This window comes from Acomys russatus, chromosome X, assembly GCF_903995435.1.
Source record: "Acomys russatus chromosome X, mAcoRus1.1, whole genome shotgun sequence".
Classification (NCBI taxonomy): Eukaryota; Metazoa; Chordata; class Mammalia; order Rodentia; family Muridae; genus Acomys; species Acomys russatus.
In genome coordinates, this window is record NC_067169.1 from 105097940 (window position 1) to 105674655 (window position 576716).

Here is a 576716-nt window from a genome sequence, read left to right on the forward strand (position 1 = left end):
AATGCTCTAAATGTTCTTACCATAAATTTTTGTACATTCAAGTCTAGTATATTTTCCATCTGCTCCTCAAATACATTTTGGGGTCTTCTTGGAGTCAATATTCTGACACATCTTCCAAGGTTGGTGTTCACATGTAAATTGTCATTCCTGGCCCTTTGTCCCAGTAACTAGTCAAATGGAGGCATATGAGTAAACATTTAAACATACCTTGGGAGCATTCTTTCTAAGCTCTTCTTGCATCTTAACGCTGAAATGGACAATTACACATAAAAGTGGAGCAGCCTCAAGTAGCATTTTCTTCCAGTAAAACATATTTAACTTTGACTGGTGTACTAGGAAAAATTCTGAAACTTGTATAATGACTTAGTATCAGAAGAATTACTATAATCCATAAACAAATATAAGCACACTTTTTAAAGATGCTGGATTGGTGAACAGTACAATCTCTAATATGTTGATGTACCATAGTTTTAAGAAATTTTTTAAGTTCTTATTACATTGTATTCAATTTTTCTGTTTTTTTTTTTTTTTTTTTTTTTTTAGCAAAGCAACGTAATTCATTTATTATTTTCTTTAAAAAAGACAATTAACCGATAGAATTGGACATAGAAGCAAGGCCATACTATGAAGAAAAAAAGCATCTGTGGCACTATTCTCACCAGCGACAGTGGTGTTTTAATTATAGCTGTGATCTAGAAACGCTCTACAGGCAGCAGCTTCACAGGGACACTTGTCATTTCACTGAAGGGTAGATGGAGAGCTATTGGCATTATTTGTTATTCATTCATCTGTTCCTAAAAAGCCTTTTTCATTCAAAGGTGAGAATTTGAGGTTTGTGGTTCACACAAAGCTCACAAATAAAGAAACAAGGGGAAAAAAAGGAGAATCTAGCTGTTAAAAAGTTTAGACAGTCAATGAATGTTGGTGTCCAAGGTAACGCTTTTATAAAACAATGCGCAATATATTTCTTAGACAAATAATAAAGTGATCCAATAAGTAGCAAAATGCTAAAATAATCGTTAGCACAGATAACAAATTGATCGGTAATTCTCAGGTTGCAAAGAAACTTTTTTAAAATCTTGGACCCTTTTTCGGTTGCATGAAATTGTCAGAATCACCCGGACACACTCTGATAAATACAGAAGTCAAGAAAAATATGGAAGAATTACATCTTCTAAAGTACACTAAGACCTGAAGGCTATACAGGGCAATTTTTCTCCAGGCCTTTGAAGGATATATGATGTGAATTATCCTTGATTGCTGAATAGTATATTATATTTTAAAAAGCATCTTGAAAATATGCTAAGAATAACACAAATAAAATGGTACAAAAAGACAAAAAAAGTAGGAATGTTATTGAAAAGAAAAACAAGGCCTGTTCTTCTTTACATATAAATAATTATAATGGTATCCATTTAATGTGAAACTACTTCATATCAGGCCTGTCTTAGCTCATCTGTCTATCTATGTCTGTCTGTCTGTCTGTCTATCTATCTATCTATCTATCTATCTGTCTATCTATCTATCTATCTATCTATCTGTCTGTCTATCTATCTATTGGGGTTTGTGGTTCACACAAAGCTTGCAAATAAAGAAACAAGATAAAAAGGGAGAATCTAGCTGTTAAAAAATATGATTATAGCTTCAGAACAGAATTTTGATTATGGAAATGATCCTGAAACAAAAATCTAAAAGAAGAAAACAATCAATTTTAGTTTTACTATTCAAAGACTACTTTAAAATAATGTATACACACACCAGTGAAGGAAATATTCAAAGTATTTATTATATATAAATAAAATGGAATTACTTTAACAATGTAATTAAAATAGTATGGGACTAGTATCAATGAAATAAGGTTAATAAAGGGTTAAAATGAAAATTATGCCATTAGAATAACAATCAGGAGAGATTGTTCCTCTTTAAAAAGTTAACTTGGAGATTTACTATTCATTTTTAGTAGCTTTATAATTTGTGTAACAAGACACTCTGAAATTAGACACATAAATGGTTTACCATGAGATTTTATTAACTCTTCCTTTACACTCTTGCCACTTCCTCTTTACTTTCCTTGCATTACTACGGTCAATTTTCTTCTGGTAATATTTTTCTGGCTTTTTTGTGTCTTTTTTTCCCTTTTTCCAACTCCAACCATCTATATTGTCCTTTATCATCTCTTTTACACAGCTGCTTTCCTTTTATTCCTTTTAGTTCTTTTTGTTCCTCTTTTCTTTGAATGCTTAAAATATGGGCCAGGAATGTATTTTATTTATTTTTCCTCTTGAATAAAACATCACTTTAAAAAATGAATGCATTGAATTCATTATTTTAAAATTCCTTTCTAAGGAACACCCCAATTGAACTGCGTTTTAATTATTTATGGATGGCTACAACTAAATCCAAATCGTCTTGAAAACATAAACTATGTTGTGTAGACAGCCCTCCATATCATAACTGCACTAGATGCATAACCACAGGAGGAACAATGGACACATATGTGAGAGGTTTGTATTTACAGTCAAAGAAAATCTTACTTTCCCAACTTCAGACTTGTCCACTGTCTACCTTTAATCATGCTGAAGCATGCTCTAGACGTCATGTAACATTTTGATGCACAAATGATCTCGTTGTGTTTGCATTCATGCTGTCACGCATGTAGTATCAATATGCATGGGTGCCCTTGCTGGGAAGCTGGGATAAAATGGAATGGTAATGCACAAATGCAGCGGTAAAGCAAGAAGCCAGTAAACATTCATTGGTATTTTAGCGACTTTGGGCAAATCACTTCACTTTTTCTGTTTCATTAGAAATAAAATTAAGTTATATACTATGAGATTAAATATGACAGAAGTGGAGGTTTGTTAGAGGACTGTCATTGATAATGGCAGTGGTTTTTACTTAATGCTGCATTCAACACACAGTATATACTCCACTGGTGAGAGAAGGAAGACGCATTGCAGAGTCAGAGGCATAACATGCAAATTGCCTTGTAAGAAACCTGATTTGACTACATCACACTGAAGGGTTAACTTATCAAAACTTCCTTTTACTTTTTTTCATTTTAAAATGTATTATAATATATTCATATTACATTCTGATTGTTATCCCCTTTGTATCTTCCCAATCCCATCCTCCCTCCTCTTCTGCCCTAGTCTCCTTCCCTAGACCTCTGACAAAAGTTTTATTTATTGTATTTTATCTGTATAAATGTTTTGCCTACATGCATGTATGTGCACTGTGTGTGCCTGGATCCCATAAAACTAAAATTAGAGCCAGTTGTGAGTCACCATGTGGGTGCTGGGAACTGAAGGCAGGTAGGTCCTCTGCAAGAACAGCAAGTATTCTTACCTGCTGAGCCCTGTCACTCCCACCACACACCCCACTTGACCTTAATTGCATTAGTCACACTTTGTATATCCCTTAGCAAACTTAAAGCAATGACCAGATATACCTCCCCCTTTTTATTTGAAATAGTGCCTCAATTTCCATAATCAATGTAACCCCTGCTGGCCTGAAAGTCACTCTGTAGAGCAAATTGGGCTCAATCACAAGGAGATCTGTCTGCCTCTGTCTCCTGAGTGCTGGTACTAAAGGCATACACTATGACAGCCAACTGCCTTTTCCCCTGTGCCATGGAGGGGCATGAGAAAAGAAGAGTGCTAGAAGAGGTCTTTGGGAAAACCTATTGTAATACAAAAAGGAAGAAGGTGGCACCAGTTCCAGACTGTTGTTATGAGCAGAGTCTAGTGACCTGCTTCTGTGCTGCCTATCACAAAGCAGCACTCTACTCTAGCTATAAAATAAAGAGGTGCCTTACTGAGGAGGGGGATCTCTATGAGCCTATGGCTTTTCTGCTTCTACCTGATGATGCTACACAAGGGAAGGAGGCTTGACTCAAAAATGCTGTTGCATGTGATTAAAAGCCATGCTTACTAGCAGTGTGACCTTGTACAAGTTACTTCTTTTCTCTCTATCTTGCTCTTTGCTTGAAAAGTGGGCTAATTACAGTGTCTACTTCCAGAGGCTGCTGGTGAGAATGAAATGAGTTGCCTTGCATATAAAAGGTGTTTGGAATGTTGCCTACCAGATACTGAGCTCTGTCAGATTTTATCCAGGTGCAAACAGCATCTGTGATCAAGAGAACTTTTTTCCTGCCTCCAAAGAAAACACATTCCAAATACAAGACAGGAGTATAGAACTTTTTTTTTTTTTTCATTTAATTGAACTCGAGTGTGGCATACTAAAAGCCACAAGGCAAAGAGGCACCTTGGTCCCCCAGGAAAACTTCCCAAAAGGCTATCATCAAAAATAGGCAGATGCTAATTCTGAAAGCGCAGGTCCTGTCGAGGTGGTCTCTTCTGCTCTAGTCTGCAATGACACCTGAAATTTCCTGCCATCATGCCTTAATGCCTTCCAAAACCCCCCTTTGAAATAAACACATTACTCTGATAAACACATTAATCTGATAGCTGGATAGACACTTTAGCTAAGAGTACTTTCATCAGATCACTTAGGTTCGGGGAATTGGACCCTGCAGCCAGCTGATGAAGGACAGCTAAATGATGCTACGAGGTAAGGGAAAGAGAAAGAGCATCTGGGGACAGTGTTTGGTTTGTGGGGATGAAAGCTAGGCAAAGCGAAGCTCTGCACTGTCTCCAGGATAGAATGCAGAGTTCTTACAGCCTGACTGCCATTTAGCATTCTATTGTTGTGAAGACACACAATGACCATGGAAACTCTTATAGGTGAAAGCATTTAAGTTAGGGCTTGCTTAGGGTTTTAGAGGCATAGTCCATTATGATTAATCATGGTAGAGAGCTTAGCAACATTCATGGCAGGCTTGGTGTTGGAAAAGGCCTGGGCTTGGCATGGGCTTTTGAAATCTCAAATTCCCCAATTCCCTAATGACACATTTTCTTCAACAAGGCCACACTTACTCCAAGAGGGACATACCTCCTAATTGGTCTAATTCAACTCAACTATTACCACTCCCTGATGATTAAACATTCAAATACAAGAGCCTGTGGGGGCTATTGTTATTCAAACCACAGCTACTGTCTTTTCCACTCCTTTTTCTTTTGCATGCATACATATGTATGAACGTATGTACCACATGTTACCTAGCACACAGCTAGGCACACAAAGAATACTTATGAGGTATCTGAAGAGTGAATTTATGCCTGTAGCAAATTAATCAGGAATGCTCTCTTTTGAACATGAGTAGGGCTAGCTTGCTAAACTTCTAATAGGAGTTTGAACTACAATCTAGATGTTGATCTGTTCTGTAGGGTGGAGGAGGTGCTGGGAGCCTGAATGTTACATGCACTAAGATAGTAATGACAAAAAACCCTGGGTGTAAAAAGAGAAAGTGCCAGGCAGAAGCAAGTGCAGAAGATCCAAGAGATGAGGCAGCAGCATATATTTAAGAACATACCCAGACAGTACTGAGTCCAAAGACCCAGAAGAAGCTGGGCTTTCCAGGAAGGAATAATTTATTTATTTTTTTAAAATAATGCTTTATATTGAGTGCTTCTTTGTGTCAGGTATTTTTACTGACCCCTTTTTTATTCCTCACAACAGGACCAAAAGGATCTGTTTTACAAATATGATAGGCAGATTTGGGCCCAGGGGTCCTGCTCAAACTAAGGCACCAGCCAAGGACAATACAGGCAGTAAACTTTAAACCCCTACCCAGATCTAGCCAATGGTCAGAACATTCTCCACAGTTGAGTGGAGAGTGGGATATGACTTTCTCACGTACTCTGGTGCCTCACATTTGACCATGTCCCCTGGAGGGGGAGACCTGGTGGCACTCAGAGGAAGGACAGCAGGCTACCAAGAAGAGACTTGATACCCTATGAGCATATACAGGGGGAGGTAATCCCCCTCAGTCACAGTCATAGGGGAGGGGAATAAGGGGAAAATGGGAGGGAGGGAAGAATGGGAGGATACAAGGTATGGGATAACCATTGAGATGTAACAAGAATAAATTAATAAAAAAAAAAGAAAGAAAATTTGATCATCAGAAAAGCTGAACTGTAGCCCCTAAGTGCATAGACAAGAAACTGAACAGCGCCTGAACTGAGTTTCCAGCCCTGCCACTTATTAACCGTGTAGGTTTTGACAAGTTATTCCACGTCAGGCCTCTGGTCCTCAGTTTCTTCTTTGATACAATTGAGGATGACAGCTAGAGGTACTAGTACACCATCAAATCCTTGTGTTCCATCTCCAACACCATAGAAAGAAAAAGAAAATGAAAATGAAGCTTATAGTAGTACCTGCTTTCTAAGATTATTATAAACTTTACATAAGTTACTACTCGCGAAGCACTTAGAGTGGTGCGCAACCATTGCCTACAACAATAAATATGTAAACAAAGCAAAATAAGCAAACAAATTCTCCCAAGGTTAGGCAGTTAGTATGACAAAAGAAGCAGGTGTGAACCCAGGTCCAAGTCCTTCAGTCCCAGCACAATTCCTGTTTCTTCTACAGAGCCCAAATCTTTGTGTATTTTTAAGAACTCTTCAATGACTTGGCTCCCTTATGAAATTCGCCCTGGCCATGCGCTCTTTCAGCTTTTCTCAGTCACCGACCGCTTGTCTCATTTGACTTCTGCCTCAAAGTTTTCCTATTTACCAAACTAGTTTGTTCATTTCTTGAGTTCACTTGCTTCTTTTCATCTCCCAAAGTACCCAGCTTTCTCTCTGATTTTGTAATGCAAGTGCTTCCACAAGTCATCAAGGGAATGGGTGGTCTTATAAAGTTCTGAGTGGCATAAGAATATGGCAGGACATAGTGGCCCATAAGTCTTTGCTGTTTTCTAGCCCTTGTTTTTATGCATGTGTCCCTCCATTCTCACATTTAGGTTTTCTTTTTTTCCTTTTTTTTATTATTATAATTCTTTAAAAATATATACATTTATATTATTACATATAAATAAATAAAATAAACTACATACCACAGGAGGAACCATGAAACAATCAGGAAGTATATAAATGTTACCTTTATAGTGATTTGGCTATTTGTATTTGGCAAATGTGAAGTAAAAAATCTTTCCTATCTTGTTGAGTCCAAAATTCTGAATGAAAATCAATATCTATCGTATCTCATTTCTATTCACTTAAAATATCTATGTAGATCTAAAAACATCTTAACCCCTAAACACCTAAGCTTAATTGTAAGACTAAAGTATCTGGTCTTCAACCCCAACAGAGACTTGAGAAGGGATAAAATTCATTACCTAAGTGTACCGGAAGCGCAGGTTAGCAGCTTCCAAAATGAAAAAAAAAAAAAAAAAAAAAAAAAAAAATGACAGAGACAGTTTGCTGCCTGAACAGTCACTGAAAACTCTCTATAACATTGGAGCATCATCTTCAGCCTTCTGGCCCATTATATCTGGTAGAAATATTTGTGAGGCAGGAACTATTAAGGACTTGCTTACTCTATCTATAGAGATGGCTTCAAATGTGGTAAACAAGCCACAGGGAAAAAAATCCTTGTTTCTGCCACAGACAGAATTCTGCCTAAAAATGGGCAAGCTTGGATGCAGGCAGTCAACAGCCAAACAGTTTGGATTTTCAACTAAGTAACAGCCCAAGGACATAGCACTCTGTCTTGTAAGTTGATCTATATAAGGTTTTGGCTTGATTTTTCCCCTTAGATTTTTATAGGCAATTATTTCAACTCTCAGCATTTAAAGATTTTGCTGAAGCATAAAAAAGACAGAGAATGAGAGACAAAGAAATGACATGATAGCATCAAAGTTTCCATAAAAGCATGATTTTTCACTATCCCTTCCTAGGCTTATGGCATTGAGTTGTAAGAAATACTAGTAACAGAAAATGGCCAAACCCACTCTGTTGTACTTGAGGGAAATAGGAACTTATGTTAAGATACTATCTCCTTCTAAAGTGCCTTCTGAGCCCTGAAGATACTGTACAATCACATCTCCAAAGAGAAAGGGTTGTTCATGAGTTCTAAGCCACTTGCTGAGACAGTAAATGAGTGCACTCCATTTCCCCATCACAGCCCTTCATTCCAATTTGATGCAAGCTGTAAATGAAATGACTTGGCTGATTCTCAGTCGGTCCCCCATGGACATTTGTTTACATCTCAAAACCACTATGCATAATTGCTGTCTTTGCTCAGGGGAGGCCCAGCTGGGATTACAAAATGTGTTGCAAGGTTCTAGTGAGGTGTGATCACCAGTTACAGTAGGAGCCTGGCTCTGCATGGCCACACTCTGTCTACCTTGGCAACTGGATTCATCGGTCTTCCTCTTTCATGCAACTGATAATTATTGGCCCAAAAGTCAGCAGACTGGAAAAGAGAACACGGAGTGTTAAGGAATGCTCAAGTACAGGATGATCTAAGCCCCAAGGCCATTTCTGAGATGCATTCTGTGATTACACAGTGCTTACTGTGTTCTTCCAGCATGTTGATGACAGTGCATTTTCACTGAAGGAGAAAAGGGTTATTGGAGGATAAGTCAAGATCTGGGGCCAGTCATCAATTTATTTGAAAATGAATTTGTCTTCATCACTTCTGTTGCAAGAGGAAAATGAGCCTATTCGGTGGGGATAATGATGGGGATAATGTGTCTACCTTCTTTCCATTTTAAACAAAGTTGAATTTAAAGTAAATCTGCTGAATCTTTTAACAGGATATTAATAGCACTCATGTGTTTGCTATAAAGGGAAATGGCCCCCCATTGGCTCACTAGTTAAACATAGTCCCTAGGTGGAGGTACTGTTTGGGAAAGTTGGAGAATGTTTGGCAAGTAGAGCCTTGCTAGAGGAAGTACATCACTGGAGGCAGGCTTTGAGAGTGGATAGCTTCATCCTGCTTCTCTCTGCTTCCTGTTAGTAGTGGAAAATGTGATCTCTCAGCTTACTGCTCCAGCCACCTCTACCACCATTATAGGCTGCCCATCTGGAACCATAAGCCAAAATAAACTTTCTTCCATAAATTACTTTGGTCATGATGTTTATCACAACAGCACAAAAATAATGAATAAACTATCTCAAAGGATGCCTATGGAGATCATAAATTTCAGAATACTGTGAAGATATATGCATGCCTATTACATTGTCTGGTGAATAAATAAATACCATATTTTTTGAACCATAAGATGCACCTGACCATAAGACGAACCCAGTTTTTAGAGTAGTAAAACCCTGCACGTGTTCCTTGACTGGCACACTGAAGACATCAGTAAGTGACCTCTTTGTTGATGCCTGATGGACAACAATGAGACCATAAGGTGCACCCTAATTTTCCTCCCACTTTTGGGGGGAAAAGTGTGCCTTATAATCCAAAAAATACAGTAAACACAAGTTGGGATTAATATTATAAGCTTCCATTTGGTGCAGCTAACATTAGTGAAACAAAGTAAGTAAGTAAGTAAAATAGATTTTGTGGTTTGATATACTTTTGCACATTTTACACACACGTATTTTCCCTATCTATAACTGTGCTATTGAAAAAACAGTATGCAAAAGTGACTTTTATTATTCAATATATTGTTGCATATTTGACACACATCTATTCATTTACTTCACAATTAGACTGTGACCCAAAAGAATTTTAATATTAGTTGGAGAGTCAATATTGTTCTCTCCAATTCCACTGATTTATTGCATGCTCTTAGATAAATCATCTCTCATAACTCTTTGATCTTATCTATAAAGGGATATAAGCCTATCCCACAAATGTGATCAAAACAATTAAGGAAAGAGGTCACATGGGCCCTTATGCCTATCTTTACTCCTGACAAATTGTAATAAAGCAGAGGACTAGATTGAGTCAGATATTGCTGTTATTTTCCTTTGTGTTCATGCTTTGTCAAGTAAAACCCTCTGATAAATAGAAACAAGGCCTTGTAATTAGTCTTGTAAGGAACTACAGTAAGTTTTGAGGAGGTGGAATGGTGAGGATGAGATTCGGATTTCTGGGAAAAAGGGAAGATTCTACAGTTAAGCAATAGACCTGCTTCCTAGAAGGCTGGGCCAGCCAAGCCTGAACACCTGAGTGAGGACAGTATGGGTATTAACTGATCTAAGCTCTCCATCATGGGAGTTTCATAATACAGCGTTTTCCCAAGCACAAGACCACACTGTCAGAACCAAGTTATCAGCTATGGTGAGAGCCACATTCAAAGAATCTTCTGGAAACCCAAAGCACTGGCTGTTTTGTGTGATTCTCATTTGGCAGATTAAGCTCAGGACAAGAGCATTGGCGAGAGAGCATTGACTCTTTCTCTCTAATCATTCTGATCAGTAGCCAGCACCACATGAGAATATAGTTGTCTTTGCATGGGATATTTTTTATGTGGTCCTGGAGCAAGAACCCAGTGTCTCGTGCATGCCAGGCAAGTGCATTGCTCCTAGGTTATTTCTATGGAATTCCTTAAATAAGTGGATCAAGTTTCTTTAGTTATTTGTGGGGAAAAAAACGTCCTTTATTCCTGCACTGAGGTGTCTACCAAATGGCTCCAAATGGCTTTGGCAGTAATGTGACAAAAATGGCATCCAATTCAGTTTTCAAATTCTCCTTTGTGCCCCCACTTTGTGATGTAATTCAATCCTTTTACCTTTCATTTTGTCTTATCAGGTCTTGAGAACTGAAATTATATCTGAGTTACATTTCTACTATTAGCACTGTCAAGGCAGCTAGGACTCAAACCTGTTCTATGAATAAGCAGATGGGGGAAAACACAAATAAGCGCATGAGTGAAAAGTCCTCCCTGCACAGGGGATAAAATTATCGCCCCCAAGAGTTCTCAAAGATGCTCAATTAATACACTCCTGCCTCAATTAAAACCAAATCTGGAGATCTAGGAGTAGGGTTCCATGGCAGAACATATTCTGAATATGGATGAGCTCTGGATTCCATCCCCAGCACTTTAAAAGAGTGACAAAGAAGAGGAAAGCAGTCTACATAGATTTGAGATGGGATGATCCAATGTAAAAATTATAGGCAAATGCCTTAGATTTTTGAAGTTTTTGTACTGTTTAAGACTTTAGCCATCATTGCCTTCCTCACTCTATGGCCTGGAACACTTTATGTTTTTAAAATTTTTAGTTATTTATTTGTGTGTGTGTGTGTGTGTGGTCTATTGGTGACCAAGGCTCCCAGAGTGTGTGTCTAGACTCCAGTGGATAGTTCATGGAGTGAGTCCTTTCCTTACACCTCTCTGTGGCTTTGGGGCATTGAGTTTAGGTCCTTAGACTTGTACAGCAAGGACCTTTATCAACTGAGACACCTCAGTAGGCTCCTTTTCTTGTTTTTTTTTTAAGCAAACAGAAAAAATTTGATATGTGTGTCTCTCTGCTTATTCTGAAAACTGCTTTCTACTTTATTAAATGCAGCTCAGGTAGGACACAGTATTTTCTTGATAAGTGCAGCCAATTTTAGACTAAACTAAACTATATCCTTAGATACACAAAACTGTGTGCCACAGGTAGCATAGGCAAGCCACAGATTTCTTCCTTTTCCCCAACACTGATGTCCATAAGTGTCCTATGTAAATCAGCTATTAGTCACTTCAGCTTCTGTCTTCTTGAGTATAAATGTATAAGCAGTAGGCTTGGGAAACCAAAGCATTGTGCACTGGACATTGTGAATGGTTTAATAACTTTTTGTTGCTGTGACAAGGTACCAGAGGTAACCAAATTAAAGAAGGAATTATTTGTTTGGGCTCAGAGTTAGAAGTTTCTATCTGTGAGTACAAAGTTCCATTTCTGTGGTCCAAAGATGAGGTGATTCTATAGTAGCAGGAATGTGTGATAGACCAAAGCTGCTCGTTTCATATAGCCAGGAGACAGAGGAAGCAACAGGAAAAGGCCAAAAATAGAAATATCTGGCTAAAATGTGCCATCAGTGACCTCCAAGTACACTTCCACCTCCTAATTGACCACTCAGCTATAAACTCATTAATAAGACAAAATTATATCCAATTGATGTGAGATTAATTAGGATATTTTAAAATCTTTTTTTTATAGCTAGCCTGTTTTATTTTTCTCGATGGTGTCTTCATAGCTAGATTAAAATACAAAAATAATATTAAGAAAATATGGTATTTAACATAGCATTATATTTTTGACACAATCACTGTGGAATATACATTGTCAGATTCTCACAGTTAAACATGTGCTAATAAATCTTATATAGACTACTTTCATTAATGTTTTTGTTCAAACAATAGTAATTACAGACAGTTTATAGTGGCTTTCTTTCTTCTTTCTTAAACTTTCAAAAACCTTCTAAGAGAACAAAGAATCAGTACTTAATTACCAATGGTTCACAGTGTTCTTGCATGCATTAACACACCACACAAACAACTTAAAAGTAGCAAAGATTTAATCTCCTTGACAGTTTCAGAAGATTCACTCTGTACTTAAGTCTTTAAATTATGGACAAGCGATGAGAGAAAGCATCTTAATGGCAGAGTGTGTCTATCCTACATCTCATCTAGGAACCAAAACTCTAAGGATGAGAAACGGAGGTGGATCAGGCTAACCTAACCTTCAAAGCACATTTTCAAGTGCATGTTTTCTCCTTGGACCCCATTCCTAAAGTTTCCATGGCTTCCTAAAAGATCTGTAAATGCTCTTAAGAGAGCAAACTCTCAACATGTAGGCCTCTAAGAGACATTTGAAAGCAAATGCATAGTACTAACCAACTAATTAAATTTTTCTTCAACATTGAAAAAGAACTACTAATGCCACAACAAGGGTGAATCTCAAATGCAGTGGGACGAATGTGAAACGCAGGTCAACCTAGACTTACTTCAAGAATCCAGTGATACTCTGTTCTTTAGGAGGATAAGATAGGAACCAATCAAAACTGATCAGTGACTAAAGGATTAGTGGTGACTATATGTTGTGATGTGTTGGAAGCTATATCTTTCATTAAATCCAGAATTTTAAGTTTTGATCTCCAGCAGGTGGATCTGTTTGGGGAGGATTAGGAGGTATAACACTGCTGCAGGACTCACAACCCTTGTGAATTGTAATTATTGCCTAAACTCTTATATAAGTTTACTTGGCCATAGTGCTTTATCAAAGCAAACACACACACACACACACACACACACACACACACACACACACACACGCACCAAAAAGAGACTCGATACCCTATGAGCACATACGGGGGAGGAAATCCCCCTCAGGAACAGTCTAGGAGAGGGGAATAAGGGGAAAATGGGAGGGAGGGAAGAATGGGAGGATACAAGGGATGGGATAACCATTGAGATGTAACAAGAATAAATTAATAATAAAAAATTAAAAAAAATAAATTACTAAAGGGATATTTTCAATGAAATGGGATGATTAGAGAAAACTTTTGTCTTACTGAAATATGCTAGTTTTGAGTGATAGAGCGCCAACTTTTGGAAAAAAATGCGTTCTGGTTTGTAGTTACTAATACGAATATATAACTACCCTGTTAAAATCTTATTTATGTATGTGTTCTATGTGTATGGGTATTCTGCACGGATGTTTGCACACCAGAGGATGGCATCAGATAGTTGTGAGCTGCCATATAGGTGCTGGGGATTGAACTCATGACCTTTGGAAGAACAGTGAGTGCTGTGCTCTTAACCACTGAGCCATCTCAGCAGCCCATAAACTAGGGTCTTATTCTGTAAGGATCATTGTCTGCTTAACATGCTTAACTATACTTTGCTTCAACACAAACGAAAGCACCTGAACCACTCAAGTCAACTTACATTTTCAAAAGTAGCTTCTTTACTGCCAGTTAAACATTTTTTCCACTCCCCTTATGGAAATGTATTTAGAGACAATATCTGAGACGCATGAGAGAAACATTTTTATTCCTCGAGATTCACACCTACTTTATAAAAAACAAACAAACAAAAACATCATTTGTCCAATTTGTTTCCTGACCTGCCACCCCCCATGCTTGTCGGACTATCTAACCTTCCTACAATTCAAATTCACACTCAGAAGACCAAATATTTTCACCCTGATTCATCAGAATGAGTTCAGAAGGTAATTTGTAACAAGGAAGGTCTCCTCTGAAATAACTATATCACCCCAAAAGGGATGGTATTTAGTTTTAGTAAAGTATGTAAGTTATTTAAATAATGTGGAGCAGAGAGTTAGTTTAAAATAAATGTTTGAAAGCCTAGCTACCTTTTTTTCCTAAAAGTAACAGCAAAGATAAAACATCTTGAGCCTATTATAAATAAGTGTTATGGGATGTAGCTCAGCAGTAACTTGGGTAACATGCACAAGGCCCTGAGTTCTGTCCCCAGAACTACACAAAAAGGCAATTGTAATAGGTAAATGACCCGTGTGGCTACATTTTATGGATCCCCAAATGAATGTTCAACAATAAAGGCATAGATCCCAGTGTGGCACACATGCCTAAAATCTCAGCCATCAGAAGGAAAAGGTGGAAATGTGAGTTTGAAGCCAGTCGGGAATACATAGAAAAGTCCTATCACAAAGGGGGAAAGGGGGTAAGCTGTTGTTTATGTAAATAAATATAGGTATTTATGTATATCTACTAGTTGAAAGTGGTGTTTTTTTATTTCTTTTAGTGTGTTATATATTGGAAATGGAGAGGAGATATAAAGAGCATAGCAATAAAAGAAGCGAGCTGTTTTGTTTAGAATGGAAGAATGTAACGTGAGCATGGATTTACAAATGAAGCAGAGGCCTTTACTACAGATTTCACTGTCTTGATGTTAAATGGGGTTATTATGAACACATTAAAACCCACAATAATAAGACTACATTTAAACTCAATGAAAAGAGAATTCAGTATCTGATAATTATTCTAACATACATAAGATTTTCTTTCTATTTTCTATTCTTTGGTATTTGAGCATCAAAAACATCGATTCAAAGAAAGCTAAATTATAGAACTGAAAATTTTAATTTTAGTTCACTTGAACATTTCCTGTTTGAATTGCTTTTTCATAAATATAATACCTGATACCACTAATGATTCTTAAAGTGTCATATACAGTATTCCACACAGACCCTTACTTAAGTGATTAACCAGAATATCTTTCTGTTCCATTTATAATTACATACTCAGAGGATCATGATGCCGTTAGCTTGGTTGGGGACAAGTTTCAGTCTTTGGTAGAAGAAAAACCTCAATCAGAACACAGCAACTGGTACCCTGCAGCTGCTGCCCTTTCTTTTATTTAGAAAGAAGCAATAATAATAATCAAATGAATGTCAGTGAATATAATTAATGAATATTGTCAGATCTTCTGGAAGGGAAGGGGAACTTAACCGCCCCTTTCAGTACAGTTTCTGTAAGTTCCTTTGGATAATTATATATGTGAACAGAGAAAGGAGAAACAGCATATGAAGTACCTCTCATATGCCCATCCCTTTGGGCTTTGGCCTAGGCTAACCTGTAATACAAGTTTCCAATCTTTTCTGTCCTAACTATTCTAGACCATTTCTATGTTGTTTAATAATGTTGACAACCAGATAAGGGTTTCAAAATGTTTTAACTTTGCATACAAGAAAATTGCAAATACCTTGACCTAAAACATGAAATTAATTCGCTTATCCAAGGTTGCATAGCCATGGTATGACTGGTATTTCACACCAACACTCACATTCAACATTATGAACACTGCAGGCCAATGTGTGCAAATGTTCAATTTCATTCAGTAGTGTGTAAATCTTGATTGGCCGTGAAAGTTGCTTTTGGTTATTTTGTTTGTTTGTTTGCTTTTTGTTTGTTTGTTTGTTTTGATTTTGTTTTTTCTAGACAAGGTATCTCTGTGTAGCCTTAGTTGTCCTGGCCTCACTTTCTAGACCAGACTGGCCTCGAACTCACAGCAATCCTCCTGCCTCTGCCTCCTGAGTGCTCAGATTAAAGGTGTGCGCCACCACCGCCTGGCTTGATTTTTCTTTTGTATAAGATATATGCCACACAATGAATAAAATTAAAATAGAATTTTATTTAAAGTCCAGTTAGCTGTGCTTTCTTCTCATTCTAAAATTCCAAGCTAAAAGAAAAACTTTCACTAATTTACAAAGGAAAGTTATTTATACAACATATGCTCTTGTGTCATAATGAGATCATGCCAAAAATCAATCACAAACATATTTCAATAGTTGGTACTTAGAAAAATTCTAAAATGTCCTTAAAAAAATCAATCAAGGAAAATATCATGAAAAAATGACAAAGAGACCACTGAAATTTTCTTCTACAAGTTTTAAGACAACTATATATTTACAGTATAATATTTGTGTTAATTCTTTTGGAATATCAGAGCATTTATTTTAATTGTATTTGCCACTACTCTCCCTAATGTCTCCAAAATACACATATCATCCTCTACCACCTTCCAACGTCATGTGCTTTTTAATATATTTTTTTTTATTTTTTAGATAATACACCATTTTACATTAGTGTTGACCATATAATCATGGGTGCTGAGCCATTCACCTAATGTTGATTGGCCTGCGCTAGGCCACACTCTTAAAGGAAATTGACTCTTCTTCCTCCAGCGCTCATCAATTGTCATGATCTCCTCTTTTAAGGGTTGGAGCTCATCATCCCCTCCCCACTCCATGCTTGGATGTGATTTGGTCTTGGGCAGGCAACCAAAAGTGCAGTAAGTTCATGGGGGCAGAGCTTTCATCTTGTCTAGAGGACCTGGATTTGCAGCAAGTCTTTGCTCAACTATGGCCCTTACAATCATTCTGTTCCTTCTCCTGTGATGTTCCCTAAGCCTTGGTCAGAGATAAATATTTTTTATAACCAACTTTTACAGAACTCTAAGTTGCTATAAGCCCTTGGTTATTTTTCATAGTTCTGAAAGATGATACACAATGTGAACGATAACACAAAACGCTCAAAGTTTACTGAATGAGTAAGAGGCACATTCCAAGGTTACATGTAATCATGGCACATGAGTTAATTCTTTAAGAAAATAGGACAATTATATGCAAACAGCCACCTAATAACAGAGTTTCATATGTGTAAAACTGACATGATGGGCAGTACAAATACTTTGGACATAATAGTTTGCGTCTTCAATATATGTACCTCACATGAAATAGTGCAGATAACTAGATAGATCAAGGAAACAAAAAGTAATAGATTCAAAGTGAAATAGATGATTTGATCACACCAGTGGCCAGCCGCAACAGACTCCTGTAGAACATGTCACTCACCAAAGAACACATTCTTTTCAAGAGCACTTCAAGTCTAAGGGATAAACTATGAACTAGATTTTAAAACGAGTCCCGATAAAGCATGAAGAGCTAAAAAATCTTCAAAGTATGTCTGCTCACTCTAATCAGGTGCTAGTGAAGAGGTATAGAAAATAAATAAATTAAAAATTACAAATAAATTAAGAGCATAATCCTAAATTTAAAAAAACCAAAGGAGGCTAAGGGAGAAGGCATGAGACTGTTCTAAGAAGAAAGTCCAACAGAGAAAAACAACTGAATGTCACAAAAACAGTGCTTAGAGGAAAATATAGAAATACATACAGTTTTTAGCTAAAAACTAAGAGAAGTGGGCTGCAGTGATGGCTCAGTGGCTAAGATTCAGTTCCTAGCACTCATGTGGCAGCTCACAGCTGCCTTACTCCAAGTTCAAATGAGCTAATTTCCTCTTCTGACCTTAGTGGACATCAACCATGAATAGATTCATATTCGTTCATGCATACAATTAGAAATGAACCTTGCAAGGATAAAAATGTAGCCAAGCGGTGATGGTGCACACCTTTAATCCGAGTATTTAGGAGGCAGAGGCAGGCCAACCTCTTGAGTTTGAGGCTGGCATGGTCTACAAAGCGAGTTCCAGGACAGCCAGGACTATACAGAGAAACTCTGTCTTGGAACAAACATACAAAAACTGAGAACGGTCCAGGAGAAGCAACCTAACTTTAGCCTAAGAACAATAAACTAAACTTAACCTATGCAGAAAGAATGAAATAATATTAGAAAAGATATTAATGAACTAAAGAACAGAAAATTAATTAATAAATCTAATGAAACTAAAGATTAGTTCCTTACAACAACAATACTTGGCAAACCTTCAGATAGAGTGGCCAAGAGTAGGAGAAGGCTTATATTAGTAAGACTAACATTAAAGGAGAGATATATGGGGTGGAATTTAGCTGTTGTAGACTAATTCTCTAAGATATGGGCATGTGATGAACAACAGTAAAGTAAATAATCAAATGGATAGATTCTTATAGAACACACCCACAGAAACACTCAAGAAGAACCACAGAATTGGAATATACATACAACAAATACAAATATTGAAACAACAATTTAGAAACAACAAAAGAATACTTAACTTCAGGAGTCTTATAAATAGCTTCAGTAACGGAATTTCCCAAGAAAAATCAGCATTAATCTAACAAAACTTTTCCAAAGACTCAAATGAATACCTCTCAGGTAATCCTATAAAGTACTATTATCCTCATAATGAAGTGCACAAAAACATAAAAACATAAACTGCAGTTCAATATATATCATCAATAGAGTTGCAGTAGTTCACACCAAAATACCATCAAAGATAATCTAACAGCACATGAAAAATGTTAGCCACAATAACTCAGTAGGGCTTTATCAGTAGCATAAAGTTAAACCAACATATATCCAAAGTAACATTTCTGGTTGATAAAGGAGAAATGACATAGTCACCTCAAAATATGTAGACAGTATAATTGGCAAAGTCCAATCAATGTCCTTTACAAAGAAACAAACAAAACAAAACAAAAAACCCAAAACACTCAGCAAGAATGGAAAGGAAGCTTGTCGATAAAGAATATCTTTTTTAAATCATCACTAATTCCCAGGCATGGTGGCACATGCCTTTAATCCCAGCACTTGGGAGGCAGAGGCAGGAGGATCACTGTGAGCTTGAGGCCAGCCTGGTCTACAAAGCAAATCTAGGGCATCTAAGGCTCCACAGAGAAACCCTGTCTTGGAAAACAAACACAAAAACAAAAACCCACCACCATCAACAACAACAAAAAACCCCATCACTAACATCATATTTGATGTTGAGGTAATTAGAATTCATCATAAAATTAGAAATAAAACTTTATCTCCTCTCATTAGTTCAGTTCAGCATTGTATTGGAAGTTTCAGCCAGAGTAGTCAGATGACAAGTTGCACAAAATGCATCCAGACTGGAAAGGAATAAAGGAAATAATTTTGACTTATAGATAACCATGATCTTGAACAAAGAAATATTAAGAGATTCGCAAGAAAACTGACAACTACTAAGTGAACTCAGCCAATTTGTAGAGACATGATTAAAAGATGCATTAATGCCCCTATATATGTACAGTGAAGCAAAATTGTTAGTATCTTAGCTTTGTGTGTGTGTGTGTCTCTGAGTGTTTTACCTGTGTGTATGTATATTCATCATGAGTAAGTGTAGTCTTAGAATGGAGGTTAGAAGAGGGGGTTGGCTCTCCTGAGACTGAAACTACAGGTATCTGTGAGCCTTAGGACCGTAGCTACAGATAGTTGTGAGCTGGTATATGGGTGTTCAGAACTGAACCTAAGTCCTCTGCTAGAGCAGCAATAAGTGCTGAACCACTTCTCCAGTCCCACTGAAAACTTTGGGAAAAAAACCAGTGAAAATGACTCAGACATCTTAAACTAAAGGAAAGACATCTTACCTCATAGGGCAGAATATTAATATTCTTAAATGGAAAACCTTTTCAAATGCATCTATGGATTTGATGCAACATTTATGTGACATCCAGCTTCCTCTTGCACAGAAACTGGTAAATTTATCATAATATCCATATATGGCCAAAATAGTGCCAGACAATGTAAATCATTTATTAAAAATAAGAACAAAATCAAAGATTTCATGCCCCTGTAATTCCCCAGTTAGTCCCCAGAGACAGTGATGAAGGTTGTGTGAACTTGACATAGCAACAGGTATGTAGATGAATAGAGCAGTCAGAAATAAACTTGTATATTTCCAGCAAAAAGATATTTGACAAGAAAGCTAAGACAATCCAATAAGAAATTAATAATATTTAGAGAAATCTTGTTGGAACAGTTAGATACCTACACATAATTGCCCAAGGTCAAAACCTTACCTCCCACCATATACAAGTTAACTCAGAATTCGAAATTGATAGAACACATTAATTTAAGAGGGAGATATAAAACAGGTAGAAGAAAATGAGATCTCTGCTAAGTTGGGTTAAGCAGTGGATTTTTAATTATGATGTATGAAGCATAAGTAACTCCCAAAAATCCACAAAAAAAGCCCCACAAAAAGGAAGTTGACCAATATTAAAAGCATTTTGCATTATCATTACACATACCAAATTCTAGGGAAGGTAAATGGAAGGTTAAAAACTCTAACTGGTTTTGAAAGAGAGCAAGGAGGAATGTGTGGGAGGATTTGGAGGAAGAAAAGGGAAGGAAGAAATAATGTAATAATGACCTCAAAAATAAAAGAAAAAATCAAAATTATAATTTTTTTTCAAGGTAGGGTTTCTCTGTGTAACAGTCCTGGCTGTCCTGGAACTCAGTAGACCGGCTAGCCTTGAACTCAGAGAGATCCACCTGCTTCTGCCTCCTGAGTGCTGGAATTAAAAGCATGCACTACCAACTGATAACTGTATTTTTTAGCACTGCTTAAAAAAAAAAAGAAACAAAAAGGGAAGGAAATATGAGAAAATAATAAACTCCTGATAAGCCACATAACAGATGATATTATATTTTATATTTTCTGTTTAAATTATATAAAATTTTCATATTCCATAAATCCAATAAAACTGAAAATCCAATTAATCACAATGAACTATGTTCAAATCTCAGATAAGTTGCTACTTTAATCCAAAAAGTTAAGACTTACTCCTTTGCTTATTAAGCTGTACAGTTAATATGAAATGTTATTGACTTCAACATGGATTAAACTTCTATTGCTATTGTAACACATTACCACAGGTATAGTAGCTTAAAATGACAAATTTGTTGCTGCACAGTTCTAGATGTCAGAAGCCTGAGATGAAATGAGAGTGCCTGAAGGAAAGGTCCTTTCTGCAAGCTCCACGTCTCAAAATCGATCTCCCCATTTTCTTTTTTATTAATTTATTCTTGTTACATCTCAATGGTTATCCCATCCTTTGTATCCTCCCATTCTTCCCTCCCTCCCATTTTCCCCTTATTCCCCTCCCCTATGACTGTTCCTGAGGGGGATTATCTCCCCCTGTATATGCTCATGGGGTATCAAGTCTCTTCTTGGCAACCCACTGTCCTTCCTCTGAGTGCCACCAGCTCTCCCCATCCAGGGGACATGGTCAAATATGAGGCACCAGAGTTCGTGTGAAATTCATACCCCACTCTCCACTCAACTGTGGAGAATGTCCTGTCCATTGGCTAGATCTGGGTAGGGGTTTAAAGTTTACTGCCTGTATTGTCCTTGGCTGGTGCCTTAGTTTGAGCGGGACCCCTGGGCCCAAATCTGCCTATCATAATGTCTTTTTTTAATTTATTTTTATTCTTTACATACAAATTTACATTATTGCACATATATACAATAAACTACATAGAGCAAGAAGAACCATGAAACAATCAGGAATTACATAAATGTTACATTCATAGTGTTTGGACGATTTGTATTTGACAACCTTGAAAAAAAAAAAAAACTCTTTCCTATCTTGTTAAGTCTAAAATTCTGAATATAAATGAATATCTATCTTATCTCATCTCTATCAACTTAAAACATCTATCTAGACCTAAGAAACATCTTAACCCCTAAACAACTAAACTTAATGGTAAAACTAAACTATGTGTAACAGATATGATTCTATAGGTACATAAGTTAAATAGTTAGATTAAATTCTTCAAAAACCTCAGAGACCTACAGAATACGCCATTTAAAGATGTTTTTTATTGTTTTAAGGATTCTTTGACAAGACAGGTTAACTCCTGGAAACACCCAGCCTACCTCAAAGAAGATGATGAACATTGATCTCTCTAATTTTCATGTACTATCAGTTCATTCTTCAGACAGCTGCCAGCATTGACCATTCAAATATATAAATTATATATGACTATTAACTATTGGGACTTTAAACATCTCCCAGAAATCTCTCGTGATGCTTATGGTAAAACCAAAGTCCTCACCATGAAGATGTGTGATGTGCTTCTTGCCTATTTACTCTACCTGTTACCACCCCATTCCAGAATGCTATGTCTCACTTTGCTTTGGCCTTGGGATCTTGGCTCTTGCTTTTTCCCTGCCTGGGATGATCCTTTGGCTTCAGTATTCCCTATATACATCTAATGGTATCCTTCTCATCTTCTAAGCTTTAGTTTGAATGTCACTTCCTCAAAGATGACCAACTTTTACTCCATTCATAAGCTAGATAACTTATTCTCCACACTTCAGAACATTCATCAATATACTGGAGGCCAAAGAGTTCTTAGTAAGCAAATGGAAATTTCAGCAAATGATTCTGAGTAAGCTAGGTAGGCTTTTGGAATAAAGAAAAGTGGAATTCATTTTACACATTGTGTATAATGATAAATTCTATATGGATCAGGAATAAAAATGTAAACCAAAAAAGTTCTAGAGGAAAACATAAATGAATTCCTATTTGATGGAGATACAGGGTGACACTTTCTAGATATAGTGCAAAACAATATAAAAGAACAATAAATTTGACTATATTCAAATATATATGCATTACAAATTACATCAAAAATAGTAAAATGGCAGACAATGCTTATAATCTATATCATAAAGATTGCTACTCTTACCATAAAGAATTCTATAATGTTAAGGAAAAATTAAAGCCCTTGTTATAAACATGTTAATAACACAAACTTCCAATTCATCAAAAGATGTGAAGAGAAATAGAAATATACTAAGTAAAATTGCACTGAGTCTCAGCTTAGCAGAGGCTAAAACATCAAGCAAAAGAGTCTGATTGGTGAACCTATATGTAAAATGACATTTATTGGTGTTGCTGATCATAAAGAAAGTTAGTACCACTTTTGTGGAGAATTTCTCAGGATTCAATGAACCTAAATATAGATGTGAGCAAGAAACCCTACTATATCTTGAAGATTTGTTTAAATCAGTGCAAAAAGAAGCACAATGGTATCATCACAGTGTTTTCTGTAGCTGCAAAACAGTGAAGCAGTTGTGTAAACAGTCGTACCCACACACTGAGGTACTGTTAAGTTCAGGAAAATAATTTTGTGCTTCTTGTTTTTGCCTAATGCTTTGTTAATTTTTGACTTTCTGACAATTTTATCAGGTAGCCCAGGTTGGCCTTGAACTTGTGATGGAGTCCAGGCTGGTTTCAGCCTCACTATCCTCCTGGTCTTATCTTGGCCTCAGCTTTCCCAGTGCTGGGATTGTAGCCATACACTACTCTATTCATATATGTAGTAATTTTTCAAAACCACAGTACTATTTCATTACATACTGTAAACATCAAAATTTACAAGTATTTGGGAATAAGTCTAACATGGAATATTAACAGAATCAAATGATATGAATTTTATCTGAAAATGAATAGTATAATCATTCTGAAGGCAGAAAAGAAAAAAGTAGAGGAAATCTTTGTTTCATGTTTGAGTAGTACAGATACTATAAACTATTTCTTCTACTCTGAAGAGCTACATAGTTACAAATTCTTTTCTCAATAGTTATTTTGATGATTTTGTAGCTTAAACTTTGGATGCTAATTTCCATTGACTTTAAAGTTACAAATATATGCTAGTTTGCTACCAGGTAGGCATAAGTTTAAGGAGGGGTTTATTTAAGAGACAATTCTACTAAAAAAGCAATATAACCAAGCCATGATAACTCAAATTTAGCTCTAGAATAGACTATCTTTTCTTCCCTTACAACAAAATACTACTGGACTAAAAAGGGGGATCAATAAAATGACTCCTAATGATATTTTGGTATACTCATGGATCAACCACCATTAGGGAACCTTCCTCCTGCAGCATATGGGAACAGTTGAAGAGACCCACTGCCAGACCTCAGAGAGAGTGAGAGAGAGAGAGACAGAGAGAGACAGAGAGAGACACAGAGACACAGAGGCATACAGAGAGAGACAGAGAGAGACATAGAGAGAGAGAGACAGAGAGAAAGAGGCAGAGACAGACATAAACATGGAGAGACACAGAGACAGAGAGCAACTTTGGAACACATAGCTCTAAATGGGATGTTTCCATCAAATACCTCCCCTCAGGCCTCATCAAGCCCAGCTGAAGAGGAGATGCAAAGAGTGTAAGAGCCAGAGGGGATGGAGGACCAAGAAAACAAGGCCCTCTGAATCAACTGAGCAAGACTCATGTGAATTCACAGACACTGAAGCAGCAAGTACAGGGTCTGCACAAGTCTGCACCAGGTGCTCTGCATATATGTTATAACTTTCACTTCAGTGTTTTTATGGGACTCCTGGGTGTACTAATGAATAGATTTCTGATTCTTGTGTCTTCTCTTGGGATCTTTTCCTCCTATTGGTTGGCCTTGTGCAACTTTACTGTGATGGGTTTTGCTTTCCTTACTATGTCTTTTGTTTGTTATACTTTGTTGTTATCTCTTAGAGGCCTGGTCTTTTCCAATGAGAGACAGAAAGGGAGTGGATCCTGATGAGAGTGGAGGTGGGGGAAGACTTGGAGGAATAGAGGAAGGCAAAATTGTAATCAAGCTATATTGCATGAGAGAAGAATCTATTTTCAGTGAAAGGGAGGGAGAAGAAACATATAAATAAAAACCACTATGATTGTGACTCCAAATTGCCATTTGGTATGCATTAAATCAGACATAAAAGTTGTTTTCCCCAATCTATGAAATGTCTACTTAACGTCCAAGATGTTGATTCCAATTCTATGTATTTTCTCTTCTTTTGAAAACACACACACACACACACACCAAATTACTTTGCCTATTTGTTTATTTACATCTTAATGGCAGGGTTACTCAATGGTATTTGCAGGATAATTTTTGTGTTGTTTCCTTCTTTCTACCATGTTAATCTTGGAAATTGGATTTGGACTTAGGGATCAACAATTTTTACCCACGCCATGTGGTGGTGGCACATGCCTGTGAGTTCAAGGCCAGCCTGGTCTACAGAGCTAGTTCCAGGACAGCCAGGGCGACACAGAGAAACTTTCCCTTGAAAAACAAAACAAAACAAAAAGGTGGTATCATTTAACAAAGGAGACAAGGGAACTTTCTTTTCCTCCAAAAGCTTGTGTTTGGAAAACAATGATGTGTATCCTATTAGTCAGACTTATCTTCTTTCTCTCCTGCTTCCAAGAGAGGTCAGAACCTCTACTTTAGCCCTCTGTTTTTTGAAGTTCAGTGGTTAATGATAGTTCGTCTCTTTGGCCTATTTGCCCTTTGTTCCTCTTCCCCCTTGGTTTGTACATTTTTCCTCCTGAAGGTTTCTTTCTTTCCTACTGCTATTTTGGCTTTACACATTTGGAAGCATAAGTTTGGCTGCAAATGTCCCAGGCCATTTCTTGGGCTCTTCCATCACAGAAAGACTTTGCAAAGCTGGGCTTCTAGGCCACTGCTTGTCCCCACAACATTAAATAACCTTTGGAGATACTATTTGGACAATATGTCCCTGAGGTACAGATAAAAGAACTCTAAAATAATATTGAATTCTAGTTGGTAGACTTCTTTTTCTCAAAGGAGTGGGATAATAATACTAAAATTATTTTCTGTGTATTCTAGGACTGAACAAATAAGTAAATATACTGTGGATCAAGAAAGTTAGATTTCTTATTGTCAGAGAACACATATACAAATATGAGAAGTAGGAAAAGTAGGATGAACCAGTCGGGGAGTAAAGACAGGAGGATCAAGAGTTAAGGTCATTCTTAGCTACATAACCTAGCCAACATGCGGTACAAGACCTGTTCTCAATAAATCAATACACCTAGAGATAGATGAACACACACACACACACACACACACACACACACACACAGATAGAGAGAGAGAGAGAGAGAGAGAGAGAGAGAGAGAGAGAGAGAGAGAGAGAGAGAGAGAGAGAGAGAGCTTTTTGAGCTCTTTTGATGACTAAGAAGACCTAGAAGCAATGGATATTCCTAAGGTCCCATCTTGATTTCTAAATACTGAGAGGAACCATGGCTCTTTGAAGAAATGTCTGAATGTCTGATTTTTAAGAGTGGGACCAAAAAATAAAAAACAAGAAAAGACGAGATGAATCTGGAATACCCTGGTGTGACAGAAAGTAAGATACTGCTCATACCTGATAAAGACATAGCAAAAGAAAATAGGAGTTATCTTTCCAGTGTTCCTATTTGTCCAAATTAAAAACAGTTTGAGATTCTAAATAGATTACAGTTAAAATTATAATTCATTAAATAAGAATCCAAACATTCACACTAATGTAATTAAAAACCAACAAAAGATATTCTCATTATCATTCTTACCTCCACACTGGTTCATTTTGTTTTTCCCACCTCTCATATTTCTAGCTGCTTTCTCTGACAATAAGAAATCTAACTTTTGCCAGGCCTGTAATCCCAGCACTCAGGAGACAGAGGCAGGCAGATATATCTCCATGAGTTCAAGGCTAGCCTGGTCTACAAAGCAAGCCCAGGACAGCCAAGGTTACAAGGAGAAACCCTGTCTTGAAAAAAGAAAGTAAAAAAGAAATCTAACTTTCTTGATCCATATTATACTTACTTATTCATTTAGTCTTAGAATACATATAAAGTAATTTCAGTACCAACAAAGAAATGTACAGCAATGATGAAATTAGAAATGTCACTATGTACCAGCTATTAAAGTAATAATTACTGTAGATAAGATTCATATAAATATATTTGTGCTGGTTGGATTTTGCCAACTTGATACAAGCCTGGACATATCTGGGAAAAGAGAATCTCACTTGAGAAAATGTCTCCATAAGGTTGGGCTGTAAGCAAGGATGTGGGGGTATTTCGTTGATTAATGATTGATATGGGAGGCCTCAGCTAGGTGGGTAGTGCCACCCCTGGTCCTTGATGGAAAAGCATGTTGAGCAAGCCATGAGGACAAGCCAGTAAGCAGTTCCCCTTCATGACCTCTACATCAGTTACTGCCTCCAGGTTCCTGCCGTCACTTCCTGCTCTGACTTCCCTGAATGATTGATTTACAAGCTGTGTGATGAAATAGAACCTTTCCTCCCCAAGTTGCTTTTGGTCATATTGTTTCATCACAGCACTAGAAACCCTAACTAGGAAAGTATTGTATAACATTTTGTGGAGTAGCAGAATATTCAACAGTTTCATAATATTTTCCCACAAAACTATATTCATTATGAAGAGAAAAAAAAGCTATTTTTCATTAATTTATTTATTCACTATATATCCTGATTGCAGACCCCCTCCCTCCTCCCCTTCCAGTCCTACTCTCAAATCCTATTTCCCTCTCCTCTTCTTCTCAGAGAAGAAGAGGCTCCCCATGTGTACCAATCCACCCTGGCACCTCAAGTCCCAGCAGGACTAAGAGCATCCTCTCCCACTGAGGCTAGACAAGGGAGCCCAGCCAGGGAAAAGGGATCCAGAAGCAGACAACAGAGTCCATGTTAGAGACAGACTCCACACCAATTGCTAAGCAAATAACAGATCAGAGGCAGCCCCCTTAAGATAGTTATTTTATAATGAGAATAATCTGGTGGTTATCACTTTAACTAAAGGGTATGAAGGAGGGTTATATTATGCTAATAAAAGTAATAGATGAGGTCTAATTATCACTAAAAAGTCATGTCATCATTATTTAAATTATTTTAATTAAAAATATTACATTTATTTGTGTGCATATGTGTGTATGTATGTGTATGGAGGTCAGAGGACAACTTGCTAGAGTCAGTTCTTTCTTTCTACCGCATGGATCCTAGGAATTGAACTCAGGCCATCAGGCTTGGCAGTAAGTGCCTTTATTCTCTACGCCATCTCCTTGCTAACTCCCATTGTTTGAGATAAGGTTTCACTGTATAGTCCTGGCTAGCTGGTCTGGAGCCCTATTTGTACATCAGGCTGGCATTGAACTCACAGACATCCAACGGTCTCCACATTATACGTGCTGGGAATAAAGGAGTGCACCACCATACTCAGATACAGTTTTTTAAATTTTTATAAATATTTTCATAGTTCTAATTGTGTAGAAACATCTTTAACTCATTTAATCCCTTTTAATTAACATTTTGAGAATTTTATGCATGCATACATTGTATTTTGACCATATGTTGCCTGACTCTTGCCTCTAACTCCTCCCAGGCATATTTCCTTTTCTTCCAAACTTCATACCCTCTATTTTTTAATAACGCATAGAATAAAATCTGTGATGCCCATGTAGTCATGGATGTAGAGGGCCACGCCCTTAAAGCAAACTGACTTTCCCTTCCCCCAGAAGCTATCATGTATTAATAGTTCTCCTCAGCTAGGGGTAGATAGCTTTTGAGTCACTTAGGTCACACTGGCATGCTGACTGCCTAGATCTTGTGCAACTCATCTAACCTTCACAGAGGCATTACTGAGATAAGTATCTATGCCAGTTACTTTTCTTATCATTGGGTCAAAATGTCTGACACAAAAATCTAAGGGATGAAGCAATTGTTTGGGGGTCCTGGTTTCAGAGGGTTCCATCATATTTGGTCATCCCCAATGCATTTGTTTGGAAGATCATGACTGTCTATCCTTCACTTCCTGCTTTATAAGAAATAAAGAGAGGAGGAATAAAGGAAGATACTAAGACACGGAATCAAACCTATGAATATACTACCTCTGGCCTGCTTCCTCCATGTAGGCCCCATCTTCCACCATTCACCATCTCCTGACATTGACATCCAAGTAGACCCCATCAAGGGACTAATCTGTTTACTTAGTCAGAGCCATCCGGACTAAATGGTATAGGAAATGCCCTCACAGTTACGTGCAGAAGTATGCCTTGTTAAACTTCTGGACAATACTTTTTGTTTTATTTTATTTTTCAGAAGGAAGCTCAGAGACGATTTTATTGGAGTTTTAAAAGGAGGGTCCCAGGGCAAGCAAGCTGTAAATCTTAGCAGCTGCCCAGAAGAGGACAATGCAAAAGAGAAAGACAGGAAACCTTGCTGTTCTAAGAAGCCACATGGCAGAAAGGAGGAAGGGTATAGTTTCAGCGTCAAAGAAAAAAACAAAATGAAACAAAACAGTGTCCTGGAAAGCGTTCCGAGGCAATGGCCACTACGTGAAATGAAAAAAGGGAAGACGAAAAGGGGAAAGTTACATGATTCTGAGTCACAAAGGCAGTGGTTCCCTGAGTGCCTCCTGCTCAGGTCTTCCCCAATTGACTTGATAACCAGGTTTGACCATTGTAATCATAGCACTCCAAAAGCTAAATGAGGAAGATTCCATTTGAAGCCACACAGGGCTGCAACAGTGTGATCTTGGCTCAACGCCCCTCCTCTTACCTACACAAAAGTATTGCAGTACTGTTGTTGCCTGTTTCATAGGAAAGGAAACTGAAATTGTCTCAAGTCACACAGCCAATAAGTAAGTAGTAAGTTCAGGCCACATAGGCTGTCTATATTTGTGTGTGTGTGTGTGTGTGTGTGTGTGTGTGTGTGTGTGTGTTTTAAATAGGCTGATTGTCATTTCTTCTGCTACTTCTAACATTTCCGTCTCCAGATTTCAAGACTTATTAGATCACTAGGCCCCTCTATCCTACTTAACCATTCTTGATCTTTTATCATTTTCCTGAAAAGTCATTGTTGCCTTTGTTTTATTCGCATCTTTCATATAATACATTTTAATCATACTTTCTTCTCCTCTAACTTCTCTGAGCTCTTTCCCAGTTCTCTACCTATTTAACAATGCTTCCTTTCTCTCTCTCTTAAACACACACACACACACACACACACACACACACACACACACAATATCAAACAAATAAAAAACCCTTTAGGACAAAAAAATGCCCCACAAAAACCAGAGTTTGTTTTGTGTTGGCTAACTATTTCGGAGCATGGGGCCTACTCTAGAATGTAGCTGAGACAACCAATGTGACTCCTCCATTGGAGAAAATGGATTTTCCCTCTCCCAGGAGATTTCAATTGCAAATAGCTTGGTGGATAAGAGTGTGGCTTCATATCCATTTCCCCTTCTCAAGGCTAGGATCTGACCTGGCTTGAAGCTATGCAGGTCTTTTGCATGCTGTCAAAGTCTCTGGGCTTCATAGGAGAGTCAGTCTTGTTGTATCTCGTAGTGTTTCCCTGGAGTCATCCACTACCTCTGGATCCTAAACTCAGCAGGACCAAAGCATACCTCAGGCCTACAGCTCTTGACCATGTGTAGCCTCCAGCCCAGTTGCAGTACAGTTTTTGCAAAATCCAGTTTCCTGTAAAAAAAATCAGGAAGTATTTTACATTGAAACTTGGGCACATAAAATATTCTCACAGTTACGTATGAACAATGGTCTTCTAATTTGGACTTTTAAACTTACCTCTCTTTATAAAAACATTTACCACAGCAAACAGCATAGAAGAAAAATACTTGCCATTTATAAGCACACATAGTGCCTACATTGTTAACTAGGGCTAACCACATGGAGAAAAGTAAAAAAACAAAAACAAAAACAAAAACAAAAAACAGAATCTACCTTATATTATCTACCAAAATGAATTCTGGAAGGATAATAGACTCAAATATGCAAAGTCAAATTTGGATTTCAAAAGAAACCGCCTTTTATCTTTATGAGTCCAGAATAAGAAAACAGTGAAAACACATGCTAAAGAGGCTGGTTCTGAAGGCAACTGAAGCTCCCAACTCTAACTGCCTTTTGAAAGTTCTGTTTTGGCTGGAGAGACAGCTTGATGGGTAAAGTACGTGCATGTGAGCATGAGAACCAGAGTTTGGATCTCTAGATCTCACAGAGATGCTGGGAAGGCTGGCAAACCAAGCACTGAAGAGGCTGGGACACAAGAGCCCCCGGCCAGTTGACTAGCCAGAGCTAGTATTGGTGAGCTCTGGGCTCAGGAAGAGTGCAAGGAAGGTACCCAACACCAAGTTCAGGCTTCCACAATACCCACACACATGCATGTACACACACACACATACACACACACACACACACACACACACACACACACACACACATTCCATTTATCACCAAAAGAAACCTGAGTTCACAGCTTGGGAGAGGGCCTTAGCGCTATTGAAGGTTGCTACAAGCAACTTAAATAAACCCTAACAACAGTCACTAAAAAGAGAGCAGGTGCAGAGAAGATCTGGGCTACCAAGGCACTGTGTACTATCCGCTGCTGGGAAGGTTAATGAAGGCAGCCATTCAGGAAGAGAAATCTATGGCGCACTCTCCTGAAACAAAGCAGAGAATAGAGTTCTGATCCATCACCCCTGTGAAGACAGAGCAAGAGGACAAACACAAGCAATGCCCTTAAGTGGCCACAATGCCATCGGTACTGACTGGTAGCTAATCTGGGTGAAGTTCAATTTCTGTCTTAGACCTGAGATATTTTTCTTGCTTTATCACAGATTATGTATTTTCTGTTTTTTCCTTCAGTTTGTCAACCTTGTTATGAGCACTGATTTATTTATGGACTGTTGATTACAATGTAATAAATTTAATTCTCAAAAAGAAAAAACAAAAAACAAAAAAACCACCTTTCCAATTCTTCTTCTACATAGTTTCCTTAGCCATGATGAGAGAGGTTGAAAAAGACATCTATTTAGGGATGAAAGGAAGTTTTTCATCCTCTGCACATTGCCCAGTTGTGGGCTTCTGTGTTATTATCTTCTGCAAGAAGCATCTCTCACAAGGATTGACCGATGCTATGATCTATTGCTATAGCAATGTGTCATTAGGAATCATTAAAATATATATTTTTTTGAACAGGGTCTCACCGGGTTATCTTGGCTGGCCTAGAACACACTATGTAGACCAGGCTAGCCTTGAGTTCACAAAATTCCAACCTCTTTTGCCTCTCATGCTCTAGGTTTACAAGCATACCCCATTATGCTCAGCTCTTTTAAGACACGTTATTTATTTATTCACCCACTCACTCATTCATTTTTATTCACAATGTGTATAGTGGGGGCACACATATGCCATGACTCCAGTGTGAAGGTCATAGGACCATTTGATAACTTTCAGGAGTCTGTTGTCTTCTTCTATCATGTGGGTCACAGGAATTGAACTCATGTCACCAGACTTGGTGGTACGTGCCTTTACTGATGAGGCATCTCACTGGTCCAAGTTTACATCATTTTTAGTCTCTATTTTTCAGTTTACATGGAGGGAAAATTTTCTCTTTTATTTATCAGTTCATCATTCTCTTCATGTATCATTTTTGTCAGAACTCTTGTATTTTACTCTTTCTCTGAATATTCCCCAGAACTGGCCCTAGTGGTCTATATGGGACACTGAAGAATGCTTTATATGTAAGATCTGGAGGGTGATGTTTTCCATTGTGTCTTCAGTCTTATTTGCAAAACTGACAAGCTTTTCAATAGTAATTTGTTAGCATCAATCCTGTCTCTAGGCAGACTAGGAAAATGGGATTCTGACGTGATTTTGCAAGTACCTAAATACAACTTGCTTCTCTTATGCTTTCCCTGTGCTTGATTTTTAAATTAAGGTTAGATTATCATTCTAACCTTTATTTCATGATTATATATTTAAACATACTAAGTAATTTCTGGGAAAGTGCTAAGAGATATGTGATAGTTTCTGGAGTTTTTACAGAATGACTGTGAAAGTGAAATTGGTAGTTTTTTTTTTTTAAGTTTGAAAATATGTGTCAATTTTGACAAAATTTGTCTCCAAATGGTAACTTTCAAAAGTCTCCAGTTTAATTCTTCTCCTAATGGAATGCTCCTTTGACTGAAAAATTGAGAGTCATAGAATACAATCCTGGCTATATACAATAAACAAAATAACTCTTGTTCTTTAAGCCAGAATTCTGGCCAGAAATACTATTCAGTGGTATGAAAGTCTGAAGAGCTGAGTTCAATTCCTGGAACCCTTGGAAAGTGTCCAGAAAAGTTGTCCTCTGACCTTCACATGTGCATTCCTACTCAGAGACATAATAATAAATTAATATTAATCAATACACCATACACACACACACACACACACACACACACACACACACACACACACACACACGACTACCTGAGCTCTTCCAATTGTTTGGCTCACACACATACAGTTTTAAGTTTTTGTGAAGCATTTGTGTTTCACCTGCCTCTTTTTAAGGTAGCTCGGAAGTGATACTACCTATATTGTCATCTGAAGTGATAAATAAAAATAAAAAAACCAGTAATCTATAACTGAACAACACCTCTAGCTGTTCTTTTTCTTTTTCTTCTATTTTTTCATTTTGAGGCAAAGTCTACCTAAGTTGTGCTTGTAGTCCTCCTGCCTCAGCCTCAACAGGAGCTAGGATTACAGAGCTGTATTTAAATAGACACTTCTCTGTTTTATATCTTGAGGACAATCACCAGATGCTTTCAAGTGCTTTATAAAATTTTCAGTAGTTCTGCTAGGGAGTGGTGTGCACACCTTTGATTCCAGCATTCAGGAGGCAGAGGCAGGTGGATCTTTGTGAGTTTGAGCCTAGCCTGGTCTACAAAGCAAGTCCAAGACAGCCACGGCTACACAGAGAAGCCTTGTCTCTAAAAGAAGAAAAAAAGAAAGCAAACAAACAGGTCTCAAAAAACAGAACAAAACAAAACAAAAAAGAAAGAAAGAAAGGAAGGAAGGAAGGAAGAAAGAAAAAGGGGGTACTACCGAGTAAAAAATTTCAGTAGTTCAATTATTGTTTTGCTGGAGAGATGATTTGCTAGCTCCTCTGTCTTCCATGTCAGAAGTCTGGTGTTCACTCATTTTTTTTAATAGAGAAAGAAAATAGCTGGGCAGTGGTGGCAAACACCTTTAAATCCCAGCACCCAGGAGTCAAAGGCAGGCAGAACTCTGTGAGTTGGATGACTGCCTGGTCTACAAAGTGAGTTTTAGGCTAGCCAGAGATACACAGAGAAATCCTGTCTCAAAAAACCAAACCAAACAGAGAAAGTGAAATCCAGACAAATTGGGAATTACCTAGAGCTGAGACTGGCCTAGGATTGGAACTGAAATCTATAACACCCTCCATTCCTTCATTGTATTAAGTAGTTTAAGTAAAATAGTCAGTGGCTCATGCTTCTTCTTTTTCCCATAAGTGAGTAGATGTGATGCAGACAAATGGTTAAGATGTGGAAAATGTCAACACCCCAAGCTCACTAAAGCAGTGCTGCCAAGTAAAGCCTACTATGTCCCTGAAGTCTTTTCTTCTGTGTTTCACTGTTCCTCCTCATCTTACTTATCTCCCCCCACCCCTTTACATCCACCTTGAGCAGGACAGTTATTCCTCTGAGAGTGCATGCCAAGCTTTCCATTTTCCTAGTGAGTATTGGCATGCCAATTTTGTTTCCCGAGGAGCTGATACTTGCAGCCTACTTAAAACCACAGCTTTGGATACTTATAGGCCACTTCGGATAATAATTTTGAACCTCAGCTTTTGAATCTGCACAACAGGAATAACAACTGCAGCCTATTGTAAGGAAAGTATCGTTAGGTGTATGTGGAAAGTGGCCCAGAATGAGGATTGGCTTGTAGGCATTTCTTGCTATCTCAGTATCCTCTTATTAAAGAGAAGGTGGTTACCGGGGCTCTGCTCATGGCTTCCATCTGCAGACTGTTGCTTAGTTTCTTGTTCTTTGATGATATCGCTTAGATGTTATGTTGTGCAACTGACGCACATCCTTAATGCTTTACATAATACTGTGCTTCAACTAATATTAAATTTAGTACTTTATATAATAACGCAGGGGCTGAACTGCCTTGGAGATCGACCGAGTCCAGATTATCTGGCCATTTTGTTCTCGTTTGTGAATTTGGGGTTCCTACTTCTATCATTTCTTGCCTGTTTATGTGACTGTCCCATTAACCTCGGTTATCAGGGCATCTAGAAATAGTGAAGTAATTCACTAAATTAGTACCCTGAAGTTCAGAGGGCAATTGTTTTATGTAAGTGTTTTAAAAGATTCATATCCTCCCCAACGTAAGCAGTCCTGTAAATCTGTCCAGTTTAAGTGTGTTATGATTGGGCTAGATTAACCTTCTTCCATTAAAAGCGAAATAGAGAACTCTGTGCTGCAACCAAGGTGAACTGCTTTGTGTCTATGAGAGGTCTACAAAGAAGCTGTGTGGTTGTAAGCTGACATTTCATTTCTCAGGCTCAGAGTATGTTCATGAAACTGGTACAAACATTGAGTTTGCTCAAAATGAAATGTGTGTATGTGTGTGTGCGTATGCACATATGCACATGTGAATGTGCACATATGCACATGTGCTCAAGGAGGAATCTATCAAACATAGTCTTGAATGTTCTTGGAGATATGGTGACACGTCACCAAAGATCACTTTAATAAGGAATTGCATCTCACTTAGGCAACAATCTATTCTAAGTGCTTTGTGTGTTAATTTATTTGATGCTCATGATTATTGCTCCAATTTTATAGATGAGGATACTGAAGCGTAGAAAAGTTAAGTGACTTGCCCATGGTCAAATAATTGGCCCACAAAAGAAGATGCTGCCAGTTGCTGTGTTGCTTGGTATGGTTGGAATTAGCAGTATCTCCCACAGACTCATATGGAGTCCTTGGGTTTTAAAAGTCATTGAACCTTTAAGGGGGAGTGAAATGATATGACAAAAGGATGACACTCAGGGAAGACCTTTTAGGCTGCTATCTGCTCCTTCTTCTGGCCATTGGCCCTGTTTCCTAGTTTATGATCGCGGTGTGACTACATGCTTTTGCCATGAAGGATAGAGCCATTCTCACCACCATGACCTGACAACTGGGACAAAGTGAACTCTCCGAAAAACAAACCTTTCCTCCTTTAGGTTTTGGGTTTTTTCTTTGTGTGTTGGTTAGTTGGTTCTTTGTTGTTTTCGTTTGTTCTGTTTTTTGGGTTTTTTGTTTTTGTTGTTGGTTGGTTGGCTGGTTTTTGTCAAGTCTTTTGATCACAGGGTCTCAAAAGAACTCAAACTCTGCTGATGGCATATGATGCTCAAATGGTTTTTCACTATTCTTGAACCTGTATTCTTCACCCCAGAATCTTGAACAAAGCATCCTTCATCTGCAAAGAATAACGATTGCTGCTCTTCTGGTGCCATGCCACCGACAGCAGCAGTGTGACACAATGTAGACACCTCTGTCCACCCTGACAAGAGGTCTGCTGCTCAGCCATTCGATTACGTGTGTGATTCCAGAGTTTCATGCCATCAGCCCCAGAGAACAGGGCTGAAGCTGTTGGCCAACTACATACATTGCTTGACTCCTGGGGTCTGGGGAACTTCCACATTGATTTCTTTTTTTAAAACTGTATCCAGCTTTATTAAAGATACCTTTCATAAACAATCATAGTATTTCAGACAGGATGTGGGCAGATAATCATTAACTGTATATAAGAACTTCCAAATTCCCTGCTTGTATAGACTAACAAAATCAGAAAGCCATTATAAAACCCAATGAAATCTTCATTCAATGCTTTGAAAAGGGGGGAGTAGCTTAGAGTGAGGGTTGACATTATGCATCAAGGATGTTGTTTAACAACTTTTCACAAACCGACCCTGACTTTCAGGAAATGAAATGGAAATGGCAGAATTATCAATCTGAAGATCCACAGTCTTTTATAAAAGGAACCACTGCTCTTTTGAGGACAATGGACTGCAAAGTCCAGATCATCCAATAGACTGGAAAAACATTTTTGGGGTCAGCTTCCAACTGGTCTCTGGTTTTAAGGGAGTTAAGTCTATGTTGATGGTACAGGGGAGGAGGATACAAAAATGAATTTAGAGTTTTCCCACATCACAAAGTGTTTTGTGCCATGGTGGCCACATATGTCAACACCAGCATTGTCTCTCCTGGGAGCCAGCCAAAGTTTTTCAAAATTATCAGGGAAAGCTATTTTCCATCATCAATCTATCTTGGGAGACATTTTGTTATCGACACACGGTCAGTCCCCCCCCCCCACTCGTCAAACAATGAAATGTTCTGTGTGCTAACATCATAGGTTAAAAAAGTAAAACAAAACTGCTTTTATAAAAATTGATGGCTGGGCATGGTGGCGTAGGTCTTTAATTCCAGCACTTGGGAGGCAGAGGCAGGTGGATCACTGTGAGTTCGAAGCCAGCCTGGGCTACAAAGAGAGTCCAGGACAGCCAAGGCTACACTGAGAGACCTTGTCTTGAAAAAAATAAAAAATAAAAAACAAAATAAAAATTGATAAAAAAAATAGTATTTCAAACTGCACAGTCACGAGAAGCACACAGTTATCAAAAATGCACACACGTCACTTGGCATCTCCAGCACCTTCCGCTTTCTGTGCCTGGTCTGTCTTGGCGTTTCCATTTTCTGCAGGATTATTCGCATCGTTACTGGCATCAGCTTTCCCCTTCTTCCCCTTGGGCACCTTTCTTTCCCTTCTTTGCAGGGGCCTTCTTAGGCTTGGGCTCTGGCTCTGGAGGATCAGGTTTAGCAGGCATCCTTGCAGATCTTCTCTGTGGCTCCTCCTTTGCCTTGGCTTTATTTCCTTTAGCATCCCTTTCGGCTTTTCTTTTGGGCCTGGTGGCTGTTGTGGACTTTGGCGCTGGACTTGGGGAATACAGAGGCGCACAGTTTGGTCCATCCAGGGGTCGCTTTTGCTGCTTCTTCACACTCTTGTGTTGATTTCTTTCTTTCTTTCTTTCTTTCTTTCTTTCTTTCTTTCTTTCTTTCTTTCTTACAATTTTTTAAACACATGAATACAATACATTACATACAAGAGGAACCATGAAACAATCAGGAATTGTATAAATGTTACATTCATACTGTTCTGGTTATTTGTATTTGGCAACCTTGAAGAAAATATCTTTGCTATTTTGGTGACTCTAAAATTCTGAATGTAAATCAGTATCTATCCTATCTCATCTCTATCAAGTTAAAACATCTACCTAGACCTAAAAACATCTTAACCCCTAAACAACTAAGCTTAACTGTAAAACTAAACTATCTGGTCTTCAACCCCATCAGAGACTTGAGAAGGAATAAAATTAATTAGCTGAGTATACAGGAAGTACAGGTGATCAGCTTCCAAAGTGAAAAAATGACAGAGACAGTTTGTTGCCTGATCAGTGACCTAAAATTCTCTATAACATTGGAGCATGGTCTTCAGCCTTCTGGCCCAATATATCTGATATATATATATATATTTGTGGGGCAGGAACTATTGAGGACTTGCTTACCCTGTCTTGGCAGAGTCTAGCTGTCTACGCTGCCTGAATTCAAGCCTGCCCAATTTTAGACAGAATTCTGCCTGTGGCAGAAATGAGGACATTTTGCCCTGTGGCTGGTTTGCCACATTTGAAGCTATCTCCTTAAGGAGGTTCTTTGATGCTCATCATCCTCTTTGAGGCAGGCTGGGTGTTGCCAGAAGTTAATCTGTTGTACTGTCAAAGAATCTTTAAAATATACAAGGATGATAGGACAAAAAGTAGATTATTGAATCTACTCCTCAACTTAAGGCCTGCACTGTTACATACAAATAAGGTTATTTTTAATTTGCTGGTATAGATTTTTGTATATTGATGTAAAATCAGTTTAATTTTGATACATTGGTATAGAATTCAAAATTAAAACTAGTTTTCTCACACATTACAGATATTTCTACTCTATTGTGAGGTAGTGTACCCATACAACTCAATTATAATACAAGGTTTACTTCCAATACCTTGAAATTGCTATTGCTGGCTATTTAGGATAGTTAACTAATACAAATTAATTGTTAGTTGATCAACTCATGGTCATGTCAATTACTAGTCTATTTTTATCACAAGAATATACATCCTAGGTGTAACAGATAGATATGATTCTATAGCTAGATAAGCTCTTCAAAAACCTCAGAGACCTACAGAATCTGGTATTTAAAGATGTTTCTATTGTTTTAAAGATTCTTTTACAATAAGACATGTTAACTGTGTTGATTTCTTAACCAGAAGGGAAAAATACAGGCTGCTGGATTTAGAAGCTTCCCAGAGCAATGCTGAAGTTAGCATGCATGAGAAAGAGCTCCTAGAAAAGTATGGTCACCAGGGATCAGGGACCAGGATTCTCTAAGGCCAGGCTCACTCCGTGTCCTTAAACAGGGGTGCTAGCCCATTAGGTTGTTTGCCTTTTTACATGATTCTGTGAGCACTGAACACATTCTGTTATGGTCCACTTTTGAGTCACACTGCCAATGACTCACTTGGATTGTAGATTCAATAGTACAGCACTTGCTTGGCATTTATGAAGCCCTAGGTTAAATATTCAGCACTGGAAAAAATTATTTGATGTAATATGGCTTCTAGAGAGACTAGCCAAAATATCATCAGCAATAAAACTCAGCTTCAGCTCAAGCACATTGTGTTAGTTTGCCAAGCATCAGTGAGAGGTGTTTGTTGACATTTGCCTTTATTGTAGGAGGGCTGCAAAGTGAAAAACGAAACCTCTGAGAAGCCACTGCAATTCAACAATCAACAATTCTGCTAAAATTCAACCTTTCTTTCTTTCTTTCCTTCCTTCCTTCTTTCTGTACCTATCTTCATTCATCCTATCTTAGTTAGGGTTATTATTGCTGTGATGAAACACCATGACCAAAAACAACTTGGGGAGGAAAGGGTTTATTTCACTCACAGTTCCATATAATAGTTCATCATCAAAACCGGTGAGGACAGGAACTCAAGCAGGGCAGGATCCTGGAGACGGGAACTTATGCAGAGGCCATGAAGGGATGCTGCTTACTGGCTTGCTCCTCATGGCTTGTTCCGTCTGCTTTCTTATAGAACCCAAGACCACCAGTCCAGGGGTAGCACCAACAACAATGGGCTGGGCCTTCCCCAATCCATCACAAATGAAGAAAATGCTCCACAGGCTTGCATGTAGACTGGCCATGTGGTGGTGTTTTCTTAATTGGGGTTCTCTCCTCTCAAATGACTAGAATTTGTGTCTAGTAGACATAAAGTAGCCAGCACATAGTGCACTGGAGATCTTCACTCCTTTGTATTCTCATTTAGAAATTTCTTGCTGTTGGGATGTGGTGGTGCTCACCTTTGATCTCAACACATGGGAGGCAGAAACTAACCTCTGAGAGTTCAAGGCCAGTCTAGTCTAGAAAGTGAGTTCCAGGACAGCCAAGGTTACACAGCAAACTCCTTTCTCGACACCCCATCCAAAAGAAAAAGAAAAGTAGGTAGGTAGGTGGATAGATAGATAGATAGGTAGGTAGGTAGATAGATAGATACATAGATACATAGATACATAGATAGATAGATCTTACCTTAAGATTCTATGCCTTTAAGGAATAGGGAGAAAAGTTTCAATAAACAAGAGTTACATACATCTAAGAAGTCATTCTTTATTGTTAATTCAAGCAGGGGGCTTAGCTAGCCCTTTGTCTAATCAAATGAAGGCATTTGATACTTTGCCTATTCAAATTGATTTCCTCTTACAAACAAGCACAAATGACTGCTCAACAGAGCATTCATTGATATTATTGTTTTGTTTTGAGTCAGGATCTCCAAGTACAGGCCAAAGGAGTCTGGAACTAACTCTATAGCCAACAATGGTCTCCAACTCATAACAGTCTTCTGCCCCCAAACTCCTAAATGCTGAGATGATACATATGAGCCACCACACCCATCTGAGGCTGCCAGTTCTTGAGTTCCCAGGTGCTGAGAACATGGACAAAGATTTTGGCCTCTAGTCTTGCTTTGGAATCCTAGCAGAAGCCTAGGAGGGCAAGGAGCTAGTGCAGGAACACAGACGCAAAGTAATCCAGGTCGTTTTCTCCTTGTCTCCCCTGTTTCTTAGGTTTTTCTGTTATTTCGACTTCTTTCTTTCCCTCTCTTCCACTATCAATGTTTATTCTTTTGATTTTTTTCTTCATCTTTTCATTTTAAATTTTCCCTTATGGTTGTGGCAGAATTTAATTAGCATTTTCTTAGTGGGTAAACATGTTGCACATGTTTTTGTGACTGACTTGTCATTTGTACATTGGGTTTGCCTGTGTTTCCAATGGGGTGTTTCTTTCCTTTAGTATGGTGTGATATATATAAATAGAGATACAGATAGAGACAGACAGACAGACACAGGTAGCCCATAAGTAAGCTGTCAGTACATTTTAATTCACAAGTATTTCCTTCTGTTCTGTTTAGTGGTTTCCCACCCCTCTCATTCTTTTAACAGTTTCTTTTGAGGCACACAAAATTTCCTTTTTTAAATGAGGGCTGTTTTATTGCTGTTCTTTTGTGATTTTGTGCCCCTTTGCTGTTATTAAGGATTTGTTTGACACCGGGTCTCAACAAGCTTCACAAGCTAGCTTCAAATGTGATTCTTCACTGTGCAGGTAAGATGTAATCTCAAAGTAATTTTAATATGCATTGACCTTATGCTAAAGACAGGAAACACCTTTCAAAATTCTTAGTAGCCATTTGTTTTTCTTCTTTTGAGAGCTGTGTGATCTGTGGGTAATGCTGGTCTTGTTGAAAAAGTTGAAAAGTGCTTTCAATTTCAAGGTTATGGAAGAGTTTATATAAATTTAGTATATTCCTTGCTAAAATCTTTGGTAAAATTCACTAATGACATTGTCTAGGCCTAGAGTTCTCTTCCTAGAGAGGTTTTAAATTACGAGCTCAATTTATTTAATAGACAGAGGACTATTAAGGTTATGATTTACTTTTGAGTGGGATTTTGAAGGTTTGTGGCTTTTTAAGTAATTGGTTGATTTCATCAAGAGCTCCAAGTCTATTAAATAAATTAATAGTTGGTATATTCTAAAATTGCTCATATTGCCCTTATTTCTCCTTACAATATGTGTTGTATCTATGATAATGTCATTTTTATCTTCCTTATATTAATATTCTTTAGGTGCCTCCCATATGCCAGACAAACAGACCACCTGTGGGTTACATGTCAGCCTCTGATACTAATTAGTTTTGCCTTCTTTATTGTCCATATAGGTCTGGCTAAAGATCTTCCAGTCAGCCCCAGCCCCAGAGAACCAGGTTTAATTGCATTCTTTTTTTCATTTTTCTTTTTCTTTTTTTAAAAATTTTTCCCTAAATGATACTTGGTTCTCTATTACATCTTTTCTCTACATTGTTTTTCTCTTTGTAGTTTCCTAGTACAGAACCCTTAAGGTAGACACTACTTTGAAACTCTTTCCTCTTTCTCCCCATCCCTTCCTACCTCCCTTTCTCCTTCTCTTCTTAGCTTTGTCTCTTTCCTCTAACAGGGTCATGATATCTAGCCCAGACAAGCTTCAAACTTGTCATCACCAAGATTGCAGGTGTGTGTTACCATCCTTAGAGCCCACCCTTATTATTTATTTATTTATTTATTTTTACTTTTTTAATGTTTTTTTAATTGAAAAATAAAATCATTCATATTACATCTTAATTGTTATCCCATCCTGTGCAACCTCCCATTCTTCCCTCCCTCCCTCTTTCACTCCATCCCCCTTCCCTATGACTGTGACTGAAGGGGACCTCCTCCTCCTCCTGAACATGATGCTAAGGTATCAAGTCTCTTCTTGGTAGTCATTTGTTGCCATAGATATTCTGCTTTATATGTGTTTAGTGACATTCTGAAATTTTTAAACATGCTGTATCTTTATTTATATTCAGTTAAAATATTTCCCAAATCTTAGTTTTAATCCAAGAAAGAATTTATTCCAAAAACCCCCTTCATTTTAGCCTATAGACTTGGCAGCTAATCCAAAACAGAAGCTAGGAAGTTAAAGATCAAGGCACTAATAGAATGAATGGTCTGCTGAGGGCCTCATTGTTAGTTTTAGATGTCATCTTCTTTGCTGTGTATCCTGACAGAAGGGGGTCAGGAGAGTCCTTTACAGTCTCTTTTTGAGGGGCACTGTCACATTCACCAAGACTCTGACTTTATGATGTAATCACCTACCCAGCAAAGGCTCCTCCCAAATAAACAGCCTCCCGATGGAGACTGGATTTCAATACACACATTCTGGCAAGGCACAAATGTTCAACCTATATAAGGTCACATATGTAAGAAAAACGCTCAATAATAAAATGGGTAATGCTTTGCCAATATACAGACAGAGCCATCAGAATGATGTCAGGTCAAGAGTCTAACTGTAGATTTAATGACTTCATCTTTTTGTTCAGAAAGCTTCCATGAAACTGAAATGCCTTTGGAACAAAGCTCATATACTTTACTGCATGAATTTGAAGCCCTTGTGGTCTGGTACTAGTTTATATTTTTGGCCTTACTTTCTACAGCTAATGGTCACTTGAACATTTGCCAACAACTTCTTTCCACATGTCCTGTGATGTTTCACTTTCCTTTCATAGCTTTTTTTCCCGTCTAAATGGACTAGTCTCTCACTTCTGCAACTTTCAGTTCTAAAGTTTATCTGAAGAACCAGTTCTTCCAGGAAGTTTTCCTGGGTTTCATTTATCTGAGCTCATCCCATTTGTTGCTGGCTTTTTATCTGGGGAACCTCTTATCTATCTATGCCTTTTTCCTGTATGGCATATGTAATTCTACTCTTGCTTGCAATCTCTCTTACTTTCCTTGCTACTAAATGTCCTTTCTGCCAATTAGAGAATAGTCTCTGTCTATAAAGACTTGGATAATTAGACTGAGTCCAGTTAGGGAATTCAGGACTGCTTCCTATTTTAATGTCCTTGGTATTATTTACACCATCTTTTCCCCCATGTAAAGTGGTAACATCATGCAATTAAGGGTTACAACCCACAGTCTGTAGACCCAGAGAGGTTAAATATAGAGGAAGGGCCTAGGGGTGGGATGGACACATGGATCTCCCTAGGAGGGAGAAGTAGAATTGATTGTATGGGTGGATTGGGGGCAGTGGGGGTGGGGGACCAGAACAGGAATATCAGGTGGAGAGAGCAAGAGGAGATATGGTAGAGGGAAGGAATGTGGGAAGAGACGGCTGGAATTGGGAGGCATTAGAAGGATGCTATGAAAACTTAGTGCAGTGGAAACTTCCTAAAATACATGAAGGTGATCCTAATAAGGTCTCCTAATCATGGGGGAAACAGAACCACTACTACTAGCCATCTCTTTGCCTCCAAATAAGGCTTCCTGTACTTGGACTGGGTTGCATTCAATTGAGGTGTTGGCCAAGGGAGGGGTCCTATGGGAATCCCCAAATTGGATTACTGGGATTGTTGCTAATACAAAGTGTTGCTCTCCACAAACTGACAGTGGGGTTCCATTGCTGAGAACAACACTATATATCTCGTTGAACATGGAGAAGTTGAGCTGGTTCCTGCAGGGAGCTTTCACATATATGTTCTAGTGTCTTTGGTGCAGGAAGGAATTCTGTAGGCTACTAAAAGAAGAAACAAACACCAACCCAGACACAAAACTCTTGACCTACAATCTGTCCTGTCTGCAAGATATGTGAGGGCTATGGTGGCACAGGACTTGTGGTAGTAACCAAGCAATGTCTGACTTGACATAAAGCCCATTTCATGAGTGGGGATCCATACCTGACACTGCTTGGGTGACCAAACACCAGAGACATTATATCACAAGGACCTAGAGTAGAAGCAAACAGTACTGGTCTTTAAAAAATGTAACAATAAAATGACTCCTAATGATATTCTCCTATACTCATAGATCAATGTCTTACTCAGCCATAATCAGACAAGCTTCCTCCTATAGTAGATGAGAACAAATTCAGACATGACCCAGAGAGATAAGTCCTTGGAACACACAACTCTAAATGGGATGTCTCCATCAGATCCTTCTCAGAGCTCAGGGCACTCCACACGAGAGGGAGCAGAAAGAGCCAAAGAAGATGGAGGGTACCAGGAAAACAACAACTACAACAAAGAATAAAAAGAAGAATTAGGATGAGGAACCATTCTGCCTTCCATAAAATTCCACCTGAACCTCATCTTCCATGTGACATTCCAGCTATTTATTTATTCAGGCCTTTACTTCTTTTCTATACCATAAACTCTTAGTGTTCATCTTACTCACCATTGCACTATGCAAAATGCCTAGGATTGACTTAAGCTAAGAGACATTAGACTCTAATTGAAGATATGCAACAAAATGATGCTCCATAAAGGTATATATATATTTAATTTTGAACTTGTTGCAGATATTTCTGGGTGTTCACAAATCTGAGTGCATGCATCCTAGGATGCTGTATTGACAAAGTAGGAACAGAAATCGATGACTTGGTTTTATATGAGCTCCCATTTTATTGTTGCTGATGGTATTTTAGTTAATTTTCCTGAATTTCTCAAGGATGCAAGTGTGTGTGTGTGTGTGTGTGTGTGTGTGTGTGTGTGTGTATGAATCCAATTGCTTCATTCTGAAATCTATTCCATTTGATTACATCTCTTATAAAACTGTATTAACAAATACTTCTAAATCATGTTAAAATGATTAAACAAATATTGGAAATGTATTTTGTGATCATGACTCTAACACGTAAGTCCCTATTAGTTTACACAGTTTAAACTTTCACATAAGAGATGGAATTTTTATTCTTTTAAGATCTTTAAATCTGTAATTTGAATATGAAAATAGAAGTGGAAGAAAATGGATGGTTCAGGAGAGAAAGTGACAGGAAGTTATATAAAATTGTCACTGCTGTTTCTGAGGACACTGGTAAAATAAAACCATGCTACATTCATATACATTTTAGACCTTCACAGGAATAAAGTAAATATCTATGAATTAGAATGAAAAAAATATAAAATTATATATTAAAAACTAAGATACGAAAAAATTATTGAACTCTGAACAGCAAGATCCTCAACACAACCTTATTCGTTAACTTAACAGACACAAGCTTGTGTTCTAGGAAGTATGGTTTTGTTTGACTCCAGTGATTTTATCAGTCTATTTTTAAAGAGACTCGTAATGACATTCTGCTATAGTAATAATAGACCAGTGCCTTACTCAGCATCAGAGAAGCTTCCTCCTGAAGCAGATTGGAACAAATACAGACCCACAGCCAGACATTATGCAGGAAATCACAGAGTTTGGTACACTCAGCCTTAAATGGGATGTCTCCATCAAATTCTTCTGGATTTTGCTTTATATAAATTATTCTTCAGTAGAGTGGGATTTTTAGTATATACAAAGCTCCCTTATCAAAGAAACCTCTCTTTTCAGGAAATGGAGACTATCCACAGCCAGACAGATGCAGTTATCAATAGATCATGGAGAGCCCAGCCCCAATGGAGACAGCTACAACACAACTCCTGCACCTAAGAATCATGGAACATTACAGGAGAGAGGTTAGGAAGACTAAAAAAGCCAAAGGGCAAGGAAATGCACTATGAGGCACATTTGTCTTAGGGTTATCATTGCTGTGAGGAAACACCATGACCAAAAGCAACTTGGAGAAGAAAGATTTTATTTGCCTTAAAATTCCATATTGTAGTCCATCACTGAAGGAAGTCAAGACAGGAACTCCATCAGGGCAGCCATAGATGAGTGCTCCTTATTGGCTTGCTCCCATGGTTTGTTCAGCTTGCTCCCTTATAGAACCCAGGACAACCAGCCCAGGCATGGCATCACCCACAATACACTGGGCCCCTCCCATCAATCACTAATTAAGAAAATGCTCTACAGTCATATCTTTTTAAAAGTACTGATTATTCATTTTCTTTACATCCAGATTGCAGCTTTCCCTCCCTCCTATCCCTCCTCTCCCAGTTCCTCCCTCTCTCCTTCCCTCCATCTCATCCCCCCTCCTCCCCTTCTCCTCAGAAAAGGGGAGCCTTCCCATGGATATCAACCAGTCTTGGAATACCATGTTGCTGTAAGAGTAGGCACATTTTCTGGGCTGGAGAGATGGTTCAGTGGTTAAGAGCAGCATCTGCTCTTCCAGAGGTCCTGAGTTCAATTCCCAGCTACCAAATGGTGGCTCACAATTATCTATAATGTAATCTGACACCCTCTTCTGCAGATAAAGCACTCATATGCAATAAATAAAATAAATAAATCTTTTTTAAAAAAGAGTAGGCTCATTTTCTACTGAGGCTAGATAAGGCACCCCAGTTAGGGAAAAGGGATCTAGAGGCAGGCCAAAGAGTAAGAGATAGGTCCTGCTCCTCCTGTTAAGGACCCACATGAAGACCCAGCTGCAGAGGGCCTAGGTCTGTCCGCTCTCTGGTTGGTGAAAGGACTAGACAAACTCCATTTTGAAAAAGAAACTCCATTTTGTGTTAAACCTAGCCAATGGCTGAACCCAGATTCCAGAAAAGCCACAAACCTGTCTAAACAGAAAAATAATCCCCAGCAGCACAATCAGCTCACCTTGGGAAAGTCCAAATACACTCTCTGATGGTCAAACTGACCAGCAAGCAGGTGGTCTGGCACATAGCAACAAGCAATTATGAGAAGCCAGGCAAAAGTTTGTAACGCCCCCAGGACTGCTTCAACGAATCTTTTCTAGAGGCCAACTCGCCCCTACACCTATTACCCAACCATGAAATGCCAAGGCTTATAACTCCCTGGCTGCAGCTTTTCTGCCCAAATGTCATCCAATCATATACTGTAAAACCCATTTCTTTGTCTAAAACTTATAAAAACCCCTCTTAATTGATACTAAAGGCCACTTCCCTTATATCTGCTGTGCCAGTGCATGGGAGATGTGGCTCGGGTTCGAACCTGCAATAAAGACTTTATTGCCATTGCATTTGGACTTGGCTTTTGGGTGATCTGTTCAGGGAGTCTCTCAAAATTCAGGCATAACAGTTGGCAGTTCAGTCTCTATGAGTCCCTATGGGCCTTGGTTAGTTGATTATGTCAATCTTTTTGTGGTATCTTTGACTCCTCTGGCTTCTTCAATCCTTCCTTTCTTCCACAAGATTCCCTAAGTGCCAGTTAATGTTTGGCTCTGGGTCCTGCATCAGTTTCCACCAGTTCCTAGGTGAAACTTCTCTGGTGAGAATTATGCTAGGCGCCTGCTTGCAAAGTAAACCAGAATATCATTAATAGTGTCAGAGTGGGAGGAGGTGCAGCTTCCTCTCAAGTCATGGTTCTCAAGCTGGGACAGTCATTGGTTGGCTCTTCCCTCAAATTCTTCTCTGTCTTTTACCCCTGCACATTTTGTATGCAGGACAAATCATGGGTCAGAGGTTTTGTGGCTGGCCTGGTATCCAATCCTTCCATTGGATGTCTCGCCTGGTTATAGGAGATGGCCAGTTCATGCTCCGCATCTCCTATTACTAGGAGTCTTATCTAGGGTCACCTTCATAGATTCCTGGGAGTTTCCATTGTCCTACCTGTTCCAGAGATGCCTCCCAATCTAATTGTCTCTCTAAGGACTCTCTTCTTCCATCCTCCCCCACCTCATCCTTCCTGTTCCTATCCCCACCCCTCCCCCACCCGGTTCCTTCATTCCATCTTTCCCCCCATGTCTAAACTATTTTCCCTTCTCAGTGAGATTTATATACACTCATACGCATGTATCTACATGTAATAATAATAATAATCAAAGAAAAAGAGGCCAGGAATATGAGAAGAAAATGGGTAAGTTGCATCATGGGGTGCATTGGAAGGAGAGGATATGAGAGGAGTTAGAAGGAGGAAGGGAAATGGAGTTAATGATGTAATTATATTTAAATTAGAAATATAGTAAATAAATTCCTTGGGGATTGAGAGTTGGTGCAGAGTTGATTTGCTAAGAATCATTTTGCTGTGAGGGAAAACCATTACAGTGGCTTATGGGGTTAAGGTAAGGCAATGTCTATAATGAACACAGACTTTTCAACATATGTAACCATAAGACAATGCTACCTGGTCTACAATTAGCAGAGATCATAGTGTTCAATACTGAAGAGTTCTGAAGGGTGGGGATAGTGTTTATCTTATAACACCAGGACCTATACCAATTCTAGTAAATGTTTATTGAATAAAATGTCTCCAATTACATGTTTACATATTTTTTCCTCTTTATGATACCTGATTTGAATAACTCTCAAATATCTTTAATAACAAAGTCTGATTAAGTAAATGGTCAACTATCCTGAACTGCTTAGATTTGCTAGTGTTCGGACAGAAATAGGGGTATTTCATTTTTAAGCTGGTGGAGATGTGCTACAGACTGAATAGTATTGTCACAAAAATTCATATACCAGAGGCTTAGCCAATCCCCAACAAGATTTGGCAGCAGGACCTCTAGGAAATAATTAATGTTAGATGAGATCATGGGAATGGGAGGTTGACCCCAAAGGTATTAGTGTTTTTATAAGTGATACCAGAGATGTAGATAGAGTCCTACTTTTCTACCCTCTCCTGATTTCACTTCCATGTGAGAGCATAGTGAGTAGGTAGTGATCTTCAATCCAGGATGATGGCAATCACTGGGGACCCAAATGGCTTGGAGCCTTTATCTTGGAATTTCTACTGTCCAAAATTGTAAGAAACAAATTCCTTTTATATATGTTAACTAATCTGTGGTATGTATAACTACAAAAGGTTCTCACTGCTTTCTGTTAAATCAATAACTGAGCCAGAAGGAATGTGAAATAGAGAAAGAAGAAATAAATATATAAATGTGGATGGAGCTAGACCATAAAGGGCATTGACTTCCAAGTAAGAAATTGGTTTTGCCATACACTTAAAGAATTCTTTACATATGACAAAATATGACATTACTTTCAATGGATGTCAAATTTAGCTGCCTTATAACACACCTGTTGAATATAAAATGTACCTTTTATTAATCCACTTTTTTGTTACGGTAACAAAACACCTGCAGCAAAATGTTTTGAGAAGAATAGAGATTTATTTTGTCTCCTGGTTTTGTTGCTACAAAATCTAGAGCTTTTAGTCTTCCTTTTGTCAGAGTCTCGAGGCATCTAAGAACATCTCTACAAGAGGAAGAGGGATCATGTGCATATATGTGTGGCCTGTCTACTTTTTCTTGTAAATACCAGTACCTAATTATTGGGACTCCACTCTAATGATCTTCTTTAATACCAGTGACTTTAAAAAGAATGCACATCTATAAACATGGTAAGATAAGCTTATTCTCTGTTCATACCATTAATATGTGACTTTGGAGATTTTACCCAATAATAAGTTGGAGGGTAAACCATATTCAAACTATAGAGTATAGGTTCTCAAGCTGTAGGTTGTGACTCCTTTAGGGGGTTGAACAGCCCTGTCATGGTGGTTGCCTAAGACCATCAGAAAACACAAATATGTACATTATGATTCATAACAGGAGCAAAATCACAGTGGTGAAGTAGCAATGAAAGTAATTTTATGGTTGGGGGGTCATCGCAACATGATGGACTGTATTAAAGGGTCACAGAATTAGGAAGGTTGAGAACCACTGTTATAGAAAGCATCATTGTCTTTCTGCTCACAGTATATAAAGCTAGTTGCTGATAGACACCAGAACGGGCAAGCAGCCTGGCTATGGAGTCAGAAACACTTGCTTTTACTTCTGGCACTGACACTTACAATGTGTGTCGTTCATTTCTTGGTTTCTTTATTCATAAAGATAGGTTTCAAGGTTACAAAAAAGAGAATGCATGCCAAGTGTTTGGTGTGGATTAAAGACAGAATATGTGCTGGCTAGTACCATGCAGAGTTATAAAGAAGCCCTGGTGGTGTTCTGAATCTCTCTCCAGAGAGAGAGAGAGAGAGAGAGAGAGAGAGAGAGAGAGAGAGAGAGAGAGAGAGAGAGAGAGAGAGAGAGAGAGAGAGAGAGAGAGAGAGAGAGAGAGAGAGAGAGAGAAATAGTCACCCAAAACTCTATAATATTGGAGCATTATCTTCAGCCTTCTGGCTCAATATATCTGACAAACATATTTCTGAGGCAGGCATTATTGAGGACTTGCTTACCCTGTCTTGGCAGAGTTTGGCCGTTCACTCTGCCTGCATCCAAGGTTGCTCATTTTAAGCAGAATTCTGTGGTAGAAATGAGGACATTTGCCCAGTGGCTCGTTTGCCACATTTCAAGTCATCTCCATAAGGAGGTTCATTGATGCTCATCATCCTCTTTGATGTAGTCTGGGTGTTGCCAGAAGTTAACCTGTCTCACTGTCAATGAATCTTTAAAATAATAAAAACATCTTTAAATGTATATTCTGTATGTCTCTGAGGTTTTGAAGACCTTATCTAACTATTTACCTTATCTTTCTATTGATTCATATCTGTTACATCTAAGATGTATATTCTTGTGATAAAAATAGACTAGCAATTGATATGCCCATGATTTGATCAATTAACAATTAGCTTGTGTTACTTAATTATCCTAAACAGCCTGCTGTCTCTGTCATCTTCTCATTTGGGAAGCTGCTAACCTGCACTCCCTGTATACTCAGGTAATTAGTTTTATTCCTTCTCAAGTCTCTGATGGGGTTGAAGACCAGATAGTTTAGTTTTACAATGAAACTTAGATGTTTAGGGGTTCAGATGTTTTTAGATCTAGGTGGATGTTTTAAGTTGATAGAGATGAGATATGATAGACACTGAGTTTCATTCAGAATTTTAGACTCACCAAGATAGGAAAGATGTTCTTCAAGGCTGTCAAATACAAATAGCCAAAGCACTATGAATGTAACACACACACACACACACACACTTATACATGTATATATATATATTCATTCCTGATTGTTTCATGGTTCTTCTTGCTGTAGGTAGTTTATTGTATATATGTGTAATAATAAAAAAAATTAATGATAAAAAAGAAGAAAAAGAATGAAAGGAAAGAAGGAATGATGATTTTCATTAACAGAACTTTGCTAGTTTAGTGAGGATAATATAATGCAGAACCCAAATGCATCTTAAGCAACTCTCACATGGTAACCAACATGAACATTTATATGGTTTTATTATACTGTAACCTTCTTAGTTTAACCATATTTGTGCTGGCTGATATATGTACAGCAATGCCAGTCAACATTGCATATTTGTCTCACAATCTTTTGGAAACAAACATGTATAAAAGGCTTAGAGGGGAGGTGTCACAGCTCCGTTTTGTGTGGCAAGACAATAAGAATGAGTTTTCAGCAACAGTTCCACTGTGTCTCAGCAATTAAGAGTTCTTGCAAGTTTTCCAGGGGACCTGGGTATGGTTCTCAAGACCCACAAGGTAACTCACAACCACCTATTAAATTAAATTTCACTGGATCTGATGCTTTCTTCTGGCCTCTAAGGGCACTGCATGCATGGGGTACACATATATACATGAATATAAAATAAAATAAATCTAAATCATTAAGATTGTTAATTATTCATTACCTTTCCACAAATTTTATGCAACTTTTCAATGGATTGGGCTATAAAATTCCCATCACTTGTGCTTGGCCTCTTGTTAAATTGCTTGATTTGGGTAAATGATTACTTTAGCTAAGATGAAATTACCTATCAGGCTCTGTTTCAAGCACTTGGATATCAAGTGGGAATTTTGAAGCAATTAGAATAGCAGCACCTCTTGCTTTTGAGATCCCTGAAGCAATAAACCAATGCTTAAACTACTTATAATTCAACAGTGGTGAAAGGACAATTTGCTGTGTATTTCTTGTAACAAACACATCAGGTATTTCCTTTGTCCTACAATGACTTCAATCATTTCCATTCCCAGGGTAGACTCTAAATCCCCAAATACCTATGTAAGGAAAGAAATGATAGGGGGTTTTTGTTGTTTTGTTTGTTTGTTTGTTTGTGGTTGTGAACCTATTTTCAGCTCCCTAAATACTAGAAACTGGATTTTGAAATGTATTTCATGAAAAACAATCTTCATTCAAAACAAAACAAATATAAAAACCTCCTGATGCTGAGGGAATAAGGAATTTCCTCCCTAGGAGTCCCACACTTTTTCTTTCATGGCATGTATATTGAAATATAAATCACACACATTGGAGAAAAGATGAAATAGTTACTTCTCAGACTTTTAGCCCAGGAACTTCCCTCTTGTGGCAACCTTGTCTCATAACACAATTTAATTTTTATCTCTTTCTTACAGCTCAAAGCTTCAGGTTGATCTTCATTAGCCACTAAATCGTTACAGTAAGAATCTGCAAAAGGTTTTATATAACAGACGAGGTTGGGTTTCTTTCTCTCATTAGGATTCTTGTATTTCAAATGTTTGTTAGCACTGGTGAATTCATTTGGAAAAGACTGATTGCAATGTTTATAGAGAAGAGAGAAATGTTCTTGATTTCCCTGTTAATATGTTTTCTTCATTGATCTTTCCATTTATACAGTTGTTTGTCTAGGATTCTATTGTATTTATTACTTTTTCTATCTTTCCTCTGTGCACAAAAATATTGACTCATCATGTATCTTAAGTAGACGAGGGACTTTAATACTTGGCTTTCTTTAGCAAAGTGTCTACTACAAACTTATATGTGTAGAAGGTTATCCTGAGAGCTTTGCTTTAAGCTATCTTATGTTATTCAGTGGTGTTTCCCAGGAAGGCCTTCCATAGGATCACTATGAGAAAACAGAGGCAGGGGGAGTCTGTGGTGTTAATGTTATCGATTTGGCAGTCTAGAATCGCATAGGAAACAAACCTCTGTCTATGTGTATGAGATTGTGGGAAGACCCACCCTAACTGTGAATGCCACCATTTTAGGAACTGAAGTCAAGGACTTAAAAAGCATAAAATAAGCTGAGCACCAGCACTTATCTGTGTTTTCTGAATGCACATGCAATGTCACCAGTTCGCTCACATTCTTTTACCATCACGACAGACTGTACCCTTGAACTGTGGGTCAAAATAAGCTCTTCCTCCCTTACATTGCTTTTGTCACAGCAGGAGAACAACTGTGCTTAGAGAAGAGTTTAGGTGGCTCAAAGCATGGCAGAAGTGGTAGGCCTACAAAGTAGACAACACGAGTCTGGGACTTCTTGTCCTTAGGATGGAAGCAGAGCTTCTAAACATACAGGACACACATAAAGTCTTTGCTGCTTTGTAGCTTGGCAGGTAACCTCAGATCCTTGTTCTTTTGGAAAGCAAGTGATTCACAGGTAAGGAATTTATAAATGCTCAATATATATTCTCAGAAGTTGTATATGTGTCATATATATATATATATATATATATATATATATATATATATATATATATATATATATCCACATGCTTGTGTGTGCACATGCACACAGCAAAGAGTTGTCAGCTGCCTTATAGTTTTCTGCACCTGTTAGCCTCATTGCTTGGGGGTGAATTGCCGGGGAAAGGCCCATTACAAATGAACTCCATTCATCTACTTGGTCAAGAAATTTCAAACAGGTAAAAGAGCATGTGGGGACTGTTGAGTACTTTGCTTTCAAGGAAAGCTTCTGGATTGAGAGATGTCTTATGACACTAAGTGAGATGTGGCATTTATGGTTTACCTAATATAATTTGTGCAATAAACACTCTGAAAGGGCTCCCATGTTTGGCTCAACAGCTGTTACTGATCATGCAGTGAAGCAGAGATGTATCCATGGTGATCTTCCTATTTCAGCCAGAATAGGGATTCCCATTAGGCTTAGTGGCTTCGCATAATCCTGGCATCCTTAATATGTAAAAACTATTGCATAAGAAAAAAATGAAACTTCCTTTCAGATAAAGGGTGATGGTAGCAAAAGTCACTAGTTATGTCAGTAGGGGGTAGATACTGAAAAGAGATTCAAATTGGAATTTATTAAAACACCTCTATTCCTTGAAGTATCTCATTTCTTCCGTTCTTTAATCATGTAAATGACCAATGAACAACCTTCCCGGGGGTATGTGATTGATTGCACATTACACATGATGAGAAGGATGCTATGTGGAAGCAGACAAATAGTAAAATAAGCAAATTTTATGGAGAGGCATCTTCTCATTTAATGTCCTGTTAGTTTGGGAACATTGAGGGTGGGGAAAGATATGGCAAACACATGACAATTTAGAAAACATCTGTAGCTGGATATCAATGAGAGTTGGCCAGGGATTTGATTATTTAAAGTATAATGAGAGAGATATTAAATTCTCCCTTTTTGTCTGTGCTAGGATGAATTTCCCAGATGAGGCAACAGAAATGGCATTTGTATTATATGTGTGTGTGTGAGTGAGAGAGAGAGAGACACACACACACACACACACACACACACACACACACACACACACACAGAGAGAGAGAGAGAGAGACAGAGACAGAGACAGAGACAGAGAGACAGAAAGACAGACAGAGACAGAGACAGAGAGACAGAGACAGAGATATTTTAGGGACAAAGATATGGCCAGTGGTAGTATCTGACAAAAGGAACATGTCGTTTGGGAGCAGAGTGGTGACTTATTGGCATGTCCCATGGAATCATTTAGGGCTTTGACTAATTTCCCAATACAAGGTGTTCCAAATACAGAGAACAGAGAACATTAGACACTCTACTGGAAACAATAAATTGGCGAGTCAAGGGTAACTTTAAAGAACAGTGCATAGTGGATTAAGAAGGTGAAGCCTGGGACATATAGTACTGACCAGGAAGGAGCCCCAGGGCGATCTTGGGGTATGGTGAGATAGAATTATGATTCCAAGGATCTGGAAGAAAACAGGGGAGTCCAGACAATACTCAGTGCAGCAGGAGAGCCAAAGATGCCTTGATGACTTGTGTAATCTATTCTGCTCAGAGCCTGAGGATCAGGCCGAGGTGGAGCTTCCTAACCTGGAAGTTTCCAATCTAGCACCTGGACATGCAAATCAGGAGCACATGTGCATGCGTCTTTATGCTGTCCACAGGACTCTGAGTGGCTAAGCTGACAACTACTGTTTTAGGAGGAAATAAGTGGCAAATGACCTTTGTTCTATCTAGGCTTTCTCCTGCTGCTGCTCTATAATAAAGACTTTCCAGAAACCTTACAATTTAAAACTGTAATGTGTGAGCTTCTTTATAAGGAAGGACCTAGTCTTAAGGCACCAGTTTAACAAGTAACCAGATGACTCACTAAACTGAGATAGAATACTAAAATATTCACAGTTCTTTTATGCTTATGTGTTTCATTTAGTTGTTGGTGATGAGATATCTGTATGTTAATTTGAGAAAGCCAAGAGTCAAGTTTGGTATCCTTGAACTTCTATGCTCTGGGTTTGGAAGAAACAATTAATAAATAAATATTATACATGCTTATATAAATGTATCATATTTGAGATTTAAAATCCAGATAAAAACTTTTGACAAACACTATTCACAATAGCCAAGGGATGGAAGTAACTTGACATTTACCCAGCAAAACAAAATGTGGCAAATACAAACAATGGAATACTATTTGACCCTAAAAAGGAAGGAAATCCTGCTATATACTACTATAAAGACAAACTTTGAGGACATTAAGTTAAATAAGTCAGCTATGAAAAAATGAAAACTGTATGATTTACTCGTAAGAACTGTCTAAAGCAGCCAGATTCATAGAAACACAATAGAAATTAGTTGTAACCTCTGTGCAAAGGGGATGCAAAAGTTCAGATATTTTTTCAGGATAAGAATACCTATGGTCAAATATGTCTGTCAGATGTACTGGTCCAGAAGGCTGAAGATGATCAAACTGTCTCTGTCATTTTTTGTTTCTCATTTTGGAAGCTGTTAACCTACACTCATTGTATACTCAGATAATTAATTTCATTCCTTCTCAAGTCTCTGATGGGGCTGAAGACCAGATAGTTTAGTCTTACAATTAAGCTTAGTTGTTTAGGGGTTAAAATATTTTTAGGTCTAGGTATATGTTTTAACTTGATATAGATGAGATAGGATAGATACTGATTTACATTCAGCATTTTAGACTCACAAAGATAGGAAAGATGTTTTCTCCAAGGTTGCCAAATATAAATAGTCAAATCACCATGAATGTAACATTTATATAATTCCTGATTGTTTCGTGGTTCTTCCTGTGGTATGTAGTTTATTTTATTTATGTGTAATAATATAAGTGTATATGTTAAAAATATAATAAAATATTCTGATTAAAAAATATCTAATCTTTCCCCCCCAACAATGCAACACTAATGAACTATTACTTTAAACTATTTTAAATGAAGCCATTTGTGGTGCTTCCTGTAATCCTAGCACTTAGGAGGTGGAGGCAGGGAGAATTCCCTGTATTCAAAACCAGCCAGTGTTCTATAGTTCTAAGACAGCTTGAACTACAAAATAAGACACCATTTCAAAAAAACAAAAAATCCCGAAGATGGTAACTCTTATGCTTTCTGCGTTTTATACCGAGAAGTCACACAGAACCGTCTTTAAGCTACATCGTGCATGTGCGTTGAGGTTGCTGAAGTTGTTCTACAATATTCTTCACACAGCCTGCAAAAGTGCTGGATTGACTTCACCTGTAAGGGTACCTTTCTACCGTGTCAACAGTTTTTCCAAGGCATCCATTCCAATATTCAATGCATAATGAATGTGTTTCTTGCTTTTTCTCTTCTATACGTCACTGTGCTGTGATCATTATGCAGTAAGAAGTACCTGTGGTAAATGCAGACTTCATGCTCTTTTTGTTTTGCTTAATCCTAGCTAGCCTACGTAAAGCCTGTAGGCCACAAATGAATAGTTCTGTGTCCTAGCATTGATCTCGCCTAGGTAATCATTATGCTATCTATCATCCCTTCTTTGTTTATCCCCTGCCAATGCTTATTCAAGCTCATGTCCCCTTCAATTTTCTTTATAGAAAGTCTCTGTAATCCATTTCTTGTTTAATTATGCCATTGCACTTTTCAGAGCTCTAATTTATTCTGTTTTCCTGATCCTGAGGAGCCCTGAACAATCTATTTCGTATTTCAGAGGTGGAAGAGGATTGTGTGAAATTATCCAGAATGCATTTCTGAATTGGAGAATTTTCTTTCGGGAAAAAATAAGTTGATCCTGAGTTTCTTAGAAAATGAATGTGAGAAAAGTTGTGGATCTTCCATGAAGGCATCTTGTATTTGTACTACATGCTGAATAAGAAAATGCACAAATGACAGAAGCTACAATGAATATAGTAACAACCATGCTTTCAATGACAATATGTAGATACCTTTACAAATAGAAATAGAAATGTGTGAGAGCTTATTTTATCCATTCAGTGGCCAGAATAATATTTATGTAGCATATACTATATATACACACACACTCTATGTAGCATACTACTTTGGGCAATCTGAGAACCCCCATGTCACCACCTTCCCGTCCTCCAAGATTCACAACTTGGGAGAAATGCTGGTGTAGACCAACCTCAGACTCCAGGTAAATTTCACTGAAGCTAGTCAGAGAGATGATTAAATGACTTATGCTAAACCCTTCCAGCATAGGAACTTCAACAGGCTTACATTTCTCGTGCCACAAGCGAACACTGCAACCCATTATGACTCTGGCCTGGTAGGCTCCCTGCCAGTTGCAGACATCTGCTTCAGCCAAATGCAGTAACTCTGTTTCTCATTTCTCCAAGCCTGCTGCTTCGCTCTCAGCCAATACAAGCATCATTTCAAGGAGGCCTGTGAGACTAACCCTCATGTTGCAGAGGTGAACAGCAGGAAGCCAGTTATGAGGCTAGGAATGCAGACCGAGGCCTCATATCAAATGCTAATCATTATCACTTCACATGTTGATGTTGGCCAAGTTTGCTCAGGCTCACTGAATTTCTTCAACCTTGTTTGACACATGAAAGCTAAAATCGTTGACAAATTGTTGTAGAGCTTAGCTAATTAGAATTCTGGCTCTGGACTTAAAGCTGCAAAGCTGGTGGGTGCTTGTCCTCTTTTAAAGCATCAATAAAATCACTAAAGTAGATTTGCTTAGTGCTTGCCTTGGCGAATAGCTGCTCAAGCTAGAACAAAGAGTGTGGAAGCTAATTTGTGCATTTAGCTTTCAATTTACTTTATTGAGATTCTTCCTATTTATGTACCTTTATGGAAAAAATACTCTATTAAGATTCCCAATTACCTTAACCATGCTCCTAGACCTAGCTCAGGACAAGTAGCACCAGCCCAGATGGTAAGTGACCCATACCCATCTCACTGCCTATGTCCCCCCACCCCAAGAAGGCCTACTTTGGATTCAATAGTCTGTGTATCAGGAGAGAGTCCCAATGTCCTACCAACCCACATTGTCTCCAAACTCCCAGACTGTCTTAGTCAGTGTTCTATTTCTGTGAAGAGACTCCATGACCACAGCAACTCTTTATTTTTTTAAGCATTTAAATTGGAACATGCTTAAGGTTTCAGGGAAGCATGGCAACAGGCAGGCAGACATAGCGTTGGAGAAGTAGCTAAACGTTCTATCTGGATCCACAAGCAGCAGAGAGAGGGAAACATCGGGCCTAGCTTGGGCTTTTGCAATCCCAAAGCACACTCCAAGGCTGTGGCCTCCTACTCCTGTCAAATGGCATCCCTTCCTAAACATTCAAGTCTATGAACCGATGTGGAGGGCATTGCTGTTCAAACCACCACACAGACTTAACTCAGAGGTACCACAAATCAGACTGGCAAGCACCGCAGATCCTTACCTGCTCATGCCATACTCCAACTCCCGTGCTTAACTTAGATAGTGCAGCTGCCAATCAACAGACCAACACAAGCAGGACTGACTTACCAAATCTCCATACCTGATTGGGAATCAACACCTTGGGCAACAACAAACCTGGAATGAAAGGACCACTCAGCAGAGGGGTTCCAAAATATCATACCGGACACACAACCAGCGAAAGTAGAAACAGACAGAGAGACAGAGAGAGGCAGGCACAATAATCCAACTAGAAAACCCAGAATAAACCCTTACTGTACACTGGATCAGGTAAAAGATAGACTACTGGGATTGGAACATCAGCTGGAAGAACTAGACCACTCAAGCAAGGAGTATGAAAAAAAATCCACCAAAAGGTATGTGCTAGAATTATGGACACAATGAAAACACCAAATACTAATGAATTGAAGGCAGATAAGGAGAAGACTCCCTGTTCAATGAGATAGAACTTCAATAATATAGGAAAAAACTCCCCAAATTAAGGAAAACCACACTCATACTGATACAAGAAGAATGCAGAGCACCAAATGAAGAGGACCAGAAAAAAGCTTCCAACAGCATATTAACTGCTTTAACATTATATGGGTATATATACATAAAAATGTATATGTATGTATGTACACTACATGTAAATATAAGTATCTATGTATATTCACACACAAAGAGAAAGAGAGGATTTTGAAACCTTTGAGAGAAGAAAAATAAGTCACATATAAAGGGAAACCCACCATAGTAACAGCTGATTTCTCAGTTGAAACTTTAAAAGTCTGAAGAGACCAAATTAATGTACTTCAGGTTCTAAAAAGTGACAGATTCCAACCCAGACTACTTTGCCCACCAAAATTATCTGCTAGCATTGAAGGAGAAAGACAAACTTTCCATGATAAAAAAAAAAAAGCCAAAACAATTCATACCAACCAAACCAGCCCAACATAAAGTGCTTAGTGCAATACTTCAAGATATGATGAGGAAGCTAAGATTTCACAGGAAATATCAACAATGTGGCTGCCTAAACAGGACCTGCAGAAATGACAGCACTACTTGACATGTCAACCTGTTTGGGAAAATGTCTCAAGGTTCTGCCCTCAGATGAAGAGTTACAGATGACCAATGGCTTCTCAGAGACGGAGAATCTGTTATCTCCAGGGACAATTTTCCTGAAAGTTTATCCAACCCCAGATGATCAGTCCTAAATACATGTACATTCAAGCAACATTAAACTGACTCAGTCGGTGCTTGTGTGCACATGTGTAACAATAATGATCGAAAAAGAAGGGGTCATGAATTTTAGAGGGAGTGGGGAAGTTGGAGGAAATAGAAGGAAGCATAGAAATTATGTAAATACAGTACTCTATATGAAAATTCTAATAAAGTTTAAGTTAAAAATACTGTATTAATATGAATATTTCAAAATATCATAATAAAGTTTATTACAACGTGTAACTGATTAATGCTTAAAAACTTCAATACTGTATTGTTATGATTTTTGGCACAGCTACATTTGTAGCTGGCAGGAAGTGCCAAGGAAATACCAATTGGTCCTTGGTTGAGTATATGATCTTAGGTAACATTCTCTCCCTCTTTCTGAACCTGATTTTCATAATCTGGAATGGGAGATGATAAAGCAGATCATCACAAAGGGCTTAAAGGGCTTTCGCAGCCCCTATGTTCTCTGTAGCTCAAGTTAATTGCATTATTTTTGAAAACTCACAGCAAATAGAAAACATACCTTAGGCTTAAAAGAATTTTACAATCTGCTCATCAAGTAACTATCAAATCAAGTTTTTAAACTTTCAAGAGAATAAATATTGAGCTTAAAAAATAAAATAAAGCCTAAATCTATGCCCAAGTCTCTAACACCATTCACCATCTGAGTAAACTAGGGAAGCACATAAAACTGGCTGAATTCTAAGGGCAATAAAAGTATCAGTTGACATCCCTCCTGTAAACTTGCAATCATTTCCTTAACAGTTTTCTTCCCTGAGACAATAGCAGCATTACAAAAATCTTTTAATTTTAACAGTTCGACTCAAAACTGGAGAGTAAAGGATGGCGAAGGGGCAAAAGAAAGTGGAGTAAGAAGAGAGAGAGGAGGAAGGCGTATTTGCTTTGACCACTGGCTATGGTCTGCCTATGCCTAGCTCATCATGGGAAGGTGAAAGGGTGCCTGGTGTCTTAGTGTTACTGTTGTGAAGAGATACCAGGGCAACTCTTATAAAAAGAAGCATTTAATTAGGGGTTTGTTTACAGCTTGCAGTTAATCCATTATCACTATGAAGGAGACTGTGGCAATAGGCAGGCAGGCATGTTGCTGGAGCAGTAGCTGAGAGCTCTGTTCTGACCCAGTGCAAAAGGGGAAGGGGAAACAGACCACACCTACTCTAACAAGGCCATGCCTCCTAATCCTTCTCAAATAGTGCTACTCCCTAATGACTACGCATTCAAGTATATAAACCTATTGGGTCATTTTTATTTAAACTACCACACCTGGGAAGACATATTGCCTCTCAAAAAGAAAGTATGATGTACGGATCAAAATATTCTGCTTATCCACATTTTTTTGTACTAAACAAAAGCTTTAATTGCCTGCCAGAAGGGGGATCCAAAACATTAAACCATTCTTCTGAGTGTTTACGTCTTCATAGATTTGTTGCATTTTGTTGTTTGTTTGTTTGTTTAAGAAAACCTTTTTTATTTCTTGTATAAAAATAAGTTAATATGGGTGACAAAAACCGGAAAGTATCAGTCGAGCCTGGAAGAGCTAGTCATACCACAAAGCAATGAAGTGCAGGAGTTGGCTTAAAGACCTTCCCACTTATCAAATCTATAGAATCTTGGAATCAAAATAAATAATAATTACAAAACATTGTGAGGAAAGTGGACAATCTTGAGCTCATAGCAATAACAAAAATGAGAAGGAAAAAGTATTGGGTTATAAAATGAAATCCTAAATGCTGACTTACAATGTAAGAGAAGTGATGGAGTTGAAAAAACAATTTTAAGCTGACAACAGGGCTTCATGTATAAAGGTACTTGCTGCCAAGCTTGACATTGTGAGCTACGTGCTAAGGACAGATATAGTAGAAGTACAGACTGATTTCCATGAGTTGTCCTCTGAGTTGCACTATAGCATACACACAGATTACACACACACACACACACACACACACACACACACACACACACACACACACTGTACCATTGCATGCACATGAGTAAGTGTGCATGGACATACATAATTACTAAATAAATAAATCATTAGTCTAAAAATGTAAAAGAGAAAAGACAACATTATGCAGACATTATAATAAAGAGTGCATAAAACAAATGAATCAAAAAAATAACTAAGTAACAAATGAATCAATGTGAAATCTAGCTAGAAATTTCAATGAGGAAGATACTTACAAAGTAATAAAATATCTTTTCATAGACTGCTTATTATCAGTTGCCAAGGAAATATAACAATTAAATGATACAGAAATTGGATAAATATTTTTGCAAATGATCAAAATGAACCTTACTAATGAGGAGCACGTACCTGGCATCTGCCTTTGACTCTAATACTCCAGGACACCATCTCCCAGCCTGGAGTGCACTGTCCAGATCTAATCAAGGCCGTTTATGGAACTTATCCATGTTGTACCATTTTCTGTTGTTCTAAAAATTTCCTTTGTAATACTTCCACACCCAGTACAGGCTCAAGTACTGCCCTTGACTATCATCTATCTTTAACACCCTTTTATCTGGAACATTCCACAAATCTTCATTTTTTTTTTTATGATGTTGACACTCTTAAACTTGCTTTTAGAGGCTTCGTTGAGGTTTCTTCATGATTAAATAAGGGCACTGAATTCCACTACCACTTTGTTGTTTTGCCTGCTTAATTATTTTGGTTTGCGCTCTTTATATATTGAGGACATGTGGGTTTTATGTGGATGCGAGTACTTCATATGGTTTTAAAGTATGTTCTCCTGTTTATGGCTTCCCTTTAAATACTCTTCAAACAGAAGCTCTTCTGTTTCATGAAATGTAATATATCCATACTTTAAAAATTGTGCTTTTGGGCCAGCATATAAGAAATCTGTGAGCGCCTAGGCTTTTCTTTTTACCTTTTTTTCCCCTCGAAATTATTTAGAGGAGGCAAAAATGCTGCAAAAATAAGAATAGTGAAAGTTACATAACATTTATGTACTTTACTCCTTATCACTTTATACCGTTTTTTATTTACTCCTCTTTCATCATACATGCCTAAGTTTACTCTTAGATGTTGCAGTATATTGATGTAAATTTATTAAACTGATTATTTCAACTTAGAAACTTAGAAGCAGCACTGAGAATATTTTCATACCATATAATTCTCTTTCACCCACATAAAATACATGTATGTATCCACAACATATAAAGGACTCTCAAAATTAAATAATAACCAAAAACAAACAGGAAATGATTTATAAAATAGTGAACTAAGTACTTGATTAAAGAATATATATAGAAAACCAGTACATGAGAAGATGACCAACTTTACTGATAATTAAAGAAGTGTGTTTTTCATTATAACTGATATTTAAAAGCATAAACCTAGCCAGGTGTGGTGGTGCACGCCTTTAATCCCAACACTCGGGAGGCAGAGGCAGGTGGATCACTGTGAGTTTGAGGCCAACCTGGTCTACAAAGTGAGTCCATGACAGCCAGGACTACACAGAGAAACCCTGTCTCAAAAAACAAAAACAAAACAAAACAAAACAAGCATAAACCTGTACATAATAATGTGTGTCGTGTAATGCTTCAATATATGCATCCATTGGATGATATTTAAATTTATCATCTATCTTCTCAGTCATCTATTATTTCTTCAGAAAAAATATCAATATCTTTTCTTTCATCTTTTTGAAATAAACAGTTCATATTGCTATGTATTGTTACCTTACTAGTGCACTGACCATGAAAACTCAATCTTCCTAATCCATTTAGCTGTATTTTTGTACCTGTAGACTGTCAGTCTCTCCCCATGTATTCTTTTCCTGTACTTTCCAAAGCCTCTAGTATGTACCATTCTACCCTAACCTTCCATAAGAGTGATTGTTATTTGTTGTTGTCTGTTTGTTTGTTTGTTTTGCAGTGTTGGAGATTGAATCAGGACATTGTACAAGCTAGACAAGTGCTTTACCCCTGAGCTGCATTCTAAGAGCCTGGTATCAATTGTTTTTGTTTGTTTTGTTTTTTTGTTTGTTTGTTTTACTCTACTGGTTTCAAATCACATCATATGTGCCTTCTTGTGCCTGACTTTACTCCAAACCCATTCGTGCTGTGGAAAATTGAAATGACAAAAAGCTATTACTTTGCAACCACAAGAATATAATTTGAAAGAATGACTATATTAATTGTTTGCAAGAATGTAGAAGAAGGATAGAGCTAGAAAGGATCATAATGAGTGAGTTAACCCAGAAGCAGAAAGACTCAAATGGTATATAATTACTTATATTTGCATACTAGCCCAAGGGGCATGTCCCACGAAAGCCTTCACTTACCAGGAAACTGGAACAGAGGGGAGGACATCCTATTGGGACTCTAAATGAGAGAAGCATGGGAGAATAGCAAAGTAGAAGGATCCAGAGGGTCCTAGAAACCTACAAGTAGAACATTATGATAGGCAGATTTGGGCCCAGGGGTCCTGCTCAAACTAAGGCACCAGCCAAGGACGATACAGGTGGTAAACTTTAAACCCCTACCCAGATCTAGCCAATGGTCAGAACATTCTCTACAGTCGAGTGGAGAGTGGGATATGACTTTCTCACGTACTCTGGTGCCTCACATTTGACCATGTCCCCTGGAAGGGGAGACCTGGTGGCACTCAGAGGAAGGACAGCAGGTTATGGAGAAGAGACTTGATACCCTATGAGCATACACAGCGGGAGGTAATCCCCCTCAGGAACAGTCATAGGGGAGGGGAATAATGGGAAAATGGGAGGGAGGGAAGAATGGGAGGATACAAGGGATGAGATAACCATTGAGATGTAACAAGAATAAATTAATTAAAAAAAAAAGAATGTAGAAGAACAGGAACTGATGCATATGTCTGGTCGTATACAATTGTATACATACTTTGGGAAATGGCCTGATACTAGCACAAGAGAAATCAGTGTGTATTTCCACACATATATCTGTATAAGAATGTTCAAAGTAGCTTTATTTGCATAATGAAAAGGTGGAAACAACCCAAAAGTCTACAGCCAGATGAATAGCTAAACAAATTTTGTTCTAAAACTACCGAGGCCCTAAAGCATTAGCTATTAATACAAGCCAAACTTTGATAATTTCATTTATTTCAAATTCTACTAAGTGGGAATGATAGAACTCAGAAGAGTGATTGCCTTGGGTGGAACAAGAGGGACAGAGGGAGGAGGTTTAAAAGCACAGGAAGTGACTATGGAGAATGAAGAAGAATTAATATTATCTTAATGATAGGGGTGAATGTGTATCTATTCTCAAACTTGCCAGATTGCAAGTTCGCTATATCAAATGCTGTTCAGTATATTGATTAGGTCTAGAACAATTTATAGCTAGTAAATCTCATCTGAGTTAGCTTAAAGGTGGTTAGCGTAGTGCCTGACACACAGCAGGCACTCAGTGCTGTGGATATGGTTTTCCTCTACTGCCTCCACCTCCACTATCCAGTACATGATACTGCAAAAGAGCACCATTTTCAGTATAGCCATTTTCCTTCCAAAGTTTGAGGACAAAAATAAAAAATATATAAAATACACATACACACATACACACACACACACACATACACACACACACACACGACAGGATGGCAAATGCTTATAGTTCAGCTACTCTTTGTGGTGAGGCAAAAAAATCATTTGAGTTCTTGTGTTCAAGACCACTCTGGATAAGATAGTCTAATAACAAATATTGTCAAACATTTTCCTGTTTTTCCAGATAGAAATGGATAGATAATATAGATAGGTGCCGGGCAGGTGATAGACTTCTTCCCCTGCTTCTTTACCCCTTTCCTCTCCTCCTTCTCTTGCTCCTCTTTCTGTTTCCTTCTATTTCTTTTGACAAACAGGTTTGTAGAATTTTAGTGGAGAAAAAACAGGCAGTACTTACCACCACATCCTGTCCTGAAGCACATACAACTCAGAAAGCTCTAGCTGTACAAGCAGGTGTATGTCTATTAACAAAGTGAAAAGAGATCAATTGCTCCTATTCCTCTCAAAGATGGAGATTGAAGGAAGCACTAATCACTTGGTGGGGGATTGGGAAGGGGTTGCCAAGAATGAGTTTGAGGCAGGAGACCAGACAAAGTTTCCCTTTGTATTTTGGATTGATATGGAAATTATGTCTTTAAAGTGAGCATAGAAATGGTTTTTAAGTCGTGGATATTTATGATCCTCACAATAAGTTTTAGGCTAAATACAAATAGTTGGCTTCTGAGGATCCATGGCTGTGGAACTCAAGAGCCCAGAGATAAACCTACTACTACCACTTATCTAGATAGATATAGTATCAAACAGCCCTCTTAAATTCTTGTCTCTATCCCCATAGGCTAGTGAGCTCTCAGAACTCATTAGAGAAGATTCTTTGCTGCAGTCACAACTGGTCAAAAGTGTAAAGGAGGGGAGTCTGTGGAGTGTTCAGCCACACTCCCTGTCCCTAAGGCTCAGAGACCAGTCCAGAACAAGGACCTGAAGGACCTTAAGAGCCAGAGGCTGGGAAGAATTGGGGTGAAACAATGTCTTCTGGACTTGATAGGAACACTGCACTCATGAACTTATAGCAGTCCCATTGTTCAGGACCAAAGCAAGTCAACAGTCTGGCATGAATATGGGAGGGGTACATGAGCCACTCCTCTAACTGAGGAGCTATTTATGGTTGATGATTTCTAGGGAAAGGAGAGTCAGTTATCTTTAAAGGCGTGGCTACTGGTATGTCAAAGATGCTCTGGTAGGTGGCCCTACACTTAAAGAGTGCGTGGGCAGCACAAATTGAACTCGGTGGGTTTTTTTTAAAGGAGGACACAAAATTGAAATGGATAAGATGAATCTGGGAGGAATTCACCAGAACTGTAAGGGGTGAATATGGTGAAAATGCATCCTATGGTTCTCAAAGAGTTAATACACATATTAAATATTTTGTTTTACTATTTTATTTTGGCTATGCATTTATTTTTATTTAAAATTGATTTCATGCAATATTTTTTATTATATTCTTTCTATCCCTCTATTCTTCCCAGGTCTTTCTCATCTCCCTAGTCACCCAACTTAATATCTCTCTTTCTTTCAAAACAAAACAAAAAAATCCTGAAAATCTGAACAAGCAAAGTCAAAAAAGGAAAGAAAGCACACAAGAAAGTGGAGTCTTTTTGTTTTGGCCAACTACTATGTTTTTTAAAAAAGTATTGGCCTCAATACACATATTTTCTCTTCTGAGTAGAAACAGAACTACGTACCATGGAAGAGTACCATCTGCTAAGTTCAATAACTACCATTGATGATTAGATTATTGTACATATTTATTCATGTTTCATAGCTGGTCACCAATGCTGTTATAGCACTGGCATGTCATTAGGAGCAGCAGAATGAAGACAAATTACTGAAGGTCAGTATGGGTGAGCAAAAATCTCAGTACACACATTTAATTCAAGTTTTCACTTAATTACATCCAATGAGTGGGCCAAATAAGCAAAGGGATATACAATGGAACCAAGAAATCTGGGGGAGAGAGGAAGAGACTGATGCATCAAAAAAGGACCATGCATGGTGAAGACCTAGACCTTCTGCTCAGATGTAGTAGACAGGCATCACAGTCTTATTGTGGGTCTCATAGTGTGTTAAGTAGGGGCTATCTCTGCCATGGACTCTGGTGCCCACTCATTGATCATTTCTGCCTGGTAGGGTGGCCTTGTAAGGGCAGAGGAAGAGGATACAGGCAGTTCAAATGAGACTTGGTAGGCTGAGGTCAGATGTTAGGTGAGGAGGACTCTCCTTTTCTGAGGACTATGAGAAGTGGAGAGGAGGAAAGGGAGGGAGGGTGGGACGGGGAGACAATGAGGGAGGGAGCTACAATCAGGATTTAAAGTGAATAAATTTTTAAAAAGACCAAGTGGATGCTGGGATTGCTGGTTTATCTCAACACTCAGGATTTTGAGGAAGGAGAATTGCCATGAGTTTTAAGACAGCATAGGTGGTGGAGCAAGACCTTGTCTCAACTAAATAAGATAAACTAACAAAAAGCACACCAAGGGGAGTGCAAGCAGCAAAGAGGATCAGTGGGTGATTACTGAAACCTTAGAGACAATGAAAAGTTACCAGTTTTTGTGTTCAGTTCTTAAAATTAATCTTCTTTATTACTTGTTTATGTTTAAGTGACTTCTAAAGATAACAGGCATATTGACGTTTGTAGATGATTTTAAAAGACAACAAGGGAAAGACATGGTGATGACACAGCACATGGACGAGTGAAGAATAAGTATGTCAAATTCCATGGCAGCCTAGACTGCACAGTGAGAGCCTGTCCCCAAAACAAACAAAATGACAAATATGATTGCAATCAGACATGCAACATGATGCTTGCCTTGTCATATTTTATGTGGCAATAAATCATGATGATGAAAACAATAATGCAAAAGTAAATAAATATGAAAAGAAAAATAGAAAGAATGAAAAGAACAGACATTTAATTAGAGCACACCCTCCAAGTTTGCTTTTGCTTTTTCACTCAGACCCCCTGGGTGAGCTGATTTACAGAGATATATGTTATACTGGCAGGTGCCACTGACAGGGCAGTGACCTAAATGATGGATGTAGGACCAAGGAGACACGAATCTGTCTCCAAACTGTAACAGGGTCCATAAATGTCACTTTTTCTAATGTACTCTTATCAGGATAAAGAGTTTTCAGTTCATGGAATCTGGCCATGAAAAATGTCTACTTGGTTTAAAATGCAATTATTCTGAGTTTAGTTTAATTGCCTGTCACACTATTTCTCCATGAGATTACAGCCAAGTTGAAAAAAAAAAACTCAACCAACCAAACAAATAAAAAAAGAAAGAAAAAGAAAGAAAGACATGCAAACAAAGAAAAAGAGAAATAACATAACCAGATAATTTATTTTTATGGTAACAAGACTTTGGAGGTCTCAGTAGTACATTCAAAACACTTCTAAGATTCCAAAAGAAACAGCAATGGATTCCTTCTTACAGACACAAAACCTTCGTTGTGAAGAGAATGTAACCTTGCCTTAGTCAGGGTCCAAGGTCAAACAGTCTTCGGATGCTTGATCCCACTGAACTTTGTCTCTACACACTGATAAAGATCTTAGATATACTCAGAGAAAGAAGACATATCAGCCCAAGACAAAAGACAGGGGCCAAGGATTCCAGGAGTATTGCCAAAAAGGTCATTGATTAGGAGGAGGGAGGGGCGATGGAGGGAGGGAGGGAGAAAGAGGGGGGGCAGGAAACCAGAAGAGAGAAATCAGAGGTTCCTGGCCATGGCTGGGGGAGTTGGAGGGTTTGGCTGGGGTGGTTGGTGGAGACCTCCAGGTTTGGTCCACAGACAGTGCAGCTTCTTCTGTCGGACAGATGATCTGCTAGACTCCTGAGAATTACACCAGGGAAATCGCTCCACAGAACTGATACCCAGAAGGTTTCATTCTTCCTTTAATCTCCTTTCCCTCCTATTCAGGGTAGTTGAGTTGTAAGGGAGGTACACGCCTTTAATAAATTCCTAAAAGTAGAATCATTAAGGAATTGGAGTCAACACTTTGTGATCCTTTGAGAAAATAAATACTTAAAAAAAAAAGTTTGTTGTGCCGTTTGAAAATAAAGGCAGAAACGTGATTTATAGCGAAAATAATTTGCCTTTGAAGTTTTTTTTACATTGATTAGGGGAGTATGCACAAGATGTGTGTGTGTGTGTGTGTGTGTGTGTGTGTGTGTGTGTGTGTGTGTAGATCAAAGAGCCATATACCTTATATTATTAGAGTCTCTCTGATTGAACTCGTTATCAGGTTTGGTAGTGAGTGCTTTTCCCAGCCTAGCTACCTCCCCAGCTCCTTTCTAGATTTATTTAAAAATATCAAAATGCTCATTGACTTTTTTCTTTTATTTTTTGGAAGACAGGGTCTAACTGTACATAATTGACTGACTGTAACTCACTATGTAGACCAGACTGGCCTGAAACTCACAGATACCCTTCTACTTCTGCCCCTTACTGTTGAGATTAAAGGCATATACCACCATCATGCCTGGTACCACTCATCAACTTTTGAAAGGTCAGTGAGCACTTCAAGACACTGAAAATGGGGAATCCTTAAATATATAGAGATGATAGGACAAAAAGTAGATTAGTGAATCGAATCCCCAACTTAAAAACAAAGTTGTTTCTAATTCACTGGTATACAGTTTTGTATATAGATGCAAAATAAGTCTAATTTTTAAATACATTGGTATAGAATTCAAATTATATATATTTCTACTCTCTCTATATATATAGTCTACATATTTGTACCCATACAACTCAATTATAATACAAGGATTACTCCCAATACTTTGAAAGTGCTATTGCAGGCTGTTGAGGATAAGTAAGTTATACAAGTTAATTGTTCGTTGATCAGATCTTGGTCATATCAATTACTAGTCTATTTTTATCATAAGAATATACATTTTAGGTGCATACATTTTAGGTAGATATGTTTCTATAGAAAGGTAAGGTAGAATAGTTAGCTAAAGTCTTCAAAAACCTCAGAGACATACAGAATATGGCATTTAAAGATTTTTTTTTTTTTTATTTTAAAGATTCATTGACAATGAGACAGGTTAACTCCTGGCAACACTCAGCCTACCTCGAAGAGGATGATGAGCATCAAAAATCTTCCTTATGGAGATGGCTTCAAACATGGCAAACAAGCCACTGGGCAAAATGTCCTCTTTTCTACCGCAGACAGAATTCTGCCTAAAAATGGACAACCTTGGATGCAGGCAGAGTCGAGGGCCAAACTCTTCCAAGACAGGGTAAGCAAGTCCTCAATAGTTCCTGCCTCACAAATATGTCTGTCATATATACTGGGTCAGAAGGCTGAAGATGATGCTCAACGTTACAGAGAGTTTTGGGTGACTGTTCAGATAGCAAACTGTCTCTGTCATCTTCTCATTTGAGAAGCTGCTAACCTGCACTCCTTGTATACTCAGGTAATTAATTTTATTCCTTCTCAAGTCTCTGATGGGGTTGAAGACCAGATAATTTAGTTTTACAATGAAGCTTATTTGTTTAGGACTTAAGATGTTTTTTTGGATCTAGATAGATGTTTTAAGTTGATAGAGATGAGATATGATAGATATTGATTTACGTTCAGAATTTTAGACTCACCAAGATAAGAAAAATGTTTTCTTCAAGGCTGCCAAATACAAATAGCCAAATCACCATGAATGTAACATTTATATAATTCCTGGTTGTTTCATGGTTCTTCTTGCTGTAGGTAGTTTATTGTATATGTGTGTAATAATGTAAATGTACATGTAAAAATTTAATAATAACAATAAAAAGAAGAAGAAGAAGTAGTAGTAGTAAAAAGGTCTTTGCTCAGCAGTTTCCTTCTGTTTCTTCCTGAGTATTACTGTATGACTATGCATCTACTTTCTTTCTCAGTCTTTATTATAGAATCATCTTCTCCTCCCCCTCCTTTCTTCCTGGCTTACCATCTGTGCGTTAACTATAACAGAAGGCAGGGACTCCTTTTAAAGATAGTAAAATATAAGCGTTTAAAGGATTTTAGATGTAGCTAAGTCAGAGAGATGATTTGGCATGCCCAAAGGCCTGGCTTCCATCCCTAGTACCACATAAACTGGACATGATGTCATATGCTTGTAATCCCAGCAACGAGAAGAGAGATGGATGCAGGCAGGTCAGACATTCAGGAGGGACAGAAGTTCAAAACTATCATCAGCTACAAATTGAGTTTGACGCCAGCATGGGATTCATGAGATTCTATTTTAAAAAAATAGCAGCAGCAACAGAATCAAAAGAAAAATTAAGAAAGAATATTTGAGTGTAACTGAAATTTTATTTTGGTTTTTGGAGACAGGGTTTCTCTGTGTAGCCTTTGCTGTCTTGGAATGCACACTGAAGAACATGCTGGCCTCGAACTCTCAGAGATCTGCCTGCTTCTGCCTCCCAGAATGCTGAGATTACAGGCGTGTGCCACCACACTTGGCATAACTAATTTTTTAATACATAAAATTTCATGTAAAGTTGCAATAACATAGTGTAAAGTTTTGTTATCTCCCTTTTCCCTCTTAATAAATCACAAATACTTAAAAACACAAAAAACACATTTGTTCCTTTTGAGGGAGAGAAAGAATGCTTTAAAAAACATACATAACCTTGATTTTTCTCTCTCTTATGGGTTGATGATCAAAAGTAATCCATTTTCTAGCCTTGATTTATAGAGCCAGGTCAGGGCAGTGACAATGCTAGCAAGATGAAGAACCAGCAGGAAGTCAGAAAAACTTCTGTTCCATCCCCTGTTGTAAGCATTGTTTCTTTATTAAACTCCTGCCTTTAACATACTTCCTGCTCAATGGAAGAAAAATGCCCTCATTGCCCCTGTCAGGGAACAGTGTCATTGTCTCTCTTGATGAGGGCGGGGGATTTGGCTCCTGCTTGAACCTATAAAGCTTTGGAGCCATAGGAAGATGAAGCTTTTCCTCATTTTCCTGGTCTTCTCTCCAGCTAATCCTCTGCCTCCCCCACATCCTGTTTCTGTCTCGCCAGCCATTCCATAGACCCAGGAACAGTCACATTGACTGCATTTCCACCTGCGATGTGCTTGTTTAGGCTGGGAAGGAAATGTCACACAGGGCTTTGTGAGCTGGAGATAGCCAGTTGAAACGGAACATGTTCACAAACAACATTTTATAAGTGATGGATGTCTCCCATGCACCCCAGCTTCCTTCCTTTATTAAGGTTATGTTGTACATGTTGACTTATTGTTTTAACACAGCCAGTGTTCTTACATTTGACAGATAGTCATGAAGCTTAGAACCGTCGTCCATGTCCCCAAAATGCAGTTAACATCATTGGAAGCCTAGGAGTTCAGTCATCAATGAATTTTGAGGTTATGTGAGACATTATTTCGGTTACTGGGCAATGTTGCCAAAAGGTCATGGAGCAGTCAGAGCAGGCAGTGGAATGTCTCAAATGATCAGGATGAAAGATGTCTTGGCTGTTGGTCCTACCTCCTGCTCTCAACCCTTCCATTGGTCAGTTTTCTTGGCATCTCGATTGGTTCTTTGTCCTGCTATCCTTACTAGTGCCCAGGCCTGGCTATAAAGATCAATGCTAGAAAGTGCTTGTTTCTGAATGTCAACCTGTAGGGAGAGAAAAAAATCAAAGGCATGTCTTTCTCTCCATCAAAATGAATAAACTTTGAGTTGGGTTTTCATCAGTTTGCATCTTGGCCTCTTCTTGTGACCTCTTGCATTGGTCCTTGGTTCCCTCTCCAACCTAGCCTCTGAGAGCATGGCTTATCTCTCTGAGCTGTTCACCCCTTTCCGGCATCTTTTACTCCTGAATTGGAGGCTGCTTGAGGAGTTCAGACCACTGGCTCCCAAACCAGAATCAATGTTTGAAAGACATGTATGCCTCCCGCCTAGAGAGGGTGTGATTCAGTGTGTCTGAGGGGAGCCTTGAGGAGCTCAAGTTAAATGTACCATTCAGGTGCTCCTGATCAGATGAGACCACACTCTGAGAAACAAAAGTCTTTTAAAACCTGCCATCCAAAATCTCTCAATATTCTCAGTTGTAGTGGATGAAACCATGTTTCTGTTTTGATCCCAAGTGTGGGATGGGGAACAGACTTGTGAAAGAACAGGTGATGTTTATCCACTTAGAAGTCAAACCACCTCATGGGGGAACTTGATAGTTGCCAGCTGAAACACATCCTAGTACAGACTCTGAGAGTCTTGGTATTGTTTGGCTGTTCATTGCTCCACTTCGAGATGCTCCTAGAGAAAACCACTCCAGCGAAGGCTTCTAGGCTCTGGACTTCAGCTGCTAATTTGGGTTCCAGCTGCTTCTCTGGGTTCTGGCTGCTGTATCAGATTCCAGCAGCAACTTTGGTGAAATTGCTAGTCTGATGAAATCCTGCTAACTAACTACACCAGAGGAATTGCTCCAAGGAACTGAATTCAACAAGGTCTACTTCTCTGGTTCCCATTAACCTCTTTCTCTTCCATCTAGGGTAGGTGGGTTGGAAGGGAGGTATAACCGTTAAATAAACCTATATAAAGTAGGTTTGGAAAGGTGAAGCCTACACACAGTAATGTAAGTCTACTTGTTTGAAACGTGTCAGGAATCCTGCAAGTTTAAATAGTGCCTCCAGGGGCTTCTGAATCACTTTTGCCACAGGTTACGCCTTCATGAGTGGGGAACATGGAAAGCATATTAGGAGGGCAACAATATGGCCACCTGTATATTTGAAACAAGCCACTATAGCTGCAGTGCAGAGGACAATGTATGACCAAAGTGTGGCCTTTCTTGTCTCCTCTTCTTGAATAGTTGGTCCCCAGCTGACAGTGTTGATTTGAAAATTTATGGAATACTGAGGAGATGGGCCTTTAATAGAGGAAATCCGTCCTGGCTCCAGGCTGTGAGGGTTTATAGGCTGACCTTATTTACTGTTCTCTCTCTGTCTCTGCTTCCTGAGTATGGAGGCAATACAATTGGCAGCTTCCTGCTCCTGCTCCCAAGACTTCCTCGCTTGTTGCCATGTCTTCTCTGCCACTGTGCTCTCCATCCTCGCTTGTTGCCATGTCTTCTCTGCCACTGTGCTCTCCATCCCTCTGGAATGATACACTTAAATCTTTTCTTCCTTGATTTTTGTCTGCTTTTCTTTTCATGACAGCAGCCAGAAAATAAACTCACACACCAACTCTAGATGGTTCAAATAGTAAGTGAAATAGGATGAAGTAAAAATGGTTCACAGTATGAATAAAGAGCCATGCTTAGAATGAACCAGCAGCATCAAGGATAACAATTAAGAACTTTTCAACATTATTGTCAAGATATACAACCGAACAATGTCACCTTAAGGGTTTTTTACTCTTACATTTAACATTCTAGTGTAAGTTGAATTTGTTATTATTGTTACTACACTTCAAGCAACAATACATCAAGATACCATCATATGGACAAAAGATAATTTTTTCATGAGAAAAACAAAACGCTGAATACTCAAAACCCAATAACAACTCACTGATAAGGCTTACAAATGTACTATAGGAAACTAACTATATAGGTGACCCCAGGGACTAGAATGACTTAATTGATGGTAAAGAACATGGAGAAATAAAAGAAACTCTCAAAAAGATTTTGATGAATATATACTGTTGAGTATATCCCTCAAAGAGTGATTGTTCTCATAACAAGCAGTATGACTCATGTTACATACCATCTTAAGAGAATGTGGAGAATGATATTTTGCTGTGGGCAGTTTTCCTAACAGAATTTGACAATGGAGATGACATTTTTACCTTACAAGAGCATTCACATATGTGGGTCCCCCACATTAGATAACTCACCTCATCAACGTAAATGGTGAGGTAGTGATGATAGTGCTGGAAGTGTTGGTCCCTATCTTAAGGGGGGCCCAGGGGGCCAATATGAAGTTTCTGTCGATTTTCAGCTCTGCAAATTTGTATGATTGATGGCAATCAGGAGCAATTTTGTAAACAACTGTCTACACCCATGGAAATTCTCTTAAGTGCCTCGAATTATATATTGGCCACAGACTTTCTATGTTGGTTATAGAATTAAAATAAATTGGTAGGGATCTGGCATAGCTGGCAAGATTTGGATATCAATGATGCCAATGCAATCTATTTTATTTACCAGAGCAAGTGGAAGCCACTGTGAGATAAGATTAATAGTGGTCTATTTCAACATTATTGTCTATGAACCTTCAACCCTATAGACAAATCTTTCAACGAGAAGAATTTAGTAATTGGGTATAGATTCTACTACCATTAGGGCAAAGTACTCCAAAAGAAAATCATTAGTTCTATTCTTTTTCTACAGTGATAGGACAAAACAGATAATATGTAGGTTTTATCATTTTTCTCCCCTAGCCTGAGTAAGAGTATGGCAATTTTGATTAAATTTACACAGTTCTTATCTAACAGTTTCCTTGTTGAATTAATTTGATCTGTTGAATCTCTTCGCCCATGAAAAAAGAAATATCCACAGAGCACAAGTTTTTGTCACTTTTACTCACTGCTATATCCTTGATCCCAAAGATAGTACCTACCATATAATAAGCATTCAAATGAAATTTGTTCAATGAATTAATGAATAGGTCAGATATGATAGCACAGGACAGCAATGCCATCTACTTGAGAGGCTATGGCTGATGAATTTTAAGCACAGGGGCTGCCTACATTATGGAAAGGAACTAATAAATGAATACAGTAGGTGTTGTGAAACACTGGATGTTATTCAACAAAAATGAATCAAATATTTTATAGGTGACCAAGGCCCAGCTCTCAAATTCAAAATGTATGGTTTTGAGGATTGGGATACAGTGACTTATACAAGAACCACTTTCCACACATCTGATATTGGTGTGGGACTTGTTTCATAAGAGTATCACATAATTTGGACTTCAAGAACTAAGTACTCTGACCAATGAATTACCTTAACCCTGACAAACTTTAATTAAATTTATGTCTCTTTTTTTTATTAATTTATTCTTGTTACATCTCAATGTTTATCCCATCCCTTGTATCCTCCCATTCTTCCCCCCCCATTTTCCCCTTATTCCCTTCCCCTATGACTGTTCCTGAAAGGGATTACCTCCCCCTGTATATGCTCATAGGGTATCAAGTCTCTTCTTGGTAACCTGCTATCCTTCCTCTGAGTGCCACCAGGTCTCCCCATCCAGGGGACATGGTCAAATGTGAGGCACCAGAGTACGTGAGAAAGTCATATCCCACTTTCCACTCAAGTGTGGAAACTGTTCTGACCATTGGCTAGATCTGGGTAGGGATTTAAAGTTTACCTCCTGTATTGTCCTTGGCTGGTGCCTTAGTTTGAGCGGGACCCCTGGGCCCAAATCTGCCTATCATAATGTTCTACTTGTAGGTTTCTAGGACCCTCTGGATCCTTCTACTTTGCTATTCTCCCATGCTTCTCTCATTTAGAGTCCCAATATTTACACAAGAGTATTAACGATTTCAGAACACTAAGAGGAATTAGGCCCACATTAAATTTCCTTGTATTCTCTTTAACAGCTTACATAGTGTTCTGCAAAGAGACTTGAATCAGTAAATAGAGGTAGAAGGAAGGAAGGAGTTAAGTCTATCTGGGAACCAGGTGAATTTGGATTACTGTCCTAAGATTGTCTAAATAGAGAGCTGGAGATATGATCTGTCAGTGGCACTCAACTGTTCTGGCAATTAAAACAGATGGTTTGAAGAGTCATGGCAATGTGAGTTTTCAGTCTTCTCTCTTCATTACTTCCAACTACTCCCTCCCTTCTTTTCTTTTTTTCTTTTCTTTTTAAATGATGTATTAATTTATGTATACAGTGTTTTGCCTGCATATAAATGTGCATGCCACTGTGTGGTTGCTGGGAACTGAACTCAGGACCTTTGGAAGAGCAGCCAATACTTTTCACCCCTGAACCATCTCTCCGGGCCCTCTTTTCTTTTTTCCTGTTAAGTGAAGTCAAGGATATTGTGAGGCATGTACTAGTTTCGAGGGCACAGAGCATTTGTTGTTTCATTTAGAGTAAATTGAAATAAATAAATTCATAACAATTATCTCGGGATTCTCAATGATTTTATTAAGTTGTTGGAACAGATACCTTAAGAGAAATGAAGATGATACAGTATCTGTGACTTAGCTTCATACTTCTTTACATCTAGAATATTACTCCCAGTAAAGAGGAAGTCCCATAAAAATACATATAAAATATATAAGAAATAATAGTATTGGGATAGTAAAGGCAGAGAGAGAGAGAGAGAGAGAGAGAGAGAGAGAGAGAGAGAGAGAGAGAGAGAGAGAGAGAGAGAGAAGGGACACAGAATTGGTTAAGTATATCATGTAAACAAAGGAAGTGGCAAAATAAATATTTCAACATCAATGTCATCGTAGACATGACCCTGTAAGTAGATTTAAAAGTATATAGCCTCAGAAGCCAGGTACTTTGAAGATGAACAACTCTGAGTTGAACACAGCTACAGATTCAAAGAAATGAGAATAACGGTTGAAAACAGATTCTGGGACTTATATCAGGAATGGCCATCTCCACCATCTAAGTGTATTCATTTGGTGATAGCTATTCATATTTTCATATATAAAAGGGAATCCTTGGGACTAGCACTTGTTCACACGAGTAAATCCTTGTGTTCCACTCCTACCACAGCAAAAGAGAGGGGCAGGAAGAATATGAAATACTGGTTCAATTGACATGCAACTTGAACTCACTGAACAAATATACACTGGGAATCTACTGCAATGGACTGTGTGGTAGACACTGGAAGTAAAGTAGCAAATAAATTGAACATATTCCCTATTCTCATGGAGTGTCTCTTATTGTTGGGGATACAGATTTTCCTTGAACAGGTACATCAGTGTGTAATTCCTGATGGCAGTAAGTGCTCTTTTTAGTTACACAAAAGGTTATATTGCATTTTTGAAAAGATGCCACAGTACTTTAGCTTTATCAAGATATCCTTGCTTGCTTTTCACTTAATCTTGGAAATTTTAGGTTTATATTATGAGGGGAGACATTTAGAGAACACGTTCTCTTCTGTATCATTATGCTATCATCTCCTAGAATATTAATTTTGCTGGCATGCTCAACAAAGGTCACTAGTGTGGTTGCCATCTGAGAAGAAAGAGAAGAGAAGAGAAGAGAAGAGAAGAGAAGAGAAGAGAAGAGAGGAGAAGAGAAGAGAGGAGAGGAGAGGAATTCCATCTATATGAGCATATAAGCAACATTTTTGTACACCTCATTTTTCTCTATGGACATCTGAAAGGAGCTTGTTCACATAATCATGCACAGTGGTGAGGGAAGGTGGATGAGTAGCAAGACTTGACTGTCCCCAGGAGAAAGGGAAGGAAAGACTTGAGGATCGCACCCGTATACTGTCACACACAAAGCATAAGCAGATGGGAAAGGATGGGCGCTCAGCCAGGAAGAGCAGATAGAAAAACTTCTGGAGTTTGGGATAACAATTGTACCCCCAACTATGCTCCTGTTGCAAGAACCTGCAACTACATCACAGTATGTGGGAAGGGGGCCTTTGCAGGTGCAGTAAACATTACAGATCTTCACCGAGGTGCCTAATCCTTGATTATCCAGGTGACTCCAAATTAATGAATCATGTGAGTCCTTAAAATCCGAGAGCCTTTTCTGGCTGCAAAAGAGATCTTACAGTAGAAGTTAGAGATCTGAAGCAGAGGAGGGGTTTGCCGTACTTGCTGTCATGAAGTTGGAAAAGATCACATGGACAAGAATTAGGAGGGTGCATAAGCTGAGAATGGCTCTTAGCTAAGAACCAGAAATGAAATGAAACTCCCACTATCACACCCGCATAGAAATGAGTTCTGACAACAACCTGAATGAACCTGAATGAATCTCCCCCAACCCTCCAGAAAAGAGCACAGCCCTGTGAATATCTGCCTCCATTCTTGTAAAAATTTTCAGAAGCAAAATCAGTTCAGCGCCCTTGGACTTCCAATTCAGATATACATAAGATCATAAATGTATACCATGTGTAAATAAGTTAGCATCTGCAAAGGCTGTACACAGGTGGAAATAGAGAAGTGTAAGGGAAATGGGCAGAGGGCGGGAGGGTGGGTCTGGAAGGACAGGAGAGAGGAGGCAGAGATTGAGATGTAAAGTGAACAAATAAATGTTAAAATTGTACTGCTGTCAAAAAAGTGTAAGGGCTGAATGGAGAGCATTTTTACTAGATCGTGAAGAGAGGCAGGGACACAGCTTCAGCCTGGGAGAACAGCTGAAGCATCCTGCTAAAATCTGATCTTTTTTCCCCCCTTTAAATTTGACTCTCAAATTATTGATTATCTAAGCTGTCTCTTTCACTTTGTTTTTGTGGGTGATCTCTGTCAGCATTTACTGTATTTGAATTTATGCAGGAAAGCCATGTACTCTTTTTGTTTGTTTGTTTTATTTAAAAATATTTATATAGTATATATTTGATCATGCTTTCCTCCTCCCCCAACTCCTCTCAGATCCTCCCTATCCCTGTATTCACTCAAGTTTATGTTTCCTCTACCCCCTCTCAAACGTAAACTACTTTGATATTTTATCTTATTCTCATCAGAATGGCCAAAATCAATAAAACAAATGACATCACATACTGGCAAGGATGTAGGAAAAGGAAAACACTCCTCCATTGCTGGTGGGAGTGCAAACTTGTACAGCTGCTATGGAAGTCCATGTGACAGTTCTTCAGAAAGATGGGAATAGATCTATCTCAAGATCCAGCTATACTACTCTTGGGCATATATCCAAAGGACTCTACATCTTACTACAAAGTTACTTGTCTATACATGTTCATTGCTGCTCTATTCATAATTGCCAGAAGTTGGAAACAGCCTAGATATACATCCATGTGTGAATAGATAAATGAAAATGTGGTACAGTTCTACAATGAGATATTATTCATCTAGTAAGAAAAAATAAGTTATGAAAATTGCAGATAAATGGATAGAACTAGAAAAAAATCACCCTGGGTGCAATAATGCATGGACAAAATGACAAATATTGTATGTTTTTTCTTATATTGGATGTTATTTTTTAAGCTTTTGGCAGTAAATGTGCTACAAACTGATTAATCACAAATGTTAGGTACCTACTAGGGTACCAGGAGCAGGAAGAAGAGTATATACCAAAGAAGGGTTTATAGAATACAGTGTTATGGAGAGATGAGGGGAAAAATAAAACAGGACGATTAAATAGGGAGGGGTGGGAGAGAACGAAAGATAAAGGAAGGAATATGAATGTAGAAACTTCCTAAAATATACACATATATGAAAAGACTCTAAATGGAGTCACCAAATAATGGGGAGACAATGCCCCAACTAGATATTTCATGCCACCAAGTATAACCTCCAGTGCCAGGAACAGGTTACAGCTTATTGAATTATTGGCCGTAGTGGTCTCCTGGACTGCCTCCCAGCAATACAAGCTATTGCCAAGTCTATTACTACTTCAAAACCTGATGGTAAGGCCCCATTGTTAAGAAAACCCTTACTTATGTCATCAAACATAACTAACTGGTAACAACTAAATTTTTCATTCCTACTGACTAGCATTCACAGTGCTAGAATGTACTTTGCATGCTACCAAAGAAGAAAGGTAATATCAACATCACCCAGCTACAAGCTCGTGACCTACAATAGTGAGTGACCTGCCTGCAAGATATACTGATGCAATGGTGGAACAAAGGCTATGAGAGTAACCAGCTATCTGCATTTAAAGCCTACTCTATGAGATGGAACTCATACCTGATATTTTTAATGCAACCAATAACATGAAACTGGATAGCTCACAGGCCCTATGAGAAAACCTACTGCTATTATCGGCTAAAAAGACAGCAATACAATGACTCCTAATGACATTGCTACACCCATAGATCAGTGCCTTGTTCAACCCTCATTGGGAAACCTTCTTGCAATACATGACAATTATCACAGAGACCCACAACTGGACCAACATGTAGAGAATGAGGAAGTTTGTAGCACACTTTCCTAAACTGGATGTCTTCATTAAATCCCTCCCCTCAAGGATAAGAGAACTATGCCAAAGAGGAGGTGGAAAGATTGTAAAAGCCAAAGATTATGAATAACTCTAAAGAAACAGTGCTTTCCAGACACAACTGGACTGATGCACAAATGAATTCAGAGAGACTGTGGTAGCATAAACAAGACCTGTACAGGTTCAAGTCAGATAGGGTCCCAGCACTGAGAGGTGGGAGTGAACACAGGGCCCCATCTCTAGCCAAGAAACTATTTGCAATTGATACCTACTATCAAAGAGAAAATCACTTCTCCAATGAAGTGTCACTGGGTATATCAATTACACTCCAGGGCAGACCCCATGCCCCAGCAATGTTGGCCAACACAAAAAATTCCATGTTTTGTGGGCTTGTTCTTTTATTTTGACATTTTGTCTTTTTGCATTTTTGTTTGTTTTAATTTACTAGCTTATAAGAAAAAGAGTTGAGTATGACTGTGTACTTGCAATGCCAGTATAATGGAGACATAGACAGGAACATCGCTCTGGCTCACTGGCCATCCAGCCTAGGCAACTTGAAAAGTCCTAAGCCTGCAAGAGACTGTATCACAAAATAAATGTGGACATCACATGAGAAACTACACAAAGATTTTCCTCTTGCCTCTATACACACCTATGCACACAAAGGTGCAGACAATCAACAGGCACACAGAAATAGAAAAATTATATGCTAACATTTTAAATGAAAAGTACTTATGTTTTCCAAACCACAGCAAACATAAACCTTTGTTTATATTTCTGCATATCTTTCTTCAATGTATGGTTAAATCTTTTAATACTCTCTTCTTATCTCTCTGCATCCAGACAATTGTAATATATTATTTCTGTTAAAACATATAAAAAATTCAGCAGCTGAAAAATATATTAATTGGAAAAGGTAGACGTCATATAAAAGATGTCTCAGGTACTTAGAAATGTTCTTCTATCAGGTATTTTTTTCTGGAAATGACAGATTACTTAATTCATTTTTAGTAAAATGTCTGTAGAATACCCAAGCCTAGTTCTTCCATGTAAAATGTTGTTCCATGCAGCTCACAGCATACTCACACAGGTATGTTTCCTCAAGCCACTGTTGGATTTCAGTAAGCAACAAACTGCACTGTTACAATTTGATAAAACAGAATGATAAGTGTGTGTTTAGGGGTCAAGATTTAATAAATCTGAAATTTACCACTTTGTTAGGGACAATATTATGCACAAATGAACTTAAACTCTATAAGCATGGTGAAAATAAGCACAATGACAAACTAGAATGGCTGGTGCCATCACCTTAAATTCTGCCAAAGTAGGGGCAGTAAAAATATCAGTATGTGCAAAAGACTAAAAATGTCTTTTGATTGTGATTACATTAGTGTTTTCATCTTTGAAAGGGTCCAGGAAATGCACTGGGATCTGCCAGTCACATACCGAGGATTGTTATTTGCAGCAAGACACTCTAACATGGATATTCAGCAAGACAGAGACATGGGCAGAATTGATTTTATATAGAATTGCAAGGTTAGTCCACTCGTCCATTTTATGTAATAGTAGTTCATCAGAGATACAGTAACATCTGGTGCTCAGAGTTCTCACTTTCAGTTCATTGTGCACTTACCAAATTCCTCCTATTATTTTTCCATTATTTTTAGTTGGAAAAACAAAGAGACAATTAAAATTTAAAGTGTAATGAGAGTTGACACCTTATAAAAAATAACTTGAGCATTTATCTGAATGTGGTTGTCCATCTCTGAAATCCTAGCACTGGGGAGACAGAGACAAGAAAATAAGTACTCAAAGGCCAGTTCTGGATACACAATGTGACCTTTTCTCAACCAACCAAACAACCAATCCACCAACCAAATAACCAACCGAAAACCAAAACAGGGTCTTAGGCAATGATTGAGCAGCTCAAGTCATTACAGTGCAATCAAGAGAGCCCCAAACTCCTGCAGAATTCAATCCCCAGAATCCATGAATATTCCAAAATAGTCATAGAATCCTGCCTGTAATTTGAACCTTGGAAGGAGGAAACAGGTAACATGCTGGCTAGTAAGAATATCTCTATGGGCAAACGTTGGGTATAGATTTTTTTTTAATGAAGTGGAAGAGTGGTTGACGATAAGTCTGGAGATGAATATATCTCTCTGTGTATCTTTCTCTGCCTTTGTCTTTCTTTCTGTTTATATCTCTGTCTATCTCTACTCTCTCTTTCACACACACACACACACACACACACACACACACACACACACGCACGCACGCACACATAAAACAAAACAAAAACAAGACAAAGTGATCATGATGCAAGGTGAAACGAGAATGCATACTAAGGAACAAACAGTAATATAAGTGTTCTGAAGAAGGATAGAGTGGTTGGCTAGAGACAGAACTGTCTTGTTCCTTAAGGCTTGAAATCCATAGAATTGAAACAGGTAGAGAAAAGAGTGTAGAGAGTTATTAACCTACAGACAATACTAAAGGTGGCAGGGCTGTGTATTAGAGTTGTGTATAAATGGAACTACACATAAACACACACAAAGACATAAAAAAATTTGGCTCATACACTGACAAATACTAAGCATTCTATGATACATCATCTTCAAGAAGTCTGATGATCTGGAGAGTCAATACCATAGACTGTAGCATAAGTATATTGACCTGCAACACAAGACCACAAAGGTCAAAAGACCTATGTCTCCATTTAAGCAGTCAGTTAATTTACTCTGCCTCTACCTCGTCATTCTATTCAGTCCTTAACGTAATTGAAGGTTGTGTTCCTGATGCAGATTGTTGAGAGCTGTGGGACCTGGTCCAGATATGCTTGACACAGGAACTAAGGTGGCAGACAATCATCACCAGCAGTCAACCTGATATGGTGGCTCTAAAGTTCACTGTTTCACATTGATGATGTTTAAGGATGCAGATCCATGTGGAAGTAAGCAAAGTGAAAGAAAGCATCAATTATGAAAAAACAGAGAAATAAAGATTCCCATAGTGGAAAGAGATCTGAGGTGTTGGTGCTAAGCAGCCAATCTAAGAGAATTTTCTAATACTTATAGCAGAAATGAGGCAAAGACAGTTAACTTTTATTAAGTTTGGCTACTATACTGGACATATTGTTGGCCAAGCCATTGGGATGTCCTATGCAAGGTGTGTGTTCTCTTGTTATAACCAGGGAGATGAACTCTTGCTGGTCACATGCTGCTTATTCCGCTGAGGGGAGAAGTCACATATCATATTCACCCTTGTTCATTCTTTCATTATCATGGCTTGGTTTGCTAGTCTTTGGACCTGGCTAAGTCTGCTAGTCTCCAACCTCAGGGAGCCCTACTAGCTATTAATTAGACCATGCTTGCTTTGTTCACACATTTATGTGACCTGTTTGTAATTTATCATGGACCCTGTGTGTGCCTATAGGAAGCTAACTCCCAGCACAACTACCAAGATAGAGCTGCAGTTTCTATTTCTAATTTTATATTGAGCTCCTTGAATATGGGGACAATCCTTCCTGGAATAGGTGAAATTAAAAAACTTTCATTGTGCATAATTAATTCTGTTGTAATTGGCTGCACTGGATGTGAGAATATGAGAAAGGGCAACAGGGCCTTGCTTATGTTCTGGATGGGAAGGGCTGAAAGCTAGTCAGAGCCTGTTGAGACTGACTTAATTATTTCCTCAGAGCCTTGTCCTCCTTCTAATCTGTTCAGCTTGGCTATCTCATATCCAGCTCCAAGCCCTCTTATTGACCTTCCTTAATGTTCCCAGCCTTATCTTGACCTTAACATTTATCTTAACCAATTTGGTTGTATCTTGGTTTCTCCAGATCCCTTGGAAAGTAACAACACTGAGAGTTCAAGCCCTTGAAATAAGACCTAGATTGGCCCAGCACTAAGATTTGATGACCACTAAGTGTTTGACAAACTATTTAAAATGTTTGAAACTCAGTTGTCTTGCCATGGACCATCTCAGTCAGGTATAGGTCCTTGGGGTCATGAGTTCTTGAAGTGTTAGTGGGCAAAATATAGGCAAGTAACAGAGACAAACCAGAGGTAGTGTTTGCATCTGAGTGTATTTTGCAAACTAGCAAGCCAGGTTTTTATACATTTTTGAAACGAGGTGTATTTTTTTATGGTTACATATTTTTCATACAATTCAAAATACAGTATGCAGAGTAATAATGTTGTCATCAATCTTGAATAATCATTCATAAGTCATTAGATTGGTGTCAGTGCATGTGCCTTTTTTATCAAAGGCCAATGTTCTCTCATTATGCCAAACATCTGTGAGTCAAGACAATTTTTTTTCTTAGCTCTTCTGCCACTATCTGGAGCTTTCTTAAACACTTTATTTGTAAGTCATAATATGAACTATGATTAATTCTTAGCCGTGTTTTTTATTAACAAGTGGAACAGAACTTAGTGGTAAACTTGTCTGAATGACCCTTGGCTGCAGTTTCAAGTTAAGGGTCTCCTAGCAACACAGTTATGCCTGAAAAGTTCTTTATAAGAAAGTAAAAACAAAGAAATAGAAAACAGTCAGGATGTTCCAAAACAATGAGAAAAAAGAAGAGCTTAAATCAGTTATTCCTGCCAGGAACATCAAATCAATTCCAGGAGGCTCTCCTTTGGGTTGGGGATGTTGCCTCAGGTTCTGTGGTAACGTTTGTCACACAGACTCCACTGGAGTGGTCCTGACATTGTCTCATCTATGTAATGAGTATAATAACTACACTGATTACAAATGGAGACTGAAAATTGTGATAAATGAGGAGCTCATAGAATGCTTTAAGTGTCCATAATTATTATCATCTCTGGCTGAATGTTGTAAGTTTGACTAAGTTAAATATGATGAAAGGCAGTTCACACTCAGCCATATGTATTTGCTGTGTTGCTAGTCACAATAGTCAAGTCATAGAAACAGTCTATGTGTGCATTGATGGGTGAATGGGCAAAGAAAATGTGAAATATGTACACAATGGAGTTCTGTTCACTCAGAACAATAAAATTATGAAGTTGCAAAAAAGTTGATGGAACTGAAGATTATCATTAAGAAAAACTAGCCAAACTCAGAAAAGCTAATATCATGCCTTTTCTTAGAGGCAGAATTCAGACTAATTTAAAAACATGAAAGCAGAAGGGGCAGTATTTAGTTAGAAATGGTAGCAGTGGGAGGGAGAGTTTAACAATGAGGGCAGAGGAGTAAATATGATCAAAGGACATGGTATACATGTATGGAACTGTCATAATGAACCCCATTTTTTTACTTTAAAGCCCTTTGAAGTAAGTACATTGCGTTTGTTGGTGAAATATTAAGTTGCATCTATTCTAGGTGAAATTATATACAGATGCCTCCTCAAAGTGATAACATTTTATTCCTTCTTGGGCCTTTAAAACAACAATGTTTCCACGTGTTTTAGTTGTACCTATCCCTCTTGTCAGTTTAAATGTATCATAATCACACTGATATACATATTATCTTCATACCCAAGACAACATTTAAATGTCTCTGTAAAAGGAGTATTTAAAAATTTCTACCATAGCTAAATACCAAGTCCTGCAGCAGAATTTTGACTGATCTGGTGTATTAATTCTGGTCATCTTACACCCTTGGAAAAACCAAGTTACGTGACAGAGCCTTGGTTTACTTTTCTCATCTTTGCATATGGTCATCCTACCATGCACATGAAGGATCCAAGTCCAGAAGATTGGATGCACTTGTCTGGATTCCATGGACACTAGGCATGCAACCAGTACACAGGCCAAACACTTATATACATAAAACACAAATTTATAAAAATATCATGCACTGTATAAAGATTATCCTTGTATTATTCAAATTCTGATTTATGTTCCAGTGCAGATCTGATTACAGGCTGGACATTGACATTATCATTTTTTTCAGTGATTTAGTGCATTTTGTTCTTTTTTCATTAATAAATTAATTTACTTATTTACTTTACAATCCCTCTATCCTCTCCTTCCAGAGGACCCTCATGGGTACCAACTCACCCTGGCACACCAAGTAATAGTGTCCTCTTCTATTATGGCCAGACAAGATGCCCACCTAGGGGAAAGGAACTCAAAGGCAGGCAACAGTCAGAGACAGCTCCTGCCCTGATTGTTAGGCTACCCACATGATGGCCAAGTTGCACATCTTCTATATATGTGTAGGGGGCTTACATCCTGCTCATGTATGCTCTTTGGTTGGTGGTGTTTAATTTCTTGAGTTCTTTATATATTTTTGATATTAGCCCTTTGGCAGATGTAGGGTTGGTGAAGATCTTTTCCCAATCTGTAGGCTATTGCTTTGTTCTGGTGACAGTATCTTTTGCCTTACAGAAGCTTTTTAATTTCAGTAGGTCCCATTTATTAAATGTTGATCTTAGAGCCTGAGCTATTGGTGTTCTGTTCGGGAAATTGTCACCTGTGTCAATGAATTCTAGGCTCTTTCCTACTTTTTCCTCTAACAGTTCTAGTGTGTCTGGTTTTATGTTGAGGTCTTTATTCCACTTGGACTTTAGTTTTGTACAGGGTTATAAATTTTTCTATATGTAGACATCCAATTAGACGAGAAGCATTTGTTGAAGATACTGTCTTTTTTTTCATTGTATGATTTTTCTATAGACATGTGGATTTATTTTTGGGTCTTCAATTAGATTCCATTGATCAACCAGCCCACTTCTATTCTATGCCAGTACCATGCTGTTTTTATTACTGTTGCTCTACAGTATAACTTGGAATAAGGGATGGAGATTCCTCAAGAAATTCTTTTATTGTACAGGATTATTTTAGCTATTCTAGTTTTTTTTTTTTTTCATATGATGTTGAGAATTGATCTTTCAAGGTCTGTAAATAATTGTGTTGGAATTTTGATAGGAATTTTATTGAATCTGTAGAATATTTTTGGTAAGATGGCCATTTTTACTATATTAATCCTGCTGATCCATGGGCATGGCAGATCTTTCCATCTTCTGATATCTTCTTTAATTTCTTTCTTCAGATATTTGAAATTTGTGTAGTACAGGTCTTTTTCTTGCTTGGTTAGAGTCACATCAAGATACTGTATATTATTTGTGGCTATTATGAAGACTGTTTTTCCATAATTTCTTTTTCAGCCCACTTATCATTTTTATAAAGAAGGCTTATTGATTTTTAAAGTTAGTTTTATATCCAGCCACTTTGTTGAAGGTGTTTATCCGCTATAGGAGTTCTCTGGTAGAATTTTTGGGGTAACTTATGTGTACTCCCATATAATCTGTGAATAATGATAATTTGACTTCTTCCTTTCCAATTTGTATCCCCTTGATCTCCTTTAGTTGTCTTATTGTTCTAGCTGGGATTTCAAGTACTATGTTGAATAGATATATGGAGAGAGTCGGCAGCCTTGTTTTGTCCCTGATTTTAGTGGAATTGATTTAAGTTTCTCACTGGGCATTGTCATTTTTATTAAGCAAAAAATGGCTTAAGAAAGAAAAATACTGTTAAAAAAGAAATATCAAGAAACCAAGTGAGACAACTCCTGGTTTTCATGAACTATCTGATCCAAATCCAGTTAACTTTGCATTTACATGTAATTTGTGATAGGTACATTTTAGGCTAAATTTAATGGCAAGACCTACCCCCTTCACCACCACCCCCATCTTTGCCCTCAGATTAAGTAATCAAAGCATCACTAGACATCCTCACTGCCCCATGCATCACATAAAGGGCAATGTTTTCCATGTACTAGACAAGAGCAGAGGAGAAATACATCTGACTCTAATTTTGAGGCTCAGAAATTCTTTTAGAGTGATTGTTTTGCTGAATGCATCATATTTTGTTGTAGTAAAAACAGCTCTTTTGATTTATAATGAAGTGTTTAGTTAGAGTTTTAATATGGGATTCTTCCGTTTATTACATTAGTAGACTAATATTGTTTAAAATTAGAAGGGGTTTTTGCTTTATATATTTGCTACAGACATTTTATTATGATATTATAGAAGCATGATGTATAATCTATAAGAATTAGAAAAGCAATGGAGACTTTGACAGTCTTATTTAGTCCCTGGGAAATCCTCAGGCCAGCTACCCACACTCTTTCCCATATAACTCATAGTTTTTCTCATCTTAGAAAATTACTTAACAGTTACTGTAGATTTACAGACTCTTAGACTAATGCATAGTTCATTTGTAAAATATATTTCTACATGAAATTAGGTGTGAAAATATATAAGGACTTTTGTAAGTTCTGAGTTTATCTAACTTTTATCCTCTTTTCAAGATGTTATCTACAAGTCATGTTATAGAGACTTCTAAGTCAGTTAGACATGCACCTGGTGGCACACGGTACAGCCTGTATTTCACACATGTTTGAAGTGAAAAGAGCCACATGCTTTAGAATTTTTTTGGCTCACTTTGTGCCAGGCTGTCAAACTCTCAAACAATCAACTAATCATTTACTTCAAAGTACATAATCCTTGTCTGTGCATGACAAAACCTGCCTGAATCTCCCTTATGTGGTGCCTATGAATAACATTTACTATTGTGTCAGCAAACATAAAATCTAGATTACCAAAAAAGAGAGAAACCCCCTTCTCCTCCTCATCATTTTTACTTTGTTTAGATACTGAATCTTTCCATGTGGCTCAGACTAGACAAAAACCTCAAAATCCTCTTGCCTTTGCCTCTTGAGGGTCAGAATTATAAGTGCATGCCACTCAGCCTGGACAAAGAGCACTCTTAAACTCACAGAAACCTAGAGTTTCCAAGAATACAGAATAAGCTACACTGCTCTAGCTATGAGCTCCAGAGCTCAGCTGCCCTCTCAGGTCAGTACTCAGTTTTGAATGAAGCTCTATAATTGTATAACTGGGATAAGTCCTGATAGAGTAATAAAAACTAGCAAGAGCCTAAGAACACTTTTTAAAAAATTTTCCCATGCAAATAAAAATAGAATAATTTTATAACATAGTTACTAAGAAACAAGCACCTAAGTGTCACTGATGACTTAGAGATACGTCAGAAAAATTTTCTGATTGTTTGTTTAAAAAGGACTGACTAGTTTGGTCATTCTCTGCAGGCTCCATGGTTTTCTGAATCAAATAGCACACTAAACATTTTCTTAGTTGGCCATTGGCTTTGTGTTATCAGTTTAATTTTCTTCATGACTAGGTAAAGAGGAAACATAAAAGTTGAAAGATGGTTCAGTGCCATACCTAATTATTTGCGGTTTGTTGGTAACTTTATCATTAATGAAAAATATGATAGAGCCACATTGCTGGCTATTTTCCCAAGATGAGCTTTAATAAGGTCCAGAGATGTTCAAAACTCAAATATTGATTTACATATTTAGTTATGGAATACTAGCCTTTTGTGAACTCTCCAGGTAAGGGGCTGAGGAAGTAGCTTTGTGGGTAAGAATGTTTGCTGTGAATACAAGAGAACAGGAGTCCAATCCCCTACCACCCACATGCGGGCATTGCTGCATGTGCTTATAACTTAAGTATTGGCTCAGAGACAAGTAGATCCTGGTAACTAAAATAGTAAGCCTTTTTTCTTTTCTTTTCTTTCTTTCTTTCTTTCTTTTTTTTTTTTTTTTTTTTTTTTTTTTTTTTTTGTTTGTTTGTTTTTTTTGTTTTTTGAGATCGTGTTTCTCTGTGTAGCCTTGGCTGGGCTGGACAAATAGTAAGCTTTTGGACAAGTGAGACACACTGTCTCAAAAAACAATGTGAGAAATAATAGAGGAAAGTCTCTGGCTTCCGTATGCACATGAACCTGCACAGACATGCACGGCTCTCTCTCTCTCTCGCCCTCCCTCTGCCCTGCCCTCTCTCTCTCTGAGACACACACACACACATACTCTCTCTCTCTCTCTCTGAGACACATATACACATATACACACAAAGTCTTCAAGTAGTATAAAAATCCATTGCACATACATTCTGAGCATTCTATGATATTTTGCACAATAATTGAAATTTTCATTTGCATGTATACGAAAGTTAAAATAGAATCAAATAATAGACAGGAAAATAACAGGTTATTTTTGTCTGGACATATATAGACATGCTGGTTTGTATTTTATATTTTTCAGAATGGTGGTTTACTTTTTAAAATTTTCAAAATAAATAAGCGTTCCCCTTTTCATTGACATACAGCAAGCAAAAGCATAACATAAAGGTAGAGAAAATGTATAAAGAATTATTCAATAAATGCGACTGGAACACATGGCAAATGAAAGATTTTCTAGAAAAATTAACTTAGGTATATCTGATGCCTTACATTGAAATGACGTTAAGATTTAAACATTAAAAGTATTAGAACACAGAGATATTTAATTTTCATAATCTTAGAGTGAGAAATGACTTCCTAAAGATAACATAAAAGTGAGAAGCTATAAATGATTGACAGATGGGAATATATAAGAGTATCTTAAGTATTTGTGTGTACTGAAAACACTATAATTGAACTAAAATTCAATGTGAAGTGGGAGAAATTGTTACATATATTTCATAAAATAATGTGTTTCATATAATACAACACTAGTATATATGACGCACAGAACATTATAACATGAACAAATGAATATCTTCATAGAAAAGTAATGAAACAGCATAAATAATAATTCACTAAAGAAGTTATAAAGTGAGATCCACTAGAATAAAGACAAATCAACAAAGCTTGTCAATCTACGCAGCAGCCTAGTGGTTTTAGTGTACTTTAAAAAAAAAAAAAACATTATCTTTTGGTAGTGGTAGTGGTGGTGGTGATGATAGTGATGGTGGTGGTAGTGGTGTGTGTGCACATGTACCAAAGTGCAATGCAGTTGCCTGGTGCCCCTAGAGGCCAGAAGAAAGAATCAGATCAGACCCCTTGTAACTAGAGTTAGAGGTTATGTGAGCTGCTCAATAAGGATTCTGGAAACTGAATATCTGATGTTCTGCAAGAGCGGTATATACTCTTAATCACTCAGCCATCTCCTCAGCCTCCTTTTCAACTTTATACTTTAGAACTTTCAAATACACAGATAGTGAAAGAAGTGTAACATAAAGGCATGACTACAGTATACTTACCACTTTTTAAAGAATTTAAATATTCATACTTCAAGCTCATTTGAATTCTTCCTCTAAACATTTCCTAGATATGAATATATAAATATATGTGCTTACCAAGATGACAAGCCATACACAGATACAATGGAATATAATTCATTTTTAATTTATAAATAACTCTCATAAATTAGAACATCTAAAAGAAATGAATAGATGTCTTGGCACATGGGGTCTAACAAAATTAAACCAAGAGATGTAAACAATTTAAATAGATCTATTTTGAACAAAGAAATTACTTCAGTAATAAACAATCCTCCAACTGAAAGCAAAAAATGCCCAGGCACAGATGGAATCCATGTTTAATTACATCAGACATTAAAGAAGAAAAATATCAATGCCCATCAAAATATTCCATGAAAGAGAGAGGGAAAGGATGCTACTAAACTCTGTAGGATTAGGTTTTTCAAACCTCCCTTCTAACTCATCGAACAGAAGTAGGGGAGAAAGAACGTTAGTAGGAAAAGAGAGCTGTGGACCTGTTTAGAAGCAGTTCCTTGGGGCAATTCCACTCTCTTTTTTTTCAAGATACCAGAAGTCCAGTCCCATAGCAAACACCGAAAAGCAACACAAATCAGTAGTGGCTGCACGATCCAGCAGAAACAGCAAGGCTCCACCAAATCGGCATGAGTCATTGGAAGCAGTAAGAATCAGCCAGAATACCAAGGAATACCAGTGGAGCCTTGCATGGAATAGCAATGGCAAAAGTGTCATCTCACTGTCTGAGGGGTTCTATTGATATTCTTTCTAAACATCATGCACCCTCTCATGTGTCTGTTTTCAGTAAAACATCACATGCTCTCTCACAAGACAGCTTCCAGAAAAATATCAGGTGCCCTCTCAAAAGACAGCTTCCAGAAAAACATCACATGCCATAACAGAATTTTTAAAGAAATCAAAAACTTCCACTTCAAAACTCATTTATAGAGATAATAATATTACCTTGATATCAAAATCAGATAAAAGGACACGCACAAATACACACACACAGAGGGGGAGAGGAAGAGAGAAAAGGGGAGAGAGAGGAAGAGAGAGAGAGAGAGAGAGAGAGAGAGAGAGAGAGAGAGAGAGAGAGAGAGAGAGAGGGGGAGGAGAGAGGGAGAGGAGAGAGAGGGGAGAGAGAGAGGAGAGAGAGGAGAGAGGAGAGGAGGAGGGGGGAGGAGAGAGAGAGAGAGAGAGAGAGAGAGAGAGAGAGAGAGAGAGAGAGGCTGAGATTATAGGCCAATATCCCTGAAGAACATGAAAACATTTACAGTGAGGGGCTGCAGAGATGACTCAGTGATTTAGAACACTTGCTCATGCTGAGGACCAGGGCTCAGTTCCCCACACTCACATGGCAGCTCACAACCTTCTGTAATTTCAGATCCAGAGGATCTAGGTCCTTTTCTGTCTTCTGTGGATATTGCATGCTCATGATACACAGACATGCATGACGGTAAAACACCAATATGCATAATAAAAACCTAAAAAATTTTGTTTTAGAAAATGTACACTAAAATGCTTGCAAAACAAATTCAGCCTCTCATCATCAAGATCATTAAGGATGACCAAAATGACTTCTTTGAGGGATGAAAGAATACTTCCACATACACAGATAATGTGATACAAAATCAGTATTAAAAAAATTGGTAGCTTTTCTTTATACCAAAATGTGAACATGCTGAAAAGGAAATTAGGAAAATAATCCCACTTATAGAAATAAAATACTTAGAAAATAAGCTTAACCCAAGAAAGTAGAAGTCTTCTGCATTGAAGAATTTTAAAACACTGAAGAAAGAAATTGAAGAAACTAAAATTTGAAAAGATCTCTCAGGTTCTTGGATTGACAGAATTAAAGTAGTGAAAATTACTATATTACCAAAATTGATCTACAGATTCAGTGCTATTTCCATAACAATCGAAATGACATTGTTATCAAAAAGAAAAAGAAAAACTACCTTAACATTCATATAGAGGCAAAAAAAAAAAAAAAAAAAAAAAAGCCTTCAGATAGTCAAAGAAACCCCTAGCAAAATTACAAAATACAATGCTAGAGGTAGTACAACATCTGATTTCAAGTTGCACTCCAGGGCAATAGTAACAAAAGCAGCATTGTGCTAACACAAAAACACACTCAGAGAGCAATGGAATAGTATACAAGACCCCCAAATAAACCCATACTTTTACAGCTACCTGGCTTTTTACAGTGATGCTAAAAACAACATATACTGGAGAAAAGACAACATCTTCAACAAATGGTTCTGAGAATGAAGATGTCCACATATGTATAAAGATAAAAATATATTACTATCACTAATTGTGCAAAAATCAGCTCAAAACGGATTAAAGATTGTAATGCAAGAATTAAAACTCCAACACTGTTGGAGAAAAGCACAGTAAAAGCATGGCAAAATAAAGGCACAGGAAAGAACTTTCTGAAAAGCGCTCCATTAGTTTAGGAAATGCTGTCCAGAGTTGATAAATGGGATTGCAGGAACATTTAAAGCTTCTATATGGCAAAAGGATCCATTAACTAAGTGAAGAAACAACCTACAAAATGGAAGAAAACACTTATCTAACAGAGGATTAATATGATAACTATCTAGAACATATAAAGAATTAAAAAAGAAACATCCTCAAGCCAAATAAGTCAATAAGTAGTCTAAATAAATGAACAGTTCTTAAAAGATGAAATACCAATGACTAATTAACATGTAAAATTATTCAACATCATTAGCCACCAATTTGATGAAAATTAAAATTGTATTGTGATTTCATCTCACCCCAGTCAGAATGGCTGTCAAAGAAATAAACAGCAAATGCTGGTAAAGATGTGGTGGAGAGGAAATTCTTATGCATTGTCATTGGTAACAAATTGTGGCATCTACTGAGGAATCAGGATGGTTGTTCCTCAAAAAACTAATCAGAGAACTATAGTATAACCCAGTCATGCTACTCTATATTCCAAGGACTTTAAACCAGCATACTACACAGATGCTGTCTCATCCATGTTTATGGCAGCATGATTAACAATAATTCAAATTATGAAATCAACTTAGGTGTCCATCAACAAATGGATTCACAAAAATGTGACATATAAACAATTTTTATTCAGTCATGAAAAATGAAAGTATAACTTCTCCAACCGGAGACCATTATACTAAATGAAGAGCCAGATTCAGCAAGACAAGTATTACATGTCTTTTCTCATCCAGGGCTCCTACATTAAATATAGATACACAAAACCACACAGACACACAGATACACACATACACACATGTAACACATATGACATCAAAGGAGGGAGCCACTGGAAACAGAAAGGAAGAAAAGGAGGGGTTAATTGAGAATGCTTGCAACTGGATGGCTTTGCTCTTTGCGCCTTGCGTTTTTTATTTTCTGTTAATGCACATGTTAAGTTGAAAAAAAAAACATGGGTTATTTTAGTAAATCCCTACTGGTCTGAAAAGAAGAAAAAAAAACATAATGATAAAATGAGTCTTAATGACATCCTGCTATACTCACAGATCAGTGCCTTGCTCAGCAATCATCAGAGAAGCTTTCTCCTGCAGCAGATGGGCGCAAATACAGAGATACACAGCCAGACGTTATGCAGAAAATCAGAGACCTTGGAACACTCGACCCGAAATGGAATATCTCCATCAAATCCCTACCCTCAGAGCCCAGGGAACCCCAGTGGAAGAGGAGGCAGAAAGAGTGTAAGAGCCAGAGAGAATGGAGGACACTAAGAAAACCAGTCCCTCTAAATCAGTGGTTCTCAAGCTTCCTAATGCTGGGACCCTTAAAGACAGTTCCTCATGTTGTGGTGACTCCCAACCAAAAAAAGAAATCCTTTTGTTACTACTTCATAACTGGAATTTGCTACTGTTATGAATTGTAATGTAAATTTCTGTGTTTTATGATGGTCTTAGAAGACCCCCGTGAAAGGGTTCTTTGACCACCACAAATCGGTCTCAACACACAGGTTCAGAGACACTGCTCTAAATCAACATAAGGAAAGCTCATATGAACTCACAGAAACTGATGCAGTATGCACAGGGTCTGCACCAGGTCCTCTGTAATTATAGTGTTTAGTGTTTATATGAGAATGCTGTGTACAAATGAATCTTGTGCTTTCTTGGGCTTTTCTCTATCTGTTTGCTTTGCCCAATTCCAATGTGTTAGTTTTTGTTTTGTCTTATTATGTTTTATTTGTTATATATTTTTTGAATGAAAACTTAACCACTAAGGTAAAGGTTAAAAAGAAAAGAGCTGTCGAAGATAGTGGCATCAATCACACACTGCATCTGATTAGCAGGAAAACCAGGATTGTACAGCGACCTAAAGACCAAACGGAGAGCTACAAAACACCAGTGCTGCTGATTACCAGGTGATCGGGATCCACATTGTGTGGGGGCATGGGTGGGTCCAAGCCCTGGCCACCTAGCTAACCCATAGAAAAATCCCAGGCCACATTAGCAGCCATCTTGGGAAGGACTGTGGGATATCTGTGCAGCTTTGGGCTCTCACCATCTGTCTATTGCTTACCAGATCTGGGACAGTGAGAGGACAGGCACAGCTGAGTCCTGGCATTGGACACAATCCACATTAGCTGCCTCCTGAGAAAGAGTAGGGGGCACCCAAGCACCATTGAGCTCTGATCTTTCTCAGCTCCCCCAGCAGCTTGGTGGCCTAACCTCTTGTGTCAAAGAGCAGATAGGAATACCCCCCCCCCCCGCCGCCATCTCAAGAGGGCCTGTGAAACTTCTGAGCAGCGTGGAGTTCCAATTTCTCTCATCTCAACCCCTGTTGCTTACCAGCTGGGAGCATACCTTGTGGCCAGCAGAGAGCAGAGCTGAATCCAGGCACTGGCCGCAATCCGCATTAGTCGCCATTCTATGAGCGACTTTAGGCCTTGGTCTGTCTCTGCCCACCCGCCTGAAGCATACTGCTCAGACACAGATAAGACACAAAGCAAAGAGGCTGAGCAGAGACCTTCTTGGGCCATAGTCCTCATTAGCTGCTACCCTGCTAGCAGCTTCTGGCTCTGATCTCACCCTGCTCACCTACAGCCTACTGGCCTGATCCACCTAGGTCACAAAGCAGAGACCTGCGTGAGCCACAACCCACAGTAGCTGCTGTTTTGTGAGCAGCTTTGAGCTCTAATCTCTCTCAACCACCTAGTGGCTTACCTGCCTAATCCAACCAGGCAACAGAGAAGATAAGCAGAGCCCTGTCATATCAAGAAGGCTTGGAGATCATACTAGCAGCTTTGGGCTCTGGTTCCTCTCAGCTCCCCCAGCTGCTTACCCTCCTGACCCATCTGGGATACAGAGCAGATAAACAAAGCCGAGTCTGGCACAGACCAGGACTCACATTAGCTGCCATTTCAAAAAGGTCTGTGGAACACCTGAGCAGCTTGGGTCTCTCATAGCCCCCCAGCTGATTACTGATCTAGCCCATCGGGAACACAGCAGATAGGCAGAGCCCTGCCATCTCGAAACGGACTGTAGGGCACCTCAGCAACTTTGGGCTTGGAAATCTATCAGCCCACACCTCTCCTGCCTGACCCAACTGGAATACAGTCAGGGAACCCAGCTGAGCTGAGCTGGGTACAGGCTCTAACACTCACTGTCCAACACCCTGGGATCAGACCTCACAGGATGCATTCCTCTCAACATGCTGGACACTGACATCTTGTATCCTTCATGTTCCAGCACCAAGTGCTTCAATTGCTGTTCCTCATCAGAATAAAACAGCTCCCAGGACACTTTAAAAGAAAGCTTCCAATCTTAATTGGTCCATCATTTCAGACTGTCTCACACAGGACTCTAATTAATCCTGGAATTCTCAACATTTAGAAACTGGACCACAAATGCTATTCTTAGCTTTTTTAACCATTTCTGCAATTGTATTTGGGCCCCTATAGAGGCATTATTGTCCGAAATCAGCGGGAAGAAACATTAAGAAAATGACTCCCCACTTCCTTTAAAGGGGTCAGGTAGGTTTTTTGTTGCTTTCTTCGGCTATAGAGGGTTATTATCAATGGGAGCTGGTTATAAGTTATTATTGGTCTTGTTCAGAGAGAAAACAAAGTTATACTCAGCGATGTCTCTCTTTTTCTTTATCTTACATTCTTAGGTTTGGAGATAGGGGTTGAAAAGAAAGAAGGGGGAATACAGAAATACATAGGGAAGATAGAACCAAAAAGTAGATTAGTGAATCTACTCCTCAACTTAATGCCTCAATTGTCATTCACAAGGTTATTTTTAATTTTTAATTCACTGGTATAGAATTTTGTATATAGATGAAAAATAAGTTTAATTCTAGATACAGTGGTCTAGAATTCAAATGTAAGATTATTCTTCACACATATACTATATGTATTTCTACTCTAATATGAGGTATTGTACCCATATAACTCAATTATAATGTGAAGTTTACTTCCAATGCCTTGAAAGTGCTATTGCAAGCTGTTTAGTATAAATAAGTTATACAAGTTAATTGAGTTCATTGTTAGTTGATCAAATCATGGTCATGTCAATTGCTAGTCTACTTTTATCACAAGAATATGCATCTTAGTTACAACAGATAGATATGATTCTGTAGAAAGGTAAGGTAGGATAGTTAGGTAAGGTCTTCAAAAACATCAGAAACATGCAGAATATGGCATTTAAAATGTTTTTATTATTTTAAAGATTCACTGACAATGAGACAGGTTAACTCCTGGCAACACTCAGCTTACCTCAAACAGGATGATGAGCATCAAAGAACCTCCTTATGGAAATGGTTTCAAATATGGCGAACAAGCCACTGGCCAAAATGTCCTTGTTTCTACTACTGACAGAATTCTGCCTAAAAATGGGCAAGCTTGGATGCAGGCATAGCCAACAGCCAAACTCTGCCAAGACAGGGTAACTATGTCTTCAATAATTCCTGCCTCAAAAATATATGTCAGATATATTCAGCCAGAAGGCTGAAAAAGATGCTCCAACATTATAGAGCGTTTTGGGTGACTGTTCACAGCAAACTGTCTCTGTCATCTTCTCATTTGGGAAGCTGCTAACCTGCACTCCCTGTATACTCAGGTAATCAAGTTTATTCCTTCTCAAGTCTCTGATGGATAGTTTTGTTTTACAATGAAGCTTAGTTGTTTAGGGTCTAAGATGTTTTTAGGTCTAAATAGATGTTTTAAGTTGATAGAGATGAGATATGATAGATCTTTACTTACATTCAGAATTTTAGACTCACCAAGATTGGAAAGATATTTTCTTCAAGGCTATCAAATACAAATAGCTAAAAACACTATGAATGTAATATTTATATAATTCCTGATTATTTCATGGTCCTTCTTGCTATAGGTAGTCTATTGTATCCCTGTGTAATAGTATAAATGTATATGTAAAAATAAAAAATGTTTAATTAATAAAAATATCTCATGCTAGCATATCACATTAACTCAGTATTTAAGAAGAGGATCAACAGGACACCCCAAGACATATAGGTCTAATTCAGAGGACAGAGAAGTTTTGACTTTCAGATACCAGGATTGATTGCCAGTTACCCAAAGTTTATAGATTGTCAGCCATATCTCGGGGAAGAATGGGATTCAGTTTTCTTAAGGACAGGGAGAGGGCTGAAGCCTGTGAACCAACATCAACAGACGTACAGCTTTCTGGGCTTATCAGTGAAACCATATCTCATTCTGTTCTAACCTGGGTCTCTAGGACCAGAGGTTCAGGTACACATCCGTGTCTTCTTTCAATTACCAAACTCAAATAATGAAAAGGTGTGCACTTAGTCTAGAAAGCAGAGGATAACATCAAAGCTTAGCTTGTAGAGGCATAAAGAGGCAGTGCCTATCCATAGACTTTATGGTCACTCTGGTACCTTTAATCAAGACTTAACCATACCCAGAGAAGGTCCAGAACAGGATTCATGAAGATCAGCTCATCTCTTCAGAGACCCATGGAAGCAGAAGTTCAGTGCAAATGAAAAGCTTATTGTGTGAAGAGAATCACCATTCAGACTAATTGGAAGGCGAAATCACCCCTTAGCATCTTCCCCATTTTTTCCTGGAGCACTGCAAGGTGCAATAGGTGTAAACAGAGGGCAGTGAGCCCAGTAATGGAGAGAGTAAAAAAAAAGGGAGGGGGAATGTGGTTTCTGTAGCCTTGGAGTCCTTTCCTTAATAAACAATCTCCATGGACATTTCTAAAAAAAAAAAAAAAAAGTCATGTATACTTGCCAGGAGAGGGAAATAAGTTTTCTGTAATAAAGTGACACTGAGTACATCAACCACTCCAGGGCAGGCCTCATGTTCAGGAGTAGTTAACCAACATATAATGGATTCCACAGTTTTGTGTGTGTGATTTCATTTGATTATAGTTTGGTAGTTTTTTTTTTTTTTTCTCTTTTTGGGTGCGGTTTATTTAGTTTTCTTGGTTTGGGGGGTTTAGTTGTTGTATTGGGTTTTTGTTTTGTGAGAAAGTTGGGTAGGAGGGACAGGATGTGGAAGGATCATCAGGAAGGTGAATTGGGGGTGAACACTTGTTAAGTACAAAAGTTTAGTTATAAAAATTAATAAGAAAAAGGATGAATAAATGGTGGTGCATGCCTTTAATCCCAGCACTCAAGAGGCAGAGGCAGGCTGATCTCTATGAGTTCAAGGCCAGTCTGGTCTACAAAGAGAGTCCAGGACAGTCAAGGCTATGCAGAGAAACCCTGTCTTGAAAAAACAAACAAACAAACAAAACAAAATGATGAGTAAGTTTTGGAAGTCTAATGCATAGCATAGTGATTATAGATAACATATACCATTCTGTATACTTAAAATACTGTAGAATCTAACTATTCTCACCATTACAGGTAGCTATATAAATTCAAGGCTATACTAATCATGTTCATTGTTATGGTTGTCCACAATGTATACATATACTGAGTCATTTCATACATACATACATATGTAACCACATTTTATATTATTGTTTTGCAATTTAAAATTTTTTCAATTTAAATAAACACGTCTTTTCAAGAAACATTAAATATTCTTCCCCAAAATAAATATTTATGCCTTAATATATGTTTTATCCAGAGGTCACAATTTTCATAATGTATACCCTGTAATACATTGGTTATTTTCCTATTTTTTCATGGTGAAGAAAAGCAAGAGATGTCAGTGAACATCTACGTATCTTTTGGCTCTATACAATAATATCTTGGGTAAACTTAACACTGGGAATTAAGAGGTTAAAAGGCATGTACATTTTACCTTTTGCTTAATCCTACCTTTGAGATAAGATTAATGGCAGGCTCTCTGTAGTTTACTTTAGAGCATTACCTTCAGAGAATGAGTAGTTATTTCCTCCGTGTAAATAAAGCTATTAGATACCTGAAAGATGCTTACTTTGACACCAAAATTCTTAACTACTTAAGCTACAGAGTGTTTTTAAAGTAGAACATGTCCTCACCTGATTTATCAATGACCTGATAGTCAACACTGCTTAATAAGTTTCTGAGTAAGGATTCAAGTCGTAGTGTATGCCTGTCTGGGATATTTGCTTCCAACATTGAATGACGCCAACATCTTTGCACATAGGCCCTTGGGTGTAAAGAAACCCAGCATCCTCCAATTTTTCCTTTTGTGTGTGCCTCTTTCCACTTGAATAACGTCAGTTATGTTACAAGGTGGACTCAGGGAAAGATGATTAACAAAACTTCTTAAGTCATGGTATATATCCAATTCAAAGTCAATAGAATCTGACCTGCAGTCATTCAGTTCCAAAGTTGCATATTGTTTTCCAGAATCCACCTCCATGAACTTTTCAGTTGACACTTTTTCATAGGCACTTTTCTCACACTGCCATATGTTATTAATCATATTGAATAATTTAGGTTTTGGTTATGCCTTATGAAGATCCCTTTTATTATTTGCCTTGAGTCAGTTTTTCCCCCAAGACTAAAGACTCCAACCAAAACAAGGAAGTATTGGAGGGAACAATGCTCAGTCCTGAACAGTTTCGCTAGAGCATTCTTTCCAGTAATTGTCTCCCATCATGTATTAGCTTGAAAGCTCTGTGCATTTGTTCTGTAAATTGGAGTGTATGTCCCTGAAATTGACTTATAAACATAGTCTGCAGACCACATTTTATGGGGGAGAAGGAAAAGATGACCATAGAGCAGGGAATTATCTGAACTGGTAGCATGACAGATACTTAAATTCACTCAAACTCAAGCATCAACTGGGTCTACCTAATCAAAGTGAAGTGGAGAATTACAGTAATTTGAGATAATTCAGACTAGCAAAATCTACCCCCAAAAACCTTTCATGTAATTATATCAATTATCTAATTGAAGCAAATCTTCGGGGATTAGGGCTTGAATTATTCTTATAATTGATTTAATTTTCGTTTAGCTTGTGTATTAAAATACACCCACACACAATCTACCTTAAAGCTTCATATTTAGTGGCTAGCTAATGCAACTCCCATCTGCCATAATTTGTCACTTGTGGTTTCCTCCTGTTGGCATATCCTACCTGTAATGTTTTATTGACATAGTCACCAAGCAGCTATGAAGGGAAACTTGTATCTTTCTACAACTTAACTTATATACTTAAGTACTGCTTTTTGAAACAAGAAATCAAATATTCCTACATTTCTAACACGACTTTGTTCACTGATTTCATTTCTTGTGTGTTTAGCATTTTTTAGGAGAAGCTAGGAATACTTAGTTAGAGAACTTATGGTGACAGAAATTTATTTTCTTTTCAAGAAATTGTTACAGAATCGAAAAGACTCTACACTGAACCAAACTTAAAATTCTCTACTTAACTGAATTCTCCAAATTAACAAGCAGTAAGATCCCAAACTTAGAAACTTATTTCTCTTAAAAGAAATAACAACTGAAAAAAAAGTATTTTTTTCTACTTTTTCCCTAGTACTGGCAACTTTAAAAGTTCAGGATCATTGACAACTTTTCTCTTCAGACCTTGCTGCTAATGGGCACATGCAGATTACTCAATCCAAATTAACAAAAACAGAAGACTAATAATAAATTATTAAATGCTAGGATGATGGTGAGGGGAGGAAGGAAAGAGAAATCTGAATAATATGCAACAAAATATGGCTATAAATGTCTCCCAGCACAGGGAGGGAACTATAGTTTATAAGGACTATTGTATGACTCCATGAAGACCAATCATAAAGGAGTTCAAAGACTAAACAAAAAAGATATGCTAAAGAGAGAAGAAGTAATGACATTGATTTGGTCAATTCTGACCAAATACTAGACAGTATACACAAAAGTCTTGGAAAATCCCAGAGTGCCTCATAAATAAAATAATAATAATAATAAAATAAAAATACCACAGAAGGATATCCACAATTTAAAACAGTCATAGTTTAAAGTGGTGAAAGAGGAGGGTGAGGTATGGGGATATATGCTCAGTATACAATATGAACTTGTATGAAAATATTCTTATAGAAAATAATACCATGTGAAATGAATATATACAATGAAAATTATTTAATACATTATAGAAAATTGATAAAGTAGATTGCAATTTTCATTAAGAAAAGAAAAATACATAACTATAATTTCTCAAATGGATTTTTAAAGTCTGTAGTCAGGCATTAACCTAATTAATCTCTAAAATATGAGATTCTAAATAATTTTAATTATACTTTTTGCATCTCATTTTTATTGGTTGTGATAATGAACTTTTAAAATTCTACAATAAAATCCACTTTGTCTATGAACACAAGCGCACATGTACAGATAACTGTTGTAGTTAAGTCATTTAATAAGTACTTCGTGAGATTGAGCTGGGCACTGGAGTAGAAAATAGACATAGCTTTTGTCCTTAAAAGATGCCAGATTGAGAAGAGACGTGAGTAAGCTGGTAAATTTCAACTGAGTCTGAGAGTATTCTGAAGATGTAATTGGTTATAGGGTACTGGGGGTGCACATAGGAGGACCCCCAATCCATGCTTTAGTTATAAAATTATAGGATACTACCGAAAGGTTATAAACAAGAATGTAAGCACTATAAGATCGTGAAGCTTGAAAGAAATATTAGGGAAAGGGACAGATGACAAAAGCAAACTAAGGAAGACCAATTTCCAGGTGCTGTGGTGGTCCAGGCACAAGAAAATACAATGCACTATGGAGATAATTGGTGAATTGAGAAAGTTATTAGACCGAGAAAGACTAAACACAATTTATATAGGAAGGGAATGAAGACACAGAGAGATGTATCCAAGTGGACTTACTGAATCTTGCATGAGATAACTGTATCCATTGTGGTGTCATTCACCACACAAGACATATGGAAGGAGGAGCTAGTTTGGTACAGGTAAAGAGATTAAGTTCAGTTGGGATTGAAAGAGTGTGAGATAAGGCAACAGTAATGCAAGTGGAGGTCTAGTTGAAGACATTTGACCATATGAGACCTAGACTTAAGCGTAAACTGAACCAGAGACATGGAGGGATGAATCCTCAGTATATAGCTTGCTAAAGCCATGGGTGGGGGCAGATAACACATTCCCAAGGGAAGGCATATAGAAGAGTACAGACATGGGAGTCCCCAATGGAGGGAACATTAGATGAGAGAGGAAGAGAGATGAGAGAGAGAGCGAGCGAGAGGAGTGAGGATGAGAGAGAGTGAGAGAGAGAGAGAGGAGAGAGAGGAGAGAGAAGAGAGAGAGAGGAGAGAGAGGAGGAGAGAGAGAGAGAGAGAGAGAGAGAGAGAGAGAGAGAGAGAGAGAGTCAGAAATAGAAACCCACAAAAAGGCAGGTGAAACCAAGGAAATGAAATGGAAAAAAAGTCATCTGATAGTCAGAGACTTGAGACTTGATTTGCTGGCAATTACCTGTCTCCATATATAAACAACTTTTTCTTGCTTTCTTTCCTTTCTTTCTTACATACTTACTTACTTTTTTGTTTTTGTTTTTCTAGACAAGGTTTCTCTGTGTCGTCTTGGATGTCCTGGACTCACTCTGTACACCAGGCTGGTTTCGAACTCACAGAGATCCACCTGCCTCTGCCTCCCAAGTGCTGTGATTACAGGCGTGTGACACCAGGGCCCATTTCTATTTACTTTTTCTATATTCATTTTCTTAACCTTTAGTATAATAAAACATGGGAAGCTACTTTTATGTTGTTAGGGTTAAGTGGATAAATGCAAATTTTTCAAAAGCTCATGGCATAACACATTACAATGTTAATCATAAAGAGACAACTTCTGATTTCACTTACACCTTTGATGTGGGAGAGACAGAAGCGAATGTGTTTTCTGCTTTCTCAGATCACTTAATAAAACATTACTTATTAATAGCAAATTGCCACTATGTAAAATAGGTCTCTTGAAGTTATTCCTCTTCTCTACCTGAAATTTTGTGTTAACATCTTCCAAATCTATCCTTGATCTGGCCTCTGTTAAAAAAAAATCTTGATCTCTTTTACTATTAGTCTGGGCATTTCATGCTTCATAGATAAATAAAATCAATCAGTGCTTATCTTTCTATTCCTGTTTTTTTTTTTATTTAGCATCATGCACAGTCTCATTGATATTGTCACAGAAGATGGAATTTCCTTCCTTTTAAAGGCTGATTATATTCTATGTGTGTATGTACCACATGACCATTTATTTAATTATTGATGGACATAATGGCTGATTTTATATCGTGGCTAATATGGATAGTGCTGAAATTAACATATTGATTTTATATCTTTGTATGTATACCTGGCAGTGGGATTGATGGAATATATGCTTGCTTTTGATTTGTCTGATAAAATTTCAAATATTTTTTCCAAAATGAATTATTCATTTTGTACCAAAAGGCTGGGTACCTTTGTGCCTACATCCTCCAAATCTTTATAGCCGCATTCTGATGGGTGTGAAGTGATATTACATTGTTTTATGATTTCTTTTTATGAGACATGATCTCACTATGTAGCCCACACTGCTGGCCTCCAACTCACACACTTCTTTCTTCTCTCTCTCTCTCTCTCTCTCTCTCTCTCTCTCTCTCTCTCTCTCTCTCTCTCTCTCTCTCTCCAGTGTTTCTCTGTGTAACCTTGGCTGTCCTGGACTCTATTTGTAGACCAGGTTGGCCTTGAAATCCCAGAGATCCACCTGCCTCTGCCTCACTGAGTGCTGGGATTAATGGCATAAGCCACCACACCCAACTCATACACCTCTTGTCAGCTGACCCAGTTGGGACAGTACCAGTGTGTGGCAGATATGTGCCTCACTGTTGTTAAGATTTGCATTTCTATGATGATTAGTGATGCTGAGCATTTTCCACAAGTTTTTTGGTCATTTGTATGTGTTCTTTGAGAAATGTCTTAGGAAAGGTCTTTGCCTCTGTCAAAAATTGGTTTATTTACTATCTTATATGAATTGTCAAGTACCTTATGCATTCTGGGCATTATCTCCTTGTTATATGTATGGTTTGAAAATATATCCTCCCATCCCATAGGTTGTTTTCTCATTCTGTTGATTTTTGTCCTTAGCTATGCTTGCGTCTACTGTTTGTATACTTTTTTGTTGTCTAAGCTTTGGAGGTCAAATTAAATAATCATTGTAGGGGCTAAAGGGATGACTCAGTAGTTAAGATTGTGTAGTGCTCTCACAAGATTCCTATTTGGTTCTGGTACCCATATCTAGCAGCTTACAATCATCTGTAACTCTAGATCCAGGAGCTATGTCATTCTCTTCTGTTTTACTAGGACACAGCACACATATGCACACATACATGCACCTGTACATGTGTACTGATTACTCCACTCATCCAACAGACTTGCCAATTCAAAGATTCAAATTCACAATAAGTTACTGAGGTAAATGTTCATGTTGATCGTCTAACACAAGTTAAACTTACAGTTAAGAACAAATAAAGGTGCATAGCTATTAATTTATAAGAACTGATGGCTTAGTGTGAATGGCTGGCACACGAATGGCTACTCACAGAACAATGCAATCAGGCATTCAGTAAATGTGTAAACTATTCCTATTGTTGAGTCCAAAACATATAATGGTTAACTCCATCTCCGATAGTATACACTTAGTCTATTAGAGACTCCTTGATGCTTTGTGAGCAAGACAATGACTTGGTTTTAAAAAGAAAAAAACAAGATAGGAAAACAGGGGTAGGGGCCATTTTATTTCATCACATCAACCATGTCACCAACCCTCCTTCAGGACTTGCCGAACTCATATTCTAGTGCATCAAACATTTGACAGTGATATAAAATATAGTATTGGCATTCTTGAAAGATAGGCATAAGCGGAGAGAGGATAGATACTCTAGGTTGGTATAGTAGTGCACGCCCACAATCTCAAGATTTAGAATGCAGCAGTCAAAGGATTGCCTCAGGTTCGAAACCAGCCTACTTAACAGAGTGAGTCCCAGGCTAACCAGGGCTACATAGTAAAATCTTATATAAAAAAGAAAGAAAAAAAAAAACGAAAAAACACTTATACCATCCTATTCATATTTCTATTATTTTTTAGATACGCATATTCTGAGCACTCAAAGTATATGCCCTGTAACGTAGTAATGATTTAGGTACGTGGCAGCAATGAATTTTAAGTAAATTGTATTGCTCATATTTGATAATTATTATTATAATTAAATTCATAAGATTCCTATAGGTCATTAAGTAGTTATGTATAGCAGATTATTATGGCTACCATGTTACACAAAAGTAGCTAAAATCCAAATTCCTAAACTAGGATAATTTTAATGTGTGAGGGGCAAGTAAAAAGAAATATGTCAGAGAATACCAAATAGCAGCACATGCACAGGATGGACAAGTTGAGAATAATCAAAACTATCCTAAATATATGAAGTCGGAAAACTCCTACCTACATATTTCAAAACTTGTAGCAAGTAAAAAATCAAGGGCATATAGGGGGTGAAGCTACAGCAATCCCTGCCTAGAATGCCACAAAGCCCTGGATTAATTCCCCAATACTGCATAAACTGGGTGTGGTGCTACACACCTGTAATTCCAGAATTTGGCAAGTATAAGCAAGAGGCTCAGAAACTTCTCATTGTAAAGTAAAGGTACTATTCAGTCTCACAAGGAATTCAAGACCTACCTGGGATCCAGGAGACTGTCTCAAAAGAAAAATAAAGTGACACTTTAATACAGCTAGACATACAGATCAATAGACTCGAATTCAGTGTTCGGAAGTAATATCTCTCACTCTCAGTGACTATTTGTTTACATAGGTACCAAGATGATTCAAAAATAAAAGAAAGATCCTTTCAACAAACAGTACTGGAGTGGACTTGTTTGGATGGTCAACAACAAAGCTGGACCTCTGTACCCAGTCATATTAAAAAATTAACTCAAAAATGTGACAGCTTTCCAAAAAGGAATCTATATCTTAGAAGAGACTATGAGAAATAAATTTTTGTGACCTTAAGTTAACAGTTGTTTGTTACATACGACACCAAAAATCTAAGTAGGAAAATAAAAGTAGAGAAATTAAATGTTACCAAAAGAAACACTTTCACGCTTCAGAAAAACACCATTAGTGCAGTTGCGGGAAGCTGAGTGTAGTGATAAGTGCCTGTAATCACAGAATTCAGCAAGCTAGTAGAGTAGAATCATGAGTTAAGAGGTCAACCTGGGTTACACTTTGAGAGTCTATGGGAGAGTGCACAAGGCAGTGACAGAACGTCTTAAATAATGACAGAAAACACATGTAAAACACTTGGTGAATGAAGGGAAGAGAGTTGGGAAGATTGCACACTACGGAGTCACAATCCCACAATGCAATTGACAGGCTTCTACATAGTAAGTAGGACTCCAGGCTTTAAGTAGTAGTCTACAGTAGGTGGGAAGACTCTGCTCATTGGAAGCAGAGGTAAGGCACTGATCCAAGCACATGATTGGGCTAGGAGAATGGCAGTGCAAGGAAGACTCCCAATAGTGTAAAAAATCCAGTATAAACCAGTTTGCTTATTAGCACCAATAACAGTTTGAGGAGTTAACATCCTTGAACATGAGTACTTTAGCTTAAAATACACATTTATTGAAGGGTGTTCGTAGTATATGCCTATGTCCTAGCATTTGGGAGAGATGAAGGCAGGAGGACCAGAAGACCAAAGTCATCCTTAGCTAGCCTTAGTTCAAGGCCAGCTCTGATATATGAGACTGTTTTAATGAGTGTCTTATTGCTGTGAAGAGACACCATGACCATAGCAACTCTTCTAAAAGAAAGCATTTAATTGGGGCTGGCTTATAGCTTCAGAAATTCAGCCCATTATTCTCATTTTGGGAAACATGGCAGAGTGCAGGCAGGCACAGTGCTTCATAAAGAACTGAGAGTTCAACATTTTGATTGGTAGGCAGCAAAAGCAAAAGGAGACTGTGAGCCACACTGTGTGGAGCTTGAACATAGGAGACCACAAAGCCCACCTCCATAGTGACACACCTCCTCCTACAAGGCCACATCTCCTAATATTGCCACTCCCTATGAGCCAAACATTCAAATACGTCAGTCTATGGGCTCCATGCCTATTCAATCCATCACAAAACAAAAACTATTTCTTTCATATCAGATACCTTTTAAAGGTAATATAACACAGTCCATAAGAAAGAAAGTACCGAACAGGATATTCTCCACCGTTGAGTGGAGAGTGAGATCTGACTCTCACACGAACTCTGGTGCCCCTTTTCTGACCACGTCCCCTGGATGGGGAGACCTGGCGGCACTCAGAGGAAGGATAGCAAGTTACCAAGAAGAGACTTGATATTCTAAGAGCATATATAGGGGGAGGAGGTCTCCCTCAGTCACAGACACAGGGGAGGGGAGAAGTGGAGAAATGGGAGGGAGGGAAGAATGGGAGGAAACAGGGGAAGGGCTAACAATCGAGATGTAATATGAATAAATTAATAAAATTTTAAAAAATTTTTAAAAAAAGAAAATTTAAATCATAGCTCGATAAAGCATGTAAAAAAAAAAAGAAAGAAAGAAAGAAAGAAAGAAAGTACCTTGTAGCACAATGTCAGGAAATATCTATATTTTTGTAATCACTAATAGATAAGGCAACTAATTGTGTGTGGTGGGGATATATGGAAAGAGTACTTTGATGTCATGGTAGAAGTAGGCTGTGAGTTTTTCATATTGACTAAAATGATATATTTTGCACTGGTTCTAGGGTTTCCTTCTGCATGTCATCCTTTTACACTGGCTATTTGGATGGTTAGCTCTTCTTTTGATTTTTGTCTTATTTATCAAATGACACGCTTTAATTTTTTTCAAGAGGCCTTTATTTTCTTCTATGTATATGAGTGTTTTGTATGAATGCTGTATATGTATCACCTGTATGCTTGGTGCCCACAGAATTCACATGAGGCTTTTGGATATCTCCTGAAACTGGAATTATGGGTGCTTGTGTGCCATCATGTGGGTGCTGGCAACTGAAGCCTGGTCCTCTGCAAGAGCAACAAGGTCTCTTAATAGCTGAGCCATCTCTCTAGACCCAAATGTCACTTTCTTCATAAAGTCTATTGTAACCATTCTATTCTACAGAGCAATATACCCAACCCATGCTGCATTACCAATCCCCTTAACCCTGCTTCAGCTCTGTTGAAAACACCATAACACTTCTGTTTATCGAGCATAATAGATTTTGGTTCTTCTCAGTCTTTATCTTCTGGAATATAACCTCCTCGGGATTAACAATATCTTCTTTTTGTTCAGTGATGGTGTCACAATGTTTGTAGTAGAATGGAGCATGACAAATAGCAGAGCCTGACACTTATCTGTCCACATATAATACAACAGAACCTGACACAGGAATCTCTTGCTTTTGATAACTGGCGTTACTTTCAGTATCTATGACAGAATAGGGCCTGACACAGAAGAGTGTAGCAAATATTTGCTGTACATAGTTCATTCTTATCCCACATTCTATAGCTAGTTTCATGTCCTTCTGAGAGTTCTGTGTCACTTGTCATCATTGCAGTATTGTCCCAGTCATTTGGAAGATTGCAATGTTAAAAGTCCATCCTGCTTTTCCTCCACAGCCATTACCCTCAACAACTGCGGTGTGCCATGCACTGTATTTGAAAACAAACATGCCTTCTCTTAGTAATGCATAGAAGACTATGTACAGATCTTTAAAAATGAATATTAGAAGTAGGAAATCAGTACTGGCATGCCTTAGATAAAAAGCCATTGACTACTGGGTGGAAAGACTTCTGTACAATAAAGGGCAAAGAATATGAGGTATTCTATGCTATCTTAGGAGAGTTCTCAAAAAAGCTGAGGTTAGCAGAATGAACCTTGTTCAGGATGACTTAAATTCTTCTGAAGAAAAAAAATAGAGGGTATTTCCTGATGCTTCTATGAATGAAGAACTCACATACACACACACACACACACACTCACACAGAGAGACATATATCAAAAAGAGCCTTGACACACTGAAATGTTCAATTTAGGGGTTATTTTCATGGTTTGAAGGAATATGGATTTGCACTGGGGAGGAGCTTATTGTAATGGTAAGAACAGGAGCATTGGGGCTGAATGAAACATTTAGTTTTGACTCTGCCAATGGGATCTTACCTTGAACACATTCTGAACTGAAAAATGAAAGTGCCTCTTAGATGTTTAGGGAATCACAGTTTATGGTCTACAGTTATGAAGGTGGTCTGAGATAAGTAGTCCTTATTTAGATAGAAAAAGAACAATGTCTTCACTGGCTGAGCACAGTGATCTACATCAAAACCAATACAACATGCACAGGGGACAAGCCCCTTACCAATCTTTCTTTTTTTTTTTAATTTATTCATTTTACATCCCAATTGTAGCTCTCTCCCTCATTGCCTCCCAGTCCTTCCCTCCCTCAGCCCTCTCCCTCTATCCCCTGGTCCTCAGAAAAGGGAAACCCTCCTCCCCTAACATATGACCTCAGCCTATGAAGTCTCATCTGGACTGCCAGTACCCTCTTCCTCTGTGGCCTCTCAAGGCCACCCTGCCAGGAGGAAGTGATTGACTTGTGGGGGCCAGAGTCCATGTCAGAAGTATCCCCTACCCCCCATATTATGAGACCCTCGAGGAGTCTGTGTTGCCTATCTACTGCATCTGAGCAGAGTGTCCAGCTCCTCACCATGCATGGTCCTTGGTTGGTGCATCAGCCTCTGCAGCCCTGCCATCCCCACCCCACACCCAAATTGTTTTGGCTCTATTTGTCTTCTTGTGGCGCTTCTGTCCCCTTCAGGTCCTTCTATTCCCCAACTCTTCCATAGGACTCACTACGTTTTACCGTAAAGTTTGGCTGTGAGTCTCAGGATCTTCTTTGATCCCCCACTGGGTGGAGTCTTTCAGAGAACGTCTAGGGTATGTTCCCATCCCATTCCTTCTCTTCAACCACTTCTGGTGTCTATTCTATTTGCCCTTCTGAATGAGAATTAAGCATTCTCCCTAGCATCCTCCTTGTTATTTAGCTTCTTTCGGTCCGTGTATTGTAGTGTGGTTATCCTGTATTATGTGGCTAATATCTGTTTATATGTGAGTATAAACCCCACATATCCTTCTGGTTCTGGGTTACCTCATTCAGGATGATTATTTCTAGTTCCATCCATTTGTCTGCAAATGTCAAGATTTTCCTTGTTTTTAATGGCTAAGTAGTATTCCAAGGTATAAATGTAGCACAGGGTTTTTTTTTTTTTTTTTAATTCATTCTCTGGTTGAAGGACATCTAGCTTGTTTCCAGATTCTGGCTATTACAAATAAAGCTGTTTTTAATAGCTGAGTAGTATTCCATAGTGTATATGTACCACAGTTTCTTTATCCATTCTTCTACTGAGGGACACTTAGGCTGTTTCCGTGTTCTGGCTATTATGAATAAGGCTGTTATGAACATGGTTGAGCAAATTTTCTTGTTGTGTGCTGGAGCATCTTCCGGGTATATTCCAAGGAGTGGAATAGCTGGGTCTTGAGGAAGCCCTATTCCCATTTTTCTGAGATAGCACCAGATAGATTTCCAAAGTGGCTGTACTAGTTTGCATTCCCACCAGCAATCAAGGAGTGTTCCTCTCTCCCCACATCCTCGCCAGCATGTGGTGTCGCTTGAATTTTTTATCTTAGCCATTCTGATGGGTGTAAGATGGAATTTCAGAGTTGTTTTGATTTGCATTTCCCTGATGACTAAGGAGGTTGAGCATTTCTTTAAGTGTTTCTCAGCCATTTGATACTCCTCTGTTGAGAATTCTCTGTTTAGTTCCAACGCCTACCCAGATCTAGCCAATGGGCAGAACATTCTCCACAGTTGAGTGGAGAGTGGGGTAAGACTTTCACACATACTCTGGTTCCTCATATTTGACCATGTCTCCTGGAGGGGGACACCTGGTGGCACTCAGAGGAAGGATAGCAGGTTACCAAGAAGAGACTTGATACCCTATGAGCATATACAGGGGGAGGAAATTCCCCTCAGGAACAGTCACAGGGGAGGGGAAGAGGGGAAAATGGGAGGGAGGGAAGAATGGGAGGATACAAGGGATGGGATAACCATTGAGATGTAACAAGAATAAATTAATAAAAAATTAAAAAAAAAAACAAATAAAGCTGCTAAGAACATAGTTGAGCAAATGATGCACTGGTGGTTCAATGGTAGAATTTTCACCTCTCTTATCAGTATTTCTAAAACATAGAGTATGTAGGAGGGCACTTCTGGGACATAAAACCAAGGGAAAACATTGAAAGGCCCCTTTTCCTCTCTATCTCCTTCTCTTAGAAATTTCCCAACATAGAGTTGTCATAATTATAAACAGAAGAGCAGAGTACCATTCCTTTCTATAAATTTATACTGTAAATGCAGTAAATGGGATTATCCTGAGACTCTTTGTCTCCTAGGCCATCTGATACTTAGAAATATGAAAATGTATGTAAGTAAAACTGATGAGAGAGAGAGAGAGAGAGAGAGAGAGAGAAATTGTCTTTAGCTAGTTAATTTTCTCTAGTTGTGAAAGCATGTAGCCCAAGGACTCTCTGCCCAGCTCACACCTTTGCCTGCTTCTGTTGCCACAACCTGGCATTATTTTTGCAACCATGTCTTTATGTCACTTCTCTCTTGAAGAGTTGAGGTATTTCCAGTTTCTATAAATTAAAAATTGTGAACATGTCCTAAATGTGTACCAACCAGAGAACTCTAATATTAAATGAGTAACTGGATGCCCAGATTATTTCAAATTGGAAATTGGGCCTTGTGAAATTTTTCCTTACACAGGTAGGTTTCAACAAAGTGTATAAAATCAATGCTGTATCAATAAGGCATGAATATAGTCAATGAAAATAAAAAGTTTCTTCTGTTATTCTTAATATCAAATTAACCAAGGTCATTGTCACTGAAAATTCTTTTTCTTTTTCTGAAATAATATTTTGTGAAACACAATTTAACCATCCAAAGATAATTTATCCACAGAAAGTTTATCAGATAAAATATTTTTTTTTGTTTGTTTCTTTTTTCAGGACAGGGTTTCTATGTGTGTAGCTCTGGCTATCTTGGAACTCTCTTTGTAGACCAGGCTGGCCTCAAGCTCACAGAGGTGCTTCTGCCTCTGCCTCCCAAGTGCTGTGAGTAAAGGTGTGGGCTACCATGCCTAACTCCAGATAAACTCTTTTATCAGAAGATAAATTATATAAGCTATAACTGGATTATTTTTAATGCTCTGCCAGTGCAAATATGTCAAATTTGGCATTTTGAACTCTTTAATGGCCATGGTTCTCATTCTCCCTCAGGTGTTTAAACAGCAAAACTCTACCCTCAATTAAGACCCTTCATGGGAGCAAGGTGGAAGAAATATTACTCCACATATTGACTCAAACTAGAATTGCTATTTAATGCCTGTTTTATTCATACATAAAATCCAATACAATTTTGTCAAAGAAAGTGGCTTCCCCAAGGCACTGAATTCAAAAATACATTCATGTTTTGGATATGGAGAAGAGGGCACTTCATTTTAATCCTATGAACCTGAATTCTATCATTATGTTGTTTTGAACATATCCATGTGCCTGAGGGGTGAGACCTAATATTTGAGGTAATCTTTGGGGATTGAAAAGAAACTCAGAAAGGTCCATACTGTCTTAAAGACGTTTATCTTTTATAGACTCTCATCAGTGGGGCTTTTAAAGGATGCCATGAATAAGAAGATATAATAGAGGGCTTCCCTTTTCTGAGAAATAGGGGAGGGGAAATGGGCAAAGGGGGATGGGACTGGGAAGAGAGAAGAAAGGGAGCAATGACTGGCATGTAAAGTGAATGAATAATTAATGAAAAAGAAGATAGAATGGAGTTACAGTATGGGGTCCTGAAAATAAGTAGTACTTTGGGGTGTGGAATAACAAGATATTTATTTCAGTGGACTCAGAGGGTCAGCAGTGGGAAACTAGAACAAATGTAATACATCTTTTATTCAATTTTGGTCACTGGATCTATCACTCCCTGATGATTGTAGACCATTTGAGATCAATCAGTTTCTGTTTGGTTCATTGCTGATTCCCCAAGATATAACACATAATGAGGACTCTCTGTGTTCTATAGATGCATAAGCTATCAAGCAAAATAAACTTCACACTAGCTAGGACACAGGGACTCTATGTTTTGCATACCCTACAGTAGTTCCTTTGCTACCCATGGAGAATGGGCTAGCCATTGTCAGCAGAAGGGTTCTACTACTAGAAAGTCTATGTATCCCACCTTGAGGCTTCGTTGCTCTGGAGTGGAATCATCAATAGGTGTCATCTACTCATCTTTTATGGGAATTTGCTATGTGGCTACAATTGAGAACCAGTGTCCTAGAGCAATACCTGAAGACGTCAATCTACTGGTGATAGTGGGGCGTATACGTTACTATGCCAGAGAGTTCAAATTTTATTTCTTTTAATTTTTGATTTTCAAAATTTCAAAGACATATTCAAGTTTTATTTAAACCTTTCTTGTTAAGGTGTCCAAGAATCTGAATTTGTAACAAAGTGTATTATTCTAATGCAATAGACTGGAAAGCCATACCTTAAGAAAAAAGATATAAGGCCATTATTTGTGTCATATAAAGACACTAAGTTTTGAGAAAAGAAAACAAGTAAATGGCTTTTTAAAATACTACTCAGCTATTAAAAACAAGGAATTCCCGAAAATTGTGGATAAATGGATTGAGCTAGAAATGATCATAATGAGTGAGTTAACCCAGAAGCAGAAAGAATCAAATGGTATATACTCACTTATATCTGCATACTAGCCCAAGGGGCATGTCCCACGAAAGCCTTCACTTACCAGGAAACCGGGACAGAGGGGAAGGCATCCTATTGGGACTCTAAATGAGAGACGCATGGGAGAATAGCAAAATAAAAGAATACAGAGGGTCCTAGAAATCTACAAGTAGAACAATATGATAGGCAGATTTGGGCCCAGGGGTCCTGCTCAAACTAAGGCACCAGCCAAGGACAATATAGGAGGTAAACTTTAAACCCCTTCCCAGATCTAGCCAATGGTCAGAATATTCTCCACAGTTGAGTGGAGAGTGTGATATGACTTTCTCACGTACTCTGGTGCCTCACATTTGACCATGTCCCCTGGAGGGGGAGACCTGGTGGCACTCAGAGGAAGGACAGCAGGTAGCCAAGAAGAGACTTGATACCCTATGAGAATATATAGGGGGAGGTGATCCCCCTCAGGAATAGTCATAGGGGAGGGGAACAATGGGAAAATGGGGGGGGGGAGGAATGGGAGGATACAAGGGATGGGATAAACATTGAGATGTAACAAAAATAAATTAATAAAAAAAAGAAAGTAAAAAAAAGAATAAATTAAGAAAAAAAATAATAAAATAAAAAAAAACTAACATCATAAAAAAAATACAATAAAAAAAAATACAATAGAACTGTTCTCTTCCTTAAGCCATTAAACAGTCCCATTTCTCTGATGAATGATTGCAAAGTGGCAAATTTTTACCTACCTAAGCATTGCTTAGCACCAGACCAATTGAAATGTGGGCTGCATACAAGCACTTGTTACTTCTGCCATGCCATTGTTCTCATTAAAGCCTCACACACTCACAATCCACTGGCATACAATGGATACATTTGTTCCCTTTGTACATAACAGCTTTGCAAATAAGTTCAAGAGTACAACATCCTCATTTTAAAAGATGGAGAGATTGAGGAAGAAACTGAGCTGAAGGCAATAGATACATTAGATTGGGGAAAATCAAAGCTTTGATTTGATTTGCGTCAAAAGCACTTTAAGGTCTCTGACCTAATTTTATCCTTACTAATTCTTTTATGAAGCAGGTGGGGGCAGGTGACGTGCTCCTCGGAGCTGACCTTCTCCATGGAAGAAACAGACAAGCAACTATTGATGGGCTCTGAAGGGCATCTAAAAGCCCCTCTGCCAATAGAACTTTACATCTGACACGTCTTAAATTCTGTCTTGGGCAATCATTTCTTTTGACTAAACTTAGTCCTCTCCTTTCATATGTAGATGGTCTAGCAATGTCCTGTGTAACATTGGAATTTTTTTCAGATGATCTCTTCTTCTGCGGTAGGAGATAGAACAGACAAGAAGAGAGCAGTGAGAATTAAAGAGATAGGAAGTACAAGTCATAAGCGGAAGAACTCTCAAATAAGTTGGACAGGTTTATGTGCTCGTGACACATTCCTCATTAATAACAAAACATCAAGATTTCACAGGAAATAAATTATCATAGAATTCAGATACCATCTGTTCATACCATTGTTCTTATTTTGTTTAACAAGATTTTTATTTTTAATTAGTGTATACTCATTGTACATGTACTGGGCCCTGAGTTTCCTAAGTGTATTTTCATACAAATACATAAGACATTTTCTGTGGTAGAAGATGCCAGTAGGCAAGTGTTGAAGAGGATGAGGCAAGAAGACATCGAGTTTAAGATCAAGTTCTCATAGTAAGTTGTTAATGTTGGACAATCTAAAGTCTTTTCAGGGCTAGCGTAATGGCCCAAAGAGTAAAAGCACTTGCCACATAAGAATGAGGACCTGAGTTCAAATTCACAAATCTCATGTGAACATCAGAGAGGTAACATGAGTGAGCACCTGTAACCCAAAGCTTCCTTGAGGAGACAGGAGGCATAAACAGAATAATCGACAAAAGTTCATTAGCCATTAAGCCTGGTGTATACGGTAACAAGGAGACCCTGTCCCAAACAAGGTAGAAGACAAGGATCAATATTCAAAGTTGTTCTCAGACCCCCACACATGCAAATTCAGATACAAACTGCATGTATACAAATATACACATAGCATGCATGCACATACACACAAACATTTCAGAACTAAATCTGTCTGGGTGTTTTATTCTCTTTTCTGTTGTTATAAAAAAATCTGCAGGAGTAGTAGGTAACTTATAAAGAAATGTGTTTAGCTCATAATTTTGGAGGTAAGGAAAATCCATACCAGGTGATTGGATGTATCAAGGTCACCTCATGCTACATCATAACATGGAAAAGTTGAGAGACATGGTGGGAGCATGTGCAAGAATGATGAATAGGTATGAATGGAAAAGAGAGTGAGGTCAAAAAGACAAGCCACTTTAGAAGAGACCGTACTTGCAACAATTAATCCATTCCCACGAGAACTAAACTCAGTCTCAAAAGAAAGACATTAATCCCTCTTAAGAATATAAAGACCTCCTAAAGACCTAAGCACCTCTTAAAAGGCCCACTTTCCAACACTGCTACATTGGAATTCAGAATTCTTCATGATGGCTGGAAGGGAGAAAGCACATTCAAAGTGAAGCACTGCGTGATACAGAATTACGCTTGCAATGTGAGGAAGATACACTATGATTTTCTTCCTTGAAAAAGGAAAGCTTTCCTTTAAAAAGTTTCCTCATTAGTGTTAAAGAGTCTACAACTTTGCTTCCCATATTTTCTTTTCCATGGCATTATGGTCTTCATCCCATCAAATAAAAGGTGACCAGATTATGGCCTCAGAGGTGATAATGAAAGTTTTCTAGGACCTAACAGAGACATCTGGACTTAAGATCCAGAGTTCTGGGAGAGTCTAGAACAGCTGTTCGCAACCTGTGAGTTGCAACCCCTTTGGGGGTTAAATGACCCCTTCACAGGGGTTGCATATCAGATATCCTGCCTATAAGATTTTTACATTACAATTCACAACAGTAGTGACTACAGTTATGAAGTAGTAACAAAATCATTTTATGGTTGGGGTCACCACAACATGAGAGACTGTATTATAAAGATTGCAACATTAGAAAAGTTGCGAGCCATTCGTCTAGAGTCTGGAAAAATTTAAATACGTGGACCTCACTATACATTTTTCATTATAGGAGATGTTAATGAGAAGATTGGAGTCCTTGTGGCTGGCTCCATGCAATCTCCTGGGGAGAGCATGCTTTTCACTGAGATAAGTAGAAAGGACAGGCACCAAGTTAAACTTGGAGTATGAGGGAGGTCAAGGTCAAAAAAGAATAGTCTTCTAAAGATGAAAGAATGTTGTTGGCAGGAAAATTCTCTCCTATAACCAGCAGATTGAGTGATAAGATTACCAAGCTGTTCAATGGTGGGAGGGTAAACATCCCTATTCATCACCTGCAGATAATAGCAGCCGGCACCTTGAGCCTGAGATACAAATGACAGGACAGGCTTCTGAAGAACTAAGTTATTGGGGGAGAAGAGCAAGTCACACACTCAAGGATGATCTCCAGGGACGCTGGACATGGTACTGGCATAAAATCATAAACACCATTCCATGGAATGAAATACAGGACCTGGGTAATCCCACACATTTACAGCCCACTGGTTCTTGAGAAAGGTGCCAAAATCACACAAGAAAAGACAGCTTCTTGAGGAAGTGGTGCTGGGAAACAGGATGTTTCCTTGCTGTAAGCATGGCCCTATCACTCCATATAAACAACCAACTCAGAATGGATCCATGACCTTAACACAAGACCAAAAACTAGAAAAAAAAAACCATGAGGGAAATATTTCAAGACACTGGTATAGGTAGTGCTAAAACCAAATCAAACCAAAACAAGAATTTAAAAGCACAGGAAATAAAAGCAAAAGAGGACACACTGATTTATAACAAATTAAAAAGCGTCTACATAGCCAAAGAAACAGGGTGAGGAGACAATCTATGGAATGGGAGAAAAATTGAACCTATTCATCTATCAGAGAATTAATATTTGGAATATCTGGAGTATATGATGAACTTACATAAGTCTGGATACTCAGATCTGGGTAAGTTTGTAATCTCAACACTCAGGAGCCCACTAAGTCAAAAGAATATCAAGTTTGAAGCCAATCTGGATACCTAATAAGATCCTGTATCAAAAAACAAACAATAAACCTAATACAGAAAAAATTCAGATGGTCCAGTTTAAAATATGTAGAGGATATGAATAGCCATTTCTTAAAAGATGAAATTTGATATATCTAACAAATTCATAAACATTGCAAAATACTATTTAAAAAAAAAAAAACATAGTGAAGTATCATCTCACTCTAGTGAGAATGGTTATTACCCAAAAGACAGAGAGTGACAGTGCTGGCAAGGATGCTCATAAAGGAGATTTTCATGCACTGTTGTCAGCCACTGCAGAGAACAATATGGAGGTTACTCAGGAAACTAAACAGAATTACCATAAGTTCCATCTATAGTGCTCTTGTGCATATACCTCAGGACTCTGAGTCAACATATTATACAGATTTTGCACATGTTTATTGCCACCCAAGTCACAATAACCTAGCTATTGGATCAGCCTACATGCCCATCAATAGACGAATGAATATAGTCCTGCATTATACATAATCAATGAAGCTTTATTCAACCATAAAGAAGAATGAAATCGTGTCATTCTCAGGGAAATTGATGGAACTGGAGATCGTTGTGTTAAGAAAAAAAAAAGTTAGACTCAGGAAGACAAGTTCACTCTCACTTTTCTGTGGATGATTTTTAAAACATCAGTTGACACCAGGCAAGGTGATACATGCCTGTAATCCCAGCACTGAAACAAGACAATGTTAAGATTCAGACAACTCTTGGATACATAATGAGACCTTGTCTTGACCAACCTCCCTATTCAACCAGAATGTGAAAAAGTGGTAACAAGAGGGTAGAAATGCAAATAAGGGAGGATAGTGAGAAATTGTATAATGGATATACAAACACTGATAGGAATAGTAAACTCTAGGGTTGTACTCTGCAAGGGAGATACTATATAATTCACAGCAACATATTACAGTGGTTCTCAACCTTTCTAACATGGTGACCCTTTAATGCAGTTCCTTGTTTTGTGGTGACCCTCAACCATAAAATCATTTTCATTGCTGCCTCATAACTATAATTCTGCTACTGTTATAAATTGCAATGTAAATATCTGATATGTAGGACGTCTGATATGCAACCCCCAAAGGAGTCATGGCCCACAGGTTGAAAACTGCTGGTCTCTTATATAATTGATGAATAACTAGAAAACAGGAACTCGCAGGCTTCACAAACAAAGTAATGCTAAGGAGATGGCAAGGTTAACACGCCCAATTTGATTGTTACTTTTTGACATAGTCATAGGACATCATTATGCTTTGGGTGGTTTTTTTCTACCATCCCCTTAGCTTCTGGAATAGTGACCCATAAGACTCATTACATAGTATACTAATACCTAGGCAATATAGATAAGGCTCTTCTCTGACTAGCTCGCAATTTAAAATAACCCATTGTACTAATTTACATTCTGCCATGTGGGTAGTTAACTGAGCTCAGGTGCCATGCCTCCATCTTCTTCACATCTTGCCAGCCGAATCCATGCCCCAATCAGCACCTGGCTCTATCCCTTCTGCCTGCCAGAAGTCCCCACCTATTTTCTGCCTCAGCCAAAGGCCATAGTTTTTTTTAATTGACAGGTGTTGCATCCATACTATACACAAGAGATTCCTTTTACATATTGAAATATCACACAGTACCTCATAAATATATACTATTACTATATGCAAATAAAGCCTTTGGAAGGCAAAGGGCCACTGAAGACTTGGATTCTTGGCACCAGATTTGCTTTGAGCTTGATAAAGGCTATAGGCAATCCAACTATATCTAGGAAAGGGGGGTTGAATAAGTCAGTTATGCTAAACCATAGTGTTACACAGCTGGGTCATAGTGCTTTCTTATTTTCTCTCATAGAATAGAAGTTTTTGTGACCTTGCCATATAGAGGGACATGTGTTCTGTACAGAACCAATTGTTAAATTATGAAAGTTAAGTAAAATGCTTGTAAGTTGCCTATCAAGCATACAATTTCTCACACTCTAATGTTCTGTGCATACAAATAACTAAGGAATTTGGTTCAAATGAAGATCAAGATTCAAAGGATCCGAACAGAGTATTCAAGGCAATATCAGCCCTGCTGGTCCAGTGCCATATGATGGATATCTAGGTGGTAGACCTTACAAGCTATTCTATTGCTATAATAAAATACCATGGCCAAAAGCAACTTGGCAAAGAGTTTATTTCATCTTACAGTTTGTAGTCCTTCCCATGATACTGGCATCTCCAAAATGCTGGGGTCTACAATATAACTGAACTGCATCTTTAATACCTTTTGCTAGGCTCTCTTCAGGGACACTGACCCTGCCACCTGGTACCAAGCGTCAATCCACTACTCCTTCAATCCTGGGGCTTTTACTTCAACTGAGGTTGTAACTTCACCAATGGCATCTCATGGTGCCAGGCTTTGGCTGCTCTCTGGGGCCCATTCAGACCACCAAAATCAGAGCTACTGGGGAAAATCTTGCCACATTTCCAAGTTTGATTGTCAGCTCAAGGTTCATCCTGGCCCCCACTAGACTACAGCTCCTGTGTGCTGACCCTGAGGAAACAGATTTTTGCCTCAGTGATGCTGGTCTCAGCCCCAGCTAACCAGTATCAATTGTCCCAGCAAAACAAAGGTTTCATTTCAGTTGTGCTGGTCTCCTGCTAATCACACATGCCGATTCTTCAGCTCCAGCTGATCAAACACCACTGATTCTTAACACAAAACTTCTCGACCTCTGCAATCCTGTGATCCATGTAATCACTCACTCTCTTCCCATCTTCTCCTCACTTTAGGTCAAGAATAGCCCCAGGGGTGCAGGCTATCCTGATGAGACCAAATAGGTTGTTGCCAGACAGTTGGGGTAGGATGCCACCCCTTACCAGAGGTCTGGGGGAAGGGAAGAGGCAGAAGAGGGGGGAGGGTGGGAATGGGAAGATAAGAGGGAAGGGATAACAACTGGTATGTAATGTGAATAAATTACAATAAATAAAATATACATCAAAAGAATAGCCCCAGATACAAGACCTGGGCGGGGGAGTCGGCTGGTGGAGGCCTTTAGCAAAGTGAGGAATTAGGGATACCAGTTCCCCAGGGTGTTACAATTGTCATAAAAGGCTCATCATTTATGAGCTGAACTAAACATCATACCAAATGCCATGGCTGGGACTTCACTATGGTATCTGCTCTTAATTTCCATGGCACTCCTTATGACATCATAAGGACAGAGTTGGCAGCGACGTTATGCCTGAAATTCCAGAGCATTTAACCAGAGCCACCTATTTTCATTGTAGAAGCATGCTCATAAAGGCAGTAAGAGACATCCCTGGGAGGAAAAGTGAAATCGTGTGTGAAATCTTCCTAGGTCTTCTCAGATTAATACAATCACCGTAATGTACTTTAATGTTTCCACAAATGACTGCCTTCCACTTTAGTTAGTTGGCTTACCTTGCTGGTTGACAGGGCCTAAAAGAGGACCCAAGTATAAAGCAGTATTTGTCAAAAGAATGGATCAATCAAACCAGTGGAGCTGGGGTTTGCCTGAAGGACCGTTCTTTGGAAAATAGAACAGCAAGAGACAGAGACCAGGGAGGCTGGAGTCCTTAGGTCATTGTTGTCTGAAGTGTTTCTGCCCTCGCACTCCCCTTTGTTGTTCTACAATCACAACAGGATGCACCTGTGCAGATTTGCGACCTAATGGGTAGACAGGAAAGCTGATACCAAACCCCTGTTAATTAAAAAGCATTTGCCAATGGACTGGTCTTCTATTCAACACAAGGTACCCTGCATCCTGACGGCTTTAACATTCATAAGCTTTGAGAACATATACTGAACAGTCCCAGGATTACCCACTAATCCTTCACCTAGCAAAGGAAACAAGATCTGTCCAAAGCTGTCTACTTGACTGGTATTTATCATGTCAAGAGCAAAAATTAAACTGATGTACAGCCAGATGGCCAAGGAGCCAAAGTACATTTTGTACAGATTTGTTAGTGAAAATGAAATGTAATGCTTTTTTGGCTCAAATTTCCTCTGGTTGTGTACTCCTTAGTCCTACTTATCTCTGAATCTACAGACAAGTAACTGCACTGATGATCATGCTAGAACTTTCAATGTGACCAGCTCAATAAATCAGCAAAGTTTTCAAAAATCAAAGCTTAGTTACAGTTGTAAAGACCTTTCTAATTTACCCAATGCAAGACTGAAGAGAAAACAAATGCGGGAAATAGGGAGGTGGGGTGTATGGGGGGGGGGTGAATTTCCATAAATCTTACTTTGAAGTCATCTAGGGAGTTCACCTTGCCTCTCATGCCTATTAGTTTGTAGCCAACTTCTGACCCTCATTAAACAGATTTACCATGAGGATAAAAACAGCTTGCCTGTAGCCAACCCAAACACATTCCTGATTAGGGGAGGTGAGCCTACAAAAGTCTCTTGAAATATTAGAACAGATCAGAGTTGGTCCCTGGCTTAAGAGAGGTCTCTTTGGCTGCCTCTTGGCCCTACTAAATGATTTGGGCATCTAATTGAACAGCATGAACGTCAAAGGACCAGAGAAATCAGCAAAGCTGCCTGATTGGTGTGAGCTTTCAATTGAGAGGTGAGTGTGCTCCCCTGTGACCAAAGCCTGAACTGCAGTCCAGGGGAGGGGGACCCCAAAAATTCTTCCTGTGGAAGAACACCTGTCACTGTGTGAGATCTTTGTTTCCCAGGGTACAGGGGCAAAGGGGAGATATATAAAGGCACTTTAGAGAAAGGATGTAAATTCTGCATCCAGTCTTACCTATTTTTCTGCTGAAAATTAGAAACCCTTTAGCAAAAGCATTGCTAGAGCTCCATTAGGGTCCGTGTATGCCATAGAGTAGCTAGCTACTAATGGCCCTTAATGATGAGAAAGTGGATTGCTCAGAATATTACTCATTTAATAAAAAATAATGGCTGTGTCACTGCAGCCAGGAGAATGATGCTAAATGGCCTCTTCACATGTGTGCTCCTTTTAATGCTAGCCTTTGTCAGAGCATACACACTTGAGAGATTCAGCAAAAAGGATTCATCCCCACCTGGTAGCAACCACTACAAAATGCACCCTGAAATTGCTTGCAATCCAGCTCCTGTTAGGAAGCTTCCATGGTGCTTCCAAGTGATTCTCTTGGTGTTCAACTTAGAGCCCACTGATATAATGGAAAGAGACCAAAAAGTAATGAAGTCTAATTTCTTTTCTCCTGTACCAAAGCTCCACTAAGCAGAGTGCTATCAATGATGCCAACTTTCATCATTTGGAACATGAGAGGCTTGAAATCAAGAGTGTAAGGGCCAGTCCTTTCAATTCTGGGTTTCAGCATTCTTAAGCATCTGTTTGGCCAAATGGAAAGGTGATAACACTCCTGAAACATGGCATCAACTGGCTGATTAAAGGCAAAAGCCCATTGCCAGTTTGTTGGCATCTGGAATTCTTCAGCTTGCCAGCAAGCATTGCACCCTCTCATTCTCTTTGCCTAGAAAGCACTTGACAGCTGCTACCTTTTTGTTCTTGTTTATTAGATTATTCATGTATTCATCATATACCAATCCCTATGGTGTGGTATGAACAGTTGCTTTGCCAGAGTTCTTTACTTCATTCATGGTACAATTAACAAGGTGTGCCTGAATTAGTCCTGCCGAAAATCGTGTCCTATCTTTCTACCACAATCACCATGACTATTACAAATAGTCCTTCTTTCCTTCCTTCCTTCCTTCCTTCCTTCCTTCCTTCCTTCCTTCCTTCTGTCTGTCCCTCCCTTCCTTCTTTCTTTCTTTCCTCTTTTTACTTTCACATTTTTAAGGAGATAGGCAATTATGCTTTTCTGAAAACACCTTCATGTCCCCACTTAAAGTCATGATATCCTTCATATCGTTTAGCAAAAGACTGCTATGACATTCTTGTCCTTGTTAACTTTGTTTTGTTGTGGTACTGTTGCTCCAAATAATACCATTAATACTATTTTTAAACTCTGTGCAATGAATAATCCTACAATTCAGACAAAAGTGATTACAAGTTAAGAAGTACAGTTGGAATGAAAACAACAAGGAAATGCACATCTAACAAAAAAACTAATATAAGGTATCCTGATTGGTTTGGAGAATTTCTTAAGCATTACATAGGGACTAACTTTCTTTTTTTGTTTGTTTGTTTTGTTTTGTTTTGTTTTTTGTTTTTTAAATTTATTCATATTACATCTCAATGGTTATCCCCTCCCTCGTATCCTTCCATTCCTCCCTCCTTCCCATTTTCCACTTACTCTCCTCCCCTATGACTTTCATAATAGGTCAGCCTGTATTGTCAAAAAAAAGAGAAATAATCTCAGATATTAGTTAAATCTTCATTTGTATTTACATCGAAGTGTGTAAGGCCCATGTTATAATGCTGACCACGCTCTCTTCCTCTATGTAATATGAACAAGATGACTGTGATTCCTCCAACAAACTATCCATATTTTACTCATCTCAGTGTTTAAAGTTCCTAGCATAATGCCCTATTCACTAGTTCAATAATCACATATTGAATAAACACATCATTTACGCACATTATTCTATAGAAAATTGAAATAATGTTTTCATGGTTATCAAGGGAGATGAATATACCCATTAGCCAATGGTGTCATTACATATTGATACCTTTTTCCAGGGCTCAATCTGTGTCAAAAGCTATTAAACGTTACCAACCTCACATACAGTAAATTTGCTGCTATCAATTTCTCCTAAGACACTAGTTCAAAAGAAGAAAATGCACACACACACTTAAAACAGTATAATGAGTAGAATATTGAAATCAGCTTTAAAAATCCAGCAACAGGGTATTTATTAAGGACATAGTATCAAATTGGCAGAAAAGTATCCAGACACTGCAAATTATAGATAGGATATTGTGCAATAATAAAGAATATCTGTAAAACATTGCAAAGTTTCAAAAGGAGAATTCAGCATTGTACTTCCTATGACTCCAACTAAGAAAATTCTCTGAGCATAGAAATAAAAGTTAGGAAAGGTTGAGAAGAAAAGAAGAGTTATATTTACCTCGTAGAAGTTGAAAATCTTTCAGAGCATTTCTTTTAGTGTAGTTATGACATTATATCTGTAAGTATTAATTTGCTTTGATTTTTGCTTTGCTGGGGATGATCTTACTGCTACTTGCAAATGTTCTATCATGGAGCTAAATACTGCCAACCCCTAATATATATATTTAAACCATGTTACAAGTGAACCATATTTCAAAAACAGATTTCATTCCTGAGATTCATCAATAAGCTAGGTATCTGTCACATAGAAATATAGAGGAGAGGAGGGAGGGGAAGTCCTTATTGTGATGCAAAGTAAATTAATTTATGGGAAAAGCAAAACAAACAGAAAATATCAATATTGAGTATTGAAGTAAAATAAGCCAGTCATGGAACAATAAACATTGTGTAATTAAAAGAGTATTCTGAGGTCACCACATCCATAGAAACATAAAACAGCATCATGATTGACAGGGACTAAAAGAGGGGGGAATAAATAAATATATATTAAAATTCTCCAAGTCCTAAATCCATTATTTGCGAAAAGGAGCTTGTTTGGAAATAGTGCCTGTGTAGATGTACTTTCTCATTTTCCTATGTTTGCTTTGTTTGAGACAAGATCCCATGTAGCCAAAGTCATAGCAATCCTCCTCCCTCAGCATTTCCAGAACTAGAATTACAGGCACGAGCTACCACAGCTGAATTACAAATTCTGAGATAAGATGCTGTGCGGTGCAAGCGGTTCTCAGTGGCAATCTCCGTTACTGTTTTTGTCGTGTAAACACCTCCACTACAAAGTTGACTGAAGTACCCAAAACCTGATGAAAAGAACTGCCTGTAAGGAGTATCAGAAGCAACAGCCTCATGAAACGTTCCAGTTTGAGAAGGACCAGGACCCTCTCTCTGTACACCCAAGGAAAATGGGGCTACAGTCACAAGCAAAGTGCCTATTTTTTTTAAGCCAAAACCCACAGAGAAGATCATGTCTAGCCCAACTGCTGATACTGGCCTTCAGAGACATGACATTTTGAGCTGTGACAAACAAGAGGGAAAAGGACCAAGTGATCTGATTCTAAAACTGCCGTGTTGTCTGAGAGGAAAATGTTGAAGCTGCAGAAAAGCCTGGCATGGTGTCGCATGCCTGTAATCCCAGAAGCAGGTGGATCTCTGTGAGTTCAAGGCTCTGGTGCTTCACAGTTGACCATGTCCCCTGGAGGGGTGGACCTGGTGGCACTCAGAGGAAGGACAGCAGGTTACCAAGAAGAGACTTGATACCCTATGAGTATATACAGGGGGAGGTAATCCCCCTCAGGAACAGTCATAGGGGAGGGGAATAAGGGGAAAATGGGAGGGAGGGAAGAATGGGGGGATACAAGGGATGGGATAACCATTGAGATGTAACAAGAATAAATTAATTTAAAAAAAGAAAGAAAGAAAAGAAATGAGATGGTAAGAAAAAGGGAGAAAGGTTAACAGGTACTTAAGGAGTGTCCCTACCTGAGTGGTTAGAGTTGGAAACACAGGACATCGAGCCTTCTTCAGAGCCTTGAGAGTAAATCAACCCCGATTTGGGGTTTCTGGCCTCTAGAACTGTAAGAGAATAATTTTCTTGTTTTGCTTAATATTGAAAATTTACTAATAAATATACAGGCCATGTATGCACATAAACATGCAAACAAACAAGGAAAGAAGGAAACATTGTAGACTGTTTATAGATAGCCTAAAGTATTTCAAGCAGTCTTATTGTATACAGATAACAAAAATATAGCCAAATACCAAGTTGTCAGTAGGATACTAGAAAACACTACATTGTAGCAATAAAATGGAAAGCAGTTATACTTTTCTATAGTTTTTTTTTAATGTTTGTGGCCTTTTAAAATTAGGCAATTGAAATTGTGAAGATTAAAAAGGTAGAAAGGAATTTTTGTTGAGATGCTGAAAGGGTTTTTGTTTCAAAGTCTTTATCAGATTAAGGTGTTGTTGGTTTTTTGTGGAATCATGAATCATAATTTATGAGTTTCTCAGTGGTTTGTTGCAGCCCTTTTATTACTCTTACACATTTTTGACATGTTTTTCCCATTTGGTGAACAAATGAGGTGACGATGGAGGAACCCAGAAAAGAAACTCTCCTGAGATAAATTAAAAAAAAAAAAACTAAGGAAGAAACATGTAAAAGTAAATTGAAGCAGATTCATCCAAGAGTACAGGAAAAATAAAACAAAATATCACAAAAAAGAAGGACAAACTAATTTTGGTGGTTTCTTCACTGACTCTTAATTTAAAAAAATCATTAAACTAAATTCAAAATATTGAATGAAAATAATCAGAACATCTTCAGGATAATATCAGAATGGACAAAAAGTTAGTAGTTATTGGGCCAAAATGTGCCTAAAGGGTAGAGTTCAGGTCTAGCTGAGTGCTACTGTTCCACTCAACCATCAGGATGCTTACTGAGCCTGGGAGATTGCCATCCTTGTTTTCATGAACTTCTGAGGTGTGTGTGACACACGATCAAGCACAAATTCATCTTTGTCTGGTTAAAAGAAGAGAAAATTAATTGATATTGTACTCTGTCTACCTGTATAGCTAACTAGCTGTCTTAAGAAAAGAATAGATGCAGCTATTGTCTAGTCATTGGCCAAGAAAGTAAGAATGCAGTTGAATATTTTCATAGCTTAGCACGAGCGCTGCCATTTCAAAAATAACTATGAAAAGAACAGTGTGTCGCTCAATAGAGAGGAAAGTGGAATAATAAATCCAATCCATCTAAAGTCATTCTGAAAAAAACCACAGAACAAGTAGCACAAATGGAAACAGCACAGATTGGGCAAGAGAAAGTACAAAATAATACAGGACATCGAACTCCAAATAGAGGTGAATTACATGACATATAAGTGGACTAAAAGCTTTGCCTAACAAGAAAGATGTTGAGAGGAGATTAGTTAAAAAAAAAAAAAGTCTGACTCAATGTTGTTTACAGCAAAACCACCAAAAAAGTAAAGGTTAAAGCAAAAATTCAACCATAATATATACCATGAACATGTTAAAGAAATAAAATGTAACTTAGTCAAGTTAATAACAATTAAAATATTGTTAAAGATAATAACTTCATAATAACTATAATCTTAGGGTGCTTTAAATTGATATTTACTGATGCTATAGTCTTTTAAAATATATTTTATTAATTTATTCATATTACATCTCAATTGTTATCCCATCCCTTGTGTCCTCCCATTCCTCCCTCCCTCCCATTTTCCCCTTACTCCCCTCCCCTATGACTGTGATTGAGGGGGACCTCCTCCCCCTGTATATGCTCATAAGGTATCAAATCTCTTCTTGGTAGCCTGCTATCCTTCCTCTGAGCTATAGTCTTAAAATGTGTAAGTAGATAGTCTATAAAAGGAAATAGAAAAGCCAAATAGCAGTAGGAATTTAAAAAAAAGACAACCCCCCTCAATAATTCAAAGAACAGGCAAAAATAAGAATATGAAATTTTCAAATGATGTATCTCAAAAAATTCTAAATATAAAAAGATAAAGACCCTGATTCCCAACAACCACAAAATACACATTTTCCCAAAGATAAACGATAGAACTTTTTATAAGGTTCAACCTTCAACAATTTTCAGTCTTCAAAACCACATAGTTCACTTTCCTCTACAAAAATGTGACCAAGCTAAAAATAGAAAACAAAATAATACAAAAACATGTGGAATCAGCAGCTTATATTTAGGAATATATGTGTGCATAAATACATATATGCACTCAATGACAATTGATGAAAAAGGCCATGAATTTGAATTAGGGAAATAAGGAGTATACAGAGCATTTGGAGGGAAGAGAAGGGAGAAACATTGTAATTAAATTACAATTTCAAAAATAAACGAAAAATTCACATATATTAAGTAAAGTATTTTCAAACTTTAATGAACTCCATCTTCCTCAGGAATCATCCATAGGATCCCTACTTTTTTTTTTTTGAGATAGAGTTTCTCTGTGTAGCCTTGGTTGATCTGGACTCTTTGTAGACCAGGAAGGCCTTGAACTCACTGAGATCTGCCTGCCTCTGCCTCCTGGTGTGCTGGGCAATCTCTACTCGTTGTTTTCTCTTCTCTTCTCAGACAGCCCCCAGTCTGTAGAGGGCACTTCCTGCAGTGTGCATTTTAGTTTGAGTTGTAATGCGTCTGACAATTTGATATACACTCTTCTAGAAAACATACAAAGCTTTTAATAATTACTATTTATATTTATCTGTATTTTAGTACCAAACAGAACATAGTTTACCTGGGGCTAGGCCTACATATTTAGTAGCTATATATGAACTTCAGCAAATGACTAAACCACTCTAAGAGTCAAACTTCACAGTCTATAATATGGGCCTACTTCCTCTCATAGAGTACTTCTTTTCATATTGGGACAATTTATTCCATTTCTTGGCATGAGGCCAATATGTAATAAATAAAAGTGATGATGATGTGAATATGAATTTCCTACTGTCTCCATCTTCTTTCTTATTTACTTAGAAGTCTATGAGTGCTTGTGAGTATACAGTATTCCAGGTGTAGTGACTTGAGCCTGTTATCCCAGCATTCTGGGTAGTAAAAGCAGGATGCTTGCTCATGAGTTCCAGTTCAGGTTACATGGTAAGTCTATCTCTCAAGGAAGGAAAGAATGCGGGAAGGAAAAGGATGAAAGGAAAGAAGGGTAAAGGGAAAAAAGAAATAAGTATGGAAGTACCTGAGACCAGGAGAATTACCCAGATATTTCCATTTCTTAGAAATTCACCAGAGGAGCTCAAAGAGATGGCTCAGCACTTAAGACCACTCTTCCAGATAGATTTCCAAAGTGGTTGTGCTAGTATGTATTCTCACCAGCGATGAAGGAGTGTTTCTCTCTCTCTCTACATCCTTGCCAGCATGTAGTGTCACTTGAGTTTTTTGTCTTAGCCATTCTGATCGGTGTAAGATGGAATCTCAGAGTTGTTTTGATTTGCATTTCCCTGATGACTAAGGACATTGAACATGGTTTCTCAGCCATTCGATATTCCTCTGTGGGGAATTCTGTTTAGTTCTGAGCCCCATTTCTCAATTGGGTTATTTGGTTTGGTGATGTTTAATTATTTGACCATGTCCCCTGGATGAGGAGTCCTGGTGGCACTCAGAAGAAGGATAGCAGACTACCAAGAAGAGACTTGATAGCCCATGAGCATATACAGGGGGAGGAAGTCCCCCTTAGTCACAGTCACAGGGGAGGGGAGTAAGGGGAAAATGGGAGAGAGGGAGGAATGGGAGGATACACGGGATGGGATAATCATTGAGATGTGATATGAATAAATTAATAAAATATTTTTTTAAAAAGACCACTCTTCCAGAGGACCCAGGTTCAATTCCCAGCACTCACATGGCAGCTCACAATTGTCTGTAACTCCAGTTCTATGGGATCCTACACTCTTAGAAAGACAGACACTCAGGCAAACATACCAATGCACAATTTAAGAAGAAAAAGAAATTCATCAAAGCCCAGTCCTGTTATTGGTCTCAGTGTGTAGAAGCTCTTGAACACCGGTGCCAGGATATATCACTTTGAATGCTCCAAACTTACCTTTCTGGTTTGTTGGCATTAATGAGGCTAGCCAGCTATTAGCCTACTTTGTCCTTACGGTCAACAGGAGAGACCTCATTGAAGTTCACTGACTTAGTTTCCACACTGCTGAGACAGAGAGATGAAGATAGAGGAGTACAGTAGAGCAGCAGCAGCAGCAGCAGCAGGAGGAGGAGGAGGAGGAGGAGGAGGAGGAGGAGGAGGAGGAGGAGGGAAAGGCAGCGACAGTTTGACAAAGGGGGGGGTGAGTTAGGACAGAAATCTCTAGCTCCGTAATAGTCTTGGTGCTAAGACTGCATGCAGCAAATGCCCATCATTGGGTAGGCTGCATGGCTAAACAGGTAGTCAGCAGTTTTTTAGCTGACTCAAATGGTACTCAATGTGTGCCTGGGTGCAGGCTAAGCTGATGTCACAAGCAGAGCTTGTGGCCTTCTACTAATTTGTCCCATGAGTCATAAAAGAACAGCTCCTTCATCTGTAATAGAGGAATGACATCAGTTAAGGCAATCACAAGGACATGTCTGATATTAACAGAACAGAAAAGAACTGTTTCTGGACAAAGCTATTGACTTTTTCTTTGGAACAAGAGTGTGGAAAGTCCAATAGATACCATTTCTGTTTCCTTGTGTTTATTGCAAATGATTGTTCCATTGGATTCTTTAGGAGCATGGCATCTTCAAATGTAAAGAGGAAACTGGAGAAACACCTTTTTTTTTCTAATCCCAGTCTCTCTGTCAGTGAAATAAAAAAGATGGCACCACCCCTGCTGCCTTGTTGGCTACAAATTTCCTGGCAGGAGAATTCATACCAGATTACTTGCCTAACTCTATCCCAGCCACCACCATGGTCCACCTTGCAGCAAGTGCCTGAACCACGTAGGAAAATCACTTGCAAGCAAGCAAATGGAGTGATAGAAGCCTGAGACCCTGACCTAGACACACACACACCTAGGCAAAAGTACAGCTGGCTTGAAGGCATTTCAGGTGTGCCGGTCCTTATGGCTGAGGACACAGGTTATAAAGTTAGATTAATTCGAGTTTGAATATTACTCTTAATTAGTTATTTGACCTTTTACATATGCAACTGCCTTGGGGAAAAGAAGCATAACGCATTCTACAAAGTAGTTGTGATATCATGACCCATGTATGGGGCTTGGCATAGTCCCTAGAGCAAATTAAGTGTTTGATAAATTAAGTGTTTGATAAATACTAGCGTATTGTATAGGGCCAGTGTTGCTACTGAGGGCAGTAGCTTTGGCCCAAAGCTGGCTGACTGATGGTATATACCATCAGGGTCATCAATGTAGCTGCAAATGAAAGTTGGCCTCGGAGTTTCATAAACTGTAAGAGAGCTAGAATATTTACAACTTTAAGTATTTGTTTTCCCCCAAAGCCTTAGTCATCAGTTTCTAAGAGGCAGGTTTGATTAAGCTAGACCTAATAGCTCCTGACAAGTATAGGGGGACCAGGATCCAGAGTGTTTCAGGGTTGCTGTGGGGGTGAGCTCCTGCTATGATGGTACCATGTAGCTAACAGACAGACATATACAGAAGGCTCTGACCTTCCTGTTATTGTGGGTCCTGCAAGAACCCTAACATACGATTACACATGAAAGGGTTTCACTGAAAGGAACAAATGTGAAAGAAAATAGGACTAGAGCCAGACGTTGGGAATGGTCTCAGGGTGCCGTGGAAGCCTGACCAAATTAGTCAAGGAGGGAATTCAAACTTGGCAGAGCACCTCCAAACACAGCAGCTGGGGCATGTGGTCCATGTTTGTCACAGTTGGAGATCTGCCATGTACACTACCATGGTCATGTCACCACAGATACAGCCATAGAAAGAGGTAGAAAAGAACAGGGAGTGAAAGTTAGAAATAGCATTTGGATTAGTTACTTTCAGTTGCTGTGATAAAATATTATGACCATAAGCAACTTAAGGAAGTTTGTTCTCATGTGTGCCTCCAGAGGGACAGTGGGCAATGGCAGAGGAGGCAGGACAGCAGGAGGCTGGAGCCTGAAGCTGAGAGAACAAACACAAGGTGGGGCCAGGCCACACTGGTTTATAGCCTGCTCCTTCTTCCAGCAAGGGTGTCTATCCTAAAGGTTCCACTAAGCTCTCCAAACAACACCAACAACTGGGAACCAAGTATTCAGATACATGAGCCTATGGGGAATGTTTCTCAGTTAAGCCACTGCAACACTGTGCAATTTTCAGTGATTTATTCTTCTGGGTGTTTATGTGGTTTACTTTTATTTTATTTTGTGGTGCTGGTGATTGAACCTAGGATCTCACATGTACTAAGCAAGTGCTCTACCACTGAGCTACATCCCCAGCCCTCTTTATACATTTTGTTTGGAGACAGGGTCTAACAAATTTGCAAATGTCAGCCTTGAACTCACTCTGTAGTACAGCCAAACCTTGGACCTGTAATTCTCCCATCTTAGACTCCTGCATAGCTGAGATGGCAGGCATGAGTCACATCAATTGAGCTCCAGCCAAGTTTTGACAGCATCCTTTTTCAACAGTGTCTATATGCAGTATGTACGAGGTTCTAGCACAAACACATCAACTTCCTGGGGCATTTCACTCTATTCTTTCTCATCAAAATCTGTGGTTATACAATCGTAAAGTTTTGACAGCTATGAAAATTAGATTATGTTACTACTTAATGGCATGAAAAAGTATTCAAGCTGTGTTTTTAATTGAAAAAAAAAACACATTTTAAGCCCTGTACTTATAGCATAATTTCCATTCTGTAAAAAAAATTACATATGCATAGGAAAAATGTAGAAGGATAAATGTGGAAATATTAACAATGGACACATTTAATGTTTTAAACAATCAATGCTTTTCTATTTTCAAATGTATTGCTTTTGAGATATTATTCCCAATGCCTTAGAGATATTTTCCACTTCAAAATCCCAAGCAAAATGTTGAAGTATGACTATCACTGGCTTGGCCTCTCTGAGAAAGAATGAAGTGATGGAGTGGCTTCTCAAGACTGGTTACCATTTAAGGTTTGGGGCTTGGCAGTTGAGCACTTGCCTCACATCTGCAAGGCCCTGGATTATTTCTCAACACTGTTCTCCCCAAATCAATAAGACCACGGCCACTATTTCAACTACCTTCACTACTGGCTTTTTTGTGCTTTCTATCTCTCTGTGTGTCTCTGTCGCTCTCTGTGTCTCTGTCTCCCCCTATCTCTCTTGATATATATAGATATAGATATAGATTAGATATAGATATAGATACAGATATATTTTTTAGGAGCTGGGGTTAAACTCAGGGCCTTGTGTGCTATAGGCAAGCCTTGTCCCATAGAACTATACTCCAAGCCCAATATTTTAATCTTTTGACTTTCTTCTAACTATTGAGAATTAATTTACAACCTCCCTGGCAAGGTCTGCATATCTCTCCGGTGCTTGGATCCCTTACGTGACTTAACTGGGAGTGACCACTGGGTTGTTACTTTTGGGATTCAATGGTAGCAATAAGGCTATTAATGGACTTTATCTACTTTCCCTGCTTCCCAAAGACAGTAATAATACCTAAGATTTAATCACACGTTTAATACATTGCAGGCCCTGTCCTCTATACCCTAACTGTGTTGATTCATTTCATTCTCTCAGTAACTGTAGGGTTGAGAGTGTGGTTATCCATATATGTATCAGTTAAGGCACCTATGGCAACAGAGAGATGAATGAAATAGGCAGAGTTCATACACAGCCAAAGAATAAGAGCACAAGGATGCTTACCTATCTTCGTCTGGAATGTTGATTTTTTTGTTGTTGTTGTTGATTCTTGGTTACCTCCAAATGATTATCTCTCTCAACCACCAGTGGCCTATATTCAACTGTGAAGGATCTGTATGTATCTCTTATCCAAGTAAATCACCACAGGAAGTATACACCTATGACTTTGGGCAAGTTGTTTCAGTTCTCTAAGCCTCAGTATACCTATCTGAGAAAAAGGCTGGTATTCCTTGGCAGAGTTCTTACGGATTGAACATATTATGTTACGAGACCCACCTAATGCCAATTCTGTGCATAGGAAAAGCAATGATTTAAGAAGAACTAGACATTTCCTGCACGTAATATAAAAGACGGACTTGGTATCTGAGCACACCAAAACATTCCTTTGCAGAAATGGAAAAAGATTGTGCTCAGACTAGATGTTTAGATGGGCAGCTTCCAAGATTTAGACATTTGAAATCATAGACAGTGAAGGAATTACATGACTATGGACTCTAAGGAGCTATTGCAGGGCAAAGGAGATTTCAAACAAGGAGGGAAATAGGAAAATAGTTCTGGAAAAAGAAGCATGGAGAAGTCTAAAGAACAAATGGTGTTAACCAAAGAATATGGTTAAGGCTTTACCAGTGGAGCAAATTATGTGCACAAAGACCCACAAACAACACTGGCATCCTCTCCCTACTCTTTGAATAATTTCTGTGAAGCTAAATGCTTTCTACGTATTATTTCAAATCTCTGTAAGATAAACATCACTATGATCATTTTATAGATAAGAAAGCTGAGATTAAGAAGTTCCATGCATTCCTACCCCCAAACACAAATGCATGGTACTACATGCAAACCCTTCCTGCAGATGTAAAAAGCTATAGTATGGAGAATTGAAGACTATTTAGTGGCGCTGGTGGGTATCTGGTATGGAGAGTTGAAAATGGGGCTAGAGCAAGGTACAAGTCACACAAGCCTTAGAAGGGCATGCTTGGGAATTTAGACTTTCTAAAGGAGCTGGAAACAATAGAAGGATTTGTGGTAATGAAAAGGAAGGATTGATTCTCTACTGTTAAATGGTCCATTTGATAGCAGCATAGGTATTGAATTAGATCAAAATTGGTGGTGGGATGGGGCTGGAGGTATTGCTCAGTGGTTAGGAGTATTAACTGCGCTTCCAGAGGAATTGAGTTCAATTCCTAGCACCAATATGGTAGCTCAAAACCACTTGTCATACAGTTCCAGAGAATCTGACACCCTCCATCAGCTTCTGAGGAGACCAGTTCACACATGCATGCAGGAACACATAAAATAAAAATAAAGAAATAATTTAAAATAAATAAAAATCAATTCGGTGTGGGGGATCAGTTCAAAGTCTTCAAAACCACTTGCTGATAAAAACCTGAGGAAAAAATGGGCCCAACTCATTCAAGTGTCTGGGTTGATGAATAAATCAGATAGAGACATTCCGTAAAGTTTGAATCATTTCTTTACAGAATCTTCTCAATGCTTTTCTTCCTTTTATTTATTTGCTCCTTTCCTCAGGATCAACGTCCAAAACAGAGAGTAGGCTTGTAGGACTTGAAGCTTGCTAATTCCTCTAGCCTCATTTTCCCTTCACTATCCCGAAACAAGTTGTATATTTAAAATTCTGTGCTTAACAAAATCTAGATTACCATAGTTCTTAAGACACACAAGTTTATACTATGATAATGCCATGTACCCTACTCACACAAATTATCTCTGACACTTGACCTACCCAGTTCAATTTCTATAAAGAGTGGCCGGACTTTCAGCGAGCCACCGAACTTTTCTGAACTTCCACTTATTCCAAGTATGAAATAGGTATTAATTCCATGAAACAACTTAGAGAAATTCTGGTCCTTAGCAAGTGCTCAAAAAAAAAATCAACAATTATCACTTATCATAGTATTATTATGCTTCCATCTACTTCTGCTAGAAAGAAAAGATTAATAGAGTAGATTTCCAATCAGAAATAAAAAAATTTTTGTTTTGGTTTTGGTCTTTGTATGCCAAACTCTGAGGATGAGTTTGATATGTTTGCATCCACTAAGTAAAGACTCCATCTTCTGCATTTAAAAAAATTTTTCCAAGACAAGGTCTCTCTGTGTAGCACTGGCTGTTCTGGACTCTCTTTGTACACTAGGCTGGCCTTGAACTCACAGAGATCTGCCTGCCTCTGCCTCCCCAAGTGCTGAATTAAAGGTGTGTGCCATTGCACCTGGCTCATCTTCTGCATTTTAACAAAATTATATAGCAATGGGAGAAAGCTCAAGAGGAAAAGCCACAACATTGGCTTGGTGTGTATTCACTTTAAAAGACTCATTGCACTGTATGGAGAAATGCATGTGGTTGGTACAACTGGCATTACTAGTTTAAAAGTCTGTATGGCAAGCCTCACTTTGGGCTATGAAGGGAGCTCTTTCGGTATTCATCCTCCACCCTGGCACAAATCTCTGGAAAAAACAATCTCCTGTTTTCAATTGGAATGACAAATTAACCATGTGAACATTAGGAGGAGGATTTATTTATTTAGTTACTCCTCGGTTTTCACAAAATTCATACAGAGTGTTGATGCTGAACATTCTGAATGATGTCATAGAACTTTATCCCCAGTTGTACAGAAAATCATGTCTAGATTCTGTGAAGGGATAAGAGCGTATGAACCTCTTTTCAAAGAATGCAAAGAGATAAAAAGGTTAAGACAATTCACTCACAAGATGACTTCTTCCCCTTAAATTAGCCAATCACAATTGTGGGGAATGGTACGGGCAGCACATGCTGACCCAATCTACTTTCTGCTGGTAATAGATGGTGAACTTAATGGATTTAGGGGTCCGCACAAAATAATGTATATTGACTTTAGAAAGGCTTTTGATTCTGCTCTTGGCCATGACCTACTCATTAACTAGCTTGAAAAATGTGGTTCAGATCCGACACAATTGGTGCTAGAGGATGATATTGACAAAGTCGTTTCTGATCGCTCAATAAGAACCAGAGGCAGAGATGCACACTGGGTTGTGTGACCTAAGGCTGACACCAGTTAATATTTTCATCAGTGCTTCAGTGAGTGAAAGATAAAATACACCTGTTAATTACAGGAAAACAAACGAATGGAGTTTTTACCATGGAGATATGAGATTGCACTATAGATGTCCTTTAGCCCTAAGAGCCAAAGGAAATGGACTTAGACGTGCATAGGGAAAAAGGGCTAAGGAAGACTAATCCTTGATATACACTACCTTCTAGGGTCAGATTAAATGTTGTTGAGGGGAGGAATTAAGGACAGAGAGCAAATAAATGATGCAGGAGTGAGGAGTCTCTGGGAAGGAGTTCTTTATAGATGAACAAATCATGGGAGCTATTGGAGAAGGCTGCAGTGCCATTTACAAATACCACTGCAGGTCAGAATCTGAGTGTGATGTGTGACTAGCAATCTCTAGGCTTGTTGTAAAACAGCACATTGGGCCACAAATCGCCAAATATGCCCTTGAAATGTGTTTTAGGTACCTGCTCAACAAAGAAGGTGAAGCAATCAGCTGAAATGAACAGCATTCATCATGACTTGTATCTTGTTCTCATTCCTGGGAAGGTCAATAGTTAAGGGTTGGATGTGGGTGGGACCCTAATGGAAAGCTGCCATGCTATGGGGATGCACAGCAGACTCTAAAATCAAGAGCATGTCACTTAGGGAGGGAAAATGTTTTCAGCAAGCCAAAAACCAGGAGAGAAAGCCCCCAGGTAGTCAACAGGGAAATGGTTCTGAAATAGATTTTGTCAGTAGTAGTTCTTAGGAAGAAAGAAGCAGAAAAGATAGCAAAAGATGGAGTTGGCTCTGGTGCAATTTCCCTAGAGTCCTGGAAAGCAACTTGAAAGGTTTCCCCAAATGTCCAGATCAAGACAGAGCACAGAGCTCTAATGACAAACACTAAAAAGTGCATGCTGGTAAATATGTGTGATCTGGAAAGTCCTAAAATGAGCAAGGATGTGAGAAGCCAAGCACAAAACAGTCTTCAATCTGTGAAAGCAACGAAAGAGACGGACGGAAAGAAAACCACAATTTTTTAGTTACTTCTCTTGCTCTATACCCCAGCCTTTGACATGATTCCTTGGAGAGTGGCTGCCAGCTGCCAGGCAAGAAAATCTTCTAATGAAAGTGAATTCACTGTCTGAAAAGAACAAACTTAAGGGGCATCAGGAGCACACAGCTGAAAATGTCTACCTCATGTCAGTCTTGGCTTTGTGCATTTGTCATTAAGGATTATTTGGGCCCATTTGAAGCTTTGAGACAAGAAATTATAACTTTTATAAACCTAATAATATCTTTCAAGTGAATTTGGTTTTTAAGTTTTGTAGTACATTAACACCTGATCATTATTAAAATGTAGAAACGAGAATATAAAGCAAAGCATTACTGTCTAGGGAACAAAGGGACTAACAAGAGGGAGGGGAGGGGAAGGAGGTGTTGGGGAAGGTGCTCACCATACATTGTATACTTGTATGAAAATGTCTTTATATAACAGAACCACATTCAATGAATATGCACAATGAAAACTTTAAAAATAAAAGAATTAACTCTAAACAGGTGACGTAAAGACAAATGCAGTTACGGTCCTGCACATTGACAAGCCCTACACCCATTACCAGATTTAGAGTGAATCAGTATTTTTAGTTTATGATTTTTTTCCTTTCAGATGTATTTCTGTACATTCACACACACACACACACACACACACACACACACACACACACACTTCTTTAATTACATATTCTCAATATCAGCTAATGCCAGCATACACACTTCAGCTTTATTTCTTTTAACAGTGGCATGTTGCGTGGAATTAACAGACCATGTTTATTTATGAGTGATTTAGTTCATAGCTAATTATATTGCCTCTTTTTCTCATATAAACAACATTATGATGAATATATTTGTATGCACAAATGTGGGCATGCATCAGGCATTTATAAAGAAGAGGAGATATTCCTGAAAGTCGAATTCTTGGCAAGCACATTAGAATGCATATTAGAAGCTGCAAATTTTCAATTCAGAATTGCTATTCTAATTTAGTATCAAAGGTTTTACATCATCAAAATCCCTAGTATTATGCTTTAATTTTCTTTTCTTTGTTTCTTTCTTTCTGATCTAAGAGGGGGAAATGCTGCTTTTATTTGGCTCTGCCTTTCTCTGTCATCACTAGCTAGGGTGACTGAGCACGTTTTCAAGTGTTAATTGGCTATTTATATTTTCCTGTGAATTGGTCTTTAATTACTTTTATTTGGGCTGTTGTCTTGTCTTTCTTTCTTTCAATTGGTGTATATGAGTTATTTGTATCTATGGATATTAGCCATTTGTTGTATGGTAACTATTCTCTTGTACACTATCATCTGTATTTTATATATTATAAAGCAAGAGCTATCTTCATCAGAGGCATTTCATGAAAAAAAGAAATCAACAATTTAAAAAGCCACATCACTGTCTTATTCCTAAGTAGAATAAAATGTACCTTGTTTTGTTTGCTCTGTTGAATCCAACTAATTTTCCTAACCAGTGAATATGTTGACGGTAAGCCAGAACTGACCATTTTCCCTGCAGTTAATTAAGTTGGCTTGCCGTTACTTTGAGGTCCTATCTTTTCTAAAATTTGAGCCAGGCCCTACACTCACATGCCTACTTCAACAATCATATCGTTAAGATGAGCTATAAACCTATCTCTGTCTACCCTGTGAAGCTCCTAGTAGACATAACATCCAAATCTATTTGAAAATAGACACTTAATCCATTTTGTGATGCAGTATTATATATATGCATTTTAAACCATTTTGCATAGGATTTAAGTGGCCCAGCATAAAGGAACTTCATAATCTAGGCTTCAAGAGATTTGTTCATGGTTAGAGGAGGAAAAATCTATGTCCCATTCCAGCCCACAGCTCACCGAGCACGTCAAACTGGAACAGAATCTTTTGTATAAAAACCGCCAATATGGCCCACAGTTGACTAGCTTGCTGTATAAGTGAAGAAGCAAAGAGCTCATAATTAGCTGGCGTTTACAGATTGCATACCCAGTAGTCTTCACCAGGGTCCCAGAGCCAAGTATGAGTGTAAATAGATTTTCTTCATTCTCAAACACCATAGACAATATTTGGCACAATACTCCAATTCCCTGGCTCTCTTCCACATTTGCTGTCTTCTCAATGCTTAGGCTCCATATGGAAAAGCAAGTATGTTGAATATTTAGAAGGTTTTGATTACTTCCCTGGAGTGCACACCATATGCACGGTCACTACACCACCCTGTGGCCATATTCATGAACTGCCAACTTCTCTGCTATGGGACAGTAAGCCAAGATTCTCTCTGCTGAAACTGCAAAGTTTCTTGTCCTTTTGTCTCCTTCCAGCTGCCAAATCAGAAAAGAAAGGGCAAGTTGTTAAATGCTGTTTCCACACTGTATTTTCTCCCTGACCCTCTCTCTCTCTCTCTCTCTCTCTCTCTCTCTCTCTCTCTCTCTCTCTCTCTCTCTCTCTCTCTCTCACACACACACACACACACACACACACACACACACGTGTGTATGTGTATGTGTGGTGCCCAGTACTTGCATATGTATATTCAGTCACAACTGCTCCAGTGCCTCAGCTAAAAGGGCACATTGAACAAATAGTTCACAAACGTGCTAAATAGCACTGAGAAGTTTTGTCACTAAGAATCGTCTAAGTAAAAGTGCTCATTTAAAAAGCAGCGTTAGAGACTGAGATGTTCTAGTTTGCTGTGAAGCCCCAGCCTTGGTCCCCAGCAACACACACACACACACACACACACACACACACACACACACCAATAAACAAAGTTGAGCCTAACTGTTTCAGATTTTAAAAAATAACCTTATTAAGGAAATATACTCAGGAACAGTCATAGGGGAGGGGAATAATGGGAGGGAGGGAAGAATGGGAGAATACAAGAGATGGGATAAACATTGAGATGTAACAAGAATAAATTAATAAAAAAAGGAAGTATAAAGCATGCCTGAGGAATATCACTTTGAGGAAGTGACAAAGTCAAAGTAACATGTTTTAAAAGAGTTTTGCTCAAAGTACCCTGAGGCTGGCTCAGTCAAACATTCAACTCACACGTAGGAAAAGCTGACAAGAACTGGTCATCATCTCAGACCCTGAGCAGGTAAAGAACTTTTAAGAGCATAGTGGCTCACAAGAGTGAGGCCTAAATCATGTCCCTCGTGCTAGCTTTGTGATACATTCTAATGGCTAGGCTGAATTGTGTATATTTCCCAGAACTCCCCTTTCCTGTATGTTTTCATTAGCATGATTTTGTTTGTTTGTTTGTTTGTAGTTTTGATATACTGGAGATGGAACTTGAGGCCTTACACATGCTAGGCAAGGAATCTACCAATGAGCTGCATCCCTAACCCTGATTAGAGTGTTTCCTAAAACATCCACTGAGCTGGGAGATTTAGAAGGCAGAAGAAATGCCATAGCAAGTTTGCAGCACACGGACCTCAGCACCTGCAGCACACTTAATTGCTGGCTCACCTTGCTGGTCTGAGCCTGTGACTGATTGACCTCTCTGTGTATCATACAGCTTTTGATGTCTGGTGTTAGGATCTGTCCCATGATGCGCTTGATTTCTACAAATTAACATTAATCTCCCCTTCTCAAGCATATATTTCAAGCTCCAGCATAAGATCCCAGATCACTAACTACCTTTTAGAGCTTGTTCACTGGCTCTTATGACATGTGCTGTCAAATCCCAGATACTCTTCTTTCTACAATGTCTTTACAGCTACGTCCACATCTTGTTCTTCTGTTGCATTACAGATGGACCCACACAAAGAAGACAGAGCTTTGAGTTACCTTTGACCTCTGAAATCTTGCTAGAAATACAATGCAGTGATGAAAACCTCGCTCAATTTTTTTTTTTTAAACAGGAAAAATTTAACCCAGACATACACCTTGAGGGGCTGCTGTTGACAAACCAAGTAAATGGGAGCTGTATCACATGCAACTGTAAGGAATTTATTTATAGTTCAGCAAGGAAGATAAGGCTTGCCCACACAGACGACATGTAAGGCAACATGTGGTGGTAAGATCTGTAATAAAAGCTCAGAGCACAGACAAGTGATGCTGACCATCGTAGGTTCAGCTACACAAAAATGGCTAAAACCACCCTGCTTCACTACCATGGATACCACACTCAGAATTTCCAAAGGGTATGGAAGTCAGGGTAGGCTAACATGTCAGCCAGTCTTGTGACAGGCTGTTTGTATCTGGAAGAAAGCTGAATTGAGAAACTGCCTAAGCCTCCAGTGCTTCTGGGCTTATCAGGAAACAGTATGACAGGATGATTGACTTGGGGCGCCCTCTGGTGAAAGCTCTTGCTATAACCGCAGAGACTACTGCCTAAAAGGCTGAGATTAGCTTCTAGGTCTATTTGTGGAGGAAAAGCCAAACTCCATCCGGGTGACCCTTCACAACAAAAGTCTATTGGCAGAATAATTCTTTTAGAATCCTAACATTCACTTACTAATTCTTTCAACAAACCTTTGCTCTATACATAAAATGCATTTCCTCTCTTCCCAGACATGATGCTTTATCGCATGCCCACCACCCTTTTTCATCATTTATGCCTCAGTTTAAACGTCACTTCCTGGGGCTGCCTTCATTTCTCATCCTATATATATATGGTCCTTCTGTTACCCGTTATCTGGTCCTTCTGTGTCACCACAGCCTACACCACCACTGGTGACTGTTCACAAAGCTGAAAACCTGGAGCACGTGGCTCAACCGGTCTCCTTCAGGCAGCACAAGTGATCTGAGCCTTTTACAGGCAGCTCAGCTGTTTCCACTTCTTTCAGGCGACTTAGCAGATCTATTTCCTTTAGGCAGCTTAACTGATCAGTCTCTTCCAGGCAACTCTGTATCTCTAAGGGTCCTTCAGGCTGCTCAGCTTGTCCACGAGTGTCTCTCAGCAGTCTTTATAGCTTGCATACCCTTGGGAAAGGAGGATGTCAGTTTTAGGGACTTGTTGAAATGACCGAGTTATTTTGTTTTCTAAGCTTAGTGATCTTCTCTGCAGGATGGAATGTTTCACCTCCTCTTAAAAGAGCATATTGTTTTATAGCCTTTCTCATATCGTTTGCCTTAAAGAACTTCCTTGAAAGACCCTTTGCTATTGAAGGAAACTGCTACACAACAGTGCATGTATGGTGTGTACGTTGGATGTGATTGGGCGGGAAGTAGACAAGGGCAGTGTGTGAGAAAGAAGGCATATGATTAAGGCGAAGAGCAGCTTGCACTTTATAGGTGAAGTGAGACCCAAGAGCACAAGGGAGAATCTCAGCGAACACCCTTGGGATGGTGCCTGGAGTGGAAAAGTTGAGGCAGATTTTTCCTCAGAGCCGTATCCTGAGGGCCGTTTGATGCTAATCTAAAGAATTAGGGCTAATCCTCTAATATATTCATTAGGTGGACTTTGTTTATACTGGTACGATTTTGTGGAATGTATGTCACCAGGCATTAAAATGAAATGCACGAAATATTGCTAACATTTAGCATAATAACTCCAAATGACATTAGATTTCAGTACAAAGCCAGGGACATGGGTTGACAGGAGAGTGAATTAATGAAAATTGTGGTTGTTACACTGCATGGCTGGTGCATATATGTGGCCTACATATTATTTTACACATAAGGAATTTGGGGTCCTGAGTATTGGGTACTATGTGCATCTATTAAATAGTATTCCTTATATTATTGAAAATAAGCACTGTCATTATTGTTAGGATGAAAGAAAAAGAAAGGGGCTAGTAAAATGCCTCTGCAAGTCAGGTGCTTGTCACCAAGCTTGACAACTTAAGTTTAATCTCAGGGCCCCACAAGGTAGAGAAAGAGAACCATCTCCAGGAAGTTGTCCACTGACTTCCATGCACATGTCATGGCATTCACATCCACCTGCAATAAATAAATGCAATAAAATTTGGAACCCGAAATACAGAATAGAAATTTGTTTTCTTCAGAGGCACGATGTAGAAGCATTTTCTTTCAGGTACTCAACTACTGGGTAATTTATCTGAATACAATGAATTTAAAATGTTACCAAGGAAAACAGTGTAGGCGTTCCATAAAACTATCCTGAATGAATAAAACATGTAAGTAAGAAATAATAATCAATTGCTCGCATGCTAGAAATGTTTTCCTCCATTACTTCATTCCAACTGTCATGCCCCAGAGATCTGCTTTAAAAGTACTTTGCACCAATGAATCCTTAGAAAGTTAGCCCAGGTGAGAAACAATACATATTTTATCTGACTGGTGGATGGGAATTAGAATGGAGAGTATCATTTCCTTGAAATCCACATGGGATGATTTACTTGTGAGATAGCAAGAAAGCAAACACTCTTATCAAACTACATAAAAGCCTTCCATGTAATTCTTGCAAACAATATAAAGCATACACTTAGTAAACTATTTTACAAATGGAAAAAAGTACTTTGCATGCTTTAACTCCCTTAAGCATCATGAGAAATCTCTGGGATAAATGCTGATAACTTAAAACTGGAAGTGAGGGCATTAAGGATCCCAAGCCCCACAGATGATAAGTGGATAAGACATGCATAAATGGCCCCAGAGACTGTGCTTTTGGCCACAATAGTCCCCTGGTAGGAGGCTGAGACAAGAGTTTGCTTTTGGTTGAAAACAAATAGTCAATGGAACGGAGAGTGAAAAGGGAAAGTAGGCATGTTAGCAATCTGTTTAGAACTGCTCATGACATGCTTGAACACTCAAGAGATGGAAAAGATTGTGAATCTGAGACTCAGCTCTATAGGAGAGATAAACGTGTTTTTGTGTTGATCCGAAGTGTGGGATGGGGAACAGACTTGTGAGAGAACAGGATGTTTTTCCACTTAGAAGTCGAACCACTTCGTGGGGGAGCTTGGATGTTGCCAACTGAAAACATCCTAGTAGAGGGATGTTTTGGCTGTTCATCAACACTTGGAGAGACACTCCTAGAGAGAACTGCTCCAGGGAAGGCTTCAAGGCTTTGGGCTCCAACTGAGGCTCTGGGCCTCAGCTGCTGTTCCAGGTTCCAGCAGCCACCTTGGCAATTTCGGGTTTGCTGAGGTCCTGCTGGCTATGCCAGGAGAATCGTTCCTCAGAATTGATATCCTTAAGGTTTCATTATTGTGTTCTTTAATCTCCTCCTTTTCCTATTGTTTGGGTTAGTCAGGTTGTATATGAGGTACATGGTGAGTTCATAATAAAGTATAATTGTTAAGAAAAGGGAGCCTACACAGCTCTGTCAATTTGCCTTCCCAGGTCCTCAGAGTGGAACCTGGGAAATGATGGAGGCAAGTGAAGATGGGTCATGAGTGTGCTGATGGTGATAGAGGAGAAAAGCTTTCAAAAGAATGTTGCTGCTCTAGATAGATCTCCAGAGCACATGCCTTTTTCAGTTCACTGTACTTCAGTTCACTGTACTTCAGTGACACTGTCCTTAGTGATAGGCTCTAATCAGAAAGGCACTGTATACAAAACAAATGAGAGGATTAGATAAGAAAGGCAACTGGTGGGAGGGGCAAGAGACACAAGGGAGAGCCACTGGGCAATGGGAAAATGAGAACAAGATACCCTGATAAATATGTATGAAAAATCTGTAATGGAGCCCATTACTTTATATGCTAACTTAAAATATTAATTATAAATCACAGTATATAAAATATAGGGGGCCTAAATCAGGCCAGAGACTAAAATCATTTTATTTCAAATGAAAATATTTTCTAATGGTCCTGAATTTGGGAAGTGAAAAATGTAAGTCAAAAATCCTGACACCAGGGACAAAGGTTTTGTTGTTGTTACTGCTGCTGCTATTATTATTATTGTGTGTAGGTTCAATTTTCTTAACAATTATATTTTATTACCAACTTATTACCCAAGAGTACCTCACTTATAACCTGACTAACCTAAACAATAGGAAAAGGAGATTAAAGAATACAATAACGAAACTGTAAGGATATCAATTCTGAGGAAAGATTTTTCTGGTGTAATCAGCAGGATTTCTTCAGCTGGAACCTGGAGTAACCAGAACCCAGAACCTCAGCCAGAGCCCAGAACTTCAGTCAGAGCCCAGAGCCCTGAAGCCTTCCCTGGAGCAGTTCTCTCTAGGAGTGTCTTGAAGTGGAGCAATGAACAGCCAAACTATCCCAAGTCTCCAAAGGCCCTGCCTCCTGTTTTTGGCTCACATTTATATCTCCTCTCAGAATTTGTTTGAGGATGTTTTTCAGCTGGTAACAACCACTATCCCTTGAGCTTGTTTGGAGGTTCTAGCAGGGGAGTGCAGCTACTCCTATACCCTTGACCTAAGATTGGTCCTCCTTTATTTGGGAAAGGTCATCCAGAAGCGAGCAGCTTTAGGAGGGATGCGCATGGAGCGGTGAGGGAGGAAGGGGACACCGCCTAGTCAGCCAGATCAGCCGAATTGCATCAAAGCCCAGGGAGGTCTGCTCAAACTATTGTTGTACTAACCAAGGACAATACAAGTAGTAAACAACGAACCCCTATTCTGATCTACCCGATGGACAGGACATTCTCCACAATTATGTGGAGAGTGGTGACTGACTCTGACATGAACTCTGGTGCTCCATATGTGGCCACCTCCCCTTGGTGGGGAGGCCTGGTGGCACTCAGAGAAAGAATAAACAGACTACTAAGATGAGACTTGACAGCATATGACCATATAGTGGGAGAAGAGGTCCCCCTTGGTCTTAGACCTAGGGGAGAGGAATAAGGTGAAAGTGGGAGGGAGGGAGGAACAGGAGGATACCAGTGGTGGGATAACAATTGAATTGTAATCTGAATAAATTAATTAAACAAGAAAAAAAGGGAAAGAAGAAAAAAAGAGAAACAAAACACCAATCTCCCCCACATGTTGGTTCGACTTCTAAGGGAATAAACATCACCTGCTCTCTCACAAGTCTTTTTCTCATGCCCCACTTGTGATCTAAACAACAACAACAAAAAAAACATTTTTATCTCTCCTTCAATTGTGTTCACATGTGAGCACTTGCATGTATGTATGTACATATGTACACCACGAACCTGCTTAGCACTGGAGCAGCCCAGAAGGGAGAATTGGATCCCCTGAGACTGGAGTTATAGGTAGTTACAAAGATGCCTAATACACATTATGGGAACTGAACCCAGGTCCTGTGCAAGAGCAGAACCTAAGCACTCAGCCTTAAGGACCAAGGGTTTTTTATTTCCACTTTCAAATCTTTAAAGCTCTTTTTTTTTTTTTTGGACCCAGTCACACTGAGCTCAAAGGTTAGAGTCCCCTACTGTTCCTTCAGTGGTAAAGACACCAGGCTGTTCCTTCCACTGGCATGGACAGAGTATGCCTCACACCAGGGGCATGTGATGAGCAGGGTAGTGTCTAAAGAACCTCAGGAAAATGCTTACTTTGTGAGTATACCTAATTGGAAAAGAGTCCAGTGGGTTCCCATGCTGACTATCCTCTATCTGTGGTACTTAAGAAAACTTCAATTACAGAAGAGACCTCCAGGTAGGGTACAGAGAAGGAAGGTCTTGGAGTTGACAGGCCTGCCCATGAGAACCCAGGTTTTCACTCAGTATGTAGCTGCCAGATATGGTCTTATTCTCTCTCTCTCTCTCTCTCTCTCTCTCTCTCTCTCTCTCTCTCTCTCTCTCTCTAAGCATTTTAAAAATAATTTATTTATTTAAATTATTTATTCAGATTACATTCAGATTGTTGTCCCCTCACTTGTATCTTCCCATTCCCCCTTCCCTCCCTTCCCTATTCGCCTCCTCTAGGTCTGTGACAGGAGGGGACCTCCTCCCTTACCATATGATCACAGCATACCAGGTCTCTTCCAGGTAGTCTGCGTACTCTTCCTCTGAGTGTCACCAGGGCTCCCCACCAAAGAGAAGTGGTCAAATTGCGGGCACCAGAGTTCATGTCAGAGCTAGTCCCCACTCTCCACACAACTGTGGAGAATGAGCTGTCCATTGGCTAGATCTGAACATGGGGGCTAGGTTCACTGCATGCATTGTCTTGGTTGGTAATCCCAACATTCTAGAGGCAGAGGCAGATGAGTCAAGATGTCAAGGCCAGTGCTGGCTTTTTAAACAAATAAAGAAAAAAAACCCTACTTCTTAGCCCCTACACCATACCTTTTAGAACTTAACCTTACTTTCCTACATAATGGGAAAGTTGTTAGTAGGGGTTTTGTTGTTGTTTTGTTTTTACAGAAAGAAAAAGGTGGCAAGGAAGTGAAATGTGAGCAAATGCTGGTAACAACTAAGGCTGAGTGATGGGGAAATGGGCATTCCTGATGCTCCTCTGCTTATGTTGAAGTTCCAAGAGTCCCACAAGAAAATGCCTTGCATAATGAATAGCCTAAAGAGGAGAATTTTGGATTTAGAATGAAGTTTGATCCTGAAGTTGTGGGGTTAATGAATTAAGTTTTCCCAAGCCTTGCCACACTCCTGTATAAGATGTGGGAAGTAATTATTTCTGACTCACAAAGTGGTTCTAATTATTAAGTGAGGTTATGTATATGAATGACTTTGTAGAGTGTCTGGGCTATAATAAAATTTCAATAAGTAGCTGCTATTATTATGTGAAGAGGCAAGTAGAGCATGTGATATGGCATAGATATTTTGATACATAGTATGACCCCTCATTATGCTCATGAGCCCCATTGAGAGGTGGGCTCTTTGTGTCTGGCCAGAATGAACAGTCAAGCTGAGCTAATCTCCTGATAGGGTCCCTGAGGTGTCTGCACTGAGTATATGTTTTCCTACGGAGGAAGGGGTTGCACAGTTGCCTGCAGTGCAACGGATTCAGGAACTTCCATCCAAGGGCAGGACCCACTGAGCCCTCACAGTGGAACTGGCAAAGCCTTCTCGCACAGAGCCTCTGTGAGCAGGAGGCAGCTGTGCTCACCTGGCAGTTCAGAAGCTGGCTTTTCTTTTTATGAAAGGCACACAGCTATGATCAGACCCGTTAGGACAGCCACTCTCCTATGTCCAGGAGCACTTAGACTCCCCTGGGGATTTCTCACAGAAAGACAGAATCTCTTATACCTCAGAAATTCCACTGCAGAATGTGAACAGAGGGGGTCCTGGGACTGAGATTTTATTTTTAATGCTGGGGAGGATTTTGAGGCCACAAGCATATGGATCTGGTTTTAAGAAAGAGTTTTAGGAAGAGAAGTCTGGTGATGAACAAAGGGGCTAAAAATGGAAGAATAGTGACAAAGACAACCCTGTCCTGGAGGGGGGAATCAAATGAAGGCTACTTTCTAAATTCTTACAAGATTGGGAGATCATATTTTCAGCTGAAATGGGCTCTAGAAATGGCTTGGAAACTTAACCTGTGTCAGTACGTATTGGTGCATTTTGGTCAAATTCGTTCTTGGTCAAGTACTGTTTAGCTGAACAGTTCAGAGTGCAGGCATTCCTTACTGTCACCCCCTTTGTTATCTAACCACCTTTGTGGAACCTAAATGAAATTCATGATGTCTTTGCTGTCTTTTCTCACTAGCCTCAATATAGACAAGAGTTCCTGTTCTGGGTAGCTTTAGGGACAGAAATCTACCATCAGACCAGAGGGGGTAAGCCACCATGAAAAGGCCAATTCAAACTGGCTCCAGGGAGTAGTGAAGTCCTGTCAAGCTAAGGTATCACACTCTCTTGTAGAACCTGACAATCATGCTCAGGTCCTCCCAAGTCACATGAACCCCGGTGCAGCATGGTCATAAATACTGATAAACTTTTCTTATACCCAGGCAGCCATCATCAAAGTTCACCAAGATTAGTGAAATCCTAAGATGGGGCTAAACATAATGAAAATAGACAAGAAAACTGTACAATGATTATCGACCCTTATGCTATCCTCAAAGCAACAAGACTAAAATGTAAGGATGCAAATGAGATCAAAGCAAATGTCCTTTCCTTTGTTTTAAAGTGAGGTGAGGTACCTGAGTTTAAAGGCTAGTCTCACCTTCCCTGAGAGCCCATACTAACTGCCAATCTGATTAACTAATATATACCACTCATGGGTTATTCTCTCATCCCTCTTGGGTAGTACAAAAGCATTTTTGAGACAAAGTGTCACACATAGCCCACTCTGCCCTGAAAAATCTCTATGTAGTGAAGGATAGCCTGGCTTTATACATCTCACCCACAATAGAGTCTTTAAAGTATTGGAATTCCAGGAAGCAGGCCAGACTCGCTACAGAGGCAGCTAGACCTTTGGAGCCCCTGCAGATCCCATCAATCTGATAAGCCTGACCTCTGGAGATGCTGGGTGAAGAGATGGGTGACGAAGGAATGAAATCACAAGCTCCCCTGGACAAAGCATGACAAAGTAGGTCCCAAATCAATTAGGGTTATCAGATAATTCATCTTTACAGTTGGAGAGTGAGCGCTTCACTTCGGCATTTACTGGGTAAGATCTCTCAGAATGTCTTGTGTCATTGGCTACATCAAAGCTTAGAGGACATTCTTAAGAAAGGTTTGGGGGCATATGATTTTATATGAGTGTATTTTTATTCTTTTTGAGAACACGTCTCACTCTTTAGTTTAGGATGACTTGTAACTCACTATATTACACAGGTTGGCCTTGAACTTTCAGCAGTCTTTATGTCTCTGCCTCCCAAGTGCTGAGATAATGGGTGTAAACTATCACAACGAGCAAGAGACTGGTTCTTAGATTAGTCGCAATAGGACAACATCTAAGCATTTGCTTAATTTATTGCCATCATTTTCACTTTTTATTCTCATGTTATTTGTTCATTCACCCCAGACCTGAGGCCAATTCAGGCCTATGTCCATTCTAGGTAAGCACTATCCTGCCAGGCTGCCTCACAGCCCAGTATTTTCAAATCTTGATCTCAGAAGACAGGGGCATTTGGCCCACTCTTAGCCTTTATGCTACGAACAGCAATAGTAACCCTACTATCAAGTACATAAGCAAGGCTACCTGCACCACTGTTACTCTCATAAAAATATCATAGGCAGGTACTGCAATTCACACAGGGATTCCAGAAATGTTGGCTGTTGCTTTCTCCATTGGTAGAGAAGGAAATGGAAACATGGAGAGGATAAGGATTGTCTCAAAGATTAGAGTTGGCATTTGGTGAGAGCTTGGGACCAAATCCAGACAGTGTGTGGCTATAAGCTTTGTTGTGAACCTCTAGCCTCTGCAGCAGTAAGTGTGTAAGGTGAGGATGAGTCATCCACGGTAGTCCCAGGGGAGCGTCAAGAAAGAGAAGTGATTAAGAGCAGAACAAACTGTTTTACATCGTTTATAAATAGTACTTAGGATTGTGCAAGTCAGAGCAGAACAGAAGAGAGGAAGAAGAAAGAGAAGAGGATGAGAGAAGACATGAGAGGGAGAAATGGAAAGAGGATGGGTGGATTTCAGTGTAACTGGGATCAAGAGAGTTGCAGTTCTTTTGGATGAATGGAGCGTTTTCATGTAATTTCACTGTTTCCATGAAATTATCTGTAATAACGACAACAATAACAACAAAAACAAAACCCCAAAACAATAACAAAACCAATATGTTTATGTTTACATCACATACTTATACATAATTTAATTCTTACCAGCACATGTTCAAGCTACCCCCTCCCCTCAGAACTGATGAACATCATGCAAGCAACTTGCACAAATGAAGACCAGAGGTTTTGCTCATACACATTGACACAATACCTGGTTTCACTGTTCTCAGTTCTAAGAGTAAGGACCAGCTTCTTGCTGTGGTGCCTGAGGAACCACTTCTGCTGGCATACTCAATAAACGTAGCTTGTGGTGTGGTTTGCTTGGGAGGCATGCCATCTGACCCACACCTCTATTCTCTTAGGCTCTGGGCAACTCTGCTAAGTTTTTAAACTTAGGGAACTTAGACTTGCTCTATACCTACAAGGTCAATCAACTTCTTGTCCAAAGGGCAAGAAAATAACTATTTCAGGGCCCAGAACTCCATTTTAATGACTCTACTGCTGTGGATTTGAAGCACCAGAGAGAAAAAAAGAAATGGTTGTGCTATATTCCAGTAACATTTTAATTTCTCAAGTTTCTGGGGCTTTGGGCATCTGTGAAAATCTGAGTGATGCATGCTGCCAAGTTTGTTCCTCAAGTCAAATTCCTTGAGAGAAGTGTCAAGATATTTCCTCTTTCACATATAAATGATGAGAAATTCAAGTTCCTGGTGGTGACACTGGGAGTCAGAATATCCTGGTGTGTTTGCTTGTTTGTTTTCGTTGTTAGTATTCTCTACAAGCACTCAGTCTTTGTTTAGTCCAACCCAGTGAGGACAAGAGTGAACAAAGTCCTGGCTCACTGCTGCACTATCCTTCCTCTTTCCAACACGTTAGTGTCAGGAACCATGTCATTAGTACAATGCCAGAAAGCAGTGGTTTGCATGCACCTTGGTATCCAGGAATATCCCACAGTTCTACTGTCTCAATTATCGTGCTGTGCTTTTGCCTTGTTTCCATCCCCATGAAAGAATGCATGAAGGATGCACCATTCTTCTCTTCAACCCCACTCCTGATCCTATTTTGTTATAATTCTGGAGGTGTGACAGTTTAAATGTGAAATGTCCATCAGACTAAAGTGCTAGACCATGTGGTCTCTGGATCCTGGTGTTGTTTTTTTTTTTGTTGTTGTTGGTTTTTTTTTTTTTTTTTTTTTTTTTTTTTTTTTTTTTTTTTGCATACTGTGGGATATTTGAGAGGCCCCGCTGATGAAGAGTGTAACTCACAGGGTGGACCTTGAGGTTTAGAGCCTGGCCCTTGATTTCTGTCCCATCTTCATTTCCTGGTTGGCGAGATGTAAGCAAGTAACCTCCCAGTTTTGCCACCATAATGGACTGTAGTCTTAAGCCACGAATGAAAAAAGAATATTCTCCCTTCTTTAAATTGCACCTATAAAGTCACAGTGATGGGAAAGTAACTGATACACAGGAAGGATCTCTGGCCTCTGGGAACTAAGTCAATTAGTTATTTTTTTTTCATTTCAGCTCTCCTCCAAACTCAAATAGCCCATTAGGACATCATTTCCTCAGTGCCTTGAAGCTATGTACAGGAGATCTGTTTGTTTTCCACCTCAGTGAGTATAGCCTGCTCTTCAATGATACCCATATTTCTCAAATGAAAAATGAAGCTAACCTTTATTTACCAAGTGTTGTGATTTAAAGACAAATGTCCCCCATGGTTTCACATATTTGAACTCTTGATCCCTAGTTGGTGGCATTATTTGGGGGGAGGTATATGTTGTACAGCCCTGCTGGAGGAAGTATGTCGCTGGAAGAGGGCTTTTGAGATTAAAACCTGTCAACATTTTTAGTTTGCTCACTCTGCTGCATGCTTGCCATTGAAGGATATCAACAGAGCAAACAAATCTGGGTCCCACCCCCAGAGGGGGGACGGGGCTGCAGAGACCGATGTACCAAGCAAGGACTATGCATGGTGAGGACCTTGACCTTTGCTCAGATGCAGTAGATAGGCAGCACAGTCTCCTTGTGGGTCCCATAGTATGGCGAGTAGGGGCTACTTCTGACATGGACTCTGGCCCCCACATGTTGATCACTTCCCCCCGGTGGGGTGGCCTTGCCAGGCTACAGAGGAAGAGGATATAGGTTGTCCTGATGAAACTTGATAGGCTGGGGTCAGATGGTAGGGGAGGAGAGCTCCCCTGTCTGAGGAGTAGGGGAGGGGGAGGGGGAAGAGGGAGGGAGTGTAGGAGATAGAAGAGACAAGGGAGGGGGCTACAATCTGGATGTAAAGTGAATAAATTAAAAAATAAATTGATAAAAATAATAAAAAGATATGCTCTAGGCTTCCTGCTCCAGCTTCCATGCCTGTTGCTTGTTGTCACAACTCCCCACCATGATGGACTCTTATCCTTCTAGAACTGTAAGTCAGAAAAAAACTTGTCCTGCTAAAACCTTTGGGTTATATATTTTTTAAGCATAGCAATAAAAAGTAACTAATATACTGAGTAGTTCACATTTTAGGAGTCCACATCCCCCATCCCCAGAAAGCATGGGGCCATACAATGGACACCTTTGGGTGACCATTTTTCTGTGGTCCTAGGGTTGGAAATCATGAACTTATGCATATTAAGCATTCTACAACTGAGCCATGCCCCAGATCTGGTTTCCTGGTTACTGATCAACATTTGGAGTTACCCATAATCCTCACCCCAAGGACTTGGGGAGAAATGTGTATGCCAAAAATAATTAGAACAAACTGTGGTCATAGCCAAAATGTTAATGCTTCCCTTTCACCTTTTTCTTACAGATAAAAGGGGGAGGTAGGCTGTTAAGAGTGCTATTTTGCCTTTTTGCACCCTATGACATGAAAACATCTACTATAGTAACTTTTACATTAAAACATGGGTTCAGTTCATTTGCATGGCAATCCTTGTATTTCACAATTTTGTTTTACTCAAATCATGGCCTCCAAGGAGGATGCATCCCAAATTAAGGCCATTTCAAAGTGAGGGATTAGAATGGGCCATCTCATTTCCATACATAGCTGTCAAGTGTAAAGAAAAACACTGTCTTAGAAAATATTCCAGTTCTGGTTTGTTTATGATGTCATATTGTCTAGTGGTTGTAAACTCTGAAATCATGAAATTACTCTCAGCCTGCAATTGAAACTTTATTTCACATCTATTGTTAAATTACACAAAATCAGTGAATGGTTTGTAAAGCTACACCACTGAACAGATGTTTACAGTTTGAAATCGTGAGATTTACATGATGATGACAAAAATGTATATTTATAACATTCTCTATATACAGTAATCAGTAGAGACAGAGAAAATGCACTTAATCTCTGCAAACCATGCACACCACAGCAATAACACATTTTATTTTTCAGTAAAGAGCTTTTCCACTGGCTCAGACTTTGTCCTGCTTTCCAACACCATCAGTTTTAAGAGCAAACATTTTCAATTAAAACTAAAGAAATTGAAATGTCATAGTGATCTACAGAACATAGTATACACCAGATAGCTTCATTCTAAAACACTTCAACTTCAAGATGTGCTTTTAAAACTTCCTTCCAGTTGTTTTTGTTTTGTTTTTATTTATTTATTTTTTTTAGGTATCATAATTCTCAGCACTGCATTACTACAAAACAAAACCTGTGACTATTATTACAGAGCTCAAAGTCAAGAAAATCCCTTTAGACCCAGATACTCAACTTCTTGTCCAACTTGTGGCCATATCATCACAGATGAAACCAGGCTGTGCACTTGGGCAGACTACGATAGATGTGACACTATGATCACACTTCTAAGCATGTCCCTCTTGAAAACATGAATACCACTTCTAGTCACCTTGTTTGATTGAAGCCAAGGGATTAATGTAAGTTCTTATAGAAGTAGTCAAGCAACAGCCATGACGTGGAAACAGTGCCAAGCAGTGTGATGTGTAACAGCACAGTGGTACATAATTCTTCCCTTGCTCAGTTTGTAGTTGATACCATCAAAATACCATTACATAGACTTATGCTTCTAAACTGTTCTCCTCAGCTTGTATGTCCCTGACATTTAGCTTCAGTGTGGAACATTCTTCACTTTTGATCTTTCATAAACAAAGTCCAGGTAGAGTGTTAACCTCAAGTATCAAGAGGCAGCTTTTGGTGTTACTGAGTAATTCTGGCTGTCTTAATACTTATTCTACCATTGTCTTTGAGAAAATTTGCTCTTATTATTGTGTACAAATCAATCTGTCAGTACAAAAAAAAAAAAAAAAAAAAAAAGGAACCATGGGCCAGAAATAGCCAGCCAAACTGGAAACATTACAATAAACAAAATAATTAACAGTTTACATCCAGGTTCAATTCAATCTGATCAAGATTAATAACTTCAGCAATATTCAGAGACACGTTATCCTGTTGGAGAGTTCTTGTTAAGGGCCTTACTACACGGACATTGATAAGACAATTCTATATAAAGTCCTGACTTTAATCCAGGATGAAATACCACAAGAGTTTCAGCAACACGCTGTTTAGATGATGAAGAAAAATTCTATACATGGATTCACTTGGAATGAGCACAACTCGGAGAAGCCTTGAAGTGAATGAGAAGCAGCGCCAAAAAGATTGAAATTGTTGAAATTACAGTGCCCTGAAACCATCTGGAAACTGGATCTTTCCATTGGTATTCCATTTGGAAAGAAAATGCTTTGTTAATATGAGATATACCCTGTTTTAAACCTTTTAATCAGCAGAAGGTAGAAAAATTGAAAATTTTAAACATCTGTTAAATTACAAGACATGAATCCTGATCTATTTGAAAAGCCATTATTTTTACATGAACCCACCTACATGTAAGTGAGAAACTGCTTACTTTCCAGAGTTTGGCAAAATTTATCATCAGTTGTTTTTCTGTTTAAATAGACTCCTTGTTAAAATATAGAAGGAAATGAAAGGTTTTGAGTGTCTTTTAGTCTGTTTATGTTTTTACTTATGCTTCCCTGGGGGTGGGGGGTTTGCTTTCAAGACTGCGTTTTAAGAGAGTATCCGGAATCATTTAAAGTCTGTTTCTTAAAATTTAAATGGCCACATTCCATGTTTTCTTTGTGTCTCCATACTTAATTCAAGAACTTCTTAAAATATCAAAATTGCAATTTCTGGTGAGTCTGGTTTGGCTCTTGGATTTCAGAAATAGTTCATCCCCCAAAAGACAATTTAATTACACACCAAGATTTGTTTTACCCACACACAGTGTAACACTGAATCAAAAGGCAACTGTAAAGGCAACATCTACACTTGTTTTGAACTTCCAAAATGAAGGAAGCAGGATGTGTTTGGACATTTTCATCTTGTAACATACACGCCATCTTTTTGGTGGTGCTTTGGGAAGCAGTGTGCACAAGCCTTTCAGAGCCAGTTAGCGCCATGTCTCTACACTGCCTATGTAGTCATTGGTGCCATTGCTGATGCTGCTATCCTGGCCCGAGCCCTGCTTCTGACTTCCCCGGTTCTCCTTCTGGCTCAAATTGGGATTTGAACTCTGAGTCAGATTCTGACTCAGATTCTGAGTCAGGTTCTGATTTGCGTTGGAATTAGGATTCTGACTCAGATTCTGACCTGGACTCTGGCTCTGGCCCTGACTCTGACTCTGGAAATGGGTCTGAAGGAACCTTCCCTTCAGAAACTTGCGTTGCTCCTGACGCTTCCGCCTGGCATCCTGATGCTCTTTCTGCCTCATGAACTGATACCTTTGCAGAAAGAGGTCTTTCGCATAGCTGTACAACTCCATATCCAGAAAATTCAGTCCCTCAATACGCTTTTGGATTTCCTCATTGATCTCTACGCTAGAGGCTCTCGTGGTATTATATTGGGTAAACGGCGAAATAAAGTTCATGTTGAAGGTCTTCTCAAACAGGTACTGCGTCTTGCGCTGAAACTCAGTGAGGCCAAAGAACGCCATATGCTTCAGGTTGGATTTAGCGCTTTCCAGGAGGACCTTGTTTCTTTGCTTTTCTGGCATGACAGAGAGATTGTAGCATCCCACTAGAGTCAAGTCAGACAGCATGCGTACTTGGCGGTTGTTGGCGAGATTATAGGGGCAGTCCATGAACTCTTTGAGAGGGCAGCCAGACCAGTCATCACCAGTGTAGCAGCTGGGCAGTTCTTCGGAGGTTGGGGGCCTTCCATCACAGACGTGCAGGGATGCTTTCCAAGTCGCCCCTCTCTGGACATGCCTCCATTCGCTCAAGTACCGGGACACTGGGTCTCTGAGGATGGTGATGTAGTGGAAGTTCCTATGGACAAAGCATAAAGGTTAACAGTCAGAAGTGTGACTGACATAAGTGCAGTCAGGAAGGTGGCATATGTGATGCTCATGGCCACTAAGGAAAGCAACAGAGGAAGGGCAGGGACCTGGTGGTAGTACTTGTCCCATGAACTATGTTGTGGTCATCTCTTTATATCCACCTACCCTAACCAGATAGCAAATTTCTTTAGCCAATGTCCTGACACTGTATCCACAGAAGGCATAAAAAAGATTCTGGATAACAACGTTGTCTGTTTTGCCCTCCTTTGTTCTCTTCCCAAGGATGCTATTAGCCCAGTATGCAGCCATTTTATTTCATACTCTAAACCCCCAATTCTTTATTAAGCCAATCAGAAAATCGATACTCAATTGAAGCAAATGACTTATGGAGGTGAAATGAGTTGACAAAGGAACTAAAATTCTAATGTTTCTTATGAATGATGCACAAGCATTTTTCCAAAAAACCTGGTCTAATCTGGAAATGTTATGAAAAAAAAAAGAAAATCACACCAAAACTATTTGATATGATGCTCTCCATTCTGCTTATTGCCAGATAACATGACTCATAAGCTAGAGCCATGGAATGTAGAGACAGGATGAGCATCCCAGGGCCTCCAGAAGTAAACACAGTGCTTACGTATAGATTAAAATAGGTATATAGATGCCAAATCTACCTTTCTCTCTCTCTTACCCTTTGCTTACACAGTATCATTTCCAGAAAAGAAAAGTTAACTCTATTGGTTCCAAAATATCCCTTTTCTTTATTCACTAAAAAGACAAACACATTCAAGAACTGTGAAAGCTTTGCTGGATGGCTCTTTCCTTTTGAGTTGCAAAGAGATAAGACTCTCTGCACAAATAGAAGACTAGTACACATTTAAAACTTACTGGCTGACATGCTCAAACACATACATAGTACGTATACACGTGTGTGGTCCATACCCCAGATACATCAAGGTCTGTGTGGTTAGGAATAATCAAAGAAAAGAAATACCCCCAAGGACAATTGTGGAGTTTTTGGTTTTTTTTTTTTTTTTGTTTGTTTGTTTGTTTGTTTGTTTTGTTTTGTTTTTGGTGAGACATGAATTACCATTCACGTACAGCAGATGAAAGATGAGGTCATTGGAATGGTAGAGTTGTGGTAGGAAAACAAGATTACATATCGAGTTTTCATATTTTTAAAGGAAACTCAGGGAATGGCTTGCAACTTTTCTGATTTTGTTGTTTCCACCTGAAGGAATTGTGGATGTTCTATGAGAAGGAACCAGAGACAACTTGCTCACCTCTCTGGCCTATTAAATATTCAACAAGGAAAGGGTTCTCCTGACTCAGCATCAGTCTTCTAGCACCTCAGTGTCTCCTATTCTATCCTCTGTGGCTCTGTCATGCACTATGTGTGGTGCTCCATCTGACTGGCACAATCTTTCTTTGTTGGCTAGAAGATGATACTCCCTTCAAGTCTACTCCAAATGGAAAACCCAGCCTACTACTTACTGATGGCATTCCATCTTGCCCTGTGTTACCATAGCACTTCTGTACTCAGTCTAAAACTCTTCGTATACCAAATTACAATTACTTATTTGTATCCCCACTTAAACTGTTTTTTAATACATAGGCTCTGTCCTGTGTCTCCAAAACTGTTGTGCCTCCCACTCCAGCTTCGCAGTGTAGTCTTTGTGTCTGCCCAAAACAGAGTTTTAGCAGTCTTGTAACTGCTTACTTAAGGAACCATTCCAAGTAAGAGGAAGGACAGGGTTGGGGGACATGTATTATCACAGAAAAACTCATGATCATATCACAAATGCCTTATAAATATCACAGGAGATATTCTTTTTTTTAAAAAAAAAAAACGTACCCTTATACATTTTCATGGAATAAACAATCATCGGGCACTGAATCTGGGAGTAGGAATGAAGAGTGATCCAGGAGTATGTTCGTTCATTTCTCCAAGCCTTTTCTAGAATTGTAAGTGTGCTGATACCACTAAAAGGTACCTCTGAAAATACCCATTACTAGAGAGTAGCAGTTTCCATTTCTCAGGCCCCTTTAGGAATTCAGATAACCACACTACCCATAGACTCTCTCCTCCCACTCCTAGTTTTGCTTTTCACTCATTCCTTTGCTCATTCACAACATATTTACGGTACCTTTCTGCAAACCACAAGGCAAAATTTTAGTGGCAACTAGCCTAATTGTTGGGGGGAAAATTTAATCCGGTGATACATTTGGATTACCATTTTAACTATATTTTGCAGGCATGCATTGTAATGGGGGCTCCTGGGCAGGGAGGGATGTACGGGGGTAATTAACCCTCTTAATGAAGTCACCTTCACACATAGCTAACAGCCCTCCTGCCCTAGTTTACTCTGTTAAGTCTGCAGTGACATCTTCTGGCAAGTCTTAGAGTATACCGCAGGGCAAGTTTGGGGCTCTCCCTCCCCCAAACCTAACCTTTCAGAAAAGATAGAGCCAACCACCAAGGTGAGTGTCTGAATCATTGCTTTATGAGCTCTACTCACACTTGAAAAGAGTAGAGTCCCTCACATTATACATATGGGAATCTAATAAACTTCTGAACCAAATGACACCTGTATGAAACAAGGACATGGACAGTGGGAGCAGTCTCAATTTCTATACTGTATTATTATCACAGAGAGAGAGGGGGGGGGGAGGGCTCCCTTGATAAAGCTACATAGATTCAGGTAGCAAACACTGGAGGTTATGTTACTAGCCTCATTTTTCCCTGGGAAAATAGTCTCAGGGACCTAGATGGGCTCAATTGGCAGCACCTGATGCTGCTGAAAATATGACCCAATGGTGCGAAGGAAGATGTCTGATGGACTCGTCTCCAGTGCTCATTGGCCTCTGAAGTAAACATAATTCACCAGGGCCCAGGAAGAGGGCTCGGTTGGTAAAGTGCTTGCTTTGCAAACATGAGGACCTTAGTTCAGATCCCTGGATCCACATAAAAAGCCAGGTCCTGTAGCAGTGTGTGTCTGTAGTTCCAGAATTGTGGAGCAGAAACAGATGAAGCCATGGAACTCACTGGACAGACAGATTAGTCCAATCAATGAGCTCCAGATTTAGTGAGAGACCCTGCCTCAAAAGTAAGGGAGATGGTCACAGACATTGACTTCTTGGCACTTGTACAAACACATGTGCATGGATTGTTCACCCACGTGAACAATCATACAATAACACCTTGGAAGTTTTGCCAGACTAAGAAGGATCTAGAATGTTTAGTACTTTGACAGAAGAACATGTAAGGAAACAGCCAACAAGTGACTTGGGGGAAGCCAAGAAGCCCAGAAACACAGCACTATTCCAGGGGTGCGTACTTGCTTCCTCTCAGCACCTACTGTGCTTCTGCTTTTGGAGATGCAGATAGGGCCATGGTACAGGAATTTGTTGAGGGACCCGTGTCAACACACAGTCTAGCCAGCAAGAGCAAGAACAGAAGGGAAGGACAGCACCTCAAGGATATCTTTAGGCTTGCCTAAAGAAGAATGAGACAAAGGAGGAAGAAGAGACAGAAGAGCATCAACAAGGGCACAGAGGAAAAAATGCAACCCAGTTTATGGAAAAACAGTGTGCAACTGAGGTGAGTGGCAGGCACTAGAGAGGGAAGGCTGGAACAGGACTTAGATGCCATAATAAGGTATTCCTATGCAGCTATCACATAGTTGGTGACAAAAATAAATGGGCATGGAGAGAGAACATAAGGTAAAGGTATTTCCTAGGTTTCTGGAGGATAGTCTTAGGAACTTGAAGTACACGTGATGAGACATTTGAGTTACGCATCCAAAGGCAGCATTTATGGTCCCGAAGCTTCTCTCTCTCCCTATTTTGTTATTTTTCGTTTTGAGACAGGGTTTCTCTGTGTAGCCTTGGCTGTCCTGGAACTTGCTCTGTAGACCAGGCTGGCCTTGAACTCACAAAGATCCGCCTGCCACTGTCTCCTGAGTGCTGGGATTAAAGGTGTGCACCGCTACCGCCCAGCCACAAAGCTTCTCTTTATGCTGTGTTGTTTTCCTTATTCTCTACATGGTCTCTGGGCACGATCTTATAAATGTCAAGAAGGGGCAGCCTCCCTCGTCTTGATCCTTTTTCTGTCCCTGTGCTCTCAGATCATGATCACAGTGACCCATTTGGAGGCCAAACCTCTGACATAGCAAACAAAATTGTTGTATTTTTCACATATATATTATTTTTACATTTATTCCTCCCTGTGTATGTGTGCATGTGGGCACATGCATGACACACATGCACACTGTACTGCCTGTGTAAAAGCAGAGAACAATTTTCAGGGAGAGGTTCTCTTCTACCAAGCGGGCCCTAGGGATCAAACTCAGGTCATTAGACTTGGCAGTAAGTGCCTTTCCCCACTGAGCTATCTTGCTGGGACTACAATAGAAGGTGGCCAGCCTTCGCTTGCCTTGTGCCACTAGAGGCACCAAGGGCATACAGGTGCACTGAACAATCAGACAATTCCATTAACTCAGAAAACTAATGAGGGGTTTTGAAACTCTGTCATCCTGGATGGATGTAGGTTGCTTGTGGCCTTGCTTAATCTCTTCCTTTTAAAGGAAACCTAAGCATCTTCAAATGCATCTAGATTCTGACTGTGTCCCCCAGTATCTTCAGCATACTTTATTCTTGTTGGCAATGTCTGCATCCAGGCACTGATTAAAATAGAACAAGATGTTGTAGGTCTGTGGTATTTGCTGGAAATCCCCCTTCAGAATGATACAAACCCAACCGGTACTGTGAAACAGACTGATTTTATTTTCAAAAAGCAAGGCAAACTCATCCCCGGATTTTCCCCCAAGGAAAATCATACACAGTTGGTTTCACTCAGTAATAATTGGACAGTATTGTCTTGTGACCAAATGTGTCATTTAATTAAAACGAACAGGTTTCACATTGTAAAATTGAAGTCATGACTCTCCATCAGTTCCCTGGCTTAATAGAAAGCCTGATTCTTATACAGTGCACCTGTATGCCTATGGTGCTTCTAGTGGCCCAAGGCAGCCAGCCCTTGGCTGCCCAGCTTCTCTTGCAAAACAGCTGCTCTCTAGGTGGCCTTGGATTAACCCAGTCTTCCCTTGTTTCTTGCTTGTAGCTTTTGAGATAACTGCAGAATGTGCTTGGAATGCAATATAGTGAGATAAGAAGGAATTGCCATTGCCTGAAATAGCCCCAGCCTTTCTCCTGCTCTTCCTAGAGAATACAACATCTGGAGTTAGGGAGGAACTCTCCAGAATTTGTTCCTTTTCCCCTAGTAGTACAATGTATTTCAATCATTTATACACAACACACATTGTCTTTCAGGTATAAAACCCAGAGTTGAAATTGGGGGTCTTCTACTGTGATCTAAGCGCAGAAGTAATAGCTTTTGAGACAGAGTCTCACTAAGATGCTCAAGCTGGTCTGAAACTCGCTGTATAGTCCAGACTGGCCTGGGATTCATGATCCTCCTGCCTCAGCCTCCTCATTAGCCAGACGAGAAGCATACAACACCACCACACCTGGGTCTGGCATGAACATGTGGAATGCTGTGCACCCCAGGTAGATTTCATGGGCTTTGGAAGACCAGCTCACAGTGGATCCTGTCTGCTTTTGATTGTTACTGCAAGTCTATGATGAACAAATTCAATCCTCATAACTTGCGAATGAGTATGTGCTACCTTGTTGGGCTCAATACTGTGAGTCCACACATATGAAATGTCCTGTCATTGATAGGAAAGTATGGAGACAAAAGGATCCAGTGATACAATCTGTGTAAGCAAGAAACTCATAGGTAACCTGTGACTCCTGTCTCAGGAATTATTTATATCTAAACTATTCCCCACATCTTGCTGATCATGAATCTTAGTAGGTCTCTTAAATCCAAAGTTTGTGCCACTACCCAGGTGGCAGCCCCTTAATATTTCTCTACTGGGTCAGTGCTGTAGCAGTGTCTCGCGCCACTTTTATGCATCCAGGCCCATGCTACTTCCGCAGCCTCACAAGAAATACATCTGATCTGTCATTCTGCAGTAAGTCCTCTCTATGGTGTTCTCTAAAAGATAAAAACCCAGGTATTTTGCACCAGACATAGACATGTGGAGACCAGATTTCTTTTTGCCCACTTTAAACTTCAGTGAGTATACCCTTCACTGTGCTAACTCTGGGATAGTGACAATAGGAAAAATTGTTTTGGTAGGTCCAACTGAAAGGAACAGTTAGCATTGGTTTTTCAATGGGTTGACTCTAGAATTTTGCTAAGCATTTCTACAAGGTCAAGCACTCTAAGACAAAGAATATCATCTGTCCCCCCAAGTGGCAATAGTTGAGAAATTCTGTTCTATATTTTATACTTCAAGAATATAAAAATACTTTTCATTGTTCAAGTTTGTCACAGTCAATGACTACAAGGCCCTTTTCTTTGTGAATAGTATACCCACTCTTTCAAATGGCATGTATTTGTCCTTTATAAATCACCTAGGGAAAAACCTCAAAACTCTATTCAAAAGTTTTCTCCTCCACAAAATCTTTCTGGATAAAATAAGCTCTCTGCCTCTGCCCTGGTTGCCCTGGGACGCTCCTATTCGAGCCTTCACTACAATATGCTGTGATTATCTAGTGATTTTTCTGCCTCCCGCTTTGGACTATGAGCTCTAACAGAGTAGAGAATATGTATTGTTTATCAATATAAGCTCCTCTGGGCCTAGCATAATGTTTGAAATAAAGTAAGTGATTAATGAAAGAGTATGGAATGAAGACAGCCAAAACTGCAAAGCTTGGGGGTGGCATGTGGGGGGGGGGCAGGTTGCTAACAAGAAAATGTGTATCTTATTCTTTGATAATGAAAAGCCACTAGATGTCACTATTTAATAGCAGATATCCCATTTTGTACTGATGATGGAGCATTTAAAATCTGGTTATACTCAGCTGCTGTACCTGATTTCTCTAAAAGGAAGTTGGAAAGATCATACAGATATTTTTTAAAAAAAGTGAGTAAAAGGAAAGAACTTTGCTTTCCTCCTTGCTTTAATCTTTACTTATTCTACAATAAGAACCTGAGCTGTAAGTTATATGAAGCTCGGATTTGTCCCAGGAAGAAGAAAATGCTGCACCAGCGAATCATCTGATTCACTTTAGAAGCAGGGGGAGGGGAGCAGAGGCCCTGAGAGATATAAGGCCTCACCCAGAATCCACAAGCTGCTGAGAGCCCCTGAGATTTGGGAGCACATTCAACCAACCTTTAAAGAACTCGCTAACCCCAATTAAGAAGCAAGGTCTGGCTGTTGAGAATGGGCACGTCCTCACTCTAGGTCCATAGCTAGGAGTGCTTTGTGTCTGTCACTCATGCATTAAGAAATAGAGACTCTGAGAGGAACAACATGACCCAAAGTTATGCTCACTTCTGGGATAACACCCTAGGACTTCCAGCTTTGAGAAGAAATGAAAGGAGTGGTTCCAAACATAAGGACCTAACACCAACACCACCATCCTATAAGACAGTGGCTCTCAACCTTCCTGATGCTGTGACCCTTTAATACAGTTCCTCATGTTGTGGTGACCCTTAACCATGGATTTATTTTTGTTGCTACTTTATAACTGTAATTCTGCTATTGTTCTGAATTGTAATGTAAATATCTGATATGTGACCCCTGTGAAAGGGTCATTTGGTCCCCAAAGGAGTCAAGACCCACAAGCTGAGGACCACTGCTCTAGGACCTTCTTGAGTTGTCCACTATGCAAAAACTTGGGTCTCAGTATTAGTAGTGCATTAGTCGTGAACGATCTTGGAAGGTCTGCGGCATCCTTACACAATGGAGCTGCAGAATGTCTGGCCGAGGTGTGGTGTCAGCGATCAGAAGTCTTTTCAACCAAGTGAAGCCCTATGAGAAAGCCCCTTCTGGTACTGAGTAGAGAATTTCTGGGGATGCTCATTTCTGTCAGGGACCATTCCCTGAATAAAGTTCTCAGCATCAAGCTGGAAGGGTGGCTTTTCTTTGAGGCCACTGGTTCACAAAAGGCTATCATAAGATTTTTTTTTCTACACAACTCATAAAGGACATAAATATCAAAGCCATTTTTTTAAGTGGAAGAAGGCCAGCAAACTCATAGCAGTTAAGGTCATAGGAGTGATCAATAAAAGTTAATTTAAGAAAGGAAACAGTTTCTTAACCCAAATCAATAGAAGCAAATTTTTATTATACATTTAAGCTTACTTCTGAATTTTTTCCTGAAAGTTCAGTCTTTATACACTTTGTGTTGGTTTTGGAGTAGCGAAGAATGATAGAAAAACATGAATTGGTAGTTGGTGGTCTTAAGTAAACTCAGCGGACAGTAGGGGGTATACATTTGATTGGGTCATTAATGCTAAAAGTCTGGTTTCCATCACAGCTAAAAAGGTCTGGAGTAAGTGCTATGATCCTCTCAGTGCATGTAAATAATGTAGTTCAAGCAAGAAGGGTGACTTTCAGTTCAAACAACATTAATAGGTGAGCCTCGGCTAAATAAAAAGTATAGTAAATTGAATTAAAAGCAAACATGCCTCTGATGGGACAGATGCCTTCAGCCTTGCAGTTGCTGTTTGAATTGATTTTCTTGTGTGGCTCATATATTGGCAGTCCCCAAAGAGGAGTTCCACAAACGCTGTGATCAGCAGTGGCAGCAGCCTCATTAAAGGAGAAAGAGAGTGGGGCTCCACAAGGGGACTACTTTGAAGCGGGTGGACGCTCATTCAGATGTTCTGGTTTTGGTACATTTGCCGCAACAGTCTTATGGCTTAGTAGTCAAGTTTTATCTAGTGAAAAGTGTGAGCCATCCCATTTGCAGATAGTGAGCTACACAGAGCATTGATACCCATGATTTCATTTCATTGTCTCCCCAGCACCCAAAGTCCCAAATGATGCAGATGCTGAACTGCTACCCTTTCAAATTAATAGTCTGGCTCATCATTAACTTGGTTCACCTAGGAAGCCAAGTGGGACAGGACCAATTCTTAGGGGTTCACAGACCCCCTTAAGTGACCAAAACTCACTATGGTCACTGAAAGAAGCATCTACTGAAGGGTATCATTGCCACTAAATGAGTTACATTGTTTCTGTCAAAGATGGAACTCATGTATTACTGTGGTCCAAGAAGGTTAAAATGCAGCCTAGGTGTGATTGTACTATACTATCTAGGCTGGTGTAACATACCCATGGCACTTAGACAACAACAAATATTGTTAATGACATGCGTTTCAAGATATTTCCCAGTCTTCAAGAAATATGTGGCTGTATTCTACTTTTCTTGGAGAGGTTTTAGCTGTTCTTCACACTTCACCCAAGAGAATAATTCTCTGTGTGTAAAGTAACATTTTAACAAATTGATCTTCTGCTTCTGGTTAACTGGCAGTGGGCCTATCTGTGTGTGATTTGGGGAACCTCATCAGAGCACAAATGTGCTTCACTAAAGTAGAAACATGGTTTTTTGTTTTTGTTTGTTTGGTTTTTTTTTTTTTTTTTTTTTTTTTTTTTTTTTTTTTTTTTTTTTTTTTTTGGTGACATCTTTTGCAGAGCAAACACATTTTTCAATTTTTCCTTTATTGAAGAGAAAGCCTTCTAATATGTCTGAATTCAAATTCAAGATGGTGATCTTCACATAATCAGTCATGGGGCCATTAACTTAAAAAGTCATTCCCCTCTTTCCCAAAGCCCCATAGGTTCCAAAGTACATAAATATAAAGGGTTTTGCAAACAGCAAGAAAACTGAGTTGTTGTTGTTGTTGTTGTTTTCTTTAAACAAGATGTGAAATTCCAAGCTTTATGACCCGTGGTCACCAATCATTACCCACAATCCATTTAGTCGCTTGGCATCATGAAAAGCTTTGCAGCTTGTGTCACTTCCTCTATTTTTGTATTCTAAAATTATGTTGTCGGTTTCAGTTCATTAACACTCCAAGTGTTTTTGACACGGAGAGAACCTTTAGAGGAAACCCTCTTCAGTGTGGACATGAGGTAGACATAGTAGTAGTAGTGGGGTGGGGGGAGGGCCTGAGGGATAGAATTCTCTACTTCACATGCAGACTAGTTTGCCACTGATTAAGAAACTTGGGCTGCTACCTAACTTCCCTTCCAGAACCCCCTTCTTACCCACACAGCATTTCTCAGGGTTCTGAGTCTATTATTTTTACGCCAACCTGCCATAGCCTGAGAGCGGGCATCTGAGGCCAGCGATAGGACTTGGATCTCTTCCTTCTTCCAATGCTAAAAGGAATAGTTTGGAGTAAGGAGTAGAAATCTCATACCCATGACATCAGAAGCCAGCAAGGAAGCTTCTAAGCAGCCTCTGTGTGATTACTGTGGCTAATACCTTGCTCACTCTTCAGATGCTGACCTGGAAATCCAATATTTCTGTCCTGCCTTTTCATTGGTCAACACAATCACTATAACATGCAACATGTTCCAGGTTGCAACTAGGAAGAAATAAGACTAATAACCTAAGTGACATCTGGTTCAGGAACCTACACATATATGGAGGGAATAGAGAGCCCTTTGTCCTTTGAAGCTGAGGCTTAAAAGATAATACTCAAAAAGCATTAGTTACTGTTATTGCTGTTGATATTGTTTTATGGATAAGGATATTCAACCAAAAAATTCAAGGCAGCCATCAGACCATGCATCCTGATATTGATTATCAGGTAGTTCTATAGAAGCCTTGAGCCCAAACTCTTGCTCATAGCTTCAGTTGTCACAGGCCAGGAACAAAACCAGCCTGCTGGGGGCCAGGACACCTGAAATAGGAAGCAGTTAGCTATGCCAGGGTATTAAATGACTGAGGCTAAGCCTGCAGTTTTGGGGTCCCCCTATAAAGCCTTAGGAATGGGATCCAAGCCTTTCACAGCTACAGGGCTTTGGAGCTGGAGTATAGCTGGTGACCATTCTAGCTCAAGCTTTTCACTCCACAGATGCAGAAACTGAATGTGTTCTCTTGCCACCTCCAGATCATGAGAAATGCAGAGGCTCATGGACTCATTTCTTTAGGGACCGCCACAACAGCACAGAACAAGTCATGGCCCATTCATATGGTAAGTTGTCAATAAATTTATTTATGGCTGGCTGCAGTCAGTCCCACTCTTTCACCCAGCGTCTGCTGTAAACACCCCATGAGCTGGGCAGGCACCTCTTCCAGCATTCTTTTGCAGAAATCATTAGAGGAAACCTAGTCAGAAAAAATGCCTGCTCTCAGTTTTGTGCTATTTTCCAGAACAGCACAGGAGGGAAGTTTCTCCTAAATTAAGGTTGCCCTTCTTGTGCCCTGGGTTGGTTTTAATGAGCTCCAATATTGTTTTAAGGTGCTGAGAAAAAATGAAGTGCAAACTTTGGCTCTAGTGGGGAGACACAGACCTTCTTAACCACTTGAACTGGAAAGAATTGGAACCATTCAGGATCTCAAGGGCTGGAGGGGCCATGTAGCCTATCCCCCTAGGGAGAGTTTTCTTTAGTTATTCCAGCTGCTAAAGGCATACATATTGAAGACCATGGCTGCACCATATGTGTGTGCAAATCAACATTAGTATAGTAACACTGTCTTCATAGTGACAATACAAAGAAATAAAACTCATTAGTCTGCCATCTAACCTTTTAACCTGAGAATCCAACAGCAAGCTGGAGTGAGTACAGAAGAGCAGTGGGGCTGAACTGGTCAAGCGCCTGCTATGGCAGAGGCTGCTACCTTTAAAGTGAGGTGCGTGTGGGGAGCCTCTAAGAGGACTCTATGCTCTAGCTTTATAGCGATCTAGCTTTCATGTAGATAAAGGAGCTTGGACAGCCGTGTTTCCCTTTTAGGTAAAAAGGGAGACCCACTCCATAAACAGTGGTGCAGTCCTGGGAAGCCAAGGGCCATGTGCCCTCACCATCACCTTCTTATGCACAATATGCTCCCACAGGTAGCAATTCAATAGCACACTGACATGTCTGGAATCCTAGAGAAAGAGCTTCCAGGTCCAAAACATTTCAGAGTGAGTAAGTGTATAGTGCATGGAATCTAACACCAATGTATACTGGAAAATGTAAGTCATGGCTCTGTTTTGTTTTGTGAATATGTAAACATCCCACAATTTTGTGACAGAGTAGAGAGTTTAAAAAATGGCAAGTTATAAACACCATCTTGTGTGAAATGGAGCCTCATTTGGTAGAAAAAACAGGGCCAGGCTATTTGTCATGCTGTGTAGCAGTTCTCCGAGGGGACTGGCTGGAATGTTCTGCATGTCAGTCTATGTGCACTCAGCTGAAGATAGTGAAAGCTATGTCTTGCATGTAGAAGTGGCCACCTGATTCAACGCAGAAGCCATGACAAATCTACAGGCCTCTTACAGGTTACCTGGTCTAAGCACTTGAGCAATGAGACACCAAGACTCTAAGGACTTGCCCAACGCTACACATTTAGTCTGTGGCCGGGCCACAATCCAAAGCCAAGTCCCCAAATCCTTGCTCAGATTTAATTTTTTATTTTAAATTATTTATCATTTTATTTTACTACTACTGCCACTGTTGCTACTTAAGTGTCATGATCATGGGACTAGCAAATAGAAATCAGCTTTGCACAAAGACAGCTCCTCTGCCAGGTGGGCATCCACTCTTTTCATTGACTGCCCTCAAAGCCATAACAGAGGTCTCACAGGCAATGCTTACTTCAGGAGAGATAATCCTGAGTTCTCAACTTAAGGCAAATACTGCAGGGGAACCCCACCCTTATTTTTTTTTTTTTTAATTTTTTTTTTTTATTCAATACTGGCACAGAACGGGACATGTGCCAATGGGAAGAATCCGCAATTCATTTATGGGCTATATGATCCAGTTAGAGGGCAGGCCGTCCCTTTCTCATGCCGTCTTTCTTACTAGACACGAGGCTCCTTCTCAGAGATGGTGAGATAAAGTGGGTGGAAGGTCACAGATGTTTAATTCTGTATGGCATCCTTCTGTCTGTACTGGTGCTACAGAAAATTGGCTGAAGAAAATCTACAGCTATTAGGCCTTAAGAGGAGAGAGGGAGGGGGGAAAGAGAGGGGAAGTAGGGGGAAGAGAGTGACAACAATAGAGGGAGGGCAATTTGGCCCAGTGGTCTAGTTAGTAAAAATCGTTTGCTCTTAGTGAATAATACAAGTTAAAGAATGCTTGTTTTTACACATGAGGAAACTACGCTTCCAACTAAGAAGGCTGACTGCTCAAGCGGACACAACTAGTTAGCACTGGGTCCTGGAGTAGAAGCCAGCTCTTCTGGAACTCCCACCTCAGAACTCTTTTGTATAGTAAACAGTAATGCTAGAAGAATTCCTTTCTCCTGCTTCATCTCACCAATCCCAGACTTGTCCTAAAGAACCTCAAGTGCTGAACAATTTGGGGCCCTCTTCCATCACTTAGTAGAGGGTCGGGCATCTTACAAGCTGCCATAGTTGAGGGACAGTTGATGAACTATCTACTCTGAAACCTGGAACAATTCCAGGATGTTCATTTTAGCCTTCTACCTGCTCTACATCAGTTCCCTATTCCACTCACCAGAACGCATGGGCTCTGCTCCAAAAGCAGATAAGCCCTGCTCTTCCACCACCGTCCTGCCTCTGCTTACAGTCTGTTACTTCTTCTGGCCCCAGAGCTGGCCCTTCCCCAGCAGCACAGAATATAACAATCATAATGCCACCTGAAAGAGTGGCAGAGGCTGTTTCTTTCCCCCATTCATCCCAATGAGTCCTAAAATACTCTACTCTTATTTGCTAGTTCTTCTTGTCCTGTACTGTCAGAAGGTCAAGCTGCTCAGATAGGTGACATTTGCCACCGCTTGTCCCATATCTTCACAGTAGTAAGCCTTCTTGTATGGCATCCTCTCTGTCTCTCTGCCACCTCTCCCCTTTGTGCTTCAATTGCTCAGAACCTAAGGTCTGGGAGGAAAGGCATCCACGATACACTTGACCATTGTATCACCTATATAACAGTACCAGAAAGTTGCTGAGAGAAAGAAGCATCCTAAGGAGCAGTGCTGTACCCTCTTCACATAGTGCAGAGAGTTCAGGCAGCACTGGGGAGAGTAGCAAGGGACAGAGGCTTTCCTGGAGCCACAGCCAGCAGGTAGCTGGTTACTGTGTACACAGAAAGGCTGCTTCGATAGTCATCATCAAGAGGCCTTTTCCTTTCTGTTCAAAGAAAGCAAAGGAATTGGAAATGAGGCCATTTTTGGTGACAGTTTGATCAAACTTATCCCCCTCCTTTTCAGAATCATGAATCAGTCATGAACACAGTAAGTTAAAGCAAGATTTGATTTCCCTAGGGCTATTTTTGAAGTTCCGTTGTTCCCCTTTCCCACCTCCTTCCATTTAACATTCATGAGTCAAGGTGTGGGGAGAACACACCGACCTTCACCTTCAAAGTGGAAAGAATGCACTGACAGTTGATATATGGGCAGGTAAGCTGTGGAAAGGCCGGTGTTACCGCATTTCTGCATGCCAAACACACACAGTTCTTCGGGTGATGAGGGTGTTACCGCTGAGGTGCTCAACTAGAAACCTTGGTATTTCTTTGTTCATTTTCAAGGATTAAAGTGCTATTGCTACATATCTTTCTAAAGGCATCACACCCTCTTTCTCCCTTTGTATTAAAAGAGATCTTTTAGCAGAGCACATTTGCTTTCCCTCTCATTAGATCCTCATGGCATGCCTGTAAAGTAGACAGGTCTAGCCCATTTCACAAACACAGAAATTAGTGCACTGAAAGGTGAAAGGTCACATACCTAGTAAGTGATCAAGTTGCATATGTCTTAAACCCATGTCTAGACACCCAGACTCATTTTGCTTATCCGGTGCCACTTTGCTTATTTTTAGAATGAAAGGAATTTCGTGTGACGTAGCACGGAGCTTTCTGTAACTCTTAACAGCACAAAAAAATCAAAGCCAGCCTAGTGGGGTGGTATGATTCAAGGGTGCTGGGAAACAGAGTCCCTCCATCTCATAGTAACCAGAAGTCCATAATACAAGATTTATGCCCTTTGTTTAACTATTTGCCGGGTGGCGTGCATGTGTACATGTGTGCTTGCATGTGCCTGTGTGTTTTCGTGGGAATGACAGGGAATAAGAATGGAGGGTCCTGAGCTATTAAGACTTATCGTGTACATAGAGGGGTGACTGCAAGACCTGCAGGACAGCCACCCTATGAGCTCACAATCAGATCCCGCATTGCGTTGAGATGGATTAGGATGGAAAAGGAAGTAGACAAGGCATGCATATTACCGAACATCAAGTTGAGAGAAGAGTTTAGAGGAGCCACAAGAATTATACTAGGGCTGAGAACCTGTCTGAAATCTCTGGTTTAAAATACACGTGATATGCAGAAGGGAGATACGGAGACCAGCAAGAATGAAAAAGAAGAAATAGGGACAAACAAGAACAAGGTACAGTAACATATGTTGTGTACTAACTAAAAAGTAATAATAAATCACATGCATGTGAAATTAGGGCTACAAAGGTTAAAGCCCAAGGGTTTGTGAAGAAAATTAGCAGGCTGGAGTTTGCTAAAATAATGTCAATGACTTCTATCACTAAGTTACTGGTGTGGTCTTGTCTCCTGTCTAAGCATTGCCTCCCAACCTTCACCTATAGAAACACACACACAGTAAGCAAACTGACCTTCTGCTGCCTCACAGTGGTTGACCACCAATGGCTCATGCTCTTTTCTCCAGTTACAACAAGGTCTGTTTTCTCTCTTTCCACAGGAAATGAACTTGAGAAGTGTCTATGGGTGCCCCAAACTACACATGGCCAAAGTCCCTTATATAAACTGATGTGTGAGGTACATCTACACCACGCATAGCCTCCCATACAGATGAATCATCTCTTGATCACTTATATGTCCAACGGTAAGGCAAACACTATGCAAATGCCACATTAATAATGTGTACACTCTATTGTTTAGGAATTAGTTATATGCAAAAATATCTGTAGGTATTCAGAAGAGTCACAATGTCTTCCCAAATATTTTTTTTCCTTTAGAACTAGGTGAACCCATAGATATGGACCCCAGGAATACAAAGCACCAACTGTCCTATCTTTTTCTAAAGAGAGCAGGTTTTCTTTCTGTCTCTTCTGTTCTCTTCCTATGAGCCAGGATCATCCATCAAATCCAACCACTGACAAATGCTTTGTATTTCACAGTCTCTGGAGTCAGAATGCTCTGGAAGCAAGTTCTAGAGTACATTATTTAATGGCTCTAAGATGTGGCTCTCCTCCTCCAAAAGCATCTACTTCCCAGACCTGTGATTCTTCAATGTAAACTGCTTAGCAAAGTGAGAGACACCTGGTACACGTTCTCCAGCCTCTGCCTATGGTATCAGTTTGCTCTTAATGAAATGTGCAGTCCTATCAGGCCCCCTTTAGTCATAACCCAACAGATCTGTATTCTAGAAGAAAAGGGAATCACATTAGGAAGCCTTTGGGCAAAATCTGTTAAATGACCTGACTCCCGCTATATTTACAGTGGCATTTGCTCCTCAAAATACAAGGAAAGACAGGAACTGGTTTCAACTTGAATTTGATATTTTTGTGGCCCACACACTGAATGCCACTAAAGCTTCCACTCCCCGAACAGCGGTTTGTGGAGATGGAATAGCGGCAGTTTTTCATTTTCCATAGTCCACTCACCCTTCCAAGAATCTCAATGCCTCATTGATTCATAATACAGTGCATAAAGATTTCATTTTTCCTGCCCACAGTGATACATTATGGAGGCAATCTGTTTTGCCACCGAAAAGTTTGCTTAGTAGAAAAATTTGGAGTTTTGACATTCAGGAAATTACAGTCATCTGTAAAACACGATTGATATGCCAAGGCTAACATTTTCATTGCACTCTTGGAGCCAGAATAACTATGATAAAATATGTGTTGCCCTACACACATTTCAGGATCTTTTAAGGAAACATTAGTTAGCACCAGGAACCTGCCTTCCTGGGCTCCAAGATTACAATAGCAGTGGCAGTCAGTTGCTCCGGTCTCATCAGCATAGCTCGATGCCCAAACCAAGACTCGGATGCTTTGACAATGACTCAAACCATGTTCCATCTTGGTCTGAGCACTGGAACTGTTTGGCCCCATGCTGCCAAGGTAAATCCATGAAAGGGAAGCAAGATAATTAAATCTGAGAATTACACACACACACACACACACACACACACACACACACACACACACACACACACACACTGCCAACCAGCTGCAAAAAGTGCAGGGATAGCTCAGGTAGAACTGGAAGCAGAAGGATTGCAAAGGGGCATCTGTGTATGACCCCAACTCTAAAATCTTGGACTAGCCTTGAATTCATGGTCATCCTCCTGCCTCAGCCTCTGGAGAGCTGGGATTATAGGTTGCACAGCACCATGCTTAGCCCATTCCTTTGTCTCATTGCAAGTGCAATTTTCTAAATGATACCCAAAACCTACTACTCTGGATCTCTCTATTTGTTTAGCATGTAGTTTCAAAATGATACATGCTGTGGAGCTAATGGGAGGGGTGGATGCGATCTAGCCCTTGGGACCAGATTGGGTGAGGTGATGAACACCTCCTTGGTCCTCAGGCCCTAGGACTCATGAGAAGTGCATATGCAAAATTGCTGTTCCAAAGTAGACAACAGGCATGAATTTCTTGGCATTTAGAAATTGCCTTTCCCAATATAGCCTTTCCAGTACTGGGGAATGCACTGTATACAAATCATATGAATGGGTCTGACTCATCAACAAGGAGGCTCTACAGGCTGCAAGGAAGTCTTGCGTGCATCCATACTCAATTGTTGCAAATGCTCTCTCGCCTTTGATGGCATGTCCGACACAATTCTAGGAGACAGAAGTATATTCTTTCAACTATTACACGCATACAGGGTAGGGATTAGCATTGTCACCATCCTTTTAAGAACAGAGAAAGCTAAGGTACAGAAGGGCCAAACAACTTCCAAGTTGCACAGCTTGCTAGTAAGAGGTAGAAAAGGCTTCAAAGCTCCTGAAGGGGAGTGCATTTTTCATGTTCATGATCTAGATTACTTTTCATAAAGAAAAAAGGTAAAGCACAAGGACTCAAGTTCAATCCCCAGCACCCACCATGGGCTAGTCCCAGTGTTGGAAAGGCAGGTCTCTGGGCTTACTGGCCAGCTAGGTTAGCCTATCCAGCAAGTTCCAGGTTTCATTGAAATATTCTGTCTCTAAAAACAAGGTTCATGGCTTCAGAGGAATGATACCCAATGTTGGTCTCTGGCATCAACATGTATATGCATTTTCCTACGTGTGCACATCACACACACACACACACACACACACACACACACACACACACAAACCAATTTGGTAGGCTTTATTGCCCTCCATAAGGTTCCTTTTCCATGTTAAGTTTCTTACAGGAACAAGGATGACTGGCCAGCAGACCAGAAGAGGAGGGCATAGAGGCTGAAGGAGTGCAGAGGAGGCCAAGAGAAAAAAGATGTTCAGAGGAAAAGAAGATAGGTGCCCTTCTTCCTTACAGTAGCATCCAAACAACCCAAGTTGGTTCGTTTCTCTTCTCCTTGGAGCATCTGTTGGGTGTTGGTGCAGTGAATGGTTCTGACCTGACACAGGGCTGCCTGGATGACCTCACTCTGCAGTCTTGGAGACAACTCAGGACCTACTTCTCTACTTTTGACATGAGTTAAATTTTGTTTTATCTATAACTAAGCTACATCCTCTTTATAGGTCAGAAGTAGACCATTAACAGGATTATTACTGCCCTCAAATCTCTCCCTGGCCATTATGGGTAATCCTTAGAGCCTGCAGACAATGGATACATTAAGCCTCTGGCAAGTGCAAGTTCACTAGGTAGCCTGCTTTATTAGAAAGCAGATGAAGCAACAGGATAGGGAGCAATGGAGCTGTGTGGAGAGTATAGATGCTGGACAAGAGGGGCTACAGGGACAATGAAGCAAAATGCCCCAAATTCCTCACTTAAGCACCCCCAGAGCTGAAAGGAGAGGGCCCCAATACATACTGGTTTTCATGCAATTATTCTTTTCTATTTATATGGTATACATGGAGGCAACTTTCAGAATTGGTTCTTAAGTACTCCCAGGCATGAGTAAGAATGCCTTTGGAAGTCGCCTCAAATCCTTCTTGGAAGTAGGCTGGAAATCAAAAATAAATGTACAGGCAAAAAATAGAAAGCCGTTCCCCCTGTTTATCTTGAGGATGTCTTACACACTGATTTAGAGGGCTTTATTACTCTGTTGAGTCACACATTTGGGGAACAGCACATTTTGAAATTTAGACTCCATAAAAAGGACCTAATGGATTGCTGCAAAGTGCTCCTGACTGGGCCCACTTGTCTTCAGTTCCCAGAACACCAAGAAAGCAAAGCAAGGTCTTTGGCAGCCTCTGCAAACATTGGTCAACAGGCAGCCCCACCACACTCTCCCAGTAGAATCTGCAATGGTCTTTACAGCCCAGCCCCCTCCAACAATGTTCTTTAGCTCCATCGATCAATCCCTTACCCACTTAGTAATTTTCTCCATTTCTGTCCCCAGACAGATTTTCTCCCACCTCGCAGTATTGTTCTGTTTCTTCTATCATGGGTGATCGATGACCCAATAGGCATTTACATTTACAAAGCAATTGCATTTACATAAGATAACACTTATCTCCAGCTAAAAGAGGCCCAACTATAATACACATATAATAGGGAGGGTATCTATTCAGCATCCACATTTACAGTGCCTTCAGCACGATAGACTGTTCTAGGAACTGGTAAGTGAGGGGAGAGAGCCCTGTAAAATGTATCACTAGAAGTAATTAATGACTCTCAACTAATAAATTCCATAGCTTGAGGTAAAAATATACAAAGGTATAATAAAAATATATATTCAGTGCTTAAAGTTCGCTGAATTTAATTTGAGCGTTCATTGATTTTATTTAATATAAGGATTATATAATCAGGAAGTCGGTAGCAATTGAAAATGGCAAGACAAGCCTTTATTCATCAGGGCATTTGGGTAATATCTAGCAATGTCAGGCTATTCTCGTTTAATCGAATTGAAAATACAACATATATTAACTTACAAAAACTTAATCAGTGTGATCAAATTAAAATAGGCCACTGCCACACCACTCTGATTAAAGCACTTGCAAATACTCCATGCTTCTCGGAGATTTGTGGAATTAATGATTTAAACTCAGGTTTCTTCTCAAGGGAGTCAGACCTAGTTATTTATTTATTTATTTTTTACTAGACAATTAGAAATCTTCATCCTTTATTTTGAAAAATGTTGCCATGGCATTATTGATGTTGATTCTCACAGAGTGCTGTAAATAGCGTGTGCTGGGGATTTTTTTTTCCTCTTGACCATCACTGCCTTCCCTGTGGGAGGATCATTAATCTCAGAGCTGTAGCTCTTGCAAGTGGTAATAAAGTTTAGCAATGGTGAAGTGAACATTTTAAAATAGATTCATGGAGGTGTCCACTTCTCTTCCTTTTGCATATCAGCTCTAGGTTTCACTGAAAGGAATTTGCTTAGAGCCCCGATCGAAAAACACAGACTGAACTGGTCTGATGTCCTGAGTAGAGGAATAGAGAATTAGGTCACTTCTATTAAATGTGCTCTTAATAGACCACCATAGACACTATGTGGGGAGACATGAAATACTTTTCCTTTTTAAAAAACAATTTTTCCAAGCCTGCCAGCCTTAAACTGCGGCAACATTAAAATACCTGGAAAGGAATAGATGTTTCTGGCATCATTATGTCTGTGGATCCTGGTGATGAAGGGCTGTCTAGCTAGTTGTACTGGAGTCAGCAAAGGCACTGTTCATTTAATAGCACAGAAGGCATAGACCAAGAGAGGCTAAGAGTTTTTCTCAAGATGACAGAGCTAGAGAGGGTCAGACCCGGGAACAGCAGTTCAGTTTTTACATTGGCATTTTTTTTTCTATCCCAGACTGCATCTAGCCTCCTCTTAAGACACGTGCAAAATCTCTGGAATCTGCCTTTAACTTTTTCTTCTTCTTCCACTCTCCTCCTCTCCCTATACTGAATACCCCTTTCTGAGATCTTGCAGGATTCGGGAGGGTGCACTGAGTCCTACACTCGATTCAACATAAAAGTCCTAGACAGAGAAAGGGCTCTTCACTTAACATAAGTTCAAGAATCTTTCAACTTCAAATAGAAAGGCATTTGCTAATCATCAATTCATTTATTTCTTAAGATTTATTTATTTATTATGCATACAGTGCTCTGCCTGCATGTACTCCCGTTCAAGGGTGCACTGCAGACACTCTGCTGTGCTTATTACAAATACACTGCAGACATGGCTTACTTTAGCCCATATAATACACGCTCATTTTGTATTTGAGGAGACTCTGTAGAAGACAAAAAGTACACCTACTCTCCCAGAAAAGGTCATAGCCATAACGTAGCTGAAGAAATGAGTAATCAGAAAGAGACTAACAGTGCTAAGAAAAACTGGGATTTATAAGACTTTGACTTGTTTTATCCAGTGTTTATGGTCCTCCAACCTGTTGTAGCTCTGCTTGCACTTTTCTTACAAAGCCAGCTTGTTCTTCTTGTCTAGTTATTTGTATAGTCTAGAAAATAAGATAGGAGGAAATCACTGACATCATGTGCTTCAGGCTCCCCACATTACCTCCCTTCCACCTGTCTATCTCCAACCACACCAGCATGCAGTGCTTACACAGAATGGGTGCACAGCAATAATTTGCTGATTGAATTAATAAAAATTATAGTGCCACAGATAGTAGATAGTGCCCGAGTAAATGATAAATAGATATTATTCAGAGGTTGAGATGTTCTCAGAGTGTACCAGGAGAGGCACGACAGAGAAAGGCATATTCAGCTTTTCAAAATGTGAATCATAACAGAGATTCCCTTTAATATGGTATGAAATGTTTGAGGATATTTTTGTAAGTCATCTTATCAAATCCTCAAGACTCTCCAGCAGTGGGCAATAATATAGTATACATTTCAAAAAGCTAGATGGAAGAAATTTTTAAAGTTTTCACCAATGAAGTGATAAGGGCAAATACTATTATACAATCTATAACTGTATCAAATATGGACTCCATGGCATCTATGTACACTAATATACAATCTATATGGTTTTGTGTATCAGTTAATTTTGCAAAACAGTCTCTGCTAGATAGGATAGTTGCATTATTACTCCCACTTTACAGAGGAAATGGAGGCTCAAATAAGTAACTTATTTGAAGTGCCAGCGTCAAGATGCAAAGCCATGTCTCTCTAATTGGAAAGACCAGGCTCTTTCCAGTAAACTAGAATTTGACCAGGGGTACTCAAGGGTAAAGGTCAAGGGGTGGTGCTGTGAGAGTATCTAGTGGGTAAGGAAGATTACAGTATAATCAAGAGGAAGATTGGGTGTGAAATGACACTGGAATGTGGTTAGGACTTCTGTTGAATCAGTAAATGAACATGTATACAGTGAAACATAGGGGAAAACGTCTTTTAAAAATTCAAAGAAAATTATACATAGAATTATACAAAATACCTGCAGTGAAGAACTATTAGAAAAATCATGGGCCTTCTGGCTCCATTCAGGTTAGATCTTGACCTTTAAACATCTGCTGGACCATTTTCTGGGAGAAGATGCCTTTAGCAACTGAAAGAGCTCTCTTTCGAAGCCAATGCTCTTTTCTTCCCCTACAGGTTTCATTATACCCTCACACAGAGGCCAGTGGAAGGAAATGGAGTGGAAATAGTGCATGCTCATTTAGTCCAGAGAACAGCAGCCAGTTGGGGAGCATTACTCAAAACCAAAGGCATTTTGTTTCTTCTAAGTATTTCAAGTTCAGTTTGTATGCAGGCTCGAATTTGGAGTCTCATCACCTATCCATCAGGTCCCTTCCATCCAGGCAGAACAATTTGACCACATTGGGGGAGGGGCTTTCTCTTTTTGTTTTAAAGAGCATGTGGAAGGGAGGAAGGGAAAGGCATCTCCTGTCTCTGGGCTGCTGGGGCAAGAACAGCCCGGGCTGTAACCTTCATACCCTTCTTCTTGGTTATTATCTGGTTAGGAGATGGCAGATGTTTACTCTGATTAAATAATACAGTCCTTCTTTCAACCCTATTTAAATGTCTCAATATAGTATGTTGTGAGTGATCACATAAATATATCGTTCAAGCAACATGATATACCGTCTCTCTTTTTATGGGGAAGGGTAGCAGGGTCTCATATAACCCAGGCTAGCCTCCAATTTGCTATGTGGTCAAGGCTGACCATGGACTTCTGATCCTCCTGCTTCTACCTACTGAGTGCTAGGATTATGGGTATGCTCTATGGAGGCTAGACAGGCACTATACCAACTGAACTATAACCTCAGCTCAAATAGGATGTTCTTCTCCAATTATCCTTACCATCAGATATGCTAGGCACAAGTACAATAATTATGTATTCTTCAGATGCATTTGGTATCTTGATTATCCAGTGCAAATGCTACTTCAAGCAGGCATAAACAAATTGTGGCCTGAATTTCATAGCACTTCCCAGGCAAAACATCTCATTTACTCCTCACTGAACTGTGTCTTCATTCATATTTCTTTTTTGTTTAAACTTTGGCAAGCTATCATCCTGAAAACTCAAGGTATATTTAATGATGTTGTAACCAATGACCAATCACGTTGCTTTATCTCTGTCCTCTCCATTTCTTGGGATGCTTGCACATCATCCATATAGTAAGGAAAGTGTCCTAGCCAGATGTTGATAGAATACCAAGAAAGGCAAGTCTTACTCTCAAGTGGAAGATGAGCTAGAACGATTCACTTCAGTTCCTTCAGAGCTTCCTACTCGCTCTAAGGCCACCATTAGCAGGACCAGTCTTCTAAGTAATTTTGAAACTTTGGTCCTAATACACTGCCTAAGTATGAAGTGTGTCTACAGTAAGAAAAGATGAGCTTATACTCAGGGGTCAAGCACAGAATATGGTGTGAGTTTTGGCTCTATCACCTATAAACTATATAACTTTGGATTTCTTCATTACAAAAACTAATAGGTCTTACTCTATAGGCTTATTCTAGTGAGCAAGCAAGGGAAATATGCAAAGGGAAAATATGCAAAGACTGTTGCACAGTGCTTGACTCTGAAAACACTCAACAAATTACAAGGAACCAAGCATTGACATACTTTCTGATAAATGAGATTCTTTTCAAATTGTTTTATATGCATGAGGTGGTTAGCTTTAATTGTTATCTTGAGATAACCTGGTCTCACTCTTCATTGTGTTTTTGATGTGGCCAGCTGCTTGAAGTTTCTGCAGTAACTTCCCCCACAGTGAGGGACTACAACCTGGAATTATAAACTAAAAGCACCCTCTTCTCTGTGGGTTGCTTTGTGTCAGGACATTTATCACAGTAACAGAAATGAAAGAAGGACAGTGTACAAATTCATTTACATAATTCAATCCTTTCATATATTATCTTTTAGTGAGGGTTCACACAAGCACTTAAACTGAATCTACAGATTTTTGTTCATTTGTTTGTTTGTTTGTTTGTTTTCAAGATAGGGTTTCTTGACTGTCCTGGAGCTCACTTTGTAGACCACGCTGGCCTCAAACTCACAGAGATCCACCTGTCTCTGCCTCCTGAGTGTAGGGATTGAAGGCATGCACCACCACTGCCTGGCTAATATACAGATTTTTGCTCTGTCCATTCCTTATGTCCTTTCATCACTTTTTTCCCCTCTTTTTTGAAATACCGCACATCCACATTTGTTTTTCCTTTCCTTCCCCTCATCCCTCTCTTTCGAGACAGGATCTTACTATGTAGCACAAGCTAGCTTTGAACTTGGAATTCCTGTACCTCAAGCTCCTAAGGGTAGGGACTGCAGGCATATGCTATCATTTCAATGTGTAATTATTTGTTCAGTGACCACATCCATCCACTAGAATGGGCAAAATGGCAAAGAATACTATGGAGTTAATCCTCTTCTGAATCTCCAGAATGGTACTCCATACCTTGTATGCACTCAGAAAAAAAAAAAAAAGGAAACCTTATACAGTAGGCACTGCTAGTATCTGATGTCATCATTGAGTATAAACTATTTCCCATGGGTTCGTGTATTTGAATACTTAGTCTCCACTGGTGGCAATGTTTTTGGAGAAAGCAGGTCACTGGGAACAAGCCTTAAGATTTTATAGCCCAGTCCCATGATCTCAGTCCTATTTGTGACCCAATGTGTCCAGCTACCTCATGCTCAGACCATGCATTCCCTATGTTTTGAACTGTAAAATAAATTCTCCCTGCCCCTTACACTGTTTCTTGTCTGCTGTTTGCTCACAGCAAAAAAGTAATTAATAAAGTGTTCTCATTTTTACAGGTGAAGAAGGAAATACACAGAGGAATGAAATACTTTTCACAAGGTAGTGTTCCGACCTTCGAAGTAGCAATCTAGTTTCAGTATTTGTCATTTGAACCGTTGTATGTTGTGGTGATGGGGAGGAGGTAGAAAGAGGAAATGCAAGTGAGAGAATGAAATTAGAGGATTGTATGTGCTTCTATGGGCTGTAGGAGTTCTTCCTTCCTTTTTCTTTTGTTTTTTGCCTTGTCCCCCAGAAAGGATCTACTTCCTTATAATAAAGTCTCCAATACAGTGGTCTGAGACTCTAATATTGATGTGTGATGTAGCTAAGATTAAACTATTCTGTCCCACAAATAGGATCTCCTAACGATATTTCCACTGTTCAACCATCTCTCCATTGTTATATGTGTTTATCTTAAATAAAGTTAAATGGGAGAGAATTTACACATGAAAAAAACTCAGATCTTCTGAACAATGTAATAGACCACGATTAGAAAACCATTGCAGTAATGCAAGAAAGAGTCTTATTGGAAAGGAAAAATCAGTCATTTTTCACAGATAACATAGTGCCCTGTGTAGAGCATCCAACAAAATCTACAAAGGAAAGAACTCTCAGGATTAGTGACCTTAGCAAATTTTTAGCATACAAAATTAATAGACAAAAATCGACCTTACTTCCATATACTTGAAATGAACAATTACACAGTAAAAGAAAAGTATGAAGCAATTGGGGCTGAGGATGTAGCTTTGTAGTAGAGCACTGGGTTAGCACACATCAGACCCTAATTTAAATCTCAGGCACTACAAGAAAAGGCAATGAATTTCTTAAAGATTTACCTGACAAAAGATAGGAAAACTGTGGACCCTGAAAATCATAGAAAATTAACAGACCTAAGTAAATTGACAGAATTCATGTAGACTCAATGTTGTTGAAAGGTCTGTTCTTCCTAAAGTTCCTACACAGATTTAAGGTACTCCATGCCAAAATCCTAGTAGAATTTTCAAAGTGGAGTATAATCATATAGGATGTTCCTAGAAATTATATAGCAACAGAAAGAAACTATAATAGCAAAAACAACTGTGCAAAGGAAGAATGAAGTTGCTGGGCTCACATCAGCTGATTTGCAGACTTATTATAAAGCTACAGCAATCAATACATTACAGTATCAGCATATGCATAAGCATATCATTCAATGGAGTAGAATTGAGAATCTAGAACCAGGACAGCTGAATTTCTACAGGGGTGCCAAGGTAGTTTGATGAAAAAAAAAAAGATGATACCCAGACAACCAGATATCTATATGTGAGGTGGACATGACTAATGCCCCCTATAGGCTCAGATGTTTGGACAATTGCTTCCCAGCTGGTGGCTCTCTCTGGAGAGGTTATGGATCCTCTAGGAAGCACAGCCTTGCTGCTCATTTCACATCCAGCTCACTCTCTCTTCTTCCTATATAGGGGTGGACATGTGACCTCTCTGCCTCCTGCTGCTGCTCTTGTTACCTATGCCATGCCTCCTCCATCATTAGGGACTCTCCCTCTGGACCCAGAAGTCAAATTATTTCAGAATTCAATCTTTGTCATGATGTTTTTCACAGCAATAAGAAAATACTTAATACAATATGTAAATTAGGGGGAATATAGAAATATATAGGGAAGATAGAACAAAAAGTAGATTAGTGAATCTACTCAACTTACTGCCATAATTGTCACTCAAAAGGGTATTTTTATTTTTTATTTTTTTAATTCATGCTATTTATTTTCATATCAACTATTTTACATAATTGTAAGAGCATCTCAGTAAGTTTCCATGTAATATGCTATTGGTATTCTATCAATATGTAGAAAATAAAAATGATATTTATGTACAACTTTTCCTTGAATCAGTAGTCTGTGCTTTGAAATTATGCTTTAAAAAGGTGCAGCATCTCTTGTACTTCCAATGTTATTATTACTTAGAAATAGTTATTCTGAGGAACATCAGTCCTGGGGAATGTTTTCATGAAATGTTCTGGAAGCTGCATTACAGAATGCATGTGATGAGGATTTGAAGGGAAGCAGTACGTTTTGAATTTTCTTTCCCTTGGAGTTGAGTGGTATTTGATTGAAGAGTCACATATCTATTTTCCATATGTGTTATGCACATGTTTTCTTTTGACCCATTCTTTGCTTACACTTCCCAGCTGTCTTGAATATTTCCTGTTCTATGCTGAGAAGCATGTTCTTTCTTATAAAGGTACATTTGCTCACATTAGATGATAAAGTTAGGAATCAAGATGGAAGAATTAATATTTTCTTCCTGTGATAGAAAGTAAAGCAATAGCAGGAACCCGATAGAAATAAAATTCAAAGAGACCCCGGAGCTTTTAGGTAGGAACAGCGCACAACTCTGCACCCTGGTCACTGCCCTAACTTGGACATGGTAATGATAGAAAAGGAATGAGAGACACTGTCCGTTGGCTGCCTATGGTCCGGAACTGACTTTGTTGAGCACAGTGTCTGTTGGCTGCCTATGGTCCGGGACCGACTTTGTTCAGCACCAAATACAGAACTTGTGCTTCTGGCTGCTGCTGTGATTCTCCTCGTGTTATCTTCACACCGAGAAGTCTTCCAATGTGTCTTCTCCAGTTTTAATGTAGAACTCGACAAGGGTATTTTTAATTCAGTGGTACAGAATTTTGTTTATAGATGTAAGCTAAGTTTAATTTTAGATACAATGGTATACAATTCAAATGTAAGATTATTCTTCACACACATTATATACTCTAATATGAGGCATTGTACCCATATAATTCAATTATATTACAAGGTTTACTTCCAATACTTTGAAAGTGCTATTACAGGCTGTTTAGGATGAGTAAGTTATACAAGTTAAGTGTTAATTGGTCAAACCATGGTCATGTCAACGGCTAGTCTATTTTTACCACAAGAATATACATCTTAGGTATGACAGATAGATATAATTCTATACATCAATAAGACAAAATAGATAAGGTCTTCAAGAACTTCAGAGACATACCGACTTTTTAAAAATTATTTTAAAGATTCATTGACAATGAGACAGATAAACTCCTGACAACACCTCAGCCTACCTCAAGAGGATGATGAGAATCAAAGATCCTCCTCATGGAGATGGCTTCAAATGTAGCAAACAAGCCACTGGCCAAAATGTCCTCATTCCTACCACAGATAGAATTTTGCCTAAAAAAAGGCAAGCTTGGATGTAGGCAGAGTTGACGGCCAAACTCTGCCAAGACAGGGTAATCAAGTCTTCAATAGTTCCTGCCTCACAAATATATCTGTCATATATACTGAACAAGAAGGCTGAATATGATGCTCCAACATTATAGAGAGTTTAGAGTGACTGTTTAGGTAGAAAACTGTCTCTGTCATCTTCTCATTTGGGAAGCTGTTAACTTGCACTTCTGGTATATTCAGGTAATAAAGTTTATTCCTTCTCAAGTCTCTGATGGGGTTGAAGACCAGGTAGTTTAGTTTTACAATTAAGCTTAGTTGTTTAGGAGTTAAGCTGTTTTTATGTCTAGATAGATGTTTTAAGTTGATAATGATGAGATATGATAGATATGGATTTACTTTCAGAATTTTAGACGCACCAAGATAGGAAAGATGTTTTCTTCAAGGCTGCCAAATACAAATAGCACAAACACTAAGAATGTAACATTTATATAATTCCTGATTGTCTCATGGTTCTTCTTGCTATAGGTAGTTTATTGTATATATGTGTAATAATGGAAATGTATACGTAAAAATAAAAAATTAATAAAAAAGAACAATATGTAAACTAAAACTTTCCCCATTCCCATACAAAAATTTAATTTCAACTGAATAGTTAGTTTAAACATAAAGGACAAAACTACAAAATTTTGAGAAGAAATACAGGGGTGAACATTTCTAACTTTGAGTCAGGGAAGGATTTCTTTTTAGATATGAAATCAGAGCATTCAGAAAAGATGAATATTGATGAACTGGCTTTCAGCTTTAAAAACTTCTGCTTGGTTTTAAAATCATCCAACATTTCAGATTGTTAGTCAACATTGGCTTCATAATACTGATCTAGATGACATGCCACTTTCACTCTTTGTTTGCATGTTATCTCAGTACTGCAAGCCATAGTAGGCTGCACCCCACTGGCCAGTTGTCTGAAAACTAATATTTGTTCCAGAAGCATTCACTGATACTTCTCCGGTAACATCCGTAATTCCATTAGCTTGAAAAGACCTGAAGGACCCTTATTCCAGAGAGCAGCAGCACATTGACTCCTTGAATTTGGAAGGCTTGTGTTGGGTGGCAGACACACACAAAAAAGTAGATGCTGCTTTCCAAGGGTCAATCAGCAGAACACAGTATCCCCAAGAGACACAATTAGGACTAGTACTGACAGGCACTCATTGGGAGGGGCACTTACATTTAGTGCATATACTATACCTCATGGAGTGGTATGGGAACTTGATAGCAAATGCTCTTTCTGGCTGTGTTACTCATTAGTTCTCTTATCCAAACTGTACTGTGCATATGGTAGTGGTGAGGTTACTGTTGCCCCATTTCAAGAGCTTGGCAAGGTAGATAAACAAATGAGCTGAACCAACCAGAGCTCATCAAAATTCTACTGGCCATAATCCCGTTGGCCAGGTCACATTGTCCCCAGATGCAGTACACTGGCAGAAGAAACAGACATAATCACTAGTTGACATTTAGTGAACACTTGCCATGTGCCAAGCACTATGAAAGCTCCACTCAGATTAGGAGATTTAATCCTTGCAGCATCCCAGTGAGGTACATATAAAGTTATGAAGCAGGAGAGCCAGGATTCCAATCCAGGTCTATCTGACTCCAGAGATGATATTTTTCATGAATACACAAGGCTGCCTGATTAATATATTGAAAGAAGTATTTGAACAGGCATGTGCTGCAGCTGCTTAGCCTCAGGTTAAACATCAAAGCATCAAAGTATGGTAAGCCTATGCTATTTGTCCCTGGCTACTGCAAATCTTTTTAAAAATGGCTTATTTGGGTTTCCTGCCTTATTACTAAGTGCGTTTTCTAGGATAAATCAGAATTTTTGTTTTAACCAAAAGTCTCACAGTATCCTGGCTGCAGAAGAGGTCAAGCTACAAAGGAATTTGTGCTGTACATGTCGACTTAGGAGCTGCTTTTCCCTTTCCAATACAGAAGTAATGAGGAGGGAGGGAGGAATTGAGCAATCAGTTTAATATTTTGGTTTTGTATGAGTTTTGTGGTATTGGTCTAATAGCCAAGCAAAGGGCACTACTGATACCATTGACACCTAAAAGTACCAAATCATATTAAAAGTTGAATAGTTGATAATGCTAATATACCACAATTTTGAGGTGAAAGAATGAACACACATAGGCAAAGCTCTGAGTTCAGAAGCATTCACAGATTACTTGCTCAGAACAAGCACATGTGCCTCAATGAAAAGAAAGGACAATTATGCTATATAACACACATTTATCTCTACCATAAACATGTACACAACTAGACCAAAGATAAAAACCCCATAGGAGTGAGTCCCTGCAGAGCAAGCAAGCCATCACTTCTTCCTAAGGCAAGAAAGCATTTCTATTTGGCTCCTGCCAACCAAACACATGCTCCACTCTGCTCCCAACCAGATGCTGCTGAGTAAATACAAAACTCTGTGACAAAACTTTCAGCAAGTCCAGGTTGTAGTCTGTCATCCTGTGGCATCTGCTATTAGGGTCAGTCCCAGGCAGATTTGTGACATGAGCAAAATTGAACTTTGTCACCCTATCATGTAACTGTTCTTCCCTTCTTCTAGTTTAATGCATCTAAGCAAGTACTTTACTTAATAAAACATTTATTATATCACTTACCAGGTGCCATGGTTGGTTAATCTGCCCTAACTTTTAATATTCATGGCCTTCAAGAGTATTTGAGCCAGGTAAGGTGGTGGGTACCTTTAGCCCCAGCACTAAGGAGGCAGAGGAAGGCAGATCTCTATGAGATCAAGGCCAGCCTGATCTACATAGCAAGCTCCAGACCACCCTGGGCTACATAGTAAGAGCTTATATCAAGAAAAAAAGGAGCATTTAAAATGAGAGTTGGAAGCTGGGTGTGGTGGCACATGCCTTTAATCCCAGCACTCGGGAAGCAGAGGCAGGCGGATCTCTGTGAGTTCGAGGCCATCCTGGTCTACAAAGTGAGTCCAGGACAGCCAGGGTTGTTACACAGAGAAACCGTGTCTTGAAAAACAAAACAAAACAAAACATAAAATGGGAGTTGGTCCATACCTTTCCATAGTCTTAGCTTATGTGAAAATACCTCAAGCTGAGATTAAATTACTTCTAGTATCATCTCAGCTGCACACAATCTAATTTAAGTGGATACTCCTGGATGATATACACTACATTGGGTATACTGGGTGTGTACACACACACACACACACACACACACACACACACACACACACACACAAAATCAGTCACTCTTACTGTTGTACTTCAGGAAATACAGTCTAGAAAGACAAAGAAGGCATAGTGGCTGGCAGCCTCGGTTAGTCAGGAGTGGCAGGAGCATATAGATTATTTCATTCTAATATCTGCTAGTTCAGTAAGCAAAGAATACGGGTTAAAAACAGAGATGGTTGATACTTCTGGCCCTACTCCTGCATCAGGCACATGTAACAAGTTCCACAACCTCTCAGAACAGTGCCAGTAGCTAGGGCCCAAATGTTCAAACACAGCAGCATGGGGGAGGGCTCGTGTTTCACATTCAATACAGAACAATGTATTAAGTACATTTTTTGAGACGGGGTTCTGTTATGTAGCCCAGGCTGACTTCAAACTCCCAATCTGTCTCTGTCAGCTTGCTAAGAATGTGTACACACATGTGTGAGCATGTGAGTGTGGAGGCCAAAGGTCTGTTACTGGCCTGGATCTTATCAGGAAGGTTAAGCTGGCTAGCCAGTGAGCCACAGGATGTCCATGTAAGCAAACACTGTTCTGGGATCACACAGGCTTACCACTGTGCTCAGCTTTCTTCTATGGTATGCTGTTATGTTTATATGGTGAGCACTTTACTGACTGAGCTAGCTCATTAGCATTTAAATATATTTCAGCACGATATTTTTCAACTTTTGCTGGGTTTATCAGGACATAAACCTTATTATAAGTTGAGGACCATCTATGTCTCTACATAGAAATGCCCAGTATCATTGGTTGTTTGAGTTGAGAGAAGACATCTGTGGTGATCTGTACATCCTAATTATTGTATCCCTGACAAAGCAATACTAATCTTCAGACGGTTTCAACATACGTTTGTAGAAAGGGCAGCTCTCCAAACACAGAGAGAAATGAACTGGAGAAGTGCGAGCTTTTCCCTTTCATTACCCCTACTGCTATATTTTTTTTATAAAGCAAAATACTTCTGTTTTTTTTCCCAAACTCTCCTTTTTCACTGCACTCCTAACCCATGTGCATCAGTGAATATGGAGAGTAAAGCATATTGTTTGATATCAGAGGTCAAGAGAGGCCAGGAGCAGAAGTGATGTTCTCTGGGAGAATGACATTGTTCATGGTTGGGCGTGGGGTACGGGGGAGAGCATTAGAAGACCAGGGTTCTAGGCTGCCATCTGCTACTAAGTAGATATGAAGCTCAGGAGAATGGATTGTCCTTTCTTTAATGGTGGTGTCTTTATCTGCAATCTGTCCAGCAAAAGAACTGGTCTCATGTAAAGAATGAAAATAGTCTAATACAAAATATGCACTTTGAAAACATGGTGACAGATGCCATTAATCCAAAGGAGTAAAGGACTTATGAGGGGAGGGGAGTAAGGGGAAAATGGGAGGGAGGGAAGAATGGGAGGATACAAGGGATGGGATAACCATTGAGATGTAACAAGAATAAATTAATAAAAAATTTATTTTAAAAAGTGAAAAAAAAAAAAAAAAAGACAAGACCGAGCAACAAACTACGACTGGATCTCAAGAAATCAAAACAAATATGCAAAATTGAACACGTTGAAAGCTTCTGGTGGCGGTTTTGCATATTCAGCCTTGAGAGTGTCAATGCCTCCTTCAGATGATCCAGTGGGAGGTAAAGTGACTGTGGACTGCTGTGTTGGCCAGAGTAATGTGTTTACATTCCAAAAAGGAACCCTATGTGAGGCTCAGCGCCGTGGCCTGGCCTGGTTGATCATGGGTCATCAGCACCTATAAAACTTACACTGTTTTACATTACACCATTTGATTTAAAAGCTATGGCTCTGTTCTGATTTCTGTCTCTGTCTTGTCAATCTGACTCACTGTCAACACTGAAGAAATTGCTTGGTCCTCGCTGAAAGTCATTGCCAGGGTGGTCTGGCTCTGCTGCTCAAACATATCCCACTCCATCTGTTCCTCCCTGAAACAGAAGGTTGGCTGCCCAGCTTCAGATCCAGGCAATGCAACAGAGCAAGCAGAATTGACACAACTTCCAAGCTGGAGGTTTCCTGAGCTCCTCACTGACGATGCTTCATTGGATCTCAGTAGGCTCTAAGTGGATGAGAAGTCAGGAGTCATTGCTCATGCTTTGACCTACTCCACAACTCCAGCTTCTCTGACCCACCTATCCATCATGCATCTTCTCTGTGGAGAAAGGGAGGGCGGGCAAGTGGATGAGTAGCCTACGCGTGCATGTGCAGATGAACATGTTCATGCAGACACGTGATGGCAAGAGGAGAGTGTGATGTGTCTTTATTGCTCCCTGTCTTTTTCCCTTGAGACAGAACCCGAAGCTTACCTTTTCAGTTTCACTTAGCTTGGCTAGCTAGCAAGCTCAAGCTCCTGGCCCACTTGTTTCAGCCCCCTAACATTAAAGTTATAGGCAAATGCACACCATACTCTGTGCTGGCAAGGGGAATTTGAACTCAAGTCCTTACATTTGCAGAAAAAGTGCTCTACCCACTGAGTCACTACCCTAGCCCTACAACTTGCGTTTTCTCTGTTCTTGACTTAGCCATGCTATTTGAAAGGGGAATATTGATAACATTAAAGAGGTTAGAAGTTATTTCACCAGTATCTCCACATGACTTGGCTTCTGTGCCCCAATTACTGCATTGGTCAAAGGTAACTCCAGTCACACCCTGTGATTATTTCATTGTATCATTTAAATAACACATCCCATCCACAGTTTCATTTGCAAAGGCTGTAAGCTCCTTGGTCTTTACTGGACACTTTATTTTTATTCATGTGGCCCCAGGATATAGCACACAGTGGTACAAAGTAGGTTTCTCTCCTCTCTCTCTCTCTCTCTCTCTCTCTCTCTCTCTCTCTCTCTCTCTCTCACACGCACACACACACACACACACACACACACACACACACACACACAAATAACTTCTAGGACTTGAGTAAAAAATGGTCTTTGCAAAAACTGTTCATTTATAGATCTAAAATGGAAATATTATTATCACCTGAGTCTCCATTTCTTCATTTATAAAACAGCAGTAATAATAATAGTGTCCACTTTGTGAGCTTTGTGTGGGTGAAGATTAATGATGAGAAATGTACCACATGAAACATAGATAGGCTGGCCCATAAGCGTATAAGTGACACATGCAGAGTATTAATATTTGCTATGAGGCAAACTTGACACAGCTTGACTTTTGCATTTTATGTTTCTTCAGAGACTAGAAAAGCTGGCTTCTTTTCAGAGATACACTTTCTTGTAGCTGATATCTAGCCTCAAAAATAGACAGAGAAACTAAAAACTACTCTGTAGCTATGTATCTTACTGTCATTAGATCAAATAATGCCAGAAAGCCCAGCAGAATGGTGCCTTCCATGCTGGCTGTTGCTACCAACACACACCCTGCAACCAAGGAAGTGCAAGGACAACTCAGCAGGAAGTATATAGAACACTTTTCTCTGAACCACAGAGCAGAATGCCTAAACTTTGATAGACAGTATTCTACAAGGTGCGAAGAAGACCCCGAAGTGTCTTATCACAGCCATGGAATGCTAGCACTGCTCCTGAGGACAAAGATAGCCTCCGGCAGAGAAAACATGCAGTGACAGAACAAGAAAAAAATTCCACCTCTCAAAAAAAAAACAAACAAAACAAAAAACAAAAAAAAAGAGGGGGAGGGAGAGATAAGTGAAAGACTATTATACAAAGGAATCTGGTTCACACAACCATCAAGAAGGAACCTGAAAACTTTCTAATTTAAAGAGAAGTTAAGAGGGAGTGGTTTAATCTGTAAGACACGTGTATGGCAAGTTAAAAGACATTTGTTTCAGAACGCAAAAGCTTAGGAAGGATCCAAACATAGTCGCTGTGACAGAAGATGGTGGCCATGTACTTGAGCATGCATTTCTTCCGGCCTCCTATTGTGAATAGCCCGGGTATAGTGTTCAGCATGCTTCCTCTGCATCAGCTTCACACACATTACACCAGCTACTCCTTAGGTGACACCAAGAGAGTCCTCAGTTAGTAGGTAAAAGAGTGGGCGCCTTCAAAGTCCAAGGAAACCAACAATGTTCCTTTGGAAGTGCATCAGTAAATCACAAACATCCATGATTATCCACGAGGGTCTAATGAATGGAAATTGCACTATGGATTCGTCAACGTGGCAGGTATGAATAAAGGAACCCAGACAGGGTCTATCATTTCTACACGTCTGGAGTTAAAGCAACTCTCCAGTGCAACATTGTGAACTGAGAGTGTACAGTAACAATGGAGTGGGACTAATTTCAAAGGCTTCAACTGTGTGAAAATGTGTACGTCAATTCCATGCCTCCATAACTTATACAGCATTTTGACTGAGATGCTTGGCAATAAATAACTGAAATGAATTCTAACTGTTCAGAGAGTCCATCTCATATCTTTGCCACCACCTTTTATATTTTCGTGGCTAGGCTACCTTTACATGTAAAACTGAAATGGTATTTAGGAGGTGAAAAAGAAAGGGAATGCAGAGCCGGTTGACGATTCACCTTGGGAATTGAATAGCAGAGTATTCAAAGCACAGTATTTAGTATCGGTACTGAATACATAAAGTATATGACCATTACAAATCCACCTTCCATTGCAAAGCTTTGTGCTTGTTGTGACATATCTGATAATGCAATTAAAGCTTCTGCTGTGATGACAGTATCTTTCATCTTCTAGATGCAGGCAAACATAAAGCCTCAGATCATTGGGAAAGAGAGCCCATAAGAAAAGCTCAATTGTTCACAAAACAGGTGCAGCTATTTGGCGAGGGAACTGCCTAACTGAAGGCATCATATCTCCAAGGGGACACACCAGTTCAGAATGCCATGTTCTGCAGAGAGATTAGCCAAAGCTGTCTTCTGGAACCATCTTAAAGATATGACTATCCAACCAATACAAGTTCTGACTATACAAAAAAGACATAGGAAATTGTGCATGCTAGCTTAAAATGTAAATGTATTTGAACCAGGAAATTTATGAAATGGCTTTCCAGACTCTTCTAATTCAACTCCAAATCTCAAAACACAGATCTCCATGCATGGTGCAAACCATGCATGCTGCTTATTTAGTCTTTGAACATCTTAGTACAAAGCTTGCATTGTTTTTCTAGACATACGTCATTATCCTTCATATTTGCAAAATTATCTTCTGGTGTTTCTTCCCCCTCCTTCTTCCTTACACCAGTATCACCTACATAGATACTGTCCTTTTTATTCTCACTGTCAGGAGCACACAAAGCATTCCGCACACCTTCGTTGAATGGCTATGAATAAATGACAAAATGAGGACACATGGTTTTGTGGCAACTATGTGAGATGCACAACAACACTTTGCACTTACTTCCCACTCTTAGATGTGCTCCGGGTCTTTGTAGATGATGGAGAGTTGAAGTTTGAAGAACCCCATCTATCCTTACTATACCCACCGAACAAAAATATATACAAACAACATAGAGACAAAAAGCAATTAGTCATTTCATTTAACGATTTTCAAGGCCACTCTCTCTCCCTCCCTCCCTCTCTCTCTCTCCCTCCTCCCAGCTGTTTTTATCCAGCTATGTCCTTCAATGTCAAAGACAGTGGGAAACCTTAGTCAAGTTCAAATAAAACTGTCCTTAGAGATTCAAAATTTGGCCTGTTAGGTTCCATTAATGGTAGCACCATAGGCCAAGCACAAAGGAGGTATCTAGTGAAAAAAATGGTATAAAATACTTAGTCCAAAGAGAGTATTTTCTCCTCAACAAAACAAAAGACCCTTTCATTCCCAGGCACTGGGGTATCTGCACCTCAATTTCAGTTATGAAGGTGCTGGCTTTCAGTGGGGGATATGGGCGCCAGGTAACTCCCAAATTTCTTTGGGAGATACTATCATCAGGTGAATTAATATTTTTCACTCATAATGCTGCATGGGAAGGCCACAAATTCAGATATTCATTCGGAGAAGCACCACTTGCTTCGTGAGTAATTGAATTTAAATTTCCACCTTCAATAACTCCACAGCTTATGTCAAACCTTGGAAACAATTACTAAATAAATCACAAGGAAGGTCTGCTTAATCTCATCGGGTTAATAAACGAAGGCAAATTAATCACCTCCAGGTAAACAAAGAGGCATAATTGATTGCAGTCTCTTTGATTACTTTATTCCATTTCCTTTATCAAACTATTTTACCATTATCTTCAATTCAGCTGCTATGCCTTGAAATTAATACTTTACTTCATCTTCAGACTTCCATGGAATCCAATTCAAAGCCTTTCTCTCCACTTGATGTGTGGAATTCTTTACTCCAATTTCATCATATATTTTTGTTACTAAAATCTACCTCAGCATAATCTCTTAGAAACTGCGAAGGTAAAACATGCCTATCTTGTTGGTCAAAGTATATAACAGGGCCTTCTTTTTTATTTTTACATTTCTTTACTTATTTTATTGTGTGTGTACACTCAAGTGTGTATGCACCTGTGTCATAGCATGTATACATAGATCATAGGAAATTTGTATAAGTTAGTTCTTTCTTTCTACTATATGGGACCCAGGGGATAGACTCATGTCATTAGGCATGACAGCAATTGCTCTGAGTCATCTCATCAGCACAGGACCTTCCTTTGTAATTTAAAATCTATTATTATTATTATTATTATTATTATTATTATTATTATTATTATTATTATTATTTTGTTGTGTGCGTGTGTACTGCTGTGTGTCATGGTGTGCATGTGGAAGTCAGAAAACAACTTTTGGTCATTTTTCCTTCAGCCAAAGATTCCAGGATCAAACTGTGTTTGTTGGGCTTACTCAGCAAGTGTTTTTAACCTGCTGAGCCACCTCACTTAAAGGTCCAACCCCTCCTACTGGTAAAGAAGCAGCGTGTCTAAGAGAAGAATGTCAAAGAATTTTCTAGATTACTATGAATTTGCTAAGTCATTTGAAAGTAAGAATCTCTGTGTAGCAGCATCTATGTGAAGGCTGGGAAGGTGTCATGAATGACATTCACCGGCTTCAAATGGGCACCATGAAATAAAGATGGGCTCTTGGTGTTTGCAAAGGTAATAAAGATATATAGGCACAAACACTAATCTGGAGGAGTTGATATTAGCAAAAGCTCAAACTGTTTGGATTGAGTGTCCACAAGGACCCCAAATCAGCCCTGTAAGGTGGGAGCCATGCAGGTGGGCTCTGATCTGCTGTTTGCTGTGAAGCTCGGCAGTTAAGGGCTGAGATTCTAACCAGTCAAGTGTTGGAGACACCACTTAAATGTGCTGCTCAGCGACTCACCAGCTGGGGCTATGTCCTAATGGGGACTGAGGAGCACACAGGGTGCTATCCCTACTCATACAGTATGATGGATACCTGTCACTCTCCCCGTCCAGAACCAAAGCCAGAAATTGACTGCCACAATCTAAATCTGGACAAAAGATTCTGGGTCAGATAGATAAATCAAAGGGATGTATGAAAATGATCTAAGGCCCCTTTTACTTTGTATCATAATAAACAGCAGGAGGAAGGAAAGAAGGAAGGAGGGAGGGAGGGAGGGAGAGAAATAGGATGAAAGGAAGAAAGAAAGGGAGAAAAAAGAAGGAAGGAAGGAAGGAAAGAAAGAATGAATGAATGAAAGAAAGAAAGAAAGAAGGAAAGAAAGAAGTTAGTTTTTCTTCAGAAGCATCAAAATGATTGTTTTCAAAAATTGGGTGCAGTCTGCTGCATAGGATGCAGAATTTTCCTATTAGAGAATCCAAGTAGAGGGCTGGAGCTATATAGCTCAGTTGATGGAATACTTGTCTAGCATGCATGAATCCCTTGGTTGGATCCCCAGTGCCACAGCAGGAACCCTATGTGCAGGTGTATGCCTGTAATTCCAGCACTAGGGAGACAGAAGAGGGAGGATCAAAAGTTCAGGGCCATCCTCAGCTGCAAATCAAGCTTGAGGCCAGGATGGGTTACAAGGGGCCCTGACTTGAAGGGAAACCACAAACAAGTAGGCCTCAGGCACCTCCCTTCTACATTCCTGGGCACTGGGCTTCTTCCAAACCTTCACTCACACAGTAGGCAGCGGGAAATTTGCCTAGAAGCACTCCCAAACCAGAGAGCTTTTAAATCATCCTGGGCACACTACAAGCTTAGATTGTGTGCTCATCTAAGTTTAGGCATCTGTGTACTTTTGAATAAAACAATACCCACTCTCACTACTAAAGTCCCACCTCTTGGCTGTGAGAAAGGAGGTCTTTTTAATTTTACATTACAATTCCTCCTCAAGGGAGAGTGAGGCAGGACATAGGTGAAGATGGTAGCCTGCAATGGCAGCCTTTGTGTTATCTGCTTCTCTGGAGGTGGGTTATCCTGGAAATGATGCCACCCCACCTCACCCCAAGACCTACTGCAGAATCCCAGAAGTCCAAAATGGAGGGGAATAGAAACAAAAAACATTTTCAGGAATAAATCACACAGGGAAGGTATGGCACCATGGCTAGAGGTGAAAGTACTCAAATGTCTCCAAATGTGTGTTCTGGGCAAATAGCTGATGAGGTCCCAGCGGGAAAACATATCAGAAAACGGGGAGTGGACAAGAGGAACTTCTGGCAGGCTTAGATCCTAGAAGGGCAATTTTGTAGCTTATATTACAGATAGTTGTAAAAAAAAAGGGGGGGGGTCTGCCAAATATTGGCAAAAGGAAGCCATCCTTCTCCTCTCTGAGATCCAGGCTGGGTAGATAAACTTGGGCAAGTTGTTGTAAATCTCAAACCTTGAGACACGAGGAATGAAAGTAGCAATTCTGAGGGCTTAGAATTTCCCCCAAAGTGTCTCATAAGAGATAACGAGAAAATGCTGCTGCAGCAGACTACTGGGAGCTTCAGAGATCTGGAAAGACACAGGTCAAAGGCCCAAAGATTAAGATGCTGCCAAGAAACATCCAGCACATCCCCAGGGACTTACAGGAATGTCTGCTTGCTTCCCAGCTATATGGATGATGATTTGTGGCGTATGAGAATGGGGAGGGGACAGCGTTGTGTTTGACCTAGTTCCTGACCTATGCATCGAAAACAGGCAGGCTCGGTTGTCACTCTTTTGATCCATCCGTTTCTACACCACTTGTCAGGCCTCTTCACTTTCATCTCTTTAAAACTGTAATCTTGAGAGCTGTGGTTGAGATCCCAGAAGGTCGGGGTCCAGCCTTCTTGAGCCGCACCTGACTCTCATAGCCTCTTCTGAGATAAGATTCTGGCTGTCCTCAGGGCCCCATCAAAGGCTTGTGAAACCGATTCCAGGTGAGTTTCCGATAAGAAAAGTTAATGCATGCCAGCCCTCCTCCAACTGCCTGGTGGGATGTCCTCACTAACTATTAAAAGCAAGAAGGCCTTTTTCCTAAAGGCTCCATACAAGCACTAAAGGCTGGAAGGGTGCAAAAGAAAATCCTGCAGTGTTGTGCGCCTTTAATTTAAGTGAAAATCAAACTGTGATGGATCCAAATCTGCACATTCTCAAAGGGTTCATGGTGGAGCAATTTGATATCCAATGTCAGAAACCAAAATGGCAAACCAGACCCATTTCTACTGTTTTGTTTGTTTGTTCTGTCTTCCCAGAAAAGTAATTGTGAACAAAGAACTCGGTGACTAAAAAGACACTTCATTCATTTCTTTTATTGCTATTTAGGATTGAAGCTAGACCCCGCCCCCATACATGCAAGTATGACTTTCTAGTAATCTACACCCCCCCAGGGATTTAACCCATTTTCTTGGTGGGCAGCATGCAGAAATCTGTATTGCTCACAGGCTATCACAAGCTCTTTTTGGAAACAATAAACCTCAGGTCTAAGAAAAACTGCTTTTGCAGTTACTGAAATTGTAAAAATTAATTTCCAGTGTCCTGCAAACCTGAAATTGTATTTCAGGAGCCAGGCATGGCATATTATAGACCCCTGTCCCTATATTATATTTTTGACACTGGGCATATGCTTCCATAGTATTGCTTCTATTCTATTGCTTTAACTTTGAAGTCAGTCAGTGCTTGTTATGGATTAAGCAGCATTTGTCTTTGGGAAAAGCCATGATGAGGGATGGTCTCCAAATTAATGATATTGGTGGGTGTGAGGCATTTAACAGGAACATTTGGATCATGGGGCCAGAGGCTTATGTACTGTAAGTACGTTGCTGTCAAGGGAGTCAGCCAAGCACTCTGCACGATACTTCAGCACAGGCCTGCGCGTGACTCTCCCATGGCCTTCCATCACCTGCCATGCTCTGGTGCAGCATGAGGAGTTCAGATATGACCAAATGATTGCTCATAATGACCTCTCTGAGAAAACTCCAGTACAAGTAGATCTTGTTGTCATTTTGGTTTCAGACAACGGATATCAAATTGTTCCACTTTGATCTTTGGGGCCTTTACAACCCTGATAAAGAACCCGGCTTCCCCCAGAACTAATCCATGCTCGTGGATTTGGTTAGCACAAGAGAAAACAGGCAAAGCAAGCACATAAAAAAATTCTTGAACAAACAAATGAAGAATGCACTGCATTTGGGCTCCGAGGGAAGGATTATCATCAATAACCAAAATGTCTAATGTGTTAGGGGAAAAAGTGGTTACAAACACATCACATGTTTTTCCATGCCTGAAGAATGGTCCAGGAGAGTGGGAATCTGGTTACTGATGGTTACATGCTCTATACATAATCATTGTGTACATTGCAAAGACAGGTGAGTTTTGAAAAAAAAATTCAAGCAAACATGCTTGGATGGTAGGACAGTACTTTTTAATAAAAGTCATATATCTGTTGCAACAACATATATCTTTTAAAGATTTCCAATGCATGTTCTTGTGATAATAGAAATGTAGCTCAAGCTACTATGGAGGGCTTGTTCCATGTCTCTCTGGAAGAAAGTGGTAGCTATTCTGTGCTCTTAGCAATAATTCTAGGATCTAGAAAGCTCCAAGAATGGGAAATGCACTTAAAATACAGCCACTAGCAATGATACAAACTCCCCCAGTGTGTTTCCCAAACAGATGTCTGAGTCCCCTCAACAACCCATCTGCCAAATGAACTCCTTGGAGTTTCAATCCCAGCTGCCTCCTGGTGAGGGCCTGCCTTTCTCTTTTCTGAGACGCCTATGCTTTTGAAGTAGTCTGCCCTTGTCCTCTTACTGAGTAAGAAAGCTCTTCAAATATTGATCCCTTTAATTAAAGCTGATGAAGCGTCTGGATTTCATTTTCCTGCCTTGTTTATGTTCTGCTCCCCAACTTTTTCATTTTCATTCCTTCTACCTGAAGTGTCTGAATTAGAGCCCATGGTCCTTTTAGTCTCTTACACTCATGATCTCCATTTCTGTTACTCATCAAGGAGAGAAAGTTCAGTTCGCTAAGATGCAGTCTTGTTTTACTTCTCTCTCTGATTTCCCTTGGCTTAATCATGGCTAGCAACTGAGGCTCTTCAGAGAAGACAAAGGCTCATCTTTATTGCCCAGTATAACTATAGTCTCTCACAAAAACAAAAACAAAAACAAACAAACAAACAAACAAACAAACAAACCCAAAACAAAACCCTAAGCTCAAAGCACTAGTTCAGGAATCTGGAATTCTAATCCTGACTGCCAGTGAGGCATCCAACGACATGATTTTATTAATAAATTAATTCATTCACTTTACATCCTGAAAGTAGCCCCTCCCTCCTTCCCTCCCAGTCTCAACCTTCCTCCCTTATTTTTTGGAAAGGAGGAGCCTCCTACCTACCCTCCCTAGCTCCTCCAGTCACATCAGGACTGAGCACGTCTTCTTCCACAGTGGCCTGGCAAGGCAGCCCTGCCAAGGGGAAGGGATCAAAAAAGCAGGCAACAAAGTCCAGGTCAGAGGACTTCCCCCACTCCCCTTACTAGATGGACCCACATGGAGCCTGGGATTCTCATTGAGTATAACTGTGTAGAGGGCCTAGGTCTAGTCTATGCTTGGTTCTCGGTTGGTGCTTCAGACTCAGAAAGCCCCTCTGGGTCTTGATTAGTTGGCGCTGTTGATCTTCCTATAAAGCTCCTGTCACCTCCAGGTCTTTTTCTCTTTCCCCTTACTTTTCCACAAGGCTCCCTTGCATTGCTCAATGTTTGGCTGTGAGTCCCAGCATCTGTATTGATCTGCTGCTGGGTTGGATGGAGCCTTTCAAAGGACAACTCTGATAGGCCCCTGTCTGCAAGCATAGGAGAGTATCATAAAAGTGGCAGGGGTTGGCTCTCTCTCATGGAGTGGGCCTTGGGTTGGGCCAGGCATTGGTTGGACATTCCTTCACTCTCAGCTTTATCTTTATCTCTGCATATCTTATAGGCAGGGTAATTTTTGGGTCAAAGTTTTTGTGGGTGGGTTGGTGTTCCCCTCCCTCCACTAGGAGTCCTGTCTAGTTAGAGGATATCCTCTTTGGTCTCCATGGCCTCTGCTACTAGGAGTCTCAGCTAGAGTCACCTCCATATCCTCCTCTATTGCTGGTGGAAGTGCAAATTTGTACAACCACTTTGTAAATCAATATGGCACTTTCTCAAAAAAAATTACACTAGTTCTACCTCAAGACCCTGTAGGCTCAATTTTCGTAACAATTATATTTTATTACAAATTTAATCGAGAGTACCTCACTTATAACCCAACTAACCTAAACAATAGGAAAAGAAGATTAAAGAATACAATAATGATTCACTCTATATCTGCATATTAGCCCAAGGGGCATGTCCCATGAAAGTCTTCACTTACCAGGAAACTGGGACAGAGAGGAGGACATCCTATTGGGACTCTAGATGAGAGAAGCATGGGAGAATAGCAAAGTAGAAGGATCCAGAGGGTCCTAGAAACCTACAAGAAGAACATTATGATAGGCAGATTTGGGCCCAGGGGTCCTGCTCAAACTATGGCACCAGCCATGGACAATACAGGCCATAAACTTCAAACCCCTACCCAGATCTAGCCAATGGACAGGACATTCTCCACAGTTAAGTAGAGAGTGGGGTATGACTTTCACACATACTCTTGTGCCTCATATTTGACCTTGTCCCCCGGAGGGGGAGACCTGGTGGCACTCAGAGGAAGGATAGTAGGCTACCAAGAAGGGACTTGATACCCTATGAACATATACAGGGGGAGGAGGTCCCCCTTAGGCACAGTCATAGGGGAGAGGAGTAAGGGGTAAATGGGAGGGAGGTAAGAATGGGAGGATACAAGGGATGGGATAACCATTGAGATGTAACAAGAATAAATTAATAAAAACACATAAAAAAGAATACAATAATGAAACCATAAGGATATCAGTTCCTAGGAATGATTTTCCTGGTGTAGTCAGCAGGATGTCTTCTGCTGGAACCTGGAGCAACCAGAACCTGGAACCTCAGCAGGAGCCCGGAGCCCTGAAGCCTTCCCTCAAGCAGCTCTCTCTAGGAGCATCTCAAAGTAGAACGATGAATAGCTAAAACTATCCCAAGTCTCCAAAGGTCTTGTCTCCTGTTTTTGGCTCATATTTATACCTCCTCTCAGAATTTGTTCAAGTATGTTTTTCAGCTGCTTAACAACCTATTTCCCCCACGTGATGGTTCAAATTCTAAGGGGATAAACATCACCTGCTCTCTCACAAGTCTTTTTCTTATCCTCCACTTGTGATCTAAACAAAAACAAGTTTATTTCTCCTTCAAGACCCAGCTAGATTACTCCTGGGCATATACCCAAAAGATGCTCCACCATACAACAAGGATATTTGCTCAACTATGTTCATAGCAGCTTTATTCATAATAGCCAGAATCTGGAAACAACCTGGATGTCCCTCAACTGAAGAATGGATAAAGAAACTGTGGTACATTTACACAATGTAATACTATTCAGTTATTAAAGACAAGAACATCTTGAAATTTGCAGGCAAATGGATGGAACTAGAAATGATCATCCTGAGTGAGGTAGCCCAGACCCCAAAAGACACACATAGTAGGTACTCACTTATAAGTGGATTTTAGCCATAAACATATTACACTGCACAGACCTAAAGAAAGTAAGTAACAGAGAGGACCCAAGGGAGTATACCGATATATCACTAGAAGGGGAAATAGAATGAACATAGATAGCGGTTGAAGAGACGGAACAAGGTAGGAGAGGAAACACAGAGAGAAATGAAAGTGGAGATCAGACCTGGGGAGAGGAGGGGCAGAAGGACAGAGAGCCTGCAGAGAGAACTGCAACCCTAGGTGGGGGCATCTCTGTGACAAGCTGGAGACCTAAGACAGGGTAGTCTTCTGGGGCAACTAACTTCTTGCTGTCTTAAGATTGTCATGTATAAGGCAGGATATTAAAGCAGTCAGGAAAACCATTCACAGAGATACTCACAGCTGCTCTGTAGTTGCACAGCGCCGCAAAAGCCAGCCTAGCAATGAGCTTATTGACTATTGTTGCTGGTTTGCCCTCCTTACCTATTGGCACATGCTGGGTTTTGTTTTGTTGGTGGTTTAATTTATTTACTTATTTATTGGTGAAGGCAGTGGTAATCACATCCCTTCATGTCTCACTGGGGTCAGGGGAATATATAAGTCAGATTTTAATTTATATTATGGTCTCATTTAATCATTTAAAATACCAATCATTTATGGATTTTGAAAGAGTATGTACCTTGCTTTCAGAGTACCCAAGGCCAATGAGATTTACCTAACAGTTATATGTGCTATTGTGCTATTACTGTATTCACATCAAGTTCTCATGTTCCTCCATCACAGGGGAAGTTGAACAAAAATCATAGTTCTGGTATTACATAGCTTTGGGTAATTGAGACCTGAAATGTGAAAGGTGCTTGGACTGGCATGGTCATTAGAGAGGCAGAAAGAAAGAAACCGTGCCCAGAATAGAAAAAGATAACACAACGGAGCATGGAGACTGACTACATTGGAGGAATGAGAACAAACGCCAAATAACAGCTGCAGAGAACATTCAGAAGCTCCATTACTGGCAAACAAAGTTGCTCTACCAGTTAAAGGGATTGGTTGGGAGGAGGTATAGGTTATAGAAGATGATGAAGGATTTGGCTTGACACATATCTAGCTGGCTTATGGAAGGACAGTTTCTGGAAGGCATTTAGAGGGATGGCACTGGGATTCCAGCAGAAATGCAGAGTAAGGAGCTACTTGGCGCTCCAAAGGTGTGCCCTAAGCCACAAGATCAGCAGTGAGACCTGATGGGAAGTGGACTTTATCACTAAAAGCAGGTATTTCTGGTGGCATCCTTTGCTGGAATGTTTAATTCTTCCTTGGTTTAATGGGTATTGCAAGGGCTTTGCAAAGATCTGTACACCAGAGATCCAAGTAAAAGATGTCAAGCCAGTTGTTTTAGGCTAAGACAAATGAAGGAAGGTGCAAGCCTGGATATTTGTCCTCCCCACCTGCTTTCTTCTTTCCATCTCCCTTGCTAGCCTGTCCCCATCCCATAGTTCAGATAGCTTGCTTACAGTCAACAAAGTAAGCTAGGTATAGAGAGTGGGTAGAAATAATGACTTTGTCAAGCCTTAATAGAAACCCACTGCAAAGTCCCTCCGACGCTGCTGACACCTTGGTGTAGGAAGGACACTGGCCTATGAATGGAATTAATCATTAAACCCAAGTGTCATTTATAGCTCGAATCTTTTCTTTGCCCACTCATCCCAAGGACTAACCAAATATAAGGGGCTAAAAGATGATCTACTCTAACTTTTCTCTGTGGTCCCATTCCTCTATTCTACATTGTTTCCCGATTTTGGCTTATTAACCTCACCTTAAGTTACCATGCTGAATAATAAAACCACAGGTAGACATGGGGGCAAGCTGTCTGGGAGCAAATCAAGGAGCCGAGAATTTACAATACTAACATGTTCTCAGCAAATGCTAATGTTGTCTGTCCATGATCTGCATGTGGAGAACCACTGTTGCACAAGACAACTACGCCAGTAGAAATCAAGAGAGCAATCAGCTATATTCACCATCCCTGATTTCCAAACAATACAATTAGAGCTCATTACATGAAGGGCAGGAGAGTGGAAGACATAAAGGGCTTCCAACAGGCATCTCTGGAGCAACTCCTCTTTCCCGAGGAAGCGGCAATTACAGCAAACACCACAGAGTGGAGCTCAATAGCAGGTGAAACAAAAATTGGATCTGACAAGCATTAATTGAGCCTGCAGTCCTATTTACTGAAAACGATCTGGCATAATTAAAAATTCACAACTAGAGTCTTGTTCGTGAATGTTATATATTAAGGAGTTCCCAGAGTAAGCCAGAGTCTCAGTAAACATTTAAGGAAAAACTGCAGAAGCCAAATAGTACAACAGGAATTAACACATGAAGAAAAAAAGGGTCTGTGTATTTACTTGACAGATTTTTTATTTTATATAGCAGAATAAGATGAACCAAAAGCCTTTGTGTGGAAGGAGAACACTCCTCTACTGGGTTATCACTGATTGTTTTTACTTTCTGCTAAATATGTCCTTACAATATTTTTAAGAATTGTGTTCGTAGAAGCTCATAATATTTAATACACAGGAAGTTACTGACATGCACACCTGATGAACTGGCGGCTAGCATGCATTTGTTGAACTGAACTGTCTGACTGAAACACATTACTTTAGAAGCTTGTAAATACATTTGTGTAGCCTTTTTTATTGTTCAAATGACTTATGTCAGACCACGCAGCATGCTTAAAAGGGTGATAGTCTATTGCAGTACCATTTTCTGAGTCCTGGTGCGCACATATATAAAACCCAAATACAGCAAAAATCAGAATATGCTAGCAACTTTGGAGTACTTGCTGAACTAACTGGAGGCAACCCTGGGTTTGTGGGGAAATTTGGGGCACTGGAATCAGGCAGAACTTGGGTCACAGTGTATTTTGTACTCTCGGGAGTATTTGGATGAATAGCATCAACAAGACATATTTGTTTATAGCTAAGACTTCTGATTTTGAAAATGGGGAGTCAGACACTAATTTTTTTTAGCTAATGCTGGTATTACAAGCCAATCTTTGAAGTGCAGTATCTACTTCCTGCCATCTTAAGTGATTATCTTAGAGGCCAAATAAATGCATCCAAGTCTAAAAACATCTGGAACCTTAGAAATCAAATGGAATAGGCACTTCAGGCTGAAAATATTTTCTGGGTAGTAAAAAAGAAAGTTCCTGTAAATCGTGCTCCCAATTTAATAGCTTTTTTAAATTTTTGCCTTGGTAGGAATAGCATTATTGTACTATACATGCTCATATACAATAAAAAAAACCTACCAAGTCATGAAAGTAACACACATGTTGTTTTCTGTCATTTCACAACTTACATAATTCATAACAATAAATGCCTCTTCATGCACAGCCAATCTACTCCAAACCAAGATATTTCTTTAGCTGAGCCAAAGAGTAAGACTGTTGACTACAATCTCCCCTCGGACAAGGAAAATGCTCATAGAACTAGGAAACTTGGAAGAATCTTTACAGATAGGAAAAGTAAAGCCCAGAGAGGAGATGGGATGTATCCATGAGAAGTATCTAAGAATAAAGCGTGAACTTAATGATAGCACTTGGCTGGCACAAGAGATATGGGGCCATCATCTCCAGGGAGTGCAAAGCAAGGCAAGGTGGCTTGGAACCAAAGATGATGGAACACAAATTAACCATAGCTCCATCTGCCAAGATAAGAAGGGTGGCTTTCTGGTGGGGAATGGGACTACATATATGGACGGAAACGCTATATCCAGTTTTGTTGAATTTTGCATGCCCATGGGACCATTGAGCAAAATGTTGATTTGGCAATTGGATATGTAGATAACAGAATTTTGCAAGACCTAGAAATCTCAGCAGGAGGCTGGACTTCACAAATCTGGGAATGTGCAACAGTTCAAACCCACAGAGTATAAGAGACTACACAGAGGGAGTATATAGAGTGCACAGAGCGAGGAAAGAATAGCCAAGGAAGATGATTAAGGACAGGCCAGGGATCTCGAGAGTGTGTGCTTATGAAAGCCAAAGAAGAAACTGAACCCAAGAGCAAGATTATTGCAACCATAAGAGACTCGTTTGCTGATTATGAGACTGTGTTATCTCCAAGGACTCCAACTGCTGCATGTTGCTTTCTCCTGGTTGATTTGTCTGATCAATTGTGGTATTTCATTAGTCATTCTATCCTTTATCACACCAGGAGCGTTTGATAGTGACGAATTCTTCTTGATCACATGCAACCTGTTCTCACCAATTCCTGGCAAGGATGATCTGAAGTACAGTGAAGGAAATATTGTACAGCAACCAAATCCATAATTATAGGCTTTAGATGTGCTTTTTTTTTTTAAAGTCCGGCCTTATTTATTACAACAAAGGTTGATAAAACAAACAAAAAAGTCAGTGAATAAACTAGAGGTACTAAGGCTTATGCAAATATAGTTATGACTTTCTTTAAAAACTAGCCTTTATTATTGATTTCTTTGTTATATGCAAAATCAACAATAAACCTTACAGCCCTCATCTTGGCCTCACAACTTTAAAACTCTGGTAAACCCAGAATTCAGAACCACCTGATGCCAACGTTCACTTATCTTATCACTTGGAAAGGCCTGGAGATCTCTTTGTAATGCTGTTTCTGAGCTTTGAAAAATAACATTTCTAACTGGGTGTGTCAGTGCATGCCTGTAAGCCCTGGGTTGCAGAAGCAAGCAGATCTCTGTGAGTTCGAGGCCAATGTAGCCTACAAAGCAAGTTCAGGAGAGTCAAGACTACATAAGAAAAATCCTGTATGGAAAAACCAAAAGCCAGCGCGTGGGAGAGAGAGAGAGAGAGAGAGAGAGAGAGAGAGAGAGAGAGAGAGAGAGAGAGAGAGAGAGAGAGAGAGAGAGAGAGAGAATGAGAGACAGACAGACAGACACAGACAGACACAGACAGAGACAGAGACAGAGAGACAGAGACAGAGAGAGACAGAGAGCGAGACAGAGAGAGACAGAGAGAGAATAGCATTTCTATGTTTCTCACAGTTACTAGACAATCAACATTTAGGAGTGTTCAAGATAGGATTTCTCTGTGTAGCTTTGGCTGTCCTGGACTCACTTTGTAGACCAGGCTGGCCTCAAACTCACAGAGATTTGCCTGCCTCTGCCTTCCTGAATGCTGGGGTTAAAGTTTTGCACCACTATGCCCAGCTGACAATGAACTTCTTAATTACATAATACTTTAAAACTCAAGAAACCAAGTCTCCATTAGTTGATAGCAAGCATCTCAATCACAGTGCTCATGGTCAGTGGGAACACTTTTTTTATTTTAATTTTATTAATTTATTCAGATTACAACTCAATTGTTATCCCATCCCTTGTATCCTCCCATTCCTTCCTCCCTCCCGCTTTCACCCTATTCCCCTCCCCTAGGTCTAAGACCGAGGGGTACCTCCTCCCCCACTATATGGTCATAGGCTGTCAAGTCTCATCTTGGTAGCCTGCTTACCCTTCCTCTGAGTGCCACCAGGCCTCCCCACCAAGGGGAAGTGGTCAAACATGGGGCACCAGAGTTCATGTCAGAGTCAGTCCCTGCTCTCCACATAACTGTGGAGAATGTCCTGTTCATTGGGTAGATCAGAGTAGGGGTCTGATGTTTTACTACTTGTATTGTCCTTGGTTAGTACACTTCTTAGTGGGAGTGGCAGAGCAGAGAGGTAAGACATGAAAGGCAGAGGGCAGCTTTCTACTGAAAAAAAGTCTACAAAGCAAAAGGAAGGAAAGAACAACAACAACAAAAAGGCCCTTCCGGATAATGTCCTCATGGCTAGCTCAAGGCTACTGGCAGATGCTAGTATGGGAAGGGCAATCTCTCTTCCTGGCATTCTTCAAGATCAGGGAAATGGCTGTATTCACTGTCACTGAGATTATCCAAGAAAGGAATGCCATAAATGTTAAGCCATCTCTGGAATCCCCTTCAACAAAAGAATACAGGCTTGAACACTTCAGATAAGCTTGCAAGAATTCTATATGTGAGACAGATAACTTAAGCTGTGAAGAATGCAGCCTTCACTGGGACTCAAGAATCTCAGTCAATCATCAGGTCCCAGCAAAGTAGATAAGTCTTCCAGATGGCTCTGCAAGAAGAGAGTCCTGGAGACAGAACAGAGAGTTCTAGCTAGAAAAAGCAGTGTTGGCTTTAAAGGGAGACAAGATGGTATTGAATTCAGAGAAACCCAGGCTTGGGAGTAGAGATATCCAACTAGCTGCTTGAAATGAATATAAACAAATTTCTGTGGCCTGGGGACAAGCAAAATGAACTTTTACAATCTATTGCACAGATAGAGAGATAGCTCAGTGGGTTAAGGCATTAATTCCCAAAGCTGACACAACCCGGGAGCCACGTGGTAAAAAAGAGAGAATTGACTCCTACAAGATGTCCTTTGAACTCCATATGTGTTCTCTGTCATGCATATGCATGTACACGTAGATACATAGATAGATCTATAACTGACTCAATTAGTAAAAAATGTTTATGGGTCAGAGATGTCACAGTGTAGAACAATTTTCTAGTACTCACAACACCCTATCAGTACCTATCTTAGTATTCTTATACTTATGTATTCTACGGCCTCTTCTAATTCCAATTAGTTTTCTTTCCATTTTCCACACTTTATTAAGTTGTCTTTTGCATATTCAGTTTATCTCGGGCTTGTAGGAGCCCAATTTAGTATTAATATTCTAGAGACACTAAGGAGAAATAAAACCTAGAAAGCTTTGTTGTTACATCTTTTGTAAAACTTTTCCCATTAGAAGCTGTTGCTCCATTCATCCTTGATAAGTCCTGGTAGGAGTTTGGTTTCAATTAAGAGGATGTTTCCTTTACTTCATGCTTGCCAAGATGTCAAAACTCCAGTCAGACTTAGTGAAGACATTTTGTTCCATCACACATAATTCCACATTAAGGTTATCAATGGTCTATGGAAGACCACACACTACAGGGTACCTATGGCTTACAGACATGGGTCTTAACCCATCTGAATGTCGTTTCTGGATGAAATTCAGATGCTTTGTTTCTTGAGAAAATATGGCTTCTGGAATCAGAGCCCATTTCTAATTTTGTGTAGTAATGACAACAGTGATACAGGTCAGCAATGCAGGAAAATTCTGGTTTAATAGAAATTTTCTTCTTGACAATTTTATATAACCAGCTTCAGAAATAAGCAAATGCTGAGTGACGCATGCTGCTCCATGCTGCCTCCACTTTGATTGATATTTAGGGAGAACATTACTGTAGTGTCGCAGGATTGGCTAACAGAAACAGTTTATTACAAGAACAATAGACCCAAACTAGTAGCATGGGGCAAGGAAAACACAAGCTTGTGTGATATCGTTCCAGACTAGAGCAGAGCAGTAATTTGTCATTTCTAACATAGTCCTTATCTCCAAATTGATGGACTTTTCTCTAAAGTACCATTATAAGATGGGGAAAACAAAATCAACAAAAAGACTTTAAAAGTGAGAAAGCCTCATCCACAAAACCTAGGGCTACTTGGATTACTGAAATTGAGTGTTGACATTAGCTTTGAGTTTTCTGGCAACCAGAGGTATAATGGAAACATAATGAATGGCTAATGGCACTGTCAGCTAGTGATAAAAAAAGAACAGTGCTGTTTTGTCAGGAGAATCAAACTTACATGTGTGCGTGCATGCACGCCAGTCTAAGTAACACTTATTTTACAGGAGATACTGAAAGATAATGTCTTCCCCCTCTCTCTACTTACCCATCTATATCTCTCTGTCTGTCTGTCTATCATCTATGTATCTATGTATTTATTATCTACGCAGAGACTTTTTAAAAAGTGAAGTTTATTGGGTCTAATTTCCATTCTGGAAACTAGCTACTAGGAATATGACATTAAAAAAAAGATGGCAGTGACAATTAAGCTTAATTAATGTGAGAGGCACACCCTTTTAAATCATCTAATCATATTCTAGTGAAGACAATGAAAAACTCTGGACTCTTTGAAGAAGCATAAATTGGAACTTAAACAATCTGCACATTGGACAGCAGTAAGGATTGTGTCTATTTGGTTATTTGGTATTGGTGGGTTTGAGGCATTCCTTAGTAGGCTCAACTGCCTCGATCCTACCCCCACATCTGTATCTTCTGTGTTCATCTGGTACAGGGTCAGGGAGACTCAGTTGAAAGCTACAGAGAGACACACTTTTGATTTTCTTTTTGGTCCTCTTTCTAACTCTCGGTCCCAGGCTTCTGAGATATTACTTTCTTATCCAATGATAGCACCCATTCCCTTTTATCATCACCTGCTCCCATTATCTGTAATTTTCCATCTATGCCTCCTATCAATTCTCAAAAAAAAAAAACTATCCCTCAGGGCAAGGTAGTGGTTCAGTACCTGAACTACAAATCCAACAATTTGATTGACTTTGCAGTCTCAGAGCCCATTTATCTCTTTCTCATCCATAGGTGACCAAGGAAGAGTCTAAAGAAAGATAGCTTTCTCTGGAAGCATACTTACCTGTAATCAAATAGGACACATTAAAGGCCTCCAGAGCAAACAAAGAGGCTCCCTCTTCTAGACTTTAACAAATTAAAACCTGCATTAATTAATTCTTGAGACCTTTAATTGCTCCTGGATTAAATATTCTGGGACTATTTTTCATTCCTGCCCTATTTGTCACAAGTTCAATAATACACTTAGGGAATTCTGGCATCATGTATTTGGCTCTGCCTGTCTATGGAGTCAAAAGGAATAACTCATTAGTAAGTACGAAGATTAATTAGACTTGGTTAAATTTATACTTGTGAAAGATGCTAGCTTCATTCCAGATCTTTGGAAGGAGATCAAGCGCAGAGTTGCTTGGCAAATGAGGAGTCTATATAGGCAATGTGATAAAGTCTTGAAACAGATCTTCAGCAACTCACTAGAACGTACAATATATCCAATGCAAGCTGTTCCTCTCAAAGGTGTCACCTAAAAAGGCAGTATGAAGGAAGAGTCCAGGAGGACTGATGGTATCCGCATTTTCAGGGCTCTTCCCTGGTAACTGTCTTTTGGGGGAAGTTATGAGACATATGAGAAGAACCACTCATGACTATGTAGTGACATTTCATTCTTAGCCTCAACCACACGACCCAGCATGATCACCCAATTACAACATCATAATTATTTTCTGATGAAATCTGACTTATTCCAAAGCTCCAATCTGCCTTCAAAAGACCTCTCAAAATTGTGCAGAGACACTACAACATGCTATAACTGTCAAATATACTACCAATGGAGAAATATAGAAAGATCAGACATTTTGAAAAATAGCACTTTTTTTCCATCTATCATTTCTGCTGTGTCTAAAAATAAATCTGTTGGATTCTTTTGTTCACTATAGTACTTTGATATCATTGCACCTTGGCTAGAAATTAATCCTAATATCTGTATTCCAGGTTAACTTTTTTTTTTTTTTGCATTTTCTTACTTAAGTACACATGAAAGAACCAGGTACAAGTTGAAATGCCCCCTTCCCTGCATATGATTTTTCACTGACTTTTCTAACAGAAATGGTTCTGCTGACAGGTGAGGAAATGGATTCATGGGTCACTACCTTCAAAGATCCATTAAGTATAGTGCTATTTAATAGCACATTAACTATCCTAACCAGTGTTGAACAACAACCAGGGAAATGCAGAAGTTTAAAAACTAATACAGAACCTTGTGAGGCTGAATGCAAATGTAAATCACTACCCTCACTAATTAAAACTTTGGCTCGTTGATTGTTCCTGGATTAAGTCCACAGAGGTGATTTTTCATCCCTTCCTGGCTTGACACAAGACCAATAATTCACTCTAGCACTCTGACGTCACTTGCTTGGCTCTGCTTGGCCACACAGTCAAAAGAGGTATCTCGTCATGCAGTGAGTGATATTAATTAGACTTCGGTAAATAGCACCGATATATGGATGTATGACATTAGCTCTTGATTTCATCCAGATTGTTCAGAGGACCTTATTGAGAAGTGGAGAATTGGGGTTCTTGTTAAAAGCCACCACACCTGTCCTCCAGTTGACCGGTGTGTTTCAATTCACACAAAGGAAATGTGGACTAAAACAATGAAGTCTTTTTTTTTTTCAAGACACGGTTTCTCAGTATATCCTTGGCTATTTTGGACTCACTTTGTAGACCAGGCTGGCCTCGAACTTAGAGATCTGCCTGCCTCTGCCTCTCAAGTGCTGCGATTAAAGGTATGTGCCACCATGCCCAGTCTTGACAGCTGGCCTAATGCTCATGAACTGGAAGTGGCAGAGTATATTTACATGAATTGTTTTACAATTAAAATGTGGTGGTGGCTATTTGTCACTATCACAAAACTCAAGTCCAAGTAGATTAAAGACCTCAACATAAAACCAGAGAAACTAAATCAGTTAGAAGAAAAAGTGGGGAAGAGCCTGGAACACATTGGCACAGGAGACAACTTCCTGAACAGAACATCAACAGCCCAGGCCTTAAGGTCAACAATTAATAAATGGGACCTCATGAGGCTGAGAAGCTTCTGTAAGGCAGGAGACACTGTCAACAGAACCAAGCGACAGCCTACAGACTAGGAAAAGATCTTCACCAACCCTACATCTGACAAAGGTCTAATATTCAAAATACATAATGAACTCAAAAAATTAAACACCACCAAACCAAATAACTTAATTGAGAAATGAGGCTCAGAACTAAACAAAGAATTCTCAACAGAGGAATATCGAATGGCTAAGAAACACTTAAAGAAATGATCAATGTCTTTAGTCATCAGAGAAATGCAAAACAAAATGATTCTGAGATTCCATCTTACACCCATCAGAATGGCTAAGATCAAAAATTGAAGTGATACCACATACTGGCGAGGGAGAATGTGGAGAAAGAGGAACACTTCTTCATTGCTGGTGGGAATGCAAACTAGTACAACCACTTTGGAAATCTAGCTGGCGCTATCTCAGAAAACTGGGAACAGGGCTTCCTCAAGACCCAGCTATTCCACTCATTGGAACATAACCAGAAAATGCTCCACCACACAATAAGGCCATATGCTCAACCATGTTCATAGCAGCCTTATTCATAATAGCCAGAACCTGGAAACAGCCTAAGTGTCCCTCAGTAGAAAGAAACTGTGGTACCATTTAAGCGGAGTGGGGGGACAGACTTTCACACGAACTCTGGTGCCCCATATTTGGCCATGTCCCCTTGATGAGAAGGCCCGATGGCACTCGGAGGAAGGATAGCAGACTACCAAGAAGAGACTTGATGATACCCTAGCATCATATTCAGGAGGAGGAGGTCTCCCTCAGTCACAGTCATAGGGAAGGGGAATGGGGTGAAAGCAGGAGGGAGGGAAGAATGGGAGGATGCATGGGATGGGATAGCAATTGAGATGTAATATTAATTTTATTGTTCAATAAAAAAACAGTAAACAACAACAAAAACAAAAAGAAACTGTGGTACATTTACACTATGGAATAGTACTCAGCTGTTAAAAGCAAGGAATCTCCGAAATTTGTGAACAAATGGATTGAAGTAGAAATGATCATAATGAATTAACTCAGAAGCAGAAAGACTCACATGGTATATACTCACTTATAACCAGACACTAGCCCAAGGGACATGTCCCATGAAAGTCTTCACCTACCAGGAAAGTGGGATAGATGCGAGGACATCCTAATGGGACTCTAGGTGAGAGAAATATGGGAGAATGGGGAGATAGAAGGATCCAGGGGGTCCTAGAAACCTACAAGTAGAACATTATGACAGGCAGATCTGGGCACAGGGGTTCTGCTCAAACTGTGGCACAACCAAGGACAATACGTGCAGTAAACATCGAACCCCTACCCAGATCTAGCCAGTGGATAGGTCATTCTCTAAAGATGAGTGAAGAGTGGGGACTGACTTTCACATAAACTCTGGTGTCCCATATTTGACCATGTCCCCTTGATAGAGAGGCCCAGTGGCACTCAGAGGAAGTATAGCAGGCTACCAAGAAGAGACTTTATATGCTATAATCACATACAGGGGGAGGAGGTTCCCCTTAGTCACAGTCATAGGGGAGAGGAATAGAATGAAAGTGGGAGGGAGGGAGGAATGGGAGGATAGAAGGGATGAGATAACAATTGAGATATAATATGAATGACTTAATAAATAAAATTTAAAAAAAGAAAATGTGACACATTTACACGGTGGAATATCACACAGCTGTTAAAAATAAAATCCAGAGGTAAATGGATGAAACTGAAACAAATCGTCCTGAGTGAGGTATCCCAGGTCCAGAAAGACAAGTATGATTATATATGGATATTAGCTATTAAGTCAATAATAACCAAGCTACAATCTTTAGAACCACAGATAGATCTCCTTAGGAAAGGGAAATAGAATAGATAGTTATGGATGGATAGGGGGGTAGGAACTAGAACAGAAGGATCAAATGTGGGGGGGTAGTGAATTCAAGGCCAAAATGGGCAACTTGATGAGAATGTGTCTCAAAAGAAAACAATAAATAAAGGAAAGACTTACAATGTAGCTTAGTGGTAGAACAGTTATCTGGAATGAATGAGGCCCTAGGTTTCATTCCTAGTACTACAAAACAGCAATCACCAACCCTTCCACCTCGCTTCATTACCTTCAAGGGTTGCTTACATTAATGACGGTACCCTTGATGAATGAACAATTGTACCTAGAGGCAGTATGAACATTCTGGCCTCATGAAGGGCATCCTTCTGATCTTGAGGGAGGAGGAGGCACTGGAGTCTGATGACCTGCAGATCAATATTTTTCTGAATGACTTTCATCATAAGTGACACTCCTTTGGGGATAAAGAATGGCTGACTAGAAATCATTCAAGGTTATCAGATAAATGATAGTTTCTAAAGTATTCAAGGGCAACGTTTGGAATTTAAACCAGTGGCCAGACACGGAAGCACACTGAATGCTACAAGTTACCTGGAAGTTGTGTGGACGTTAAGATCACGAGGCAATGTTTCTAATACCGTTCATATAAATGTTTAGCCTGGTGACAAGAGTCATTGGAAGAAAGCAGTGTTCTGATTTCAGAAACTTGTGAAATACAAATTTAAGCTCGTTTTGATTATTTTCTCAGAGAAGACAAGCCAGAGGATCCAGGACTAATAGGGGAGATCATTCTCCTTGACTCCACAAGGCCATCAGCAAGAACACTGTTAAACGTAACCATGAAAAAAGCATAGATGCCCAAACATAGTCCAGTAGAAGTGGATAGCTCAAAGAATTTGAAATTATTGATTCAAAATACAAGAAATTAAATAAGAAAATGACAATATCTAGTACTCATTAAAACGTTCTAGTTCAAAGAGGCCGTGACAGAAATCTGATTTTACTAGCCCTTCTAGCTAGTAGAACAGATCACCACTAGACCTAGGATTCGTTCTTATCTCTTAGGTCTAAGCTGCAGTTGATACGAGTAAAACAGTAGGAAGCAGCAAACTGCCAGAATGATACAGGCTTCAGTGACAGGTAATCAATGCAAAATATGCCATTAGACTACACGAGAAATGATTTATGGGTTCAACGTCCTAATGTGCACAAAGTGCCCTTCCTGACCTTCCAAAGGTGAGTCCTCGCCCCCTCATTTATGTCCTGCTGTCTGTCCCAAGCCAGGAGCAAGCCTCCTTCACCCAGAGAGAAGCTTTAAATGATCATGTAAATTCCTACTTCAATTTCATTATTCCAAAATGCCTCCTGGGAAAGCCAGCTTTGATAGGGTGTTATGGTGAGAGACACCACAATGAATAATTAGCTCGAAATTGGCACATATAATAGTCTGCCCCACAACCCACTCAATATCAAAGCTGTTGGAATAGAGGCATTAAGAAAATAGAATCTATGCCTCGTTTTTAAGTCAAATTGCTGATTTAACCATTCAGGCTTTAACTATAGCTAATCGACACAAAATACACCCTCCAACAGCCTTTAGACCCTAAATTGCTTGCTTTTAGTTATATAAAGCAGATTGTTATAAAGGGTAAATATAAAAATTTCCCCTTAATCTCACTCAGAATTATGGGGAAAGTTAAGATTACATTTTAGAACACTTAAACATTTGACATATCTTTCTAGAATATAATTTATAATTAGGCCGTAAGCTATGATTGTGTGTTTCTAACTCTACTGGAAAAGAATGGTGGTTAAAAAGAGCAAGCCACTAAATTGAGTTGCACTGACCCAGAGAGCCAGTGTTTCTCAATGCCCCTGGTGGCTAGGAACTGGGCTCCAGAGAAAACAATTTAAATCTCTTAAATCAGGAAGCTACTTCAGCTGAAGGCTGAAGTTGACACAGGTTTTCTATAAAAGGCCAGATAGGAAATATTTTCACATTTGAGGACTCTGCTGCTATAGCACAAAAGCACCCACAGACACCATGCAAATGAATGTATGGCTGCACTCCAATAGAACTTAATTTACAGACACTCAAATTTGCATGCCATATAATTTCCACGTGTCATGAAATAGTGTTCGTGTTTTTTTTTTATTTACCCATTTGAAAATACACAAATTATTCTTAGCTCATAGATCATAACAAAAGCAAACACACCTCAGCAATGAGGCTGAGAGTGTGACTCAGCACTATTGCACCATGGCTGTGAGGCTCTGGGCCTAATTTTCAGTAACTACAGCTTTAGGAGATGCACAATGATGTAGATTGGTCCTGGGACTTAATGTGGTGAACTGTGATGTGAAACCCTAAATTGGCAACTTACCTAAAAATGAGAAGTCTTCCTTTTCTCAAGGTGCTTACTTCGAAACAGAAAACAACTAATGCTCTCTGAGAGGTACGGTCATTATATTCCAGTACCATCTGTTTTCCCCAGAGAAGCATGAATTTGGCACAGGTAAGGTGTGGTGTAGAGATGGTTTGCTTTTGTTAGTTCTTCATATAAGATGCTTCTTTTTTTGTGTCTTCTTTGTACCTTCCTTCTTCTAGCAGTCTTTCAATAACTATAGTTTCTTTTCAGTATTTTTAGAATTCAAGACATTTTCTGAAAACCCATTACCAGCATTTATTCCTGACCTAGAATCTTCCATTTGCTTGTCCTCTAGAACGGCTCATTTTGCCATAAGTCTATTCTGATTCTGGAGCATTCTTAGGTGGAGAGTGTTAATTTTATTGGCAAATTTTTAAGGCAATAAGAAAGAACATAAAAGCTTCCTTGGTTCTCTTTCTACAAAGGGAGAATCCACCCTCCACTATGGCTGTAAAACAGTAACATTTGAAATGTCACTAGTACCGGGCATAGGTGGTGCCTTTAATCCCAGCACTTGGGAGGCAGAGACAGGCAGATCACTGTGAGTTCAAGGCCAGCCTGGTCTACAACGTGAGTCTGGGACAGCCAAGGCTACACAGAGAAATCCTGTCTCAGAAAAAAAAAAATTAATGCCACCAGTACTACTAACAGCAACCCTGGGAGGGATATTTAAGATGCTATGGTGAAGGCCTGGGTATAAATAAGTGATAGAACATTTCTCTAGTGTGCATGTGGTCCCTTCCCCAGAACCACACGATGGTGAAAACAGCTACACCAACCCAACTCATTTTTATTAATTAATTGATTTACTTTACATCCTGATCCCAGTTTCCCCTCCTTCCTCTCCTTCCAGTCCCTTCCTCTCACCTCACCCCGACGCCCCGTTCTTCCCTTTCTCCTCAGAGAAGGCTCAGTAAAAGGGAGGCCTCCCATGGATATTAACCTACCTTGGCATATCAAATTGTAGTAGAACTAGGTGCATTGTCACCTATTGTGGCTAGGCAAGGAAGCCCAGTTAGGGGAAAGCGATCCCAAGGCAGGCAATAGCTACACCAACTCTTAAAGTGACATCTAGACATATGTTAGGTACAGTTAATATTGGTGCTAATGTTGAGAAGCCAGAATGTGTACTTATGAACATGCAAGTGTTATTATTAGCTTCTTAGAGTTACTCCCAAGGGACAGGTGACAAGCTGACTTTATCTGATGGGACAAAACACCTGGGTTGCAAATGTGACTATACCACTGTTTTAGCTCATGACTAGCTGACAATAAACGAGGAGTAATGGATTTCTGTGAGACTTTTCCTTGAGTAACATGGAAGGGTTTGAGTAGATACTTAAAAACCCTCCCATCTTAAAATGTCTAAATGTTTTGAGCTGTTGCTAGGTGCTACCTCATAACATCAAAGAAATGACTGACAAGGATATATCTCAAACTGTTCTCACTTGATTGTGCATAATGGGAGCAAGATAGGTTGTGTTTGCAACATTCTCACCCTAGTTAGCGTTACAGTCTCCACAACATGAACTTTAGACCTAGTTTAGAAAGGATGAGTATTTACTAGATATTCCAAAGGGTGGTAAATTGTCATTCCAGACAAGAAGCTGTCTTCGGGAAACCTATCTCTCTATGGACAATGGCATTTGATTGCTTTTGGACGGGTTAGTTTATAAAAATCTTTGAGACAAAAGGCCAACATCTCTGAGGATTTTCTCTTCATTCTCCACCACGAACTCTAGTTCAAGTAAACCTCTTCATTGTTACTGGACACATCTTAATAAGTTGTATATTTTTAAACAATTTTATATCCCCTGAGTGTCTTGCCTTATTCTAACAAGATAGAACATGCATAATCCAGATGTGAGGGAAATGGGGACCCTGCAGCTGGCAGGCATTGCTCTCTGACTTGTGCAAGGCTCAAAAGTACTGGCTAAAACCCAGGAGGGAAAAGAACAACAGGAAAAACATCTGTTTTCAAGTTCGTTGCTTGGGGTAGGGGAGACGGGGAAGCCGGTTGTTTATAGAACAATTTATGGTTACAATTTCAGTGGTTGATTGCTTGATTCCTTCATCCAGTTCCTAATCACAGATCAAACAGAGGTTTCAATAATGAAATAATTTTAGGCATGATTACAAACTGTCTCCTACTGAGGGCTTTTTCATAGAGACAAGGAGCTTTTGCCCCACCCCAGCCCACCACAACGAACACACTCCCTCACTTCCCCCTTCACACAGTGAAGCAGCCATCAGAAGGAATGGTGGGACTGAAGTCCATCCCCAAGTTGGGGGATAGCACTCCCTATCCAGTCCCACTAACATTTCTTTCCTTTGTGTGGGCAGTGTGGGTGGTTAGGAATGGAATAGGGCAATAAGTACCAAAGGAGACACTTTTCTCCTTCGGTTATGACCAACTGAGCCAGTCTTATCTTCCATCTTTGACAACAAACACAGATATTTATCTCTTTGTTCTATCATACTAACATAGATCATTATTCCCTTCCATATCAGGTCTACATCTTAGGTTCTCCATGATAGAACTCAGCCTTACATAGCTTCTAAGTACCATACCAGCAGTTTTCCAAGATCCTCCATACTTGTTCTTGACATTTGAGAACTAACAAATCTGTTTTCTCTAAGTGGATCGCACTTCCCCATCTTCTCTTAGGGCAAACTCACTTTTCTTTGAAAACCTACAGTTGGGTTTTCTGTTGCTAGTCTTCTCTTTAGCTCCAGGCGACATCAGTCACTCTCCTCCAATTGACTCCATTTTGTTCAGATTTGACCATATCACGTTAAAAACATAATAAACATCCTTCTATACTTTTACCTGTATATTATACCCCTGGGGAACTGTGAAGTCTTTTTTTTGAAGATCTGTGGATCATGTTCCATTTTCACATGCGTCCTTCTCTCATGATACCTAGCTAAACCACTACTTGGCAACTTTGTAGACTGAGTCTGACTGGCACAATAGTTAAGTATATATTTATATAAGATTCATAGCACAGACCGATCTTCTTTTGTAGGATATGAATAACTTTGTATCCTTCTCACCATGCAGTTATCTATTCTCAGTCATACTAGTGATACTGTGTTTCCTTCTAGTCAAGGAAAGATCTCAAGTGATGAACACAATAGACACTGGGGCATGTGGGATAGCTTCTTCGGGTTGTAGCTGATATAACAGGATACATATCACAACCAGTTTCAGGAAATAGAGAACTTAAAATATATTACTTGACAGTTACAGGCTGAGCTGCTTTAAGAACTATGTTGGGCATGGGTGCAGAGTCCCACATTGCAGACGTGACCTTTACACAATTTTTGGACAGCAAAGGAAAGCAGGAGTTACCATTGAGGTTAATAGGTTCTAGAAGAAATAGATACAAACAGGCCAACTTCTTCTGTTCCTGAGGGCTAGGAAAAGATCACAATGGGCAAAGCCTAAAAGAATGATCAGCACCTGAGACTGTCATTCCTACATATGCTGTCAAATAAAAGAGAGGAGATGAAGAAAAGCATAAACTCGATGAAATTATTGAGGAGCTCCCATTACTTGTGTTTTTCCCTAGTGAGGGATCACTGAATCGCCTGTTAAATAGCTCATCCTAAAGTCATTAAGAATTTTGCTTGATATCAAAGATAGCTTTGTGAATTTAAATAACACTTCCCGTTTGTAAAAGGGGGAATTTTAAAAGAAAATTATGATGGCACTTGATAGACCAGCAGACACGTTGAAGTTTCCTATCTTCCTAAGAGAAAGAAGATGGTTTCAGTGTTATCTTCTAACCCACGTATAGTATAAGGCTCCCAACTGCGTGTTTAACATTGTGAGTCTGGAAAGAAGGCAAAGATCCCCTGGAAAACACTGAGATATCAAGCACAGTATGTTCTTATATAACCACATTTTAAGAGTAAGATACTTGTCCTCATTACATAAATACCGACCTTTTCCTGAGTGCCAGGCCCTGGGAGGAATGGATGACACAAGGTAAATGAGGCTTCAGTACCAGACTCAAGAAGCATAATCCATCCTAAACAGCCTTCAAAGAAAGAAAGAAAAAAAGACAGACAGACAGACAGAAAGACAGACAGACAGACAGACAGAAGCACAATCCAGCAAGGGATACAGTCAACTAGAAAAACAATCTGCATCGTGTTGTGCCACCTCACTGTCACTTCTCTCTTAAAGGTCATCAGTGTCCCCCTACTGCCCAGGCCCAATGAATTTTATTTTAAAAGGCAGTGTGGTTAAGAGCAGAATGGGGGCATGTATTGAAGAATAAATTGGATGTTGCGGCCAAGAGTTTTCTGAAGAGGAAGAATCAAGTACAAGCCCCATGATGCAGCAGTAGTCCTGGTAATTTAAGAAAAAGCAAGGAAGCAGATTGCAATTAACAGGAGACCAAGAGACCCACAACTGTCAGCATGCAAAGAGACTTAGGAGTGCTCAGCCCTGGATGGGATTTCTATCACACACACACACCTGCCATGAAGCCTCGGAGATCTTTGTGGAAGGGAAGGAAAGATTGGAAGAGGCAGAGGTAGTAGATAACTACAAGGAAACAGTGTCTTCCAGACACAAAGTGGAAGATGCACATATGAACTCACAGCCACTGTGGCAGCATGCATAACACTTGCACAAGCTGAAGCCAGTCAAATCCTAGCATGGAGGAGAGGATATGAGCCCCACTCCTAGCTAAGAACTACTCACATTGGATTGCTGCTGGGAGAGGGAGAGTCAGTTTTCTTCAATGAAATGACACCTAGTATATCATCATAGGCTCATCACTGGGGTGAGCATGTAGATGAAAGACTGCAGGTGTAGGGGTAACTCACATCTGTAGTCTTCTAAGTAAGCCAGGAAAGGCAGGCTGACACACTGGACTTAATGGAGGGGAGAAAACTCAAAGTTGCGTTAGTAGGGGGGATAGGGTAGAGAGGGTGCATATGGGAGGAGTTGGGAGGGTTAAGTGTTGAAAATTGATTACACGAAATTATAAGAGAATCCATTAAAACACTGCATAAAAACAGAAAAAGGGAAGAGACCAGTGGGATTAAGGAGACATGGGCACGGAGCTGAGTAATAAAATAAGACGTCAGAGAGAAGGGTGGGGAGCAGAGGGCAAACTGTACAGGGCCTTGTACCATTGTAGTCTGAATGAGATAGGGAGCCACTGTGGGATATAGAACAATGGCCTGACAAGCAGCGGGCTGACACTGAGGATCAGCACTGAGGTGTGACTAGGTAGATGGAAGATTCAACAAGGGTGTGACTCACATTGCAATCTCATACCCAAGCAAGCTGAGGCAGGACTGACACAAGCCTATGTAAAGCTGGGCTGGATTACATACTAAGACACTGTCACAAAACAATAACAAAAAAGGCTATAGGAGGCCAATTACAGACCAGAAAAACTAGCTAGTAGATTTATAGAGACCCATAGTGTTAAAGAAATTAAAACCCATAGTGTCGGCAAGAGGCAGGCAGGATTCCTAATACATAATGAAAGGCAACGTACATTGAATGTGCTAATGGCTATGTGGCCTAAGAGACAAGAAAGAGCATGAAACGGACTGAGTACTGCCACTTGAGCAACTGGAAGGTCACAGCTGTCATTTACTGAGGTGAGAAATACCTTAAAACATCCAAGTTCTAACTAAAAGTCTGAGATACCAAAGAAACTTGCCAGTGGAACTGAGGAATGTGATGTCGGTTAATAGCAATCTGGAGAGCTCCAAAGGAGAGAGGAGCCTGGAGGTGTACATGAAAACAAAACATCGCCCCTGCCTTGCCACATCCTCTATTACCCTTTGACTGTAACCATCCTCAAATATCAAAAGCAGGCTGCATGTGTCTCAGCCAACCGTCTCCTTCTCTTCTTTCTACACCAAGCTCACCTTGGCCTTTGTTTGTGGGTCTTTGGTCTTCAAAAGCAGGGGTTCCACAGAAGGAAGTATTATAATAAAGGACATAGTGGAGATTCTGCTACACTAATGACTTGTCTTTCACTGAAGGAGGTTATTTTCAGTGGAGTATTCTTTATATACTCTGCCCATGCCGGCTACCATTGAAATTTGAAAAGCTGGATATATGCATAACAGTATCTCAGAGACCATACAAGGTTCTTGAGAGATGAATGCCTAACCACTTCTTGTAGAGGCAGACCTATGCTGTCAGACAAAACTGTTGGGGATTCTTGGTGCATTATTTTGAGTGATAGCAATCAAAGCAGGAAAATCATAGTGTTTTGTTTCATCTAAGGCCAAAATAAGTCAAAATAAACCAGACCCTAAAAACTGATCTGTTTGCGCAGTGCCGGCACATGCCTTTAAACCCAGCACTCAGGAGGCAGAGGCAGGCAAATCTCTGTGAGTTCGAGGCCAGCCTGGTCTACAAAGCAAGTCCAAGACATCCAGGGCTCTGGCATAAAGCTCTGACAGGGCTTTGTCTAAAAACAAACAAATAGACAGACAGACAAACAACCTGAACAAAACAAACAAAGGTGATGTGAAAAGCCTCATCTTTTCACCTCACTCACTGAGTATATCATTAGCTTCTTACAAACGTGATTCTCGGGCTGGAATATCAGCTTGCACTAATTATTGCCATCAGTTCTGTGACTCCGTAAATGAGATTCACACAAGTTTAAAAGTGCTAAACTAACTATGAAAGCTGGGAAACACAGTCTGCTTTCAATTAGCCATAGAGCTTTAAAAGCAGGTATCTAACAGAAGCCGAATGAGAAAATACATAAGTGTCATCAACTCTGCTACAGCCTCAAGTGTTCAAAGAACAGGTCCCTTATGTCTTCTTCTTGAAAGGAGAGCTCTGTGGGGCTGAGGGGGTACAGAATACAGGGTAACGATCATATGTATAAAACTTGACAAATGACTTCTTCCTTCTCTCACTTGGGCACCAAAAATCATTTGCAGATCCTCACTCGCCCATGCTTCTGAGCTTATGAAGAAAGGAGAGGCAACCAAGTCAGCTATAAGGCCCCACTACAGGCCCCTCAGACCTATGGCAGATGCCTGCCAACGTAAAGCAATTACTCAATTTACCATGGCAATACAAAAAATGGAAATAGTCCCATGGTTCTAGTTGGAGCAGTTTAAGATTCCTTGGTACAGCAATGCTTTAGTCTTGTCATATTTTTTTAATTAAACATCACAACGCACATATACAGTTTGTCCGTCTACAAAGCTGGCTGTGTATATTTTCTCCCAACCAATTTTTTTTTATGTAGCACTCACAATAAGTACTAAAGGCTCTGCAAATTCTGTCATTATCTTCTAGCATATCCCCTCATTTTATAGAAGCATAATCTCAGGCTTGAAGAAGTGACCTGATAAAGGTCTCTCTGACTTTAAGGACAGGAGTTGGACTATAATCTAGGTTGGCTGGTCTGATTCTTGGCCTTTGTCCGTGCATTGCTCCAGCCTCTTGGTGTTTCTATCTTTATGTTTATTTCTATACCTCTTCTCATGCACATACTTCTTAGCATGGCACAGTAGGCCGCCCACAGGTGATCACACCCTTAGAACATGAAAGCTTAGTAAAGCCTCATTATTTTACTGCATTGTCTCACCCTCAAGCCTTGGTCATGTATTGCTAAAAAAAAAAAAAAAAAAAAAAAAAAAACCAACTCCTTTTGCTGAAAATGTCGCAATAGGCACCTTTATTACTCCACACATGTTGCTTCCTCCTTGGGGATTATTAGAAAATATCTCAGGAGATGGTTTCTTAATTTAATTTTTATGATACCTCGTCTACTCTCTGGTTAACCCTGACCTTAGAGTATTGAAATATTGCACGTATTTCCCCATGGCAAATCGCAGACCCAGTTTTAATTTAATCTATAAGTTCCAATGTAACTTGTTGACACCGAGAAAGAGAGGAAAAGGGAGGGTAGGATATTACTTACTTTCTCATTTTTATTTTCTCAAGCAGCACTATAATATACTGCACATTATAGTCAACTTGAAGAAGAGAGAGAGAGAGAGAGAGAGAGAGAGAGAGAGAGAGAGAGAGAGAGAGAGAGAGAACTCAGTAGAATACCTTGCCAGTCCTATAGAATAGGTCTTGTTACTTCCTGATTTATTTGGATTTATATGGGAAGGGAAATGAGAGTATCAGCTGTGATACATATCCTTTCACATGTGTTGTCTGCTTTAGATTATAAGCTCCCAGAAGACATGGCTACCTTAATTCTCTGTTCAGTGCCTGTTAAGGATCTTATGGCTGACAGGCAATGAAATTTGTTCTATTCTCTCAACAATAGACCTCATGTTTCTAAGAGGAAAAAAAAGTGGGGGGGAGGGAATAAAGTTACAAACAATTGGTTAAATACGAACATTTCTAGCCTACTCTGCCTTGAGCCAGAAAACCTAATGGATTTGGGGTTCTCCTACCATGCACCTCCATCTATTATCCTTGCTTATAATGGTCTTTCCTTCAACTTGATAAAACATCTTCAAAGTGCTATATTAACATTCTATAGATTTACTTGATACAAAACAGCATAAATGAAAATCTACTTCATTATATCTAGTGAAATAAAAAGGGCTAAATTCAAAGCTAAATTCAAATTTTATTTGTTAACAGCTGTACCCATGGTTTGAAATATCTCTATTTGATTTTACATATCAAGATAATAGTTAAAATGTATTTGCAAATAATGACAAGAGTTGGACAAAAGCAGAAAGAACAAGAGGAATGGAAACAGTTTTGATGGCAATTATGGACATGTACAAGATCAACAAGGGACAATACTGCATTTAAAAATATGAGAGTAAGAAAAATATGCAAGTAGGAAAAATATGGAAGTAGGGACTGGAGAGATGGATCCGTAATTAAGAGTGCAGTGGTGGGAGTTTATTTTCCAGTGTCCAAGCCATGTGGCTCACAAGTGCCTGTAACTCCAGCTTGAGAGAATCCAATACCCTCTCTGTCCACTGTAAGCACCTGTATACACATCACAGAGAGAGAGAGAGAGAGAGAGAGAGAGAGAGAGAGAGAGAGAGAGAGAGAGAGAGAGAGAGAGAGAGAGAGAGACAGAGAGAGAGAGAGAGAGAGAGAGAGAGAGAGAGAGAGAGAGAGAGAAGGAGGAAGAGGAAAAATATGGAGGTACATATACTAGTTTGTCTAGTGTGCATGCATTAAAGATACATAAACCTCAGCCATGGTATTGAGTAATCACCAAGTTGTGATACCCTACTTGTTTCCCCTACATCCATAAAAAGCTATCATCTGTTTCTCTTCAGTTCCAAAGGCTGAGAAGCAGAATCATTCCTGCGCCATCCAGCTTTCATTGTGCACTTCAATTACAAATGCAATTCAGGTATTCAAAGTAAACCATAGTTTACATGGACTGAATTTAAAATCAGCTCCAAGAGTATTATTTTACTTACAAATATTTGATGAGCACTGTAAAGGAGACACTGAAACTACTCATATAGAAAGGAGTAAATGAGGCTTAACTCTCCTGGTGCATGGCTTTGCATGGCATTCCATGAATGGGGAGTACTGAATTACATGTCTCTTCAGTAACACATCCTGTGGTTTTCAGAGAGCCTTGAACCCCCCCAAATGGTCTAACTCTATCTCATTTCTTATAAGACCCCAGCATCTTTCCAATTGCACCTAATTATTTCTGAGACGCTGTGTTTATTTCATCCTTTGTGAATTTCTCAAGCCTTCTATATTTATGCAACCAGAAGCTAATTCCCCTTATTTCTAAGAGGTTATCAAATCAAAAGGACATCACAGGGACCATATTCTCCTGCACAGATTCAAAAGCAGGGTATTGTTTAAAGGTGTTTCAGTCAGAAAATGGCTCCTGCCTAGAGGAATCTATAATGTTCATTTCTTCCCTGTACTTTTTATTCCTTTCTGTGCAGCATCTATGGTATTGTCAAATCAATTCATATGAAAAAAGGAGAATGACTATGCATAATCTCCTCATATAGACCCGTATGCCTTTTCATTTTAATATAAAAACTATCAGTAAAGGCCATTTAAAGACACATTTATGCCAGTTTAATATGAATGACATCCCACAGCTGTACATGTAGAAAAATCTTTTAGGTTTCCCAACAAATCAACAAGAGCTTCCGGAAAAGAGAAGGTAAACTGTGCCCTGTGGGCAGCAGATATCAAGTTGTAAATTACAGAAATCCTGAGAAGAAAGAACAAAGTGCCACTAACTGTCCTTTACAAGTGGCATCTAGCATCCATACCATCTGTAGTAGGAAAGTCAAAAAGGTTTCCAAACCACACAAGGCCTTGAAGAAATCCTTTCACAATATCACTGTCAAGTTGATGATGCAAGGCTGGTTGGTCTGTCTAGAAAACAACATAGCCCAGTGGATAGTGAACCAATGGAAGAGATGAAATAAGAAGACCACGGTGCTACCCTTTTGGGGGTGCAGATACAATTTTACGATTAAGGATAGGGGCCACTCATAAAAGAGGAACTACTTCAAGTCCATAAATAGAACAACAATTATGCAGCAATTTCTAACTTGTGAGTTTATATTCCCCATTTTACAAATGCACAATATCTTCAGAGAGAGAGAGTGGGGGTGGGAGGTATGTAAATGACACCAAAGGCAGTCAAACAAGCAAGCACAACCAGCAGACATAGTTAACTCCATGTCAAGCGACAAGACAGGATGCACTTTCCGGCATTTAATTCATTGCATGTACTTAGATAAGTTATTGTGGTGAGGCTTCAGAGAAGGCAGAAGGCAAGCATTTTAATTCTCACCTCAGGACCCAACTGGACTTGGAGTGAGTACTGAGGGAAGCGACATAAAGACCTGCTACATGAGTATTGAGAGGCCTTCTAAGGTAAACATGCCTTTCTTGGCACCTAACTTGCTGGTCAGCACCACCTTAGCTATATCATTTGAGAGCCCACTTCCAATGCAGTCCTTTATTTCCATGATATTTGATTCTTTTTGATGAGTCCCCGCAGGCAAGCTAGAAAGATACTGAATTTTCAGATACTCACGTTAAAGAAGTTGATAATTGCATTTGCAGTACTGAATTGCCACACTTGCTGGTAGAGTTTAGAACCAGAAGCAGTGCTTTTTAATGCCGCCTTTTGCCAGAAAATGTATGTTTAATCTAAGCAGTTCTGATACATTGGAAAATTGGTCCCTACATATCCATTTTACAAAATTACACAGAATGCTAGAAAGGGATTTTGGCTCATATCTCTGAAAACAACTAATTGTACCACTTTAGGGCTATAAAGACCCTTTGAGGTCATGTGCTTTAAACATTGGTTTTATTGATGAAGAAATGAGCTGGGAGGGAAGAAACAGTACGCCTAAATTTGTAATAGTTAAGCTCACAGTTCAGGCTTTCTAATGCCCAAATGGGACTCTTCCCACTGCAGAAATAGGAAAAACCAGGGCTAGGCCTGGCAGCATATGTTTGCAATCTCAGCCCTTGGGAAATGAAGAGGTGGGAATCCTGAAGTTCAACAAGGCAGCCTGGGCTACATAGCAAGATCATGATACAAACACAAATGGGCAAAGTCAAATGCTTAAGCTTTAATGCTTATGTCTTTTATTTAACAGGCAGTGTGCCTTGAGTAACACGCATCAGAAGTATCCCTGAGACTAGAAGGATCACTCATATTCTATAATAGGCAAAGGAGGGATATGACCTAGTTCTAATGGTGAAAAAGAGAAAAACTGTGAAGCAGACATGTGCTAAGGGACTATGCTGGGGTGTACTTGAGGACTAAGGGAATATGCTATGCTGTTAATGATAGAGTGGACAGAAAAAGGAAATGACAATCAGTACTGAAGCCAGAAAAGCATGTGACAGAGGAAATGAAAGGGTCCAAAGTGTAAAGCCCACAAAAGTAACAAAAACAATGTCCTTCAAGACATTGGCCAATGTTTGGGATGATCATGTTCATATCCTTGAGCTTGAAACTGCCTTTACACCTGCTTCCGCATATATACATGTATCCCTTAAGAATCAGGGACAGGCTCACCTCTGTGTTGCTCGCCTTCTTCTCCACAGTTGAGTGGAGAGTGTGATACGACTTTCTCACGTACTCTGGTGCCTCACATTTGACCATGTCCCCTGGAGGGGGAGACCTGGTGGCACTCAGAGGAAGGACAGCAAGTAGCCAAGAAGAGACTTGATACCCTATGAGAATATATAGGGGGACGTAATCCCCCTCAAGAACAGTCATAGGGGAGGGGAATAATGGGAAAATGGGGGGGAGAGGAATGGGAGGATACAAGGGATGGGATAAACATTGAGATGTAACAAGAATAAATTAATAAAAAAAATAATGTAAAAAAAAAAAAAAAAAAGAATCAGGGACAGGAAGTGAGCTTGCCTAGCTCGGACCCTGTGAAGTACATGATACATAGACATTGAGGGAACAAATCTGAGCAAGATAGAAGAAGTTAGACTGGGTTGCTCAGATCTGCAAGGAAAAGATACTAAAGGCTAAATTCAAGAACTGGTTTTTACTGTTCTGACATCTAGTGAGAAAAGACACCATCTCTAATTAAGAAATGTTTCTAAAGCATTCAAGGCAAAGAAAATAAGAGCACCAGGAATCTATAGACAGTGTTAATATGAGAGTGTGTATGGCATGTATTAACTGAAGAGCATAGTGGTATGGGTCACAGGCATGAGCTCTGGCATAGCCAGGACATCCTTAAGCCCTTAAGCCTTAATAGTTCAATCAGGCAACAGACATGGGAATTCAAGAAGGGACACAAAATAGACTTTGACATGAAGAACTAGGATAAGCACACAGAGGAAGAAGATACAAACAGTCCAGATGAGACTTGATAGGCTGAGGTCAGATGTTCGGGGAGGAGGGCTCCCCCTTTCTGAGGACTAGAGGAGAGGAGTTGGAGGAGAGAGGGTGGGACCAGGAGGCAACAACGGAGGGGGCTACAGTCGCAATGTAAAGTGAACAAAATTTTAAAAATAAAGTAAAGATAAATCTTTTTTTTTTTTTTTTTTAAGAATACTTGGAATTAAGACCTGCAAACTCAATAGGCATTTCCGAGTTCTAAAAGGAAGTATGAAGTACAAACTTGAGGGCAAGGATGTCAATGTATTTGGAAGCTAAGCTGGCTTTCATGTGTCCCATAAGACAGGAAGTGCCCTGGGATGGAAGAGTAGGGCCACCATTCCAACAAAGAGATATTGTTCTCTTTTAATGATATTAGTAATGAGACCAGAGTTTCCATGGGAAGAGTTTGTTTATAGCCAGGTCTCCAAATGAAGGCATACACATTAACCAAGATTTGTCTATCCCCTTGCTCTAATTAAATTTTAGGGTTAGACACAATCATTCATCTGGTCTGAAACACTGATGAGCCCACTTGGAATGTAAAACCCCAAAGCAACTCAATATTTACTAAATTTAAAGGAAGCAATCAATTGTAATTCGAATTTATGCACATCCATTCCCCACTTCGGATCTGTCTTATTTCCCTGAAGTTCCTCTGGTCATTAAGATTGTCAGCAAAGTTATAGTCTTAATGTATCTACAATAACTAAAGGAAAATGTATCAGGCATGTACAGAGGCCCGGTACTCACAGCCTCATTTCTCCATAGAGATAATGGCATATTCAGTAAACGTTTACAGAATGAATGAAAAACACTTTATACCCCTTGAAAGATTATTTTGCACCTTATTGTGATAGTTCATGCTTACAATCCCAGAACTCAAGGGACTGAGCCACAAGGATTGCTGCAAATACGTGATTGGCTTGGGGCTACATCAGTGCGTGTTCCAGGCCAGCCCAGGCTACAATTTAACACCTTGCCTCACAACGGTTCTTTTCACGAACAACATCTCAGATACCCTGACCCAGCGTATGAGTATGTCTGTGCTCACAAGTACCCTTAATATTCCCATATGGTCATTAGTCCCTTTGGCATGTGCATTTCTATAACAAAAAAATTGTTTCCCAAGAAAGATGATTTGAATTAACATTCCCTACAAACATGTCAATCATCCGGCACCTTAAAAATGAATTCAGTTTCTATCAGGAAAGCTGTTCCCTTTTCCCTAAAAAGTAAACAACTTTTAAGGACCCAGTTGGCATTAACATTTCCAGTTCATAAAAACAGAGATTCAGTTTGCCCACCATGAAACCTGAAAGCCCAGTTTGCATCACCTTGCTAACTTAGAGCTCTTTTGCTTCTGCTTAGGCTAAAATCCCACCTGTGCTCCCCGCTTTCCATTCTCAATACTTCTGAAGCTTCCATCTGCTTTCCTAAGGGGGTGACAAAAGCCAGACTACACTTTCAGCCTCCTAGGATATCCTGCCCTGGAGATTCTCAGCAGGCATTTGGAAATTGGAGTTAGCCCAGAGCTCCAGAGTGAACTAAGGATTGGTGAGGTCAGTTTGGGAATCATTAGTGTATGGGTTAAAGGTGAAACTACGTGAAGAGATGAAATTATCCAGGGAGCCAACATAACAAGAGAAGATGCAGGTCAATGACAGGAACTCAGGAGTTGCTCCATTTAAAGGGGTGAGGAGGAGGTCAATGTGTGCATATGCATGTACACTGTGGATGACTATGCAACGCACTAGTGTTTCTCTCTCTCTCTCTCTCTCTCTCTCTCTCTCTCTCTCTCTCTCTCTCTCTCTCTCTCTCTCTCTGTGTGTGTGTGTGTGTGTTTGTGTGTCCCAGAGAGCCAAACAAAGAAAACCTAATGAATACTGTGAGCACACCAACACACCAAGAATAACCTGGCTGTTACCACTTTTAAGCAGAAGAAGATGTGTTCAGGTGCCAGAACCTGCAGGTGTTCAGATGACTGAAGCCAGAAGCAGCCACCAGATGCTGACCAATGGTGGTCACTGGGAACTTTGGGGCCAAGCAGTCTTCCCAATGTGGTCCCTGTGGGGATTGTGTGTGGCCAGCCACACAGGAACGTACACAAGATACACTGGTGGGGATCTTAAAGTACCAGAAGATTAAACATTAGTGAAGAGTAAGATTGGAATTGAATATCCCCAAAATGAAGAAGATAACCAGTGCTGCCCACTCTTCCCTGTGTGCCAGAATCAATGTATCATATTCCTGTGCATGATTTCATTTTCACACGCCCCCGCCCCCGTGGCAGCTCTAAGAAGTCGCTACATTTTGCATAACCAGAACCAGCAAAGGTTAAATAAATTACTCAAGGTCACACAGTTAGACCATGGTAGTGCTAGGATGGGGCCCGAGTTCTATTTGAGGCTGAAAGTCCCTGCTGTCAACGAGTGAAGTTAACACCTCCACGCTCATGTTAGTCACATAGCTATGCTTGAGGAGAAGGAAGTTGATACTGATGAAGTGTCTCTTAGTATCTGTTGGGTACTTTGCATTGAGTACCTCCTTTCACACGTATGCCATCAACTTTCGGGCTATATTTAGGTAAACCTTATGAGGACATATTCAAATAATTCTATTCTGGCTTCTTCTTTTAAGAAACTTGAATCTACATGACTGCAAAATAACTAGTTATCGTTCAAATATACTTGCTACAGTTGTTCCCAATGGTTTGAATTGCTTTGAAAGTGTGGTGTCATTGATTAGGTGGTTGTTTTTAAGGTCCAAATTAGTAAGAATCAAAGCATCAGATAACTGAGGGAAATTTGGCAGCATGCTCTCAAAAGGCTGCTTCTAGCCTTGAATTTCGACAATTCGTGCATGCAGGCCTAGTGACAATAATGTTAAAGATGAGGGATTGGGCATAGAATGGAAGTGCAGCGGCAGAACTGGTTGGCGTGTCAGCATCCTTTTAATCCTTAAAATAATATAAAAACAAACCAATGGCTGGTCAAGACATTGATTGATAACCCAAATAGAAACTTGGAAACTGTACACCAAAGGATACACTGGAAATCCAACCAACTAAATTGCCTATGACCAAACAAATATGTTACAAGATCCAATTGGTCATCAGGGAAAATGAGAGACAGAGTGTCAGGGAATGGAGTGACAAAAACTCTAGCAATTCATGTCTCACTGTCTATAGAAAAGCAAATGAGGTTCTGGTCTAAAACAATTAGTATCAATGCTAATTGTGCACGTGTGTAGCAATAATACTAGACATTTGGGGTGGCTTGCACTGATTGTTCCCTTTTTCCTCTGGATTACAAAAATCCACTCAGACAGCTAAATAATAGCAAGTACTTAGTCAAATTGTTAATTATGAGGCTGAGATAATCATAATCTTGTACATTTCTAAATCTGCATATACAATGAGGATTACCAAATTAGTTGTTGCTTTATTATCTTACGATGGTTGAAAAATATGCTAGCCCTGCAAATAGTTTTCATACATCATTCATTCAGTCCACCAGAATTAAAAAATGGCCCCATCAATATTTACCAAAGCATTTTCTCCCACCTTACCACCTGCACTCTTTCCTTTCTAAGACTGTATAAGGTTGCTCTGACAACTTCTGCTCCAACTTGGCAGTGCAGTAATAAAAATGAGAGTATGTCAGAATGGTGCTACCATGTAATTTGTTTGTTAGTTTGGTTGTTGCTTTTTTGAGACAGGGTTTCTCTGTGTAGCCTTGGCTGTCCCAGACTTGCTTTGTAGACCAGACTGGCCTCAAATTCATGGAGATCTGCCTGACTCTGCCTCCCGAGTGCTGGGATTACAGGTGTGTGTCACCATGCCCGGCCCATGGCACCCACTTCTGCTGTGGGCTGTATCATACTTTTATGATTTTAAAACAGAAAGAAAATAAAAACTGTTAACACTTCTGTAAAAGCAATTATAGGGAAAATAACACCTATATTACTGATGACCATTCTCATAATAACCATCCACCTAACTTTATTCACATATGAGTAAATCAAAGCTCACAGTAGAAATCGGACATAGTCAAAGTCACAGCTGTAGACAATAACAACATGTAATATTCTTGACATGAAGACATGTATCCAATTTGTGATCTTTAAAATAGCCTCCCATGGTAATGCGGGATGAAGTGCTGTCTGTCTATACCTTTTTACCCCAACATACTACAAACAGATATAACACTAAACAGGGACTTTTCTCAGTTGTCAGATAGTCCACAAGATCCTAAAATGAATATGGAATCCCAGATCCTGAAAATTAAATTAGGCATCTTACAAAGGGCTCATCAAATCTCTTTTTACAGGAGCTTGCCCTAGTGGAGGAATGCCAAACTCATCACCTTCCCACTCTCTGATTTATTTAGTGAAGGAGAGGTACAGGTATATAGGAAGAGAAAACAGAGGCATTGGTAAATATTTCTGGACCCAATAAACCTACAATAAGTCAAATACAAAACTGGTCAACATCACAGTTTTAGAAGAACACACTCCAAATAAGTAGAGCATGCCATTTTAAAAAAAAATTGGTTTATCATTCTCATTAGCCTCTTCAGCACTAGTGACAATATGATATAGCCCATGGCAGCAGTGGGTGCTTTCCTGGGGCCATGTTCAATGCTTCTTCTTCCCCTCAGCAAGGAACTATCTTGTGTTTGGTTAGATTTGTTCTCCAGCAGGGTTCAAAAGGGGGAAAATGGCCTAATGCTTATGGGGTTACTCTACCTTGTAATTGCACATGTTTGCATTTTCTGTGAAGGAAATGTTGGTCCAATTGTTTTGTAAGCCACCATCACCCTAGGAAAAGGCAAGCATGCCTGAAGCATTGTGAAGACATTGTTGATGCTGGGGATCCTCTTACCCCACACTCTACTGTGTCATCCAATTTTAGCTAACTTCCTGGAGTGGTGCAAGCTAAGCCTTCATCTCACTTACAAATGAGATCTGCTATTAGACCTGAGACTACATGCTATTTGCAACTCAAACAAGCCAAGTATCTATGATAAAAATTAACTATTTTATATTGCTATTAAACTGGTAGGCTACTGCAGTGTTTTTTGTTTTGTTTTTGTTTTGTTTGTTTGTTGCTTTCTTAGGCTTAGTTAAACTAAAAATGCATTGTTACTTACCTTGTTGCATCTAGAATCTGAAAAATTCTCCACCTGTTAAAGGAACAGTAAAACCAGTAGCAAGAGCTTGCCAGAAGATTTAAAATAATAAAAATTTCCATTTCGCTTGGATTTCATCTTTTTACAGTTTCCCAAACTGCAAGAAAATAGTTCATAGTTGGATTTCTCATTTTGTTCCCCATTAGCTCATCTACAGTAAAAAGGAACATTCCAGATCACAAGGCTAAAAAGTGCAGGGCAGCATTGAAATGAACCAGTCGTCTGGATTGCTGTAGGCAGGGGATGGTCTCTCTACCATGAATGCTACCGTCACTCTCTTTCTCAAGGGCAGTGACAAACCAAAGCTAAAAGCCAGGAAACCCAAACCCAGACCAAGCTTAACCCTGTAGCATGGATGAAATGGAAATGCTTCATTGAAAGGAACTCAGGAGAGATTTTTCATATCATAGGAATGTAGGAAGACAAATAAAGGAGAGAAAAAGAACTTTCAGACTTTGCTTATGCTCTCCAATAAGATGAAAGTTCAAAGCATGCAAATACACACAGACACAGACACACATACACACAGAGTGATAAATAACTCATTACTGGAGTGACTGTCATGCAAACGCAAGACATCCATTAAAGTAAGTAAACAATATTTCTCTATTAAACTTGCTTAGATCATTCTCATAGCATGAGTCTTAGGAATAACAACACATTCACTCTACAGTGTGAGCTTATTTTAGGTTTTTTGCATTTATTGTGCATTTAGGTGTGTGTGTGTGTGTGTGTGTGTGTGTGTGTGTGTGTGTGTGTGTGTGTATGTGTGCGCGCCATCATGTGTGTGTATAGAAGTCAGAGGATAGTTTGCAAAAGTTGCTCCTTTCCTTCTACCATGTAGACTCAGGGGGTTAAACTGAGGTCATTAGGCTTGATCACAAGCTCCTTGACCACTGAGCCATCTTAGTTAACTTCTCATATAAGCAGCATCTCTGAAGTTGTAGCCAGGTCAATTTGAGACGCAGTGAGCTTTCTGATTTTAATTGCCCCATAAAAGGGGGTCTTACAATTTTGTACCCTTTTTTGTGCACACAAAAACAGGTTTAAGGGCCTGTAAGTTGTTACGGGACAAATATCTCTTTACATAATGTGCAGGCTTCTAGGGCGGGTTAAGAATGTCTTTGAATAGCATAGCCAGTAGCTGAGACTTGCTTGCATCATCACTTGGGAAATAGTATATGACGTTTTAAAAATCTTGAGTCTTTGGTATGGTTATACCTCACTTTCCTGCTCCTCAGGTGTTAAGACTGCTGGGGAGACAAGTGTTATGAGAAACCAACATGATATGCCTGGCTCATTCTGACACTAAATCTTTTAAACAAGAGACTCCTGTGAATTAACTTGATATTCAAACACCAATGTATTCTGTTTCACTCCAGCCACAAGGAAGAAGAAATTTAGAACATACAAATCAGCCTGTGGCATAAAACCCCTATACACTGAAGGCAGCCCAGAAGCCCTTGTACCACACTTGGCCTGGTGAACATTTGGATGAAAAAACAAAAAGCCATAACTAATACAACACAAAAAAAATTTTTTTAAATGAAAATGTGAAAGCAAGTGTTGATTTTTCTAGGTCCAGGAAATTCCAAAGTAAAATATAAAGTAGGTTCTAAAGCCTTAATTTGTATTATACTCTCCTAATGGAAATCCTCAAGTGATGTAAATACTTCCATTGATTTATTGATCTGTATCATGGCTGGGTTAAATTTAACTTCAATTGGGGAGATCTCTTGAGAACATCACTTTTTATTTTTATTTCTAGGCGAACTTCCCTCCTGCTTGCTTGCATTTCCCAGTGATTGCACTGGGAAGATTTTAAAGAGCTCATTGCCTTACCTGGTGTCCACACAGCCAGAGATGCAGTATTCAGGGAAGATCCATTAAGACATTGCAGGTACATCAACCAAAAGGGTGGACAGGTGACCGAAGGCCATGGTGGAAAGGTACAAAAATAAGAGAGAAAGATATATACTCGTTAGGAAGAAAGGAATGAATTTTAAAACTTATTTCACACAAATATACACAAACTCTCCCCTTGGAATGGTTCTCAAATGAAATCCTTTGAAAGAATCCTTTAATCAATGAAGAGTTATTCAAACTATATTTATTATCCGATATGTGCCAGGAATTGCTATAGGACATAACTGTGAATAAAACAAACAAATAAACAAAACATTTTCTTTCTGCAAAGTCTGTAATCTTGTGGAATATTTTGTGGGCCATCTGCTTGAAATAAGAGTTCTCCAAAGATATACTCCATGTGAAAGTGTTTCTCCTGGTTTTATTTCATCTTTTCTTTATGTATGGAGAATATACCCAATGGCATCAAAAGTCAGCATTTGTAGTAGAAGAAGCTGCTTTCTGATTAGAAGGAGCATGATAAATTTATGGTCTCTTGCCCTTAAAAGCTATCCCCAAAAGCTGTCAGTCAAGGTTCTTTCCAGCTGGCCCACAAGCCCCCAACACTTGCATTTTGAAAGGCTGGGAAAACAGCCCTGTCAATAATAGGTCAGTTCCTCATCTTAAGAGAGACTTTTCTCATTGGCTGTTAGTGTTTTCTCTAAGAGGGGGCCCAAGTAGCAGCCCAAAAAACATGAGCCCTCAGCATGCTTCCTCCTGGGAAAAAACAGGTCTGGGAAGACAAAGGAGTCCTGGTTATCCAGCCCATGACATGAATACTGTGCTAAGATCAAGAAGACAGGATCAACCTTCAAAGGACAGCAGCTATCTAAAAATGGCAAGTTAGTAGGAAAAGCAAAAGATGGAAATGGAAATCACTGGAATAACAGGAATGTGGAAGGACTTGAGAATTTGAAGTTCTAAAGAATTCACCTTTTCTTTGCAACTATCTTATATACCTATACAATGCATTTTTATTAGATCCCAATATGGCTCTCTTTAATCACCTTACCTTTCCTGTTGAGTCCTTTTTCCCCAGTTATGACCACTTTTACTCTCATAGCATTTGTTGTGATCCACTGAGGTTAATTAGGGTAGATTGCATGAGCATGGATGATAGAGGCTATTTCACGGGAGTCTGGGCAACTTAGAACTGCTTATACTACTGAGGAAAATTACTTCGGAGAGGAATTTATCTTAACCAGGAATCTCAAACTATGTATAGCACCTACTTTTGGTATTTACGTTATTAGGGTTGGTGCTTAAAGTAAAAATAAACTAATTCACTTCGATGTTAAGACTCAAGACCCAATACAGGCAAAATAAAATAAAAATGTTGCCTAGGAAACAGGATCCCTGGTTTCTGGTTCTCAACTTCCCCAATGACTCATTTGATCTTGGGCCATGATCCTCTTTTGAGAGACGAAGTAGTTCAAGAAGCTGGTTATTAAAGACCCCCTCCCCCCAACCTATGTCCAACCCTAACATATCTACCTTCCATTTTGGAGACATGTTCGTTTAAATTATACCAATCTCTACTTGTTGTTTCAATACAACCTGCTGCTGGTAGTTCAGAGAGCCCAACACTTACACATTCACAAGTGGTCTGTCTCTTTAGTCAGTCTATGCCAAGTCTACAGGAAATCATGCACACCACATAGGACGGGGCACCTCATGGTTGGCCTGAGAAGACTGAAATCCAGATCATCTTTCCTAAGTTGTATTCCTTGAGTATCTGTTTTAATTCCACAAGGCCTAGCCTTTGCCACAATTGTGAAGTCCTCTGAGTCTGTTTTGAATGTTCCTTTCACAGTACCACCCTTTTCTTTTGGAAACCAAACTTACCCTTGTGTCTTTCCATTTGTTGCCAGCCAACATGGATTTCAATTTGATTTTTGTATTTGAGCAACAGTCATAGGAATGCAGAGCCTTTTAGAACCGTAGTAATTAGTGTTCACTGATTTTGCCTTCAAACTTCTGACAATTAAGGAGGTTTTTTCCCCCATATACCCCTTAATAACACAAGACGTAACACAGACCTATTACAGCGATGTGTTTAATTCATAGCTATTGGTTGCTTATTCCCTAGATTCAATGAAGTTTGGACTAGAATTCAATAATTAAGGTCCTAATTTTAGAACTGCCGTTTTCTAGCTTGAAACACTGGCAAGCCCATTCCTAATTGGGTAAGCTGGCTGACTAGGTGCCCATTACAAGTTCTCTATTCACTTTAATATTCTAAGACTTTGTGATAAACTTGGCTTAGTCAAGAACTTCCCCATGGACTATATAGCCCAAGTCTATAAATAGGGACCTACACAGAAACACTCCTGAATTTTGGTAAGGGATGCTCATGCCAAGGGTTAGGTGGTAAACAAGTTGGTCCTCAGTAGCCTACTCTTCCTATCAGATCCTCAGACGGCCCACTAGCTTCCCAGGCATCTGTGCCTGAGGACCTATCTCTATGGTACTCAACACACAGGTTACGAGCTGCCTAATTGGGGCATTTAAAGTCAATTTAAGGGACTCTATTGATGACTTAGTATGTTAAATCCCTGAAGTAACATTTGTTTGAGTCATAAACCTGAACAAGTGACTAATAACAAGTGACATCAGCTCTTTGGGGGTGGCAAATCCTTTCATTATCACCTCTAGCGATAACATGGAGTCAGTACATATCCCAAGATGCCTATAAAATCCTGTCTGAGTTAGAACACAGGTGGTTACTATAATCTAGTGATAGAAAGAGACGTTTCAGCATTAGCAGCTCATCTTTGGCGTTTTAGATCTGAGTGCCCTATCCACTTGTTCTTCCATGCCCAGGCTACTGTAAGTCTGGCTGCAGCCTCTATGCATCTGGTCCTGGAATGAAGGTGTGTAAAGAGATCCTCTGAGGACTGGAGGACATCTTTTAGGGACTATTGAAATCACTCAACCTTTCCCTTATGCTAAGATCCTGCTGGGGACAGAGACTTACCATAGAGTACAGCCGTGGAAGAGCCAAGCCCGGGACCTATGTTAATAGGTTGTCACATATACTGTGTCTACTAGAGGCTGCTTAGAGCAGTGGCTCTCAACCTGTATGTTGGGGGCCTCCCACAGGGGTCACTTATCATATATCCCGCATATCAGATATTTACATTATGACTCATAACAGTAGCAAAGTTGGAGTTATGAATAGCATTGAAAACAATTTTATAGTTGGATTACCACAACATGTATTAAAGAGTCACAGCATTGGGAAAGTTGAGAACCACGGACTTAGAGGCAGCAAGTAAGGGTCTCCTCTCCGACAGTCACACCCACAGCTAAAGAACAATGAATTCAAAAGATGGGATAAACAACTACAGAAGACACCAAGGATGTTTCATTCCTCCTTTCTACTACCTGTTGATGTCTAAACACAGTGTCATGCTTCTTGCTAAGTTCTCACTCACTTCTACCTACCGGTGAGATGACTGCTTCATTCACTATCCACCAGCAATTCTTTTCTTCTTTCCATTTGAGGAACAACGCCAAAAACCTGGGCCCTTTATTGCTGAAGCACCAATCACATTTTGGAAACCAAGTGGATCTATCTGATGAGAAAGCTTGCTGCATAGCCCTTTTCAACTGAAGATTTTCTCTCTGCAGGCAAATCAGTGAGTTCTCAGTTGCAGGTGCCTGCTCTCAACTGTCTGTTGTTTGCATTCCTGGTAGACCACCCTCCTTTCTACTTCCCCCCACTCCCACAGCAGAATTTGGTCATTTCTTCCATTTTGGCATCATAAGAGTGCCCTCTAGTGATGATCCAATTAAGAACCTGGGGACCAAGGAATTCTCAGGTTTGGGTGGGGAATGGGGTTGTTCTTAACTTGCCCTTGGCCATCTGAAGACATTTCTGCATTACCTACTTATCAATTTAGTCTTTTCCAAAGCAGGGATATGGGTGTGTTGTACTGGAGTAAGAAAGCAAAACAAAGTGGAGGACCTTAGAAAATCTGGTGTCCTGCCTCCTGAGAGGAGTTAGCATTCATGATGCAGGATGCCTGTGTGCGGTACAACATAAGTGCGCAGACACAAACTGACTCATCACTGAAATATAGCAAGTATTTTCATACATGCCTTAGCCTTCCCTGTATGCAAGCATCTAATGAGACCTTATATTATGTTTCCTCAATTTGGTCACGTGTATGCTTTTTCAGCAGAAAAGAAAGAACCAAGAGTTCCTTAAAAATTTCCCTGAGGGTAACAGACTTGCCATCTGTTGTAAGAAAGACTTGAAAAAAGTCATTCACAATATGTAATATAAAATTACTGTAAGCAAGCATTTAGGGTTATTCCTTCCATTTTAGTTCCAGGTTTAATAGTTTAGGGTTCCGAAGATTCACAGTGCATGCTATTTTACCACTGGTTCAAACCAGCAAAAAGGTTTCCACCGTATCTTTTATAGTTAACCATGAAAGCACTACAACTTTATTAATTCCTAATATTTTTTGTCGACACAGACAAAAAGTTTGGCAACTTGCCAGCACAAAGTATAATTGCTTCATTCATGTTAGCATGTTTAACCACGTGGATCATAAACTGCCCCTAACAAGGCATCATTCAATCAGTGCTGCAGTAAGGATTAAGAGCATTCCCAAGAGCTGTTTAGTGAAGTCACTAACAGGATCCAACCCAATGGGATGGTGCACTCTTTTCAGCAGAAGGCTTAGGTCTCTGATGAAGTCAAATCATGGTGAGAGCAATGGATTTGATGGGAAGCTTCATTCAAGCTGGCCCCGGATGAAGAGTTAACGGGGAGCTAAAGTTGAGTGCCTAAGGTAGCAGGGTTCCTGCAACTGTGTTCCTGAACGCAGCTCCTCTGGTTTGGTTACTTCAAACCCTTAGTCTCGGTTTTTCTGAACAGAACTGTGACCCCTTTGTGATCTCCAGCACTTTCTAACTGTTAAATTTCATACCTCCAACAGTCTTCATGGGAAAGAAAGGAGAGGAGAGGGGAAGGGAGGGGAGAGATGGAGGGAGAAGGAGAGAGAGAGAGAGAGAGAGAGAGAGAGAGAGAGAGAGAGAGAGGGAGGGAGGGAGAGAGGGAGAGAGGGAGGGAGGAAGGGAGAGACAGACAGACAGACATAAAGAGAGACAGAGAGACAGAAAGACAGAAAGACAGAGAGAGGCATCATCTTGTTCAAATGTTTCTGAAGATGAAATATATAAGATCAAGTAAATGAAACATTTGAGTAATGACCTTTACTATTTAAAAGAAACTGTGCCAAGGACTTTGATATGCCACTGCTCTTCTTGTCTTCATTTACTCATCTAGTGTCTTCTGCAGAAGCTGGGAGGTGAGAGATAATGTCTTTCTCCACATTTAGGAAGGAGAGAGAATAACTAGAAGTTGAGTGAGGCTATAACATCTCAAAGTGTGGCCTCAGAGCTGTACTTCCTCCAATGTAAAAAACCAAAAAGCACACTTCTGGGTTTGTTCTACAAATAATTACCAAAGAAACGGCACAAAACAAAACCCCTTTAAAGACTATGTAACCTCCCAGACAGCACCACCAGCCACAGACCACATGTTTGATACATGAGCCTATGGGTGGACATTTTTCATTCAAACCCATAACACCTGTCAAAGAGGAAGTCCTTTTTTTTTCTGCTTGTACCATGCCTTCCATGACATTATGGGCTTTCCCTCGGGGACGATAAGGCCAAATAAACTTTTTTTTTTTTGTAAGTTGTTTTTGGTTGTGGTATTTTATCACACTAACCAAATATATACATACAAACACACATACATACATACATGATAGAGCAGGTATAGTGTTCCTAATCATATTTTCCCTGCACTATCTATGGAAGCATTTCTTTTGAATGGTCAATTAACAGTTTGTGGACTGTGGGCAAAACCAGGATCAGAAATACTCAGTCTTTTTTCCATCAAAATACCCAGTACATAGCACATTTGCAGACTTGACCAGAGAAATACCTGTTTGCCAGAATTACTGGAACTTATCCCTGAATGAGCAAATATCAATATCCACACCATCAATTAGCATGTGATGACTTACTTTATGCCACAGGCCATATGCTTTCATGAATTATTTAATCTCGCAAAAGTCTACACTTATTGTACAGATAAGAAAACCATAGTTTGGGATGGGAGGTGGCTCGGGGGGGGGGGATGTACTTGTTTCACCAACCTGGCAAGCCGAGTCTGAACCCCAGGACCTACCTGAGGAAGAAGAAACCAACACTCAAGCTTTCCTCTGACCTTGACATGTGCACGTCCACATGCATGAGTGTGTACACAAACCCAAACAAACAAACACCAAATGCAATTAGATATATAACAATCCAAAAAGAAAAGAAAAGCACCGATGAGAGGGAGTTGTATGGTACGTGGCACAGTCTGCACTCAAATCGACACTCACAGGATGTCTGTCCCCAACCTCATTAGCCACTAAGCTGCTCTAACTGACGTGGATTTGGCTTCACTGCAATGCTGTCATGTAGACATCATTTTCAATTCACAAGGAGCATAGGCGAGCCTCATAATACAACTCACTCAAGGTCATACTGCTAATAAGTGAAAGGGACAGAAATACTCAGTCTTCCAGCCCTGAATACTATGCCTTGCGCATTAGATGCTGTGCTTGCCTCAGTGTGGCCCTGATATTGAAAGGATTGCTGTATATAACCACGCTAGGCATAACACACTTCCACTGAGAGCTAGGAACAGCACACTCCAAAGTGTTTCCCTGTATGCCTCTCTTCATGCTTCTCAAGGGACTATTTTTCATTTTGAATTCCAGGATAGAGTGCAAACCACTTGAACGCAAGGGGACTAGACCAGAACGCAGTGAAAATCTTTCCCTGAGCTTTTCTTCCCCTTAGACATAAATCAAGTGGCTGTGGGTGGGCCAGGTACCTTCAGGGAAAGGGAATTGGCAGGCAGATCAGGGCTCTTTGGAGCAGTGGGGAGGAGAGCTGACTTTTTCTATTGTTCCTATATTTTTTTATCAGTACAAAAAATATCATAATAGTAGAGAGACAAAATTCAGAAATTCAGGGTAAGGATATCAAAGTACAGAGGGAGAGGCTGGAAGAGGAGTGTGTGTCTTCTTGTATAAAGGTCTATGTAGGTTACTGTGGTAAGAGGATGAGTTGATGCCTCGGGGAATAAAAGGTGTTGGTACCAAATGGCAGATTCCATCCTCGAGCATGAGGAACCAGGCCATGTATAACTTGACTGTGACTTAGTTTTAAACTTATTGAAACAGGATGGTATTCTTGAGAGACCATCAAATTCACACTCCTCATTTATATCCTCGGAGAGAGAGCGAGAGGGAGGTGTATAAAGGGTCACAGATCTAAGCATAGGCCCCAAACCTTCTCCCTTGCCCTTACACTTTTAGTTCAGGAGTTTACAGGCACCACTATTTTCTCCTAAAAAGACAAGAAAACTCTCTAGTAATCCCTACAAGAGGGAAGGATGGGAGCAAAAAAGGGGAAGCTGGTAGCAGAGATTGCAGAATGAACACTAGGTTTTCTTTTCCAACAATTACTGTAAAATGTTCTTTCCTATCTTCTACTCGGACCAAAAAAACCGGAGCTTTGACAAGATGAAGCACCTTGCCCATTGTCACTCAGTGAACACACAGAGAAGGGAGTTTCTACGCTGTTCTCATGCCAGAGGCTGAGTGGCTTTCATCCAAGCAGTATGGAACCACTTCATTTCTTGTCACCTACATTCCTAGTACAAAAGACGTGCCTCCGTGTGGAGTGTTTGTATGTTCAGTTTTGCAATTACTGTAATGAAGCTGAACTCTCATCTGCAAGCCTAGTTCCATCGAAGCCTTGGAAACTGCCTTGCTCTCAGCCTTTCGAGAGTACTTTGGTTATCCCTGTTCTCTGGACTCAAGGAAAAGAGATGACATCAGAAGAGCCTATTGAGTAAAGTGCTTTGTAGTTCCCCATGGATTCTAGTGTGCCACCTCAGGCTTCTGTGGCCACCTTGCTGGGACATAAGAGATGTTGATCACAGTGTCCAAGCTGCCAGCTAACGGGGTTGATGCTGTGGGAGTTTTTTCATACTTAAGAGCAAGTATACAGAGTAGCTGTGTTTCCAGAGATGCTCCTTGAATGTCTCCATAAATGTTGACACAAGGAGTCCCACCTCCCTTCACATGGGATGGCCCTGCACTAGTGTATCAACGTGATAAATACTAAATGTCGGATAAACACTAAAACTACTTTAAAAGGTGGGAGGAAATTTTGATATTGTTTATTTGAAGTTGGATGTGCCAACTTGCTAATTACAGAAATGGCCTATCTTTAGGCTTGCTCATTCTTCCTCGTCAGAATGGGCAGGGCTCTGTGTGTCACAGGTAAGGCAGAAATCACCAGGCAGCTGGCTTTGTGACAATCCAATTCCTGGTTTCCCACTGACACATACTGCAATCAATCTCTAGCTGTCCGACGTTTGGCAGTTGCCCTTCACACTCTGGCTTTAAGCTACTTGGCCCCTGGCCCCTCATCAGGTGGGCAATGATCTGGAAACACACAAGAGTTGCTCCTGTAAAGGAGGCCCAATTTAAAGGAACCTTTCTCTAGAGATAGCCCTCTGTACATGTACTTTACATTTTAGATGGGCATCTCTCCAAACTACAGGCATATCTTCCTTTGACTCAAATGCACCCTCTACCTCTCGGATATGAGTAAGCTTAACAGTTTCATTTTTCATTCAGTCCATCTATTTGAACTGTACAATTTACACTGGTTTTCACTGTATGCACAGAAATGTACAATCATCATTGCAAACATTTGATCATTTCTTTTTTTCTTTTTTCCCTTTTTTATTATTAATTTATTCATATTACATCTCAGTTGTTAGCCCATCCCTTGTATCCTCCCATTCCTCCCTCCCGCCCGCTTCCCCCCTACTCCCCTCCCCTATGACTGTGACTGAGGGGGACCTCCTCCCCCTGCATATGCTCATAGGGTATCAAGTATCTTCTTGGTGACCTATTATCCTTCTAAAATAAATCCTTGACATTTTATATCTAGCTGTCCTATCCACTTGTTCTCCCAGACCCTTACTGCCATAAATGTAGTTCTAGTCTCTATGAATTTGCCCTTTTCAGACATTTCAAATAAAACATTCATATGGCAATAGTTGTCCTTTATGGCCAGCATTCTTCGATTCACACATTATTTTCAAGGTTCATCTGTGTTGTATATCACGTCTGCCCCTCCTCCCTTCCTTTTCATAACCAAAAGGTTCCATTACATCCATATCCAAAAATTTTAAGAAGTAAAACGTATCTGAACAATTCTATCCCATGCAGGCTATCCTGATGAGACCTGATAGGCTGTGGTCAGATGGTGGGGGAGGAGGGTCTCCCTGTTGGAGGCTAGGGGAGGGGAATAGGATGCAAGAGGGAGGGAGGATGAGAATGGGAAGAAAAGAGTGAGGGGATAACAATCAGTATGTAATGTGAATAAATTATAATAAAAAGTGGGAGAAAAAAACAATTCTATCCCTACCCCCAACCAAGTCCATATGTCTATCCTGAGTACATCCTGTGGTACTATTATTACTAGCACTATGATTATAGAGATGACTGAGAAATACAATGGACAGATTCATTCAGTCTTCCACTCTTTCATTCATCCAAAACTCTATGGTATGTCTCTTATGTACTAGGAAAGTTTAAGCACATGGAATGCACGACTGAGTTAGACATGACCCATGTCTTCCATGACTTCACAATGAAGCCATGAGTATGGAAAACCATGATTTATATTTGCTAGTTCTACCAGACATAACTACTGAAAGTACCTATAAACCATGTTGTGTCCATTTACCATTCACAGCTCAGAACTGGGCACCTGATTTCACCAACATTCATGAGGGAATGCAGCCAAAGGGGAGAGAGGAGTCAGCTGTTCAAGTGGATTACACATGTTCTGGATTTTTAAATTGAAGGGAATCCATGCAATAGAAGACGGATGATTTAAAGTATAGAATTCAGTGGAATTTAGGATAGTCATATATTGTGAAATCATCACTTGTATCTAGTTCCAAAACATTTTGATCACCTCAAGGGAAACGTTGTACCCATTTAAGCAGTTATTCCATCTTTCCTTCTCCTCAGTGCATGACAACCACAACTATGTTTTCTGTCTATATGGATTTGCTTGTTGAGATGATTCATGTAAGTGAAGTCATATAATGCAGCCTTTGAAAATCTGGCATAGCTCACTACTTAGCATAATATTATCAAATTTGGTTCATGTTTTAGCATATATCAAAACTCTGATCCTGTGTACAGCTGAACCATATTCCATAGAATGCATACACCACATGCTGCTTATCAATTCAACTACTTCCCAGTATTTATTTGGGTTGTTTCTGTTTGCGTAGTCAAATTCATGCCACTATGAAGATTCATATACAAATTACTGTGTAGACATGTTTTCATTTCTCTTAGATTTACACCGAAGAGCAGAATGCAAATCATATGGCAATAGCATGTTAAATGTCTTGAGAAACTGCCAAAAGTTTCTGCATCAGTACTGTACAGGATTTCAGTTTCTCCCAGAGTTTTTAGCTTTATTTTTAATTTGGAGAAGAGTTCCATTAAATTGGAGACATCAAGTTAGCCCCAATGATTGGCTGTAATGTCAGGCATTTGGCTCTGGTCCTCTTAATTAATGCTCAGGCCAACAGGAGAAGCAATGCAAAGAAGGACAGAACGGGAGCAGAAGCCCTCCCCTCCTCCACAGCTCAGGAAGCAGCTCTTGTACCTGCTCACAGACCAAAAGTTAGAGCTATCAGGCCCACTCAATTGTTCTCGAACTTCCTTTTGTTCAACAGTTGTTGAAACAATTTTGAACAACATCCAGTTCAGCAGAGGATCTAGAGAGGAATGTTCTCAACTGTAAGAACCAGGGCCAGAGAATTCTGGGTGATTTTATGCAAAACATGTCATGAAATCAATACTGACCATGGCGAGGAGGGGGGAAAAAAAAGGTGCTGCCTTCTCTGTACCATGAGGATTTCAAAGTTTCAGTGGGCTCTGCAGGCTATTAGCGCCCACGGTATTTGATACGGGCTCTCATCGCTTGGAATAAAGGTCCGCTGTGGATTTAGGAAATAAATAATAATGATGAATATCTAGTTCTCAAGATGATAGCATGTGGGTATATCACTGAAACTTGCCCTTATGGCCTGTCTCTCTCCTCCAGTGATCCAAACAGCTGGATGGCTACTGAATCCACAGCTCCTGCAGTCTGTATCACTCTGTGGGCAGCTCAGCCTCATTCTGTGATGCCATTAAATCGTTCAAGCCATTCCATGCTATTTTCGGGGCACTGAAACTGTCACTGCGAGGATGATATATTTCTCACTATCCAGGAAGGGCAGAGGCACCATCCCAAAGTCCCTTCTCAACATGTTAAGTGGAAAGGAAGGGAAGCCTGAAGGTAGAGTATTGATGATCATGACCAGTCTCAAAGTCCTTGACTTTTCAGTTACCTGAGATTTTGATGAGTGGTTTTGAAATTATATGACTGGAATAACTTTTTCTGTGTATGTGCTTTCCAGTCAGAGGTCAATTGTGGGTGTCATTCCTTGGGAGTTATTCATTTTTAGGCTAGGCTAGTGGGCCAGAGAATTTCTGGAATATGTCTGTCTTGACCCTGACTCCAATGTTATGACACATGTCTGTATAAGTCTGGATTCTATTTAGATATTTCAAATCAAATTACCTATAACGCATCAGATCAAATAAATAAGTTTATATGAAAACCCGTGAAACTTCTATGAGGCCAAATATCAGGCATGTGCAAAGTGTAAAACACTACATTTTACTAATAATTTTTGCTTTTCAAATCAGTTAGTTTTTTATATAACTAGTCTCTGTGATATTTGTGAAAACACTTAATGGGTACACTATCCTCATTTCAAATGAATTTAAGCAGGTCTTTTACATTTTTAGTTTTAATTTCTAGATTAGTCAATAAAAAATGCAAACAAGTTGGAATATTTAATAATTTGGAGGAAAATGAAGGAGTGCTGAGGCTAAAAAGCATGAGAAGTGCTGACAATAAACTGTTTTCCCTTTCATTTGCTACATAGCACTGGCTGGAGTCAATTTTGTAATCCTCCTGCTAGCAGCTGCTGAGAGCTGCTGGTTATAGTTATGCAGAATCGTGGCCAGAGCTAAAGCATGATTTGAATGGGAGTTGTGTCCAGAAGCCCTGAGGTTCTGAGTGGTAAGTTAGAGGTACCGAAGGCAGTCCTTAGTCTTCCTATTGGGAACTCTGAGGGGCCATGATTGAGAATGAGTAATGGGAGTTCAGTCTCTTTCATTGTACAGACCATGGAACTTAGGGAAGGGTTATGGGTGTATAAATCAAGAACAGCTGGGGTCACATCTGGATCTTTAATGGACTTTATAACTGGCTGCCGCCAACGTAACTCTGACACCTTGCACCTGCTGAGCTCTCCCTCCACATAACACTGTGCTAAGAGCTGCTCTGCCTTATGAAGTCAAAACCAAGCCAGCTCCACACTCTTCATGTTCCTACTCTATAAGCACGTTTGCATGCTTGGCATTTGTTAAACTGGGCCAGATATGTAGGCAATAGTCTGCTTTGCTCCATCAGATTTATCTCTTTTAGTCATGCCAACTCTGATCTTCCCAAGATAAAAAAAAAAAAAAAAAATTCAACCTGGCACTGCTGTTTTTAGACATCTTGATATGCAGCAGGCAACGCACCAGAGAAGGGATTTTTGAAAAGCCAGGAATCAATGAATTTAATCAGGTCCCTTTATGATTCAAGAAAAGTTCACATGGCTGACAACTGGAAAGTTGTCTTGGCAATTTGCCACATGGTGACGCCATAGAGTGTGCCTTGTGCCCACCACCCTATTACCCTACACAAACAGCCCTCCCTCTGAAAAGACTCTGCTGGGAAAGAGCAGGGAGCACACTGAAAACACCTTTGCCTAGTCCCTACATCACTAGAGCAGCAGCAGCAGCAACAGGACAGAGGAGGCTAGGAATAGGCTCCAGTTCACTAGTAGAGGTGGGATGGCCAAAGGCAACACACCAGTCAGGATGCTAAGCTAGAACTACACATCGGAACTATCTGGGAGGCAAATTAAAAAAGCACACCTACAGAGCTCTGTCCTGTACAAAAGCCACATTTTTGCATAGCGTGGATTCCATAACCTTCACTCGTGTGTGTGTGTGTGTGTGTGTGTGTGTGTGTGTGTGGTGTTTTACATACATACAGCCTTGGGAAACCAGTGAGCACCGAACATTCTCACTTTGCAGTTACGGCATATTAATTGTTTAAGAAGCGGCTGGAAGGTGAACCCATGACATCAGGATCGTAGTCCAGGGCTCTTTCCACAAAACTACTAGAAGGAAAACTAGTGTACGCACATATGTGTGTGTTGGGAAAGTGGTGGTGGTTTACATTTTAAGTCCTCATCTTTTCTTTCAACTTAGCCATCAAAGTCCAGCTTCTCAATTTACAGATGAAGAAACCAAGGACAAGAGTGGAGAACGGAATTGTGTCAGATTTAGGATCCTGATCTCCATGCTTTTCCTGCCTGTGTTCCTCCCACTACATTTCCCCCTTAGTCACATCCTGAGAGAAATACATGGTTGCCAATAGCATTTCATTAGTATTCCTCCTACTGAGAGGCAAGCATTATTAGAAGCCAGCACACTTCCTGATTCTAGAAACTGTGCTGGCTGATTGTTTCCAATATAAGTTCAAATTTCAGGGTTTCCCTGGAAATATCTGAGAAGCCAACACTACTAATGCAGACAAATGACGTGAAAACTAAAAGGGTAGTGTTATCATGAAATCAATTATTTGCATAGGTGGACTTCTCCCTTAATTGGACTACTTTAACGTTACAATTTGTTTTCTGGCCTTTGTGTATAATTAAATATAGATGTTCTTGGAGCTTAATGTCAGTTTAAATTTCAGCCTTAGAAAGTAATTTGTTTACATGTTCGATGAACAAAACATTTCTTAGCGGTTTCAAAGACTAAGGCTCATGCATCCCAAATCAAGGTTGCCTTTATCAACACTGAAAAGGGCAAGAGAAACACACTTCTAATTCTAGGGGAGCCATCCTCTCAAAGTGAAAAATTAAGCTTCTGGTGAACATAAGTACAAAGATGACTTATTTTCTTTAGGACCACATATATTAATTAATCTTACTATGGTGCCCAGTGCTCACACAGAGCCAGTTAAATGATGTCCATCATGTCATTTTGGATCAAATAACCTGGATGGAAACTTGTTTTTCTTCCAAAGCCTCAGCTTCCTTATATTCCAAATCAATATGCTTGTAAAGGTTTCCACTATGACAGGATAACTTAGAAAAAGGCTAGTGCTGTAGGTGACATTAAAGGATGTTGATTTTTCTTAGCAAGTGGTACATAAGGCTTGAGATCTTTTACATCAGGCAATCAACAAGCCATTTGACAGACATATCAATTCTTAGGAAAGCTCCCTCTGCCGTTCTTTGTTGTCCTCTCCTATCAGAAAGTTGTCAACTGTCCTAGCCCCGTTTTCTAGTGTCAAGGTTAGTTCTGTTCCATCAGAGAGCTGTGTAGTTCAAGGAATTTCTTCCTCTGCAGTTTTTGGTCCCCCAGAGTTTCTCTTTTAATTATGCCCATGGATCACAAATTGTTCCTTGACAACATATCTTGGTAAGAAGAAAAATGGGCAGGGCAGTGATGGTGCACGCCTGTAATACCAGCACTTGGGACTGCAGAGGAAGGGGGATCTCCAGGAGTTTGAGGCCAGTCTGGTCTACAAAGTGAGTTCAAGAACAGCCAGAGCTGTTACACAGAGAAACCCTGTCTCAAAAAAAAAAAAAAAAAAAAAAAAAAAAAAAAAAAAAAAAACCAACAAGGAGGAGGAGCAGGAGGAGGAGGAGGAACAGGATCAAGAACAGGAAAAGGAACAGGAACAGGAACAAAAACAAGAACAAGAACAAGAAAGAACAAGAACAAGAAGAACGGGGAATGAAATAGGATATCTAGCATGATTTTCTCCTTCCATCTGACAAGTGAGCCAGTGGGCGCCTCTTTCTGACATGTCATGGATCAGACTGATCAAGCCTTTGCCTCTTTTTTGGTTTGTTTGTCTAGTTTTGTTTTGTTTTTTGAGACAGGCTTTCTCTGTGTAGTCATGGCTGTCCTGCAACTCCCTCTGTAGACCAGGCTGGCCTCAAACTCATAGCAATTCTCCTGCCTCTAGCCCCTCCACCCAGAGTCCTGGGATTAAAGGCGTATAGCACCACTGCCAGGCTACCTTTGCCTCTTAAAGTCAGCAAAGAAGAGTTTTAGAAGTTAACTCACAGACATTGACCAATAAGTGCTCTGTCTTATTGTTTAAATCTGAGCCATTAATAGTTATAGAGAAATTCTTGTAGACATTTTTCAAAATCATGGCTGGCTAAGAATTTCAAAAAAAGTTATGAAAATGTGATCCAGAACAGTAGAAATCTTCAGAGTCTAATGGTTCCATACTAAAAACAACAAACATGCTCAATGGTTACAATGGAAACAGCTAGAGAGTATCAGCATTGGATCTGGACTGAGGTAACGTGATAGACTTCAGATAATGCTAAATGCCTTATGCTCTTTTCTCATATAATCATAGCAATCAAACCTTAAAAATATGACTATCTCCATTTTGCAATGACACACAGAACAATTAGGCTATTTACCCAAAGTGAAAGCTGAGTGGAGACTTGTATCAGTCATTTGCTTCTAGACCTTATGAACTTCATCTTTGCTTTAGTGTTATAAAGGTAATGGTCTAAAGCTAGTTACCTCTTAGTACAGAATGTCACACTTCTCTCTCTCTCTCTCTCTCTCTCTCTCTCTCTCTCTCTCTCTCTCTCTCTCTCTCTCTCTCTCTGAAATCACTATATTAGATAAACTGTTAGGATACTAGGAGCTCTAAAATTTCATGGTATTCAGGCAAACATTCCATACAGTCAGATAAAAAGGTGGCAGAAAAAAAGATAGTGATGGAATACTCCAAGATGATAATGCAGAGTTCTATCTCTTTTAAAAAATAGTATTTCATTAGTTAAAAGTGGAAGTATGACCAGGAATTGTTTTGTTTTACATTTTTAACATTGTTTGAGATGCTTACATTCATAAAATAATGGGTTTTATTATATTTTCTTATTTGCTCATTACTTATCCTCTATGAGTTGGTTTGTACTGGTGGGAATGGAAGGTTGGCAATGATGACTATAGGAATGTCCACGAGGTCTCCAAACTAGAAACTGAAGATGGTTTGAGCTACAGATATCAAGGCTCTCCTCACAGCATACACTCCTGAGACGAATGCTAAAAGAAAGAGTGGAGGACCAAGCTATTCTCAGAAGACTAAGAAATCTCAGTTAATGGCAAAAGAAGGAAGACAAAGACACAGAAGAATGAAAGCAGAATATTTTAAATGCAACAAATACTAAATTATTAGTCATGCCTAATATAAATAGCCAAAACATTATGATTGTAACATTAATAAAATTCCTGATTGTTTTGTGGTTTTTCTTGCTCCACGTAGTTTATTTTATATAAGTATAATAATACAAATGTATATGTAAAAATATTAAGAAAAAAAGAGATAAAATAAGGTGTCCAGAAATGTTGAAGACTAGCATGGGATCAAATCCTATCCACTTGACAACTACCATAGCTCATTCTCCTCTATAAAGTCGTGATTTTTCCTTAAATTGGAGGTAAGGGTATTTCTCCTCTGCTCTCATACTGTGCTACATATACTAGACACTTGGTGTTCTCACACTGATCTCAGTCACACTCAACTGAGTAGTTCCAACCACTATAGCCCGTCTCTTCAAAAACAAAGGTGGCTCTAATCAACGTCCAATCAAAAAAAAAAAAAAAAAAGTGTGCTTAAGGCTGGAGAGATGGCTTTATGATAAAGAGCCCTCGGTACCTTTTAAGAGGGCGTAGGTTTGATTCTCAGCACCTATATGGTGGCTCATAACCATCCCTAATAGAAGTTCTAGGGGATCTGATAATCTTTTCTGACCTTCTCTGAGTACTAGACATGTACATGGCACACATATCACGAAGGCAAAACATTCAGAGACGCAAATTAAAATAAATAAATATAAAAAAAAAACTATGAGCAGGACCCCTGGGCCCAGATCTGCCCATCATAATCTTCTTCTTGTAGGTTTCTAGGACCCTCTGGATCCTTCTATTTCCTCATTCTTTTATGCTTCTCTCACCTAGAGTCTCAATAGGATGTCCTCCCCTCTGTCCCACTTTCCTGGTAAGTGAAGACTTTCATGGGACATGCCTATTGGGCTAGTGTCCAGATATAAGTGAGTACATACCATTTAACTCTTTCTGCTTCTGGGTTAACTCACTCATTATGATCATTTATAGTTCAATCCATTTGTCCACAAATTTCGGGAATTCCTTGTTTTTAATAGCTGAGTAGTATTTTATAGTGTAAATGTACCACAGTTTCTTTATCCATTCTTTTACTGAGGGACACTTAGGCTGTTTCCAGGTTCTGGCTATTATGAATAAGGCTGCTATGAACACAGTTGAGGAAATGTTCTTGTTGTGTGCTGAAGCATCTTCTGGGTATATTCCAAGGAGTGGAATAGCTGCTCAAACTATGGCACCAGCCACGGACAATACATGCAGTAAACTTGGAACCCCTTCCCAGATCTAGCCAATGGACAGGACAGTCTCCACAGTTGAGTGGAGAGTGGGGTCTGACTTTCACACGAACTCAGGTGCCCCATATTTGACCACGTCCCCTGGATGGGGAGGCCTGGTGGCACTCAGAGGAAGGATAGCAGGCTACCAAGAAGAGACTTGATACCCTATGAGCATATACAGGGGGAGGAGGTCCCCCTCAGTCACAGTCATAGGGGAGAGGAGTAAGGGGGAAATGGGAGGGAGGGAGGAATGGGAGGATACAAGGGATGGGATAACCATTGAGATGTAATATGAATAAATTAATAAAATATATTAAAATGTATATATAAAACAAACAAACAAACAAAGAACTATGTCATGTTGGCCCATACAAACCAAACTATGTGGTCCTGGATACTATTCATTGTTAGCTGTGTCATCTATGACTGTGAACAAGTGAATAGTGACAGAGAGACCTGAAAAGATACAGTGTGAAAGCAGAGATGAACACTCCACAAAAAGAATGTTGATGGCATGAGGAGTGGATTGAAGTATGTGTAATAAAAGTCCCAGAGAGAGATGAGAACAAAAACTCAATTAATAAGAGGCTCTTCATTGTCTTATCGTTGCAAATTGACAAACCAAGTGATTGTTTTTTAAAAACATACTTGAAAGAAAAAAAAAAAGATGTTGTCAGTGTCCTAGTCAGTTGAACAGCTCATACATCACAGTCATTTGGTGCCTCCTTCCAGGGAAGGAGGATCGCATATGACAAGAATCATCATTGTCATGCTTAAGAGAGTGATATCAAGAGAGACAGCAGAAGTTACCTAGGTCCGGTTATAATCACTCTAATAAAGATAAGTTACAGAGCCCCTTGGACAACAGGTCAAGGATCAAGCAGGTCCAACCAGGTATCGAGAAGATTTAAAGACTCCAATAGTTCCATGAAAAGAAGTTCATAAGACAGCAAATGGCGAAAGCCAGCCCATGGCAAGGAATGTAGACCATTAATCATGCCTGTGGGGTCAGTTAAATTGCTATGGTCTAAGGAGGCAAACAATCTGGAATGCGCATGTGGAGACTTAGCAACAGTCATCAGACCTTAAAGCAGAAGCCTGGTCTCAAGCCTGATTATGTTGTCCACATTGACGTTGATATGCATCGGGGATTATTTGAGCTTAGGGGTGAGGACCTCACTGAAAAGCAGTAGTCTGGTCATTAGGTGGCAGGGAAAAAATGGTAGAAAAGATCTGATTTTGTGGTACAGAGTGCATTTAATTTAATGGTTTTTATTTGTAAATGGCAATTCTGAGGCTCCTAGAAGGGGAGGTTCTGCTTCACAAGATCAAATAGTCCAGACTGTGTAGGTAACTAACCGTAAATATTTTACATTGAGAATATTTTAGGATCTGAGAATAAAAACAAAGCAGGCACACAGTGAAAGGGGCTCTAAGGTGTAAATCTGTACCACACACAGACCTAAGACTGCTTTCTCTCTTTGTGATAAATTGAATGTTTTGTTAAGTGCAATGAAAGAATCTGAAGTTAGATGTATAGTAAGATTCCAACGAAAACTAAGAAGTTACTTAAGGGGCTGGAGAGATGGCTCAGTGGTTGAGAGCACTGTCTGCTCTTCCAAAGGACCCGGGTTCAATTTCCAGTCACCACACAGCAGCTCACAACTGTCTGTAATTCCAGGTCCAATGGCTCTGACACCCTCACACTAAAATAACATTAAATAAATTATTTTTTAAAAACTAACTTATTTATACAGTCTTTAATAATAAAAATCACAACCCTAGGAGTTGGAAAGATAGCTCATCAGTTAAGAACACAGCCTGTATTTTCAGAAGACTCCGGTTCTATTCCCAGTACCACATGGCAGTTCACAATTGTCTCTAACTCCAATCCTAGGGGATTCAATGACCTTTTTCTGGTCTTTGGGGGGGGGGGCATTGCACGCATGTTTTGCACAGACTTACATAAAATCAAAACACACATACACATAAAATAAAAATAAAATCTTTCACAAAATGAAACAAAACCCACTCACAGCCCTAGTAGGAATAATGTCTTTTAAGACACAGCATAAAGGTGCACTGAACAAGCACTTTAATTATGTTTCCAGTTCTGTCACTGAGGACAAAAAACATTTCATAATAAGAATTCTTTCATCTTCCAGGTGCAATGGCTCACACCTGTAATCTCAGCACTCAGGGAAGCAGAGGCAGACAGATCTCTCTGAGTTCAAGGCCAGCCTGGTCTATAAAGCAAGTCCAGGATAGCCAGGGCCACACAGAGAAACCCTGTCTCAGAAAAACAAAGAATCGTTTCATCTTTTTCACATCCCCTCTCCATTACTGAGACTTCGTTTAGCATGAGATCACAAAGATCTTGTGCACGCTGTCACAACCAAGAGGATCTAGGCAGCACAATTTGAACTTGATGGATTTTAAAATACCAGAAAGAAGACCAAAAGTTGGGTGGGTAGGGAAGGAGGACTGTCAAATCTGGGAGGAGCTGAAAGTGAATCTGATCAAAATACATTGTATGAAAATTTCAAAGAACCAACAAGCATCCTTTCATGACGAGTTATTCGCTGTTACATATCCTAGCATCTGCTAGAGAATAATTTCTAGGACTCTCAGGAAGAAATATGTATTGCTCTCATGAGGACTTACTGGCCATGTTAAGGGTAATGGGAAAGCTGTCCAACATTTGGCCACTACGTGGTTGCAAGCACACACTAAACTCTATTTGCGACTTTTCCCCTATATGATGTCCTCCTAATAGCTGTTAGCCATTCCCCGTTGTAGCAGCACGGTAGAGAGAGATGGTCTGGAACTGGGACAGGACTCTTACTTTTTGCAAGTTGACTTCGTCTGCAGTAATACATGCCCCACCCCCAGCACCAGTCATAGAATCAACAAAGTGTTGTGAATCATTTCACCGAATCCCTCAGGTCAATGCTGGGAAAACAGTCAAGCCTATGGAAGAGGCAAGCACAGCTGTTTGGCATTTCTTTGGCAAGAATATACTTTGCTCTGCACAGGGCTAGTGGGAGAGGAGGCCCCAAATGCAGGACAGAGAACTGCCAGCTTCAGCAGCCAGCAGATTAGGCACGGAAGGCTGTGCAAGCCTCCTGCACAGTTGAGAGATCCTTTCCTGGAAGTAGGCTTGCCTTTGACCAGGCAAGGCGCCAGGCAAGGCCTACAGTTGTGTTCTCAGCTGACCCTTGCATGTAGGCCAGGGCAGGATTCTGTCCTAGTCTTTGGCCTGAAACGGCAGCTTTTTAGCTAATAAACTCCCTCACAGAACATGGTGTCTTGAGTGACTCCCTACTGTCCTTTGTGGCTGAGTCTTCCTTTCCAGTGGGTTTTTCTTGCTTCCTCAGCTAGGGTTGAAAATTCTGTTATGAGTTGGAGAGCAGGGATGGTCTCTTTGGACAAAGACAACCCTCAGTGGACTGACACGTGGCTTGTTTTGCCTAACTCACAGACACTCTCCCAAGGTCAGATAAAATCATCTTTCTCCCTGTTGCTTCCTCCTGGCGTTGACAAATCCAAATGGGTCTGGGGCTAGACCTTGCAGTGGATATGTACAAATGATTTCCTTAGGTAAGCTGTAGAGCTATGGGGGAAAGAATGGAACAAGATTGCTGACAGCTAGAAGTAAAACTCTGCATTTTCATATCAACAGTTAATCTACTGTGTCACATCTCTTAGGAAACTAAAAGAAATGCAGTAACTGCTCTGACATTGAAGTTTTGTTACAGAAACGATTTTGCAGAGCAAATAACTATCTTATACTGGCTATTTTATGCCTTATTGCACAACCAGCAGTTTCATAAATACAGTTGCAGGTTTCCAAGTGGAGACTGGTGGGATTTGCAGTAAAGAGAATCAGATAATCAGATTCTTCATTCTCACCAGAGCTCTTGCCATATTTGCCCAAGCTAACCCTCAACCTTTCATCTGAGCATACCTCCCAGAGATCCAAAGGTACCATAGGAAAGACCTAGAGCTAGGACAGGCTGGCATATGGTCAATTAAAACAAGACCCCAGATATGGTGGAGACTCAGGACAAACATCAGCCTGCCTGACAAGGAAGCTGGATTGCAATCACATCAGTAATTGATTCTCAAGATTATCATACGTAAAAAGCAAGTTGTGGGAAACAAGAGTGCCTTATTGGAACTTAAATACAGTATTTAAGGAAAGGTTGTCTGAACATGTGTGCCAGGAAGATAGTGAGAAGAATTTCATTGATATAAACGATGATAGATGTACTTCAGTGACTTTTGAAACTCTAACTTTGTGACTCCTGTATATACATTTTTCATACTTCCATTGGTGGCCACCAGCCAGATGAGTTTGTCTAGTATTCTCCTAATGCAGTTTTAAATTTTCTCTCATTTTTTTCCTAACTATAAATTTAAAAGTTAGCGTATAGGTGAGGTGACCCTCAGTTCCATGTCCAGCAATGCAAAAACTATTTTTAAAAGAAAATTATTATAAACTCATTATGGAAAAAAGAATATAGGAAAGTATGGGGAAATATTGAAATCACCAATAATCCTCCATCTTAGAGGTGATTGCTATCTACATGTTATATCAATTTAGTCATTTTCTATGTATTTTTAAAGATTGAGATATGACATAAAATAAGAATATGGTTAGTTTTGCTCTTGGAATTTCCAAACACACACACATACAGAGAGAGAGAGAGAGAGAGAGAGAGAGACAGACAGACAGACAGACAGACAGACAGACAGACAGAGACAGAAAGAGACAGAGACACAGAGACAGAGACAGACACAGAGATAGAGACACAGAGACAGAGACACAGAGACACACAAAGAGAGACAGAAAGACAGACAAAAACTAATCCTTTCCCTAGAATTTTAAATCCCTAAATATTCTTTAATTACATGATTCTGGATAAAGACCCAAGCAATAATCTAACTTATAATTATAAATTAACTTAGGTTGCACAATCGAAAATGTCCAAGTGTATGCCTTGCTTCTATTGTTAAGGGATGCCTCCCATCTGTAGCTACCCATGTCTGTATCTGAGAGCTTTTCTAAGTAATAACATGGGCTAGCAAAGCTGCAGGATCAAAGCTCATACATATTTTTTCTTTTCTTCATCCCATTATTGACCATCCTCTAAAGAAAGGCTGAGGAATTCGTAGCTCCTGATAATAATGTATGAAAATATGCACTCAACTAACTCTTCTTCAGCCTTGGGAATTTTTTGTTCTAACATTTCTCAGGCACTTTGATGTGTAAAAATATTTTCCATTGTTAAGTTGAACTTACAGTTCATCTATTACTAGTGAAGTTGTGTGTGTGTGTGTGTGTGTGTGCGCGTGCGTGCTTTTTATTTTTTACCTGTTCGTACCTAATGTATGGTGAACTGCTCTTTCACATTAGCCCCTTTAAAGACATAAGATGCAAATGTAATCAAGTCAGAAATATCAGTACCCAAGGAAAGCAGCTGCTCTGGAAAAAAACCCTTCCTAGCACTCAGGGAGGAGGGAGGAGAGGGCTGTCATTCTGCTGCTTTCTATGTCTCTGCTTTACATCTGCTCTGTTGCTACTGAGCAGTAAGCCAAGAAAAGACTAATCCATCAAACAGAAGTAGGGAATGGATGGGGTTGGCCTTTTGGAAAGGGGAGAAGGGAACAAGCAACTTTACCCCCCTTTTTTTCTGGAAGTCATGCAATTCCCCAAATGTACCACTGGATGGCAATCCTCCATTGCTTAGGCAAAAGCCTGTCACATTTCTAACAAGGCTAGGGAAACTGAGGAAGCAGCTGTAGAAATTGATAGACAAGCTTAGAAAGGCAGTGAACAGCTAAATGCAGGTAAGCTTTCAACGCCACTGAGGACATGGATCACCAATGCGCAAAGCAATGGGAAGATTATACATTATAGGCAACGAATCATTATGGGGACTGACAAAGGAGGGTCAGAGATTGAGGAATATGATTCTCCCAGTTCCTTCTTTTCCTCTCTTCTATTTTAAAGTAATTTCTTCATATTACATCCCAATTGTTATCCCCTCAGTTGTATCTTCCATTTCTCTCCTCCCTCTCTCTTTCACCCTATTCGCCGCCCCTATGTCTGTGACAGAAGGGGACCTTTTCCCCCCACCATATGATCACAGCCTATCAGGTCTCCCTTACTCTTCCTCTGAGTGCCACCAGACCTCCCCACCAAGGGGAAGTGGTCAAATTGCGGGCATCAGAGTTCATGTCAGAGTCAGTTCTTGCTCTCCACACAACTGTGGAGAATGTGTTGTCCATCAGGTAGCTCTGAATAAGGGGTCTAGGTTTATTGCATGCATTGTCCTTGGTTGGTATAATAGTTTGAGTAGATGCCCCTGGGTCCAAATCTGCCAGCCTTGATGGTCTTCTTGTAGGTTTCTAGGACCCTCTGGATCCTTCTATTTCCCCATTCTCCCTTACCTCTCTTACCTGGAGTCTCAATAGGAGGTCCCCGCATCCCGCATCTATCCCAATCTCCTGCTAAGTAAAGACTTTCTGTTGGGCTAGTGTCCAATTATAACTGAGTATATACCATGTGTGTCTTTCTGGGTCTGGGTTAACTCACTCAGGATGATCATTTCTAGTTCCACCCATCGTCTGTTCTATTTTGAATATAGTTTGACTTACTTCTTTATGCCTGAAGATGCAAAATTACCTAGTTTGGGCATTGAGTGTCAGTAAGTTCTGCAAGCTTCTCAGCCACTATGGAGTATGGGGTAGGTTGGTGGAGTGGCTGCTGTACTGCAAGGACTCTGAAATGTTTAAGCCTAGACATCTGTGCTGGCAAAGCTGTTCAAGGCCCGGGAGGCGGGGGAGGGTCTGCTCAAACTATTGCACTAACCAAGGACAGTACAAGTAGTAAACATAGAACCCCTACTCTGATCTAATCAATGGACAGGACATTATCCACAGTTATGTGGAGAGCAGGGACTGACTCTGACATAAACTCTGGTGCCCCATATTCGATAACTTCCCCTTGGTGGGGAGCTCTGGTGGCACTCAAAGAAAGAATAGGCAGGTTACCAATATGAGATTTGATAGCCTGTGACCATAAAGTGGAGGTGGAAATTCCCCTTGGTCATGGCCCTAGGGGAAGGGAATAAGGTGGGTGTGGGAGGGAGGGAGGAATGGGAGGATACAAGTGATGGGATAACAATTAAGTTGTAATCTGAATAAATTAATTAAATAAAAAAGCAAATAAAAATCAATATATGGAAAAAAAGAAATTAGGGACAAAGTTCCTGGGAGCAGAGAATAGCAAATTTTCATCCTGCATAAGACGAAGCATAGTATAGAAGAAACAGCATGAGTTTAGCTTGAGGTTCATTTCAGCGTAGAGGTCAATAGGTGTTCAATCCTGGAAAAGCTACCTATCTCTAAGCCCTGAAAACGTCTCTGTGCAATGGAGGATGACAGTATCTACCTTGTGACATGCAAGAAATATTATTACTGAGGGCTGGATAAATTTCTCAAAGGGTAAACTACCTGCCATGTCAGTATTGGACCCAAATTTCGATACCTAGCACCCACAGCTGAATGTGGTAGCATGTGCCTGTAACTTCAGTGCTGAGGGCTACAAGTCAGGTACTCTGGCCAGGCCATCTGGCCAAATGAGAAGAACTCTTAGAAAACATGTCTCAAAAATAGGTAGACCCTGATTTAGGATGGCAGCAACCCTGACCTCTGCCATCCACACACAGACAGAAGAGCACACGCAAGTGAACATACCACCACCACAAGCATACAACTAAAAGTAAAATAAACCTGAAAACAACAAATGGCACAAGTCTGTCCATTTATTTAGCTGACTCTTGATAATAGCTAAAGGTCAAATCCGAATGAAGCATTGAATTCGACCTTGTTTGCAAACAGAGACATGGGGATAGGCAATGGCTCACACAAGTCAACAGAGACATGGGGATAGGCAATGGCTCACACAAGTCAACAGAGACATGGGGATAGGCAATGGCTCACACAAGTCAACAGAGACATGGGGATAGGCAATGGCTCACACAAGTCAACAGAGATGTGGCTGTAGGAAAGAAAACAGGTACCAGATTCTAGGGCCATGAAGGAAGAGGCTAGCAGTACAGCTGATCTTCCAGGCAGGTTACCACACAGTGGGTCCTTTAACGGGCCAAACAAGGATTACCCCAAATGTGAGGGAACCACTGTTGCATGTCCATAGTTAGCATTTCCTCAACAATAGGACAAATATTGATTTTATTTGTGAATCTGTTTATTCAAAACTTGACTGTCCTGAACTGGCTTTGTAGACCAGGCTGGAGTTGAACTCAGAGATCCACCTGCCTCTGCTTCCCTGAGTGCTGGGATTATAGGCATGCACCACTGTGCCTGGCTTATTATTTTATTTTTATGCATCCATTTAAGAAGAAAAGTATATAAAAGTAAATACATAATGGCTATCTGGTGCTCCATGTCACATATACCATTTTTGAAACCAGGGCCAGTATTTAAAATACATACACCTGTTAAATCCCCCCAAAATTAAAAGATTTAGCAGTTTAAGGTGAACTCTATAACATCCTGTCTGGACACAACAGTAACATTAGCAGAGTAACAGTGGATGTCCAGCAATTATTGTTTGAGAGTCTGGGTTCAGACATCAAGGTAAAGCTAAGTGAAAATCAGACACTTCAAAATTCACAGAGCAACAAAAAGAAACAAGGAAAGGAACAGCATGAAGAAAACCATAGTAAAAGTCTCCTCAAGACCTCAAACCATGGAAATAACCAACCACCACTCATTGCCTAATGACAAAGACAAGCAAAAAGAATCAGAAAAGTGGGAAACAAAGCCAGCGAGCAGCTGGACTCACTGGCCAGAGCAAACACGGTGCTTGGTGTGGAAAAAGGTCAAGGTGCAAACTGAGGTTTTAGAATATCAACTAGAGAAATCTGCACAATACGACCTTATAGTGTCTGGTGCATACAAAGTAGGGGGCATTCGTCGACAGGAAGCTCAAGCTCAGCAACAGGGCGATGAATGCAAGGGCTAGGTCGAAAAGGCACAGTTCCAGGTATATCCTGTATGCCACATTCTCAACTGGAGCAAATAGCAAACTGAAGCTACTTGTCAAGGAATGAAGCAAACACATATTGTCCAGTGACTGAAGAACAAGGGCAATCATTACCTTAGGAACTATCATGATCTTAGTGGGGACTGCCATATAAATTGCACTAAGTATATCAACCATGTCTTCAGCTTTGACAATAGAAAATAGAGACCTACTGTGGAATGTTAAGCTAACTTGACCAAACCACCCATCAAGGCCTCTTGACACGCAATGTCTTCCCACAAATCTGGTTCCACTGGCTTGGATTAACTTCACTTCCCTAGTGGCCAAGTAGATGCTTTGGTATCAGTTGGTTCTCAGGCATCCTGAATGGCAGTGTTTGCTGAGGAACTCCATTAGCCTTCTCAGTCGTTGAAACTATCATTCTTTCCGTTGTTGGCTGACTTGTTTTCACTTCATTGGCCTGTCTCACTGCACAGAAATAGTGCCAGAAATCAATCACAGTGCCCATCTCATCAAGAGATCTCTGGGCAGATCCCAGAGTCCAAAAGTTCCAAAGTCAGAGATCTGGTTTGACCATGTTACCCATCATTTGATTCAGAACTAGGGACTCAGAGTATGGCGCTCAGGTATCAAACACATAGCATCCCCAGATATCTAGCCATGCTATCTAGAATGCCCCACATTGGAATAAGTCACTTAAAGTATATGTGATATTCTTGAACTACAAGGAATAGCCCGATGTGCTGAATGAAGTCAAAGAAAAACTCATTAGTGTCTCCAGGCTATGAAAGACATGGCAGGAAAAGAGTTGCTTCCTCCAGATTCCAAAACTCAGGAGGCAGAGGCAGAGGCTGAGAGTTCAAGGCCAACCTGGCCTACAAAGAGAGTTCCAGGACAGCCAGGCCTATGAACTCCACAAGGAGCCTATTAAAGCTGGCAGATCTGAACCCAGGGGGGCTGCACAAACTGATGCAAGTAGAGAACCCAGACCTCCTGTTCAGATGTCGCCAATGGACAGCACATTCTACATGTGGAGAAGGGGAGGGGAGAGCAGGGGACTGCCTCTGACATCAACTCTGGTCTCTGGTGCCTGTGATTTGATCACTGCCCCTTGGTGGAGAAGCCCTGTGGGAACACAGAGGAAGAGGAAACAGGCTATCCAGATGAGACCTGACAGGCTGTTGTCAGAGGGGAGGGGAGGAGGACCCCACCCAGCAGAGGTCATGGGGAGGGATGTAAGGTGGGAAAAGGAGGGAGGGTGGGAATAGGAACATACGAGCAAGGGGATTACAATCGGGATCTCATGTGAAATAATAATAATAATAATAATAACAATAATTATAACAATAATAATAATAATAATATACAAAAAGGAAAACGAAAACATACTTCATATCCACAGGTTTGATGTGGACTCATGCTGAATGGAAATGGAAGCAAATCTGCAAATGACAGTAGAGAATCTCTCAGAATCTACCGTTCTAAACCATCAATCACAGAGGTGGGAGACATTCTAAGAACTCTAGTTCAAAAGGGCATCAGTATTTCAAGGCCCTTGTAACAGAACAAGGGCTGTAGAGTGCTCGACTAGCATGCATGAGGCCTTGGGTTTGACTGCCTATCACTGCAGACGCTAAAGCAGAGACAGGAGGATAGAGGCATGCATGAGTCTATGATCCACCTGGACCACATTGTTCAGATGGAAGCCACCTGGGCTGAATGACCTACTGTAAGAAAGTAGCATGATAAACACCTTCTCCCTGAACCAATAGTTTGCATTACACACTAAAATCAAATGAAGAGTTTTTAATATCGAGTCAAGGCCTGATCCATCACAGTTTGAGGAGATAGTAGTTCTGAGGTAAGGTCAGAGCATCAGTTATTTTGGCTACTAATTCTGATATTAGTTTCACTTTCACAGACAAAGTTTTAGTTGCGTTTAAAATTTTTGTGAATTTGAAATACTTTGAATCTGCATTAAATATTGACAGTGATGGACATGGGCCAGTAGGAATTCAAAAGCAAGCTATTTATCTCCAGTGCTTCGTTATTAGCCTGCCCCTCCTACTATAGTTTGAATAAACTCACAATGCTACATGTTTCAAATGTCAGATTTTCCTAAGATTTTTGGAATATCTGCACATACATAATGAGGTATCTCTGGAATGGGACTCCAGTCTAAATAAAAAATTCATTTGTTTCATATATAACTTATACACATAACCTGACTGCATTTTTATATGATGTTTTAAATAATTTTGTAGGTTTTTACTGGAAGTTGTCACATGGGGTCCTGTGTGGGGAGTTTCTACCTGTGGAACTGTCACAGCTCAAAAGTTTCAGGTTTCAAATACTTCAGATTTCAGACTTTTTTTTTTTTTATTATGGATGGAATGGTTACCTTGTACAGTTTTGGCTACAGAGAGAAAAAAAAGAAGTTGTGTTCATTTTGTTCTGGGGTGAATGTATCTAAGCCAAAAATAATGCATCAAATATTCCAAGCAGGATCTCGAAGATACATACATTCTAGAAACAGCAAGGCCTTTGAACAGAAACCCATGCAACTAGTTCCAAGGCCAGGGAACCAGACCCAAGCCTGTTATGGAGTGCTGTCAACTGGGCATGGCATGGCCACTGCCATCTTAGAAGTAGAGAAGCTGTGATTACTCAAATGAGACCCTCACAGGCTGAGGCCACCCAGCATTCATCATGGTAACACCCCAGCCATGTTCTACGCAACCCCAACTAACCTCATTGGCTCACCAAAGTACATTTGCATGTAATTGTTTCTTTGGTGTATCCTTGGTGTCCTATCTGAGGGGAGCACATGTTTATTTTCATGCCCCACCCCCAAGAAAAGTTAATGTGACAATGCCACCTTTAGATGAGAGATAACAATAATCTGATCTGAAACTATATAGCTCTATAGAAGCTCCATGCTCTTCTATACCTGCCTTGGAAAATGTCTCTTTCCTACAGTGCTCAAGTGTAGCAGAACAGAATTAAACCCCAGCCTTTTAGTACAACATAACAGCTATCAAAATTACCTTTACTCTGCTTCCTGAAGTCTGTTGTCTCAGACACTGAGAGGAACAAATTGTAGGACTAAGCTAGCGCACACGAGGCAACATCACAGAGTGTCCATTCAGGATTTGGGCCAGCAGTGGTAAAAATATATATATATATCATATCCATCAAGTGCTTGCCCATTTCTTTATGTGGAATGGTTGGCTTTTTGAGTTGCTGAAGAAATTAAGCATCAAACTTTGTTAGCATGAGAACCTGCATCCCCAATAGCTCAAAAATATGCATTCTTTGGCTTGGACTCTGTCTGTGCTATAAAGAAATGACAGCCGTTCCCAAGGAGCTTACATCACAGAAAGAGAGACAGATGCATAAATAATGGTAGATAGTAGCTTAAGGACAGACCTGTACAGTTCCCATGGAAATGAGGGAATGTTTCCTGGAGGAGGCAATACCTGCACCACGCCTGACTCTGGTGATGTGAAGACGTTACCTGTTGCCAAGGGAAGCTTTGCTTATAACGTGGCTTTGTTTATCTGAATCTCTTCTAAAACTTAGTGACCTCATTGAGTTTCTAACAAGGCATGTTACATAGGTAGCAAGCAAGAGAGAGAGAAAGACAAAGCAGTTCAAGTGAGAGAAGAGAACAGCAAGGAGGCCCATGTTTCTTTTCCACACATTGTGGCATCCATAATAAAGATGGCACTCACTTCACTCTCTTTCCAGAATTATCCCCTGCTTCTGTTAGGGGAGGGGACAGGAAGAGGGGCCATAACCTATGACTGGTAAAAAGACTAAGAGAGAAAGAAATGCAAATATGAATCCTGACTTTGCCTCCCAGGGTAGTGTCATGACCATAAACAAATCCACAGAGTTTTTCCCTGTGGGCCCCCATTTCCTGATTCGTACAAGTTGGACTAGGTGTTCTTTCTCGATGGCCCCTCCTAGCTCCATGCTTTCAGATCTTTTGCTTGCCTGAGGTGGGGCAGGCACAGGGCAGTAAGTAGAATGAAGCCACTGAACAGAGTCACCTGTCATCTCTTTGTAGGTGCTGGCACTCGAGGCTTCACACTCTCCAGGCTATAGGTTGACATTCCCCTGTTCACAATGGAAAGGGAGCAGCAGGGTTGTAAGGTTTGGAAGATAAAGACATGAGAAAGGCACACAGTTAGTGACAAAAATCTTCCATTACTTTCTTTGATTTTTGAGGGTGCCAAAAAAAAAGAGGAAAAGGTGCCTTTTTTCCCTTCAGAAATAAAGCAGCAGCATGGGCCATTCAACATGCCCATGAATCAGAGATCAAATATTTTCTTTCTTCCTCAACATAACTCTCTCTGTGGGAAGAAAGAATCTAGTATCAATAACAGCATTAGAGGGGAACTGCCCTTCAAACAGAGCTAAGCTGTAATTCCAACCTGCCAATCAGGACACAAGCAGCTCCAAACCCCATAGCCATTACTGTCCTCCTCTTTTCTTTTGAAGGACCCTTTGATTTCTTTCTTTCTTTTCATTTCTTTGGCTTTGCGAGCCAACCCTGAACGCATTGGTGACACTCAGGAGTTCATTAGGAGTTTCCCTCTTGTTAAGCCTCGCTCAGCAAAGACCGCTGGTAATGGGACCAAAATAAATCTTCTCAGATTTAACTCCTCTTTCCCACAAAGCCGCTGTCCTTGGCTGCTACCGGTCTTGCCACCATTTAAGGGAAGGTGGCCTCATAACAATCTCTGACACTAAAGGAGCAAGTGATCTACAATTGCACACACTGCTCCAACTAGAAATGCTGACTGGGATGTGGTTCAGTCTTAATGACTGGATCCCAGTTGGAAAGGACCATTCTATAACAACGTACTCTTTATTTAATTCCCTCCCACTTCCCAGGCAAGGTTCCCCCAATACCTCTAATGCCTTTGCTCACACAGTTCCCCTTGCTTAGAATAGCTTTTCCACCTGACTTAGCTCGAATATCACCTCCTCTGAGGAGCCTTTCTTGGCCTTCTCCCTTCCCAAGTAGAAGTGATCCTTCCTTGCTTGCTTCACATGGCATGCTCTGTTCTTGCCGCTATCGTGGCACATGCCAGAGTGCATCAGAGCCAGGTGGGGACCTGTCCAGGCATGGAGGAGGGAGTGTAAGCTTCTTTAAACACCGGGACTAGAGCTAACCTTAAAAGCCTTAAATGAGTAAATGCAACCCTCAGCAGTGGAGTTGTAAAACATTCCTTTCTACTCACAAAATTCTGACAGTAAAAATAAATGGTTTCCCCCCCACCCCCCCCCACCCCACCCCCACACCCTGCTTTCGGAGTATATAGCACAGTACTTGGTGTAGCCAAACCAAACTGGTACAGAAATTCCCTTAGTGAAACTCACCACATGGTTTTCAATCAAGCTCGACCACCAGTTGGTTAAGGTATAGACCAACTTGATGTGTCTACGCTAGGCAGCCAGCCAGCCAGTTGAATGGCCAGCAGCCTTGGACTTGGACTCTCATGCTTACGGGGAATAGTACACTGAATTGGGGGCAGGGGGACAAGAGCAACACAGCCGGATTTATTTGAATCAGGCAATTCACTTGTACAAAGGCACACTGGAACCCCTGGCAGAGTCATTCAGCAGTATCAAAGATCTGTAGTCGCTACCGCCTGGTGGGGGGAATGTCACTAGTTACAGTTGCTTGGCTGTAAAGAAAATATCCTCAGGAACGAAGCATTTTCATTTGAAGTGATTCTATCAGGAGCAGCTGACAAACATTTCAAGAAAACTGGCAGTGTTAAGAGGAAGCTGTATACCAATAGGAAAGGGGCTTTGAAAAGGGCTAATGAAGTTTCAGCATGCAGCTTTGAACATGAGCTAGGCCCATTTTGGATACTGGTCAGTGTGTTTCAGAAACAGCGAATTAACAAGGATGGAGGTTTAAGAGACCACACACACACACACACACACACACACACACACACACACACACACACACACAGCTCCCATATTAAAGTTTCCTGTGGAACACTGGGAGTCAGAAGCCTCTTCTCAGCCAGACTCCCACAGCACTAGGCCTTATCTCCAGACTGGATGAGGTCCAGTTGGGGCATATGTTCCTGTAATATCATGCTCCAATTCCAGGGCTTGGAACAGGACCATGAACCCCGTAGGTGCTCAATAAATGTTGATTGACTTGAATTTCTGGAAGGAGTATTTGGGGTTTTATTTAGAAGCAGAAGATGCCAATCAGGAAAAAAGAGCCAAGAAAGCCCCAGGAGCCACTTTGCCTGGGCAGTATCACTCCAGCAGGAAGTGGGGTAAGTGAGCGAATAAACCAAAAGCCACAGTCTATTTTTAAAACTACAACAATATGTGGCCTGTACGGCACTGCTCACTTTGTTTTTATCTGCAGACATCTGTTAGGGGTTTCTTTGGTTCCAGAACTTTATAGATGTGGTGTGATGAATCAGAAGTGTAGGAACTGGGTCGAATAACATGGATATATGTGAATAGTTCACCAAATAAGCATAATATTATCTATAGAAATTTCCTGAGTTCTGAAGTATCTAGGAAAATTCTCCTATCCTCAAATCCCCACACTTAACCTGAAGCTGCAACCTAAATTTGGATTATCAGCATATCAACCCTTTAGATTAAAATTTTACCCCTGAGATTGGATGCTTAATGTCTCTCTTGTCAATGTGGAATTCAGCAGAGGTAAAGAATCTGAGCCACGAACACCATTCTGCATGGTCTTTTGTTCCTCAGCCCTTTGAAGTGGTGACCATCTTCAAGCAGTCTGGGCAAAGGATGGTGGACTGACCACATACACAGGATGAGCTCTTTGGCATAGGCTCTAGTCCAAAAGAAGAAAATAGACAAGTTGCAGAAATATGTCACATAGAACAAGCTGAATGAAGATTTTATAGGATAGGACTTAGTTTAGGAATTACTCTTCATAGTTTCCTAATGTATAGACTAGTCACCTAACCTGTCAGCCTAACACAAAGAAAGATTTGGATAGAGGACAGCTGCCATTCTGGATCCACCTCCACCCCCATAGAATCTTTAGGAGCAGTGTGTTCCCTAAGCAGGGAAGCTTTGTTTCCTGTGGCAACAGCTGCTTCTAGCCTCCGCTCTACCCTCCACTTTTCAATGACATCATCTGGTCCTCAGCTGCACAATAAAAAAAAAGAGTAGGCCTCTTCAGTTATGATGGTCATTAAAGCTAAACTCCATCAGGGCATAGGGGAAGGCAGATGTATGCTGCTGCCCCTGGCTCCCAAGGCCCTGAGTCTAGAGAGAAATCATCATACCTTCTAACTCAAAGAATACTATATGCGCCCCACCCCACCCCCCGAAACAGATAAGGAAAGCATGGCTAATCTTCCAGAGCTGCTCTCCTCTGGAAACCCTTAAAGACCTCTTCTTCCTAGGCACCAGAAAAGGAGAAGATAAGAAGTGTAATTCCTGTGGGGCATCACCTTGGAAAAAAATCATTTCCATGAGGCTTCTTCCAAGAGTCTCCCAAGAGAAGCTTTTGTTCCTGAACCAATGCTCTCCCAGTAGCATTCTATAAGAAAGCTACTGGGTCCCAGGGAACGAGCATCTCCAGGGTGGTTCTGGAGACAGTTACTAGTGGACATTTTTTATCCTGGTTCTAAGATGTATCTGGAAGACACCTTTCTTATCGGGTAGGCTCATTAGTTCCTATAATCTTAGAGCAACTCTGTTTTTGTGTCTCCATTTTACAGACCAAGAAACTCAGGTTCTACAACAGCTAGGTGACTTGTCCAGGTCTCATTGTTAAGTAATTCAGGACCCAGGACAAAAAGATGGGCTGCAAGCCCACGTTTGTCTGAAGCCAGAGATAGAGCCTATCATGGTGTCACTGGCATTCACTTTTTAGCATATGTTTAGCCGATTCACACACTCCAATGAGACCCCATTACCCTTACTTTGAAGGATCTTCTTACAGAGGTGCTCATCGAAGAGCAGAAGATACACTCTGGGATTTAGTGTCAGCACCAACTATTTCCGGATCTCAATCTCCTGCAAACAAATCTTCCTACCACAGACAAGTCTACTCAGTACTGTTCATCCATTAATGCAGTTTCACCTGAGGGAATAAAGGGAAAGCAATGTGTCTACCCAGATTTCTGGCATGGGCAGGCAGCAGCCTAGCCTTTCTGAACCAAGGAACAGAGTGGAGGTGAAGGGAGGGGTGAGAAAGAGGTCTAGGACTAGGACCTCAAGGGTTAAATAGACGCCTGTCCTGTCTTATGAGTATTGGTGAGTGGCAACTGGAGAGCAAGGACAAAACCACATTCTAAGACAGATGATTAGGCTTCTAAAAGCAGGCCCAGGTAGTAAGAGCTGATGCTCTCTGCCAGAGTCGTGGTACAATGAAGGAGGTTGCTTAGTAGCCTACTCTTCCTTCCTTCCTCCCTCCCTCCCTCCCTCCTTCTCTTATTTCTTTCCTTCCTTTACAGGATCTCCGGCAGTCTGCTTCAATATCCCAAATGCTGGAACTAAAAGGCATTAGCCACCATGCTTGACTTTCTTTATATACAAACACAAAGTACACTGGCCATCTAGGCTGTATGCACAGCTGTCTCTCAGAAAACTCAGTGCTAAGGGTGTGTTTTGCATTGGGAAGTAGGGCCACAAGCATGGCAAAGGAGGTGAGGTACGTACCTTGGGTGTGGAATTTCAGGGAGTATGAAAACATTCATCCAAATAATATTTTTTAAAATATTTTATATTTTATGATATCTTTAGATTTAGAGAAAAAATAGGAAAGAAGAACAGAAAGTTCCCATTATACCCCACCCACCTCAGGCTTTCTTACTTTTTGTTATGTTACAATAGGGTTTCATATATAGCCCAGGGTGCTCTTGTACACAGCGCTAACATTTCAGGTGGGTGTTGTCAAGCCAAGAAAAGCAATTTCTCTTTAGTGCTGTGAATGTAACTTGGGCCTTACTCAGGCTCACTAAGCACTGTGCTACTGAGCTGCACCAATGCCCTTCACTTTACTCCATTTTTAATATCTTAGCTTCATAAGTACTGTTGTTATGAGTTGTGAGCTATTAGTGATATCATACTATGGTCTATACTTTATTCACCTTTTAAAAAAAAGTTTTTACCTGTTCTGCCCATTTAGATGTCACATCTACTTAAAACTGTGCCTCGCTGCAGCAATTTCTCAGGCTTTTCTGGGTTTTGTTTGTTTGTTTTGTTTTATGGCCCCGATTATTGAAGAGTATAGTTATAGACCACTCTCTTGATGGAATTTTTTTTTAACCTTTATCCCATTAACATGATTTATGGCTGATGATATTGGCTTTGAGTACCACTTAGCAGGATTCGCCACTGGAAGGCTCCTCCTCTTTTCTCTTCCATATACCATACTTATTAGGGGAAAGTCACTAACCTCAGCTTACAGGTAAGGAATGAGAAGCTACGCTCCACCACTGTAGGGGCAACGTGTCTGCACAAATCACTTGGAATTGTTGTATACAGTCTTCCCTCGGGTTCCTGATTTGTCCAATCATTTAATTACATCAATGTGGCTTCTTGACTGTGGTTTTTGTGTGTTGGATAACTGGGTTGTAGAATGATACAATTTACTGGGTTTCTTAGATTTCTCCACCTTTGGTCACTAGAAGCTGTCTCACTTGGCTCATGTGGTGTGTCCCGTTGGTATTTTACTTTTTGTTTTTGCTCATTTATTAGGACTTACTTTCTGGCACTGCAAGGTGCTTGTGCTATTTTCAGGCTCACATTTAGAATCAACCATTTCTCCAAGGAGCTATCGCTTTTTTTTTTTTTTTATTAAAGAATGGCAATAGGAACTAAGATCTGGATCCTAGTTGAATAAATAATGTAGTGGTAAAAATGAAATCCAAACCTGAACAGCAAGATGGCTAAGTGGGTAAAGGCACTTGCCATAGAAGCCCAAGTGTCTGAGTGCCATCGCTAGATTGAGAGATTCAGAAGGAAAGATTCAACTCCTGAAATCTGTCCTCTGACCTTCATATTCACACTGTAACACAAGCACCTTCACTCACATTCAGCATGTGCCCAAACAACAACAATAGTAATAATAATAAAAGTATTTGACACATTAAGTCTGTAAACCATGACCCAAAGTTGACTGTCTGGTTTTATAAAGTTTCACTGGAACTAAGGATGGGTGGTGATTCAAGTGAAGCAGGGTTACATAAGTTAAGAATTAGACCCTCTATTTATTTAAAGGTGGATACTTCCTCGACATCAGTTTTTCTGCATTAATTTTGAATCTTTATATTAAAACATTATTTCTATTTATCGCTGATATTTTTTGGATCCCATTTTAGTCTCGGCTTTGTTAGAATGCAATCTGACTTCAGGTCAGTGACCCAAATGAATTTGCCTGATGAGAAAATGTATAGCTTAAAGCCAGCATTTTGCTGGGCACCAGAACCTCATGGTGACCTGAAAATTAAAGGAATACACACACTGGTGTCAGCACAGCCTTCTGAAGTAAAACCATACTGTTGGAGAGAGAAGTGGAAGAACATAATATTTATTATTCTCCCTTTCCTGCCCCCCCTCCTGTGTGGGTAGGTAAGTGAGTAGGTAGGTTAGTTATCTAGAACAGCAGTAAACATTGGATGTCTTCTGAATCAGTCCCCAACTTATTTTTTAAGACAGGATCTCAAATGCAAAGTCAAAATAGTTGCACAAGCTAGGCTGGGCTCCATGAATGCTCCTATCTCTCCCAGAGCACTCAGATTGCAAGCATATCCCAGTATGTCTGTAATTTACTCTGTGGAGATCCAGAGATTCAAACATAGGTCCTCATGCTGTTAACAAAAACTCTACCAACTATGCCATCTCTCTAGCCCTTGGGGACATGGTATTTTAATTTTATTTTTAAATTATGTATGTATTTTATATAGACAAGTGTATTGCGTATATGTTTGCATGACTTATGTCTGGAGCCTGCAGAAGAAGCTAGAAATGATGTTGGATCTCCTGGAACTAGAGCTATAAAAGGGTGCTAGTCACCATATGGGTGCTGGTAATCTAATTAGGGTCCTCTAGAAGAGTAATAAATGCTCCTAACTAATGAATCATCTCTCAGCCATACAACATGCTCTATCTATCTATTGGTTTTTGTTTCGTTTTGTTTTTTGAGATAGGGTCTCTCTGTGTAGCCCGGGATGTCCTGGAACTCACTCTGTAGACCAAGCTAGCTTTGACATCAGAGATCCACTTGCCTTTGCCTTCCAAGGGCTGAGATTAAAGGTGAGTGCCACCATCACCCACCTAGAACATACTACTTCAACATGCATTAATCTGTGACAATTATCCAGCTTTGGGATTTGGGAATCACTAAGGCAAAGCATTTTACTCAGGTCTTTGCATGGATTTCTGGTTTACTACAAGCATGTTGTAAAATGATCAGATTTCCCTCTTTGAAGGATAGTAGAATTTATTCCAAAATTTCAAAATACATTGAAAGGAAGGAGTATGTGGTCTTTTTTGTTTTAACTTTGGGGAGAAATGGGGTCTGGCTTTCAATTCCATAGTCAAGGGTGGCTTTGAACTCCTGATTCTCCTTCCTCCACCTCCCAAGCACTGACATTGCCTGCCTGTGTTACCACACCCAGCATATGGGCTATGGAGGGGCGGTGTTGAACCAGAGTTTTCCTGCATTGCAGGCAATTATTCTGCCATCTGAGTCTTCAGAATGGCCTCTGGGGTTTTAAAATAGTTAGATACCAGTGATTCTGAAGATATAAGGATTCCTAAAATTCCATTTGAGGTACAGGGAAGCTAAGATCTATGTGGGGAGAGACTTTCCAGCTGATTTCTTCGTTCTGTGATTGCTTGCTCTCCTTCCATTCTTCCTTCTCTTCTTTCTCTTGCATTATCTTGTTTCTCAATCGTTCCTGGTCTCTCACAATTCTCTCGGATCTCTCTGGCAGCTTTTTTCAAGGTGGATCTTTCTATGTGGATCCTGTACATCTCTCATGAACTCAGTTTCTACCTATAGCACACCCTTGCTGGCTAGTGGCTCTCTGGCCTAAATTGTGACCTCGATTTCTTCATTGTTCTGTCAGCCTTTCATCTTCCTCTCTGCCCACAGCCTTCTTCACCCATCCCCCTGAACACACTGAGGGCTCCTGTCCTGTGTGTGTGTCTTTCAGGAAGTGAAGAGACATAAGCCTAAATACACTGAGTACAAAGCACGGAGGAGAACTAGGCGCACTCTATGGCAGGAAATGGGAAAGGTTTTGCTTGTTTGGTTGGTTATTGTGTATTCCAATCACAACTTGGAAAATGACATTGAACATAAGATTTTCAAGTGATCTCAAAGATTGCTTAATACCCTAGAGTTTTGGGGGGGTTAAAGGGTACCATAAAGACATAGGTGTGTAATCTAGCATTGGCTATAACAGAGAAAGCATGCAGTCTCATTAGAAGCAGTCAAATTTACCAAAGGGAAAACTGCTTTATCGGGAGTGTCCTCTGGGAAACCCGAACAGCTGCAACTATTTACATCTAATTGTGTAACTCACCCTCAGGAACTGGAAGCTGGGGCTGTGGGAGAAGGACATTTTAACTCACCTTAAATGTGTTATCAGCCAAGGAGCTTCCCAAGAAATAGGAGTCACCATCTCAGAGAAGGAGTAAAGAAGGAGAATTTCCAGAGAGATTCTGGAGGGTTTAGAACACAAACCTCAAGATTACAGTTATTGGATCAGAACCTTAATTTGGGCCATCAAGACAGCTCTGGAATCTCATTTAATCCCCTCAGAAAACTTCTTCATGAGCCACCATCTATCTGTCAGGAAACAAGAGTTGTAAGGTGGCCTGTGACATCTGGACAGATATTGATTGGGACATGGATAGATGTGAGACTACAGATGAGTGTAGGTCATCCTGAGGAGCTAACAAGGAGGGAAGGAGAGGAATCTTGGCTCTAGGTGGGCACTCTCTTTCGCTCCATCTCTCCCCTGCCCCTCCCCCTGCCACTCAGCTAGAGGTCAAGTTTTAGAAGGGGCTACTTAGATGCCTTAAAGGTTTGAGATAAACGTAGACCAAAATAAGACTGGAGCTGTGCAGAAACTGTCCCCTCTGTGTGAAATACTTGCCTTTTAAGAAACATTAAACCAGACTATTTCAGGCCCATTTATAGGAACCCATCAAAGTATAGCCATAAAAAAAGATTCCACTTCCATCCACAATGCAGTTTAATTTTTAATAAATACTTTATTCCAGGAACAGAAAGGGCAAATTTAGTAGGAGCTACTAAATTTCCTACCCTGTGAATAGGAGGTAAAAATTCATTTATCCTCAATTCAAACAAACACAAGGAAAAGAAAATACCCCTGAGCATGAAACTTTTAGCAATTTCGATTTATTAAGCTTTCAAGAATACTTTTCAAATTTAATCTCATGGATGAAGTTAAAGCTATAAGTGTCAAAGCTTGTCTTAAAACATCACTTAATGTGTTTTCAGTACCAGATAATGGCCATTTACTTAAGTCTTTTGGTAAAGTAGGAAATGTGCATAAACAGAAACGAGCGAGAAGCCCTAGTTCATAATCACTCATTTTCAGTGTAACTTGCCCATATGACTTTATGAATTATCAGATTATCCTGATCCTGTTATTAAACTTAGGGGCTACAGTCTGTTCTCCAAGACAGGTCTGTCCATTCGTCCACTAAACCAGTCAAAAGATTAAATTCATAGCGGAAAGTAAAATTTTCTGTCTCTCAATTTCCCCTTTACAGTTCCCACCCTCAGAATTCCTAAGGCCACTGTTTTTCTGAGCTCATCTCTAAAGACCAAACTACTCAGGGTTACTTGCTTAAGTGTTTCTTTCTGATACCAGAAATGTTTCTGCGTCTTAAACATATTTTTAATTAATTTTTAAGTTAGCATATTGGGCTGGGTATTTCATTGTGGCTTTGGGAATCTGAATTCTGAAGAAGCACATCTGTGGTCGCTAGGATGAGTCTAATGGAGGACCATTTCCATCAGAAGCTAATGGAAATTGTCACCATCTCTCAGGTATTTACTTCTAGACTATGAGAACTAGACTATTCACCATCAACTCAAAGTAACATTTCCCAGGTACATTAGTCCTGATTTACTTCCTTTTATGGCCTTAAAACCTGCATCAGGGGTTGGAGGTATAATTGACTTGTAAAGTGTTCATTGAGCATGTACAGGACATTAGTTTAATCATCAGTATGCCTGCCTGCACGTGGACAGACACACACACACACACACACACACACACACACACACACATACACCCCAAAAACGAACAAACAAAAAGAACCTGTATCAAAGCTGTTCCAAAAAGGACATTGTTTTCTAAAAAAAAAACAAAAACAAGAACAAAAACAAAACAAAAAACACTTTATAATATTAAGACACAGTGATCAAAGCATCAATAACCTAGCCAAAATTTTTATTTAAAAAAAATGCATGCACAGTCATAGGGCAGGGGAGTAAGGGGAAAATAGGAGGAAGGGAAGAATAGGAGGATACAAGGGATGGGATAACCATTTAGATGTAACAAGAATAAATTAATAAAAAATGTATGCATCAACCAATAGTCACTAAGCCAAGAAGCTTGCTTATCTCTTTAGCTTTCAAGGCTACCAGAAGTCTTCTTAGGTAGCCCCCCACTAACCCACAGTGCAAACTGGCTAACACATAGTCTTCACAGTCATTTGCAAAACCCCATGGTATTTTCACCAAGGAATTCCCTTAACTGTTTGTGCTTCTCTCCATTTCTAGAAGCCACAGACAACTAGATTTTCCCTCTTGTCCCTATAATAGCTGACTTATGAAGCCTGACTCTCACACAGCCTGCTATGGGGTGCTTATAAGTTGTTCCACTGCAGTATAGTGGTCAACTAGAATGCACCTGAGTGTTGATGAGTGGGGCCCCTCTAACTTGGGTGGTGTGAGTTGATCAGCAGCTGCAGAAACAGACAATCAGTCACTTCAAAGGCCCAAGTTCCCCTGAGGGTTATCTGGTGCCTCCCAAGACTGAAATTCCTCTCCTGGAATGTGACAGGATAGAATTAACTGCAAAGCGACTGACCTGCTAACCTTCCTCCAGGCTTTCTCACCACTTGTTTACAGGACAATGGAGGAAAAAAAATCTATCTCTTCACTTACTCAAAGGCACAGGTCCCCTTTTTCTTTCAGTTACTAGATGAGAAAATAATGCAAAGTATAAGGAATAAATATCAATAGAGTCAACTTTTGTAATGGCTATAAACAAGTTCATCACTTTGGATTTTTGCTTTATTCTCTCCTAAGACATCATTTGAACATTAAAATCTATTTATTCTATTTCGGAATATGTTACTGATTTTTAAGAGAAGTTTTACCACCTAGATTTTATCGCCCTCAATTCCCCAGGCTTATGGAATGACATGGTATCAGAAACAGATTTGAAAAGTAAATAATTTGGTAAATGGAGAATGGCGAGTGGTGGGTTAGTAGGTAGGTGGTCTCACTTTGGGGTTGCTTTAAATGTTTCAGAATTAGAGTGATGATAATTCCACAATATTGTCAGTGTACTAAATTCCACTGATATTTCTATTTAAAATGGTGAATTTTGTAGAATATGAAAAGCAAATAATTTGATGGTGATAGAGAAGATTGTTCTGCATTCTAAACAGTGGAGAATCAATATGAAGGTGCAAAGTGCTCCACAAAAGCTTATAGGACTTTAAAGGGACCAGCAGAAGGAAAGAAAATTACTTACATCCCTCAACCAGTCTGACTACTGAAACAGTGGACCCCAAAGAAATGGCAGTTTCCTCAGGAACTGAATACTGAGAGAATGCAAAGCCCCCAGACAAAGAAGGAACTTGTCTCCTGACAAGAGATTTCAAACAGTTCTAACAATTTCTCAGCCACTTTAGAGGATGAGACTGAAGCCCAAGCAAGGATGGGTCAAAAGTAGGCAGGACCACACCTTGACTACCTTGACTACTATTGCTTAGATGTATATATCCTGTGACCTCTAAATGTTAATCTCACTTCAGGACCCCAAAGATAGATTGGGTGAATTTCATGGATCTCTTTGTCTCTCTTCCCAATGTAGTAGCCACATTGAGTGAATCTCCATTATCTGTTTTCTATCTTTTAATTAGCTCTTTTGGTTCCTTTATTGAGGGCACATGAGTGAACTTGGTTGGGTGTACATGTTGTGACTTCCCCTCCCACCACCAAGTTTGATGAATAGAGCTACATTTATGCTTATATGGGGACAGACAATGTTATGTAGAGTTATATCTGATTTCGTTGAACCTACACACATCTTTGTGATCAACTCTGTTTTTGATTTGCTGAAGGAATTGAAGTTCAGACATTAACTGATATGCACTTAGCTAATGGACAAATACCTAGCTCCAACACATTCCAGGTACTTCAGAGAGCATGGCCATGGAGTCTACACATATGAGAAATGTAAGCATGCAAGAGGAAGAGAGTTCTATTGAAGCTTAGTGTCTCCACAAAACAGGTATGGCATGGACTTCTCAAAATGGCTCAAAATGGCACACAGCAAAGAAAAAAAGGCAGCGCTAGTGGCATCAACACTAGCCATCAGAGCAGTGGAGAAAGCAGAGTATATTAAGGAGGATACCAGTCACTGCCTTAACTAACTCCATCTTGTCCCTCTCTCTGGCTCTTCATGTAGCGCCTCAGTCTTTCTTCCCATGTCACCTTAAATTCCAGGATCAATGGGACTGATATTAAACATGCTTGTGACATATACCAGAGCATCTTTGGAAGCTAATCTTGGAAGTGGACCTAGAAGGTGTCTGAACCTTGGAAGCTTGGATCTGAAGTCCTGCCACTTCTCAGGCCAATCATTCCTTTGCCTGTATCTCCACCTCTGTCTTGGAAGAACCAGATACATAACGAAATGCCTGTTCTGGCTCATTCTGTCATTTGACGAAGGCCAGTTTTCTATACCCGGTCCACATGAGGGAATTTACTGCGTCTTCTGAATTGTTAGGGCAAAAATGGCAATATGGAAGCACAGTGGCTACGATTGCTGCTTTTGGAGATTGGATAGTAATGTGGACTAGAAGGGGGGACAGAAATGACCCAGAATTTTGTGTGATGACACTGTCAAGGACAGATATGAAATCTTTGTGAAAGCTGCACTAAGGATACCCCACCTTATATTATGTCTGAGTACACAAGGTGACTCTTCTTCATTTTCCTTGCTTCATTTTCACAATAAGGATAATTAGATGTACACCATGGAGATATTTATGGGGATTAAATGGCATAATGTATGCCATTTGCCTGCTGCAATAGCTGGCACATGATGAACTCTCAAAGAATGTTGGTTATTATTGATATAAAATAATACTTTATCATCATTGTTCAGCCTGATACAGAAGTATGTCTCTTGTGAAGAACAGACACTGCTCCACTTAGCAGATGGGTACTGAGTCATCCATCACGTTTCACTTATTGTCTGGCTAGAATTCAAAGCCAAACTGAATGCTCAAGTTCACTGAGCATTTTAATGCTAGTAGATTTTTGAGCTCCTTGAGGACAGAAGCCATGTGTTTTTTGGAAGCCCCACAGCAACACAAATGGTGCTTATTAAATACCTGGAATTACTCCCACTCCAAACTCTTCATAGAAATGCTGCTGCTCATATCTTCTTCTTCTTGCACTTGTTCAACAAGGTTTCAGGCATCTTTGTTACCACATCACTTGATGATAGCTTCTACAGAGACTTGGAAGTTTCTTTTCAGAAGTATATGAGGAATAAGTAATGCTACTTATGAAATGTCTTTTTATTATAATCTTACATGTCTCTTCTAGACAAGAGAGTGATGTCCAAAAAAAAAAAGTGGTGGCAATATTGCCAGAGATTCAGATGAAAGCTACCTGGAGGACTGGTAGATGACAATAACAGAGCACCTTCAAATGGGCTTGTAGGTGTGTTGCTTTATGCTAGCACCATGCCAGCTCTTCATGATGCCTTACAAGAGGTAAGGTTAAAACAATACTTTCTCTTTCACTCCATGATGCTACCAAGAGCACAGGAAACAAGCCCACTCATTTCTTTCTACTCTTAATGTGTTTTTAAGGATAAGACATTGGTTGCCTGCAAGAGCACATAATAGTTAAGACTTCCTTTTTTTTTTATACCTAAGTTGAACTCTTAACGCTGTCACCTACTAACAAGAAACCCTGAAACCTTCCTTAACTTTCCTGATCCTCATTTTACCTCTCAGAAAAATAAAGGCAGCAATAATAATTCTATTGTCTTCAATACATTGTTATGAAAATTAAATAAAGAATTACATGAATATAGAAAGAGCTCAATAAACCAGAATTGTTAGAACTACTTGGCCTGTGAGCTTTCAATAAGCTTAGATAACTGAGCAGCCCAGAATAGTGAAAATAGTAAGCCTGGACTAGAAGCCATGCTCTTAAGTCTTAAAGGGTAAGAAATGTGGCCAAGAGGATCAAAAAAGAGACCTAACCATTCATTTGTAATACAGTGGAAATACAAGCTCTATCTCCAAAAAGCAAATTGTAAGCATCAAATGATTTAGTGTATGTGAGAGTATCTTGTGAAATGCAAGCACCTAGTGCAAGTATAAGTCGTATTATTTTATAAGAAATTCCAAGAAAGAGGGAAAATGCACTCTATTTAGCTCACAATAGTTTATGTTTTAATTTTCCGGGGCCTTCTTGTTATTGCACTGTTATTTGGAGAGCATTACAGACCCCAGGAAGTGCTCTCAAATCTCTCCAGGACTCACCCTGTATAGAGACTTTTGAGATGGCCCTGTCATTTTCAAAGGTTCTTTCCACTGAGCCATCACTTTAAGCATCAACTTGCAGCTGAGACATGCCTAATCTTGCACAGTTTGAACATGTTAGGGCTATGACAGGGTCACTGAAGGCTTGAAGCTGCCTGTCACAGTTAATGGCTCTGTCTACAAAACATGGAAAGCTTCTGTGTCACCCTCTGTCCAGTTGGCAGATGAAGTGGTATGGAGAGTTGTCATCCATCACACACTAGAAAGCAATCTCTTATGATAGAGATTAAAAACAATCAATACATTTGGATTTCCATCAGGAAGACTAAGATTTCTCCAAACAGGTCTTAATCAGTATATGACCTGCCACAAAACATGTTCACGTGGAATGTGAGTTGTGCAGAAACAACTGTCACTTGGAATACTAAGATGGATTTAATACAAGAAACAGGGTACATCCGGGGTCCTGAACTCCTTGAATACTTTGTAAGACAATGTTATTACCTGGCTTACTGAGATGCCAGAATCTCAGCATCAGGAAAAAATGGATTTTCCTTAAAGATGAATGGTACAATTTTATTTCTTGGAGAGTCTCATGTGTTTGAACTAAAAGGGGACCTGAAAGTTTTTTTCAGCCCAGATTGCTCTTTTTATGAAAAGAATTTATTCTCCAAGAGTACAATTGATATGTCCAAGGTAACAAGCCTATTAGTGGAAGAGAATGAGTTTGAATCCCCCAAAACACTAATCAACTTGGAGTAGGGCACAATTAAGGAAAGCAAGGAAACAGCAATTGAGGCACCTGAACCTTTTGAGAAAGAGAAAGAAAAAGAAAATGAAAAGAAGCTAACAAAGCAGAGCAAAAAAAACCAAACAAACAAACAAAAAAAAAAAGCATAAGCTGCTTCTCAGTGTTAATAACCCTTAAAATTCTCTTCAGCATCAGCAGTCTGGGAGTTCGTGACATGACATGTACAGTTCTTCTCTCATGGTTCAAATCCCTGTCCTATCAAGTGTATGGTCTGGGATTGAATATAAACCCTTAAATTAGTTAAGAAAAGCAGAAGGATCATCAAGCTCCTGTTTCACATGCCCTGAAGGGGAAGATCCTCCCATTATTTGATTGTCTGCTGGATTCCCATACAGAAACTCATCCCTAGGTCAACTAGAACCTCTCCTACCCACCAAGCTAATGGACATCCACTCATAGGGATGCCCTTGTTTCTTCCTCCAAGAACTCAACATGTTATTTCAGAAAATGTCTTCCATCTGGTTAGAATGTTTTTTCTAAATAATGGCAATCATTGATGGTTTAGTAGGGGTGTGTTCCACCCAATTCTGACTTTTTCTGGAGATTTCCCTTCAATCTGGTTGCAGAGGAAACGAAGCAGAGAAGACCTCGTAACTCCCAGTGCTTAGTCAAGTCTGAGTGAGGAAAGGGAGAGTGATTTGGAGTGTCTCAGGGGAGGCTTCTTACTTCTAGAACTTCAGCACAGCATAGTAAAGGTGGGTTGCAAATCTATAGTGGTACAGGCACTGATTAGGAGTTATGGCTGTGGGAAACATCAGCAGAAACACAGAGTGGCTGTTAATCTCCTTAGGGGTTAGCAAGATAAGGGGAGGGATACAACATTACACAATTCACTATAATCTGGTGTAGAATAAAATGCCTTCTATTCTAGAGGGAGGACAAGTGGAGGAACTAGAAAAAAAACAGTGACCCAAGTCTAGGGGGAGATAAGAAACACCTCAAGGATAAGATAACAGGAGCACTAATCTTTAAAGAGGAAGTCAGTTCATCTGGAGATACATGTGTATTCATGCAGAGACTCTTCCTGAAACACAGGTGACCAGTAACCACAAAGGACATCCCAGATTTAAAAAGAAACCTGGTTAACATCTCTTGGTGACTAATTGTGAGTTCAATACTCTGCTAAATGCTTCATATTTCTTATGATGTATAAGGATTTTAATGACCTTATATTGACAGAAAGTCAGTCGATCCTCTTTTCAAGCTGAAGAAAGCAAAGTACAAGAGCAGCCAGCTATACAATGGCGAAGGCTGGATTTGAAGGCAGAAAAATCTTGCTTAAAAGTGCATGCTGTACACCCCTAGCCTTAGAGTCAAATTGGGAGAACTCAGAATCTCTGCACATGAGTGACCAAAAACCTGTGTTATAAGCAAAGTCCCCAGATAAAACTCAAGCAATTAAAATCAGAAAGAGAACCACCAAATTACAGCAACTATTTGCACAAGAAAGCAGAAAGAGTAACACAACAGTTTCAGAACACAGAGCCAACAGTCATTCATATTGGCATGTAAATCTTTCATCATTATTTCACCAAGTCATTTTGGATTTTGACCTGTTATAGTTGATGGAATATCAAAGACATGCAGTTCTATACAGTTAACCATCTGAGATTTAAGGAGTAGGTGAAAGAATGATAAATGCATAATAGACTCTACAGAAAGTAAAGCAGATCAAATTGCAAAGGACACAGCTCTGTAATGCCCTGTCAGGAAGTGCAAGCTCATGTCCTTTGCAATATAATCCTGGTCCTGCCATTAAGCAAGATAAGTGACCTACAACAAAGCACTAAATTTTTAAGGATTCATTTCTCTCTTGGAAAAAGATAATACACAGTATATGTAGCTTAACATGCAGACCACTGTGACAATCAAATAGGGGTGACAGTATGTGCCAATGAACGCTGCAGCAGTAACGTCTTACTGTTATAAGGCAATCACATGAGGATTGGTCTGTTTCAGTAGGATGAGGGTGAGGCTTCAGGCTTTCAATTTCTCATAAGTTTTCATGTGCTATTGCTGTAGTTGGTTCAACAGAGTCATGAGTCTATAGACTTTAAATGGCCTGTAAGAACTTGGTCGTCATCTACAACAATGTGAAGATTAGCAGCCTTAGCAGCCAGTGGTACTAGTTCAAGAAATGAACAGTCAATGGTGGAGTTATTATTATGCATGCATTACCAAGTCAAATATAATTTTAATATCAAGAAATTTAATGCCAAATGCTACCCCTTGAATGGAAATCTCGCTTCCGTACCTCAAGAAACATCATTGTTGAGCATGCTCCTGAGACTTGGTAAACTCCTTTTAATATTTAGAAAATCTAATTTTCTAAATAACCCTACGTCATTTTTAATGCAGAGTGTCCTTTTTCATACTCTAAATAACCCTTTGAAACAAATAATTATTTTATTGTCAACTTGCCCCAATGATACACACTTGGAATGCAGCAGTGCAACGAGTAAATTGAGATCTATTCAACCTCAACAGGTAGACAACAGCAAAGACTTTACAGAAGAGCTATTGTGCTGGGGATGTAACTCAGTTGCTAGAGTGCGTCCCTAGGATGCCTGAAATCTTGGTTTGATCCCCAGCACCCCATAAACTAGGAATGGTAGTGGACACCCATAACTCCACTACCCCAATGTTCAAGCTCATTCTTAGATACCCAGTAAATTCAAGAGAACCTAAGCTACAGAAGACATGTCTCGGTAAAAAAGGTGATGTGAGTTCCCTAGATTCTAGATAGACAGGAAAAGCCAAAGATAAAGAATATGGCCTCCATCAATGGGAAGCTCCAAAGGAAGCATCGCTTCAATGACTTCCAAATGCCTGAGGATTTCTGTTCTCGAAGTTTATTGCTGCCACAGCTGTTGTTACTGCCAGTCTTTCCAATCATTCTTGAAGCAGTCCCTCTGGCACATATGGTACTTTATTCTCCATATTTTATATGAAAGAATCATTCCCGTTCCACTTTAAGGAGTTGTCCTGATTTTATAGTAACAAACCAGAACCACAAAGAGATCAAGAAGCTTGCCCATCGGAGTGGAATAGTTACGAGCACTGAGAGCTACTGCAGAGAATGTTTTATCGATTCCCATTATCTACATGGTGGCTCACAGGTGTCTTTATCTTCAGTCCAGGGAATGTGGTAATGTTTTCTGGCCTCTACAGATATAAGGCATTCCTGCCATGGCACAGATATGCATGCACTGCATGCAACATTTACACATGTAACAATCTTAAATACATCTTTGAAATAAAAGAAGTTTCTCCATGATTCTGCAGTTCATAAACAGGGAAGCAGGGTTCAAATCTGCATCCAGCTGAATACAGACCCTTTGCTTTTAAACAAAGTGTTGTGTCTTCTCTTTACTTAATACAGTCAGCTGATGGAAGGCTTTTCTACTGTCCTAAGGCCTCTATACCTCCAATGGGTTCCACTGCCTCTGGCCTCACAGTCAGTAGATTCTTACTGGGTCTGAGGAAATGTTCAGTTAGTCAAGTGCTTACAACCATGAGGTACTGAATCAGATCCACAATAGCCACATAAACATTGAGTATGGTGGCACACTCTTTAAAGTATGGTGCTTTGCTGGCAGAGTCAGGTGGCCTCCTAGGGATCTCTGGGTAGTCAACATTGCTGAAGTAGACCTTCTAGGGTGCCAGTAAGACACCGTATTTCAAAAGTGAGAACAACCCCCAAGGTGGGACGCTTCTAAGGAATAACAGCTGAGACTGACCTCTTGCCTACATAGATGTGCAAACACAACATATGTGCACATGCTCGTGCATAACCGTGTATACACACACTCATAAACATACACGGGTGCATACACACTTGTACACATGATTCACTTGCATTCTGAGACTCTGATTTGGGCTCCTCAATAACTGAATGTGTGTAAGCCAAGTAAGTTCTATAAAGAACTTAATAGCCTCTGATCTTCATAATTCCAGGCATAAGTCCTTAATATTTTAATTTCATCAAAATTCCAGGCATAAGCAACATTCACATTCTCTTCTTTTATACAGTGTGATTAAAAAAGTCTTGAACGGTGTCTGTATGAATCATCAACCTTTGTGAAAGCCTTGCTGTAATAACATCCCCTCCCCACTTGAATAGTGTGCTGATACATTGATCAAATCAGTTTCAAAGGTTGAATCGCTGAGGGAAAATTGGCAGGCAGGAAGGTATTACCAGACACTAATTCTCCTTCCTCGGGGTGAGCTGCATAGCAATAGAACATCTTTGCAATCTTCAGAGAAGTCTGCGGTGGTGAAATGAAACCCATCAGACAAAGAATACCTTTTTCCCATCCACAAATTACCCTGTGCTTTATGAACAACAGGTAAACAAATAACTCTTGAAATCAGGAAGACAATAATATTTTCCATTCAGCCTAGGATTTATTTTACAAGAGCCTGAAGCATTAGTACTTTAAAAGAACAGTTAATTTCTCCTCATTCCTTTTAAACCTGGAGGCATTCAATGCATGGGCTCTAAGATGGGAGACGTCAGTACATATCACTGAAATAGAGAAGCTTCCACCCCATAACAGGAAGTGGCTGGGGTGTGGGGGTGGGGTGGAGAGTGCGTTCATCAATTGCAGTTTACTGACATCCACTGCAGCATTTCCAGCCTCTGTCTTCTTTGGCTAGACATTTAGAGCTCTTCAGTGCCCTGGCTAATCACAAACTACAAAAGTCCTTCTTTAGAGATGGTGCAAGAGTCAGATATCACCAAGTCCAATAACGCTTGAACTTGGCAGTCAATTCCAGGCCAGCAAGAGGGAGGGTCTCAAAAGTCTACCAAGACAAAATACACTTCAGGTATGATGAAGTGGGTGGTGCAATGACCAGAGATGATGAAATTTAAATAGATAAAATATGGGATGGCTTTATATATCTGATTTTTGTATGTCTTGGAGGAATGGATCTTGGAAAGGTAATAATGTCTTTTATAGCCCAGTATGCCAAGCTCTGTCTGTTCTGAAACAAAAGAAAATTCTATCTTATTGTCTTTATATCTGGCGCAACTTGCTTAGATATAATATAAAATAATATTATATATGCACACATATATGTAAATGTGTATATATCTTCATCAAGAAGGCTGTTATTATCATTGAAATCACCATCTTAATTTGAAGCTATAGAAAAGCTGTTTTACATTTACTTATTTTTCCTTTATACATATACATTCCTTGGAAGATAAGAAACACTGTTATTAAAGCAAAGGCAGCTATTTCATGAATTGTTCTGTGCCAGACATTTACCTTTGAATTGTTGCACATATTATCTCATTTCTAGGTTCTAAAACACTCTTGATAGTCACCGTGTTTGGAAGACGAGACATTATGTAACTCCCCAGAGTCACTGAAAATATGAGTAACAGAGCAACACTCTGGTCCATGCTAACTTTTGCAACTGGATGATAAGGTCTGAAATGGAGGATTCTATTCATCTCTGTATCATACATAATACCTAGTTCAAGTTCTGATATGGAATAGATAATTAATAAGTATTTGGACTGCCTCTTCAAGTTTATATCAATGCCATTCTTCCTCTTGGCTTATCTATACAGACAGTATACAAATAACTCATCACTATGTATGTATGTATGTATGTATGTATTTATATGTTGTCTGAACTCTTACAACTAATTGGCCATGAATCCCTATGCTACTGTATACAGAGAGAGGTCTAAGAGAGTTTACTGATTTCTATGATAAAAACTGGCTTTGGGGAGGTAGGGGAGTTGGCTGAGCAGTTAAGGACACTTGTGACTCTTCCAGAAAGGCCAAAGTTTGTCTCCTAGCACCCATGTCAGATGGTTCACAGGAAAGCTGACTCTAGATCCAGGGGATCTGACAATCTTTTTTGGGATCCACAGGCATCTGTACACATGTGTTGACACAGAGTCATATATACATGAATAAATACTACATTTTTAAGAGAAAATATACTTTCTGGTAGTGGTGAACATTCTGACTATCTTTTAAAAAAGCAAAGAGGGAGATAGTCTTTCAGTTGCTTGGGTCTTCTGTTGAGTAATGACCGTTATTGTGTTTGAGAGGTCCTCACAGACCGCTGGTTCACATTAGAAAAACAATATAAGGTAAAATTTGATTAATGTATAAGCAGCCATAAAATGTGTATACTCTGAAATGATGCTCAAAACTATCTAATTATGATAACAAGAGAAAAAACAATGATATAGAAGAAATTTTAATCGAAGCTGAAACTGAGATCTTATATAGCCATTACAAATATTCTCTTCTATCTGAGTTGTGGCACTTCAATATATAAAGCATGCTTAGAATGGTTCAATATCCAGCAATGCTAGAAGTATCATCTTCAAAGAATATTTTGAAAGACATTCAGGATGACAATTTTGTGTTTGGTACATAAAGTACTCCTTAGGCTTAAAATTTTTTTTTCTTTTTGAAGAATTTTCTATTTTTAATTTGTTTATTTTATATCTTGATTGTAGCCCCCTCCCTTGTCTCCTCCTAATCTCACCTCCCCTCCCTCCCTCCTTCCTATTGTCTCCCTCCTTCCCCTAGTCCTCAGAAAGGGGAGTCCTCCTCCCCTAACATCTGACCTCAGGCTATCAAGCCTCATCTGTACTGCTTGTATCCTCTTCCCCTGTGGCCTGGTAAGGTCAGCATGCCAGGGGGGGAAGTGATCAATGTGAGGGGGAGGGGGAGGGTCCAAGCCAGAAGTAGCCCCTACCCCCATATTATGGTACCCACAAGGAGACTTTGCTGCCTATCTACTACATCTGAGCAGAGGGTCTAGGTCCTCACCATGTGTGGTCCTTGGTTGGTGTATCAGCCTCTGCAGCACTCTACCCCCCCCCAAAAAAAAAACACTCAGATTCCTTGGCTTCATTGGTCTCCTTGTGGAGCTCCTGACCATTCCAGATCCCTTTATTCCACAACTCTTCCATAAGACTCTCTGCATTCCACCCTGGAGTTTGGCTGTGTGTCTCAGCATCTGTTTGGATCTCCCACTGGGTGGAGACTTTCAAAAGGTCTCTCAACAATTATAAACATAATCATTAAAAAGACAATTATTATTAGAGTTTATATCTTAATACAGTCCATGGCACAAAGTAAGTGTTCTGAAAATACTAAGTGAATGTAAAGATAAGATAGTGTAGTTGACAAAAATACCCATAGCAAGAAGAACTATGAAACAATCAAGAATTATAGATGTATATTACATCCATAGTTTTTGGCTTTTTGTATTTGGCAGCCTTGAAGAGAACATCTTTCCTATGTTAGTGAGTCTAAAATTCTGAACGAAAATCATTATCTATCATATCTCATCATTATCAACTTAAACATCTATCTAGACCTAAAAACATCTTAACCTCAAAACACCTAAGCTTAATTGTAAAACTAAACTATCTCTCTTCAACCTCATCAGAGACTTCAGAAGGAATAAAATTAATTATTTGAGTATACAGGGAGTGCAGGTTAGCTGCTTCCCAAATTAGAAGATGACAGAGACAGTTTGTTGCCTGCACAGTCACCCAAAATTCTCTATAACACTGGAGCATCATATTCAGCTTTCTGGCCCAATATATCTGGCACACATATTTGTGAGGCAGAAACTATTGAGGACTTGCTTACTCTGTCTTGGCAGACTTTGGCCATTGACTCTGCCTGTATCCAAGCTTGCCCTTTTTTAGGCAGACTTCTGTCTGTGGTAGAAATGAAGACATTTTGCCCAGTGGCTTGTTTGCCACATTTGAAGCCATCTCCATAAGGAGGTTCTTTGACGTTCATCATCTTTGAGGTAGGCTGGGTGTTGCCAGGAGTTAACCTGTCTTATTGTAAATTTGTCTTTGAAATAATAAAAACCTCTTTAAATGCCATATTCTGTATGTCTCTGAAGTTTTTGAAGACTGTAATCTAACATTTTAACTTATCTAGCTATAGAATCATATCTATCTGTTACACCTAGGATGTATATTCTTGTGATAAAAATAGACTAGTAATTGACATGACCATGATTTGATCAACTAACAATGAACTTGTATAACTTACTTATTCTAAAAAGCACTCAGAAAATACTTTTAAAAAGAAATGCCATTCTTTGGTATATTCTGGACCATCATAGAACATGTTTTACGGGTATCAATTTTTTAATGAATGGCATATTACACATAAGATCTATGTATAATATATGTCTTCTTAAAAGAGAAGATGGATAACCAAACGTGTTAGAATGGAGGGAAAGTATGTGAGGAAAATGTAAGAACTATTTGAAGAACTGAATGAATATTTTCAAGATTAGGATATTATTTTTAATTTCATGGAAGATGAACAAAGAGCTGTCAAAGCCCCTTCTTTGTATACTGAACACAACTTTAAAAACAGAAAGAAATAGCAAACAAATCACAAAAATAATCTCCTTGTCCTTTGAGATAAAAATCTCCAAGTGTAAGTTGGTCACTTGGGAGTGGACTCCGGGGAACTGTATTCACAGGGTAAGTCCTTGGCGTGTAAAACAGGCAAAGCCCTGGGGGGAAATGCTGTCATAGCACATCATCTTTGAAGTAGCTTTTATAATGTGCCATCAAGATATTCTACTGACTAAAAATAAAGATTGGAGTGAATTCACAATTTGTAATTGATGAGAGCCTTTGGCATATTTTTGATGTCTTCATCTTGAGTTCCTCTTTGATGTTATTTATCAATTGCTTTTCTTTTCGCCTATCATTGTTCCCAGATTTGTACAACAGAGCCCTTTATTTTCAGAAAAGTGATTAGCATGAAATGTGACTTATAGTGTCCTCAACTATGTGTTCTATAAATGGTAAATGGTTGTAATTACTATAAGATGAAAGTCATATATTGGATACATTCATGTAATTATTATAAAGAAATGGCTTGGTCATGGTCTCAAATCAAATTAAAGAGGCATAAAATTCAATTTCATTTTCTCAAGATCTGCGTAAAAGTTGAGCATGCACAAAATGGGGTTTCAAATGGAACACACTGGCACAGAAACATTCCTGCACAGATGTTGTGAAATGGCATATTTCTAGAATTTTCCATGCCATCTCAAAGTCCAGTGTGTGCTTTTTATGACCACCACACTCTTAGTCAAGGAAGTGCTAAAATATGGCTTAACAGGTCACCAATCCCTCTCTTTCATTTCCTCTTTGAGGAAATAAAACACGAAAGTAAATGAAAACTAAAAATGAGAGAAGGAAAATGTTATGCTAACAAGGCTACTTCTGTAACACAAAAATAATAGTTGAGTATTCATATTTGTGTTCCATGTGTGTATTTATATAATATATTCATAATTTCAAAGTCAATATTAACCCACTTAGGATGGTGAGAGTCAAAATTACAGGCAATAAAAAGTGTTGGCAAAGAGATAGAGAAGTGGGATCCTGTACATTCATGGTGAGAGTTTGAAATGGGCCATAATCTGACAGTTTCTCAAAAACCTAAACCCATGGGCCAGTGATTCTCCTCCTAAATTTTTACTCAAAGGACCAGGGAATTCATGATCCTCAAAAACCTGCATGTTTACAGCAGCTGTATCTTGAAAGCAACAGTATTCCTAATACCCTAATAATATAAACTTAAATATATACCCACAGATAATGAGGTTACTAAATATGGTATCTTCATACAATGTCAGACAAAAAGCAGTGAGAGACTGACACTGCTGCATCACTGAAATGCATAGCTAAAATGAGAAAGGGTGGACATAAAGACCACATATTGTTTAATATTTATATGAAATGTAAAATATGGGTGAATCCATAGAGTCAGGGAACAAATTCTTGACTACTAAAGGCTGCACAGAAAACATGAGGAGGACCAGCTAAATCATAAATGTTCTGGATGTGGTGACTCTGTAGAGCTATAAATAAATAAATAAACAAACAAGCACTTGACTACATGCTTTGAAAGTGAACTGTATATATTAGGAACTTTGTGAGCTGTCATTTTAATGATGCAACGCTAAGTAGGCAAATCCAATGCTAAAAGGACAGAGTTATACTAAAGATGGCTGTCCGAATAACACTTAAAAATCTTAGAAAATTGAGTGATTCCAAGCTTATTATTTAAAGAGGGAATGTTGATCTCCTGTGGGGTTCCTGAATCCTCTGAGTCCTTCCATCCCTCCCACTCTTCCATACCAATCTCAGTGCTACACCTGGAGTCCAGCAGCAAGTCCCAGCATCTGCCCCATCCTCTGCTTGGTACAGTCTCTCAGAGGATATCTATGGACCCAGGAGTGCCTGCACAAACTGTTGCACCAACCACGGACAATGCATGCAGTAAACCTAGATCCCCTGTTCAGATCTAGCCAATGGATAGCTCATGCTCCATGGTTGTGGGGAGAGTGGGAACTGACTCTGACATGAACTCTGGTGCCTCCCAATTTGATCATTTTCCTTAGGTGAGAGGGCACACAGAGGAAGGGGAAACAGGCTATCTGGATGAGTCTTGAGAGGCTGTGGTCATATGGTGAAGGAGGAGGTCCCTTTCTGTCAGAGGTCTTGGGAAGGGGAACAGGATGAAAGAAGAAGGTGGAGGTAGGATGGGAACCGGGAACATACAAGTGAGGGAATAACAATCAGGATGCAATCTGAATAAATTATATTAAATTAAAAACTTTTTAAAGAGGGGATGTTGAGCCTCTACTGTGTGCCAGACACTATTCTTGGTGTTGTGAATACAGAAATGAATATAAAAAAGTTCCTGCTCTCATGAGCATGACATCCTAATGACCCAACTTTATACATTTTGGGTGCTGTGTATGAGCTTAGGTTGGGAACGATGCCCAGAAATAGCTGGTAAGCCTCCTTGTTAATTTGTAAAACAGTGCTATTTGCTCTTTTATGTTCTCCAACCCATAGTTTTGTTTTAAATGTCAAGTGCAGATGGTTCTGCTTCTAGAAAAATGGCTATGAAGTGGAATCCCAGCTCCTCACGCAAGGATACCTCATGTGTTGGAGGGGAGGGGAGAGGGAGAGCACCTAATAAGTCATGAAAGGCACAGACAATTTAATCTAATGTTGATTGTAATCATGTTCAGTGAACTGTTCAGCATGGCCATAATAGAAACAAGAATCTCCATAATACACACTACTTAAACTTGAGCTATAGAATGCTCTAGGGCTTTTTAGGGGGAATTTCCTTCCAAACAAGGCACTATGAACTACTACGGTGGTTATCACGGCTCATACCATAGCGTCACCTATATTTAAATCCAAAGGCATTGTGTCTATCAAGCTTCCAGTCTTTTCTTAACCATGTCTCTTCACTCCTCCTCTACTCCAACTAGGCAGGACAGTGGGCTTTTTTCTACACTTACCACGGTACTTTTCATGGTACTAAAAATACCCACACCTTTCTCTGCAAGTTCCTTTTCCAAGCCTAGAATAAAACAGAACTCCTCCAGGAAATTTCCCACAGCTTTCCAACTATACTGGCTTTGAGCAGTGCCACACACAGCTCCTTGGTGGTAAGCTCCTTGAGAGGAGGGACCATGTGGCTTGCCACTGTCCCTCTAGTGCAGCTATACTTGCACAATAAAGGACCCATCTAGGTTTCTGCCACTTGCACAATAAAGGACACATCGAAGTTTCTGCATGCCCTTTTCAGGCTAATACTGCAAGCTTGTTTTTCCTCAGATACATGAGAGTACACAGTATAACTTCCTTAATCAATTAGTTAATTAATTAACTTATTTATGTAGTTATGGCTGCCTCGTGTTTATATGTGTGTGCATGACTGTGAGTACAGGTGCGGTGTGGTGGTCACAGGACAGCTCTCAGAAGTTGATTCTTTCCTGCCACCTTTGTATGCAGAGACTGGACTCCTGTTGTGAGGCCTGCATACACATGCCTCTTCTTATTGACACATTTTACCAGCCTGAAGATGTCCTTATTGATAGAAAACGTTCTGTATGGGATACAATTAAAAGTGCAACTATAGCTTCCTCTTCTTTTCTACTGTAAAGTCAGCTGGAGGAACCTTGGCATCTCCACTAGGGCATCATCTGCTGAGGCCACATAATTTCATTATCGAATGTCATGCTGGTTGGGTTCAGCGTCATGGTGACAAATTGTAGGGTTTGACGATGTTCTTCTGCACCAACTTTGAGATAAAGCAAGATGGGTGGTTGAGGTGATTACTGGTATGAATTTTCCTCCCTCAGTTCACATGTTCTTAGATGGCACTAGGCAAAGAAAGGGGCTCGTATTTTGAAACCTCTCCTGGAACCATATCACTGCTTCAAAACACTATACCCTCACATTTGGATGATCTGGCATTTTTGACCATCTGTAACTTAGAATGTAAAAGTATCACTGAAGATGTAGGAATAGATGCTGAATTTCAGAGGACCAACTAAAACTGAGATTGTAGAAAAAGACAAATCTAGGCAACATTTAAGGAAAAACTAATCTGGGGAGAATGTTTAATCTAAAAGCCATGGAAGATGGGGCTCATGAAAGCTAATGGAAACTGTAATGCATGAAAAATGTTCTGTACCCCCGAGAGAGAGAGAAAAGATGACTTTAATTATATGTCAGATCCATCCAAAGTATCGATCCAGTTCGGATAAATTGTGCCAATGAACTGAGTTTCACTTTCCTGATATACAACATGGGAATAGTAATCTTAGGTTCCCCCGGGGGTTAGGGGGGTTAAAACAGACAGTAGAGTAATGTATAGGCTCACTAGGTGCTTCACACATAGCAGGAAGCCTGTAAGAATGCACTGTCATTTCCTAACTCACACAAATATGACACTTCCAATAGGGTTTTGTGATTTTTTTATTCTATCAAAACCCAAAACTTGTTTAAGGCCAGCCTGGTCTGTTGAGAGAGTTCAAGGACAACCAGGACTATACAGAAAAACCCTGGGGACAGTGACCAGATATATTAGTCTCTTCATTCCTCATAGTCAAGTCAGAATGTAGGGTCCTTGGCCAAACAAAATTCCTGGACAATAGATTCCTTTCACCAGGTGCAAATCTGGTCCTTTTGAGAAGACTTCCATGGAGACAGACAGGAGACAGAGTACTTCGATCTGAAATTGTGGCTCTCAAAAAAGTCTCAAAAAATAGGACTCTTAGTGGAGGGAAGAGAACACCAACCCACCCAGAAAAACTTTGACATAAAATTTACCCTGCCTACAAGATATGCAGCAATAAAGATAGAATAGAGATTGAGGGAATGTCCAACTAATGCCTGGCCCAACCTGAGACCTACTCCATGGGAGAAAGCCAACCCCTGATACCGTCAACAATACTCTGCTATGCTCGCAGACAGAAGCCTAACTTAGATATCCTCTGAGATGCCCCACCCAGAAGCAGATCCAAACACATGCTAACACTCACAGCCAAACATAAAGAGTCTTGTGAAAAAATGAGGGTAAGGAGAAAAGGACCTGAAGAGGACAGGACCTCCACAGGAAGACCAACAGAACCAACCAACTGGGTTCAGAGGGGCTTGCAAAGACTGAAGCACCAACCAAGGACCATACATGGATTGGATTTAGGTCCCCTACACAGATGGCTGCCAATGGATAGATCATATGGATCTTCTAGTAAGGGGAGCAGAGACTGCCTCTGACATGGACTCTGTTGTCTGCTTTTGACCATTTTGCCCTGATGTGGCTGCTTTGTCATGCCACAGGGGAAGAGAACTGGCTCGGTACTGATGCAAGTTGATGTTTTGGGGTGGGTTGGTGGAGGGCTTCCTTTCTCTGAGGAACAGGGGAGGAGGAGGGAGGAAGAAGAAGGGAAAGAGGGAGGGACCAGGAGGAGAGAAGGGAGGGGGCAATGATAAGGATGTAAAGTGGATGAATAAATAAATTTTTAAATATCCCTCTCTCACAGCTCAAGAGTTCTGTCTTCAGACGTCCTCTCAAGGACAATTGGTATAGAGCACAGAAAGTAGAGATTATATTAGAAGAAAACGTTCCCAAGAAAGAAACTTTGCATGGAAAGTGGGTTTTCTTTGCTAGGGGCTTCTTTTTTTAAATTAGATTCATTTTATTCCCTTATGTATATGGTGTTAGCCTGCATGAATGCCTATACATGCTTGGTGCCTGCTGAGCTCAGAAAAGGGCATCATGTTCCTTGGGACTAGAATTTCAAATGGTTTCAAGCTGCCACGTGGGCGCTGGGAACTGAACCTAGGTCTTCTACAAGAACAGTGAGTACTCTTAACCATTGAATCATCTCTCCAGCCTTGCTAGGGACTTTTAAAATTAGCTCATTTATATGGATTTTTATATTGTAGAAGCTACAAAATAAAGAAGGCCTATAATTCTTTTGAATGTAGCTCTTAGGTAAGGGTCTTGTAGAAGGCTAGCAAAACTAGGAGGGAGCAGAATCAGGAAAGAAAGACAATCCAATCACTGACCTAAAATGCTGATGGAATTTTCAATGGCTGTTCATAGTCAGGAAGCCATTACACATATTTCTCTTACTTGTCACAACAAAATATGGTGACTCAACCCCTAGGTTCTCAGAAAAATGAGCAAATATAGCAGAAAAGCATCCCAAAAGTTAACCATAAACTCTGTCACTGGTTGTCCAACTTAGTTGCTTTAAGTCAGATCTCTACTCAAATTAAATGAGACGCTCAGAAGAACTAGCAATGCAGCCAGAGTTCACAGCAGCATTCTCATACATGAAAAGCATTCAAGCACAATGTCTGAAATGCAGCTGGGAGGGGAATCAAGGAGTGTGCCCTCTCCTTTACCTCACCAATCACACAACTGAAGGAACCCACATTTGGGTTACATTAATGATTATAATAATAATTATTTAGAAGAAGCCATGAATTTGAGTGTGAGAAAGGTGGTGGGGGGGTAATGGAGAGGGGAGGGGTAAATTATATATTGATTAAAAAAGAAATGTGTAAAGAAGAAAGACTTTTATAGGAGGGGATGGTAGACTAGTGGCAATAGCTGGTTGATGGGGGGACATAGCATTTTCTTCAGTTATATAAACACTGAGAAGATGCTTAGGCTCCTGTAAATAGCCCCTTACCCATGCTCATGCATGAAACCATAATTAAACTCACTAGGTGAAAAAAGGACGTGGAAGTAGGAAGAAGCCTTGTTGGAGAGAAGAGATTCCATGAGAAAGGGGAGGGATAATGAGGAGGAATGGGGTAGAAATAACTAAAATTAGTTATATAAAGATATGAAATTGTCAAACAATAAAAAGAAAATAAATAATCCATAGAGGCTGGAGACGTAACAGTTAGTAGAGTATTTGCCTAGAATGTATGAAACCCTGGATTTGGGCCTTAGAACCACATCCACCTGGCTTGGTGGCTCAGAATTTCAAGGTTTGGGGAGACTACAGAAGACTTGTCTCAAAAAGAAAAGAAGCAATCCCACAAATGACCAGATGGCATTTGAAACTTTGCATAATAGACTCAACCACCCACAGGTGCCAGACACTGCTTTGGGTAAACTCTCTAGCATCTGTCTTTTAACATCCCACTCCACCCCTTTCATGATTCAGTTCAGAAAAGCGAGCATCGCTGTTCACAGCTATGGCCCCGAGTCACTCAGTTGTAATAGTTAGCGCACTCTATTTTAGCTTTTCAATATTTGATATAAACCTTTTCATTCGGTTACACTTTTCAATTTCAAAACTGCATTTGAGTCTTCTCATCTTCATTGAAGCAACAGAAGATGATTAAATGTTCTATCAAAGTCAAGTGTTCCTGTGTAGTTTCAAGAGAACACCCAGGGAGAAGGCAAGTCCATTACGCAAGACTTCAGGCTGATGTTGAAGTCCAAGTGTGGCCCTTGGAAGTGTTCACAAGACAGAAGTGTAGATAACTGAAGCATGAAATTGCTTTGAAATGATGAAGCAGAGATGCATTTTTCATCCCAGTCACATCTTCTGTGGAAATAGTAACAACAGGTCTACTTGATGCCCTTGAAATGTAATCTCCAGCATTGTTTTTTACACTTTGGTCTCCTGTTCTACATGTCACACTATAATGGAGCCCATGTGCCTCTAAATCAGTCACAAAACAAACCTACATTTAAAAATTATTATTATTATTATTATTATTATTATTATTATTATTATTATTATTATTATTATACATTTGGATTACAGCTACTAAGATGACTGTTGAATTAAGCTGAAGGAAAACCATACCTCCTGGCAGCTCCCAAATGCCCACTGTTCACATAGCTATGTCATGATGGAAGGCAACATTAAGGACAGCTCAGCTCCAAGAGAAAAAGGGGTTCACCCTCTCCCTAATGTGAATCTTTTCTTTTTGGTGGGGACCAGGATATCGAATTTACACCCTAGTAATTGTTGTATGATTACAATGTGGTGTACACCCAACTTAGCGAGAAACAGAGTTTGAGTTAGAACTGAAGAAAGGCCACTGCATTCCACTCACAGATCTGTTCTTGACCAGTTATGTGGCTTTTCAAACAGACTAATGGCTGTGCTCAAAGTTTATAATACCGAGGACGAGAAAAATAACCTGTTTATGCCTTCATTTTCTTATCTATGCATTGGATCATAGTATTTTCTATCTCATGAGTTTTTTCTGGGGATTGAACAAGACAGCATAAGGCACTCACTTAGAACAGAGTCAACATTACTTTAAACATTTGCCACCATCAGTACTCTGTTCCTTCGCCTTAAAATGCAGGTTGAATTTCTGATCTTCGGTCTTCCTCTAGCTCTACATCTCTGTTCTAAGCTATGTGATATACAGAACCTCTAACAGATGTTAAAGTTGAAACAACAACCCATGCAAGAAAATCTCAGGACCGTTATACCACTTTCCCCAGAAAAATCCTGAACATGTGGCATTGCTAGGGAATGAATGAGTCAGCTAAACCTAAGTTTTCAAAGCTGCTCAGGGGGCCAGGTGTGGTGGTGCACGCCTTTAATCCCAGCACTCGCGAGGCAGAGGCAGGTGGATAGCTGTGAGTTCGAGGCCAGCCTTGTCTACAAAGCCACTTCAGGACAGTCAGGGCGACACAGAAAAGGCCTGTCTTGAAAAACAAAAACAAAAAACAAATTAACAAAGTCGCTAAGGGTTCACACTTGGCCTGTGGTTGCTCAGGACTCTCCAGAGCAGCCTTACTAGTCCTCCTCATTTTCAAAGGTACCACTTTAATCCCTTTTACTCTCTTCTTTCTTTCAGATTAGTTCTCTTATTGATTTGTATTACTTTATTGGACTTCTTGTCCTAGCTACATGGATCAACATGTTGTCTCTTCCAGGGCTCTTTCCTCAGCTTTGCCTGTCTTAGTCCCAAGCACCCATGTGACCATTTCATTCTATAATAGGCCAAAGGGCCCTGAAACAAGCTGCCACCAAATTTAGTTTTCACATTTCACAGCATGGACCAAGATGGAAATGATGTGTTATGAAGCACTTTTTTTTTTTTAATAAACAGAGGATATGCTTATCAATCCACCCTTCCATCTGTGTATTTATTCAGCCATTCAACACATGCCTATTTAGTCATGAAACTAACTATCTCTGGAATAAGCACTAAAGACTCAGTATTTGGCTCTTTTCCCTGACATTTGCAGGATGATTCTTTGCAGCCAAGAATGAACCAAGAAAGTACACACTAAACGTATTTGGTGCTAAAAGTAGCAGTTCTCCAGGTACTGAGGGCAGAGAAAGGGTGTCTGGAAACCATTTAAACTCAACATTTCACACTGATGTTTAAACTCCTGTTAAAATTGTTGGTAGCCACTCCAAAGGAAATCTAATAGTAAGATATAGCCATGTTCAAAGACATGGAATGGCGACTATCACCTGTCATTACACAGCATTTTGTAATGATGATAGTTACTTTTTGATGAATAAGTAAGTATTTTCAGTTGAAATATAAAGACGTGTTGCTTTCTGGCATAGGCTTCTAGTGCACTGTTCATAATTTTGATTGCAATGTGGTCTTCCTTGAAACATATGGTTATTAATGAGGTCTTTAACAAAACTATTTATATTCATTAATAATAATTAGAAGACACCATCTGATCTGGTGAAGGTGGCTTATGCATGTACAGCATTTTAGGAGGCTGAGGCAGAGAAATGGCAATGAATTTGGGCAACATAATGAGATTCTGCCTCAAGAAAGCAAAAACAAGAAGCAGCACCCAGTTTATGGAGAGTATGTTCCTTTTCATACTTCAAAATAATGTTTGCTTACACTGGAATAAAGTCAAGTATCGGAAGTAGTTTTGGGAGTGAACTATTCAAAATGATTTTCTTCTCTTAAAAAAATAAATCACAAAGGGATCTAATGAAGAACAGCTCAGTGTTTTAACTCTGTCATATTAAACGAGAGTTAAGAGAGTACTCCCTTTTCTTTTGAAAGCAACAATTTCCTATACAAAACATAAAAACTGCTTTGTAGCAGCTGTTTTCATTAATAGGATTACTGTATTCTTGTAAATGACCAAATTCTAGGACATTGTAGTCCCACAAGGCAGTAGCTTGATGGAGGCTTTGCCAGGTCCTTGAAAAAAAAAAAAAACCTGAGAATGAGAATAACAGCATGACAGGCACATAGCATCTGCCCAGGCAGAAGGAGCCAGGTGTGTGTATGCACAGCTATCAAATAAAAGCTCTTTGGCCATAGCACTGACTCTTTATTGGGAGTATTTCATTGTGGGTAATAGCACTAAGCCAGGAAACTGTAAGTTGGCCTTAGAGAATCCTGAACATCCTACAATATGGAGGGGTAATGGATTAAGAGCCCAACATTGGCTAAGATTTTAGTAATGTATGAACCCCAAGTGTACACAACGTCAATAGAAATAGATACATTGAATACATTTACAATAAATTTAAACTGATAATCCTCCTACCTAGGGCTCCCAAGCGTTGAGAGTGCATGCCCAGGTACATGGCTACAATTTACTCATGTGAAGTATACAGCTCTCAATATTTTTAGTACATTTTAGTATAAATCTGTGCAAACATTACTGCCACTAATTTAAAAACATTTCAAAGGCTCCCAAAGAAACTCTATAATCTTAGCTTTCTTCTTCTAATATTCTTTGTTATTATCTTATAACCTTTAATCTGCCATCTTACTTTGTAAGTTTTCCTATTCTGATATTTTATGTAAATGGAATCAAACACTTGCTCTAGGCTTTTGTAACTGTACTATCTACATGGCTCATCCTGTATTAGCATGAACTGGCATCTGTTTATTAATGAATAATAATCTATTGCACATAAATGCCACTATATACACATGTATACTTGCAGACTCTACAATGGAAGGATATTTGGGTTGTCCTACCTTTGGACTGTTTCTAGGGTACTGTTTTTAGATGCTTAGTTATCAACTCGAACCAGGTCTGCACTAACTCAAAGAGAATGCCTGGGAATGTTTCTCAGAGACAGAGATTGCAGTCCAACTCGTCTTTAGTGTGCCAATTGCAATGCTAGATGGCAGTGTCATAGGAAAAAATGAGCTGGCCTCTCCCATCAGGTGAAAAGTGCTGAAAGTAAGACTAGAAGGTGTTTCTGGGCTGGAGATACAGCTCGGTAGGAGAGCTATCACCTGGCATACACAAAGCCTTGGTTTAATCCCTGTACCACCAAAGTGCTTTTCTCGCTTACAGTTCCCTGTTCATCCTTCATCTTGGTTGGTCTGTCAAGGAGTTGGTCTGAAGTTCACATTCACTGGGGTGTGTGTCAGCCTAAATATTTGTGTAGGAACATTGGCTTAACCTGGACTTCTTACATTCTGTGACGTATGGTACCCTGAGCATGGTGTACAGACGGCAAATAAAAAGTGTTTGGTATCTTACAATTAAACATTTTGAGTGGTAAGTACAAGAATCTATGCTCCCAATAATGTGCCACGGGAGGAGCCCAAGAGAAAGCTAAGGAAAAGCAGTCTAAATCTGACTTGGCTCCTGTTAACTTCATCCTTTTGGAATTTCAACTGCTTACTTAGAATCCTGGAATCGCATTTGATTCTTTCTTGACAGACCATATGTGCCCGTTTTGCCAGATTCTAGTAAAATAGATATTCCGTGCCATGTTTCAACATTCTGCCATTTGTAAAATTAGCAATTTTGGGGAAGCAAAAGGCTACTTGCCGTTTTGCTGGATCAGCACCTCACTTGGTCTGCTTGCTTATGCTGTGAGTAGAATTAAAGTATGCACAAGTTTGTCTCTAGATAAATACATTTGAATGCAAAATAGATGCAAAGCTGTGTCTTGAGAGACAGGGTTCATTTAAATCTCAAACTCGTTCTCATATCAAAACTGTAGCACTTGGGCTTGGGTGAAAGCTTCCTTCTGCTCTGTAAATGTGCGTTGAGAATGAGGAAGCCTGTACACCACCATAGAGGCCAGCACCAATTTTGTTTGTCAAAAGGATAATGTCAATTACGTGACTCTCTGTACTTAACTTCGTCATAATCACTTCGGTTTATGTGGAACATTAAAGTTTTGAAACATTTTCACATCCTCTCACTTAATTTTTTAGAACAATCAGGCAATGAGTAGCAGGAAAGTACTATTCTAGCCAGTGGACAGATGCAAGGTTGTAGCTAAGTGATTTGTACACAGTCACAAACCTCAGATCCTAACACCTAGCTAGCTGCGATGCCAGGTTTTCTTACACTTAGTCCTTTCCACTGTCATAATGGGTTGGGAGACACTAAAGGAGTAGCATCCTGCTTGGGGAGTATTATGTTCTTTAAACTCATGTCTGAATTGAAATCCTAATCTGACACTTCCTTAAAAACGTATAGGCAGTAGAAAGGGGGCAGAAGGAATTTAGACAAAATGTATAGGGAGGACAAAAGGAATCTGTTCAACTGGTAGAAACTTATTTCCATCTTCAACTTTTTTCCATCCCTTCCCTAACTGAGGTCACTGCTTCCTCCCACTTCACGAAGATTTTAAGAGAAGTGGATGATGCATAGAATGTTATGCTGGTGTTCAAAGCCACCCTTGTGGCTTTCCTGCCCTCAGCCACATTAATGGAGGCTGAAGTAATATGGACTGGCTGGTAGCCACTCTTTAAGGGACCCATGTGCTCCCACTTCCAGGGCTGCTCAGTCAGATCTGCCTGGCCGCACCCGATATCTAGCCACTGTGCTCAAAGCCTGTCCCAGGAGAAAGCAAGATCCTTTTGTCAAATGTGCAAGCCTCTTTCCTTGCTTTGCTGGAATTTCCAATAGTAGTAGATGTACAGCAAGGGCTTCATAAGCAGAGAGATGTTTAATCAGGCCTGGGCTCTGTGGCTTCCTAGCTGGCTACCTTTATCAACTTCAGTGTGTCTGCTTTCCCATCAGTAGCATGCAGGATAATATCTGCCTTGCAGCATCTGGGAGGTTGATAAGAGATGATGCAAGTAAAATACTATACTACTTTCAATATATTCTCAAAGCTCTAATAACATTTATAAAACACATTAAAGGAGGAGAGAAGAGAAAGATAACTAGGGTCAAGTGGGTGGCAGTGTTTAGAGTCCTCTCAGAGTTTCCCCTCTGCTGGGCAAACTGGCTTGCCTAGGGAATCTGTACATCACTTCTAACTTGTTTCTGCTCTTATGAAAATTCATTAACTGTGAATATTCTCCCCCCCTACCTATCAAGTCCCTCCCACCACCTGGATACTATTTTCTCCTCTTTTAATGTTTGCTTCACTTGATGGCTCCATGACTGTATCTGGCCTAGGGTTTGTTCTGAGTGCCCACCATATGTTTTCAATGAAAAGGGATGGCTGTGTCCTGGATGCATTGAAAATAGCAATCATACATGGACTGATAAATTTACTGGGAGGGTTTCCTAAGGAGCTTTTCACTTGTACTTCCAGTGTTCACCATGCCAAGCGCAATGCTCAGGTTGTTACAGCAGTGTGCCTTTGAAATGAATAAAGGTCCATTCAGGGAATGGGCTTTAACTGAGACATCCTCAGATGCGTCTGACCAGATGGTCATTATTATAATCCGCAGGAGTTCTGTGGCAAGTGGATCCCTGGGCTCTAACAAGTACTTTCCACCATTTCCCCCACTTTACGGTACAGATGCAGACCCATCCATGGAGCAAAGGCAACAGAGCTGTTAAGGTCCATGAAAGGGACAAGAGATGCAAGGATCTTGTGGAGCCAATTACTCTCTATTTTGTCAGCAGGAAAGAAAGCACTGCCATACTTTCTATAAAGAACTGAGAGCTGAATAGAAAGGGCTAAAATGATAGATAGAAATGGGAAATTAGGGCAGAGGTGACAAGGCGGATTGGTAAACACACTGTATTATATTCTCTGAGTGAGAAAAAGGTAGATTAGCCCATCCAGTTGTCCTTAGAAAATGGATTCTGGGAAAATAAATACACCCAGCCTGAAGGAAGGTGTTGGGCTCATTTCAGGGGAATAAAACTAAATCCAGTTCCAAGAAGTCTCTGCTTGTCAGGTACTAAAAAGACAGATTCAATTAATCTTTCATGCCCATCCCCGAGATCGCATGGGGTACTTACTGCATGGAGAAAGCCACGTAATCAGTACATAAAATATGCTAAGCTCAAACCTAAGTCATATGCATGGACTACCAAGTCCCTTACAGTTCCAAGTCAGACAAAAGCTGAAGCCTTCAGACCGCCTCACTGCAGAGTGATTACCTTACCACCCTGTAAAAGTGCTTGCCAAGAACACCATCACGGTTGGAATTCTGGGCTCTCAATCCTGTCTGAAACTTGACAAGGATAATGGAATTCCATTTAATACCAAACTGTATAAAAGTACATCCATCGTTTGGAGATTCGGAGTGAAATGGGAGTTTAGAGCTAATTCCCTCTCTACTGATCATTGTGGAATGTGTATAATTGCGCGTGTAGTGTGTGCTGGAAGAGAAAGAGGGAATATGGAAGAAGAGGCAAGTTTTTATTATTACTCAGAAAAATAAATGACCTGATTTCTGGATTGAATTCCAATTGATTATCTAAAGGGAAAAGCTCAGAAGAGGAAGACCACAAGCCACAAAGAGAAAAGAAGTAGAAAAGGAAGCCTATTCACACGGGGGGGGAGGGGGAGGCTGCTTTCCCTTCAGAATGCTCTGAAAACTCACCTAAGGCATTGCCTAAGCATGCGTAGTGAAGGAATTGAGAATGGAACCTACTGTACACTGCAGTCAGAAATCTTAGCATGCTGCATGCTGCATTACAGGAAAAAATTCAATGTTCCATGAGCTTCAAAAAGGATGTAACCATTAAGACTGAGAAACCTACCCAGCACCCATCTCACTGACTAGGGAATTAAGGTCAGAAAGGAATTCCCGAAATTTGTGGACAAATGGTTTGAGCTAGAAATGATCATAATGAGTGAGTTAACCCAGAAGAAGAAAGACTCAAATGCTATATACTCACTTATATCTGCATATTAGCCCAAGGGGCATGTCCCATGAAAGTCTTCACTTACCAGGAAACAGGGACAGAGGGCAGGACATCCTATTGGGACTCTAAATGAGAGAAGCATGGGAGAATGGTAAAGTAGAAGGATCCAGAGGGTCCTAGAAACCTACAAGTAGAACATTATGGTAGGCAGATCTGGGCCCAGGGGTCCCGCTCAAACTAAGGCACCAACCAAGGACAATACAGGCGGTAAACTTTAAGCCCCTACCCAGATCTAGCCAACGGTCAGAACATTCTCCACAGTTGAGTGGAGAGTGGGATATGACTTTCTCACGTACTCTGGTGCCTCACGTTTGACCATGTCCCCTGGAGGGGGAGACCTGGTGGCACTCAGAGGAAGGATAGCAGGTTGCCAAGAAGAGACTTGATACCCTATGAGCATATACAGGGGGAGGTAATCCCCCTCAGTCACAGTCATAGGGGAGGGGAATAAGGGGAAAATAGGAGGGAGGGAAGAATGGGAGGATACAAGGGATGGGATAACCACTGAGATGTAACAAGAATAAATTAATAAAAAATTAAAAAAAAAGAAAGTAACCGGCTTTCTCAGTACATTTCTCACCATGGATCCTAGTCTGCACAAATCATTGCTTGTTCCACATTGTGCATGCCATCTCTTTTATAAGTCATGGATTTCGCATATGGCTTTTTTTCTTTCCTTTATAGTGAAGGTACAATTATTTGTTTATTATGGATTTGGGCTTCATAGCATACTGATGTACTCCTATATTGTCCTGTTTGTGCTTATTTGATTTTTTAATAGCCTGGAAACATCACAAAATCTATGATTAATCATTTTAGGGAGAAAAATTACAGCAGACAACTATAAACCATATCTTTTGAGTTAACATTATCAAAAATGCTTATTTAAAAGTAAAGTGTTTAGCTTTTGGCTAATGTAAAGTCCAAAATGAGCAGACCTCCTACTCTTTTCACGGAGCTTTGACTATGCTCCAAGCACCCACAATCCTGGCAGTCAAGGGACAGAGTTGCCAGTACATGGCTGAGGGTTGCATAATTACCTGTTTACTGCTTCCCTCCCCTAGCCAATTGTGATCTCCTCAAGGGTGAGGTTTCCCCTAGAGCCTGGCAAGTGGCTTGACCTTGAGTAAGTACTTAGTAAATGTTTGTTGAATAAATGATGAGTGTAGCATCATTCACTTTGCAAAGTTCTTGCAAGCCCATTCCCTCAGGCGCTAGACCAGGAGCAATGTGTACCTTTCATGTTCAGACTCTTTTGATTTTTTTTTCAAATGGCCTGCCAGGAAAAACAAGGCACCATGTTGAGTTTACCCTGTGAATGTGATATGGAGCCAAAGGCAAAACCTAAAGTACATCAGCCCCATTAACAAAAAGTAGGTCCCAAGGTCTCAAGAGGCATCGCAGAGAAACTGGTGGTGAATTGGGGATCAATGCTGCTGAAAAGGCTGAAAGCCTGAAAGTGGCCCTCATTAGACAGATGAAATGTGACAGAATAGGCCAGGGTTATCCCAAAGGAGTCCCTACATCTTGATTCTTTTCACTGGGGACATTGTCAGCTTCAGTGTGCCATGGAACATTGTGCCTTCTTTCACCCATGAGCTGTTGCCTGTACCTTTACCACTGTCTTCATCTGCCAGGCACACACAGCGTTTTAGTAACCGCAGGGGACTTGAGAGATGGTGAAAGGAGAATGTTTGTGAGATGCCCAGGGCAATTCAAAAGTTCTCAGTAAACATCGTTTTCAACATCTCTTTACAGTGAGACAGATGGTCCTCTTTACCTGCCGAAGCAAAGGAGCACTGTACAGTTGAAGGAGTGAGAGCACATGAAGGAGAACCCGTTCTCGCAAATCTAGAATACACCGTGTGCCTTGTTCCCATCTCCTCTGTCATCTGTTGCTGCTCGTGTTTAATGCAGCCCCGCGGGCCACGTGTGACAATTATAAGCTCCAAATGAACTGTAGGTCCAGTACCATCACCACAGGGAGAAATGTCCCCCCAAACACTCAATCACCACAGAACGAAGGGCTTCACCAATTTGGGAGGTTTGTCCTATAATTCCTGACTACTAATTCCTGTTTCTTGGGGAATACTTCTGAAAGCATCCCTTGACACAGGACTTATAGAAATGAAGACACGCAAAGGGCTCCACGCTTACAAACATTCTCCTTCTGTCTTGCTCAGGCCCATTTGTAACATACTTTACCTCCTTTCCTTTGTGCTAGGTATGTATGTTTTTTTTTGTTGTTGTTTAGTTTCATTGCATTGGAAATTGAATATCAATTATGATTATGAAACAAAGTATGCAGAAATATTAGTATTTCTTATTTGAAAAGAGGACTTGGCAAGACCTTAAACTTTCTATAGCTAGAGCCTCCCAACCCGAAGTGTTTCAGGGAAAAATGACTGCCCTGTTATTCCTCATTTTGCTCAATGAGAGAACAAAGATTAAAATGGCCTTGATTGTGCATGGACCTTGCATGCTGCAAAACTCTACTGTCCCAGAGAACACCTGCTATTGCTAATTCAAGATACAGCAATGTTAGGCTTACAGCATGGTTTTATACTTATATGGAAATATTAAATGTGTGCCTCCTCAAAGGAACTGAAACAAAGGATGGCTGGAAAAGGCTCTGTGGTGCCAGCCTAGCAAGTAAAAAAATCCCGTTGGTATTTTTCTTTCATTGATACCTAAGGGATGCAATTAAATATGTGGGTTTTTAAAGTGATAACAAGAAATGATCCATCAGATATAAATACAAGAAGAGATGGTTTTACTCTCTAGAGTTACTATTAATGCTAAGTTCCAAGATAGTTGATGGGGTTTTATAGAGGCTTAAGGGGGTTTATAGATTTTAATTGGGACCTGCTTGGAACGAACATAATTAATATTGCTTGTATTGCAAACTACCTGCATAACATACAATTAGAGGATCCAACTCACTTATAGGGTGTGTGTGTGTGTGTGTGTGTGTGTGTGTGTGTGTGTGTGTGTAAAGCTGCTGATGGGGATGAGTATAGCTATACAGCTATACACACTGCAAGAGAAAACCATCATGAATTTGCTTTAGTTAAGGGGAAATTTACCGAGATCAGAAAAGTAAGACCTTGAACTTATAAAAAGTAATGGGAGTCATTTATGAAGCATGCTCATTGGTTTTGCTTAAAATCTAGGCAACACAACGATGCCAACATAATCCCAACAGGCTTGTTCCATAGTACCTTGTTGGTCACTTACATTTCTCTCAATGAATAGGCCCATGTGCCTTTTCCCAGGCCTCAGAGTGTGTGGTCTGATTACATGGCAGACTTACTGCCGGCTTCTCTCTAACTTCACAGATGAAGGGGAGAGTGTGATGTCCTCGCACTTTCCCAGGAAAATAAATCTTCCTTCCAAAATAAACTTTGAGATTCTAAAAAAATAGAGGCCAAACAGCTGTACTCTCTAGATACTCATTGCTAAGCTTTGTGGGGGCTAACAATTACCCCAACATCCAGTAGTAACAGGTGGAAAATTTACTCTGGGGCATTAAGACCAAAAGAAGACCTTGAATTGCCTATGAGGGAGGGAGGAATGGGAGGACACAAGGAATGGGATAACCATTGAGATGTAACAAGAATAAATTAATAAAATAAAATTAAAAAAAATAAATCACCAAATAATTTTATACTATAAAAAAAAGGAATAGAGGTGTAAAACATATAGAGACCATAATAATAGTAGATTGTTTATAACTATCATGTAAGTATATGTTAAGACATACATATATTAAGGAAAATATGTTCAAAAAGAGGGTATATCTCAATAAAGGTTTACAAGTGGTTTAAAAAAAAAAAAAAAAAGAAGACCTTGATACACCAGGAGCTACCTCCACCTCTGACTTCTCATATTTTGTGTTAACAAAACATAGACTTGAGCCACTGAGTTTTATTCTAGTCTGATTAAAAAGTGTCAGTCTCAAGAATAATGGCCTCAGATCTAAAATAGGAGGATCAGGACTAAGGCCCAATGAGTACAGGAACCAGAGGGTGGAAAGGGATGTAACTCTCTCCATTACCTATCGTCATCAAGCCGTATTTGAAGACACCCTGAATATACAGCCTTATTAATGAGCTTACTCTTCTGACTCCCCTCCCCTTTTCCCCGGGACAATGCTGATCATGTGGTGCCAGAATGACTTGACTACCATCACAAGAAGGAAAGTGGGTTAAATGGGTATTTAAAGGAAGTCAGGAAAGGACCATGGCTGGTCCTGCCTTGCTGTGGGTGTTCTGTTTCTTCTAGGCCTGATGTTCTTTACTAGGTTTGATAAGCAGCCAGTGTTTCTTCTTGGCTTTCCATTAATTGGCTCCCTACCATTGAAATCTTCTTTCCGCACTTTAGCTTTTCTAGTTTCATTTCTACCTAGTTTAATAATATGCCTATATCTCTAGGTCTGCCACATCTTCAGGGTAATACCTGTTGGGCACACTGGCAAAAGAAATGGCCAACAGAAGTTTCCAGCTATGATAAAAAGAATATAAGATGTAATGTCATACAGATATGCATTCTTAGAGCTTCCAGGTAGGTGTGACTCCCTCAGCCTCAGCTTTCCCATCTCTAGCATTCATATAAAAATAACAATCCATGCCAGACATAGTGTGACACACCTTATTAGTCCAGAACTCAGGAAGCTGAGTCAGAGGATCATGCACTCTAGAACAGCCTGAATTAGACACTGTCTTAAAAAAAAAAAAAAAACAAAAGTTTCTCCAGCTCACAGAAGTATCAGTGGTATTAAATGAGATAATGTTTGTGAATACTTTGCAAAATCCTAGCACAAACTAAGTACTGAAAAAAAAATGATAGCTTTCATTAGTTTGCAGGGCTAGCTTTGACATACTCTCCATTCTACTAATAAATTAGTAAAAACATAAAGGTCTTTTGGCCAACTACACAATGTCACTATATGAACATAAGCCTCAACCTGTTGTTTTTATTATTAAATCAAAAGTGTATTGACAATTTGAATATCAAAATCAATAATGAACTAAAATAATTCGCTTTATTTATACCTTTAAGAATGTGCCCATTATGGATGTATAATGCTAATAAATAAATATGTCAGAAGGACTGTTGCTACAGTTTTCTTATTCAGGCTTTGTTCCTGAGCTTGGGCATCTAACCGTTCTTTTTGGTTTCGTTTTGTTTTTGTTTTTGTTTTTTTAGTGTCATCAAAATGTCAGTGCAGCAGCCATGACTTACATGGCCCCTGTCTACCAATTTTGACCTATGCCAATATGTAGACATCATGTGCCACCTAGCCTAGAAGCTGGAAGCCACAGACATTTTCTTAGAATGATACTGGCTGAAGTCATTGGAGTATATGATGCAATTCCTACAAAATATAGAGCATTTAAAAGTTTCTTCTTTAAAACCAAAGTGTTGAGATAGGCAGATTTTTATAGTAGACTCAACTCTCATCAAAATGGAAGTCTATAACTACAGTGTACAAATTAAGTTTAGGTACATAACATTACCAGTTGCTCCTACCCATATCAGATGTTTAATGGGCTTGTCATGGGAGAAGAAAAAGAAAGGAAGCCAGACCTGACAGTACACTACTCAAAGTCCAGACTTGCTAGGCTGACGCGAGAGACTGGGTCATTTAGTGAAATGCTATCAACAGAAGAGGAGGAGGAAGAAAGGGAATCCAAAGTACTAGCTCAGGGGATTATATGTCTGGTAAACGTGGAGTATCAGTTCTATATACATGGGATCAGCTTTGGCCTTTGTTGGCATTTGTTACTTTTGGGTGTTGTTTGTGGCCGCTATTACAGAGCACAACTCAGGGAAATCAGAGTTGAAAGTATGGATCACCTCAACAGTCCTACAAGTTGCGAAGCCTGGAAACAGCATGTAAGAAGATGGGGAGACGCCAGAGGGCTTAGGATTTCAGCAGCAGGAGCTTTCCTGCACTTACCCTCAATTCCTTTCATGATTAGCTAGTCAGGACTCCATGGGCAGTTTTCCTAGCCTCATTCTCTTTTTTGACAGAGAAACAAAACTATCTGCAAAGCTCAGCTAAACACATACATTCTTCAAAGAGGCCAGACTCTTCCGCAGCCCCATGTACACCTAAGCCTACTGAAAAAGCATTTTATTAGAGCCACAGGCCAAACAGAAGATGAATGTGAAGAGCACAACACTGGAGTTAACAGCCTCTACATAAGACACACTCCTATCTGTCCCCAGTCACACACGATTCAAAAAGGAGCCTTGTGTGCCTGTGTCTCCATAGCTGTACATATTGTACAGCATATGAAATTTAATACTTCATAGGTATTCAAATCTAGTTTCAGCACACAAACCCCCACTGAAGGCCATCTTAGCTGAATAAATTGAATGGCCTTGTTTATTGTGCAATATTTTGCCTTCAAACAGGATATTGTATCTACATCAGCGAGGAGATATTAATATGTTTATCATGCCTGCACATCTCCAAGGCTCCTTCTAATCTTGATATTCTAAGATTTTATACTTCTCCACAGAAAATGCCTTGGGGGTAAGAGCAGGGTGTTATACTGATATTTGCTCTGATGAGAATTTGCCTCTGTGTGCCACATTGGGAACCAATTCGTTAAAGTCCCAGGGCACCTAAGAACAATTCAGTCCACCTTCCAAAGAAAAATTGATCATTCATTCTCTCCTCAGCACAGAGAAGACAATAATAGAAAAAGTCAAACAAGGGACCCTAGAAACCGACACAACAGATGTTGCCCCTCTTTCTACATTCCTCCAAGACACAAAGAATCCTTAGCTGAGAATGTCACAATAGTCTCATGTCGTTTATCTTACATGGAGTTTTGTAATTTCTTCCCTTATAAGTCACTCCACATAGAAACACTCACACAGGCCCTGGGGATGGTATTGGTGATGACCTGCAGGTTATTTCTGAACTAGCCATCTCATTGATGTTCTAAAAACTTAGTCAAATGCCCTGGAGTTGAGAGTCATTAAGATTATAAATATTTAAGCTTTCAAGATCATACTACTGTTATCAAAATTACTTAATTTTGTGGTTGTGGAATGAAATCAACCACTGACAATACACAAATGAGCCATGTTTCAATAAGGCCTTACTTATAGAGACTAAATTTTCAATTTCATATAATTTCCCCAAGTTACAAAGTAGCACTCTTCTTTTGACTTCTTTTTTTCAAATTTCTAAAACTGTGAAAAATGTTGTCAGTTCACAGTCAAAGCTAGAATTTACCTGTGAGTTATCTTTAGCTATTTCTTGGACAAGATGAGCAATGTGTATCATCTTGTACAGATCCTCATGGGAGTAAATAATTACCATTACAATGCTATATGAGTTCATGGTAGATGCTAGGTATCTGGGTAAGTGATTTCAGTAGGCTGTCAAAATCCTCCCACAAACATTTAAGCATAAGACTTCTTACAAATGAGGAAAGTGAGGCACATAAATGCAGAAATGACTTGCCCAAAATATCAGAGTTCTAAAGTCAAGTCAAGGTCAAACCCATATCTGACTGACTCCAAGGCCCACTTCCTCCTCATTGCAAAATGTTGCAATTTCCACTCCACGCTCATTAAATAAACTACTCCAGCAGTATGATGACATTAAAGCAATGGGTTTTAAGTGAAAATGACATTTTAGACAAGAATATTCTGGATGAGAAAGTTACAAATCAGTTAAAATCTAAAGAGCTGAAACTTGATTTTTATTAACTTTTCAACAAAAGGTTAAAAAGATGATTTTTCCATAGATAACAGAAACAAAATGCTAAACAGAGTCTGAGGACTGCTGGGATAGGCTAAACCAAGTTAGTGGCAAAGAAAGGAAGAGGAAATGAAATATGGTGGAGTTCTTTCTTAGAGGAGCCAATTTCTGTCTAGACTCAATTAGGTTTGTTCTTTGTGGATCACCTGTTGGAGTAGGCAAAGTTGCTGAGTGTGGCAGAATTGAGAATGTTAACAGCCTAAGAGATATGCAATGATTCAAGAAACAGCTGAGAGATTCTTCACTCTGAGAAGCAAGCATCCCAGAAATAGAGAAGTCATGAGGCATGGTTTTGACTGAAATGCAGGCACTGTAAAAGGACTAGATGGAAAGTGACTGAAGGCAGAGGATGCTCGGCATCAGATAAAAAGAGCAGTCACCCTGAATTGCTAAGAATGTTAAAGAAACATCACAGCCCTTTGTTCTTTTGCTCTTACTCTCTCAAGAGAGGGGACAAACTTCAACTGGGTGTTACACTGTTTGCTCTCAGAGAAAACACATGGAGGTCCCCCTCTGTGATGACTAAACTCCATTGTCTCCTTGACTAGATTTAGATTCACCTAAGAAGCACACCTCTGGATGTGTCTGGGAGGGTATTTCCCAAGAAGGCCAACTGAGGATGGAAGAACACTGTTTGTAGGTAGTACCATACCTTGGACTAGAGTCACCAATAGAACAAAAAGGCAGAAAAGGCTAAGTTCCTGAGTTCCTTGCTCTCTGCTTCTTGGTATTGGAGGATGTGAGGAAACAAGGAGCCATAGCTGAGAGACACTTCCACAGCAATGCCCTTCCCGCTGCCACAATGGACTGAACCCTCAAGTCATGAACCAATATAAATACCTTCTGAATTGGTTACATTGCAGATACTTGTCACAATGATGAGTAACATTATCTCGGCTGACAAGATGACACAAACGTGGCCAGCTTGGTATGTTAACAGTTAGTTCACAGAGGATCCCTACAACCTTTCCTTGCTCACTTTAAATTCTTGCCCTGGTAGAGCTGTGGAGAAAATTTACTATCGTTACTGCCTTGTTCCAAAAGGTCACGAAACAAAGTGAAAATGACCCTCTGAGTGAAAATACAAGATGAACTAATGCAAAAGTGAAATAGCAAAAGAGAGTGCTCTGAACACACCCTCAATTACTACTATGAAACCTTTCCATTTCCAAATGGCACCTTCCATAGTTACCTTTCCTTTCTTCTTCTTTTTTTTTTTTATTTTTTTAATTTTTTTTTCTTTCTTTCCTTTCTTCTTAACACGAAAAGAATGATGCCCACTTTATTTTTATTTTCTAGTACCTGGAGTTCATGCAGCAAAGAGATTATTTGATCTTGATTTTTTTGGTAGCTCCTCACCCAAAAAACACTGCACCACAACCCCATGTGCCATGAAAGGATACCATTAATGAGGTCGTTTGTCAGGTCACATGATTTTTTTTTTTCTTCCAAAAACCAGCACTTTGCAAAGAATGGGCCCTATAGGTTTATATATTTGGATGTTTGGTCCACTATTGATGGAACTGTTTAGGAGGGAGTAGGAGGTGTGGCCTTATTGGTGTGCTACTGGCTGGCCTTTCAGATTCAAAAGCCTAGGACCTCCATTCCCAGTTACTTCTTCTCTCCCTCTCCATCTCCATCTATTTCTACTTCTCCATCTCTTTCCATTTCCACCTACCTCTCTGTCTTGTGCTTGTGCATAGTTGCCAGCTCTCCATGACTGCGCCAGCCCCATGACTCTGCTGCCATGTTCCAGGCCATAGTGGTCATGGACTCACCCTCTAAACTATGAGCCCCAAAGTAAATGCTTTTTTTTGAAGATTTTGCTCTTCACAGCAGTAGAAAACTAATATGGCAATTAAGCATTGTCAAAAATACTGAGAAGAGGGGCTCCTAGAAGCAAATGACAGGTTAGAGAAGTCCTGGGCTGCATCACTGCTATAGTGATGCAGACTGAACTCCTATTGATTATTATAAGGAAGATAGTAAGATGATATTACTTTAAATTTTGGCAACCCATGGAAAATATATCCAAAAATGGGAACTTGACATTAAATAGATAAAAGATCCCTGATCCTAATTCTATTTATTTGGGTCTCTTATGTTACTGGGTCTCAGGTCAGTGTCTTGGAACATACCTTCCTTGTAGTAGTTCTTTCATCAGAGACTCTCTTCAGACAAGAGTGCATTAGTAACAGCTGCATCTATTCTTCATATTTCACAAACATGTAAACTCCAGTTTCTCAGGGGTCAAATGCAGAGAATGGGAAGTGGAGGCCACGCAATGATGTTTTGAAGCAACTCTTTAATTGATCTTGATGCAGGTAGTTTAGGACCATGGTGTGAGGAAGACTGATTACCCTATTCATTCAGAATCTCTGTGAATAGATTCCAGAACTCTATGAAACTCACTCAAACATATATGTTTTAAGCATTGACTATATGAGGCAGGCAACGTAATTTATATCAGGGTTACGTGACTGTTATGGTCCCTGCCATTATTGAGCTGGAGAAATCTACAGATCTTTAATCCCACATCCTATTTAAGAGTCTTCATGACAAAAAGCTCATACAACTGACTGAATGACTGTACTTTCATCTTTTTCCTACTTTCTTTTCATTTTTTTCCCTGTTCACATTCATTTGCTCGGATTACTATTCTAAGAAAGGTTTCATGCCAGCAACAGCTTCAACTTTATGATCTTATCACATGGCCCATAAACCATCTTGATGCTTCATTTACATTACTATGAGCCTCCTCTGGACAGAGAGACATATCACAAAGAGCAACACAGAATAAACCCACAGTGTCTCCTAGCCTGCATTAAAAAATAATTTCATCAGCTTTACTCTGTGTTTTGTTTTTTTGTTTTTGTAACAAATAAAGGATTATAAAAGATGATTGAAAAGCATACACAGCTTTAGTTTAAGCCTCTACCTTTGAGAGACCGAGACATGGGAATCATAAGCTGGAGCGATGAAAAGGAATACGGCAACCCACTTACAACCTCCTTTTTCTGACCCATCCATCATACCGGTTGCAGTCTTAGTATGTAGAGATACTAGACTGATATTTCAAAAGATGTTGCCAATGGTTCTCTTGCATCTGAACTATTGTAGTGTGCTTGCCAAAATGATGATTCTTGAATTTTACTTAATCCCTACTGGCCTATCAGTGACGTTTCCATTCCCTTGCACTTTGCTCTTTAACATTGCTGAGCCCTACTACTCTGAGTCTGAAGTGTGCTATGTGACTTGCTTTGGCAGATTAGATGTCAGCAAATAAAGACACAGGCAGAAACTTAAGAAGTTCAAATACATTCCTACTGATGAGAAGGTGGGTTTCCTTAGACCTGGGCCACACTGTGAGGACAAATGTGGGCTGACTTGGTATGTAGGAGCAGCATGAGAGCCTACAATGGAACAGATTTAATACCTTCCAATTGAGGCGATCCTAAAACAGCTAAACTTAGCCTAGCCTACTGATGAGCCAGCCTAGCTATGATCCAACAAGCTTGCAGCTAATCTATCCAGCCAATTCATAGGATTAAAAAGTAGCAACTAGAGCTGGATGGGGTTGTACGCAGCACGTGAAATCCGGCGTTCAGGAGGCCGAGGCAGGATCATGAGTCGGAGGCCTACCTCAGCTATAGAATGAGATTTCTCTCAGACAAAAAAGGATCTATCAGTCACTGAGGCTTGGGGTAGGCCCTTGTACACAAAACAACTTAGGGGGAGGGATAATTTTGTGAATCTCATTTGGAATGAGTTCTCCGTGTTATTGTTTCTCATTCACAGTCAGCATTTCACCACTATGTAAGCGCCACTGAGAAAGACAGTGTGAGTGAACCAAATCACGCTTCTCCTGGGAGGGAGACGTTTTGTTTCCTTGTTTGTTTATTTGTTTGTTTTTGTTTTTGTTTTTTCCATTTATTCATTTAATCACTATACAGCCTGACCACAGCCCTCTCCTTCCTCTCTACTCAGTTCCTCCCTCACAGGCCCTTCTGCCTATTTCCCCATCTTCTCCTTTTCAGAGAAGGGGAGGCCAGTAAGAGGCACCAACCCACTCTGGCACCTCAAATCACAGCAGACTCAGAGCATCCTCTCCCACTGAGGCCTGACAAGGCAGCCCAGCTAGGGGAAAGGGATCCCAAGGAAGGCAACAGAGTCAGAGACAGCCCCTACTCCCACTGTTAGGGGACCCATCTGAATACCACACTGCACATCTGTGCATATGTGTAGGGGGTCTAAGTCCAGTCCACACATGCTCTTTGGTTGGTGGGTCAGGCTCTGAGCCCCACAAGCCCAGGTTAGTTTACTCTGTAGGTCTTCTTGTGGTGTCCTTCACCACTCTGGCTCCCTCTACCCTTCCTCCTACTCTTCCACAGATCTCCCCAAGCGGTTTCCATTAGCCGCTGGATGAAGCATCACAAGACAGTTATGCTAGGCTCCCATCTGCAAGCATAGAAAACTATCATTAATAATGATAGGGATTGCCCTTCTCTCATGGGATGGGTTTCAACTTGGGCCAGTCATTGGTTTGCCATTCCCTTAATCTCTCTTCCAACTTTGTCCTTACACTTCTTGTCAGGCAGACAATTTTTGGATTCAAAGTTTTATGGGTGGGTTGGTGTCCCGCTGTGGAAAGTGTCACTGTTTTGAGACTGTGAACAACTCAGGGAGAACCTGGACAGGCTCAATGAACAGCTCCATGTGGTTTTGTTTTCTCTTAAGGTGGTAGAATAGAACTCACCATTTTAACTAACTTTAGTTATACAGTTCAGTGAAAATTAAGTATATCCACATTGTCATGCAATATTACTAGCATTCCTCTCCAGAAGTTTTTTTTAATCTTACCAAACTCAAAAACAACCTCCATACGGCATACCTCCACAGCAACTAATCTACTTCTTGCCTCTATAAATTTGACAATTTTATGCTTCTGATATTTAAAAAGTCACACAGAAACCATTCTTCTATGACATGCTATTTCATTTAGCATGATATTTTCAAGGTGCAACTAAGGGACAGCACATATCAAGATGTTTTGCTTTCTTAAAGTTGACTAACGCCCATTTTACGCCTGCCAGTATATCTACTCATCCACTGGTCAAAACTTGGGGTGCTTCCACCTTTTGCTATTGTGAAACATGCTGCTATGAGCATAGGTTTGCAAATATTTATTGAAATGCCTGATTTCAAAATTACTTGTAGCTATGCCCAATAGTAGTACAGGAACCATTATATTGTTTTCCATGATGTTAGAAGCCCTTCCCACGGTGTTCAATGGGATATAATTTTTCTACATATCAACATCACATATTTTCCATTTAAAATAGGATAATCCTGATGTGTATTGATCTCTACGTCCCTAAGAACTAACCATGTCGAGCATCTTTTTATGTGCTCGTTGTGCACTTGCCTCTCATGCATTTTTAAATTGAATAATTTCTTACCAGTCTTTGTTGATGCTTCTATGAGACTTTTATATAGTGTAAAAGAACAAGGTCTCTCAGACCAATACTGAATTTTATTATCACAGACACACTGGAGTGGGTTGCAAAAGCCCTTGTTTCCTTATGTCTCTTCCTCACTCCATCTTAGACAGAGGACTCAGTTCCACAATGAGTCCATTCTCTGTGGTCCAGCTTTCATATTATCCAGGATTCTTTAACACCATTTCTTCTCTCTCTGCCTCTTTAGTAACTAATTCTGTTCAGCAAGATAGATGCTAATTATTTTCCACCCTCAAGAAAAATCTTAAGATACATTTTATATTTAACATCTCTGTACATCTTACTAAACCACATTTCTACAGTCTGCACTCAGCATTGCCCATTCTCCACTCTTCATTCAGCTCTCAAGGCACTGTCATGATTTCTAACCAGGAAAACATAGTTGATCTGTTTACCGTTCCTAAAGAACTTTTTTGTTTGTTTGTTTGATGACTGGTTTTGTTTCGAGACAGGGTTTCCCTGTGTAACGTTGGCTGCCCTGGACTCGCTTTGTAGAGCAGGCTGGCCTCAAATTCACATAGATCTATCTGCCTCTGCTTCCTGAGTGCTGGGATCAAAGGTGTGCACCAACAATGCCCAGCACCTGAAGAACTTCTTGAGGTGCAAAATACATAGGCCCCCTTTTCTAAGTTGTTTCTCTGTAACACTTGACAGTGCCGAATACCTCTTGCTTACTGAAGTTCCCCTTTCCCAAGACTCTTGTTCCTTCTGCTACCACTGCAGATGGTTGTTTTCTCTTGAGTTTGGTTGGTTGGATTATTTTAGGGAGCCAGACACATATGTATATATTACACAGGGCTGTGTCTTTCTTCATTACTAAAGCTATTTATTTAAAAATCATGCCTTCATTGTTGACTTTCCTTTGCTCTTGTTCAGGTCTAATCATGTTGATTGTATATCTAATCTAGTCAATACCAACTGTTAGGCATTCTTTCCTCTAAGAAACTAGGATCTAGATGCTGCAACATGACGGATGATGCCATATCAGTCCATTTATTTAACCACTTTGTGCCTATTACCTGAAAATGTGAGAATCAAAGGAGTGATCTATATATACTCAGGACTTGGTACTTTATCAAGCCTGGTTTATATGAGGTGGTCAGTATGCATGAACCAATTCTCATGTATTTTCCTACTGAGCATTCTCATCTCTGTCTTTAGGCCAATCTTCTAGGACCACTCCGGAAATCCTACATTTAAAGCACATATACATGACACTTAGCTTTCATCCAAGAGAGGTCCTCTGTTTCTACCGTTACTCTGGCCTCTTCTCTCTTTTTTGAATTTGATGAAATCAGATTCATATTTCAAAACCCAAATCAAATGCTGCTTCCTCCTTGAAGCCATTCTAACACCCTTTATGCTTCATATAGTCTTTATATGTGGCACTTCCTGTTGACTGCCTTAGTTTAGGAGTATATAGTTAGTTCTTCACTGACCTTTTCAATTGACTATGAACTTCTTAGATATACAGAATTTTTCTTTACACTTTTTATATGCCTAAAACTAGATCTTGGCACAAAGTAAACAGCAACCATGTATGGAGATTATTGAAGCAGTTAAGACATATTTGGGAATATTAGGAAATATCTGTTTCTATCAACAAATTTGCGTAGTAATGATCCAGTATTAAATGTTCAACATTTTAAATTATATGATCTTCACAACAATCTTAAATAGCTACAATGATTATTTTAATGAATCAAATTTGGAAGCTGAGTCTTGGAGTGGTTAAATATAGCCTGAGATCACACAGTCCATGAAAGGTAAAGCAAAGTGTTAAACCCAAGGAGTCTGACTCCAGAATCTTTGCTCCTGAGAGAAACTGTGACCCACAAAGAATATACATTTCAATTGATACTGTAGTGGGCGAGCTAAGAAGACAAAAATGCATGCTTCCCACTCCTGGCTTCATGAGCCTTGTTTTCTTGAGAAATTCCTTTCACATTTTGGGGCTGCAGTTCCTCCAAATGTCAAATGAGAAGCTTGTGTTGATGGTAATCCCCATGCTTCTCAGCATCAACAATGTAGGATGTTGTGCAACACAGGCACCACTTTCTGAGGTGTCTTTCAATAACCTTTCAAAAGCAGGTCCTTGGTTTCAGCCAAATTTGTCTTCCAAGTGTGGTTGACTAGGATGGAGGATGATGGGAAATTTAAGAGTTATGACTAAAGGATACAAGGTTCCTTTGGGAAGTGATACAAATGCTTAAAAATAAACTGTGATGGTATTTCCACAACTCTGTGACCATGGTGACAACCACCAACCTTTGTATTTTGAAATGGGTGAATTATATGGTTCATTTATTATATCTCAATTTTTGGATCTATCATCCAAAAATTATATTCATGGGGTTCATCACAGCATTGCTCAACAAATGTTTGATTGGGTGGTAAACAGCCGTATGCCCTTCATTTTGGACACAGGACCTCCTGTATCTCAGGCTGACCTCAAACTCTCTATGTAACCCAAAATGACCTCGAGCTGCTTCATCTGCCTCCACCTTCTTTGTGCTGCGATGACAGTGATGCAATAGAACATCTTTCTTTATGGTGCCGAAGATCCAACCCAGAGCTCCTCCATGCTAGGTGAGCACTCCACCAATTGAGTTATAGCTCCAACCCCTACATGACTTTTAACCTTCAAATTCTCAGAGTCTATTCATGGAACAATTTGTATGTGCATTCCAATCCTTTGCATGTGAACTGGCACTTCTAAAAGTATGTTCTGTTTGGCAGTTTAAATAACCCCTTCACCAACTTTCTATTGTCAGAGAAGTACCAAATTTGCTCTCTATACTGCCTGGATTATTACCTTTTGAATTTACAGGAGTTCAACTAAAGAGGCTTAAGTATATTTCTGATAACAGCTCACTGGTATGCTGCCCACAGACAGATTAGCTCCCAAGATTCTAAAGTTATAAATTGCTTCAAGTTCTTCAAGTGAGAGACCTAATCAAAGAAAATGGTGTCACTACTGTAATTAGTTTCAGGTACAAAATTAGTTATTTGAACCAAATGAGTAGGGAGTCATTGTCAAGGACTGTTTTTCACCTCAAAGGAAATAAAAGAAGCATATTAATTACTGGGCAAAGAGTTTGCAGTTTGGGCAAGGGTACTACAGGAGGGCAGTTTTCTTAAAATATTTGTTGGATTATAATTAGCTCACACATATGATTAATTTAGGAAAAGGGGAGGAGAAAAAAAATCTCTAAACTTTGATACCAAATGTTAAGCTTTTCTATACTTGAGAAAGCCCAAGCCTAAAGCCAGTAAGTTTTGAGTTCACTGCCAACAAAGAGTAATGAAGCTTCTGGGCCCTGGGAAGTCTAAGCACCAGCTGGGTTCTATGCCTCGTACAAAGAGGCCCATCAGGCCCAGAGGCAGGCAACAGAACCAGCATGGACTCAGGCCTCTAATCGGCAGTGATTAGAGAATAGAATGAAAAGTGAAATAAGATCCCAGCAGGTAAAATTAGAGGAAGAGTGGAGGCCTCAATGCTAAACCTTGGAACATGTAATCAAGGTGATTAAAGTCTTGAGTCTCTCAACCTCGTTACTCACTGGTTTGCCAATTCACCATGCGCTCGCTCTTCCCAATCATAGACGTTTGTTCAGATTTTTCAGATGTTCTGTCCTAGAAACTAAACAACACTCAATGCCAGTTGAACTGGAATTGCATCTCTCTCCAATCTTCCCTCCAGCAGAGACCTAGATTTGAATTGGGATTACATACCGAGTTGAGGGGTTTCCACTTAGTTACTTGGTAATAGGCAAAGAGAATTATGCATGGAAATCGGGACACAAAACACCATCCAGTTTCATAAAGGCAACAAAGTTATCCAGTCCCTAGTCAGAATATCTTATGACTAATTAGAGGAATCTACTAGGTCTGCAGAAAAATGGGTTCAGAGATTGATGCAACAGCTGTCCAGAGAGCCGTGGTTAAAAGCAAAATGCTTAGCTTTGCTAAACTACACTACTTTAAAAACCCTAAGAAATTATCCTCTGATCATATTGATACTGTTCATCCATCCAGCCCAGTTTTGTGGTGTCTATACCATGTAAATAAGACCTTTGAGAATGATTCCTAAGAAGAAAAATGCAGCATGCTAATCAACTCAATGAATAGCGGTCAATATTTTCTATATATCAGGTGATCTATAGGAGATAGGTGAAAAAAGTAAAGAGAAATTTTTTCTCAAAACTGATTGAGGGCAACGATTCAGAAGCCTGGCTGCTGGGCTTCAAGTCCAAATATTGTCATTTACTAGGTTTGTAACCTTTGGAAAATAACCTTTCTTAGGCTCAGTTTTCCTTTCTATAAAATGGGTATGAATGTCCCATACTTCTTCTTACAGCTACGATAATAATAAAATGAGTCTTTATATTCCAACACATGTTCATGATTACATGCAGGCATCATGCTCATGTCAAGCACATGGCAAGTGCTATGTAGCACTTCAGTGTCATAGAGAATTTAATCATCTTATATCACAAACTTCTTCAAGAAGCTAATGAGATTTCTGTCATTTCTCCCAGATATGCATATATTTGCATCAAGTTTGAAGGCCTTCGTGAGCTTTCTGCAGGCTCCAAGACAAGACTGGAGGACCTCTGGTTCCCTGGGAAAGCTCTCATTCCCATGCACTAGTGGTTGTAGTGGAATGGCAATCCGTCTGGGTTTTCTAGTGGGCCAGTGCAGGGTGGTTAAGGCAATAAACCCTAGGGACAAAGAGCTGTACATTCCAACTTTAATTCTGCCACTGCCTATTGTTGTGTGACTTCAGACAAGTTGCTTACTCCTCTTGTCTCAATTTTTGTATCTGCATTAATAGATAATAATCGCATCTCTACTATAGGTTTGCCTGGAAGGATAATGAATGTAATAATCCTTTGACGTGAGTCTGCAATCAGGTAAACAGTGTTTACCTGAATATAAATAATATCCTTAAGGATAGGCAATGACTCCTATCAAATAAAGAATGATAGCCTGGAAGTAACTGTTCCATAACAGCATTAAAATGAGCACCTGATTTTTCCTTACAAGCTAGAATTTCCCACTTACAACTAAAGATTTATTTATCCATAATGTAAATGTGTGCAAAGCTCAGACAAGGCTTGCTGTGGAAGAGCAAAAGGCAAGAGGTTGGTGTCCACTGATTTTTCCCAATACATAAAAGGTCTATTTTCTGTATTATCAGAGCAAATGCAACATGCCAAGAGAAATAGGTAGGTGTGACCAATTGGGAGTTTCTTTCAATTCCACCAGACTGCTGAATATCTCACCACATCCTTTGTCATCCAAATCAGGAGTGAATAGCACTGTCAGACAACCCCCAGTGCATTCAGCAGATAGGTTGCTTAATTAAATATGCCATTGAATGGGCTATAGAATTCTATTGCTCATGCTGACAGGTGAAAGACAGAAGGCACAATTTCCTGGGTTTTTATTTAAGATGTATTTTGAATGTGTCCTCCACAAAGAGTGTCCCAGGCTGCATTAATTTTTATAAGATTTTTTTATACCCAACTTGAAACAGAATAAGCTAGTTGATGAAAACAAGTCAAAAGTCAGGAATGCATGCCTTCATGCAACATGAACAAACATGCAATAGCTGGATTAGGCCATTATGAATAACTGAGAGGATGTGGTAGAGTGGAATTTGGGGAATAGCCTTTCTTTCTACACCTAAGTGTTAAAAAGCTCTTCAACTAGGAGATGGGAAGCAATCTTAGTACCAACTAAATATGTGGCATTTGCATTCAGCAACCAGCTCTAACAAATTCTAAACATGGTTAAGTGAACATTGTTAAATGAAGGCTTGCCTGAACTGGGATCAATCTGACTTTGCAAAGAAAATGCTGAAGACAACTAAAATCTAAAGGCAAAATGGGGCAGCAATTGGATTAAGGGTGCTGAAGGTCTGGTTTTCTATGCTTTTTGAATTGTTGAGGTACAAGCTTGCTGGGAGCCAGCTGGTGTCTAGAGCTTATCACTAGCACTGACTAATGTGATGGATACAAACAGTGCTGAAAAAACTAGGAGCGGGACCAAGGCTCTCTTGAGAGCTGACCTTCCTGAAATAAATGGAGAAAAAAGGAAGATCCAAACCAATGCTATCTTTAGAAAGCAGTCCCTCCCCCTTCCATTTCCCACCCGGAGGCAGTTATAGTTCATTCCCATCTCCACATTCAAGAACTTGGCCTGACCAATAATTAAATCTGCAAAACCAAAATCCTCTCTAGCACCCCACTCTCTCTTTCTAGTTTAAGGTGCTGCATAGATGTAGCACGAATTCTTAAGGCTGAGATCACAACAAACACGCAGATAGAGCACACCTAGTAGCCTAGCAACTGTCTTTTTTTCCCTCCAGGAATTACAGAGTACAGAAAAGAAAATAGATTTTCTTGTTTTTGATAGCTGAATAATATTCCATTGTGTAAATGTAGCATAGTTTCTTTATCCATTCTTTGGCTGAGAGACATGTAGGTTGTTTCCAGATTCTGGTTATAAAAAACAAAGGTGCTATGAACATCATTGAGCAAATGTCCTTGTTGTATGGTGGAGCATTTCTTGGGTATATGGCCAGGAGTGGTATAACTGGGTCTTGCAGTAGCACTATTCCCAGTTTTCTGGGAAAGCGCCAGATTGACTTCCAAAGTGGTTGTACAAGTTTGCACTCCCACCAGCAATGAAGAAGTGCTCCCTTTTCTCCACATCCTCTTCAGCATGTGGAGGATGGGAATGGAAAGATGCAAGTGAAAGGATAATCATCAGAATGTAATGTGAATATATTATAATAAAGAAAGAAAAGAAAAAGAACTTTCTCAAAGTTAATGTCATGTCACCATATTTATTTCCACTTCATGAGGGTGAGGGTTGAGGACAAAGCTGAGCCAGATGTTAATCTTGAGCCCTAACACACTTCACTCTAAGGCCCAAATGAGAACACAAGGCAGTAGGGGGCAGCTATCATATTAGAAGGCACGTACAGAGCTTGGATTTCCTGCTATCCTACTCCAAGCCTCCAAAGCCTATGGTCTATTGAAGACACACAGTCTACCTTTTAGTGTTGGTCATTTAAAATTAAGAGTTTTTAATGAAAGCCTATCAAGCCAAAGGCTCCCCTGTTGCTGTGCTATTGTCTGTACACAGCAGTTGAAAGACCAATAAAGAAAACCGAGGACAAAAAAATCACCCCTACCTCAAAGTGCAGAAGAACTGGCCATTGCCTTCTACGGTTCTATACTTAAGCAGGGGTGCTCAGAGACAGTTAAGTGAGAGAGCATCCCCAAGATGAAAAAAGCTGTCAACAGATTTCTGAATTCATGGGACTGAGAAAGCAAAAGTAGGGAAGTACTCTTCCTTGGGGAGTATTTGAGGAAGCTTGTCAGGCCACATGATAGAAAGGGGACCTACAAACAGGATGAGACCGCCAGGACTGAAATGCAGAAAAGCTATCAAGCAGAACTTTAGATAACCTGCTGAGAAACACTGAAACCAACCACACCTGTGATGCTGTGCACACGAATACCTGCTCTAGTAATTTATAGGAATACTTGGGGTGATAAGCCATGATACCTGGCTTGCAATAAATCATATGTCAAAGCAAGACCTTGAGCTATTTTTCCACTTAATCACAGTCAAGTGGCATTTATAGCAATGGTAGGATTTATACTTTCAATGTAATGATCCATTGGGTGGGGCATTTTCCCTAGTAATTAGCAAGAACAATGATGTCCTCCTCAGCTTAAGGAACTCTGTGTCCGGAAAGGTGACAGTAGTAACTTTTTACCCCTTAATTAGGGTTTATTTATGAGACTCAAATTAACTTTCTCCACTGAGATGATTAAGGAACCAGGCACTTGTGAAGCAAGCACAAGGACCTAAATTCATATTCCTAGCACTCATAGAAAATTTTTGGTATGGCGTCATCTCTAAAACTAGGCATTGAGGTAGGCAGAGATAGACAGAACCTGTCGGCTTGGTAACCAGTCAGCCAGTCTAGTCTAAAAAAAAGCTCCCCGCTCAAACAATAAGATATAAAATAATAGAGGAAGTCACTTAACATCAACCTCTAATCTCTACATGCACATATATGAGCAAGACACCCACATACACATATGTATTACACACACATACGCACACACACACACACACACACACACACACACACACACTATAAAGTAAAAACAACCTTAAAGCCACCTCCTGAACCTCATTCAATTGGTAATTGTTGGTAGCTCCTCACGTTAACCGTGTGTGTGTGTGTGTGTGTGTGTGTGTGTGTGTGCATTCTTATTTTTAATTTATATAATATAAATTAAATATATATTATAGTATAAATATGTATATATTTTAATTTATTTACTATATATATTTTTTAAATAAGTAAGTATTCGGTCACAGCAGTTTTTCCTGCAGGTGACGTTATATGACTCACTCTTCATTTAGATTATTTGGAGGCAAGAGAGGGCATTTGCGTCATCACCCTCATCCACATCGTCTTCCAACTTTCCTGAGCTAAGGCTGAATGGAAGACACCATAATGAAAGGTGTAAAAGAATCCAGCTTCTCTTTGTGGGGAAGTATGCTGGGAATTAGTACCTATAGCCTTTGTACATGCTGTGCAAGCTCTCTGTCACTGAGCCATATCCACAGGCCTACGGAATCCAGTTCCAATGAACATAATAATTAGTAGTTTAAAAGTACTTGCTATGGGCCAAGCAATGTGCCAGAACTTGACAATACAAATACTTTTAATTTTCATAATAAATAAACCTAGGATGTGTGTACAGTTATTGGTTCTGCTTTGCACATGGTATTATGTGGCCACGGATAACAGAAACCTTTTGCCCAAAGTAACAAAATAAGTAGTCAATTAATATCCAAACGTCAGGAGTTCAGCTCCAACTTTGTTGATAGTCTCAGCGGGGACACCTCCTTCCTTCTCAGATGTCAGGCTTGCCCCAAGGAAACTGTTAGCAGAAAGGGAACCTGGCAACTACCAAGCTCTGCCTGAAAAGGGAACCTGGCAACTACCAAGCTCTGCCTGAGCTCTTCATATGTGCTATTGAAATCCATCTAGATTATTACTCCAATCCTTCAGCTCAACCATCCTAATGAAATATGAGTGGATATTAACTAAGTTGTAAAATCCATAAAATTGCTGCTTTACAAGAGACATTTACCTATGAATCAGCAGTTGGGTTAATTCATTATTTAGTAGGCCTGTTATTTATAGCTTATTACAACTTGGTAAATTATTCATATGTTCTTGTTTCTGGGCATGGTTTTTCTTAAGAGAGGGAAATGTTTATCAACCATACAGGGAGTTTGTTTCCATCGGAGGCCTGTTATTCAAATAGCTGGAGCTACATTCTCTTTATGACTTCCTGTTCTAGAATGTCATCTGGAAAATCCAGGGCCTGACAAAACTGTAACCTAATCAGCCATTTAAGTGTTGTGGGGGAGCCAAGTCACTGGAGGCCAAAGTGTTACCCAAGGTTTTTGCTGCCACAAGGCCCAAGGGGTTACCTTACGAAATAAGGCTTCTTTAAATAAAATGGGTCAGTTTGGATAATGCTAGGAGGAGGGCAGAGTTTCTAATGTTTCAAAGCTGCACAGGCTTTCATATGGTAACACGTTTCTTAACTCTCTATGGGGATGATATGAAATGCAGTGATCATGAAGTGTTCCCGTCTTTATAGGTTGGGAATTATAATATAACTACCACTTCTATCTCTCCCTTCTCTTTCTTCCATTCCATATATGCTTCCTCAATTTCCTTCAAAGTTGTGGCCTCTTTCTTCACTAATTGCTATCACACACATATATGTTCCTCAACATGACCTGTTCCATCTGAATCATGTTACTTGTATGTGTGTTTTCAGCAATGACCATTAGGAATAGAACAACCAGTTGGTCATGAATATCATGAAACTAGAACCTAATTTTGGAATATTCCCCTGAGAAAAACATATCCCCTGTGCTAGAGGGGAACTTGTGTTTAGCAGATTGGGAACACAAACTCTGGCATGTTGGTCCTCTTGGAGCTATAGCAAAAGGCAAAGGTCAATGTGTGCTGTTACTGGCCTAATGGAGGCAGCTAGTCTATCTGCTTGGCTATCTGCACACCATGTGGCACATTTATACTCTTTGGGGTTCACCAGTTGCTCCTTGTGTTTTATCTATCCTCTCTGAGTCTTTGGTCTCCCCTCACAAAGTATGAGTAGCACACACATCAGGTCCCAGTAGATGGGAAATATTAAGCAGCAGCCAGTCATAAGAATAAACCATACTAGGAGGCACCATAAGGGAAGCCACAAAGAAATAGACCATATTGAGACCCAGAGGCCAGATTTGCAGGGACTGCTCACCTTGTGTTGTAAGTAGTGTCAGCTAGGAAACAGCCTATAGACCTATACCAGAATGCCAGGATACTGAGCTAAGGATTTTTATTTTATGACTTGATATCTAAGTGAAACCACTTTTCCAAGTGAGGGAAGGTGTTACTGTTTCATTTTACAAGGCATTGTTTTACTTTTAAATGTGCATTGAAGGTAAAATTTTACTATATTCAGATGAGTAAACAGTTTCCCTTTAGGAGGGCATCTGGTTTTACTAAAATCGGTAAGACTATACCTTCTGCATACTAGAAACTCATAGCAACATTGGTGAAATCCATCTCTAGATTCAGGGCCATCTACCATCTATGATAAGACTTTAAAATATTTAACCTTATGCAGCTAAAGTAATTACTCAGAATAACTGAAATACATCTCCTAATGCAAATGTATTACTTTGTTTTGAGAAAGCCTTTAGCTAACAACAGATTAGTTTTCTAGGTGCAAAGAATCACGATATGAGCCCTAGCTCTGCCACTTCCAAAACTTTCCTAGAGTCACACAGGAAACCCATTTCCTCTCTTGGCCCCTACTTGTTCTAAAAGACTGGGCCATTGGTCTCAGTATTTTAGTATAATATTGGAGTATGTAAGGGAGAGAAAAAAGAGGAACTCAACCAGGCATAAATATTCAGGTTCATGGCTTCCATCAACTCCAGAAACAGCATCCCAGCTGTGCCTATTTACATCTCTTTAGAATAGGCCACCTCCAGAGAACCTTAGCCCTAGAGAGCACATGCTGAGGTGGTGCCTCAGCATCTCTGTAGCTCATGAGCCAAACACACAGATCACAGCCTCCACATTCACAGAGGGATAGCTTTCAGTGGTTAAGAGAAACAACCTTGACTCCGACAGCTATTAATTCAAAATGCAGTTCTGCCCATATAGACAATTTATTCAACCTCCCTAGATATTTAGCTTTCTTGCTTTCTTGTTTGTGATATCAACACATAGAAGCAGTTAGTATAGGGACTGGCCCCAAATTGCATAAATGGCACAGGCTATTATGATTTTCATTGTCATTATTACATGAAACATTTTAGCCATCTGTCATATAGTTGGACTCTCTGCAGGAGGGCCAGATGGAATGCCATCCTTCTGATTCTAACTTCTTTGACATGACTTCTAAGTTATAGCCAAGGTAATCTTATCTCATAATGGTAGATTTTCACCACCCATATACTTTTGCTTGAGCTGTATACTCCGTGCACAAACTGCATACATTCTTCTTCTGCTATCTCAGATAAATATATTTTACCCAATGTGTCTTGTCTTCTAGCACCTACCAAGAATTATTTTTCCTCCAAACTCAGAGTCCTTTCATGCCTGAATCACACTCTTAGTAATGAATAATGTGCTTGAGAACAAATAGAAAAATAAAATGCCTTGTGATAGACCCATTGCAAATACAACTGGAGTGACTTCACAGTTCCCATATGATGGCTTGATGACAGAGAGTACATGATGCACTTCTGCATCCTCCTTCCATAATGTTGTGTCTACCACAGATCATAGTTCCAATAAATGCTATAGTTGCTTGGCTTTATTGTCTCTAAACAAATTACCCTTATCTTTACAAGATAGATTATACTAGAAGTTTCTTTGGACCTGTGCTTTCTAACATCATAGTCAGTAACTACATATAGAACTCTAGTCCTTGAAGTATGACTAGTTCAAAATAAGATGTACTTTATACATAAATTCTATATCAGATTTCAATGATTTACTACAATGAAGAAAATATTACCATTATTTTACAGTACTTCTTTGTTAACATAGTGTTGGCATTACAAGTTCAATAAAAGGTATTATTAAAAGTAGCATCACAAACTTTTACATTTTAATGTGACTACTAGAAATTTTTACACTAAATGAAGACTCAAATTAAATTTATATAATCCAGCTCCACTGTGCCCTTATAAAAACATGAAGCCTGTGAGCACACTGATAATTAGATGCATTAATTATCTTACCACTCTTTTTTTATGGAGCACCTAAAACAACTCACTGCCATTTGAATTTCATGTCTGTTCTAATGTAGCACTATAGGTGTGAAGTGTTCACAGGTCCCTGGAGAAAATAGGAGCCCTTGATGTCTATGCCAGATGGGAACTATCTATAGAACCCTTACTTGGTAAAGGAATGTGCTACGGTCAGGCCATCTAGTTCTTGCTTGATCTACTTCTGTTATTAATTAAGAAGTCTGAAAGCTCTTTGATGAGATGTTAAAATAGAATATGCCAAGAAGGATTAAGCATGTCAATGGGGGAGAGTAGCAAAGGAGCCAACTCAGTGGTCAGCATTGGACAATGCTACCAATTTTAAGGAGTTTCTGTCTATTGATCGTGCATCTCCAAGTAGCTCTTGGTCCATTCAAATAGGTCATCTGTACTTTCATACTAGCAGTGGCTACAGAAGCCATTGACTCAATCAAAAGCTATTTTTATTTTTGTCATCGTATCAGTAGCAACTAAGAGTTGTTGAGTGTTCCACACATGCAACTTCTGTAGAAGTTGTAAACAATCTCACTAACAGAGCTTCAGCCCTCAAGCATACAGTGTCAAGAGAGGCATGGGGGAAGTTGAAGCTGGATGGAGAAATCCTCTGAAGTCACTGCCACGTGGATAAGGAGGCATTTGTTACAGCATAATATATTATAGTAAACGACCAGAGAGAGCAAGAGCAAGAGTGAAAAGGTGGGGTGAGAAAAAGACGAAGCTGACTGCACTCACAAAAGTGGGAAATAAGGAAAAGTTATGGTGGCAAAGAAGAGATATGCTCTGAGACTTTAGATTTGTTTCAGCTTTATCATTGCCAAAGGGAAATGACACCATGCCCATGATCTTTTTTTTTTTTTATTAATTTATTCTTGTTACATCTCAAAGTTTATCCCATCCCTTGTATCCTCCCATTCCTCCCCTCTCCCATTTTCCCATTATTCCCCTCCCCTATGACTGTTCCTGAGGGGGATTACGTCCCCCTATATATTCTCATAGGGTATCAAGTCTCTTCTTGGCTACCTGCTGTCCTTCCTCTGAGTGCCACCAGGTCTCCCCCTCCAGGGGACATGGTCAAATGTGAGGCACCATAGTACGTGAGAAAGTCATATCACACTCTCCACTCAACTGTGGAGAATATTCTGACCATTGGCTAGATCTGGGAAGGGGTTTAAAGTTTACCTCCTGTATTGTCCTTGGCTGGTGCCTTAGTTTGAGCGGGACCCCTGGGCCCAAATCTGCCTATCATATTGTTCTACTTGTAGATTTCTAGGACCCTCTGTATCCTTTTATTTTGCTATTCTCCCATGCGTCTCTCATTTAGAGTCCCAGTAGGATGTCCTCCCCTCTGTTCCAGTTTCCTGGTAAGTGAAGGCTTTGGTGGGACATGCCCCTTGGGCTAGTATGCAGATATAAGTGAGTATATGCCATTTGATTCTTTCTGCTTCTGGGTTAACTCACTCATTATGATAATTTCTAGCTCAATCCATTTGTCCACAAATTTCTGGAATTCCTTGTTTTTAATAGCTGAGTAGTATTCCATAGTGTATATGTACCACAGTTTCTTTATCCACTCTTCTACTGAGGGACACTTAGGCTGTTTCCATGTTCTGGCTATTATGAATAAGGCTGCTATGAACATGGTTGAGCAAATTTTCTTGTTGTGTGCTGGAGCATCTTCTGGGTATATTCCAAGGAGTGGAATAGCTGGGTCTTGAGGAAGCCCTATTCCCATTTTTCTGAGATAGCACCAGATAGATTTCCAAAGTGGATGTACTAGTTTGCATTCCCACCAGCAATGAAGGAATGTTCCTCTCTCCCCACATCCTCGCCAGCATGTGGTGTCGCTTGAGTTTTTGATCTTAGCCATTCTGATGGGTGTAAGATGGAATCTCAGAGTTGTTTTGATTTGCATTTCCCTGATGACTAAGGAGGTTGAGCATTTCTTTAAGTGTTTCTCAGCCATTTGATACTCCTCTGTTGAGAATTCTCTGTTTAGTTCCAAGCCCCATTTCTCAATTGGGTTATTCGGTTTGGTGGTGTTTAATTTCTTGAGTTCTTTATATATTTTGGATATTAGACCTTTGTCAGATGTAGGGTTGGTGAAGATTTTTTTCCCAGTCTGTAGGCTGTCGCTTTGTTCTCTTGACAGTGTCTCCTGCCTTACAGAAGCTTCTCAGCCTCATGAGGTCCCATTTATTAATGGTTAACATTAAGGCCTGGCATGCCCATGATCTTATGGTGAATACTAAATGAGTTAATGCAGATGAAAGCATGGACATTGTTCCCTGGTCCAGTGTGTATATCCTGCAGCACTGCTAATTCTCTCTCTTTTTATTTTATTTTATTTTTTTTTTTTTTTGAGTTTCACCCTCTTCATTTCTGCTCTAGACACCTGAATTTATAACTACAACTACTGCTGAGATCCCATGTTCCTGCTCATGATGTTCTTAACCTTGAATGACCCCTGTTTTTTCTACCAGAAAGTGTTTCAGATGCTTGTCAACCTATGAAAAACCAACTTATCTCTATAAAGAGGGAGGCAGCTGAATACAGTTTGCATGGAAAATCAGGCATCACAGTTGTCATCAAAAATTAAAGATAAAAATGACCATTTAGTATCAGCAAGGAATGCTTACTCTCTGAATTTAGATTTCAGACTGCATGGGTCAACAAGCATACACCATTTCATAAGCCAATCCTTCTCACACTGGAAAGACTCCACTTTAGATCCATTTCTAGGGACTTCACAGTACAAAGCACAGTTCTGTTCCAGAAAAGTGTTGTCAACTCTGTAGACCAAGTTCTTTGTCCTCTCTCTTTTAACTCAAGCGCAGAAAAAGAAATAGCCATGAGCAATCTTAGGGGATAGGGATGGGGACAGTTGTTTTTCTTAGGCCAGTCTTGCCTCTGCTTTATTTCTGTGCCACATCTTCTTCATCACTGCTACATGCTACGTTGCATGATGCAGAACAGACAGACCAGACGGCAATGATATCATTAGTTCTTGAAGGAAAAAAATAGTGTCTATCCTAGATACCGTCAGGAAATGTTGAAGGCTATCTTGGCACAATATCAACTACTCTATAGCAATGAAATAAAAGACTATGCAGATCTGCTCAGGTGGTCAACATGGGGCGGCAGAGATCTTAGTGGCAGAAAAAGCCTCCTTCAGAGGCTCCCTGTGACTGTTCATGGTGGCATATGCCTGTAATCCCAGTACTTAAAAGCCCTGACAGGAGGATGGCGGCAAGTTTGAGGAAAGTCTTCTTTATAGCCAGGGCTATAAAGGGAGACCCTGATTCAAATGCGAAAACAAAAAGAGAGAGAGACAAATAACCTGCCAAAGCACTTCAGATGAGAAAGTAGAAAGTGAGAAATTACTTAAAAACCGAGGCTTTTCACGAGTGATATCTGACCATAAATGCTGAATGATGAAGGAAAGAACTTTCCAGAGATCCCACAAATGACAGAATATTATCTATCTACCCTAATCTAGATATCATTGACACAGGAGCACAAGTGAGGAAAATGAATGAAGTTATAAACTAAACTTTTTTTCCAAGACAGGGTTTCTCTGTGTAGTCCTGGCTGTCCTGGACTCACTTTGTAGACCAGGCTGGCCTCGAACTCACAGAGATCCGCCTGCCTCTGCCTCCCGAGTGCCGAGATTAAAGGCATGTTCCAACCCCGGCCGGCTTGTATATTTACTGTATGCAATCACTCTCCTTTCAAAATGTTTTCACTGTCTAGGGGAGCACGTCACTGCCTTGCTCAGCCATCATCAGAGAAGCTTCCTTCTGTAGCACATGGGAACAATTTAGAGATCCAGAACTAGTCAACATGCAAAGAGCCCTAAAAAAGATGTCTCCATCAAATCCCTCCCCTTGAGGCTTGGCGAACCCTTGAGTAGAGAAGGAAGAAAGACTGTAAGAGCCAGAGGGGGTGGAAGACACCAAGGAAACAAGGCCTTCTGAATCAACAAAATCTTATTGCTGAAAGGAAAAGTAGACACGTGGCTTCATTTCTAACCCAGAAGCAATCTGAAATTGGTGACCACCTGCAAACAAAATTTTAGTTTTCTCCAAGGGAGTCTCACTGGGGAAACAAACTAATCTTAAGGGCAGGCTGCATGCCCAGCAATAGGTGGCAACTGAAAATAAACTCAGTGGCATCTTTGGAGGTCCTTTGTGTCATTATGCCATGTAAGGGCTTTTATTATTATAATATATATGTACGTTCCATCTTTTTAGCTTATAATTCTTTTGTGTATATAGTATGGCTTCCAGTTTAGTGTTTCTATGGGACTTCAGAATTTGCAAACAAGTGGGTCTCTGTGTCTATATTTGTTTCTTGTGCCTTTTCTTGGGCTCTTTTCCTTCTGTTTGCTTGTTTAATCCTAATCCGATGTGTTAGCTGTTTTGTTGTATCTTATTATACTTTTATTTTATTATTATCCCTTAGAGGCATGTTTGTCTTCTTTTTTTCCCAAGACAGGGTTTCTCTATGTAGCCTTGGCTGGCCTGTACTCACTTACTAGATCAGACTGGCCTTGAATTCACAGTGATCCGCCTGCCTCTGTGTACAGCCATACCACCCTGAACATGCCTGATCTTGCCTGATTGTTTTCTAACGAGAGACAGAAAGGAGGCGGATCTGGATGGGAAGTGACATGGGGAGGAACTGGGAGGAAGAGAGAGGGGGAAACCATTATTAGGATACGTTATGTGAGAAAAAAAAATCTGTTTTCAATAAAAAGAAAAAATTTTATAAAATGAAAGAAACATAGTTTGTATAAAAAGACAGCCTTCTCTGGACCTCATTACCAGTAAAATTTTCCTTGTTTTGCAGAGATTTAGGAACTCTGTGTGAAAGTAATCTTCAGTCTATGGTGAATGAAAAGGCTTGACCAAAACTACAGAAGCATCATCTCTATATGACAACATAATGCTATATATTTATACAAGAGAATGCTTTCACAAAAACAAACTATCAACAAGTTAACAAAATATTGTAAGTGTTATTGGTCCACATTTACCAGCCCAGAAGAGACTCAGGCCTTGCTGTTGCCAGCTGCGTCAACTGGCACACTCTTCAGGAAAGCAATTTGCCACCATGCATCAAGGGCCCCAAAATAGCTTTAGTGCCTGTCATAGTAATCCCATTTCCGGATAGCTATCCTAAGGAAATAATCTGAAACTTGAGAAAACTTATGTGCAAGAAAACGGTCAAACAATTAAAATGAATGAGAAATATATTTGATTGGTGTGCTGGGGTTATGCTCTGTGAACGTAGCGGGTCAAAAAAGCAGGGTACAAAGGCTACTTAATGTATTATGATGTGTCCCAACAGACAAAGGAACAGAAAAATACCAGAGAAAGAGCTAATAGGTATGCTACGGGGATGGATTTTTTTTCAGTGATTTCTCATATGAGACTCAAACATCAGGTTGCTTCCAAGTCCCTTTGACATATGTGCACATCAGATCTACCAACAGTGTTTTCAGAAATGAGGGAAAAGGAACCTCAGACACCACAGAACTTCCCAGCCTTTAAGAGCCCCTTCAAGGACTTGGCTAACAAGACAGATGGACAAAATGATCCTTCTTAGCGCAACAGCACAGCTCACACAAATTATCATAGATCTGCGTTGTGCATTAAATATTTTCCACAGCATGTTTTAAAATGTCCACCTAATATAGAGAGGAAAGCACAAGGCTACAGAGGTCACTGGAGCCCTTGTGTCACTTGAGCTATGCTAGGATGGATGTGGGGCCTGCAAAGAGAAAGTGGCCACAGAAGTAACATTCCCCATACAATTCCCTCGGAGATGTCAATTTACTTCTGGAACTAACTTCTTTTCCTCCAGAGAGCAGCATGTCAAGGCTGGGTGTTCTTCATCATCTCCTGTGACTTCCTACCTTCCAAACCCCAACTCTTAAATTCCTGTCCCTTCAGAGAGCGTCTAGGGAGTTCTTTTGTCTTTTCTTTTTCCTTTCTTCCTGTAAGAGATTTGAGGAGGTTTTCTCATTTCCCCTCCAGGTTCTCCATTAGCTAAAGCTATTAAAAAGGGCCTGAACTCTGTCTTTACGAGGCCTCCTTCAAAGGAGGCTGTCACTGGGGTTGATGGTCCGGTTACAAGATTGAAGACTTGGGCTCCGTAAAGAAATGTTCTTGAAAAGTCATTAGTAGGGTCCCCTGGCCCAGGTCTCTACACTCGGTGTAGGAAATCCGAGGGCCCATCGCCTCCCGTGAGTACATCAACTCCATTAATCTACACGTCCTTTTCTACTCTTGTGGGCAGAAGTGATTACAAATGCAGGATGTGCTGGAAGGCAGTAAGAGAGGCAAAGGAGAAGATATTGGATGGAGTTGCTGTGCTTTAAAGATTTTTGACACAGACATCAAGATATGGTCTCAAGGATTTCATTTTTACAGAATCATTCTTTGAGTTTGCTTAAACTTACTGAGCTCTACGACCAATGATCTCCCCTGAGCAGAAAGCTTGTGTACCTATCACTCCAATATACTGGATTCAAGGTAAAAGAATAAGCACAAAGAGAAAAATGTCTCCCAGAAACATGACAACAACTCCTAACTACTGAGATCTTACTCTGCAGACAGTAAAAACCATTAACCACCTTTGCCATGTAAAAGGAGACAGTTGAACCAACTCTCCTTGGTCTCCTCATTTGTAAAGTGAGGAACACCAACAAAAGAAGCCTTCATATTTCTCCATTTTTTTTTTCTGGTAAAAGACAGAAGGCTAAAGGGGCCTTCAAATGGAAGCTTCTGTTTCCGAGACGAGGACTGGTTGGAGTGAGGCCACACCTCAGTTAAGTCCCCAAGCACTTTACAGCCATCACACAGCACACGAATGTTAGCCAATGACATTCCAGACCTCAGTTCTCAGAACAGAGATGCAGAAACTCTTCAGAATGCTTGTCTACTAAAAGGCGCCCAACAGCTGTGCTTAATGAGAGCTGAGAGGAACACACTCATTCTGTTCCAGGGGCAAACAAGAGGGTCAGGCTTGTTTTAGGCAGAAGCCACCCAAAGCCACAATTCTCTTCACAGTGAGCCTTCCCTCCTGTCAACAGATGCTTAAAGCTATGGGATGGATATGAAACAGCTGAATTGGACACCGAAGTAGACCAGCTGTTCCTTGCCCTTCAATATAAAAAGCATGACAGTGATGTTGAAAGGGGTCTGATGGTGCATAAATATGATCACATTGCAATCTTCTCTCTGTGGTTTTATGGCTGGAGTTGTTTAACTAACTGAAGAAGGTGTAAAAAAAAATCAAAAGTTTTATGCTACAGATAGGCCATAGAAGACGAATTATAGTGCACACAGGATAATAACAAGGGTTTGGAGGAGGGAGACAGCAAGGAATCATTCAACTTTACAATTATGTTTCAATAGACGTTGAGTTTTTATCATGTAATTTACTTGAAAAAGTTCATCTCCCACCAGCACTTAATGCTAAACATATGAAAGTGACTTATGTGAGTGTTTTCATAAAAGCTACCATTTAAAATTGTAGGATAGGATCAAAACAGGCATTTGTGTGGCACATCATGCCTGTGAGGTAATTATCACTGCATACTGTGAAATTTTCAGAAGCTCTAATCTAAATCATGATAGATATCTATTCTGGGGTGGGAGAAGGGGGGTGCATTATTTTTCTGCCATGTGTCTTCCAAAATAAATGTCTGCCATTTTAGTGTGCCATTATTCTTGGCAATTTTTAATAAAATTCAATATAATCATAAAAACATTGAGTAATGATGCTTTCATTCATACACAAGGTCATATATTTCATATTACACTTTAATTTTCTGTAAACATAATTGAATCACTTTGTCATTTCTATCTTCTGTTTTGTGAGCTGAAAAGGTGGTATTCATTTTATTTTCATATATATATATAATCACCATGAGAAAAATAGAAAAATACAGATAAAACAAAGCCAGGTATGGTAGCTCACATCTATAATCTCAGTATTGGGAAGGCTGAGGCAGGAGGATTGCTAATGGATAAAGGACAGCTGTGTATGGGCACATAGTAAGTTCTATAACAGTTTAAACTAAAGAATGAGAACCTATCTAAAAAAAATCAGATAAAAATGACAACTATATTATAGTCATTATTAGCTTTTAAGACAAGTTTATTTCCATTGTTTTTCTATATGTAAAATTTATTCTTCTTGCTATTGTGTTAGGAAGCAGCTTTTGAGACACTATCTACCTAACAAACAGCTCGTTCATTTAAAATGCTCTTTGTGATAGTTTTTAGTATATTCACAGAGGTATGTAAACTGCAACACAGTTTTTAAATGTATTCATAGTTCCCCAAAGAAAGCCTGTTCTATCTTCCCTAAGCCCCCATGAGCCCCATCTCCTGGCAACCATGAATCTATCTTCCTTCTATATCTAAAGATGTGCTTGCTTATACACACACACACACACACACACACACACACACTTTTCATCTAACATTTCTAATGTTAGTGTTCATATATTTGTTTAAAAATTGCTGGGATCTGAGTATAGGTTATTAGTAGACTGCTTCTCTAGTATGCAGGCTAGTTCTGAGTTCAATCCCAAGAACTGCAAAACATGTAAACAATGGCCCGTGGATATCTACAACAACACTTTGAACCTCTTGTAGGCATTTTAGATACTTCCCAACTTCTCCTTATACTGAAGCATTTACAATGCATCCGTTCCTTTACATAAACAATTGATAAGAGAGTCATTCACTGAATGCAAGTGCCAGCTAGTAGCAGAGCAACACAGCCTTCTATTTCTCCCCCCTCTGCACAGTTTTATTGCTTAGCTAGAATTCTAACCATGAAACCCTTGGCAAAGAATGGATAACCTTCTCAAAGGAAATCCAGGACTCAAAAGTCAGCCATGTGATTAGTCTTCAGAGGCCGGATGTCTAGGGTCCTGTTATCTTCCCGATCTGATCACTATCACACCATGAATACTGTTCTTCCACTCAGCCCTGCAAACTGAAGCCATTAGTTTGCAGCCAGAAGCAAAAACAGCATTCAGGAAACCAGGGAGAATCTAGTTCCACTGGAAAGGAAGTAGGCAGAAGCCTTCCTGGGGCAGGTCATTTACAGGATGAGAAGATGCACATTCCACCCTGTCCAGGGTTGAAACAAGACAAAACACAGCAAATATGAAGTGGGCTTTAGTTTTCACCTCCTCACTTGTAGGTTTCCAAACCAGGTATCTGGTCTAAGCCTGTTAAGGATGTCATTAGTAATTCTAGATTACAAATGCATTCAACATTTGCATGTCTTTCATATTCACCTTATTTATTCTCACAATACAAACTTAAAGTTCCATATTTTTAGCATCTTTTCCCATTACCAGATAAAGAAGTAAACACTATAATGCTTTAAAAAATATCTACACAAGATGGCATAGCTCTTTGTGCCACTATTCCTGTAAGTGGAAGGCATAGAATACAAATCCATGTCTCTCCTAGTTCAATAATGGAGCCTTCTTATTCATTTATTTGAATGCCATTCACCTACTATAAAAGAAGAAGAAATGGAGCAATAGCACATATTTATCAGCATATCTAATATGCACCATGTCCTGGGTAACATAGTTCCTCATAAGTGAATATGCAATTGCTCTGTGAGTTAAATGCATCGCCATTTTACAATGAAACAAAGGGAAGCTTTGATTGTCTGACACCTCACAGTAAAACATGGCCCAGCTATGAGGAAATTCAAGATTAAGATTCAGTCTAAATGATCTGATTGTTACAGCAAAGCTTAAAGAAAAATGTTTGTGTTTTAGGTTCCTGATAAGATCAAGGCCCCTTGGCAACCTCATTATTTGAAGACCCAAAGCTCAGGAAATTAGGCTTTGGTCAAGTTCAGGAAAAGCAGGTTAAACCCATCTCAGGAGGCAATAAGTTTTGAATACTTGATTTCCAAATGTAAGATAACCTCAGTAGAAAAGATATAATTTTCTTCATGACTTGAGAATTGCACATCACATATAAATGTGCACTTTGTCAAACCACTTTGTGGCTCACCTTTATGTTTAACAGACCTCTTGGGAAGCAGAAAAATATGACAATTATGCAAATAGCAGTGTTGAGCCAATTACATGGAAAAGCGGGTGTACTTAAAGAAAAAAGGAGGCTTGGCAAAACTTAAGCTTTTTAACAATAAAGAGCTTAAATTCAGAGACATTTTTGGCAAACAGGAGGGCCTAGGTAGGTCTCGTTTTCTCTCTAGGTGTTATTAGCGCCAGAGGGCTCCCAGTCCTTTGTTTTCAGCTTTTAATAACCCAAGTGCTTTCTAATGGTATTTTAAGTGAGTTGCTAAAATGTTCAGAATTCATTTCCTCATGTTGAGCTCCACAGAGATGATTCTCAGCGAGCAAATAAAAATAAGCATTTAAAAGATTTCTTCTCTCATCAAATGGTGAGGAAATCCATTCCTTTTAGCCGGCTCCATGCTTGAAAAGGTTAGTGTGGCCTTTGGAAAATACCAGGCTGTGCATCCGTACACTGCTAATGAATACTGCGATGTACTGACACTTTCGAGTACATCTTAACCTTTTTAAAATGGGGCCTCCATTGTCTTACCTTAATAAGCAGTTTGTTCACCTTGTGTCTTACAAAGGCCACTACAGTGGAAAATACATATGAGATGTACAGCTGCATGCATGGATGAGTGCTGCAACAGAAAGAGGAGGACAGAGCACCAATTACATAAACCATGACCTGCAGAGCCCCTCACCCCATCCCTGACCTCAGCCCAGAAATGGCAGTAATGGCAGCTGCTCTCTCAACAATACCCGATGATTACTCCTCCCCATCTGTCATCCTCCCCCTCACAGTACCATTCTGAGGGCCCTTCTCAAAACTGAAACTGCCTGAATGGAATTCTTGTACGTTGTATGGGTCTTCCTGGAGCCAGCAAACTCCAGTCTCACCAATTGGCCCCTGTAGTTTAGAGAACTAGATTAATGAGGCAGCTAAACGGCTTGCTTTCCTGTTTCTATGCCCTACATGCTCTGGTGGCAAGAATCCTGATCCGCTCCCAAATTTCTGAGTTGAATTTATCTTACACATTCTTGTGCAGTTTCAGAGCCCCCTACGTGGAGCTAGCTGTCTTCTTCTAGAATTCCAGGGTACTTTTCCCTTCAGCAGCTTGAAACACTTGCTGAGCATGAAGCACTTGGGATACTCCAAACTGCATTCTAGGATTGCAAATGGAGTCTTACATTGCCCTGGCCCTCAAGAAGCTCTAGATTGAGTTCATTGAGTTCATGGAAGTTCTGTGAGGTAAAAATATTTCATTCAGAAATATCTAACTCTGATAGAGTTCATTTGTCTTCTTGACTCCTATAGTCTCTTCAGTAGTCCTGGCAACATTGTCCTTAAGGTTGTTGGGAGGATATTTATCTACAACTGGAAAGCTGGCAAGAGGACATGCAACGACAGAAGAGGCTAGTATGGATCCATTCTGGTCTTTCCACCTTCAAAGCACAAAATGTCTCCCTTCCAACTCCCTTAAGCAAGCTGCCAGCTGTGAGAGGCAGCAGCCTTCTGCTTCCTCCAAAGCCCTTGACTATATGCATCAACATACCTTTCAGAAGTATCCGTTCTTGTAACTGCTCTGCACAATTGCCAGTGACTTGCTTAAACAAATTAGCTATTGGTTTTTGTGTCCCTTTCCAACAGGTAACTCCTGTTGTGACTTCCTTATTGTTGCCAGAGAAACGGATAAGGGCATATGACTTTGTCCTGATTAGCAGCAACCCCTGGTTTTAAAGCTAAGAATTTGAGTATGGTTGAATTTAGTTTCTCCAGGAGAGATTCCAGAAGAAATAAAGCCATGAAATTACAATGTGTATTAATTTGTGTTTCCTACAGAATTTAACAAAGTCAAGCTTCTAGAGTCTAAAACAAAATATTAAAAACACTGTTGGACAATTTGTTTGTGGGAAATGAGGACTCATTTAGGATTCATCAGAGCAAAGAGGTTTACTTGAGCCTTGAAGTGGAGAGAAATGGTATTATAAATCCATTTCAAAACGAAAAGCCAAAAACGCCTAGAAAGCATTTTACAGTACAAGAGGAAAGCAATTTACTTGTTACTGCTTCAATGTCTTAAATCATCTGGCTTCATAGATCAACACTAACTTTCTTTAAATCTACCAAATGAAATTCCATCCAATGACTCATTATGCAGGGCAATCCACAGATTTGGATTTGTGACGCCAGTAGTTCCTCCAGGAAATGTGGAGAGCATGGCTGTACAACAAAACAGCACCACTGGCACACGTGTACATAGATTTTGCTCCATTATGCCTAAAACTGGCAATCAGAGGTAGTCCCCTGACTTCTCGAATTTCTGTTTCTAGCTGAATACCAATTCCTTGCAACTGTGGGGTCAAGACTGTGCAACTGTCCAGAGCTTAGCAGATTGTAGAAAATCTGGCTTCTCACTAATTGAGCTCCAAGCAGTGTCACCAAATCCCTAACTCAAATGGAAAATAGCACTTAGCTCGGATGCCCAGGCAGCCCCTCTTTTCCTGAGAAGCATTTGGGAAAAAGGAATCCCCGCAAACTCGATCTAATATTTCATTCAAACTGCCCATTTAGAACTATGGCAGCAGCTGTCCAGTGACACTGCAGAGGGTTCTTGGCTTAGCCCTGACTTTCAGACTAACAAGTTGTTGGTTTGTTGTAGTTTGTACCTTACTTGGTCCCTTAAGGATTTTCTGTTGGTTTTCTGTTGGTTCTCACTTAACATGAGAACATGAGATGGATGAAACTGGTATTTATCTTTTCTTTTTTCCCTCCTCCTCCTCACCAAAAGCATAGATTCCTTCATGGCACAGAGATAACTGCAGTCATCAAGTGGTTATTTGATCAGTTACACTACATCTTACAGTAATTATACTTTCATAGTGGTAGTATTGTACATTCACATAAAAGTATAATTTTAATGGTCTTGAGTTCTTTAATCAGCTGGGCAGTGGTGGTGCACACCTTTAATCCCAGCACTTGGGAGGCAGAGGCAGGTGGATCTCTGTGAGTTCGAGCCCAGCCTGGACTACAGAGCGAGTTCCAGGACAGCCAGAGCTGTTACACAGAGAAACCCTGTCTCAAAAAACCAAAAGAAAAAAAAGAGTTCTTTAATCATTTGACTGTTCTGTGGACAACCCCTAACACACACACACACACATGCTTCAACAGGTTCTGGTGAGGTTGATTTCAAAGTTCCATCAATGTGCTCTCTCTCTCCATGGTCAGCAAAACAATAGCAACAACAAAAACAAAAAAGATCAACAACAACAAACGCTATCTCTTCTGCCCTCCCCCACTCCACTTCTGCCAGACTCATCAATCCTTGTCTCAACTATGTCACTCATCTGATTAGATCCTAAAGACTATCCCTTCGTTGTTGCCTAAGCAAGCAGGTCATTTTCTAAATGTCTCAGTTTCACTCTTTAGCAACAGATGGTGTTTACTGAGAAAGGAATAAGGAGATCTCCAAATGTTAGGTTTGGAATAAAAGAGTGGTCCAAGGGGGCTTTGACTCTAAGGAACCCTAATTAAAAAGTATAATTTGTGAACTGAAATTCCACTCTGCTGGTAACATTAAATTTAGTGTTTTATTACTTTGATTTGGATTTTATTTTTTTTCCACTAAGAATGGTCTTACACAGACATTATGAGATAGCACATATGATTTCCAAAGGAATGTAAGATTTTCTTTTTCCAAGTGATACTTGAATGTAGAAAAAGTGGTTCCAGGTTTCTATGGCACTAGCTGAAACGCAATTGTACATGGCAAGGCAAGTGTGAGGAGCACCCACTTCCCACCACTATTAAATGTGCTGCCTATAGCAGGTAGGAATTGCTTAAGAAGATACCATAGCTCTGCAACTTAAATAGGAGGGCAAAAAATAGCTCCCAAGAAATAGAGGTAAAGCTCATTGGCAGAGTACTTGCCTAACATACAGGAGGCCATGCACACCACTACCAAATTATGGAGCTCTCTATGGAAGTAAGGAACTGAAACCCATTATCATTTTCAGATTATAGCCTCGGCGGGACTAATAAGAAAGAAATGCCATGGACTGGTTCCAATCCCTTTGCACTTCACTATAAACCTAGGCCCTCTTAGTTCTTATTCCAAATATCCAATTATTTTAACAACAGGACTTAGTTCAGAGAAATAAGGGAACCTTAGCATAAGGAGATGAATAATGCAAGTTCCCAAGCTACAGTTTCAACATTCTGAAATGAGGTGGATTTTGCCTCTTGCCCTCCCTACTTTCCCCTCTCTCTTGTTTTTCCCCTTCCAGTCTGCCTCCCTTGCTCACTTCTTGCTCCCCTTAGTCCTCTTTCCAGCTAAAGATATATGCTTGATATATTTTATTAAGGTTGTTGGAGGTTTTTAAGCTTCTCCATTACAAATGACACTTTGGGATTAAATAAAATAGCTTTGTAAAAATGCCTAGCATAGCACATGGTAGACACATTTGGGGAGCTGTGGAAGATTCATCTTACTCTTGCTCTCTCCGTTTCTACTTCTTTCCTCCCTCTTTTTAATCGGCTCCTTCAATAACTATTGATTCCTCAGCTGGCTATGACTAGGAACTAAAGTCAATTCTAACATATATTCACAGTCCCAAAAATACATAAATACTTTCACTTATTCTTAAATTAAGCTCCATGATCCTTCTTCTTATGGAGAAATGTGGTGAAATTGAATATTTGTGTTTCCCTCTTGTATATAATACATACTGTGTCTTTATAAAAAAAAAAAAAAAAAGAACTTCATTGGGGTGGTTCATAAAACTCCTAAAGCAGTTTTAAACTGAGAAGGTCAGTAGAAAGCAATAGGCTTGCTGAGCTTAATTTACTCCAAGTGCAACCTTACGTTCTGGTTAGAGCTGGTGAGAAAGCCCTGGTGAAGGAAATGAAATCACATGACCTCACACACTTCCAAAATCTCATACTTCGAAGAAGAAACTGAGCCTCTTGGTTGCTTTTATGAAAAATAAAGAGCTAAAACTCTTAGGTAGAAGCATGGAAACTTGACACTTAGGAGCTTTCTGGGGTTCCAAAGAAGCCTGTTACATTTATTGCTTGCTTTTCTAAAGGTCTCCAGTGAGATGGCTGCTCTTCTCATCTGGAGTTTGTGTTTCCCCAAACCAAGAAAGTAAGGACAACCAGCATAAATATTGCTCTGTGACATCATACTTGGGCCTTATTTCAACCACAAGCACTTCTCTTGTACCTCCCCTCCAGAAGCCCCTTTGTGCCTTGTAACTAGCCCTAATGGGCATCAAACTGAGCAGCAAATGATGAGCCACTGCCTTTCTTGTAAGAAAACTTCCCAGGCTTGTTAGGGAGCTTAGGGCATGGAGGCATTGCTAGCAATGAAGCCCAGTATCACAATTAGAAACACAGCCTTTCCACTGCCAGTGAGGCTCCTGAGAAAATTAAGAATCAACCTAAAGGGAGACTGGTTGAAGCCTTTGGCTCAGTGAAATACCATATGAATTGGGGCAGGGGCACCTCTACAATGATAAAATTCACAAGTCAGTTAGCTTGATGTCTAAATAGCCAGTTGAGAAATGGAAAAGGCAGACAATCATAGTCATGGCTTATAAGGACAAAAAAAAAATTGGCCTTACTGATTTGTTTTCACAAAGCAGATTTTTACAACTGAGCCAGACAATTATGTTTAGGATTTAGAGACATGACATATTAAGTGAAACATTTTAGCTCCAATTTTCATTAAAATGGGTTAGTGTACCTGATGGGAACGGCAAACATGCCCACTAGGTGAGGATTAAAGGACAGATGAAATCTAAGTAAATGCGATGAGAGAAAGTTGCTAAAGAAGGTTATAAAGACAAGATACCAAACTCAGGCCATTAGAGATTAGAAAAAATTTTCAATACCTCTAAACATTGGGGGGTTTGCCTATATGAAAGGAGAGAAAACACACTTGAGGGATCCAGTCACTGCATCAGTCAGTTTTGACTGAACAGATCAACTCACCCAACTGCTTCCTAGGGGCCAGGCTGGGCTTTGAGCCAACACCATGCAGAGCCACAAACAGCTCAGACTAGCAAATGCTTCCTGACAAGGTTTTCCTCCTCTCTTTGGGGACTATGTATGCTCAATTTTGGTTGTGTAGCAATTATATGCAGCCTAACTTCAGTGCATTCATTTTTTCACACGGCAGTTTCATTTATTTATTTATTTATTTATTTATTTATTTATTTATTCATTTTCATGTTCAGTGGATAGGTCCCTAATCACCAAACAGCTTGTGAGCAAGTACCCTTAAATATGTTAGGTCTAACTCATAATACAAACGCATTGTGCTGCTGTAATGACTTTTCATTACCACCTCTAATTAAATGTGTTGCCAAACTATCAGGAAAATATTTTCCTTTTTTGTTCTCAGAAAATCCCGGGAGAAGAAGACAGAGAGAACAGTGTTTTGAAACTAGCCTGCACTCCTTTGCCCTGTCCCCATTGCCCTATACCTGGCTCTGCAGAGGAAGAAGGGAGCCTTCCCCAATTATCACACACATTTAAATGACCTCATTGGCAATTACTGCATCCAACCAGCGCAGCCTCTGAAGGATTCAAATCCCAGGGATTTTACTCTGATATGAGAGCCTCTCATGCCTGCAATACTTAAGCCTGTACAGTACTGACCCACAGTTCATTATAGACTAGGAACCAGGGGGAGCTCTTTAATTCCATCACAAGTGTATGGATAAATGGCTACAGATTTAATAGCAATGCATTTAGAAGACAGTAGTGTTGGGAAGCCATTCTATCTCTCTGAGGAACACCCCTCCCCCCCCCAACACACACACACTTACAGAAGGATGTGCCTGCTTGTCACTTAACAGTTGCAGTTTTGCTAAGTATTCATGGATGACTGGTTCCAGGAAAATCCTATCCCCTGCAGATACTGACATCTGTAAATGTCTATGCTCCTTATATATAATCTATGCATACACTGTCATATACATTAAGTCCTATTCAGATGACTACTTAGCCCTATTAAGTCTATTAAGTCCTATTTAGATACCTAGTGTAAGGCAGGTACTATGAAAATGGCTAGTTTGCTGTTTTATTTAGGGAATAATTACAAGAAAATAGCATGTGCAGGCTCAGTGCAGACACAGTTCACTTCAAACATTTTAAGCAATCATTTAGTTGAATTCACAAATGTGAAACCCATGAATAAGGAGGGCCAGCTATATGTGTATACACATGCATATCATGTGCTTCATGGCTCAGTAGCATTTCAGGAAGTCCCTATTGGCATATGTTGAAAAGGTACCACCACCTTCAACCTGGCTCACACTAGCAAATGACTTTTCTGCTGTGAAAAAATTCTTCATAATTACTATAGCCATTAAAGGTCTTGAATTCTACCCAAACTAATAATGTTTACCATGACATTCCCCAACTTTTCAAATAAAAATGTGAAACCATTTAAAATACATATCATATAATAAGTCTCTTCTGTATTTCTGTGTCTGAACACTGTTCTTAACTTTCATACCACTCAGAAGAGCTCTTGTGTTTGCTCTGAAAATGTCAGCTTTCTTTAAGTATTTTGCAAAGCAACAGGAATAATAATGGTGAATAGAGATTTAATTTAATTCTTGAGGGGAAACTTACCTACACACAAACATACGCATATGGTTGTCATGACTTGACATTAATAAGAAAGAATCTAAAAAACAATGAGTATAAATAAATACACAATCTATCCAAACTAAATCTATCAGTGAATCTATTCCAAGTGAATCTTTAAATAGATATAGATAAACCAAATAACCTTTTCATTTGTGCTGCTCACAACACCCCTGGGTTGCTATCTTTAGTTTAAGGAACAACAGTTTTACAATAGACAATGAGAAGCCAGACGAAAAACCAATATGGAAAATAATCTAGAAAGCACTGATGTGTGACACAGTTCAGGGGAGGTTCTTTTATCTGGGGAAAGCATTTTGGATTCTCCATGGTCCTAGGCCTTTATTTGAAAACGCAAATTGTAGCATTTCTCATGTTACCAGGGACATAAGCTTTGAATTCAAACTGGACACATAAGTTATATAATAATAGGACTTCTGGCAATTAGCAGCTCTGTCCTTCTCTTATTTCTTTCTGATTTCTCTTAGCCTCCACATAGACTCCACTTCCAAAAGTGGTGTTCAGGCAGGAGACCGCTATCATCAGGGCAAAATCCAACTAATCTACTCCTCCTCAACCAAACACACTTTTGGCCTCTCCTAACAGCACAGGAACTCCATTAGAAGAATCAACACCAACAAAGTGGAGACACATTGAGCCTAGATGTGCCCTTGAGAAGACTGGGTAAATTATAGACAAATACATATGGGACTGGTTGAATCATTCATCAGTTCTAAAGGATTGTATAGATGAAAAAAAATCTCAAGAATATCCTCTCAATTTCAGTCAAGTGAGTTTAATCCAATAAACATTTAACGAGAATCTACCATGCTTACCACTGTACTTGATCCTAGAGATATAAAAGAGAATGAAGTTTTGGCATCCTAAATGAACTGCTAAAACAAAATTCTTTGGAAGCTACAAATAGTCTGGGTAGGACTGAAACTCAAGCAACTGGCAAATTACAAATGTACACTTTGTAGAAATTTATATTCATAATTATAATACATAAGTATATAGTGTTTATATACTTTATATAGTATGTATTGATAAATAATTGCATATTATAGAATACATCACACCATAGTATAATATAGTATATTACTTTTATAATATATTTTCCTATATACAAATATGCCTTAACAATATATATAACAATTATATGTATGAGGAATATATAATTAGTTAATAGTTATTGGTCATCAATATAATATATTGCTAACTATGCAGTTATACTTTTATTATTTTTAATAATTGTGTCTAATTATGTATTTATACTATGGATATGTTACATAATAAAGTATATAACTGTACTTAACTATGTATATTAGAGATTTAGAGCTTGAATTATGATTGTTGATTAACCTAATCCTAAAGATAAAAATGATAGAGATGGAGAAATCTCTGTTTCTATCCTCTCAAAATAGATTTAGTTCCATTACGTAAGTGCATATAAGGTTTACTTGTATGTGTGCATATATAATGCAGGCAGATGAAATTCAAAACTTTGCTTTTTAATATCTGTATATATAGAAGAGACAAGTGACCATAAGTTTCAAAAAGGTTGACGTCACACGAATCTCCAAAAAGGTTGAGGTAGAAATTCTTAAGCTAAAACCAGAAAAACTTCTGGGAAAGATCTGCACACTTCCTATCTAATATATAGGAAGTAAACACACATTCTGCTGAATAGATGTGACTACCTGAAGAGCCTTGAGGTTACTCAGATGGAGGAGATAAGAGCCAGAAATGCCTATGAATGAAGGAGTTACTATATACAATGGGAGCTGTAGTGATACAACATGTGCTTAGCACACAGCAGGCCCAAAGGGAGCTTTTGCAAGCACCTCAACGAATGAAAAGGCCTGTGCCATTCCTGGTTGAAAAACTCTTAGATCTAATATACAAATAATGCAGAAACTCCCATTCCTACCATCTTCAGCAAACCTAGGGAACTGTTTCTCTCAGCTTCAAGACTGTGGTTTTACAGAGAGAAATGCATTCACATTTTCCCCATCGTTCCACCCTTAGGTCAGATGCCAAAAGACTCCCTCCTACCAAACAAGCTATTAACCGAAAGATTATTTTCATGGCATTCAACAGATTAAAACTCAAAAAGTCAAGACTCTTTTACCTACACTATGCTGGTCAGGAAAAGTTAGCTTCCTTTTTCTGTGAAAGGCCAGACAGTAACATATTTTGGCGCAGTATGTGATCATATGTGCTATAATGGTTCGGTCACATGTACTCAACTCTGATCTTCATGAAGTGGTGAAGACAACATCCAAACAAATAGGCCTGGCTGTGTTCTTATAATCCTTTTCATATGCATCTTGAAAGCTGAGTTGCATATAATTTTCACGTCATAAACTATCTTACTTTGGGCTATTTTCAATGACTTGACAAGGTTAGAAAGAAACATTCTTAGTTTGTGGGACATAGAGACACGGGAAACCCACTAGCCTTTGGTATAGCTTACTGACCTCTACTCTTTGGAACAAGAAAAATCTCACTCATTCGACCCAAGGAAGAAAAATATTTTAGCTATCTGGAAAATAAGCTCAAGTGGGAGACTTCATCTCTGATGAATAGGGCATTAGAACTGTCTAGCTTATCTCATGCAATTTGATTGCAAAATGCGATATAAATGGGAGTTGAAATGGGAGTCTGATTATCTTGACCAACAGTGGCAACAATGCAGTCATTAAGCCAGCAACTGAAGCAATGCCTGCCCCGGTGCAGAAATCAGAATACAAGCAAGAAAGTTTTCCTTAAAACAAATCCCATTAAAGACAGCAGTATCTGCCTACCAATAACAGTTATTCCCCATCTCTGTCTAGGCATGTGGAACTAATAGCACTTAAATACTACTTGGGAGGGAACGGATTTTGCCAAGCGACAACATGAGTATCCTTGGTTCCCTGTCCCTTGCTCTTATGGGGAGCCAATACTTTCTGCTGATGTGGCAGTTAGAAGCCCCACTTGCTGTGCACTTCCACCTAGCTAAGTGGTCTCTTGTTAATCTGACTAGATGTCACTCTAGTTCCCATCCGCTCTCTATCAGAGAAGTCAGAGACTACCAAAAATATTTACAATTTTTAAGAAAGAAACCATTAGTGAAACTTCTGTAGAAGCCCATGCCAGTTTGGAGAAACACTGTTGGGAAAAAGAAAAGGGGTCTCTACATGTGCTAACGACTATCCTTTACAAGCAGTGGAGGCTGATGTACAAAGCTATAAATACTAGACATACTGACTGACGATAAGTGTCCAAACATCTTAAAAGTGCAGAGAAATTATCTGGAAAGAATGTATGTACATCGGTTTTAGGAGAGTTTCTTGACCTTGAACCTGTTTTCTTTGAAGTGGAAATCGGGAGCCCTGTTTATCAAAGGATGGTTAGCAGCACATCTGTACTCTACCTGGTACACAAAATCAGCCATGACTATCAAAACTGTCTTCAGGGTGGGAAGGGTGTCATAGCATTCAAGAGCACTTGTTCTTTCAGAGGACCTGAGTTTGGGGCCAGCATCCACATGGTAGATCACACCAGTTCCAAGGGATCCAAACATCCAATTCTTGCCTCTGTAGGCAACATGCACTCAATCAGTACATCTCCATAGATACTACATAAATACATGCATGCACACATACGTACATACATATATACATACATACATACACACACCTATATAACAGACATGTATACATATAAAAATTCCAAAAAATATCTCTGGACAGTGCGAGATGGCCCAAGAGAGTGTAGGTAGCAATATCACCTCCATTCAGAAACATTGGCTTACAGGAAGCAAGGCAAAACTTGTCAAGTATATGCGAAATTGGGATTTCCAATATGGTAAGGCCACCAGAAAGACTAATAGGATCATGAATTCCAATGTTAAATCAAAGTGGAGTACAGAGATGAAGGAACTCACTGACACTAGAAAGACTTTGAGATAGTATCTTACCACATGGCCAAAGCTGGTCAGAAATTTGCAATCCTTCTACCTTAGCCTCCTAAGCACAAGAATTACAGGTCTATGACACCTTGCTGATCTCCACTAGTGAGACTGTATGTGAACATTGTTAAAGGGATATTGAGGACTAAGTACTTGTGTCTACTAGTGGAAATAAAAGGAACTAGGAAAATCAAGCCCACATCATCTGAGGAATGGTTTGTACAACTTCGTATTGCACCCCTAAGTCTCCACTAACATCAGCCAATGTCACTATAGCAAGAGAAAGAAATACTTTCCTCCAATTGTCTCAAAGGCATTCTTACCTTCTTGCCTTTACCTCTATAAGATTAGAGGGTCCTTGAAAACCTCAAACCAAAATGGGAGGGGTGGGAGAGGGAAGCCACAGAAATTTCTGGAAAAAATCATGTAAATAAAGCTAGTCACGCTCTTTGTGATCCCAATTAGTCCAGCTAGCAGTGATGGATGATAGCAATGTAGAATAGGATTTCAGCATCACCTGTGGCTAGGTTCTAAGGTCCCTGTGTCTGACAGTGCCGTGCATACATAGGCAAAGATAGCAATTCGGTTGTAGAAGCAGCTGGTGTATCAGATGGGGGTGGGTGGGTGGAGTAGATGACTTTTAAGAATTCTTCCAGCCTGTAGATTCTAACAAGTGAACAGAACACTGCCAGCACTGTGCTCTTTTCAGAGCAGGCTGGGAGGCGGTCCACTAAAGCATATCTACTAAAGATACCTCTCTTGTCTAGGACTATATTCAACCTGGGACCCTAAAGCTCATTTGTTCTCCCTGTACCTTTGAAAAGAAAGTCATTTACCTAGTAATGGAAAAATAAAGCATCATCAATCTGCCTTCCATACTACCTCCATGCCCAGAGATGAACCTCTTTCATGTAGAATAGATGACAATGAGCCAATTTAGGATGAGGCTTGGCATCTGTACATACTTAACAGTGGCTCAAATAGAAAACCATTTTCTACATCCTTTCTGTTTAAAGGAATATTGTCCTTGAGCATTCCTGGCCCTCCTCCATTGGGGAATATTTTCTATGTCCCTGGCACTTGGCCTCCCTGGTACTCAGCATATATCTATCTAATTGTCAGTGAGCCATTGTTGTAGATGTGTACCATGGACACAGAGACTGCAGAAGGAAGGTCATTTCAGTCCAAAAATACAAGAAAGAGGCACAAGATAGACAGCTTGCAATTACTCAAGGGAGCGTGAAGGAAATTCTGTGCAGATTCTGAGAGCAAACTCACTAAAACTTATAACTCGGAACCAACAGCATTATGGAAGGATGCCCCACAGTAGAAGAACAGAGAAGAGCCCAATTCTGTAATATAGCACTCACTTTTTGCACCAAATGGTTGCAAAGGTCAGTCACAAACAAATTACTAGAAAGACTTTCATTAGAAACACGTAGGTGGATGGATCCTGCTCTTGTCTATAAATCGGGAGGAGGAATGTACCTAAATTGTCACATATTCAAATGTGCACAGGTTCCTCCAGAGTACCCATGCTTAATAGGTAAAGAGAAATCTCCTTGCCTAGTCAGGAGAAAGACTGGGTATGGAGAAGGAGGAGGAGAGTGAAAGAGAGAGACAGAGATACAATGACAGACAGAGAAAGAGACAGATAGAGGGGCAGAAGAATGTGCTGGATGCTTGATAAGAAAACACAAACCAACTAGTCTGGAACAATCTTTTTTTATTCTTCATTAAAGACTGATAAATCTCAGATAGTTACTGAAACAAAAAATCAAAGATAATTTGCTTTTAGTGTCCGTTCTTTTTTCTCTTACAATTTGAAATATATTCCTTCTAGCGATTTTTTTTTTTTTAATTTCAGTGGCAATTTTGACCTTTGTTTCTCTAGGCTATACAGCACATTAACTGTCCAGTCCTCCCATTCACAATGCAACACCACAGTCAAAACCTGGATGAAAGAAACAGAAGGTATTTCAACTACACAGACTGCTCTCCTGGCTTCTAAGAAACCAGACAAAGAACTGTATATAGGTGGAAAAAGCAAGTGTGGAGGGTGTCAGCAAAACATACTGATCTTTTCAAACAAAAATCATGGCAATCACAGAAGCACACATTAGAACATACGGGTGATGCTAACAATATCAGGCAATTAATCCTATCTATGGGAAGATTGCTAAGCTGTAGATATTAGTACAGACAAAAGACAATAGTTTTCAGCATTCACCTTAACTGGATCCCAAGTATTCAATAAAGTAAGATATCTGTGCAGATGTTGAAAGGGCATACTGCTTTGCTAAATTGTTCACTTGCTCACATTACAAATGTCAGAAAGTCTGGTTTATCTAATATACAAATAACAAGACTTGATGCGTATTTCTTTCACCTATTACCTATCAACCCAAAGTACATTTTCATCTATGAAAAATGAACACAGTATATAAACTTGACCATGATAGATCTGAAAGTTTCAGAATGCTACACAAAGGCCAGAAAATAGCAATGTTAAACCATGTTCCAACTTGCAGATCATTCACGTTCTTACTTACAGAGACATAAACATTCTCTAGAAATTCCTAATTCAACCCTGCTTTTTTGTGGAAAAGAATATAAAAGTCCAAAGAGACAGTTTCACTTGACAAAATCATCCAGCATGCCATAGGAAGGGAAGTCAGGCCAACCAGCATGTAGAAGAAGGCTTTCTCTTTATATCTACTAACAATACCTATTCATGGGATACAACAAGATAGAATCATTTTTGGCATCTTCATGCAAACATCAAATTCCAGTAAGACTTGTATTTGGGGGAAATGTGTAGTATATGATTTTGTTGGTGTTCCCAAGGCATTTATTTTTAGAGTAATTTGCTATAGTTTTTTTTGTGTTACAAAAATTCTACACTATATCTAATATATTTGTAAAGGCATGTGCTCTATTTACTTGCATATCCTCATTATTTTTTCTCTGCTTTTAAAAATATAGTCCCCCCCCATTATTGCAGCATTCAGGAGACAGAAGCAGGTGGATCTTGGAATTCAAGGTCAGTGTGGTCTATAGACAAAGTTCCAGGACAGCAAGGGCTACACAGAGGAACATTGCCCTGAACAACAACAATAATAATAAAGATAAGGCTACAGCTAGCAAAATGGTTTAGCCAAATAAAATAAATATAAGGGCCGGGGTTGTTGAGATGGTTTAGTGGGTAAAGATGCTTATATTGGAAGTCCAAGAATCCATGTAAAACTGGAAGGAGAAAATGTACTTCAAAAGTTGTCCTCTAGCCTCCACATATATGGTATAGCAGGTATGTCCCCCCACATAAACATTTAATAATAAATTAATAAATGAATGGATGAATGATATTTTAAATTGTAAAAAGCCAGGCTTGCACTGGTCTTGAATTCATGATTCTCATTATTCCACCACACAACAAGGACACTTGCTCAACTATGTCCACAGCAGCCTTAATTGTAATAGCCAGAAACTGGAAATGACCTAGATGTCCCTCAACCAAAGAATGGATAAAGAAACTGTAGTACATTTACACTATGGAATACTACTCAGCTATTAAAAACAAGGAAATCTTGAAATTGCAAGCAAATGGATGGAACTAGAAATGATCATCCTGAGTGAGTTAACCCAGACCCAGAAAGATACACATGGTATATACTCACTTATAAGTGAATTATTAGCTCAGCATAGATGTCCTCGGAGAGACTCCACCCAGTGGGGAACCAGAAAAGATGCTGGAACTCACAGCTGGACTCTGGGTAAGAGTGGTATGGAAGAATGGGGGTGGGGATATAAGGACTCAGAGGTGTCAGGAGCCCCACAAGGAGACCATCAAGGCTGGCAGATCTGGACCCAGGGGTCCTGCACAAACTGTCGTACCAACCAAGGACAATGTGTGCGATAAACCTAGACCTCCTGTTCAGATCTAGCCAATGGATATCTCATTCTCCACAGTTGTGTAGAGAGCAGGGACTGCCTCTCACACAAACTCTGGTGTCCCTGATTTGATCATTTCCCCTTGGTGGGGAGGCCCCACAGCACACAGAAGAACGGGAAGCAGACTATCCAAAGGAGACCTGATAGGCTGAGGTCCTCTTCTGTCAGAAGTCTAGAGGTGAGAGAGGGAGGGGGATAGGAATGGTAAGACACAATTGAGGGGATAACAATCAGAATGAAATCTGATTAAACTATAATAAATTAAAATAAAAAAAAGAGTATCAGTATTAAGTTTTCTTTGATGGGTAGAATTCTGTGCTGAAACCATTTGAGCCTGGGATGTTTTTGGTTGGGAGACTTTTGATTAATACTTCTATTTCCTCAGGTGAAACAGGACTATTTAATTTGTTTACCTGACCTTGATTAAACTTTGGTAAGTGGAATCTATCAAGAAAACCATCCATTTCATTTAGATTTTCAAATTTTGTGGCATATAGGCTTTTGAAGAAAGACTTAATCATTCTTTGGATTTCTTCAGTGTCTGTTGTTTTGTCTCCCTGTTCATTTCTGATTTTGTTGATTTACATAGTGTTTCTATGTCTTTTAGTTAGCTTGGCTAAGGGTTTGTCTATCTTGTTGATTTTCTCAAACAAGCAGCTCTTGGTGTTGTTGATTTTTTTAATTGTTCTTGTTTCTATTTTATTGATTTCAGCCTTGGGTTTGATTATTTCCAGCTGTCTACTCCTCTTGGCTGTTTCTGCTTCTTTTTTCCTAGAGCTTCCACATGTGTCATTAAGTTGCCTGTATGAAACATTTTCAATCTCTTTTTGAAGGCACTTAGTGCTATTTGAACTTTCCTCTTAGCACTGCTTTCAACATGTCCCATGAATTTGTTGTACCTTAACTTTCATTGAATTTTAGGAAGTCCCTAATTTCTTTATTTCTTCCCTGACCCAGTTGTCATTAAATAGTGAGTTGTTAAGTTTCCATGTGTGTGGGTGCTTTTTGATATTTCTGTTTCTGTTGAGGTCCAACTTTAGCCCAGGGTGGTTTGATAGGATACAAGATGTTATTTCAATCTTGTAACTGTTGAGGCTTACTTTGTGACCTATTATATAGTCAGTTTTGGAGAAGGTTCCATGAGGTACTGAGAAGAAAGTATAATCTTTAGTTTTGGGGTGAAAAGTTCTATAGATACTTATTAGGTTCATTTGATTCATGACAAGTGTTAGTGTCATTATTTTTAGATTTAGCTTCCGTTTTGTTTACCTATCTTTTGGTGAAAGTGGGGTACTGAAGTCACCCACTATTAATATATGGGAATCAATGTGTGGTTTAAGCACTATTAATGTTTCTTTTACAAATGTGGGTGCCCTTGTATTTGGAGACATGAATGCTCAGAATTATGATATAATCTTGGGTGAGTTTTCCTTTCATGAGTATGAGGTGTCCTTCTTCATCTATTTTGACTAATTTTGGTTGAAAGTCTATTTTATTAGATAGTTCAATGACCACTCCATCTTGCTTTTGTGTCTATTTTCTTTGAATAACTTTTTCAAGCCATTTTCCCTAAGGTAATGTCTATCTTTGTGGCTGAGATGTGTCTCTTGAATGCAACAGAATGTTCGGTCTTGTTTATACATCCATTCTGTTGGTCTGTGATTTTTTTAATTGGAGAATTGAGACCATTGATCTTCAGAAAGATTAATGACCAGTGACTGTTAGGTCCTTTTATTTTTATGTTGGTTGTGGTATTGTGTTTGTCTGATTTTTGTTTTGCTAAGGTAAAGTTATCTATTTCCTGTGTTTTCCTTGGTGTAGTTAGCCTCTTTGAGTTGGAGTTTTCATTCTACTATCTTCTGTAGGGCTGAATTTGTAGCTAGGTTCTGTATAAATTTGTTCTTGTCATTGAATACTTTGTTTTATACATCTATGATTATTGAAAATTTTCTGGGTATAGTAGTCTGGCCTGGCATCTGTGGTCTCTTAAGGTTTTCAAGACGTCTTCCCAGGCCCTCCTCAATTTTCTCTTCTCTGCAGAGAAATCAAGTGTAATTCTGATAGATTTGCCATTGTATGTTACTTACTTTGCTTTTTTTCTTGCTGCGTTTAATATTTTTTATTTATTCAATACATTTTGTGTTTTGATCATTATGTGGTGGGAGGATTTTCTTTTCTGATCTACTATTTTTGGTGTTTTGTAGACCTCTTGTATGTTTACAGGCATCTCTTTCTTTAAATTTTCTTCTATGATTGTGTTGAAAATATTTTCTGGGCCTTGGAGCCAGGCATCTTCTCTTTCCTTAATTCCTGTTATTTTTAGATTTCATCTTTTCATGGTGTCCTTCATTTCCTGGATGTTTTGTGTCAGGAATTTTTTTAGACTTAACATTTTGATAGTTGTGTCAAATTCTTCCATTGTATCTTCTACACCTAAGATTCTTTCCTTCATCTCTTGTATTCTGTTGGCGATGTTTACCTCTGCAATTCCTGTTTTCTTCTCTAAGTTCTCTCTTTCCAGGCTTTCCTCAATTTGTGCTTTTATTATTGTTGCCATTTTCATCTTCAAATCTTGAAGCATTTTATTGATTTCCTTCACCTGATTGCTTGCATTTTAGTGAATTTCTTCCAGTGATCTTCATTTCCTCTCTATAGGCTTCTGTCATGGCCTCTCTAAGGTCCTCCATGTATTTGGCTGTGTCTTCTTGTATTTGATTATGGATTTTATTCGTTCCCTCCATTATTATCTTTATTATGAAGGATTTGAGGTCATTTTCTTGTGCTTCAGTTGTACTTGAGTTTCCAGGGCTTATTGCTTTGGGATAACTGGGTTCTGGAGATACTATATTATTTTGACATTTGTTCTTTGTGCTTTTACACTGGCCTTTAGTCATCTTGCTGTTTTCTGCTTTGGCTGGTAGTTTCTTTTGTCCTTAACTGACCATTGAGAGCAGCTCATAGGTGAGTGGTTATAGGTTGAGATTCATCACCTGCAGGGATCAGGTAACCCTTCTGTGAATCAGGTAGGTGTCCTGGGTTCAGATCCCAGAACTCTCCATGGATTGACAGGGTGACCTGAGGTCAGATCCACTGGTGATCCACACTGTGGGGTCTCCTCTGGGCTAGCAAACCCAGATGCTGGTGCCCTATGGCTTACAGTTCAGTCAGAGACACAGAGTCTGAGATGTAAAGTTCAGATAGAGCCTGCAGGCAGATATGCTTCCAGACTCTCAGGCCTGGGCACACACCAGCAGGGATCCAGGGACTCCTCTGTGGACCAGCTGGATAGTCTGAGGCCATGCCCACCCATGCTCCACACAGTGTGGACCCCTCTCACCCAGGATACTCCAGCTGTGGTGCTCTGTAGCTTCCAGCCTTGTCCCTCAGCTCAGTCCCGCTGACCAGACACAGTTCTTGATTGGCACCACCATCTTGGGTCCTGAATTCTTGTTTTATGAGAACCGCAGAGGAATTATAAGAGTGTCTCAGCTCAAATGCAGGACTTTTGGGAAATTCTGGTTCTCCACATCTACAATGACGGAAATGCCTACTACTCAGTTGCTAGCTACTCTGGGACCAGCATTCTCCTCTTGGCTTGGTTTTTTTGTACCACAACTTACTGGAGGAGGAAAGTTTGAGGGCAATAGTGCTAAAGAAAAAGCCAGTTAGAGCACTAATGGGAAACAGACAAATACACAGATCTGTATATCATTCATTTTAAATATAAAACACATGCACACACATACCCTTTCCTAACACACACACACACACACACACACACACACACACACACTGGGAAAACAATTCTGTGTCTTCTTCCACCAAAATGAGCTCAAAGCCTCTTGGTTTGGTTTCTCTTCAACAGCTACTTCTCCCTTATTGCATGTTGAAAATCCATTCACTTTCTCCTTATACTGATCCTCTGCAACTGATCATGGCTTTTCTACTTGCTAACCATTCCCCCCAAAGATCCTCTTCAAATTTCACAACTGAAAGGCTATTTTGTTTTGTTTTTTGTAAAATTAAGAGCTATGTTAAGAATATAGTATCATAACCTTTTCAAATGCAGGACAGCCACTGAGTTCACATGATCTTAGCACATACAAAAAGTAAGAGTCCTTTCTATAGAATACTAGTGAAACACAATAAGAAGGGAGAAAGAAACAAAAGCGGTTGAGTTGTAATCATGTTTCTCTTTTCATTTCTATCAAAGGTTAACCAAAACTCAATCCATAGGCCTCAAAACCAACTTCATTTACTTGCCTGCCCTTTCTACAAAGGCATATGCAATGCTCTCTTTACAAAAAAAAATAGGTGTTAGAAAGATCATCGTCTCTAGATGATATCAGAAAGTTATGGAGTCAAGTGTACCTTGCTACTCTGTGAATTTGGAGTTATGGGAAAGTCACTCAGCTCTTCAAATTAAGGGCCAATGTTAAGACTAAGTTGAATGATGTTTGAGAAGAATCTAGTGTGTAGCAAGAATTAAGTTGGCATCATGGCTCTCCTGTTAGTAGTTATTTAATATTAGTGATGAGAAAATATTTACTCCCAGAGACTACTTAAATGTCACTACATAAATTGCCTGTAGTTTTACATATCTTTATCATGTGTTCTCAACACAGGTCATACTGTCTACAAAGGGAAGAAAATTAATTCATGGAGAGCACAAAAAAAAAAAAACACCTTAGATATTACAGTGATTTGTGGCCTTTCCCATCAAATTCTAGTCTCCATCAATCTCATTTCATAGATTTTTACTTATTATGCTATTTACTCATTATGTTAGGGATACTTTGAATTAAATAAACACCTTCTTAGGTTGTCTTCATAAAAATAAAGGTCATGAAACACTAGCTTATATTGCCATGTGTATTTAAAAGATATTTCTGGGTTTTTCTACTTAATTCCCTATACTAGTAACACCTCAAGTTTCAGTGCTGTCTCCAACAAATAGCAGAGCAACCCATGAGGGTATTTCACATTATGTATAATAATATGACACACACACATAGCATTCTCTCCCTGTTTAATATAACCATAATATATTCCACTTACTGGAGCTTATCTTCATAAATAACTATATATATACACACACATCTTCCCACATTCTACTGTCAATCCTATAGGAAGCATGTGAAATCCTTAGTGAATGTAAGTCCTGAGTGCATGTGTGCTGTTAACATGAACTAGCCATATCAACGACCCAATGTCTTACTTAGACTCACAGGTAGTGGCAAAGCATTCCCAGAGCAAGGTGCAGGGAAATGGCTAATCCTTCTCTCCTGGTCCAAATGTCATGATAATATGTGCAGGAAATGTTCACCATCATCGGCCAGGATATTTACAGCCTGAAGACTGCTCCCCTATAGAGACCACTTCCACCAAGATTAGCGAAACCTGCCTCCTTGTTTAGCTGTACACATAATCTCCACCTTGTTGTTCAGCTTTATGCAGCAACTCCACCTCCTGGTTCAAATGTATATAATAAGTACACTAGCTTCTAGGGTGCTGTGGCTCATTCATCAGAGCAAGCACAGCCCACCTGATCTCAGCTATTCTGTGTACACATGTCTGGGTGTCTGTTCATCCTTCATTCCTTTACCATCCTCAGTCAGGATTCCTGGACTCAACCCATGCAAGGACATGCCACAAACCCTACTTCCATTCCATGTCAGAAAGGCAATATCTGCACAGTACTCACCTAACTTTTCAATCAAGATTTGGTGCAAAAAGGACTACTACAACAAAACATTCTGGGAGGAGATGCAGATTAAATGGATAACTTCTTCCTTGCTTATTTACAATGCCATCAACCCATAAAAATTCACTGACATTTTTAGAATGATATATATGGTAAAAACCCATTCAGTGCTCTCCAATGAACATGTTTGCATCAAAGTCTTCTATTATCAGTGAGCCTTAGGACCTATCCCAATATAGGATACAGATTATGGAGCTGTAACTACCTAGAGCTGGTCCATAAATGTCATAAATAGATGCTACAAAGAGTTCATCCCTTTGAGTCTGATTAAAGTGGGGAAGGGTTTCTGAATGGGAGGTCAACATACCACTGATAGCCACATAGTAACACATAGTAACTTCATTTTGAGATTAATTTGTGCTCTTATTTATAGTCACCTGCCAATAATTTGTACTCCTGAGAGACAACATAAACATAGATAACTGAAATTCATGATCTTCTAACACACTACAACCAAGAAGTGGAATGCCTTCCTCCTTTAACTATTCTGTTTATATGATTTGGGTTGAAAAAAATGAAGTGGTTACCACCTATGTCTCCATTTCCAATCTTATACAAATTTGGAGTCTGAGCTTCTAAATGTAAAAAAGTAGGTGTGCAAAACGAATGATGCTTCCCCCCAAAATATAAATATCTGGAACTATTATAAAATGTACACTATGGCTGTAAATGAATTGAGAGTGGATATTCTGAGCCTTGAGCCCTTTGGAACACATGAAGTGGGAGCTCAAAAGCCACGAAGGGATCAATGAACATCCAAGCACAAACGAATACCCATAACCCATAAAGCCATGTTTCCAATTATGAAAAACAACCAGCAGGCCTGTTGAACAGCATTTTGGAATCTGAACAAGTCTCACAGCTTTCATTCTATTGCTAGCCATAACACCATCCTTTGCTGAGAATTTAAGAATGCCATCTTCAGGGTTCTGCAAACCTTCCATCCTTTCACAGACACGTCTTGTTTTTAAAAACTCAGATTTAATTACTTCTAGTTTTCTTAAAGGATCCTGGTACAACCTATTCATGTCAACTTGAGTGAAAAAGAAAAAAGCAGCCTGCTGCATCCCAGAGTTTGTGGTATAAAAAAGGGCTCCCCATGTAGCTCTGGGTTTTGTATCATCAAAGAGCCTCTAGGGAAAGGATCTATCCTTCAGTGTCTTCACCTCTGAGAGGGACATAACAATGCCTACTTTCCTAGCAGAGTATAAAAAGGACAAAAACATTTTTAGAGTGCATAAACCGTCATTACGTGTGATTTACTACAAGATCTTTGAATCTAGAGGCAAAGGGTAATGAATTTGTAGTCTCTTTTAACCTATGCTATCATAAGATAAATGAAAGTAGCTTCGATTACACAAGCAACTTCCTTCTAAGAAACTTCAACATGATTGCTTCTTTTCAAACATAGATAATCATCACAAGATCTACCTTCAGATGCTCATTGTGGGGGGGGAGGTACCCCACTACATGCTTTAGAAATGTTTTCCATTTACTCTCGATTCATGGAAGTTAAATTAATATCCAGAACTGTTAGAATATAACTGAACAGATCTTCCCATTATCCATCCGCCCCTCTGAACTCCTTTACTTCTGGCTACTGAGAACAACTGCTCAATCTTCCTGGCATTTTTATTATCACTTTTAAAATACTAGGGGAAAAATTCATCTTTAAGTTTCCCATGGACAGATCAAGAAATTCCATGCTTAGTATACTATGCTCTCCCATTCACATCTATTTGAAGTATGCCATACAATACCTAAGTAAGAAAAGACTAACTATCTTCTTTGCAGCCTGCTACCTTCAAACATTCTCAGCTAGTATTCTATGAGGTGAATCTATACCCGGAAGCTCTTCAGTTCATTTGCCGTGACCAAAGGCTTGCACAATGGTTATAACAACTATCATTGTTGAGATCCTACCATGTCCTATGTGGGAACCACCGTATCTACACTTAATGTTTTAAAAATTATTTTAACAATTCTTCAAAAAGACATTATGCTTGTTTTAAGATGATATAACTGAAGTTGAGAGAAATGAAATGACATACTTAAAGAGAGCCAACTGGAAGTCTCACAAAAAGGGACCCTGTCTGTTTTATTCAACAGCAAACTACAGAGCCTAGAACTATATCTGAAAAGAGTAGACGTGCACAATATATGTACATAATGCCAGATGAAAGAAAAAGGTACAATGATCAGATGGCCATGTCAATACCCACAATCCATTAAAGCTTGTGTTTTGGAGGAAGAATGTTTGTCTTTTAATTGGCTTTCAACATAATTGGCAATAATAAACAATTACCAAGCACTTACTAGCTAGAAATTTACTTATTTGTGAACAGACTTGAAACCTCTACTCCTTAAACTGACCTAGATTAAACCTTGAGACCATCCTTCTTGCCATTTAAATCTGGGTCATTTAAAATAACAGTTAACCATTTAAACAAAAACCATTTAGAATGATATATTGTTCTCAGCTTATAGACAGATGATTGGGGAGCATTTCATTTCTTTTCCACACAGGACAACTTGTAGGTGCTTTGCTGAGTTGATCAGTGCTTTTGCTTTACGGTATAATGCTTACAGCATGTTGAAAGGAACAGCTAAAGACAGTACACTATTAAAGTTTCCATATAAATTCAAACTTGACATGTGTGAAATTATGGATCAAAATAGAACCTTCATCTCCTCAAGCCAATGCTATTTAATAATTAAAACTCAGTACATATTCCAACAAGAACACATTTAGCTGTTTTTTGCTTTCACAATATGTTAATACCAATTTCACCTCAATATCTCAACACTGGATTAAACATAAATTATATGGGAATGATCATAGCACTTCAAATACTATAAAAATTATATGGTAACATTATGGTCTTTTTTTCTTATAATTCTCTTAAATCACTAAATGTGTTAAAAAGCTCCATTTTTTAAAAACAAGGATCAGTTGCTACTGTCAATAAAGAAGCTTCTTGAAAGGTAATTCCTATTAGTAAGCTAATATACCTCCAGGAAAGCTAACCAACATCCTGCCAGTAGCCAGGCTAGATAGATAATAGATGGGTGGATAGATGGACGGATAGATGGATAGATAGATAAATAGATAGATAGATAGATAGATAGATAGATAGATAGATAGATGATAGAATGTAAAATCAGCTCAACAGAATTATTGTTGGGAACTCATTATAAAAGAAAAACAGTATCTTCCAAATAAACACTCAAGCCGCATCAAATTCCATACCAAATTGTTTGAAAAATGAAATTATCTTGGAGAGAATAGTCACTATAATCAGTCAAGATGTAAATAAATAACATTAGAATAGGAAAAAGAGTCAATTTTCTTGTACAGATCTATCATAGTTAAATAGGCAATCTCTTTCAGCTAAAGAAGCTAAGGCTGAAACTCTGGAAGCTGCTCTGGGGACTGAAGACTAAAGGAAGTGAACAAAAGTGGGCTGCTATTGTAATGGAAGAAAAACTAGAATAAAACCTGAGAAAGTGAATAGGTTCATTGTGAGCTGGGTAGTCAACGTAGAAATAAGACAGTCACTGACTTTGGCTTAAGCAAACTCTTAAGTAAGATAGGAAAGAAATTGCTCTTATCATTGTGAGCATAAAGATACCCAAAATACCTATAGCCAAAAGGGCATTCTCCTATTTTCTGTATAATAGTAAATACACGGAATTTTGGAGAAACAGACAATCATGAAAGCAATTAGTGATTAAGGAAAAAAAGATGGAAACTTCCACGTACACTGGAGGTCACACTTACCTTCCTTGAGAAAAGCAGTACGCGTGAGGTCACACATAGTGAGCAAATATCTAGACATGAATAGAAAGCCTCATCAAGACAGGGCACATAGTCTGTTTTGGTCATTTGAATGGAGACTTTTAAATAATAGACTCTCAATCATTATATGAAAAAAGAAAGAAAGGGGAAGAAGGAGGAACAATGCAATTTAATAGTAAGACATGTGTATGGCATCCTGTGTGGAATTCTAAGGGGGAAACTATGACATGGCACCTTGCTCCAGGAACTTATAATCTATTCAAGGAAAACATAGGGTGCATACAATATAGCTAGCTATTTCCTTAGAAAGTGGACCAAGCCAGCCCAAAGCCACAGCAGAAGAGCGCTGTCACAGAAAGTACACCTGAGCCATAAGGAGTACATAGAGATCAGGATGATGACAAACTTAACAACACTTTAATGACTACAATCAAGCAACCAGTAAACGTGTGTGGGAAGAATCACCATCACCAAGTATAAGAGACTCGGGGACCTGAAAAGGCCAAGCTCATGACGAATTTGCCGACACCACCACCATCATCGAGTATAAGACGCAGGAACCTGAAAGAGCCCAAAGTGAGAACAAAAAGAAATGGAGGACGGGAGAAAGAGTAGGAGGAAATGATAGTGAACTGAAATTATGAAGAACTCCAGAAATGCCAGCTCTAATAAGAATGTGAATTGCTTAGGTAACTAAAGAAAAGGAGAGGCAAAGAAAAGAAGGGAAGGGAGGAAGAGAGGGAGACTTAAAGGCTATTCAGTGAAGAAGCAAGAAGTAGTAATCGTCACTAAGAAATATCCCAAGATACTGAGGAGTTAGTCTAAAAAAAAAAAAAAAAAAAAGGCGAGGAGGAGAAAGGATGAGAGCTGCTATCCAGATGCAATTTCAACAATTTTGATTGCCTAATTTGGGTGTCAGAGTCCACTAATGAACACAAGCTGAAAGCAAACCCAATGCATCTGAATTCATTCTGAATTTACCATAGTCATTGAAATAGCAGCTCTCTCAGAAGCATCTGTGTGTGGTGTGGAAGGATGTGGGTGGTTGTTTCCACCCCCCAGGGGAAATCCACATGCAACGTGGTCTGCAAATTTCGACTTGAATGATCCTCTCCCTAGTAATGGGACTATCTGAGTTGATGAGTGACATATTGTCGGCCTGTAGCTGATTTGTTTTATAGCGCCTCAGCTGGTCATTTTCCAACTCCAGTGCATTTGGATTTTCTTCTGGTATTCCATGTTCATAATATGCAGTTTAATTTGCCACAGCCCATCTACCAGATGGCCTCCTCTTTCATTTCCACCACCTCTGCGAAATCTGCCCACACATTCTTTGTACATCCTTTCTTCTGCCAACCATCACACAATAAATCTCCTCCAAGGGAGCAGTACTCTCTTGTACTGATTATGTTCGACTGAGGGCTGGATCTTTCTGAGCACGTGCAGCTCATCAAAATGAAAAAGAGAGGTCTGAGAAGAAAAGGAGAAAAGGGGGCAGCTTCCAATAAGAAATGATATTTTGTGAATGAAGCCCATTTCTGTGACTGCTTGTTTATGTTTTCATTTCTATTTTGTCTCTTTCAGAAAACAGGACCAAGATAAACAAAAATAAATCCTAAGACCCCAATATACCAGATGTTTTCACTTTCCTGGGTTAGCTTCCTATCTGGATCCACATATATACCTTGACAAGGCTTAAAGTTTAGCCTGGATACAAATCTGTATCTTGCCGTTTTTCATTTGCCATAATAAACACATTCCGTGCCATTACAGTGTTCATAATTATCTATTTAACAGAGATCTAATATTCTACAGTGTGTGTGTGTGTGTGTGTGTGTGTGTGTGTGTGTGACAATGTATTTAAATGCACACACTACCCATGACTTGGTATTCTATATTGTTTCATTTCCTTCTCTTTTTAGAGGTTTACATTATATGTTAAGATCATTATATATTTGATGGCAATACATTTTTCCATAGGCTTGTTTACATAGAGTAAATTTTCAGGAGGGATGAGTACATTAATTATTGCTGATGACTTCAAATTTGCTTTCTAAATCAGAGCAATTTCAGCTGCCATGAGCAACAAATCATATCAGTCTGCTAGCTTTACCATCTTTCTCCAACACAGATGATTAATATTTTCTTTAAGACTGCCTAATTTGAATGGTATGAGGTGCTATCTTATCAGCACTAAATTTGTAGCTCTTTGAAAAGCTTCATTGTAGCTCTTCTCCATACAGTGATTCACTAGTTCTAACTCCTGTTGTCTGTTCACCTTCTTTTCCCTTGACTCCTGGGTACCTATTTTGAAGTGTTTCATGATCTTAATTATCACCCATGTCTTTCTTATTTGTTTAATATCCTCCCAAATCTGTTTTTTAATTCTAAGCACATTTTACTGTCATAGTAATCCAATCTATAAACTTTTTCTTCACGATTTCTTCGAACTTTCCACAAAAGAGATGGTTTCCCAAATGATTTTCAGCCATTTTTTCCTGTAATTTGACTTTTCAACCATACTATTAAAAATGCTTAGATTTGGGGATCAGTTTGTACTGATTTACTGACTATTGTCCTTCATTATATATTTCCTTTGTGTGGTTAATTACAAGTGTACCAGAGTTGTTCATTCACAGATTTGGATACAATTAGAATAAGCACAGTCTACATTGGTGAATTTGGTGGAAGCATCAGAAATAAATCCAGGGATTCCAATCTTTGAACTCTGCAATTCCCAGGAAATTGTTTAACTTTGTCAACTGAAGCTTCCTTTCTTACTTACTAACTTACTAACTTACTTACTAATGAATTTCATATCTACATCATTAAATATCTGCTAGCCATGCTGAGGATTTGGGTTATAATTAATCAAAATTTAAAACCTGTTTCTCAATCTCACTAGTAATAGACAATTCTTCAGTATTCATACATGTTAAACGTTATCAGAGTTGAATAGTATTCATATTATAAACCATTTTATCACAGAAATTCCTATTGTATAGATCTGCAGTAAATGTAGCTGTAGTGGTTAAAATATGAGCTATAGGTTTTTCAAATGAGTACTAACTAAAGCACCTATTAGTAAAATATAAATGCTGTACATCAAAGAATCATATTTGTATCACAAAGCAAGAAACTCAGGGCTGAGGATGTGACTTTGTCAGCAGAATATTTACCTAGCAGTCACAAAGCACTGAGTTCAATTCACAAAACCATATACATTGGGTGTGCTGGCCTACACCTGTAAGCCCAACACTTGGGAGCTAAAGGCTGGAAAATCAGGGCTTCAAAGTCATCTGTGGCTACATAGATTCCTTCCTCAAGTCCTTAAGAATGAAGACAAAGGACTGGACTGCAAAGTTCCATGGCTAAGTCATGTGAGCGTTGAGACATTTTCAACAAGCTTCACCCCCTCTGCAATCTCTCAGCCCTGCACTAAGGCCAATAAAACACCTTGAGAACCAAAAAAGAGGTGGGGGAGAGGGAAAGAAGGAGGGAGGGGAAGGAAAAACAGAAAGAAAGCAAGGGCTTGGACACTGTAAACAGTAAAACACATTATGTGAGTTTGTTAACGGGGTGTCTGGTGACAAGTCTATGGGAGGTACGAATCTGCGTTTTACAGTCTTACTGCTGTACACAGGCAGAGAGAGCTAGGGCTGGCTGCTGTGGATCTCACCCCTTTCCTTCTGTCTGCTTGATATGAGCTTGTTGTTCTCTCCATTCCCACTCATCATCACCTTATATTTCTCCCAGGAAAAACAAGAAGCAAAAGTGATTCTGCAGTTTTGACAATGAGAAGCTTCGGGTCCTCACTCATGCATCTATTTTAATATCGTGTTCTTCCAGAGTTCTCATTCTCAGCTATTTCCCCATGCCCTCAGACCTCTGGTTATGAAAAGATATTAAAACAGCAACATCTGCCTCTGTGGCAAACTTGATTAAATTGCATTTGCCTCAAGCATCCATTCATACTTATGGAAACTATACGCTCAGCAATATGTACACATAAATGAAAGATGCACTTCCTCGCTTTTAAGAAGCTTGCAATTTAGTGGATCTGGGTAAAATTTTTAATCACTGAATAGCAACACAGACTTAATTTAAAAGTATGTTTCTTGATTATAGAAGGAAATGAATGAGTAAATGAATGTCTTTAACGACACAACTCTAATGCGTCAATTAAACAAGCAAAAGACCTGGTTAAGAATAGAAATGGCACTATATACTTGAGTGTGGAAACATACATATACCCCTGAAAATGGTTTCAAACACTCGTCATTTTCTCAGTGGTCAGAAACAACAGCTTGGAGTAAGGCTGCTGAATACTGGCCAGTGCCAAAGTAAAATTGCAAGTAGTTCTTAATGCAGAACCCTGTGAGACAAAGCGAAAGTTCCAGAGTCATAAAATATTGTCTTTGTGCATTTTCCATTCTACTACAACTCTCCTTTCTAAGAGTAGCTATGCATCTAAGCGTGCTTCTCAGGCAGCCAGAGGCTATGCACACTGCCCTCTGAGAAGCCTACTGGTACCACTGAAACTTCAAGCTTGCTCGAGATCAGAGATAGCACTTTCCCAACTCTCTTGCTTTGACCAGGAGAATTGTCTGTGTGTACTTTTAAATAAATAAGCAGGTGAATTTTCCCTAGAAGTGCTCCCACAAGATGGTAGGATCTGAATCAATAAGTAGAATTCACAACATAATTTTATTGCAATTGGAAATGTCTTCCTTAGGGTACAATGCAAGCTGAAAACTGGGAATGGAAGGGAGAACAGTTAGCACACACACACACACACACACACACACACACACACACACACACACACACACACCAATTTAGGGCCAGTAAGGTAGCTGAATGGGTAAGGGTTCCCTCCACCAAGGCTGATGACATAAGTCCTATAGTTAGAACGCACTTGATTGTGGGAGAAAATGAAATATATAGATTGTCCTTTGATCTCTATGCATGTGATATGGCATGAAAGCATACACACTCATAAATATACACACAATAAACAAATGTGATAATTTTCTAAAAATCTTCTTTGAATTCATCTTGGATGCCAGCTCATTAGGAAACTCAAAAGTTCTGATGGAAATGCTTTTATAGTTCCAGTAAAGCACTATTTCCCCTGAGAGTCCTCATGGCTCCATTACTGACTCCTTCCCACTTCAACCAGCTATATGAATATGGAAAGCCAAATCTCAACTCAGTCTTGGTCCAGTCCATATCCAGACCAGGTGACTGCCAACGACCTCTCTGGACTGGGCTGGCTGTTCTATCTTGTCTGAGAAGGATCTCCTGGGCTTCTTCCTTCTCCAGAAAGGATGCCTATAGCAAACCATGGGTGGCAGACACTCAGTGATGCTCTCTCTGCCCTACCTCAGAGAGGGCCAAGAGGAAGTTAAAGTACAGCAGATGCCAAGAGTGGAGGAAATGAAGGCTGTTTCTCAGTGACAAGCTTTTTGGCTCCTCTCTAATGTGAATTATGCATTGAATCTCCAGAGCAGGCTAAGCTCTGAGACTGGCCACGGGTAGGACACACTCACTTTGAAGAATCTAGTGTCCATTAATGGTACCTCATTGCCAACATGTCTGAGACAACAGAACACAAGGCGTTTATGCATCCCTAGAAGAAGCAGGCAGTGTCCAAAAGGTCAAACTGATTAGGAAGGCTTTCTTCATATTTAATGTCACTTTCAGTTCAAGATTCAAGTTCAGGACTGATGCAGCTTGGGGAACCTAGTGTAGAGCTTAGTTGTCTAGAGATGAGGCTCTGGTATGTCTTTCTAGCCCCATCAGAGAAGTGATGAGCAGCCTCAAAGTCCCCCATCTGCAAAGGCTGGCAGAATGGAGTGAGAAAAAAAAAAGCCAGGAACTCAGCCAGCTGCTTCCTTTATCTCTTTCCATCTGTGTCTCCAGCACCCAAGATGTCTGAGCATCTTGCTATGGCCCAGGGAACTGGTTAGCTTACTATTTGTATAAACCTTTACAAAAAGCTCATCTCGGGGGAGGCTCTTGATGGATGACAGAGAGAACTTGAATGGATTCACTTTCTTTTTCTGTTTTTTCTTTTCTTTTCATTTCTTTTTTCTTTTCTTTTTGGTTTTTTGAGACAGAGTTTCTCTGTATAGCCTTGGCTGTTCTGAACCTGCACTCATGTTGTAGACCAGGCTAGCTTCGAACTCACAGCGATTCACCTGCCTCTGCCTTCCTGACTGCTGGAATTACAGGTGTGCTCCACCACGCCTAGTGAATTCAGTTTCTTTAGCTAAGAAAAATCAAGGGGATGGCAAACCTTTGTGGAAAAGTACACGGAAAACCAATGTCTATGGCCTAAACACTGGACTAGCCATAAATAGTTCCTTTTCAAATCTCCATGCTTTGAAGATCACTAAATTTTGCAGGGGGTCCAGAGGGTAAAGGGATACTTGGTTTTATGCTGGCATTCTGTTTTCCATTAGTTTGGAAAATATCCTGCCTCCAGACATCCAAAAGTATGTAATGTTAAAATCCAAAAATGGAGTACTTAAGAGCAAAGCTTGTCTTTTTCTCAGGCTGCTGGGAAGATGGCGGATATTCAGAAGGAGCGTACTTACCAAAAGCAGCCTACAGGCTCTCAAAACAAAAAGTGTGCTTTTCTAGGAGAAACCAGCAAGGAAAAACTCCCTCTGTAGTACAAAAATATTGGTCTAGCCTTTAAGATACCCAAGGAGACCATTGAGGGCACCTACATAAACAAGAAATGCCCCTTCACTGATAATGTCTCCTGTCTGGTGTCAGGACAAAGATGAAGATGCAGAGGACCATTGTCATATGTGGGACTGTCTCCATTACATCCTGAAGTTGAACATATACAGGGGGAGGTAATCCCCCTCAGGCACAGTCATAGGGGAGGGGAATAAGGAGAAAATGGGAGGGAGGGAAGAATGGGAGGATACAAGGGATGGGATAACCATTGAGATGTAACAAGAATAAATTAATAAAAAATAAATAATAAAAAAAAATAAAATAATAAATAATAAAATAATAAAAAAAATAAGAGAAGCGCCACAAGAACATGTCTGTGCACCTGTCCCCCTGTTTCAGGGATGTACAAATCAGCAACATTGTCACCATGGGAGAGTGCAGGCCCCTGAGCAAGACCATTTGACTCAATGTGCTCAAGGTCACCAAGGCTGCTGGCACCAAAAAGCAGTTTCAGAAGTTCTGAGGGAACTCTGGCCTGCTCCTCAGAACAAATGAAGTTATTTTCCAGCTTAAAAATAAAAAAGAAAGAAACCAACATTCATAAAGAGGCACATCTGCATAAAGACTTTTTGCAGTTGGTCATGTCAATGCAAGGGATTTAAAAACAACCCAAATCCTGCAAGTAAGGGGCTAGAGTAATGATTCAAAACACGGGTCTATAATCATGTCTTCACAAATATGGTCTGGATTATATAAAGATGGGCAATTTCTGTGAGACCGGAAGGCCTAATCCAGCAACACATCAGGCAAATGTCATTAACCTTTGGACTACTAGTCCTTCAAGAACTGTGATCCCGTTGTGAGCAATACAAGCATCAGGTGCTAAACTAATTAGAACTTCCATTTGCTGACCTTCCCTTATCCTTCAATAGTTCCTTCGGTAGCAGAACATCAAGTGGACTGTTTGTCATCTGGAGACAGAATAACAGTTTATTGTCAAGTAATCACGTTGGGGGGTGGGTGTTTACATTTGGGATTGTCTTTCCTTGCAAGTTTTAGTTTTGAGGCTAAATTGACTTTGGTCCCAGGAAAGCAAAATCAGCCACAGGGTAGAGAGGTTTTGGGAAGTGCAGGTGAGTGAGGAAAGAAGGATAGAGGGAGGGAGGCCAGTGCATCCTCCTTAGAGCGCAGCTACCTTTTTATGGTGGGGAAGGAGGTAAGAGGCAGCTGAGGGGTTCCAGGACTGCCTGCCTGCTAAGGAGTGAGATCTCTTTAGCAGGGGTGGCTGTAATTCTCATTTGAACTCTTGGTTTACCTTTGCTGGCAGCTGCCATCACTGCTTCTATATAGATAAGACCTACAAGGTGAAAATTCAGAGGGAGGAAAAGGAATATTCTTAGTTGTCTTCTCAATCTGGAGCAAGAATACATGTAAGTAAATATGATATTTCTTCTTCCATCACATCAAGGACATCAGTTTTTTTAAAAGAATAATATTTACTCTTTTTATTGGCTTCCACTCAAAGGCCTGGAAACATTTATGAGTAAATTTAATTACTTTGCTTGTTATAGCTATGAAATTAGAACTAGCAAGGCTAAAGGGTGGGGTAAGTAGCTGAATCCACAGTCCAAGCAGCCCAACCTCAGCACACATTCTCTGTGGGAAAGCCCCACATTAGAACATACAACATTTATTAAACACCAGCTATGTGCTAAGCACCCTCCATGTTGTCTTACATAATGCTCCCACTACCTCAGTAAGGATGGTAGTGAGATATCTGTTTTACAGGTGAGAGAAATGAGACTGTACAGTTGGGAGTTTACTCCATGTGTTTATCATTTGTAAAAGTCTTGTTTATACATTCATTCTTTTCATCCTTATAGTATCATTTCACATTATGTATGCCAGGTACCAAGATCTGTAACAAAAAAAAAAAAAAAAACAAAATTAACCAGAGAAAAGAGAAGTCATTGAAGGTTATGCTACTAATCAGTAGCATATTGGGAGCTCAACTGAGTCCTCCAGTTCAGACTCACACTGTGGTCCATACATGCTGCTTAAATAAAAAAAAAAAATGGTCTCCCCAAAGAATGCCATCAGTGAAGACAGAAGGCTGTCTGTTCAACAACCATGGATGCACCGGGCACTCTGGAAAATGCTGAAAGTCTCCAATCCAAACCTTATACTTGTTTTTCTCAAGTGTCTGCTAGTTGAATGGAACAATAACCAAGAAGGAGCTCATACAATGAGCTACACACTGGTAAGGACCCCCAGAAAGATGATGGTGAGATCCGTGGTACCAAAAGTGATAAGGCCATCAATTCTGATATGGAAGAGGGAACATTGTAGAGGCTTCATGGAGGAGGCAATCTTGAAAAATTGTACAGGCAATGGAAGTAATAATATCAAGAAAAGGAGAACGGAGTAACGCTATTTAAAAGAAAATCATGAAAAAATAGCCACTGAAAGAATGGGATCTGACTCCGCTCCTCTAAGCATTTGTGAACACTTCTACCAATGCTCTAACAATTGGTTTAGCTTATGATCCATGTGAATTTTAAGGCAGAGAGATTCTATGCTACAAAAGAAATGTATCTGCTTTCTCTTTCCTTTTTTAATGCTTGAGGGTAGCGAATGATACAAAATACCTATGAAATGCTTCTTAATGATGCTAGAAAGCAAAATAGAATCTCACAGACTGCACAAAGTATTAATTTAGAGAAAATAAGATCATTTGGTATATAAATCAGGAATAATAAACGCATCACACTGTCAAAATCTGGAACATTTTCAATAAAGTACCACATCCTAGATACCACATACAATCAAACACTTTTCTTGGATATTACAGCTGTAATACAGAGGAGCACAAAATGCTTCCTGAGCACCCTGAGACAGTCCCAATCCTGAAATAAAAACCAGCAAAGAAGTAATGTTGCCTGGCACAGCAATATTTGAAAATCCCATTTCTAAGATGAAGACTGTCATAAAAATAAATTAAATAAATTTCACTGACGCCAGCAATGCTCCAGTTGCTTCAAGCTCCCCAAAACAGATTGCTTAACAAAAACCAACACAAATCTAAAAATCTACTAATTATAAGGACTTAAAGAATTAACATTATGCTTAATTAGCAAGTGGGCGTGTACAACTCAGTTCCAAAAGCTTTTGACTTCTTCTTCCTATATCAGAGACTCATACGTTATACGGTACTGATATATGACACATGCATAGTAGCTGGTTCTGCTAGGGCTTGCCTCAGGAGGAATTCCACCCTTTAACCAGAGCCAAGCTAAAGCACTGTCAGGTTTAAAATAGCCCCTGTCACTCCCTTACAGCCAAGGAATCTTGTGCATCATAAAGAATGCTTGCTTTAGACACCCATACTTTTCAGTGCACTGTATGTAGAGAAAGTGTGGCTAGATCTCCCAGAAGCATATTCTTTGGGTGTTGTTTGAAATCCTATCACATCCTAGTAAGTGCAACAAGAAACTGACACCCTCTGCCCCAGGACTTGCCTGAAAGCCTACACTACACTACTCAAACACAAAGAGGCAGGTAAAACAAAGGAGGCATGAGGCTTTCCTCTGGGAGGCTGAGCCAGAATTGCTATGGCTGAAATCCAAGGGGCCGGAATTTTCAGACTGCAAGGAACCTTAGAGATCAGATTCGGAGTTCAGTTCAATCTTCAATTCGATTTATTCTTGTCTATTATAATGCAACTGAAGACCTCCTTGGCATAAGCCTCTTGGAAATGCAAGGTGAAGTTTCACTCCCTGTGTTGACTGATAGATATAAAGCAAACAAAGATGTTGAAAGATTGCAGTTTCCAGAAACCTTTGCCCCTCTGTTTAGAGACTGAGCACCTACAATGGTCACTACTGTTCTCCTGGCACTCTCCTGAGCTACTTGGTGTCTACTAGAGTGCTACATTCCAAAAATACTACGAGCATGAATCCAACCTTGTACCTAAAGCAGACATCCCTGTAGGAACAAGTGTTCAGTGGTTGGTGTCTAGCCTTTGCTGGGACACTCCAGGGGTAAATTATCTCTGCCTTTTCCATTACTAATTGACAAGTGCTCATAAAAACATTTGTTTGCTGTTAAACTTTTCCTGCAGGGCCTCTTGCCTTCATTTCTTCTTCTGCACTAAATGCAAAGGTTAACCTTCACCAAAACAAAAACCAAAAATCTTTGTAAAGAATTTTAAAGACAGCAAATTCACCTGACATCATGTTGTTTATTCAACAGAGATTTTTTATTTTTAATAATACTGAGAATTGAACCTAAGGCTTTGTACGTTCTGGGCAAGTATTCTGCCTTTAAACCAAATCCATCTCCAGTTCTCTCTTTATGGACCTGTTAACCAGGTCTCATGTAGCCCAGGCTAGCTTAAAGCTTACTGTGAAGCCTGATGAGCTCCTGGTTTTCCTGTCCCATCTCCTGAATGCTAAGATTCCAGGAATGCACTCAAACCTTCTTTTACTTTTTGTTTTAAGACAGGGTCTCACACATTTGCTCAGGCTAGACTTGAACTTGCAATCCTCCTGTCTCAGCATCAGAAGTGAGATTACAGGCCTGCATTAAAACGCTTGGCAACAGGGATATAATTTAACCAACATTTTTGTAATATCCATCTTTAAAAGTGTGTGTGTGTGTGTGTGTGTGTGTGTGTGTGTGTGTGTGTGTGTGTGTGTTCTGTACATGGGTATATGCACACTAATTCAAGTGTTCTTGGAAGATAGAGATATCAGATACCCCTGAAGCGGAAGTTCCATGGAGCTATGAGCTGCCTGATGTGGAGATTAGCAACTAAAGTAACGACTTCTGGAAGAGCAGTATGTGCTTAACCACTGAATGCATAACACAAATCAATCTTAAATAGAAACTATTATTTACATGATTATGGTGAAAGAAAAGAAAGTAGACAAGAGAGGAAGGAAAAAGCAAAAGAAGATGTGGAGGCAGAAAGAATAAACAGAGAAGGAAAAGGAGAGAGAATAAAATAATAAATTTTGAAAATAAAAAATTAATCCCCGATCTTAAGATATTTTGATTCCTTCAGTGTGGGTATGTTCTGATCCTATGTTACACAACACTGGGGATGCAAAAAGTGGTAATAAAGAAAGCACAGCTAAATCACAACTATTCCATAAGGTAGATGATAAAATGACAGTATACAAGTACAACATACCACAGAGGAGAGAAGGCACATGTGGTGATTTGAATGAAAATAGTCCCCATAGACTAAGTATATTTGAATACATGGTCCTCAGTTGGTGGAACAGTTTGGAAGGATTGGGAGGTATGGCCTTGTTGTAGAAGGTATGTCACAGGGGTGGGATTGGAAGGTAGCTTTCTGGCTCCTACTTGCTCTTGGTGTTATGAGCTCTCAGCTATGCCTGCTGTAATCCCTTCATTCTGCCATCATGGACTCTAACCATTGGAAACAATAAGCCCAATTAAACATTTTCTTTTGTGAGTTGTTTTCATCTTCATCATGGTGTGTAACCACAGCAATAAAACAGTAACTCAGACAATGTATCTGTAAAAGAAAAGGTATGACTGATAGAGATATGGGAGATGAATAGAATATAAATTTCAGAATATTAACAACAAAATTGATCACATTTATTTAGCAACCAATTGAATAAAAAATAGGAAGCTAAAAAAATTTCAGAAGGTTTGTGATCAGGCCATGTCGAATTATTTCTGTAGTTTGACATAATAGTAGTTAGAGGTTAAGAAAAATTGAGTGTAGATGGGCCAGAGAGCTGGCTCAGCAGTTAAGAGGACTTGTTGGTCTTTCAGAGGACCCAACTTCAATTCCTAGTACCCACATGGCAGCTGATGACCATCTGTAACTCTATTTCCAGGGAATCTGAAATCCTCTTCTGGTCTCTGAGGGCAACAGGCACACACATGGTACAGAGACAATCACAAAAGCAAAATATTCATATACATAACATAGTAATATAAAATAAAATAATTAAAATATGAGTGTAGGAAGGCAGGATATCACTGGAACAAGGATTTAGGCGTGATAAAGAATGGAAATACAGATATAACATAGAATAGAATTCTTCAGAGGAAAAGTAAACTAGAATAGTATTATAGTATATAATAGTAATATACTATATGGAAAGTATGTAGGCATATGTTTAAGAAAATTAAGGTCAGCTACACAAAATGTACACATTGCATAGAAAAATGCAAACAAAGAAAATGGCCGTCAAGTAATAAATAAGTAAACTAAATATAACCTACCCATACAAGGAAATATTATTTGGCAATAACATAGAATGAAGTGTTGATTGATAACCAAGTGCTTTCCAGAGTAATAGGAGAAAGGGAGTCTGAACTTAGTGCTAACAAACACAGAGTTTCTTTTTCAGAGCAATATAAATAGTCTTGAATTGGTGGTGATAGTTGCATGCCTTTGTGACTATACTAAAAGCCAAATTGTGGGCAGTGACGCAGCTCAGGAGATCAAGACTCATGATCTAGGTTCAATCAGTGGGAGCCACCTGTGGAAGGAGAAAATTAACTCTTACAACTTATCCTCTGACCTTTCCACTTAACACCACATGGGGGGCATGGACGCATGCACACACACAAATACTAAATAAATATAAAAATTAAATAACAGAAATGCACACTTTTAAGGTATAGACAGTATATAATATCAATTATATCATAATAAAAAGTGGAAATGAGAAGTCACAGGTATTTCCATCAGAATGTTCCACATCTTTCCAGAAAATGAAGTTAGTTAGCTACTGAGACCAAAGGAGCTATATTTAAGGTCTTGAGCTAATAGGCAACAAGGGAGAAAAAGTACACAATATCATTGCTGAAAGGAAAAGACATGCAATTAGTATGACCACCCAAAGTCACTGAGAACAGAGATATTGCAATGTGACTCGGGAGGAAATAAGAGTCAGAACAGACTCAAAATAGCCTAAATTTTAAAAGTGTCACTACCCCAACTCCACACCCCCATCAGAATCTGAGATCAGTCCTCTACCACACAAAGGACAGTCCCATGGGAACCCTGGGGCAGGAAAAGAAGGAAGACGAGGAGGAAGAAAATAATGAGGAAAACTCCTGAGAGAAAAACTGTGAGCTACATGCCATGTGGGAGACAATTAAGACAAGTTAGTAACAAGAATGAATCAAGTGTGAAAATAGGCAATAATGTCACACTTTAGGAAAAATCATTAGACTCCACAGCTGCTCTAATCCATTACCTAAAATACGAATTTTGAACAAAAAGTTACATGAAAAGAGAAACATGTTCAGAAAACATGAGTCAGTAGAAAGAGTTTGATGTTGGATTTAGTAGAAAAGATTTCAAATGATTTGTGAAAGTACATTTATCTTGGCCAATCAATATTCCTCTGTTGAGAATTCTCTGTTTAGCTCTGTACCCCATTTTTAATGGAATCATTTGGCTTGTTGGTGTTTAATTTCTTGAGTTCTTTATATATTTTGGATATTAGGCTTTTTGGATTTAGGGCTGGTGAACATCTTTTCTCAGTCTGTAGACTGTCACTTTGTTCTGCTGACAATGTCTCCTGCCTTACAGAAGCTTCTCAGCCTCATGAGGTCCCATTTTAATTGTTGATCTTAGAGCCTGAGTTGTTGGTGTTCTGTTCAGGAAGTTGTCTCCTGTGCCAGTGAGCTCAAGGCTCTTTGCCAGTTTTTCTTCTAACAGATTCTGTGTGTCTGGTTTTATGTCCACTTGGACTTTAGTTTTGTACAGAGTGAGAAATATGGATCTATTTGCATTTTTCTACATGTAGATGTCCAGTTAGACCAGCACTATTTGTTGAAGACACTATCTTTTTTCCACTGTATGGTTTTGGCTTCTTTGTAAAAAATCAAATGCCCATAGGTGTGTAGATCTATTTCTGGGTCTTCAGTTTGATTCCATTGATCAACTGGCCTATTTCTGTGCCGGTACCATGCCGTTTATATTACTGTTGCTCTACAGTACAACTTGCGATCAGAAATGGAGTTTTTCTGGAAGATCTTTTATTGTACAAGATTGTTTTAGATATTCTGAGTATTTTGATTTTCCATCCATATGAAGTTGAGAATTGGTTTTTCAAGGTCATGCTCAACATCCCTAGTCATCAGGGAAATGCAAATCAAAACGACTCTGAGATTCCATTTTACATCTATCAGACTGGCTAAGATCAAAAAATCAAGTGACAGCACATCCTGGTGAGGATATGGAGAAGGGGGACACTCCTCCATGGCGGATAAGTTTGCACAACCACTTCAGAAAGCATCTAGTGCTTTTTTAGAAAATTAGGAATAGTGCTACCTCAAGATCCAGCTATACCACTCCTGGGCATATACCGAAAGATGCTGCACCATACAACAAGGACATTTGCTCAATTATGTTCATAGCAGCTTTATTTGTAATAGCAAGAATATGGTATCAACCTAGATGTCCCTCAGTAGAAGAATGGATAAAGAAACTGTGGTACATTTACACAATAGAATACTACTCAGCTATTAAAAACAAGGAAATCTTGAAATTTGCAGGCAAATGGATAGAACTAGAAATGATCATCATAAGTGAGGTAACCCAGACCCAGAAAGACACACATTGTATATACTCAGTTATAATTGGATACTAGCCCAACATAGGTCTCCTCTGAGAGACTCCACCATGGGGGACTGGAGCAGATACTGGGACTAGAAGCTGGACTCTGAGCGGAGCACTGAGAGTTGTAGGAAAGAGTGAGGGGATGGAAGGTCAGAGGGAGCAGGAGCTCCACAGGGAGATCATCAAGGCCTGTGGATCTGGACCCAGGTGGTCCTCCACAAACGGATTAACCAGCCAAGGACAGTACATTCAGAGAATCAAGATCCTCTGCTCATGGGTAACCAATGGATTGCCAAATATCCACATGGAGGGGAGGGGGTACTGCTGCTGAACCTCTGAGTGTACTCTGGTGGCCATGATTTGGTCACCTCCCCTTGGCAAGACAGTGTAACGGACACACAGAGGAAGAGGATGTAGGCTATCCTGATGAGACCTAATAGGCTGTGGCCAGACAGTTGGGGTAGGAGGGCCCCTCATCAGAGCTCTAGGTGAGAGGAATAGGCAGAAGAGGGAGGGAAGGTGAGAAGGGGAAGATAAGAGGGAAAGGATAATAATTGGGATGTAATGTTAATAAATTATAATAAATAAAATATACATTAAAATACATTTATCACAGAACTTAAGGGAACCCTATTTAAAATTAAAGAAGAGGATGGGGACAAAGCTCTGGGGTGGAATGTTTACTATGCACTTCTTTTGATGAACTCATAAATAAAAAAGAGAGGAAGAAAAGAAAGCAAAAAGAAAGGAAAGGAAAGAAAAAGAAAAAAGGACTGCCAAGGTCTCATGCATGTATCCTGGAGCTAGGGAGGCAGAGAACACAGATCCCTGGATTCCACAGGCTGGCCAGTCTAACTACCTACTTGGTGAGTTCCAGAGCACTGGAGATATTCTGCTCAGAAAGCAAGGTATTCTCAGCATTTCTGCCTGAAAAATGATACCTTTAGTTGGACTATGATCTGACACATGCACGGGGGTGGGGAGGGGGAGGGAGAGAGAACAACAAAGATGTAACAAAAGGAACTATAACAGTAAATAAAGTCACATTTGATAAAAGCAAATGCAAAGTGTGTACCGTGAAACTAAAATAGGAGAAACTCAAAATGTTCTAGAGAGGCTCAAACAAGCAGATTCAGATGGCAAGAAGAAGAAGAATAAATTTGAAGATAAATAAAAATGAATAGTCTGACTTGAAGAAGAAAATAATAAAATACAAAATCAGACTTGAGTTGTGTGGGACAGCATTACTCACTATGCTAATGAAACTTCCAGAAGAAAAGGGGAGAAATGTATAAGGAGAAATATTGGTTAAAACTTTCCTAAATGATCTGGATGCAGTGGCACACACCTTTAATCTCAGCACTCAGGGAGGCAGAGACAGGCGGATCGCTGTGAGTTCGAGGCCAGCCTGGTCTACAAGGGGAGTCCAAGATGGCCAAGGCTACACAGAAAAACCTGTTCTCAAAAAATAAATAAATAAATAAATAAATAAATAAAACAAACAAACAAACAAAAAAACAAAAAAGAAATTCAAGCATAATGTGGTTGTTAAAAGCAAAGAAAATTGTGTTCTGTGACATCACTTCAATGCTTTGAAAATATCCACTTAGGTTATGAGACTGATGACGTTCCATGCATTTCTGCTAGTGTCTTTCAAATGTGATCTATGGATCAACAGCCTCACCATCAGCAATGCCTTAATATACACCCAAGGTCACAGGAATCAAACCAGAAATGCTGAATCAGAAGCTGTAATTTCCAAGATTCCCAAGTGATCTCCACACATGTTGTGTTTGAGAAATACCGATGTACACGTAGATAGTAGAGCAGCAAGATGGATGAGATGTGGTGCAAAGAGGCCCTAGTATCGGAGTTCAGCTCTGATAGTGGCTGGCACCTAAGTGTTAGCAATTCCTTCAGCTCTTTTCTATCCCTCCTCCATTCTACAGGACTTCAAAATGTAGCTGTGTCCGACATTGTGATCACTTGATAAACAGTAGCTATTCTTATGGTCAGGTGATTTGTTACATCTTGGGCCATGCTAAAGCACTTGTCTAGCATACATTCTATCCCGAGAACCCACACACACACACACACACACACACACACACACACACACACACATACACACACACATGCACACACACACAAACACAATTACTGTGACTACATCTTAGCAATTGTCATGAGCCAGAGTTACTAACACTTTTTAAATCTCCTTGTAGATATAATTCGAATAATAAAAAGAGCAATGTAAAATTTCCCTAGGAAAGGTAAGTGGCACAGATGGCTAGAGGGCCTTGGACATGAAAAATTAGGGCCCTAAGGCTCTTCTGACCAGAGCATCTGTCAGCTGTGTGCCTCTGGGCACAAAGAAAGAACCAAGGCAAGAATCAGGAGCAAATGACAGACAGAGACCATTGCCCACTGAAGCTCAACAGAGTTCTTCCAAACAGAGCAAGACACTTAGAGGCAATGTGGAGAGGAGAAAGGGAAGGGGGATCTCCACATCTAAATGATCTGACTTCAGCTAAGAGAGGAGACAAATGAAGATGGCATTTGTGACCCAAAAAATACTGCCGAAGCAAAAGCCTTTTTACTATATGCAATAGCTTGTGGGGAGTCCTAACTATATAACTCCCTAAATATCTAGTTTGTAAGGGTTGAAGACAAATCCAAGCCAAGAACTCAGGCCTTCATCCTACAAATTTTCCCATTGTATCCCAGAAGTTTCATGCAGAATTGACCAATAACAAAAAATACCTCTTTGATGTGCTTAAGGCTCTTTATAACAGGACTGTCTAATAGATGTCTGCTACCTAAAATTATACACACATACCCAGACACAAAAAAATTTGAATGAGAACAATCGAAGGAGTTACATGGAAAGGTTTGGAGAAAGGAAAGGGAAGGGGTGAGTAACACAGTTCTATTATAATCTTAAAATTTTTTACATTATTTTTAAAAACTAAACTGCTTCTGAGTGAATCATAGGTTACACATGTAAAGTCTAAGGCTACAGTATCAGTACAGTTCCAAAGGCATTCGAATTACAAGAAAAACAATGCTATTTTCAGAACAGAAAAGATTATTAGGAGACTAACATGCTTTATTTTAAAATATGATATAGTTTCCAGAAGGATTAAATAAGAGCCTAAAGAGCAGAAAGTCTAGTTTCATGCAAGAAAGTGGAATATTGTCAAGAAACATAAGTGAGTGTATATTTTTATATTTCACTTCAAGTGCTGTCAACTTTATTTCAGCCATTAAAAAAAAAAATCAAGCAATCATTGTACTTCTTGTCTCTCTTTTAACATTCTGTCACCAATACCTTGGGTTTCATTATTCCAATCAAGAAATTGGAATTTTCCTCCTCTAACTTATCACTCCTTATTGGCACTTACATTGAACATGGGGCATGTGCTACCTAGAAGGAGGTAGCAATTGCATTACTGTGTTTTTAAATGTACTCATTAATCTGAGTATGTTTACATTAACTACCATGAATTCTCATTTCCCTAGCCTTACTGGGAAAAGCAGTACAGCTTGTAACAACTGACAGTACTTCTCACTGAACTAAAACGATTATTAAACTACACTTTCATGAAAATTGTTCTAAAATTGTCTAAGTATGTTTCCGACATCTATGATTTATAATGACTATAATTTAACCTTTTCATTCATTCATATACTTGCCTATACATAGCATACATACACACACACACACTTTGTTCGGCACATTCTATATGTCTGGCATTAGATGAGAACTTTACAGATAGCTTCCTTCAAGGTCTTTGGGGGATATCTATGACTGTTCAGATGATAGTGTCAATAATGATACTGACATAGAAACAATTATCTGGCATCTGGCTACTTGGTAAGTTCATCTACTTCCTCTAGTACCAACTTGCCTTCAGGCTCTGGCTTTGTGTGTGTTAGGTAAGTGCACTGCTGCTGAGCTATATTCTGTTCTTGTCAAAAGATGGAAAGTAACTCTACATACTTTGAGCTAATTGTACATGACCTTGATGAAAACTGTATACTTTTTTGCTTCTACAATATTATTCTAATACTGTCATCTGGAAGATCCCTACATGAATTAAGAATAACAAATATTAAGTGTCATTAAGACTGATTGCCTTGAAAAAGAGGGCGATGCGACAGTCAGTGTTTTGTTCAAATTCAAAGCTCAAATAATATTTCATGATTTAGAATTATGATCAGCCTGTAATATGAATATGAGACTGTTGTGTTGAAAATAATGAGAGGTTCAAAGTACCAAAGCAACTATTCCATATGTCTACAAGTTGAGTATCCTGTATCCAAATTGCTCAGGGTCAGAAATATTGCAGATTGGTTGGGAGGGGACTTCAGATTTTGTATGATTTACATGGAGTTTACTAGAAAAACCTCCTTAATGTAAAAGTCTGAAATTCAGATTTCACAGCCTGTTGGAGTTCATACTTTTGGATCAGAGCTACCACTTGTATACTAAATACATCCCTTTCCATGTACATTAACTTGAAAATATACAATATATATGGAGAGCAATGTGGATGTTAAGAGGTCAAAGAAGTAGGCACTTGGAAAGGAAAACTATAAATTCAGTAAGAAGCACAAAAGATGTGCTAACAAACTACTTCTATTACAATGGAGTAAGGAAATAACATTAAGCAACTATAAAATTGTACAACATAGTACAAAAATGTGGTTTTTCAGATAATCAAGAACAGCCAACACCAAAAAAAAAAAAAATACCTTTGAGAGAAGAGAAACAAGTTATGCAACCCTAAACTCCACATTGCTTATTGAGGTTTTCCACGTTGTAGGACAAGGAGAGGTAATTTAAATTAACCCTAGATATTAATGTATACGGGAGCGAAAACATTTTTTAAATCTATAAAGAAAAGTGCTAGAGAAGACAAAATCGTACTGAAGGAAATCCTTTAGCAGATTCCATCATGTTTTTGGGTCAACATTGTTTTACAAAGATTCTAAGATCAAGGAAGGAATTGCTATTTAAAAAAATAGAAAGAGAAGGGATCCTAATGAATTCAACGTGGAACAGTAATACTAACAACAGAGTTAATGTGTGTTCCTAACAACAGGATAGAAGGACCTTGCCTTTCTGGGGACATTAAATAGAGCCCTTGAAAGTGTGTTGTCTGAGGAATAGGCTAAAAGTAACCCCAGGTTAAAGACAGATGATACTCTAAATGACATATAAAATTAAGCCTCAATAGGAGCAAAGTGATAGGGAGTTAAAAAGATGGTTTCTTGGATATCAGGCAAGCATGAAGTCCTGAGTTCAGATCCATAGCACCAACATAAAAGCAGAGCACAACAGCATGCATCTGTAATGACAGCACTGTGGGGAGGTAAGATAGCTGGCTCCCCAGAGCTCACTGGCTAGCTGAATTGGTGAGATTCAGGTTCAGGAAGAGAGCAAGACACCCAATATTGACCTCTAGCCTCCACATACATACAATAGCATTCAGAACACACACACACACACACACACACACACACACACACACAAACTATGGCAAAACACCAACTGCTTTAATGAAAGCTCACAAAGACATGAAGAAATAAGAAGCAAATCCTGCATATTGTCTTAAAACTAAAGGCACAGTTTAAGAACATTAATGGGCTCTCCACAGAAAAAGAGTAGAGAGAAACATACTACAGAACTTTCCAATCCAAATAAGAAAAAATAAGAAAGTTGATTGAGAGAACAAAGATAAGAATAGCATCATACTTTCCATCAGAAACCATGAAGGCCATATTATCCGTCAAAGGCTAAGAAGGCCGAGCAAGAATGGGTGTGACAGCTTTGAACTGCTGACATAGATAGAGGATGCTTTATCATTCTGGTCTTTCAAAAATAAGGTGAAATAAAGATTCTGGGTGAATTCACTTCAGTCTAACTTTCTTCAGTCACGGTTGATGCAGTAAACTGTTTTTATTAGTAACGATAGCTTTATATCTCTCTTTTCAATCCCCATAGCTAAAAAATAATTAAGTTCTCTTAGCAGAAGAAAAATAGATGACTAGGGATATAAAAGAAGGAATAAATAACATGATAATTGATAGCTATATGAATAACTCAAGTATCTGGGTTCAGGTTTTTGAATTATTTAAGACATAACTAGCATTATAAACAAGTTCCCATTATATGCTATAGAACATATGTAGAATATAATGAAAAAGCAAAAAATGCTGAGATTAAGAAAAATAAAATAAAATGGTACATACATGGTACCGCATGTAAAATACTATAACATTTCAAGATAGAATGTTAAAAGCTAGAGAGAGGTGGTAGGTAGGTGGTTCCCAATGATGCACAGCTCTGGTACTCATTGCTGTGTGCTATCTTTCTTTGGATGAATATAATGGCTTACTAATAACAAAGGCCAACATACTTGGATGTCAGCTCTGACATAATGGCATAACAAAGACTCTGTCTCTTACTTGTTACCTCTTATCTCTTGCTATACATCATCACCTGATATACTAGTCAGCTTTCTAACAGCAGAATCATACGTTATAATGTGGGGGGATTTGATATACCCTTTTCATTTACTAACATGCTCGCTGTGTTGGGCTTTTCTTCAGCAAAAAGTGATCTGGCCCTGGCATCCTCAACTTCTTTGAGTCTCTAGTGCAGCTTAGGTTTCATCCTCACAACTTCATGCATTGCCTTTTCAAGGGTCACATGCAAGGGATTCTGACCTTGTCATATTGCCTAGATGCCTAGGCTTTCTTTTGAAATCTAGGTGGAGGCCTCTATGACCCCATACTTCCTTGTTCTGAACTTTTTAAAATTATCACACAAGACAATCAGTTCCATTATGACAGATTCATATAAACATATGCCATACTTTGTTCTTATTCATCTGTTTTCCTGAATGCCCAATGCCATCTCCCCTAACTTCTCCCTGCTGGTGCCTCCTCAACCACATCCCTCCTGCTTACATGTCACATGAATATCATTCTCTCCTTTTCAAACTCCTTTAAGGCTTTTTCCCCTTTTTTATGATGTCTTATCTGATTTCTGGCATTATTCTATAACACTTGCATCCTGTGTGCCTGTAAAACATTGCCATACAGATGATGCAAAGATCTGCTGGCAGCTCGGAATGCTTTAGATCATGGACTCACTTAGCAGTCTATATGGTAAACCTCAGGAAGTGCTTCCTTAAAAGGCCATATAGGAGCAAGACACCTTAGCGATCTCTTCATAAGAAACAAAAACAAAACCAAAATAAATAAATAAAAACCTTTCAAATGTCTTTTCTCTTTCACATCTTGCAAGGAGCGGTGATTGCCCAACTTCTGAAATGCTTTCAAATCGTTTTTCTTATTATCACGGAATATAGTGCACAGGCAACCAAAATATCATTGGCCCCAAACTGGCACATACTTCTTTTTTTAACCAAATGGAAAGCTTTTCAAATCTTTCCACTCCTCTTCTGCTTCTCACTGTAAACATGGAGAAAAGCAGCCAGCAAGATTCACGCAACAGCTTGAATGTGGGGCTCTCTGGAGTTTGCTCCACCAGATTAAATAGTCCATCACCTTTAAACTCTGCTTCTTGAGTCTGCTAATTGGTTCCGCGGGTAGCTTCAGTTGCTATGCAAGCCTAGCAGTTTAATTTTGATCACCACGAAGTCAGAAGGAGAGAACCAACTCCCCAAAGTTGTCTTCTGAGCTTCACAAGTGTATAGTGGAATGGATACATTTTCCTCACATATCAAGTACATATACGCATAGGCACACACAGTAATAGTAGTAGTAATAATAATAGTAATCACAAAGTTAAAATTAAACAAAAACAGCTTCCAGCAGAACCCTAGGGCATACACAAAGTCTGGAGAATGTCTTTGCCAGTGTGTAATACAAATGATCCAATTCCCAATAGGTTTTGTTGCAATTTGAAACCTCCTGAGCAGTCTTTTCTTTCCTTTCCACATTCCTATCATTCCTATGGGCTTGCTGGTCTGTTGTGCTTCCACTAGAAGGGTCCATTAGGCTCTGCTTATAGCACTCTAGGCTGTCGCTAGCCTCCCCTTCCAACCTGTCCTAATTCTTCGCACAAAACCAGTCCTAAACACCTTTGAACCACACAGTTAAATAGTCACAGCAATGAGCCCACTTTTCCTTGAGCAATTTTCTGTGTCTTATTGCTTCTTTTCATCACTATGACAAGATATCTGATATGAACAACTCATTAACTAAAAAACAGATAGCACAATTTCTAAATAGGCAAAGACCTTAAGCAAATATTTCTCACAAAGAAAACCCACAAATAGTCTGATAAGAAGCTGATTAACATAAGTAGTTAGCAGAAAAATCCAAGTTAAAACCTTAGTGATATGTCACTTCATCGTCACTAGAGTGGTTGTGATGAAAAATAATTAGAGCAGTATGCCCAGGGACTGACAAAGATACAGAGAAATTGGGAACTTCTATATGACTAATGGGGGAGGTGTAAAATGGTCTGATGGTTCCTCAAAGGATTAAGCACTGATAGCCCATATGACACAACAACTCTACTGCAAATGAAACTTCATGTCTTCACTATGGTTATACACAAATGTTTAGAGCAGTATTATGCATAAGTCAAAAACAGTAAACAACCCAAATGCCCATTAACTATTGAATGAATAAATAAACTGTGGTTTAGCGATAGAATGGAATTTCATTCAGCAACAAATCTGAATGAAGCACTAAAAGATACTACAACACAGATGAACCTAGAAGCCAGTAATAAAATATCCTGTATGCTGTGAGTCCATTGCTGTTAAATGGAGAGAACACACAAATGGATGGAAAGCATTTTAATAGTTGCTTAGGGCTTTGAAGAATGGAAAGACAGAGTATAAAGGCTGAGGAGTGTGGGAATTCTTTGGGGAGTAATAAAATGTTTTAAGACTTACTACAGTTTTGCATTCACAACCCTCTAAAATTTAAATTTTCCCCTTAAATGTGTAAACTATATTGCAATCTGAATTATGTTTCAAAAAGTTGTACTTTTCAAAAAGGAGAGCTTTTTGAAAAGTGTCAGAGTCCTATGAGCCTATCAAAGAGGCAGGGTTGAGCAAGGCTTTCAAAGCGAGACCCATAGCTGTCTTTTTTGCTTAGAGACAATGGTAGTTATGAGGTATTACGTTCTAGCTAACATATAAATGTGATTTTCTGCTTGAGAACATTCTATTCTTGTTGGAGTGATGTCTTTGTGCACTGTGTAAAGGTTGTTCTTGTATATGTAAATGCTGATTTCTGTACCAGCAGAGAGCTGGGGACAGACCAGACTTTGGTATTGTTAAGCCCCACCTGTCTCAATGTTTTGTAAACATTGTTCTCCATCATCTTCTGATTGGTTGAATAAAGAGCTGATCGGTCTATAGCAAAGGCAGGAGAGAATAATCAGGATTTCTGGAGAGATGGGAACTGGGAAAGAAAGAGGCAAGAAAGGATTTGCCTATGAGACACGGTGGAAGTTGAACATATGAAACAAAGGAGAAGTAAAGAACCATGTGGCAGAACATAGGTTAAACATAGCTTATAGGAGCTAGTTGGGAACAACAGTAAGTTAAGGCCTAAAGTTATTATAACTAAATACAAGTCTCCATGTCATTATTCAGAGCCTGGGTGGACATATGGTTTTGTATTCTGATTAATTAAAATACATTTTAAGACATTATCAAGATTGAGCTACTAGAGCTGGGCCAGGAACACGGTTGTCAAACACAACACAACAAAATGTATACAGAGATCTGGTTTCCAACTCCAGCAGGAAAAACAGCCCCCCTTAAAAAAAAAGTCAGGACTACTGATCAGTTTTCTCAAAACATGGAAAGATTAGGATTTTAAAGCCTCAGAGTTTCCCAAAAAATAAGTGGAACAGGCTCGTGTTTCCTGAATTCTGGCTGAAAGGTGTTTTTCAACTGTCAACTTTGCACTGATTTGATTCATCTCACGGTGTGTGGCTACATACTGGTGCACTGACCACAACAGATGTGAAATTAGCAATGTGAGACTACATAGTAGGGCAGAAAGAGGCAGAATGCCTAAATTAAGGACCACCGATTTGAAGTTAAAAAAACAAAACACAGGTTAAGTACACTTATGAAAATAGAATCCTTTCCGGGCCTGAGGAAGGTAGGGGGAAGTGGCACATTATGAAGTCATTCTTCAAACCATAACAAATCAAAAAGCTGTGGTTTAATATATAACACAGATGGTCAGTTTTGTAATGTTTGTAAGTTTACAGTATCTTCTTTTTGTCCCCTGGAGCATTATATTTCATTTGGCAGCAGTTTGTATCCTGGTTTCCCTCCAGCTGCTTTTCAAAAGCAAAAAAAAAAAAAAAAAGAACATTACTTCATCTAGTGGTTTAATCTTGGTATATGGAACATTATAGCAGCAGCAATGATTTGTCATAATCACCTCTGCCTGTATCAAGGTCCTTAGGGAGGCAGCATGCCATACATCATCCTGCACCGCCACTAAGAATGGTCATCACTTCACTAACTACAGGGTGGTAATAAATGCCAGACATCGGACACTTCCATCCATCCCACGCAAATTCCATTCTTCACTGGACCAATGATGATAGGAACATGATTTCATAATATAGTCACATTAACGCCACAATTTGCCATAGTGGGACCTTGAAAGCCTTCAAAGTTGGTCCTAAGCCTTATGATAAAGTGATTTTTTAAAATTCTTTTCTTTCCAAGTCTTGGAAAAATGACTTGCTAAAAGTTCAGAATATCAGCAAAAAGTTCTTAGAATTTCAATGGGCGTGGGGGTGAGGGGGGGGACAGAACCAAATAAATATAAGGACTTTATTTTAGTAAAGTGCTTTCTCCTTCTTTTCCCACTCTTAGGATCAAAACAAAAACATGTTTACATCCACTGCATTTACCAGGCCAAACATCCTCAGATCCAGTTCTTTCCTACCACTTCTGAGTAGCCAACACTGGAGACTAGCAGGCAACAAAATCTTGAAAAGCATGAGATAGAAAAGAAATAAGAGGTCAAGATTAGAACCTATTGTCTTTACTTAGTGGATAATGTACAAGGCAACTTACATACACTCTTCCAATGAACATACTTTTCTTTATTCACCACCAAAGAACGTTGAAGGTGATCAATACAATGGAGAATGTGGATAACATAAATGCCTTAAGATTTCATGATGAATGCCTTATGGATTTTTTGATGTAATTACAGTTCTGGTTTGTTTGTTTTTTTAAGACTAGGCATTTTATATATATCACATATTAACAGGAAAGGCAAATGATCAGAATCAAAGGCAACTCAGATCCAGGGCAGGAAGTTAAAGGCTGACCTTAGATGTCTTTGTTCCGGGACCTAAAGCATACAGGCATGGTTTTATATTTCTAACAACCAGTAGTTCTTTGCTTTTGATCTCTGTGCCTCTGACGGTCATAAGAAAATGCTTCTAGAAATCTCTGTAGCATGATGCATCCTTTAAAAAAAAACTTAGAAGTGTTTGTCAGTATTCTACCAGTAATCTGGTATTACTGGTATTTACAAGGCCAATCCTAACTCATTTCCTTCCCGCTCCTCCCGCATTCTGATTCATTCTCCTCTTACTGAAAACACAGCAGACAGACGAGCTTTAAGACAACTTCCGTGACATAGGCCTCTGGTGCAAACTCTCAAGTTGGAGCAACCAACAATATAGCACTTGTGCCCTGAAAATGCCAGACTGCAGCAGGCCTGTCAAAGCATGAGCCCCGCAAGAGTCCCAAGGGCAATTAACCTCAGGGGCTGTGCAACTCTCAGGCTAACGGCCTCTTCCATCTTTATCATGGTTCCTTCCTCCCCAATGTCCTTGGACTTCAGTTTAAATACAACTCCTGTACAGTGGTCTTTCCTGAGAACGCTCCTAAGTTCCCTCCACCTGCCACTTTAAACATCTTCTTCACACCCGGTAGTTATGTCCACAGACTAGAACCAGACAGACCCTGGCTCCTACCACTCACCAGCCAAGCATGCATGTCACTTAATTCAGAATCTCATGACACAGAGTTCATGTCAGAGTCAGTCTTGACTCTCCACACAACTGTGGAGAATGTCCTGTCCATTGGCTAGATCTGACATGAACTCTGGAGCCCTATATTTGATCACTTCTCCTTGGTGGGGAGGCCTGGTGGCACTCAGAGAAAGGATAAGCAGGCTACCAAGATGAGACTTGATAGGCTGTGACCATATGGTGGGGGAGGAGGTCCCCTTCTGTCACAGACCTAGGGGAGGGGAATATGGTGAAAGAGGGAGGGAAGAAGGAACAGGAAGAGATAAGCGAGGAGATAAAAATTGAGATGTAATCTGAATAAATTAATAAAAAATAAAACTAAATAATTACAATCTTTAAAAAAAAGAAAGAGGATATACAGGTAGGAGGGCATGGGAGTGGGGGGTATATCTCAGAGAAATTAGGGGGAGAAGTGAGAGATAAACATGATCAAAACATTGTATGCATGTATAGAAAGAATTTTCAAAAACTCGTAAAATGTTATGCTTTAAAATAAAACAAACCAAAAAAGAATCTCATGACCCTAATTTCAGTCATCTCCATAGCAAAATCACACTGCCGTACAAATGGAGGCAGACAGATTGGCGGTTAGGTAGTTTATACTTTATGCTGCAATCAACCTGAAACAACCTAAGGCTACTTATTTTGCCCCATAGAACTTCCGTTTCCTCATATGCTCATTGAAGGGGCTGGATTCAAGAAGACCCACAGACTTTACCAATTCTAACAGTCACCTGTTTTCTACGTCTCTGCATACAGCATCTAAGCTCTCATCCAAATTCACAGACACAAAAATATTAGTCCATGGTTAGGAACAATGAGAAACCTCTTGAGCCTCTTTCTCCTGGATCACACATAATCCCATCCATGCCATCATAAATGCAGGCCCTGGTACCTCATATATGGCACAGGAATGGTGTCTATTTTACAATTATCTAATTGGTTCAGTCTGGAAGCCCTCAACTTGTGGCAGCAGACAGGGCTCTACTTTGCTTTTTATTGCCTATGTATCTTGCAATATCCAGGTGAATTATTAATCTCCATCATCCTTAGGAAGCATCTTGCAAAACCATCCTCTCTAGTTGGTCAATCAGGATTATGAGTCCCTGTCCTATGGGAAGTCTTTTAGTAAAACCTGAGATTATAGCAATCAAAATACCTTCATAGTCCCTGACCTGGGAATCTGAAAGACAGTAGCCATTAAAAAATAAATTCAACCAGGCCAGGTATAATGGCACACAGAGGTAAGCAGAGGTAGGAGGATTTCTGTGAGTCTTGGAGCAGCCTGATCTACATAGGGAGTTCAAGGACAGCTAGGGTTACATAGAGATACTCTGTCTGGGGGGACGGGGAAGGGGGGAATTCAATCAACTGTTAGCTATTCCTTCCTTTTCTTTTCCTTCCTCTCCCCTACTATATTTAATCTTCAGTTCTAATGGAGTGACACTGAGTACAACCATACTCCATGGCTTTTATGCTCAGGAGAAGTTAGTCAACACAGATTTTATTTCATATTTGTGTGTGTGTGTGTGTGTGTGTGTGTGTGTGTGTATGCACATGTGCTTTTTGGTTGTTGTTCTTGTTTTTAAGAACATAAAGTTCAGTAGGGAGAGGGCATGAGAGGAGCTGGGTGTGAAAAGAATGATCAAAATATATTATATGAAAATCTCAAAACACAAAAACATGTTTCAAGTTCCATTAAATTAAACATAATGTACAGTGTTCTTACAAATGGAAACGGAATAGCTTTTTCCATTCTCTGCCTTTTCTCTCACTGAGGCTTCAAATTGCCTGTTCTTAAATGCTGTCCTTTCATTTACTCCTGTAAGCATGGACTTAGTAGGTTGTCATGGAATTATAGCTACTGAATTATTAAAGAAGATTCTTTGGACAATCATCTTGGATGAAACGTGAAATTTTTACTTCAATGGTAAAACCTTTTTGGGTATCCTATTCTATTCTCCCGGGGCAGGGTGGTAAGAGTGATTACAGAGTCTTTATGGTGCAAATATTTACTTCCCTAACAGTACTTTTTGTATGATATCATCACTTTAACAACCCACATAAAATACTTAAGTTGACCAGGGAGTTATGGAATCTACAGACAATTATAACACACTCATTGAAGCAGTAGAGAGGGAGCTGCCTCTGACAAGCAGCAACTTCTGTCTCTGAAGCCGATCTGTGTTCTAAGGGAAGGAATCACAGCCAGGAAAAGTTTCTCTCAACCACCAAAGTGTTACTTCGAATCTTACCCTTGTGTAGGGCATAGTGGCTCCCACCTGTAATCCCTGCACTTACAAGGAACAGAGAGGAAGACAACTACAAGCAGGAAGCCTAGCTGCCATATAGAGCAGCTCCAGACCAACAAGGGCTGCATAATTTGATACTGCCTCAAAACATCCTTAACTTGATTGGAGGATGATTCACTTTAAGATCCTGTCTTGCCTGCCTCCTTTAAGCACACGTAGTATCATGCAACTTGACACCGCTAAAGATGGAAACTTTCTGTTCACTAATGGAAGACTTGAAAGACTAGCAGAGCCATATGCGGGTATCTAACTCACCAATACCATGACCCTGACCTACACAGCACACTAGCTCAGTAACCAAGGAGCTTAAAAGTCTTAATATGACGAAAACATTTCTCTTTGCCATCCATGGATAACCAAAATGCCAGATGAGCAGGGGTCGGTTGTAGTCTAATATGAATAGCAGGCGCCAGCCTTACTCACAACATGTACCAAACAAATGGGTAAGGTTTTTTTTTTTTTTTTGGTCCTTTTCTAATATCGTATTTTAAATGTTAACATTCACAGCCATTTTTGTGCCAGCTAAAAAAAAAAAATGATCAACCATTTAAAACATTAGAAAAGTGGCAGCACTTCATTAAAGTTTTAAAAGGAAAGATGCATTTTAAAAGGGAAAATTACAACAGACTGATATCGGCCAAGTGCAATGAATCCTTGCGGCTCTCCAGTAAACAGTGTGAATGGAGACAGATTGCCTCAAACAATGCCAGATGCCCACATTAACCACTGACCCTTGTCACACTTGACCCTTAGGGACAACTTCCGTGGTGTGGCATGTTCTCCTGTAGTACCGAAAGCACTGCCACTGGCTACTGAACCCATTGGTGATCTCTGTTATAACTGTCTCTGTTACAGTAAACATCCAAAGTGCATTCTAGGTCTGCATGTATGACATCAAATTTACAACTGAAATCATCTAATGGTGTGGCGTCACTGGATAAAGATGTTAGCTAGCTAACAGCTCTGCTGGAAACAATTCTCCCTTGAACTTCTTGTGAATGTCTCTTTTCTCAACGCATTCTTATCTTTGTATTTTGCTTTCATGTGCTGCAAAATTAAGTGAATATGTCACAATGACCATTTCAGTTTGATTACTATATATTTGATCCTAAGCCAGCCATTTATCCTCCCTGACTCAGAACTTTCTCCACCACAATACAGAAATGAAAGCAGTATTAATAATGTTGGGACAGTGTTGGTGCTACCCCTGCCCTGCCTCACAAGCTGTGATAAGCACACCCATACACACAATAGTAGATGTAAAACTACTCTGTAAAATAAAAATGGTTGTGATAACATAAAAAAAAAACCTTATCGCTGATAACTATCTTCGTTTGTTTTGTACTGCTATAACAGAATACCTTTGCCAGGTGTGGTTGTACAGTCAGTTCCAGCAGTCGGGAGGCAGATGAAGGCAGATCTCTGAGTTTGAGGCCAGCCTGATTTACATAGGAAGTTCCAAACGAGCCAGAATTACATAGTGAGACCCTGTCTCAAGAAAAAATTACCATCATCCTAGTAATTTATAATGAACATGAATCTATTTGGTTCATAGTCCTAGAAGCTTTAAAATCTAAACTAGAAGGGTCACATCTGGAAAGAACTCTCGATTTCATAATGAGAGAAGGCTTCAGGAGAAGGAGACAGAAAGAGAGGCCGAATGTGTTTGTTCTCTTACCAGAAACCACTCCTGAGACAACGAACTCACTCCTTCAGGAGCATAAGGACTGGGCTTCTAATACAGGAACATTCTAAAATACATCCAAACTTATAATAAGGTGGGCTTATGATTATTATATGTCTTGTAGCTTCCTTGACACTGGTGTCACTTCTAGAAATACATGGGATCTGGGAACACAGTATAGAAATGACTGGATTAGAAGATTTCTAAGAGACATGGCAAATCTGGGATTCTACAAAAATATTATGAGTGGCCATCAAGAATAGCAGCAACGTCCAATTATAACAAAAACAATACTAAAGGCATTACCATACCAATTTCAAATTATACTACAGAGCAATTTTGACAAAAACAATATGATACTGGCATAAAGACGGACACATTAATCAGTGCACCAGAATCAAGAAATCACATATAAATTCACTCAGCTACAGCTACATGGTTTTGGCAAAGATGACAAAAATACATTTTAGAGAAAAGACAGTCCCTTCAACAAACAATGCAGAAAAGACTAGATATATACTTGCAAAAGAATGAAACAAGATGCCTTATCTCTCACACTACATAAATTCAACTTGAAATGAATAAAATATCTTAATATAGGACCTGATAGTCTGAACTAACTATAGAGTAAGCACTTGAATATGTAGACATTGTGAAGTATTTTCTGACTAGGACACCTATTGCTAAAAATAATAATAAAATCAACAATTGACAAATGGGATCTTATGAATTTGAAAAGCTTCTCTTTTTTAAAAGAACCACTTAAGCAAGAGAAGAGACACTCTACAGAATAAGAGAAAAACTTTTGCTAATTGTTCATTTGACAGAAGACTAATATCTAAAATACACAAAGAATTATAAAATTTAAATCAGAAATCAAATAATGCAAACAACAAGTGGGCTAATAAAATGAAGATAGCTCTCAACAAATGAAATACAAATGGCCTATAAATATGTGACACAAACTGTTCAACCTCACTAGTCATCAGAGAAATGGAAATCCAAACTACGTTGACATCCCAGCCCACCCTAGTTAGGATGACATTAGTTAAGTAAATAACAACAAACACTGGCAAGGAGATGAACTAGGAATGTAACTTTGTATACATGCTATGGAAATCAGTATGCAGATTCCTCAAATAAACTGAAAATAGGACTACCATATTTCCAAATTGTACCATTCTTGGGAATTTACCTAGAGCACTCCACACTAACATGTCATAGAGATCCTTGTACATCAATGTTTATTGTAGCATTATTCACAGTAGTTAAATGATGGAACCAACCAACTTGTTCAAGAACAGAGGAATGGGTAAAGAAATGTCCCTTTTATATACAATCACATTTTTTAGCCATCAGGAAGGATGTGCTGTTATTTTCAGGAAGATGGATACAATTGGAGAGGATCACAATAAATGAATTACGTTAGTTTCTGACAACTGTCATATGCTTTCATATAGATATATAAGATTACATATGTATATATGACATGAAAATAGCAGTTAAACTGTCTTGGGGGACAAAAGGGATTGAGATAATAGGAATCAGCAGGAGAAAGAAGAATATGCTCGATGTATAAGACGTATGCAAAATTTAGAAATAAATAATAGCTTTTAAAGGATTTTTAATAGATTAGGATTTATATTATGTATACAGTGCTCTGTCTGCATGTACACCTGTATTCCAGGAGAGGGCATCAGATCACATTATAGATGGTTGTGAGCCACCATGTGGTTGCTGGGAATTGAACTCAGGACCCCTGGAAGAGTAGCCAGTGCTCTTAACCTCTGAGCCATCTCTCCAGCCCAACTTTTAAAGGATTTTATTTTGGCATTTTTGTCTTATTTCCTTTTATTCCTTTTTGTTTGAGGGTTGTTTGACAGAGAAAGACAGAGAAAGCATAACGATTGGGTGGATAGTGACATAGGGAAGATCCAGGAGGAGTCAGGAGAGGGAAAAACATGATCAGAATTTTGTATGAAAAGAATTTCAATGAAACAAAGAAACAGCAGCAAGCTTCAACCCAAGAGTATCCCTCAGAATGACTACACTTGAAGATGGTTTTTGCAACCAAAGGGACCACATTCAACAAATTTATGGCTACCTCTCCATGGCTGAACACACTATCCTGTCCATTCACCCCCATGTCCAAAGGCATAATTGCCATTTTGAGGCTTTAGAGATTAAATGGAGCCATTTCTCAATGTGCTCCAGGATTCTCTATATGAGAAGAAACTTTATGTGAGAAGAGGTGTCAGGAAGCCCTGGGCCTCTCTAGGCCTGAGCAAATGAGGAAGGTGATTACCTTTGGTGTGACTGAAAATGACAGTAACAACCTCCCCTGTAGGGAAAGCACTTTATACCCAATATCTCTTATGATGCCTCTACCACAAATTCAGCTTGGGACTGAGTTCATTTTATCAGAGAGGATTATTTTTCCAGAAATGTACACAACAATTCCTTCTGTGAGTGTAGAGGACTTCATTCCTGTCCTCTGTAAAATCATTCAGAAGACTGCTGATGTTGCAGGCTGCCGACGCTGGCTATGCCAGCTGACAGGCACAAGGGCAGGCACAGGGACATGATGATGGCATGAACCCTGAGAAGCAGATTTGCTAGGAACACCAGGCTTACCTTCTCAACAAGCACAGGTGGACAAGAGGATTGGGCATTTGGCGCTGCAACTCTATGTGGCTGATAACCATGGTTACCATCAGGACATGAGCAACCACAACATCCAAGACAGGAGGCACACACGCACATGCACACGCACGCATGTGCACACACATACACACACACACACACACACACACACACACACACAGCTTTTCAGAAAGCCTTTGAAAACACAGTTCAAATGAGCTCCACTTGCTACCAACTTGGAATATGGTCAGGTAGGATGTCAGCCTCCTTTACTTAGTGAACTTTCAGAGAAGCCCTACAAGATAGTTGATTTACTCAGACAAAAGCCCCTCAGCCTGGCGACAAGCTTACAAACAGACACTCTGGTCTTAATGGCCCCTGTCTTGGATACAGCCGGCAAGGAAGATCAGAATAAGTGATAGGCTAAAGACAAGAAAACACTGCTAATTCCTATTATCACACACTCATACTACTGTGGCCTGTGCGCAACTATAGATAGCCAGTCCTTAATCCTTCATTCTAAAAAACTGGGACTGTTGTCAAATGTTTTCAAGAAAAAGCAATTATAAAAGGATAATTCATAGTGCATTATGGACTATTTTCAATGACATTTTTTACAAAATTGTCTTTCCAAGTAAGTTTTCTTTAATATATCACAAAGAAATTGGTTTTTCTGGTTTGGCAATGGTAGGATGTCTTTAATGACTCTTAGGATCTGTGTGATAGAAGAAGGGCTCTTCTAGCCAATTCTCCATGATCGACCACTAGCTGACTAGACCTCTGTAGGACTAATAGCACTCACTGTGTAATACTTTAATGTCACTGGCCAATATATTCACTCTATTCCTTATGCATGGCCACGTTTAATGTCCTAACAAAGGGCAAAAGACAAAGTGTAATCTTCAAATTTGCATTGCCATAAAATTCTATAAATTCTACTCTGAGAGCATTGATTTACATAATAAAATTTCTCATTTTGGAATTTCTGAGAAGACTATTGAGTTCTAAAAGCCTCTGGAATTTTTCCTGAAATATTTTTAGTCTCCACGTTCCTTATTTGTTGAGACTTGCAGGTGCTGGAAAGCGGAGCAGAAGTGAAATTATCAATAGAGGATGTTTTATGTAGCTTTCCTTTCCCAATCTCCCTCCCCAGTTCCCCCCCCACACACACACATACAAACATCCAATAATGTTTGTGAAAGTACATTTTCACAACTTTGATCTTCCATTAGTGAATTCCTTTAAGTCAAATGCACTTCATTTTCCCTCACTCTTGAATTTTAAGCGGCCAGTAGAAGTCTAAGCAGAATTGGACACTCAGGCTACAAAACAACCATCTGAGTCCTAATTGCTCCGCTGCCATTTGGGAGGCATTTCACTGGGCAAATTTCTTTCCTTGGAAGCACTTTTTCCCACCGAACTAAATAAATGCTGCCCGAACACATTTTAAAACCTTATTTACCCTTTAAGATCCCATTTGATTGATCTCTCTAGCACTTTTCTCTAGAGAGCCAGCTGTAAGCATTAGTCAGCATATGGAAAAGCCTAGAATGATGAACAAAGAACAACCCCTGTGATGAGTTACTAAATGAAAGAGGGAAGAAAACAAACACCACCAAAAGTCAACAGGGCTCATCATTCTTCCCTGAATGTAGTCACACTCCAGCATCTGCAGCTCAAAGGTCAGCACAGGCCAGTTAGGACTCCTGGGGGAGAGCCAACTTACTCTTCTGCCTACAGGATGCTTTGTTCTTCCCCCATCTCTTAACATCTGCCCAGCCCAGATATACCTGTTGCAACAAGTGCACTGAGCTCCTTTGGGTAAGAAATAAAAGCATAATCCTAGAAGTCTGACATTCTGCCGCCAGCACATCCTACACTCAGGACAGTGAGTTTGCACCTAAAAGATCCCAGCTTAGAATAGTCTAAGCCACTTGACATTGAAAGCACAGCAAGAGAAACCTAAAAGAAAAAAAGGAGCCAGTAAGCAGTATTTCAGGTGTGGAGTATATAGTAAAGTACTGCACTGGGTACAAGAAAATTCCATGTGAGATATGTTAAATATAAAAAATTACCATAAGTGACATACATATGAAGAAATCTTTCTTCATAGTTCTAAAACTTGGGAGTTTATTGAAAATATACTTCTCAGATAACTCAGCTTTTTTTTTTTTTTTTTCGAGACAGTGTTTATTTGTGTAATAACCCTGGCTGCTCTGAACTCGCTTTGTAGACCAGGCTGGCCACCTACCTTTGCCTCCTGACTGCTGGGATAAAGGTGTGCACAACCATGGCTTTTATTGTTTTTAAATGGTAGCTTATGTTCTATTGTTTTTCTACTTGTTTTTGCCTATGTAATCAAATTTCATTAATATTTGTAAGATAATATTTTGATTTGAAGATTTAGTGAACTCTCTAAAGAAGGAAAAGTCTTTGTAATTCAAATTAAAGCATGATGGTAGATTTCAGGATTGACAGAGCCCAGACTAGCTAATATCTGGACAAGAAAACTGAGATATCTCATCGGCCAAAGAATTGGAAATGATGCCTTTGGGGTTTTATCATTAATGACATACAAAACCTTGATTGAACCAATGGTTAATGGCTTTAGCATTTTGAATACCTGGCTTTTCTGACTATCAGGAAGGAAGGAAGGAAGGAAGGAAGGAAGGAAGGAAGGAAGGAAGGAAGGAAGGTTGGTCCTAACAACTGCTTTACTAACACCTAAGATCTTGGCTCCTTAGTCCTTGCATTGTTTAGCAGAGCCCTGCCTCCACACAATATTAAAATAATCTAGCAACAGAAAGGCTGTTGATTTATTCTCAATTGAAAGCCTCTCAACAAATAGACCGGCATGACCAGAGACGTATTTGCAGGCTATCATTTTGGCAGCCATGCAGAGAGAAAAAATCAGGAGAGAGATCTAGTTAGATTAGATGAAAGCTATTGCAGTAATCCATGCAGAAAACAATGAAACCTTCAGCTAAAACAGAGACTACAGAAACAGACAGGTTGAGACAAAGTCAATTGAAATGATGATGGAATCAACTTTGGAGATGAGACAAGGCTTGCCTAGGGTCTAGGTTCTTAATTCTCAGAGTACAGTCTATCTGCCCACATCATTAACCCCACTTGGGAACTTGGAAAAAATCAGAATCTCAGACTCACTAACTCATAATCTAGATTTTAACAAGCTGTATGTATGTTTGGTTTCTGTACACAGTGTAATTTGAAAGATGCTCATTACGGTACAATTAAGGTTCTAGAAAACTGGCTCTACCACCATCCACTGAGAGATGGACCTTTGGCTTTTGGCAGGCTAAATTTTCAACACTCAAAAGTTCTAATTTTTCATATTCAACACATTATTATTGGCACTACAGACAAAGACAGTAGAAAGACAGACACAAAAAAAGTTGCTGCCTTACAGAGCTAACATCTGGAAAAACAAAACAAAATGGCAACCATATGACAGAATGTTGAGCACCATGTCTGAATATTCATCAGTTACAAACTGGGAACACTATCTAAAAGGCCATGTCACTTTCTCCTTTCATGCTAGAGTTGAGAGCCAGCCAAGACCATGTCTGGACAAGTTCAGATTGAACCCAGAAGACCTTGCATGAGTAAGCTCAGGTTAGATGCCCGGTTGCTTTGAGTAAAAGCACATCATATTTTAGCAGACATATTGCTGGCTTAGAACACCTGGGCCCCTTTCCTTCCAACTGTGTGGCTAAAGGTAGGAGAATATGCTATACTGATTTGACTGGCTCATTAGATGCCAATGAGTGATCATTTTTTTCTGCTGCCTTATAGGTAAAAAAAACTAAAAACAATGTAGAGATCAGGCTGTGCTCTACTCTAAATTATTCCATATTGTATAAAGCAGTTGCTTTCAGGCTATGTGACTTTTTGTAAAACAACAGTTTGATCCATATTGATTGCAATGTTGAGGCTCTTCATTTTGATTGCACAAGTGAACAATGACAATCTGCCCCTCATAAACCATGAAGGACAGATTGGTAACTTATTTGAATAAACAAAATATTACTACCTATGAACTTATTCAATTAAACCAGGAACACAAACATGCACGGAAACATCAAAACTATTGAGTAAAACCAAAGTGTGAGTTTATCCAGCCACTAGATCAATGAATCTTGCAACTCCTTCACCTAATACTGGGTAGAGGCAGCACCCACTGAATCATCAGACCATCCAGTGTGCATCACAGGACAGGTAATGAACTCTGGACTGTCTCCAGAATGCTTCTGCCTTAATTTTCTAGCTCGTCTTATAGTGAGGATCCTTTGAATAACCACAGCTGCTTTAACTCTTTCATAGCATTTGTAAACTACATATCATTTTGTGAAATATAGTGTGTTATCTCAAATCTATTATGAAGCAATTAATACTGGAGAGGTATTTTTGGTATTTTAAAAATTATGTGCAAATCGTCGTTAATATCAAGTGAAATTAAGAGTATTTTGTGAATTAAAGCCAGTGGAGTGATAGAGCTTGTGAAATTCTTTTCAATACATTGTTGCTTTGTGGAAACACATATATGTGTCTGATTTTGTTTCTAACAGCTCACTCGTGACAATAAGCAAAATCAGGAAGCTGTAGAGCCAACACAGTTGCTTTATTTTAACAAGTAAAAATTCTTTTAAAAAATTACTAAGGACATAAGGAAAATATCACATTGACTCAACCAAAGGTTCTTGTTTGAACACAGGTACAGAATGATACTGGTTGCCTCCATTTAGCCTACCCTTTAAAATTCAGTTCATTCTCAAGAAATGAGAAAAAAAAAACAGTTGGATCATGTGTCCATGGTTCTTGTCTGAATCTGACCAGGAATCCCTTCTTCCAAAACAAAAGCTTCCTTTCTGTTTTCCCTCACATTGATGTTACTAACCCATGTTATTGGGTCTGCATGCTTTGATTCATCAATGATTCATCTTTTGGCAATATGTTTATATTTATAAAACCATAGGCTCTACTTAATTTGAGATAGCATATTTCTCAACAGAACACAAAGTGCTTTTAAGGCATAATCTAATTAGCAATCTGAAATCTGCATGAGGTCCGTGATAGCGATATTACTTTCTGCTTCACTACTAAGAACACTGAAGCAGAAAGCACTTTAGAGGTTTTGTCTGAAGCCATTTAGCTCAACAGTGAATGGAACCTGGGTACCACTATGCCAAGAGATAGCGCCATCCATCTGTTTCTCGCCATATGTAACGATGTAAATTGATAACCCAGGCATACATCAGAAAATGTCTATTGAGTTTCATAAAAACTTTAAAATAGCCTAGCTTTCTACAGAAGTACAATTTGCCCCTCAAACATCCAACAATACTTGCAATGTCATGCAAAGATAACAAGATTCTCTGCAAGAATTATTGCCTAGTTAAAATCCATCATTCGAACCAAGTGTGATGGCGTATGCCTGTAATCCCAGCACTCAGGAGGCAGAGGCTGGTGGATCGCTGTCAATTTGAGGCCAGCTTGGTCTACAAAGTGGGTCCAGGACAGCCAGGGCTCTGTGTAACAGAGAAACTGTGTCTTGAAAGACAACAACAACAAAAATCCATCATTCGGTGAAGTGTTGTTCTACAGCTGTCCAGTACCATCACAGACAATTGATAAAAACTAAAAATCATTCTGTTATGACACATTAGCTGCATTTTATCTCTTTTCAATAAATTCTGTCCATGTCAGAAGTCACAAGTAGTTATGAAACACATAAATAATTATTACAATTCTCAATTTATGCTACAACATACAAGCATCAGGCAATACAGATATCTGGAGAATATGTAAATACTTCATGCTAAAGGAAAGAGGAACACATGTTACAAATTTATAACAATAGTCATAGTTTTACTTCAGCATGTTGAAAACTGAGTGAGTCATCAACAAGTATGTGGTGAATGAATATTCCTTATCAGAAAGGTTTGAAACCAGAAGTATTTGAAGTATCCTATCAAAGTTGAGAATATTTGTATATACATAGCAGGATGGGAAGTTTCAACATGAAAGTCATTGTTTCATACTCATTATGGTTATATATAATATGCAATAGTATATGTATATGTATATATATAATGGTTTTGTGTACCAATATGATCCCCTACTACAATTTTAGTAGACCTACATTTTTACTAGCACTTATAAAAATTTCTACTTAAAAGATCACACTGGTATACAAAACCATTCATGTTTTGGAGCAGTTTGGATTTTGGATGTTCAGATTAAAGAGGCTCAATCTTACATGTGTTCCCAAGCTTCAAGAATATTGGGTACCACTTCATCAATCCATGCTTAATCTGAAAATGAAGTTATAAACAGCCTATTATGGGTGTGGTAGTGTGATTTATAGTAGAAAATAAACATGTATGTGTGTGTGCCATTTTTATGTTAATGATATCTAAAGGCTGTTGAATAATCTCAGGATGGGGTTGGCTGATTTCTGGAAGTACCAATTTGTGATTCTAATCATAAAGAGGACTGGGACCTTTAAACCCCATATATGACCTTCAGGGAAGAAAGAACACCACCTTGATCATTGAGAACCAATGATTTATTTTATCACGCTTAATGAAGAAATCTCATCAACTGGGCTTTATAGCACTCCCACATTGGTAAGCACATGAAGGAAATGGCAAGTAGGGAAGGCCAGAGCGTCAATGGACACTCTGGAGCCTTTCACATACTTTTGCCTTATGTACCTTTTTGTCTGGGGGGGGGGTTATCTATACCCTTTATCGAATCCTTTATTAAATAGAAAACCAATAGATGGGAGTTTAAGTGTTTTCTTCAGTTCTCTGAACCATCCGCGAAAATTACTAAGACTAAAGAGGGGTTTGAGGAAGCCTGAAGTACAGGTAATCAATGAAAGTTTGGATAAAAGCCTGGAATTTGAGGTTGGCGTCTGAAGAGGGGAGCTGACTGGAAGCACAGAGTTCTTAATCTGTGGTAAGGGGAGAATCTATACTAACTCTATCTAGTGTCAGAACTGAATTGATCTGAGCTGAAAAGAATGAGCTACAGTTATAAAATTGGTTGGTTTTGGGAAAATGGACCCATTTTGGTAACTAAAAGCATTGTCAAAACAACAATAAGAAACAGGTTGTGTTTTCCATTACAACCGTGTAATTATATAATTTGTTATTAAGTGAAAATGGTATAAAATAATGAATTTTAATCCCAGCAATGAATTCTAGCCTTGCCAACAGTCACAGATTTCCTAATAACACTGATATATTTCACAATGAAGTCAGAAAACAATTTGCACTTCATAACACCCTCCACTTACCTTGTAACAGCATCTGTGCTTTAGAGGAACCCCATGAGGTAACATCCCCTCTTACAAATAAAACAAGTGAAGAGAACTAAGTATGGTGATTTCCCAAAGTCTAGTAATTAGTCAGTTTAAAAAAAATCCACCACGAAATCTTGTGTCTGAGACCTCAAATCCTGGATAGATTAAATAGTTGATCCTGGGTTCCAGAAAAAAAAGTACCTTTATTAGTAAATTGACAGATAATGTGTGCAAGGTTAAATTATCCACCTAAATTTGTCATTCTCACTGATGAACAAGTGTGATATAAAGAAATGTAAGCTTCTGGGGTACTATATGGAGAAAGAAGTAAAAAAAAATTACAAAACAAACATTTCCTTTTTTTCCTTTCTTTTTTTAAATTTATTTTTAAAAATTTATTCACTTTACATCCCAGTTGTAGCCCCTCCCTTATATCCTCCCGGTCCCACCTACCCTCTCTCCCTTTCCTCCCCTATGCCCATCCCATAGTCTTCCCCTAACAGCTGACCCCAGCCTATCAAGACTCATTAGGACTGCCTGCATCCTCTTTCTCTGTGGTATAAGGCTACCCCAGCAAGCGGAAATGATAAAGGAGCAGGCAACAGAGTCCATGGCAAGTACAGCCCCTGGTCCCCTTAATAGGGGACCCACATGGAGACTGAGCTGCCTACCAGCTATATCTGAGCAGGAGGCCTAGGTCCTCTCAATGCATGGTCCTTGGTGGGTGCGTCAGTTTCCGCTGCCCCCCGCCCCCCGGGCCCAGATTTATTGGCTCCGTTGGTCTTCTTGTGGAGTTCGTGTCCCCTCCAGGTCCTTCTGTCCCTCCACTCTTCCATAGGACTGCCTTTGTTTTGCTCAAAGTTTGGCTGTGAGTCTCAGCTTATGCTTCAATCCCCTGTTGGGTGGAGTCTATGGTAGGTTCCTGTTCTGTTCCTTCTCTTCAACTGCTTTCGATGTCTATTCTATTTGCCCTTCTAAATGAAAACTAAGCATCCTCCTCAGGATCCTCCTTGTTACATAGTTTATTTAGATCTGTTGATTGTAATATGGTTATCCTGTATTGTATGACTAATATCTGTTTATAAGTGAGTATATACCATGCATGTCCTTCTGGGTCTGGGTTACCTCACTCAGGATGATCTTTTCCAGATCCACCTATTTGTCTGCTTTTTGTTTTGTTTTGTTTTCGGTTTTTGTTGTTGTTTTGTTTTTGAGGACAGGGTTTCTTTGTTTTAGCCCTGGCTGTTCTGGAACTCATTCTGTAGACCAGGCTGGCTTCAAACTAATGGAGATCCATCTGCCTCTGTCTCCTGGTCAAGCACTTCCTTTTCAGTGTACAAATTTCATGACAAAAATATGCACTTTTCTCCCAGTGCTCTTGGCTTTCACATCTGGGATAAAAAAAAAAAAAGTGCTTGCCTATAGTGGATAAATCCCTGGGTTGGAGCCCAAGTACTGAATAAACTGAGTGTGGTGACACAGGCCCGTAATGTCAACAGTTTGGAGGTACAGGCAAGAAGACCAAGAGTTCAGAGTCATCCTTGACTATATAGTAAGGTCAAAACGAGCCTGCACTACATGAGACCTTGTCTCAAAAACAAGAAAAAAAAATCAATAAACCATGTCTGGAATATCTTCAGCCAACCTTCGCATGGGACCCTGAAGTGGGACTGAGGCAAGCAAAGCCTCATAGTTACCATTTATCAGTTTATCTCAAAATTTAGCATCCCATTGGGTCCAGAAATGTCTCTTCACATCCTTTCTGTTAAGGTCCAGATTCCTAGCTTTGCCCTCAGCAAAGACAAGTTGCTTACATATTGTCACTAGAATTTACTTTTCACAAAATTAGAAATTATTTTAAATGAGAGCCTGAGATAAAGCACCTCAGACCCTTCAGGCTCCAACCCTACATGGCCATCCCAACATAGCCACTGTATAGTCTTTAAATTCTAAGACAATAAAGCTGGGCTGCCCCCACATCCTTATATTTATTATAGCACTTCTCCCATACTTCTTAAAACACAAGCCTTTCTTGCTCCCTCATTCTTATCTTCCCTTCCATATCTTTCAGCAGCTGCTTCCCTTCTATCCTTCCTACAGACATTCTGAATCCATCCACCTCCCCATCCTCTCACAGACTCTTCCATCCCAAGCCACGCCTCCATTAGTCTACGGCCTTTTAACTGTGTCCACCACTGTATTCTTTCCTTTCTCTTGTCTCTTCTTGACATAGAAGTCAAAAGAACTTAGTAAAAACACAAATCTAACATAACACCTCTACTTTGGCAGTCAGAAAACTTTACTGCTTTCATGACAAAGCTCAAAGTGTATTATTACTACATGCTTTCCAAGCCCATACATATCAACTCCTGAGGTCCTGCATCTCATCCTAGGCCACAGCTACAAGTTTCACTTCCTCCTTTTGCTGCACCTTCCTACTGCTCCCTAAAGATTTTCCTTATTCCTTGTTAGGCTATGCACCGATAGGAATGCAGACGAGTTGCTACATCAATAAGTAGAGTCTTTTCTGCCTGAGATCCCTGTCTTTCCATCATCACAGCAACTTCCATTTAAAGGACTTTTGCTCCTTCCCCATCACTAATTTAAGAACTCTACCAAGTCAGTGCCTATGGCATCACCAGCTCTGTAACTCCAGAAAATGATACACTTCCTGGGACATAGTAAACGTTTACATACTGAATCAATTAGTTAATGGCAAATACTCTAAGTCAAAGTACATCATGACATTGGTCTATGATTTAGCATCAACCTACTGTACACATAAATTTTGTTTCTGTTTTATGCTGAGTTTATGCATCATCCCAACTCTTCATATATTTTCAAAGGGTGTTATTAAAAGGAAATAAAATCAGTATGTTGAAGAGACTTCACACACACTTCTACATTCATGACCACTTTGTTTACAATGCCTAAGATATGAAATCAACATAAGTGTCCATCAACTAATGAATTGATAAAGAATATATGAGATGTATCTACATGCCTCCAGTAAGATACTATATCCATCCATTTAAAAAAAAAGAAATCAATTGTGACAACATGACTAGACATACAGATCATCATTTTACAGGTCTTAGAGATTTACATTTTTCTTCTCACAGAAGTGGAGAGTGGAATGCTGGAGGGTACCAGAAGCTGTAGAAAATAGGAGAAAGAAAAAGATGGGGAGTTAGTGATTAATGGGTACTACATTATAGTTACATAGAAGTAAAAGGTTCTGGTGCGCTGCAAATAATTATATTGTGCTGTGTATTTCAATAGCAGAAGAAAGGCGCTCTAATGATTTCACCACAAAAAATGGAATGTTAGAGATATATAAATTGAACTCAATTTAAACATGACAAAACTGAAACAGCACATAGTATCTTACAAATGCATTCAATGTTTATGCTTTATGTAACAGTTAAAAATAAACTTGAGCCAGCCCTGTCTCATTATAATGCCCTGAAGCCATAGATATAGAGAGAAAAGGATGGAAGTCCAACCTTCTGTAGGGGGAAAAAGCTTTCCACGTGGGACTTAGAAAGTAATGATTTTGAAATACTAAATAAAGTATTTCATAGTAGGAGTTTAAACCTCATAAAGAAGACTGTTGTTAAAAATAATGTTTAAAAAAACTGCTGAGGGTGCCCCTACATACTCTTTTTTTAAAAGTAAATAACAATAAATAAATAAACAAACCAGCTTATGTAAGGCATGATGGCAAGCATGTAATCTCAGCACCTGAGAGGCTGGAGCAGGGGATCAATGTCGTCTATGGTTAGTTCAAGGCCAGGCTGAGCTACATGAAGTCCTGTCTTCGATTAATTAATTTCACTTTTACAGTACCAGGGATTGAACCCAGAGCCTTCCACATGCCAAGCAAGCACTCTCCTACTGGCTTATTTCCCTAACCCCTAAATTTAGTTAAAAACATTTGATCTCTGGAAATAAAGAAAATAGGGCCAGTCTATCCTTTGATGTACTGAGAAGTTGACTTGGTAACATGAGATTATTGAGCTAAAATTAGGTGTGTGGAACAGCTTCAGAGGCTTAAACAGTCAACCTAAATCATCCAAGCAAACAGAAGTAGGTGAACTAGAATTCTAGACCTGGACATGAAAGAACATATGCATTACTCTTTATTCCTCCAACTAATTATAGATTGAAGGAAAGTATGACATAAGCATCTAAAAATCGCCTAAGAAAGCACTGGAGGATAGAAAGTTATAGCATGTAAACAGCAACCAAAACCAAGCGTATGTAGATATAGCTAATAGATAACATTTTGATTAAGAAACTCCCCCCAAAAAAGTGATTGTTACATAACAATAACAGGGTGAATGTGTCATAGGTACACAGCAACTCCAAGTGCAACAAACCACAGAACCACAAATCATGAAGTGAAAACTGCTGGGGAAATGAGCAAATATGCATAGGGGGAGACTTCCCAACAAATATGCACAGCAGGAGACTTCCCACCCTTTTCTTAAATAGGCACAGAAAACCTAGATAGAAAATTAACAATTGTGCAAATACCCCCACAGTAGCACCAACCAACAAGACATGAGGAATATTTACACAAGAGCGAGACCTAACCCAGTCCTCCCAACCACAGCAGGATTCTTCTCCAGCATACATCCAAATCAAACAGGCCAAAAGAAAAGTCTCAAAAGAAATCACAAACTACAGTGAGCTAAATGGAAATGAAAATAAAGCATCCAAATTTTAGTGGCATAGCTAATCTTGGCAAGGAAATATTCAGCACTAAACGGCATAGTGACTTATTGAGCAGATTGGCCCTTTCTTAATACAATTAAAAAGTTATTATAAGCCTCAGAGGTTTCATTTCTGGGCATTGACTACAGAAACTTGAAAATGTATCCACACAAAATATGTCTAGGAACTTACAGCTTGGACAACATGTCATGTTCACATTTGTCTCTTCCTGGATGAACACAATAGGACACCCTGCATAGAAACGGCTCAAGAGATATCAAGGTCAAATAAAACTGGTGTTCTAGTTGCTGTTGCTGTGATAAAATACAAAAAACAACTTAGGGGAAGAAAGGGTTTCTTTTAGCTTACAGTCCAGCTTATAGCCCATCATTGTTGGGGAAGTAAGGCAAGAATGTGAAGCAGGTGGTTTGACCCACAATCAAGAAACAGGAGAAAAACAAATGCATACATGCTTACTTTTGCTCAAAACTTTGCACTTGCACCGCCCAGGATTGCCTCCCTGCCTAGGAAATGGTGCTTCACACCGTGCGCTGGGTCTTCCTGTATCAACTTACAATCAAGACAATTATCCACAGATATTCGCACAGGCCAATCTGATCTAGACAATCCATCCTTGAGACTCTTTCCAACTAACCATCCCAGGTGCTAAGAAGACAAGCTGCTTTAAGATGCCAGATATGAAAACCACACTAGACAGTGTCTTGTTTCTCCCCAACCAGGAGAAGCTAGCCAGGCCTGTTGTTTCTCTGCTCCTAATATAGAAAATACCCAGGTAGGCCCGTTGCTTCTCCAGGGCAAATGGGAATCCTTACCATAATTATGGTCTCACACTATTATATGTTAAGAAGGCAAACCAAGAGCAGCTAGGAGAAGCCCTTACATTTCCCAATGAGCCTGACGCCCCTCTCCACCAAGAGGGCCTGAGAAAGATGGGTGCAATCAACAAATGAAACTCAATAATGGGTGGCCTACTCTGGGCAGCGTCTTTCTTCTTGGAGGGATTTGGCTATCTTTCCCCATCTGAAGACACAGGCAGGTGAGACTTCAAAACTTGAGTCAATGATAACAAGTAGACTGGTCTAGAAAGTCTTTTTGTACAAGGGTTCAAGATTCCTCTCTCCTGGAGATAACAGAACAGTAGGCAGAACTGGAAAAGAGGCTCTAGTCATGGTACATAGTCCATTCAGGTAAGCCTCTTTGTCTTCACTACCTTGAGATGTCTTTTCTTTTCCAGAGATAATACAGCAGCAGGCTGGTAAAGTCATACAAAGAGACAAGCAGCTAGGTCTAAGACACTTTTTATCTACCACATTTCCAAAACTTTCCTCAATGATACAGCCACACCAAACCAGAAAAGTACGGTTAGGGAATCCCAATACATCCCTCGCCCACCAAAAACACTCTGAAGTCTGGCTTAGGAAAGTTCCTAGACATATTTTGTGTGGTGCAATGAATCTATCAATACAAAGACTCTGGAACTTATTCTCCCAATAGAACCACAGCCCAGAGCACTAGGCTAAGACCTGTTAAACATAAAGAAGGTTAAAACTGCTAAAATAAAATATTCCAACTGGAACCAGAGTTCCTGCATACAAGAGACAATATGTCCTAGAACTAAGCAAAAAGTATTCATCTGGCCTAGAACAAAGAACATTAACTTGAATGAGGAAAAAAAAAAGGGATGCCAATCCCAAGGGGAATCCAACACTGGAATTAGAGGAAAGACTTTACAGCACTGACCTAGTTTATTTTCTATCGTTACGATAAATATTGTGACCAAAAGCAACTTGAGAAAAGGGCTGATTTGGCTTACACATTCTGATTACCATCCATCACTAAAGGAAGTCAGGCCAGGAACTTGAGGCAGGAACCTGGAGGCAGGAACAGACGCAAAAACATAGAGGATGGCTTCTTACTGGCTCGCTCTCCATAACTTGCTTGGCAAGCTTTCTTCTAACACTCAGGGCCACCTGCTTAGGGAGAGCACCACCCACAGTGAGCTGAACTCCCCTAGCGTCAATCATTAATCTAGAAAATTCCCCACAGACATGCCTCCAGGCCAATATGATGGAAACAGTTCTCCGCTGAAGTTCCCTCTTTCTAGTAAGTCTCTCTAATGCGTGTCAAGTTTAGAAAAGCTAAGCAGCAGGATCACTCAGCAATGACCACTCATAAGAGTCTGACATCCACAATGGAGGCACAAGGGGCTCTGGATGCCTGTTTCCCAGTGAGATAGCCACACTTGAACAAAACATAAGATGAAGCTCATTTACCCACCATGCGCAAGGCACTAGGTCCCATCGCCAGCAGTGCCAAAACAAGCAAACAAACAACAGCAGGAAAAAAAGGAAAGAAAGAAAAGAATTGCCATTTAACATCTTTGGAAATTGTGCTTAGTACGTATAGGGGGAAAATGATCTAATTTATTGCCCAAAACTTTCTAGTAAACATTGCTAAGAAAAATAATCTGTAGCACATGTGGCACTTGAGACCTGAGCAGCTCCCTCTTTTTCTACCAGCAGAAGCAGAGTAAGTGGATCTAGGCAATAAGATGGAGTTCCCACAACCTCCAGCACCAAGTGAACAGCTGCATCTCCCCAGGAGTGCAAGACTGCCAGGATGTCTCACTGTTTCAGTTCTTTGTTGCAGGGGCTAAATTCCAAGCAAGATTGGCCAAGAAGTCAGAATTCTCTTCCTCACTATTATCCCCAATTAGAGCACAAAGCTTATGGCAGGCATGGAAAGGCAACAAGGTTGAGTCACTAACCCTCTCACTCCGGCGGCTCACTATTAGTGAAGAGGGTCTATATTAGGAGAGACTGATTGAAAACAGAAAATACTGGCTTCTTGAGTGGCCTGCTTTACAAAGAGTGTAAATCCGAGACATGCAGAGGACTTTCCTCACCTGCAAGTTCTTAGTGGTGAATTAGAGATTGTAAACAGAGAGAAAGCCAGATGATAGAAACAGAGAGCTCCAACACTCTCTCCAAATATCTTTTTTAATGTTTTTAAAATTTTTATTGTGTGAGTGGCTGTTTTACCTTATGGTCTGAGCACAAAGAGCATATCTGGCTGGACTCCAGGGAGGCCAGAGGAGGGCATCAGAGCCCCTGAGACTATAGTTACAGATCGATGTGAGCCCGGTGTGGGTGCCTGGAATCAAACCTGGCTCCTTTGCAGGAGCAGAGACTGCTGAGCCATATGCCCAGACCTAGACTCTAAGGGGTTATCTGAACTTTGTGGCCCTATCTGCAGCCTTGTTTCCTTGCAACTGGAGCCCACCTTACCATGAGCCTTCTGCTCTCCCTCCCAGCTCCCTTCATCTACCCAGTGCTTTGCCGTCTTTATCATCAGCATCCTGCTAAAACCAAGTCTCCTACCACACCTTCATCCTCCTGCTCACATCCTCACCCTCCTTCCTTCTTATTGTGCCTCCTGCTCACCTCCACATTACACTTGTCTTCCTGCCTGGCTTTCCATCCTCTCCAGCCATCAACATCCATCTGAGCCTCCTTCCACCCAGCAGAGAGCATTCTAGCCTCTTCCAAGGCTTTTCTGCCCTCCTCCCCAGCATTTTACTCTCCTCCTGGCTGCTACACTTCCCTACAGTGTTCATCCCCATCCTCTTTTCCCTCCCAAGCCTAGTGCCTAAACTCTCTGGTTCCTAATCTTCCCCCAAGCATCTAATCCTGGTCCTCAGGAAGGCCAGAAAAAAGGCAATGGATACATGTAACTGGAATTCTAGGTGGTTGTGAGCCTCTATGTGGGTACTGGGAATCAACCTCCATCCTGAGGAGGAGCAGACAATTTTCCTGATTACTGGGCCATATCTCCATCTCTACACTCTCCCCATCTATCTAAACTTTTGGAACTACTTTCCGACCTGGTCTCCTCCAGTAGGCTCCCACCTTTCCATGAGCTTTTTGCCTGAAATTTAGTATTCTACAAATGCACTTTACACAACGAAAATGATATAAAGACATTGGCATATATACATAACCTGAGAAAATCCTACGCTTTGTGTGGAGCAAGACCTAGATACAGGCAAAACACCCATGCACATAAAATAAGAAAATAATCAAAAAGAAAAGTCGTCAAGCAGAAAACAAGTGAGGTCAATTCAAGTTCATGTACAATACAGCTCAAATAAGTATAGTTACATTAAAGGACATTAGAAATGCTGTTTATTCCTATTTTCCTCTTTAACAAATCTGTGAAAGGCAATGGTATATTTGTTTCACATATCCTGAATCACTGTTTATCACTGAAGGAAGATGGGACAGGAACTCAAATAGGGCTGGAACTTGGAGACAGGAGCTGATGCAGAGGCCGTAGAGGAGTGCTGTTTACTGGCTTGCCCCTCATGGCTTGCTCAGCCTGCTCTCTTATAGAACCTAGGGCACCAGCCCAGAGATAATGTCATTCACCAAGAGCATGGCACTCCCGCATGAATCACTAATAAAGAAAATGCCCACAGGCTGATCTTATGGAGATATTTTCTCAACTAAGTCTCCCTCTTCTCTGACAATTCTAGCTTGTGTCAAGTTGACATAAAACTAGCTAGCACAGATGGGCATGTAAAGCTTCAATAAAGTACTAGCAGAGCTAGCCCAACAACACAGAACACGGATTCTGCTCTGTAGCCAACTGGTATGAAGGTTGTTTTAAAAACTTAAGAGTCAATTAGCATAAAAAATGACACCAGAGGAAGGAACATGAAAAATCACAATTATCTCAATAGACGGAGAAAAACAATGACAAAATCCAATACCCACTTACTGATTGAAACTAAAAATGTATAAATGAATTCATCCGTATTGCAGCATACAATATTAGTATTTAGAAATCAACTGTTTTTCAATATGCTAGCAATGACCAATGCAAAGATGAAATTAAGAAAAAAATCAAAGACCAGGATGCAGCTCCCTTGCTAGAATGCTTGCCTACCATGCATGACACTCTGAGCAGTCCCCTGATTAATGGTAGTGAATCCCTACAATCCCAGAACTCAGACAGTATAGGCTTAAGGATCAGAAGGACAATGTTAGCCTTGGATATATAGGGAATTAAAGATTGGTTTAGGATAGAGAATCTCTATCAAAAATATTTCACTTAAAAAAGCAAGAAAAGAACAATAAACTTAAAATACTTATAATATACATAAACACCAAACTTACTAAAATCAACAAAATTACATTGAAAAAAGAAAGATCCAAACCGAGTTTCAGAGATCAGATGTGTTATTGTTACTAGGTCATTACTACCCAAAGTGGATACACAATTTCTGCAAAGGCCTACACAATCTCATCTGCATTCTCTGCAGAATCTGGTAAGCTAGAGCTTCCTAAAATTCATAATGAAAACAACGTACAGAAAAAAAAAATTAAAGTGTGATCATATCTGATTTTAAAACTAATCATAAGCAGTAACATTAGTGACTATTGACATTTGCATAAAGATACCTATTTAGATTAAAATTCCAGAAACAAACCTATATCCCCTCCATTTGGTCAATTCTATTTGAACAAAGTTACTAAAGCAATGTTGTTGTTGTTGTTGTTGTTGTTTTAACCGTGCTAAGCCAAAACACTAAGAACATAACATTTCTGTAATTCCTGATTGTGTCATGGTTCTTCTTGCTATAGGTAGTTTATTGTATACATATGTAGTACTATACGTGTATATGCAAAAAAATTTTATTTTTAATTAAAAAATTAAAAATAAAAACCAGTGCTAGGACCACATATCCACATAGGAAATAATACAGTTTGCGGCTGGGGAGACAGTGGTTAAGAGCACTGGCTACTCTTCTAGCAGACCCAGGTTTGACTCCCAGCACCCACATGGTGGCACACAATGCTCTGTTAACTCCAATTCTGGGGAAGCAGGTATTGTCTTCTGGCCTCTGCAGAAATGTGCAGCACAAATTTACAAAATATCTTTATCCATAAAGTGAAATAAATTATTTACTATTTTATTTATTTTTTAGTACAATTGGGTCTCTTACACTATGCACAAAAAATTGACTCAAAATGATCATACACTTTACTATAAAATGTAAATCTATATAATTCTTAGCAAAAGACATACAGATATATTTTTATGAGCTTCAATGAGGGCAATCCTTCACAAGAGACAAAAGGAGAAAAAAGTTATATTGGATTTTTATCAAAATTTATTACTTCAGACTAGATATAGTGGTGCATGCCTTAAATCACAGCACTCAGGAGTCAGGGGTAGGGAACCAGCTGGGATTACATAATGAGACCCTTTCTCCAAATGTATTTTAATACTTTTGTACAATGAACATATTCAATAAAGTAAAACACCACTAAATCAGGGGTAAAAATACTTGAAAAGTATACCTGCTTTAAGGGACTTGTACTCAGAATACATAAAGAATATTAATCCTGGAAAGAAAAGGCACAATGGAAAAGAGAAAAAAAAAAACATGAACAGACATTTCTCCAAAGAATGGACAATAAGTACCTAAGAAGATGTTCAACATCATTAGCCATGAGGAAAATAAAAAACAACAGTGGAAACGGTGATAAATGTAAATAACATGGGAGTTAAAAAGAATCAAATCACTTCATGTACACTTATGAAATGTCATAATGAACCCCATTATTTTACACAATGTATATATTAAAAGCCCCACATTGAGTCACTATGGCACACTCATAAGATAGCTGCAATTAAGAAGATGCCACATTATAGCTGAATCTTAAAGAGATCACATTAAGTGAAAGAAGTCAGGTAGGAACGGACATATGCTATGTGATGGCATTTGTATAAAAGATTCAGAGCTGACAAATTCATAGAGACAAAGCATATTAGTGGTTTCCAAGGCCTATGAGAAGGGAAAGGGAAGGAAATGAGGGCTTAATGGTAAGGAGTTTACTTCGGGGGTATGAATTAGATAATGGTGATGGTTCCACAGCATTGAGTGACTTAAATGTCAATGATGATACATTTTATGTTGTGGGCATTTTACTACAGTTAACAGCAGGTGATAAATGTTGAGGGTTCATGAACTGAGACACCTCCCATGCTGCTTCAGAAAAGAATTGAGAAGTTTCTCAAAACATCAAACACAGACTCTTCCTATGACTCAGCAATTCTTTTCATGTGTATGAGCAACTGTAGTCCCAGTGTGTGTACATGTGCACATATACTACTCAAACCCATGGAAAGCATGTGTTCACATAAAAACTTGTATATAAATGTTCACAATTTTATATTTATTTTTATTACTGTTTATACGTGTGTGTGTGTGTGTGTGTGTGTGTGTGTGTGTGTGTTTCTGCACCTGAGTACAGGTGCCCATGGAAGCCATAGACACCTTATCATCCTGGGGCTCTGGTTACAGGAGGCTATTAGCTCCTGATCTGGCTACTGGGACTGAACTACATACTTTTTTCCCAAGACATGGCTTCTCTGTGTAGCTCTTGCTGACCTGGACTCTTCGTGGACCAGGCAAACCTTGAACTACAGAGATCAGCCTGCCTCTGCACCTCTGAGTGCTGGGATTACAGTTGTGCGCCACTATGTCTGGCTAAGTACCTACCTTTGGTAGAGCAGCAAGTAAGTACTTTTAACCTCAGTGTGATCTTTCCAGGTCTCTTACAACTTCATAATTGTTTTAATTCTCTCTGTCCCCACCTCTGTGAGTACTTACAGGTGTGTGTGTGTGTGTGTGTGTGTGTGTGTGTGTGTGTGTGTGTGTGCTTATAGGCTTGAATGTGCCATGGAGCACACAAAGGAAAATGTTCAGGAGTCAGTTCTCTCCTTCAATTCAGGGATTGAATTTAGGTCATCAGCTTTACACGGCAAGCACTTTGACCCTCTGGCCAGAATGCTCATAAATTTTAATACAACTTAAATGTAAGTTAGATGGTAAATGGATTAACACAATGTGGTCATGCATGTAATAGATAATCCTATGGTCAAAAGAGTAAAATGTTTATATTTGCAGCAATAGATAAGTACCCAAAGTAACTTCATTGTATACTACAGGAGTAAGTACCATAGAATGCAAATTTTATAAAAAAAAAAAAAAACCCTTTAAGGTCTATGATAGATATGGGACTGAGAGAATGACTCAGTGGTTAAGCACATTGGTTACTCTTGCAGAGGATCCAGAATCAATTCTCAACACCCACATGGTGGCTCACAAGCATCTGCAATCCCAGTCCCAGAAAGTCCAATACCCTTTTCTGATCTCTCTGGGCATCAGGCACACACGAGGTACACAGACATACATGCAGACAAAACACCCATACACATAAAAATGTGGTAAAAAAAAAATAAATATAACAAAATGTTATAGTTTCAAATGGAAAAACTACAAAACTTTTAGGATAAAAAGTTATAGCAGAGAATAAATCAATATCCAGGTATAAGCAAAGAATTTTTACAGATATGACATTCAATAGCATGACATTATAGCTTATCAAATTACTCTGTCAAATGAAGATGAAAAGGGTAAGTCATAGCCTTAGAGAAAATACTTATAAACAGCATAATTGAAAAAGAAATAATACAGAGACTGCTCCAAAACACTCGAAAATTTAAAAAAGACAATCCATAAGAGTAAAGGCAAATGGCACAAACAGATACATCATCGACTAGGAGATGAAAAGAGTCAACAAGCCTGTGGAAAGATGCTGAACTTATTTAAGCACTAAGAAAAAAGCACAATCACAATGAGATATTACTACAGACCAAAAAGATCTGACCTTTTAAATGTGGCAATACCAAATGCTGACAAGCATGAGGAAAGATGGATCGATCATCCACAACAGTTAGGGATGTGTAATGGGATGCAACCATCCCGGAAAACACCTGAGCGGTATGAAACTCGATGTATAATTACCAGAGGACCAGTAAGTGCATTTGAAGGTATTTATGCTAGAGAAGTGAAAGCCAGCAAAGACCTTAACTTCTGAGGTTCTCACAGCAACAGCAGCCACCGTTTGTATGAAATACTGTTCAGTAGACGGGGGTCTACTGATAGTTCTTGAAGTTTATGCAGCCATGAGGAGTGGGGTTGAGCCATGATCAGCTCAGGAGTGGGGCAGTCCAGATTACTAAAGAGCATTACGTCATTTAGCTATGGCAACGGCAGTATTTCTCTTCTGACACTTCACCTGAAATTCTATTTCTTCCCTATTTCTAACTCCTTGATGTTTGGGAAGAACTCTTTTCTTTTCATAGGCTTTGTTTGCTAAGTCAAACTTGGGAAACAATCAAGAAGCAAAGCAATATGGGTACACACCTCCAGCATTATGGCACTCAATATTTCTGTTCTGGCAGTTGGGAGCTTGCCTGTTAATTAGAATGTTCTGATTCCTAGAGTCAGACTCCAACAAACTGAAGACCTGGCATTCTATTTACCTACTTGTTTGCTGTCCGTATGGAAACATGACCACTGTGACATTCGTAAGAACACCCATTCCTAGCCAAAGCTCAAAACCTAAGAGCCCCCACATCAGTCTCTGGACAAGTAGAACACGACCTTGCCACAAAGAATAATGCAGGCTTAATAGAAAATCAGGGCTCCGTTGGTAGAGTCCCTTGAGTTTGATCACCAGACTGCATAAACGGTGATGCACACATCTGTAATCCCACGACTCCGAGAGGATAGGAAATTCAAGGTCATCTTCTGCTATATAGTGAGTTTGAGGCCAGTCCAGAGTACATGAGGCAGTCTCCAAAAAAAAGGCAAAACAACATGATATTCAAGGGAGAGAATCGAGATTTTATTCATTCTAATGTGACTAAATTATTTAAAGAAGAAAATTCTGACTTTCATGAATACAAATCCTGTGTGTAGCCTTTTACTCAGCTTTCGGTTGAACTCTAGGAAATTATGAGCCAGTTTTCTACAGTGGCATTAGACAAGGTGCCTATGACACATGAAGCCCTCTCTGAGTTGAGCTGAGCAAATCTGCCTCCATTAAAGAGTTTAGCTGAGCTACACACCTTCAGATTTCCATATAATGAAAACACACCCCTTTATGCACAGGAAGAAATTCTGAAACCCAAAAGTGTGATATCAGTCTCACCCTAATGGATCTCATGCCATTTAGGTCTCTAAGCACCTCACTAATAATTTCTCAAAATCGTTTGGAATAAACAGACATTTCACTCAAGGCTGCATGTATGCAAATTCTGGCACTTTAAATGGATTCTGGCCCTAAGTGCATAAACCAAAAAGCATGGAAGCAATTGCATTAGGAACGCAAGGCTTTAAAAAAAAAAAAGAAGAACCTCAGCTAATTGGCATTAAGTCACCAAACATTGTCAAACACACATCACTAGCCTAATCATTTTGTGTGTGCATGTATCTAGCTTTTTAACTTCATAAACATATAAATGCAGATTTAATGTATACCCATATGGTGAGAAGTACAGAAGCTGCCAAAAGATTGTAAAAATCCTATACTAATCTTAAAATCGTCTCGTGTTCTTTTCTTTTATTTCTTGTTTGTCTGTTTAAGGTTAGTTGCTTGGGTTTTGTTTGTTTGTTTGTTTGTTTTGTTTATTGTTTCCTTTTTTTTTTTTGCTTTCTTTCCTTCCTTCAAAGTCACAAAGCATAAACTGAGGGTTGTAAATGCTAACTATGGATCTTTACCTAAGAGAAAAATGTACACTAATCATTTTATTCAAAAGTAGAAAACTGTAAACTCTTGGTTCAATGTCACATTCTCAAATTTATGTGATATTCATACATAAAATCATTTATATATGTTCATTACAGTTTATAATGAGCTAATCTTTCTTAAATAGCTGAGTGTACATAATTCAGCCTAATATTCTTCATTTCAACATGTATGTAATGAAGTAGCATGACCTATTAGACTCTTGGAACATACCTGCATCAAAACCAGTCACAAATACCACCTGCACAATATTTGTTTAAAAAAAAAAAAAAACAAGTCAAGCAGCTTATCCACCATCAGCATAGCCTGCTGTCTAGTCTTGCACTCAGCCCTGACTCTTATGTAAATGGGAACTAGCCCAAGGTTCCACTGTCCTCCGTGCGGATTAGGTGTTACCATTCTTCCCTGCCTGCACCCTAATTGCCTTTGCCATCTACACTAATAATGCCTGCCAGGCTAGTAGGCTTTTGCTAATTTGCACATTATCTTAATGACACTTTTTGAAGCTGCCTCTTCAAGAATTTGCTACCCTCGCTCAGTTGGCTAGTTCAGTAACCAAATACATTTGTATTATCTTCATGATGAGACCATAGGATAAGAACAGGCTCTTGAAATTTTCTTTTCTGGGTTTGGGGGAAAGGGTCTTTATATCCCTGATTCCTTTGTTGGGATAGTACAGCAACTGCTCTGGCTGAACACGGTGGCACTCCTTCCAAAAGGACCAAACACAGACCAAATGCAGCCAAAAAATAAAAACCCAAAATGGCCATTTACAGAAAAAGTCATGATCAACCATGACACTGCAACTGATATACTGATGCTACTAATATGTAGTGTTTAGTTCCTTACAAATGTTCCACAGAGTGTACAGCAAAGGGCAGACAGTAACTATAGTTTTAAAAAGGAACTGTTCCTCTAGCTTCTTTTCTTTTTCTTGCTTTTGATTTTCTGTGTGTTGGGGGGGGGGACTCTACGTGAGAGAAGTATGGGAGAATGGGGAAATAGAAGGATCCAGAGAGTCCTAGAAACCTACAAGAAGAACACTATGATGGGCAGATCTGGGCCCAGGGTTTCTGCTTAATCTAAGGTACCAACCAAGGACAATATGTGTAGTCATCATTAAACCCCTACCCAGATCTAGCCAAGGGACAGGACATTCTCCACAGTTAAGTGGAGACTGGGGACTGACTTTCACACAAACTCTGGTGCCCCATATTTGGCCGTGTCCCCTCTATAGGGAGGCCCAATGGCACTCGGAGGAAGGATAACAGACTACCAAGAAGAGACTTGATACCCTAGCATCATATTCAGGGGGAGGAGGTCCCCCTTAGTCCCAGTCATAGGGAAGGGGGATGGGGTGAAAGCGGGAGGAAGAGAGGAATGGGAGGATGCACGGGATGGGATAGCAATTGAGATGTAATATAAATGATTTTATTTTTCAGTAAAAAAAAAAAGATGGGGTCTTGTTATGTTGCCAGACTGGCCCTAAACTCCTAAACTCAAACAATCTTTCACCTCAGCTTCCTGAGTACCCAAGCAATGTCATCATGTCCACCTCATTTAAAAAAAAAAGTTTCCCCTGTGTTATGGTTTGAATGTCTTTTTAAATGTCCTCTAGAGGTTACAGAACTGGAAGAGTGGAGCAGAGGCTGGTGGATCACTGTGAGTTCGAGGCCAGCCTGGTCTACAAAGCAAGTCCAGGACAGTCAGGGCTACACAAAGAAACCCTGCCTTGAAAACAAAAAACAAAAAATCAAAAACCAGAACAAAACAAAAAGATTCATGGTCTGGAGCTTCTTAGCCAAGTGACAGACTTGGGAGGAAACAAGTCCCTGGAGGCGTATCCTAGGAAGGTACTTTGTGTCCTTGTCCTCTTCCTATCTCTGTGTGCCTCTTTGCTTCCTGGATACCATAAGGTAAAGAACTTCACTGCTTTGCTTCACCATGGCCTAGAAAAAAGTAGAGAGTGACCTTGCCAAAAGGTGAGATCTCTCAAACTATGAGCTTCCCTTGGGTTGTTTTTCTTAATTGCTTATTACAGTGACAAAAGAAAATGCACATGACTAACACAACCTAAACATTTCCCTTTACCTCTCTGTAAAAATCAGTTGAAAGCATTTGAAATAAGTTAGTTGTCTGAGCATTCATTTAAGAGAGAAACATGAATAACGGGAAAACATTTTCTTCAAAGCACAACATTTTAAAAATTGGGGGTGGGGTTGGTATGAGCATGTATGTAGAGACCCAAGCTCAATGTCAGCTGTCTTCCTGAATCACCTTAGACCACAAGCACTTTACCAACTTTATTAAGCTTTTTAAAAGATGGATTCTCAAAAGAAGTTAACCTATGGGGTTCTGATACCTCTAATCATCACATGGAGTCTTCATCCCACTTATAAACATGGTCACAGAAGCAGCAAATACTTTTTGGAAGTTTTTCTGATTATTCACTAGGCACAGGAAGCTCTAAGGCAGACCAGGTGTTCTGAATATTTTTATATACTGTTCTAATACTGTCTGGCTGATTATGATTAGGCAGGAGGGAGAGAGAGAGAGAGAGAGAGAGAGACAGAGACAGAGACAGAGACAGAGACAGACAGACAGAGAGAGACAGAGAGAGACAGAGACACAGAGACAGAAAGAGAGAGAGACAGACAGGCAGACAGACAGACAGACAGACAGAGACAGAGACACAGAGAGAGTCAGACACAAACAGACAGACAGACACAGAGAGAGACAGGGAGAAAAGATCGCAATATTTTGCTTTCCATCTTAAAGTAGATTTTTAAAACATCTACCTCAAAGAGTTGTTCTTTGGGTTAAATGAAAAACTATATATGTAATGTTGCTTACTCAGAGCTTGACTAAGCATAAACTCCAAATTCATGATAGATATTCCACCAATCACGCCAAACTACCTGGACTAAGCAAGCACTGTACAGCACTTCACTGGGGCTGACTTGGAGTTCTTCATCTTTGAGTGTAAATTAAGAAACTTTCCATAATCTGTGGAAGATTGGAAACACCCATCTACTAATGATCCTTTGCATGCACTCAAGCACACTGCAGTGCCCTGTGCCCACTGGACTGGAAACAAGGGCCAATTATTAAATAATACTGCCTAGAGGCTATAATATTATTTCTTGGGGGCTGAAAAGATGGCATGGTGATGCGTCCCTTTAATCCCAGCAGTTAGAAGGCAGAGGCAGAAGGTTCTCTGTGGGTTCAAGGCCAGCCTGGTCTATATATCGAGATCCAGGACTACAGGACTGTAGATAGAAATCCTGACAAATAAATAAATAAGAAAAGGAGAGCAGGTATGGTGGCAAACACCTTTAATCCCAGCACTACAGAGAAACTCTGTCTTGAAAAACAGAAAGAAAGAAAGAAAGAAAGAAAGAAAGAAAGAAAGAAAGGAAGACAGACAAACTCAGCTACCTTGGTTCTCTTGTGATTTGCACCAAGCATATTTTCTCATATTCCGAATAACAGTAATTACTCCCCTATCCTAAATCCAAGGACTGGGAGTCTGTGCTATCTGTTCTTGTGTCCCAAGCATCCTGTACTGAGTTCTCAGGGAAGGTTTTCTTTTTCTGTTACCTAAAGCATTCGTGTCTTTTCTAAGAATGGTTCATACAGTACTATAATTATCATTCTTATTCTTCTAAAATTCCAGCAAAGACGGATAAAATGATAGTTGCTGCATTCTCTATAAAAAGACACCTTAAATAGGCTGTGTTTTATTCCTGTTGGAAAAGTTAGTTTGATGTTTAGGAATCAAGCTTTAAGAGCATATAGACTTCTTGATCATTTGGGATTGCTAAGCATCTCAGTGTATGAATGTGTTTCTGCAAAGGGCTGAGAGTATGGGAGTAGCAGGATGTGAGGCCGCCAAAGAGGAGCTTGCTGGCTAAAGTATTGCTCTAGAGATACTCTGTGGTATTGAAAGTTAATATTTTTTATTAAGCAACATGAAATTAGTGGGATCTGGTTAGAAATCCTCTCAAAGATCTCTTTAATGTTCAGTCACCGTTGTAGTTGTAGTTCATACCTGTAATCCCAGCAGGAGGATTGCCCAGCCTGTGGTGCATAGTGAGGTCTAACCCTGCCCAGTCTACAGTGTGAAGCCATGTCTGGTGGTGGCGCATGCCTTTAGTCCCAGCACTCGGGAGGCAGGGGCAGGCGGATCTCTGTGAGTTCGAGGCCAGCCTGGTTTACAAAGTAAGCCCAGGACAGCCAAGGCTACACCGATAGACCCTGACTCGAAAAACAAAACAAAAACAAAAAGCACATGTATTGCTCTTATAGAGGACCAGAGTTCAATTCCCAACATCCACATTAGGCAGCTCACAACTGCATATAACTCCAGTTTCACGGGATCTTATGCCATTGGCTTCCTTGAGCACCTGCATTCGTGTGTACATAGACACACATACATACACAGAATGAGAAATAAAATAAGTATTTTTTAAAACATACTATTTTTTACTTGAGTTGATAAATACTAACCTCAGGGTTTATTACACAGGATATTTTCAAAGCATTCTAGGAGCACATGAGAAAAACAGCATATATTTAGTTGGATATAGATATGTGTGTATTAGCTGTGTGAATATTGTATGTACGTTTACATATTTATATATTTTATATTGAGCTTGTTTATTGTGTGGCTCAAATTTTCTGCATTTATGTAATTTTTGTTCATCTACCAATTTTTTGGAAGAAATCAGTAGATTTCATAACTTCTTCTTATCACCATTAAATTGTAAGTGTATACAAGCACTATGTTTCTGAAAATTGAGGTGGTAATTTGCTGACTTCTTTTTATGCTCAAGAATGGTTCTGCTTTAAAGTGTACTTTATTTAATATCTGTGCACATACATCAGTTTCCTTCTGATTAGTATTTGCATAATATATCTATTACAATCTGTCAAGTATAGCTGGATTCTGTTCCTTTATCCCTTGTGATAATCTGTGTTTTTAATGGGTGAGTGGCTACCATCATAAAAGGGCCCTTTCACATTACCTCTGGGTCGCCTAGCTGTAACTTGATCATCCATGCCAATATTTTTTGAGACATGGCCTTGCTATGTAGTACCTAGGCTGGTCTTAATCATCCTTGAAACCTAGATTCCCCTCAAAGTCACAGCAGTCCTCCTGCCTCAGTCTCCTGAACACTGGAATAGCAAGCATACAGAGCCACTCCTGGATGCCCAAGTGATTTTCTAAATCCTTTTGCTTTGTTCACTCCTGAAAACTGTTAACAAAAGCCCAAGAGAATCAGACAAGGCTCTGCTAATCATTTGTTCTCTTTACTAGTATAGTTATGCTGGTGCTGTCCTGGGAGGAAAGAAGATAGTCTAAGCAAGAGCCTTGTTCTACTTCCTTTGGGATCAGAGTATTGAAACAATAGGCCTCAAAGAATTAAAAATTTTCTCCAGGAAGTTTATGCTTCAAAAAGAGAAATGCTCAAGCCAGAAGAGGAATTTGTTTCACATGAAGAGATTTCGTACAGTTCTGATATCCTAGCCGACACCCTTGTATAACAGACCCAAGCAGTGACAATGACTTGTCAGGGACATGTAACCAGGCATCTTGACTAGGACTGCTTCGTAGTACATACCTCTTGCCCTCTATTTAAACCTAAAAATGTCATCACATTGAATATGGGCTATGGGGATCAAGTGACCTCCTTTTTTGTTCCTCTTTACAATTTGACCATAATGAATAAATCTTCTGTTTTTCACTATTGTCTTTTTAATTGACATACTGAGGATGAGTCTGGCTTGCTGGAGTTGACAGAACCCAGTCTTTGACCCTAAAAATTCTAATAACAAGAGAGAAAAGTCAATTAATGCAGGGGATGGTGCACACAAGGGTAATCTATTTGACACAAGTCAATGCACTGCACAGTTCAATTGTTCTGTGCTTCCACAGACAAGTGCATGGAAGTGATTCACCAGGACTAAATTCATCACAAGCAACAGCCCAGTTCTCTCAGGCTCACTAGGGCATCTCTGCTAGTAAAATTTAAGAAGCAATCAAATTGAATACGAAATCTTCTTTGCAGACTCTTACATTGTGGAAGAGCACAATTCTTGACAATTTGGAGTAAATGAAGTGCAAATTATTCTCTTATAACTCAGAATTGAAGCTTAAATTGTCGGTGAGAAAACCTCACAGTTTAATCAGGAAAAATATATTTATTGGTAATTCCCATGGGCTCACATTTAGTATATTTATATCACAGGATAACAAGTTCAAAACTATTGCTAAGTTATAAGAAACTTATGCAGAATTTGCATGTATTGAATTTTATTTTAAATCTGCATGTATGCCTATATTTGAATATTTATAATATTCCAGAAAAAAACACAGTGAAATGTGCAAGACAGATTTATTTAGTGTAATGCTCTGAAAAGTGTCAAAGTCTTCAACATTGTTCTAGTAGGCAAAATGGCAGAAATAACAAATGGGTGCATTAAGACCAACTGAATAATCTGCACAGCCCAAGACCTAGTAGAGCAAGAAAAGCCCTCTTGCCAATAAATATTTTACTGAAGTTCAGACAAATGTTCCCCTAAGCTTACAATGGCATTGTTTTACATGACATGTACCATTAAGTGGATTATTCATTATCCTTTAAGGGAAAGAGGGAAATTCCCATTCATGCCTTTCTTTCTAAAGTCAATCACTAAATATCTCATTTTCTGTTATGGAATGTCAATATTAGCTTTTTGACTGTAAATGACATTGTTTATACTGTCAAAATAACTTTTGCATTGGGTGTAATTTTGAAGGAGGTTCAATTATAAGAGCATGCATCTTGCTACATGTATGCATAGCTAGCCCACAGACATCAAGAATAGCTAGGAAATACACTTTTCCAATGGGCTTCATTTATGTCTACCTAAGGGACACCTAAGGGACACAAAAGGGAACCTGCTTTAAGAAGGCTGTCCATCAATAGACTTTTCTTTCCTGAATCAAAGCAACACATGCACCAACTAATGGCAGTCCTCATCGATAGAATCACAACCCTTAACCAACCTCAAGACTTTGCTCTTCTTTCTAGGCAATCAGCTCACTTCAAGTCCCATGAAGGCCACCATTCCAGGTCATCTTGAAGAGCCACGGCCAAGCAAAACTAAGCCAGTTGTGGACAAATATTAGCTTCCTGTTTCCTTGAGTCTTTGAATGGAGAAGAAACAATAGCCATTCACCTAGATATTTCCATGCTATGCTGGTACAGAGTTCAGGGAATATCAGAAATAAATTAGCCAATTAGGAGAAAAATCAGCACCCAGTGCTGGAATAATCAGACTTACCGCCTCTGCCTTTCAGTGGAAGGGTTGACTGGCCTGAAGGTATTCTCCTCATTAAGGGCTACCAGGATATCAAAAGGCTAACGAAACAACCACAGATAGTCTTTAGAGAGCAAAATTTAGGCACAAGTACATTTATCACAGCCATAGAGAAAGCTTGTCATAAAAAATTGTTAACTTTTACTTTTTGTTATATATATATATATTCTCACCATGTAACTCCAGCTAACCCAGAAGTTACAACCTAGGCTAGGCTGGCCTGCCTTTGCCTCTGAAGCACTTGGCTTAAAGGCATGTGCTACCAGCCCAGTTATGTTTACTTTTCAATGTGATACATATTTTCAAATGAAATTCAAAATCCTCAGAATATCAGCAAAAGAAAAACAAATCACTTCCATATCTCTTAAGAGCCTTGTGTTTTCTTCCTGCCTGTATTCTTTGCTGCTTAGATTTAGTAGAGAGAGAAAATTTTTTTATTTCTCTCCCATTCCTCCTCTGCTGAAACAAAAACAAAAACAAACAGAAACAATTTTAGTCTTACTGGCTCCGTAATTCTATGGGATTTTGCTTAGTAGGGAGTCACTTGCATTTGCGATATTTTATAACAGGAATTCAGTGTGAAGAGAAGCATTCTTTTCCTGGTCCCATTGTTTCACCTCTTCACACATTACCACATTATGCCACACATTCCCTGAGACAGTTCTCACAACACCCATGGCTCCTCTAATGGTTTTAATTAACTCACACTTGTAATTCTTTCTCATTCTTCAAAGGCAAGGACAGGCTACCTGGTTCATCACAGTGCCCACAGCATAAAGATGTAGTGATGATAGCGGGGACTCAATGAATATTTGTCAAATAAATAAATGAGTAAACAAATGAAAAACGTATGTAGAGATTTTGTTTTCAATAAAATCCCAATCCCAGGAAATAATTTATGGGCTAAGCAAAAATAAACCTCTGAGGTACTGTGGATTGAACCCTGGACTTTGTACATCCTAGCCAAGCACTCTACCACTGAGAAATATATCTCTCTTGTAAAGAAATAAATGTTTAATATTCTATCTTTACACTATTTAATTTACTCCCAAAAGGACTGTTCAAAGTTACGCTCCCAACAACAATTTATAAGAATTATGATACACATCCTTGTCAGCACTGGTTACTAATATTTTGGTTTTTTTGGTTTAGTGGTAATATAGATTAGCTTTTATATTTTCAAATTAGGGTTAAGTAGAGAATAAAAATAAAGTTGTTAAGTTTACATGCTTCTATTTGCATTTCTTTAGTAGGAGTAAGACTAAGCCTTTTTATTTTTTTAATGTCTGCAAACTTGTCTTGGGCCTCCTGTCCTAAACTGTCTGGACATGCCTTTTGTTTCTCTAATCAATTCATAGGGTTTCTTTGTAGAGAAAAGATTTCAGCCTTCTGTCTGTTGTAATTGTTGCACATATTTTCATGAGTTTGACATATGCCTTTTCATTTTGGCTTTTTCTTTCCTTTGACAGATGAACATTCTCATTTTTATGTAATCATAACTGTCTGTCTTTTACTTTATTCAAAACCCCTTTCTTTGCCTGAGAGTCCCATGTGTGAATTGCAGCTATCATTTAAATAATAATGCCAATTGTGAATTCAGATGAACTGGGTTCACAGATCCCCACATACACCACTAAGCTTTAACCAGGGACAGAGCACCAGTTCCCACCTCCTTACAAACCCTGCCCTCTAGGAGTCCAGGCAACAAGCACAGGGTCACTGTCCCTTCCTGTTCTCCCAGCCCAAACTAAATTCCTACTCAAGCTCTCTGTTTTACTCTGTGGCTGTTCTGGTGCAGACTAGAAGTCAAAGAGGTACCTTTAAACGTCTTTATTTACTTTCGGGCTTTTAATACTCTTCTAATTATGATCTTTGCATATTCACATGGGTTCATATTCTTCATTGCATTTCCAGATTCCTCCTGGTAGGGCTTCAGCCCCATCTACCTCCACAGCCATTACTTCCCCAAGTATGAACCTTCTGTAGGTCAGATTCCTAGCAAGGTCTGGCTTCTTGGCCCCATAATGGCCACTGGCTCCATACTGCTGAGGGGATGCCATGACTAACACAGTGCCTCCTTTCTCCTAAATACTACTTTATGGTCCCACAGGCCTTCTCAAATGGACCTCTTCTTTTTTCTGCCTTCTCCTTTATACTTTACAAAGGGATGGGCCTTGGGAAATATCTTGTTTAAATCTCCCATTTTACAAAAAAGACAAGGAAGCCAGGAAGAGGAAGGGATCTTCTCAGGTAATGAAGTCCTCCCTCGACCATCTTATCTGCACAACACATTTCTACACTTCACAAGGCAACCTTCAGGGACTTGAAGCTGAAGAGGGTAATCTGGGCATTCTTGGCACTGGTATGATTCTCATTTCCACTGCTAGCACAGCAATAGGGCCATGATTATTACTTCTCCTGGTTTGCAGGTTGTGATGTAAATTAATATATTCTGATACATGTTTGACATTTCCCGGACATTATTGATTTCCAGTTACTTTTCAAACAAAATACATCTTCTTTATTAAATAACTAAAGTATCAAATTGTTCTTGTTTACTGTCGTCTTTAAAAGAGCACATCTTCCCTGGAATAAAATGAACAGTTTCGTAAAATTTTATTTAATGAGCAGCAGAGGGGAAAGAGCATTCTTTTAATGTCATTTAATACCATCTCAGTTGACTAGTGATACCCATAAAAAACAAGCTTTAATATTTTAATTGCCACACCATGGCCGTAACCTTAGACTATCAACAGAAGCTAATTCACAGTAACATGTCCTACTACCTGAGAACTTGAGAGTCTTGCTGAGGATAAAATCATCTGTCCATGCAAAGATACTCACAAATATTGCTAGCATTCTACACGTGCGGTTATTCTCTCATTCTTTCACCACCACCTATCATCTTGCTCTTTATTATGGTTTGAATATGAATCTTCCTGCACAGGTTCAAATTTTGAATGCCTGGTTGCTGGCTGGTGGCACTATTTTTGGAAGTGGTAGAAACTTTAGGAGATGGGGCCCAACTAGAGGAAAGGGGTCACTGAGGACAGATCCTTGGGGATACCTTACTCCTTCCTGCCTTTCTGCTTCCTGTCTTCTATTAGGTGAAAAAAAAATCTTGTGCCACCTGTTCCTGTTGCCTTGATATTCTACCTAAGCACATGGAGCCAAGAGGCCATGAATGGAACCCTCTGCAATGGTGCATAAAGAAATCTTTCCTTCCCCCCTATGTTGCTTCTATTGGGTATTTGATACTAGTGACCATAAACAACACAAAAGCTCTCGCCAATGGACAACTAACCAACGGCATCAAGGATAAAGAAGTGGCTTAAATGTTAAGGGCACAGTATGCTCTTCCACAGGACCCAGGTTCAATTCCCAGCAAGCACATAGTTCACAACCATCTGTAACTCCCGTCCCAGGGGATTTAACACCCTCTTCTGGTCCCTGAGAGCATCAGACATGCACATGGTACACAGATATTCATGAAGGCAAAATACCATACACATAGAATATAAGTCTTTAAAAAAATCCTCAACTAAGTAAAGGTGAAAGACCAATGGACCACAGCCTGGTGGACTACACGGATGACATTGCTTGCTGTAATAATTCATACACTCCCTGCTTCACCTTGCATCACATGTCTGTCTCGTGTCTCGTTGTAAAACTAATAAAGAGAGGAAGGTACAAGTAAAGAGCACAAGGGATGATCAGACACATAAATTCTATTCCAGATTTTTTCCCCCAAAATAAAGCCACTGTTTTAAAAGGAATAGAATAAAAAGCATTTATCATATTTGTAAATGAATGGCTGGTCCCTCAAGCATCTAAACAAAAACCTTTTAGTCCTTTCCCATCAACAATATGCTACCGGATTTTAATATTACCCTTCGGTGTGGCTACAAAAATTCAGAGATGTTAAAATCTAGGATGTAGCAGATATGCAAACTCTGAGACAAGGCCATGGGCCTTGAGCCCAGACCAATCCCATGGGCACCAGTTAGCATCCTACCCAGTGAAGAACAGGGGTTATGTACCTTGTCAGTTTTGAAATCCTCCCACAGACCAAGCAGCACACTAGAGTTGGCTATAACCTGGGAAGTTTGGGCCTGAAAAATAAAGAGCTTGTAGAATTGGGGAATGTGAACAGCTGTTGTGCGACAATGTTTTGATACATTTTTAAAAACGGTCATACAAATTCTGAAATGAGCAGAACTCTTTTCTGACCTCAGGCAACATACTGGTAAACAGATGGATGAAAGGCAACTTCTAAGTTTTTTTGTTTTTTTTTTTAGGAACTATTAGTCTAATAAACAACTTGAGCTTTTCTCAGCCTCTGGCTCCAGCTCCTTGTCTTCCCTCTCATGCCCTCCCCCTAGACAATACGGTAAATCAATTCTACTCAACAACATATTATTATATGTCACCCATTTCAGATAGCACACTGATGGAAGGGTTTAGGGACCTCTTGCTAACCCTCACATGGGTGAAAGGCTCAACCTCAGAAGGTGGCTACTTCTGGCCCTGACCAATCATACCCCTAATCTGGGTCTCATCCTGTTTAGCTTTACAGAGCTTTCCAACATTTAATAATTTTTAAAAAGCTTTACAGCAATCTAGCCCAAAGACCTACAGCTGAGAACAATGCTTCCTTGCTACAGAAATCCATTCTTCTTGGATGAGAGTGGCAACTGTGTCCCAACCATTCCTCTTAAGCTACAAGTGTAAAATGGCTAATAATAGTAATAATAGAGGTAAAAGCAATAGCAGCTAACATTTATAGTCACGAGGAGGAAAGACCTCCTTGTGTTTGGGTAAAACTATTCATCAAGGTACAGTCAACATATGGAAGTGTGTGGAGTCAGACACAAGTGGAGTCAGATTTCTGCTGTGTCACTAAAGACCTCAATGACATTGCAGAAGTCATTCAGTCTCTTTGGATTTCCTTGTCTTCTGATAAAAGGGAATATTCTTGTCCTGTCTGCATTCCTCCAGATGACAGGACATGCTCCCAGAGAAGTAACAAGACAATATGAAAGCTCATTACAAACAAGAATGTTTTCTCCACACAGGCTTCTCTACTAGGGAAGTTCAGAGGTTTATTCTGTGGTCCTGAGACCAGTACCTCCTCACTTTAGGTTGCCTCAACTACTAATTTTCATCTCACATGTCCACTCACACATGATGCATACACATTACCAGAGCTCATCTTGCAAGCAGGGATCTGTCAAAATTCTGCAAATTTCTGGATCCCTCAGGCTATCACTGAATAATTCTGGAGGTGGGCAGAAAGGAGTGAAATAATAAAGGTGCCCTTGAGGTGGCATTGCATTTCTCTAGGAAATTTTAGTTCATTTTCATAAATACTGTACAATCAACTAACTGTGCCAAATGTGGTTCTTCTTTGATTAGACTAGATGGCACTGTAGTATCGCCCTTTTAATGTCCAAGAAAATTATATTGCATTACAAACAATTTTTTTCAACTGGGGGCAATCCAAGAGGTTTCAATGAGTCCTGGTTACTCTATAGATTATATCTGAAGGAACCTGCCAAAAGACAATGATTACTAAACAGATAATCCAAGCCACATCAATAGTACATTTACAGACATTACACCCTGACCTACATGTTCAAAAGAACTGGTAAAGGCACACATGCCACACACAGCACTAGGCAAAGCTATGGCTTCCATAGCAGTCAAGACTTCTCTTTTACTTCTCCATCTCTGCAGGCGTGGAAGTCTATTTCTGCCCGAAGCACTGTTTTGATCACCATTTCTCAGTATATCTAGAAGCTAGCTAGCACAAGATCATTTCTAGTACTGTCAGAACTGAGAAGACTTTCTTAAATACCACAATGCTGTTGTATCAATGGCTTACACAATCATTGCCACGAACTGAGACGCAGCCTTCCTGTGGCCAAGCTTCTCTTGGGATGGGAAAACAAATCTGTTAGTGTAGAAAGGAAAAGAAAGCTTAAAGGGTTCAGCCAGGACTCTCACCTTTCAGAAAGGCCACTATAAACTGAGTTTGTGACCAGGAAACCAAGGATTCCCTTTGATGAAGCTAGATGGAAGGAACCACGCCCACAGTTCATCCTTAAGAGCCACCTGCAAAACATCACTTTGGCCAGGACCCTGAGTGACCATGGGATATGGAAGGCAAGAGGGGTCCAAACAAAAGCAGCCACAGCAGCACTCGAGAGTCCATGAAGTCACCAAAATGGGCAAAGTAAGACAGACAGACACATGACTATGGCCTTGCCCAAGGAAGTCCCCATTTTCACTCCTGGCCACTGAACTCATTCCTAGTATCCCAGAAAAACAACAGTCTGGCTGGATCGATTGCACCCCACAGAAGCTCTTTTCCTCTGTCCATTTCACATCACCCCATGACCTCTAAGACCTGGCCATGGCAGCTGGAGGGAAGAAAATCACCTGCCGGCTACAGATGCGCCAGGAATGAGCTTTTCCTGCACCATTCCCAGTGGCCCAGAACCTGAACTGGCCATGGGTGCTCAGGCTCTGGAATTTCTGAGTCTCAGAAAAAGCTCCTAGCACTCCTGAGGCTCCTAAGCCCTAGGCAAGGGCCCAGGTCAACTTTCCAGCTAGCCACCAAGCAGGCAGGGTGACCCATTATATTCGAAAAGCACTGGGGATACTTTGAGGCTACAGTGAGGGGCACGAGATGAGAACTAGGAGCTCTTCCTCCCTAAGTGTCAGCAAACAGAATGACACCCACTCTCCAGAGGAAAAGTGGGGCCTGGGGTGGCGAGGCAATAGATGTCGGGGAAAGAAGAAATAAACAGAAAGGGAAGAAAGAGAAAGAAGAAAAGGGGGGTGGACAATAGAAAAGAGAAAGGACAGAAAAAGGAAGGCAGGCATAGCAAACAGCAGACAAGATGGGCAGAGATTTCCCACTAGAGAAAGGCAGAAACAAAAAGGGCAAAGAGAATGCTAGAGCAGGAAGTGGGGAAGGAAACAAGAGCACTAGGCTTCAGAACTGGGTGCAGAGGAGAGAAGAGGAAGGACCCAGAGACTCTGCAGGAGGAACACAATTCTTCAAGACTCTTGTGCTCCCAGTGCAGTTCCCATTCCCAATTCTTTAAGGCTCTCTGGTGCTCAGAGTGCAGTGCTCAGTCTGCTCCACACTCAAGTCCAAGCACCAAGCCGGCTGACCTTCTGATAGGCAGAATGGCTGTCCTGGGCTGGAGCCCAAATTCTTCCTGACAGTGCCACAGCATTACAAAGACAGGCTCTAGGGTATCTAATGTCTACCCAGCAAGAACTCAACCCTCAGGGCGCCAAGGTGTGAATAGGATCCACAGCAACTGCAAGCACAACCCTTCCTGCCCCTGGGTCACCGAGGCCCAGGTGGGCGACTGCTCCTAAGGGACCCACTGAGAGGCTGTCAGACTCACCTGGAAGGTCTCAGCCTGGCGTCGCGCTTGCCATCCACCACTGCAGGCACACAGCTGGTGAGCTCCGTCCAGTCGGCGTGCAGCCCGCAGCTCCAGCCGGTGGAGAATCTGGAGAAGAGCCAAGTCTCCCTCTTACCCGGCCGGTGGCAAGTGCATTTCTTCTGCCCCACGCGGCACTCACATGGCTGCTCCAGCTGGATGTTGCGCACCAGGTGACGGCCAAAAGTGGTGCCCCCAGTCTTCTGGATGTGCAGGAATACAATCAGGTCATCGCCCTTGATGTCGAAGTCTACCTTGCGCAGGAGATCGCCACGGGTGAAATTGTAGCGGGGTACAAACCTGGCGGAGCTCTCATCCTCCGAGCGGTACGGATCTGGCACCGGGGAGCTGAACGCCTGCAGGCGGAGGAGCTGGCATTCTGTGCCGGGGCACACGTATTGGAGGACGATCACCGCAAATAGGAAGAGCATCACCAAAGCCAGCAGCAGCTTGTTGGATTTCTCATCCATGTTCCCGACGCTGGGGGAAACCCAAGCTCGTTACGTCAATCCCGCAGCTCGGCCCGCGCTCGCCTCGCTCCCGCACCGCCCCCTCCCCGTGGCGCCACCGTTGCGCCCCTTTCCCCTCCTGCCCGTACGGAGTACTCCACTAAGGCGGCGGCGGCGCCCTTCCCCGCTTCCTTCCTTCCCGGCAGGCTCAGCGCTGTGGCTTCTGCTGCACACCCCCCCACACACCCTGACTCCATCCCGCTGGACGTGGGCCCCCTCCCCTGCGGAAAAACCCTGGATCCCCTCCGCGGTGTCTCGTTCCCTACAGGACCCTCCTGTCCTGGACTCTCCACTCCTTAACTCAAACCACCCCTATCCTGCACAGAGTGCTTCCCGCTCTCGCTTCCCCAGCTCCCATCCCCATCGCGCTTGGCCCACGGGACTCTCCAGGGCTCTGGACCCCAGTGCCACCCGCGTGCGCGAGCTGCTGACCCTAAACGCGGGCTCCTTTGGCGCCTGTCCCGCTGGCGGATAGAAGTGAGCTGGGGCTTCGGGGTTCCCCTGGGGGAGAAAGAAGGAGCCAGCGGGCTGCAGGACTTTGCAAGCAGAAGCCACGCAGCCCTTCCCGCGGAATAGCGGGAAGGGAGCTGCACCACGGTCAGTTGCGCGCTCAACGGGTCCCGAGTCCCAGAGCCTAGTCACTACAGGCTCCCTGGAACTTTGAGCCTTGCCCTCCGCCCCAACTGCCTTCCCTCCTCCCGCCGCTCTGGCTCACCCTGGACTCAGAGCGAGAGCCCCACTTTCGCCCACAATGTACCTGGCCAAGGGACCGAAAATCTTGGAGAAGATCGCACTGAGCACGTGCTTGAGCGAGTGGCCCACGGCTGCCAGGCCCCGAGTGAGCAGGGCCCGGCAGAGGGAGCCCAGGTCCCAGCGTCGCCTGAGGTCGTGCATCCGCCTGCGGCGGCCTCGAGGCAGCAGCGCGAAGAGCGGGGCGCGCAAGGCTCCCGCCAAGGAAGAAAATGCCTTTGGGGGCTCGTCCTGGAGCGGCGGGGAGTTGAATCCGAGAGACACACCCCTAGGAGGGCCGGCGCGGACTGAGGCAGCGACCGACCCCGGCCGGCTGACTGCCAATTCTGCCTCTACTCTGGAATGCCGGCGGGGACAGGTGGTGCAGGCGGGCGCTCTTTGCTCCGGTTGCAGTGGCGGCCCGAGCGCCCGGGCTGCAAACGCAGGCAGTGCCATTCCCCCCTTCAGGCAACTCAGGGTACTAAGGATCAGGAGCGAGCTTGAATTTATATAATAATGCCTCGCGCCCAAGAGCCCCAGCCACTTCACAAGCAAAAGACCTGGGTTTTCTCCTGTATTGGAGAACGGAGGTCACTCCAGAGAGTGCATCATTCCACTTTGGCTCGTAATTTCAACCTCTCTTAAAATAGCAAAGGCGCAAATTGGACCTTTTCCCTCTCTCTTTGCCAATTTCCATTCTGCAACGGAAGAGGGGGTATTTTCTGAAAAGGTAAGTCAGCATGGAAATAAAGCATGACTGAAAACCCTTACATGGGGGATTTTGAGCATTTTCAAAGCACACTCGCTTTTATTCCTCTGCCCCTGATGAATCAATCCCCTGCACCAAGCCCACTGCTCGCAAAAAGATTTCACTCACTACCCTTTATTGAATGAATGGATATATAACTACACACCATGTCAGAGTAAGACCATCTTACTTAAGGTGTTGTGACATATGAAAAAAAACTGAAGCCCAGAGAGAATTAGATATATACCCAAGGTCACACAGCACAGCACCACGATTCATTCTCAGAAACCGAGGCACTATCCAATCTTTTCTTTTTTCCATGATTATAACATGTCTCTTAATAAATATGTATGTGCTTATTATCGAGCTCAATTGTCCAAAAGGCTCCTTTCAGCTGGAGGACCAAGGATGCAGGGATTTAAGAATGGATATTCCTTCAGAACAAGGCCCCTGACAACTTGGGACTCAGATGTTTCCTATCTAATGAATAGGGGAATTTACAGTGCATGAAGACACAGGAGTTCCCATTACTGAGCATGTACCCCCCAGCCCAACTGACGCAAAAGAAGTGTGGGTTAGCAGCACCAATGTTTCAACTTAGTACCATTCGCCAGAGGGACACTGGAAGATGCTGCTGTAAGCTGAGAGCTAGTGTAGGGATGCTTCTCTCCAGGACGTGATCTGCCTTGCTGTGCTCTGTATGTTGAAGGGGCAGTCAGAGCACAGATACAGGAAACTGTGGCATAGTAACTTGCCTTTCCTGAGGCTCAGTTTCCTTTTATGTCACATAAGACTAGTAATAATGCCTCCACTTTAAGCAAGTAGGCTGGTGTGAGGATAAAATGTAGAAATCTTTGGGCAACTCCAAATATCAGGTGCTGTTTACCTGCAACTCTTGTCGAGGTGTGTACCAAATGAGGCTGAGGCTAGTTGAAGAAGAGGTCCTTGTCAGACCATTTTACAGCTGTGCCCCTGCCCTTCTACTCAGAATTCCCAGTCCTGGCTGTACTTACCCATGCCTTCCTCCCCAGGAACCTACTGGGGACATTAAGGGATTCTTTGTATGCCTGCTGCAGGGGTTAAGAATAGTGTGTCTCTTTGAAATCTGCATTTGTGGCATTCCTGCATCTCTGGCCCTGAACTCCAGGAGCAAAGTTGTACAAAGGAACTGGATGCTGCAATACACACCAACAAAGGCCGTCACCCCCCCATAGCTCCCCTGGGTCTCCTCTGTATGTGGAATAGGACCTACTCCCCACTGAGGGCAGGTAAGGCTGTGAAGCCTGAAGCTACAGATATTATCATTTCCATGACCACCCACACAGTGGCCTCTTTGGCTGACACAGCAGGCAGCTATCCTCATGATGCCATATAAGACTCCCCCTGTCATTATATCACCATTATTATGGCATTCGGTAGATCCCTAAGAAAATACTTTCTGAGACTGGTGGTTCCCACACTCAAGCCCTCAGCTGCTAATTATGGAATTTCTATTTAAGAAGGATTAATGGGAGTGGAATATGGGAAAGGAAATTACCTTGGGTGGAGGGTAGAGGGAGGTGGTGAGCAGCACCAGAGCAAATCAGGCTTTTCTCAAAGTGTAAAAATGAAACCTGTGCACAGGTGTAAAGACACATGCCCAAACAGGCAAGCACACGCACAATGTATCAGAGGAAGGGCTAGGCAGGTTTATCTCTACAGAGCCAAAGGAGGTAAACTGCAGTTATTAAGATCAGTACTTTGCTAACACGCTGATGTGAATATATACAAGTCAGTAGAGGATATTTCCATTTACCAGCCTTTCTTTGCCCACCCCCCTTTTATGTTTGTGAGACAATGAAATAATTCATGGGGACCAGGCAGAGGGCCCCACACTCAGTTCAATCCCTGGGACCCCATGGTAAAAGAAGACAACCATCTCAAGTATCTCACCTCAACATGAACAGAATGGCATGTGTGTGCACACGCACACGCGCACACATTTAAATAATAAAATAACAGCAAAAAAAAAACCTCCAAATGGGTGCTGTTTTAAGACTCAGTCTCACTATGTAGCCCTGGAAGGCTTAGAACTTGCTATGTAGACCAGGCTGATCTTGAACTCACAGAGATCCACCTGCTTCTGCCTCTTGAGTGCTGGGATTAAAGGTCTGGGTTGCCACACATAGTTCCTAATGTAGTTCCTAATGTTTTAAGCAAGTTTATAATTTTTGTCTTGGACCACATTCATAGCTATTCTCAGCAGGCTGCCTGCAGACTGCAAGTTGGACGTGCAAGAGTGTTTCTTCCGGAGAGATATTGAGATGATGGGAAGCAAAGAGCAGGAGAACAGGCAGAATTGTAAGGTCTTTGATTCTCCACCTCCTTGGAGCAACTTTAGTTGCAGTGGGTATAAACATTTAGGATTCAATATTTGGAAGGTAAGGAGAACAGTGCAGTCTGAGCAGAGCCTCTGACTGTCTCCATAATATGGTGAGGTTTTCAGTATTTTTCACAGAACTGTCCTTCGATGGCTTTCAACAAAAGGCTGATGATTCAGAGAGCGCAGAGGTCAGCCTGGCTTGTATGGTAAGCAGAGTGTGGGAAGCTCTGCACTGGGTGCTGAAGGCTCAGGGGACAACAGGCAAGCAGCATTGGCAAGAGTCCTTTGTTCTAAGCCTGGATCTGAATGTGGAGGGCACCCACTGAGATGGCCATGTTCTTTTGTCACAGAACAAAGATGTGAACTAGGGACACGTGGATAGTGATAGAAATAGTGACGGTCCATTAAGAAAGACAATGGCGCTCTTGATAATGGGAGTGGGCTAGAGAGCTGAGAGAGATCCCAGGCTCAAAAATCCCAGGTCACCCCCACAATGACCCTTCCTGGTTCACTGTGACTTTTTCCCACACTTGCAGATTGCATGCATTTCTCAGGGATGCTCTGTGGGTATCAACAGACCAGGTGGGGAGATGTTAGGGTCCCTCAGTCACCTGACTTCTTTCATATGTTAATCCTGACACCTCTGAGTTCTTTCTGCCCTACTTTCCTGCCTCATCTTGACTGGGATGCTAAGAACACCTAGTAGGCCAGGGAAGGGAAGCCACTTCTTACTGGCTTCTTTTGTCCCCTGTGTATAACACAGCAAGGTTAATGAGATTCAAAGAGCACTTTCCTGATCTGATAATGCCAAGACCAAGGTTACTTGTCTGCTTCAAGAGCCAAAATGCCACAAACAGTGGGAAAACCTTGGATTCCTGACCCACAAAATGAAATTCTATAGCATCCTGTGGCATTAGCAACACAGGATCTCAGCAGCTACATTTGTTCTCGGCCTATAATACACTAGCAACAGCGGGGTCCCCTGTTCAAATTAGAATAGAAATAGTGGAAACAGTATTAGAGAGAGCGTGTCACATTTACTATAAAGCATAGAACAATATGCTTTCTCCTCATCCTGAGTGTTCACTTCAATGCCAGCTGTCTATAATTTTTTGAAAATGCTCATATTCTCAATAATAGGCAATTTTTGTCACAAAGATTGAAGGTATGCAAATGGTAGAGCCAATTCATTTCTGTGTTTATGTGTCTCTCCAAGCTGAATGAACAGCAGCATTTTCTGAAATGCTATTCTGGAGCTCAAGCTTTAATATTTTAAGCAGGTTGGGTGTTTTATACATACCTCTCTCTACCGTCCTGTTTCCCTCCAAAATGCAGAGCTTTGATTTCTAGCCTGACAAAATCTGGGGCTCAAGAAATTAAAAAGAGGAGGATAATGCTGGGGTGCCTTGCATACTAAAGGGTGTGTGTTCCGAAAGTAAAATAAACACTGGATGGGATTCACAGTAACCTTGTCAGTGTGACCAAGCAGTCTGATGGCTGCACAAGCATTTCAGGAACAGTGCAGTTTCCCTTTTTCTTCCTGATGATTACTGGAAGTTAGTCTGTTCTGGGCTTTTAGACCTATAGCATGGCAGCCTGCAGCAACCACAGCCTCAGCTCCTAGGCAGACAGCTCACTTCTCTGCATGCCAGGTTCTGCGCATAAAATAGCAAGCTGGCTTATAAGTGCAGGAAAAATGAATCCAATCTCAAGTGGGGCTTCTTAAAGAGGAGACAGCAAAGCCCTGAGGAGCACATTACTCTGGAGATCAACCTGAGCTCATTGCGCAGTCTCAGAGTCTAGGTTTTCTCACCTACAAAAATGAGGGTCATAGCTACCAAACTGGGTTTCTACAATTTTGGCTTTGAATATCTTTAGTCTGGCATCTTTCCCCCCAATACTATTGTACTGATGATGGGTAGCTGGCATGTGCCTAATAGGTGCCGAAGTGGCTTTGTCCTCTTACTACTGATCTCTAGTATTGTCTTGCCTTCCTTCTGCACCCCCCCCCCTCTCTCTCTCTCTCTCTCTCTCTCTCTCTCTCTCTCTCTCTCTCTCTCCTGATGTCTCTTAGTGGATCCATCCAGTCACACGAAGGAGTAAGACACAAATTCACGACAATTTCTAAAAGATGTCAGCAAAAGAGGAGGAAGACTGTGAGGCTTAAACGTCATGAATGCTCTTTCTGGTGGGGATACTATCAAAGCCAGTAGGGGAGAGAGACATGAGGTGTATGCAAGTGAAGGAGAGTGCGCAAAAGGCCAGTCTCTTCCAAATTCTTGACACTAGTTTTCAGCTCTACTCATTTCAAAAGGTAATAGCTGATTTAGACAGTGGTGTTTCAATTTGAGCAGCTGGTCAAGTCACAGCAGTTAGGATTGAAAAACAAGGTCAGTCTTGCATTTAGCCTGCATGCTCCAGGATTGAGCAAGCCCACCCATTAGCTAATCCCTGAGCTAGTTAGTTTAAGGTGGCAAGGTAGATAGTACATCACATTAGAGGGCCAAACAATTGTATCAACTCACTATGTGACCCTGGGTGAGTCACTCAATATCTCTAGGATTCATTTGTTCTCCGTGATAAAATAATAAGGTGGCACTACACCCTTAAAGTCCTCTCTCAGAGCTCTGTGTGTGTGTGTGTTGTGTATTTGTGGGTGTTGTGCGTGTGTTTGTGTGGTGTGGTATGTGTGTGTGGTTGTGTGAATGTGTGAGTGTGTGGTGTATGTATGTGTGTCATTGTGTGTAGTGTGTGTATATGTGTATGTGGTGTGTGTGTGTGTGTGTGTGTTCTACCTAGAAACTGAGTCAAAAAAGCAGAACGAGGGGCCTGAAGAGATGGCTCCATCTTTGAGAAAACTTACTGTTCTTGCAAAGGATCTAGGTTCAATTCCCAACATGCACATTGCAGCTCACAACTGTCTATAACTGTAGTTCCAGGGTTACCACTGATTCCTTCTGGCCTATAAGGTGCTGCATACACAAAGCATGCATATACACACCACCCAAACATGCACATAAAATCAAAATAAATCTTAAAATCGTTTTTTAAGCAGAGCAAGGAGCTGGAGAGATGGCTCAATGGTTAAAAAATAATTGCTTTTGCAGAGGACCCAGGTTCAACTCCCAGAATCCACATCATGTGACCCACCACTGCCTTATAACTCCAGTTCCAGAGTATCTGACACCCCTTTGTGGCCTCTGTGGTCACTGTACACACCAAGCATCAATACAATAATTAATAACAATAAATAAATATTTTTAAAGCAGAACAAAAATTTTAATGAAGAGTAAACTTTTTGCGATAGGGTGATGACACAAGTCTTTAATCCAACACTTCAGAGGCAGAGGCAGGCAAATCTATGATTTCAAGGCCAGCCTGGTTTACAGATCCAGTTCCAGAACAGTCAGGGCTATACAGAGAAACCTTGTCATGTCTCAGGTGACATAATAATACAGAAACATGAAAATAGACTTTTGGAATTCTACTGACTGGCATAGTAAAATCAAGATTGAAAGACTGTGCCAGTGGAAAAAGAGTGTTGAGAACAGACCTCCAGCTGGCAGGGAACTGACAGCAAAACTGAGAGTGCCCTTGCCTGGACCCCAGGTTCCCGTGTGCTTCACATTCTGGGATCTCAACAAGAAAGGAAGTCATTTACTCTCTACCCTATACTGAATGGTCACCGTAAAAGGTCTTATTGTGTTCTTATTTTTTTTTTTTAAGACAAGGTTTCTCTATGTAGCTTTGGCTGCCCTAAACTCTCTTTGTAGACCAGGCTGGCCTCAATCTCACAGTGAACTGCCTGACTCTGCTTCCCGAGTGCTACTGGGATTAAAGACCTGTGCCACCACACCTGGTTTGGAAGGTCTTATCGGAGAACAAAAAAGTTAAAAAATTGTATCCCAGTGAACATGGAGGATATAAGCCTCGAGGCCCAAGAAAAGAATTCTTTAGCAGCCAGATGAGATAGAGAGAGAATGTCTGATAAGTGTAAGTCAGGAAAAAAGAAATTTTGGAAACTATACATGTTACACACTAAATGAAAATTAATTTTAATAAGATAAAGCCAGACCAGAGGCCCCTAAAGGTGCACACTGAACTTTATTGAACAGTATGGAAAGGGACTTACTTGCTTTATCCATATTTTCAAAATACACATTTCACTAAATTGCATTAAATTGCAGAAACCTGGAACATTAGAGCAGTGGGGGGATATGAGCTTGGCAAAAGGCACTTTGGGATTCATCTTCTACACTGAAGAATGTTGCATTAATGGGTATCATCTTATAGAACAGTTAGCTGAAAGAGAAGATGGTATCTAGACCTTCGAGGAGAAGAGACAAAATACAGCTGGAAGGGCTCAATGGGGGATTAGAAATACAGCCAGGTGTGGGTGAGGGAAAGAGTGGATATGTAAGCAAGTGTGCTAACCCCAATAATCTGTGGTGATCAGGGATGGCATGCCTCAGTGACATATCCGGTTAATACTAGAATGCTTAGCAAATGATGCCGGCAGCTCCTGGGCTAAACAGGTCTTACGTGTTGAATATGGTACTAAATAGCATACATGTGCTATCTCAACATTTTCTAGTGGTCTAATGAGTTCTTTACAAAGGACATTTGGGATTGGTTGTTATAGCCATGCAACTAGAACTAACTAGTTCTTGAATCCAGATCTAATTGCACAGCTTGTAGTAACTCTTGCCGTTATGGTCCCCACCCCAATCCAGGGTGTCTGGCTATGAGCTGGAGTCTGTGAGGCATCATTTTCTCCAAATATAAAACCCAGAACCTTAGATAATCCACACCTTCGGTAGAAGAGCTGCACAGAGGGACTGTGGCGAGGGGCGCATGTGCACACAGGCATGGGCTTGCATTTTCAGGAAGATAATTGAAAGGTAATGAAGAAGAAAGCACTTAGTACTCTAGTAAGTGCCCAGCTGACTGCTCACTGCAGTGGATTCAATAACCTATCATTCTTTTAAAAAGACACTGAAGGAAATTGAGATTCCAGAGCCTGAATTTTCATGGGAAGAAACAAGAGATTAAGACCCTGTTAGATGGAACAAAGCAATACATACATAGTCTTGGAACATCATGACATTAATTCTGAGAGGTGCCATAAGCAAACTTTATCAATTGTACTCAGTCTTAACCTTCTGGATGGGTAGGCCTTGGATTCTTTGTTTCTAAAAATTCTTTGAAGTACCCAATAATACTAATATTTGGTCTAGAGTGTCACTGTTGACCAGATACTTACACAGATAATGACTGAATTTTTACAATCTTTTAAGGCAGCTGTTCCTGTCCTCATTTCATGTGTGAGGAAATTAGGTCTATGAGGGCTGGAAAAATTTAGCCAGTGGCCAGACCTTATATGGAAATACCACTGCTAACTGCCCCTCTGCTTCTTTCCAACCACAGAGGTCAGTATCAGATAATTCTCAGAAGCTCAAGGAGACAGGGGCGATTAAAGATGTTTCCTTTTCCGTAGCATCATATTGGGCACCCAAATATCTTCAACAGACAGGACAATTTTTTCAGAGAATTTCCCATCAATGTAACTAAATAAGACCAATAGGAAAGAACCCGAGGATAGCAAATAGAAGCTAGAGGGATAGAAAACTCTGGGGGCGTGGCATGAAGAGCTTGTCAGCCCACCCATAGCCTTTCTGTCTCCTGTTGACAGCAGATGGGGCTTTGGTTCACCTGTTCAAGTTTCCTTCCATCTATGTGTTGTATGTTGAACATATTCTCTCTCATGCCCCCATCATCCCTTTTTCCCTCCACTTTCTATTAACAAACATTCTTCGTCCTCCTAGGCAGTATCCTGTTTACTTTCATGTTATGTATACACACGTGGTTTCATATGACTATATAAAATCTAGGAACTACAAATGAGAAACAATGTGATAGTTGATATTTGTCTTTCTGAGACTAACTTAGTTCTCTTAATATGTTTCTTTTCTGTCACATCCATTTTCCTGAAAATGACATGACTTCATTTTTCTTTGTGGATAAATACATTTTCATTCACATATTTTCTATAGCCAATCCTCTGTTGCTGGATACCTAGCCTCATTTGATAATTTAGCTACTGTGAACAGTGCTGCAATAAACACTGATGTGCAAGGATCTCTGTGATACCTTGGAGGCCGGGGAACTATGTGCTTTATTATTCCTAGTATTCCTAAGCATACCCAGTCTTGTCTTTGCTCATGATGGTATACAAATGTGCCCCAAACTCTCTCTCCATCTTTAAATTCTGCCTTGAATTTTCTGAGATGCTCTCAAACTTCTAGGATCATTATGTAAAGTCGGTTCATGGCAACAACTTGATACCAATCAGAAAACAAATAGCTCTCTCTCTCTCTCTCTCTCTCTCTCTCTCTCTCTCTCTCTCTCTCTCTCTCTCTCTCTCGTGTGTGTGTGTGTGTGTGTGTGTGTGTGTGTGTGTGTGTGTGATAGACATGATTTCTGCATCTCACCCCAATCCTTTTCATGATACCTGATCTCATCAGAGGTTTGGTAGCAAGTCCAAGCAGAAGCTGGCATCTGTTGTTACCGAGTCTTAGGGAAGAGGGTCAGATAATGAATTATCCAAAGAGAGCTTCTAGCTCTCTTATCAAGGGCAAACTCTCCTGGCAGTGGAGAGGCTAAGATGCTGTGGCTGTAGCAAGCTAATAACCACAATTTGCCAGGGCACTTGCGAGTCCAGCAAGCAGGTCAGACAAGTTTCTCTGGTGACTGAAGTCTGGGAATACAGCTAGATATGATTTATCATCCATATTAGAGATTTACACCACAACATCCTAAGCAAAGACATCTTCAAGTTGGATGGCAACAAAAAGTCATTTCTATTCAACACAAATTTCATCAATCACTTGATCACTGACATAGAAGAGTTCATTCAGTGATCAGGAAGATGTGTGCCTTATAAAAATTACAGAGACATCAGTTTATTTTCCAGACATCTTTTATGCTATATATTAACAGTCTAAAAAAAAAAAAAGCAGTCTAAGATAAACAAAATAAAACAAACAAACAAAAACATGAGGGGGGATTCAGGCTGAATTGCACCCATACCCTCAAACAGGTGACAAAGCAGAGAGCCCTCTTAGGAATATCAGCAGCCCGTTTATGTAAAAGAATACCAGAAGTGAAACCAAAGAAATACAGGGTTTGCGCAACTCTGTTTCCTGCCCTTCCTTCACAGAAGTCCTGCTGGGCTGCTGGTCAGTGCCTACAGGGCAGGCTGCTCTTTAATCTCAGTAACCTGAGTGCTTTGGAAAGTGGACCCCAGGTCAGGTCTCTCACTAACTCCTGAGTATTCAATGAATTCCAAGTCAAGTCCAGGCTGGAGTCAGCTGCCTCCATTGTGAGTCTTTTGCAATTGGATGATGGCTTGGCCCTTCTGTCTTGAGGATTGGAATCTCCTGAGCAGAGATTGGATTTCACTTTCCATGTCTACAGTGTTTGCATCAAGGTTATTAATATAATCTCTACAGGGACATCATATTGAGAGCAAACTGAAATTCATATAATAAAGCTTGTAATGTGAAGCCAGACTCAGCCAAGGCTTCAGGAGGAGATTGCACAACTGGGCAACCAGTCACCGTGAGAAAATTTAAGAACTATCTACTTAACCCATTTTCAGAGACAACATCTTGCTTTTTATGTTAGGCCCACTCATCCAGATTCTCAACAATGCTTGATAGTGCCCTCAAGTATGGATGGGGAGAGGAAATAACTCAAAGAACAATTCTTTATATCTAAGGGTTAGGGACTAGGGGGGTCCCCTTCCCCACACTTGGTTTAAATGTAATGAAGGAATCATTTTGTCTGTCCCAATCAGCCCACCCAGGGAGCAGGTAGCTGTACTAGCAAGTGCACACTGCAAGGTCAAGACAAGCCTTGGATCTCAGTCCTACTCCTTACTAGCTGGTAGCCTAAAGCAAAGCCTTGGCTTTCCAGTGCCTCTGTGTCCTGCCTGCAGAATATGGATGATACTTACCAGTTACCTTGCAAAGAATACCTGAGAAATTAGAGATGGTGCTTACAAAGGATCTGTTACAGGATTTGGCAAAGAAAAGGTAGCTAGCTAATGAACAAAGCCGAAGAGATGTCTGGGACTTTCTTTAAATCCCATTCTAGGAGAATGTCTACCCCAGCATTTCCGGACTTAAGTAAGTCACTGCATCGCCACACAAGCTTTGCAATATTTCTAGCTTTCTATTTTTTTTATATATTTTTGATTTTTAATTTGTTTACCTACTAATTTTTGAGGCAGGGTCTCATTCTCTAAAGCTGGCCTCAAGCTCGCTGTCTAGCGGAGGATGGCCTTAAGCTTCTGATCCACCTGCCTTCACAGGTGGACATCATTCCGCCTAGTCTTTGCAGTGCTAGGGATCGAACCCAGGATTTCATGCATGCTAAGCAAGGATTCTAGTAACTGAGCCATAGGCTGTTAGTGGTTCCAGTAATTCATGACTGAAAACACTTTGTGAACATTTGGTTATCGCAGGGGAAAAAAACTCCTTGTAGCTACCACAAAGTTCCATTCCCTAGTTTGTTTTGTATGTTTGGAGGCCTTTATCATACACAACTTATACATAAGAATACACAATACTTGACTTAACATTTTTTCTTCTATCCTCTTTTAAATCTGTGTACTCTAATAAATATCTTAGGTAAAAATAATTTTTTATAAAATCTCTTATTGAAGACTATCTTAAGCCCAGTAGATGGGTGCTTTTACAAGTGTATTTTGGGAAACTCTTTGGAAAAAAAATTACAGTCTAGTCTACTTGTGATTATTTTGAAGTAAAATACATGTTTCATATGTATTGCATATTTTATTGAAGTATAATATACACAAAGAAAGCTGAACACGGGATAAGTCTACGGTAGCATATTTTCATTTTGTGAACATAATGACCAGTCATCCCTAATACGAACAAACCATTGTTATCTATGTCATCATAGGTGACTTTTGTCTGCTTTGTGCTTTCTATAAATCAAATCATAGTGCAATTGTTTATATCACTGAGTACCAAATTACCACAGACTCTACAGCTGAAAACAACAGAAATCAATTAGCTCTGGTTCACTAGGGCGTGGTGGCGCACGCCTTTAATCCCAGCACTCGGGAGGCAGAGGCAGGCAGATCACTGTGAATTCGAGGCCAGCCTGGCCTACAAAGCGAGTCCAGGACAGCCAAGGCTACACAGAGAAACCCTGTCTCGAAAAACAAAAAAACAAACAAACAAAATACAAGGACAATGTGGCTGGGTTCTTTTCCAAGGCCCTATGGGGTTTAAAGAAGGATGTCAGCAAGGACTGTGATACCACTTAGGTTTGAGGTTCTTGGCCAAGCTCACTAGTTTCAGCAGACCTCATTCCATTGTCATAGTATTGAGGTCAGGGTCAGCAAAGAGAGGCCACCAACATTCCTTCTCTCAAGACCTCTTTGTCTACTTTGAGGACAAGAGAGACGCTTTCTCATGTCAGTTTTTTCCATGTCAGCAGCCCAAGATTATTTTCTGTGTGCAAACTTGTTTTCATCCTTAAGTGATAAAATCACACACACACACACACACACACACACACACAAGCACACACACACATACACACACACACTTTATAAATGTATTCTTTGACATTTCAATACAAGTATCTACTTAAGTTTTGATCATTTAAGAAATCTATGAGATTAATTCTGACTACCTCAATATAATCTCATTTTGCTCAGGCAACTGATTTGAAGCTTTCATTGCATCTGTAAACCTTTTTACTGTTTGCTCAACCAGAAAAAGATACATGCATATGAGCTTCATGGGGTCTTGGGGGCCATTTTAGAATTCTGTCTACTGTGTACAGCTTTTTAAATGTCTTTCCTTCTTTACGTCCTTCCTTCCTTCTTTCTTTCAGTCTCTTTTGGTTTCCAAGACAGGGTTTCCCTCTATAGACCAGGCTGTCCTGGAACTTATTGAGACCAGCCTTTCTTTGGCTCCCCAGTGCTGGACTAAAGGCATGCGCCACCACATCTGCCTTGATATGGGATCTTATTGTGAAGCCTTCCTGCTCCACTCTACTGAGCTGTTGTGCCCAGCTCTCGCTGTTCTAATTTTAAGTGCTGAGCTATTTTGAACAGCCCCTCCATGAACAAGGCTTTTGGTGAACTTGTATACACACTAAGTGAATAATAAATACTCTTTTGACTAGGAAGCAGTAAGACTTGCGAAGTTCTTTGTTACTGTAAAATAATCCAGTCCAGCCTAAGTGAGCCATAAACCCAAAAGTAGAAACTGTGTGACCAAAAAGAATAGATAATGCCATATTGCCACTGAAACACAAAGTTCTGGGTGAAAGGGCCTGATTTCAATACCCCAGAGCCCATGTATAATTTTAATCTCAGTGTTGGGGGTGGGGGGAAGACAGGCAGATTCCCAAGACTCAGTAGTCAGATGGTCTTCTAATTGGTGAATTCCAGATCAGTGAAAGACCTTGTCTCAAAAATCAAGGTGGACGGCTCCTGAGGAATGACACTCAAAGTTCCCTCTGACCTACACATAAACACACACATGCATGCAGACACACACACACACACAGGAAGTTCCATGAACTTAGTATGAAAGTTTTTCATTTGACACAGCCTTACCACCACACATGTATAATATGTGAATAGGTAGGTATTCATAAATTTTAGCTAACTTGGATTTAATCTTTTACACCTATAAAATGAGATAGTACTCTGTTAAAAGCACCAAGGGAACATGCATTGTCCACCTCCTTACTGTCTGCTTCCTAACTATCATTGAAACATTCCCACATATTTCATTTGTTTACTGATTTATTTTGTTTGTTGTTAGCTTTCTATTTCTACCTATGCAAACTTCTGCGTTGTAAGCATCTCTGTTAGTTATTGATGTCCAGCAAATGCCTACAAGTATGCCTGATACATCCGAGGTGCTTAAAAGTATATGTTGAATAAACAAGTAAGTTAAATATTAACCCAAGGTATGAACTCTAGATGATGATTCTTTTAAATTATGCATTAATCTCATAGTTATAGTAACCATATTTTTAAAAAACTAGGATATTGGATACATTTCTTTTGAACTTAGGTGAGGGAAAAAATTTTAGTTATGTTTTATACCCATTGAATTTTCTATGTCCTTCTTCCCCTATCTCATTTTATTTTATTTACATGATTTACAAAGTATTCAACTTCACAGGTGTCCTAAATTCTGACAATTGAGACTGCTTTGTAGAAAACAACATATTCAAAGATGCTCCCTTCATAGAGCAATGTACCATACAATAACAGTTACAATAAACAAGGAGATTCTACGAATCCTATCCTGAAACGCACTCCTTTCTCCCACAAACTAGTCACTAGTCTACTCTTCTTTCAAGATCAGACACAGTTGGAGTCAAGAGAAGAGCTGTCTGTCACAGATCACTTTCTTCAGTGATGATAATATTCTTTGTCTGCATCCTTCGATATGATAGTCACTACCTGGGTAGCTACCGAGTACTTCAAAACCAACTACTGTGACTAAGAAACCTCTTTTTTCAATACCTAGAGCTTCACACATGCAGGCAAACACTGCCATGGAGGTTTATCCACACTCCATCCTCCTGTCAGCTTTTATTTTTGAGACAAGTTCTCACTAAATTGCCAGGTTAACTTTGAACTCACTACAGGGCTCCAGCAGGCAATCCTCCTGCCTCAGCCTTCCAAGTCGCTGGGTTACAGATGTGTGCCAGTAAGCCTAAGTAAGGGAGGGTTTTTTTTTGTTTGTTTTTTTGTTTTGTTTGATTGTGTTTTGTTTTGTTTTGTTTTGTTTTGTAGTGCCAGGAATTGGACTCAGGCCCCGGTGCCTAGCTAGAAAAGTACTCTTCCGCTGAGCTGTGCCTTGAAAAGCTAAATTTTAACCTTATTTAATTTTAAGTAATTTTAATTTCATCTAATTTTCAGTAAGTTATCTTTGAATGGGCATATGTGACCAGTGGCCAACATACTGAACAACACAGTTCTGGAGGAGAAGAGTACCATCCTGGCATCTATTTCTGATTTTGGTTTTCTTTGTTTGGTTGGTTTTTTTTTAAGACAGGGTTTCTTTGTGCAGCCTTGGCTGTCTTGGACTCTCTTTGTAGACAAGGCTGTCTTTGAACTCACAGAGATCCACCTGCCTCTGCCTTGCCAAGTGTTGGGATTACAGGCGTACGCCATCCCATCCAGCTTATTTCTGATTTTTATTTTGGTGGCAGCTAGAGAGGTCCTAAGACTCAGTGAGTAGGGAGTGAGGGTAATCATGCTCATCTCTCACAACCGTTTTCCCAAGTGAGAGCCAAAAGGCCAGAACACTCTTAGGTTCTCTCTGCAGAGTGGGAAACAGGGCTGTGGGAAAAGGAAAGGATTCAAGTAATGCCCTGACAGGTACCTTGCTCTCGAATGAGCTTCTCAGCTTAAGAGGTGTCTACATGAGCCTGCCAGCTTCCTCTATAGCCTTGAGTGTGCAGACATAGACTGCACATCTCACACACAGTAACTGCTCCTCCTGCAATTTGTCCCATCCACCCGGGGCTCACCCACAAAGAGAGGTACCTGCTACAGGCTGGGAGCCTCCAGGTGTAGTGGTAAATTACTGCATTTGGTAATGGGGCAGGAAAAACTGCAGTCTAGCTGGGTTATCCAATAAATAAAATAGCCAGAACCAAAGTTTCAAAGAAAAAGAATATTACGTACTTTGCGATACTTCTTGGAGCATAGATATCTGCCTCTACGACTGTACTGTTATGAAATTAATTTGAGGTTGAGAAACTGTAATATATTACAGCTATCAGTCTCTCTGGATGGTTTTACAATCAACATGTAGGATATGAAAAAAGAAAGATGCCAATAACATATTAATGTGGTGCTCGGTGTTCAATCTTCTTTCTGCAGCAGAATATTACAGCTGAGGGAAAAAAAAAGATAAAAAAAAGTTGGTTCCCTTTTATACAAAGAAACAGATGAAGGAAAGTTGAACTTTAAATTATCCCATCTGTCACTTTCCATTGATTGAGTCTTGCTCATTAAGATAAATTCCAAGGGAGACTATCATTTTTATCTTTTGAGCTCTCTAAAAATATATGCCTTTGACTGCCTTGCTTTCTCTTTTTTCTTTCCCCCTTTTATTCTTTTGCCACTTTGCCCATGTAGGCAGCTGCCAAGGAGGAAGTGGCCATTCTATCCCATTGTGTTTCCTTTTCTAATTGGGTTCCTCTGGAAATATACACACCTGAAGTTTAACACCTGATACCCACTAACAGAAATGCCCAAGTGAAATCAGACATGTCCCTTTGCTCAGTTTTGCGTGTCATACTGGTACAAAAAGTCTGCGTGACTTCACACTAATAGAAGAGAAGCCAAATTCAGCCAGCTCTACCATAAACTAGCTGTGGGATCTTGGGAGAGCCTTTCAGCCTAATTCTCAGCTTCCACATCTGTTCAAAAGCAGATAATAATGATGAGCACAAGATGGCTAAGTGAGCTTGCTGTATGGCTTTTGGCGTTTTTCCCTTCTTTCCCAGCAGGCTGACTCTGTTTGGTGGGTTATCACACACACACACACACTGCCTATGGACTAACACTGACATGATGTGGACATTCCTGGTAACTGGCAGATAGCAGGTGCTCACGAAACATGAATGCATTCCTCTTTCCACTCCGTTCTCAGCAAAGCAGCTAGAGCCGGGTGTTAAACAGCTGTCCCTTGTTCTCTCCACCCCCCCCCCCCCGCCCTTCATTGCCAGGGATAAAGTAACAGGACAATGCAGGAAGCATTCGTGCTCACAAATCAACAACTTGGGGCCAGATGGACTCCTTGCAAAGGAGAAAAGTCAGCAGTTGATCCTCATTGACACACTCCACTCTCCAGCCCCACCCCCATGCTTGGCCCTGGGAATGTACTTCCTCCCGTTAGGGCTTAGCTCCTATCTTTTCCCTTTCTCATTTAAAATGTGTTTGTTTGTTTGGTGCTGGGATGGAACCCAGTTCCTTGTATATGGTTATCACAGGCTCTTCCATTAAGATAACACACCCAGCCCCTAAAATGCATTGTTCTGAGCGTAACAGCTCAGACATCAAACAATGGGAGCATTCCTTCCATTTTTAAAGACTTTAAAAAAAAAAAAACAAAAAACTCCTTGCTATGTCATTCCAAGCTCCCAGGAGTGTTTGCCAACAACGGATGCCTCTTGAACTGCAGATGTGACCAGCCATTTTCCAAGTGGAAATTGCTTGGGTAGTCCCCATATAGAAGAATTTCTCACGGATTTTTGTCCATTTGACTAAATGAGAGCAAAACACAGCTTGTCTGGGGGTGGGAGCTGGAGGTAAGGGGGTGTTAAATAAAATTCTAGAAGCAGTTTTAAAAGAGGTTTCTAAGAAGGGTGCTTGGATATGGGACCAGGCTTAAGATGTCAAAGAAAAGCAAATTGAAGGAACAGGTTTAGCTCCCCCCCCCCAGTATGGGACAGTAGCAGAGAAAAACAGAGGGACTTCTACCTCCAAAGGAGGCTGTAGGAAAAAAGGCAAAGAATTCTTCATGAAACTACAGTCATTCTTCAAAGACTTTTGAGGATTCCAAAAGTATTGCATTTTAAGGATCTGATGAGATTAAATTCTTTGGAGAAAAATGAATAAAGACAATACATTTTGCAGTGAAACACAAAGGGTTTTCAGTTACCACCCCAGCCCCATCAACAAACTCCAGGTCCAAAATTGATGTAGGTTTCAGGGACAAAAAAAAAAAAATTAAAAAAGTAAGACTATTTGTTCTTGGAGAAAAGGACCTGAGGCTGCCTTCTCACAGAGGTCTGTCTTCAGAGAACGCCAGTTCATCCTGCTCAGTCCCAAAGAAGCATCAAACACTATAACTTATCAAGCAACTACATATTCCATTTGGGAGGCAGGGGAACTCACTGCTGCTCTTCACGGACGCAGAGGATACACGGAAATATTAGATTATAATGGCTTTATACTCTGCTACCTAAATACCCTCTCATAACCACAGACAGCCTTTTACTGAAGTCATGTTATAAATGCTATAAAAGTGAGGTGAAATCACTTGCCCAGGTTCACAGAGCCAGCAAGTGGGAGAAAAGAACCCAAAACACAGCACTTATACACACCATACTGGAGGACAGCGGCTTAGTTACTTTTCTATTCCTGTGAAAAGACACCATGACTGAGGCAACTTAGAGAAGAAAATGTTTGTTGGGGCTCAGGGTTCCATAATTATCCCAGTGGGAAGCAGTGCAACAGGAAGCTAAATGGGAATGGCATGGCCTTTTCAAACCTCAATGCTTACTTACATCAGATAGGTACCCACAATAAGCAAGGCCTGATGTCTAAGTAGCCAACATTATTATAGTGACAAGCCAGCCATCAAACTTCAGGCAACTCAGAACACCATTTAAACATTTAAACATTTTTCTAGGTAAGGATAGTGGTCAGAATGTCAGTTTCAAGTGCTGACTTGTGAAAAATGATGAAAAAAATTATCCAGTGTTTGATTAAACAAATGTGACATACGCTAGGTTAGGTGGGATTGTCTCTCCATATATATATATATGGACTGTACATATTCTAAGTGACTGTACATAGGTTTTAGTGCAATACGTATTCATGCAATTTGTTGCTGGGAATCAAGCTTGGGTTCTCAGCAAGAGCAGCAAGCTTTTTTTTTTTTTTTTTTTTTTTTTTTTTTGGTTTTTCAAGACAGAGTCTCTCTGTGTAGCCTTGGCCATCCTGGACTCACTTTGTAGACCAGGCTGGCCTCGAACTCACAGTGATCTGCCTGCCTCTGCCTCCCGAGTGTTAGGATTAAAGGCTTGTGCCACCACACCCAGCTGCAGCAAGTGTTATTAACCCCTAGGCCATCTTTCCAGCCCCTAAATACAGGTTTTCTTCCTTCATCTTTCATGTTCTCCTTGGTTTTAGTTGACAATAGGCATCTATGAAAAGAAGGAGAGTGTTTTAGAAAGAAGAGAAAGGCGCAGTGCTGTGTGGGCGTGCTGGAAAGTCACTTTTTACACTCACCTATCATTATTTAGCAGCTATTGCTCCTCTTGAGGATGTGGATTTGGATCTCTTAATGGACTGTGCAGGCAGGCAGCCATAAAACATATAACTGCTATAGCAGTTTGCTTAGAAAAATATCTAGTCCTTTCAATAATTTTTAAAGGCACATGTTTAGTCCTTTTTTGATTAGCTCTACAGAACAACCAAAGATTTAGAAGGAAATGGGAGGCATTTCACAGAGTAATGAAGCCAGGCGCTGCAACATATAAATAATAGGTTCTGACAGGTTAGTTTAATTTGTCTTTGTATTCAAAACTCAAGTATCTTCCCTATTGTTCAATCTACTGTCATCTTAGATATGCAGGGTTTTCATTAGCTTTATAAATAAACTGTCCCAAAGCATCCTACAATAGAACAAAAAATAATTTTATAAGGATGCTTCTCACCTTCCCTGAGATGGCGTGCCATTATGGCTGATAGCCATGAAATTGTCAACATGTTTCACTTTGCTCTGCTTCCTATATTAAAGGAAATTTGTAAAAAGATTTATCTCTCTAGCCACATGTGGCGGGGCAGGTCTTTAATCCCAGAACTCCAGAGACAGAAGTAGGAGGATCTTGACAAGTTCGAGGCTAATCGAGCTTCATAATAAGTGCCAGACAACATAGTAAGGTCTCAAGAATTTTATTTCCTTCCTTCCTTCCTTCCTTCCTTCCTTCCTTCCGCTCACATGCTAAGCAAGCATGCATTCTCCCATTGTGCTACACAATTAGCCCTTCCTTCTCATTTACCTGGAATAGAATGTCCTGCCACCCTCACATATATTTTAGCACTAAGATATACTTCCCACAGAAAACCTTAATTAACATTATTTCCTCATGTTATAGTCTCATAATGACATATATCACAATTACTCTGAACATGTAATGTGGCAAAAATATTTTTTTTCTGTACAAGGGATTGCTTTCTGCAAAAGTGCATAGCCCTCAAAAGGTGGGCAAAGGAGAGTAAAAACAGGAGGGGGGGGGGCTTTTGAAGTGAAAAGTAAAAGGGCAGGAAGGGGACCAAGGGAGCGGAAACCAGAGAAACAGAACAGGAAAGTCTTGAGAGCAGCTGTAATGGGCTTAGTGACCGGAGTAGGTTGACATCCTGAACCAAATGAGTAACTAATTATCCAAAAGAGATTAAGTTTTAAACCAGAAAAGACTGAGTCATTTCAAAGAGACAACGTGTAAGTAATTCCCTCCTTTGGAGGAAATGGGAACTCAAGAGCAGGTGGAGATCAGCTATAGAGAAATGAAATTATTATTTTTGCACCGATGACTCACAGATCTGCAAGAAGGCTCTAACCTCCACAGAATTTCCAAATGACGTCAAAAATGCTTGCATGGCCTCTGGTAAATTCCCCTTAATCTGTAGCTAAATGTTAGAGACCACTAATTGAAAAGAGATGATTCACGGACCAATACATATAGAATAAACTGAGTTAGCGACAAGAAATGGGTGATTGTAGGTGCAGTCACTTCTTAAATTAAATTTATTCATGAATAATTTCTCATACTTTGCATTCTGATTATTCTCCGCCTCTACCCCCTTTTACCTACCTCCAGCCCTGTCAGTCCTTCTTCCTTACAAGTGTTTCCTTCACATTCCAGCCTTTTTGTTCTGTGACTCACTGAGTTTAACCAAGGCTGTCTGTGTCAGCATGGGCTTTGAACTATTCATCGGAGCCTTGTGCTCACACAATTGAAGACAACACCTTCTCCTCTCTCTGTCAGTAGCCAATAGTTCAGCACTAAGGGGTGAACCCTTTTCTTTTAGCTTTACTTCTGTGGCTGTGATAAAATATCCTGACAAAAAGCAACTTAGGGGAGAAAAGGTTTCTTTTAGCTCACAATCCCCGATGACTGCAGGGAAGTCAAAGCAACAGGAACTGGAAGCAGCTTGTCAAATTTGTAGTCAAGAGCAGACAGAAATGAATTATGCATGGCTGCCTTGTGCTCAGCCACCTTTCTATACTTAAACTGTTTGCAAACCACAGAATGGTGCCATCCACACTGTGTGTATCTTCCGCACTTAAGGCAGTCAAGACAATTCCCCACAGACATGCCCAGAGGCCATCTTCCTCTAGACAACCCTTCAACAAGACTCCCTTTGCAGGTGAGTCTACATTGTGTTAAGTTAACAGTTAAAACTAACCATCACAGGTCCCATGTGTCCCTCTCATCCATGACTGACTGTTGACAGGGCCAGTCTAGTGCAGGCCCAGTGCCAGTCAATGCAGCTGCTGTGAGGTCATGCTATTGCAAGGGTTCTTAGCATCATTGTTGAATGCTATTATGTCTCTTCCAAGAGGGGATAAGCAAATTAAGTTTTTCAAACACACTTGCCAGAGAGTTAGTTGTTCACAAGATGCATATTAATAGCTTATTGACCTAATAGTCCCTGAAAACATTTGGGAAAGAAGGCTTTATTCTTTAAAGCACTTTCCAGGACATCTAGCTGGGGCACAGGCGGGAAAAGTCACAGTTTGTAAAGTATGGACAAAGACCAATTTTCAGAATCAGTGAGGTGGTTCAGGCCAATTGAGACTTAGAACTCGTCTGGTGGAAGGAGAGAGCCAGTTCCTAAAAGTTGCCTTCTGACCTCAACATGCATGCCATGGCATAAGTATACACATGCAGCCACATGTACACGCGTGCATGCGCGCACGCACACACACATGCACACACACATTCATGTGGACACACATTAAATGTAATTAAGGAATTTTTAAAATAACTTACTTTTTGGAAGTCAGACCCCACTCTCCACTCAATTGTGGAGAATGTCCTGTCCATTGGCTAGATCTGGGTAGGGGTTTGAAGTTTACTGCATGTATTGTCCTTGGCTGGTGCCACAGTTTGAGCAGGAGCCCTGGGCCCAGATTTGACCATGTCCCCTGGATGGGGAGGCCTGGTGGCATTCAGAGGAAGGATAGCTAGCTACCAAGAAGAGACTTGATACCCTATAAGCATATACAGGGGGAGGAGGTCCCCCTCAGTCACAGTCATAGGAGAGGGGAGTAGGAGGGAAGCAGGAGGGAGGGAGGAATGGGAGGATACAAGGGAGAGGATAACCATTGAGATGTAATATGAATAAATTAATAAAATATATATTTTTAAAAATTTACTTTTTGGTGTTGGTGTTTTGGTTTAGTTTGGTTGGTTTGGTTAGGTTAGGTTAGGTTAGGTTTTGTTTGGTTTGGTTTGGTTTGGTTTCGAGGCAAGTGGATAATCCTCTGGCTCATTTAAGTATCTCCCCCCCCCCCCATGGTCCAAAAGCATATCTAGATGTGAGTAAGAATTATGGTGAGTCTAGTGCAACACTTGTAAAATGAACTTAAAAGGGAAATAGTAGAGGTCTTCCAAGCAGCAAGAAGACCCAGGGACTTCACATGTACATGCCTAGTGCATGCAGAGGACAAAGCAAAGTGAAACATGTTGACAATTTCATGGCTATCAGCCATAATGGCATGCCATCACAGGGAAGGTGAGAAGCATCCTTATAAAATTATTTTTTGTTCTACTGTAGGATGCTTCTGTCCTCTGCATGCACCAGGCATGTACATGGTGCCTATACACAGATGTAGGCACTCACACACAAAATAAATAATTTTTTTTTGTTTTTTGAGACAGGGTTTGTCTGTGTAACCCTGGCTGTTCTGGACTCTCTTTGTAGACCAGGGTGGCCTCAAATTCACAGTGATCCACCTGCCTCTGCCTTCCTGCATGCTTGGATCAAAGGCATGTGTGTCTTTATTATCCCCAGGCAATAAAACTTCTATTGAAACCAATAAAAATAACAAAAATGATTAGGCATTTTGCCAACATTCTATAATTAGTAGGGCAGAAAGGGGTGGAGCTATTCATGTTCTAGAAATGACAAAGCAAAGGTTTGCTGGTTCTGCAGGGACAGGGGATGCTTCTGGGACTGTTTTAATTGTTTGTTGTAAAAATGGTACCTAACTCCAAGAGTTTCAACAGAGTTCTAGGTGTTGACAGAAAGTTAAAACACAGAATATTAGGAGCTGGCAAGATGGTAAAGGTGCTGGCTGAACAAGTGATGGAACAATTAACTGGTGACAAGAGTGTTACCCCCAGAAACCACATGAAGGTGAAAAAGGAGCACAGATTACACACAGTTGTCCTCTGGCCTCCACACATGTGCCCTAAGAGTGCGTGCGCGCGCGTGCACGCGCGCGCACCCACACACACACCACAAAATAAACATTTCTAAAGTTCTCCTTTTCACAGGCCATGCTGTCCTGGAACAAACTTTAAAACTTCAAACAATGAGACATTTTGGTAACAGTGTTAAGTTAGTGAACAGTCAGTTTGACCTTTGTCTGCTGCTCTTTGATTTGTTTTGTGTGTAATCGTCTTTGATATTTAATTGAAAGCATCATGTGTTTCCCTAAGCATCCCATATGAGCCCTTGGTGGTCACTTAAGACCCACTTCTTTGCCATCTGGCACTCATCCTCGGCTAAGATTCTGTAGGAGATGCATGGTTTGGCGCTGTCTGTTGTGCTTGTCTATTGATCTCGTGGTTCTTGGGGAAGCAGTGTCTCATTCATATTTTCACATTCTATCTTATAATGAAGGTTCTTTGGCTTCCCATGGTTTCATAGCTGTGAAATCAATTATGACTTCAGTAGCACTGACAAGGTTCTATATTTGTGAAAAGAAAATTGAAAAATGATTACCTGATGGATGAGAAATGGTTTTGACATTTAAAAACAGAAATGCTTCTCCATATCTCTTCTAAATTACATGTGATGTTGACATTAGCATTTAGGTAATTCACCCAATTGAGGCAAGTATCATGCATTAATTCTTAACAGCAGTAAAAACCATTACAATGGGGAATAATAGCCCTTCAAAGGGCTTCATTTAAGCTTTTTTCTCTTCTGCACAGCATATCAGTCCCATAATAATTAACTTAGTTTTCTGTAGTTCTGCTGCAGCAAACTCTGAGGAGAATACAATGGCCACCTGGGATTGGAGCAGACTCAGCAAGGACAATAGCCCTTAGTCCAAAAGTTTGTGTTCATCCAGGAAAGGCTTAATGGACAACATTGAACTTAAAAAAGATCAACTTCTACGTTTTCCCTTTTTTAATTTTTGGCAACAAGGGACAAATATTCTCTAAATTACCTGAAATGAGTTTTGATAAAGAGAGAAACAGAATATAGGTCTTTGTTCTATGGTAACCTTAACACAAAATTATAAGAAAAGCAGAGGAAGATGCTGCTCTACTTAAGTCTCCCTAATTCCAGTTGGTTTTGGAAAATTCTAAACAAAAGTGTTCAGAACTTTTCCTGATGGAAATGAGGATTCACTTTAGAATTGTCCCTCCTCAAAAATGGCCTGGACAACGGGGTCCTATCTCATCAGTTCAGCCAGAAAACAGAGAATGGTTAGTGCACATTGAGCTCCCCAACCTGCATCTCCATCAACTGAAACATAGTGGTCCCTGACGAGATCTCACAAGGTTGTTGTGGAAGTGTTCTGCCTTGCTTTAGGTAGAAGATCATCAAGCACCTCCCAACCAGGCAGGAAACAAGGCATTGCATTGAAAGATGCTTAGACTAGTACCAGCAAAGAAAAGGTATCATATAAGATTGTCTTCTAAGAATACTGAAAGAAGTTCAAGTGGCATCAAGTATTATGACCAAGTAGGCCCCAAAGGGAGCCAGGAAGCAGAAGAGCAATCTATGCCATACTCAGTCTGGGTTTGGTTTAAGTCTCAGCGAAGTGAAGCTAACAATCTAGAAATAAAGAAAATGTTGTAACATGGCCATCTCCTCCTCCTGCTGCTTATTACAATTTCTTAGAACAAATTCAGCTCAAGCCCCATCACCACATACTTTGTGAAACCTTCTGACCAACCCATCACTCCCCTCTCCTTCTCTCCCTCTCTTCCCCTCACCCCTCTCTCCTCACAAATACCTCCTCCTGAATGCACCCATTTCATCTTGCAATCACGTTTATTCTGTACTTAAAACAATTTAGTGGATGAAACCATGAGAATATACTTTCTGCTTAAGAGCAGAGAGTGGAGGCTGGAGAGATGATCAGCAGTTAAGAGCACCTATGGATTTTCCAAAGGACCTGAGTTCAATTCCCAGACACCACATCAGATGTTCCACAACCACTTGTAATTCCAGCTCCAGGGGTTCTAACACCTCTGGCCTCTTTGAGCACCAGCAGTCAAGTGTTCATGCCACCACGCATAATTAAAACAAGAAAATAAGTATTTTTTAAAAGAGCAGAGAGTATTTTGTCCATTTTCAACCATTATCTGCAACATAGTAAGAATTCAATACATGCATGTTCGATGAAAGAACTACTTTCTACAGATAACACAACCAGCTCAATTTCATTCTGCCTCTGTAAAGAAAGCAGGATTCATATTTTCCTCCCTAATTTATTGAAAAAATTCCACGCATGTCATTCATAGGCACTGATTTCTAATCAATTGAGTTTCATGCAAAGCATACTAAAGTTGTATTTTTTATTTGTTTATAGACACTACAACTCAAGCTCTAGAATTAGGTCTACTGTACTTTTGCCTCATTTACTTCCCGAAAAAAGTAAGTTAGGATATATTCTTTTCCTTTAAATAATAAACACGAGAACCAACAAGAATACATTTTAAGCACATGTGCATTCACTTTTCATTTGTCTTACATCAAAATTAGACAGTTCTCCATTATCTCATCAAAGTATGTGATTTATGGAAGAAACTCAAATGAGTGTCATTAAAACTGATTACTCTTAGATGCTTACGCGTATGTGAATAGACAATGCTGATTACGATGCTACAGAAAGCCTCTAATGATAAGTGTGATAATGCAGTTCTGTGGTGTTGCTAGGTGAGCAAAAGTAGAGGCCCTGGGTACAACTGCACCTGTTGACCTGACGTACAGAGCGAATGAAAGCTAAGTGGGCATGTATTTCTTTTTGCTTGGACCACCCAGCAACAGCTCCCAGGTGGATGATGCCCTCAGGTGGCCTAAGCTGTGCAATGTCCTTGGTGAAGATTCTGAAGCCAAGGGTCTCATGCAGAAGCAGAGAGGCAGAAGGGAGAACATCGCATAGGGGAGAAGAGAGTTCTGGGAGAAGAGCTAATCCACTTGATACACTTCCACAGATCTTCTGAAGCCCACCTCAATAATCCTTGTCTTTTCTCTGCTCACCGCAGTCTTTATCTGCCCCTCCTCACCAGACCTTCCGCCTCACTCTGGATGTGGCTGCATCTAAGACTCTACTCTTTCCTTCACTGCATCCCTACCTTCCTCCATCACCTCCGCCTCTCAGAGCTTTTCTTTCTTTTCTATTCCTTTTCTTTCTTTCTTATTTTAAGAGACAGGGTTTCTCTGTGTAGCCCTGGCTGTCCTGGACTCACTTTGTAGACCAGGCTGGCCTCAAACTCACAGAGATCTGCCTGCCTCTGCCTTCCTGAGTGCTGGGATTAAAGGCTTGCGCCACCACACCCAGCTACTCTTGGAGCTTTTCAACATAAAAATGTTCCAATCAGGCTGGAGAGATGGATCAAAGGTTAAGAACACTGTGTGTCCTACCAGAGGTCCTGAGTTCAGTTCCCAGCAGCCAGGTCGTGGCTCACACCCATCTATAATGAGACCTGACGCCCTCTTCTGGCAAGAACGTGTACATGCAGATAGAGAATTCATATACATAAAAATGTTCTACTTGTTATATTGTATCGGCCTTCCTCTCTGCTTATCTCCCTGACCAACCCTCCCGAACACCTTAACTCTCCCTCTAAGTCTGGGGCTCCTATCTCTGTCCTTCAGCCCTGCTTTTTAATAAGGTAGATGTGCATCTCTTTATCCAACCCCACCACTCATTATCAGTTCTCCACCCAGTTTGACCTCTCAGAAGCACAAGATAACTGCTTCGGATTTTCTCCACATTCCCGATCCCGCAGTGACCTCTCTTGAGTCTAGCTACTTCTCAAATCCCTTCTCTACATCTTGCCACCTGCATGTGGGCATGTTTAAGAATGATCACATCCTGCCTTCTGAAATGTTTTTCCGGTGGCTGGATTCTCTACAGCTGGCCTGAAATTCCTATGTTCACACAATCCTCCTGCCTTAGCCCCCAAATACCTGGGACTACCGTACCACTACACCTGGCTTATGACGTAACACTTCTCTAAAACACATTTTCATATACATAACATAATCATCTTTCAGATTAAGCTGTTTATCCACCTTAGCCTTCTATATACAAACCCATTACGAGGTGATTCCAGTCTTTACTGATTACCCCATTAAGTAATCCACTGGGATCTGAGTTTTCCATTTAAAACAATTACCTCAATGAAAATTGCATAAACAGAACGTGCTATCAAAGAAGAAAATCATCATTTGATTCTCCAGAAATTAAGACAGCCCTCCCCAACTCAGCCGGTTCATCTTCTGGGATATAACAGGCCTTTTCTCCTAAGAAACTTTTCCACATAAATCAGGCAGCTAGCTCCCTAAAGGACTCCCCCCAGTGTGGGAGTCAATCAGTGCTTTGATTAGCAATCTGTCTTTGCTTCATTCAGTGCTCGGTTTGTTCTAACTTAAGATTAGTTTTTAAAACAAACTTTTTTTTTTAACTTTGGAGTAATTTTGTACCTAGAGACATTGCATCTTTCCTATATGTCTGCCACCCAGGCCCCCTACACGTTAACCCCACGCTTTATATACTTGTCAAAGCAAAGAAATTAACACTGGCATATTATTATTAATTCAACCATAGACTTTACTTGGATTTCACTAGTTTTTTACCTAGTGTCTTTTTTTTCCTCTGAATTCCAGAATTCAATTCAGAATTGCACGTTACACATTTACTGTTTCATTTAAATAAATGTCCCATTAATACTGAATAGCTCCAAATAAGTCCTGCCAATGTTTTCATCAAACTAGAAGGTGAGAAGACACCGGCAAAATGGAATTTAGGCCTGTCATCCAAATGAGCCAAATCAATTGGGGGAAAAATCCTTCTCAGTTTCTGTCAAAGAGAAATACTAAGTCTTCTGTCCCTTGTTCCCCACCATCTGAAAACTTTTTCTAGTTTTCTCTTTCCTGGAAAGTAAAGTTTCTGTTTCTGCCCCTCCTGATAGTCTAGCAGTGACACTCACCATCAGATTCAAATCAGCATCCCAACTCCTCCCTGCCCCAGTGAAGATGCTGAGGCATCTTGCAGGCCCTATTCTTCACATGCCTGTCTGTAACAGCTGGGCCTGGGGATCTGTGTATCTATTACCACTCCCAATCAGATTATACAGAAGGGTCTAGAGCACACTGAACTAAACACTCAATATTTCTCTGGTTTTGAAGGCAAAGGGGGCCTTGAGACTTGCCCTGTACCAGGAAAGGTAAAGGATTTCTCCTTGCGGCAGCGGGTCTGGTGCTTTGTGGAAGCCGCAATAACATCCGAGTTAAGGAACGATTCCCACTCCTCAGGCTTTTGTAGCACAGATGCTGTGAAAAGTGTATTTAGCCTACAGAGTGGAAGAAGTTCATTCTATTTAATTGGTTTTATGGAAAATAGCTGTGCAGGACAACAGAGAGAAATGAAGTTTTACAAATACGTTGGCAACTGAGTAAATGACACTTTATCTTTGTTGTGTTTGAAGTTTCTGCATTGGTTACTTTTCATTCTCTACCTGGAAGGGCAGAAAAATGAGAATGCGATGATTTCCCACGATATGCTTAGTTGATCTTCCTCCGTTACTCACATTATGAGTTTTTAGAAACCTTCTCAAGTATATTCCAGCAACCAGAACATAACAAAGCAATATTAGCAAATTGATTTTGTCTGTGAATTCTGTGGCTTTGTACATTCTCATACACAAAGCCACAGAAGCGAAAGGAAGCACAGTGATCACGGAATCCAAGTGGGTTATAGATCAAATATTTTCATTAAATGAGGAAATAAAGAAACATTCAAAATACAAGTGAACATGCCATTCCCTAACTTCGCAACTGAATTCAAGCCAAGCGGCATCACAACTGTGTGGGGCACCTGTTATTTCTGTTGTTCCCAGGTGATGAAACTGAGGCTGAGATGCTAACATCAGAAGCAGGATTCAATCTGGATCTGGAGTCTCAAATGCTATGCTCCAGAGACATTCCTGCCAATTTCACTTGCAAGCACAGACTGAAAATAATAGGACAGAAATGCTCAAATAACCTATTATTTACTCTCAATATGCACTCATTAAAATGGGCAGGCACCCTTGAATTCTGCAAATGGGAGACTACAGCAGAGCAACCATTCCTGACAGCAATTTAGCAATACCTATAAAGTATCCTCTCAGTTTCTACAATGTGACCCGGTAATCTTAGCAACTCCTCTTAAGGTGGTAGTCAGAAACTTGGGGGGAAAACCTCTCATTTGCAAATATGCTTATTGAAATTGAACTTAAAAAACAACAACAAAACAAAACAAAACAAAAAAAAACCTGAGCCAGGTATACTGGCACACACCTTTAATCCTTTCATCCCAACAGTGGCAGGTGGATCTGTGAGCTCAGCCCAGCCTGCTCTTCATAGTGAGTTCCAGAACTTATCTCAAAAAAAAAAAAAAAAAACAATAAACAAACAAATAAACTAGAGCTGGAGAAATGGTTCAAAGACTAAGAACACTTGCTTCTGGGGCAGAGGACCCAGATTTGGCTGCCACCACCCACATGGTGGCTCACAACCAAAAGCCATCAGTAATTCAAGCCACAGGGGCTCCTGCACCATCGTCTGGCCTGCGCTGGCATGGCCCACATGTGCCACACATACTTTCTTGTAGGTAAAACACCCATACACAAAAAATAAAAATAAATGTAAAACAATGAAAAACTGAGCTGGGCTGGGTGGCCCACAATTTTCACCCCAATTACTCAAGAGGCTGAGGCAAGAGGGCCACTGGAGGGTCAAGTGCAAACAGAAGTACATAATGAGTCTGAGGCCAGCCTGAGTTATGTGTTACATAGAAAGAACTGAGTTTTTGCTTGTTTTCTAACACTGCAAAGAAACTCTAGAGTCAAAAGTAAAGAGTCAGATAAATAAATGGTAGTTATTTTCTTTTACTTTTTTGGTTTGTTTTTTGGTTGTGGTTTTGAAACAGTGTCTCTCTATGCAGCTCTGGCTGCCCTGGGACTTACTATGTAGACAAGGCTGGCCTCTAACTTAAAGAGATCTGCGTGAACCTGCCTACTGAGTGCTAAAATTAAAGGTGTGTGCCACCATACTCAGAAATAAATGATAGGCTTTTGTTGTTGTTTTGTTTTGCTTTTTGTTTGTTTTTGTTTTTCAAGCCAGGGTTTCTCTGTGTAGCCTTGGTTGTCCTGGACTCACTTTGTAGACCAGGCTGGCCTCGAACTCAAAGCGATACACCTGCCTCTGTCTCCCGAGTGGTGGGATTAAAGGTGCGCGCCACCACGCCCGCCAGGCATGGTAGGCTTTTTTATTTGACACAGTATAACATCATTACTATAGTGTCTTCTATATGTGAAGGAGAGTTGCACCCAAGAAATATAACAATATAGGTCCTTAAACAAAATAAAGTATTTTAATGACATAAGGGGACGTAGCATTTTTTTTTCAGTGCAGAAGTTTAATCAAAATATTCTTGCACACTATGATCCTACTTTTGCTTAAAGAAAACATGTGAACATATGTAAAATAAGATAAAAAATACATGTCACTGGGTGTGATGGTACACTCCTGTAAACTCAGCCTAGGGAGGGTTGAGGTCAGAGAAACAGGAGCTCAAGGTTTTCCTCAGCTACATAGCCAGATTTCCTGGATTAAATGAGCTCCTGTTTCAAAAACCAAACACCATTATACCCATAAACACAGCTCTCAACCCTTACTAGGAGAAGCTTCTCTTGCAGAGATGGTGATTAACACTGAGACCCACAACTGGCCAGTGTGGAATGGCCATAGAATGGCCCGTTTTAAATAAGACATTTATTTCCCATTCCTTCCTCCTGAGGGATCATGGTGGAAGAGGAGGCAGAAATATCCTAAGATCCAGAGGTGGTGGATGAGCACAGCAGGGCAGCATTGCGTACAAACTCACGGCAGTTGTGATAGCATCACAAGACGTGCACAATCAAGATCAAGGAGATGAGAGTTGAGCGTGCAATCCCACTCGTAACCATGAAGCAATTGTTAGCTACTGGGAGAGGGGCACCCAGTTTCCCCTAAGAGCATAGCCCCTGCTTATTGTTAACAGACAACCTAGTGATACAGATGGCTTATTGCCAAACAGCAAACAGAAAATCTTTCCCTAGAAGATAGCACCAGAACCTCCTCCTATTCTTTTTCCTTCTCTCCTAGCAACTCATTCCTATTTGGCTTGCATTTTTCTGCTCAAGGCCTGCACACATCAGTTGCAGATCATATGCATTAACAGCAACTGTGCTTAAAGCTTATCATAGTGTTTGCAGCTCTTCCTTGTTTCTGTTCTGATAACCCTGCTGATAACTCTTGCCCAGGCATTCCTCAAAAAAATCTTACTCAAACTTTCCATTTGAAGGCTAACTAGTTAGCTATCTGCATTACCAGAAGCGGGCTCTTTGTGTGATTTTGTAACCAATTCACAGAAGGAATGATTTCATTGCCAGCTCTGCTTTCTCCGAAGAATGCATGCTGTGTTTCTTATCTAGAAATGGGGCTGGCCAGATGACTTTGAGGGTAAAGATGTCTGCTAATGCAGGCCTGGTGACCTGAGTTCCATTCCTGGAATTCATGGAAATGTGTAAGGAGAGAACTGACTCCATGGAGTTCTCCTCTGACCTCCATATGTGTGCAGTGGCACCTATGACAGTGAGCATGCACACATGCACACATGCACACACACACACACACACACACACACACACACACACACAGAGTCATAAACTATGTACTAACCACCTTTCTCAAAGATAACTGAAGTAACTAAAAAAGCACAATCCCTAAGAAGGTCATTAATAGTGTCTCTGTTTTCACCCTTGATGATGGGGGTAATAATTATGTATAAAGCTGTACAAATAAAGAAAAACTTATCTACATTATGATTACAAGTGTGCATGGGTTTTATAGTTTGCGTCTATTCAACTGTAAAACTTCAGAGCACAGACTGGATGGATTATGATATAGTACTAAAACAGCAATTTGTACATAGTAAATGGTACCAAATCTGTCCTTGGATAAAAGCATGTCCTTCAGCCTGCCCCAGGTCAGATTTGCCACGTGTGGTGAGGAGATGGGGCCCACGTGTTGCCTGTATCTAAATGAGAATAAGTTCTTGCTGTCTACTGTTGAAAGCCACATTGGAAGTCAGGCAGCTAGGTAGTGCATACATGCTAAAAATATGAGACTGTCTAAGATCTTTATATCCAAATAAATCAATATCCAAATAAAAGCAACACATCATTTTGAGCTGTGAGTACGGGGCATCTCTTTTAGATACCTGGCACGTTCAAGCATTTGTTATAAATTATTCCTCAAACTTTTTTGAGTAAGTAAGGTAAATTGAGTAGTGTAAAGCTGTATTAAAGTGATGCGACTGTAGGCATCTCTGCAATCAGAAGTTCATGTATTGTGTGCTTACCACCCACTTCTTTATGGAGAGACAGAATGACAAGGAGGTTACACATAGAGGCTCTAGGCTTAGGAAAAAAAATCTTATCTACTAATTCTGTACAATAAAAGATTTTTTTCTTTAAAATAAATTGGCTATGTCTTTTTCCATTCAAGCTGTTCGATATATATAGGCAAGCACTTCAGAGTAAGAGAATAATTGAGATTAATGGGGAAAGGTGACTGGAGGAGAAGATGACAGGACCATTTAGGTTTCAAAACTGTCTGAAGGGTAAAAAAAGAAAGAGAAGGTGACAGCCAGCGTTCAGTGGAGAGGGGCTGAGGATGTTTTCAGGCTGGTAGAGTGTAGAGTGCTTTGATTGCTTTCAACATTATTGATGACTTAGGTTTGGAAATCACTGACTTGTCAGGGTTTGGAGAGCAGAGGCTGTGAAATCACTAACTCGTCAGGGTAGGAAAAAGGGAGGCTGGCACTTCCTTGCCATCTAGCTCCTTGCAGCCAGACTTTAATGGCTACAGAACGGCATGGAAACAGAAAACGTCTTCACAGTTAAGATTTAGTCAAGTCTGTGTCTAATGAAAAATGTTGAAGCAATTATTAAGCAAAAGCACAAACTTTAGAAAAGCTAATATTGGTGTGACTCTATTTTTGTATTTCTTGGGATACCACCTGAGGCCTGCTACATGCCAGCTTAGTGCTCTGCTTCTCAGCCACATTCCTACCCAGGTCCCATAATTAAAGATATTATCTTATAAAATACAGTATCTTAACTAGAGCCATCTCTAAGAAACTTTTACCTTCTATTTTTTTTTTTTGTATGTCATGATAGTGGGACTTTGCATAACTTTGTGAAATCATATCAGTACATTGGAAAATCAACATGGCATCATTCAAAATCTGAAATATTTCAAGGTACTAAATTTTTAAATATTGGAGACGGTTTTGAAGGAAAATTATACAGTGGGTTTTATTTTCTTTATGTTTTTGTTTTGTACTCATCAACTGAAGGTTTTGGAATCTTGCATAAGCAAAAAATCGTTTATGGGAACTGGATATAAAAATTAAAGTAAAATCATTAAAATGCCTGTCCCCTCTTCCCTCTCTCTCTCTTTCCCTTTCTCTCAAAGACAAGGTCTCAGATAGTCCTTGGCCTTGCTATATAGCCATAGAAGCCTTTGAACTTATTTTTTCTTTTGAGTGTGTGTTTGTGTATATGTGCACATATGTGTGCATGTCCATACAAATGAAGGTATATATATGGGTGTGTACATGTGCACTTTTATGTTGTGATTTTTGGAGCTCAGAGCAGCTTAGAATGTTGTTGTTCCTGAAGTACCTACCACCTTCCTTTCCTTTTCCTTTCACTCCCTTTCTTTTTTCTCTTTTTAAAATATATTTTATTAATTTATTCATATTACACCTCAGTTGTTATCCCATCCATTGTATCCTCCCATTCCTCCCTCCCTCCCATTTTCCCCTTACCACCTTCCTTTCCTTTTCCTTTCACTCCCTTTCTTTTTTTCTTCCTCTCTTGTTTTATTTATTTATTTTTTATTTTTTTATTATTAATTTATTCTTGTTACATCTCAATGGTTATCCCATCCCTTGTGTCCTCCCAATCTTCCCTCCCTCCCCTTTTCCCCTTACTCCCCTCCCCTATGACTGTGCCTGAGGGGCACTTCATCCCCCTGTATATGCTCATAGGGTATCAAGTCTCTTCTCTGTAACCTGCTGTCCTTCCTCTGAGTGCCACCAGGTCTCCCCCTCCAGCGACACCACATGCTGGCAAGGATGTGGAGAGAGAGGAACACTCCTTCATTGCTGGTGGGAATGTAAACTAGTACAGCCACTTTGGAAATCTATCTGGCGCTATCTCAGAAAACTGGGAATAGGGCTTCCTCAAGACCCAGCTATTCCACTCCTTGGAATATACCCAGAAGATGCTCCAGCACACAACAAGAAAATTTGCTCAATCATGTTCATAGCAGCCTTATTCATAATAGCCAGATCATGGAAACAGCCTAAGTGTCCCTCAGTAGAAGAATGGATAAAGAAACTGTGGTACACATACACTATGGAATACTACTCAGCTATTAAAAACAAGGAATTCCTGAAATTTGTGGATAAACGGATTGAGCTAGAAATGATCATAAGGAGTGAGTTAACCCAGAAGCAGAAAGACTTAAATGGTATATACTCACTTATATCTGCAGACTAGCCCAAGGGGCATGTCCCACGAAAGCCTTCACTTACCAGGAAACTGGGACAGAGGGGAGGACATCCTATTGGGACTCTAGATGAGAGAAGCATGGGAGAATGGCAAAGTAGAAGGATCCAGAGGGTCCTAGAAACCTACAAGTAGAACATCATGATAGGCAGATTTGGGCCCAGGGGTCCAGCTCAAACTAAGGCACCAGCCAAGGACAATACAGGCGGTAAACTTTAAACCCCTACCCAGATCTAGCCAATGGTCAGAACATTCTCCACAGTTGAGTGGAGAGTGGGATAGGACTTTCTCACGTACTCTGGTTCCTCACATTTGACCTCTCTTGTTTTTAGACAAAGTCTCTAACAGAACAGAAATTTGCCACATAAACTAGGACAAGTGACTAGTGAGCACCAGAGATCTTCCTGTTTCCAAGACCCATTCTGGGATTATAAGCTTGTGCTACCAGTTTAGTTGGGTCTTGCTTTAAAAAAAAAATATAGATTCTGGGAATCTAAATCTGAGCTGTCCTCTTAATTCAGACCCTGCACTTCTTATCCTCCTGCTTCTCCCTCCAAAGTGCTGAGATTGGACATGCGCTCTACCACACTTGGCTCATGGTGCTGCCAGGGCCATGACACCTTGTAGAGTAGGCTTCTTGCAAACTAGGAAGCACTCTGATGACTAACTACACCCCTAGGCCCAAATAGGGGACATTCTTTAGCTTGTAGATATGTCTTTAACCATCTCAGCTTGTACAAGGAGAAATTCATATTGGCCGTTTTGCTTTAAGTTGAGAACTGTAATGTTTTTGTCAGCAACTAAGCCATTTTAAATTTCTCTGTATTAAGAATTTACTGTAACATTGAGGACATTGGCCAATTATACATGGATTTGGGTATTATAAATACAACCTGCAATGAAGTTTATTGAAAGAGATTAACAAATTGTTACTGTTAGGGCTTTTTTTTTCTGTTTTCTTATTTTATTTTTTATGCTTCTGGTAAGGATTTAGTGATAGTGCCTTAAATTCCTGGAATGTGAGGAACACAGAAATAATTGGATACACAATCTCTGGATCTTAGGTTCTTAATTTAGAGTTTTATATATATAGTCATTTGTATTTATTATTATTTTCCTAGGTTAAAATTTTGACATCAATCAGGCTATCCAGGAGCCCAAGATCTGAAGCATACTTAGAAACACTGGAGAAGATTTTGGTCCAAATACTGCCATGCCGGTTTCCATCTCTTAGTAATATAAACTGAGATATAAAAACAAACAATTGCATTCATAGTGAGCATTCGTCAAAATTCATTGTAGATCCCTAACTGTTGGGATAATGACCACTCTTATGGAGATGTCAAGAAGCAGCCATGGGGATTTTCCATAGCACTTACATCAAAGCATAGGACTTGTACGTAAGCTGGCACCATCACTAATAGAGACTTGTGCATGTCGTTTGATTCCTATAATGTTCTTTATTTCAGGAGGCCAGTGTTCTGCCTTATTAGACACCTGTGTGCTGTTGTACATCACCTTGATACCACTATTTCCCAAAGTCAATTTCTATGTATTCATGTCAGTGGTTAACAGGATTTGGATCTGTACTTTGCTTCCCCATACACTCATCTTATGAACTACTTCAGATCTACCTTGAGCCTTGACATTGCAGATAGAATGACCATGAGATAATTCTGTAGGTTTGACAACACAGTTTGTTTGGTGTGTGAATTTCATTGGGTTACTAGCTAAATGAAATGTCTCTGAAGACCTTGTAGGCTGTAGGATAATTGATATGGAGGTGATTTAATTGCTTTACCTACATGTAAATATAATGACAATTTAAATGATCTTCTTCACATGGCCCCAGAATTGGATTTAGTCTTGAAGTCTATTGTGTTTACCCTACCATGATAACATTAGACCTAATGGTTACTGCTGAGTATACGATATACCATTTTAGATTTGGATGGAAATTCTGTGCGATTGTTTGTCCCTTCTATTGATATTTAGAGTAATACACGACTTCTGTTGACTTGACCAATGGAAAGCAGTTGCCTGATGCCCAATCAAGGTCACTGATCTTCTCAACCTACATTATTAGATATAGTTCATCTTGTGCCTGGCTACAACACCCTGTTATAGACTTGGTCTTGGAAGCTATAGGTGTTTAGTTTGCTAATCTATAGGATGTAGAATATGATTTTAGGTAGGAGTCACATACCTGTGCCCATCTGGAGCTCCAAATAGCAGAGTCTGGGAACATAAGATTAGATATGCACATTGAATTTCCAATAACTTGAGGCAACTGCTCCCCTAAAGTTTTTATAGATATTAGAACTCAAGGGAAAGAATGATTACACCACAAGAAATGGAAAATGCCATTTATTGCTTCCACATAATCATTTTGCCCCAAGGTTTCAACGTATATGCAATCTATTATGTTGGCCATGTTTAATATTAACCTTTAACCCAAAGTTTTCTGAAGGTCAAAGAATCACAGATGTTAGAAGCCATGAACTTCACCTGGAGGGATTCAGGTCAAGAAATGATCCTATGACAGCAGCCCTTGTGCTGTACCTCTAGGTTTGTCTTAGATTAGACAATGTGGATTTTTTCCATTGCTTATGACTTGTTCTTACACAGGGAATCTTGAAGTTTTACATATGGAAAGAGATCAAAAGTGTATGCTGTGTGACAGCAGCATTCCCAGGCTGACTGCCCTGCACAGCAAGTCATCCTTTCCTCTTACACTGGCACACACATCTTGCACTTGTGTGACTAGGTCCCCTGGTTTCAAAACAACAACAACAACAATAACAACTTTGTTTGATATTTATCACCTCACCCTAGTTGAACCAAACTTAATATTGGCCTATTAATTTTATAGTTTAGAATTTAATAACAAGACTGAGTAACAGCCTACTAAGCCCCATTAATGTCTCATATTACAGAGAACATTTAGAAGACCTACTATTGAGTTATCCTGAGCTGTTCTTTTTATTTTTTTGTGGGGTTTTTGCTTTAGAATACTATTTTTTATTTCAGTCTTAAATTTTATTTTATAATAAAATATCCAATTAACTTTTCTAGTGATATTTTCATTACTGTAAACTTTCCACTTACAGATTACTTTATTATCCAAAAATGAAATGAGAATAATCAAAGAACTTTTCAACCCTGCCATGTACAACATCTCCAGCATTCCAGAGCAGAGCCCGAGTTATTATAACTGATACATTGAAGGCAAAAAATTGGTGGCAAGATAGAAGGCCAGGCTAGAATGGAAGCTCCACACACCCCAAGCTTTGTTAAGGTAAGAAAATGTAGTATAAGAAGAACTCCCATTGGTGAGACTAGATTCTAGCAGGCAGGGAAGGAACATAAGGGAGTCCAGATGGAAACCATCGATCAACCTAGGGAAGCTATCTGCCATGTAAAACAGTATTTAAAAAGAAATTCCCACCAATAGATAGAGACTGAAATCATTCAACACACATTTACAAAAAATAACCGCTGTACTAACCTCACAACTAAGACCATTTATATATTATATATTGTCCATCTCCTATTTAAAATTTCCCAAAAGGCCCAAAGAACAATGTTCATATCTTTTTAAAAAATAAAATTATAGCTGAGCGTGGTGGCACATGCCTTTAATCCCAGCACTCGGAAGGCAGAGGCAGATGGATCAATGTGAGTTCAAGGCCAGCCTGGTCTACAGAGCGAGTCCAGGACAGCCAGGGCTACACAGAGAAACCTTGTCTCAAAAAACCAAAACAAAGTATTTTTATTTCTTATTTTATGCATATGGATACTTTGCCAGCATGTATGTCTGTGTTCCACATATATGCAGTGCACACTGAGGTCAGAAGAGAAAATTGGATCCCCTGGAGCTGGAGTGAGAAACAGTTGAGCTGCCATGTGGGTGCTGGGAATAAAACCTGGGTCCTCTGGAAAAGCAGCAAGTACTTTTAACTGCTGAGTGATCTCTCTAGCCCCACGTAGCTTTTCTTTTTCCCAAAGAAAGATACTGATAAGAACCATGCATTGCATTTGCTAGCTTTTACCCTTTGGTCTCATTTGATTCGCAGTAACCTACTCCATATCTTTTCACCTCATGAGATAACTTCTTGAAGGACTGAACCATTGTCCCAATGGCCACTTAATCTTTTAAAGTACATTTTTTATTTCTTAAGACTTATTTACTTATTATTATGTATGCAGGGCTCTGCCTGCATGTATTATGTATGTAGTGCTCTGCCTGCATGTAAACCTTCAGGCTTGCATGTGCACCATCAGGCCAGAACAGGACATCAGATCACATTATAGATGGCTGTGAGCCACAATGTGGTTGCTGGGAATTGAACTCAGGAACTGTGCAAGAGCAGTCAGTGCTTTTAACCTCTGAGCCATTTTTCCAGCCCTAAAATACATTCTTAATTGACAGAAACAATTAGAAAGAAATCAGAGATAGTAAGTGGTTTTATGTCTCCTAATGAAAAATGATGCTTAGCTTCATTTGAAGGTTACTGGAGTGTACCTAAGTTCTGTATTTAATAGTGGAACATAAGGCAACACAGAATGTCATAAAAAAAGATAACTGAAGTGCCTCCGTTGGTATGTCAGTGTACATGCCTCTCCATGCCCCATGTGAGCACTCATCAATATCCTTTTGTTTTAACCAAAGGAAAAAAATGGGATTTCCTTGTGGGAGATCTACCAAAACAGAGACATCTTTTGACAGTTAGATTATTAGTGAGACTGGGAAGAGCACACTTTATTCCAAATTTCCCTAGCTAGATGATTGTTTTCCTCACATTCTATCTATGTATGGTCCAGAAAAATCTATGAAATTCATACATATCTTTCCTAGTCTGGCTAAGGAAGACCAATAAGCCATCTGTAATCTTTCCGGGCTGAAACAGAATGTCTTAGTGCCATAAAGAGACACAAGGATCACTTTAATTCAATACTACTAATTACCACATGAAGAAACAGAAGAACATTTTGATGGGTGACAGAAGACCCAAGTCAATATTCAAACAAGATCTGGATGACATTCAAGTACCCTGGCATCTAATCTAGTATCAGTTTTTAAAAGTCGCATGATATGTGTAATCTCTAGTTCCATCAGATAACAATGTTAAATCACTCTTTCCTTAGAGATGTGGTTCTCCAGCAATAAGTTTAGTTTGAAACTGTAAAGCATTAACATAAAGTCTATCTTGACCACATCACCAGAGAAGTGATACTCACATCTACACTTTGGATATATAATATCAATAGATTTTAATCTTCCTGTCCACTCTTGATGGTTCCGTTTTGTTGTCCTCGTCTGTAAGTGTCAACTAGCAGGAAGTGCTAGACCACTGGAAGGAAACCACTGTGTGCTACAAGCAGTCTTGAAACCATGGCAACAGAGATCTGTTGAGATGGCACCAAACTCAGTGGCAAGGCCAGTGAGGCTCTAAATACAGTCCTGTGTCCCATTTATGATCTCTTTTATATACACTAACTGCCCCTTACTGTGCCATCCAACCAGATCGTAGCTAAAAAAGTGTTCTAGAAGCCTCTCCTAAAGAAGAATTTGGTCAAGGGCTAATAATAGATAGCTGAGAAGAAGTAGATAAGTCCCTTTCAGGCACGCATGCATGCTGCAAAATTACCAAGTAGCCTTCCTCCAAGAGAGTGGTCAGTACTGGAACAAGAACTCAATTCTAAATTTGTAGATAGAGTAGTCACCCTGCCAAAATAATAAAACTTTGACTGTCCATGACTGAGTCCAGACAAAACTGCATCATGAGTCATCTGAACATTTGTGACCACAGCTGAGCACAGAAGCCCTGTGCTGTAGCAGTGTGCTCATGGGACCATGAATCTTCTATCAAACACAAGACTCTACTCACCTGCACCCTCCCCTCAGTCCTGGCTCCCATACCTGCATTTCAGCTACCACTGTGCACTCAGTAAGATTTAATTATTTCCCGCTCTCTGGGGGAGCTGCATCCTCTACTCCCAAAGGTGGTGAACATTTTGAATGCTGGGTGTTTGTATGTCAGCAAGTACCTATATTCATTTCAGCTTCCTGAAGCATTTATGAACATAGGTTAGTCATATTTCAGCCACAATATGGGAGATAAGACAGCCAGGGGATCTCATAGGTAGGCTGTGAGTAATAAATAATGAAAAAGCACTTTGCAAAATATGAAGTATGATCCTAATGCTCAATAGCATAAGATACTTTACTTTACCATTAGCCTACTTTATCAGGAGCTGCCTTGAAGGGAGGCAAGCGCTAGACATCATCAGCCCAGCCTCCAGTTATGGATTAGGTCACTGAGAGCACAGTAACTTTTGCTATAACTGTTTCATCTGAAATGAAACCAGGTCATTAAATTTTTCAAGAAGGCACCTCATTCCTGGGGGTCTCATGACCCCCATTTATTGTTCAAAACTAAACTTTTTAATAAAGTAAAAGCTGGTTTAATCTATTCATTTCATCTGCAAAAAGAGCACTAACAATATATCGATTTTTTTTGCCTTCATAAAGAAAGCTGCTTATTACCAGATAGTCAAGCCTAGGATGGTCTAATAAGCAGATAGAACATGGAGTTAGAATTATAAGTAAGGGCTCCAAACCAGCAATTCATCTTCCTGTACTGAATCTCAGAAATTAGCCCCTTTTCAGTCTGGTCTGTAACTGATAACTGAAATGTAATTATACACACAAGGCTGACACCATAGAGAAACCCAGTAAATATGGCCTAGGAATGTAGCCCAGTGGGTGGAGTGCTTGCCTAGCACGTTGCAGAGCCCCCGCACTGCATACGCTTGCTGCGGTAGTGTACACCTGTTGCTACAGAACTTGGGAGGGGGAGGCAGGAGCATCAGACATTCAAGGTCATCCTTTGCTACTCGGTGAGTTTGAGGTCTGCCTAAGCTACACTAGCAGGTCTTGTCAGGGGGGAAAGGAAAGGGAGGGAGGGAAAATAAGAGAGGGAGGAAAGAAGGGAGGGGGGACAATGCGTAGATAAGAAGTGGCACAAGCCTGAAGCCTCTGACAAGCAACCCTTCTTGTGAGGCTGAAAATACAGCATGGATAACCCAAGTTCTCGGCCGCCTTTTATGAATTTAAATTCTAAACGAGGTGTCAAGTATGTGTGATATGAAGGAACAGTAGGCATTCTATAAAGTATTATGTGCAGAAACCGTTGCCATTCCTATGTCTGCACCTCCATCCATCTCGCTCCACAAAGAGGAGAAGCATCCCTGCCCTACCCAGTGACTCACTCCAAACTGCATTTAGTGCAAGTCATTGCCAAAGGCTCCTCTGCCTTCTTTTAAAATGAGAGCGCTTCTTACATACTCACACAGGTGCAAGTAAAATGTTGAGCTTTCTGGAGATTGCCTCAGGATAATGGTGGTAAGAAAGAGGAGGATGTAGAGACCGCACCCCAGTGGTCAGGAGTTGGTAACTCTAATAGATGATGGATGCATGAAGTTTAATTGAATTGCCTTGCACCTTCACGTGCTTGAACATTTCCACGAGGGGCTTATGAACTGCAAACTGCCTTTGAGAGCAGTTTCAAATGCAAGGCGCCATGAGTCACACTGAGTGACTTCGCACACTCACTTTTCTCTGGAGATAAACCAGTACTTGGCACTCTCCACTGAAAGGTGAATTCGGAGAAGAAAAATGGGCCACAGGCACTGGAAATGTGTTTGTCACCAGACTCATTACCATTTCTGACCAGGCCTGTAGATAATAGTAACAGATCATACTCCATTCATGAGAAGAGAGTCCAGACTATGGATCTTCTAAATGGTTATGAGTCCACAGGCAATGCCAGTAACCTTGTGATGGACTCCCCAAGAACTCACATCTCTAGTCATCAATATGGGAGAAGGCTAGTGTGGATGGTTAAGTAGAATCACCTGGGAGATGGGCTGCTGGGGTGGGTGCCTGTGCACAGTTATCTTGGTTGCATTAATTGAATTGAAGCATCCAGAGAAAGGGAGCTTTGTGCATTCATCCTGTTTTCTGACTGACAAGCTGCTTCAAGCTCCTGCTACCTTGACTTGCCCTACCACAGTGGACTATGTCTCAGCAACGAGAGGCAGAATAAATCCTTTCTAAATTAAGTTGCTTTTGTCAGAGAACTTATTACAGCAACAGGAAAAGGAACTAGTACAACAAAATTATCACATGCAACTGACGCCACACAGTGAGAGAAGAATGACTAGTATCTGCACATTTTATACCGTAATCCATTCTGTTTACCAATTCTGAATCTCGCTAACATTAAGAGGCAAATAATCATAAATAGACGTGAGGCTGAAATCTCCTCCACAATCTAATCTCCTCCTTCTCCTTTTGATTTTTCTGTAGTGAAGCGCTTGAAAAGCTAAACACACATTTACCAGAACATCTGACAGCTATTGCTGAGCCATGTGCAAAACATGTTGTCTTGGGAGAACAGTGAACAACTAAGAAACACAGGGCAATGTAGTAAGGCAGAACTCAGTGACTGCAAATGCATGACTCCTCATGGTTCAACCCTCAGTAGTATCTGCCATTGGAAACCTGTTGTGCTGTTGTTCACTTGGGTGCTCAGCGTGTACAGCCAAATATACTTCTGCTCCAGGAAGGGTTAACACATCTCTAAGCAGACAAGAGCCGAAAAGGAAGGTGAGTGTGTGTGTGTGTGTGTGTGTGTGTGTGTGTGTGTGTGTGTGTGTGTATACATGTGATAGTAAAAATCTTCACAACTGGCTTTCTGAAAGCCAAATGTGTCTTGCTAGCTTCCTTAGAACACTCAAATCATGACCATACCCAATGTGGGGTCAGTGTAGAGGGCTATGGTTTGAATCTGAAATGCTCCCTCCTTACCTGTGGGGCTAAGAATGAATTTTAAAAGTAGATTAATTTAGAAAAATGGCAGTAGTGTGCTCTCCTCCAGTGTCTGTGACCTCTCCATCCATAGGTACTTCCTAGGCTTAAGGTGCTCATTATGAAGTCCTTCCCATTGGGTAAGCCTTAAATCCAGCTGTTGATTAGCTTCAAAATAAAACTGACACTATTACACCATTAGGGCTGCCTTGCCAGGCCATCGGTGCTGGTGCTGTGGTTCATAAGCTTTACAGCTGGATCAGACTACTGATGGTTCCCCTCCGTTGGCTTCTGATACTATGAGAGCTAGCTCTCACAGATGAAGCTTCCAGGGCTGTTCTGGCTAGATTCCTAGAAGTTCTGGAGCCAGGGCGTGTGATGTCTTAAGCAAGAGAGCCTTATCTTCAAGTTCTGGAGAGCAACCAAGGGCAGTGTCAACAGCCCTGGTTTTCCTCGGGGATCAAGCACGTTTGAATTCCGAGGGAGCAACACCTTGGGAAGGCAAGTGTTCTGTATGCTTTGCTAATTCCACCTAACTCAAGTTGGGCTTTTTCTAACCTGTAGTCCTACCATGCAGGAGCTCCTTCTTTAACCCATATTTGAAATGTAAGACTATGCATGGTATTTTCACAAAGGTTAGTTCATTTGCTCGCTGCATTTATCCAATTATGATGCAATGAGTTTTTAAAAAATGTTTTGCAGCCAAGGAAATCAAGGTTCCAAAATGAAGTAAACTTTCAACCTAAGAGTATAGTCCTCGTAAGGGAGTAGAGAGGCATGCTGCTCTACTCATTGCAGCCCGACCCATCTGGGGAAGAGCCCCAGGTACAAGGCAGGCTTCTCTAAGTGACTGTTGGGTCCTGACTTGAAAGAATGGCTAATATGTTCGCTTATGGTAAAACACACACACACACACACACACACACACACACACACACACACACACACAGACACACACACACACACACACACACCCCAGCTTATTTCCCATCTTTATGGAAATCACAACAAGCCCTCAGAGATGGTACATGAAAAGCACTATTAATTTTTACATCTATTCCTCAGACTCTGGCGTTTTCAATTTTCAGAGAAACAACTAAGATCCCTGACACTTCAGCTGCACTTACAGATAATTGCTTGGAAAATGAAAAGGCCAAAAAGAAAATTAGAAGCGTCTAAAAGAGGAAACATAAAATCCTATAGAGAAGACAATCATTTTCAATAATGGTCATAATCATCGCTAAAGGAGAGTCTTTGCTTCCCAAACTTTTCATCTCCTACTTCTCTCAGAAGAAATCCAACTTCTCCATCGGAATTATTAATATGATCCTGACTGTAAACCATACATTAGAGAGAATCCCTGAGCCCATATGATTAAATGAAATATGTCTTATTCTTCCCAGACTCCAGAGTGACTTTATAACCAGATCCTTAGTCTCTACCACAGGGCACCAGAGACAGGGGACTAAAACGTTACTAAGTAAGTACTCACCTTGACAGTGTAATTGCTATCATCCCACACTTGGGGAGGACCAGCCTTCAGAGGAAAGGGAAATTTGCACATGCTGTAAGGGCAGGCTTTAAGTAGAAAAAGAGAAGTGAAGGTGAATAAGAGACAATTTTAACATGTGCTCCTTTGGGGGAAAGGCAGACTGGAGGGTGTTACTGAATGCAGGGTTCTAATGAGTGGAGAGACTTTGAAGGCTGAAGGTGTAGATGTAAAAGTGAACTACAGCAGATGCAAAGGGCCAATCCAAAGCAAGAATGACGCACTCCATAATGAACCAGGCTGCTGCATAGAGGAGCTGAAGAATAATGGGATTTCTCTCCCCCTCCCTTCCTCTCTCTCCCCTCTCCCCGTGTGTGTGTGTGTGTGTGTGTGTGTGTTTGTGTGTGTGTATATGTGTGTGTGTGTGTGTGCGTGCGCATGTGCCAAACGTCAACTTCAGTTGTCACTGTTTCTCAGGTACTGTGCACTGTTTGTTTGGACAGCGTCTCTCAATGGGAATTAGAGCTCACTGGCCAGGGAGCACCAGAGATCTGTCTGCCTCTGCCTTCCCAGTGCTAGGATTACAAGCTTCCACCACCAAACCTGTCATTTTTTTATGCCTGGATTTTGCCACTGAAGCTCAGGTTCTCATGATTGTTGGCAATCACTTTATTATTTATCCCCCCCAACCCAGTGTCAGGATGGCATCTTTTAATTGAGCAGAGTGGGAAATTAATTGCCTAAAAACCAGACAGAAGGCTTCCCCTGTCCCCAATGGGCCAGTATAGTAGTCGGCTCACCAAATTCCAGCTGAAGGAAAAAGCCAGTAAGTATACAGCTGTCTACATGACAGCTCATAAAAAGCAGACTGCCTGCAAAGCAACTGGTAGTAAAACACCCTGGAGGCAACTAGCCACATAAGGCATTCGCAAGAAAGCACCCTCTGTAGTAGGGGTGAGGAAACATCATGTTTCCAGGCCTGGTATTGTGACACTCCACGAAATTAGATGCTATAAGAAGGTCCCGAAGAAGGATAGCAAGTTACCAAGAAGAGACTCGATATTCTAAGAGCATATATAGGGGGAGGATGTCTCCCTCAATCACAGACATAGGGGAGGGGAGAAGGGGGGAAGTGGGAGGGAGGGAAGAATGGGAGGAAACAGGGGAAGGGCTAACAATAGAGATGTAATATGAATAAATTAATTTAAAAAAAGAATAAAGACCAGATTCAGTTTCCGAAGGAAAAAAAAAAAAAAGAAGGTCCCGAAGGATGCTGGGACTTGAGGCAAATGGTGAGAATAAAGCTTGCAAAGAAGTTGTGAGCACGCTGTGAGATGGACTTGCTCTGTAGACCAGACTGGCCTTGAAATTATAGAGATCCTGATCTTCCTGCCTCCGTCTCCCAAATGCTGGGCTTTTAGGGGTCATGTAACTGTTACTTTCTATGCCTGCTGCTACAGGGCGCTCACTGTGTATCATGGGAATAAGTTACGCGATGACTTAGGGCCTGGACATAATGTTTAAAGTCATGTAGGTTTACAGTTTTGTGTTTGGCCACATTCATAGCCATCCTCCATTACATGCAGGCCCCTGGATACCACTTGGTAAGCCATCAATATGGCCTCTCATGCATGGAGAGTATCCTTGTGCAATGTTGGCCTCGCTTTATCAGGGACTACCCAGGTGGGCTGTGGTTCAAGTAATGGTTATATGACCCTTAAAAGTCCAGTACTTGGGAGACAGAGGCACCCCTGGCTATATAAGACCCTTAAAAATAAAAATAAAAATAAAAATAAAAGCATCTGTTCTATCAGTCCAGCCCCTATCACTATCTACTCTTTTGTATTGCAAATCAGCCAATGTCTTCTGCCCCAAAAAGGTGGTAAGATGAGGGAGGGAGTGTATTAGTATAAAAGACCTCAATGGATCCAGGCTTGGTGGCCCACACCTTTAATCCCAGCACTTGGGAGGCAGAGGCAGGTGGATCTCCATGAGTTCAAGGCCAGCCTGGTCTACAGAGCAGGTTCTAGGACAGCCAAGACTACACAGATTAGCCCTGCCTCAAAAAAAAGTTCTTGATGCCTTTCACCCTTCAATGGATCTTTAAAGCCTTCAGTTTTCTATCTGTATGTTTCATATGTGTGTGTGTATGTATGTATAGCTTGTTTTGAAATTTTTAAGTGAAATATTCTCTGAGGCAGAAAAAAAGAGGGACCAAGAGTGTTAGGTAATGCTATATAGGAACCTAGTCACTTTTAAATATTCAGGGAATATGTTATTTAAAATATACCTAATATCAATACTTACACATTCCAGATGGACCTAGGGTTGGAGAATGTGCTTTTTGAACTATTTCTCAAGAGTCAGAAGACTGAGGCTCGGGCATTTACAACAGCAAATGGCAACGTTCTGATGATACTGAACTGACTGTGCCTGTCAGCAATGGATATTCTGTTAGCTCCAAATTCATCCACCTGCACACGCACTGTGAATAACAGCCAAAGTTCGCGTAAACATTTCTCCTTGACAGTATGTGCAATGCTGACTCTTGCCAGTAGAGGGCACTTGAAACTAAAGTGGAGGTGGCCGCTTTAGTTTCTGCCAATTGTACTGTGGAGTGGGTCAGCATTGTTGAAATGAGCATGTTTGGGGAAGACCCAGGCAGATAGATGGCTCAGAATGGACACACAGCATGAAGATATTAGGTAAACAAAATCATATACCCAGTGAATGTCAGCCAGATTCTTTTGCTAGCCACCTGAGTATTGCTGGGTGAACTGATAAAGCAGACCCAATGACAGGTATGGTGGGTTCGCGTAGTACAAATAACACATACTTCCTCTTGGGAATCTAAAGCTTTCTACTGCTGACTGCCTAATCCCCTGATTATGGTGAGGAACATGAAGACCTGGGTATGATACCTTTCCTCAGAAGAACCAGGCGGCCACCTCATAGCATACTTTGTGCATGGAATGTCGTTAGAGGAAAAAGGAGGCAAAGCACTTGTCCTCTTTTACTTGGATAACCTTGTGCATATAATAAAGGTTTATCATCCCTAGCACTGGTTCTTCTAGCCATGTCATCCATGGACTCTCAGAATGCTTACTATAATGTCATGGCATCCCAAACAGCCCTGACTCTGGTCAGAGAATGCATCCCAACACAGACAGGGCAGCAATGGCCTTATGCTCATGAAAGAACCTATTAACTAGAAGCAGCCCATCCAGCTGAAATGTGGACTACTTTAGAGACAACCCAGTTGCAATGCCAATGCCTTACCTGGGTTGTATTTAAATCTAGTAAGATTCTGTTTTGCTAGAAACAATAATATGACGCCACCATCTTCATTCCTAGATATGGAGTAAAAATTCATAGGTGGCTCTGCCTTCTGCAGTTTTAATTTCCATTCTTTAGCTAGTTTGGAGACTACTTCCCAAGGTGAGACTGCTTCCACTACAGCATTCACAGCAGGTATTCCATTCTACTGCAAGGAGAGGGTGCCAAAGGACATTTTTGTCTCTTTGTGCCATCAGGATGGGCTAATCAGGGCCAAGAGCTATGGCTCAGTGGGTTAAGTACTTGCTCCACAACCATGAGGATTCGAGTTCATATGCCCAGAACCTATGTAAAGCCAGACTTGACATGTGTCTGTAATCCAAGTACTTCTGTGTCAAGATGGGAAGCAGAGGCAAGGGAATTCCCAACAGCTGGTGGGACAACTAGCCTGGCACACACAGTAGAAAATCTAAGACCTTTCCTCAAACAAGGTAGAAGGCAGGAACTGTCACATAAGACTGTGTGCTCTGACCTCTACATTGCATGTGCCCACACAAAAGAACATGTTTACACACAGTCCTAGGTTTTAGTTATTGTTTGTTTTTAAAAGGGGGTTACTACTTTTTATTTATATGCATATGTGTATTTATGCCACATGTGTGTCGGTACACATAGAGACCAGTTGAGGGCCTCGGGACCCCTGGAACTGGGGTTATAGGAAGGTATGAACAGCTCAAAGTGGGTGCTGGGAACAGCACTCCCGTCCTCTGGGAGATGCTCAGCCATGTCTTCAGCTTCTAGGATTTTTGCTTTTAATGAGGGGCTAATCTACTAACTGGAGTGACTGACATAATAACCAAAGAGAAGTCAGGCTGACCTACATGTTAGAGCCATGGACACTTGAGGGGGAAACTCCCCAAAAGCTGAGTAGATAGCTCAGCTGGTGAAGTGCTTGCCTTGCAAGCATGACAACTGAAATTCAATAACCAATATTTAAGTAAGAAGCCAGTGGTCCCAGAGCTAGAGACCTGAAGACAGGGGGTGCCTTAGGGCTCACTGGCCAGCCCACTTGGTAAAAGCCAGCCCAGTGAGAGGCTCAACCGAAAGGGCATGGCTGGTCTTCCAGTGGATGACACCTGAGGTTCTCTTCTGACGTCCACATGAATGCAGGTACATACTCATGTACCCCCCCACACACACACATACATACACAGAGAAAATACTCATTGTTTAAAAGAAAGACTTTGAGTGACCTGTTGCAACTTGGAAAACATTCGAACAATCATATCTACAGGTATAAAAAAGGATAAGTGGGTAAATTCTTTTTTTTTTTTTTTCATTTGATGGAGGTGTAAGGTAGGCTAGATGGGATCAGATGTGGGGGAGTAAGGTGAGCATGTAGTGTAAAATAGACAGGGAGCCAAGAATTTTTAGATTTGGGGGGGTCAGTCAATTTCTGGGGAGGTCAGTAAGGAGATTGGTGCTCTGCATTTTGAAGTTTGTGAAGGCTGAGAAAAGGGGACAGGTCAATGACTTGTGGGAAGGGTGGAAGGCAGGCTCCAGTTGGCTCAGACAAGGCTAGTAGGTATTTGTCTACAGTGGTCAGCAGTTACTAAGAGCTCCACTTTGTTCACATGAAAGGGGATGGGAATTTGAAGAGTCTGACCTTGTCATAAGTAAACAAGGTATGTTTGGATGTTTGAGTGTTGTAGACACCATATGAAGAAACGTGATCAATTCTTTTTTTTTTTTTTTTTTCAAGACAAGATTTCCCTGTCTGGCTCTGGCTGTCCTAGAGCTCTCTCTCTGTACATCAGGCTGGTCCTGAACTCAGAGATCCACTTGCCTCTGCATCCCTGAGTGCTGGGATTAAAGTATGCGACACCATCGCGAGACTTTCTCATTTAAATGGAAGTAAGTAGGCGAAATATATTCAACCAGCTCTTCAGTGATCATAGACTGAGCTTGAGTTGGAGCTTGTGTTCTTGGTGGCCTACTTCATTTTTAGAAGGTAGAGTTTGAGTTTCTACTTTGGTGTAAAAATGAGACTCCATGTTTTCCACCAATGCAAGGCCCCTTTCATTTGCAATTTACCCCTTTGAGCGTATCTATGGAGCTTTTAATAAAAGATGGATTTTTAAAAATTGTGAGTTGTGCACATGCTCCCAACTGCCTGCCTGCAAAGGCCAGGAAAAGGTACCAGATCCCTTGGAGCTGGAGTCACAGGAGGTTGTAAGCCACCCTATGGGTGCTGGGAATTGAACTCAGGTCTCCTGTAAGAGCAATATGTGCTCTTAAGCACCAAGGCAATTTTCCAGCTCTATGAAACGTCTATGGCTCATTCCAGTTGTCAAACCTGTCTTTCAACATTCTCTAACCAATGCAGGCCACAGAAATCTTCTTCTGTAGTTGCTCTTCAGTCCTGATTCTCTTTTTTTTTCTGTACAGTACCATCAGTTAATGTATACATATGTACACCTTAAACCCAAAGGGTTTCGCTTCAGTGAGTTTACCAGTGTGAGCCTGGCTGGTAGAACTGGAAATGAAAGAACACAGACAGATGATTGACGGGCTACATGGTGGTTGAGACAGGCAATGGAGTTAAAACTTGATGTTATTATTCTAAGGTTTTGATAGCCCCACATATTTTCTATCCACAGCTATGTTATCCACTTCTCTTGTAGCTGAATGCTCAATTACTCCTTGTTGAGGTTATCCAAATTTGCTTTAACTGAAACCTTTTCTCTTTTGAGCATTTGTTGCAAATCTTTGTATGGTGCTCTACATACCCTTCTTCCATGTTAAGAATTGTCTCTGGCAAATGTTGTAGGCAATAATACCAATATAAGCCTGCTACCCTATGTTTCCTGTCCTCTGCACACAACTTCTATTGATAGATTGGCTATACCACTCCATCCATACTCATGGACTCTTACTCTTGGATTCTGTCCTGGAGAATCTCTAAATACCATTCTTCTTCCTCGTATTCACCCTATGCTTAATTTAGAGGAGAAAAGCATCCTGCCTCATGGACATGAAATACTTTAACTGTTGCGAGCTTTTCCTCTTACAGTACAACTATTCCCAAATAAACTTCAAATACTAGAAGTGAAGTGAAAGGTTATGGACGGTGGCTAGCAAGATAATGTCACACACACACACACACACACACACACACGAGAGAGAGAGAGAGAGAGAGAGAGAGAGAGAGAGAGAGAGAGAGAGAGAGAGAGAGAGAGAGAGAGAGAGAAATTTCGGGCTTCAGACTTTGTGAGTTCTATTTTCTTACAGCATCTGATATCTGGACTTGAAGCCATGGCTCAAAGGTTAAGACAGTGCATTGTTCTTGCAGAGGACCCAGGATTAGGTCCCAGCTTTCAGGTCGAGTGGCTCACAACCACCTGTAAGGCTAGCTCCAGGGATAGCCCATGACTCTGGCCTCCTCAAGCATCTTCACTCACGTTGACCTATCTACACCATAACATTATTAAAAAATAAATCGTTAATTTATTTCTGAAAGGGAGCTAGAGAAAAGTCCTAGCAGTTAAGAGTACTAGCTGCTCTTGCAGAGGACCTGAGTTTTATTCCTAGCCTTCAACAAGGCTGATTAGAGTTATCTGTAACTCCAGTTCCCAGGAATGTGGCACTTACTTCTGGCTTCCATGGGCACCAGGCATTCATGTAGTACCCATAAAAAATACTCATACACAAAATAAAATAAATCTTTTAAGAAATATACTTTCTTGGGCTGGAGGGATGACTCAATGGTTAGGTGCACTTGTTACTCTTTGCAGAGGACCTGGGTTAGGGTCCCAGCACTCACATGGCCATTCATAACTTCCAGGGAGTTCCATGTAGGCAAAGCACCCATACACATACAATTAAAATAAAGAAATCTAATTTTTAAAACTTATCCGCTTGGGAGTTGCAGTCAGGACATAGGTTAAAAAATCAATAGGACTGTGTCCAATAAACTTTAATTTATAAAAATGTAAGATGATCCATGATACATGGTTTATTGATTCTGCTCTTCAGTTTTGATATCGCAGTGTCCCTAAACTAGCAATGCAAAGGCAATTGTCATTCTGCTTCAATTGTCACTCCCCCAACTGTACCTATCTATTTTGTGTTTCAGAGGCAGAAAATTTTGTGATGTGATATGAAGAAAAGGCCAGGGAATGTGTGTTCCCACTGCGAACCCTGGTTATAAAAGTTACAGATGATAACATGGTGAGACAGAATCACAGACATACCTTAACAGTGTTCTCAAGGGCTGAGGACATGTACAAATAGAAATAAAAGGGAAATTAGATGATGTGACTATCAGATGAAAATGGGTAATTTCATTGTTGTGACTGTACTACACAGAAACCTAGAGGAACATATTTTTTGTCTTTCCATGGCATTAGAATTTATTGAATAACAATAAATCCACCAAGTTTGACAGTTTCAGTGACAGCAATTTGTCATATGATCCACCTACCTTGGTAGCCTGGCTGAGGCAGATGCAGGGTTTTTTATTGCAATCTTATCTGCTAATATTAAGTTGCATACTAACTATATATGTCTATATGCATATATATGGGTTGCTAATGAATGCAAGTTAAGGATGCTACAGCTGATTTCAAGAGCTTCAGGAGAAGACTGAGAAAGAGTCTTTATTGACAAGATAATAAATCAGGCCAGTGACAGGACAGAGCCGCTGGAGTTGGGTTTCAAAGCAAAGCTGAAGTAGTTCAGCTGCAGGAAAAAAAAAAAACTGTGTCCATTTGGAAAATATCTAGGCAGAGCAGGCAGTTGAGTAGGTTCTCAACAGCTGAGGGCTTGGCCAAATCAGGGTCCTTGGTCCTTCACACACGTACCAGGTACCAGATAATAGGTTAGTGTTAGGCCTCACCATCAGTGTAAGGTGCCCATCACTTTATGGGTCCTATCTTCCATCTGGTGTATCCAATAAGCTCTTGGCCCTGATTTCAATATGCCCATGTACTCCCAGCTTCATTTCACCACAATAAACTTACAGAGTGGCTCTCTTTCTACTCCCAGGAATAAGCCATTTATCAGTCTCTATTGCATTGGGGGTGTGCTTGAAAGGTGATACAGTTTCTGTTTCCCTCTAGGGACAATTTACTACTTGAACAACTGGTTTTCTACAATTTGGAGTAATTTAAGTGTAGGGCATAGGGGACAGAGCAATTGGTCTGTGATAAAGAGCACTTGCTGCTCTTTCAGAGGACCCAGATTTGGTTCTGAGCACCTACATGGAAGTTTACAACAACCTGTAACTCCAGTCCTAGAGGACCTGATGCCATCTTCTGGCCTCTATGGGCATCAGGCATGTATACATGCAGACAATACTCATACCCATGAAATTAAAAAATAAAAATAAATCTCTTTTTAAACAATAGTAGGGCATAACCTGATTTCAAGAGCTATGCACTAAACTTTTAACACTAAATTAGTATAAAACTGTAATTGTTCTTGCAAACATGAAACTGAAGTTGGCTTAATTTTGCTTGGTACCCTGAAAAAGGTTTAGTAAGAACTGGTTTTTTTGTTATTTTATCCTTATCACTGTCTATGTAAAATTTTGTTACTAAAACTATTTTCTTATCCTATAAAGATTTAGTATTATATAGTTTTCTTTTGAAAAATGGATTGTTTTGCTCAGACTTCTCTAAGCTTCTGGATTTAGCATATATGATGCCAACTTTGGTAGGGTATATGCTACTGATTCAAATAGTAACCTAGGGATTGCTATGCAGGTGTTTTGTAAATGTGTTTATTATCTACAGTCAGTTGACCAAGTAAAGTTAATGTGGGTAGATCTGATCTCAACAAATGAAGGCCTAAAGCACAAAATCTGATTTTTTAAAAGATTTCTTATTTTTACAGTGTTCTGCCTGCAGGCCAGAAGAGGGCATCAGATCTCATTATAGATGAGCCACCATGTGGTTGCTGGGAATTGAACTCAGGACCTTTGGAAGAGCAGCCACTGCTCTTAACCTCTGAGCCATCTCTCCAGTTCCACAAAAGCTGTTATTATTCTGAAAACACTGTGCCTTAAATCTGCAGTAGTCTCTAGCAGGCCAGTCTGCCTTGTGGATTTTAGACCCAGACGGCAATACTGACTCCTTCCTGCATTTGTTTCTACACTCCTGTGCTACCTCTCATACTTTAAACACATTAGTTGTATTAGTCAGTGTTGTCAAGATATTACATAACCAATGGGATAGGTATTTAGACCAATAGTGACAGATATATAGACTAATCACGAGGGATTGGCTTATGTGATTAAAAAAACTGAGACTATTCCTGAGCTGAATCCTGCAAACTGAAAGCCAAGGGGAAACAGACAGTGCAGTTCCAGCACAAATTCAAAGGTCTAATAACCAGGGAGGTATTAATGTTTGCATCTCAAGGCCCAGTGACCAAGAATTCTTGCCTGAGAGCAGAATTCTTGCCTTAGAGCAGATGGATGTACTATCTGAAGCAGAAAACAAATTTGCCTCTCCTGTATATTTTTAATTCAATTCAGGTCTTCAATAAATTGTAACGGCCAGCTCTATTTGCTAACACAATCTACTTTCTTCCATCTACCTAGTTGAATACTATCATTTCCCCAGAAAATCATCCACAATATACCAGTAAATGTTTACCAGCTGTTTGGACATTCCTTATCCTTGTCAAGCTATTACATAAAATCAATAATTTCACTAGCATCATTTCAAATATATGTATACAGGCATATATAGGCCATGTACACACATATAAAAATATCCTGTTGGTCCTGTTTCTCTGGTGAAACTTAACAAAAAGAACACATTAAGGTTGAAAAAGTACCCTAGCCTTATTTACTATTCTTTCAAACAAACAAACCTTAAAAGTATATGTTGGTTAAATTATTCTAGGTTATTAGGTAGTTTTGCCTTTTATACACAGTAATGTCAAACACTGACATTTTTGATGTCTGTTAATGGAAACCAACCACTTTCTCCCTTTGGGAGCAACTGTGTGTGTGTGTGTGTGTGTGTGTGCTGTGCGCTGTGCATGCGTGTTCATGTGTTTTTGAGTGCACATGAATGTGGAGGCCAGCAATTGATATTTGGTATCTTGATTGCTCTGTATCTTATTTAATGAGACTGGTTCTCTTCCTGAATGCAGAGCTTGCCTATTTGGCTAGTCTAGCCAGTCACCTTGCCCCAGGCATACACAATCTCCCACCATAGAGGTCAGGTTTTCATGTGGGTGTGAGAATTAAAATTCCAGTCCTTATGCTTGTATGGCAAGTGCTTTATACATCTCCCCAGCCCTCAGATGTTTAAGCTAGAGAAACAAACATTTCTGTGGCTTCAGCTTTGCAGGATGTTTAGTGGGTGGCTCAAAACTGAGACATGAACCAGGATGGTTAGTGAGAAATGAAGGCACTAGAGTGAGTATCTGCTATTGTTAAATATCTTGGCTGAACTGTAATCACCTAATAAAACCATCTGGCAGTAGCCTCTCATGTTAACCACATAGCAAATGAAGCATGAAAACAAGAGGTGATTGCTTATCTCTCAACTTCCTTTTACTAGAGATTAATGTTGACTGGAATACTTTGATTCTGAATCCAAAAGCATTTGCAATGTTTTACATAACTATGTAATGCCAAATAACACTCAAAGAAATGATGTCACACTAAAAATCTCTGAATTTAAGTTGGAATATTAAACTAGAATGCCTCATGGACTCCCTCTCCTGGATCAGTCAGGGCTGAGAAGCCAGAGTTCAACTTGAAGAAACTCTGTAAATGTCTATAGCATTTATAAAACCTGTATATTGTATACACGTGAGGTGAATATTCATAGGCCCAATCTAGAAAGGGTCTCAATCCCAAGGGCTAAGATTCCAATCCTATTGAAGCCTGAACAGCAGCCTAGTGATGGCAGAGTTGTTTACTACTTTACTTGAGCTACCAAACATGAATCCACTCTGGAGGGCAGAAGGCATAGTCAAGATTCTGGAAAGCCTTGACCAGTGTATGGATGGATATATGGACATAAAGAGTGGGGCTCCCAGTGGTAATCCTTAAAGGAACAAGCAAGGTTAAAATCAATGGCATGGCATAAAGTCATGGCCAGTAACATGGAATGCTAACATAGCAGGAAGGCCAAATTATTCCATACACTCATCTGGATTTAGGAGCTACAAACACACACTGGAGAAAGCCAGGGCCAAGTATATGATACCCATGAAAATACAGGAGGAAAGTGATGCCAAAGTCAGGCTGGACTTTTGTAGGACACGAGGGATCTCTTCTTCTGGGTTTGTGGCTGGGGACAGTATACCACCAGATATTCTCACACTGTACAACCAGCCCATCACAAACTGGGACTAGCAAGAGAAGCCCTTTTCCACTTGCAATATAGTTTATATACCTTCTATCAAGAAACTGAATATGCTTACTGTTAAATGATTAAAATTATTCTGTCCACTGCTTCTGAGAATGAAGCCGAGGAGCTTCAAGTACATGGTGCTTTCCACACCCTTGGCTGGTCAGCTTCCACACTCATGTGGAAGGTATCCAAATGCCTTTACAGCAAGACAATTATATATTTCTTTCTTTTTTCCTTTCTTTTTTTGAGACAGGGTTTCTCTGTGTAGCCTTGGCTGTCCTGGACCACGCTAGCCTTGAACTCATAGTTATCCACCTGTCTCTGCCTCCCGAGAGCTGGAATTAAAGGCATGCGCCACTAATGAATTGAATACATCAATTTTTCCTGTTATTAAGGTTCCCACTCTTGCGTCTCAAACCCATTGCAGCCATTAGTCAAATTCAGTCAGGTTCCCATTGAATAGTGTTTGTTACCTAAATAACAGAAAAAGTTAAGCTACAACAAACTTGTACATAAACTCAGAAATAGGAACCAGAATGAAAAAGTGGCAAAAAATGCATAGATAACTTATGCATATAAAGTAGGAATATGCAATGTAACTACAGTCCTTAGTTTTCTAATTGATGTTATAGTCTGGGTTTTTAAGTTACCTATTTCCTTTTGCTGTTACCTAGGAAAAGAACCACCCAGCAGCTTTGAGGTCTTAACATGGTACTATGACCCAAACTACTTCATCAGTCTAAGGCACTCTGCCTTTGTGGTGGGCTTCCTTCACATCTATTGGCCATGTATGGTAGGCAGAACATCACATAGATGTGATAGTTTAGGTTTCTGACCTGAAAATGGTGCTATCATGGATTACCTGCATGGGCCAGGTCTAATTATAATGATTTTTAAATATGGAAAAGAAAAACCACCAGCCATTTCACTGTTAAGAACGCAGCACAGCACTGCTAATTTAAAGACTCATAAATGTGGCTAAGTGCCAAAGACTGTGGGCAGTCTGTGCAAGACAGAGAAAGATTAATTCTGTCCTTAGAGCATCAAAGACTGCATCTTTGCTGACAACCTGGTTTCAGTCTGCTTATAGCAAGCCCAGACTCCTGATTTCTAAAATGATAATGTAACAAAATTTGTACTGTTTTAGGCTGTTTGCCTGTTATAAATGAGACAGAGAAAACTAAGCAACATGTTTTTTGCTTCTGGGATTACCTAGAAATATGATCCATAAATTAGAAATACCTTATATCTATAATAAACAATAACCATTCAGTCAGCATTACATTTTTAAATATTTTATTTGAAATAATTCAAAGCAGTATACAAGATAACATGAACTGAGTACCTCTCCTCTCTTCTTTGCTCCTCCTCTAACTGCCCTGTATTTGGAAGTTCTACATGCTAAAGGACATTTCCAGTATATAAACTCTCTATCAAAAAAATCTGTCTCAAAACAAAAGCTGTTAATCATTTGTACCTTACAAAACAATTCCTTAGCCAGGTGTATGATGCAGGCCTTCAATCCCAGCACGTGGAGACAGAGGCAGGTGGGTCTCTATGAATTCCAGGCCACCTAAGGCTACATTGTAAGACCCTGCTGCAAAAACAAAACAAATCACCCCTCACTCTTTCCAGCTCTGACTTGTACTCTCCTGTTCTGAAGTCTATGTATATAAATGAACTAAAAATTAAGTAGAGGCCAAAACCGTTGGGGGGTTTTCCTCTCTACATTAAACTCCCAACATTATTCTCAAGTGTCTCAGTATGAGAGAAACTGAGCAATTCCTCATTCTGTCTGTAACAGTTTTATCCATAAAAGTACTTCAATCTAAGAGACTCCAACTACCCATAAACATCAGCATATTTCAGGTCCCACTGGATTCCTACTGGATTCTATACTCTACCTTTGCCATTGAAGAAAAGGAGGGCTTTACCAGATAATCTGAAGACTTGTTTGGTGTCCAGTATCATCTACGTATATCCAAGAGGAGTCAAAAATTTATCAGCCTCATTTAGTGCATATTGCCAGGACGTAAGTATGATCCCAGAACAGTTTTACAAAACCAAATCCTAACAAAAGAGTCTTTGTGTTTTCATAGGAAAGGCATATGTCAAAGAAATAAAAAGGCTAGAAAAACTTTATGAAACAAGCAACTCAAATACATAACAGCAAAAGGTGCTCTACATACAAAAGCAGTGACTCCTAAATTTAATTGAACATTAGAATCTCCATGGGATTACTGTCCTGCATCCTGAATTTGGGGATTAGTAGGTCTGCAGCAGAGCCCCACATAGCCCATGAGTTCCTATCTTCCTGATGGTGCTGATCTTAAAACCAATGTTTTAGAATATGAAAGGTGGGAGTCATAGTCTTGTTCTTGTTGGGTTAGGTTAGAGTCCAAGCTTCCACTCGGACCCTGATATGCTTGTGGGGAGTGGAAGTAGGAGAACCTTTAAGGTGGATGAGAAAAAGAATCTGTGGTGAAGGAGTCCTGCTTTAAGAAAATGAAATTGGCCGGATGGAGAAATCCTTTTCCTCTGGCTCAAATCCTCAGTGGTACTGTGGTATTTGCCATGTTTCTGACTCTGATGGAGAGTTGAAAACAGCAGCTGAGGAGCTGGCACTGGAGCCAAGACAGAATCAGAAAATCAGAGGCCTTATGTAAGCCAGGGACCTAGAACAAGAGGGCTGTAGTCAATGAGTAGTTAACCAGAGTATCCTTTGGGAAAGGATATCCAGTGAGGAGAAACAATCAAAGGCAAAGCATATGGTTTAGTTTGGTGATAAGGAAGCAGGATGCATTCTACAAAGAGTTCTACAAAGTCACAACCAAGCAGTATCAGAAAGCCAATGTTACCACTAGGACACCCAACAGGCCCTCAGTTGCTCTTCTCTGGTGAGCTGATGCATGCAATGTGCCAACTATTCCAAACAGATCATGCTGGAAAAAGGAGAATACAGTCACCCTAGTGAACATGCAAAGATCCTTCAGTGTTAATTCCAGAGGTGGATTGATTTTCTTTTCCTAATAAGCAAATAGTCCAATGTTAATTCCAGAGGTGGACTGATTTTCTTTTCCTAATAAGCAAATAGTCCAGTTAAAGAGAAGCCCAGAAAAGACAGATACCAGAAAGCGGACTCAACAGAATCATAGCCTATTTTGATCAAGGCCTAGGTCAGAAAACGGTCATCAAAGAACACTGTTCAGTCTTAATGAAATCAACTTAAAATGAATAAAACGGAAAAGTGGCCCACCCCACCTTTTTGTACTTTTCCAACTTCTGCAGAGATAAAATGTTCTGTTCTCTCTTCTTTCCAGGATCCACCATTTTGTGACATCCACTGTAACAAAGCCAGGAGGGGATGAGGATACTAAACCATTTCAAATGGAGAGAGAGCAAGAATGCTCAGGTAACAGTGCTAAGCAGATTTGTCTGAACTGTGGTGTGCCTGGCACCTGTGCTTTTTTTCTGCTTATGTAAAAGCTTTTTCATTATAACCTATTATGGTGATCATGCAAGAAAGAAAACATAAATGAGACCAAATGTACCTTTTACTGGAATGCAAGCAAAACAAGGAATTTTTATCAATATAAAGGCAACTTTGTGTTAGGCAACTTCCATAGTGAATACTGAAAAATTCACTATCAATGATAAATTTTGAGGCAAAAAAAAAAAAAAAATACAAAAGGTAGAGTTCCAGTCTTGTATCAGAGAAGAACATTCATTAGCATTAGCTCTAACTATCCCATTGATGTGGTCAAGTGTGGAAAGGAGACCTCTAGGTAGATGTTTGTTGACATGTTGGTCCTTCTCTATCCAGGTAAGTAAAGGAGGCATATGCTCCTCTTATTACTGCTTCGACTGAGCTCCTCTTGCCAAGAGCTCTTCAAAGATATCATTATGCATGTAAAAGAAGACATACCCAGTGGAAGACCTAGCCTTCTGTACAAAGTCCTCATGTATACTTGTCACCTGCTGATCATTGTAAGAGAACCAACACCGCTTTCTGAAGTCAAAGGCATCACTGATATAGTGACCTCCATCGGGACTGCTCCCAATATGGTTGATAATACTAATGAGCCTGTAAATGGTTTTGTCTTTTGGATTAGAATTTTGTGGCCCAACCTTGCCTATGGGCCTTGTCTTCTTATCAAAAACATCTTTGTTTCCTGGGGTTTTCCTGGAATCTGGGGAGGCTGGTGAACCCCGACTGGAACTCTGGGTGTGGGACTTTTTAGGTTTCCTGAGGTTCTCTGGCTGTTCCTGGAAGCTTGGTTTAGAATGGCTTTGAGTAAGTGCCTTTATGGAGGGCTGCTTCTCACTTCTGTCTTCATTACATTTCAGGGCCTGTTGGTGCTTTTGGGATTTTTTCTGAATTCTCACGTCATTTTTAGTAGCCTCACTGGTACTACCGGAATCTAAATTACTACCTGTATTGTCTTGGCCATGTTCCTTGATTTTTTTCATCTTATTTGTCAATTCTGACCTAACTATATTTGATGTGGCACCTTCCCTCAGATCTTCCTGCTGTTCTCTCTTTACATTTTGTGATTCTGACTCCTTGTCTGATCTGACACTTACAGTTGGGAAACCCTCAGATCTTGAGGCCATCACTGAATTATATGGCATACTGAGTATTTCAAAACCTAACTCTTCAAGGGGTTTTAGTAAGTCAATATCCTTAGCATGTGAATTGCTGCCAAGAGGCTGAGGTAGTTTTGTGTTTTTGTTACAATGATGAGATAGCCTTAAATATTTGGAAGCGATGACATGTTGCTCATCTTTCTTCATTACCCAGGACTCATCAACACTATAGCGTTTCAGATGAATAATCATAACCCTAGGTAGGCAGCTAAACTTGTGCAATGCAATAGATTTGTTGTGCATGCACCTTTCACATCTATGCTCAAGCTCCTCTGCACTAAGGAAAAGATCCAAACTGGTTTGGATAGACAATCTGTGGTCTTTCACTCTTTGAGGAATGTTGATAGAGATATAACTATTTGGTTCTCGTTTGAAAACAGTCAGGCCACAGTCTTTACAAAAAATAGAGCTAATCAATTCAAAATCAAAATTACTGGCAACAGGACAAACAGGCATTCTGTCAATAGCAGCATGGTTAGCAAAAATCTCTCTAAGTAAATTATTTCCCCCATATTCCCCTTCAGATTGCCATATTAGGGCTAATCTTTGTATGGTCTCCTTCAACTGAACTAAACAGAGACTTAAAAACTCATGTGCGTCATTCTGCCAGTGAGCAGTGAGTATTCCAAATACTGGGAGGGCTTTTATAATACTCTTAAGTAACTTCTTCCTAGATGTCATGCTGTAAATGTCTTTCAAAACAAGCAGTTGCATCAAGTGCATGTTAAAACTATCTCTGGGAGGTTTAACCCATGGGAAACCCTGGTTGAATAAATCATTAACAAACAGTGGAACTGAGCATAGAGATTGTACTACCACATTTATATAACAGCTGTTTCCCACATTAGGCAGACCTTGCCGTGTTTTCTCTGGGTTCAGTAAGACCATCTTCATATACTCGTGCCACTCTACACCTTCCTCAATATAGTATGGTTCCAGCAGAAATGGTGAGAACAATTGTTCAAGGAGATCATTAATATTTTGAACATCAAAGTCAAGTTCATTAGTATACTCGGTCACAGATGGCAATTCAAATCCTGTCTTACTCCTTTCTGCCTCTCCTAAACCCGTTTCTTTCTCTTTATCGTTACATAAAAACGCCACTAACTTTGTCTCAAATTCCTCCCTACTGCCCTTCGGGGTATTCTCTATTCCCTTCCTTTCTGAATGGTGTGAAGCCTTTTTCTTCTTTACAAGTTGGTTCTCTAATAACTCTGCTCTCTTAGGTGTGGCTGATGAGGATGAAGGCAATGGCAACTCACTCGGCACGGCTGTTTTACGTTCTTTGGTGGTCTCACGGTATTTACTGATTGCTTCTGAATGCACTTTCAGTGGGGAAGAGCCACCCAACTCCTGTGTGCTTGTGCTAGGACCACCAGATCGACCCTTATCATTCCTCCTGGCAGCTAGAAGACTATCTTGATAGACTTTGTCTAGGAATCTCTTCAGTTGTTTGGCATCTGTGGTGGTTAGTTTCTCAACAAACAAGAAATTGTTATTTTGAAAAGTTAAATATAGGTAATTCTGGTCTTCACCAAAGGTTCTAAGGACCACATTTTTAATATTATCCTGTAGTTGCAACGGCTTAACTTTTCCAGTACTGAAATATAGAATAAGTTTAGCTTCCATTTTTCCTATCAATGTTTCAATGAATGCCCTTCTTGATTTAGACATTCCTGCCTTTGCACTCCACATTTGAACTTCAGCATTTATCAATATGGGATCCATATTTTTGTTTTTCTTTGCAAATAAATCACATGTATCTTAGATTATTAACAAGCTTGAAGCTTCAATTTGTTTCTCAAGTTCACCTAAGGAAATGACAAAGAAATAGAATGTTATTTTTATGTACAATGCCTACTTTTTAGAAAATTGATTTATTTTTATTTTTTGTACATTGGTGTTTTGCCTGCAGAAAGTGCCATATCCTCTGGAATTAGAGCTACAGGCAGTTGTGAGCTACCATGTGGGTCTTGAAAGTTGAACCCAGGTCCTCTAAAAGAGCAGCCAGTGTTCTTAACCTCTGAGCCTACAGGCCCCACAATGGCTATTTTTTTGTTTTGTTTTGTTTTGTTTGTTTTTCAAGACATGGATTCTCTGTGTATCCCTGGATATCTTGGACTGACTTTGTACACTAGGCTGGCCTGGAAGTCACAGAGATCCACCGGCCTCTGCCTCTCAAGTGCTGGGATAAAAGGCATGCACCACCAAGCCCACCTAACTATTTTTACTGTTGGCTTTATACTAAATAGTCCTCATGTTCTGGTTATCTAGCCCTTTGGTGACTTTAGAGAAAACCAGAACCTTTGAGAAAAATTCATGGCCTTAAGAGGACAGAAATCATGATTACTGATGTACAACCGTGATAAAAAAAAATAATCCAAAAAAAGTTCCTTCAGTTATGAGAGACGTGCTCATATAAGATCCAAACTCCATTCCTCTACACTAAATCTCCTCTTCACTGCAATATTAGATTTTATTCTGATTGAATTTCAACTTTCCAATGGAAATCATGAAACCCTTAGAAGACCTTTATAAGACATACCTAAAAAGCATACTGAACAGTATCTTGGATATATGTATATAGTATGCTAATCTTCCTGTCACAGAATGACTTCACATGGAAACCAAAATAAATGTCTAAGCAAATAGAAGCCCTTACCCCACATGCAAATGGACAGCCCTTGGTGTATAGAGGAATTCATATATGGGATACAGAAATTCATCTACCTCCCTCCAAATCCAGTCGGATCCCCTTCTTTCACTTGGCACTGAGGAACCTCCACACATTTTACTCTTCATTGCAAAAGTAAAAAAAGAACAACTCTCTAACCATCAACTATAGGCTAAGATGATTTCTGTAGCCAGCTCTGCAAATGTACTCAAGTTAGTTCTCTCTAGTTAAACCCAGTGGGGAAGCTAGGATATGGCTAAGTGTTACAGCATATGCTTAGAATGCAAAAAGTCCAGAGTCAATCCTGAGAACAGAAAGTAATTTTTACAAAACCAGTGCAGAAGGATCAGAGTAATCTGGGGGGAAATTTGTATTAATATTATTAGTCAGCAGTACAAGCATTTACATCAGAAAACCTGCTCAATAATTCACTGGAAGTTGTGTTTTCTCCCAAATACTTAATATTTGTCCTTAGTCTTGCCTATGCTGTTGTTAGCTAACTCAGTAAACTGTCTTTATGAATATCAAGGAAGACTTCTGCTTAATCTGTGCTCAAATGACAAACAATTGAAAATTGGTAGTACACAATAAAGTAGTTGTGCCAATCCATATATAAAAGTATACATATGCAACCAAGTGAAATAATTACTATTTATCATGGTGGAAATGGTTCCATAAAAGCATTCAGGTATCACATCAAATTTAAGTTCTCAAGATTTTGGGGGGTTGGGGTTGGGGTGGGGAGGTTCAAAACAGGGTTTTCTCTATGTAGACTCGTTGTCCACTAAGTAGACTAGAACAGCCTTGAATACAGAGATCTACCTGCTTCTGCCTCCTGAGTGCTGGGATTAAAGGTATGTGCAGCACCACAACTAACTTAAAACTCTCTTGATTCTGTACAGTTCACTGTACTACTGTGAATGCTAAATAAGGCTTTAAACAATTTTCCCTCCATAAAAGTCCTAATTGGTCTTTATTTTGTTTACACCTACAACCTAAGAACTATTTCCTATCCATATTCAGAATTTCTATAATCCCAGATCAGTCTGTACACACACACACACACACACACACACACGTGCGCGCGCACACACACACATACACAGACAGAGTCAAAAGTCAGGAAAGAGTACAGGGAGTACAAGTTCCAGGCAGTCTGACCTATAAAGAAAATACCACCCTCCCAAAATTTAATTTCTTTTCTTTCTAATGACAGTCACAATAATATAATATCATTTTGGCATTTCTACTCTCTGTATTCAAAACCAGTTAGGAGCTAGGTATACTGCTGTGGGTCTTTAATCCCAACACTTTGGAGGAAGAGGCAGGCAGATCTCTACAAGTTTGAGTCTAGCCCAGTCTACACAATGAGTTCCAGGACAGCCAGGGGTGCACAGAGAGAACATATCTCAAACAAAAAGCAGGAGATGTGCTTATAAAACTGTACCTGCATTTTTCAACATTTCCTTGAAGTTTGACATACATTTCATTACTAAATAAAGAAAACTTTAAGCTCACTGATTTGAAAAACCAAGACCAAGGACCCTCCTTGTTGGCAGACAGGCGAGCTGCCTAAGCCCTGCTACCTCTGCAGAACATGCTAAACTTAAATTCTCTTCTTCATTCTGTCTCATGACTCAAAGCAGTCAAAGCTTCCTTTAGGCATGTTTAAAATATTTTAAACTATATAAGTGAGTATATACCGTTTGTCTCTTTTTGCTTCTGGGTGAACTCACGCATTATGATAATTTCTAGATCAATCCATTTGTCCACAAATTTCGGGAATTCCTTGTTTTTAAGAGCTGAGTAGTATTCCATAGTGTAAATGTACCACAGTTTCTTAGTCCATTCTTCTACTGAGGGACATTTAGGTTGTTTCCATATTCTGGCTATTATGTATAAAGCAGCTATGCACTTATATCAAAACACTAGTCCAAGGGATACGTACCATGAAAAACTTTACTTTCCAAGAAAGTGGGTCAGAGGAGAGGACATCCTATTGAGACTTTAGGCGAGAGTAACATGGAAGAATAGGGAAATAGTAGGACCCACAGGGTCCTGGAAACCTACAAGAAGAACTTTATGACAGGCAGATGTGGGTCCTGGGGTCCTCCTCAAACTAAGGCACCAGCCAAGGAGAATATAGGCAGTAAACTTCGAACCCCTACCAAGACCTAGCCGACGAACATGATATTCTCCACCGTTGAGTGGAGAGTGAGATCTGACTCTCACAGGAACCCTGGTGCCCCTTCTCTGACCACGTCCCCTGGACAGGGAGGCCTGGCGGCACTCAGAGGAAGGATAGCAAGTTACCAAGAAGAGACTCGATGTTCTAAGAGCATATATAGGGGGAGGAGGTCTCCCTCAATCACAGACATAGGGGAGGGGAAAAGGGGGGAAGCGGGAGGGAGGGAAGAGTGGGAGGAAACAGGGGAAGGGCTAACAATCGAGATGTAATATGAATAAATTAATAAAAAATGTAAAAAAATTTTAAACTAAAGAGTACTGATTCTCAGAGTCAATCCCCGCTCTCTGACTCTGACATGAACTCTGGAGCCCCATATTTGACCACTTCCCCTTGGTGGGGAGGCCTGGTAGCACTCAGAGAAAGAATAAGAAGGTTACCAAGATGAGACTTGATAGGCTGTGACCATATGGAGGAGGAGGTCCCCTTCTGTCACACACCTAGGGGATGGGAATAGGGTGAAAGAGGGAGGGAGGGAGGAATGGGAGGAGACAAGCAAGGAGATAATAATTGAGATGTAATCTGAATAAATTAATTAAAAAGTACTGATTCTCCAAGAGCCACTATGTGCGTATTCTATGAAGTTGAAAGTAAGCTTCACTATAGTGCTATTTCTCTTCCCAGATAGCCTTAAACTGGAATAAAAGCCTACAATGATAACTGTATGTCAAAGTTATGAAAACCTATGAGCTTTTATCTCATTTTGTATAAACTAAAACACTCCAGGTTTGATTGATCTGATACTAGCACAATATATTAGGCTATCTGATGCTCTCAAAACATGGTAAAAACTTACAAAACTGCACTACTTCTGTCAGGTTTTGAGGAGTGACCTATGATAGCCAGAAGTTGGCCACAGGCTTTTTACAAAGCTCCAGTAGAAATGTCTATTTCATTGTCAATTTACTAGTTCTCCATTGAGCTATACTTCACATTATGGTATCTTGAAAATACATTCAATGCTGGACACTACAACCAGTTCTCTAAGGAAATAAAGGATATAAATATTCAACGTATATTTGGGCATGGTGGCACACACCTGTACTCCAAGTACTCGGTGAGGCAGAGGCAGGCATGTCTCTGTGAGTTTGAGGCCAGCCTGGTCTACAAAGTGAGTCCAGGACAGCCAAGGCTACATGGAGAAACCCTGTCTTGAAAAATAAAACAAAAAAAGGAAACTAGGTGCAGAAAATATGGCTCAGCAGTTAAGGATGCTTGGTATCAAGTTTGATAACCTGAGCTTTATCTTTGGGATCCACATGGTAGGAGAGAAAGGACTTCCCCAACAAATTATATATGTATATATTTGTGTGTGTATATATATATACATATATGTGTGTGTGTGTGATCACCTGTAATAAAATTAGTGTGTGTGTGTGAGAGAGAGAGAGACAGAGAGACAGAGACAGAGAGAGAGAGACAGAGAGACAGAGAGAGACAGAGAGACAGAGACAGAGAGACAGAGACAGAGAGAGAGAAGAAAGCAACTAGATAGAATTATTATCTTTCAGTTGCTCTGATAAAGTGGTTATGCTTTAAGATAATAAACAGCTATATTTTTATGCAGAGGGATCTACAAATCAGGTGTGGTGGCTTATACCTGTAACCATAACACTTGGGAGACTGGGGCAGAAGGACTGCCACATGTTGAAGGTCATCCTTTGCTACATAGTCAGTTTCAAACTTGTCTGAGATATATATATTGAGATTCTGACTCAAAAACTCCAAAATTATAAAGAAGAGAATCATAGTCTGGAGGAAGATATACAAACCCTAGAAGGTTGTCTTCACTCAATGAGTATGAAAAAGTATTGTTTGTCTGTTCTCTTTCACTGACCTGAGTACACTAATCATCTGTAATAAAATCAAGTACTTGTTTATCTCAGTAAGTAGGTTAAGGTTAATATGTAGAAGGTGGTGTGGCAGAGATGTTAAATTTGAATTACTTCATTTCACATTTTTTTCTTTTATCCTATGCTGGGAACTGAACTTAAGACCTCACATATGCCAAGCATGTGCTCAATCACTGAACTATACTCCCAGAGCTCAGAACATTCAGAAAACATTTGAGATAAGACGGAAAAAATATAGCTAGTATACGCTAAGAAACCCTGCTTAGCTACCCCACTGGATGGAAATAATGAATGATCTAAAAGGTAGTGAGTGACCTAACCATGCTATACAATGAGTAGAAATAAGAAAAATAGTATGTTTGCCACTGCAGTTTATAATAAAGTTCTGGCTCTCTCTAATGAGCCCAAGCAAAACCTCTGAAAATGAAAACAACTTCAACTTGCATTTATTTTAAATTATGAGTATCTAAGTGGATTTAGGAAAAAGCAGTGGCATTATCAGATTCTGTTGAATGTACTGAAAGATGATCATCCAAGACGTCTTTGAGGACTCGTTCTATGAAATGTTGATTCTAGATACAATATAATTAATGAGTGCATATAATGAATAAAGCACATTGGATTTCCAAAGACAAACCAAATAAAAGGCTTCCTCCAACAATAGCTTACTTAGTGTGCCTTAAATCTGAACTTGAAAAGTACGTGAATATGCTGGGTTTGGTAAATGAGGAAGGGCAGTCTCAAAAGCTTATGAGCATTTTCAAAAGTAGCTACGCATTCATTCATTCCTTACATACAAACTTATAGAATGCTAGAAAGCACTCCATTTTTGGTTGTGAGCCTAGTCTTTAATGACTGAGCCATCTCTCCAGCCCCTGGAAAGCACTCTATAGTTGTCAGTATTCAATATTATAAAGAAATATAAAATCTAGGCTCTTATAAAACTCATTATAGCAGAGTTGAAATTTTTATGGATAGGGCTAGGGACACAGCTTAACAGTAGAGTGCTTGTCTAGCATATGCAAGGCCTGGGGTCAGTAGCTAGCACCTAAAATCCAAGAAAACTACACACACACACACACACACACACACACACACACACACACATATCAGGATGGAAGATGGAGGTAATTATCAAAGACTAGATGGTAGTGGTGGACAAGCTTACTTGGCTAACTGTATGCTACACAAACATGATCTGATTTAATCTCCACATACAAAAGCATAATGGTGCCTACTTCCAATTTCAACAGTGAGGGAAAGACGGATCTCCCAGGGCTTGCTTGCCAGGAGGCCTGGCCTACTTAATAAGCCCTATGCTCCTGAGAGATGCTGTCTCAACAGAGAAGGCAGGCAGCATTTGAAGAGCAATATTCAAAGTTAACCTCCATTTATAAATACACAACACACATATATGGATAGACACGTGCCTGTGTATACACAAATACACACATACTTTCGAGGGGAGTAACCCCCTTAAGAAAAGAGAAAGGGAAACAGAAAAACTACGCTCATGGTAATGGGGATGGGGTTGCTTCAAACTTGTGAGGGCTTGGTAGTGATGATATGGTAGAGTCTATGTTCCAGATAGGAGAAAGTAAACAAAATTTCCTTTCAGGCAGAACTGTGAAGACATGTGGAGAGAAAGAAGGTCTGAAGGCTTTGTAAAAGAGCAGGAGGGCAAAAGGATTGGTAACCTTGTTAAAGCAGTTCCAAGCCCAAACCTCAGGGCAGCCTTGGGCTCATGATCATGAATGTATGATGGGACCAATCATGACAGTGTAGTTTTTCCAGCTACGATAGGTGTCTAGTTTTCTTGATGTAACATAAAATAGTAAGAACTTTGATTTTTAACTTTTTGGAAGATTCTTCTTATTCCAATGTAAACATGTAAGGGGGGGGGAGGCAGAGCTATGAAAGTATAAAAAGGGAGTGATCATAAATATGAGTTCTTAAAATGATGAAATGATGCTGTTGTAGAAATGGCTCAGCAGGTAAGAATACTTAGTGCTTTTATAAAGGGTACCCAGTTCAGTTCTCAGCACTCATGTCAGGTGGCTTACAGCTGATGCTAACTCTAGCTCCAGGGGATATGATGCCATCATGTTCTGGGGACACCTGCACCTATGTACACATAGCTACATACATAGATATGCACACCAAGATATACATAAAAATGAAAATAAAATAAATCTTTGAAAGGAAAGTGACATGGGGACAGAGGATTAAAATACAGAAAAATGTCAGACTGAGGCATGGCTCACTTAGTAAGTAGACTTCCTGCCATGCTTTACAGTAAGTTCAATCTCCCAAGCCACATTAGGTAAAGAGAGAGCTAATGCTCAGAGCTGTCCTGACATGTGCAGTGAGATGCATGTGCTCACACATCCACACATATATAAAATATATGAAATGTAGTAAAAATATTAAAATACAGATAGGGCCATGCTCCATGAAATACTGAGGGTTTGGTAGTAACACTAGGTAAGCAAGACAGTGTCTTTTTTCAGTAGCTATAATTCTGCCTCCTGCTTCTAAGCAGCTACCAACAGCTTAAAATACTTTCCCTTTCTTTTGTGTTTTTCTTTGCATACTCAATCTGTCCCCCCAAGATGGAACCAAGCAATGAGAATGGAGGACAAAGTTGAATGTTAGGTGTATGTGCATTGAGTTGAAAGCAGGCAGGATCAGGTACAGGGGGTGGACAAGTGAGGGCTGATGGAAGGAGAGAAGAAAACACCCTCTTCTTTTTTCTATTCTTCCAAGTCTGGGTTAAAGGTCAACCCATCAAGAGACACTCTTGCCTCTAGAGCATTAGCAATTAAATCCAGTCATTTCCTTTGTTCCCAGCCTCAGTGTGCATAACTTTTCAAAATTAATGGATCAAGGCAGACTTTCTTTTGCCCTGTCCAGTTTAAAGGTACATCTCTATACTCAGCAAACGTCCAAGTCATTGTGTGGCAGAGAAATGCCATTACTTCACCTCTTCACATACACTGCAAATAAATCTCTCCATAGGAGGCCCTGACGAAAATGGGAAGAATGCTCTAAACTAGCAAATTGATCCCATGAACTATTTAAGCTTTGAAGCCTTTCTTAGAGACAGATTTGGCAGACCATGTTTTTTATTCTTTTAAAATGATTGTTAGTGCTACTAGTAAGACAAAGCTGAAAACAATTCATAGATCATTTTTCAAATGTTAAATATGATTATTTTATTAAAGGGTGCTCTCTCATGAGAAAACATGTATTTATTATACAGCACGAAAGGAATTCTTGACATTAATTCTCTTTCCCTGCTGTAACCCATCTTAGTATTTTGTAAACCCTGCTGCTAACTATTGCATTTGTTTATTCACTTACTAACCAAAATATGTAATCATATTTAGTCAATTATAGCGTCAACTAGAGACCAGACCAAGAAATAAAGCAGTAAAATACTCCTGCTCTCAAACATGTTATAGGACAGATAATACAAACAATAGCAGTACAAGGCAATGTATTAAGTAAACGCCAATTTGTGTGTTACCCCAGAGTCTGTGTGTTTTCTGCCATGCCAACTTCTCACAGTATTATCTCTCTTTTTGTATTGTTTAAGTGGGGAGGTTGGAACTGCTTGTGTATGTGTATGTGTAGAGGACAAAGGTCCACCTTGAGTGTTGTTTCTCAGGAGACACCTACCTTCCACTGTGTTCTTAAAATTTTATTATTTTATGTGCTTTGTCTATGAGCATGTCTGTTCATCACATGTGTGCCTAGTACCCACGGAGGCCAGGAAAAGTGTTGGTTTCCCCTGGACTAGAGTTGTGCAGTTTTGAGATTACCATACAGGTGCATCAAATCAAATACAAGTCACCCAGAAGAGGAGCCAGTGCTCTTGGGTGTTAAGCCATCTCTCCAGGCCTGTTTTTGGTTTTGAGACAGGGTTCCACTATGTATGTCTAGCTGACCTGGAACTCACTATATAAACCAGGTGGGCCTCAAACTTAGAGCAGTGCCCTGGCCATTGACTCTAGAGTGCTGGGATTTAATATATGTGCAACTATCCCTGGTTTCTATCTTGTATTTAAGACACGGTTGTTCACGGGGATAGGTGGTTCACTACACTAGGTTGGCTGGCCCATGAGATCCCAGGGGTCTTTCTGTCTCTACCTTTCTAGTTTTAGGATTGTAAATGCACACTATCCTCTACCTTTCTAGTTTTAGGATTGTAAATGCACACTATCCTTCTGGGCTTTCTTTTTTTTTTTTAAACCTAGGTCAGGTTATCACTGAGCCTTACCCTCTTAAAGCATTTCCTTCCTGCGTGGAATTCCCTAACTGTTCTCTCATTGTCTTAGGGATTTTTTTTTCAGTTTTTTTTTAAAAAAAAAATTTACACATAAATACAATACACTGCATAAAACAAGAAGAACCACGAAACAATCAGGAATTATATAAATGTTCCATTCATAGTGTTTTGGCTATTTGTATTTGGCAGCCTTTCCTATCTTGGTGAGTCTAAAATTCTGAATGTAAATTAGCATCTATCATATCTCATCTCTGTTAACTTAAAGCATTTATCTATTACTTGTCTTTTAAAAACTCCATTCAAGTCTTACTTCATTTAAATGATTGCTAGGTGTGGTTTTTCCTGCCTTAGATTCACACAACATTCCCCAAAGACCTTTACTTCACTTATACTCCACTGGCACAGCTATTTCACATAGCCCACACAGAAAGTATATAGGGATTCAAGGACAACAAATTGCTTTTCAAAATATATGGAGCAGTGGTGGTGCATGCCTGTAATCCAACACTTGGGAAGTGGAGGCAGGAGGATCAAAACTTCAAGGTCACCTTCAGCTAAATAGGACATTCAAAACCAGTCTGGGTCATTTAAGACTTGGTCTTTAAATTTTTAAAATATGATTCTATATCCCAAGTAGAAGAAAACCAAGCAATCCCATGAAGAAATCATTCCAAAGGAAGTTTCAGTAAAATGTGACCATCCAAGAAAGATTCCTTTGGATGCATTACAGAAAAACAGAAAATTCCGAGAGAACTCAGCTTACCAGAGAATGGCACTGGATGCTAAATGCAAGTGAAACAGCTTCCCAACTCAGCAATGCATGTCATGGGAGAACAACCTATTAGGACAGAGAACTTATGGTGAGTTAAAAAAAATAAACAAAAGGCTAGACAGAAAGGAGTCTTGCTCATTTTCCTCATTTACGCAACTAACAGTCTACCTTTGTTGTTGTTTTCCTTTCTGTCTTAGTCATCTAGCCTAGCATTAGAAATCAACTTGTTTTTCATGGACTTTTCATCTCATTTCTTCTATCCTCTTGTCTCTGCCATATGATACATTCTAATCTCATAGATATGTCCAATAAATACCCAGTTATAGATGAACATAGAGACAATGAGAAGAAGTAAGATGAAATCACAGCAACAAGTGAAGTAGTTCTGCCCCAAAATAGAGGCGAGTAACAATGGCCTAGTAACCATCAAATAATATGAGCACCAAAAGATCAGTGCAAAAGTTTGTCCAGAAACTAATGTGCTACTTCCCTGGCAACTAGAATTGTTGGTGCCTGACTTAAGATACAGTATTAAACATCTCAAACACAGTGTCTGTATGCCTATCACTGCTGCGGATCCATAGTCTCTAATTACCAAAGGCTAGACACAAAATGAGAACACAGGCCTGGGAACAAGTTTGACAGCAAGGCAACATGAAACCTAAAATAATCACAGTTCAGACTAAAGTTAGAGGGAATAAAACATGGCCTTTGTTAAAATTCTTTCAGAGATACGGACTGTGGACAGGTATCCAACACTGCTGGTCAGTCTTGTGGGCAGTTGGTTTGGTGGTAATAAACCTTAAACAGTAAGAGTGTGCTCCTGACAATAATGAAGTCAATCAAATTTCCAGGGCATGTGAAATAAGATGAGGAGTCTGAATGAGTATTGAATTGAAAAAAGCTTTAGCACTATCTTATATGGTGATCCATTGGTTCTAATATTCATTAAGGTAAAACAAAAAATGGGACTATACCAAGTTTATGGTAGACCAATCAAATATGAACTGCCAATGCAAGAATATTCCTGGTGTGTCCCAAAACTCTTACACACAGCCTCTCCCACTTACTTTATGTGCAAACTTAACTGGTTACAATTTTCTTCCCAGAACAATCCTAAACCACAGTGTTATATGACATCCCATGTTGATGTTCTTTGCTCAGCAGAACTATCAGTCTTGGTCTTGGCATCCCTGTGTTCTCTTGTCCTAAGTTCCTGGTAACTAATTCTTTGCTACATTTGCTAATATATAGCCCTGACATCTAAGTTAAGAGTGTTGATACCCAACATAAATAGGGCTAGACTCTTCCCCATAGCAACAGCTACAAAGGCCCAAGAAAAACTAGATTCTTGCTCCACAAGGCACAGTTCTAAAAGAGGCAAGTCTCACAGGTAAAAAGATGGTGACATATGTACAAATATTGACTTTGCATTTATGCCCCAAAACTTGAGCATGTCATATTTTGAAGGGAATTCCAAGATAAGTTACATGATTTTGCATAGCATATGCTTCATTGAAAGTAGGATGTTGAAAAATCTGAGTAAGGAGAACAAATGAGAGACAGCCTGTTTAATAAGGGTTACGTCCATCCATTATTCCAATAATCTAGCTTGGGTCAAGGTCATCCTTGGAAAACCTGTGGCCATGAGGAGAATTGTTTTTTTTTTTAATTTTATTTATTTATTTATTTATTTATTTTATTAATTTATTCATATTACATCTCGATTGTTAGCCCTTCCCCTGTTTCCTCCCATTCTTCCCTCCCTCCCATTTCTCCCCTTCTCCCCTCCCCTATGTCTGTGACTGAGGGAGACCTCCTCCCCCTATATATGCTCTCAGAATATCAAGTCTCTTCTTGGTAACTAGCTATCCTTCCTCTGAGTGCCACCAGGTCTCCCCATCCGGAGGACATGGTGAGAAAAGGAGCATGAGGAGAATTTTGAAAAGAGTAAAGTCTTATTCAAACTGAGTACTGAGCAAGTTCCAGTTTTCAACAAGCAGCACGCAACAGTTTACAAGTATTGCCAGTAAGTGAATTTACAGCAATGCCCTGCTACCCCCAAAGCCTCAAGGAGACACTTCTAGGGTTTTGTGGAATAGACTCAGCTTTGGGGTTCAACCAGAGGTGTTTTAGACTCCACATGACACAAGGGGGCGCTGCAGCATTTTCCTTGCCAAGGCAAAGAGAGCAGGCAAGTCAATATATCTTCATCTGATTTAAGATTAAACACATTCCATGCTTAAGACTTTGTGAGAGAGTTTTACATAGCCACTGTTTTGAAAATGTAGAAGTGCCACCAGGGCTCAAACAAAAAAATCCATTAGATTGCATTCCAGATGTCAATGAATTTTGATACAAAAAAATCTAAAGTTTAAAAAAAAATCTAAAGTTGACTTTGTTCATTGCATTTTAATGTGTCTTTAAGAAACCCTTAATATTGAATTTCCAAAGCCAAAATTATGTCTAAAATTTCTAAGAGGGGCCTCCCAATCCTCTTAAGGTATCATATTCTGCACATCAAACTATTCCTTTTTTTGCCACAAGTGTGTGTGTCTGTGTGTGTTTGTCTGTGTATCTGTGGATGAGGACAGAAAAGTTAAGAGGGAGGGGTGAAAAAAGAATCAGGAGTAGAAGAAAATAGAGAAACAGTAGGCTACTATTCAAAATTCAAAATCTATAAATTTATGCTTGATAATTGAGGCCTAGCACATGTTATCTATCCTCTTAATTAATGTGTCCAGTGCTTTCCCAAAATAATAGCATGCCTACCCTTGATTTCTGCCTATTACTTGTGAAAACTTACGCTAGGAACTACAACCACCTAGCCTATGTAGTAGACTGTTTTCAGGAATATGAGCTCACTAGCCCACTGTTTTCATCAGTATGATTATACTATTCTAAAATACTCCTGTAGGGAGATGAAAGTTAAAAATCACTTTATTGCTTATTCCACAAATTCTTCAATACAAAGTATGATGGGGCAGGGTATGGCTCAGTTAGTAGAATGTTCATTCAGCATGCATGAAACTTTGGGTCTTAGCCTCGGCACCATATAAACTGAATGTGCTGTGCATACTTGCACATCTAATATTTGAAAAGTGGAGGCAGGAGGGCCAGGAGATCAATGTCGTTCTTAGATATATAGCAAGTTCAAAGCCATCTTGGCTGTTTTGAGAGCCCTTCTCAAAACCAAAACCAAAAACTAAAAACAAGACAAATAAAACTCCCCATCAAACTCCTTACAAGTAATGATTTTAGGGGTTGTAGCCTTTGGGACATGATCAGGTCATGGGAGTAGAACTTTCATGACTGAAATTAGTGTCCCTGTAGAGAAAGCAGAGACAGCAAGTAACTTCTTGACCCCATCACCATGCGAAGACACAGTGATCTTACATTTAGGAGGCATAGGGCAACTAACAAGCTCTTTTTTCGGGGTTTAATTGGAATCCATTGATAAATAATTGGACTAGACCTTTTCTGTACTAATGTCTCATGGGCTTTGTTTTCTCATGATTGTGACTATGCAAACGATATCACATATAATAATACCTCATATTGACATATAGCTGGTACCAATTGAAAGCCAACAGTGTTAAGAAACACACACATTCTTTTCTTTAGAGTCTATTTGTCTCTTATAAAAAAACATTTTTGAAATGTGACCCACGTACGCTTATCCCCCTGAGAAGCTTCTAAGTAATTACGGAGGCTTCTACTGGATGTGTCACTTAATCATATAGATATACAAATGAGAAAGAAAGAAAAATACATTTATGACACTAGCATAATCAATAATAAATTGATTACTCATGACAAGGGTCAGAATTTATGAAAAATTCTTTCAGAATTTGCAATTTTCTCATTGAAAGCAATGAGTTGTACTGGACAATTTCCACTGCAGTTCTCTTCAGAAATTTACAGTGTTCTTTTTCATTACAAAGAGAGTGTTGATTTTGTAATTTTCAAACTCTGAAGCAGGGCTATTCCCCTTTATGGATGCATAAAATCTGTGCCACAAAAATCTGTCCAAGCTCCTCATTCCCAAAGGATGAAAATAGGCTTATGGCTAAATGACTGATTTGATCAAAGATAATTCCCTTGTATTTTTTCACTATCAGTATACATACTCAAAAAAATCTATCCTCATAGCAAAGGCCTGAGTTCAGATCTCACTAATCCCTTGTCTACTTCTGTTTCCTGGCTATGTGAAAACAAAAGCAGATCTATAATATTTCCAATGTATAGACACTTATGCTGGCTTGCTAGTGACTTCCCTGTTGATGGTATAAGAAGTATACAGAGAAGGCAACTGGACCCCGGAGGGGGGTGGGTGATTTATTGGTAAGGTTCAAACTTTTTTATTGTGAAAACAGTGACACAAATACTCAGGATACTAGACATGTTCTAATTAATGTGTTGAAGTGGGTTGCTGTCAAGCAGGTGGTTTTCGGTATTAAGGTAATTTCGTTACATGAAAGGAGTTAACAATGAAATCTAAGGGAGAAAGGGTGGCATTTACTCCCTGGGGATATTTTTGACTCTAGCTACGGCCATAAGGTGATTGATGACATCTGAGGAAGCACTAAACTTCCTTATTTTAAGAAATTAGGAATAGAAACAGCAACTTTTATGCACGTATGCAAATAATAAAACAATTGGTATAATATTTCCTGCTTATTTTTTTCTGAAATAGCCTAAATAACTGATAACCAAAAAAGAATAAATTTTAACTTATCTACCTTGTATTTAAATAGCCATAAAGTTACTGTATTGGGTACATGAATATATAATATATATTCAAATATATGATATTTGTTATCTCAGGGTAGACATAGTTTAATACACTGCCAGTTTTGGAAAATGTATCTACTTCCAAGTGACAGATACTGGAGATTAGCTGACCTAACTCCTATCTACCACATTTCCCTTTTCTAATCCCTCTTTCATGATATAAAGGACATGTAACACAGCAGTCAACAAGGCTCTCCTGAGTTTATCGGATAAAACCAGACAAGACTGGAGGGACCCATTTACCATTTGCTTCTTCCTTTTTCACCAGCTGAGTATACACATGAAAACTGGAATGGGCAAATGAAACATGAGACAGTTAAGCATATAGAGAATAGCTGAAATAAGGAATCTACTCAGGGCTCATGACTTGAACGAAGATGAAATGCAATCAGTGAAAAGACTCCTTAAGTACATGGTTCCATGAGGATGTCACTGACCCAACTATACTAACTGCCATAGAAGCATTTGTTACTTGAAGTTGACCGTTGAATATGGAGTATCATGACATTTAAGTCCAAATGGTGAGAGAGTAAAAGTCATTTTACATGAATTGAACTGGAAAGCTAACAAGTTTCGAGTGGCAGAGTGAAAACGAATGATCAAGGGCATCAGCCTTTTGCAATAATCTTGAGCTATTACATAAGGAACAAATTTACTACCAACACATTTTCTGTGGTGTGACAACTATCAAAACTCTTATAGATATAGTCCTACAGCTGAAAATCTATAAAATAAATGTTTTTACTTACATGAACTCAAATATGTCTAAATGATGAGTCCCAGACTCATGCTGGGAAGAAGCTATAACAGCAAGTTTGACAGCCCAAGATAGAATTGTTGTGTTAAACATAAATAAAATAATTAAGAGGCTACTTGTTTAAGCTTCTAGAGTTACTTACAGTGATTCCGTCTCCTTATCATTCCTCTATTTTACTCCCTTTTTCATAGTGTTGTTTGCTTTAATGGATTGAATATTTATTTATTTATTTATTCTTTATTTTTTGAGACAGGGTTTCTCTGTGTAGCTCTGGCTGTTCTGAACTCACTCTGTAGACCAGGCTGGCCTCAAACTCACAGCGATCTACCTGCCTCTGCCTCCCCCAGTGTTGGCATTACAGGCGTGTACCACCACCACCTGGCTCACAGACGGCAAAGGAATAGAGATGAAGTAAGAGAAGAGTGAACTCCATCACCAGGAACAAGGCAGTAAGAAAACATAAATCATCTTGCAAACTCAAGTAAACATCCCTTTCCACAACAGAATTTGGTGAAATGAGTCTCTAGGCTGGGGAATTTACTGGGTCCAAGATATGGAGAAAACCTACTTTGTGTTTGAATCCAAGAAAGGTTGGAAGACAACACAGGGACATTCAGGCAGCATGCCTGACTGGGAAGAGAAATTTGACACTCTCAGTTCACAATCCACATGTAGCACCAGATGTCATATATGTTCTTCATTGACCCAGTGGGCTTCCATGTTTAGGGAGCTTCAGAACCACTTGAAATTTCAGAAAAAGAAAGTAAATACATTTGTTTCTACCAAAAAAGTGATTTGGGAAAATTATCTTTATTCCTGTTAAAGACTACTTCTATGCCCTATCTTATAATGCAGACAAGAAGGCTGCTATAGATACTACCAGAGACTTCAAGATGACTGGCTTTTGGTTATGTTCAGTAGACGAGAGAATGAGTATGTTTCTGAGTTCAGATTGAGGTTTAAAGTGGTCCCAAGAAAATAAGGACTAACATACATTTAGTTAGTGTATTAGAGGTCTAGGTTAACTCTGAGTAAGATACAGTGAACTGTTACTGTTAGTCTATAGGCAGATCACTGCCTTACCACTGTGGTAACTCCAAATGTACAAAGATTAGTGGAAAAATTGGGCACTTGAGCCCTAGAAGAACCAAAACTCCTCTGAATCTAAGAGAGTCTTCTAAAGGTGAGCTACAAGGAGCTGTCTCTAATTGTTCATATGGAAAGGGCCCTTTCTCTGTCTTAGAAGACCCAGAGATCAAGAAAAAAGAGAAAAGTACAGCTGTGACAAAAAGAAAATGCCCCATGTAATACTAAGTGCTACCTGAGGCTTCTTAATGACTTGACATGAATTTCTGTGCTTCCTTACCTAATGTGAACTGCATTTCTTTCGGATGCCTTCTACACTGCCAATCTTGGTATCTCGGTCCTGTAATGGCAGCTGATTGGGAGACTAAGGCAAGAGGATTACAAGTTGGAGGCCCACCTGGGCTACATAGTGAATTCAAGGCTGCCCGTGCAACTTAGTGAGATCCTGTGTGCTGAAGACACAACATGTAAAGGCAAAGGATGTAGCTCAGTGGTAGGTCACTTGGCTAGCATTTGCTATGCCCTAGGTTCAACGTCTAGCATAACAGAAAGAAAAAAGGAAGAAGATTAGTAAGAACTGAGAGGGGAAAGAGAGCAAGAGTAAGAGCAAGAAAGTGAGAGTGACTAAAGAAAAAGACAGAAAAAAGAACAAACACAGGGGCTAGCAAGATGGTTCAGCTCAGCAGAAAGGTGCCTGCTGCGAAGCCTAAGAGTTTATGATTGATTCCTCGGCACTCACATGGTAGGAGGGGAGAACCTACTCTCCTAAATTGTCCTTTGACTTCCACATGTGTGTGCTGGCATGTGTATGTGTGTATGTGTGTGTGTGCATGTGTGCAAGACATACTTACACAAATAAATGCAAAAATATATTTAAAGCAGCCAATGACATTCATCTAGTAAATAAGAGAAAGCTATTAACCATGAATAATAATATGAACATGTTTTCTAAGAAAACCTGCTTATAAAGAGCAAGCAGAGGGCTAATGATTCCTACAGCAGATATGAGACAGATTCAAACCTAAGACAAATGGAAAATGGAGGTTAATGTCTCATCTGAAAATTCAGGAGTAGTCAGCTTTTCCATGGATGTAACTAAATCTACCTCCCTCCACAACTGGGCTACAGAGCAGGGAATTCTGAGGATAGTAAATCCAAGGACTTAGAAATTCTTGGTGTTGACAGCCAATCAAAGATCTTCAGTTTGCCAGGTAAAGACATTGAGGACAGAGAGGATTTAAGTCCTTGAGCCAAGACTGCAAGTCTTCCCTAGCACACCAGGTCCTAACTTAGAACTCCTATTTTAAATACAGAGTCTCTTTCTTCCCATTTGACCTGTGGAGCTTCTTGTTCTACTTAAGTGAAAGGCTGGAAGGGAGGCACCCAGAAACAGGAAGCAGCACAGAAGTCAGCGAGCACAAGGAACTGCCTTTGCCTGGAGAAGAGTTTGGGCAATGAGGACATTTGTTATCTCAGAAACTCACTCAGCTCTCCTGGATGCAATCCAAGAATGCCTGCCTGATCCTGATTTCTACTTTCCAGCACACAGAATCCAACTAAGTTCCAGGGACTGTGCTTCCTACAAGTGGGCAAAAGGTTAACAGCCTTCCAGAGATGCTCAAGAAATGACTCATCCCCCATCCTCTAGACAGCCTTGCCTTTTTCAAGTATCCATATGGCCATCTGGGTGGGAGTGTCTCTGGGCTCACAGCTCCAATTAATGTTTTCACCCTCTTCTTTCCCATTCCCTTCACACTTCCCTGCCTGAGTGAGTATTAATGATACAAACAGCACAGAGGCACCATCATCTTCCATACCCCAAACTGAAATAGATTCACATAATAGTTTTATAGCACTGAGCATTCAAGTCAAAAATTGCTGTCTGGTTTGCCTTGCTCTGCCTTAATGGCCAACAGAAAGTAAGCTCAGAGGCCTTTATAAGGAAAGCAGAGAACTTTACATAATAATAGCGTCTTAACAACTCATGGAATGCATTAGGGACTTGGTTGGTTTTAAGATTTTGTCCTTTTTCAAGCTTTCTGCTTACCTTCTTCTCTGCACATGAAGAACTTTTCTCTTAACTTATCAGTCACACAAAATCTGAGTGACTTGAAAATTGAAGACCATCCACTTGAATAAATTATTTGGTGTAATAATGCCTAATGATACATCTTACATAATCATGGCAAACCGTGGCCTTGAAATCACAGTCCCGCATTCTATTACCCTATATGCTTATCAATTCAGTGGAGTGGACAGAATTACTGGCCTTTAGATACCATCATTGAACAACAATGTTGACACTAAAATTATAGGTGTTATTTATCAGCTAAAACATTGGTTATAGTCCTAAAAGACAATCACAGAGATTGCTTCTGCTTACATGCAGATGGCTGAACTCCAGTGCAGCTTCAAAGACTGACCTGGAGTCCAGCAGCTAGTTAGGGAGCTCAGGTATTAATGACAGCCTCGAATGAATCCATGTGCAATTTTCAACACAGACATGGTCATGAATACTTGAAATTAAAAGAAAAAAGCTGAGAGTTTCCATGATGGATTGTACACGCAGCTAAATCTGCACTTAGGAGGAAGGGAATGAGAAAAATACAGCTTTCACTTAGTTTTCAGGGAATTGATGTGTAGCACTTGGTGGGGGTTGGGGAAGGGATGTAATTAATTATGCACAGCACTAGGTTCCTGATTGAATGGGATACCCCAGCTCTTAGAAGGTTGCCAGTGATGGATTGAAGCTGCAGAGCTATAGCAATGGCCCTTGCAGTGGAAGTCATTAGAGTAGGTGTCAGGTGATGTAAATCACAAGCAAAGAATGCAACCTCCCCCTACACACAAAAATTAGACTCAGCTTTGGACTTGAGTTATTATGGGAAATGTCATCCTATTAAAACCCAAAGAGACACATCAAATTGCCCTTTAAGCAATTGTACACATGAAACTTCCACACGGGGAATTTCTTTGTCTGTGCTTTAAACATGTGGGCAATGCTCTGTAGTTCTTCCTTCTGTGCCCTGTCATGGTAAATGAAAAGGTGGCGGATGTGCTCAGGATGCCACAATCCTGAAGACTGAAAGGGGGCCCGCAGGCAACATTAAATGCATTTTGTCACAGTTCTAATGCTGGGAATTCAAGAGCAAGATCCTGCAAGATTTTACTTCGGGTGAGGCCTCTCCTCCTTACTTGCAGTCATGGCCACCTTGTCCCTTTGTCCTCACACAGCCCTTCTATGTATGTGAGTGTGTGCTGGCAGAAAGAGGAGGAAGGGAGGGGAAAGGAGAAAAGCAGATGGAGAGACAAAGAAGGCGACATTTCTCGTCTTTTATAAGGCCACAAATATTACAGGAGTATAAACCCAACTATGTGACTTCATAAGTAACTCTTAAAATCATCTCGTAGTACTCACATTGGGGGTTAGAGCTTCAGTGCACAAATATCTGATGTGGCTTTAGACCACAGTAGAAGTGATGTGTTTGGGGCTGTGTCAAGATTGTTTGTTCCAGAAAACCTTGGTTCCCTCCACATGGAAATGATCCCCAGGATGTAATTATCAAAAAGGGTTATAACTGGGGTCTTATATCTATCTATAAAGACAAAGAAATTTGAGAAATGATAAGAAAAATAATAATCTAAATATCCTATATGTGATACATCACCATAACCATGGGAATAATGGATGAAATTGAAGATTATCATGTTAAAGCAGGCCAGATTCAGACAAATACGGCATGTTTTCTCTCATAGACATAAACTATATTTACATTTGAATATATAGATAGATATGTGACATGAAAGTAAAAAGAGAACTTATAGGGAAGGAGGAAGTGAGTTAACACTGAGGGGGATTGAGAGGATACTAGGGGGAAAAGAAGAATATGTTTCATTATTTTCTTTCATGTATAGACTGTATATGAGAGGAGAGGGACACTGTTCAGGAAGAGAAGAACTGATGGGTGGAGATAATGGAGGGCAAACAGGAATAAAGTATAATCATTTCCACGGATGACTTGAAATCCAGTATTTTTGTATAACTAAAAAATTAAACACATTTTAAAAATCAATAAAAACAATTAGATTATTAAAAAGCAAAGAACAATGTGAACTATAAGAAAGCGGGAGAAGGCCTGTGGGAGTACAAAAATCCTCCATCCCTGACCCCCTCTGGCTGCTGAGATGCATTTCTGTTCAGCAGAGTGGGAAAGCACAGAAGATAAACAAAAGGCCTTTGCCAACTCCTTTTCATCAGCTCAGAATTTTCTAAGTCAAATAGGCTAAATACCAGAAATATGTATTAATCCAAATGAAACAATACTGTAGTAAAATGAGAATTTAGGGCATGAAAATGGAGTTTTGTGTTTTACACAGAATTTCTCTTAGAGTTTCAAAAATTCCCCTTTCTGCTGTAGTAGGAGACAGTCCTGTTGAAATGCACTGTTGAATTGCATCTTGTTCATTCAGAGAAATGCAAATGAAAATGACTCTGAGATTCCATCTTACACCCATCAGAATGGCTAAGATCAAAAACTCAAGTGACAACACATGCTGGCAAGGATGTGGAGAAAGGGGAACACTCCTTCATTGCTGGTAGGAGTGCAGACTTGTATAACCACTGTGGAAATCAATCTGGCAGTTTCTCAGAAAATTGGAAATAGTACTACCTCAAGATCCAGCCATACCACTCCTGGGCATATACTTGAAAGTTGCTGCACCATAAAACAAGAAACACTTGCTCAACTAAGTTCATAGTAGCTTTATTCATAATAGGCAGAAATTGGAAACAACCTAGATGTCCCTCAGCTGAAGAATGGATAAAGAAATTATGGTACATTTACACAATGGAATACTACTCAGCTATTAAAAACAAGGACATCTTGAAATTTGCAGACAAATGAATGGAACTGGAAAAGATCATCTTGAGTGAGGTTAAACTGGACCCAGAAAGACAAGCATGGTATATACTTACTTATAAGTGGATATTAGCAATATAATACAGGAAAACCATACTATAATCCATAGATCAAAAGAGGCTAAGTAGCAAGGAAGACTCTAGGGAGGATACATAATTCTTATTCAGAAGGGTAAATAGAATAGACACTGGAAGTGGTTATTTTGTATTTTTTGAGACAGAGTCTCATGTATTCCACACTGGCCTTGAACTTACTAAGTCACAGAAAAGGATGGCCTTGAACTCTTTCTTAATCCTTCGCTCATTAGCCATGTAATGAGGTTATAGGCATGCACCACCATGCCTGATTTTATGCAGTGCTAGAGACCACTGAAGATAAATCCAGGGTTCATACATGCTAGGCAAGCACTCTAACAACTAAGCTATATCTCAGCTCTATTACTTAACATTGTTTTTGAGACAGGGTTTTTCTATGTAGCCTTGGCTATCCCGGAACTCAATCTGTAGCTCAGGCTGGCCTTGACCTCACAGAGATCCACCTGCCTGTGCCTCCCTGAGTGCTGGAATTTACTTAACATCTTTAACTCTATTTATTTGCAAATTCCTACTTCTTATATGGCCTAGTTTCTACTACTTTGTAAATTCCTAGTTATCACCTTGGCACCTATCTTTTCTACCCTTACTGTAGTTGTAATTTCCAAATGTTTTCTCTTATATACATTTGCTTTTGAGTTGTTACTGCAGTCTGCTTTGTCTACTGAATGGTAGTTGGAGTAGAGACCTCAAGAGACTATTGCTCAGAGAAAAACCCAGTATTAACCTGGAAGAGATCCTTGAGAACAGACACACAAAAATAGTAAGTATAATAAAACAAAACAATATGACTCTTCTAAAATTTCCCAAAATTGTCAACACCATATTTAAAGATAATGCAAATGTTAAAATACAAGATGAAAATTTCAAACTCCAATTTAAAAAAAAAACAACACTCTCAAAACAGAGAAGGCATGGATAGTAAGTAAGTTTAGGACTTAGACAGTAAATTTACTGAAAATGAAAAGTTCTAAAAACAAAAATGGAAATTTTGGAAATGAAGAGGCCATAACTTTTTGGTCTTTTGTCTAAGATCAGGTATAAAACTGAAGAGGTAAGTCAATAAAATAAAACTTTAAAACTCTGTGGAAAAGTCAACAATAGACTAGAGCAAGCAGAACAGAAAATATGAGGTACTGAAGAAAAGGGTAAAGAATTATTGTATTCAGAAACCAATGAAGAAAAAAAGGCAATCATGGCCCTACTTTCAAGAATGCTGGGGCATGATCAAAGCACCAAACCTAAAATTCAATAGGTAGAAGAAAGAGCTGAGATACAAACAAAGGCATAGAAATCCCTATGCAACAAAAGTATAAGGGAAACAATTCTCAGATCTATGGGAATGCTCAAACATCCCAATTCAATCGGCATTTAGAACCCCAAACAGTCATGACTAGAAAAGACCCTTTCTATATGATATTCATGTGTGTCTGTGTATGTAGAGAAAGTGTTAAAATGCCAATAGTGTAGAAAAAGAACATTAAAAGCTACAAGACAGAAGTGTGCTTACAAGACAGAAGTGTGCTAAGTATCTTCCTTCAGTCCTCTCTAAAAGTGAAAGGAATGCCCTTTTCTGTCACTTCTAAAATTACACTCTGTGTACGCATTCATAAATTGTAAAGTTTGGAATTGCACCTGCAACTCTGGCTATCAAGAGTCGCTGCAGTAAACAAAGAATGAGAAAGAGAAAACGGGATATGGTCTCTCAAAGAAGCAGAGCTCTAGCAATAAATTCGAAGACCAAGCTTAAAATCAGAAAACTCACTTTTATCTTATAATCTTTTACAGGGCGTGCGGGGGGGGGGGGGTGGATTTCTCAAAACACTGTTAAGAAGTGCCCTACCCTTTACCCCTCACTTTTTTTTTAAATTCGCCTGCCTGCCTATACCAACTAACAATTTGAACTCTTTGTTCAGGTAGAAGGATTTGGTCCATTAATAGGCCAGAGAAGCAGAAGACCAAAGTGTACAGGAACCCTGCAGTAAGTGAGAGACTAGCTGAGCCTTGAATCTAGAAAGACTTCATTCAACATAAAATAGCATCACTGAAACAAAGTTCTCAAGAACTGGCATGACTGAAGAAATATTTTACATGTAGAGGAGTAAAATACAGAACTTGAATGACTTGATATATATTAAAGCATGGTGCATCTGTATTACCAAGCAGTATTTTGAGGCTTTTTTCTTTTTCTTTTTTAATTTAAATGTTTTTTAACTTATTCACTTTACATCCGAATAGTAGCTCCTTCCCTGGTCCCACCCACCCTCCCTCTTTCCCCCTATGCCCCTCCCTGAGTCCTCAGAGAAACGGAGCCCTTCTCCCCTATCAACTGATGCCAGAAGCTTTTTCTTAATCAACTATATATTTGTAAACAAAACTGGAAAAACAAGAGAAAAACAGAAGTGCTAAAGTAATGGCCTTGTCATACATGGACTCTATCTAAGACCAGATTTAGGTTGGAACATAGTGGCTCAAGAAGAAATGACATCCATGCTCTATTGTCATAGAAAATAGTAGATAATTTAAGTAAAAGCTAGATAATGGTTATAAGGCAATGTACATATCCAGGGAAGTAACAACAAGAACTAAAAAGAAGTCAGAGGAAGGTGGAGGGATAGAGAACCAGGAGAGAAGTGGTTGTTGATCTTCATCACTAATCCACTGCTTATTTCAAAGCATTTTTACTATAATAACTTTATGAAATGTCTTTTTTTTCTACTATATTAGAAAATTCTAGGTCCACCCATGTCTACTAACTTGTTTAATAGGATTTCATCTCTTTACTATTAAGTTCTCCAGGAAACCTACTATGTACCAGACCCTCCCCAGTCTATTGTTTCTGTACTTTCCTGGGTTCCTTTAGAATGTGGTCTTTGCAAGTGTTCTTGCCATGCCAAGTTTTTATAGCTTGTATAATAAAATTCCTTCCCCTTGAACATTTAATTACTCTAATTTTCCAGTTGATCTGACATGCTCATTGTGAATTATATAAATTTCTCATATGAATGTTAGAATGTTGATGATTTGATTTATCTTTCAGACTTTCTAAAACCAGCTCATTTTCCTTCACTGAAAATTGTGTTTGGGTGTTATTTAATTATTATCAATTGACATATTTAAGCTCCAGGGTGATTATAAAGCTATTTTCAGTCTAATAATCTTAAAATGCCTTTATTCTATGCTGATAAAATTCTTCTTGTTAGAAGAAAAGCTCACAGATTTAATATATTCATTTGGAGAGTCTGGCATAAGCTTGAGGTCTTGGTTATACTAATTTTCACTATAAATTTAAGTAATTGTAGATAAAAACTAAAGTATACACCTCAACACAAGCAAAGAAATATCTGCATGTTGAATAAATACATAGTAACCTAGGGACAACTTTTTTCCTGAGACAGGGTTTCTCTGTGTAGCCTTGGCTGTCTTGGACTCACTTTGTAGAGCAGGCTGGCCTCATACATCTGATCTGTCTGCCTCTGCCTCTGCCTCTCTGAGTGCTGGGATTAAAAGTTGTGTGCCACCACACCCAGCTGGGACAATTTTTCTAAGAGATTCTGAATTGTTTTCCACAGAGGCTTATAAAAACATTTTAAATATGGTTTATTTGGAAGGATTTGTGTCTGGTCCCATTCCCTGAGCTTCCCTGATGTAGAACCTTTACTAGGTCCTCCAGCAACAGTAATTTGACCTAATAATATATTTGATTGAAATTATTTGATTTTTTAAAAGTTTAAACATAGCCTAACAATAACTTAAAACAATATACAGTAGCCCCAAAAGACTAACTTGACAATTTTTCCAGGACCAAATGAAACAGAGAAATTCGGTGTGGCACTGCCCTCACTGCAATTAACCAACTGTCCCCCTGATTTTGCATGCCTGCTAGTAGCTTTTGGTCCCTTTGTGATCTTACTTTCCCATGTTTCAGATCAATGCTCTATCTTTTTATCTGTCTGGACAGTACAGCCTCTTCATTGCCTAGAACATGACCTGAGTAATAGCATCTTTAGGGATTGTGCCACTAGAGTACCTTAATTGTAATTGGGGTAAGTTGGTAGTGTGTGCTGTTGCAGTACATAACAGGCTTATGGTGGGAGAATTACTTGGGCCCAGGAACTGGAGATCATGCTAGGTAATACAGTAAGACTCCATCTTAAAAAAACAAACCAAGAACATTCTCATTTTATGTTATAGCTAAGCTAGAACTTGGGTAGATAACAATAGCCTCAAAGTTCCCTGTATGCTTAGTAAAAAACTGGTACTATTAGTATATTACTGATATAAGATTAATATGTAGACTATATAAAGAACTTAGACAACAAAAAGTAAAATAAATGAATGAGTTTGGGACCTAAATACAAAGTTTTCAAAAATAAATAATACATACATCAAAAATGTTCATTGTCCCCAGCAATAATGGAAATGTAAATCAAAATGACAACTTTTGAGATTTCATCTCATCCTAATCAGAACAGCAAAGATAAACAAAACAGCCTGCAACAAATACTGCTGAGAATGTTGGGGAAAGGGACCCTTCATTCACTGTTGTGGGATTGCAAACAGATGCAGATACTCTAAAGTTCAGTATGGAAAATCCTCAAAAAGCTGAAAAGATAACCCAGTATTCATCGGCATGTGCCCAAAGGACTTGACATCTTACTCCACAGATACTTGCTCAGCCATGTTCTTCACTCTTGAAGTCACAATAGGTAGGAAATAGAAACAACCTTAATGTCCTTCAACTGACAAATGATAATAAAAATGTGGCACAAATACACTATGGAATAATAGCCTACTGTAAATAAAAAATGAAATCACTAAATTTGCAGGTAAATGTAGAGAATTTAAAAAGGTCATATTGAATGAGGTATCCCAAACTTAGAAAGAAAAATGTTGTAGTTTCTTTTATTGGAGGCTCCAAGCTCCAAGTCTTAAGATAAGATGACATTTAAAAAAAAACTTAAAAAAAAAAAAAGATAAGATGACATAGCCTATAGTAACTACAGAAACCAGGAAAGTATAATGAGGCCATTTTCAGGATAGGGACTTTGGGGAGCAAAAGAGAGGAGAACAGCAGTTTATAAGTAATCTGATTTGGCAAGTAGAAAAAGGGGGTTTCCTTAGGGACAGGGAAGGCATTAAAGCAGAAGAAAATGGAGGGACTCCAAGACAGCCGCGAGCAGCGTGGACCGTGTTTAGAAGCATCAGTAAATGATTCAAGGAATTGCACAGAATTCTTAACCAGGATCACCAAAGGATCAAAATACAGAAAACCTGCGTACTCCTGAACACTGGAGGAGTGCAGAAGTTCTCAGATCATAGCAGCAGCAGAGGCAGCAGAGGTTTGCAGCTGAGAACTCTCCAGCAGGGGCAATCAGCAAGGTGACTGGTGGGAATTGCTGCAGGAAAGGGGGCTCAGTGCAGGATTTGGGACCCGGGACCCTAGCTGAACTCAGCGTGAGTTTTGGGCCCCTGTGGACCAAGCTCAGCTCGGCCTGCGGCTCGTGCTTGAAGACCCAAACTGGACTTGGTGCACGGTTTGGCCTGAGACCCTAGCTGAGCTTGGTGCTCACTTTGGCCCCTGAGACTCTAGCTGAGCTTAGCACTTGCTTCGGCCCCTGAGACCCTAGCTGGGCTTGGCACATAGTTCGGCCCCTGAGACTCTAGTTGAACTCAGAACAGGGTTTAGGCCCAGGCAACATAGCTGAACCTGGCAGGCAGTTTAGTCCCAGAGACTCTGGCTGAGCTTGGACTGTGGTCTGGGCCCTGAGATTCTAGCTGAACTCGGTGAGCTCAGTGTGCAGTTTGGGCCCAAGACCCTGGTTGGAATCAGTGCTGACTGGGCTAAGTATGTGGGAGACTCGTTTGGGTCCAGAGACGCGAACTGGACTCAACCCTCAGGTTGGGTCTATAGACGCTAACTGGACTCAGTGTGTGTGCAGTTTGGGCCCCGCAACACTAACCTGGACTCTGCGGGCAGTCTGGGTGTCGAAATGTTACCAGGAACCACAGACCAGTGGAGCATCAGAGCTCTGGGACTAAGGAAATCTTGGGGAGACAGGGAGTAGAGTGGCCATCAGACCCCCGTCCACCCGACCTGCTTCGATCCCTAGAGAGCTCTGGTGCCACAAGGGAACCCAGAAGGCTGTGGTCACTTTGGCCTGACCTAGCGCACATTCTCAGACCCAGGACAATTACAGGACCCACAGTACAGGGGAGCTGGGGATCGCTGGCTGTGAGAGACCCAAACTACAGGGCTAGCCTCTTGCCATCCAGACCAGCGAAGCATCAGAGCTTCTGGCCTAGGGAAATCGTAAGAAAACGAGTGAATCTATCTTCATATTCCCTCCACCCAACTCCGGAAGCTACCTGCCAAAAACAGAGACAGCAAGATGACTAAAGTACAGCGTAAAATCATATGCAAAAACCCCAAAACAATATGGCATCTCCAGATCCCAACTATTCCAAAGAAAACAACCCAGAGAACTCAAACACAATGTAAATACAAGAAAATGACCTCAAATCCTTAGAAATGAGGATAATTGAAGAAACAAATAAAATTCGTAATCAAATGCAGGAAGACGCAGCCAAACAGGTGGAAGACATAAAAGAGGCATATAGAGAGGCACTAGAAACAATTCAGGAAAATAACGAATAACCATATGAAGGAAATCAATGAAACTCTTCAAGCTCTGAAGGCCTATAAAGAGGCAATAGAGGAAACTCAGGTATATACAATCAGATGAAATACATCAATAAAACAAGATCTGAAGATGAAAATGGGATTCAATGATAAACACACAGACAAAAGAAAAACAGGAACATGAGAGCTCATAGAGGAAGGTGAGCAACACAGAAGCAATCCTGTTTAACAGAATGCAAGAGATGGAGGAACGAATCTCAGGTCTAGAAGATACAATCGTAGATCTTGAAGCAACCATTAAAAAAAATGCTAAATCTGGAAAAATCCTGACACAAAACATGAAAGAAATCAAGGACACCATGAAAAGAAGAAATCTGAGGATAGGCATTGAGGAAAGAAAAGATGCCAGATTCCAAGGCCCAGAAATTATTCTCAACAAAATCATAGAAGAAAACTTCCCCAATCTAAAGAAAGAGATGCCTATAAACATAGAAGAGGTCTACAGAACACCAAATAGAACAGAAAAACTTCCCATCAAATAATAATCAAAACACAAAATATACAGAACAAAGAAAAATAGTAAAAGCTTCAAGGGAAAAGGGCCAAATAACATTTAATGGCAAACCTATCAGAATTACACCCGACTTCTCAGCAGAGACCATAAAAGCCAGAAGGGCCTGGACAGAGATCCTGCAAACCCTAAGAGACCACAGATGCCAGGCCAGACTACTTTACCCAGCAAAACTATCAATAACCATTAACAGAGAAAACAAAATATTCCATGATAAAAACAAATTCAAACAGTACCTATCTACAAATCCAGCTTTACAGAAGGTACTAGAAGGAAAACCCTACCACAAAGGGACAAGGTACAACCAAAACTACACAGGAAATAGGTAACTACACCATTGCAAAAACACAGCCACATGAACGCTTTACTGGAACCAACATCAAAATTAAGACTCTAAACAGTCACTGGTCATTAATATCTCTAAACATCAATGGCCTCAATTCTCTAATAAAAAGACACAGACTAACTGAATGGATTCATAAGCATGATCCAACATTCTTATGCATTCCAGAAACACATATCACCCATAAAGATAGACATTACCATCAGGGTAAAAGGCTGAAAAAAAATTTCCAATCAAATGGCCACAAGAAGCAAGCAGGCATAGCCATTTTAATATCTAACAAAATAGACTTTCAACCAAAATTAATCAAAAGGGATGAGGAAAAACACTTCATACTCATCAAAGATAAAGTCAACCAAGATGACATCACAATTCTGAACATCTCTGCTCCCAATATAAGGGTACCCACGTTTGTAAAAGATCTACTAATGAAGCTTAAACCACACATCGATCCCCACACAATAATAGTGGGAGACTTCAACACCCCACTCTCATGGAAGGATAGGTCATTGAAACAGAAGTTAAGCCGAGAAACAACATCATTAACCAATGCCATGTATCAAATGGATCTAACAGATATCTATAGCAGTTTTCACCCACACAAAAAGGAATATACCTTCTTCTCTGCACCCCATGGAACCTTCTCCAAAATTGATCACATAGTAGGTCACAAAGCAAGCCTCAACAGATACAAGAGGATTGAAATAATACCTTGTATCATATCAGATCACCATGGTCTTAGGCTGCACTTCAACAACAACAGAAATAACAAAAAGCCTGCACATACATGGAAACTAAACAGCTCTTTACTTAATGACACCTGGGTCAGGGAAGAAATAAGGAAAGAAATTGAAGACTTCCTGAAATTCAATGAAAATGAAGAAACAACATACCCAAATTTGTGGGATACTTTTAAAACAGTGCTAAGAGGAAAATTCATAGCACTAACTGCCTTTAAAAAGAAATTGGAAACATCCCACATAAGCAACTTAATAGCACAGCTGGAAGCCCTAGGAAAAAAGAAGCAGAAACACCCAAGAGGAGTAGATGTCTGAAAATAAACTCAGGGCTGAAATTGGTAAATTAGAAACAAAGAAAACAGTCCAAAGAATCAGCAAAACCAGGAGCTGGTTCTTTGAGAAAATCAATAAGATAGACAAACCATTAGCCAAACTAACTAAAAAGCAGAGAGACAATATCCAAATCAACAAAATCAGAAATGAAAAGGGAGACATAACAACAGACACTGAAGAAACACAAAGAATCATGAGATCCTGCTTCGAAGGCGTATATGCCACAAAATTTGAAAATCTAAGGGAAATGGATGATTTTCTTGATCAATTCCACTTGCCAAAATTGAGTGAAGAACAGACAAACAAGCTAAATAGTCCTATTTCTCCCTATAGAAATAGAAGCAATCATTGATATTCTTCCAACCAAAGAAAACCCAGGGCCAGATGGTTTCAGTGCAGAATTCTACCAGACCTTCAAGGATGTGCTAATACCGATACTCTACAAGCTACTCCAAAAGATAGAAATGGATGGAACATTACCAAATTCATTCTATGAGGCCATAGTCATACTGATATCTAAACCTCACAAAGACTCAACAAGGAAAGAGAATTTCAGAGCAATTTCTCTTATGAACATTGATGCAAAAATACTCAATATAATACTTGCAAAACAAATACAAGAACCTATCAAAGATATCATTCACCATGAGCAGGTAGGCTTCATTCCAGGCATGCAGGGATGGTTTAATATACAGAAATCCATCAATGTAATCCACCATATAAAAAAACTGAAAGAAAAAAACCACATGATCATCCCCTTAGATGCAGAGAAAGCATTTGATAAAATCCAACACCCATTCATGTTTTGTCTCATGTTCTGGAGAGATCAGGGATACAAGGCACATACCTCAACATAATAAAGGCTATATACAGCAAGCCAATAGCCAAAATCAAATTAAATGGTGAGATACTTAAGGAAATTCCACTAAAATCAGGAACAAGGCAAGGCTTCCCACTCTCTCCGTATCTCTTCAATATAGTACTCGAAGTTCTAGCCAAAGCAATAAGACAACAAAAGGAGATCAAGGGGATACAAGTGGGAAAGGAGGAAGTCAAATTATCCCTATTTGCAGAGGATACGATAGTGTACATAAGTGACCCCCAAAATTCCACCAGAGAACTCCTACAGCTGATAAACATCTCCAGCAAATTGGCTGGATTCAAAATTAACTCAAAAAAGTCAGTAGCCTTCCTATATACAAATGACAATCAGGCAGAGGAAGAAATTAGGAAAACCACACCCTTCACGTTAGCCACAAGCAATATAAAAAATTTAGGAGTTATTCTAACCAAGCAAGTGAAGGACTTGTTTGAAAAATTGATACAAAACATAAGTATGTCAAATACTTGGCAGATTTTAACACAAGAATATATATCCTAAGTCTAACAGACAGATATGACTCTATTAATATATGAGGTAAAATAGTTGAATAAGGTCTTCAAAAGCCTCAGAGACACACAATATGGCATTTAAAGTTGGTCTTACAAGCCTAAATTTCTTCGATAACAAGACAAATTAACTCCTGACAACACCCAGCTGACCTCAAAGAAGATGATGAGCATCAAAGAGCCTCCTTATGGACATGGCTTCAAAGGTGGCAAAATAGCCACTGGGCAAAATGTCCTCATTCCTGCCACAAACAGAATCTGCCTAAAAATGGGCAACTTAGATGCAGAGTCAATGGCCGCACTTTGCCAAGTGAGAGTAAGCAAGTCCTCAATAGTTCCTGTCCTGCGAACAAGTCTGGCAGAGATATTAGACCAGAAAGCTGAAGATGAGGCTCCAACGTTATAAAGTGTATTGGGTCAATTTGTACAATTTGAAAGCTGCTAGCCCACATTGCTGGTTTACTCAGGAATATAAGTTTTATTCCTTCTCAAGTCTATGAGGGGCATTGAAGACAAGATAGTATAGTTTTACAAGCAAGTTTAGTTGGTTAGGGGACAAGATCGTTTTAGATCAAGATAAAGAAGTTAAGCTATTAGAGTTGAGATAGGATAGATATTGAATCTCATTTGGAAATTTAGACCCAACAAGACAGGAAAGACACTTACTTCAAACGAGACGAATACAGATGGCCAAGTCACTATGAATGTAACATGTATAGAACTCATTATTCTGATTGTCACATGGTTCTCTCTGCTGTATGTAGTTTGTTTTATACATGTGTAAAAATATAAAAGTATTTAAAAAAAGAAAGAAAAAAATTTCAAAACTCTGAAGAAAGAGATTGAAGATGACATGAAAAGATGGAATGATCTTCGTTGCTCCTGGATCAGGAGAATTAACATAGCAAAAATGGCCATATTACCAAAAGCAATTTACAGATTCAATGCAACCCCTATCAAAATACCTACACAATTTTTAAGGACATTGAAAGTTCAATTCTCAACTTCATATGGAAAAACAAAAAACCCAGAATAGCTAAAACAATCTTGTACAATAAAAGATCATCTGGAGGAATCTCCATATCTGATCTCAAACTGTACTATAAAGCAACAGTAATTAAAACAGCATGGTACTGGCACAGGAATAGGCTGGCTGATCAGTAGAATCGAAGCAAAGACCCAGAAATGAATACACACACACATATGGTCACTTGATTTTTGACAAAGAAGCCAAATCCATTCAATGGAAAAAGGATGGCATCTTCAACAAATGGTGGTGGTCTAACTGGATGTCTATGTGTAAAAAAATGCAACTGAACCCATATTTGTCACCATGCACAAAACTCAAGTCCAAGTGGATCAAAGACCTCAACATAAAACCAGAGACACTAACCTGGTTAGAAGAAAAAGTGAGGAAGAGCCTGGAACATATTGGCACAGGAGACAACTTCCTGAACAGAACACCAACAGCCCAGGCCTTAAGGTCAACAATTAATAAATGGGACCTCACGAGGCTGAAAAGCTTCTGTAAGGCAGGAGACATTGTCAACAGAACAAAGTGACAGCCTACAGACTGGAAAAAGATCTTCACCAACCCTACATCTGACAAAGGTCTAATATCCAAAATACATAAAGAACTCAAGAAATTGAACACCACCAAACCGAATAACCCAATTGAGAAATGGGGCTTGGAACTAAACAGAGAATTCTCAACAGAGGAATATCAAATGGCTGAGAAACACTTAAAGAAATGCTCAACCTCCTTAGTCATCAGGGAAATGCAAATCAAAACAACTCTGAGATTCCATCTTATACCAATCAGAATGTCTAAGATCAAATACTCAAGTGACATCACATGCTGGTGAGGATGTGGAGAGAGAGGAACACTCCTTCATTGCTGGTGGGAAGGCAAACTAGTACAACCACTTTGGAAATCTATCTGGTGCTATCTCAGAAAACTGGGAATAGGGCTTCCTCAAGAACCAGCTATTCCACTCCGTGGAATATACCCAGAAGATGCTCTACCACACAACAAGAACATTTGTTCAACCATGTTCATAGCAGCCTTATTCAAAATAGCCAGAACCTGGAAACAGCCTAAGTATCCCTCAGTAGAAGAATGGATAAAGAAACTGTGGTACATTTACACTATGGAATACCACTCAGCTATTAAAAACAAGGAATTCCCAAAATTTGTGGACAAATGGATGGAACTAGAAATGACCATAATGAGTGAGTTAACCCAGAAGCAGGAAGAGTCAAATGGTATATACTCACTTATATCTGGACACTAGCCCAAGGGATATGTCCCATGAAAGCCTTCACTTACCAGGAAAGTGGGACAGAGGGGAAGACTTCCTATTGGGACTCTAGGTAAGAAAAGCAATGGAGATTGGGGAAATAGAAGGATCCAGAGGGTTCTAAAAACCTACAAGTAAAACATCATGATGGGCAGATCTGGACTTAGGGGTCCTGCTCAAACTATGGCACCAGTCAAGGACAATACATGCAGTAAACTTCGAACCCCTACCCAGGTCTAGCGAATGGATAGGACATTCTCCACCATTGAGTGGAGAGTGGGGACTGACTTTCACACGAACTCTGGTGCCCCATATTTGACCATGTCCCCTGGATGGGGAAGCCTGGATAGCAGGCGACCAAGAAGAGACTTGATACCTTATAAGCATATACAGGGGGAGCAGATCCCCCTCAGTCAGTCATAGAGGAGGGGAGTAAGGCGAAAATGGGAGGGAGGGAGGAATGGGAGGATACAAGGGATGGGATAACAATTGAGATGAATAAATTAATAAAATATATTTTTAAAAACAGAAGAAAGTGGAAGGAGATTAAAAGGGAATGACAGAATACAAATGAACTGATAAGGGAACTATCCTTCACTACTAACACAAAGTTTGGGTTGGGCTGGGTTAGCTATAAGAAAACCTCCTGTGAGCAGTATGTGAAGAAAATTATTTTAGAGTGACAGGAGGGCTGCGAATACATATCAGTTGACAGAGTTCACCGTGGAATATCTGAGGCCCTTGTTTCTAACTCCAGAAGAGAATAAACTTGGCATTATGGCACACACCCATGATTCCAGCACTCTGGAAATAGAGGCAGAAAAATCAGATGTTCACGCTCTATGGCAAGTTTGAGGTCAGTCTGTGATATGAAAGGAAAAAGTTATGAGGAAGGGAGGATGGAGAAGAAAGGGAAGGAGGAAGAATCAAGAGGGGAAGGAAAACAAAAACCACTCAAGTTGAGACTAATACTACTGCTTCATATTATATTGCAAATGTATAATGGCTATGACCAGTGCAAAGTTGAGTTCTGTCCTTTGGTAAGACATCTGGATCTCACCAGACAAAGATTTTATTAATTTTAAAGAGGCCATGAATCTGAAGGAGAGTGGGAGGGGTGTCTGGGAGAGAGGAGAGGGAAGAGAGAAATGTTTTAATTAAAATATAACCTAAAAAATAAAAATAATTGACTTAAAGAAAAGATTTTATTATTTTTAAGTGTGTGTGTGTGTGCAAGTAAGTCTATGTACATATGCACATATGGGTTCAAGTGCCTACAGACATCAGATATTCTATTAGAGCTACAGATGGCTATGAGTTACTTGACATGGGTGCTGGGAAACAAACTTGGCTCCTCTGCAGGACTAGTATATGTTCTTAACTATGAAACTATCCTTCCTGTTTTTCATTTTTTAGTGCATGCCTGTAATCCCAGCACTCAGGAGGCACAGGCAGGCAGATCTCTGAGGCCAGCTTGGGCTACAAAGTGAGACAATCAAGGCTACAGAGAAAAAAACCCTCTCTTGAAAAACAAAGAGTTTTTTTTTAAAAAAAGTAACTCTCAATTTTATCCTAAGTGTGGGAAAAAAGTCTTTACCTGTTATTTGTAGATACTTTCTGTCCTATGTACAACCACTTTAGCCTTTCCACCAAATGTGCAAAAGTTCAACGAACCTTACAGGCCCATCTGGCTCACCTCCCATCCTCTTGAGAAGCTACCCTCTCACAGCACATTGAACAGCCCATGAATACAAACAGGCCTGAAGTTGACAATCAGAACAGCCAGCCTATTTGCTTCATAACTATTCACATACTGCTTGACAAAATGATTTTGAATATAGTCTTTGGAAAGATAACATTAAACATTTATTATGTTGTTGATTTTCACAGAATCCTTTCAAAACTAGAATTAATAATTCAAATAGACTATCAATGAAGTTGGAATTAGCAAGGGCGATATTTAATTGTAAGCAGTATAGTAATCAGTGTATAATATTTAAACTAATTACAGCTTTTAGTGAAATATCTGAAATGAGAAGTGGTTCTTTAAATAGAAATCTGATAGTCCATTCACAAAGTTAACAGACTTTCCAATTCACTATCCTAATTGATTTTAATAATTACATAAGCTAAAAATGACTTACTAAAATCACATAGCCTTTTCTATAAATATAATAAGACAAATGCTTATTTGTGAGTTAATAACGGAATGATGTCCATCCAAAGCGTCTTCAGGGATCCTTAGAAATAATATGCTTTCCCCCAAGGATATCTAATGGTTCAATTTCTTTCCTGACTCAGCCAGTGAGTCCCCCAACTTCACAGAAAACATGTTTGAGAGCCTTGCTTTGTATGCATGCCTAAAGTTAATACTTCAGAATGTTAATATAAAAACAGTGGGCCCCAATCCAGCCCAAGTGAAGTGCTTACTATCCTATACCTGCTAATTACGTGCTTATAAAACACGATTATTAAATGCACTTAGAAAGTTCTATATGGCTAAACTCAAACTTGATTCAACTATGCACACTCCCATGACTCACTCTCTACATCTTGTGCCTCAAGCCTAACCCTAATACATCTCTGAAAGCAGCCACTGAAAACTTTAAATCCTAGACCAAATCTTTTTAGCAGATGAATTTCTCAAGCAGGACATACCAACTAGCCTAAACAATGACAGCACTAGCCACCTAATCCATAACATTTCTTCCCAAATATTCTTGACCTATTACCCATCTCTAGCCTTTTGATTATGGATTAATAATTTAAAGTCAATAAGTTAATATGCTTCTTGCCATTCCTTCACCTGAAACGCAAGTAAGCCTTCTGACTTTTCTGGACTAATTCTGAATTTTGTGTTCTCTGGAGAAGAAAAAGTGTATGAAAGAATAGAACTAATGATAAATAGCAGATAACCACTGTCAACTAAATCACAAGCTGCTACCTTTGCTCACAAGCCTTCTGTTTCTTTACTCACACTGTGGGAACTGATCTGCAAGGGCTCTCTTAGTCTTCAGAGAATACTGAGAAACCCTTCAGTGTGGCTTTCACTGCTCATATAAGGCACTTCAGATGAACATTAGACATAGTACTTCCTTACAAGAATGCACCTTTATCCTTTAAGTAGGCTTCTTTTTCCTCTCATTTTTAGAGTATACTGGAAAAGTATGTTAAAAACTGTGGAGGGATCAAACGTAAATATACACAGACACAATGTTACTTTAAAAAGATCTATGAGAAAAAATCCTGAGAAGCTTCAATGAAGGAGCTGGCTCATTTACATACTTAGGAAGCAAATTTATATGGAACAGCAAATGCCTTACAAAATAAAGTTGGCCTTGAACTATATGTACTAGCATCTCTGATCAGATATTTCCACGATCAAGTCTTCTTGGAATGAATGGCAAAATTTAATGCAAAATTCATCCCAGGCTTTAACATAAACTACTATAAGCAGAAACAGATTTATAGCCTGAGTATAGAATCATTCTTTATTCTTTTAGATCCTAAGAGTCTAATAGCCAAATTAATTTCCTGGTTATAATGTTAGTACACCTAGTATATTTGTAGGACAAAAGCAAGCACAGACATCATTATACTATGAGTTTGCACGGCTAGGTTATAAGTAATATCTATACTGTGATACAGGACATCTTTTTGGGAACTTGACACAAGCTAGGGGCATCTGGAAAGGAGGAACTTCAGTTGAGAAAAAGCCTCCATCAGAGTAGCCTCTTGGCAAGCCTGTGGGGGCAGTTTCTTTCTTTTTTTTTTTTTTATTGTTTTTTTTTCCATTTTTTTTATTAATTTATTCTTGTTACATCTCAATGTTTATCCCATCCCTTGTATCCTCCCATTCCTCCCCCCCCCCCCCTTTTCCCATTATTCCCCTCCCCTATGACTGTTCCTGAGGGGGATTTCCTCCCCCTGTATATGCTCATAGGGTATCAAGTCTCTTCTTGGCAACCTGCTGTCCTTCCTCTGAGTGCCACCAGGTCTCCCCCTCCAGGGGACATGGTCAAATGTGAGGCACCAGAGTACGTGAGAAAGTCGTATCACACTCTCCACTCAACTGTGGAGAATATTCTGACCATTGGCTAGATCTGGGAAGGGGTTTAAAGTTTACCTCCTGTATTGTCCTTGGCTGGTGCCTTAGTTTGAGCGGGACCCCTGGGGGGGCAGTTTCTTGATTGATGGTTGATGTGGGAGGGTCTAGCCCACTCTTGGCAGTGGTCCTGTGTTGTATTAGTAATCATGCTGAGCAAGGCATAAAGAGTAAGCCAGTAAGCAGCATTCTTCCATCTTTTCTACTTTAGCTCCTGACTCCTGGTTCCTGCCTTAAATTCCTACCCTGACTTCTCTCAAAAAATGGACTAGAACCTTCAAGGTGAAAGAAACCTTTTCCTTTTCAATTTTTTAGTCAGTGCTTTATCACAGCAATAGAAAAACAAACAAGTGTCACAGACAAGTCACACTAGTGCTAGGAAAAAGCCCAAGTCTGGCTACAGAAGCAAACTGATTATTAGGTCCAAACCGGGCCCCTAAAGTGGCAGTGCTGCTGACAACATCCTAAATGACAGCCTGGGCTCAGCTTGGGCAGAGCTCTGACTGGGGAAGCAGGATTGCTATCAGATAAGCAACAAAATGATTCAGCATTCCTCAGAAATCTCCTGAGGCACGTTTGTGTTTCTTAGGAAAAGTCATTACTTCCCTTAAGTGTCCCCAGTGGTCAACTACCTCAGGCAATGGACGTCTAGTTCCTGATTAACCCAGTCTGGAACAACAGATCAAAGCCCCCAAGCAAAATTCCAGCCTATTCTGGCCCACACCTCTCTTCCCACCACTACTAAAACTGACCCGTTGTTTCCTGCTGTCTGCTGTTCTCTGTACCTCTCCCAAATGAGGCAGCCCAGCCGTTTGAATCCCTGAATAAACATTTAATTCTACACAGAGTGGTTTAGTTCAGTGCTTTCACTGAGCCCTTGCTTACAGTGATCAGTCACCTAGTGTCTAAGGTGGCAGGTGGCAGCTGCCATTTGTGCCCTCACACTTCTCTCCATATAGCTAACTTTTCTGCTCTGGCAACCCACTTCTCTTTGTGGATTATTACACTTACTCTTAGAATGTCAAAACAAGTGCACTCACGATTTTCTAAGGCTTCTTTATCTAAGCTGTGATAGTTTCTTTTCTTCACCTCATTAGAGAAATTGGGTACAGATTCATTTCTTCTCATGGTTTGCGAGGGAAGGAATGGTAGAAGAAAGTGGCTCACATCATGGTGGCTAGGAATAAAAAAAGACTTTCTCTTTTTTCCTATTTAATTCTATCTGGTGTCCAGCCTACAGAATTAAATTATTCACATAAGGGGTGAATCTTCACCCCCATTAATCTCTGGGGATGTTCTCATAGACACACCAAAAGGTGTGAGATTCTAGATGGCCTGAGTTCAGCAGGGACATTATTAGCTAGATGGCCTGGGCTCAGCAGTGATATTGTTACCTAAAGAAACATAAGATTCCATGAGGCTCCGACCTAGCATTTGCCAGCTGAGCAAACAGGTTGAATTGCAGGCTGATAACAAGAACAAACTGAGGAGAATGAGTTAACTATTCTCCACCTGCCTCCACCTCAACCCTGCCCCCGGAATTTACTACCTCAGACCCCCACGTACCTGAAAGCTGTCTCCTCCACTTAGAATTTACTACCTCAGACCCCATTCACCTAAAAGGTCACCTATTGATAGCCTATCACCTGATAACTAAACATGGTTGTTAAGTTCCGCTTCTGTCAGAGGGTATTTAAACCCTCCACCCTTACAGACTGGAGTTTCCTATCTCTAAGAGCTTGGTGGACCCCTTCGCGTCAGCTAATAAACTCTTTTGCTTTTGCATCAACTTTGGACTCTGTCTCTCAAATGGGCTTCCAGGGATAAACTCAGAAGACCTGAGTTTAACAGTGTGCCTTATTAATCTCCCAAGCACTTCTCAGGTTAAGCAAGCAGACAGCTACTCTTAAAAAACAAACAAACAAAAACAAAAACCTCTATGAAATTTTAGTGCTGCCTGTATGTATTTGCATGTAGGACCATCTACCAGAGCATGGGTAGCCTTTCAAGGATTTTATATAGCCATTTACACTGGGATGAATCCTTTCTCAAGCCATATACTATTCTAAAAGAAGGTAAAACCTTTGATTCTGCAGAGAAGCTAGTTAAGCTCTGGACATAAACAACTTAAATGCTCCAGGAAGTTTCTGAAACTGACATTAGGCATCTCATTCTCCAAGCATCTGTAAACAGTATCAAGTGAAGGGACAAGCTAAGCTACCTAGAAGATGCTCAGACCACCAACAGAGTTAACTAGATGAAACAGGTTCCACTGAGCTGTTTGGAAGATGCTCAGACAAGCCAAGCTGTCTGGGATAAGTTCATATCAACTGAGGGACCTGGAAAGGGCATTCTCAAACTTGGAAAGCTACCTACAGGCTGTACAGTGTGCTCCAGGTTTCTAGCTTTTATGAGCTGTTACCCACGCTGCTTTAGGCTTTGATGATGTAGCTGTCTTTGAGTCATTTCTATTCTTGTAAGTAACCCCTCACCCATTCCTGTAAGTAATCACAAAAAACCCTCATTGGTTCACCAATTTGGACTTTGGTGGTGTCTGTACTTTAATATGTTGTTGATTCCCTATCTGTAGTGAGTACACATCTGTTAAAGTCTCCCCAGGTATAGTGCCACACAACAAGGGGCCACATCTTAGAAAGCAACGTATTCTTCCTCTCCTAGAAGGCATAAATTGCCAGTATCTTCTCAGTTAGGAGTGGATCTTCATAAGCCATCCATGCTGGGATACTGGCCGCCTTGCTTCTGTGCAGTTCTTGTGTATGCAATAATAGACACTATGAGTTCATGTATATAACAACTCTTCCTTTTTATTTTACCTACTAAATGAAATAGGGAAATTACCATGTAGCACCTGCTATACCTTATGAAGAAATCTCCACCACCCCCCTAAAAGCCAAGGTCCTAAACTAAGTTCAAAAGTTCCAGGAAGCTAGCAGAAGAAAAGCTGCTGATTCTAACCCCAGACATCCAGTGGTTGTAAAAAGAGAAAACAACCCCCACAGTTGCAAAGACAGCTTGCTTAAGGAAAATAGCTAACATCCCATTTTGCCCCCAGTGAACCTTCTCTTTACTCCTCCAGATCCTTAGCCACAAAATTTCCACCTGCAGTCACTGAGTGACTGGATCCTGTGGCCTGATCGTTCTGGGGTCAGAATTCAAGGTGCTACCTCTCTGGATTTAAATAAAGCATGTTCCAGCTGATCAAGTTCGTTTAAATTCGCATCTTTTATTTCTTCCTATAACCGAATTCATACCTATCCTTACACTGTATAATCCTCCCATTTCATGTTTATAAGATATAAACAATGAACAAAAAGCACACACTACTCTTGAGAAAAAGGATGACTAGATACCAGTGAAGAGACTCTGGCTAGCTCAACCATGGCAAGCATGGCTCTGGAAGGCCTTTCTCTTCTCCCCTATACCTTCAGTATTGCTAAAAACCACTGAATTGTATTCTTAAAGCTAGTCCCCAAGGTCTAGCCCTTATTTGGCCACTTCCTCCTCCTAAGGCTGACTACCAAGGCCCAGCTATCAAAGTATTGAAATCTAGCAATCAACAGCTCCCTTCGGCTCACCTAATTAACATGACCAATTGAAATTAAACACCCCATGCCAATACAGGGTTTCCCCTTGTAGCTTTGTAAATAGCCATTTTCCTCTATGCCATGTCTGTCTGCTCTCTATCCAGAGTCAGTCCTTTGTAGTCACCCCTTCTCTGGGGGCAAATGCCCCTTCCCCTTCTGTCTTGTCTTCTACCTTCTTTGTCTCTTATTCCCTACCCTTTGTCTCTCTGGAGCAAGTAAATCTTCTTTGTGCTGAGAATCCAGTCTTGGGGGTCCTGAACCAATTAATCCCTTCAATCAGCATGAGAGGGATGGCTAAAACTAAACTAAAACTAAAATTCCAGGCAGAAAAAAATAGGCAAAAAATAGACCAAAAAAAAAAAAAAAAAAAACCCTAAGATGAAAAGTTTTGAGGAATCAGATCGATTTAGTCACATGATCTACATTAATATTAACCAGGCATCTAAGGAGATGTTTTGGTTAGAACTCTAAGAGAATCTGATCTCACTGAGATGGGATTTCCTGACTGTTTGTTGGCCTACATGGTTTTAAGTAAAACTGCAGCTCTGATGTATATACATTCATATTAAGCAAGTACCTCTCATAGTCTAGACTTAGACTGTTTTAATAAATATTCACATAAGCTTTCAAATCTTCACTTGAGACCATTTTGCTTTATGAATCAAAAATGTGTACATTGCAATGCTTCTCTTCTGTAGCTCTCACATAGTCTTACCTCTATAAGAATCTTGAGAAAGACAGGCACTCAGCACAGATGGAAGCAGTGACCTGAGATCTGCTGGAAAGAGACCAAATTTGGAGAAGAAAAACAGTCATTCTGAGTAGCAGGCTACATATGTCCCTTTGTGCATCATAAAACCTTACCACTTTTTTTCATTTGATGATCTCAGCAGGTATTTCTTACCTTTCATTGTCTAGTGAAGTGCTTGCCTACTATTAATGACTATATTAACAGGACCAGAGGAAGGAGAGCAGACCCTCTGTGCTAACTATGAAAGAAAATTCAAAAGAAAGCTCCCAAGTCTACTATTTAGGAATTAAACAGCATGAGGCTTTCTGGGAACACTTGTGGCTATCTGAAGTTTTTTATTTCACTGTGGAACCTCAGGAATCTGGCAGACTTAGCTATGATGAGATAACCTCATCAGCTCCTTCTAGGCCTTGGGCACAGCTTTTTAAATGATATGTTCCACAGAAACAAATAATAGTTCTTTTAAGCCATTTGGAGCCTCAAGTAGACATGTTCCCACCATAAGAGGCAGCAAGTTCCCATACTAAGTTCCCATAAGTTCAGACACTAAGAATATACTATGAATTATGTGAAGGAAAACTTCTTTTCACATGTTTACATTCTCATGGGAAGACCTTCAATGACTCTGCATCAAGTTTCACAAGTGGAAGTGCAAAAGCTCCTGGGAAGATCATTCTTTGTACTGCTTCTACACACGCTGTTACCAAAATTATACATACAACTCATCCGTATGAACCACCCAGCTTTCGAAATTTTGTAGATTATCCTCTTTACCAAAACACACAATCTTTAAGTTCAGTTAGCTACTAGGCCTCTCTCTATGTATAAAATATGAGTTTAGAAATAAAAAAAGGAAGTCAGACACTTGAACAAGAAAGTATATATTTAGATTTAAAAGCATATCATCTTTTCAGAATATGGATATTTTCATTAAAACATTAGTTAGAGTAACACCAAAATGTTCAAAGTGGTCATGACTAGATAGCTGGACTGTAATTTTAAATGTATTAAATGCTGCTGAGAACTTACTCAAATGAACCAATAGTGTATCTTTTCCTAAATCTGTATTCAGCTATGTCATCATAATTGTCTAAAATTATTCAATGTGACAACGTTTACAGCTGAGAAACTGGAAAAAAGCCACATACCTGATTTTTCTTTTCCTGTAGAAAGTCAATAGTTTTTTTTAATTACTTTTTTTAGTCTCTAGACTTTCTTTGTAACCACATATTGTAACTATAATTTAGATGTTATTTTTAAAGGAAAAATTGAGCCTATTAACTTCTGTGTAAATAGTGCTTTTTCATGAAGTACTCTGAAAAAGCTCCTTGTCCTCCATAAAAGAGCAATTAACCATAGGGTTGGCTTAAAATTACCCTTGCAATCTAAACTCTCTCTGGTACCCATGCATAGAAGCAGCATGAAAACACATTTCATCTAAGTAAAAGTTTCAGGGGGTAAAACCACACCATGGATTAACACATTAAAACTCGAAATAACTGGGAACCCCTTACAAAGTAGCCCCCAGTTGAGGTGAAAGGGAAAGGTCTGAACCATTTGACATCTAAAAGAAATGTTCTACCTTAAGTTCTGAATAAGGTTACTTTCACTATTGCTATGTTGTCCAAATTCTGAGGATATCCAACCAAGTAGAGACTTTCCATTTTACATTCTTCAATCTTATGACTACTATTAAAATCTAATACTTAAGAAAATCACCCACTAAGCTACTCTCAAGCTTTTCTCCAGAATCTCCTAGTGAAGAAATTCAGGATGACTGTGCAGTGGTACAGAAACTTCATTCAAAAGAGAAACTATCACAATTATTAGTTATCGATGAGTAGATAAGTTTGCATCTATACCATGCCACTTCATGAAGGAACGAGGCTAGCACGTTCCTCTAGGTGATTCTGGATAAAACTTTCTCAGAATACTTCTAGCCTCAGCTTTCTGCTTGAAGAGAAACAAAAATGACCTCTACTTTCTAGATATTTGAAGTATTTAACTAATTTCATGATAAATCACAAGGCTTTGAATTGTCAAAGTACTGTTATGAAAGAAGTTTTAGGTTCTATTTTTAAAATATTTGGTTCTTTTGCTTTATTTATGTTCCCCCTTTGGCTGAGTGTGAGTCATGGGGTAGTGTAACCTAAAAATAAACTGTAACCCATAACAGAAAGAAAATAATTAAATAGGACAGGGTAGGGCTAAAGCAAGAGTTACAGTCATGTTCCTATATGTGCATTCTGGAAAGCAGGACTACTTCCTGTACTGCCTGTGAACTGAGTCCATTCCAAAGGTTAGTGCACTTACTTCTCACAATATGTCTACCAACATAATGAATCAGTAAGACCAGCTCAGTTAGTGTCATGGCTACTCTAAAACCCAAAAATCCTGGGCACACTTGTATGGGCATTTTTTTCTTAAGTAAATCTTTAATCCAGATCTTTTGAGGTGGGAGGATGCACCTTTAATCTGGGCCCCACCTTCTGTTGGCAGCCTACATAAAGGGCATGGAAGAAGGAAATTGCTCTCTGCTTGCTGCCTTTTGCTGGGTGTGGAGGGGGGGAGAGTGAGAGGTTGAGTCATTCTGTAAGTTCTGTTCCTCTAGAGAACCCTGACTAATAGTTAGGAATTATTGCTGTTTAAATGTGAACTTATATTAGAGGACCATGTTTTAAGACTTGATCCCTAGATAGTGGTGGTGTTTTAGACTTTCCAGAGGTGAAACATTTCTGGTGGAAGTGGGTCACTGTGGGCAGGCTTTGATGTTTTATAGACCAACCATATGTTTTGTCTTTTTTTTTTTCTCCTTTTTGATTGTGTCATGTGATTTCTCACTCCTATCTGCCTTCCTAGCCACAATACATTATATTCCTCTAACGGTAAGCTAAATAAAACCTCCTTCCCTTTAGTTGTTTTTTTATTGGGTATCTCAGCACAGGAAAACCCTTGGGTGGTTGTCATGCTAAATTTAAGTCCTGCTTTGCTCTAATCTCCAATTCCTCCCTGTTGGAACAGGATTTGTTTATTTTATGTCACTGTATAATGGAAGTATATAACTTTTTGTTTTGTTTTTAAAAAAATCTTATGGGGGCTTATAGTTAAGAGATTTCTTTGAGTATCAGAAAAGAATGGATGTCTGAAATACTGAGACTATGGAGAAATTTGAAGTTACAATGAGTCCATTCTCTATTATGAGATAGCCATAAGCCCAGTCATATTCTTTATCTATTCTATGCATTCTAACTAGAGATACAACAACATCAGCTTCTTCTCACTGTGCTCCTAACACCATGTCTTCCCTACCACAATGTATTCCCTAGACTGCTGGCTCTCAGCCTATGTATTGCCACCCATTTGGGGGTGGAAAGAACCTTTCACAGGGCTCACATATAAGATATCCTATATATCAGATCTTTACATTAGAATTTATAGCAGCAGTAGAATTATAGTTATGAAGTAGCTATAAAAATAATTTTATGGTTGGGGGGGGTCACAATAAAATGAGGAACTGTATTAAAGGGTCACATTACTCTAGAACTATACACCAAAACAAAATCTTTTCCTTAAACCACTTCTTGTCAAATATTTGGTCATAGTGAGGAAATTAAATAATACAAGAACCAAGGACAGTTACTGGTTAATCAAGTTTGCACAAGGTCTATCCGATGCCATGGCAGTCTAAGAAGGAATCTATAAAGCAGTGAAAGTTAAGATATGTAACCCAGTTAAGAGCTACACAATACATAATACTTTATACATGCTGTTAATAAGTACAGGTCATAAGACAAACTATTAAAGAGGCTGCAGTGCAAGGCCGCATTTCTGGACATATACCACAGTGGGTAACAATTCCTAAAATGTAATCTTTCTTTAGAAGACCCTCTATTCTAAAATTTGGTATTGTAATATATTAAATGCTTTGATCTCAAATTGACAGGAAATTCTATAGCCCATTAGAAATCAATTCTGGGCCTGGGGAGATGAATCAGCAGTTAAGAGCTTGCTGTTCTTGCAACGGACCAAGATTCAGTTCTCAGCACTCACATGAAGCTTCACAACCGTTTGTATCTTCATTTCTAGAGGATCACATGATATCTTCTGTTCTCCATGGGCACCAGACATATATGTGGTACACATATATACATATAGGCAAAACATGCACACACATCAGATAAATAATATTTTTAAAATGGAATCTTGATGAAGTTATTGTATACTTAGCCGGATAATTGACAGTAAAGATAAAATCAAGTTCAGATGGAGGAACTCTACATACCTGGGAACAGGAGCACAAACAGTAAGTTGAGTAAAAACAACAAAAGCAAAGTGCTTGCCAATCAAGCCTTTGCTACTATATGAAACAGAGTCTGGCCTAAACAGGGACAAGAAAAAACATTTATTATATAGATCAAGTATTTAGTGACATCCACTTGACAATGATTTGTCACACTCAAACAAATCTTATTCACCCCTCTGTTTCTCTTATATGCCTTAGCACACAGAGCACAAATCCTTCCCACAAATTCCAATGCCTGAATTTACTGACAATTTTAACAAGATCTTAAAATGTACAAATGTATGTTAGAAACCAGCTGAATAGATAAGACTATATAAAAACCCTACAGTGAAAATCAGCTAAGTGACTTTTAGATTCCCAGAATGCCTTTAAGTCTCAGAAACATCTTCAAAAGAAATGGAAGGATAAAGGTTTGCAGAACTGGCTTATTTATTACTTAAATTGCTTGTGTATGCTTTCTGTATGAGTGGGATAGACCCATAGCTCCCATGTTTGCTATCACCCATTGGTTGCATGGATCCTATATCCCTACCTACTCCCATTTCAGAAATAGACCCGGCTTTCCATGTTCTCTTCAAAATCACATTGTCAAATCCCCCAAAAACTAACTGAACATTCCAACTCTCTCTTGACTCTTTGTAGTTTTGTCTTTGTACACTCCACTCCAGACAATCCTTCCACTATCAGCTAGCTTTTCTAAAATCAATTTTTAAAAAGAGATAAAAATGTTGACTTAAGCCTCAGAATCCATTCTTGTGAAATGAGAACAGAATAAGGATGTTACTGTGTCTCAGTGGCAGCCACAGCACACAAGATGGTAAGTAGTAACTGGAAAAGAATGCCTCTGCCTAACTAAAGAAATAAGTTGTGCCAGGCATGGTGGCGCACGCCTTTAATCCCAGCACGCGGGAGGCAGAGGCAGGTGGATCACTGTGAGTTTAAGGCCAGCCTGGTCTACAAAGTGAGTCCAGGACAGCCAGGTCACACAAAGAAATCCTGTCTCGAAAAAAAAAAAATAAAATAAAAAGAAATAAAAAGAAATAGGTTGTGTGATTAGAGAGTGAGAGGGGCCCACAGGTAAGAGCATGTACCGTTCTTAGAGAGGATCAGATTTAGGCTCCCAGCACCCACATCAAGTGATTCAAAACTACCGGTAACTGCAGCTCCAGGGGATCCAATTACCCTTCTGATCGCCATACACGTGTACATGCACATAACAATAAATCTTAGTGTATGTGGGGGGAGGGGAATAGGTTGTAGAGACAAAGTCTCTCATAAAATGAGTCAGCAACACTCTAGAAGTGACACTATCACTGTTAGTACTATGGATCTGTAGAGACTCAGGGAAAGTGTTTCAACACCTATTTTAATGATAGCATGAGAAATTGTTCCAGGGGAGGGAATGACTGGTACTCTGCAAAATATCCATCACATCTCATAGCACACATATGTTCTGAATTTCCATAAGTCATCTTAAAAACTGGTTCCCATTCTACCTTCTTCACTTTACATAACTGTAAGCAGGCCTTACAAGTAGTTGTCTGTCCATCACGCTCTAAAGCAGGTTCTGCAAAAACCTGTAAAAACATTTACCTGTGAGTTGGTAGTCAAGCACTACCTGGTTGGGATACAGGTGCTCTATCCCAGGGGAACTTCTGAAAATGGACAGGGAGGCAGGAGGCAGGCATGCAGAGAAAAAGAGAAAGTAAGCAGCACATTCTATTTCTGACTACAGAATCAAAATTACTATTCAGATTTTTGACACTCCTTTCCAAACGAACATGGTTCTTACTGAACTCATCAAAAAGGAACTATTAAATATTATCTACTAAGCAATGCCCATTATTTTCGAGCAAGGGAATGTCAAGTTTATCTTATCAAGACCCCTATGAAGATCTTATACAGGATTACAGATCCTTTGAAATGTGAAACTGAGCTTCAAGAGCATTTCAAATAATACTGGGGGCAGCAATCAGTAACACAGTAAGTTAGAAAGGTGGTTATCACACAGAAGCTAATATGATTTAGGGTAGTCCTAAATTACTCTAACCACTAATAGTAGTACCATGTTAATACTGAATTTAGATCTTAGAGTACTAAGAAAGGAACAAACCTCACACCTTCTAATACTGTCTTTTGAGGACATAACTTGGAAAACATTCCCTATGGGACTCTAGGGGTCAAGTGGTTACAGTAAAATACCTTTAAGCCTGAGACCTAAACACAACTACTATAGCTCTCACTCAGGCCTAGCACTCAGCTTGAAAAGTTAGGATCTGTAAGGCTAATGTCCATTTCCTAAACCCTTCCTACATCACAGTAGAACTTCTAAGCCTACCAACAATTCGCCTTCCTGACTTGAGCAGATAATATTTGAAGAACAAAGACACAACTAAAGGCTTGTCACTTGTTACCAAACCTGTTAACACGAGTTGAATCCTAACAGGCCCCTATACAGGGGAAGGAAGAATTACTTCCATAAATTTTCCTCTGACTTCCTGACACATGCCATGGCACACACTTTTACACACACATGTACACATACACACATACACATGCACACGCAATCTCTCTCTTTCTCAAATATTTTTAAAGTATCCAGAAAGTTACTTAGCTACAAGACAACTCTAAATCAAGAATAAACTAGGTGGCTGGACATGGTGACATACACTTTTAATTACAGCACTCCAGAAGCAAAGGCAGATAAATCTGTGTATCTTCAAGATCTTGTCTACATACCAAGTTCCAGACCAGTCAGGGATACAAAGTATGGCACTACATGAAAATAATCTCAACACAAAAGTGGCCAACCTGGGCTATTTCTTAAAAAGGGGAAAATCGGGGAGGCAGAGGCAGGCAGATCTCTGAATTCAAGGCCAGCCTGGACTATAAAGCAAGTCCAGGACAGCCAAGGCTACACAGAGAAATCCTGTGTCAAAACTACAACAACAACAACAAAAAAGAGGATGATGACAGAGAAGAATGAATTTGAACAAACCATAATTAAACCCACAATTCCATATGCAAACTTTAAAAAATAATTTTAAATGTTTGAAATCATTTAGAATGATGAGTTTCTCTTTATCTTGACTTGAATACATACTAAGTATCATGCAATAGAGGCAGGAGTGGGGCCAGTATGAGGCACATAATGAGGTCCTGAAAAAGTAACAAACACAAAACAAAATGCCTGCATTTAAGGCAAGCATCACTGGAAGCACTCCTGCACTATATCAGCAAGGGGGCATGTGTGCTCTGACCTTTTTATCCGAACAGGATGCTGCACACGCTCTATCTTCTTTATCTGCAAATAGAAAGTTTCTAAGTTATTTTCTTCCACATGAAAAACACCTTGGAACGAGTAGCCCCATCAGAATTTCCAAATTAATAACACAATTTAACTTTAAAATATCTAACTTTAACGCTACACAGAAAAGATTGGGAGAAGTGCTACACACTTAAAATTACAGCACCTAAGATGGAGAAGCAGGAGACTCATGAATTCAAGGCCAGCCTTGGCTACATAGTTAGACTAAGGCCAGTTTAGACATCATAAAACGCTGTTCTCAAACAAATAGGAAACCAAAACCTAACCAAGCAAAAAGCCCCATTACACAACATGACTTGCAAGTGTAGTGTTTTCTGAGACACTGAGACGGCTTTTACCACACAGTAAAAGCACTTGCCCAAAAAATAAAAATAAAAAAATAAATAATAGCACTTGCCCTGCAAACTTAGCAATTTAAGATCATTTTTCATTTTTCACGGTAGGGAGACATTAAGTGACCTCTGCAAGTTGTCCTGACTTCCATAAATACTCTGTGTCACATCTACACACACACACACACATACCCATACGCATGCACGTACATAAACAAGTGAATACACACATCGTATAAACAACAATATAGTTTATTTCCTAATTTACCCACTTAAATGTCTCACACTTTTCAAAGTAAACATCCAACAGACTACAGGTCCAACTGAATTATTGGATGCTACCAGCCCCCAAAAAATAAATATATTAAAACAGAAACTTTTCTTCTTAAATCACTATATGAGAAGACTGGTGTCAAAATTTAACCACACAAATGACATTAACAAATGAGGGGGACCCACAAAATTCACAGAAAGACAAGTAGCTATCAGCTATTATTAAGTACCCTAAGTTTTAGATTAATCTCTCAGGGTGTATTTTTTTTTCCTGGTTGAAAATAACAGATTCAAGTTAAAATTTAAACAAGCACACAATTTCAAAAACCATCTGAAAATGTACAATAAGAAATATATCACATCTGTAGCTGCCACTGTGCTGTTTCTTTCTGTGTCCCTCTTCCCTCTTCCCCCTTCCTTTGTCCTCCCTTCCCATTTTTTTTTTTTTTGAGAAGATGCCTGACTATTGAGGCCAGATTGTGCTCAAATTTGTGATATCACACTGTCCCTGCTTCACCCTCTGCACATACTTTTCCTAAGTAACCAGGAATACAAGTGTATCACTGCATTTCCTCCCTTTTAAATAAAAAATGCCACCGAAGTATAAAACCATACATAAGAGGGTCCAAAAGCAACAATTACCAAATAAAATATTAAAGAACAGGTTGTAAAATAAGAGCATAACAATAAAGCCAATGTAGCTGAGCCTCAAAGCACACCAGCTTATAACGCTTACCAACCTTATCTTAAAAAAAAAAAAAAAAAGAAAGAAAAAGATTTCTTTTACTTGCATGGGTTTTTTCCTGCATGTACATGCATCTGTATACACTATGCATTCAATACCTGTAAAGGCCGGAAGAGGGCAACAGATCCCTTGGGAATAGGGTTTCCCACCACCTTGTGGGTGTTGGGAATCAAACCTGGGTCCTATAAAGAGTGCTCTTAAACTCCTAGACATCGCTCCATACTGTCCCCCATATGTTTTTGCCCCCACCTCCTGACTGCTGGGAGTCCATACATTCCTACTTTAGTCATTAAGAGTTCAGTTTAACTAGAGCGTTGTTCTACCAACTTTCCTAACCATTAAATAAAAAATAGGAGTCAGGCATGGTGGCACACGCCTTTAATCCCAGCACTCGGGAGGCAGAGGTAGGCTGATCGCTGTGAATTTGAGGCCAGCCTGATCTACAAAGCCAAGGCTAACAGAGACCCTGTCTCAACAAAAGAAAAAAAAGGAAAAAAAATGGGCTTCATTATATTTTCTTACATATAGACCCTTAGGAAATATACTCCCCATCAAGGTCAAGACTTCAAGTCGACACTCCCCCATGGACGCTTACCGTTGTAGATGCTCCCCTTCACTGCTCAAGGTCCTCACTTTTTTTCAGCCAGCTGTCTTGCTAGCTTGCCTCAGGGGCTTACCGCCCCCTCAGCTTTCCGGAGTGTCGAGTTTCTCCACAGATGACTCCGAAAGCCAAGACAAAATGGACGCTTCGCGTCCTGTGAGCCTCACTTTTATAGGCAGTTTAGTGGCCACACCTCTACGGATTTCAATTGGTTGTAGCTAAGATGATTGACAGGGACACCGTCTAATCGCATCTTCTCTTTAACTAGAGACCCCGCCTACCATAGATACTTACTCCTCATTGGTGAAAAGTGTTGGTATTTAAGTCCTTCTGACCGTTTGGGTGTCCTAAGAATTGTGGGAAGCCCAAAATAAAACCCACAGTGACGTAACCTTTATTCCACAACCTGATTGGTTCCATCCCAAATTAAAAAAGAAAACCTGCTCTCAGGAAGCGCGCTCCGCTAAACCCCACCCCCACCCCCACCCTGCTCTTGAGAAGCGCACATGCGTGGTCATGTTATTCCCCCTTTTCCCGCCAGTTCTACTTCAGCCTCAGAAACGGCTACTCCAGCCAGGCGTAGAGGCGCAGGCCTGTAATCCCAGAATTCGGGAGGCAGAAGCAGGCAGATCACTGTAAATTCAAGGCCAGCCTGGTCTACAAAGAGAGTCCTGGACAGCCAAGGCTAACACAGAGAGACCCTGTCTCGAAAACCCAAAAGAATAAAGAAAAAAAAAAAAAAAGAAAGAAACAACTCCTTTTATTTTATTTATTTATTTAATTTTTGGGGGAATGAGAGTTTTCAAGACAGGGTTTCTCTGTGTCACCCTGGCCATCCTGGCCTCTCTTTGGAGACCAGGCTGACCGCAAACTCACAGCGATACACCTGCCTCAGTTTCCCCGAGTGCTGGGATCAAAGGCATACGCTGCCGCCTGGCCAGCCAGTTAGGCCCTTTTATAAACAGTTTTCCACACTATTTCTACCTTAGCTATTATAAACTGTTATTCCCTTTTATGGAGAAGTTTTAGTTTTATGTTTTTGTTTTTCTACCTAAGCCATTAAAAATACACCCAAACACCTGAATCCTGGCTGGATTTAATGTGGAAAGGGGCCAGAGAACTGAGGGACGGTGTAATGGAGTTCAAGTCTACCATAAAAAGAACCACCAGGCTCAGTACAGATTATAATTAGCCAAAGTTATTTAAACTGGTAGCAGGGCCACAGTCTCTAAGCCAAGTTAGAGATATGCCTTACCAAACCAGGCAGAGGATAGGTTTTTAAAAGTAAAAAGTACAATTACTCCACCATGGAGGAATTTATAGCTATTTCAGAAACTGTCTCACTCCCTTTGTGCCTGAGTTTACAGACACTAGAGCAATAAGTTAATCATTTGGTGGTGGCACATACCTTTAATCCCAGCTCTCGAGAGGCAGGCAGATCTCTGTGAGTTCGAGATCAGCATGGTGTACAAAGTAAGTCCAGGACAACCAAGGTTACGCAGAGAAATCCTGTCTCAAAAAACAAACAAACAAACAAGAGGTTGATCATTTCAGCACAGTTACACAGTTCTGAGGAGGGGGCAAGGTCAGGGTTTTCAGGAATTAGATCAGAGACCAATGGCTACTAAAGAGGGTGCCTGGTACAAAATGGAGTTTCCTCAGCCAGCATATCAGTGAGCAGCCAGCAGATGAGGTGGGAAGCTCCCAACTTCGTATGTAGAGGTTTGAACTTGTGTGAATATTGACATAGTTCTATGACGCCCAAGGCAAAAAAGCAGTGAATGAACCACATCTGCCTCACAATCAGTCCCTAGAAGTTTAGAAGAGAAAGTACCACAGGGGGAGAAGTGGGACAATCTTATCTATAGAGTTTAGGGGGCAGCACATCATTTACTAAGTTGGTTACTTCAGTTTTTCTGGGTTTTTGTTTTGTTTGGTTTTGTTCCAATACGGGGTTCCTTTGTGCATCCCTGGCTGTCCTGGAACTCCCTTTAGACCATGCTGGCCTCAAACTCAGAGATCTACCTGCTTCCCATGTGCTGAGATTAAAGACATGCACTATCACTAGCTACTAGCTACTTTAGTTCTTCTTGCTTAGACCACCAAAAGCCTTAAACACAAGAGAAGATGAAAAATTAGAGAGTTTTATTGATTTTTTTGTAGTACTGTTATAAACATTCATGAACACAAACGTAAAGAGAGTCTTAATTATGCAAGTATGTGAGCCTTCCTTGTGAACAGAAATCTGTATTTTGGAAAAGTCTCCTAAATGATATAACTAGAGTTTGGGGAGGGGTTGCAAATGGCCTGGCTATAGCACGCCTAGCAGTACCAGCTCAAGCACCCATCCAAATAGATTAATTAAAGAGACAACGATTAATAAGTGTACATTGGGGAGAGGGGACGATTAGCTTAAGGTTTAAACACAAGAATTAGGACAGGAGGACGAGAGGTATGCATAGTAAGTATTCCAAGCTAAGATGTGTTTCCACTTATTTTCATGTGTATGTGTGTACATGTATGTACATATGTGTATGCATGTATGTGTGTACGCAGGTACATGTCTGCATTCACATGCACCCACACACACACACATATCAATGAAAATGAAAACACCAAAAAAATAAAATTATGCCTACAGAGATAGTCCATCAAGTAAAATGATTACAAAGTAAAAGGAGCTGGGCCTAGAGAGATGGTTCAGCAGGTAACAGCATGAGCTGCTCTTCCAGAAGATCCTAGTTCAGTTCCCCAGCACCAGTGCTTTCTTTGGGCCTCTGCAGGTACCATGTACAGGTAGGTGTACATCCAGACAAAACATCCACATGGAAAAGATAATTTACATTTAAAAATACAAGTTAAGAGTCTGAGTTTGATCCCCAGTACTAACATAATACATGCGATGGTACATATTTGAAATCTCAGCATTAGGGAGACAGAGACTGGTGGATCTCTGAGACTGTCTGGTCAGCTAGCCTAGCCTCGATAGCTCCAGTCTAGGAAGTGATACCCTGTGAAGGAATAAGGTGGAAGACATTTGTGGAATGACACCAGAAGCTGATCTCTGCCCAACACATTCACACACATAAAAATAAAAGTAAGCAAGCAATTATATTCACACAAAGAATCTACAAGAATAAAAGAAACAAGATTCACAGGGGGAAAAATATAATTCAAAGTTTATACTCTGATAACTACCAACAATTTTGAAAGTAAAATATATCTAAATATGATGGACCCCTGTGAACAAGGAGAGTGAAAGCATGTAAGAGGCAGAGGGAATAGATGACACAAAAGAAACAAGGCCCTCTAAATCAATAGGACCAATGCCCACATGAACTCACAAAGGCTGACGCAGCATGCCCAGGGCCTGCAGACGGCTGCGCTAGATGTGGTCATAGAGCTGAAAGGAGAAGTAGACACAAGTCCCACCCCTAACCCAGAAGCTATCTCCATTGGAGAACCACTTGTGACAGAAAATTTAGTTTCCTCCAAGGGAGTCCCACTGGGCAAACAAACTACTCTTAAAGGCAGGCCCCATGCCCAGCAGTAGACGGCTAACAGAAAATGAGCTGAGGGGCATCTTTGGAGGTTCTTTGCATCATAGTGTCATGTCGGGCCTTTTCTTTCTTTAAAAAAAAAAAAAACTCCTTTCTATTTTGTCTATATATCTTTTCTTTCTTTTCACCCTACAGGTACTTTACATATATATTGTGACTTCCAGTTTAGTGTTTTTATGGGTTGAGTTCCTAAGTGTGGGGATTCCCGAGTATGCTGTGCCTGTGTCTCTTTCCTGTGCCTTTCCTTAGACTCTTTTTCTTCAGTTTGTTTGTTTTGTCCTATTAATATGTTGGTTTTTTGTTTTATTTTATTATATATTTTATTTTATTTTATTTTTATTCCCTGGAGGCCTGTTTATTTTCTTTCTTTCTTAATAAATTTATTCACAGAAAATGAGATTACAGAGGTTATAGGGGGCTGTACATGGTCAAGGGCCCAGTGAGCTCTGTACATGGGACAGAAAAACAAGGTGGAAGGGCATTTCTTAAAAAAAAAAAAAAAAATGGGGACTATAACCACCCTTCCCCCTCTGATTAAAAAGACACAAAAATAGACGACTCTGGAGGAAGTGGGGAGCCTGGGGGCTTAAGGGTGTTGAAAAGGTTTTCACAAGTGCCAGTCTGGTCTTAAAGATGGTGTCAGAGGCACCGAGGTGGCTCCTGCATCTGTTGGGAGAACAACACCTAGCACTCACTGGATGCCACCTAATTTTCACTGATCGGGGAGGCACGGGAGTCATTGTAGACATGCCAACATGTCTTGGCATAGAGCTGTATAGTGGCCATAGTGGACACTACCCAAGTGGTTGCAAAGGGCAAACGGCTGATAGACAAGGTTTCCCACTTTGTCAGTGGCAAAGTCCCCTAGGATTAGTCGCTGCAGTGGGAAGTCTACACCTATTGAGCTTTTCTTGATGGAGCCATGGAAGGTGGAAAATAGATTCAGGTGGAGTATGAGTGTTCTAGGGAATGTTTGTACTGTCAACTTTTTGGCATTTTGTGTTTTCTGCCGACATTGGTCACATCCTGGGGCCTTTTCCAACTCCAGCTCTTCTTCTGTGGTGAAAATGCTGAAACAATCCTGCAGAGACACTTTGTCCCTAGCATACCCTTTCTTGACGATGGGCAGGGACATATCACAAAAACAAACTCAAACCCTCAAAGATCATGGAGAGATACCCACAGGCCTGGCACTTGAGGCAACTTTTTCAACTGGTTCACAATCTTGCTGTCTTCCTGCTTCAGGTAGCACTTCCACACTAAGCTGGCTCGGTCATCATCACTTATTTTACGTTCTTCAGGCAGAGCCACTCCTCAGTGAGGTGGAGAGAGAACTGGACCACTGACCAAGATCAGTGGTGCCCAGTGGCCTCAACAGTTGATTTCTAGGTGCAACCGCTCCAGGAGGAGCTTCAGAAATTCTTGGACATCTTGCTGGCTGTATGCAAAGAAAGAAGGAAAGTATTTCTGGAAGACAGCCTGGAACTGAGTACCTTTCACAGCTTCACAAGAGTCAGAGTGCCAAACCATAGCTGCAAAGGCTTCTGTGAGCCCCTGTGCTGGACCTCCTGCAGGCACCTCTTGCAGGAAGTCTCTTCAAAGACAAAAGTCTCAAAGAGGCCTTGTGCTAATCAAACACTGTAGCACAGCATTCAGGAAGCACTGGGGAAGTGTTAGGAACATTGGCTGGGATGTTTTCCCTCATTTTTTTAGATTACTTAATTTTTTTTCCTTTTACAAACAATAACTTTTTTTCTCACATAATATAGTCCCTCTGGGAAGCAGCAGGCTGTGAGAGCTTCAGTGTTTTCCTTCTACACACCTTCCCCAGATCTCAGGTTGTCTCCACCCCCAGCATTTATTTAACATTCCTTTTATGGAGGAAGGACAGAAAAATGGCTCTTACTGTATTTCCCCGATTTCGGAAGCAAACATGACCAGAGCTCAGAAGCAGTGTGTGATGAGACACGTTGTCTTCAGTGTAGAAAGGCTCAGAGGGCTGGGCAGATTGTAGAAGGAGCCCTGGGAAGTAGGGGGCTCTGTCTGTGTGCTGAGCAGGGTAAGTGGGGGCAGAGAAGCCCCCAGGATGCTGCAGAGAATGGCTAGGGTTCGAAGTAGGTGGCTCAGGCCAGAGTGCCAAGCGAGCTCAGTGCAGCCCTTAGCTCACCAGTGCCTCAGTGCCCTCCTAAGGCAATCCCCATTGGACACAAGTCGCCACTGTTCACATACTTTGAACAGGTTAGGTTGGTCTGGGGTAGGAGAGGCAGAGCCACAGTTTGAGGTGGTGAGCCAGGCAAGGAAACTCCATGATCTGCTCAAAGGAGGCCTCTAGGATGAGAGCCTGAGATCCAACCCTGACCCAGCTCCAGTTTCTTGAGCCTTTCATCTGGGAGACCTGGATGGGAGGCAAAGGTTGTAACGTGGAGTTTGGGCCAGGAACTGGGATTTGGCGCTCCTTCCTGCGGGCCCAGGGAAGAAATGGTATTTTGAAGCCAGGCAGTGGTGGCTCATGCCTTTAATCCCAGCACCAGGGAGACAGAGGCAGGTGGATCGCTGTGAGTTCGAGGCCAGCGTGGTCTACAAAGTGAATCCAGGACAGTCAAGGCTACACAGAGAAACCCTGTCTCAAAAAACAAAAACAAAAAAAGAAATGGTATTTTAGATCCCACTTAGGGCTGTACATTGACAGGTAGCTCTGGAACCCTGACCAGGCTATGCTCAGAAGCCTAGACCATTGCAGACACTGCAGACTGGACCTGTCCCCTGGTGAAGCGACAGGGAAGGCTAGCCAGTGTCCAGCTCCAGCTCAGGGCCACCCCTTCTACTCCTGAACAGCCTCCACACCACCCCCACCCCCTGTGGGCAGGGCTGCAGCTTTAGCCATGCCACCATTGTTGTTGGTCACCTGTTTGTTTTCTAATGAGATAGGACCTGGGTGGATCCAGATAGGAGGGGAGATGGGGAACAACTGGGAGTGTAAAGGGAGGGACTGTATTATGTGAGAAAAAAATTATCATTCATGAAAGAAAAAATATTTAAGTAAACTAAAAAAATGAGAGAAAAATATTCCAACCTTATGGAAAGAACCCCATTTGCAAACAGCCTAAGTATTTAAGCAAGCAATCAATACAAACGTACACAGATTACCAAAAAGCCATAAAATATATTCAAAATCAATATTTATCAGTAAAGCAATGGAAAACAAACCCACAAAGAGGTGCCACTAAAAGTATTCTAGGATGGCTAAAATAAAAATGTCAGGTATTAACAAGTGCAGCTGGGGATGCAGAAAAATACAAACTCTTATGCAATCAGGAATGCAAAGTTAGCTGTCAGGTTTGGAAAACAGTCCTGTAGGTCCTCAAATAATTTAACAGAGAGTTGACACCTGGCCCAATAATTACATTGCTAAGTCAAGACTGAAAAAAAGCATTTGTACATGGAAAGTTTCACATGATTGCTCACAGCAACATGTTTCATAAAACCAAAGCTGCAAGCAATCACAGATGTCTGTATCTATCCCATTATAAGAATAAACAAAACGTGAATATACTATAGCAGCCTTGTGTGGCAGAACACTCATTTAATCCCAGTGCTTGGGAGGCAGACGGAGGTGGATATCTGAGTTAAAGTCCAGCATGGTCTACATACCGAGTCACAGGACAGCTAGTGCTAAATAGTGAGACCAGATCTTCCTAAAATAATGTACCATAGCAATACAGTGGATTATTATTCAAGCCATAAAATGAGCAAGGTACTAGAACATGGATGGACCATATGGTAAGTGAAGGAAGTCAGTCTCAAAGCCACACAAAATACAATTACATACATATTGAAGCCCAGAATAGGGAATTTTAGACATGGTAAGGAAAGGAGTATTTACTTAGTTAAATCCAGATTGTGGTAGTAGGTTATGGTTTAATAATAACTAAAGTTATAAGATTTCTTTTTTTTTTTAATTTATTCTTGTTACATCTCAATGTTTATCCCATCCCTTGTATCCTCTCATTCCTCCCCCCCCACCCCCATTTTCCCATTATTCCCCTCCCCTATGACTGTTCCTGAGGAGGATTACGTCCCCCTGTATATTCTCATAGGGTATCAAGTCTCTTCTTGGCTACTTGCTGTCCTTCCTCTGAGTGCCATCAGGTCTCCCCCTCCAGGGGACATGGTCAAATGTGAGGCACCAGAGTACGTGAGAAAGTCGTATCACACTCTCCACTCAACTGTGGAGAATATTCTGACCATTGGCTAGATCTGGGAAGGGGTTTAAAGTTTACCTCCTGTATTGTCCTTGGCTGGTGCCTTAGTTTGAGCGGGACCCCTGGGCCCAAATTTTTATTATATGGAAGGGATTCACAGGGTGTATGCCATGGTATGTATGTGAGATTACAGGACAACATGCAGGATTCAGTTCTTTCCTTCCTTCCACTATGTGGGTTCCAAGGTTCAAACTCAGATCTCCAGGTTTAGCAGCAAGCACCTTTACTCATTAAGCTTCTCACCATCCCATAATATGTCAGATCTTAGGAAATCCTGAGGAAGACGGGGAGGAAGGATTGTAGGAATGAGAGGGTTCAAGGACACCACAAGAAAATGCACAGAATCAAATAACTTGGCCTTAGAGGGGCTCACAGAGACTGAACTGACAACCAGAGAGCATGCATGGGATTGATGTGTTCTGCACGTATGTAACAGTCATGTAAATTGATCTTCATGTGGGACCCCCAAGATAGGGACTCTGTTGTCTGCCTTTGGGACGCTTTCCTCCTACTAGGTTACCTAGTCTAGGCTTAATAGATGAGAAGGTGCCTGGTCTTACTGCAACTTATGCCATGGTTGGTTGACATCCATGAGAGGCCTACACTTTTCTGAAGAGAAAAAGAGGAGGGGTGGATGGAAGGAAAGGGGAGGGAGAGACTTGGAGAAGAGGGAGAGAAAACTGTGGTCAGGATGTAAAAAAAATACATATATGTAGATGCATATAAACATATACATGTATATGTAAAACATTTCCTTTTAAAGGGAACTAAATATAATTGTGGAGTTTTTTGTTGTAAATATCTCTGAGGATCCTCAGAAAGCCTACTTAACTGTCAGTGAACTGTCCAGTTTAAAACTATGAATCCTATCATATGTGGATGCTATCACTGTAAAGATTACATAGGCACAAAGTGGATTATAATCACTTGATAACTATCAAAAATAAAAAAGTAGATTATAGCAGGGGCCATAACTTGGAAAAGCAACATAAGGTATCTGCTTTTCTACTTCTCTGATTTTTTTAAAAAATACTGAAACACAATTGTGGAATGATATGTTGGGGACTATCAACAACGCACCACTGCTGTGACCAGAGAAAAACAGATGAAGGAGCCATTGTAAATTGGAAGTTGTTGAAACCATATGGATGTCAGAAGAATGTGTCCTTCACTTTGGAATGTGAACCATGAAATCTTAAACTCACCTCTCATGGACTCATGGAAAGGATAAATCTAAATCAGTATGTCGTTGTTTTAAGTAGCTGAAAGGAGATTTGAACCACAGTAGTAGAAAGTAGGGCAGACTTTTTGGTCTGAACCTACCATAGCTGAATTCCTAACATTCTTCAAAGAATGATTAAAAATGGAGATTCTTATAATATATCATCCATGACGTTCAGGATGTAATCCAGGGCTTGGCATTAAGCTTAGTGTTAGAGCAGTCGACCACTATGTGCAAGACCTGGGTTTGATTTCCAAGTTTTGCTAGAAAAAAAAAGGCAAGGTACAATCCAAAATTACTATAATGAAGAATCAAGAAAATGTGACCCATTATTGGGGGGGGTGAATAATTAACGTATCATAATCTTAAAATGATCCACAAACTGAAATAGTAGAAAAACAATTTTAAAAGCTAGTATAGTGGCCAGCAGGTTGTTCAGTAGGGAAACATGCTTGCCATCAGCCTGTCAACCTGATTTAGAATCCCAGGACCAATACAATGCAGGGGGAGAACCAACTTCTGAAAGGTGTCCTCTGATCTCCACACCTATTCTGTGGCACATGTACATATAAACAAACAAATAAATGTAATTTAATTTTAAAGGTACTTGTCTTAGTCACTGTTCTATTGCTGTGAAAAGACACCATGACCAATGCAATTCTTATAAAAGACAACATTTAATTGAGGGATGGCTTACAGTGTCAGAGATTCAGTCCATTATCATCATGGCAGCATGCATGAAGGTGCTACAGCAAGAGCTAAGAGCTATATCCTGATCCATAAACTGAGGTGGAGAACTGGGCTTGGCATTGGCTTTAGAAACCTCAAGCCGGGTGTGGGGGCGCACACCTTTAATCCCAGCACTCGGGAGGCAGAGGCAGGCGGATCTCTGTGAGTTCAAGGCCAGCCTGGTCTACAAAGTGAGTCCAGGACAACCAAGGCTATGCAGAGAAACCCTGTCTTGAAAAACCAAAAAAAAAAAAAAAAAAAAGAAAGAAAGAAAGAAAGAAAAGAAACCCCAAAAACCAGTTCCACCAGCATCATTTGTTGAAGATGCTTTCTTTTTTCCATTGTATGATTTTGGCTTCTTTGTTAAAAAAAAAAAATCAAGTGTCCATAGGTGTGTGGGATTATTTCTGGGTTTTCTATTCAATTCCATTGATCAACCAGCCCATTTCTATGCCAGCATCATGTCATTTTTATTACTGTTACTCTATCATACAGCTTGATATCCAGGATGGAGATTCCTCCAGAAGATCTTTTATTGTGCATGAGTCTTTTAGCTATTCTGGTTTTTTTTTCCATATGTAGATGAAAATTGATCTTTCAAGGTATGTAAAGAATTGTGTAGGTATTTTGATGGGAATTGCATTGAATCTATAGATTGCTTTTAGTAAGATGGCCACTTTTACTATGTTGATTCTCCTGGTCCATGAGAATGAGAGATCTTTCTATCTTCTGAAATCTTCTTCAGTTTAGTTTGTCAGAGATTTGAAATTTTAAAATACAATTCTTTCACTTTCTTGGTTAGAGTTACACCAAGATACTTTATATTATTTTCAGCTATTGTGAAGGGTATAGTTCCCCTAACTTCTTTCTTAGCTTGTTTGTTATTTGTATACAGGAGGGCTACTGATTTTTTGAATTGATTTTGTATCCAGCCCCTTTACTGAAGATGTTTATCAGCTGTAGCAGTTCTCTGGTGGAATTTTTGGGGTCACTTATGTACACTATCATATCATCTGCGAATAATGATACTTTTATTTCTTATCACCCTGCACAAAAACTAAAGTCCAAGTGGATTAAAGACCTCAACATAAAACAAGACACACTAAATCTGTTAGAAGAAAAAGTGGGGAAGAATCTTGAACTAATTGGCACAGGAGACAACTTCCTGAACAGAACACCAACAGCTCAGGCTCTAAGATCAGCAATTAATAAATGGGACCTCATGAGGCTGAGAACTTCTGTAAGGCAGAAGACACTGTCAACAGCACAAAAAAAAAAGCCTACAGACTGGGAAAAGATCTTTACCAACACTGCATCCGACAAAGGGCTAATATCCAAAATATATAAAGAACTGCAAGAAATTAAACACCACCAAACCAAATAACCCAATTTAAAAATTGCGTACAGAACTAAACAGAGAATTCTCAACAGAGGAGTATCAAATGGCTGATTAACACTTAAAGAAATGCTCAATATCCTTAGTCATCAGGGAAATGCAAGTCAAAAGGACTCTGCTATTCCATCTTTCACCTAACAGAATGGCTAAGATTAAAAACTCAAGGGACAGCACATGCTGGCGAAGATGTGGAAAAAGGAACATTCCTCCATTGTTGGTGGGAGTGCAAACATGTATCACCACTTTGGAAACCAATCTGGTGCTTTCTCAGAAAACTGGGAATACAGCTACCTCAAGACCCAGCCATACCTTTCTCCTGGGCATATACCCTAAAGATGCTCCACCATACAAAAAGGACACTTGCTCAGCTATGTTCACAGCAGCCTTGTTCATGGTAGCCAGAATCTGGAAACAATCTAAATGTCTCTCAACTGAAGAATGGTTAAAGAAATACTGGTACATTTACAGAATGGAATACTATTCAGCTATCAAAAACAAGGAAACCTTGAAATTTGCAGGCAAATGGATGGAACTAGAAACAATCATCCTGAGTGAGGAAATCCAGACCCAGAAAGTTTAAAGAAAAGGAGGGAGGGTGGGAAAAGGAAGACAAGAGTGAGGGGATTACAATCCAGATGTAATGTGAATAGATTATAATTTTAAAAGTTCCAGAAAGACACATATGGTATATATTCACTTATAAGTAGATATTAGACCAACATAGATGTCTTCTGAGAGATCACCCAGTGGGGGATGGGGACAGATATGGAGACTTGCAGCAGGACTCTGGAGGAAGAGCTGCGAGTTGTATTGAAGAGATGGCGGATGGAAGGATGTGGGGGTTATCAGGAGCTTCACAAGAAGACTATCAAGGCTGACAGACCCGGACCCAGAGGTGGCCTGCTCTGGACCGAGGCCTGCACAGACTGATACACCAACTAAGGGCAGTGCAAACAGAGGACCTGGACCCCCTGTTTGAGTGTAGCCAATGGACAGCTCATTCTCCACATGGGGCTGAGGGGGAGGAGTGGGGGACTACCTCTGACAAGAACTCTGGTGCCCAGGATTTGATCACTCCCCCTTGGCAGAGAGGCCATGTGTGAATACAAAGAGGGGAATGCAGACCTGATAGGCTGTGCTCAGAAGGTGGGGGAGGAGGACCCCACCTGTCAGAGGTCTAGGGGAGGGGAATAGATTGGAGTGGAGGGAGGGTGGGAAAAGGAAGACAAGAGTAAGAGGATTACAATCCAGATGTAATGTGAATAAATTATAATAAAAAAAAAACTCAAAACCCACCACAGTGACATATCTCCTCCAACAAGTCTATACTACCTAATCCTCTCAAATAATGCTGCTCCCTGAGCTACTAAACATTCAAATATTTGACACAATAGTGGTTATATTTTTCAAACTACCATATTCCACTCCCTACCTCCATAAGCTTGTAGCCATATCATAATACAGAAATGCTTTCAGTCCAACTTCAAAAGTTACCATCGTCTATCACAGTCTCAGTACTGTTTAAAAATCCAAAGTTGGCTCTCTCCTGTGGGGTGAGTCTCAAGTTGGGCCCATCACTGGTTGGCCATTCCCTCAATACTCGCTCCATCTTTATCTATAGGCTCAATTTTCTTAACCAATATATTTTACTAACAACTTAGTGACCGAGCATACGTCACTTATAACCCGACTAACCAAAACAATAGGAAATGAGGATTAATGGACACAATAACAAAACCGTAAGGATATCAGTTCCGAGGAACGATTCTCCGGGTGTGAGCCGCAGGATTTCTTCTGCTGGAACCTGGGGTAACCAGAACCCAGAACCTCAGCAAGAGCCAGAGCCCTGAAGACTTCCCTCAAGCAATTCTCTCTAGGAGCGTCTTGAAGTGCAGCGATGAACAGCCAAATCTATCCCAAGTCTCCAAAAAGCCCCGCCTCCGTTTCTGCCTCATTTATATATCTCCTCCGAGAGTCTGTTCACGGGATCTTTTCAGCTGGCAACAATTAAGCTCCTGCACGAGGTGGTTGCTCGTCTAGTGAATTAACCTCACCTGTTCTCTCACGAGACCATTCCAATCCCGCACTTGGAATCCTAAAAAACAGATTTATCTCTCCTTCATTTATTACTGCACATCTTGGTTCCTCCTTGTTACTTAGCTTCTTTGAATCTGTGGATTGTAGCATGAATATCTGGTACTTTATAGCTAATAGCCATTTCCATGGGAGAGAGACAATCCCTGACACTATTTATGATACTCTGCTATGCTTGCAGACAGGGGCCTAGCTAGTATAACTGTCTTCTGAGAGACTTCGTCCAACAGCTGATGGAAACAGATGCAGAGACACACAGCCAAACACTAGGCATCACTTGAGAAGTCTTGTGGAAGAGTTTGTGTATGTGGGGGAGAGAATTGAGAGAGCTGGAGGGGTCAACGACACCACAAGGAGACATATAGTGTAAACTAATATTGGTCCATGGGGTCTCAAAGAGACTGAACCATCAACCAGAGAGCATACATGAGCTGGACCTAGGTGCCCTACACATATATAGAGCAGATGTGCAGCTTGGTCATCATGTGGGTTCCCTAACAGCAGGGGGCTGTATCTCACTCTGTTGCTTGCCTTTGGATACCTTTCTTCTAACTGGGCTGCTTTGTCTGGCCTCAGTGGGAGAGGATGCACTTAGTCCTGCCTGTGACTTAAGGTGCCAGGGCAGGTTGATACCCATTGGGGACCTCCCCCTTCTCTGAAGGGGAGGGGGGAAATGAGAGAAAAAGTGTGAGGGTGGGACTTGGAGGAGAGGGGGTGAGGGCTGTGATCAGGATATAAAGCAAGTTAGTAAATTAATGGGGAAAAAGTTCAACGTTCAAAGTCTCTTTTGAGACTCATGCAATCTCTTAACTGTAACCCCTGTAAAATCAAAACCAAAACACAGATCACGCATTTCCAACATACAATGGCATAGGATATACCTTACCTTTCCAAAAGAGAGCGTAGTGAAGAAATACTGGACCAAAGCAAGTTCAAAACTAGCAGGGAAAACTCCAAATTCTGCATCCTCACGTCTGATGTCAAAGCACTCTTCAGATTGTGATGGCTAAGGAATACGCCATTTTGCACTAGGCAACATTCTAAATTCATAAAAGATAACCTCCTAGCGATTCTGATTCCTCGCCCCCACCTCAGAGTTGTAAAACAGTTGTGAAAGGCAGTTGCTCCTGTAGCTAGGAGTGAGGCAGTTCCTTGCGATTCCTCACATAGCTGTAAATTCCATAGGAATGAAGTAATTGTAACCTGCTTGTAAAAGTTCCCTACACACACACACACACACACACACACACACACACACACACACACACACACACACACACACACACACTTTAAGCTGTGCCACAGTCACAGTAAAAAATCCTACAGGGAGGCTGTGATCAGTTCCAGCTTAAATAAACATTTGGCTAATTATCATCTAAATCAAGTTGTTGGTCTTTCCAGGTGTACTCAAACTCATAACAAGAGCTCTAACTCCTTTCAGCTTTGTTGACTGCAACACGTTTATTTCTCCTGGGCTGATTCCATACCTGGTCTGCAGTTCTCCTCGGCAGATATCCCACAGCTCTGGCACCTCCAACATCTTGAGGTCTTTAAGGCAATCCAAGCTTCACGTTCACAGCTTTATACAGTGGACTTTCTGGACCTCCATTCAGGGACACCCCTGACATGTGCCTGGCCTCAGTGTCTTTCCTTAGCTTCTGATGGGAGACTCTACCTCTTCCTTATAACCCTGACTCTAAAACCAGAACCATATGGTTCAATTCTATTGGCTTCGCCTTTCTGTTTTTGATGA

The 576716-nt window shown here is 39.9% G+C and overlaps 2 protein-coding genes and 3 pseudogenes across 4 annotated transcripts; 1 reads left to right on the forward strand and 4 right to left on the reverse strand.

The window, feature by feature from the left end:
* Positions 1–37383: 37383 nt before the first annotated feature.
* On the reverse strand, positions 37384–75384 carry LOC127185449 (non-histone chromosomal protein HMG-17-like; annotated as a pseudogene).
* An 84596-nt stretch (positions 75385–159980) lies between these two features.
* Hs6st2 (heparan sulfate 6-O-sulfotransferase 2) lies at positions 159981–446601 on the reverse strand. 3 transcript variants are annotated; one of them, XM_051142465.1, is made up of 5 exons: positions 446159–446601; positions 444854–445372; positions 240570–240602; positions 199165–199239; positions 159981–161990 (listed from the first exon to the last, which is right to left on the reverse strand). In XM_051142465.1, exons 1-5 carry the CDS (start codon positions 446584–446586, stop codon positions 161114–161116), a joined length of 1932 nt encoding a protein of 643 aa, XP_050998422.1. In that variant the 5' UTR covers positions 446587–446601; the 3' UTR covers positions 159981–161113. The 3 variants fall into 3 exon arrangements, with proteins under 3 accessions (XP_050998422.1, XP_050998424.1, XP_050998423.1); XM_051142467.1 differs by lacking the exon at positions 446159–446601 and adding an exon at positions 445834–446021; XM_051142466.1 differs by lacking the exons at positions 199165–199239; positions 240570–240602.
* Positions 379875–380518, forward strand: LOC127185876 (40S ribosomal protein S11-like; annotated as a pseudogene).
* A 60459-nt stretch (positions 446602–507060) lies between the features above and the next one.
* Usp26 (ubiquitin specific peptidase 26) lies at positions 507061–509583 on the reverse strand. Its single transcript, XM_051141906.1, has one exon. The coding sequence runs from the start codon at positions 509581–509583 to the stop codon at positions 507061–507063; it is 2523 nt and encodes an 840-aa protein (XP_050997863.1).
* A 56316-nt stretch (positions 509584–565899) lies between these two features.
* LOC127185799 (ubiquitin carboxyl-terminal hydrolase 21-like) lies at positions 565900–567995 on the reverse strand (annotated as a pseudogene).
* Between the last annotated feature and the right edge of the window lie 8721 nt (positions 567996–576716).

Coding starts and splice junctions, on each gene's coding strand:
- Hs6st2 (XM_051142465.1), bottom strand. CDS start 446,586: ATGGCACTGCCTGCGTTTGCAGCCCGGGCGCTCGGGCCGCCACTGCAA. Junction 240,603..444,853: donor GCCAGGCTGAGACCTTCCAG/GTGAGTCTGACA, acceptor TTCCTTTAACAG/GTGGAGAATTTTTCAGATTC. Junction 161,991..199,164: donor AGCACATCTAAGAGTGGGAA/GTAAGTGCAAAG, acceptor CTTTGTCCATAG/GAACTTCCACTACATCACCA.
- Usp26 (XM_051141906.1), bottom strand. CDS start 509,583: ATGGATCCCATATTGATAAATGCTGAAGTTCAAATGTGGAGTGCAAAG.